Source organism: Megascapheus bottae, chromosome 19, assembly GCF_031878675.1.
Source record: "Megascapheus bottae isolate mThoBot1 chromosome 19, mThoBot2.hap1, whole genome shotgun sequence".
Lineage (NCBI taxonomy): Eukaryota > Metazoa > Chordata > Mammalia > Rodentia > Geomyidae > Megascapheus > Megascapheus bottae.
Window position 1 is genome coordinate 9,684,664 of NC_143527.1, and position 576,716 is coordinate 10,261,379.

Here is a 576,716-nt window from a genome sequence, read left to right on the forward strand (position 1 = left end):
TTTTCTAGTGAATAGGCTCCATATAGTAAAAACCTTAGGCTAGCCATTGCAGCCTCTCAGCCCTGCAGTAATAGCACACACTAACCATGTCATATTATATCCACACAATTTCTAAAACAAAAGCAGACCATCTTTCAACAGGGGAATAAATGAATACGTATAATGTATGAACACATACATTCAACATTTCTATTTGTATAAAATCTTTCCTATGGCAATGTCTCTGCATCCTTTCAAATACCATCACCTGTTAAAACACTTTATTAAAATACTCTCCAATAGAAACATGTTTTACATCCAGAGGAGCTCATAAACAACTAGGAAGTTAATCCTACCAAATATCTCCTATGGCCATAAGTAAATTGCTTTTCTAAAAGCTTACTCTCAGTTGTTGTTGTTGTTGTTTTTCACAAAGGGCACAACTTTCAACACTCTCTTTAGGATCAGGGTTGCATTGGTGATCACTGAAAAGGATTTCATATGAAGCAAACTTGTCCAGGTGATGATTGAACCTATAATTCTGATATCAAGTAAGAATTATACCATATTAGGCTATAGGCTTAACTCCATGTCAAGTCATCAGATCTTGCCATCTGAAACTACAAGGTCATAAGGTAATGATTAAATGAACCATCTGAAAGTATTGTTCTGGATAAGTATGTCAAGAGCTAGATACCCTTTCACATGTCTTGGTACCCATTTCCCTCCCCTCCACCCCCCCCCATCTTGGTTTTCCCCCCTTCCCTATCCAATTTCAAATAACCAAATACAAATAAATCCAATATATCAGATAACAAAGTGAGATATTGTAACAATATGAGATAACCAAGGGACAGCAAAAGAGATGAGAGATAACATAGTACATTAAGGACAACAATCATTCATTGTATGGCTTTTGTTTCAATATCCTGGAGGTCTTTTCAATTAGCTTCATACTATATGGCCTTATGTATCAAGGTTTTGCTCTATTGCAGATCTCTGCTAGTAGAGCCCAAGGTTTCTACTGATTTTGACAAATGAGGGGAACCATTGAGCCTAATTTCCTTTGAGTCTGGCTTACTTCACTTAATATGATTTTTTCTAAGACTTTCCATTTCCTAACAAATGGGGCAATGTCGTTTTTTTCTGACAGCAGCATAGAATTCCATTGTGTACAAATACCACAACTTGTTGATCCACTCATCAACTGAGTCACATCTAGGTTGGTTCCATATCTTTGCTATGGTGAATAGTGCTGCAATGAACATGGTTGTGCTAGTGGGTTTAGTATGTCCTTGTTTCTGGGTGGTTGGGTAAATGCCAAGTAGTGGAATTGCTGGGTCATAGGGGAGTTCTATGTTTAGCCTTTTGAGGCACTGCCACACTGCTTTCCATAGTGGTTGAACGAGTTTGCACTCCCACCAACAGTGCAGTAGTGATCCCTCCTGGCCACATCCCCTCCAGCATCTGTTGTTATTCATTTTTCTGATCCTGGCCATTCTAACTGGAGTGAGGTGGAATCTTATGACCAGAGATGTGGAGCATTTCTTCATGTGTCTATAGGCCATTTTTGTTTCTTCTTCAGAGAAGACTCTCTTTAAGTCCTTGGGCCATTTTTTAATGGGATGGTTGTTACTTTGGGGATTAGTTTTGGAGTGATTGAATTTTTTGAGCTGTTGATATATTTTAGATATGAGGCCTTTGTCCGTTGTTTGGTTGGTGAAGATCTTCTCCCACTCTGTAGGCTTCCTAATTAATTTACTAGCTATGTCCTTTGCCATAAACTCTGCAGTTTAATGCAGTCTGCAATCCTCGTTTTTAACACCTTTTATCTTCCTTGCTAATTTTAGCTACTGTTTTCGTTAAAGAGGGCTTTATATTTTGATGACTTTTTTATTATTAAGTAGTTGCACAGAGAGGTTTTAATTTCATAAATGAGGCTCTAAGTATTATACATCTTGACCAGTGCACCACTCTCATCATTCTTCCCTTTGATGAATAATTTGTAAAGTAAACTTACATAGAATGCTAGAGCTAGAAAGCTCATCCAAACCAAACCAGGTCTCCAAATACACTGTATATTTTTCTTCTTTTGCTTTTGTATAAAAAGTTGAATTTTCCCCATCTTGGCCCTTGTTTATTTATATTTTCCAAAAACTAGAAAGCTGAATAACCTTCAAAAGAAGAGTTCCTCATCTGCCCTTGCTATTAAAGATCTATTTATATAGCTAGGAACATTTCTTGTCAGACAATAGCATTCTGGTTTTCTCTTTGTTTTTTCCCCTGTTTTTGGATACTCTCCATGACATTTCATTGCCAGCTTCAATGTTGACTTAAAATTTGACTAGTAGAAAGACTTTGGAAGGTCGCTTAAAAATTCTATTTAAATGTAACTTAAGAATGCTATTTAAATGAATTTAAAGAAACATTTGTCTCTATTCTAGCCTGAAATACGTCCAATATAGAAACAGAAGAATAGAAAAATTTATGAAGAAGTGAAAGGGTGGTGGGAGAAAACAATTTCAATGAAAGAAGGCCACAAAGTTCAAGAGTAGAGATGAACACTAATAATGAGTGCTAACAAGTCTGGGGTGATTAAAATGAACAGAATCATGAAACGGATTTAGTTAACCCCAGGAAATACTAATCCCGCTGCCTCAAAGGCAAGGATGAGAAGCAAGTCAATTTGCCTTTCCAAAGTCAGAAAAGACTTCGGGACTTGGAATATAGGGTCAGTCCAAGTTGCTTAGAGTTAGAGCTAAATAAGAGTAAAAGAGATGAAGATGGTCCAACTAGACTTGTGGCAAGTCTAGTGATACGAAAATTAAATGATGAAACCTGATGAAATTATATTAGGAAGGAAGGAGGGGATTAGGAAGAATACTGGTTGGGAGGTTGGAATACATTGTGTACATGTGTGGAAAAGTTACAATGAATAGCTAATATATGCCAAATATTTTAAAAAAAATAATAATTACTCTATGTCAATAAAGAAATCTTTAAAAAAATTCTGTGGTGACACTTGGTCATTCCCTTCTTGGGGTGCCTTTTACTTCCTGGCAGCCATGAGGTAAGCACCTTTGTTGCACCACACACCCTCCTATGCTGTTCTGGGCCCATAAACACAGTCAAGGACTGAAATTTTCTCACATCAATGAAAGTCTACCACAAATCAAGATCCAATCCAAAGACATCCACCTAAAATTTTAGTTCACTTGAGATGAAGGGAAACCAGTAAGAGCTTGTGAAGAAAAAAAAATATTGAGCCAAATACAGGGTGCCATCAGATTTCTCAAGAGCAGTAGATACCAGGAGAGAGAGAAGCAATGACAGCAAAATTATTAGGAAACAATTATTGCACTCTAGGTTTTTATACCAGTCAAATAGGGCCAGCTGCATGTAATGTGTAGGTTCCAATGACATATTCCTGTCCTGCTGCTCTAGGCATCCCCTTGGCTTTGGAGAAGCAAATGGATGGATCCCAATAATTATGAAAGGGCATCCCCAAAGTCCTAATTAAAGGATGAGGGGGTCAGCAAACAGTGAGAGTCTTCTGGAGTCTTCAGGGAACCCACAGACAGGAAAAGAAGGAATAAGGGACTCCTGGAGTCCCAGGGTACATGTTCAAGTGGACATGGGCTCATCCTGAAGGCTTTCAGATGGTGGGTGGAGTTGGTCAAATGGTGAAGAGCCTCCTGCTTGGAGATCAAGAGTGCAGGGATGAAGAGAGAGAGGGGGGGGAGAGAGAGAGAGAGAGAGGAGAGGCTGAGAGACACAGAGAGAGTCACAGAGACAGAGACAGAGAGAAGAGAGAGAATAGGGGAAAGATAGGCCTTTTCTGAGTTTACAGAGATAATAATAGCTCAAGCCACTAGAGTGGTCATCCACAAGGCATGTACTACTTAAGTAGGCAAAGGCCACAAGGTCATGTCAGGTGGCTGTTTAGCTTAGAGTAAGCTTGGGGGCTCTGCTCTCCTAATGGAGAAAGGCCTCATAAAGAGGTGGTCACGAGGCGGATGGAGGGAACTCAGTTACTCCTGGTGCTTTTCCTTTCCTGGGTTTCAGCATCAAATGTTAGACAAATGGAAGAGAATAGAAAAGGACTAAGCCAGACTGAATCCTCAGCATGAGTGGACTGTTTATTGAGGATCAGCAAGGGGCATAGACCTTCCCATGGAATTGGAGTTGTGTCTGGGACTGGGTTTGGGGGCAGGTTTATATAGGGCTTAACAAGAGAGCAAAAATTTAAAAATGGGTAATGGTCTCTTAGAGGCCCAGGACCATGTCCTAGGCCAGGCTCACAGTGGAATGCTCTACCTGGGGTGTGGGGGCCATTATCCCCTGGGGACCAAGATCAGAATGACCTGCCTGCAGATTAGCACATGAGCATGCACCTGATCTTGCGTGACCCTGAGGAATAAGGCAGCACTCAATCCTTCATAGTCCATCTTTAGATACATAAAAATATTGGGCCTAGAGGGAAGAGGCAGGTCTTTCAACCTTTATAATAACAAAAAGAAAAAGATAAAAGGAAAATGCAAGCTGATTTGTAGTGATGCAATATCTATGATTATCTGGCTCTGTAGATTGAAGCCAATATACTGTATTTAGGCTGTGTAGTGATTTTGTGAGTGAGATACACACATCTATTTTAAATGGGTGAATTTATTCATAATTGATACCTCATTAAAGTTTATTGTTAAAAAAGCAACAATATTTTCTTAATACCTCTTCTGAAAGAAGAGGTGTCATGCGGAAGTCTGTAGCCAAGCTAGTGGCATGCATCTGATGAGACTGCCTGAAGAAATCACCTGGTTTTTTCTGTTTTGCTGTGTTGTGTTTTGCCTCTTCCTAGTTTAACGCTTAAGACTGCATTGACAGATGTGCTAACCTGGTCTTTGTATTCTGTAAAATAAGAAGTAAATGAGAATAAGAAAGCTATTTTGTGACATAACTTAGTTTAATGCTTTTATTTTACAAAGTTCAAAGTCAAGATTGGAGTGAGGGAGGGGGAGCCTATGAAGTTGTTCATATCAGTTCCATCTGCTTTCCCCAAATAGACCAACAAGGCTTTAGGCAATTGTCATTCTTTGTGTGGGCATTTGCAACATTCCACTCAAAAAGAGCATTTAGAGTCTTTCCTTGGAGATGAGTGGGATATGCAGTGTATCCTACTCTTGGAGATGAGAAATTTCTCCAGCAGACCCTTCTGCTCTTTCAATGTCTTCTCAGCTCCATATCCTTAACTGTTAATATTGCCCAAATCTACCAAAAGGATGTGATTCAGAAGCTATGAAATGAGATTTTTTTTTCTACCAAGTTTTCTGCTTCTGACAGAGTAAATCTACAGAGAAACAATGACTAGGGGAATTAAGCAAACACTCACTACCTTTGCTCTCAGGATTTAAGAATATTACCTGGCACCATGGTGGTCATGTTTCCATTAATTCCTTCTGGAACTCAGTGAACCCTTTTGGTCTGCTGACTTGTCTTTCTTTACACACGGAGATTTTATTTGTCCACTATTTATGTAATTATTAACCCCCTATTCTCCATTCTTCTTTTTCTTCCAGATTCCTTCTGTGTTCAAGTTTCTTTTCCTTTACTTTTCTTTTCCTATGATTTCTTTCTCTTTGTATTTTATCTATAACAATGGATGTATTCTAGGTTTCTGAATTGTTCCTGATTGTGACCTTTGACTTTTATAGATTGTTCATTCAATGATTAAATTTTGTTCTTTTGTTGTGTATATGTGTGATACTTCAAATGAACCAGGATATAAGTAGGTTCTAAAAGATGCAAAGGATTTCAGTAGATAGGAAAATTATAATTCTTGTTCTCGGAATTTCCTATTTTCTATATTACCAAAATTGAATGACAATAACTAAAATGTGGTATTGACATATACATATCTATGAATCTATAAAAATTTCATATATATATATGTATGTGTGTGGATGTATGAACCCTGACTAATTATTCTGATATGTTATTTTTGTGGGGTTTTTGTCTAAGTATTTTTTTCATATATTTTTTATTGTAATTAATAGAAGGGTTACATGATATTTGCCAGATAAATGGTGCATTAATTCCCATACATTGATACCCTTTCACATGTCTTGGTCCCCATTTCCCTCCCCCCTATCCCCACCCCTCATCTTGTTTTCCCTGGTTCCCTATACAATTTCAAATAACCAAATACAAATATATCCGATATATCGGTAACAAAATGAGATACTGTAACAATATGAGATAACCAAGGGACAGCAAAAGAGATGAGAGATAACATAGTACCTTAAGAACAACAATCATTCATTATATGGCTTATGTTTCTATATCCTAGAGATCCTTTCACTTAGCGTCTTACTATATGGCCTTTTGTATCAAGGTTTTGCTCTATTGCAAATCTCTGCTAGGAGAGCCCAAGGTTTCAACTGATTATTTGTCTAAGTATTTTTAATCAGGTCATTTGTCTTATTATAGCCAATGCTTTTTGAAAGCTTGATTTTCTTAACAACTGGAAACAAGTTATTTCTAAGTTGGAGCTTAGAAATCTCTATCAACTCAACACAGACAGTTCTAAAACCAGGAGTCAAGCAGGATGAATAACACTCACACCAACCTGGGCACAAAGGACCTCCCAGGTCACTCAGAGTCTGAACGTGGCCAAAAATAATATGTGCATTATTGTCATAGCATTTTGCACATACCCTTCAGGGTATGCTAGTGAGTGTGCTAATACTGGGGCTTACCCTCAGGACCTGGGAACTGTCTCTTAGCTTTTTCAGTTAAGCCTAGAGCTTTACCACTTGAGTCATAGAGCACCACTTCTGGCTTTTTGGTGGCTAATTGGGGTTAAGATTCTCATGAACTTTTCTGCCTGGACTGGATTCAAACTGTAATCCTCAGCTTTCAGCCTCCTGAGGAGCTAGGATTACATGGATGAGTCACAGGAGCCCTTCTTCCCTTCAGAATCTTTTACCTGCATCTCAGCTGATTCTAAGACCTTAACCTGTCTTCTTTTTGTGCCTCATTAAACAGTCCTAACCCACTAAGGATGAACTTCTCATTGTTTTCAACATAGCTCCTCTTCTCCAAATTCCTTCTCTTTCTTTCTAATGAGGCAAATCAAAGCAGCCCTTTGGAAAGAAGAGTTCTCTAGGACCAGCTTCTGATTTTATAACAGGTTCTCATTGCACCAGACACCACAGAAAAAAATATAATAAAAACTGAGTTTGCATCTTTAACAGAATTAGGGGAGTCTGATTTAAGTCCAGGATAGAATCAGGTTTATTCCATCTCATTACATAGCTGAACACAGGCTTGGAGAGACCATTAATGAAGGGTTTCAGTTGCAAATTGTTGGCTGATTTTTACGCGAATCATTGTTCTATTTGTCACATCTGATCTGTGTATAAGTCTGAACATTGACTATGTGAGTATGGACAACAACAGTTGGGATCATTTTGATTTTTACCTTTTTATCTAAAAGGAGATATTTTTTTTGTCTGCTTCCTGGCTCAAGCCAGTTCAGAGAGAGGACTGCTGTGCCATAATGCCTATGCAAAGCATAATGAAAATGATAGAAAAAATTCATTGAAGCCAAAGTGAGATGCATTGCATGGGGCGGTGGGCTCCAGCAAAGGTCCAGAGCACCGATGACTTTTGTTTTGTTTTTGTCTGGGCTTTTATACAGGTCAGGGTTAGGTATGGACCATCCTTTCGTTAATAGGAACTCTAATGAAAAGGTTGATTGACAGGTGTGCCGGATGTGCAACTGCGCATGCCCAAGTTTGCTCTGCTCACTTGTGTGGAGATTACATGTAGAAACTGAAGTCTCCAACTGAGGTCTCAGGTACTGCCAGGCCAAGAGGAACCTTTGGGGTCATGACTCTTTCCCTTTGTGGATGTACAATGAAGATAAGGTGAGGGGGTGGGGAGGGGGAGGGGGAGTGGTGAACTCTGTTTACTGGATGGTTCCCGGGGCTATCAGAGTCTGGCATGAGCTCTTCTAGCCCTGGAAATTTTCCTAGCACCTTTGTTGGCCCCCTTAAATGAGGCTTATTTGATGGGCCATTTGGTAGTCATTTGCTAACCTCAGGCCAATCTTAAAAGGTCAAGAATTTGCATCTTGCTGAAAGAGAAAAGGCAGCTCTGATTTGTATCTCACCTGGACAGGAACTGAAGGGGACAAGAGCATGTTTGGGGACCAGGATGCATGAAGCTCTGGGTTTAATTCCTCGATACCACATACACAGAAAAAGCCAGAAGTGGTGCTGTGGCTCAAGTGGTAGAGTGCTAGCCCTGAGAAAGCCCAAAGGCAGTGCCCAGACCCTGAGGTCAAGCCCCAGGAGTGGAAAAAACAAAAGAGCATATTTGAACTAGTTTTGAATCTGTCTACTGTTAGAGTGGGATCTTAGGTTTCCTCCAAGGTTCATATACAGATCTGGTCTGCAGTTTCACTAGGAAGCAGAAGAACCTTTTAGAGGAGGGGCCTGGTAGAAGGAAGTGAAGTCATTAGAAGCAGACATTGTACCTGGCCTTCCCTCTCTAGTTTTACTCCTTGGCTGCCATTGATGTAAGTAGCTTTGCTCCTACCGCACCCCTGCGTGATATTTGGCCTTGCCACACCCCAAGAAGCCATAGACAGAAAGTTCTGAAATGGTGAGCCCAAACCAGTGAGTTATCGGACATATTTTATTTTTTTAGAGAGCCAACACACCTGCTTTGCCCAGGCTTCCCAGAGATGTTCAGTTGATACTTAGAGCACCATCCAATAGAGACCAAGAAAGACCAATAGAGACATAGAAAGATGGAGGAGTAGCCTCTCCTGTCAAGGACAAAACAACTAAAAAGAATCACCTTGAAGCTGGTGATTGCATTTAATTGAGCCCAGGTAATTTTCTCATTCTCAAAGCAGAGAATAAATGTTACAGATCAAATTTGGAGGTCTGGGAGAAGGTCTGAAGACTGAAGTAGTTCTTATCTGCAGTTCTAAATGATTTCAAGAGGTAAGATTTTTTTCCCCTATATGTGTGTAGCAATTTCAATCTTATTAGTAGGTAACCTGTCTCCCTACAATGTTTGTGAGAGGTGAGGTTTTAATTAGTGTTGCATGCCTACAGTTACTGAGAAGTGATTTTGCAATGACTTACCTTCATTTCCTACCCTTTGAATGGAATGCACTTATGAATGATAGCTCAAGGCCTTAAAGCAGGTGGTACATGCATGGACCAAAGTCTTAAGTTCTAGATTCATTTCTATTCTGATCTGGGCAGTTCAGATGATTTTTTTTCTTTATCCATTTGATTTTCTTTTTAATATTTTTAGTTCCTTTGTTGTGCAAAGGAGTTGTCACTCAACAAAGCTGTTTATGAATCCATGTGTGCCTTGATAAGTGTCTCTGCTTTCAGTATTCTCACACATCCCTCCCCAATCCCACCCTTCCCCTCACTCTTCTTAGTTTTGTAGAATATATTTTATTGCATTCTCCATCCCCCCTCCCTCCTTGTTTCTTCATTTTCTGTTCTGTAACATGGAAATGTTTCATTGAGTTCTAATAGTCAGCCATCTTGTGTCAGCCTCTAGCTTTGAGTTGTGACCTTTAGCGTTGCATCTCAGCAGACAGTTTCTTGAGTGGATTGCATTAAAATTTTCAACTTCAGAGGGAATGAAAACAGCTCTGGAAAAAAGAAATCCTTCTATGAACTTCTTCCTTGACTTAGATTTGATCCAGTGCCAAGGCAGAGATGGCACAAGCAAAAAAAAAAAAAAAAACAATGAGCAGAGAAGATCCACTGAACTTTGCCCTTTTGCCCTGTGCTTATTTTTACATGGTGGTATGTTTCAATGTACAACCAAGTTGTTAATGTTTCCTGTTTAATAAACAGAACCTCTATGCCTCTATTCCTCATGTTCTGGATCAGCTTGGACCATTAGCTAACAGAGAACTACTTTGAGCCACAAGATTCAAGGTCACCTTCACAGTTCTTTCATTTGCATTCCCCGTATAATTCACTGTATTAATGCTCTCTCTGAAATACCCTGCTTAAAATATGTCATTGCTATCTCCCTGGGGACCAGGACAAATAGTATAGCCCACACAATGCACAGTCCTATGCTGGATTAGCACAATGATTCATATTTGGTGAGTTTTGTTCTCTGGGCTCAAAGAGTGACATTCATTTATATCTTCAAAAAATAATTCCCAAGGCACTGATGAATTAGTCACAGGCACTGCTGGCTGGTTGATGGCCTATTTTGGCATCTAGGCCTGAGAACCATAGGAGTCTGTGTAGAGTCTGAGCTTTGCTCTTTACTTTGGTACAGCCTGGGCAGCTGGTTTTGAATATGACCTGAGGGATCTTGCTGTGCTATTAGATTGTCAGTGTGGCTTTCAGTACTCCTATTCAGTATGTTCAGTATGTTACCTCCATCTAGTAACAAAGGTAGGCATGGTAGAGTCTTCCTGTAATCCCAGCACTTGATGGTTGACACAAGAAGTTGAAACATAGTTTTATTATTATCATTATGTTTAAGTAGTTGTACAAAGTAGGTACCATTTAACAAAGCTATATGTGAATACAATGCCTCTTCAGCAGTGTCACCTTCAAAGATGGCAACTTTGAGGCCATCCCAGGGCACTTAGTGAGATCCTGTCTCAAAAAACTAAGTCCAACAAAATAAAAATTTAAAGAACAACTGTAAGGGGATGAGCTGTAGCAGTTTTTCCTCCCGTCTTTGTTCCCACTTTCACTGTCAACCTCATTCTGAAGTATTTATCACTTCTTAGTGATGAGTGTATTTTAGTGATAAATGTATATTTTCCCCTGAAAGTTGTTTTGTTAGCTCATTTTTTAAAATGATTTCATTTTATTTAAACCTGTTTTAATTTCAACCAGTGTGTTAAGAACTTCAAGGAACTTCGGTGCCAATGGTTCATGCCTATAATTCTAGCTACTCAGGAAGAGTGGTCAGTGGGATTCACCCCAGGCAAAAAAATTTAAGAGACTCCCATCTTAACCAACAGCCAAGCTCAGTGATGAGCTTCTGCCATCCTAGCTATGTCAAAATTTAAATAGGAGTTTGATGGTATAGGCTAGTCCAGCAATACGGGGACAGAGGCAGGAAGACCAAGAAAGAGTCCAAGGCTAACTTGGGCTACGCAGTGAGTTCAAGGTTCGCTTGAACTACAAAGTGAGACACTGTCTCAAAAGAAAACAAAAAGTTTTCCTTCATGTGATATTTCTAGAATCTTTGGGTTTGTACACTGACTTACTAGGGGTCATTGTCAACACCAATATCCTCACTCCCTTTGAGTAGGTATATGTAAGCAGGTACCTTACTAGCTATTTTTATTAAGAAGAAAAATGTAGAAAATGTAAACAGTCTTCAAGGAAGAAACCTGCTGAGGACTTCATCTATATTTCAGGTAGAACACATAAGCGATCATGAAATAGTTAAGCTATAAACGAATATAAATAAAACAACATCTCAGCTCACCAGTCGCAGTGGATGGAGAGATTTAGGTGAAAGGGGAATGAGGATGTGGCAATATGAGACATAAATAAAGGCAAAAGGACTTGGGATATGCAGGAGAGGAACTTAAAAGGTAGCCTGAAACCTGAATTCACTCTTCCTGACCTTGACTTTTTTTCTTGATTGCCAATGAGTTCACAGTAGGTTACAAACACCCAGTGAGATTCTTTGGACTCTTTGGTCCTTGATAAGCAAACTAAAGATTATAAGATTATGTGAGCTCTCTAATTAAATCTTCCTATAACCTTGAATTGAGTACCTGCAAGGTGAGCAGGCCATGCCTTAGAAGCCTGGAATCTTTGTGATTGTGAGGGAACTAGCACAACATATTGTACGCTCTGTTCCTGAAACGCTGATGCTGAAGAATGATTATAGGCTACCATTTACAATTGAGAAGTCTTTTTGTCTGGAACTATGTTATCAATATTGCAAAATAAGCACAAATCTATACTAGGATTAAGGACTTACTACCTTGGTGGGCCCAGAGCTTTTATAGATTTTCTCTTGGGGAGGAAATAATCATTCAAATCATTCAAGGCCAAAATAGTTTCTTATGCCTCCTCTATTGGTCTTAAAGACGTGATTTGCTAAATAATCCCATACAGTTAGAGAAATTAAAAATATATTGATCCTCTAGTTCACTTTGAGGAAATGGACATCTCAAAGGCTTAAGTCACCCCCTCAATGTCCCAGTCAACTGGTAGCAGAGAAAGCCTTCTCCTTGCAAATGGGGTGGTTGATACCCTGGGTGAACAATCTTGTTAATCACCTGTGCTTTGCTTTCTCTGCATTCTTGCTGTAGTCCTTGTGCTGTATAGTAGGGATATGGGAGTGCTAGAGTTCTCACAGGCAGTGCTTGTTTCCTGCAGGAAAAGGGGAGGGAACCTGGAGGAAATGTAGTGAGCTTTCCCATCAAGTGAAGTCTATTCCTTTCCTCCTCTTCTTCTTTTTCTTCCCCCTTCCTCCTCTTCCTCCTCCTCCTCCTTCTTTTTTGTGGGTCCTGGAGCTTGAACTCAGCCTGGGCGTTGTACCTGAGTTTTTCATCCCAAGGCTACTACCCTTCCCTTGAGCCATGCTCTACTTCCCATTTTCTAGAGGTTAATGGAGGTAAGAGTCTCAGGGTCTTTTGTGCCCAGGCTGGCTTTGAACCTTGATCCTCAGATCTCAGCCTCCTGAGTAGCTAGGGTTACAGGCTTGAGCCACTGCACCTGGCTAGTCTATTCCTTTCTACCATAAGCTGGGTGGCCTGAAACATTAAAATGTGTATTAGCCAACAGTTCAGGAAGGTGTAAGTTTGAGATCAAGGTGTCTGAAAGCTCTAAGGAAGAATTTTTACTCAGAAAACATCTTCTGGTACTTCTTAGAGATAGATCCCTGGTTTTGGAGCTATTGACTTTGGTCCCTGCCTCCCTAATCACATGACTTCTTTCTTTTGTGATCCTGTGAGCTTTTCTGTCTCTTAGAAGGACACTTTCCTTGGATCTAGAATAATCTTAATTTGTTTATACCTGCAAAGAACCTGTTTCCAAATGAGATCACATCTTGTGGTTTTGGGTGGGCATGAATTTGAGGGGAGAAGAGCCACTGATTCACCAGTCTCACCATTTGTTTTGGAGATGTCTCCCAACATAAGTGCTGCAGACTTGCATGCCATTTAAAGCTTAATCCAGACTTTTGGACATGACGCTTAGCTCATTGCCATCATTTCTGTGGAAAGGATGACTGTATATATCAAGGAATATGAGGGTAGAGGGAGACATACAGTGAAATGTGGTAGGGTTACTGTTTGAATGGGAAGACGATTCACAGAGCAGTAAGGTGTTGAAGAAAATGCCAAGACTTGAACCCCAAACTCTGGTTAACAATTGTTTATCTGTCTTAAAACTCACAGTGTAATCAAATCCCATTCCAGAAGCACAAAAATGGACTTCTAGGATGAATACATTGAGTAGACACTTCTGTAGCCAATGATTAAATACTTGTAAGCTAATCCTAAGAGGCTATCAACAGTAATGTCTTTTTTTAAATATTTTTTATTGTATTTAATAAAAGGGTTACATGATATTTGCCAGATAGAAGGTGCATTAATTCACATACATTGATACCCTTCCACATGTCTTGGTCCCCATTACCCTACGCCCCACCTCCCCTCTTGGTTTTCCCCCCTTCCCTGTCCAATTTCAAGTAACCAAATACAATCATGTATGTAATGTCTTTGAGGGAAAGAAAAGCTTTACTGTCAGGAGTGCAGGTCAGTGACTGAGTTTGTTCTTAGTATGTGTGAGGTCCTGATTTTCATTCTTAGAATTTCTGTTTAAAAAAAATCCTAGAAAATGATGCTGGTTTTAACAGAAAAATTCATGCATACCAGTAAGCACTGAAGGTCTATGTCTAAAGCATTCGATACAAGTGAGGAAGCAATTGTTTTCTGTTTGTAAAATTTTGCAATTGTCATCACAAATGGTTATAATCAGGCAAAAGTTAAAATTTGTGCTATAATTCTGACACAGAAGACAAACCCCAGAAAAGAATGGAATGCAGAGTTCCTATTGTCTTCTTCCTGTGAAGTCAGAATGCCCTTGCTGTCTCACATTGACGCATGACAACCAGGAAAGCAGACTGGAGTCTTACTGTTCAGTTTTTATTGGGGCTCGATTACACAGGCATGACTGATTGCCCGACTATCTAATGGATTGCTATCTCCACACTGCAGCCACGCTGGACATGACTCAAGCCCCCACCCAGTCTCATAGGATTGATCTTTCTGGTATTCTCAGTGCCCATTCTAAACAAATCATCTCTAAACAAATTGCCTTCTAATGGTGAGGGAAAAGACTCTATCTCTTTTGGAGCACAGTTTAATCCTGTACTGTGTATTTCTGAGAAGTTAGGTGATTCAATCAAGGTTACCTGTGCCAGCAAAGTTATTTGTAATTGCTAAAACACAGTGATTAGCCTGGATCTAATGAGCAGTACAAATGGTAAGAGTTTTCTCTTAGAACCAGGCTATACCATCAGGTCACTGCCACACTGTTTACTACTTTGTGACCTCCAGAAAGCTCCTTCCAGCTTTGTGCCTTGATTTTCTTCTTTGTGAGCAGGTTGCTGGTGGCTCACACATGTAATCCTTGTTACTCAGGAGACCGAGAGCTGAGAGTTAAGATTCAAATCAGCCAGGGCAAAAATGTCCATAAGACTCTTTATTTCCAATTAACCACAAAGAAAAAGCTAGTGAGGCTGTGGTTCAAGTGAACCAACCTTGACCAAAAAAGAAGCTAAGGGACAATACCTGAGTCCTGAGTTCAAGCCCTAGTACTGACACACACAAATGTTTTTTCTCGTATAAAATTAGTACAAACTCAAAGAGCCAAGACATGTAAAATAGATACAATTTCTGACACTCATTTTAGTAGTCAGTTTAGTTTTTGATATTACTTAGCAATTTAAAATGTATGTAAATAAATCTCAGTTCTCTTCTTACTTAACTGAAGGCTAATTGCATATGTTTTTAATTTTTTTCTATCCTAACAGCTCAATTTAATTAACACCCAACTGTGAATTTTATACAACATACAATCTTAAATTTAATCACTTAAAGTTTTCTTTGACTTTTAAGTGAGTAAGAATTTTGGAAATTATTGAATAAGTGTAGAAAAACCTAAACACCAGAACTATATTTCCTTTCTTTCTTTCCTTTCTTTCTTTCTTTTTCTTTCTTTCTTTCTTTCTTTCTTTCTTTCTTTCTTTCTTTCTTTTTCTTTTTTTGAGAGGGTTAGTACATGCATTTAATATGTGAGCCATTGAAAGCCACCTGGATTAGAGAAACAACAACAAAAAAGTCTTTTTGATCTGTTTAAAGTCACAATAACAAGTGTTGTTTGTCCTCTCACAGTCCAGTTCCAACTGCACAATTCTCTCAGCACATAGGAGAGTAGTATTTGTCAGGAAACACGACTTTCCAAAGGTTGAGGAAGAAAAATAACCTTGTGGAAATTTCTACTCACCTCAGATGCAAATGTCTGGTTTTCCTGTGAAAAAAATTAGCAAAATATTATTTTTGACTGTTCTACCTACAACACCCAAGCCATGTAAAAATAATGAATATCCTTGATTGCAAGAACAATTTAATAAGGTTTTATTATGTGTCAGACACGGGGCTAGTTATTTTAAGAGAAACAAGTCAAATGGAATTTCATGGCGAGTCTCCTGGGACACACGGGTGCAGGAAGCATAACGAATGGCACAATAAACAGAGGTAAAGGAGTATGAAGCAGCAATCAGGCCAGGATACAGTGAAAGCAAGAACACTGATGCTCTGCTGATCATTGCTGAAGAGCTACACTGATGGAAAGGGGCATCCTACGTATAATCAAGTTCAACACCAAGTGGATGGCAAAGCTCAGGTGTAACAGGACATAATTGGCTCAATCAGAGGTGGCAAGACATGTGCTCACTAGCCACAGAAGGCAACCTGGTCATCTGTGGTTTTCCATTTCACTCTAGTGAAAGAAAGTAGTAGAAGTCTTTTGGGAGAAGGCCATTACAAGTGTCCTGAAACATTCTTGAAGAAATACTTTTTCTTCCTTCGTAATGGGTTGAACTTCAATAGATTGAATTAATAATAGCAGGCACTAATAGAGGTTCTTTTTACTTTTCAAGGTAGGCTCATTAGCACGATGTACTCAGAACAACCTATATTCAAGCACATAAGGATAAGATGTGGAGTTCTAGCAGAAGCAAAATCATAGTCTTGCTAATTTCTATCTAGGAACTCTTCATGATCTTCATCTCATAAATAACCACTCAATTCTCTGACCTTTTTTTAAAAGTTTCTTTTTCTTTCTTTCTTTTCTCTTTTTTCTTGTGGGCAAGAATTTCAAATTGCAAAGCATGCTGGCACCATTTACATTTTAAGAGGCTTAAATTTTTAATTTTCTTTTCCATCTCATTGGAACACTTTAGAAAGTTGCACTGCTTTTTATTATGCCACATTCTGAACATTTCCTACCAGTTTGATCCTCACCCCTGCAGAGCTTGGACAGGGCTTGATTTTTAGGGATTCAGTAAAGATAATGAGAAGTTCAGCAGGTAGAGAATTTTTTCACTAAGCCAAAATAGGCCAAAGCCCTATACCTTGTGAGATCCCGCTATGTGTAGGAGACTGAAGATGAATTTGCATTGCTAGATTCCAACAGTTTCAATGCTCACAACGTACTAGCATGCCCTTGGCATCTTAAAGTAGTTTCTACAATATGTCCCCAAAGCATTCTCCAATGTCAATGTCCTCCTTTAGTCCCAGCCTGCTCAATTATATGAGGCTGTGTATCTTTATACTCCTTGCCCAATACTGGTGGTATCTGTTGAATTTCCATCTGAGTGACAGTCATTAGATTTCAGGAAGAACAGTTAGTGGCTCCATTAAAATTTCCTGAATTATTTTGGTTTCACCCTTAAGCAACTGCTTAATTGGCTTGTTTCCCTTGAGACTAAACATTTTCCTGTGGTAGAAATGGAGAAAATTAATAGCTTCTGGAACGTAGAACAATTCGGTAGAGGTTCTGGCTAGAATTATCTCTTCTTACAAAGGTTCTTTTTGGCAGAGAAACATTGATGGCACCTTAGTGGGCCTATGTCTTGCATTCTAAACATTGCCTAAATTTACCTCTGGTTACTTGGGAATCTATCAGTTAAAGGAGTCAAAAGAAACCAACAATACCTACAGCTAAAAGAAATGAGCTCTTGGCTGGTCTGCTAGTACTCACAGTTAAGGCAAAGTAGACTATTATTTTGGAAAAACAGATCACACATAGATCAAATACCGCACAGCAGTTACTCCATAGCAACTTCTTTGTTAGTTCTAGCAAAAATCTCCATCTTTGTGTTCATAAACTCAAGGACAGTGAACAGAGGGATTTGATGACATTCTTTTGTGTTTATTCTTTTGATATCTCTTAGGAGTAGCATATTTAATATTTAAAGAAAGAACAGAATTTCTGTTTTAAGTAAAACTCTCTTTGGTTTTGAATTTCCTTGCACCTGGTGAAATATTGACTTCTTTTCCTAAGAGCATTATCATTATCCCCATGGTTAATTCTAGGATCTCTTCATTCCTACCTATTCCTTTTCTCCTCATATCAAATTACGAACATTCATTTATTCAACACAAGTCCTTATTGTTTCCATTTCATATGTTTTCTGCTTGTTGCCAGTTTTGTAATGAGAAACACAAAATATAATCCCTATCTCTCTAGAACTTATAGTCTTAAACTAAGAATAGTTTAAGGTCTTGTAGACACATATGTTTATTCATATGCACATGTGTGCACGCACACACATGTGCGTGTGGACACACACACACAAAGTTGAAAATTGTAATAGAGGCAATAAATAAAATGGAAGAACTGACTTAACCTGGGGCAGTTGGAATGAAGTAATTTTGAAGATGGATTAGTCCTAAAAGAAAAGAATTCCAAGGAGCGGGAACAGGTTGATCTCCCTCTGAGGGAGTGGCCAATGACCAATCTGAGCAACAAGGCCATCAAAGTTTTGGGAGTTTTGCTAATGGAAAAGCTGAAGCAGTGCTGTGAAATGAAATGAGTTTAGATTTGGAAGGACTTGATTCTAGCCACTAAACAAAGGCTGGATATCAGGGAACCAAGAGGAGCTTTTGCCTTAAAAAAAAATGCAACATTTGTGGGAGAAGAGTAGGATGAGAGAACCAAATCCTGTCTTAATGGATTAGGGAACTATTGACTGATTGGATACACAAAACATGGAGAGAGCAATATATAAAATGACTCTTTCCCCTTCCACATAGGCCCTGAGTGCTCAATGCATTTCACTGTGGATGACCTTTCTCCTGTGTCTTGTCTCACCTTCAGTCAGAAATGAGCTGAGTTAGTTTTTCCATTCTGTACCAGGGCCTTAACTGGAGAGTCCAGTTGGCTCTGACTGCAGAGTCAAGTTGGCTAAATAAAATCCTGGAGGAATTGAGTAACTCTAGATTTTCTACAATTAAATAACTTGCTAGTGAATGAAACTACTTTCTTTAATGGTGATTATTTACTGGTCTCATGTTCTGTGTGATACTACATTATTAGAAATTTAAAGTAGGTTCTGTTATAAATATCAACTTGTATCATTTTAGTAATGAATTGGCATTATGCCTTGATTAAATATGAACACAGAGTTTTGACCTGGGGGTTTGTTCATCGACCAGGTCAGGGATATGTTTGTTTTGCTGGCTGTACTGTGTTAACTTACTCCAGGACATCTACCTAAGAACATTCATTTCTTGATTTTTAGCCCTCATAGAAGCAACTTTTTGCTATCTGTTTCAGCAAGTACTTTAAGCACACTTTGAATAAAATCTTCATCAGGTGTCTTCAACAGAAGGCTTTGTGTCTCTTAAAAATATTCTTAAACTTAGAAAAAATCATCTTAAGTGAAGTAAGCCAGATTCAAAGGAACATAGGCTCAATGGTTTCCCTCATTTGTCATAATCAGTAGAAACCTTGGGCTCTCCTAGCAGAGATTTACAACAGAACAAAACCTAGATACATAAGGCCATATAGTATGGCTAAATGGATATAGAAACAAAAGCCATATAATGAGTGATTGTTGTCCTTAATGTACTATGTTACCTCTCATCTCTTTTGCTGTCCCTTGGTGATCTCCTATTGTTACAGTATTTCACCTTGTTATCTGATATATTGTATATATGCATATTTGGTTATTTGAAATTGGATAGGGAAACAAGATGAGGGGTGGGAGTGGGGAGAGGGAAATGGAGACCAAGACATGAGAAAGGGTATCAATGTTTGTGAGTAGTGCACCTTCTATCTGTGAATATAATGTAACCTTTCTATTAATTACAATTAAAAAATATATGGAAAAAATAAAATTCTAAGATGTTTCATGAAATAAAAACAAAATTAGTAAAGACATTTGAACCACTATATATTAAATACTTAGAAAATCTGCATAAGTTTTAAACATAAGCTCATAACCAGGGGTGGAAAGGGGAGCGGGCGGCGAGGAGTAATTTTTCTTAAGTCATGTGGTTAGCAGGTGGTGGAATGTACTCTGAACCTTGATAGGTCTGATTTCAAAGCCAGAGCTCTTGTCTATAACCTTGAGTGTCTGAGTAGCTGTGAGAAGTAGACAGTAAGCCAAGATTCTCTTTTTTGGTGATGACTGGAAGTCACCCTCCATTTTGCCCAAGAAAGAACACTTTTAATACCTGCAAGAGGCTTACTGACTCTTGTTCACTTGATGGCTGCTCAGGGCCCTCTGTGTTCTAGGATCAGAGGAGCAAAGATGATATCAAGACTTAGAAGATCCAAACTTAGCAAGAGTTCAAATTTTACTCTGTCCCATATTAGTTATGAAGGTTGATGAGTTATTTTCTTTTTCTAAGCTTTGGAATTTCTCATCCAAACATTTGGACTAATAGAAAGCTTATTTCATAGGATTCTCTGATGGACTGAATAGGAGTGTGTAGAAAGTGCTTAGCACTGTATCAATACATTGAGTGCTCAGTGGGTGTCATCTGATATTATCATGGAGGGGAGATCTAGAGAAGATAACTGCACTTGGATGTAATTTCTTTCAGTAAACATCTGTATGGACATGTATATACACATTTGCACACATATCAGTAGTATTATTTGTTAATGTTGGAGAGAAGGGTAAATATTCACTCTAAAATTATTTCTGGAAAAATACATTGTCATTATTCTCTATATATTACAAATTGGAAAGTCAAACAGCATTTGGTTCAATAGTGGTGGTATTCAGGACAGAGCCATGGAGAAGAAAGCAAATAGTTGTATAGAATAATTCCTGGAGATTACAATTCCATTTCCCAGAAGGTGGGAATTTGTGAAGAAAGGGCAGACCAGTTTTGATATAATTATAATACAGTATACTACTCAGCACTAACTGGATTTTGCCTACGATGACAGACATGGTTCAATGAAGTGTGAACGGAGCAGCAGGATGGAAAAGCTGGCTTTGGGAGCCAGACACTGCTGCCTGGTGTCAGCCAAGCATCTGGAGCTGGACTGAGGTTTTAAGTGGTAACAAGGACCAAGTAACTAAAGGATACAAAAAAAAATCCAGGCCAAAATTCTGGTGGGCAATCTGAGTAGGGTAGGCACTAGAGATCAGAGTGTTCCAATAGGTAGCAAAACCTGATGGAGAAGCAAGGCAGAGGACAATTCAAAGTCCAGTGGGATTGGCAGCTGAGATTGGAGAACTTTAGGGCAGTAAGCACAGTTCCATTCTCTGTGGGCTCCAAGCAGGAAGTAGGCAGGAACAAGGTGTGTCTTGTTTACAGACCTTGAGCTCTGGTTTTTCTGCAACCCAGGTCTCTTCAAGCAAGATCCAGGGTCCAGAACCTATCATGTGACCCCACCAAAGTCTTCAGTTGAAGAACTTCCTTCACTGCAGGAAAGAAGAGGCTTTTAAGTGTTAAAGGCTTGCAGTTAGTATCAGAGAGTCAAAAAAGTTATTTTAGAATCTGTATAGGTGATTCCTACTTTGTATTTAATTAATAGTCCATACTGCTTAGATTTTTTAAATCAATATATGTGATCAAAATACCGCAGCTAGTCAACATATGATTTAATATCTTCAGGGCAGCCTTGAGCTTTAATCAAGCTTCAATAATTTCCTTGGTCCAGCTGGGAATGTGACTTGGTGGTAGAATGCTTGCTAAGCATGCTTGAGGCCCTGGGCTCAATTCTTTTGTCCCACATAAACAAAAAATAAGTAATAAATAATTTCTTTGTCCAACATAAGTAAAAACCTTAAAATTAAAAAAAACCCTTAAATTAAAAAAAATTAAATTAAAAAAATTGTGCCAGGCACGGTGGCTCACACCTGTAATCCTAGCTACTCAGGAGGCTGAGACCTGAAGATTGAGGTTCAAAGCCAGCCTGGACACTAAAGAATGTGAGACTCTTAATCACTAGAAAATAGAAAATGGGGCTGTGGCTAGGGGTAGGGTAGTAGCCTTGAGCTAAAGAGCTCAGGGCCTTGAGCTGAAGTGCCCAGGCCCAGCGTTCAAACCCCATGACCCCACCTCCAAAATGTATATAACTTTCCTTTTGTAAGTTGACAAATAGAAAACAATTCCTTTATACTTTCTATTTTCTCATTTTTTGTATTTTCCTAATAAAAATGCATTGCAATATTTATGACAATTACAGTAGAAGTTCCTTCCAGGCAAATGTATTTGGAATATGCCACAGCACTGGACAAAGACATTCTGTAATAAGGATGCTCAATAATGTCAAATGTGCCAAATGAGGAAAAGGCTCTTAAGGCACAGCCTTCCCCGGAAGTAAAGCTGTTTCGTAGAGGACGTTTTATACTTGATGTGGGAACAGGACCACGTTCCATCAAGAAGGAGTATCTTGTCTGTGAGGCAGATATAACCGAGTCAGTTTGTCATCCCTTTCCTCCCTCAACTATTCACCACAGTCCCTGTACAGTGAATGTCACAACCATCCCTGGTGTGTCAAGTCAAAAGCCTTGGAATAATCCTGAGGCAAAGAACAATGTGTGATTCAATGGAAAAGTGTGGCGTACACAAGACACCCTGCAAGTTATCTGCTTCTGTGAGGTCTGTTTTATACTCTGTGATTGTATGTTAACTGATAAGATGCAAAATAGTTCTTAGCCTTAGATGTGCAAATTTTGCCCTATCTTGTACTGGTGCAGTGGAGCCTCTCTCCCGCTGTGGAAGAAAGCCAGTTTTGCACATTCATTTCAATATTCCTGATCTAGAAATGTGTCTGTTTTTCAATTTCTCCCTTGAACCAGATCTAACATCTGCCTGACTCTCTCTTTATGGGTAAAATAAAATCTTTTAACATGTGTTCATTTTATATCCTTATGAGTCATGATTTTACCTTTTTTTGGAAAATAGTCTCTTAACATTAACTTTTCTCACTCGTTGCTTCTCATTTTTCATTTTGTTTGCTCAGTACTTTTTTTTAATGTTCTTCTAATTTGTCACAGTCTCTGAAAACCCATTGTTCCTGTCCTACCTGAGGGTAAAGTCATTTTTCATAGGTCACTTATGGCCACAGTGTTTAATTGGTTCCCTGTCTTCAACTTCGAGGCCCCTTCACCTTACCATTTTCTATTGTACACACTGAAGCTCCTTAAACTGCAAAATCCTGTTGGATCCTGTTCCTGCTTAAAGCTCCCTAGGGCTTTGTGTCACCTTTAGACAATTGGCCATATTAAAATGTTAGTCCTTTAAGACACACTGAAGGCTGGGTTCTGCAGCAGCTTCATAATTATTTTCACTGTCCATTAGCCTTCAACCCAATGGCCAACTCAATGAACTTCTTTAATACTCTGAATATCTCACTCACTTCTGGACCTTCTTCCCTCTCCCTTTTTTTTTTTTGGCCAGTCCTGGGCTTCAGCTCAGGGCCTGAGCACTGTCCTTGGACTTTCTCAAGGCTAGAGCTCTACCACTTGAGCCTCAGCACCACTTCTGGCTTTTTTCTACGTATGTGGTACCGAGGAATCGAACCTGGGTCTTCATGCATGCTAGGCAAGCACTCTACCACTAGGCCAAACTCCCGGCCCCACCCCCCCCCCCATTTTTTTTCTTTTATTTTTTTGCTGGTCTGCCTTCCCTCTTTATCTTCACTGGTTTCTCCTCCCAAGGGTCTGCTGTATCTTTTTTTTTTTTTTTTGCTTATTTTTTTTAATTGTCGGGATAATGTATAGAGGGGTTACAGTTACATTTGCCAGGTAGTAGGTGTACTACTTTTCATACATTGATGCCCTTTCTCATGTTTTTGTCCCCATTTCCCTCTTCCTACCCCCTCCCTATCCTCTGTATCTTAACTTGTATTATATATGTAGATGGTTGGGGTTTTTGTAGATAGAGAGTGGATCAACAAGATGTGGTGTTTATACACAATGGAATTCTATGCTGCTGTCAGAAAGAAAAACATCACCCCATTTATAAGGAAATGGAAAGACTTAGAAAAAATCATATTAAGTGAAGTAAGCCAGATTCAAAGGAACATAGGCTCAATGGTTTCCCTCATTTGTCATAATCAGTAGAAACCTTGGGCTCTCCTAGCAGAGATTTACAATAGAACAAAACCTAGATACATAAGGCCATATAGTATGGCTAAATGGATATAGAAACAAAAGCCATATAATGATTGTTGTCCTTAATGTACTATGTTACGTCTCATCTCTTTTGCTATCCTTTGGTTATCTCATATTGTTACAGTATTTCACCTTGTTATCTAATATATTGTATATATGCTTATTTGGTTATTTGAAATTGGATAGGGAAGAGGGGAAAGCAAGATGAGGGGCGGGGGTGGGAAGAGGGAAATGGGGACCAAGTATCAATGTTTGTGAAGTAATGCACCTTCTATCTGGTGAATATAATATACCCCTCCTATTAATTACAATAAAAATATATGAAAAAAGTAAAACCTTTTAAAAAGAAAAAAGAAAGCATGGACAGGCAAATGGATAGCTCCCAGCAAGGATATCTTGAGTTTTGAGGTTCTTCATAGCTGGTCTTTCACATCCAAAGGGTTATATAGCACTTAGATTTTGAGAACTAAGGCTATATGTTTAGTCTTTCAAAACTAGAGGCTTACAGTTCTAGGTATCCAAGATGGAGTTATCATTTCTAGCAAATGGAGTTAAAACTCCGATCTTTAAGTATTAGGTGTCAGAACTCTGTTCTTTAACCCTTGGCAGCTCCCTCAGACTCTTCCAGTGACTGGGGTGGAGCTGGTAGGCCTTAGAGTCTTGGCTTCCATCTGCTCCTCACAGCCTCTTGTCTTCTGCAGTCTGAGCTTCTCTACCATCTCACACTTTGCCCGTATATCCGCTGTCCTCCACAATCTTAACCTCTTGCACATTGTGTAATTCTTGCACATGCTGGAAATCTGAAGCTATCTGCTAGTATTATAACTCAGAGCTTCAAGTGTTGGGGCCTTTAGGTCCCAGAAGCCCTCTGAAATTCTTAGCTACCTCTTGGTGTTGTGTCTTTAAACTGTGAACAATGGTAACTCTCTGTAACTCTTCCTCTGTGTCCTGGCTGCCACTGTGGCTGCTGCTGCCGCCATTGCCAGGGATGGAAACTCTAGATTTTTGCTTGCTCTTTGTGTAACCAGTTTAACTATTTCTACCCTGAATAAAGACAACAAGTAGGTAAAAGACCATTCAAGTAGGTAAAAGCCTTTATTGAGGCCTAATGTTGCAGTGCTGGAAGATAGTACAGAGGAGCCCTCAAGATTAACTTGACGTGACTGAGAAATAGCCTGCCTATTTACCCAGGAAAGGAGCATGAGATCCTTGTGCTCAGCATGGAAATACAGTAATCACAGCCTTGTATGTGTACAGCCTCCAGTTCCACCAATCACTAGTGTCACATTGCAACAATCACAGGCTTTTTTTTTTTTAACTGAGTCAGTGATGAGATGAGTCCTTGCAGATGGTGAACAGTTTCCTCAGAACAACCATGGAATGTCCAAAACAGACTGATCCCAGAGAAGGGGTTGCTTGGTTGTCAGCTCCCCACTCAAGGCAAACAGGCACCAAGAAGGATCTGTAAGCTATCAATAAAGCAAGTAGTCTGCTCTAGACAGATACATTAAAGGTATTTACAGTAAAGCCCTATCATAACATAAACATCCTTCTCAGTACCCAACAGTGCTTAACTGTTGGTACTGATGGTTACCTGTGATCTATTTCAAGCTTCCTTGGGAGGTTTCCTCTGTACTTTCTCTATGACAGAAAGTATAACAGTAGGAACCACACACTTTATGATCTTGAAGACTGTAATCTCTTTGGCTACAGAATGATTTTCCTAACTCTAGTAACCCTCATTGCTACTTCACACTCTAGTGAGTTCTGATGTATAGACTTGTGCCAAGACACTTGAGCACAGGATAATCATGGTAGTCTTTTTTTACTAATATAGTTCCATGATTATTAATAGAGCTGAACAACATCTAGGAACTGTCTTCCTCAAGTCTCTCTTTTTTAAAGGTAGAGCTGTTAATCGGTTGTTCATGGACTTGTGAATTCTTCAGTTCTGAGGTTTACAGAGCTGCTCAGCCTGGTAGGAGAGGTTCTTCAATAGATGTGTAAGCAATGTGGCTGCAGGATGGGAGGCCAAACTGGTTTTGGGGTGGGATTTTCCACCCCATTACTTTTCTGCTTTCACTGAAGTATCATGCTGAATGGCTCTGAGAATATGACTCACAATGAATATGGATCAGTATAAAGAAGCCACTCTGCATCTGGGAGTGAGCCCGTGAAGTCTCGTCTTCAGCAGCATGGATTGGTCCTTTTAGTCATGTTAGTCACTGACCTAGTTATGGAGAATGTGGAAATGAATGTCCTAGATCCTGACCCTAAAGAAATTGACCCATCTTCTGTGGGTTCTGTGATGATCTGAGAATCCATACGACATTATGTTTTGCAAAGTAGTTGGGAAAGCTGATCCCATCATTTAATATGTTGATATTTATCATTTCATTTTACTACTCCTGGGTGAGATCTATTTTTCTCATCATAAAACTTTTTTTACACTAATGGAATGAGATTACATATAGAAATGTACGAATGTGTTATTATTATTGTTAGGATGCATTTCCCTGTATATCACAAACATTTTAAGATAATTATTTGTAATTGAATAGATGTGCCATGATCTGATTATTTCTCTTATACACCTACCAGTGAGTATGTGCATAAATGTTCACATATAAATCAGAGAGATCCTGGAGATCCTGGATATGGCCTTGATAGGTCACATGTAAGATTAGAACAAGTTTTAAATATCACTGAAGAAAATGCTGGCACTCTCCTACTTAACTGTGCCTTAAGTTGTGACTTTCGCTGGTTAATTGGGGATGAGTCTCTTGGATTTTTCTTCCAGGGCTAGCTTTTAACCTTGATCTTCAGAGCTAAGTCTCCTGAGTAGTTAGGATTACAGGTGCAAGAAATCAACACTCAGACTTTAATAACTTTTGACATTTTTTGAAAACATTTGCATTCTTACATGAATTCGCTCTCCTTATCTTCAATCCTTTTTCCTGTGTTTTCATTCTTAGTATTATAATCATCAACCTAATGCTTTGTACATGGCATAGATTCTCCCTGTCTATCTCTTGTCAACTGAATCCTGCTTATTTACTTCATTTTTATGACTAGTAAACAGTTGTTTTTACTGTTGTTGTTGTTGCTATCATTATAGTCACATTTGCAGATTTTTCTCAATAGCATTTGAATTTCATATCTAGCTTATAAATCTCCACTCCATCCCAAAGTTAAAACCAATACCAGAGGCAAGTCACAAAAGCTCAAGTGTAAGTCCTAGCTATTCAAAAGACAGATATTAGAGAATCGCAGTTCAAGGCCACCTGGGGGGGGGGGGAACAAAACTTAGCAAGACCTCATCTTAATCAACAGCTGTGTATAGCTGTGTACCTGTCATCCTAGCTTTAGGGAAAGCAAAAATCGAAGAGAATCATGGTCCGGGCCAGCCTGGGCATAAATTTAAGACCCTATCCCCAAAATAACTAAAGCAAAGAGTGAGAGTATGACTCAAGTGGTAGAGTGTTTGCCTAGTGGGTACAAGGTCCCAAAAGTTCAGCCCCTATTACCAGGGAATTTTTTTAAAAAATACCTCTTTTGTTGTTGTTGTTCAGTTGTGGGGCTTGAACTCTGGGCCTGAGCACCATCCCTGAGCTCTTCAGATCAAGGATATTGCCTACCTCTAGAGCCACAGCTCTACTTTTCATTTTCTAGTGATTAATTGGAGGTAAGAGTCTCACCTTCTTTAGTGTCCAGGTTGACTTTGAACTCGATCCTTCAATTTCAGTTTCCTGAGTAGCTAGGATTACAGGCATGTGCCACCACACCCAGTGATTTTCTTTTTTAAGAAGGAAAATAATACTGGGATAAGATATAACTCAGTGGTATAATTCTTGCCTATCATGTGCAAGGCCCTAGGTTTGACCTCCAGGTTTCAAAAACAAAGCAATAACAATAACAAGAAACAAATTAATACTGAATCTTGAATTCTCAACTAGATGGTTTGATTTGGTTTGTCCACAATAATTTATGTTAAAAAAAATCAAAACTAGGCACTAATAAACAAAAGTCAACTAGTGTTAATAGCAACTCTCAGTTAATAGCAACTCTTAGTTAATAGCATATCATGTTTTAAGGGGTGATTTGGTTATAAAAATATTTATATTAGATGGAGCAATTTGTGCTTGTAAGATCTTTGTGACTATTCTCAGTTATATCATTTGATTTTTTTTAAAGCAATAGGAAAGCTCTCTTAGTGTCTTCATGTGCAAAGGCCATTGCTGACGTGTTCTTGCTGAGAAGTAGAAGTTGAGTTGCTTAATTACAGGATTTCTTAGCCCATACCATGTCTAGTAGAGGACATGTCTGGTGAGTGTCCCCAAATATTGCCTGGAAATCCAGATGCTGCATGTAGGGGGACTCTGAAGAGAAATAAGAGGCCTCTCCGGGAAACTCCCATGAAAAAGCAATGAGATGGCACAGTTCAGGGAAATAAAAGTTAATGATGGATGAAACTAGCTCATTTAAGACACCGCGTCCTGGGTAGACTCAAAAATCCTCCTTTCCTGATTCTGCTGCCAGGCACTGTCCACCCTCTCCATATGGTCTTCTTCTAGCTTCTCAACCTTTAGCTTATGGTTGTCAGTTATGGCATTAAAGAGCCTTTTAAAGCAAAGGGACTTGACTGGAGGTATGGCTGAAGTGGTAGAGTACCTGCCTAGCAAGTTCAAGGCCCTGAGTTCAAACCCTAGTACTACCAAGACGAAGACATTTACCTACTCCCTGGCATTCTTTCCTGAATATTCAGAAGAGTTTGGAGAAACTGTGAGGATAGAATTTCAGAAGATTGTAGGCTTCCTACTCTCTTTCCTTGGCCAAGAAAGAAATCCGTGTTAGACAGATATATAGGTAGGCAAGTCTCATTTATCCAAATAAGAGTTGGCAAGGCTTTTGTTTTCTTTCTTTTTCTCTCTTCCTCCCTCCTTCCCTCCCTCCCTCCCTTTCCTTCTTTTCTTTCTCTCTTTCTCTCTTTCTCAGGTCCTGGGCCTTGAATTCTGGGCTAAGGCACTGTCCCTAAGCTCCTTTAGCTCAAGGCTTGTACTCTACCACTTAAACTACATGGCTGTTTCTGTTCTTTTTTTTTTTTTTCTTCTGTGATTCATTAGAGATAAGAGTCTCACAGACTTTCTTTCCTGGACTGGCTTTCAACTATGATCCTCAGATTGCAGCATCCTGAGTAGTTAGGATTACAGTCCTGAGCCCCTTCCATCTAGCTAAGAGTTGACAGTTATAAAAGAACCGTTTCTTCTCTACCACAGCTTGTTAGGTATATGGTCTTAGACTTCAGCTACTTCTCTCAGAAAGTGTGGGAAATATTGATGTGAAAATGTAACTGAGAGTTCTGGACCAGAGATTAGACTTAAGAAATTCTCACATATCAGGTCCGGACATTTGCCCCCAAATGCCAAATAAAGAGATAGATAATGGCAGAAGGCAGAAAAGGTAATCTATTGTGCTGCATGGAATAATTTCCTGTGAAAAATTATTATACCCAACTATTGGCAAAGTAAGCATTTAGACCCACACTCAGGGGTACAGAAATGGAGTTTAATTCTACATAGAGAATAAATTGGGTAGGGTGGGAGGTACCCATAAAGTCCTGGTCACTGATGAGATGAGGTGCTCAGAGGTTTGTTCGGATTTATTATCATCTCTGGATTGGTCAGGTAAAGCCTGGTCTCCTTGTGAAAGCAATTACGTGGGGGTGTAGCTTTGAAGCTCATCAGAGATTCTTAGTCCAAGATGGGCCCAAGATGATTGTGGGAGAGAATGACACAGCAAAGGACACAGATAGAAAATAGAGGCAGAGATATATAGCTTGTATCCTGCTTATTGTTAGTGTTGGATGTTTGTAGGTCCGAGTGAGGAGTCAGTACATTTTAGCCAAGTCCTATCCCAAGAGCCTGTTCAAAAAAAAAATACTCAGTACAGCTTTAACCTCAGCAAGTGCTGTCTGGGCTAGTAAAATCATGGCCACCCCTGGTGTTAAGACAGTTGGCTTAGCCAGGTGCTAGTGGCTCCTGTTTGTAATCCTACCTACTTAGGAGGCTCAGATCTGAGGATCATGGTTCAAAGCCAGTTCAGGCACTAAAGTACATGAGACTCTTATCTCCAATTAATCACTAGAACACTAGAAGTGGTGCAATGGCAAAAGTGGTAGAGCACTAGCCTTGAGCTGAAGAGCTCTGGGACCACGCCCAGAGATCAAGCCCCACGACTGACAAAAAAGTACAGTTGCATAAGCACCATCTTTGTAGTGTTATTGGAAATTTAGCATGGCTGATCAACCTTGACTCATGAGCATCGTGAGAAAAGTTCAGGGAAGGATGGAATATAGCAAAACTGATTCCTCATAAACTTTTTTTTTTGCCAGTCCTGGGCTTGAACTCAGGGCCTGAGCACTGTCCTTGGACTTTCTCAAGGGTAGAGCTCTACCACTTGAGCCTCAGCACCATTTCCGGCTTTTTTCTATGTATGTGGTACCGAGGAATCGAACCCGGGTCTTTGTGCATGCTAGGCTAGCACGCTACCACTAGGCCAAACTCCCGGCCCCTCATAAACTTTTATGAGGAATGAAATATTGAAGAGCAAGAAGATTGTGCAGCATGATGTCATGAGAGTTTTGCAGATTACCTTCATCCATCTTCAGGGTATAGAGTCCCAGTTAGAGATGGCCTGGCTAGTCATTATCTCACCTTTGTGTGTAACAGGCTCGGGAGACATTGTTATTGCTGTTGTCACTTGTTGCCGTGAGATGACTTCTTCCACTCCAGTGGGCCACTTGATCAGTTTTGGTACCCACCTTCATTGGTTGGGGTATTCTGTTCTTCAAATCTATTGTTCCTTAGAGGTAGTCTTGGACATAAAGGTGTTATCGATCAGTCTTCTTATTTCTGGAACCACGGTGACTGCAAAGTGACTCCAGAGTGAACTGCTTAGAAAAATGATAAGCAAAATAAAAGCACAGATGCCAGGATTTTCTTGTGCTTTTAGTCAATTCATCATTGCAAAAATAGTTTTAAATATAGATTATAAGTGTCGGCAGCAAATATATTTTCAATATATTTCAATGAAAGTGGGTTGGCATTAGGAGCATTAGCCTTTGGATGTCTGATAAGTTCCTTTCCCAGTGTCAGGGCTGCAAATTGTGACATTTAAATTGCCTTGTTGCCTCTGTATCCTCCCATGGTTCATGGTTAATTGCTCTCTCTCATTAGAGATTGTCACCAGATGCAGGTGAAATTTGTGAAGTTTCCCTGGTCCTTCACTTCCATTGCAGAATAAGAATTTCTGGACAACTCATAATGGTAAGAAAACTTGGCAGGAAACTAAAAAAGGCAAACCTAGCAGAGTGTGGGTGGTCTCAAAGAGAGAGAGGGGCACTTAGTTTTTTGGCTGTTAGGGAGGGGTATTTGTATGATAAAAGCAGGGGCTCTGGCTTCAAAGTTATGCAAAGATAAGTATTTTACTTTTGCTCTAATCATTCCTAGTGTTATATTTTCTGAATTCCTGAATATTTGGGGGCATTTCTTCCAGGTAAGAATACATCTACCATAAAACAGATGTTTATTCTTGAGATAAGAAGGGGTCCTATGTGACTTTTAAGAGCAAAGATAGTGCTTCTGTGTTTCTAAATATCATTTTTCCAGTTGCCTTCACCAGGCAGTATTTTCCTCAATTTATCCTTCTTCATTTTCCTCTAACATGACTTTGGTCCCTTAATCTTAAGGGAAGTTAGAGAATGAATATCTCCTGCATATGCTGTAAGCTTACAGTTTTTGAATTCCAGGCAAGCATTTACCATGCCTCATTTTTCCTAGTCTATCCTGCCTCAGAAATCATTCTCTTTTCCAGTGGAAAGATTAGACATGTTGTTCTTTAAAGGATGGCCTCAATTGGTCTAAAATGTTGATAGAAAACCAAGGAAGGTAAATTTTCTTTTTTTTTCAGGAAACTGCCTCTTATGCAACTTGAACATTCTCTCTGGCAATCCAGCATTTCTTTCTCTTTATTCATTTGGTTTGATTTCTGTGCTGGTATTGGGGAACTAAAGACCTTGAGTTCTCACAGCTTTTTCAGTTCATGACTGATGCTCTACCACTCAAGGTACATCTCTACTTCCAGTTTTGAATGATTAATTGAAGGTCAGAGTCTCATGGATTTTTATGCCTAGGCTAGCTTTGAATCTCAGTCCTCAGATCTCAGCCTCCTGAGATTATCTAGGATTATAGACATGAGCTGTATTTTAGCATTTCTAAGACCAACATGAGATCAATTGGTACAAAGGAGGGAATCTACTGAAGGGGTATTGTTAATCTTTGTAGATATCCAATCAAAACTCAGGGAAGATGAAGCCAAAGGTTGTAGGTTTCCAGTAGGAGGGTAGAAAACTTGTTTTCTTTTAATTTCATTTAAGCACTTCTTGCCTGGCTTCTTTTACTTGTACTTGCTAGAGATCAACTTCAATAGTATGTATATGTGAGTCTCAGCCCAAAGTGCTGCCTTGGAAAACCTGACAACTCGAAGCCAGGATCGTAGCCTAGTGGTAGAGTGCTTGCCTAGAATGCACAAAGACCTGGATTCAATTCCTCGATACCACATACTCAGAAAAAAGTTGGAAGTTGCACTGTGACTAAAGTGGCAGAGAACTAGCCTTGAGCAACAAGTGTCTAAGGAGAGTGCCCAGGCCTTGAGTTCAAGTCCCAGGACTGGCCAAAAAAAAAAAAAACAACAATAAAAAACAAAACCACCTGACAACTCTTCTAAGAGCAATTTCCGTCTCCAGATGCATAAGAGAGGACCAATTATTTACATTGCAATGGGGACATTGTTTCATTCTGGTTTACTAGGAAATAAAAAGTGGGTAATCTTTTAGTTAAGTTTTGTGTGCATGAGAGAGAGAGGGATGGAACTAGCACGAAGAGAGAGAGTAATGGAAGCTGGAGCTTTGCTGATGGCGTCCAGACTAACTCTGCAGGATGGCTGACAGGCCTTCGTGAACCTGTACAGAATGACTTGACTCCAAAGTCACTTTAATGAAAGTCAATTTGATGTGGAGGAACCCTATTCAGCGATGCAAGGCGCAACTTCTGGAAATTTACAGGTGATGAATGTCCTCAGAAGGGCACCCCTTTATCTGTCCTTCATATCTGCACTCAGATATACAATAACAAGCAACATTAGCCACACGGGATGACAAGGAAGATCAGGAATTACAACTCCATTTCCTAATCGACTCCAGAGAGCCCTGTCACTATAGAAATCAGCACTTGGGGTTTTGCCATTTCAAGATTGCAAAAACAAAATGTAGAGAGGCACAAAAATACATCATTTGAAAAGCAAAAACAAGTTTCCTGCTGTATGTTTTTCATATACAATCTTTTGTTTTTTCTTTTGGTCAGTCGTGGGCCTTGAACTCTGGGCCTGGATGCTGTCCCTGAGCTCTTCAGCTCAAGGCTACTGCTTTACCCCTGGAGCCACAGTGCCACTTCCGCTTTTCTAGTAGCTAACTGGTGATAAGAGTCTCATGGTCTTTAGTGCCTGGCCTGGCTTTGAACCAAGATCCTCAGATCTCAGCCTCCTGAGTAGCTAGGATTACAAGTATGAGCCACCGCACCTGGCCTCATATTCAATCTTAATATAACAGTCTTCAGTTCTATTAGGAAATAAGATGCATATATATATATATATGTATATGCATACTTTTAAGCCAAGAATATACAAGATTGCCTTTGGTTTACAGTAGGCTGAGAAGAATCTGACACCCTCTTAGGGGCCTTCTTTGGATTCTTTCTTTCCACCAAATAAAGAATTTTGAAGCAGGAGAAATGGGATCAAAGTTTATTTGAAAGTAAGAATAAGATACTAGGGGAAACTAAAGAAAGCCCTGTGGAGCTGGGCACAGTGGCTCATGCCCACAATCCTAGCTATTCTGGAGGCTGAGATCTGAGGATCAAGATTCAAAGCCAGCCGGGGCACTAAACGCTGAGAGACTCTAATCTCCAATTAATCACTAGAAAAGCGGAAGTGGGGCTATGGCTTAAGGGGTAGGGTGGTAGCATTGACCTGGAGAGCTGAGGGACAATGCCCAGGCCCAGAGTCCAAGTCCAGGGAATGACCAAAAACAAAAACTCTCTGAGATAGTGGCAGGTTGGTATAAGCCACCAACTCAGACACTCTCAATTGGAAGCACTGTTATGCCCTAACTGATTCTATTTACTCCCTCCTGGTATGAAACAGGAAGAGAAGGAGGACAAGGAAGAGAACAAGGAGGAGGAGGAGGAGAAAGAGGAGGAGAAGAAGGAGGAGGAGGAGGAGGAGGAGGAGGAGGAAATCTGTAGCCACTTGTAGCTCACTTACAGTGCTCTCTTTTATGGAGTCCCTGCTGTTCTGGCATCTGGTTGGGTTATTCCTCCCCTGTCTCCTAGAGAAGTGTCAACCATTACCTGGTCAGGTGTGATTCAGGGTCATGGAGGTGTTGCTCTGTCAGACATTTCCTCTGTCTTTAGGAAGAGGAGGCTAGCTTGGCCCCTCAGGGTCCCCAGGAAGAGTGAGGAATGTCACCTCAGCTGGCTGTCTCTTCCTATCTGCCTAACCATCCCCCTTTAGCTTTTCCTTTAAATCCTACACAGCCTGCAGGCCAGAGGGGTGTGAATCAGGAGCTCTCTTGGCTGAAATTTGCACCATTTGGGCCTTGCAAGTTTTCTGAAGTGTGTGAAGTCATGCAGGCTTAGTGGCCTTTAGGGAATTTTTAAGAGTCCTCCTCCAGTCTGCTGAGGTGACAAGGGCAAAGAACTGAGGAGGACAGACTACCAACAAGTGCACAAACACAGCTGGCCCTGCCCACTGCATGGCATGATTCCTACTGGACCCCTCTCAGAGAAAAGTCACTAGAGTTCTGCTAGGTTGTGCTGTGAGGATAGCCTTGGGCAATCCCTAGGGAAAAATCAGAGCTGCTTAGGTGAAGATGGAAGACTCTGGGAGTTCTCATGTTTCTTCAGCGCCCAGGACAGCTGGGGGAAAGGGAAAGGTCCTGCACTTAACCACTGGGAACAGACTGCATGTTTTCTGTACCTTTAGGTCATCTAGGGTGGCCATTAGCAGACAGGCATGGCTGAACATCCTCTCACAAGAATAGGGTTTCATTCTGAGCTGGTTAAATGAAAGAGCTGTCCAGGAAAATGCAAGTGGCAGTTCTGTTGTCAGTTGGGTAGGGTAGAAGTTTCCAGAATTTGACAAATGTAATTGCTCCTTAAGGACCCAAGCACAAGCCCAATAGATTCTGAAGCCCTTCTAGCCAGTGATTACTTGGCGATCAACTCCATGATGTCACTTGCCCACTGTAGAAGCACAGCCTTCCATCTTTGGGTCACTGCTGGCTGGCAGAAGTTCCCATAGTGTCATTCAGGCACTCACGAGTACCTGTGCCTGAGATCTGATAGGATGGACTAGTTACCTAGCCATCCCCCATTTTAACACTAGTAGCTCTGAAATTCAGGAATCTCCCCCTAGACCCTGGCAAACACCAGGCACCTTGGGTCATGCTTACTTGGGGGGAAGGAAAGGGGGTGGTTTGGGGCAAGGAAACTAACTGATCCTATCTACATTTATAAAGAAAATAGGAACTAGAGGGCTGCAACCTGGGCAATACAAGACTGTCTTTATCTTGGTAATTCCCTCCCTGCTTATTTTTGTTACCTTGTAATCTACTTCCTGGTAGTAAATCTCTTGGAGGAAAATGGACTGTGTGCTTGCTGGCTTTCTTGGGGATGCTGGAGGAGTGGCGGCTGGCAAGTGCAGACTCTGCTGGCTCAGAGAGAACTCTTTTCAGAATATGGAGAGTTTCAAACAGGCGAGCATGCTGGACACATCCAGAAGGCCATGGCAGGGAAGGAAGCCTGAGCTGTGTAGGGTCCCAACTGGTCTGGGCCCTAAGAAACCTGCAGAAGGGAAGGCCTCCCTGGCGTTGTTCAACCCAGCCTCTCAGGCAAAGTTTCAGCCTCCAAGGGCCTCCTTCTCCTCTTCTACTGCGCCCTTTCTACAGGACCCGTCAGTAGATGAATGCAACACATAGCCTGATTTTGAGGAGCAATCAAGGACCTGGGGAAATCACATTCCATTTCTTGTCTTTCCTTCCCAATTCCTACCTTCCTACTTGCCCTCATCTCAATTTCCCTTTTCTTTACTAAGGCTCAGTTTGAAAAGCCCCATTGTCTTCAAGCGTAAGTGCCACTACTGCCCCCTTGTGTTTCTGTGATGGAAGAACTCAGAACCTAGGGCTGTCCTCACACCTGCTGAGAACCTCAGACATTGGGAGGTGCATGCAGATAGCTCTACAGAGGGGAAGGGCTTGGTGATTAAATGGTGTTTGCGGAGGAAATCCATATAAACAGAATGGAAATTCACATGGGTGGCCTAATTGGCACCTGGGAAGAAACCAAATATTTTGGCTAAAGAATTCGGTATGAGAGGACTCTGGTCTTCTCTATGGATGGCAATAGGCAGAGAGCCTTTATCTTCTTCAGCAACAATCAGCTCCCCAGAGCAAGAGTCCTGACATTTAGTGCTTATCTTAGGGTGAGACCCATGTATATGCAGAGTATAGGAAGTCATGTGCAGAGTATAGGGAAGTCAGAGTCTGTGCTAGTTCATCTTGATTGGCAATTTGATTGGCCTAAGGAGCCCCCAGGAGATTAGGAAGGCTCTTTCCCAGGGCCAGAGGGAATAAAAGGAGGAGAAACTGAAAGGCGGTGAGCATGGCATTCTTTTTTGCAGTGCTTCCTTGCTACTACATGGTTAACAATTCTGTTCTGCCACTCCCTCTCTGAAACTCTGAAACTCTCTTCTGAAACTGTCAGCCCAAATGCCCTGTCCTTTCTAAGGTACTTTTACTCAGGTATTTTGTCATAGCAACAAAAGTCTAACAGAATCCTATCATACTTACATCATAATTATATATATATATATATATATGTAACACTATTTGTTATGTTGCATGTGTATGCAAGTGAGAGAGAGACAGACAGAGACAGGGGGGAGGGAGAGAGAGAGGAAAAGAGAGGAGAGACAGTCGTGAGGCTTGAATGCAGGGCCTGGGCACTGTTTCTGGGCTTCTTTTCTGCTCAATGCTAGCACTCAAGCAATAGCTCCACTTCTAGCTTTTTGGGAGTAGTTAATTGAAGATAAGAGTCTCGTGGATGGGCTAGATTGTAGCTCAGTGGCAAAGCATTTACCTAGCAAGTGCAATGTCTTGTGCTCCAGTACCAAAAAATAAAAGAACAACAACAAAAACACCCAAACCCAAACAAAAAGCCACATGGACTTTTCTACCCCAATGGCTTTGGAACCCAATCTTCAGATCTGAGCCTCTGAAATAGCTAGAATTATAGGTCTAAACCACCCGTGCCTGGCTATTTGTTTTTCTCTTGCTATATGCTAGAGAAGTATTTGCAAGCATTATTTTATTTACTTGACATATAACTCTATAGACTTCTACCCTATTATACAAATGAAAGAAAGACAGATAGGTTACTCACCAGATGAAGTAGCAAAACGAGGACTAGAATATAGAATATATAGTGTTTGAGCGTTCTCTTGGGCTTTTCCATTATCACTTTCACACATACTTGCATTGCAATGTCATCACAGTGCTAGAGCTCCAGTGACCTTGATTTTAGCACAGTAAAATTTATTTTTTCATCTAGGAAAATGATATATGATGCCTTATCCTTGATTGATGACACACGACAGTCTTTGATTCCTTAGTATTTTAACCACTTAGTAACTCATTAAATAAAGTGTCTGTACATAATTGTTAAATAAAACTAAATTTTGCCTGAGGCTGTCTCTGCACCTGAGTTTCTATATCACGGGCTATATTCAAACTTAGCAGAAACACTGAAAGCCTAGATGAGTGTCCTGGCTCACTCCTGTAATCCCAGCTATTTGGGAGGCAAAGACCAGAAAATAGTGGTCTAGGACTCACTCAGAAAAAAGTGTTAAGAATCTTTAGGAAGTAAATTAAAAAAGGGTTCAAATGATAGAGTGTTTAATTAGCAAGTTTGAGGCCTTGAATTTAATACCTCAGAACTATCTTTTTTTTTTTTTAACAAACCTAACTTAGTAGTACATTTATTCTCTTTTTCGGTGGTGCTGGGGTTTGAACTCAGGACCCTGAAATTGTTAGAGAAGCCTTCTACTGCATGAGCATACCTCTGCCCACTTTTTATTTTTTTGGTCAGTTGTGGAGCTTGAACTCTGGGCCTGGGCACTGTCCCTGAGCTCTTCAGCTTAAGTCTGATGCTCTACCACTTGAGCCACAGTGGCACTTCCCAGTTTTCTGGTGGTATATTGTAGGTAAGAGTCTCACAGATTTTAGTGCCTGGGCTGACTTTGGACCACAATCCTCCTGAGTAGCTAGGATTATTGGCGTGAGTCACCGGCACCTGGCTCTGCCCACTTTTATAAAACTGAGTCTCAGCCCACCACAGTTTCAACAGAGGGCACCACAAATCAGGTAAGAACAGAATGGTGCATAATCAAGCTGTTTCTCTGTCCACAGGGACTGTCTGCCCACCTTGGGGAGTGAGCTCTCCTCACCACTTCTTTTGGTACAATAAACTGCTGGGTTTATGAATTATTCTTTGCTAAGATAAATTCCTTAATTTGTCAAATTTTCCCCTCATTTTTCCTCCTTTTATTCTCTTTCCCTTTTCTTTTGCTTGAACCCAGGGTATTATGGGTATGTATCACACACCCATATTCTCTTTTTAGTTGTTGTTTTCGGTTGTGGGGTTTAAACTCAGGATCTGAGTTCTGTCGTTGAGCCTCTGTGTGAGAGGCTAGCAGTCTAGACCTTGAGCCACAGTGTCACTTCCAGTTTTTGAGTGGTTAACCAGAGATAAAAGTCTCACAGGGACTTTTCTGCCTGGACTGGTTTTGAACCTCGATCCTTAGATCTCAGCCCACTGAGCAACTAGAATTACAGGTGTCTGCTACTGGCTCTTTGCCCATATTTTCTTTTTCAATGTGGTGGGTGCACTCAATGGAATATTTCAGAGTCATTAAAAACAATGGAATTATGTCTGGTGGGAACCTGGGGGGCATTCATGATAGTGAAGTGAGTCAGACATGGGCAGAAAAATGCTGCACTTTTAATGCAGCATAGTTGGCCTCATAGAAACAGAGAGCATAGGAGACGTTGCAGGATGGCGGGGAGAGGAGATTCCCCCATTTATCAGTGGATATTTCCACTGATTTCACTTGTTTAGTTACCATGTGCATATGTTACCATGAGCAATTGTCTATGGGTTGTATGTCAATGGATGCTTTTGGTTTTCTTGAATGTGTACTTAGTTGTAGTAATGCTGGCTCAGTGATGATGATTTCCTTTTGGAGGAAGAGCCAGATTGCTTTCCCAAAGTTGCTGTACTATTCTACGTTTGTATTACTAGTTTACAATGGTTCAAACTTCTTTACATCCTGGCATTCATTTATTTTTGTCTGTCCTTTTTTTAATGGTGACCTGAATGTGAAGGTCATATGACTGTGTCAATTATCTTGTTGAAGTTTTCCAAAGAAGTAATAATTTTTTGCATGGCTTATATACAATTCTGAAAGGTTTTCTTATTCCTCTTAGCATTACCTCATTATTTTGTCTCATTTCCTTTTGATTTTTATTGCAGCTACACATTCGTGACTTTATGATAGACACTTCTGTGTAGACTTTGTAAGCAAGTGACTAATTATACAACTTTTCACATCGATTCTTTTTTTTTAAATTGGCTGTTAAGGAAAGTTTCAGTGTTTCCTTTTTTTTAAAAAAAGCTATTTTATTGACCTCAATGGTAAATTTGTAAGAAGCTAACATCTTGATCTATTATTTATATTAACACAACTGACAAATGTGTGTGTAGAGTTTACAGTGCATACCAAAAATTCAAGGGGTTCAGTAATATTAAAAACCACATTGTCTCAAATAGCATCATTACAAAAACTGCAAATACTGCAAATATATCTTCCCTCATTCTATTTTAAAATCTCTTAACTTGTTTTTACCAAAAAAATGATTCTGTACTTTTTATAGGAAATGACTTAAAATGATCAGAGCTTTAAAAAATGTAATGGATTAAAATGCAATACAAGTGTATTTAATACTGATTAATGTCTGAGCTATCAAAAAAGTAAAACCAAATATGTTAAATATATAAATATTGAAATGTAAAAATCCTCCAATCAGGTACTATGGAAAGTGAGTACTTCATGCCAGGGAAAGATTTAAAAAATGAGACTTTTCAAGGAAAACACTGCCTACAGATCAGCCTCATATTTTGAAATTTTAAACATAATTTATATGTACAAAGAGCTAGTTTTAAAAAATCACACCCACAAGTAAAAACCTGGTCATTTGTTTACAAAGTACAAAATATCAGTACAGCAAATTCATCTCAAAGAAACAGTGGCTTTCCTAGCTTCAAAAGTCCTTTGATTTTCCTTTAAATGGTCTAACATTCATTTATGCTGAGTAACACAAGAAGCTTGCATATGAAGCTTGGGCCCCTTTGATACCTGTTATTCATCCCAAATCAGCCAAGTGTGAACCTTGGAAAGTAAACTTTTAACATCTGATTGATGAAGTACACATTATCTGAATAAAATTTATGACCTGGTACCAGTCAGTAATCCCAACACAAATTACTGCTTTGTAATGAATTCTGAATGGTTTGCATGTCCTTCAATAACTGCAGATTTTTCCTGCTTTTTTCTCCAGGTCTGTGTTTGGCAAAATCCTTCTTACTTGTGGTCCCTGTGACTGCTATTTCCTTCTTCTTCAACAGTCTTTTTGTTAGCTTTGGATTCCTTCTTCTGCCTAGCAGTTTCTCCAGCTGCACTTGGTATTTTCGAACTTTAGTTACCTGACTAGCTTTTGCCTCCATCCTCCCCAGGAGAAACTCCAGTTCACACTCTAAGTTGTCTTTTCAGTTCCACAGTTGGTGACTCCTGGACGAGTTTTGTAAGCTGCTGGTGATCAAAGCTCATTTGCCCAGATTCATCCTGCAAAGTCTGTAAGACTTCAGGCAGCTCTTCATTAATGTTGCTGGTAGAGGGTGGCGCCCTCAACTTCTTATTCTTACAACTCCTCGAAGACACTTGCTTTGCCAAAGGAACCCGTTGACGACCCGCTCATCATCAGATGCAAAATGTGCTGAATGTTGGCTACCACAGCATGGCTAGGACTAGTGGACTTTCCTGCAACAAATGGCATATCACCCAAGCATAATCTATAATGTGGTTGTGTACCAAAATAGTTCCTAGAACCTTTCTTATCTGCTGGCTTTGCCTTTTTTTAAAAAAAAAAATTTCATGTACTGGGAACATATGCAGATGAAGATACCTTATCTTCAAAGATAAGTCTATTTGTTTCTAGACCAGTATGCAACTCAGCTGCCTTTGCTTGCATGTGTTTTCTTTCCTCCTTTTCTTCAAGGAGTTCTGCTTCCAACTCTTGCATTTTTTTTTCTCAGCAAGTTTGTTGTACTCCTGCTCCAGAAGGTCCAGCTTTTCAGGTTGACTCTGAACATGGGTTTGATCATGCTGCCGCTCTCTTTCCAGGGAAACCTGCTTCTCTAAGACCGATGTCCTCCCTTTCTGCATGCTTGATCATATTCCGCATGTACTCTAATTGTTTCTCTAAAAGATTACATTTATTTTCCGCAGCTTACAACTGGGATGCCAACTCTTGATTGTGCTTTGATTCCTCATTCTTTGAATTCTCCCTTTCTTGTATCTGTTCATCCAGTACTTTCTTATATTTAATTGTTTCTCTAGACAAAGTTTTCACACTTTCTTCTTCCTGAATCCTTTCAAGCTCGAAGGGTCCAATCTTATCCTGAAGATTCTTCAAAGCAGAAAATATGGCTCTGCTGTTGCTCTCTGGGTAGGCAAGCGTGGACTTATGTGGAGAGCGTCGCAGATTACCGGTAAGGAAAGGCTTATCGGGTGGGTACAGCACATATGGAGATGAAGAATGACCAACCACACTTCCACGAGATCTTGATAGCTGAGCTATGATGTTCTATCCCTCACGGGCCTCTGCAGCTCCAGGGCGGTCTCCCAGGTTAGAGTGCTGCCCGCCTGGGTCGACCTGAGCAGACGCCCAGGTGGAAGGGGCGGCCTGCCGGAGAGGGGTCTGGAGAGGGATCTGGAACCCCCACCTCACACCCCGTAGGGATGCCCTCTCCCGGTGTCTCATATGGATTCTTTTTAATTGCTTTCTACACAGAATTATTTATTGGTCAAGTCAGTGTAAGTCTCTGGTGACTCCCTCTCTGGTAGCATGAGGAAAAATGTTTGTGTCCTGTCATGTACAGATGTACTACCAAACCTTTGTCTGCTAATAACCTTAGTCTTTCATTGAACTTCTACCCATCATGGAATGAGAGGCAGGGTATATAGTTGGTTCTGAGATAATTACAACGGCCATTTTTAAAAATTATTTTCAGACCCAGAGCAAGCAGTAAAACAGTAAGTGCAGTCACACGTGCAAAGGGACCATGCCACAATTATTGTTTTTGAATAATAGGCAATAGTAATTAAGGTCATGGCAATTGCAGGGGAAGCATTGTGGGATAATCTTGGCTTCAGCAAGATTATTTTACAACACATCTCCCCAGAGAGGAATTGAAGAAACTGAATCTACTCCTCTCCTTCATAGTGTTTGCAAACTAGGCATGGAAATTCCTGAGAATATCTTCAGTAAATTTTCAACATCAATGTCAGAAGCTTCAAATTCAATGTGAATTTCACAGGCCCATGAAAGTAGTCTTTCAGTCTAGTTAATCTTGTCTGTGAAAAGCCAGGCTCCTGAGTATGAAAACAATAGACATTATCATGTACCATGACAACTGTGTACACAACTATATAGAGCTTTCAATATTGGCTTTGTAAACCCAAACCTGTAAAATCTATTCCAGTATGAAAGTGAATATACCAATCAGAAAGATAAGAAGTTTGAGACATCGTGTGGTCATGTGATTTGGATGTAGTTCCTCCAAGAAAGGGCCTGGATGAGCCATCTGGTCCTCATTTTAGATTTTAGAGAAGATGAAATCAGGAGGATTACAGTTCAAGGCCAGTCCAGGGAGAAAACGTGTGTGTGTGTGTGTGTGTGTGTGTGTGTGTGTGTGTGTGTGTGCCATGCCTCTACTTCTGGGTGTTTTCTAATTAATTGGAGACAAGAGTCACAGAGTTTTCTGCTTCTACTGGCTTTGAACCACTCTCCTAAGATCTCAGGCTCCTGAATTGCTAGGATTACAGGTGTGAGCCACTGGGCACCCAGCTAAGTAGTTATGATTTTAAAATTCTCTGTCACATCATCTGTCTGTCTTTCTTGCCTCAGTCAGACCTGATATACTGGAAACCCTGCAATGAAGTGTATGCCATTGAGCACCTAACATTTTTAGTGTCTCCCCCAAGTTATATAGCTCTCATGCATAAGCCTTGAGGATGCTATTTAATGATCTCATGTCTACCTTCCTACTTTGTTTAGAAATATGAGGTCAGTACATTACTGGGGAATCTTCTGGAAGAGAGGTAGTAAAATCCTTGGTTCATTGGCCAGTGGCACTCAGATTATCTGGGCCTGGCAGGTGAGCCTAGGTGTCCTTCAGAATGGGGTCACATAGTGAATGACTGGTCAGAATGCCCAGGATTTGAAGCAGGAAGAGACAGCTGCCGGAGCAGTGTGGATGGGATCCAGGTCAAGTAGCTGCTGCTGTCAGGACAGCAGGGGCTCCAGGGAGGTGGTCAGGAGCTGCTGACCAGGGCATGAAGCAATGGTGACTCTTCCTGCTGCCACTGCCTCCCACCACTCATCGCTCATCTTCCATTCTTCTGTGGAAATAAATTACTTAATGGCTTGTCTTTCAGCCTTTGAAACATTCTTTTTGTCCCTCAAGTATTTGCTTTTTTTTTTTTTTAGACAAAAGTAAGCTGCTTGGTTCTTTCTTCTCTCCATCTTTCTCCATCTGTCTTGCATACCAGACTGCCAGCCAGTAAACTGGAAGAGTGAGTGGGGGGTGGAGGAGGGTTCTCTAGGATTCTCTGGTTAAAAATTTGTTCAGCCCGTGAAGATGTCAAGAGACTGGGATTTGTGCCCATCGGGAGATACGAAACTCTCCCACTCAGACTTCCTGGGAAATGAAGGAGAAATAACCAGTAGCTAGCTCACATTTACAGCCAGCCTGCCAGCCTGGGTGGTAGTCCTTGAAGTGAAAAGCTTATAAATTCCTCCTGGGGGCTAGAGCTGATTTGACAAGTGGAGGATTTGGGTGGCCTCTTCTGCTCTTCAGGGGTGCTTGAGAAACTGAAGAAATCAAATCAAGGCCTCAGGCCTTTTACAGAATTGCTTCTATGTGAGATTGCTGATGAAGAATATGATATGACATTAAAAATGTCAGAATTATCTTCCTTTGGTGATTACTGGCTAAAACCAGATTCATTTCAGCCTGCAATTTATTTGACAGGAAAGCTCTTTGTCTCTGCTTTTGAAATCAAAGATGGATGTAATCCGAATGCATCACTTAGTTATTTGTGGGGGGTGGTCTTCTGGGTTGTTCTTTAAATCTAGCCTAGATGTGTTCATAATAACAGCAATCTATTTAACTTTGCCTTGGTAAAGAAATACAGTATTGAATTGCTTTCATTGTTCTTGTCAGCGTGTTGAGGCTTAGATTTCTCACTCTAGGGGAAGAGGGATGTGTGTACAAATACATTTGGCAAAATTGGTCTGAAAATGTAGAGGGGAGTGTTGTTGAATAGGAATGATAGCTGTGTTTCTTTTCTGCAAAATGTTGCAAAGATCATGTTTTTTAGCTTGGGAAGAGCTATCATTTGCCAATTATAAACACCAACAGGCAAACAAATGAATACATTTTGTTTTTAAAAAGTTAGAAGTAATATAACAAAAAAGCCAGAAGCAATCTAATTCTAGTAATATTTTTCAATAAATTAATGGCCTGTATATGAGGCAGCAGATACTTGGAAAAGCGCAGTGTAACAGATGGGTACACATAAAGCCACAGGAAAACTGGGAAAGATGATAAATATTATCTGCAGGCCATTTTTATCCCCCTTGTTAATTAACTATCCTTCTTTCCTTACCACAACAAAGCATATTTTCCATTTTTTCCTAATATTCTTCTATTTTTCATTGCTTTTTCACTTTCTCAGCGATTCTTCCTTGTAAATCTTTTCCTGTCCCAAATCTGCTTTGATTTCTAATCCTGAGTTCTCTCCCACATTTCCTCCAATGAGGTTTTTTTTTTTTTTTTTTTGGCAGGAGAGAAAGCAAGGACATTTCCTTTTACCTCTTGTCAATTTCCTAACAAACAGCCATCTTGCTTTTAAGGTCTAAGGATGTTCCAGCCCTAGGGAATACACAAACCTTTCTTTTTCTATGAAGTGTGGGGTGGAGTTCTTACTGCCACTCTCCTAATACACAACATGGCATTATTGATTTTCTTCTCCCTCTATTCTCTTTATTTTTCTCTCTCTAGAAGAACTTTACAAATGAGTCAATTCTGTTCTGTATCTTTTAATGGTTTATACTTTCTAATGCCCAAGTGTGTCAGCCTGAGTCATTTAGTTGAAACTACATGGACTCTAGAAACATGATTCAGTCTGACTGTGGCACTAATTAATTGGGTGATATTTGATAAGTTCTCCTATCCCAGGAGCCAGTGTCTTCATTCCAGCAATTCCTATCATCCCAGTTTGTGGCTAGGTCTTAGGAGATTCAATGCATTCTCAAAAACCATTGTAGAGGATTCTGAGTCCATTATGATTTTCCCTTCTGGGGAGTTTAATGTTTAATATTTTATTCTTTCTGCCTTAAAGAAAACAGTTTCTGAATTGAAAGTGATTTTCCTTTGTTTTTGGAAATTTTTTGAATAGGCCCAACATTTGAAAAGGATTCTTTGGCTAGTACTCTTTATTTACAGCTCCTAGCGGGTTATTTTGGAGGAAATAGTGGCTAACAGGCAGAGATGCTGTGGAGAGTCAAAAAATATCTATAGTGAAACTTACCGAGGAGCTGATTAATTAGGATAATTTAAACTCAGTTGTCACCTCACTCATCAAGGTCTTTCTGACCATACAATGAAAATGACTAAATCTCTAGTATTCCTAGCCACCTCTGTTGTTCTCGTTCACTTACCATGCTTTATCGTGACGGTCTTCATCACTTCTAGAAATAACTTGCTAATTTTTATGTGAACTCATTTATGATATTTGTTTGCTTCCTCTGCTGAAGTGTACATTCTATGACAGCTGGAAACTTACTCATTTTCTATTATAGCCTCATTGCTTAGAAAAGTATATGACAAAAGTAGATCCTCACAAACACCTGCTAACATAAATAAATAGGCTATAGATCTTGTTAATGTTGAAAATGATCCTGAAATCTACAAAAGAGGGAGGGTAGGGGAAGATGTAATTTAGAGAGGGTGCAGCTATTGTAGCTAGTTCACTTGCATGTAAGTGGGCATGGATAGCAGCATAAGACGTCCTTCCTATTTGAGCTGTATCCTAGTTCAGCACATATTATAGCCAACAATGAAACAAGACAAAGAAGCAGGCTGCAATTATACTTTTATTTATTTTATGATCGGTCATTTCTCCTTTTAAAAAAATGCTTCTGTGTGTCTGTGTTGCTCGAGCAGTGAGCATTTGCATGTGCTTTTGTGTGCACCTGTCCTGGGGCTTGCAGAGCCTAGGTTCTGACCCTGACATTTGTGTTTGTTTGTGTGTTTGTTTGCTTTGCTCAGGACTTGCACTCTACCACTTGAGCCACAGATCCACTTCTGACTTTTTAGTAGTTAATTGGAGATAAGAGTCTCACGGACATTCCTGTCCAGGCTGTCATTGTATTACATCACAGGCTGCTGAGTAGCTAGGATTACAATTATGGGACGCCATCACCCAGCTGAAAATACTTTTTCTTAGCATCTCTTCTAGAATGTTCTCCACTTATTTTACCAGCGCACCATTTCTGTATCAACTGTCGAGTCTTCTTTATTTTTCCAAATTTGGCTCTCTCAGGATATCCAAGGTCAAAGATCTGGTAGATCTGGGGCTCCTGCTTTCATGGGGCTATTTTCTTTCAGTGTCCTTACATAAGCAAGACAGTAAGCTCTAGTTTCCCTCTCCTCCACTACCCCTCCTCCTTCCCCTTCTTCCTCCCCCTTTCCCTCTTCCTCCTCTCCTCCCCTTTTTTCTTCTCTCTTTTGAGACAAGCTATTGATATGTATATATAGTCCAAGTTGTTCTTCCACTGATAATATTTCTGCCTCAGACTCCTCAAGCTGGGGTTAAAGGTGTGAGGTACCATGCCCAGGTCTTTTCATCTTTATCAACATCCATTTTCTAAGTGATTCATCTAATCTTACAGCTTAGAGTATCTTCCTATTGTGATAACCATCACATTTCTATAGTTAGCTCAGACGTACATCTCTGTTTATGTCGAGGTAGATCATACTATGTCTGCCGCCTGAGCAGTGTGACTTTATATTCCTTCTCACTGAGGTGTTCTGTTCTTCCTGCTACCTTCCTGTCACCTGTTAAGTCTGAGCTCAGTCATGCCACTTTCTTTGTCCATAGGAGGAGAAATAATTCATGGTATTTTAAAGGGAAACAAATACATTTTCTCACTCATAGCTAGTCATGGTCTTTATAACAAAAGACAAATTAACAAGAGAAAAGCCTGCAAGTTTACTTAGCACAAGTTTAAGACGTACTAGAAGCCAAGTGCTAGTGGCTCACGCCTGTAACCGTAGCTACTCAGGAGGTTGAGATTTGAGGGTGATGGTTCAAAGCCAGCAGGGGCTCCAGTTTTTGTTTTGTTTTGTTCTAACTACTCTAATGAGTAGGAAAAATTATTTTGTTATGTTTTTAATTTTACATTCTTGATGACCAGTGATATTGAATATCTTTTCATATTTTCTTTGGTCATTTGGTTGCAGTTCTTTGTGTATCTAGTCAGTTGTCTTTACTCCATTTAAAATTGTGTGATTTATCTTCACACTCATTCGTAAAAATTCTTTATAGAATCAAGACTTAAGTTCTTTGTTCAAAGTCCTTGTGATTTTTTCCCCCCAATCCTATGCAATGGTTTGCCAGTGTGATCTTAGCACTGTATTAACTTCTTTTGCTTTTATGGACTGTGCTTTTTGTGTCCTACAGATTATTGATTTTTGAGGTCATTTGTGACATAGTGATAGCTGGCTAAAGCCAGAGCCCAAGAGCTATCTTAGAACTAATGTGTGTAAAACTGGACTCCTCGCTCTCATCTTCTCACCCTCTCTCATACTTAATCCCATAATAGTTATCCTCATCTTAAAAAAAAAGCATTTAGCTAGTTCTCTATCTTCTTTATTCTTTCTGGTACCAGGATTTTAACTCAGGGCCTTGAACTTGCTCAGTTTATTTACTTGGCCAATGCTCTACCACTTGAGCCATGCCTGCAGCCAGGTTTTGTTTCCACGAGATGGTAATATACAGTAAGTATGTCACTAGAGTCTTGAAGTAGGCTGCACGCCAAACTTATATCCCCAGGAAACTGTATGTTTCTCCTAAGGGACTTGCACTGTCTCACGAGCAGCCAATAATGAAGCAAGAAGGACTCAGATCTTGAGGATGAAGGAACAGATAACTGACTTAACAAAGAATTAGTGATCTCATAATACAAGGAGTATAGAAGAAGGGAGGGTTTCAGGTTCCATGTCACTGGGGGCTCTTGCTTCTGCATCATCTAAGTCGTTGTTTCATCCTCAGGTTGTCATAGAGATGGGACATAGTGGTTCCAGGCATCATATCTAGACACAGCTATATCTGGCAGACGTAGAAGCAGGACCATGCCCCTCAATACCTCACTTGTCTCTTTCTCATGGATAACTTTTCTAGATGACTCTCTTCACCCCAACTAGAAACAAAGGGTCATTAGATAGATATAGGTCTATTCCTCCCCTCATCAAGCTGTCTAAGAGACAGAGGCTTCTTAAGATGAGATTAAGGATATTTCAGAAGAAAAAAAGATAAAACTATCCCTTTACTACTAACAGTAATGGCTAAAGATGCCTTATTCAGACCTCAGGGCTTCCATATAATAGAAGTGAAGGGGAATCCCCTGACCTGAGACCAGTTGATAGTTGGCTTGCAGGTATAGCTAGGTTGAAAGTGAAAACAATCTCAGTTTCTAAAAGTTTGAAATAGGTAAACTTGAAAATAGTGATGTAAATATGCTAATAAAATCTTCATGTATAAAGATAAAAATGGGACTGGAATCTAGCATAATGGCAAAACATTTGCCTAGCAAGTGAAACATCCTATGTTTGATCCCCAGTATAAAAAAAAAGAACATAAAATACAGTTAAAGAGAAAAATGATGTTAATAGGCCAAATTAAAAAATATATCATAACTGGGCACCAGTAGTTCATGCCTGTAATCCTACTACTCAAGAGGCTGACATCTGAGATCACATTTCAAAGCTAGCCTAGGCAGGAAAGTCCATGAGACTCATTTCCAGTAAAACCTGAAGTGGTGCTGTGGCTTCAAGTTGGTAGAGTGCTTGCCTTGAACTGAAGAGCTCAGGGACAGAGCCCAGGCTCAGAGTTCAAGCCCCACGATGGACAAAAAAAAATGTGTATATATAGATATACACACATATATAAACACACAGACATATCGTACACACACACACACACACACACACACACACACACACACACATATGGCATTATGAGTCAGGTGCCAGTGGCTCATGCCTGTAATCCTAGCTATTTAGGAGTCTGAAATCTGAGGATCATGGTTTTAAGCCAGTCTGGGCAGGAAAGTCTATGAGATTCTTTTTTGTGGGTTATGGGGCTTGAACTCTGGGCCTGAGCACTGTCCCTGAGCTCTTCAGCTCAAGACTACCACCCTACCCACGAGACACAGCCCCACTTCCCATTTTCTGATGATTAATTAGAGATAAGAGTCTCAGGCTCTTTAGTGCCCAGGCTAGCTTTGAATTGTGATCCTCAGATCTCAGCGTCCTGTGTAGCTAGGATTACAGGCGTGAACCACTATACCCAGCAAGACTATAGATTCTTATCTTCAATTAACTACTGGAAGTGGAGCTATAGCTCAAGTGGTAGAGCACTAGCCTTGAGTAAAACAGAAAAGGCTCAAGGACAATGCCCAGGCCCTGAGTTCAAGCCCCAGAACTAGCACATACCATAAACATATCATTGTCTAGAAGACATGGTTCAAGCACCTGCCTAGTAAGCTCAAGGACCTAAAAAGTTCAAATAACAGGACTTTCCCTTTCCCCAACATTGTCAAGAATAACATATTTTCAGAATTGGTGGGCAGAACAAATACTGTAACTCCTGTTTATACTTTCGCAATGTGTTTTTCCAACTGGCTTTGCAGGATTCTCTAAGTCAGGCTTTTTTCTTTTTACATACAATGGAAGTCTTGTGAGTGATTTTGATGAGCAGTAGGCTATTATTTTAGTAATTATTACTATTATCACATGTTTTTACAACCTGTAAGATGGTATTCAAGTGTATACAAAATGGCCATACAGGTGCTCACACTGAAAAATGTGCTTCTAAATAGCTTTTGAACGGTGGCTATGTGGGATGCAGCATCAAGAAGAGAAGCAAGCACGGTGCAAGCCCATACACTTAATATGGAAGACTGCATACTGCAACACATTACATGCAGTGCTAGAAAAACTGGCTTTAAAGAAAAACATGTTCCAACTTGTAAATGTGCTCTGAGAATACATCTGTCTTACTTTATATCTATTCCCTTGAGAAAATGGTTCTTGAATTATGCAAGCTCAAATTATACAATGTCTGGCAAGATGCATCCTTTCTATGAAATAAGGCCTGGCATTTTTATAACCAGCAATAACCCAACCTAAAAAAAGAGTCAGCATGGCTTGGTACTTAAATAAACAAGTTCCAGGTTGTCTCTTTAATAGGAAAACTGCATTTTTAGATGATATAATCCATCAGTTTGAATTGCTTAGAAAATGGTTAGAAGAGCCCTGAGTACAAATAGGTGTAAAGGAAATGTTTTGGGGGTGATAAGAATCGGGTAGTTAATATTTCTGAAGCATTTTGCTCAGACATGTGAAGTGCTAAATTAATTTCCTTGAAATGTTTAGGAAAATACAGTTATTAATCTAATTCAGTTTCTTGTTAATGCACAACTCACAGAAGTGCTACAGTGTAATGGTCAGCTGTCGACATGATTTATGCCATTTATTATATTTTAAAGGAGGAATGTTTTGCATTCTTTTTTATCCCCATGTGATAACCTCAGCAGAATGAAATCCCATTTCTCGTTTCCACCATGTAATAAAAACAAGTTTGGTTTTTCAAGTTTGGCTGTGTGATTTGTGTGTGTAGTTTCAATTTGTGATGTGTCAGCCAGCAAACAGCTGATTTAATAACAGTTAAGAACCTCTACCACCTACAGAATGACTGAAGAGATGTTTCTTTAGATCCATAGTATTGCCTGATTTTACTGAGGAAATAAATCATTTTGCCATGTGGTTGCCAAAATGTAGGGGTTTCTTTGTTTTTGTTTTTGTTTTTTTTCCTTTTTGATCAATGACACAAACCTATGTTATCTTTGGAGAGACTATGAAGCCCAAGCCAATCAATCAAATCAAGTTTAATTCAATCTCGTTTAGTATACTGCCTAATAAAAAAGAACTATACAAGGAAGTCATACTTGAAGCACACTGGTCTTTTCTTTTCCCCCTAATAGCTAATTCACCAAAAAAAGAAAAATCTGATCTGTAAATCTGACTGAAAACATTTATTTATTTGGCCAGTCCTAAGGCCTGGGCTAGCTAGGATCATAGATATGAGCCAGAGGTCTAGCTGAAAATTTTCTAGGAAAGATTCCTCTATGTATTCCTATACAAGTCTTTTTTTTCCTTTTTCTTTCTTCTTGTTTTTTTTTGTTTTTTGTTTTTTGTTTTTGCTAGACCTGGGCTTGAGCTCAGGGTCTGGGCACTGTCCTTGGACTTTCTCAAAGCTAGAGCTCTACCACTTGAGCCTCAGCACCACTTCCAGCTTTTTCCTATGAATGCTGTACCGAGGAGTAGAACCCAGGTCTTTGTGCATGCTTGGCAAGCACTCTACCACTAGACTAAACTCCTACCCCCCTTTTTATTGATAATGTATAGAGGGGTTACAGTTACATTCGTCAGGTAGTAGGTGCATTACTTCTCAAACACTGATACCCCTTCTCATGCTTTTGTCCTTTTTCCTCCCCCCACCCCTCCCAATCATCTTGTTTTCCCCCCTCCCCTCCCTATTTTAAATAAACAAATAAACATATATACAATATACCAGGTAATGAAGTCAGATACAGTAACAACATGAGATAAACCATAAGGGCAAAGAAAGAGAAGAGAAATAACATAGTACATTAAGAACAACAATCACACAAAATAAAGCTCTTGCCTTTTTAATATAAGAAAAGGAGAGGCTGGGAGCATGGCCAAGTTGTAGAGTACTTGCCTAGCATGCACAAAGCCTTGGGTTCAATTCCTTGGTACCACATACACAGAAAAAAGCTAGAAGTGATGCTATGGCTCAAGAGGTAGAGTGCTAGCCTTGAGAAAGCCCAAGGACAGTGCCCAAACCCTGAGCTCAAGCCCCAGGACTGGCACAAGAAAAAAAAAGAAATAAAGGAAGGAAAAGAAAAGAAAGCTCCAGGCTATGCTCATTCATTCGTTGTGGGCTGGTACCGTAGCTTGAATTTATTGCCTTATGTTCAGCCTTTTTTGCTCATGGTTAGTGTTATACTACTTGTCCCATACTTTTACTTCTGACTTTTTGGTGGTTAACTGGAAATAAGAATACCTTAGATTACTCAGTCTGGGTCATATAGGAACCATGATCTTCAGATTCTCAGCCTCCTGAGTAGCTAGGGTTAAAAGTGTGAGCCAGGGCTGGAGGCATGGCTCAAGTGGGAGATGGGAGAGTGCCTACCTAATAACTGAAAAGCCTGGAGTACAAACTTCACCGATACCCTCACCAAAAAAAAAAAAAAAAAAAAGGAATTGTATTGCTAAAAGTGTGAACCACAGAAATTTCAGTGTTTAAAGATAATCATCAAAGGAGAGTGCTTCTTTTTTTTGTATATTCTTTTCTGAGACAGTATCTCATTCTGTATCTTGACTGGCCTAAAATTCTTTGTCACTGGGATTATAGGCATGTGCTACCATGTCCAGCCTCTACACTATTTCATACTATGATCATTTTCTCTTTCTCACATATATCTCCGAGTTTGCCATTTTATTCTATGTGTTTGTATGTTAGTCCCCTAGGGCTCGAACTCAGGGCCTTAGTGCTGTCCCTGAGCTTCTTTTGCTCAAGGCTAGCACTTTACAACTTGAGACACAGCTTTGCTCGGGCTTTTTGTTGTTGTTGTTGTTGTTTGTAGATTGTTGGAGAAATATTTCTGCCTGGGTTGACTTGAAACAGCAATCCTCAGATCTCAGCCTCCTGAGTAGCTAGGCTTACTCATTTGAGCCACCAACACCCAGTACAATCATATTTTTATTCATAAATTTGATTTATATCTTAGAATTATTTCTAGTCTCAATTCATACAAAAGATGTAGCATTGGCTGAGCAGAACATTGAACTAGAGAACTCTCAGGAGGGAGGCACTCAGGGATAACATAATAAATGAGCAACAATGCAGAAAGGCCAGTTCTAAGTGCTTGCTTGCAATCAGCTTCAGGATATGCTGCCTTAGCCCAGTTAAGTAGTAGAGTCTCAGCTTGCTCATCATTCCCTCTTACACCCTCTTTCTACTGGTCAGTAGAACTGTCTATCATAGCCCCCAAACATCAGTAGGCTATGAAGAAAACAGCCATAGGCATATAGTTCTGTAAAATTATAAGTTCAAAGATAAGTTAGCCAAAAGTCCTAATTATTTTATTATGATAATAAATCAAATTTTATCAGAAATTATTGATGGCATACAGCCAAGGCTTCAGTTTTGCTCTGCCTCCCTGGAGATGAGGTTGTAAAACAAATTATTATAGAAGGCAGGGTCAGTCTTAAATGCTATGCAGGTTATGCTCTCATTTCAAGGAAATTGTGGACCACTAAAACCATAAAATGCATATAAAATCACAACACTTATAAACCTTTATAATCATATAAATTGTAAAATTATGTTTGAAGTCATAAAATAGGCAAAATGTGCTATATGTGAATTACGAAGTAGTCACTAATGTACTATAAAATTCACCTATGTTCTATTAAAAATAAACTTGATCATACAGTTTACTCATCTAATATATTATTAAACATACACTTAACATTAAATTTGAATGGCTTATGTTATGATGTGCCATTGAGGTATGTTTTGATAACTTTCTCAAAATTTCTCATAATTTTGCTCAAGAAAGGTATAAATTCTTAGTTTTTTTTGTTTTTGGTTTTTTTGGTCATTGTTGTTTAGAACTGGGATTTTAAAACTCGTAGCCTTATGCTTGGTCCACAGATAATCTATGCTGTATTTCATTGCCAACCTTTTCTTCTGGTGGTAATTTTTTTTGAGATAGGGTATGTCTGAGTGCCTGCTTGGACCTCAATCCTCCTATTTTTCCCTTCCCATCATGGCTGGGATGACAGATTCTGCCATGCCAAGCTATCGGTCAAGAAGATGTTTCATGAACTTTGATTCCCAGGCTGACTCTGAACCATGATTCTCCTGATGTCAGCCTCCCAAATAGCTGAGATTATAGGTGTGGGCATCAGTGCATAGCTATGACTGTCTGTTTTGTTTTAGTTTGTTTACTCATAGAGCAATACCTTGTTGTTCCAATAAAGGAATATTAGCTGGGCACTGGTGGCTCACACCTGTAATCCTAGCTACTCAGGACCCTGAGATCTGGAGTTTGAAGCCAGACAGGTCATAAAAGTCTGTAAGACTTTTATCTCCAAAAACATACTCAGAAAAAGCTAGAAGTGGCACTGTGGCTCAAGTGGTAGAGCACTAGGCATAAGCACAAAAGAGGCTCAAGGACAATACCCAGGCCCAGAGTTCAAGCCCCAGGATTGGAAAAAACTAAAAAGAAAACTAAAAAGAAAAGAAAATAATGTATTTTATTTGCAGAATTATACTCCAAGTTAGAATTATTCTTTATTTTCATTTTTTGTCTTCTTGCGTGCTGAAATTGGGATTTGCTTGGTAAAAAGTATTCTATTACTCGAGCCATGCCATAAGATCTCATTGGCTATTTTCAATATATGGTATTACTTTGTGCTTCGGCCAACCTGAACTGTGGTCCTCTTTTTTGTGCTTCCCTTTGTTTCAAGAACAACAGACATCACTCTGTCCATCCATTGCACTCTCCTATCACTAGGGATGATATAGGAATGCTTTGAAACCTCACAATTTTTTCTTTTTTTTTTTTTGCCAGTCCTGGGACTTGAACTCATAGCCTGGGCACTGTCCTTGGGCTTTCTCAAGGCTAGAGCTCTGCCAATTGAACCCAGCACCATTACTGTTTTTTTTTCTATGTATGTGGTACTGAGGAATTGAACCCAGGTCTTTGTGCATGCTGGGCAAGCACTCTACCACTATGCTAAACTCCCGGCCCTCTCATGATTCTTTATACCTCAGTTTGACCTTGATTATAGACATGAACTGTTGGTGCCCAATTATGACTTTCTTTTTTTGTTTTGTTGTGTTTTCCCATACTACTTATTAGGTACTGTTTTCAGAATTACCCTCAAACTCATAATCTTCCTTTTCATTGCAGCATTTTTACACACAGTCATGCATCCCATGACAATTGAGTCAATAATGGACCACATATAAAATGATAGTCCCATAATATTATATCACCTAGTGATGTTGTAGCTATAACAATTTAAGTAGACTCCTACGTTTGTACAATAATAAATCACCAAACAACACTATTTCAGAACCTATCCTTTTCTTATTGTTAAACAATGCATGGCTATATTTAAAGGCAGATTGTGTGTAACATGGGGATTCTACAATCAGCTGTGTGTTGAGTTCATTTCTCATTTCTCTTTTCTACCTCCTTCTCCCACTTGCAGCATCAACTGTTACTCAAGTATTAGTTTTGACAGCCCCATGTTGCATCTGCTGAGATGTGCAGCTAGCTGTTGTACAGGAAGTTTGGAGGGTGAAGCCTGGTATGGCCAGTGACATACATTTATGGGGAATAAGTAGATGAAGGATGCTGGAACATGATTTTCAGGATTCTATTTTTTAAAATTATTATTCATGTTTGACAATCTCACATTAGTTAAATTTGGTTTGTGTGCTAGCACTGAGACTTGAACTCAGGGCCTAGGTGTGGTCCCTTAGCTTTTTATCTCAAGGCTTGCCCCTTACCACTTGAGCTACAGCTCTACTTCCTCCTTTTGGGTGGTTAATTAGATGGAGACTTTTCTGCCTGGACTGGCTTTGAACCATGATTCTCAGATCTTAGCCTCCTGAGCAGCCCAGATTTCTGGTATTAGCACCAGCATCCAGCAGTTTGAGCATTTTTTAAATAGTAGGGTAGTAAATAGTCTATTTAACATAGGGAAGGGAAAGACCATCCAAGAGAGTGACCACTGGGATCTGGAAACTGATTGCGTCTTGAGCATTTCTTTTCATGAGGATCTCTTCATGCCTGACCATAGTCCCTAAGTTCTAAACACCTTATACCTTGGTGGTTACTCAGTCATGATGTTGTCATGATATTATAGCTCAACTGGGTCCATGTGAATTTAGGTATGACAAATCATCATATTTAGAACCTGATTCTGGCATAAACTTAAAATACTGAATGATTCTCTACCACAGGTCTGGAATCACCCTTCCCTTTTGCTGGGTTTCTATCTAACTCCTCCAATTCCTTCTGTCACTTGGTCTCAGCTGGGTAGCCCTGAGTTCAAAACACTGGTTTCAAATCTTTTGTAAATCCTATTTAAAAGAAAAAAAGAATTAAAACAATTCTTAATTATTTTCCTCCTAAAAGGTTTGTGCAAACCTCCTCAGGATCACCCCAACAGAACAGTTTCATAACTAAATAATGAAAGGGCCACTGGAGTGGCTTATTTGGAACAAATATTTGTTACTCAAATTCCAGAATCTAAGGTTTAATAGGATATTAAAGACCAGGTTCTTTGAGAAAACAGAACAGTGACAAGAATCTTGAACATAACACAGCTTTGGGGGTATTGGTCCCTTATGGAAAGGGGGCAGGTCTAAAAGTTCAGAACCAGCTAGAGTGTGTGCTTAACCACACCTTTTGTGGGACTATTGGAGTCGTCCTTGTACAGTTGATGCCCAGGAAATGAACTTCCCTTATTTGTAAGTGGAGAAAGGACATAGAAGAGTAATATTTAACCAAGCGTTTCCTAGAGTTGAAGTCCAGTGACACTTCCTCCATCCATTTATTAGATAGTTTCAGATTCCTGTCTTTGGCCCTATTACATATGCAAAACTCATCAGAGTTGGAATTATATTAGGCAGAGTCAATTTATTAATTTACAATGTGTGATTACCAAGTGCAGCTGCTTGCAAATGGTATTCCCTTTCTGGGTATTTCTCAGATAACTAAATTCAGATCAGAACACTGCTGGGTGAATATATAATTAGACTCCAAAGGGACTTGTGTGTCCCTCAGGGACATTTCTAACAAGCTAGGGTAGCTTAACAGAAATACCTTTCTTCTCTCTAGGGAGAAAGAATATTTCTGTTCGGGAATTGTCTATGCGAGAAAATAACACAGCAGCTGAGGCTAAATTTGAGGACTTCCAGCTTTAATGCTGTATGTGTCTAATTTTTTCCATGCCCTATCTTCTTCTGAATTCAGAACTTGGACTGTGCACAGTGGTGTCCACTAATAGTTATTTTTATCTTGGTGTGGATTCCAATCTCTGTATTATTTTTTCTGAGGCATTTTATACTTTGAAGCTTACTTCAGAATATGGCTCCCAAAGCATTGTTCCAATGAAAGGGAGCCCATTGATTGTGGCAAGAGTATTTTTCTGTGTTTGAGCTGATGATTTTCTCCAGGGCCTCACGTGTCCATTTTCTATTTCTGGGCTACATCCCCAGCTTGGAAACTATTTCTTGGTCAGAGGGCAAATGGGTCAGTATTACTAACACTGTACCTGCAATATGGGAGAATTCCTCCTCTCTCTGTAAATAAGAATATTTTGCTTTTGCTTTTATGATCCAGAACTGGTTGCATGGGATTACATAACTATTGGGTGTGTTTACTAGAAAAAAACATTGACATTGTTCCTCAGCTGTGTTTTTCTAAACTCCATGAGGACATTTGCTCCTCATTGTTCTTTGTTTCTTCAACTTCCCAAGTACAATTCCAGACTAGAATTTTTTGTTGTTGTTGTTTTGTTTTGGGTTTGTTCTTTCCTCTGTTCAGAAATCTCCTCTTTTAAGTAGCCACATGGTTCAGATCCTTGGAAATTTTAATCAAGCAGCCTCTTTTCAGAGCAGCCCCCTTACCCATCCAAAATGGAGGACTTGTCCTTCTGTCTCCCTACTCTCTCTTTAAAAAATTTGTTTCTTCTTCCTCCTTCTCCTCCTTCTCTTCCCTCTCCTCTTTCCTCCTTCTCCTTCTCCTTCTCTCCCACCCCCTCCATCTCTCCTCCTCTTCCTTCTCTTCCACAAGTGAATGGAACTAGGGTCTCACTGTGCCATGCAAGTTCTCCCAACCCCTCTCTCTTACATTTATGAAACAAATGGGTAATTGGGTAATGTACCAATCCCAGGGTCAGACATTCTTTCTCTCAGATTATTTTGTTAGCTGGACCCTTCCTTTTCTGTTTTTCCTTCCCACCTTTATCTTGTATTTTTTTTCTTTCAATAAACATCTATTGAAACATAGAAATCCTCAAACTGACAAAGTTAATTGTGTGTTGGATTTCTATGAACCAATACTGCTCTCTGTGAGTTCTTACTATCTTCTCTTCCTATGTGGTAGCCTCCAGTGGTTTGACTCTGGGTTCTCTGTGTTGTAGGAAGTCATATTCTCAGTTTATTGATTGCATTGTCACTTTTTCTCATGTGGTGTGAACAATGACAGTAATGAAAAAGGGTTGAGCTCAATCTATTGCTGGGCCTCTTCTCTACTGGGGTCTTGGCACACTGCACCATTTAGTAAATTTTTGTAGGATGAAGGGGGCTGTATAATAAAACTCTGGGTTGGAAAATATCAACAGAAAGTTCATCAGGGGTGTAATGCATGGAGCACCCAAATGCCCAGCTAAGCAGTTTGTAAGTGTTGCAGATATAATTGATTTCATCTCCTTCACTCACGATCCTTTTCTGCTGCCCTTATTTAGACGTAAAGGGAAATGAGAACAAATGTACCAAATCATAGTTCCATATCTGATCATTAATTATAATTTATCCAAAGTATGAACTCTCTAATTTAGCTCTAAATATGCTGAAAGCAAATTATAGCAGAAAAATGTGTATTGATAATAATTTTACTTTCTTCCAAGCTTATTAATTAACTTTTTGTATAACCTGGTAAGGATGTAGATTCAGTTGTAAACTATTTTAATTAAATTGAGAAGATATTATTGCAATATTTATGTATTTCTGAATGAAGGAAATATAATTACAATCTACATAAAAGCTTCCTACGGTTTTTATAATTTTAGCTCATATATGTGCATATAAATATGTAGGATCACAGGGTTTTTAAAAAAAATTCTGTTTTAGTATTGGGCATACATTCATATGTGAAAAACAATGAAGATACATAGTGAAATGTTGAAACCTGTCTTCAAGTTCCTTTGTAATGAACCCCTAGATTTTGCATAATTCACTGTTTTATTTTACAGCTTCCTAAATTACACAAATGTATATTTACCTATTTACAAAATTAATATGGCATGAAACATATATTGCTCTTCATCTTGCTGTTTTATCTAATATAGAATTTAAAGAATGCTGTTGTCTGATAATAGATCCCCAAATTAATATGTTGAAATTTGAATCATCAAGATGATGGTGATTCAGGGTCTAGAGCTAATTAGGGTTGGGGGTGGATACTTTGATTGAGGTTAGAGCCCCAGTGATGGGGATTGTAGACTTACGAAGATTAGCTAGTCTCTTTTACTATTTAAGGATAACCAGAAAACACGGTCTATGAAAATAGGCCCAAATGAAGCAGTGAATCTGTTATTACTTGGATCATGGACTTCTCATTCACAAGAACTATGAGAAAGAAATGGGCCTTTGTCCTTGTTTGTTTGTTTTGTATGCCCTAAAGGAACTTGAATTCAAGGTCTCATGCTCTTGCTTGGCTTTTTCTACTCTAGGCTAGCATTCTATCACTTGAACTATACCTCTACCCCAGCTTTTTACTGGTTAATTGAAGATAAAAGTCTCTTGAATTTGCTTGTCTGGAATGGCTTCAACAGTCTTAAGATCTGAACTTCCTAAGTAGCCAGGATTACAGGTGTGTACCCCCAGCACCTAGTGTTTAAGGTGGTTCATAACTAGACTAGAGGTCATAAACCAAGCAAGAACATAAGGTTCTGAGTTCAAGCCCTAAAACCAGGACACACACACACACACACACACACACACACACACACACACACACACACACCTACTCGCAATCGGATTGCACTGTAAATCTCCATATGGTGGTACATAAACTAGCTGCCTATAGATTCAGCTGCATGGGAGGCTAAAGCTAATCACTTGGACCAGAGTTTGAAATAAGGCTGAATTAATATTATGAGATCAACACACTCATAGACTTGAAGTTCACGCCATTTTATTATTTCTAAAATTGAAAGTGCATTTAGATCCATGCTTGCAATAGTGTCTAGCTGCTGTAAACAGTAATTGACAAGTCATATGGAGTTTGTGGCAGTACTTGAGCCTGTATGTGGCTCACAGATGTCGAGATGAAGCTTAGGTTGACTAGTTCTGTTCAGACTGTTGTAGGTAAGAGACTAAGGGTTAAGAAACCTAGTCATTGAACTGTAACTAAAAAGCACCAAAGGAATGATGGGTGAGGAAGAGGCTACTGTTTCCTTTGCTTTGCTCAGAGGAGAGAAAAAAATATTGCCTCTGCAAAATCTCCTAGAAATATTAGTTCACCGCTTTCCATATATTATTTGTCTTTACTAAGTCATATAAAGTTTTGGCATCATTTGACCAACCAGAACTACCCATGAAGGTAGAGGCAGGTCAGTTTTCAGTGAGGCATAGGAGCAGCTAGAGAGGGATTGGAAATGCGAAGTCATGCATGATGGACAGTATTATGTAAAGTAACATTACTTAGTGCATCAGCATTGTTCTGATTTATTTACCAAATAATAAAAGATTCACTTGCAATCTGTTTACATCAGGGGTCTCTGTGGAAATAGAACCAACAGGGGACACACACATGGAAAAATGAAAGAATTGACTCAAACCATTGTGAAATTTGCCAATTTTGGTAGATTAGACAGCTACAAACTCATAGAGCAGTGGATGTTGCAGTCTTGAGGGAGAAATCTTACTTCAGTCAACTTCATTCTTGGATGTTATCAAGAACTTTATCCAGGTTGTACTCAGGTATGCCAAGCACCAGCCCATAAGCAGAAGTGTCAGATAATGAGTTCAAGTCCCGTTTCAGAAAAAGAAAAAGATTTGGTTGGACAAGACCTACTCACATTATAGAGAATAGAAAATTATCTGGCTACAAATGTTAATCACATCTGTAAAAATACCTTCACAGGACTGGGAGTTTGGCCTAGTGGTAGAGTGCTTGCCTAGCATACATGAAGACCTGGGCTCAATCCCTCGGTACCACATACATAGAAAAAGCTGGATGGGGTTGGGGCTCAAGTGGTAGACATCTAGCCTTGAGAAAGTCTAAGGATAATGCTCAGGCCCTAAGTTCAAGGCCCAGGACTGTAACACACACACAAAAATACCTTCACAATGATCTCTAACTGTTGTTTTATCAAACAACTAGGAATATACACTCACACATAAAACTAACTATAATTTCTGTGTGTGTGTGTGTGTGTGTGTGTGTGTGTGTGTGTGTGTGTGTTATTGATCATCAAACCTAGAGCCTCACACATTTTAGGAAATCATGCTACCACTCACCCATACATTCACAGTCTGACTGTTATGTATTTTTTATCTTCAAACTTTATTTTCCTTAAATTGTTTATGAGATAAGGTCTCACTATATTATTTAGGCTATCTTCATGATATTGTGTCAGCTTCCCAATTAGCTGGGAGTAGAGTGTGTTCCAGTGTGCCCATCTCTTCCTTCATGTTTCTAAGGTCAAATTTCTCTAGAGTGGGTGCTGGTGATGTGATCCTTTTGGAAACATAAAGCTTATAGCAAAGGTAGAAATGCAACAGAAAACATAGAAACCATTGTTTTTGATGCCTTTCATAAGATCCGGCTACAAGTCTTCAGAGGCAGGTGTGTTTGGTCTAGTTTTACATATGAGAACATGTAAGTTCCTCAGATTTGACTCATGGTGCTTCCTTTTGGAAAAGAGGCTGCACAAAGATTTTTCTTGTTTCCTTCAGGAACACTGAGGTCAATTCACACCCCTGGAAGGGCCCCAAACTAAGGACCTGGGCTAAGAAGACCACAGGAGAAATCCAGGGCTAGAAAACTTGAAGGATGGAATCTATACTGAAGTAAGGTGGCTGAGCCTAAGTAAGGAAACTGAGACACAGCCATGCCAGCACTGACCCAGATGCTGAGGGCTCTGGACTTCTCAGCCATCCTGGTGCCCCTGGCTGGGGGAGGGAATTCTCCACCCAGTGTTGGAAAGTCTAACAGAATAGGCTAGTTTTTCATAACATGCAGATACCTACTAGCTTCAAGGTGACCTTCAAAGGCTTCATAGCCTTCCAAATGGGGATTTGGGGTCTGGCTCTTGTCTTCCTGGTGAGGGAAGGTAATGTCCCCTCCCCAGGTGATGGGTGGTACCTGCATCCCTTAGCCAGGGGTGGGCACTTGGCTGGTAGGTTATTGTACTTGGGAGTGGAGGTGCTTTTTGTGAGCTTGTCCTGAGTCTGTTGAAGTCTGCTTAGGTACCAAGACACAATTGCCATATGTCTCCACATTCTGGTCCTGGATTCTGTCTCCTGGCTGTTCTCTCATCACCATGGCATCCCAATTCAGCTCTCCATTGGAGTTGAACTGGCCTATTGGTATGGCATGGGTTGTTTCTATCATCTCTGGCCCATTTCCTGACTGTATCTCTGGCCTGTTTCTTGACTATATTGAATGTGTTTTCTGGCTGTTGGCCTTTGAGACGCCAGCCCACCCTATAGTCTCTAGCCTTTTAACAAAGACTCCAAGATTCGAACTGGCAAAGAGTAGCTTCTGTGTATTCTGTCAATTCTTAGATTACAACAATACAATCCAGCCTTCAGTTACCAAAGCACTCCTCTATGATGACGAACCATGCATTTGCTAGCACCATAAAGATAGGTCCAACGTGGTTATACAGTTACTCAGCTGGAATTGGAAGGCTTTTTATCTCAGCATCTCTCAGACCATGTAAAGACTGTTCAGAGTCGAACATGTTCTGGGTGCTTTGTTCATCTCAAATAGTATGAAATGTAGTCTCTTTTTACCCTCAAAGGTAATCAATGTGTGATTAAGCAAAATTTATATGGGAATCAGTTTTTTTCCCCAGAAAACAAGAGAGAAGCATAGTCATTCATTTAAGCTGAGAAGATTTTGAATAAAAATCTCCTGGCTGTCAGTTTTACCCTGCCATATCTTAAATATCTTCCTTATAAGTCATTGTAAACAAATAACAGAGGGTGTTGCTGGGTGTGCATGTTTATAGGAGGGTGTGGAGAGACCAAACGAATTCCAATGAATTGCCAAATTGGCCCCTTTGAGGAATCCTTTCCCAAATCTGGACAGCCTAAATCCTATTCTTCCTTCAGGTATTGTGACAGTTCATTGTCAAAACAAAAACAAAAAAGGTGGCTGCCCTCCCTCTCAGGTGCTGCCTCAGATAGAAAGTCCCTCTGTTTTTCCTTCACTGTTTCTCCTCAACACCCCAAGAAGCATCTCTAGGAGGGAGTCCTGAGTCTCCAATGGGATATAGTGTTACGCAACCCCAGGACTGAATGGGACCCCCAGAATACCATTTCCACCTGCTGGACAATCTGACCTTACCTGGCTTGCTCTTTCAATAGGGCAGTGTTCCGGGCATTAATGACTCGCCATTTGCACTGTCAGTGGGATAATGGTTATTTTTGAACATCTGTTTTGAGCTAGGTAACAGAGATAAAACACTGGTTGTGCAATTGTTTTCCCAAAGGAGAGTGAAGCTGACATGCTGCACAGCTCGGTCTGCTCGCCTGTGCTGTGGAGACCAAGGAGGAGACGCGCCCTCTTGTGGCCTGAAGAAGTACTGCATGCAGGGAGAGGTTTACAATGTCAAGTAAAGAAACTCAATTTCCCTTTGTGTTTTAACACCTTCTTCTTTCTTCCTCTGATGCACAGCACTTACCAGCTCCAGTGTTTGCTCTTCCACAGTTCGACAAGATCGGTTACCCTGTCTTACAGTAGTTTCACGTTGCTTTTTGTTTGCATGCACAGGCACAATTCTGTCCCACTCAGTGCTTATTCAGGACTGTCATTGCTGAGTATATGTCAGGGGAAACGGCTTTATCATTATCATTCCATAACTGATTTGTACTCGACTGTGCCACTCCCTCCCACCGCGACGATTTCCAGATGAACAGTGAGTCTCTTGAAGACAGATGGCTGGGTTATTAAAATGGCATCATTTCACTACAGGCTGTTTGTCAAAATTTTACTTTGTGCTTCATCTAAAATTTCTTTTCACCTCTGTGTTGGAGCTATGGAGTTGTGTGTGTGTGTGTGTGTGTGTGTGTGTGTGTGTGTGTGTGTGTGTGTGTTTTGTGTGCCTGCACATGTGCTGGTCCTGGAGAATGAATACAGGTTCAGATCACTGTTCCTTGGCTTGAGACTGGTGTTCTATCATTTGAGTCACAGCTCCACTTTCTGATACATTAGAGATAAACATCTCAGAGAATCTGGTGATAGTGGTTCAGTCATGTCATCCCAGCTACTCAGGAGACAGATTTGAGGACTTTGGTTTGAAGCTAGCTGGAGCAGGAAAGCTTGTAAGATTCCTATCCTTGTTTAACCACCAAAAGGCCAGAAGTGGTGATTAGCCTTGAGCAAAAAAGACTCAGGAACAATAACCAAGCCCAGAGTTCATTTACCAGCGCAGGCACAATTTTTTTTAAAAGGTTAAGAGATTTGTGTGCCCAAGATGGCTTTGAACCTCAATCCTCAGTTCTCAATCTCCTGAGGTGCTTGAATTACAAGTGTGAGCCTGGCTTTCCCTGCTCTGTTTTAATGTGTTTTGTACCTCTATTCCTAACCCACCACACACTTTTCCCAATGGGTTTGTATCTACAGGAACCTCTAGGCCTATAAAGAGTCTCCCTCCAAACATACCCTCTAAATAAACCCATTTATAAATATTAAATAACCCCTTATGGAAAACACAGTATAGCTTACTTCCAGGCTTTCAGAACATACCTTGGAGTTCTTTCACCAGGCTGTATGTTGTGGATGAACATAGCACAGCTACCTCCTGAGTAGGAAACAAGATTATAGTTATTTCTTTTTTTGGGGGGGGCAGCCATTGACAACCCTTAACCCCTGCCTTGTTAGTTGAAGCACAGAACCTCCCCCCCTTTCCCTCATAAGGAAAGGGCCCATTCTGCCTGAACATTATACTTCCGAAGTTATCTACCAGTCTCTCCCCCAGCTCTCTGGACATGAGGGAAGGAAGTGGGTTCTGACTTGGGCTCAAAATGGTCAGTGATGGAAGTTCCTTGATCTTGCAACGTGAAATAATTAGGACTCTCTCTGGCATCATTTATGGGCCTTTACGAGGAACCACAACAACCAGTTCCAGCCAGTTGCCTGTTGTGTCAGTTTTTAGTGGCATGTCCACAGTGGTTTTTGTGTGCCCTTTTCACCCTTAGTAACTTGACACACGTAACTCCAAGTCTTTTCAGTACAATGTTTCTGTTGTGTTTTCTGTGACCCTGTGGCATCCAGAAGCTTCCTTCAAGCCATCAAAAGATGACATAAGCCTCCTCTCCACCATCACATTTGGCCTCTTTGCTTGTTGTGGTCTCACAGGAAAATGAAGGGGTTCTTTGCTACTTGATGTGACAGAATTTTCTACAGTATATATGTTCTATTTATCTCTGCTTCTTTCCATACAACAGGTGCTGAAAATAAAATGTGCTGACAACACATTGAATGACAAAAAGAAAAAAGAAAAGAAAAGGAATTTAATCGTGGGAAAGAGTACTTGTATAGTAACTGTTTGGTTATAATTTGGTCTGGTGCTCATGAGCATGAAGTAGAAGCCATTTTTAAATGTTAATTCTACAAGCTCTTGCTAATATAAATGCCTTACATTGATTTAGAGTACATGCGATGTGCTTTCTGACACGATTTCATTTGAAATATCTTTTATCTTAAAAAGAGCCTCATAAGAACGGGATAAGTGTTAACTCCTTTTTTATTTTTATTTTTTCCCCTGGGGCTTGACCTCAGGGCTGGTCCCTGGGCTCTTTTACTCAAGGCTAGCACTTTACCACTTTGACCTGCTATACTACTTCCAGTTTTCTGGTGCTTAATTGGGGATAAAGAGTTTCATGGACTTCCCTGCCCCAGCTGACTTTGAACTATCATTCTCAGATCTCAGCCTCCTAAGTAGTTAGGATTATAGATGTGAACCATGAGCATCTGGCCTATATACCTTAGTTTTTTTTTGAGCAGATAAGTTGTTTCAAGAAGGTGTCCTGTCCAAGCATTGCTGGGTAGTATCTCATGGCTGTGCTCTTTGCTCTGTGCTGTTCTTTTTTTTTGAGAACTGACATTTTTTTCTAGCAGAACACATTGTAAGTCTTCTGCTTTCTGGGTAGATAAATGGCCTCCAGTATTTTCCCAGGGTCTCTGGTAACTTGGTTTTGGTCCCATCTCCAGCTGATGCTGACTCACCGAGTACATGACATTGTGCAAGCCATTGCTCCCCATCCACATCTCAGTCCCTTCTCCTGAAAATAAAGATGACAATACATACCAGCTTCCCTGAATGGTGTGAAGATTAATGAGATGATTCAGGAAAGTGCCCCGCGCTCCTGGGATGAAAGGCTTAGCAGAAGCATGAAGTCTAATGATAATTCCTTAGCAGTTTTAGAGGAGCCTCGGGGAAGGCTAGTTCTTGTTTCTAAATTTGGAGAGGATGCCTGCCTGGGATGGATGCTTTTGTCTCAGTGGCGGCCCCAGTAGTAGTCTGCTTGAGCTGAAATGCCTAGCTCTGCTCTGATCCACCAGTACTGGCTCTACTCTTGGATTTCACCATAGACTCCACAGAGGCCCTGCTCTCCATCTCTCCCACCTCGTGGACAGATGCAGGGGTAAACCATTGTGAACAGTTATCAGATTGGGGTTAAACTGACCATGTGGATTGTAGATGCAATCCCTGGTTAAAAGGTGGGCTGTAGTATGGTTCATAGAGAATGCAAAATACTTGCCCCTCCCAAGAAAGGTCTTTCTTCCATAGTTAAAGGAAAATCCAGTAGTCCTTTTAGCTGTTTCTTCAACTTCCTATGTTTGGATATAGTGAGAGATGTGAATCTTGGAGCTGTTTGGCATCTTTTGACCCATCGGAATACCAATGGTGTCATTTATATGACATCATTGAGCTGCTATCACGACAGGGACTGTTTTTATTGCTATTGTTTGTGAGGAAAACAAATCTTTGATTAAGCCACTGTCTGTATGCTACTTACTGGCAGACACCAGTAGTTGATCAATAATCGTGCCTAACACTATGTGGAAGTTTAGACTTGAAATGTTTTGGGAAACTGAAAACACACAAAACACTTGCCTTTACTTTTCTAGCCTTCTCTTGACCTTCTTCTGGTCACGTCCTCCCAAGAGACTTGTCAAATAAAAGCAGTACCAGCTTTAAAAAAAAACCAAGGAGGTGAACTTTGACTTTTCTTCACTCCTCATTTGTCAGCTTCCTGATCCAGACATTTTGAGCCCTGAATGCCCGTAACTACTGGGTTTCTCACCTCTGTGTGGACTTGCCTTTTTCTTGCCCTTGTTCTTTACAGCCTCAAGGGCTATTATTTTTGTGTGTCACCTTCATGGCAGCACTGGTAACTCAGTGCAAAATTGTGAAGCTGAGTTTTTAGCCTCCTCCTCCTCCTCATTCCAGTTTTCATAAACTTTCAAGTGGCTACTGCCTTTTTTTCTGTTCAACAGGATATCACCTAGGTGCTTGTAGTTCATACCTGTAATCCTAGCTATCGAGGAAGTTGAGATCTGAAGGTAGAGATCCTAAGCTAGCCCAGGCAAAAAACTGAGTGGATGCTCAAAAGTGAAAAGCAAGAACATGAGGCCTTGAGTTCAAGCCCCAGTACCAACACACACACACACACACACACACACACCCTGAATCAAAACAGCCAGGGTACTACTTTTAATTCTGAGGGATTTAATTGTTTTGATTTTGAAATAGGGATAACATTTTCTGTGGGGGAAACAGAAGATAGCATTCTGTGACCTTTAGTTGTTGTTGTTGCCAGTCCAGGGGTTTTAACTCTGGGCCTTGGTGTTATCCCTGAGCTCTTTTGCTCAAGGCTAGCACTCAACTACTTGAGCCACAGCTCCACTTTCCAGATTTATGTGGCTAGTTGGAAATAAGAATCACATATTTTCCTGGCCAGGCTGGCTTCAAACTGGCTTCGAATCCTCAGAGCTCAGCTTTCTGAATTGCTAAGATTGCAAGTGTGAGCTACCAGCACCTGGCCTTTTCTGATCTTTTTGAATAATCTCTGGCTTCCCATGTGGTATTCTGTTTAGGATTCTGTTCTTCTTTGTTGTAGAGAAATTCCTACCTGCTAGTGGCTGGATCAGTGCTTTAATGGAGAAAAACATCTCAATTAAAAGAGGCTTGTCTCCTGGTTATTTGTATTTTGAGAAGGGATCTGTAAAGGAAATACTAGAAGATTTGAGACCATTTTTGGAGCTCATCATGGACAGTCAGCCGCTATGCTTTTGTAATCAGCACATTCCTAAAATGTGTGCATGCACCAGCATAGTCTGACAATAGTTGGCTTTCTTTTCTTTTAGATTCACTATGGATCAGAGCATCCAGAATTAGCCAAGGTCTTCAACATTTAATGACTAGCCCTAGAGAGAAAATAAGATTAACTGCTTGTTTTAGAAAGCAATAAAACTTTGAAAGCAGCTATAGATTTCCTAACTACCTCTAAGGAAGGGGACTGCCTTCCTGAAGCCTATAAGAATTCAGGAGATACTCTGCTATATCTCAAGGAATAAAAATATCACTGAACTAGTTAGAGCATCCCCTAAATACCACAAATTAGGTGAAGTAATACTGAAGTAGATGCTTCAGTGATCATTTGTTTACCTGTAAGGGATATGATTTCAAGTGATAAAGTTGACTCAAGAATCTCCCAAGCATAAAGTGATTTGGGAGAAGACCTTAATTTGTTTTGCTCTCTGTGCATGAGACTGAACTGTTTGGTTTGGCTGTATCCTCATCAAGAGAAACTTAGTTCTTAGCTGATGTGCTAGTTCGTAGCTAACTGAGACCTCTTGCCAGCCAGTATGAGAAAACAGTCTTTGTCTTATGTTTGGAAAGAAAGTGAAGCATAAACAGGAGCCAGTAGTTACCTAATTTATGAGCCAACTTATTAAGATGAGTAACGAATGAACAAATAAACCATCGAGGAATAAGCTATGTATATGCATTTGTTACCACATGGTTATGTGTGTATGGACCCTCACTTTTTCAAACTGAGAGGTTATTTTTTTAGCTTTTCTTTTTGCCTTCTTTTTTAGGCTTGTTTTTGTTTGTTTTGCATCTTAAGTATTAGGATTTTTTTTTAAAAATTCAAAGTCAGTGATTAATGATTTCCTGTTACTTCAAAAAAAGAAAACCTAGATGTAGTGGTTGTCTATTCCTTTGGTTACCCTGATATAATCATTGGAGAAAATGACACTAATGGGCCATGGAATGGCTGCTACCCATATGTGAATTGACTGGCCCCTGCTTGGCCACTAAAGTATTGTTGTTGCATAATGGGCCATGAAGTATGCCAGGGCTCACGGACTTAGCAATTCAGTTGTTTGAAATCAATGTTTAGCATGAGAGGTGCCAAAACAACAGGAGTAATGTCATGTTAGTTGTGTAATTTTCTTAGATGTTATTGAAGCCTTTCTTGGATGAGGCACTGTGTTGCAAGGTTCCAAAGGAGAGATTTTTTAAAAATGATGACACAACTGCTTCAGATATAGATGGACTTTTATTTGGAGAAAGAAGAGTTCAGACTTCATACCGTATTTTTTCTCAGCTTAGGAAAGAATCTTGGAAAGAAAGAGCAGCAATATATAAGGCTGTATTGTGAAGACTCAAAAATGTCAAAGAGACTGAGAAGCAGTGGAAAGAATGTAATTCAAAGACCATGCATTAGTTTCTCAGGGCTGCTGCAACCAAGTCTCACAAATTAGTGGCTTAAAACAGCAGGAATTTTTTTCTCTTATAGCATTTTGACCAAAAGTCTGAAACCAAGATATTAATTAACTTTAGTACTTTCAACTAGAGGGAAAATCTGTGAATGTGTCATTCTTAAACTCTGGTGAATGTTGGCAATTCTAGCATTCTTTGGTTTGTACCTATGTAACTCTGATATTTATATCTGTTGTCACATGACCTTGTTTCGTTTGTGACTACCTGTCTCTACTTCTTTCTTCTTCTCCTTAAAAGGACTATAGTAAATACTAAGGCACACTCTACTCCCATATGACCTTGTATTAACTACTTCCATCTTCAATAACCTTGTTTGGTTTTTTTATTATTTATTTATTTATTTTTTGTGCCAGTCCTGGGGCTTGAACTTAGGGTCTGAGGACTGTCCTTGGGCTTAAGGTTAGCACTCTACCACCTGAGCCACAGCATCACTTTTGGCTTTTTATATGTGATAACCAAGGAAGCGAACCCAGGTCTTTGTGCATGCTAGGCAAGCATTCTACCACTAGGCCAAACTCCTGACCCTCAATAACCTTGTTTGGAAAGTAGCAGCATATAAGATTAACCCACAAAAATCAGTAGCTCTTCAGGATGGCAACAATGAGAAGAGCAAGACTGAAATCAGGAAAGCAACTCCACTTATAAATAGGTTCACATTCGGAAGTTCTGGAAAGGATGTAGATTTTGGTGGGACATTATTCATCCAGGCCCACCAGGAACACACCACGAATGCTGATAAAATCAACAGGACAGTCTTGAAAGGAAATGAAGTCATGTGATCCCAAGAAGTAAGCAAAAAGAAGCAACTCCTTATTTTTAAAATCCCTGAGTTAAATATAGCACCCCTTCCCATTGAAGTAAGAGTAAAACAAAAGTGATATTATAATTTCAGTAAGAAATCTCCAATTCTGTGTGGGCTTTCTATTTACCTTGCTAGCTATGTACTTTGCCATGCAGAAACTCTTCTGTTGATGTGATCACTTTATAAAGTCTTTGCTTTGCTTTTCTGTGATTCTGGATCTTAGGAAATATTGACCCAGGCGAAGGAACCCTAGTGTTTGCCCTATCTCTTCCTATAATATTTTCAAAGTATCTGGTCTTATATTGGGGTCTTCTATCCATTTGGAATTGATTCTGGTACAGGATGATATGTAAGGATTTGAAGTCAGTTTTCTGCACATGTATAGCCAATTCTGCCAGTATCATTTGTTGAAAAGGTTGTCTTCTATTCTGTGTTTTTGGCTCCCATATCAGATATTAGTTGGCAAAAGATCTGTGGGTTAATTTCTGAGCCTTCTTTCTATTCCATTGGTCCTCCAGCCTATTCTTGGGCCAATACCAAGCAGTTTTTATTGCTACAGCTTTGCAATAGAGTTGGAAGTTTTGGTATTGATATTCTGCCAGCACTACTATTTCTGTTAAGGAATGTTTTATCTATTCAAGGTATTTTATTATTCCACATGAATCTTGTGATTGCTTCTTCTCTAGCACTGAAGAGTGTTGTTGAGATCCTGATGGGTATGGCATTGAATTTGGGCAGTATTACCATTTTTACAATGTTAGCCCTTCAAATCCAGGACCACGGAAGATTTTTCTATTTCCTTAAATTTGCTTTAATTTTCTTTTTCAGATTTTTAAAGCTTTCATCATAGAGGTCCTTTCACATAGAGGTCCTTTGGTTGAATTAATTTCTAGGCTTTTTGTTTTGTTTTGGTTTTGAGGATATTGTAAGTGGAGTTGCTTTCTTGATTTCAGTCTAACCTTTCTCATTGTTAGGATTCAGAAAAGCTACTGATTTTTGTGGGAGTAATTTTATACCCTGCTACTTTGCCAAAGTTTCAGGTCAGCTCACATAACCTTGGAGAATAGTCTTTGGGCTTCTTTAAATACAGGATCATGTCATCTGCAAAGAGGGAGAGTTTTACTTCTTCTTTCCCTATTTGGATCCCCTTTATGTTTATCTGTTGTCTTTTTGCTCTTGCTAGGAATTTCAGTACTGTATTAAAGAGGAGTAGAAAGAGTAGATATCCTTGTCTCATTCCAGATTTTAGAGGAAATCATTTTTTAAGTTTTCATCAATAAGTGACTATATATATTGAACCATCTTTGCAACCCTGGAATGAATCCAGTATATGAATCCAGTTTGGTCATAGTGATAGTCATTGTGTTGTATACACACACACACACACACACACACACACACACACACACACACCCTTTGATCTTCGTTACCCCTCAGTATATCAGCATCAAGAACCTGGTAAAACAGATTCTTGATCTGGGACCTTGCTTGCACATAGCAATTTTCTTTCAATGGATTCCTATGGCCAAGAGGGTGAGCTCTAGTTCCCCCTCTCCAAGGCTCTAATCTCATGCCCTTATTTAAATCTAATTACCACCCAAAGGCTCTACCTCCCAATGCCATCACATTGAGGGTTAGGAATGAACAAATGAATTCTATGGAGATATATAAATATGAAGTCCATAAGAGTAGAGAACATGAATATATGTTTGCAGACCTAATGACTACCACTGCTTTCTTCTATTGTGGATATTTTTCAGTTTACAATGACTATCAATTGTCATTACCATTGCTTTCAAGTTAGAGAAGAAAGAATTCCTTCTGAAGTATGAAACTTTGACCAAACAACTGAATACATTACTGAGCAAAATCTTAGATGAACCTTAAATAGTAACTTTATTGGTAACCAAAGACTTAGAACAGGACAAATATATGATCATCTCTTGAATAGTCCTATGATTTGTTTTCAATAATGTAGTGTTCCCAAGAGTGTTTAGTTAATAAAAAGAATATAAAAACAATTTATCTCCTTGTTTGCTAATTTATCTAGTTTATCCATTTAGGCTTTATTAGAAAACTTGGCTAAGGACAGCCAAGTAATATAATTAATGTGAACTTCTTTTAGAACACTCACGTTTCTCCTGTATTGGCATTTTTAAATCTAGTCTAGCTTTGGCTAATGGGAGCCTACAGAGAATTTTCTGCTATGAGTTTCTATTTTTGTAACCTCAGAGCTCTCTTCCAGATAAAATGAGGTATTTCCATGGTTTCCTTTTGTCTCAAAGGAAAGTGTTTTATCAGAGAGAAAACAATTAGAGAGTTACTAAATATATTTTTATTTAATATAGCTTTCATATATACCAATGAACTCTAATAGTGAGGATGACACTGAAACAAAAAGAAACGAACACCAGTCTTCATTCTAACAGGGCAAGCAATCTTGCCCTCTTACCCTTGGAAGAGGGATGCTCTGGTTCATAATAGCAGTAGGATATCTGTTTTCACTGTGCTGTTTTGGTTATGTGCAACCAAAGAACAACGTTGAATAATGAACAGTCTACCTTCACAGCAGGAACTACTATGGGGGATTCTCAATAATGATGTACTTAAGAATTAGAAATATAAGCAGGAATTGACCTTCCAAGTTGGAGATATTATTAGTCACTTTATATGTTCAATGACACAGTGGGTGCTGTCACAGAGACTTTGACTAAAAACCCCAATAAAGATTACTCTGCCAAGCCCATAAATAACGTGCTTGCCAAATGTGCCTGAGATATACATGGCATATGCTCAGATAGATGTAGTTGCCTGGATGTGGTAAGTGAACTTAAGTTTATGGAGTATTTGTACCCTGTTTGTAGGTATGGGACATACTGTAAATGTGGCAGTATGCCAGCCTCCTCCAGAAAGAAATTGCTTTCTGCTCTGGTAAGAGGAGAGTGTTCTAGGTTACCAGGTGCTGCTAACAAGTCCTATTTGATCTCATCTATTTAGAAAGAAAACCTCTAAGGTTTTATAGTGAAATCATGCTTTCAGGAAAGATGTTAAGTATGTTCACTCACTATTTCTTGAGTGATTCATAGCAGATGCTCTTACCTGGTTTTGCTGTCCATTGTTACAGCCAGTCTTTGATTCTTCAGGGATAAAGGCATAGAAGGGATGTAAACAACCAGTGACTACAATGTCTTCAGAGACCACCATACATGTTTCTGTTCTTCCAGGAGCCAATGACCTCCCATCCAAGGTGAGTGCTTTATACACAGCTCTTATTTCCTGTCCTGGTTTTTGGTTTTTGCTTTGCTTATGCTTGACATGGTAATACATGGGAAAGCATCTGCCAACCATGCCTCTGTACAGTAGGTGCTCAAGAGTTGTTAGCTTTGCATCCCCATTTCTGAATTCTGTGGCTCAGTAGCAAAAGTGTGCTGATGAATCCCAGGATGCTTATGGATACTCAATATCCACCCATAGATAATGTATGTCATTGGAGAATCTCATTTTGCATCGGTCATGATTAAATCCATCCATGTCAAGTTCCAGAAAGTCATTGGCAAATATAAAACTGGGTTGATGATGCAGATCTTGGGGCACATACAATGTTAGACTGTGAGTGCCTCAGAGTAGATTGGTGAAGGACAGCAATTAGGATAAGTAAACTTCACTGTTATGGGACAGGAGTGGAAATTCAGATGACTGTATCAGGGAGAGTGTGAGAGTCAGAAGACAATCATGCAGAATTCACTTTAAATGTTAACTCTACATAGTCATGACAAGGGGGAATTCATCAACCTGCCACAGGTTCTGCATGTCAGTGTGGGGCACCTCTTTGAGGGCCATGTCTGGGCACAAATGAGTACTTAATATTGTACTCAAGTTCAAATCCCTCTCTCCATTCTCCTTGACCTCTTTGCATAGCTTACCTTACTGCAGGAAATGTCTCTATTCATCTGGTAATTCATTTATCTTTATTCCCTGCCCAGAACTGTGAGAGTGCTCCTCACATACTGCCAGCTCGAGAGGGCTGACCTGTCACCTGTCAGGGTACAATGGCATAGTCACAGGTCCTATCTACACTCAAACATGTGCCGCAACTGACATGAAATGAAATCCTTGTTAAGACTTCCAAAAAAGAAACAATAATCCCACATAGCGAGCACATTAATAAACTGCTGTGTGTGTGTGTGTGTGTGTGTGTGTGTGTGTGCACGCGTGTGTGTGGATGTGTTGTAGATTCAGAGTTACGAGGGCATTTCTATAAATGAGTTATTTATGTGTCAGTACTGGAGCTTAAATTCACACACTCTCTTTTTTCTTCACAGCTGGTGCTCTACCACGTGAGTCACATTTCCAGTTCCTTCTGAGTTTATTTAATGTTATAGTATCTTGAATACATATATTTCACACACTCACGTATACATTATGTAATTATTCCAGGGCAGCTGTGACAAACTGCATGGACTACACACTAGAGACTGAAATAACAGACATTTATGCTCTCATATTCTCGGCAGCAGGAGTATGAACTCAATGTGCTGGCAGAGCTCAGAATGACACTCTGTCTCAAGCCTCTTTCCCAGGTTCTGGTGGTAGCCAGCAACCCTTGGTATTCTGAGGCTTGCAGAGGCATCGTCCAGTCTGTCTCCATCATCACATTCTCCAGTGTCGCTCTCATTTTCCAAACCTCTCTTTTTTACATAAGAATGACAGACAGCCACTGGATTAGGTTCCACCTTAATTCGGTATGACCTCAACTTAACTGCATCTATAAACAAAGCCTTTATTTTCAAAGTTCATGGGCAAAGGTACAAGGAGTTAGATCTTTAACAGATTTTCAAGAGACACAAGTTCACCTACAGCAGGAGTCAAAGACTATGCAGTGAAAAAAAGATTCGCTTTAAAAAAATAGATTGTACTAACACACGTTTATATACACACAAGTAAAAAAAACATACCTCACAATCTATAAACAATACACTAATAATGGTGTATAAGTCTAAATATAAAACCTAAGTGAATAGAAACTTAAGAAGAAAACATAAAAAGATCTTTGTAACTTTGGTTTAAGTGGACATTTCTTAAAATCACACTGTAAGGGAACAAATTAATACATAATACACTGGATTTTATGAAAATTAAAACCTTCTGGATGCCTATAGCTGCTGCCTGTAGTTCTATCTAGCTCCTAGCTAAGAATCAGTTGATTGGGGCTCAAAGCCAGCCTGGGCAGGCAAGTCTATGGAGACTCTATCTCCAAAATAACCAGCAAAATCTGGCATGGAGGTATGGGTCGAGTAGCAGAGTGTCAGGTACAAGCAAGCAAGCAAGCTCAGAATGTACAAGGCTCTGAGTTCAAACCCTGATACTGGGAAAACAAACAATAAATTTTCTCATCTTTAAAAGATCTAGTGAAGAGAATGAAAAGACAGACTTGGACTATATCTCAGCAACGTGTGAATCTGATTAAGGATTTATGTGTAGAAAATATAAAGAAATCTCAGAAAATGTGTTTCCTATGTCTAGGAAATATAAACCATAGCAATAAAAAAGAGTATCGGTAGTTGACATTCTTTTGAATAGGAAAAGAGTTGAAAGGATTATAACAAGATGAGAGGCAAGTGTTACAGAGGGCCTGAAAAAACTTTTAGAAATACATTACATATTCATTATCTCAATTATGGTAATGATTTCATGTGTGTATAAATGGGTCAGAATGCACCAAACCATATTCAAGTATGTGTGAACAGTTTATTGAATGATAATTATTCCTTAATAAAATATATTTTATGCCTAAGTAATATCAGGTATTTTTAAGATATTTTCACAAAACATGAATTTACTTCTGACAGTGCTATATGGTAGAGATAAGGTTGCATTTCAGAGAAGAGTACTATACAATAAGAATGCATTATAAGGGAAAAGAAAAGTGGAGGAAGGGAATAGAACAGTGAATGAATCAAAAGTGAGTCTTGGGTTAAGGGAAAGAGGCAAGATAGAAAAATGTAAAAGACAATGTGGCCAACTGAATCTTCCACCATGTACAATGCTATTTCTCCTTTTGATGTTATCTCTGCCATTTCCTATTGAGAGGTAGAGTCCACATTTCCTCTTGTTCAAAATGGGAAGGTTTGTGACTCTTAGCTGTGATGCCTGAAGTTATAAAAGGTGATTCCATTTCTGCCTGGCTTCCTTGTGACATTCTCTTTTGGATCCCAGACTCCATCCTGTGAGGAAGTCCAAGCAGCCAGATGAGGAGATGGGGATGACAGCAGTTCCATCTGGTCCCAGCTGATAGCCAGCACCAAATACAAGACGCATGGATGAACAAGTCTTCGAATGAGTTATTCTCAGTCCTTGAATTACCCTTAACTTTTTTTTTTCTCAGTGGAAGCCACAAATGTCTTTGGTGTACCCTTTCTGGCCCGAAGAATCTGAGTATAATAAGATTATCATCATTAACACCAATATTTTGTTTTTAAATGCAGCAGTGATAACTGAAATAGGTGATGGAAATGAAAGAGAAGAAAACCTAGGATCTGGCTCTCCTAAAAATTAAAAAAGGTTTTAGAAAAGTGGCCTACAGCTTTCTGGGATATAAGGTACAGCCTTTGGCAACGTAGGTATGAAAAAAGGGGCCACATGGCTGAAGTACCAGAGTGAAAGAATCCTCCCATTCTGAGCCATCTGATCTCTTTAAAAACCCACAGGGGAGCTGAACAAATGGAGTAGGATTTGCCACATTTCCCTTCCTGGAAAAAAAGTTAAAATAATTTGTATTTTGGATTGGTATGGTTAATTACATGCATTATAAATTAGATGTTGTTTTGATAACTTGAGTCATCTTACTAGTTGATGTTTTCTCTTTCTCTCTCTGCTCCTTACTTCCTCTCTTTCCTCCCTCCCTCTCTTCTTTCCTCCCTCCTTTTCTTTCTTCCTTTGGTCCTGGGGCTTTAAACTAAGGGCCTAGGCACCGTCCTTGAGTTTGTTTTTTCCTCTTAAGGTTAATGGTCTAGTAGTTAGAATTACAAGGGCGAGCCAAAAGTGCCTGGCTAGGCTAGTTGATTTTTTTGTTGTTGTTATTGTTACAGGCCTGGAGCTTGAACTCAGGGCCTGGGTGCTGTCTCTGATAATTTTATTTTCTCAAGGCTAGTGGTCTACTACTTGAACCACAACAGCTCCACTATTGTCATTTTGGTAGTTAATTGAAGATAAAAGGTTCATGGAATTTATTGTCCAGGCTGGCTTTCGACAGCAATTGTCAGATCTCAGCCTCCTAAGTAGCTGTGATTACAAGCATGAGCAATGGTGTCTGGCCCCAGAATATCAGTTTTAAAAGAGGAGTTGACCTAATTTTATCTACTCCCTCCACCAGAACCTTTATCTTTAAAAATTAAGCATAAGGTCCCCAAGTTCTGGAACATACACATAATATCTTAGAAATTCTGTTACAAAAAATGATAAATGTGAGGCTGGGAGTTTGGCCTACTGGTAGAGTGCTTGCCTAGCATGCATGAAGACCTGGGTTTGATTCCTTGGTATCACATACTTAGAAAAGCTGAAAGTGGTGCCATGGATCATGTGGACGTCGCAGAGTGCTAGACCTGAGGAAAAGTCCCAAGGACAATGCTCAGGCCCTGAGTTCAAGCCCCAGGACTGGCAAAAAAAAGATAAATGTGTTTGAGGATGAATTGATCTGTTGTGAGAGCTACTTCTGGAGTGCATCTACTCTTTATGCAGTGCCACACTACTGTAAATTCTGCTATCCTGGTCTTGTTCTGTATTACCAGTGAGCTGCTGATAGCCTCTAAACAATATACCTGCAATGATATTCACTTGTCTGAATTCTGTTTTCTTGTGTGAGCCACTTTGGTTTCTGTGCTACTATCATGCTGAAATAATTTCCTTTTTTGATTCACAAAGTCCAAGGTGAATTTATTCATGGTGTTCTTATTCAGGATAGTTTAAGACTGAATGCAAGATTACTATAGAGACTTGTTTCTCTTTAAGATGTCAATCACAAACTACTTGCTGTACCTGTTAACAAAGAAATAGAGAGATCATTTTATAGCTCTCTGACCTAACCTTATCACACTGTGTAAAGTGGTAACCTCTTCCCCACTCCTGGCCTGCCTCCCTCTTCTCCCACAGCCTCAATCCAGGGAGCAGCATTATGGTATACTACATACAGGAGAAAGAATTGTAAAGTTCATTTGGAGGAAAGTGATCTCTTCCAGCTTACAGGATAAGCTGAAATGGATCTCCTGTTTTGTGTTTCCTTTATACACTTCCTGTACCACACTATTAAACACCCTCCCAGGGACCAGAAGACCCAGAAAATTCTGTGTAATCACTTCATGCCCAGTGTCTTGGGGACCACATTTGCAGAATGCAGAGCATGATAACTCCCTGTGGTTAGAATAACAGCTGTTCTCAGTGGTAAAGCATGCAACACAAACTGAAATAGTCACTAAATTCTTAGGAATTGTGCTAGAAAGAAAGAATATTATAGATGTTAATGTGCTCACATTTACATAATGAATATTTTGAAAAGTCCAGTTTGGGCTCAAGTTTCATGTTTTCTTTGTTATATATTTGCATTATACCTTGCCCTCAGTGAGGATGGGTGAGAGCTGAATGCCTTTCTTAGTATGTAAAAAGCTGAAGATGAGAATTTGCCTGGCTGTTGGTATAGTCTACAGAAAATCAGCCACTGGTTACCAGACCCTTGTCTGTTTTCTTATATCTTTATCGGCAAACTGCCATTAAACAGAAACGGTTAACGTATTCATAATACCATTTTGTTCACAGAATGGACCTCAAGTATGCGGATAATATAATCTTCCTCTCTTCCAGAGAGAGAGAGAGAGAGAGAGAGAGAGAGAGAGAGAGAGAGAGAGAGAGAGAGAGAGAGAGAGAGAGAGAGAGAGAGAGAGAGAGACATTCTCAAAAATGTTTCCTGGATCACCATCATCAGTATTATCCACAAACTTGTTAGAAAGGAAAATTGCTCCAGATTACCAAATCAAAAATTCTGGAGTTGAGGTAGTTTACCAAATCTTGTACTTGATACACATTAAAATTTGTGGGACCCAGAACCAAGATTCTCAGAAAGCTTCTTTGTTCACAATTGAGCATCTGGATGTCAATGAGATTCTTTTATTATATTCCTAAAGCATATATTGCATGCTATGGTCTACGTTTACTGTAGGGAATGAAAACATAAATGAAATATGGTTCTAATATTCTATAAGCTCATCTACAGTGAACAAGCTTATCATATTTGATTTGGCAGTAAAATGGAGATGAAAGTAACAGTATTTTCCTGTAATATCTTTTCACAAAATGAAAAGTGTGAACTAAGCTTGTTATTGTATTATCTGTATTAAATGTCATTGTTTTTTTCAGAGATGAAAGAATGAAGAATATTCCTAAGAACTCAAGCTTAAACCATAGCATTCAACTGCTTAGTGACTAAAACAGAATGCATAGCCTTTCACTTCTTTGACATTGCTTCTTCCTTATAAATTAGTCTCAGCCCCAAGAACATGAGTCTAAATCAAGATTAAAAGCCATTTTCTACCTGCTCAGCAGTGAAACAGATTTTCAGTAGACTGTCCCTTCTATTTCACTTTTATTAAAAGAAGTGCTAAGGTACTGAGATGCAGTACATCATATTTATTACCAAAATTATTAACAAATATACAAAACTTATACATGTAATTTTCTTACATCCATTCTCTATAATTCTGATCTTCTTTTTGTTCAAGTAGGTTATCTACAGTATGTAAACATCCCTTGGATTGACCTCACACAGATTAGGAAAGCCCTCTAACCCATGCTTTTATCAGATACTTATTTTTATTTGGCTTTCATTTGTAGCATCTAATCTCCACATTTGGCACATGGAAGAGACATCTACAGTGCAAAAGAGGCAGATTTTTTTTTCAGGTTTCATTCTGAACACTTTTGCAGGGGTCTAGTAAAGAGTGAGAGAACAGAAGCATTCTAACTCAATGGCACCATATTTTCTGTTGTGCCAACAATACTTGATTCAGCTGTTCAACTTGCGCACAAAGTCAACATCTTTTCCCCACCCTCCCACCTATCCCCCATGCAAGGCTGATTTAGTTTTCACCTTGTCTCAGAGGGTTAAGAGAAATTTCAGCTATCTCAGAAGTAGGTTAATTTCACCAAGGAACAATTTTTCAGTGTTCTTTTTGTGTGGGTAGGTTTCTGGTTGGTTTGATGATCCAGTACAACTCTTAAACAAATGGAAAATAAGATAAAAAAAAAACCCCAAATCAACCAACAACATAAAAAAGAAGGAACAAGCTGAACTTCACAGTTGTGTTTACTTGCTATCTCAGTATCTAAGACTACAACCTTGCTGTAGTGGCAAACGGTTTTAAAAAAAACAACAACAACAACGTCAAAAACAAAAAGGGAAGACAAAAGGTTGAATTCCTGCACAAATCAAAATCCAAAGGAAAAGAAAAAGATTTTGCTTAACACCTTGAATGAATAAACACAAAAAGAAAAAAAGCTTTCCTCGAACACCTTAAATTCCCAAAGAAAAACAAAAAAACTGGAAAAAGCTTTCGCCAAACACGTTGAATTCCTAAGAAAAACGATGGCTAAAAACAACAGAAAAGAAAAAGCTCTCACCTAACACCTGGAATTCCTAGAGAGACAACAAAGAGGAAGAAAAGGAAAGGAAGAGCTTTTGACTAAATGCTGTGAGTTAAAAAAAAAAAAAGAAAAAAAAAAGCCCAAGCAAGCAAAAAACAGAAGTTTCACCTGACACCTTGAATTCCTAAAGAAACAATAAGAAGGTGGTGGGGGGAGCTTTTGCCTCACATCTTTAATTAAAACAATAAAACCAGCAAAAACAAAAAGGTTTTTTCCTAACATCTTGAATCCCAAACTTATGAATGCAACGCCAGAAGGAGGAAAAGGAACAGAAAACGACAGGAAAGAGCACTCAGCGTGTCTCGCCTCCTCCTCCCCAAATCTTCCTTTGATTCTCCAACTTCCTGTAGCCAAGTAAAGCTGATGCGGAAAAGCGCGGGAGAGCAGAGTCGGTCCTCATCCGGGCCTCGTGCGCCCGACTCTCCGCCGCTCTGTCCGTTTGCGCATGCGCGAAGCTCCCATCACCACACGGGCGCTGTTGGCCCCTCCGACGCCCCGTAGAGCTCCGCCAGCTTCCGGAAACGGGGCCCCCAGTCCGTGAGGAAGTCGAAGCTCTGCTCTGAGTCCGAGGCGGCCGACTGCAGCGAGCTCAGGGATCCGGCCTCGGAGCCGTCGCCCTCGAAGGTGTAGGTCTGCAGGGAGTCGAAGGGCGGCGCCCACAGGTCCGCGTCGGCCTCGTAGAGCTTGGCCAGCACGAAGCCATGCACCGAACTGCCCACGGCGCAGGGCTGCGGCACGCGGCGACACAAGCTCTGGATCTCGGGCAGCATGTCCTGCCTCGCGTCCGGCCGCGCCTGCGCCTCGCGCGGCTTCCACAGCGCGGCGATGTCGAAGGCCTCCGTGTCCTCTTCGCCCCCGCCCTCGTCGTCGTAGCGCACCACGTTCTCGTGGATGTTCTCCTCGTCGTCCAGCACGTACGGCCGCTTCCGGTGCCGCCTCGTGGACAGGAAGAGCAGCACCAGCACTGCGGGGACAGGGAGCGGAAGTACTGGTGAGTCGTCCCGTCTCGTGTGCGCGCATGCGCGTGTCAGCCTTCACGACAGACACTGGGCATGTGGGGAAGGGAATAGGGACTTGAATTCAGGGCCCGGGCCCCTGTCTCTCAGCTGTGTTCACTGAAGGCTAGACCTCTACCACTTGAACCATGGCTCCACTTCCGGCATTTTGCTGGTTTGTTGGAGCTAACAGTCTCATGGACTTCCTTTTTCTGTGTTGCCTGGCTTCCATGATTCTCAGTTTTTAGCCTCCTGAGCAGCTCAGTTTACAGGTAAGAGCCAAAGGCCCGGGTTTGCAACTATGAGTAACTGGAAGCACTGGCCAAGAATGTGTGAGGGGTAACTGAACTGCCTCTTTCTCCATCAGCCATGTTGGACCCAGAGCTTGCAAGTGAAGTTTCCTGTTCAGCATATGGACTTTTTACGTTTTTGTGTTTGTGTGTACACAGGTACCAACTAAGTGCAAAAACTAGGGCCTTGTGATCGAGTAAGGTAAGCTGAGGATCAGATCATGTGCTCTGTTTATATAATGAATACACATTTCTTTTATTGTAATAGGAAAATCTTATGTAGGTGGAATCTCCTTTTTACATTAGCATTTTAATAGGATTCTACTCTATAAATACAATCATATATTAATGAATATGCATATAGACATCTCACTGCCTTTTTATGTCTCTTCCAAAAAATAAGAGCACAAATGAACACCGTGTACCTATAATAATCTAAGATCTGTCACAAAACCCTTTCATTAGATAGACGGTTATGGCTTTCTGGATTCAGTAGTTTCTTTTGTGTGTGTGTGGAAAGGAGAGAACAAGCAGTGACATTTTATATAACTCATTGTGTTATCAAAGAAGCACCACACTGAGGTGCCCTTGCAGGTTTGGGTAAAATTTTTTCCCAGGAAATGCTTCTTTTCCCCAAGATATGCTCACTGGGGTTTAAGGGAGAGACAGAGATAATCCCACTGAGCTGTTTATCTCTGTGACTGAAAACGTTTTCCAGGAAGTGTGTTGAAGGTTTAGCTGCTATTGATTTTTTTTCTTCTGTTGTGTTTTGTCACAGCTGGTGAACAGTGACAGTTTGACAGTATTGCAGCATAAGACTCCAGTTTATCCAAGGGGTGAGGGCTGGAAATGGAGTACAGATGTACAATAAGAGGTTTTAGACTGACCAGTAAGACAACAGCGATTTTACAGTTGTTGAATATAGGATGAGCCTTTTGTAAAAACTGCAGTTAGCTGTGTCAGTATTTACATTTCTGTGAGTAGCTTTAATGACAAAAATGCACACATAGGAAATGTACATATATTTTCTTGGCAGAAATGTGAGGCATGGAATTAAAATTGAGATCTCAAGAAAAAAGACTAAGAGGATGCAAATGAAATGGGACTTATAGTGTGTGTTGAAGTTTGAATAGTAATTTGGATTAAAGGTGAGATAGAGAAATGGAATTCTAAGTAAAGACGCTGTTTTGTAGGATTCAATAAACAGTAAATAGAAATTTTCTCGTTTTCTGTGATAAGCAAGGGGAAACAAGAGTGATTACAACCTGAACTTACTTTTAGAAATTTGCAATCTAAGGACATGGAAGATGCTGATGATTAATCCAATTCAGTGGTCAGGGTATTCATTGGACCAGAAAGTGTTGCCACAAGGTACAGTAGCCAGACCAGTGCTTTGAAGAATGGGAAAGGATGTACACAGTTGTCCTTGGAGTGGTAATAGTAGTATTCCTAAGATGCCTAGGTAAAAAAAATTAGTACTCTGAAACAATAGGATGTGCCTGCGGTTCCAGGCACTGGGAGGCTATGCTAGGAGGATCATTTGAGTCTAGAAAGTTGAGGACAGGTTGGAAACGTATCAACACCCCTTTGAAAGAAAAAAAAACATAAAAGTCTTGAATATCTTCTGAAGGGAAGTCTGATTGTTACAGGGGCTTAAGCAATTTATAGAACAGACATCTCTTCAAAAGTAAAGATTGCTGGGCTGGGAGTTTGGCCTAGTGGTAGAGTGCTTTGCCTAGCATGCATGAAGACCCGCGTTCAATTCCTCAGTACCACATACATAGAAAAAAAAAGCTGGAAGTGGTGCTGAGGCTCAAGTGGGAGAGCTCTGCCCTTGAGAAGATCCAACGACAGTGCTCAGGCGCTGAGCTCAAGCCCAGGACTGGCAGAAAAAAAAAGTAAAGATTGCTAATTATCTTGTTTTTTTCTAGATAATCACATCCAAATAATAAATACTGTATTATGCCAAGAAAATCAGATTTGTTGAAATGATTCTACTTAGCTGAAAAGCATCTCTGATCCCCTAAAAGATGAGGATCAGTTATAGGGAGGTTTATTCTTTTGGTGCTATAGGTATGTATAGGGTTTAGGAGATTTCCTAGAAACTGTATACACATTTAAGTCTTGTAAAATGTCTTGCCAAGAGGAAACTCAAAATTAACACAGTCCACAAAATTAACACTTGTCCACAAAATACAGTACTCTGTTCATGAGTCAACTGCAATTCAAATCTTACATTTTTATGAATTATGGGAAGTCCTCTCTCAGAAATGAGAATGTAGAAAACTATGACTTTATGATATCTCTGTTTAGTTTAGCTCCTGAAAATGGTTTATTCTTCAAAAGAGAAGACAGATTGTGCCTGGGAGAATGAAATAAAGTATTCCTTGCACACCATTTCTAACTTGAAAGCTCCTCTGAGCCATTCTCTTTACATTAGTCCTTTTATAATGATGGCTCTTTGTGGCCCAATATGAGCTTGACACATTTTTTTTTTTTCAAAAATGGAAGTAAGAAGAGCCATCTGGAAATTTCTTCTAGAAGCCAGTTTCTTCAAAGGCATAATGCTTTTCCTGTTCTGTACTCAAGGATTCCCAATGCCACCTTATGGACACTCCAGAAATTACAGGCAGGTTTTAATTGTTAGTACAGGGCATTGATCAGACACCATAGTAATTCTCTCTGATCCAGGGATCCAACAAGCACTTAGAGTCATTATTTACATTATTTATATTGCTTCTCTTTCTATGGAAGGCTGAACAACAACAAAATTAAACTCAGTTGTTGTCACTTCTTTGTTTTTGTTAGCAGAGGTAAGCAGGCCCTGTTTAGTTACTGTTCTTTGTTAGATGGGACTTAGGGGGCACCCGTGCCCTCGTGTGCTCCTCAGCAATTCATTAGTTTACTGCACCACTTCCTTCATATCTTTTCTCAAGTTCTCATTTTTGGTAAGGGTTTCACTGACCACTTGTTCTAGCCCCCTTTTAACCCAGTCCTACCCAGATACACACCCTGTTCTTTCCTTCTCCTTAATAATAATTATCTCCAGAATGAGCATGAGAATCCAGGAGATGAATTCAGCTTTAACTCTACACATTATGTTTCGCTTTGGGCCTGTCATTTTCCCCTTTATGATTTTGCTGATACTTATCTGAAATGAAGGAATTAGAAGAGGTGATGTGTGTTCTCCAAAACTGCAGTTTGGGGACTATGATGCCAAAAATAAACTTGCTTCGTCTGGAAGTAAATTGTGGAGGCAGGGATATCATAAAGTCATAGCTGTACACATCCTTATTTCTGAGAGAGCTCTTCCCAGATTAGATGTAATTCATGTAATTCACCACCAACAACCCCAAGCTTGATGTTTGTGCTTCTAGTAGATGCGGATAAACGTGTTTTCCACCTTGCCAAAGAGGCCTTGAAGTAAAGATCTGCTTGTAACTTCAACCTTTTCTCTTGAAATTTCGTACTACTACTTTCTCTGTAAGCATGCAGTGGGAGACCCATTGGGAATAACTGAGTTATGGGGACTTCTGCTTCTGAGCCAGCATTTCCAGAATTCTGATCCATGGGAAGGGGCTCCTTACTCACCTAAGAGGACAAAGATGCAGGCCAGAATGGCGATGAGGGCACCCCGGCTCAGACTGACTGGGAGCATGTAGGCTTCAGGACTGCAGGATGTGGCGAGGCCTTCGTCGTTACAGCTGCAGACCTGGATCGTCAGTGTGCCGGTGCTGCTGAGCACTGGCTGCCCGCTGTCTGCGATCAGGATGGGCAGGTAGAAGATGCTCTGCTCCTGCTGCCGGAAGCCAGACCTCCTGGTTAGAATCCGGGCAGTGTTATCTGAGGGAGCAAGGGATTCCAGGAAAGAAAAAGGGAAAGGAAAAAATAAGAAGGGAGAAGAAAATAATAGAAATGGGTAGATAAGCTAATTCTTTCATTTGAGGAAAGCAGAGAGACAGGCAGGTATAGGAAGGGGAGAGCAGGGTAGCCGAAATTCCCTGGTGGTTTTCAGCTGTGGCTTATGGGACATTGGCCTGGATCAGCACTTAGATTCAGAAACCAAAGTTTTTTTGCTTGATCTTAGGCACAACCCCAAGGCTTAGGAGAGAAACCGTTTTTTGAGAATTTGTGTTACCCTTCATGACATAAAATGCTCAGGGCAAACTGTCAGCCTTCAGATTTAACCAAAGTGTCCCGGGGAAAGCCTGACAGAAATGAACAATCACTGGCGACTTGCAGTCCCTGTTTTGTTCCTGCTCAGCAGCTCACCAAGGCCACAGTGCTGCTTTGTGCCTCCAGGAAAAGAATGCTGGCTATGGCGGAGTGCTTATTTTTGCTACTTTAGTTGGAATTCATGTCTCTTGCCATTTTCTTTTATGCCTCTGAATTACTTTCACCGGCTTACTGAAGAACCTCTTTTTTTAGCAGAAGCTTATTTCAAATCCCTCAATAATAGAAAGACATATTCTATTATTTCTCCTGGCTTGGGAGTTTAAGTTTATGCAGTTAATATGAACTTAGTGAAAATTTCATCCTGATTAGCAACACCAGTTTATTTTCTTCCTTTAAAAATATAGATATACTCATTCATCTTTGTGGGATACAGTGCTTTATTTCAGTACATTTGTATATTATATAATAACTAAAGATATTCATGCTATCCATCATCTTATGCATTTGTCATTTCCTTGTGATGACAGTGTGCAAAATCCTGTCTTGTAGCTATTTTGAATTGTGTGATATTATTGAGAATAATTGTCTTTTTATATAATAGAACACTGAAACTTACTCCTTTCCTGTCTGAATTCTTAAATGTATTCCTAAAAAACTAGTGTGTAGATTTTTTGTTTGTATTTGTTCAGTGATGTATTTTGAACTTTAAAAAATCTGTAATTTTAAATTTCTAGGAGTGTCTGAATTAAAGGATATATTTTTGCAGAATTCAGGCAACAAAAGAACAATTTGAGAGATATGGTAAGACACAGAATTAGAGACTTTCAAATATAATACTGTCAACAAGACATTCACTAGGTGTGTTTCACATTTCATAGGGCGGGGCCTGAAATATCACAAAACCTCCTGAAAGTCTAACCAAAGTAAACCTCTTTAATGGACAACAGTATTTCTGGTTCTCCCTGTGGCCAGTTTTTGTGGAAAGAGTTACCGTGTTGTGAGTGCTCAGATGCTAGTTGTCCTTTACTGTACATGTAGTGCCTCATTTAACCTTCACAGTTTGGTGAGATAGTAAAAATTCATCTTCTGATGGTGAGAATAAAGGCCTCACATGGTTTTGCCATTGTTTCAAAGTTACTGCAGTTAATAGCAGGTCTGGGAATTGAACTCTGTTCCCGCTGACTCTGAAGTATGCCTATCTTCCATTGTGCTATTTTGCTGTTATAGAGTTTAGCTATATTAACTTTCAAACTTTATTCAAATAATTGTAATCTCTTCTTTTCTTCTGGGAGAAGATAACAATGGTTACCAAGCTGAGGAGGCCTTCTTCTGTCCACTTTTAGCACAACCCTCCACTGGACACTTTTTCCAGACTTAATAGCTTAGCATTCTTAATTGTGCTTTGTAGCTTTAAGCATTTATTTCTTTAGAAATCAAGTTTTGCCCTACATGGAACTGGTCTCTCTATTTCTTTAATCTAGACTAGATGATAATGATTTTAAGAAAGACTGACACTGGGTGCATTTCATTACAGTGTTACAGTATGTTGACTAAGTATGTAGTTCTTGATCTAAGAATGACGAGTAAAAAGCATACCAGCTTTACATTTCTGAGTATAGCCTGCAGAAGGCCACAGTTATACAGCCACTTGGAAATTTTTTTGTTGAACATAATAACAAGGGCTTTAGTAATTTGTTTGTAAAGAGTATTTGTTTCTAGGGTGACACAGAACAAAGGTGCATTACAGCAGGACCAGCTTCTGGTTCCAGTCATAATGTCTCCTTACTATGGTGGTCTTTTGCCTACTTTCCTCATGCATCAAAGGGGGCAGTGAGAATCAGAAGGATTAGTAACTTCCTTATTACAAAAATCAAACAAAACAAAGATGAGAAAATGCTTTTGAAGCTGTGAAGTGCTGTATGTACATACATTTTGAGGCAAAAAAATAGCTGTGCTAGAGATAGTGCCCCATTGTGTTAATAAAAATATACATCATACTTCAGAGATGGAGTGGGGTGGAGGGCTCTACTGATAGTAGGTGTATAATATCACATAATCAGTCAGCTTTTACATGAGTCATAGTAATGACATTGGTGGGCTAAATTGTTATGTGGTGATAAACGGTTCATGCTTTCTGTTGAAGATGTGCTGAATTCTATTTGAAAAGCCTTCCAAAAGTCATGTTTTACTTGTGTTCCCTTGGCCTATCTTTGTAACACATTGGTTCCCTGAGTTGGTACTCATAGTCATCTTAAGAAAATTGGAGCATTTCGGTTCATATTGTTTCTGAAAAGTATGAGAATAAAAAATAGAGTGGCATTTGGCCGAAAAGATGAAGAAACAACGTAGTGAGTTATTCTCCTCACCCCAGGGTTTCCTTGGTAATGTCAACCTCACAGAGGCAAAGGAAATCATAGGAAGGGTTTCCCTATGAGATAGATAAATGAATAATTCAAAAGTTTTGACCCAATGAAAACCTGGATACTTAATTGTATTTCTACTGTTAGGATTCATGTTGTTTTCTTCTCTCAAAATTATCATAGTGATTTTTATGTCAGCAGTTATCAGAAAGACTGAAACATACATTTAGAAGAACACATTCTCAAGTTTTATAGAATAATATCATATACCATTAGATCAGTATTTAATGTCTCAAATAACTGATGTTTGAGACTAACATTTTTGCTACTCTTTATTTACATTGTTACATGGTCAGGACTTTAAAAATTGGAATGGAAATGAGATTATTGTAGCCTGGGGAAGTGCTAACCTCTCAGTGTTACTTAGATAGTAGCAGAGTTAGCAGCAGTAAGTGTTCATCTTACTGGTTTCAGTTTGCTTTCCAATTGCTCTGATCTTTCTTCAAAGCAGATCATCTGACTAGAGAACAAAAGGCATTCCCCCTCTTCTCATTTTTGTCTTAAGAAAAAGAGTATTTGAATACATATATCCCTTTGGTAATCTTAGTGCTTCTTGGAGGAGAGCCTAGAATCCCACTTCCAGCAGAGAGCAGATTCTGCCATAGGAACCCCACCCAGGGATGGTTTCCTAAATTACAAAATTGTGCTGGGTGTGGTGGCTCACATCCATAATCCTAGCTACTCAGGAGGCTGAGATCTGAGGATTGTAGTTCAAAGCCAGCCTGGGTATTAAGGTCCTTGAGACTCTTAATTCCAGTTAACCATCAGAAAACTGGAAGTGGCACTGTGGCTCAAGGGGTAGGGTGGTAGCCTTGAGCATAAAAGCTCAGAGACAACACCCAGGCCTAGAGTCCAAGTTCCACGACTGACAAAAATATTACTGAGTTGTCTTAATGACTAGACTGCTGTATTTGCCTTTTGCTATCTAGCATTTGCCTCCCTTTTGCTTTGAGAGTTCTTCACTTCCTCTTGTTCTCTTTGATTAGAAATGATCCCTAAGAGTTTTTTCTTTATTTAGGTCTCTTGTTGTCATCTTTCTGTCTTATTACTATCATTAAAAAACCTGTTTTCAGTGAGAAGGAATAAAGGATGGACGTTGCGTGTCTGTGTTCCTGGCAAAACAAATATCAATAAACATTTGTCAACTTACTGATGAATGACAATTTTCGTCAGCAGAGGGCACTCTTTGTCTTTTTTAAAAGACCCTTTAGCATCAATGTCCTCTTGTTATAAGGCAGGCAAACTTTTAACACCATTTAATGGTGCTATAACGAAAATTATCTGGCCTATGCGATAGAACAAAGACAGATAGCTATCTGTCCACCTGTTTACCTTGGTTGTCCCTAACAGTAAAGTTTGGGTTGTTAGCAGCCTCAGGAGCCAAGCTGTAGTAGAAACGCTGCCCGTGGTGTGGGTCGTCCTGGTCCACAGCACTCACTGTCTGAATTAGCTGAAGGAGGGACAGGAAAGTCAGGTGAGTTGATTGTCAAAGAAAAAGCTTCAGAGCCCAGCAACATCCCAAACGTGGAATCTGATGGTAGAATGTTTTACCTAGTCACAAAGACATCATGATACTCACCTAGAAAGTCTTCTGACGGACAGGCTGAGAAGTCGGGAGCATTACCCCATTTATAATAGTCTTAACAAAATACCTACGAATAAACTTCACCAAGGTGGTGAGAGACCTCTATAAATGGAAACCACAAACACCAAGGAAAGTGTGGAGCAAGCAGCCTGATCGGTTATAGTTGTTCTTATGCTGTTTGTATTATCTTTGAGCTTCATGCCTTTGAAAATGCCTTCAGGATGTTTCCCAGAGTGGAAATCAACAGCAGGATTTAAGACCTTTTAAGTATTGGTTGGGCCCATAGCTGTTAGTTAACCTGTTACTTTTTCATCTTTTTATCAGTCATGTTCACATGTAAACATGACTTTGCAAAACGACAAATATGCAGATATAGTTTTTGTTCTTCCTTTATACTTATAACAATATGGATTTCTTGTGCTGTGAGGTTTTCATTGTACTTTACTTTGTGCTGGTAGTGGAGTTTAGTACAGGGCCTGCATGCTCTTCCTTAGCTTCTTTGTTCAAGATTGAGGCTCTATAACTTGAGCTACAGCTTCACTTCCAGCTTTTTTGATGTTTTATTGGAGGTAAGAATCTCATGTACTTCCTGCCTGGGCTTTGAGCAGCTCACCTTAGATCTCAGCCTCTTGAGTAGCTTGGATTATAGCTATGAGACCCTGGCACCTGGCTTCATTGTTAACTGTTCTTAGTGCTATAGTATTTTACGTCTTTGTAGACTAGAAGTTTAATAGATGTGGAAGCAGAATTATCTGGAGCTTGAGAAAAGGTTTAGGAGCTTAATGGATTATCACATCAAATTTCAAGAGGTAGTGGCTGAGATGAGTTTAAATCAGAATTACTATTGGACAATTTGTTTACTTCTGGGAGTAGAAACCACTTTTTGCTTTGATTAAAGAATTATTGCTCAATCTTGGGGAATTCCGTGAGGAAAAGATATATAAGGATAGATATATTTGAATTTGAAGGTATACAGAATACGCTATAAATCATTCCATCATTAAAACACTGGCTATATTATAAGATTTGATATTGGTTCCAAATAGTTGTCTTGACAAGCTATTGAAATGTGATATAAAAAGATTAGGGGAATGTTTTGGAAACTTAATTTCTAGAGTACGAATGTTCTTGGTGATGATAGCTTATCTGAGATGAAACTGTTTTCTGACTCATAGGCCTCCTTACCTGCCCAGCTTTTGCATTCTCACAGACAAAAGCTTCATAGAATCTGGGGAACTCTGGAGCATTGTCATTCACATCTAAGACTTTGATTGTGACAGAAACACTTCCCACCTGGGAGGGATTGTCTAAAGAGAATTGAAAGAAAACCAGAAGTGAAAGTTAAGTAATAAGTTCAGTACTAAGCAGCAATTTGCTAAAAGTAGATATTTATCTGGTCAGTCTTGTTTGTAAAGGAATGGATCAAGTACATGGAAATGGAAATGGTAACACAGGCATAGGCGTGTGCATTGCCTGGTAGAGTGTAGCCAGAGGAGATGTCTGTCTGCAGAGGTGTCTCTGACATCAGGAAGGTGAGGAGGAGAGTGAGACTGAGGGGAAGCAAGTATCACAAAATAAGTCTTAAAAAGGTTTTGTCTCTTGTTGGCTCTCGCATGTTGAGTTGTAGAAGTAAAGACAGATTCGTTCTGTGTTCTGAGCTTTTAAACCACCCATTTCTATAATTGGATGCATACTGAGTGGAACTATTTGGCTTTCTTCCTGTGGAATAATAGTTCTTTAAATTAGGTTTGAAAAAAGGTTTCAAGTTACTTGCCGGAGTACAGACAACACTGCGTTGTTATTTCTACTTAGGGACTAAAACGATATTACAGGATCAAACTTGTACCAAATCTTTATCTTTGACTGGGCACTCATGAGGAAATGGGTCTTTTTCGATTTGTGTCTTTTCTTGACTCTACCACACAAGCATAGCATCACAGCTCTTGCAATACCCCTCAGATGTTTTTCTGTTGTGGTCACCAACCCAAGGATAAAATAGATGTTATGAGAAACGAAAATTTTCTTAATAAATATGTACTAATATTCTCATTTTAGTATGGATCATATATTTAGTGAGTCCTATTTTCTCCTTATTTAAAATAAGAAGAAATGTCTATTACAGTGGAAAATTTATTACACAAGTCTTTGCTTATATCTGTATTCATAGTAGACTACCTGAGGAAAAGGGTAACTATTTTAAAGCGTAACTATTTTAAATCTTAGAACATTAACAAATTGCATTCCTAAGTAGTTGTGCCTAGTTATGTTTCCAGTAGATGAGGGACTTGTGTTTGTATGACTCTATCATTAGTATTAGCAAAACTTTTAAATGTTGTAATGTATAATCTATTTTTTTTCCAGTGATGGTAACAAATCTAGGTCTTTGTTAATGTTAGGCAAATAAAAAAATAGTGATGTTATTGATGTTTTTGTCAACTAGTAATGACACAGTTTTATACTACTATTTGTGCATTTACAATCTTGTTAAAGATTAAAAACTTAGCATTCTCAGGAACCTTCCATATTCTTTGTAGGTATTTGAATGTAAAATGATATCCTTTTCTGTTTTGCATGCTTTGTGTGCAAACTTTATCTGCAACATTATACATCCAATAGATAACTTTTAAGTATTTTACTGAGTGCATTCACTTATTTGCATAAAACATGATTTCAATTTTCCTCTAATATATATCTTTATATCTTTATGTATGTGTATCTTTATATTTATAGATAAATATAGATCTATTATTGTAAGTTCCAGAAACTTCTATTTTGGACACTTTATGTCACTCTATGGAAACTAGTTTTATTACGTTACTCACTCATTTCCATAGCAAGGATAGTGATGTTATGCCAAGAATATTCTTCCCGGTCTAAGGGCCTTGCAGTCATCAGGGCACCTGTTGTAATGTCAACATAGAAAAATCTCCCTGGATCACTGCTTCTGTCAATGGAATACCTGCAAAAACACGAATATGTTCATCATTTGCATTGGGCTAACCACAGGAAGCACAGGGCTGGAGATAACTTAGTGCATCCTGTGAAACAAGGTTTGGACAGACTGAGTGGCGAATACCTGGTTTTATCTAGTTCAAAACCCAAACCAAGCAACAACATAGGAGCCCACGCATGCTCAAATCAGAAGAAAGGAAGGAAAGATTAAACAGAATGCCAAGAATTACGTCAGCTTTCATCTATTTAAAAAATCAATTCCTATTATTTTAAAGCTTAAAACTGTCCCTAGAGTGTTAGGATCTATCCTAAATATCAACTTCCACATTTGTTTATTCAAAAATCAAATACCTTGTCAGATGTTAATCTGAAACTGGAAAAGGAAAAGATACTTTAGTGGTTTCAGTTCTCAGAATTAGTACCACTTACTGGGAGAGGAAGCCTTTTGCAAACATACTAATAACATAATGCAATTTACTAATGAAGATTCTTTTTTGTAAAATAATGTTTTGAAAAAGTCTAAGTAGTACAAAGTGGTTTCCCTTCAGCAAATCATTTTATAAGTTCAGTACAATACATGTTGAGCAGTGTTACCCCTTCCATCATTCTTGATCTTCCCAGCCCGACCTATACCCTCAAGTTATATGGTGTCATTTCTAGTGAAGATTCTTTTTTTTTTTGTCCATTGTGGGGCTTGAACTCTGGACCTGGGTGCTGTTCCTGAGCTCTTTAGCTCAAGGCTACCACTGTATCCCCAGAGCCACAGTGCCACTTCCAGTTTTCCAGTGGTTAATTGGGGATAAGTGTCTCATGTACTTTAGCACCTAGGCTGACTTTGAACCTCAGTCCTAAGATCTGAGCTCCTAAGTAGCTAGGATTACAGGTGTGGTCCACACCAGCAGGCTGGGCCTTTGAGCAGGGTGGACTTCAACATGACTACATTTGATGGTCAGAAAAACGTTGCTCCTGCTTTGAGATTTCTGATTATAAATCAGAACTGAGGCAGTACGTGACTATAATCTTAGCACTTGGGAGACTGAGGCAGGAGGATCTCAAGTTAAAGACTACATGTACTATATAGTGAGCTCATATATATGTGTGTGTATATATATATAATGTGTGTGTATATATGCATACATATTCATACAAAGGTTCTAATGTTCTACTTTTATTAATCACTAAAATAAAATTCATTCACTTAGGTCTCTTCCTTTGAGAGCACCTGCACTCTCAAAAAAAAGAAAACTGCTCACTGTAAGTCAGAAGTTTATGCATTTATGGGATTTATGGGGTGTAGCCTGCTGGAAAATTCCAAGTAAACTATGGTAAACTATTATACCCTACTACGTTAGTAGTAGGGTATAATAAATGTAATAAATGTGGCCTTTTCTGTTGATGCAATGACCCTCATCCATTGCTTCTACTTTTTCTTTTTTTTCCCAAGCAACATGCATCTTTGTATGAGAAAGAAGAATGTTTTTAGGCTCCTGTGCGAGGCAGTTGCAGAGCTTTCCAAGAGAATAATACTTATTTTGGTGGTGTCTATGTCCTTTGAGTCTTGTTAATGTGGTATGGTCTGTAATTCCTATTGAATCTAATTTGGCGATCTGATTTCTTTGTGTTTGCTCGCGTATATTATCTCACCTGTTCACCATCTTGTGAGATTCAGTAAGCATGGAGGGAGGAACCTCTGACACCATAGCAAATGTCACAGATGGTGTGGGAAATGGAGTGATAGAAATAACAAAGCAACAGGAACCTTGATTGCACTGTGTGGTGGACACCACAGGAGCTTGCCGCAGGAAGCCTCCCTCATTAAGTGCAATCCTTCTCCAATTTCCCATACTAGACCTGCACTGAGGGAATAATGGCCTTCATTTCTCTGAATGGGGCACTGGGCCAATTTCCAGAAGGCAGAGGAATAAATTAAGGTATAGGTACATATGAAGAGTGAGGAATTTGGGACACACTACTGAATTTTGTAGCTAGCTTTCTTTTTCAAACCACCACATTCTAGCTGACTTTCAGCAGAATAGACTGGAAACACATATGCAAAGTGGCCTGAAGCAAACAGTAGCTGGTGTTTGTTGGGTTCCCTGCGTGTTTGCTTGGGTGAGGACATTGTCTTGAACAAGCTTGTTAAATCCACATGCTCTCCCCCATGGCCTAGGAGAGCAGGCTGTTTCCACACCAGCAGAAGCCTATTTCATTTGCCAGTGGTTCAGCATCCTGCTTGCCAGATCTTTTTTGATTTTATTGAAAATTCAGGAGATTTAAGCACTGTAGTTTTTTTTTTTTTCTTGGTCGTGGGACTTGAATTCTGAGCCTGGGTGCTGTCTCTGAGCTCCTCAGCTCACGGCTACCACCCTACCATTTGAGCCACAGCACCACTTCTGGTTTTCTGGTGGTTCATTGGAGATAAGAGTCTCAGAGACTTTAGTGCCAGGCTGCCTTTGAACCGTGATCCTCAGATCTCAGTCTTCTGAAAAGCTAGGATTATAGGTACGAGCCACTTCGCCCAGTTAGCACTGTAATTTTTCATATACATGTAAACTAAATCTGGAGATACCATTTTGAGGCTTATCAGTAAAAGACAGCCAGCTTCAAGTTGATGAACATACTACTGGCTTTATAAAAGTCCTAATTTTTTTTTGTCAGTCCTGGAGCTTGAACTCAGGTCCTGGGCATTACCACTTGGGCCACAGTATCTCTTCTAGCTTTTTTCTATGTATGTGGTACCAAGGAATCAAACCTGGGTTCTTTGTGCATGCTAGGCAAGCACTCTACCACTAGGCCAAATTCTCGGTCCCCCAAATAATGTTGTCTTAAAGATTATTTAAAGAGAATAAATGTCCTAATCATAGTTTTAAAAGTTGTGAACAGCCTTGAGTCCATACTGTTGTAACATCAGGTAACACATTTTGGTGATTTCACATGGATTTTGCTTTTTGAATATGTCTTATTCTTTAAAACAAAAATACAGGAGATGAATTAGCTATGAATTATCTATATAATATATAACATTTACAAGTTATCTTAAAATATACCTAACTCATAAAAAATAAGCATAAACTGAGCAATTTGGGGAAAGCTAACAGAGGATGGAAGGAAAATAGGCTTATTAAATAATGACTATAGAGATTTTACTTTTAAGTGCTTTTCCTTCCAAGAATCAGAATCCGTTGCTATTCTCCCTTTGGTCCAGGGAGGTGGGATAATACAGAGATTCAGGTAGCTTATATCTGGTATAAGGTGTATCTGGCATATCTGACATTATGAATTCTACTCTTTTTCAAGGAAAATGAATCAAGAGAATTACCCTCAACTAGGATAGTTAGAAGTCTGCCTTGATCCTTGCACCTGAGCTCTTGTCTACTCTAATCTAGCCCAGTTGATCCTTCTCTTTGCCGCTGGCATGTTTTCACATGGATTTGTCCTGGCTGGGTTCTGATAGACTGGCCAGGCATTCCCTTTTAGACCTCACCGAGTGCAGCTGATGGTTTTCAAGTGGCCTAGAAGTAGCAGTTTCTGATTGCCTAGACGGATTCCTTCATTTTATCTATTTCACATTTCTCTATGTTAGTAGTAGATCTAGAACGGCTAGTATTTTTCTTTCATTCCCAGATAGACTGGTGATAATGACTTTAGTCCTGAATACTAGACATACACTCTATGGCTGGGTTGTGTGTGTGTGTGTGTGTGTGTGTTGCCTGTGTTCAATCTCTTTTACTTGTTTGTGACTCAGTATTGTGATCCCAACAAGACTTTATTTTCTATGTCTACCACAGACGGGGCTAGTGTCAAAATCTAGAAAGAAGAAATGGAAATGTGCACGTTTCAGAAATGTTTATTTTAAAGCTTCTTGCTTATTCCATTTCATAAAGTTTTCTAAAGTTTTCTCCAAAGTGTGTTCTTTGATATGCATAGTCTAAATAATATAAGTTATGACCATAATAAAACATCCTTTGTTTTCTGAAAATAAAAATTAACTGTAGCATCTGCTTCCTTTGTTGCAATTATTTTGGTGATAGTAAGGTTACTTCTCATTCTCTTTCATACTTAATAACCTTAAGGTTGAAGCATCACTTACTTTAAAATACTTTTACTTTAAAATATTTTTTTTTCATGGGTTATGGGGCTTGAACTCTGGGCCTGGACGCTGTCTCTGTCTCTGAGCTCTTTAGTTCAAGGTTACTGCCCTACCCCTGGGCCTAGGTATTGTCCCTCAGCTCTGCAGCTCAAGGCTACAGCCCTACCCTTGAGTCAAGCCCCTCTTCCCATTTTCTAGAGCTTAATTGGAAATAAGAGTCTCAGGTCCTTTTGTGTTCAGGATGGCTTTGAACTTTGGCCCTCAGAACTCAGTCTCCTAAGTATCTAGGATTACAGGAGCGAGCCACCACGCCCAGCTAAGTCATGGTTTTTAATCTGAGCAGCTGTACATTCAAATTAAACACCATTGATGGCATGCAAAGTAAAACAAAAAACTACTTTCAAGTAGCCATAAAATATTTACCCAAATTAGCTAGGGTTACAGGTGTGAGTTGCTATGCCCAGCTACTTTAAAATATTCAAAAAATACTTTTCAATGTATACACAGCATTCTTTTAAATTTTGAGTTGGCATGCATTTATAATATGAAGGGTTTTATTTGGGGGGTGGGGTTTGGTTGGGGGGGGGGCTTGAATTCAGGACCAGGTGCTATCTCTGAGCTCTTCAGCTCAAATCTAGTGCTCTTTCATATGCTTTCACTTAGAGCCACTTCACTACTTCCAGTTTTTCAGTAATTAATTGGAGATAAGAATCTCATGGGGGCATTTTCTGTCTAGGCTACCTTTGAATTGCAATCCTCAGATCTCAGCCTTCTTAATAGTTAGGCATGAGCCATCAGTGACTGGCATATGAAGGGTTTTGTTGTTATTTCTATACATGTACACAGTGTACTTGGAAAAATTCACCTTCCCTGCCATATTCCTATTCCTCAACTCTTTTGAAATAATACTACATTTATGAAATTGATAACTAGCAAGATCAGTTGTCTTAAAAAGAGAGAACAGGAGAATTCAAATAAAATCATTTTAGCCATTTTAAAACATGAACATATAATATGTTTACTTCTTAGTTAGAAAAAACAGATTTCCTTCAGTAATTTTCTGAGAGAACTATTCTTATTGAATTATAAAAGTATATGTTCATTAAATACAAAGCAGCCAGATGATGAAAGTAGCTAGGTAACAAAAAACACTATTTGATAGATTTAGATCCATCTAAAAACATGTTATCTGCGCTATAGCCCCAGATTCATTTTACTGTGTGGCTTTTAACAACAAATGTGACAGATGGCCTCAAATGGCCTTGGAATCCTGATCCTTTGTGTCAAGCTTCAGAGGCTTGGCATTTGCTCTGAAGGCTGAAGTGTCAACCTGTCCACCAGCTGTTTAAACTTTGGTTCCAGAGTTGGTGGCAAATGATCGCAGTTATCAGAACAGTTCTTCCATTTTGAGCATCTTGATTGGACTCTTAATTTCAAAACATTCCATCAAGAGGCAGATGTATGGGATTACAATTACAGCACTATCTGACCAGTCTATAGGGTATCATCACCATTGACATCAAGAGTGGCTTTTAGATGCTATTTCTGCAATGATAGAAATGGCATACATATGGTGTATGTTACTCTTCAGTTTTAAAATTATCAATTAGTAGTACAAGGGGTTTCATGTTAACACTTCCATTTGTATATACAATGCATCACGATAAGCCACTCCCTCTGTCATTCTCCGTCTTCCCTCCTCCCCCTTCCAAATCAGTCTCAGCAAATTTTCTTGTTCCATTTTTCATGCAACTACATCTTTGAATACATTTGCCATCTTTTCCTCTCTCCATTTATCTGACCCTCTCCAATTAGTACTTACAACCCAGACAAGGCATCTTTTTCATTTTTGTTGAAGTGCATGTCAATTATTTGCAGTTTTTCACCTTGGTAAATCACATACTGTACTTTAGTCAACTGTGATCCTGTATATGTTTACATATGTTTATGTTTAAAATTTTTAGATGTGAAAAGGTTCATAATGGTTGAGAGAATGTGTAGTGATCAGTTGTCTTTGTTTTGTTTTTTATTGTGCTAGTTCTCAGAGCCTGGGTACTAGCCCTCATTTTTTTGTGCTCAGGGTTAACACTCAATGGCTTGAGCCACAGTTCCACTTCTGTGTTATTGGTATTTAACTGGCATTAAGAGTCTTAGCTGAGAGTGGTGGCTCACGCCTGTAATCCTAGCTACTCAGGAGCTGAGCCTGAGGATCTCAATTCAAAGTCAGCAGAGACACTAAAGACCATGAGACTCTTATCACCAATTAACCACTATAAAATGGGAAGTGGCGCTGTGGCTCAAGAGGTAGGGCGGTAGCCTTGAGCTGAATTGCTCAGGGACAACACCCAGGCCCAGAGTTCAAGTCTCATGACTGACCAGAAAAATAAAAAGAAAAGAGCCTTATGAACTTTCTTACCTGGGCTTGGTTTGAACTGCAATCTTAAAATCTCAGCCTCCTGAGTAGCTAGGTATAAGCAACTAGTATCTGGCTATGATCACTTTTATATTAACCATTGTTACAGTGGTTATTGTTATTATTATTACTATTATTAAACATTTTTGATATCTATGCATCTGATTATGCTTTATCTGAGTTGGCAGGTTTCCACTAGGGATACTATTAGCAACATCTCTCCAGGACATTTGGCAATATTTGGGGACATTTTAGATTGTTATAACTCAGAGTCTACTAAAGGCATTTAGTTGGTAAAGGCCAGAGATACTGCTATAAATCAGTCAGTGCACAGGGCTACCTCCCACAACAACAGTTACACAATCCTAGATGTCAGTGGAACCATGACAGAGAACTGAGGGCATGTGTGTGTACCAAATGGAAGTGAGTAAATGTAGTAACTTTTCATTTCCAGATATAATTACAAAGCATGCTATTTAAGCAACAACAAGAAAAGCTTAAAGAAAGAAGATTCTCCAGAGTTGAGTTAGAAAAGGAGACACAAAAGGGAAAAGAACTAGAAAATTGTACATAAGAGAAGGGACTAGTCCAGGATATAAGAAAAAGGTGAAATCTGTGAATAAACCTGATTGAGTTGTTGGTCACATCTGGGTCCTTGGCAGAAATGATTTGTATGGTTGTTCCAATTGCCACATCCTCAGGTACTTCCACAAAATAAAATCCAGGTTCAAACACTGGGGGTTCATCCACATCTTCCACGCTGATGTGCACTGTTGTTGTGTCCTGAAATGGGCCCAGGTTCAGAAAACGCATCTCTACGTGAGGATTGGCTCCCTCCACCTTTAAGGTGTAGCTTTTCTTGCTTTCAAAACTCAGTGGCTGAAAAGTAATGACAGGAAAAAAATTGATTAACCACTAGTATATTTGTCTAAGGTCAAAAGGATGTTCATTGTTGATGGCTAGGAGGAAGAATAAAATTGAATCAAATGATGGAAAATGCATAAAATTGAACAAAATGATGCAAAATGTATAAAAGTAAAAATGAAAACATTTCTCATTCTACAGTTAAATTTTTTTTTCCTCTGTATGTGATACTGAGGAATTGAACCTGGATCTTTAATGCATGCTAAGGAAGCACTCTACCACTAGGCCAAACTCACAGCCCCCAGTTAAAGGTTTTGATTTGAGTTTCACCCTGGGTAAGGTAGAGGGAAGATTTGAAAATCTGATAAAAACATTTAGTCCAAGCAAGCATTGGCTTTAACTTGTCTACTAAATAGGCAACATGGTCTTGAAAGGCTCTTCTGAACCTTCTCTGTCCTGGCTCAGGTTTGCTTGTTGGTACTCAGTTTTACAATGGAAGCTACCGGGTGCCTGCCTGCCTGCCTGCCTGCCTGCCTGCCTGCCTGCCTGCCTGCCTGCCTGCCTGCCTCCCTCCCTCCCTGCCTCCCTCCTTCCCTCCCTCCCTCCCTCCCTCCCTCCCTCCTTCCCTCCCTTTCTCCCCCCCCCCCCAACCCCTTCTCTCCCTAGTAAACTAGTACATTCTCATTCTTAATAGGATTTTGGAGAATAAACCTTTTAAGTTTGATGAATTCTTAACAGCTTTTCTTTATTAGACTGGAATTATGGTGTCATGTTGCAGAAACTTTTGGCCTAATTGTAATCACAAAGAATTTTTCCCATGTTTCCTTCTACAGATACTGAAGTTTTAGTTTTGACTGAAGCACATGATCCATTTTGAGTTTATTTCTGTGAGGTTTAATTGAAGTTTATTTTCTTTTTGCATATGGCATCCAGTTGTTCTGACACCATCTGTTGAGAAGTCTAGAGTAAGTTTTTAATTATTGTTGACATCTTTTTAAAATAAGTTACTTCATGATTTTAAAATTACTTAAGATTATTGTTTCTCTCACACCTACTTTTCAAATGGAAAGAAAATATTGCCCCTAAAAAAAATTGCCCCTAATATCCTCAGCTTTGTTATCTACCCTTAATGCAAGTTTAATGTTATCTTCCCAAACAGTGTTGTTCTTATTTTTCTAAATATCTAGCAGTTTATTTCTAAATTCAGATTGGCATATTTAAATGTTGTAACAAACCCAAGTTCTAGTTTCAGACATTCAGAAATGAAAAATGAATTCCTAAAAACAAAATTATAAAAATTATAGTTCAATATAATAATCAGAATTTAAAATCCTTGTAGATTTGGTAAAATTGACAGTTTTGTTCATGTGACCTCTTAAGAAAATAGGCTCTCCAGAATTGCTTATTGTAAGCTGAAAGATGGAATGCAAGCTAAACTTTAGCAAATGGCATAATATCATGTTCCTACAAAATAAAGAACATTCTAAAAATTATAATTTCAACTTGTAATTTTAGCATTTAAGTGACTAAAAAAAATCAATCGATTGATTGCTTAAAAGGCTAAAAGAAAGAGACTTAGGATAGTAGGTGGTTATAGAGTGGTTTTACGAAGACCAAGTTCTGTCAATTCAACTTCATTTTTCTTTTTGAGAAAGAATGTTCCTTTTAGATAAATAATAGACGTAAGGGAAATAAATCAAAGGCAAAACTTTGTTTCAATTTTATTTGACATTATTAATGACAAAGTAGGAAGATATGTGTGAATCAGACATCTGAATGAATGTTGTTCTAGAATTATAGATTAAACCATCAAAAGCCTCAAAATATTTGTTATATTATGTGACTGATCTGTCTGCCCAACTTATCGACTTCTTTCTTAATCCCATTTTCTAGCAGCCTCTACATTCAGAACACAAATCAAAATGACCTTAAAATTGATATATATTTTGATTGAACATGGATATAGTTTTGATAATGGCAATGAGAGACAGTATTCTGTCCTGCACCCCACTAGGTAATAGTGCTGGAATAGAGACATTTTGAGATTTCTTAAATTTCAATAGACCTTTAAGAAATGAAAAGCCATATAATGAATGATTGTTGTCCTTAATGTACTATGTTGTCTCTCATCTCCTTTGCTGTCCCTTGGTTATCTCATATTGTTATAGTATCTCACTTTGTTATCTGATATATTGAATTTATTTGCATTTGGATATTTGAAATTTGATAGGGAAGGGGGGAAAACCAAGACGGGTGGGGGGTGTGGGGGGGGAGGGAAACGGGTACCAAGACATGTGAAAGGGTATCGATGTATGTGAATTAATGCACCTTCTATCTGGCAAATATCATGTAACCCTTTTACTAATTACAATAAAAAAAAGAAAAAAAATTTACAAGAAGAAAAAAAAAGAAATGAATTGCTTGTAATGATAGCTAAACTATATTGTGAAATTTAACAGGTTATTTACTGTTGTCCTATGACTTAAAATTATGTTAAAATATAAAATATAATTTGACTTGTGAGTATCCTAAAACTTTCTTTTCTGATAAATTTTTGAATGGGAATTTTGCATTCAAGAATTAAGTAATTCAAAAGTTTGAGCATCTGTAGTTGCTAGTCAAGGTTAACAATGAATTATTGTTTACTTGAGTCATAACATGTAGTAGAGAATGTTTTTAATTCTATGTCATACCCTAGGTTGGTAATTTTACTTTTAGTCAACTTATAATTTCTTGTAATGTGTTCTTTCCACACATGCTCATACAATATTTTGATCATATTTATCCTTCTTTACCCTCCCCATCTGCCCAAGGCTCCCTTACTAAGCTTCCCATCCAGATAGATCCTGTATGATATTTTTGTCATTCATTGTTGTGGTTATGCTAATTATTTAAAGGAGTTTCACTGTGATTTTTCACATGTGCATGAACAATGGTTTTGGGTTTTTTTTGCCAGTCTTGGGCTTGAGCTCAGGGCCTGAGCACTGTCCTTGGACTTTCTCAAGGCTAGAGCTCTACCACTTGAGCCTCAGCACCACTTCTGGCTTTTTTTCTATGTATGTGGTACCGAGGAATCGAACCCAGGTATTTGTGCATGCTAGGCAAGCACTCTACCACTAGGCCAAACTCCCGGCCCCATAAACAATGACTTATCTAATATATATATATATATATACACATGCATATATACATATATATATAGTTATATCTGGTTAACCTTTCTGTAAAGTAATGACAACCAGTGTTTGCATATAACCCAAAGGAATACAGGCAAGTATGTTCTTTTTTAATAATAAGAAATAGCTTTAATCAGAGGATTTAAACCAATACACATTTATAGCACAACAGCCCTTACTACCATATTATAAATATAACATCCATGAAAATGAGCTGGAAAAAGGAGTTGGATTACCTTCTTTACAGTTATGATGCCAACTTGGAAATTTGGATCTGTGTTAATATCAAAGGCATCTGCACCATCTCCATCCACAATAGTGTATTTCATTTCTGCATTGATTCCTTCATCCAAATCCTTGGCAAACACTCTTCCAACTGTGGAACTCACTGGAGCTGATTCCAGCACACTCATCTGATAATGTTCTGAGAAGGAAAATAAGAACATGCATCCTTGATGCTCTGTTGCTACAAAGATAGGCCTTGTCTTTATTATTTCAAATATGCTATATTCCAAGAGACTCTTATCTCCAATTAATCTCTAGAAAATGGGAGTGGGGCTGTGGCTCAAGGGTAGGGCGGTAGCCTTGAGCTGAAGAGCTCAGGGACAGCATCCAGGCCCAGAGATCCAGCCCTGTGACCATTCCCTTCCCCTAAAAAAAATTAAAGTTTGAGGTTTGTAGATAAAAACTGGGATCCACAGAGAATAAGGAGTATTACAGGTCAGAGACTGTACTGAATGTTCAGTAAGGAAAAATTAAAATTGCTTGACTATCCTGTCATTCTAAGTGTAGTACAGGATAAATATGAAACTTTCTTATCTCAGTCATACTTCAGACTGGTGGAAAGTATCTTGCTTCCCAAACTATTTCCTAATGAATATGACTATTTCCCCAAATGTCGAGTCCTTCTGTGAAATATAGTAAAAAAAAACTGTGGTCACAAAGTATCTATTTATTTAGTTATATTTTTGCAAGATCCACATTCCACGGTCAGATCAGTGTGCTTAGTTCCCACCTCTGTTATCAGCCTACTAGCGCTGATGGAGAATAGTGATCTCTGCAAGGGGAACAGCTATAGACAGCTAGGTCCGTTAGTTTTGCATGTGTGATCCATGAGTTTGTCCTTAGAGCTGGCATCCTTTCAGTGTTGCTACATGGACAGACTCCTGATGCTTCTTGTCTTCCTGGTCTAGCATAGAATTCCAAAAGAGATCCCATATGTTTAAGAAACTCAGAGTTGGTAATGTTCTTTTTTTGACTTATTTTAATTCCTAATTTCATTGGGTTATTTTTCACTTTTTTCTTTTGCTCCTATTGGACAGCTGTCTAGTAACAAATGTAAAAAATCAGGTATTTAAACAATGTGGAAGAATCTATAGTGTGTGGTGTGTGTACCATGAGTCACTCATGAAGTATAAAAATAGAACACACAGGATCAGCAAAGTAGCAAAAGGCTAGTACCTATGGCCTTTCATAAAGGCCAGTAATGTGGGATGGATGAACTTGGTGACTTACTTGTACTACTTGTAGAATGCTTTTCTTTCATGAATGCCTACAGGGACTTTATATGTACCTGTTGTGTGTAAATAAACTCTCATTCTATTTATGTAGATAAAGTAGTCGTTTACTTGGCCTGGCTGATTCAAAATGCAAGCTATTTGTCTAATCTGGCTTAGTTCTTGCTAGTTTTAGTGTGTGTGTGTGTGTGTTTGTGTGTGTGTGTGTGTGTGTGTGTGTGTGTGTGTGTGTGTGTGTGTGTGTATGTATGTGTGGCTGTCCTAGGGCTTGAACTTGGATTGAGCGCTCTGAGCTTTTTTGTTCAAGGCTTGTATTCTACTACTTGAGTCACAGCTCTTCTTCTGACTCATTAGTGGTTAATTGGGACTAAGAGTCTCATTGATTTTTCTGTATAGGCTGGCTTTGAACTGTGATCCTTAGATCTGAGCTTCCTAAGTAGCTAGGATTACAGGTATGAGCCACCAGTGCCTGGCTTTCTGGTTTTAGCTTTTTAAAAATCATGTTTCCTTGGCTTGGTCTTTCAACTGAAATTGTCTGCTTCTCAAATTTACTCTCTCAGGCATCTACTTTTTGTCAAGTCTTCATTTCTGGGCTCTGATCTATGATTCTATATTTTCATTTTTTTAAAGACATTCAACCTGATGGTTCTGTTGTTACTTCATATTCAAATCTGAATTTGTATTCCTTTTACCCTGCCACTTAGTTTCATTATGTACTCTGTTTCTATAAATAGTACAATCTTTCTCCTTGTCACCCATATTTAAAGTAGTATTGTCTACCTCAGTTTCCATAATCAAGAAATCTAGAGACAGAAGTTCATCTTTTCTTTTTCTCCTCCCTCCCTCTCTGTGTGTCTGTTTCTGTCTCTGTCTCTGTCTCTCTCTCATACGGTCTTGAACCCTGGGACGAGGCTTTGGCCCTGGGCTCCTTTTGCTCAAGGCTAGCACTCTACCACTTGAGCCACAGTGCTACTTGCCAGATTTTTCTGTGATAAATTGGAGATGAGTTTTTTTTTGTTTGCTTGTTAGTTTGTTTTGGTCATGGGACTGGAACTCTGGGCCCGGGCTCTGTCTCTGAAGTGTTCAGCTCAAGATTACAGCCCTACCCCCCTTGAGCCATAACACTACTTCCATTTTCTAGTGGTTAATTGGAGATAAGAGTCTCAGGGACTTTAGTGCCTGGGCTTGCTTTGAACTGTGATCCTCAGATCTCAGCCTCCTGAGTACCTAGCTAGGATTATAGATGTGAGCCACAACACCCAGTTGAGATAAGAGTTTTACAGTCTTACCTGCCCACGCTGGCTTTGAACCACAATCTGCAGATCTCAGCCCCCTGAGTAGTTAGGATTACAGGCATGAGCATCTGGCACCTGACCCATGTTTTCTTATTTGTCCCACTTTACTCTTCCCACATTTATGTCCTTATCAGTTTCATTCTGAGCCTTCTGAAAGCCTCCTAGCAGCTCCCATACTTTATGAGTATGCTTTGTCCAACCCATTCTGAACATGGCTACAAAATTAGCCTGAAAAAAGATTCTGTGACTTCACTAGAAATGTGACACAGTTGAAAGAGCAAGTCCTGATTTTTAGGAGTTTTTGAGCATAAAATAACAATTTTATATCCAGGAGAGAGAGGCATAGGGAGAGGGAAGGGGAGAGAGTTTGTGTGTTATGCTCATCTGCTCAGAGGAGCTCAAGGAGAGATTTTTTGTACACTGCTCTTTGTCCCCATACCTAGACTTCCTATGTAATCGAAATTGGCCTTGAACTCATCATCTCATTGTCTTCTCTCAGTGGAACAAATCTAGCTTGCTTTGCCTGCCTGCCTGCCTGCCTGCCTCTGCCTGCCCTCCCTGCCCTCCCTCCCCTGTATTAAATGTGTGCTCCTTAAAAGTGAATTTTAAGCTTCACAGTGTTAGGGTACTGGTCCTAAGTGACTTGTGCCTTCATGTGTGGTACTCATTTAAAGAAGACACTTATTATCTACCTGAATTGATTGGTTTAGATAGTCAGATGGGCTCAGTATGGTGGCATATGTCTATAATTTTAGTGACTCAGGAGGTGGAGATAGGAGAGTTTAAGGACAACCTTGGCAAAATCTCAGAAAGAAACCTGTGTCTGTAATCCCAGCTCCTTGGAAAGCAGAAGAAATCTAAAATAAACAAAGTTAACCCTCAGGCTGGATTTTGCTTCTGCATCTGTGTAACAAGCGCATCTCTCTAGCCTGAGATGTGTGCTTTGTTCAGTTAGGTACTCACTCTGGGGAAATCGGGGTGGGTTGTCATTGACATCAGAGAGCGTGATGTTGACTGTCGTGGTCCCTGCTAATCCTCCAAGCTGCCCTCCCATGTCCTTGGCTTGAATAATAACTTCGTAGTATTCTTTGGCTTCTCTGTCCATGTTGGTAAGTGCAGTTCTGATCACACCTGCCAGATAGAAATGAATGTTTTTCAGAACAAAGCCACAAGTCAGGTTTTAACAGATTCATTTCTAGATTTCTCCAGTGGGCAAGGAAAATGCCTGAAGCCTGGCAATTGTTTTATTAAAATTGAGGTAAATAATAACTGAAATAGATTCCATCCTTAAAAAATAATGCTGGGTTTAAAACAAATGAGGAATAAGTACAAAGATTGCAGCAGGAAGGGCTTAGAGGCTGACTTCCTTTGGCAATATTACTGAAGGGAATCTGGAGGTGGCAGCAGTGTTTCTCTTACATACTTGACTTACAGTCCAAGGTGATTTCAGAAGGCTGTGACTATCCAAAGAAAACTGGGAGTTTGGGTCCAGAAAAACCAAATCTGTGACTTTTAGGTTATTCTCTTTCTGCCTTTTCTCTCGTCAGGCCCTAGAGCCCTTGTCGTATGAATGACTGCTTTTGATAACAAACCCTTATTGTGCTTTTTCTCTGCCTCCCTTCAACCTCTATGTAGGGATGAAATTCTGATTTGATTCCCTTTTGTTATTATCTCATTCTGTTTTGTTGTATCCTGCTATCTCTGTGCCTCATTGAATTCCATGAACTTGGACATGAAGTGTGTTCTGTGAGTTGTATGTTTTAACGTGAATGGCAGATGAGGTCCCCCAGACAATAAGGAAGAGCAAAAAGCCATGAAGACAGGGTTCCAACCCAAGTTCACTAAATGTTTTGTTCTGATCCTGCCTCAGAGGCACAGTGATGTTTTATCTCCTTTTTAACCCTTCAACTTATGAAAGTTGACTTCCATACACTCCAGGTGAAGATTAAAGGTGCTTATTTATTTCAGGTTTATAGTGTGACTCTTGGCGAAGTAGACTTCTTGCATGAAAAAAGAAGGCACAGGGAAGACCCATTTGTCCCACATTTATTCCTCTAATATATATATTTCATTTAGCAATAACATTCTGAAGTGAAATATGCAGCATTTTCTTTTTTAAAATGCCCCGTGGGCACAGCAATGACTGTCTTTCCATGTAGTTTTGATCTTAACACTATAGATGCCTTCTGGGAGCTGTCCAAATAATGTAAGCTACTTCTTAGGGTATAAAGGACACATTACCCTCTTGCCTATATTTTTTCCCTGTAGGCACTTCTATTCTCTCTATTACAGAAATATTGAAGTTTCTTTTTTTTATAGAAGTCTCTGACTATAATCTTTATTTTTCTTCCTGCTAATTTATATTTCCTCACTTTCTACTTTTATGATAAACTTTTCTAAATGCCTGACTACCTTTAGAACTTCTAGGGGGAAAAATCCTATCAGTTACTAATAGTAGAGTATTTTTTTCTCTTTCAAATAAAGAGGTGACTTTGTGTGTTCACCATTGACTTCTATAGTTGTAAGCTTGCTTTCTTTCTTTTTCTTTCTTCCTCCTCCTCCTCCTCCTCCTCTTCTCCTTCTCCTTCTTCTTTTTTTTTGTTGTAGGTTGTGGGATTTAAACTATGGACCTGGGTGTTTTCCCCAAAGTTTTCAGCTCAAGGCTATTGCTGTAGCCCTTGAGCTATAGTGCTACTTCTGTTTTTCTGGTGAGTAATTGGAGATAAGAATCTCACAGACATTCTAGTACCTGGGCTGGCTTTGAACCATGATCCTCAGATCTCAGCCTCCTGAGTAGCTAGGATTACAGGCATGAGCCACCACGTCTGGCTTAGCTGTAAGCTTTCATACTCGTTTCTTCTCCCTAGGTCTGTAGCCTTCTTTATGTGAAATGGGAGTAGTAATACTCCTATATGTTTTGTTACTTCACAAGATTATTGGAATGTTGAAATAAAGTCTTTGAAAGCATCTGAAAAGGGAGGAATCCTGGAATAAGTGTAAATTAGTAATGATAAATTGGCTGGACACAGGTGGCTTAAGTCTGTAATGCTAGCTGTACTCAGGAGGCTGAGATCTGAGGAGTCAGCTTGGGCAAAAAAGACCATGACACTCTTATCTCTAATTAGCTACGAAAAGTCCAGAAGTAGAACTGTGGCTTATGTGGTAAAGCACAAGCCTTGAATCAAAAGACTAAATGACAGTATCCAGGCTCTGAATTCAGACCCTAATACTGGCACAAAAGCAAACAAAATAATGACATAAGAATTCTGCCCAATTCAAACATATTAAAGAAAGACTATTACAGATTAAAAATAAATATTGTAGCCAGGCATGGTGGCTCACGCCTGTAATCCTAGCTACTCAGGAGGCTGAGATCTGAGGATCAAGGTTCAAAGCCAGCCCGAGCACAAAAGGACCTGAGACTCTTATCTCCAACTAAACTCTAGAAAATGGGAATGGGGCTTGGCTCAAAGATAGGGTGGTAGCCTTGAGCTGAAGAGCTCAGGGACAAGGCCCAGACCCGTGGGTAGGGCAGTAGCCTTGAGCTGAAGAGCTCAGGGACTGTGCCCAGGCAGAGTACAAGCCCCATGACCCACAAAAAAATAAGTAAGTAAGTAAATAAACAAATAAATAAGTGTTGTAGTCAAAGATCTCATGAAAATAGTTGCAGTGGAAACAAAATCACCCATTCAGTTTTTTGATGTCCTCCCTGTTGAAGACTCCCTACCAGGATCTGCCATTTTAGAGGCCATATCCCATATGCTCTTTCCTCTCCCATTAGAGCCTGCCTGCGCAGCTGCCATTCATTCTGGCCTTGTGATCTGCTTAGTACTGGGTAGGTCAGTGGAAAACTACCTACTACCAGTGAACTTTACTAGCATTTTAGTTCTCCAGTTTCCTTATCAGTGAGGCATATGGTGACAGGCTGGACAGTTCTCCTGAAGAAGCTTTCAGAAGCTTTCAGAGCATGTGGTTCTGGGGCTGGAGTGTTCCTAAGCAAATATGTCAATCTCTCAGTGCTTCTTGTACTGTAGTTATAGAAGCCTTTGCCTCTGGAAATAGCTGTAATATTTTGGGGGCTGGCTGGTGAGGAGCTATTTCTAGATAGGCAGATGGGCTCTGGCCTCTCCAGGCCTCTCCAGGCAGCCCCTGTATTCTGTCTTCACATAGTGATGCTCTCAGTCACAGGCATGTGCTCCTTTGCTGTCTTAATCCTAAAATTTGTAGCAGTTTCCTTTGCTTAGTATACTCCCTAGAGAGTTCTTAAAAAGGAAAGTTGCTTCTGTGATAAGTAGAGCTTTCAGAGAATTGTAGAATAAAGCAAACTCCTCTGTTTCTTGCATCAGATACCTGTTTTGGAGTCCACAGAAAAATATGGCTGGCCCTGGAGAATGCTATACACCACCCGGGCACTGTTGCCATATGTTGGGTCATCTGCATCTGTGGCTGTCACCTGGATAACAGAGGTACCTGAGGAAGAGAAGTAGTTCAGAATGGTTAAGTTTAAAACATTTGCACATGTTAGGTTTACTTCCCTAGGGAAATCTCATTTATATTCTTTCTTTCTTTTTCTTTTCTTTTTTTTTTTTTTGGAATCTCATTTCAAGATCAAGTTTCCATAGTGCTTTTCTTGGATTTATTTAGTAGAGATGATCATATAGTTATTTTTGTTTAAATTCTTAGTAACTAGTAAAGACAGCCAGTGTTTGGGGGTCATCATTACTCTTAAATAATATTGAAATGTTACCATCTACCAATTATCGTTTTTTTTCTATATAGAATTAGAACTGAATTTACTGTGCATTCAAATGTGTATGTAGCTTCCTGCCTGTTAAAGGACATAGTTGTCACTTTTGTTTTTATGTTTGCCATTTGTGGGCTGTTGTGCATATTTTCTGTATATACATAGGAGGTCTTTGATAGGGCAACTGCTATTTGTGAAAATCAGTGAATCACCACCTTACCCACTGGTGACATTTCTGGCACAGTGGCGACGTAAGGTCCATCTAGGAACTTGGGTTCGTTGTCATTGATGTCTTGGATTTTGATGATGAACTCTGACTCTGGCTCCATTGGCCGGCCTGTCCGCCTATCCAGAGCTTGAGCCCTTAAAGTGTACTGAGCTCTCTCTTCTCTGTCGAGCCTCTGAATGGCATGGATGTCTCCAGTGGTGTCATCAATAGTAAATACAATGCCTGCGCCTTCTCCCGAGAGGATGTATTTGATGGATCCATCTCCCCTGTCCATGTCTGAATGAAGCTGTGGGAAAGCATTCCCAAAATCCCATTATGGCTATAGCCTTCCTTCACATAGAAAATTATTGTTATATTATTATTATTTTTATTGTTATTATTATTATTATTATTATTATTTGTGTTGGGGGGTCATGGGGCTTGAACTAGGCCTGGGCACTGTCCCTGAACTCTTCAGGTCAAGGCTACTTCTTTATCCTTGAGCCAAGCCCCACTTCCCATTTTCTAGGGGTTAGTTGGAGATAAGAGTCTCAGGTCCTTTTCTGCCCAGGCTGGCTTTGAACCTTGATCCTCAGATCTCAGTCTCCTGAGTAGCTCGGATTACAGGGATGAGCCACTGCACCCAGCTTAGAAAATTATTTTTACTTACAAATTTTAAAATTCTCGCTATGGAGCCAGGAGTTTGGCCTAGTGGTAGAGTGATACATGAAGACCCTCATTGGATTCCTCAGTACCACACCACATACATAGAAAAAGCTGGAAGTGGTGCTGTGGCTCAAGTGATAGAGCTGTACTGTAGCCTTGAAAAGCCCAAGGACAGTGCTCAGGCCCTGAGTTCAAGCCCCAGGACTGGCAAAAAAGTCTCACTAGGACTGGAGGCATGGTTCAAGTAGTAGAGTGCTTACTAAGGAAGTCCTGAATTTCAAACCCTCGTACTTCCAAAAAGAACAGATCAAACAGCAGGAAACAGTTTTTCTGTATCATAGTCTTCTCAGCCGGGCAGCGTTAGTGGTTCACACCTGTAATTCTTGATACTTTGGAGGCTGAGATCTGAGGATCACAGTTCAGAGACAGCCCAGGCATGCAAGTCTGTGAGAGTCATCTCCAGTTATCTCCACAGTTGGCACTGTGGCTCAAGTGGTAGAATACTAATCCTTGAGGTGAAGATCCCAGGGACAGTGCCCAGACTCAAGCCTCACGACCACCCCCTCACACCCAAATAATAATTCTCTGTGAAGAATGTGGAAATGTATCTGGAAAATATAGATGTCATTATTTGTAATTAAGAGCAAGAACCTCACCTTTCCATTAAAAATAGTAATAGACAAGCCTAAGCATCTGAAAATGAAAACAATTGCTGTAAGTTAATTTTTGGAGTATTGACATTTTTTTATGACAAACAAGTTGTCAGAAAGCTGATGAAGTTATTAATTAAAGTACTGGCTGAAGGTGTGGCTCAAGTGATGATATCAAAATCCCAGGAATGTGAAGGTGGGGGCAGGGGCAGGGATCTAAATATTCCACTGGCCTTTTCAGGTCTTCAGTTCTGTAACCCCAGTTCTGTGATTTGATTTGGCAAGACTATGCTTCCTTTTTTTTCAGGTGTCAGATTGAATCTAACTCTTGGTTACTATGTTTCACAGCAGAGTATCTCTGGTTTTTGTTGGACTTCTTGGGTATATAACTGATTAACTCACATGTGGTAGGTGAGTTAGGGTTGGCTTCTATCTGCCTAATAGATTCTTCACAGATTCTTTAATGATGAAACTCCAAAGGATTCTAAGACTACTCTGTATTGGTAATTGTAGATAATTTGTATGATTGCCAAGAACTCTTTAATCTTGTTCTGGCCCGTAGGTAATAGTCTCTCTAAAGAGGTCAACAGCAACAAAAAAAAAAATTAGTTAAATTTAGTCAGCGACACTAACTGTGCTGTTCCTGTGTTGTTAGCACTTTGCAGAGTTCAGCGATGAAATTCATGAGATTAATTTATAAAACAGAAAACCAGTATCAGGCTAATAGCAAGGAGCCAAATATAACTGACCTGAACACCAACTGTTTCATTTGTAAATGGATTATTTACTGTTCATGACCTTTAATTTTTTTATAGTATAAATTGTGGACAGTATTAATACTTACTTTGGAAGGTTATTTGGATCATTAGAGATTAATGTATGTGAAGTATGGAGCACAGTGGGGTTTTTTTCCCTATAATGGGGACACTAGAAATGGGGTGGTTATGATGATGAGACACTTGCATAGAGCAAAGGGTATTAACATACCCAGCTCTTCAGTAGGCCTCCAGGAAGTAGTAGAGAAGGGAAAATAAACAGCAGGCCTTTTTTGTTACGCAGAGCCCCATGGCTAAGGTGCTAAGGCTGCCCAAAGCTTTGGAAGGATTGGCTTCTCTTAAGGATTTAAGTTTACCTAGTTAAAGAGACACCTGGAAATGTATCCCCAGAATCCTACAGACAGGGAAGGCTTTGGATGTTGGGACTTGCTTTGAACTGCTCTCCAACCGACTTTTTTTTTTTTTTTGCCAGTCCTGGGCTTAAGCTCAGGGCCTGAGCACTGTCCTTGGACTTTCTCAAGGCTAGAGCTCTACCATTTGAGCCTCAGCACCACTTCTGGCTTTTTCTAAGTATGTGGTACCAAGGAATCGAACCCGGGTCTTTGTGCATGCTAGGCAAGCACTCTACCACTAGGCCAAACTCCCGGCCCACCAACCGACTTCTGACCAAGTCACACAAGCAACTTTGCTTCGAGGCTCAGCTCTATCTTATCCACACAAGGGAAATACCAGAATAGACTTTTGGGGAATAAAAAGACTTTTTTTCCTACTAAAATTACTCCATATAGTATAGGAAGTTCTCACATTTCCTTATTCCAAGTTCTGTTTTTTTTTTTTTTTAATCTCAACCTTCTATTCATGCAGTATAAAGAGCAAGTAAAAAGGCAGAAGCGCCCAGTTCTTATGTAGAGTAGATCTGAGCATAAAGAAATGAAAACCCAGTGCCTGTGGAATGTGTACATGTTGGCAAGGGCATGGAATTGGGAGGAGAAAGACAAAGATTTCCTGATGTTTCTTAAATTTTACTTGTTTGTTTGTTTTTGCTGGTCCTGGGGCTTTAACTCGGGACCTGTGCCCTGTCCCTGAGCAAGTTCAAGCTAGTATTCTACCACTTGAACCACAGTGCTACTTCTGACTTCTGGCTTTTTCTGAGTAATTTATTGGAGATTTAAAAAAAAAAAAAAGAGTCTCATGGACTTTCCTGCTTGAACTGGCTTCAAACCCTAATCCTCAGATCTCAGCGTCCTAAATAGCTAGGATTATAGGTATGGGCCACTGGTGCCTGGCTTGTTTCTTAAAATTTGAAAGAAGAAATGTATACATCTTGGTAATTGTAAGACATGTGGCATAGGACTTAAAAAGAAGTGGTGTAGGGCTGGGAGTTTGGCCTAGTGGTAGAGTGCTTGCTTAGCATGCACAAAACCTGGGTTCAATTCCTCGGTACCACAGACATAGAAAAAAAGCCAGAAGTGGTGCTGTGTCTCCAGTGGTAGAGCTCTATCCTTGAGAAAACCCAAGGACAGTGCTCAGGCCCCGAGCCCAAGCCCAGAACTGGCAAAAAAGAAAAAGAAGTAGTGTAATTAGGGCATGACAAGTTATCTAGGAGGATTAAGCTGACATTAGGTATATACTCAGGATGGGTTGAGATGGTCTAAAAGGTCCTTTTTGTTATCTGTATTCTGTATTCTGCTCTATAGGCAGAATATCTTAAGGATAGAGACAATGTGACCTTGCTCTTGGTGTATACCTTAGCATGTAGCATGCTCTGAATAAACTGTTATCCAAAGGAGAGTATAAGGTCAGGGCTTTAGCCTACGTGGAATCATGCTACTTTAGTTTAAGAACTAGCGTATATATGGTGACTTCAGAGTGTAGGTTTACAGGTTTACAGTAGGAGAGAAGGAAAGAGATGAGGAGGAAGCCTCTCATGTACAACAAGAGTATCAGTCGTGAAGAGGGCCAGGATTGACTTACACACTATTGATTTCTGAGGTGTATCAGTTCATGATCTTCTTGGGAAACAAAATCTCCACCACATATTTTAACAGAAAAAATTGATTATGAAAGAATAAAAAGGAATGAGGAAACAGTGAGATGTCTAAGTGATGAGCAATAGCAACTACAGGGTGAACAGGGGTTAAGGGCTCCTGCATCTAAATGTGTGGACAATATTCTCTGGAGAGTGTGTCTTAGGCTTCTGAGGAGGAAGAGCTGGGGATTTCGGGGTGTGGAGTGTAGAGGAGCCCTTTCTCTCCAACTCCTGCTGACCTGGGACTCAGGCCTTTGAGGGTAGGGTACCTTTGGTGGTGCCAGTATTCCTAGGAACTGTGATGAAGCTGAACATATGAATATGAACTGCTGGCTGAGTGAAAAAGCAAGTTCCTTCCCCCTTCTCCAGTTTCCTGGCTTACCTGTGGATACATCCCAGTTGGAAAAAGAAATCATGGCTTGCAGAATGCCAGCCCTAGATCAGAGTGGAGTAGGACGAGGGAACTAAGGAGCTAAGAGACACTAAGGAGCTAAAAACAAACGCTGTCATGCACACGAGAATTCAGGTTTACCCTGAAGACTATATATTTGCTTGCAAAAACTGCTAAGATGGGACATAAATAGCTTTTCTCTAAGTTACTAAAAACTTGGCAGTATAATAAAATAGTGTTTTCTCTTTCTCCATATTTAACTCACACTGACTGAACACCATGTGTGGCACATAGTCTTGTACATCTTGGGAAAATATTTTCCCCTGAATAACCTCTACAGTCCCTGGTCAGAATATGACAGATTACAAATCTCACTGATCTTAATAAGTCTGTAGTCTTCATGATTTTCAGCTAAAGATCCTCATAGTGAGTGCGAGGAAGTTCATGAAGATTCTCAAAAATCATACTTGATTTAGGATTTTGAAAACAGGGTTACCCCTTCATTAGCTTTCAGAATATAGTGGCAGTGTTTATAGTTGTGATTACATAATGTCCATGTAGTTGCTAACCTTGGCATGGATTGTGCACACACACAAGATCTATGCACCCCTCCCTTTGCATATGTCAGTATAAAGTAACTTTAAACTCTTTACTCCCTTTTCCTGGAGACCCCAATGTGTATTTTATAAGATCATTCCAATTATAGGTAATAATTGTTGCCATGTTCCTTCCTCAAATAAGAAAATACCTTGGCAGGCTCTGTAAACAGACATCTTCTGGAATTCAAGGTGACACACTGAATGTTCCTGGGGTAAAGACAATAAAAGGTGGATAAATTTTCTTTCAAAAGAAAGTCTGAGGATAAGTGCTTTCATAGACCATGGTGCAACTAACTATATGGGAGGAGACACCCAGTGCAGAGAAGTCCTTCCCCAGGTGCTGCAGAGGACTGTGGGAGTGGGAGTTTGTCTAATATCCCAAGTTAAGGAAATTAGGTCAAGGAAAATACTAACAGTGATAAAAGTGCCATACATCTAAATATTTCCATCATTAGTGTGAAAGAGCTCAGGAAGCAGTCAGGCTCCCTTAGATTCCTGATCCCGCCTTATTCACCTGTGAATCTTCAGGTGTAAAGATGCTGGCTGGCCAGAAGAATGTGAAGGAAAGCCTCTAGTTTTGGGTTAAGAATGATGGCGAGTATGAGTCAGGCTTTTCTGCTGCCTTCAGTATAACTCTGGACAATGACTGTAGCCTCTCTGATCTTGATTGCCTTGGATTATTACAACTCCCCTAACATTGTTACAAGGATTAAGTGATCTGCCTTCTGTGAAGATGACTGGCACAGGATACAGTGGCCACCCAGTGCAATGTTAGCTACCTTTTTATTTCTGTACTTCTGTGTGACCAGTTTTCTGTGTAGACAAACTTGGGGAGAAACTGCCAGTGCAGTTTCTTTAGTTGGAAGGAGGGAAAAGAGCCCTGGATTGTGTAAGCATACAAAGCAGTTTCTGAATATGAATACATTTTTTATTTTTTTTTTACAATAATCATTATGTCTACTTGGAAAAAAACATTTTATAGATACTAGGAAGTTAGAAGTCTTTGAGAGTCTACATAGGTGCAGGAGTGATGGCAGCATGTACTTTCCAGGGTTGTGGATGGGCACATATCTAAGGTGAGGACAAATGGGGTATGGGGGAGTCTGCAAGGAAACCTAGATTAGAGAAGTGTGTTGAAATAAGTGCTGATGAGTCTGGAAGAAGTTCTTAAACTGCATTCTAGGAGCTCTGTTAAGTATTCAAGAGGTTAAGCGCTTTCTTAATCAGATGGGCGTTGTGCTAGAGAGAGTGCTTCCAGGAGATGGGGATGGGAAGAGACTCTCCTCAGGCAGACCTCCCTGCTCAGTTAATTTGACAATGAGGAACAGAGGATCACAGTGATGAGTTTGGAAAGGAAGAGATGAATCTGAGAGAAATAGGCAAGGAAGTATTGATAGGTATTGTGATTATTGTACATAAAGGATGAGGAGGATATGGAAAAGAGAGAGAGAAATTTTGGGATCATGGGGTTTACAACTACAATGCTTATGGATTAGTGAGCTGCTAAATTCCCATCATGAATCTCCCAGACTACTGCTGCCACTACTTACTACAACAAGGTTATCATGATTAAAATGTTATTCTGGACCAAGTATTGTGCTATCCATGTTGCACACATTCTCTCATTTAATTCCTACTGTAAGCTCTTCATTCATTCATTTTTTCATCTTCCAGATGGCCAGTGTCATGTTAGGTCTTGGAAATAAAATGGGAGCAATGATTTTGCCTTCTTTGGCTTCTACTCCAGTTGATGAATCCAGACATTGAACATGTACATTAAAAAATAAATCAATGACTGTAGATTATAGTTACAATTGTGAAAGAAGTGACAGCGAGAGAATTTTAACAGAGCCAACACAGGGAATGGCTAGGAAGGCTTTTACACTCAGAATGTCCCTACTATGGAAGAACAATATAGAAACATTATGAAAGCCATCCTTTGGACCTTCTGCTGGAAAAATAGAATGAAGTCTCAATGTCTTTTTAATTGTATCCTCTAGTATTATAGACATAGGATAGTACTGTATCATCCCTCTGTGAATATAAAATATCTTGTACCTGCTTTATGATACGTAGTAGTGACTGTGCTTTATCAGAGCTGTTTTTAATGATGTTACTCAAGAATGTTTTCTTTCCAGATGAAGCTAATAAAAAAATGGTGCCAGGTACCACAACAGTAACAGAAATTCACATTTTTCTGGGGTTTTGTTTTTTATCTTTTTCTTTTTATTAATGGAGTGTGCTGGATGTCTAATTTTGTTCAGATGACTGCAGAACCTGGAAAAGCTGTTGCTGCTATCAATGCATAACATACTGCTATTATTGATCTTTTTATATAAATATAAATATATATACATATATATATAATTTAAATTTTTGGAAACTTTAGCTGTGCTGTCAACTTTGGAAAAAAGTATCCCAGTTTACCGTGTTGAGTTGGCATTGTACAGAAATTAATAGCCATATTGGTCTAGAAACGTTAAGCTTTTTTTTCATTAGTACAGGGGTAAACACACTGTATTAAATATGTAAGGTCTTATCTACGTTGGTTTGATTACAGAAAATAATAAAGTATTCTCTAAATAATAATAATAATAAAGAAACATTGTGAAAGTTGTGAGAACTGCAGGCCATGTCCCTGAAGCAGGGGAACAGGGGGAAATATCATAGAGTACACTTGGACTCCAGGGGACAAAGTGTGTCACTAAGTGTGGGGAGTTGTTTGGAGGACTTCTTCCCTTCCAGGGAGGTGACAAAGAGGAGATTTAATATAGGGAATGCTTAAAAAAGCTCACAGGTGGAGAACATGGATTGTGGAGGAGGAAGTTCAGGTGGACTGGACTGCTAGGTAGGTATTTGCTCAGCTAAAATAAGGGTAGAAATGGAGATGAAAAAGTAGAAGAATTTTGGAGTCATTTTGGCAAAGGAGAAACAAAATTGCAAATGTAGAGGATGCAAGGGAAAGATAATTCTTGAGAAGTAGTAATTCTCTCAACCTCTCCTTCTTCCTGTTGGACAGTTGAGGAAAACCAGGCTAATGGTGCTTATTGACCTGTCAAGAATGTCCCTGTTAGCATCTGACAGAGCTGGTCTTTGAGCCATAAGTATTTCAATATGAAACCTGTTTTTAGCTTTCGTACTAAACAAGTATTTTAGTTATCATTTGGATGAATTATCTATTTTCTAATTAACTCTTTGTTTATCATTCTCTCACTTGGTTACTTTCACAAATGGTCTCTGATTAATATCCTCATAAAATAAACATAGGAGAAAGCTAGGGTTACAAATTAAATGATAGATAAATCAAGGGAATTTGAATATACAATTAGTAAGCATATTCATTGACCATCTCTATCTTAAAGCACATCTATTCTAGGAAATTCTGAAGTGAAGACAGTTTTTTCCCTTTTCCCTTAAATTGGAGCCTCAGGTTATATCTTTTGACATGCTCTGAAAAAAAAAACAAACTGACAAAACATGAATTTGTACTTTCACTTTCGCTTTTCTTTTTATTTCTTCTTCATCCTGTCATTTTTGTTGCTATCTTTCCTGAGGCTTGAGAGATTCTTACAGGGTCTGAACGTTTTCTGCAAAATTCTACTCCTGATTTTCTCACTAGGAACAGAGGCATGAGTAAGAACAGAAATTTTCCCTTTCTGAATTATATCTGAGAAAGGGAAAAATCTGTATTTTAGCTATGGATCAGAGAAATGCCACTAGTTAAAATTTCTATTGGGCCTCAGACACAGGCTAGGTAAGCAATCATAATCATCAACATGTGATACCCTGATAATGTATCTTGCTACTGGGCATGTCTTACCTTGCCGACATACAAAGGGTCTGTTCCAGTGTATTCTTCCAGAACAAAAAACTGGTTCCAAACCCAGCTCCTCTTGACTCTCTGGTGCGTTTGTGACTTTTCTGACAGGAGCTCTTCTAGTTTGCCTCGTGGTGTTGTGCTGGAGAGAACAGTGGTCGCAAGGTCCATCAGTCCCCAGAAGTACAAGGACAAACCGAGTCCAAGCCAGCTCCTTGCATTGCTCATTCTACCAGAAGTCCACATGGGATTGCAGGATTTCATAAAATGATGAACAGGAAGATAAGCCACAGGAACTGAAGTATTTTCCAAATTAAAAAAAACAAAAACAAAAACAAACCCAAACAGTTTATTGGATACTTGGTGCTTTCCAACTAAGATCCCGATTCAAGTCAATCTGCTTGAAGTTGACTTCCTGTCAAGTAAAGGAAAACATAGTGTGATGATATGAGATTCTTCCTTGTGTACTGGTTGCAAGTTTCCAAAAAATGTTAGTAAATACTCAGGCTTTACTCAGTGAATTAGTCGACTTGTTATTACTTTAGAAATATTTCAGTCAGAAAACTTTACAAGAAGGAATAGGAGATACACTAGGCCTCCTTGGCACAGGTCGAAATATTCTTAATTAGGACCAAGAATCAGAACAAATCAGAAAAAGGCTGGATAAGTGGGACTGCATTAAACTGCAGAACTTCTGTATGGCAAAGGACGTAGCTAGCAAACTAACTAGAAAGCCTACAGAATGGGAAAAGATCTTCACCAACCACACAATGGATAAAGGCCTCATATCTAAAATATATCAACATCTCAAAAAATTGCATCAATCCAAAACTAATCTCCAAAGTAACAACCATCCCATTAAAAGATGGGCTAAAGACGTAAAGAGAGTCTTCTCTGAAGAAGAAACAAAAATGGCCTATAGACACATGAAGAAATGCTCAACATCTCTGGTCATAAAAGAAATGCAAATCAAAACAACTCTAAGATTCCACCTCACTCCCATTAGAATGGCCAGGATCAAGAAAACTAATAACAGATGCTGGAGGGGATGTGGCCAGGAGGGATCACTACTACACTGCTGGTGGGAGTGCAAACTTGTTCAACCACTATGGAAAGCAAGATGGCAGTTCCTCAAAAGACTAAACATAGAACTCCCCTATGACCCAGCAATTCCACTACTAGGCATCTACCCAATTGTCCAGAAACAAGGACATGCTAAATCCACCAGCACAACAGTGTTCATTGCAGCACTATTTACCATAGCAAAGATATGGAACCAACCCAGATGTCCCTCAGTTGATGAGTGGATCAACAAGATGTGGTATTTGTACACAATGGAATTCTATGCTGCTGTCAGAAAGAATGACACTGCCCCATTTGTTAGGAAATGGAAAGACTTAGAAAAAATCATATTAAGTGAAGTAAGCCAGACTCAAAGGAACTTAGGCTCAATGGTTTCCCTCATTTGTCATAATCAGTAGAAACCTTGGGCTCTCCTAGCAGAGATTTGCAATAGAGCAAAACCTTGATACAAAAGGCCATATAGTATGACGCTAAATGAAAGGATCTCTAGGATATAGAAACATAAGCCATATAATGAATGATTGTTGTTCTTAAGGTACTATGTTATTTCTCATCTCTTTTGCTGTCCCTTGGTTATCTCATATTGTTACAGTATCTCACTTTTTTACCTGATATATCGGATATATTTGTATTTGGTTATTTGAAATTGGATAGGGAATAGGGGAAAACAAGATGAGGGGTGGGGGTGGGGGGAGGGAAGTGGGGACCAAGACATGTTGAAAGGGTATCAAAGTATGGGAATTAATGCACCATCTATCTGGAAAAATATCATGTAACCCTTCTATTAATTACAATAAAAAATATATGAAAAAAGAAAGTTGTAGCTCTCAAAAAATAGCCTTGATCAAGTAAATCATGTCCTGATTTTACATGCACTGATTTTGTCAAGTTTTTCTGAATTTTCTACAATAATGTATGTCATCAATTAATATATCTCTTTAATCAAATCCTCATTAACATACTACTTACTTTTCCCAGCTGTGTTTTATCGCTTCTTTATATTCCCTAGGTGACATACAACAAACATATTGGATATATTTGTATTTGGTTATTTGAAATTGGATAGGGAAGGGGGGAAAACAAGATGAGGGGTGGGGGTGGGGGGAGGGAAATGGGGACCAAGACATGAGAAAGGGTATCAATGAATGTGAATTAATGTACCTTCTATCTGGCAAATGTAATGTAACCCTTATTTTAATTACAATAAAAATATATGAAAAAAATATTTCAGTCATAATATTTTGGTTCAATATATTTCGTAAATTTATCCATAAACTTTTGAATTTGGATTTAGTGAAAATACAACTAATGAATAATTTTGTAGGTTTTACTGTATGATTGATTGTTTTAACATTAGTATTCAATTCTTTCAAATATTTATAATCAGGGAGCCTCCTATTGTAAGATAGCATTTGCTTCTTAAATTTATAGTTAATAACTAATATTTCCATTTGTTCAAGTTATTTTCTTGGTTTATTAAAAAAAGTACCAAGCTGAGGCAGGGAGTTTGGCCTAGTGGTAGAGTGCTTGCCTAGCATGCACGAAGACCTGGGTTCAATACCTTGGTACCACATACATAGAAGAAAAAAAGCCAGAAGTGATGCTGTGGCTCAAGTGGTAGAGCTCTAGCCTTGAAAAAGCCCAAGGATAGTGCTCAGGCCTTGAGTTCAAGGCCCAGGACTGGTTAAAAAAAAAAAAAAAGAAAAGCGCCAATCTGGAGTCTGGTACTCACACATGTGATCCTGTCTACTCAGGAGACTCAGATCCTAGAATAGCAGTTGAAAGCCAACCTTAACTGGAAAGTCCATGAGATTCTAATCTCTTATTACTCACCCCCCGCCCCCGCAAAAAAAAAAAAAGCTGAAAATGGAACTATGGCACAAGTGGTAGAATGCTAGCTTTAAGCAAAAAAAAAAAAAAAAAAAAAGGCTAGATGACAGAGCCCACTCCTGAGTTCAAGTCATAGTATGGGCACACTCACACAGAAAAAGTAGCCAAACTACAATCATACTTCTTTAGCTGCCCCAAATTATTTGTGCCTATCCTCTTGTTACTGATAATGCTAGGAATCTTGGGTTCCATTTATAAACAGCCATGGATCACTTCTGACTTGAATCATTCTCCAAGCTCACAAGTCAAGTTTCACACTCCATTGCTTCAGCATTGACGAACTGATAGGGGAAGCTAATATGACCTTTGTAGGCTGTGAATGGTCCGTTAATCATACCCTTCACCACCGACCTCAGAGTGCTATAAGTCAGATGCCACTGTGAGTAAGCTTTCAGAAGCCTATCCAACAAATTTCCTTTCCCAACATGAACGGATGTTAACATCTACCCTAGGGACACTTTTTCATTAGTTGAAATTTGTTGGTTTCTCTGAAATTAGATTTAGCTGGTTATATCACTTCTGTGCTATGACCTCATCAGCCTTCACCTTCTTTAGGTGGCTGCTTTAGGGAGGTAGCATAGTGCTCTGACCACTCTGTCAAACAACTAAGAATTCTCAGTGGGTGTAGTAACTGCTGTTAATTTGAAGAATTGCTGTCATGTCTTAGAACAAATGTGTGTACCCGGAGATTTTGGATCCATGCAAGTAGATGATGTTTCTTGTCTGAGAGTAGCTTAAAATGATTGCATTGCTGCTAGCTCCAGACCCATGTTCTGCCTTTCATCAAAACTCATGATAGTTTCCTTGCTAATACTATTGAAACGTACAAAAGACGCTTTAAAAAACCTTATAATCACTCCATAAAATGTGTCATTTTTTTTCGTGTGAGAGAACTGATAAAGACAGAAAAGATGGGAAATTGTAGAGGTTTTTAAAAATATTTTTTATACTGTAGAAGTTTTGTAGCAGACTTGGTCTGCCTCTTTCAGGTTCCAGCTCAAAAGGCAAATTGAGCATTAAGAAAAAGCAAGACAGGTGCACTTTATGTAAGATGACATGTTTGTTACTAAGAGTTCCCTCTCTCTCTGGACAGAACCCAGCTCATGTTTCTGTGAAACCTGCCTAAGGGCAAATTCTGGAAGAAAGAATCTTAACCTGGAGCTGAACTGATGGAAAAGATTGGCGAGAAACAGCTTTGGGTTGTAGGGGCCTAGAAGGAGGAATAAAGTACAGCACCAAACAAAAGCTATTGCTAAAATAGCTAGAATGGAGCTTGGCAATCTACAAGGGAATATTGTGTACACTGTAAAATTAAGAGTTAGTTGCATTTATACTTCTATTTTCTTTACATCTGACTTGCCAATTTGTGTTACAAAAGTTCTGATTTACAAATCTGCTGGTTGATTCTCTTCGTGACTTCTCATTGAGATTGCTTACCTGTCTACATACATTAGCTCATCCTTCCTTGACGATAGTTAAGTTCTGATGGAATAAAATGCACGTGGTTCTTTAACAACAGTGGTTTGTTGTGATTAAGGTACCATAAGTGACCTAAATGAGTCATGCGTGAAAATAATGGAGGTGAACCTACTATATTTCATGGACACCAGGAGACCAAAATTCTGGAGTAAGCTATAATGCATATCTACATTTGTGGTATTATTCGGTAGCAAATCCTAGCTCAGTCTGATTTTCTCATTATATACATTGTTTTTCTAGCTGAGGAACTTCAGTGAAGGGTTAGCTTTGAAAAAACTCTTAATAGTAGAGAAAAATTCTTCTGGGGTTACATGTACAAAAGACAGAGTGAGTATATGTGTTATATCTTCGGCATTTCCTTTAAGGTCTCAGTTTCTATAAATACATTTTGCATGAGCATACATATCACTTGTGATTTTTTTTTTTGGTGGGGGTGAGCTGGCTTTAGCAGCTTGCATTGGGTTTAGATGTACTTCGCTTCTACTGGATAAACTTCAGGAACAGAACAGAATTTGAAGATGTTTTGAGGGATTTTACATTCTTTTATTTCTTTTTCTTCTCTCTTTCCCTCCTTCCCTCCCTCTCTTCCTTTCTTCTTTGGTACTAGAGCTTTTCCTTTGCTTTTTCATTCAAGGTTGGTGCTCTACCACATCAGCAACACTGCCATTTCACTACCGTTCCTGGTAAGTTGAAGGTAGGAGTCTCTTTCATTTGTCTGCCTGGGATGGCTTTGAACCATGATCCTCAGATATCAGCTTCCTTAGTAGCTAAGATTACAGATATAAGCCATTAGAGCTGGTCTCTTTTATTTCTTTAATATTTTTAAAAATTATTTTCCCGGTCTTTATCTATAGGTGTGATCTGAAAAGTTCAAGAAGAAAAGTATTCACTGGAGCCTTTGCAATGAATATTTGGTAGGCTGCTTACTTGCCTCAACTTTCATTTCCCACTTTTGCCCATTGAGGCCTCATACAAACCTTTCGCTAAACACTTTTGCTTGTTTGAGCCTCCTGCAAACCTTTTGCTGAATACACACAGAAAGGCACTTTGGGGTCTTTAGGACCTGTGAAGGACCTGTGATCATGTAAAAGTTGTAGTCTCTGGATTCCCTTAGATTTGGTAACAAAGATCACCATCCCTATTAAAAGTTTTTGTGTTAAAGATCTTGATGGTAACAGTTGATGTGAAGTATGATTCTAGGTGGAATGCTTGAAAAATATGACTTGTCTAAAAGTTTAGAAAAAGCCAGATTATATACTTGTTACTTCAATTCAATACAAATGAAGAAATCAATCATATTATAAATACAACTTGTAACTATAAATGGTATGATTCTCATATTCATGTCTTTTCCTGTAAACAGGAATACATTACATATTTGGTGGTAATTATTATTCTTTTAAAGGGAGAAATTGATATATAAATGCTTGTCTTTATTGATCTGCCTTGGAAGACTACAAAATGTCACATGGGGAATACATTAGTGGAAATTAACTTTTGTGTTAAATAAGTTGGTTTTTTCTTTTTGTGTCAGTCCTGGGCCTTGAACTCAGGGCCTCAGCATTGTCCCTGGGCTTTCTCAGGGCTAGAGTTCTACCACTTGAGCCACAGCATCACTTCTGGCTTTTTTCTATGTGTATAATTCCGACGACTAGAACCTGGGTCTTTGTGCATGGTAGGCAAGCACTCAACCACTAGGCCAAACATCCATCCCCCTAAACAATTTTTTATTTTTATTTATTTTATTTTATTTTATTTTTTTTGCCAGTCCTGGGTTTCAGCTCAGGGCCTGAGCACTGTCCTTGGACTTTCTCAAGGCTAGAGCTCTACCACTAGAGCCTCAGCACCACTTCTGGACTTTTTCTATGTATGTGGTACCGAGGAATCGAACCCGGGTCTTCATGCATGCTAGGCAAGCACTTTAACCACTAGGCCAAACTCCCGGCACCCGTAAACAATTTTTTAAAAAGTTTTTCTTGGACCTGGAGTTTGGCCTAATGGTAGAGTGTTTGCCTACCGTGTATGAAGACCTGGGTTCGATTCCATGTTACCACATTCATAGAAAAAGAAAGCCAGAAATGGTGCTGTGGCTTAAGTAGTAGAGCTCTAGCCTTGAGAAAGCCCAAGGACAGTGCCCAGACCCTGAGTTCAAGGCCCAGGATTAGCAAAAAAAATAGTTTATCTCTCCCCAATCCTAAAAGAAAGCAAACAGCTTGGTAGTGAACACAGTAGAAAGAAATTAAAGCTATACTTAAAAGTGTGTTAGGGAATTATTTACTTTGTTACTTAAATTCATTGTGATATTTGTTGGGGGAGGGGTAGATGTCCTTACTTTTTTCTCTTTGAAATGAACTGGCTTTTACTGTCTTCCTCTGAGTTCTTTCCTCATTATCTAGCTTTCTAGAACTTTTCATACTTAGTGGAATTACTACCCTGTAAAACTCAAATGGCATTTCCTCAGAAACAGTCAGTTGACTCAGTGACTCCCCATGTGAACATGGTGTGTTCAATGTGCTGATGTGGTCTAATGCCTTACAGAAGTAAGTGTAGCATGGTGGGCTAGGCAGCTACATTTCCTGAGCTATCACTTTTACTTAAAGAAACAGCCTAAAATGGGCACTTAAAATTTAAAAAAAAAAAAAAGAGAAAGGGGCCGGGAGTTTGGCCTAGTGGTAACGTGCTTGGCTAGCATGCACGAAGACTCAGGTTCGATTCCTCGGTACCACATACATAGAAAAAAGCCGGAAATGGTGCTGAAGCTCAAGTGGTAGAGCTCTAGCCTTGAGAAAGTCCAAGGACAGTGCTCAGGCCCTGAGCTCAAGCCCAGGACTGGCAAAAAAAAAAAAAAAAAAAAAAAAAAAAAAAAGAAAGTTTTTTTGAGATCCTAGCTATCTCCATGAAACATGACAGTGTACCATAAGTTGCATCAATATTAAATCGGAATGCTACTCAATGTCACAGCGTTACTGTGCCTTTCAATCCAGGGTCTCTTTGAAAAATTGAGTAAGTTTATTTTACATAGGAAGGAGTCAGTGTAGGAGTTTTTCAATATAGATTACAGAACCTTTAGAGAATGACTTCATAGGTGGACACAGGTATGGATTGTAGGGTGGGGTGAGGGCAATGAGAATGCAGTAGTTGAATGGAAGAGGGAACAGAAGATCAACAGCAAGAACCCACAATTTACCTAAGTGATAAAGGAAGTGGGGAGTTTGAAGTGAATCTTGGGGAGAAAGAACAGATGGGATAGGGACCAATAATGGAAAAAGTGACTCTGCTTAAGAAGCACTGGGCATGTTCAATTGTAACCTCCTTGTACAGCCTTTTGAAGTTCAGAAAAAGTAACATTTAATTGAAAATAATGAGCAGAGGATAACAATGAATACTTAATTTCCACAGATATCATAGGAGGTAATCATCATGCTTGCTTATTCCCTTTCTTTCCATAACAAAATTTGTTTATGAAAGGGAGTGTTATCCTATAAATGGAACTATGGGGTTGATGTAGTGAGGAGAGGATATAGGGTATGTTAATTCAGGTTTAGGAATGGTATCTGGTCTTATGTAAAAGTAGAATATGTGTGTATGTGCACAGATGGGTGAGAGGAACTAAGGGAAAATACAGTAGAAAAAAATTATGTGATTAAGTGAAAACCCTGATTGCACTGTTGTCACACCTGCTGGGTGTCTCTTGTATACATGCTGACCTTTTGGGCATAAATTTCCTTGCTTGAGTCATGAATAAATACATTCTTACTTTAGAAATCCTTTAGATAGAGTTCACGCCCAATTCCTCTCTGCTTTTCATTCTCATTATAATCAATTTTTCCAGTTGAGGGTTCCCTGTCTCTCCATCCAGTACGGGCAAATAGATTCTTACTGATCCTTTCACACATACTTAGTAGCTAGTAAATGTTTAAATCCTCAAGGAGCCAGGAAGTTTTTGACCTACTTTACCCTTCCTCTAGTTTTCACTTTTAATCAAGCTAATGAAACTTCAGCCCAGTCCATGGGCAATTTCTCTGACTACCGTCAGACAAAAATGATCAATTTTGAGTTTTGAGAATTGCCCCACATATTTGCTAATTTTTCATCTTATGAGACATTTATAATTGCATTAAATTTGTACTTGTTCATTAAAAAGCATCCATTTCAAATGTAATTCATTAGTTAATGTTCTTCTTTGATAAGAAGTTGCAAGTAATTGTTAGTGCTTTCTCTTCTTGCTTTGTCTTTGTACAGAACTTTAAGAAGGTAGGATAATCCTGTAGGTGCCTTTAGACTGTAAAGATATAGGAAGAACAGACAAGGTTTTTTTTTTTTTTTTGTCAGTCTTGGTGCTTTAACTCTGGGCTTGGGCGCTGTCCTTGAGCTCTTCAGCTGGAGGCTAGCCCTGTACCAGTTGAGCCACAGTGCCATTTTTGGTTTTCTGGTGGTTAATTGGAGATGAGTCTCATGGATTTTAGTGCCTGGGCTAGATTTAAATTGTGATCCTCAGATCTCAGCCTCCTGAGTAGCTGGGATAACAGGTGTGAGCCAATGGTGCCTGGCTCTACAGATAAGTTTGCTAAAATTAGGCTTTAAGCTTGAATATCAAGTATGTTTAATTAAATAATGGATTGCAAAGCCTGATAAAATTGAATTTGCATCTTAGCTTTAGTGCTTGTTATCTGTGGAGTCTTGAGCAACTGATATAACCTCTTTCAGTCTCTGTCATCTACAAACAAGGGATAGCTATAGACAGCTTCACAGGATGGATAAATAGACAGAATGTCAGAATGAAGTAAAATATATGTTATTATTGAACTTAAAGGGTGGATAGAATGTTACAATTAAGAATGAAAATATAAATGAAAAACTAAGCATAGTATTTGATGGATGGTTAATCTTGTACCTGAGAAATAGTGAGATCTTACTAAATATTTCAGTTCCTTTTCTGTCCTTTGAGGATTTTACAGTTTTTGTGGAGATAACTGTTAGATAAGTACTAGGAACAACATGAATATATTAGCATAGTTAGTGATATTACAGTTGTTGCAGCAACTCTGGCAGAGGTACAAGTAATAATGGAACAGGTAATGACAGTAATTTATTCTTTTTTGGGGGGAGGGTCAGTCATGGGGCTTAAACTCTGGGCCTGGGTTCTGTCCCCGAGCTCTTCAGCTCAAGACTAGCGTTCCTACCACTTGAACCACTGGCAAGAATTTATTCTATGCCAGGCTGTGTTGTCATTTACTTTAAAAAACTTAATTCTTTAAAAATTTCATGCAGGGGTAGTCTTGAGCTGAAGAACTCAGGGACCATATCCAGGCCCAGAGTTCAAGTCTCATGACCTACAAAAAAATTTTCATGCAAGAAGCGCTTAATTTCTTCATTCTACAAAGAAACAGAGAGTAGTATGCTGCTGTCAGTTCCTCCCAACTCTCAGCAGAGTGGATCTGCACTGGGCATTTGTCTTGTGAGTATTAGCAGATACTCCCTAGCTGGGAAGAGGGTGGGTTGGGATTCTTCCACAGGGGAAACTTCATCATGTATGTTTAGCACATGATAGACTAAATATAGATCTGTTTGTGACGAAGATCACAGATTACTAACAAAATGTTTAGGCAAGGTCAAAAGAGGGGGACATGGCTTCCATGCAGAAGGAAAAGTTCACACACACACAAGAAAACACAAAAAGGTTTTAAAAAGTATAAGGAAACATCTGAAAGACAGTGATAGGCATGTGGAACAAAATATAAAGAGGTGGACATTCAGGATACTGAGGACCTATTCAGGAGAAGTAGTTTCTGCATAGAGAACAGGTTTAATTTAGGAGAATGATGCAGGGGGTGGCAAAAATCCCTTCTGTGTGTTTTGGAAATTGGATTGAAGTATTTGGAACCTATTTTGTAGCTTCTATTGAACAACTGAAGGTTTCTGAGCCTGCCAAAGTCACACTGATCAAGTTTCTGTTTAGTAGGAATACTGGAAAGGAAGTGAGAGAAAAATTGGCCAAGAAGGGAAAGGATTGGGGAAATGTCTGAAATAGGGAGGCAGCAGAGTTTTCAGTACTGGCCAACTAACTAGATATGAACAAAGGCAGGTGAAAAAGATGAAACAGAGTTAAACTTCTGTGCTTGGGTACCAGCAGGAAGCTTGGAGGAGGAGCTAGTTAAATGCAAGTTGATAAATTTGGATTTAGACTTCAAGATAAAAATTTTATCATATTATGCCTAATTATTTAAAGAGGCAGACGCTTTCCTTCTTTTTATAGTACAAAACTTCAAAGCATCTTTGGTCATACAGCATATGAACTACTTACTCTATGGTAAATCTTCCCTCTAACAGATTCCCTGTGCCAAATCCAGCCTTAGTAATCTGGTGAAATTTACCTTTAGCTTCAATTTAGCTAAGGAACATTTTGATTAGTCAGTTTTCAGCTGCTGTTCTGTTTACAGATCCTTTTCTCACAGTATTGAGTGTTTTATCTTTCATTCTTTTGATATGTAGAAAACTGCATGATCTGTTAAGGGGAAGAATTTGTCTATTCACTAATAAAACAAAAGAAAATTCTCATTGATGTTTATTATTTATTTTGTTGAGGAAAAAGAAAAATCTATATTCTAATACATGCCTTAAAATCTCATAATGTAGCATATTACATAATCTAGAATTTAGACATTTCTTTTTAAGATCACCACTCAGTGTTGGACATTAGACAGTTTGCATAACTTTTTGAGCCTAAAGTAAGAGGATAATAATGTTCTGTAAAGGGTTGTCACAGATTCTAAGGATCTAATTCTGTAGGGTATTTTTTTTCCTTTTTGTGGGTCATGGGGCTTAAACTCAGCCTGGGTGCTGTCCCTGAGCTCTTCAGCACAAGGCTACCGCCCTACCCCTAGGCCTGCCCCTTGTCCTGGAGCTCTTTACTTCCAGGCTACCACACTACCCTGGAGCCACACCTCACTTCCCGTTTCCTAGAGGTTAAATGGAGCTAAGAGTCTCTGGTCCTTTTGTGCCTGGGCTGGCTTTGAATCTTGATCCTCAGATCTCAGCCTCTCAAGTAGCTAGGATTATAGGTGTGAGTTACCATGCCTCGCTCTATCGCTCTATAGGTTTTTTTTTTTTTTTTACTTTTTAATTTTTTTGCTAGTCCTGGTGACTGAACTCAGGGTCTGAGCACTGTCCTTGGGATTTCCTCAAGGCTAGTTCTCTACCACTTGAGCCACAGCCCCATTTCCAGCTTTTTTTCTATGAATGTGGTACTAAGGAATTGAACCTGGGTCTTTGTGCGTGCTAGGCAAGCACTTTACCACTAGACCAAACTCCCGGCTTCTATAGGGTATTTTAAAAAATAAAAATAGCCTACTTTCTACATGTTTGTTCTTTTACTATATTTCCTCAAAGCAGTTTGTAAATTTCTTGTGCATTATTCTGTAATGTAATTATTTCTTTGTCTGTACCCCATATAGTAAGGTTCTGGAAAATGGTATCTTTGATACTTGGTGAACTATTTGACATGTACTAGCACTTAGTATTAATTGAATGCGAATATATTTCAAAGTGCATAAAATATTTGAAAATTAAAAAATATTCGCAAATTTGATTTTATAGGAAAGGAACTAATGATATATTACTTTGCTCGGTAGAAAATAACATTGTGCATAATAGGTAAGTATTACAGGGTGAAGAGAGAAACTGGGAGAAAAACATGGGAAGAGGGGTAACAATGTTCAAGAAATAATTTCCCCACTACCTGATGAATGTAACTATAAACTCTCTGTATATCATCCCAACAATAAAATAAAATATTGAAAAGTATGGAATATATCTTTGTTTAGAGGATAAGGTAGGGAAGAGTAGATGGGGGTTATTTAAAGAGAACTAAACCCTCAACTACACAACAATTAAAATCAAGGGTAGTTATTTAGGTAGATATTCGTGGTTCATACCTGCAATCCTACCTACTCAGGAGGCTGAAAACAGGAGAATCTCAGTTCAGAGCCATCCCAGGCAGGAAATTTTGGAGGAGTCAATCTCCAATTAACTGACAATATGAAAGATTGAAAGCATGGCTCTAGTGGTAAAGTGTCAGTCATAAACAAGAAAGCCATGTCAAATACATAGACATACAGAAAACAAGGCTATTTATATAATTAGCTATGATATATTGAAAAATATTTATGTGAAGAACTTCAGGTGTTTTAGTTCTTAGCATTGCCTTTGGGGATTGGGGTAGGAATTGCTTTTAGTTTCTTTTACTATGTCTTTCGGTGCCTTCTTTTTTCTTTTATTTCATTATTTGGTTTAAGAATTTAATGAATTATAATAAAATGTACATAGCAATTGAAGAATTGAGTAGAAAAGAAAGCTTATAGAGACTTTCTGAGTATTTGTTATGGTTTCATACTTTTTGTTTTACTTTTAAGGGTTTCTGAGGTAATAGTGAATTTTAAATCAGTGTGCATACTTACATATTAGTACTTTTGTCCTCTTAAAGACTTATATTTATGACATATATTTCAATTGTGAGTATGGCTCAAGGAAGTAGGCCTACTTTAGTGTAGAAGTACGTAAGCGTTCTCAGGACCTGCTATGAAACTGCTAGATTCTTTGGTCAGAATTGCATATTTAACTTGGAACCTGACACTTGGTAGGCAGGTAGGTGCTGTACCACTTGTGCCACACCCTTGTCTCTTTTTGCTTGGTTATTTTTCAGATAAAATTTCACATTTCTGTGATCTGTCTATTTACATGTACCATATAGCTATGATGATAGGCAGCACCATGCCCAACTTGTTTTGTTTTGAGATGGGGTCTTCGTTATATTTTTGCTTAGGCTAGCCTTAGATGACAATCGTCCTCATCTCCAGCTCCTGAGTAGCTGAGATTACAGAAGTGAGTCACTGCGTTGGCTTTATCCTATTTTCTTATTTCTTTTCCTTTTATTGCTGTTTTATCCTTATTAATGAGGTCATATAGAGAAGCAGGGATGATCATTTCTCTGTGTATCACATATTCTGTAAGAAAAAATTTCTTCAGCAAGCTAATTAACAGTATTCAAGGTAAAGACTATCACCTTGTACTTTACCAAACACTATTCACTCTTTATACATTGAATAGTCAAATGGGAAAAGGTAAACTATATGTAGATTAGTAGAATACACGGAGAAACAAAAACTATAAGGAGAAGACATAAGTGAATATTACTTTTATAACACTGGATTGAAGGACTCTTTACAAAATATTATTAAAAATAAAAAGGATACTTGTTTATATCATATGAAATATGATACAAAAATCAATGTTAATAAATTCTTTAATAAAAAGTAAAAAGGATCATATTGATAGTCTGAATTAAAAAATTGTTAGATGTTATCATATGTTTTATGTATAAAATTAGGTAACAAGAATGAGAAAACAAGCATATTATTCTTTATATACAATCATTACCCTCAGTGTTAAAAAAGCTCTTCATTCTAATAGAAAATGATCAAATGTTAATGAGAGAAATTCACAACAAAGGACATGAAATGACCAATGAAAACTGTATATGAAACACTTTTCATAATTAGCTGAGCAATACAAGTAAAAATATAATTTCAGCTATTAAATTGGAAGGCATTAAAAAATAAACTAACCAGTATTGCTGAGCATATGTTGTTCATATCTTCAGATGGCAGTGTAGGTTGAGAAAAACTTTGTGAAAGGCAATTTTCTATTACATGTTGTGTTTTAAAATGCCCATGTACTTCATCTTAAGGAATTAGTTGTGGTTATATATATATATATATGTATATAATCTTATTAGAGCAATAAATTAGAATATTGCAATAATAGATGAAAAGGAAAGGAAGGTTCAATACGCTGTACCTCTGTTGTCTGATCATCTAGTGGATTGCTGTGGCAATAAGTCTACTCTTTTTTTTTTTTTTTTTTGCCAGCCTATTCTTTCTGCCTGAACTCAGGGTCTGAGAAAAAAGCCTTGAGCCTTTAGAAAGCCTTAGGCTTAGGCTTCCTCAAGGCTAATGTTCTACCACAAGAACCACAGCACCACTTCTAGCTTTTTCTATGCATGTGGTACCAAGGAATTGAACCTGGGTCTTCATGCATTCTAGGAAAGCACTCTACCACTAGGCCAAACTCCCAACCCCAAGTAAGTCTACTCATCACTAGCTATTGTTATGAACTAAATCAACTTCAGATGTGGAAACTTTAAAGAGAAATCATCTCATAGCTCCTGTGGGTAAGCAGTTTGGGAGTGTCTTGGCTGGATGATTCTTGTGTAGGTTCTTAGGTGGATTCTTAAATATTTGTAATCAGAATGGTAAGTGGACCTGGTACGGCTGGGCTCTGTCTGCTGCAGTAGGGGCTGCTGGGCCTGATCTCATTTAGGACTGTGATAGGGATTTCTGCGTGCACTGATTCAGCTCTTTTCACTATGATGGTTTCTGGGAAGGCAGACAGACTAAGGGCTGCAGTGAGGTGCATCTTTTCTCAAAGCATAAAGTATGTTACATTCTACAGTCTAACATTGACATTTCTCCAGTTTTATTTCCTCATATTTTAATGGTTATGAGACCTTAGCAAGTACACATCATTCAAAATAAGTAAATGAGAACTTACTTCTTAACAGGGGAATAAGGGGGCTAATATTGGCAGTCCTTCAAAAAATCTTGTGGGAGGTGAGAGATTGTTGTGGTTCATTTACAAAACTACACTCTTCCACATGTGGAATATGGGCCACTCAGTTCAGTGCTAAATCCATTTTATAATTTCATAATATCATAACACCCAGGGTGGTGCTCGCCTCTAATTCCAGCATGTAGGAGGACCAGATGAGGGGATCTTGAGAACCAGGCCAGTCTGAGCTACACAGGAAAACCATGTTTCAACAGTGAAAAAGAAGAAAAAAAATTCTCTTTCAGGAAGGAGCGTGTGTATGGGACAACCTATTTGGTTTTAAAAAGCAAAACTGGTTTAGATTTTTCTCCTTTCTCATTTCTACTGATGCTGGGATAGAGATGGGTATTAAAAAGGAGGGAATTTTATGTGCTATAAATACTACATGTCTGATCAGGTATGACAAGAAAACATGCATGTCAGTCTTCAATTCTGAATGAATCAATCACTTTTAACTTCAGAAGCAAGTAGAATTATTGAGGAGTAACTTCTATATCAAATTGTTTACTATTTATTCATAATTCTAAAGATGTTTAAAGTTATAATTACAATGTGTTAAAATTTTCCAAAAGATTGTCAGTAAAATCAGTGGGTGTTAAGAAAATAGGAGGGTATATTTAGACACATGGATCATTGGAGAGGAATTGGAAGGTAAATTAATGATAAGTCAAATAAAATCAAGTAACCTGTGAATATTAGAAATTTATTAAAGGAATAGATTGGTATGTCATAGTGGATATTACTGCGAGGCATGCAAATGTTAGAATTGTATTTTTCTTTCTCTTTTTTGGAACACTTTCAGCCACCTATGTAGAAATCCACAATTTAGTTTGAGGTTCCTTCATTTTCAGCCCCAACTTCAGGTCTGGTTATATAGACCTAACAGATTCTAACATTTTTTGAAGACTTACTAACCACTTTGCAGTAGTTCTCTCACAGGTGCCCCTGCCTGATCTGTTCTCTAATCTTCCAGGGAGAATCTTGTTGCATCACTCGCTTCTATTCTTATTTCTTAATGGATAAAATCTAGAGTGCTTGATAAAACTTGGCATGTAAAAACTTCTACAATCTGAATACTTCCTATCATTCTTTTGCATCTCCTGTTCTGATTCTTTTCATTCTTTTTCTTTTATTTTTTATGTCCTTGAAATAAACTACAAGCTCTGAATTTTAACACCTTCACACGTGTTCAAATACATGCTTTGTGCTTGACAATCTCTCTTTTTTTTCAAAGAGCTATTATTAATCCTCCAGGTCTGTCTTCTGTGCCCTATAACAGTAGCCTACGTGTGAAATTTGGTTTCCTCACTAGCCTGTGAACTCCCTGAGAATGGGGGCTTGTCATTTCTGCATTATCAGTATTAGCAGACTATCAATAACAAGCAGAGATTTAATAGAAATTGGAAGACTTAAATTAAAAGTGGATAGAAATTCTACACTGCGAGTCCTCATTGGAAGTGAATCTTGGCATTTGCAAGGCAGTAGAAGAGTTGTGTTCAAGAAGCCTGCAGAAAATGAAAGGACCTCCAGGATATAGAAACAAAAGCCATAAATGAGTGATTATTGTCTTTAATGTAGTGTGTTATCTCTCATCTCTTTTGCTGTCCCTTGGTTATCTCATATTGTTACAGTATTTCCCCTGGTTATCTGATATATTGTATATATGTGTATTTGGTTATTTGAAGTTGGATAGGGAAGGGTGGAAAACAAGATGAGGGCCAGGGTGGGGGAAAAGGAAATGGGGACCAAGACACGAGAAGGTCTATCAATGTATGTGAAGTAACCTATTCACCATCTATCTGGTGAATATAATGTAACCCTTCTATTAGTTACAAAAAAATATTTAAAAAAAAAGAAGCCAGCAGATGGGACTGAGGTCTTGTAGAACATGTCAGTTTCTGAAAACGATAGCCAAACTGGATGTGGTTGGAAATTTGGAGTAGTCTCAAAGGATTCTACTCAGCCCTAAAGATGAAACTTAAAGTCACTGAGGAAGAAAACTGTTTAGAGTCTGAGGAGAAAAGTTAGAGGTGCAACTGTGTAATAATAATCATATCCAGATTGGTAAAATTCATCTTCACAGGAGACAGACATCTCTTAGGAACTGGGAATCAGGCACTTGGAATACATCCTTAATTGGAGCAGAAGAGATTTAAGCGACAGGTTTTCAGACTGTGAGGCATATATATAGGGACAGGTTGCTCAGGGAGATGAAGAAACCTCCTGCCCTTTTCTGGGTAGCAAGTGATAGCAGACAGGGGAACCTGCCAAAGGCGAGTGTTGCAACTGAAGAGTCTAAAAGTTTTCTACAAACCCTAGACCTCAGGTAAAATTTTCTTTCTGCCAAGCATTCATAGCATTCACCCATATTTGTCTATGAGAAATGTTGAGTTTACAAACATAAAGCAAAACAGAATGAACTTTCTTTAAAAAAAATATATACTCAAGTCATGGTACTGTTTCATCCTGAGAAGTTTTTGTCACTATGTAGCACAAGCTGGCTTCCAACTAACAATCCTCTTTCTTTTGTCTTGTGAACGCAGGAATTACAGGTTGTGCACCACCACACCTGATTTCTAAATACTTAAACTCTTATGGAAAGTGTCATTTCAGAACTAAAACAGCAGCTTTTTAAAAAAATTCCCTTCCCATTGAGTTCAGGTAGCACATATGCCAGGCAAGGATTAGTCCTCTACTGTCTCTATAAACAGGACTGGTATTTGGGAATTACATTCGGCCTTTCTGACTTTTAAATTGACACTTGCTTATTTTCTATGTAAATGTAGAAGTTTGGGCTCTTCCTATACACCTTATGTAAAAATTTATTATGTTCTTGTAAGTCTAAATCTTTCCCTATACAACAAAATTATGAAAGGAAATCCGTGTAAACTCTACAAGTTTTTGCTCTTATATGGTAAAGCTAAAAACGGTTTAACAGAAACCAATTCCATGCTGTAATCCATATTAAGAAAAAGGATTTTGCATGTTTCTCTGCAAAGTCTTAAAAGTAAATGAAGATTAGAGAAAGGAGGCTAAAATTATAGTTTTATTCATGGGAAATACATCCTGGTAAAAACCAACTGATTTCGATCTTATTGTCAATTTAAATAATGGAAATAGTTAATGGCATCAACTTAGAGGTAAAGAAAGGGATAAAAATCTACTTCCAGGAGTTGTTTCCAAACAAGACATTTTATGGTGGAAGTGATACTACATCAGCCTGATTGTACTGTACATAATAAAGCATGCCTGACGATAAAATCCTGCTGGGAGATCTGTTTAATAAGATGTCTTTGATATTATTTGAGTGAAAGCTACTTTGGTTCAAAAGAGTCAAAGGGAAAAATAATTTATTCCTGCAAGCAATCTTAATCTACTGTGGAAGTTAGTGCTCTGTATACAGTCCACCCTAATCTTCCACCAAACATAGCAAGACTGAACGGGTGAGGATTTCAGACTTGCCTTTTAAAATCTATGAAAAACATTTATTTGCTTAATAGCCATGTTCTCCATTGACTATTCATTCCTAAGTTTATCATAAATCAAGAGAAAGGTTTTCTGTTGGTAGGAATGTTAATGGGCACTAGTTGTTACAATTAACAGTCACCCAATAATAATTTAAAATTACTTTCTCAGATAGCTTTGTCTGAACTTCATAGGAATGTAATTAATATAGTCAGCTCCCAAGACAGTCTATTTCACTGATCAGTCTTGAATAGTTTGTGAAGAAGTGTCACAAAAGTAAGACAAGATGAAGTTTTATATCTTACTTTTTCCTTCTTCCATGGAGAGGGCTATTTCTGCATTTTCTGCAAGCTTGCCACTTGAGTTGTGGAGTTCACCTCCTGCTGCCAGCTCCCACTGGATGTCAGAACAACTCAAGAGTGGGCCTCCCTTTGCCAGTTTGAAATTGGTCTTTAAATTATAATCAGCTCTGAAGGAGGCTGTTGGATGGAGAGAATTTAGTCCAATAACTTGGAGGGGAGAAGGTTTTTCTTCCCTGCTGCTAGTACCAATGGGCTCTGAGCGTGGCCCCAGCGGGGAGGTAAGACCCAGCCAGCCACCAAGTTGCTGATGCAACCTAATGTGTCTTGGAAAGGAGTAAGAACAAAAGACATCACTTTTGTTAGGTGATTAGCAGCAAATGATGTATGGGAGTGGGAGGGAGTCTGGTATACAAGGAAGGGGAGCTGGCAGTTGCTCTTGTCTGGAGAGGGGAAGGACAAAGAATAGTGGTCCTGAACATTTGAGGCCCTGGGGGAGTTCTTAACAGAATCAAGGTGCAGTGGACTATTAGCGACCTAGTACAGTTAGAGCTGAAGTTCTCTGGACACATTGGACTTACAGACTGCTGAGAATACCCAGTGACAAATACCTATCAGCTGCTTACGTATTTCAGAAACAAAAGATAATGGGGAGGCTAACAAATTGCATGTCTTTTCCACTTACTGTTGCTTAGTGTTTCCAGTAAGTAAATGCAGTTTCTCAGCTGAGCTGCTCTTTCAAATTATTGTTAATTAAATAATTCTCCCTAAGAAATCTGTCATTACCGGCAGCCAGGAATGGGTTTGTTGAATTTGCCTGAGGCTGTTAATGCTCCAACAAACAGTCCCTTAATTGCTATAAGAGGTAATGCCATTGGGGATTGTAGTTCACTTTTCCCAACAATTTTATAGCATATTTTATATCTTAAACTTTTATTTCTTGCTTCAATGTATAGAGTTCTGTAAGGCCAGAGGATTATTTCTTAACGATTCATCCACTGAATAAATCACTCTTCATAATGGAGAAAATGTATGTTTTATTGAATCTATAATTGCCTTATCCCTTTCCATTATGGTTAAAGAGAAACAACTAATAATAGATTTTAACATTAACTTATTTTCCTTCTGTTCATTTCATCTCTTATTCTTTGAAATAAGTGACTTTTTTTCTGGGAGAAATAATTTCTCATGTGTCACTGAACTGATTCTGGCATTACTTCTTCTCATCGACTGTTTTCATAGTAGACAGGAGTACAGGATGGGCCGAGTAATTATCACTAGGTTTAGTTGAAAGGGGAGCAGTGAGGGCATTTGGTTCCAGAAAGGAACATGTACCAGAGCCTAGAATTGAAAGTGACCTTATCTGCAAACATTTTCCTTCTGTTCATGAGCAGAGAATAAGCACAAGTATTAAGAAAAAGTCACTCTCTACCCATGTTAGAAAAGCCTCTATATGCCATTTCAAAAAGAAGTGCTATTTCAGTCTTTTCCTAAATGACCTCTTTTTCATCATAATGTAATATATTTCTTTCACCTTTTGATGGGTACTTTGGTTTTTTTTAATAAAGTTACATACTTGTTTCAGAGGAATTATACTTTAGCATGCATCTTGGTGGTATTTCATCCTAACAGTTTCATTTGGTTGAATTAATGTGCAGCTGTGCCTTAGTGGAGGAGGGGGGAGGAGAGGGAGAGACTCAGAATCTAGCCTCCAAGTATAACTTTCCATTTCACGTTTCAATCTCACAGTAGTGACCTTTATTTTAAATAGGACATAATTTAACTGAATAGATGAAACATAAACAAACACACATGTGGATGTAGATTTGCATCCATGTATGTCACTGCCTTTTTTTCATCAAGTTCAAGTCTTGATTTTTATCCCTCCCCTAGTTGGCATCATAAAATAATCTTCCCTACCTCTCCTACATTCCCATTTCTCTCTTTTTCTCATTAAATGGAAAGACACCCCAGCCCAGTATGACTATCCATGGCTGAGTACATGGAGAAAAGTAGGGTTTCTTTTTGTGTGGACCCTGTATGATTGTGTGTCATTCTGCACTGAAGGGGCTGGCCTCCGTCACAGTAGGAAATTTGCAATAATTGCCAGAACAAATGGAGCTCAGGCCTGACAGTTCCTTTCTCTTTTCAGGTAGAAAATGGAGAGAATAAGGAAAAAGGTCATTTTTGACCAGTGACAGGACAGTGTAGAAATAGATTGGATAAAGCCAGTGCCCAGTTGTGTCACATATGTCAGTCATGAGACAGATTGTATACAGGGTAGGGAGGGGTGGCCCAAGGATCAGTGAGCTGCTGGAGCTATGACTTCCCCACGTGTCCTTGGGCATCTGCATCAGAGCAGTTGACAAGGGAAGTATTAGAGTAAAGAGCCAGCCAGCAAGGGGAAGAGATGTGATGCACAGGGTTCTTGCTTAATTTCATCTGGGGAAGACCAGGAAAAACAATACTCAATTCTTTCACTAGGGAACATTGAGAAAAAGATGATTTTTTGGTAAGAAATCTGAATGTAGGGGAAGAAATTTATTTGAGGATCCTATCAAGTGGCTGGGGAATGTGGCTCAGTGATAGATTATCTTCCTAGTTTGGATAAAGCCTTCAGCTCAAAACCCGACACAACGCCACAAAATTTCTACTACATATTTTCTGTACATATCTTTATTATAATTTCTATGAATCATTGACCTGTCTTCTATATGACAGCTGTGGCATCTCTACCTACCCCTCTTTATGTTTGCATATACTTATGTACATGTATATATGTAGGCATTGCGTAGCGATGTTTTTATACATTCATTTATTTCATATATATGCAGATTTCTGGAACAATAATGCATAAATACAAAAGACTCAAACGGAACAAAATAGGTAATTTTTTCTTACACATGCACACACACACACACTCACACAGACTGAATCTAACTATGACATACTACAGGGTCCCTTTCAGAAATCCTGCTACCTTAATGAGAGATTGTGTTGGGCTGTATGTCATACATAAAACCAAGGCTACATTGTTTGTCACTCTAGGACAGTTGGGAGAGAGGAAGAGGTAGGACCTTTGCCAAACCGGGCAGTGAGCTTGGTGAATTATAATTGTTAACACAGCCAGACTCCCTGTCTGTGTAATAGCTAATATGTATTTTCAAAATAACATTATTTATACAGTCATTTAGAAATATACACGTGTGTGTGTGTGTGTGTGTGTGTGTGTGTGTGTGTGTTAATTTGCTGTTAGCAGCAGTCCTGAGGCTTTACTCAGTTACCTCCCAAGTGACTATACACAGACAAGACAAGAGCTCCAGCCAACTGAAGACTTTCCATCTGCCCTTTGCTTTGCTCAGAAACAACCAGCCAGACCAACGGTTTCTGCTTTATTCATGCTCTTTTCTCCCTTTCTTTTCTGTTGTTGTTCTAGTCTGAAGCAGAGGCTGACATGAAACAAACATGGCATTTCCTTTTGAAAATTGGATTCTGAAATTGGCGTCATCTTTTCAGAAGCGTGGTGCTATTGCTGTTCTTTCCTAGAACTGTGAATGCCAGACAGAGTATACATATGAAGCTCCAAATCTGGAGGCAATTACCACATTTGCTTTTCTTTTCTTTTTTTTTTTTATATTTAGTGGGACAGCATGTTTGATTTTTGGTAGTTTTTGGGTTTGAATAGAAGTGGTATGAAGAAAAGAGAGAAAAATGAATGAAAAACAATTTGTAAGCCTTTAGCAAATTTTAAGGGGGCATAGCAAAATATGGAGTCATGTAAATGTGGCTTCTTAAAGAATTTCATTAGCCTCATCCATAGCTGTTGTTTACAATGGACAGCCATGGGGCCATGTAGGTTGTGGACTGTGGCTAACTCATTGCAATTGAAGTGACACCTACAGTAAGGCAAGTCCCATAGACACATGGATAAGGTGTGAAAGCAGCACATTTTCTGAGCCTGTGGCATTGATCTGAAAGTAGAAGATGTTTAATAGCTCAGTCAGCAAGGGGAGAAGATACCAGAGGCAGCATCTCTGAGCAGTAAAATATGCTCAAAAAGAAAAGTGAAAAAAAAGAAAGAGAATATTCTGCCTTCTTGCCTGGTGTTGATAGATCATGCCTGCAATCCCAGTTACTTGCTAGGCAGAGATCAGAAGGATTGTGGTTTGAGGCCAGTCCAGGCAAAATGTTTGCAAGGCCTTGCCTCAGCAAATGAACCAAACAGGGTAGTATGTCCTGGTGATTCTAGCTACAATAGGAGGTTTCAGTGGGAGGATTGTAGATAGGCAGAAAGGAAAGACCCTATTTAAAAATGATGGGGGGAGTCACTAAGGACAGTAACTGTCCAGTAAGTGTGAGGGTTGGAGTTCAAGCTCCAATATAAAAAAAGGAAGAATATTTTGAGAAAAAAGCTAGTCAGTATTGTTTAACATTTTAATACTGTGCCCTCCTCCTCCCTACACACACAGACACACACACAGACACACACACAGACACACACACAGACACACACACACACACACACACACACACACACACACCTTTATCACAACACCCTTAGCATGTCTTGATGTCATGAATCATTAGGGACTGTGAGGAAATGAGCTGGTTTGTGGAGAGAAAAAGGATTTGAAAATCCTGCCTATAAAGATTATCACTTGTATTCTCCATGCATGCAGTGAAAAGACAAGACTTAAAATTTTAACTGAGTTTCACTTTGGACTTGTGATGGACTCATTGTTGCTCTCAGAGGCAGAGTTGAGGCTGTTCACTTCATAATGAGAGTAACTAGGAAGGAAGGACAAGTGCAATCAGCTCTCCATTTTCTTGTGTATAGGCTCTATGAACTTGGGTAACTGTGGAATTAATCCCTTTGTGCTCTTTTCACATTTGCAAAATGGACCTAACACTGTCTCATTCCTAATTTTGTTATGCAAGTTAGGGCACGTGAAACACAGGATTAGATTTTTGGCATATATTGTCTCTTCCTGACACATACTGGCTATTAGCACTAAAAAGAGTACGAGAGTATAAGCTTGGGTTCAAGCAGACATTGTTTCTCTGATTTTTGGCAAACAATTTATTTAATCTCTCTGGTGTCCAGAAAGTTTTTCAACACTCATAATTATAAAGTTAAATGAAATATATATAATGGGAAAAGCTGCATGTGTAGAGCACAATAGATACTCAATGTAAGCTTAAGTCTCCCCCAAAGTAAGAAGGGCAATATTTTTATGTGGCAAACTGTAATGTTTGACTTCCTTTGTCACTGTAGAAATTGAGGAATGGATCTTTCCAATTTGGATTTCACAGCCATTATTAGCCAGAGGTTGCAGTGTCCTCCAGGTTATTGAAGTTGCAAACCCTTTATTCCCTTTCTTTTAAATCTAGCTTGAGTGAATGTATTGATTTTTCAGACTGAAGTTTATGCAAAGAAGTTATATCTGTTCTATGGAAAACTTGCCTTTAGTTGTGGGTCAAGAAACAAACTGCCTCAAAAGTTTTTTAAAGTACCGGGTGCGGTGGTTCTTGCCTGTAATCCTAGCTACTCAGGAAGCTGTGATCTGAGGATCAAGATTCAAAGCCAGTTGCGGCACAAAAGGACCTGAGACTCTTATCTCCAGTTAACCTGTAGAAAATGGAAAGTGGGTCTGTGGCTCAAGTGTAGGGTGGTAGCTTTGAGCAGAAGAGCTTAGGGACAGTGCCCAGGCCGAATTCAAGCCCCATGACTTACCAAAAATAAATAAATAAAATTAAAGAACGACTTCTTAGAATTCTAGATTGTTTTGCACACCTTCATTAAGGAGGTGGGCTTCAGGGGTAGTCATTAAGATGGCTTCTGCGGGCATGTGCTGCCATTATCAGCAGTGACTGCATGCTTAGTAGATCATGGGATGGAGGGACTTTTGAGTTCTAACTTTAACAGATGAACACTATGTACATAGTTAAGTAAAATACGAAATTTCAAATGTTAGACAATAAGTTTAAACATCTGAGATAACTGAGCTTGTTTTTTTTTGTAAAAAAGTAGGAATTATTTGGAATTATTTACCTCTTATAATAATTATATTTTGATTAATTTTAAAGGCATAATGTTCACTGAATAGCGAAAAGACACTATTTACTTCTCATAGATATGGTTTTCATCTCTAAGTTTCATATTGCTCATGTAACCAGGAACTTGACTTTTTAAGACAGGATCATATCTGGAGTGTTACTGTGGTTTTCTAGAACCAACACAGATTAAAGGTATCTGTTACTGACATTATATCTTTTAAGTGCCCCTTCCATGTGTTTTCTGGACCCTTTCCTTTGCCATCTAAACTTAGTGTTTCACTCCATTTTTAAAATGGATGGGTAAAGTCCACTTGTTTCAACAACAAATTTCCAATCCATGTAATTTCTTCTGAGAATTAAACATCATTTTGTTGTTGTTTTTGCAAGATCATCTGTTTGCAATTGGAAATCAATTCATTTAAATCTCTTAGCTGTAACCAATTCCAGGATCCTGATTTCTATTTCTACTTTATCTTATTTTCTTCAGCCTACAGGAAATACTTGTGCTCTTAGCAGAGTGCACACATTTATAAGATGAGCAGTGTGCCATTCTTTATTAGAAATGGCAGTTGTGGCTGTCTTATGGAAAGATATGTCTACATGAGTCCAGTGGGTTGTAGAGTGACTAGAGTTAATATACTTGATGCTATTCTTTGCTTGTTTGGATTTTCTTTTTAGCTGTACGAGTACTTGTTACTGTCAATGTCTGTTGGACAATGATCTTGTTTTCAATGCAGATTTCAGTTTTCTTTCTTTCTTTGTTTTTGTTTTATTTTGTTGGTCATGGGGCTTGAATTTGGGTCTGGGCACTGTTCTTGAGCTCTTGAGCTCAAGGCTAGTACTCTACCACATTGAGTCACAGTGCTACTTCTGTTTTTTTGGTGATTAATTGGAGATAAGAGTCTTATGGATTTTTGTGCACAGGCTGGCTTTGAACTGTGATGCTTAGATCTCAGCCTCCTGAGTAGCAAGGATTACAGGCATTAGCCACTGGTGTCTAGCTTTGATTTTAATTTCAAGGGGTATTCTTGGGCAGCTAGGCCTACTGGATCAACTCCAGCAAGTTCCTCCATGAACATATTTAAATTCTTTCACAGGTGGGACTGGGATCTGAAGCTACTTGATGTTACAAGGCTTGCCTCACATCCATCTGCTCCATTTGTAGATATGGTCATTTCCTGATCTTTATGAGTTAAGATGACTTATCCAGTAATAGATACAACTGAGGATATTCTAAGTTTTGTCAACAGCTTATATCAGAATCATGATGGAGAGTTCTAGCTGGTTTATGCACAGCCTTGAGTTTAACTTTAGCTCTGTGCTTGCTCATTAATATCTGCTTTCTAGTTGGAGAAGTCTAGCTATTTTTCATTCTGATGTTAATGTTTCCTACTAGTTTCAGATATTGACAAATGGGTGTGGTTGCTTCAGTTCCTCCTCACTTTGAGTCACAGCTCACGTTTACAACTAGCCAGTGTTTTGATCAATGATTCTGGAATGAGAATGGTTTAGGCAGGGACCTGTCAGCTCCCGTAGCAAGCTCTGGGGTTTCCAGATTGCACAGGGCATTAGTGCATCCAGAAAACAGATGGAAGGGGATATTCCTGTAGATTGCTTGGGCTTTGTTAATAGTGACAAGAACAAGTTGAAATTAAGATTTTTTAATTTTGTAAATGGAGGCAGTGGGAGAGAGAAATACTAGTATCAGTGTTGTTTGACAGATGGAGGTTAGTTGCTAGGGAGGTCCATGGTTCAGGGACGGGATGGGGCTGAATTTGGACAAGAACAATGAACAAATGTTATTTTACATTGTAGAAAGTTGTTAAACTTTTTACCTCATTAAACTACTAAACTGCTATTTTTTTCTTCTCAGCTATTTCCCTTTAGCTTTTCTTTATAAAAAGTAACTGATAACTATGCTGTATAAGCAGAAAAACTCTTAGTGTAACATAATGCACATAATGATGCTATCAATAAAATTTAAAAACAATTACCATAGTGGTACATATTTAATTATGCACACACTTCTTACTGTGCTATGTGATAATAATGATCAGAGAATCACATAAACATTTGTGGCTGAAGTTTCATTTTGTTTTAATAGGAAAAAGAACTAATATTTTTTATTGTAATTAATAGAAGGGTTACATGATATTTGCCAGATAGATGGTGCATTAATTCCCATGCATTGATACCCTTTCACATGTCTTGGTCCCCATTTCCCTCCCCCCACCCCCACCCCTCATTTTGTTTTCCCCCATTCCCTATCCAATTTCAAATAACCAAATACAAATATATCCGATATATCAGGTAACAAAGTGAGATACTGTGTATTTATTGAATCTCTTATATCTGCTAGGCTCTGTGCTGGGGGGTTTACTTGCATTATCCACTTAATGTATTTCTTTTCTGTGATTCATTTTTTAGTTTATTTTTATTGTCAGGATGATATACACGGGGCTGCAGTTACACATGTAAGGTAGTGAATACATTTCTTGTTGAACATTGATACCCCATCCACAACAGTGTAGTAGCATTCCTATTGGGCCACAACCCTGCCAGAAATCTGTTCTTGTTAGTTTTCTTGATAACTGGGGTGAGGTGGAATCTTAAGTGTTGTTTCTGCTTGCATTTCCTTTATTGCCAGAGATGTTGAACATCTTTTCTGTGTCTGTTGGCTATTCTTACTTCTTCTTGAGGTCTCTCTTTAAGTCTTTAACACATTTACTAATTGGGTTGTTGTTTTTTTGAGGATTTGTTCTTTGGGAGTTTGTTTTTTTGTGCTGTAAGTCTATTTTATATATTTTAAATATGAGGCCCTTGTCAAATGTATAACTCATAAAGACCTCCCATTCTGTGGGCTTTTTAATTATTTTGAAAGCTATATTATTTCCCATGCAAAAATTCTTCAGCGTGATTTATTCCTTATTTATATAGTCTTTCTTTGACTTGTGATTCTGGATTTTAGGAAATTTCGAACAGTGCCAAGGAGTCCTAATGTTTCCCCTATCCCTTTCTGTAATATTTTCAGGGGATTTTGTCGAAAATGAGGTCTTTAATCCATCTGGAAATGATTCTGGTGTAGGATCTTGTTTCAGTTTTCTGAATTGGATGTCTAATCTGCCAGCACCATTTACTGAAGAGGCTGCCTTTCTTCTATCCTGTGTTTTTTGCTCCCTTATCAAATATTAGGTGGCTATAGGATCGTGGTTTCAAGTCTTTAGTGAAAATGTTAAGAAATATCATATAGTTTATTAGTGCTTATTATCTTATTTTGGAGTACTTATACTCTACTACTTATTTAGTGCTTATTTTAGAGTATTAATACTCTAAAATAGCTTCTGTTCAAAAAATATTTAAATACAGATTAATTCCTACATCAGTAAATTGCTTGAAAATAATAGTTTAATGTAAATATTTGAATATGTTCTGACTAGGTGTTAATGTTCAGATGTGGAATTTTGAAGAAGCTGGAAAAAAACAAAGGGAAGACACAAAGGACTAAGGAAAAAAGAACGAGAGTGGTAGTTTCTTTTCTTTTTTTTTTTTTGTGGGTCATGGGGCTTGAACTCTGAGCCTGGATGCTGTCCCTGAGCTCTTCAGCTCAAGACTAACACCCTACCCCTTGAGCCACAACTCCACAACCCCTTTTCTAGTGATTAATTGGAGATGAGTCTCTGTGTCTTTAGTGCCTGCGCTGACTTTGAACCTTGGTTCTCAGATTTCAGCTTCCTGAGTAGCTAGGATTACAGGTGTGATCCACCATGCCTGGCTTAAGTGGTAGTTTCTTGCAATAAATAAAACTATAAAGTGAAGAAAGTTAACACTCTCAAGTTTATTTTGGTAGCAGAGTTGATCTGATTGTGTGAATTCTGTCAGAGAAGAATGGTGGGGCTGCCCTAGTCACACCCATAAGCATCTGTCAGTTGCGAAAAGTTCAATTCAAAGGGAGGGATATCTGGTTAGGGACCATTGTATTTATGAGGTTGCCTTCCCATGGTATTATGATACATAGTTTTGGTTTTCACTCATTGTTTTAGGCTCATTACTTATGGCCCTTCTTTTCTTTCCATTTTATTGGTCTGAGGCTTGAACTCTGGTCTTGGGTACTGTCCCTGAGCTTCTTTCACTCAAGGCTAGCACTCTCCCACATAAGCCACAGTGCCAGTTGACTTTTTTGAGTAGTTTATGAAAGATAAGAGGCCCACAGGCTTTCCTGTTTGGGCTAGCTTCAAACTGTGGTCCTCAGATTGCTGCCTTCTGAGTATCTAGATTATAGGTATGAGCTACAGGATAGTTCAGAGACCTTTGTGACCACTGAACACATAGTGAATAGCATGACAGGAGAGAAACGGGAAGCTCCATGCTCCTCCAACTCCTCCCCCCACCCCTGTCAATCACTCAACTTGAGGATGGCTTTGTGGGAACCCACATTTAATAGCTAGCTGGTTAAGTAGAAGAGGGAATACAACTGGAGGCTTTGTAGCTGGCACCTGAAGTGTGTGTGGGCCAATCTTGGTGACAAAGTCCCCAACCTTGAGACCTGGCACAACCTCCTGATAGACAATGCAGAAATGAATTGAATGAGAGCAAATCTAGCCGGTGTCTACTACAGAACTGATGGCTTGCTTGCTGGTATGAAATCCAACCTGACCTTTTGAGGTCACAGAAATGATCTGTTATTAGTATATAGAAGAAACTGAGTTTGAGTGTTTTCTGTTTTATATCCACACAAGGCAATACTACACAGGTTTGTGGTTCACTGTTGTTTCAGCTAAGATGTGCTTTGAGGTCGCACTTCCCACTTTCTATCATTTGCCTAAGTGACATTTAACATAAAGTCTGTTGCTCTGAGATCAGTGCTAGGAAGACTAGTTTTAAAGGTACCCAGAGGAGCTTAGTCTAAGATGGTTCTGAGGTACGAATATCAATGTAAAACTATATCAAGGTCACATGTATTTATTTAATATTTTTCCTAAACAGTTTCTTGACTTTAAAATGTCTTTGGAATTTCAAACAAAATTCTAATTACTTTCAGTGAGCTCAGTCTCTATGTAAAACTTGCTTTTGGCCTGCCAAATTGAAAGCATCTGGATGGAATACGGAATTTAGGTCACTTTAAAAAAACACACACACACACACACAAAACGTGTCCTTCTCTAGAAGAAAGGAAATCAAATCCAATAACATCACACAGAACAATGGATAAAATGGTTCCAACAAGCACCTTTTTTCCTAAAAGTTTATTGAAATGAAGTGTGTAACACTTTCCCCTTTCCCTTTTGCTACTTTACCATGTCTCAGACCTTAATATTGGTTTGAATTTTTAGAGTTATATCCTCCCACTTTACTATCACAACCATTCTCGGTTAAGGGGAATGATTAACACATTTCTAGACACTACCTGAGGTTAATTGAGGTTAACTGAGGTTAATATGGACTTTCTCTTCTTCCCAGTGGAGGTTTTCGAAACCTCCAGCATTGCCGGGTTTCTCAGACTTGACACTACATAGGAATCCTTCAATGGTTTTGTTATAATATAAAGGATTTTATTAGATTAATCTGAGGTAGTCTACGGTTTGTCTTACTCTGAAGCTCTGAGGAATGCAATGTCTTCTAGTTAGTGGGTCACACCTTGAGTCCCAGAGGTAGCATGATTCCAAAACATGTAGTTAAGCCAACTTTCTTAGTTCAGTGTTCCTCCCTGTACTTTGCTATTTCTGGATTTGAGATGTGATTTCAACACTTTTCCTTTGTCCTCTACTCATCAAGATCACTAACAAATATGTTTTTAAAAAAGCAATACACACAGTGTGGTCATTTCTGAGAAAACACTTTGGGTAGAGAGATGGAAAGCAGGGAAAAATGTATTTCAAGGTTGAATTCATACTTCATAATCAGGATATAATTTTATCAGAGGTGATAAGGGTTTCATTAGTGTTTACTTAGCACTAAAGTGAGTAACAGCTCAAATAGTCGCAGTTATAGGAATATTTAATTTTCACCTTTTCATGTGCTCTAAATAAAAAAAGATTATAATAATATGACTGAAGCTATTATATCCACAGAAGCACTTAAGACTGATAGATACAGTGTTCCATTTAGGAGCTGTTATGGTACAATTAACTAGATGGTATTAAAAAGAAGTTTTTTAAAAACAATTACAGTTGTAAAGCTGTTCAGACATAGATTCGTGCTTCTCGAGTAAATACAAACAAGGCTGGGAGTCATTTGAGTAGATAATAAAAGAAATCAACAAGTCCAACTCTTAGCTCCCTGTGGATGAGATTTAAAACTATGTATCTGTGCTACTTTCTGCAATTAACATAAAATATACTTACATGTGGAAGATTTACTCTGCCATCACCTTCCCACAAATCCCGAGCTAATTTGCCTTCATTAATTCACATGCAGTTGCAAGGCTGATTCCTGCGTTTAGATGCTTAGACACAGTCTACTTTCAAGTCAAGTTACCGCATTTGGGCCCTTTAGCTTCTGTTCAGATGCTGAAGGAGTAACAGGTTATACCTGTCATGAGCCTTTTAGCTCAGTTTTCTCACCCTCTGGAGGCTTTACTGATGAATACAGATTCAAAAAATGTTGTAGGAACAATTTCTTACCCGCTGTCTGGCACAACTCAGACACAGCTGGTTGGCTCTGAAAGGGAGAAGTCTCTGGTGGCCTGGTGTAGGAAGAGATAATTTCCCAGTGCTTCTTTGAGGGCAACTTTCCTTATTCCTCCACAGGTACTGTGAGGGATGAGCTTAATATATTATGATAGAGGGACAAGTAAATCATTAGCAATTCCCAGTATTTAGAGTTATTTTTGGAAATGGATCTTTGGAATATTGTATTTCTCTTGTTACCTAAGGAAACCTTATTCTGAGACAGAGTTAATAGTAGGAAATTTATTGGTACAGAATTATGATCTCTTACAGTAAAATGCAAGAGGACAGAAGAAAGAAAGGGAGGAGGTTATAGAGAATGGGCAATAGATTTGAAGAGAGGACATAGGGAAGCAGAAGAAATAGCCCAAAGAAATGATGTCATGTTGGCTTAAACATTGTGCATGGTCTAGAGGTATGTTTTTAAAAAAATGTTCAAAGAAAGACTAACTCACTAGCTACTTTATTTGTAAAAGGAATCAGCTGAGAACTCAGATTGCTTGCTGGAAAATTTGCATTTTAAAATTAGATGTAACAGAAAAGAGTGGCAGCAACAATGTTAGGTCAACCAGGAACCCATAGTGGGTTGCTGTGGCAACAGAGGCTCTATACCTGACTATGTGGAGAAGGGGGTTGGGGAAGAGAATGGAGGATTCTCAGCTCCATCTGTGTTGAGTTCTGGATTGACTTTAGAAAGCACTGCTCTTCCACTGGCTCTGCAAAGGAGCTAAGATCCTGTGACATATTTCATATGTTCTATATCTCTAATCTTTAGAACGACCCTAAAGAGGAGAAAAACCCCAAACATATTCCTTTATCATTATGTTTGACCTTTGCAACAAGTCTGTGAAGTAGATTTGACAGGCATTAATAATTCTAATGTCATCCAATTGAATTGTAAATACAGAATTGCTTGATGTAATTTGTCCAGCTAGGCAGGGGTGATTTCAGATTCATTGCATTTGAATAGAGCATGGCTCTACCACTATGACACTGAGGATAAGCAGTTTAACTTTTCTACACCTCAACTTTTTATCTATAAAATAAGGTGGCAGGATGAATGACTCTAAAGGTTGTTGTCCTTGTCAAAGGAAATAATATAATAATACAAATGAGCCGATACAGTAATACAGGTAGAATAATATCTGCTAAAAAAACCCTGTAAAGTGCTAAATAAATGCTGGGTATTATTACTATGCTATTTAGATCAAATATTTTAGGTTTGCTCCCACAGTTCATTTCAATGAACTCCTTAGGTACCAGTGATTTGGAGACTACTTCCAACACAGATTTATTCCACAGGCGAAGAAAGAATAGATGCATAAAAAGTGTGAAGGCTCCGTTTATGATGGCTTCTGATTGGTAAAAGTTCTACAAAAACTTGGTAAGAGTCAATTGAAAGGAGGAAGTGGGGGGAGGGAGAGAGAGCCCTCAGTCACGTGAGATACAGTAAGAAGATGGCCATTGGTTCATCATCAAACTAGGAAAAGAGCCCTTACCAGACAGAAGATCGGCTGGAAACTTGATGACTGTCATTTCAATCATGTTGTAGTATTCTAGTATAGCATTCTAAACTGCCTGAGACAGATTCATTAAGTGAAGGAATCTTTTTTGAAAAGATAAAGAGTTTCCTCTGCAAAATTTCTCTCTTCCAAATCTAGGTTTTTGCAGCTAAAAATTGTCTTGCTCTTAAGACATCTCTTTCCTAACTTTGATTTTTAGGATTTTAAATAGTTATGTAATTATATAGTCTGTTAGATCACGAATAGTTTTTATTTTTTAAACATAAAAACAGCTCTATTAAGATTACAATTCCAGAAGAGATTGGGTTTGTAGGTTTTAACCACTAGCTTTAAGAAGTGCATCATGTACCACCCAAACACAACAAATAGAAGCAGTGCTAGGACTGCAAAAACACAGAAAAGACTCTTGTGAAGAACATAGAATGTCCAGGCCAGGGCATTTTTGTTTTGTATTTGATCAGAAAGGAAGTAAAATATTGGAGCACACCACCATCAGATGTATTAAAAATCTAGCAGCCATTCTATTTCTTATCCCATAGAGTAAGTAATTGGAATAGGATCACTCAAACCATAGGATCAAGGGTTGAGGTTATCAACATATTGTGGATTGGGTCCACTCCAAGCAGTTAAGCTAATTAAATGAAAGGGTTAGGAGGGTTCAAGGTTCAGTCAATTCTACAGTGAAGAGGAGTCTAGAATTTAAGCAGATGTGCCTTTTTCAATATTTTTCAGTAAGTTAAAAAAAGCTGTTTAGCGAGGCATGGTGTCTTACACCTATAATTCTAGCTACTCAGGACGTTGAGATCCCATGGATCAAAGCCAGCTCAGGCAAGAAAGACTGTGAGACTCTTATCTCCAAAAAATAAACACCAGAAAACCAGAAATGGCACTGTGGCTCAGGGTAGGACAGTAGTTTTACACTGAAGAGCTCAGGGACAAGTCCTACGCCCAGTTCAAGTCTCATGACTGACAAAAAAATGCTGTTTATAAAATTGATGCTCAGTATGTGGATGTTATTAATGTTTAAATTATGTGACATGACATTTAGCATGAAGTTACATGGTTCTGGATCATTTATAGTAAAACATGCTATTTACCTTGAGTTGTAATACCTCACATACCTGCATCTGGCAAATAGTTTTTTTTTAATATATATTTTTTTACTTTTTTATTGTAATTAATAAAAGGGTTACATGATATTTGCCAGATAGAAGGTACATTAATTCACATATATTGATACCCTTTCACATGTCTTGGTCCCCATTTCCATCCCCTCCACCCCCCCATCTTGGTTTTCCCCCTTCCCTATCCAATTTCAAATAACCAAATACAAATAAATACAATATATCAGATAACAAAGTGAGATACTGTAACAATATGAGTTAACCAAGGGACAGCAAAAGAGATGAGGGATAACATAGTACATTAAGGACAACAATCATTCATTATATGGCTTTTGTTTCAATATCCTGGAGATCTTTTCAATTAGCTTCATACTATATGGCCTTATGTATCAAAGTTTTTCTCTATTGCAGATCTCTGCTAGCAGAGGCCAAGGTTTCTACTGATTATGACGAATGAGGGAAACCATTGAGCCTAAGTTCCTTTGAGTCTGGCTTACTTCACTTAATATGATTTTTTCTAAGACTTTCCATTTCCTAACTTATGGGGCGATGTCGTTTTTTCTGACAGCAGCATAGAATTCCATTGTGTATAAATACCACAACTTGTTGATCCACTCATCAACTGAGTCACATCTAGGTTGGTTCCATATCTTTGCTATAGTGAATAATGCTGCAATGAACATCGGTGTGGTAGTGGATTTAGTATGCCCTAGTTTCTGGATTGTTGGGTAAATGCCAAGTAGTGGAATTGCTGGGTCATAGGGGAGTTCTACGTTTAGCCTTTTGAGGCACTGCCATACTGCTTTCCATAGTGGTTGAACAAGTTTGCACTCCCACCAACAGTGTAGTAGTGATCCCTCCTGACCACATCCTCTCCAGCATCTGTTGTTATTCGTTTTCCTGATCCTGGCCATTCTAACTGGAGTGAGGTGGAATCTTAGAGTTGTTTTGATTTGCATTTCTTTTATGACCAGAGATGTTGAGCATTTCTTCATGTGTCTATAGGCCATTTTTGTTTTCTTCAGAGAAGACTCTCTTTGTCTTTGGCCCATTTTTTAATGGGATGGTTGTTACTATGGAGATTCGTTTTGGAGTGATTCAATTTTTTGAGCTGTTTATATTTTAGATATGAGGCCTTTGTCTGTTGTTTGGTTGGTGAAGATCTTCTCCTACTCTGTAGGCTTCCTAATTAATTCACTAGCTATGTCCTTTGCCATACAAAAGCTCTGCAGTTTAATGCAGTCCCACTTATCCAGCCTTTCTCTGATTTGCTGTGATTCTTGGTCCTTATTAAGAAAGTTTCAACCTGTGCCAAGGAGGCCTAGTGTATCTCCTATTCCTTCTTGTAAAGTTTTCAGTGTGTCAGCTTTTACCTCCAGGTCTTTGATCCATTTGGAATTAATTCTAGTGCAGGGTGATAAAGAAGGATCCAACTTTAGTTTTCTGCAGATGCTTAACCAGTTCTGCCAGCACAACTTGTTGAAGAGGCTGCTGTTTTTCTGGCAAATAGTTTTATGTTTGTATGATTATGTGGTCTAAGGAATATTGTTAGGTAAACAGTGTGACCTTCCTGTGGTTTTATAAATATCCAAATTGAAGAAAGGTAGAAAAGTGACTCAAAAGTTGTTTAACATTATGGCTCTTTAAATATGTATATTCACTAAACATAGAGCTCCCCTATGACCCAGCAATTCCATTACTTGGCATTTACCGAATCGTCTAGAAACAAGAACATACTAAATCCACTAGCACTACAATGTTCATTGAAGCACTAATTACCGTAGCAAACATATGGAACCAACCCAGATGCCCCTCAGTTGATGAGTGGATCAAGAAGATGTGGTATTTATACACAATGGAATTCTATGTTGCTGTCAGAAAGAATGACATCGCCCCATTTGTAAGGAAATAGAAAGACTTAGAAAACATCATATTAAGTGAAATAAACCAGACTCAAAGGAACATAGGCTTAAAGGTTTCCCTCATTTGTCATAATCAGTAGAAACCTTGGGCTCTCCTAGCAGAGATTTACAATAGAACAAAACCTAGATTCATAAGGCCATATAGAATGACGCTAAATGAAAGGACCTCCAGGATATAGAAACAAAATCCATATAATAAGTGATTGTTGTCCTTAATGTACTATGTTATCTCTCATCTCTTTTGCTGTCCCTTGGTTATCTCATATTGTTACAGTATTTCACCTTGTTATCTGATATACTGTATATATTGCTTATTTGGTTATTTGAAATAGGATAGGGAAGGGGGAAGCAAGATGAGGGGTGAGGGTGAGAGCGGGAAATGGGGACTATGACATTAGAAAGCAGAAAGGGTATCAATATATGTGAAGTAATGCACCTTCTATCTGGTGAATATAATCTAACCCTTCTATTAATTACAATAAATGGACAAATACATATGTATATTTATGTTTCAAAAGAAGAGGTGATCTTTTTTCCCCCAAATAATTCCATTAATGGCTTCAGAACCTTTGTCTTCCAGATTTTTTAATTAACTAAATGACAGACTTCATTGAGAATTTCATGAACTTTTTCTCCTTGTGTTTGTTTCCTGTTCCATGATTCAAACCATTGCATTAAATTATGTCCCTTTAGTATAACTTTTGACTGTTATTTTTTCCTATATTTTTATTAACATTATTTTTTTGCATGTTAAAATATGCATACATCTTGATCAGAATCACCTCCATTGTCACTCCTCTCCTTCTTCCCTCTGCCTCTTTCTGAGACCAATATTGGCAACTTTGACTGTTTCATTTGGACACATGTATATAAAAGTATCTCAGCCCTATTCACCTTCCTTTACACATTATATTTTCCCTCGCCATCTTGCAATAGTACCTGCCCAATTAAAATTTCTTGAGTTCCTTATAATTCACAATTCTTACACCTTTAGAGAATACTGGTTAAATACTTGGGAGAATAATAATTCGGGTGAGATTATTCACTGGAACATTAGACTCGAAATGGATAGTATTGACAGATGAATAAAATGATAACATTGAATATAAAATACAAACCTCATGAAGAGAGGGGCTCTCAATGGAGTGTTATTGGTAGGAAGATTGCAAGGATGTTTTTTTTTAAGTTCTGGAAAAGCCACAGAGTAAAAGTAATGTGTGGTATTGTTTTTTTTTTCTTGCAGAAACAAAATTTAAAACTATAAATATTTAGTCGTTATAGTACTAAGATCCAAATACACAGGGAAAACAGTGAAACAGAACATAGATTTCAGGCATGGCTGACTGTGCATACCTTAGACTTTAGTACGTGTGGCATTTTCAGTTTTTATAGGAGGAAAACATTTCAAAATATGAACTCTAAGCCACAGTATGCTGTCATATTTTTACAATTAGATCTCCAAAAGGAAGTATGTACTTTATACATAATAAAAAGCTTTATAAATAATAATACACAATATAGTTTATTGTAAATGAATGTAATTCCATGTGGGCAGTTTATGTTCGGAGAAGGCTTTCATTGATTATTTTCTAACTTGGAATCTTTAGTCAATATTTAGCCATGGTTTGACAAGTGGACTAGCATTTCCAGGCTGTTAACCCAGTGAATTTATTCTTATTAAAACTTTACAAGTGAGGCCAGGATCTTGGCCTATGGTAGAGTGCTTGTTTAGCATTGCCACATACATAGAAAAAGCCAGAGATGGTTCTGTGGCTCAAGTGGTAGAGCTCTAGCCTTGAGAAAGACAAAGGACAGTACACTGGCTCTGAGTTCAAACCCCAGGACTTGGCAAAAAAACAAACACCCTCCAAAACCTTATGTATGACCTCTTGTTAAACTGTCTCATCTTCATATATGTAACTGAACTGAAAGCTCAGGCTCAGCACTAAATGAAATCCTGACTTGCAGTGTTTTCTGAGGCCTACAGGACAAATGCTCCAACCATATCCAATTTCATGTTGTGAGCTTAATCATTGCATGTAGAGTCTGGATAATAAAATGGGGATAGGGATAGCCCAGCATTGTATTTCGACTTTTCAGATAACAAAGTCAAAGCCCCCTTCGAGAGCATAGATGATAGTAAAACTTAGTGAAACAATTAAGAAGTAATATACCTTCAGTTTTAATCTAATTTATAAATTGCAAACATATAATTTTAAATAATGGCTATATTTTACTGGTCTCAAAATTCTTAGAAACTGGCAAATTTTTATTGGCTTTTATGGCTCTTAACTTGTCATAACTTCAATATGTCAGCACAAAATCAAAGACTTTAAAATTTTCTGAAATATTTAAATCGTACACAAAGTATTTTTAAAAAAGGATATAAATAATAGATTATTTACTTTTCTGAAAGGCAATATATATTAAAATATAAAATTTCTTTGACCAAGCCTTTCTACATTGCTTTCATTGATTAATTCAACAGACTAATTATATTTTAGGAACTCCTAAATTTACAAGATTATAAAAATACATAATGAAAGCAATTATCTTTATTTTGTTATTTACAAGGAAAGATAAAATATTTATATTATTACAGAGTTGACTAAGTAATGACGGTTTATAGAAACAATGTGATACAATGTAGACATTAAAAATAAAGCAAGTTTAAATTAATGTTAATAAAATCTTTAAAAAATGTGTGAAGTAATGCACCTTCTATCTGGCGAATATAACTGTAACTCTTCTATTAAGTACAATAAAAATGCTCTAAAAATAAAGCAAATTTGTTTTGAAAAGGAGCAGATATTAATTGGGGACATGAAAGAGGGGAGTCTGGTCAAGGTACATTGAAAATATATATGGACTCGGGAAAGCAGAATTTCCTTGTGCAAGTAATTGATGCTAATAAAATGTACCAAAAGGAATTAAGCTGTAAAATAAAAACAACACTAAGATACCACCTTACCCCAATTAGAATGGCCAATATTCTGAACTCAGACGACAAATGGTGGCAGGATGTGGAGAAAGAGGAACCCTACTGCACTGCTGGTGGGAATGTAATCTAGTACACCATTCTGGAAGGCAGTTTGGAGGTTTCTCAAAAAACTAAAAATAGATCTTCCATATGATCTTGCTATACCACTCCTGGGCATCTACCCTGAACATCATAGTGCAGGATATCATAAGGACACCTGCTCAGTCATGTTCATCCCTGCACTATTGACAATAGCCAAGAGATGGAAACAACCTAGATCCCTACTGCAGATGAAGGGATACAAAAAAATGTGGTACATATTTTCAATGGAATTCTACATAGCCAACAGACAAGATAAAATAATGGCATTCTCTGGGAAGTGGATAAAACTAGAGCGAATCATGTTGAGCGAGGTAAGTAAAGACCAAAAGAACAAAAGGTGCATGGTCTTCTTGATATGTGGATATTAGATCCAAACAGTACAAGAGACCTAAGGCTATTGACATTGGAGACATAAATGTAACTACATAGACACAAAAAGCTATGATGGTATATATACTTTATAGACATAGATACATAGAACGATATGTGTCTGTGACATGCAGTCTCTTAGCTTAATTTTAATTATGTTCTAAAATCTGTGCCAATGATTGTACATAGAGATTCCCTTCTTGAATACTTGTTTGTTAAACATGACATTTGAAATATGATGTAAAGGTCAGTGTTAAATGAGGCCGGGAGTTTGGCCTAGTGGTAGAGTGCTTGCCTAGCATGCACCAAGAGCCAGATTCAATTCCTCGGTACCACATACATAGAAAAAAGCTGGAAGTGGTGCTGAGGCTCAAGTGGTAGAGTGCTAGCCTTGAGAAAGTCCAAGGACAGTGCTCAGGCTCTGAGCTCAAGCCCAGGACTGGAAAAAAAAATCAGTGTTAATAAAATCTTTGAAAAAAAAATTCATGAGACTCCATCTCAACAAACAGCTGGATGCCATAGTGATGGCTTGCATCTGTTACCTCACCTTCAGGGAAACATGTTTATTATTACCAGTGATGTGAGGAAGAATGAGCAAGACAATCCCAACAATCAAGACGCTACCTTGAAAATACAAATGCAAGAAGTGGCTAGAGGCATGGTTCAAGTGATAGAATGCCTGCTTGGAAACATGAGAAAGGTAGTTCAATCCATATATTGGCGCAGGGGGGCAGGGAAGAAAGAAAAAGAAGAAAAAATATAAAGATCTTTGGATTTATACATGTAAGCATGTGTAATCATGTTTCTTTTAAACATAAAATCACTGATTTGAAAAAAAAATACATCTGCAGCAGAAAGAACAGTGCAGGAGGAATTTCAATACCAAACTTTAGACTCTATTATAGAGATATAATTATCAAAACAGCTTGGTAATGACACAAGAACAGGCCTGAAGACCAGTGGAATAGAACTGAGAACCCAGATATTAAACCACAGACTATGGCCACCTAATCTTTGACAAGGGAGCCAAAAAAAATAGAATGGAAGAAAGACAGCCTCTTCAACAAGTGGTGCTGGCAGAACTGGTTAAGCATCTGCAGAAAACTAAAGTTGGATCCTTCTTTGTCACCCTGCACTAGAATTAACTCCAAATGGATCAAAGACCTGGAGGTAAAAGCTGACACACTGAAAACTTTACAAGAAGGAATAGGAGATACACTAGGCTTCCTTGGCACAGGTAGAAACTTTCTTAATAAGGACCAAGAATCACAGCAAATCAGGGAAAGGCTGGATAAGTGGGACTGCATTAAACTGCAGAGCTTTTGTATGGCAAAGGACATAGCTAGTGAATTAATTAGGAAGCCTACAGAGTAGGAGAAGATCTTCACCAACCAAACAACAGACAAAGGCCTCATATCTAAAATATATCAACAGCTCAAAAAATTGAATCACTCCAAAACTAATCTCCAAAGTAACAACCATTCCATTAAAAAATGGGCCAAAGACTTAAAGAGAGTCTTCTCTGAAGAAGAAACAAAAATGGCCTATAGACACATGAAGAAATGCTCAACATCTCTGGTCATAAAAGAAATGCAAATCAAAACAACTCTAAGATTCCACCTCACTCCAGTTAGAATGGCAAGGATCAAGAAAACTAATAATAGATGCTGGAGGGGATGTGGCCAGGAGGGATCACTACTACACTGTTGGTGGGAGTGCAAACTTGTTCAACCACTATGGAAAGCAGGGTGGCAGTTCCTCAAAAGACTAAACATAGAGCTCCCCTATGACCCAGCAATTCCACTACTTGGCATTTACCCGATTGTCCAGAAAGGACATACTAAATCCACTAGCACACCGATGTTCATTGCAGCATTATTCACTATAGCAAAGATATGGAACCAACCTAGATGTGACTCAGTTGATGAGTGGATCAACAAGTTGTGGTATTTGTACACAATGGAATTCTATGCTGCTGTCAGAAAGAATGACATCGCCCCATATGTTAGGAAATGGAAAGTCTTAGAAAAAATCATATTAAGTGAAGTAAGCCAGACTCAAAGGAACATAGACTCAATGGTTTCCCTCATTTGTCATAATCAGTAGAAACCTTGGGCTCTCCTAGCAGATATTTGCAATAGAGCAAAATGTAGATATATAAGGCCATACAGTATGACGCTAAACAAAAGGACCTCTAGGATATAGAAACAAAAGCCATATTATGAGTGATTGTTGTCCTTATTGTACTATGTTATCTCTCATCTCTTTTGCTGTCCCTTGGTTATCTCATATTGTTACAGTATCTCACTTTGTTATCTGATATATTGGATATATTTGTATTTGGTTATTTGAAATGGGATAGGGAGGGGGGAAAACAAGATGTGGCGTGGAGGTGGGAGAAGGAAATGGGGACCAAGACATGAGAAAGGGTATCAGTGCATGTGAAGTAATGCACCTTCTATCTGGTGAATATAATGTAACCCTTCTATTAATTACAATAAAAATATATGAAAAAAAGAAAAATGCATCTACTAATTTTGTCCTCCCTCTTCCTTTCTATGAATGTGAATGTTAACATTCAACCATGTAAGAGCAGAAAGCACCTATTAAAACTCACTGAAATTGAGGAAAAAAAAGAAGCTGTAAATAAATGTTAACATAACGGAATTATGTACATAGCTCTTTTAAAGAATAAAGTTGGCAGATTTTAAACACTATGTAGTGTTAAAATTTTGAAAATACCTCATCTATATATATCCATATGTGTAGAGTTTGTGTAGAAGGATACATCCAAATTATTAAGAGAAATGCCTTAGTCATATTTCTCATTGTGAGAAAATACTTCAGATAAACAAAATGATATACGGTTTTATTTGGTTCATGATTTCAGAGATTTCAAGCCATGGTTACTAGACCCTATTGACTTTGGGCCTGTGGCAGAATGATGGAAGATTGTGGTAGGATAAAGTTGTTTATCTCATAGTGGCCAGGAGGAAAAAGAAGAAATAGTAAGTGCCCAAGGTTTTTTTTTGCTTCTTTCAGAGTGAAGCCCCTTTGGGACACAGGCTAGAAACCAAGCCTTTAGCATAGGAGCTTACTTTGGATCCAAATCATAATAAAGTCAAACCTTTCTATTGTAAGCCAATGGGTAAGGATTTACGTTTCATTTTCAGCTTTCTAAAGCTATGTGTCAATTGTCTGTGATGGTGCTGTTCTGAGTTTCATGTTCCTTCTCTGAAGACAGGATAGACAGGGTTCTGCCCCATGCCTTTCACTTACTTCCTGATGACTTTGAGACCATCATTTAAGTATTGTACAGTTTAATTTCCCTGTCTGAAAAAAGTGGGGATAATGGAGATAGTAATTCCTACCTGTCTTATGGTATTACATCAAATGAACTAAAGTATGTGCTTAGCATTGAATAAGTTTTGATTATTCTTAATACCTACAAAATAGGACACTGTTGCTGTTGCTGCTAAAGCATGCTTCAAATTTTTGTTGTGTGGATTAACTTAAGTAAAATACTTGACGTCTATAAGTATTTAACATATATTAGTTGTATTTATAGTGAATACGATATGACAAAAGGCAGCTATGTTTTATTGCATAAAATAGCCAAAATAATATAGAACATAGATAATAGAAGACTAAATGCAATATTATTGATATTTGGTCTATGAAGAATCAAAATTATTATTCATTTATACAGAATGTTTCTCTATTTCAAGTTTAGGCTGCCTCATTAAACAACCCAAATATATCGGTGTAATTTTATTTCTAGGAATCTCCATGGGATCATCTTAATTCTTTATGATTTCATTAACTCAAAATAATTTGTAGTACCTTAGCTGAGAGTCTCTGTGAATGAAAGCAATACAATTATACTGTTTTAAATAATTCAGAGTGCCATGTTCCCTACTACCTATCCATCTGTACAGTATATTATTCTGTCTGCATAAGTATCAGATGCCAACATGCTGTTTGTTCTTTTATTTTTTTCATTGTCAGGGTAGTATATAGAGGGGTTATAGTTACATCTGTTAGGTAGTAGGTGCATTACTTCTTGCCCATTGATACCCCTTCTCATGTTTTGATCCTTTTAATTTTAATGCGAAACCAGTAGACATGCGACGATCACATTTGTGTGTGTGTGTGTTTAGTGTACATATATGTATTAATAATGCATGATAGAAAAGGAATTGTGTGTGACAGATCATATTTAGTTACAAATAAGGAAAGAACTCATTGCTTAGGAGTGTTCAGGTTGCAGGTGCATAGCAGAAGAGTTTTATTTCTTCCCTGACAGAAAAAATTTATCTTCTTAAAAGTCACCTTTATGCTTTCTACTTATCACTGGGAGGCTGCCTTCTGTATTTCAATTTTATGTGGATAAGCCATTAATTTTAAGTGAAAGACATTGTTCAGTGCTGGAATTAAATGAGGTTATTATTGATTTGAGTGGTGTAGATAAAGGGTTTTCGTTCATGTTTGGTGTTAATGAGAAAAGTCCTTATATGATTTTGGTTCTGTTAACTTTTCTGGAGTTGAATATAAAATACAAATGTAAATATAAATATTAAATCATCATGATGTTAAAAGCTACCAGTAATGTCCATAAGTACCAGGAATCAGGGGATACATTTGATTTCATCAAGGTTAGTAATTTTTCCTCAGTTGAGAGATTGATATGGTTCTTAAAACTGATTTTAGACATAAGAATCCAGACAGTTGGTATTGCTTATTGAGAAAGGAACTTCAAAAGACAATTTCCTTGAACCCAAGTTCAAGGTTTTAAATAATAATTCTGCTGGAAACATAACTTAGTGATAGAGTACCTACCTTGTAAACACAAGACCTTACTTCAAATTCCAGTACTTTCCCCAAACAAATAATAAAAAATTCTCCAATTTGTATTTTTTCTTAAAACCTCTAGAAATATTTCATTATGCCTTATACGCTAATGTCATCAGGTTGGCAATGTAGAGACAAACACTGGTATTTTAAAATGAATATTATCATTGTTTAAGTGGGAAATAGCCCCCACAGACTTATGTTGAAGGCTGGTTCCTAAGCTGTTGGTGCTATGTTGAGAAGTTCTGGAAATGTTAGAAAGTGGGACTCTTGAGAGGAAGCGGATCACCAGGACTGTGTCTTTCCCTCCCACTCCTTGCTTTCCTCCTTCCCTTTCCTGTTTCCTGTCTGTCATGTCCCTGCTGCCACAATGTTCTGTTTCACCATGGATTAACAAATCCAAGAACTGTGGGCTAAAGCCTCTGAAAATGAGAGCCAAAATAGATCTCTTCTTCTTTGTTTCAACCAAGTAGGGGCTTTTCACATGTATCCTTGTGAAAACAAAGCACAAGAATTGTGTCTAATATGGCCAAGGAAGCCAACTTAACTCTATTCAGAGTAATTTCAGGTAAGATTGAGGAGTATAGTAAATTATTTATTAACTAGGTCCTACTTTTCTTCATGCCACAAGCCAGACCATCTGAAAGGGAGATTTATATAACTTTTACGTGTCACTCCTCCTATCATCAAGTCATGCCAGACTTTTGTCTTTTCTAATCTGAAATGATATTAAACTCACTCAGGTGTTCTTGCCCAGTCATAGATACATTTTAGGCTTTTATTATTTGAAAACTTTGGTGTATCTGAGAAAAAGAGAAGGTTCTTAAATGTTTTGAAATACCTGGAATCCCATTATTCTCCTAAATGGTATAATTAGGTGAAGACAGGACTTTCTAAGGCTTTCCTTTGAGATAGAGACATGTTCAACTATCCTAAATGTATTAATATTCTTTTATTTGTTTTTATATTTAATGAGAAATCAAGATTACATTTTATGTTCTGATTCATGCCCTGCAGTATAAATAAGATGGGCTGAGTATCATTATCACTTTACAGATGAGAAAAATAAAGTTGAGAGGGCCAAATCCTTGCTTGGGCTTATGCAACCGATAAGTTATAGAATCTCAGCTAAAAACTGGTATTAAGCCTTTGTCATGTGTAGAGTAGCAAAGGGCTGTTGTGAAAGCATTCAGCTAGCCATAACTGGGCTACATAGGATGTATATTGCAGTGAAGGACTGAAGCCTGTGTTGGAGTATAGAATATTATTGGGAAGAGCAAGTGGGCACAAAGAAGTAGGCTTAAGCATATGTGAGGCTTGGCAACATAATCCCTGTCCCCCTGCCCTGTCGCATCTGACTGGCCGCAGTCTGTCAGTTTGTGTTCTGTTGTCTTTGACATCTTGCTGTTTCTCAAGATTCCACCTTTAATAGGCATGATGATTTCCTGTATTTATGTTTTAAAGGTTATAAAACTCCATTCAGTGGTATCAGTTAATCATCCTAATGCCTCAGAAACTTCTAGTGCAGTTTAAATGTCTTTCCTGAGTATCTCAGCTGAGTAATGATCTCTTAGTAAACTTCAGGTTCCCATAGCCAGAGCCTAAATTCGGTATATCTTACATGATCCAGCTGAACTAAGACATCCCAATATATATTCCTCTGTATTCATTTTTCTCCCCTTAAAGGAAAGGTTTAGTACTTTCATTACTTTTTTTTTTTACAAATTCTGTGGCCCAAAAAAATTTAGAACTATTGCAAATCTTCTTAGATAAAACTCTTGCTTATTAACTATAATCTTAGTGGTTGAGGAAAAAAGTTTTTTTGCAGAATTTAAAATGCTGTTTTTAAGGCTGGTCTTTTTGTAATTTTGGTTTAGAGTACTCTATTAAATTGTAGTGAGTTTAAAAACAAGAACAAATATATACCTGGCTATACAAAAGGAACAACTTTAAAGAAAGACAGAATAAGTAACTTATATCAGGTAATACAGGAAGAAGAAGCAGAATAAAATGAGAAAAGACTATTAGAGGAGCTGGGGAGCAACTGGTAACTCTTCTTTTTAAAAGGTAAATATCATAACTGAATTCCATGAAAGAGAAATTATACACCATCATCTTCATACATATGTCCAAATAGGGATTGTTAAAGGTGGGGTTTTTGGGTACAGAGATTGAGAGAGTACTGACAACTTAGTTCCTGTTACTAGAGGGCTACAAGATAAGAGATCGTAAGTAGTGTCATAATAGTGCACTGGACACTGGGTGATTTAAGGAAAACAGCTTGGGAGTTCTTCAGTGAGTGGTTTCTGTGAGTTAGGGATGGTGTTTGGCCTACTGGTAGAGTGCTTGCCTAGCATGCATGAAGATCCGGGTTGTATCCCTACATTTTCTCTCTTGTATGTGCTCTCTGATGATAAGAAAGAAGAGATTTCTGGATAAAAGACTCCATTATATTCATAAGGTTTTTCTCCTATGTGTCTTCTCTGATGGACAGTAAGGTCTATTTTCTGGGTGAAAGATTTTCCACATATGTTACATTCATGAAATTTCTCTCCTGTGTGTGTTCTCTGATTGAGAGTGAGGACCATTTTCTGGGTAAAAGACTTTCCACATATGTTACAATCATAAGGTTTCTCTCCTGTGTGCATTCTCTGATGTTCAGTAAGGTTTGCCGTCTAGGTGAAAAACTTTCCACATATGTTACATTCATAAGGTTTCTCTCCTGCGTGTCTTCTCTGATGAACAGTAAGTCATTCCTTCTGGGTGAAAGACTTTCCACACATGTTTCATTCATAAGGTTTCTCTCTTGTGTGTCTTCTCTGATGATCAGTAAGGTGTGACTTCTGGGTGAGAGGCTTTGCACATGTGTTGCATTCATAAGATTTCTCTCTCTTGTGTCTCCTCTGATGGAGAGTAAGGTTTACCTTCCAGGTGAATGACTTTCCACATTCATTACAACCATAAGGTTTCTCTCCTGTGTGTGTTCTGTGCTGGACAGTAAGGTATGACTTCCAGGTGAAACGCTTTGCTCATAAGTTACATTCATAAAGTCTCCCTCCTGTGTATATTCTCTGATGGACAGTAAGTTTTGACTTCTCAGTGCAAAATTTTCTACAAATGATACATTTATAGGGTTGCTCTCCTGTATATGTGTTCTCTGATGATGTGTAGGGTTTGACTTCTCGGTGAAAGACATCTCACACATGTTACATTCATAAGGTTTCTCTCCTGTGTGTCTTCTCTGATGGATAGTAAGTTTTCTCTTCCAGGTGAACGACTTTCCACATTCATTATATATGTGAGGTTTCTCTTTGTGTGTTCTCTGATGAACAATAAGGTTTGCCTTTTTGGTGAAAGACTTTACACATTTTTGGCAATCATATAGTCCCTATTCCATATGAATTCGCCAATGCTTGCTAAGAGCTGACTTCTGGGTGAATTTTTTCCTACATTCCTCACACTGATGGGGCTTCTCATCTGTGGGTGTTTGAGGTTATAAAGTCACGTCTGACTTCTGAGAGACAGATTTTTCACATTGGATATACTCATATGAATTCTCCTCTAGATATTTCCATTGAGATTTTTTTATGGTGTATTTGCTTCTTGAAAGATTTCTTACACTTGTTCTATGCTCAAGGATTCTCTCCTGTAAATATTTTCTGATATGTAGTGACCGGTGGTCTTAGGTAGAATGTTTTTGTACATTTATTACATTCAGGTGTTTCCTCCCTCTCTAAACTACTGCTTGGATATGGTGAGTAGATTTATCATAGTCTTCTTTGTGTACCTGGTTATTTCCAGACTTCCACGAAAACCCAATTATGCTTAAAAAATATGGTCTCTGAGTTTAATACCTTCCCTTCTTCACCATATTCAAAATACTGCGGCTCAACTCAACAGGCCTATTTCAAGCTCTGAAATAGAAATGGCAATTAGAGAACTTCCACCTAAGAAAAGCCCAGGGCCAGATGGATTCACAGCTGAATTCTATAAGGTCTTCAAAGCAGAGCTCACACCAATACTCCTCAAGCTCTTTAACGAAATTGAAAATGAAGGTTCCTTACCAAACTCATTCTATGAAGCCAGTATAACCCTCATCCCCAAACCAGACAGAGATTCATCAAAGAAAGAGAACTATAGACCTATATCTTTGATGAACATCGATGCAAAACTTCTCAACAAAATACTGGCCAACCGTCTACAACAACTCATCAAAAAAATTATACACTATGATCAAACTGGATTCATCACAGGGAGGCAAAGCTGGTTCAATATACTCAAATCAATTAATATAATTCAACACATCAACAGGAGCAAAGACAAAAATCACATGATTGTCTCAATAGACACGGAAAAGGCATTTGACAAGATCCAACACCCCTTTATGTTAAAAGCTCTGGAGAAACTAGGAATCCATGGAACATTCCTCAATGTAATAAAGGCTGTGTATGAGAAACCTACTGCTAGTATTACACTTAATGGTGAAAATCTAAAGCCATTCCCTCTAAAATCGGAATGAGACAAGGATGCCCACTCTCTCCACTCCTCTTTAACATAGTACTAGAATTCCTAGCCAGTGCAATAAGGCAAGAAGCAAGCATAAAGGGGATCCAAGTAGGGAAAGAGGAAATAAAACTATCCCTCTTTGCAGATGACATGATTCTGTATTTAAAGAATCCTATAGACTCTACTCCCAAGCTCCTTGAGCTGATCCAAAGCTTTGGAAGAGTAGCAGGCTATAAAATCAACCCTCAAAAATCAACTGCCTTCCTTTATGCCAACAGTGAGAGGAACGAGGCAATAATCGGGAAAGAAACTCCTTTCACAATAGCCTGAAAGAAAATAAAGTACCTAGGAATTAGCTTAACTAAGAATGTAAAGGACCTTTTTGACGAAAACTTTAAAACCCTAAAAAAGGAAATTAAAACAGAACTAAGGAAATGGAAAAACCTCCCATGCTCCTGGATTGGAAGAATCAACATTGTGAAAATGACAATCTTGCCAAGAGCTATCTACAAATTCAATGCAATACCCATCAACATCCCAATGTCATTCTTTAAAGAAATAGAAGAGGCAATCCAAAATTTCATATGGAATAATAAAAGACCCCGTATAGCAAAAACACTTCTTAGCAGAAAGAACAGCGCTGGAGGAATTTCAATTCCAAACTTTAGACTCTATTACAGAGCTATAATTCTCAAAGCAGCTTGGTACTGGCACAGGAACAGGCCTGAAGACCAATGGAATAGAACTGAGGACCCAGATATTAAACCACAGACCTATGGCCACCTAATCTTTGACAAGGGAGCCAAAAAAATAGAATGGAAGAAAGACAGCCTCTTCAACAAGTTGTGCTGGCAGAACTGGTTAAGCACCTGCAGAAAACTAAAGCTGGATCCTTCTTTCTCACCTTGCACTAGAATTAACTCCAAATGGATCAAAGACCTGGAGGTAAAAGCTGACACACTGAAAACTCTACAGGAAGGAATAGGAGATACACTAGGCCTCCTTGGCACAGGTCGAAACTTTCTTAATAAGGACCAAGAATCACAACAAATCAGAGAAAGGCTGGATAAGTGGGACTGCATTAAACTGCAGAGCTTTTGCATGGCAAAGGACATAGCTACTAAACTAATCAGGAAGCCTACAGAGTGGGAGAAGATCTTCACCAACCAAACAACAGACAAAGGCCTCATATCTAAAATATAAACAGCTCAAAAATTGAATCACTCCAAAACGAATCTCCATAGTAACAACCATCCCATTAAAAAATGGGCCAAAGACTTAAAGAGAATCTTCTCTGAAGAAGAAACAAAAATGGCCTATAGACACATGAAGAAATGCTCAACATCTCTGGTCATAAAAGAAATGCAAATCAAAACAACTCTAAGATTCCACCTCACTCCAGCTAGAATGGCCAGGATTAGGAAAACGAATGACAACAGATGCTGGAGGGGATGTGGCCAGGAGGGATCACTACTACACTGTTGGTGGGAGTGCAAACTTGTTCAACCACTATGGAAAGCAGTGTGGCAGTGCCTCAAAAGGCTAAACATGGAACTCCCCTATGACCCAGCAATTCCACTACTTGGCATTTACCCAACCACCCAGAAACAAGGACATACTAAACCCACCAGCACAACAATGTTCATTGCAGCACTATTCACCATAGCAAAGATATGGAACCAACCTAGATGTGACTCAGTTGATGAGTGGATCAACAAGTTGTGGTATTTATACACAATGGAATTCTATGCTGCTGTCAGAAAGAATGACATCGCCCCATTTGTTAGGAAATGGAAAGACTTAGAAAAAATCATATTAAGTGAAGTAAGTCAGACTCAAAGGAACTTAGGCTCAATGGTTTCCCTCATTTGTCATAATCAGTAGAAACCTTGGGCTCTACTAGCAGATATTTGCAATAGAGCAAAATCTTGATACATAAGGACATATAATGTGAAGCTAATTGAAAGGACCTCCAGGATAGTGAAACAAAAGCCATATAATGAATGATTGTTGTCCTTAATGTACTATGTTGTCTCTCATCTCCTTTGCTGTCCCTTGGTTATCTCATATTGGTATAGTATCTCACTTTGTTATCTGATATTTTGAATTTATTTGTATTTGGATATTTGAAATTTGATAGGGAAGGGGGGAAAACCAAGACGAGTGGGGGGTGTGGGGGGGGGGAGGGAAACGGATACCAAGACATGTGAAAGGGTATCAATGTATGTGAATTAATGCACCTTCTATCTGGCAAATATCATGTAACCCTTTTACTAATTACAATAAAAAAAATAAAGAAAAAAAATACTGCGGCTCATGAGGACTCTCAAATTTGTGACTAAAATGCTCTGAATACATGAAGGATTCTTTAACTACAGGAGACACATCTGGCCTATGTGTACCATGTATGTCATCAAACACGCTATAAAGAAGTGTGTTCTGACACTCAATGAATTCTTTGGTCTCCATCCCTAAGGAATCCAGATTATTCCTACTTAGCTGTGCCTTATGTTTTGAACTCAAATCAAAAGTTCTTACTAATCTCACTCTTTCTTCCATAGTTTAACTATTCATGACTGCTACATCACATAGATGAATTTTTCTGGCAGGTTTTAGTTATTTCTTCCATTTCTTGGCCGTCTGTGAAAGTCATTTCTTTATTTTTTTTTGCCAGTCCTGGGCTTGAGCTCAGGGCCTGAACACTGTCCTTGGACTTTCTCAAGGCTAGAGCTCTACCACTTGAGCACCACTTTTGGCTTTTTTTCTATGTATGTGGTACCGAGGAATCGAACCCGGGTCTTCATGCATGCTAGGCAAGCACTTTAACCACTAGGCCAAACTCCCGGCCTGTGAAAGTCATTTCTGAAGCTTCCCTTATCCATGGTTCTGCACCTTGCTCCAGCTTTACAATTAATAGGTTTGGGAAAACAGTGCCCCAAGGAAACCAGGTTGCTGTACTTCTTCAGCATTACATCTCTATACAGAGTCCTCTGAGCAATGTATAGGTCCTGCCACTCCTCACGGCTGAAGTCCACAGCCACATCATCAAATGACACCATCTCCAGAGATTCTTTCATTCTTTCCTGCTGTTGACAACGAACAGAAAATTCTGGAAGCATGGCTGTCAGGAGGTGGGGACTAGCAGAGTCTCTCTGGACTGCCCCTCTCCCTTTGGAACTCACAGTCCAGTGGCACAGGAAGCCCAGGACAATCAGTTCCACAGCCACCGCCTGCAGGAGTTGCTTCTCTTTCTGCTGTGTTGGAGACTGTGGTACTCTCCAAGCCCCTGCTCTGGGCTGGGTGCCCATCCCTTCTCAGGGTCTGGCACCACAAAGAGAGAGTCTTCTATTCTTTCCTGTTGTTGTTGACAATGGACAGAAGATTTTGGAAGCACGGCGAAGAGAGAGTCTTTTTTCTTGTTGTTGTTGACAATGAACAGGAGATTTTGGAAGCATGGCGAAGAGAGTCTTCCATTCTTTCTTCTTGCTGTTGACAATGGACAGGAGATTCTGCAATCATGGCTTAAACATCCAACTATGAAGAGCTACTCATACAAATGGGGGTGCAGTCCTCTAAGATGGAGTCATAGAACAAAATGGAGTTGCAGAAGCTGACATCAGTTCCATAGATTGAGATTCTTCAAGTTACAGCTCCCAAGGTCCACTGATGTGAGGCAAGTCGACTGCCCTGGGCACTGACCGAATGTTCCCATGTTCTGCTTGGTCTTACAATGTTTCAGGAGGCAAACAGTAACTTTGAAGAAGAAACTCACCTTTGCTCTTCCCCGTAACTGGTAACTCTTGGGTAAGTCATTTGAGAGGGTGTGAGCAGAAAACAGACAAAGTTACCTTTGTTTGGTGTTTTCAGCAGTGATGCTGAGGGGAAGGGGCATGTTATTTTCATGGATAACTTAGAATAATGGAGGTGGGATGGATTAGAGATTGTGGAATAATGTACATAGTCTGCAACATGTCTGAAAATTTGTTATTTTTCTATAAGTACATGTGACATGATTACTGTGTCCTTAATTATGACTAGCCTTAATATTATATATCTAATGAATAATTGTATAACTTTGATACAAAAGGTAGGGCAGCTTCTGTCTGACCTCCTCTTGAGATGCTTATTATTGCAACACAGCCATTATGCTTTGAGAATCCCAGATTATATTGACCCTTTGCCTTGGCAGAGATCCCAGATAAATCCAAAATTGGCATTCCTATAACTGAACCATATGGGATATAGATCCTCAAATCTTTGGTTGAACTACCCCAGCTGATGCCACATAGAACAGAAGGGGAGCCTTCTCTGTTGAGCCCTACCCAAATTGCATATCTGTGTGGAAAATAAGTAGTTGTTGTTTTAAGCTGCTAAATCTGGATGGTTTTATTGCAGTAATAGAAAACTAAAATAGAATTTTAGGGAAATAATCAACAGATAAGCTCCTGTCTCTGTCAGTATGGTCTGTCCAATGAGTAAGCATGTTGGACTTTGAATAATCAGAGTTCAAATCTTTGACCACTCATGTGACTTTATTTAACATTTCAAGGTTTTTTTCTGTCTTTAAAGTGAGAATAATATAGACCTGTGGCATTGTTGTAATATTTGGACATGGTTCAAGTACCTAGCCTTTGTTATTAAAGAAGTTTGGAGAGTGCAGGAGATTCAACACAGATTTGTTTTACTTCTGGTTACATTGCTCTCTACCTGTGTAGACTAGGGAATGAATGCATAACTCACAACTCAGAACTCATGCACTCACAACTCCTAAATCATGAAAGTGAAGGGTGAAACCTGCCTTGCAACATTGTTACAGGTGAGAAATATTGTCTGTAAGACCTAGCACAGAGACTGGCACAAAGTAGGCACTAAGTAAATGACAGATAAAATAATAAATTTTTTGTGTGCTGAGACAAAGACTTAATTGAATTCAGTGCCTCATACTCTCGCTTTGCTTTTTTTAAATTTTATTTTATTATCAGAATGACGTATAGAGGGGTTACAGTCACATTTATACTATGAGTACATTACTTCTTGAATACGGATATCCCTTCCCATGTTTTTTCCCACATCCCCCTTCCCTCCCCTTCTCCCAATTTGTAAAGTTCATTTCTAACATATTGTTTTGTGAATGTTGCTGTTATATTGGTTTACGCTTTGTCCTGGGCTTGGGCTCAGGGCCTGAGCATTGTCCTTGGATTTTCTCAAGGCTAGCACTCTACCACTTGAGCCTCAGCACCACTTCTGGCTTTTTGCTATATATGTGGTACTGGGGAATCGAACCTGGGTCTTCGTGCATGCTAGGCAAGCACTCTACCACTAGGCCAAACTCCTGGCCCCTCATCACCTTTTTTTAACCCTTTCCTTCCCTACTCCTTTCCATGTTTTTCTCTCACTTTCCCTTCTCCATCCTTCCCAATCATCTTGTTTTTCCCTGTTCCTTTCCCTATTTCAAATAAATAAGCACACACACACACACACACACACACACACACACACACACACACACACACACACACATATATAATATACCAGGTAACAAAGTCCGATACAGTAACAACATGAGATAAACCATAAGGGGAGAAAAAGAAAATAAATAACTTCACATAGTACATTAAGGACTTCACATAGTACATTAAGACCAACACTAACAAAAATAAACCTCTTGTTTTCATATCCTGGAGTTTATTTTGCTTAGCTCCATCCTATATGTCCATATGCACATAGCTTTTGCATTACTGTGATCCTCTGCTAGGAAAATCCTAGATGCATATTAATTATTACAAATGAGGGAAGCCATGGAGCCTATTTTTCTTTAGATCTGGCTTACTTCACTTAATATGAATTGTTGCCCTAGTCTTTTCATTTCCTTACGAATGGGGCGATGTCATTCTTTCTGATGGCAGCATAGAATTCCATTGTGTATAAATACTACTACTGAGGGGTATCTGGATTGATTCCATATCTTAGCAATGGTTAATAATGCTGCAGTGAAGATGGTTGTGCTGGTATGTTTAGTATTGCCTTGCTTATAGACATTTGGGTAAATGCCCAGGAGTCTTTCTTTGCTTTTCCACTGAAGATTGACATACCATTTAAGTCACACCTCCATTTCTAGCACATACAATAATAATAATAGGTATAATAATTATTATTACAGTACTTAACTTATGACTTGCGTGTATGGAAGATAGTAATATTTTAAGTCAAGTACTAAAGTGTTTGAGGGAGTTGGAGGAAGGTTCTAGCATTTGTTGAAAATGATGACTAATTTTCAAAAAGGATGATACTTATAAGTGATATAAATTTTAAAAGAAAAATTTGTGAATAGTATAATAAAAGATTTAGAAAAGCACTTAGATCACATTTTTCTAGCCCTCTGTTTAGGAGGAATGAGATTAAAAACATTAAATAGTAAGTTTTAAAATACTATAAAAAGTCACAAAAATGAATTGGAACCTTAAGAGACTAAAAGCCATTCAGTATTTCTTGCTTTTGTCTCACCAATGTCACTACAATTGAGTGAACACGTTCTGCTTATGAATTCTATATTTATTGCTTATTTACTTCACCTAATAAAAAGAACAGACAGCAGCCAGATGAGCTCCAACTCTAAATTTGGTTCTTTCTTAAGTTCAGTGAAATTGATTCAACAGAATGTTTAACACACCAGAAGCATAAATACACTGTTTTTAGTCAACTTTTTACAAAATGAATATGAGAGGAAGATTAAAAATTAAAATTGTGAAAAGAGATTCAGAAGATAAAGACTTCTTCTCTTGAGTATATTGGAGTTATAAACCTAAACACAATAATATGCCAAGTTATCATTGATTTCCCTATATGGGAATTTCAAGTCAATTTTAAGAGAAATGTGTAATACAAAGGCGAAAGCATGGAACACTAATTAGTGTCATATCTCAGGCATCGAACAATACCTGACCTCATGGTCAGTCAGCTTGAAAATAGGAAGACATTCGATGAAGAACATTTGTTGTGAATGTTTCTCTGTATTTCATTTGAGATTCTTAGCTTGCTATACTGTCATGTGCTTTGAGCTTTGTTGATTGATTAAGTAGCTGATATCCCTACTCGTCTTTGTATTTGCACACTCTGCATTGTGATCCAATTAAGAATGGAATCTTAGGATTTTGATATGGGGGTTCATGAAAGTAGAAAGATCACAGTCTGAGGCCAGCCTCGTATCTCCTTTCTTTACTTTGAAACCATGAAAGCCTAATTGGAAAAAAAGAAAAATAAAAGTGCTCAGAGATGGCTCAAGTGGTGTAAGACTTATTTAGCAAATTCAAGGCCCATCCTGATCTCACAAAAGCAAACAAATAAACAAACCCAAGTTTCATGACAGATGGAAGAAGCATGAGTCAAATTCAAGTACACAAGCAAATGGAAACTCTTTGCTTGCTTCATACTCACTAACATTCTATTTAGTAGAGGAAATCAGATTGTCAAGTCAAAGTCAAAGTGGCTGTGTGTGCTTTTACTTATGCTACTGGAGGCCTTGAAAGTCACAGGGCAGTGAGAGTGATGCGTAACCCTGTGTAGGAAACAGTAATTAGCCACAGAGAGAACTATTCCAAAGGTAGAATGGGGAAGCTGTTTGTAGAAATGCTTGATGAAATTCACTAACACAGCAAGAATTTGTCACAGAAAAAGCCAAAACAACCCATAATTGATACATGACAGTATGCTAGCACAAATTTGGTTATATAATATATGTATATATATATATATTTTTTTGAAATGTAAGTGTTCAAGAAGAGAAGAATGCCAAAACTGTTCTCATTTTTCTTGATTAACTCACTCCAGTTCTTTCTCTTCCTTCATTTGTGGTATATAATGAATCACCATCTCTTGGTTTAATAATTTTGTATATTTCACATTTTGTCAAATTTCCTTGGTTTTACTTTTTTTAAAGTAGGAAAAAATATCTTTCTCTACTCTCAAAAATGGTTGAGGTAGCAAAATAAGCTATATATGTTGCTGTAGATTAATTTGGGCCCTAATTATAAAACTATTTTTTAATCTGAATTGTAAATTGATTGCAAACAGCTAAATCAGAGACTTAATTTGTTTTATAGAAACAGGTAACTTTGCCTACTATATGACATGCTATGTAGAAAATGCTGTAAATGCTTCATAGTATGTACTTTGTGCTCTTCTCTTTCTGAAGATGTTAGAATGCTTCTTCCATTGACAAGCCTTCCTTTGAACATTGCCACTTTATTATTTGGGAAGTATGACAGTCACAAAATCATGTTGCTTTGTTAAAAATGAATACATACCAATACTTCAGTACCTACATCCATCTATTAGACAACATGATTTGAAATAGCCTTAGAAAATGTGAGTATTGTAGATATTTGTTTTTATCAAAGCCCTATGTATTTGTTCATTAAAGGTGACCTCTGCCTGTCTGTTTCCCTTCTTGTGTTGTATGGAACCTCTACCTCCAGTAAGAGCGCAGGTGCTTTTTTTCCTGCTCTAAGCACATACCTGAGCATCTTATTGCTAGGGAAGAAATCCCATAATGTCTTCAGGAGTCATCAATGTCAGAGGAGTTGAGAAGAAAGAAGAGAAGAGACAGACAGAAAAGACAGAACTCTGGTACAGAATAGGAATACATGACAAGAATAGATAGAAATGGAGATATTCTAAGTTTGAATTCAGAGGAGACCAGCCAGTCAAGCTCACAAACACCTGTTGGGATATCACTGATCCCACTTTCTGGCCTTCCATTGTTTCACTGCTCAAAAATCTTTGTTCTTGGTTGGAACATCTATGGCAAATAAAGCAGTATTCTCAATTCTACCTCAAGATTTTCTGTGCTTAAATTTTTCCCAATCCAAGCTGCTGGGAAAGAAGAGTAGTAGCAGTAAATTATTACTGAATTATGGGATTAAAATAATTCCAATACTTTTTAGATTCTACATCCAATTGCTGTATATATGACCTGGCAGTCAGAGAAGTAAAATAAGTTCTTCAGGGTAATGCGAGCTATAGAGTCAGTATCTGAGTCAGGCTCCTGACTCAGTGTTCTTAACCCTGAACTTAATTCCTTTATTTCTCTTGAACCATTTCACAGTGACTTTGGATAAGGAGGAATCAGGAGATGTTGCAGTTACTATCTGTGGCACCAATGGGGTTAAAAATCTTTCCAACATGCAAGCTTTTTAGTACACCTATTCAGCCCTTCATTTAACAATATTTAATAACATCTATTATAAATTCCATGTGTTATACAGCAAGCACACAGGGCCAATAATACTTTATGCATTCTCATCAAGAGTGAAATTATAAAGCCCATAAATGGCCTGATGGAAGAGGATGATGAGCATGAGGCTCACAAATCACATTTTCTTGGCTGAAAGAGCAGAGTGATTGTGGACAGGAATCCTTCCACGGTGACAGGCCCACAGGGAACCATCTGACAAGTGAGCAGGACATATAAAGACATCTGCCATTTATGTTTTGTTCTGGTCAAGGCTGAAGGTAGCAATGGGATACTTGCCCTTGCTGTGAATTAATCTTTACAGCTTACATGACTCATGATTAACTGTGGCTCTTGAATACTTGTTCAGTGCAGCACATTATGCTAAGAAAGTATGATTGTCCTTTAGTATTGATCAGGGAGAGGGTACAAGACACCCCATGGACACGTAAGCGTCTTGGGTGTCTATGGTGCTTATATAAAATGGCATAGTATTAGCATATACCCCACACATTACCTCTTGTATAGTTTAAATCATTGAGAATACTTACACTTACAAAATATAAACCTATGCTTAGTATAGAGACATGTCAGTCCACAGTTGGTTGAATCTACAGATGAGGAACCTATGAGTGTCACTCAGCATTCCCTAATTATTATAACAAAGTACTTGAAATAATAAAGAAAATTTAGGGGCCAGGAGTTTGGCCTACTAGTAGAGTGCTTGCCTAGCATTCATGAAGACCCAGGTTTGATTCCTTGGTACCACATACATAGACAAGCCAGAATAGGTGCTTTAGTTCAAGTGGTAGAGTGTTAGCCTTTAGGAAAGCCCATGAACAGTGTTCAGGCCCGGACTTCAAGCCCCAGGACTGGCTAAAAACAAAACAAACAGTTTAAAGAAGGACACGTTTATTTTGGTTCACTACATCATGGATTAACATCCTAAGCAAAAGAATGAAATCACACATGACCATTTAGTGTCTGATTCTGTTACTATGAAATATCTAGAGCACTCTATAGATATAGAAAATAGATCCGTGATTGCTTAGAGGGTGTGTGTGTGTGTGTGTGTGTGTGTTTTATGTGTAACTATAAAGTATCAGAATGTGTACAGAGTTTATTTTTAGTATATTAAAGTGTTCTAAAATTTGTGGTTATGACTGTATAGCTCCAAAAAGGTACTGAAAACATTGAAAATACATACTTTAAATGGGTGAAATAATAGTTTATAATATACTTTAAAAACCTTGAGTTTTCTTTTGGTAGATCATGTATAAATATGCTTCTGATCTTTTCTCTTTTCTAGGATATTGTACCCCTGGCTATATTGCAGATGTTTAAAAATAAATTTTATTTTATTGTAAAGGTGTTGTACAGAGGTGTTAGTTATATAAGTAAGATGATGAATACATTTCTTATTGAATAGTGTTACCCCCTCCTTCATTTCCTTCCACTTTCCATCCCCCCTTGACTCCTCTCTCCCACCCCCTAAAGCTGTGAAGTTCATTTCTAACAGTATCTTGCGAGTATTACTTCTTGCATTGGTTCATCCTTTGTCCTTTGTCTCACCATTTTCTGATTCCTCTTCCCTTCCCCAAATCAGATAAACATGTACACAAGACACAGTGAACCAAAATTAAACACTGAAAAAAAGGAAAATTAAGCTTACACAGTTCATTAAAAAAACAAGCAACAATAACAAAAGCCCTCTTGTTTCCATTTCTTGTAGTTTACTTCAAATAGCATAATTTGTTATGGTCAGATGTATGTAGTTCCTATACAGATACTAATTATTAGAAATTTGTTTTGCAAGTGTTAACTTTTCTTTTTGTGGGTCATGGGACTTGAACTCGGCCTGGGCAGTCCCTGAGCTCTTCAGCTTAAGGCTGCTACACTACTCCTGTGTCTGGGTGTTGTCCCTGAGCTTTTCAGCTCAAGACTACCCCCCTCCCCTTGAGCCAAGCCCCACTTCTCATTTTCTAGAGACTAATTGGAGATAAAAGTCTCAGATCCTTTTGTGCCTGGGCTGGCTTTGAACCTTGATCCTCAGATTTCAGCCTCCTGAGTAGCTAGGATTACAGGTGTGAGCCACTGCACATGGCTGCAACTATTAACTTCTTTTTCTGTGTGTGATACTGGAGTCTGAAGTTAGGCCTTTGCACTTACTGTGCAGGAGCTCTACTACTTGAGCTATGCTGTTGACCCTTTTGCTTATCTTTTGAATGAGATCTCACGTTTTTGCCTGGGGCTAGCCTGGATTACAGTTTTCTCCCTGTGTAACTGGGATAATATGTATATATCATTGCATCCAGCTATTTGTTGAGATGGAACCTCGTAAGTAGTTTTCTCAGTCTGGCATGAATTGTTACCCTGTTTTAATCCTCTCCAATAGCTACTCTTACAGCTGTGAGCCATTACACCTAGTTACAAAGGCTTATTGTTTATATTTGTCCATCTGCACTCAGTATTATGCCTGGCCAACTCCCCTCCCAACAATTCTGTAACAGTTTTCTCTTATTCTTATGTGCCTCTCTCTCTCCCATGTGGCTCTTATCCATTTTATTATTAAGACATGCTCAAGTCATTGTGGTCATCAGATTCCATGTAACTGACAAGAGACCAAATCACTACTTCCTTTTTTGGAGTTTAATTTTCCTATTGGAGTTTGGCATAGATCACCAGGGCTAGTGGACACCCTGACAGCATGCATGCTGTCTTCCTAGCAAAATCATGAGGATGTGTCATAAGAATACTGCAGCAAAGATGAGCAGTGACTACAAATGTTTATTCAAATTATGACTGACTTCCCTGCAAAGAAAATGAATCACAGAATATGCTGCTGATGTAGGCCATTAAGTCAGTCCTTGCGGAACAAGCAGCACTGACCTGTCATGGAGGGAACAATGAAAAACAATACATAGATTTTTTTTTGAGTCCAACACAGGGCTTGAATTCTAGGCTTGGGCACTGTCCCTGAGTTCTTCAACTCAAGGCTACCATCCTACCCCTGGAGCCACCGTGTCACTTTCTGGTTTTCTAGTGGTTAATTGGAGATGAGAGTTTGAGTCTTTAGTGCTGTGGCTGGCTTTGAACTGAGATCCTCAGATCTTAGCCTCCTGAGTAGCTAGGATTACAGGCGTGAGCCACTGTGCACAAACGCAGATGTTTTAATTCTACTCAGACTCCACCCATAAGAACAACCTATTTACCTATTTAGAATGTAGTTAGAAAACTTTACTTTTGTTGAGAAGTACAAAAAGTAAATACCTTACCAAATGAGTCCTTTGCCAGTTTTCTTGGCCTATGCATGAAGGTAAAGAATGCCATTTCCCTCATATTATTTTTCTCTTCCCCTAAGGCTTTGAAATACCATTTTCAAACTCTTTGTAAATTTCGTGTCCTTTACCCTTCTATACACGGTACTATATTTCTTTAAAAAGTTATTTAATGGGAGCTTATTGTGTGCTAGACCCTTTTCTAAGAGCTTTATATAGGTTAAAGCATTTAATTTTTATAACACTCTGGAAGGAGATTTTCTTTATTCTCATTTTAGACCAAGGCACAGAACTAGGAAGTGAGGGTTGGGTGCCCATGGTCTAGGTGAGATTTTTCTAGAGTCACCTGGTCACCACTCCTTGAGGGGAAGGTTACCATCTTGGTTTGTCCCTCATACTTCTTGCCCTGTTTTCACTTTTCTTCTGGGCTGTTGCTTCTCTTAGGGTATAGGACATACTTTCTGACCTGTGGAGAAATGACAGTGTTGTAACTTGCCATTTCTACCATTACCCTGTCCATAATTCCTGCTCAATGACAACTTCAGATAGTAAAGTCAGGGGAACTTCAGCCTTGACTGACCATCTCTGAAATAAGCATGTCTAGATCTGATTTTGCTTTCCCTTCCAAATGAAATTCTTAGCTTATACTTGCTCTTTCTATGAAAAGTTTTCAGGAGGCAGGGAGGGAAGAAGATAAAGCTAGAACTAACGCTAGAGCCAGATATTACTTATAGCCCAAACTTCATATTAATGGACCCCAAATCCATTGATTCAACCAACTGGGCTAAAAAAATTCTGGACAAAATTGCCTCTGTATTTAACCTGTACAGACTATTTTTATTGTAATTTTCCCCTAAACAATATAGTTTACAACTATTTGCATAACTTTTGTTCTATCTTAAGTATATAAGTAATCTAGAGAAAATTTAAAGTGTGCTGGATAATGTGTATAGGTTATTTGCAAATTCTGCATAGTTTTAGGTAAAGGGACTTAAGATAAATTGAATTTGATATATCCAGCAATCTTGGAACCAGTCATTCACAGAGACCAGGTAATGATAGATGTGAATGTACATGCCATTTAAATAATCTGTCTATCATCTTTCTTTTTTCTTTCTTTCTATCTATCTACCTGTCTTTTAGGTAATATTAAGAGATAGTTTAGAAATTCTGGAATCTAATTATTAGCCCTATTATTGACTTTCTTTTTCATTATTTGAAGAAAAACTGGGATGTGAACATTGAAGAATTCCCTTAAAGGGTTTGACCTAGGCATGGCCTAGGGTTGGATTGCTATGTCATTCCTGTTATTGTTCAAAAGACAAAAATGTGAAGAATAAAAAGGCAATATATGAGTTTAAATTGCATAAGCAGAAGGTAGTTGCTTATCTCAAGTGCGATACTAAGAGGGCTACCTCAAAGCAAATGTCAAAAAGAATATACATTCTGGGAACTGGTTTTTCACAGACTACATTGACTAATCCTAAATCAATGATGTCTGACATTAAATAAAATGAGTATATACAAAAGTCTGTATGGATTAGATTTAAATAGTATAGTCACTGTGTATTTTATAAGTTCCCATAACATGATGGATATAGTATTGATTGGAAAGAGCATAATCTCTAGCCTAGAGTGAATTAAGTCTAATTTAGACATAGATCATAATTATTGCTAATACTTCAGTGTTGCTCAGGGACTAGAAAAATAAGGAGTCTTGGGTTGGCTTACTCTCCATTAGTAAGCCCACACAAGATGGCAGGTGAGACTTCTGTGTCTGTAACATCTGGTTTATAAGCAAAAGATGAGAGATGCTTGAAATATAGTCTAATTTGTATTGTATCAACTGCTAATCTGACTTGTCCATCATGTTTTAGTCAGTGTAGGACAAGTAGGCTAAAATGGATATACGTTTCAGAGAATAGGAGGAAAGCAAATGCAATTGAGAAACAACGCTTTAGAAAGATTGAAATCTTGAAAATGAGATAGCTATCTTGGCATATGCTATATCCTTTAATTAATTTTGGTACTTTAGGAAACAATTATGCCTTATTATGTTGAAAGAATTTAATTTAGCACTTGGAAGTGAAACATACACAGTTAATTTTTTAGCATTTGGAAGTGAAAAATATAGGTAATATATATTAAACTGGAGAATTTCATAGTATTTCATCTGTACAGAATTAGATCACAAATCCTTCAATTTAGTGATTTGGTTATGAGGATGGAGAAGTCAGGAGGTGGGGAGTGTGACATCATCATGATCAAACAGAGGATCTTTTTGGTATCACAGATACATCACACAAAGAAGACAGATGGAGGAAGAGGAGGGAAATGGGGAGGGGAGGATAGGAAGTGGGAAGGTAATAGCCAAGCATGGTGGGATGCACTTGCAAGCCTAAGCACTACTGTGGAGAAAGAGGCTGGAGGAATGAATTCAAAGCCAGCTTTGGCAACAGAGTGAGACTCTGCCTCAAAAAATAAGAAAAGACACACACAAGCCACACGTGGTGGCTCACACCTGTAATCCTAGATACTCAGGAGCCTGAGATATGAGAATTGTGGTTCAAAGCCAGACTGGGCACTAAAGTCAATGAGACTCTTATCTACAATTAACCACTAGAAAACAGGAAGTGGTGCTGTGGCTCCAGGGTTAGGGTTATAGCCTTGAGCTGAAGAGCTCAGGGACAGCCCATAGTTCAAGCCCCACAACTGACAAACAACAACAACAACAACAACAACAAAAACCCAAAAAACCAAAACCACACACAAAAAACAATGAAAAAAGCAAAATCTTGAAACAAGAAGGTTCTGAAGAGAATCAGTGTGGGTTGAATAGAAATTTAAGCTTGTGACATATCATTCAGGGCTGGATGGTAGATGGGAGAAACAGTATTGATCCTGGTAGCAGTTTTTAGTATAGAGCATTTATGCTGTCAAAGTTTAATACCTAAAGCAGTGGTCTGTTCACATCAACAAGTAAGTGCTTACACTAACGAAAGCTTGAGACAGAGGAAGAGCCAAGCTCAGTGCTAGGATGATAATGCCCTAAGTTGGCTGATAAGTGACTGAGTATGGTCTTGTAAAGCTATTCTCCCCAGCTACCTACACCCTGGCCTTCTTCCTTGATCAAGACCTGTTGTCCTCATTTTTACAATCCATTCTGCATTGTTTTTTTTTGTCTGTTTTTTTGCCAATCCTGGGCTTGAGCTCAGGGCCTGAGCAATGTTCTTGGGCTTTCTGAAGGCTAGCACTCTACCACTTGAGCCACAGCACCACTTCTGGCTTTTTCTTTGTATGCAGTACTAGGGAATCGAACTAAGGTCTTCATGCATGCTAGGCAAGTACTCTACCACTAGGCCAAATTCCTGGCCCTGATTGTGCTTTTTGATGTTCTCAGAATTGACCCACTGGACCAAGCCTCTGCTATCCTAATGCTAACAATAACATTGTTTCTTCTAGTAGCCCTAGGACTTATCCTAAGCCACAAAATTGGCAATTACATATTTTATCCTCCCTCACCCCTCAGTCTTGGGAAGAGTTAACTTTCATAGAAAATAGTGAGAAAAGATTTGGAAATGTTTTATAAACACAGAAAGTATTTTCTTCTTTGTTAATATTTAAGGACTTAGGACAGTAAGTAAACAAAAGTGATTGAAAAATATATTGCTTTTTGTGCAAAAGAGAATCCCCATATGGACATAAAGAAAAATATTATAATCACTGGCACATATTTTTTCCTGTTTTATAGATCAAGTGTGTTAAGGAGATGAGGGGTAGTTTTATTTTTGAATGATAAGATCTTTTATACTTGCTAGTTACATAAAAGTGACCATTTTAATTACAAACTACATTTTAAAATACAATAATTTCTTTTTAAATATATTTTTATTGTAATTAATAGAAGGGTTACATTATATTCACCAGGTAGAAGGTGCATTACTTCACAAACATTGCTACCTTTCTCATGTTTTTGTCCCCATTTCCCTAGCCCCAACCCCTCCCCTCATCTTGTTTTTCCCCCTTCCCTATCCTATTTCATATAAACAAATAAACATATATACAATATATCAGATAACAAGGTAAGGTACTATAACAATATGAGATAACCAAGGGACAGCAAAAGAGATGAGAAATAACATAGTACATTAAGAACAACAATCACACATTATATGGCTTTTGTTTCTATATCCTAGAGGTCCTTTCATTTAGCCTCATCCTATATGGCTTTATGTATCTAGGTTTCGCCCTATTGTAAACTTCTGCTAGGAGAGTCCAAGTTTTATACTAATTATGATAAATGAAGGAAACCACAATAATTTCTATCTGACATGTTTATTCACATAGGATATTTTAAATATATTTTATTCTTATTTATGAGATATGTTCCAAGAAATTTCCTGTTAAGTCTCATGTAATCAGAAGCTTGTACTTTTATGATCCTTTTCATTTTGGCTCCCATGCTGAGCAATGGTAATAGTCCCTTAAAATGTAAAAGTAGTTTGAAGTATTAGAATAACTTTCAATTATATCTATGTCGTTTTCTTCTAATAACAGCTCATCCCCAAAACACAGAGCCAAGGTCAACAGAAATACTGGGTTAACTATAAGGCAATTAGCAATATTCTCATTAATTTGACTTAAAAATCCCATAGCAATATGGCCCCCCAGGTCCCCAATAAAACACTATTTTTTAATTCAGCAAATAATATCAAGATAGAAGAGGATGAGGTAAATTAGCAAAGACAACGAATTTGAAAAGCAATAGAGCAGCTTGTAAAAAAACAAAACAAAACCAAAAACAGTAGTTTTCCTTTGGCCTGAAAACTGTCAAATTCTTTACAGCCCATTTTAGATGGACTCAAAAGAATATTCTTGAATTAGAAATGAAATACATGTTTAATTATGTCTTTAAGCTCACATAGGAAATTGCTGTTCGGTCCTATGGAGCTAAAAAACCACTTGTGCAAATTTAGTAGTACATTGCATGACTTTTTATTTTTTTTAAATATTACCATACTGATTAAGGTCATGAACACACAGACTTAAAAACCATTAATTCCAAATCAATACACTTCTTTTTATCAGTTTAGATAATTAAGCATAGTAAGCATGGTAGTGTATAGATTTTTGAAAAGTGGTTTAAAAAGTGAGCTCATTTAATATTATGGATACTATTACAAATTGAATTTATGACACTGCTGTGTACCACCCTCTTTGCTTTTTCCTTTTTGTTTCCACCCTCTTTTCATTGTCACTAATCAACTAAACTTATTTTTTTTAGTGGATTTGAAATTCTGTGTTAGTGTGTGTCACTCTGAAGAAGGAACACTTATTGTAATTTCTATGTATACAGGAATATAGCTGGCATCTTATAGTTATAGATCATATGATTAAATAGTGAAATACTTAATCATCATTGCCAAGGACTCAGAAACTTAGGTCCTGGTCTTCCCTTTGGGAAATGAAAGTGGGCCTTAAATATGCCTCTGGTGCTTAGAATGAAATACAAATACATTGCAAATACATTATGAAAGAACTTCATGAATTTCATAACATAGAATTTATCTTCATAGTTCTTGAATTCGATTACAGTAGTTTTACTGTTCTATGTGTTGTATAATATTCTTGCTACTTTCTTTGTTTCCCTGCTTTGTTCTACTTATTTGCAAAGCAATCTGTAACATTTTTTTAGATGCCACTTTGTTCATTATTGTTACTGTGGATCACATGGGCCAAACCTAATAATTAGCAGTGTGAGTTCAGATAGACCAAGTTCTACCCCTCCACTTTGGCATCTAATATTGGGAAACATTTCACAGTGGGTTATTCATCTGGAGTTTCTGGACATTTAATGGAAGATGTGGTGATGAAGAGGAGCAACAGACTGCATCCTGCTAGGGAGTCTTCATGCTGTCCTCTGTACCATTGTAGTTCCCATCCCATGGCCAGCACTTCTTGCCTGGAAACCACTCAGTAAATCTTTTAAAAGAATAAATGAATGAACCAGGAAAACACAATCCAATGTTGATTTCTATTTCCATGTTTAGATTACAGATTAAGTAGACTATGGAATTATATGCTTAATGCATACCTGACTTCAGTAAAACAGTTGATCAGTTTGCAGATGCTACCTTGGTGCAAAAGACTGCTAGCTATGTATGTTAGGTTACCACACAGTTATTCAAGAGCCTAGCCCCAACTGATTACTCAAAAATAGTTGCTGGAAATGAAATCCTGCAGAGACTAACTGGTATTGTATGGTAATGTTCCTCCTTAAATCATTTACATTGCAAAGAATGAAGACATTCATCCATTAGGTGAGAGCAGGCTTAACAGTTCCCAAACAACTCTGTGAATTGAGGAGATAGGCAGAAGTTCAAAGGATAAAATGTGAGAAGAATAATCTTGGCACCTAGGCTCAAGTAGTGTTTTATCTACCTATGTGTCTGTCTGTCTGTCTGTCTGTCTATATATAGGCTGGGAATGGATGTAATTTTGCAGTAGTTATTGATAAGATGTAGGATATAGTTGATCGCAAACTCAGTGTGAATCAATAGTGCTATAGTGCTGGTACTAAACTATAAATGGAATCTGGTGTACATTAATAAATGATTAACTGCAGGTCTATGTCCATGAAACCTCTGACATTGTGAATAAAGCACAGGCAGGGTGTTTCTTTTTCAGGAAAAAGGGTTCATACCTTTTATTAGATTTTTAATGAGAAGAGTGACTCAACAGTACAAAGATCTAGCAGTTCAGATCAAGATAGGTAAACGTCCTGTTCTGGATGTAGGTCAGGTCAAAGTACGTTTGGACTATTAGAATCAGTTCTTGGAAATACATTTTAAGAGAGACATTGATAAATTGAAGCATCTCCAGGAGGCCATCTAGGATAGTGAAAGGTCCTAAACTATAAAGGTGGGTTGGAGGAACTTTTGGGCAAATCTTGAAGAAAGAAATATTTTACAGAAATATTGCATATAATTTCAAAAAAGGTGATTGTTGCTTAAGATTAGGAGCAAATACAAATGATAACACTCTATGCTAAGAGAACACGAGGTGGAAATTGTGATTCTCATCATCTATTAGTGTACATAATTTCACATCATAGTTTAAATACACAGTAGCTGTATACCATTTAAATACACTTTAATTTAATTCACATATGCACAGTTTTATTTATAAGGTTGTTTACTATAGTAGTTTCATTAATAGTTCTGGATTGAAAATATCCTGACTTTATCATCATAGGCTGTATCTATGTTACATCAAATGGAATAATATACAGCAATTAAACTCTAAGTAGCAATAATTTTAAGAAAGAATCAAGAGGCAGTAGAGTTGTAGGCTCTAATGCTCAGAGACCATCAGAATTTATCTAGGTAAATGAAAAACATACATGGAAAAAAATCCATAAAGTGATATGACAAATTTTCCCATGTGTATAACTGGGTTAAGGTCTGAAATGATTCCAGTCATAATTCCCTTCCTATGATTAGGTGAATGTCAGAAGTGTCTATTTGCATAGATTATACTTTCTATGTATTAGTATAGATAACAATAGTATACTGTTTCTTTGTTAATAATGAGTGATAAGTCAAAAGTTATATGTGGATAAGGTGACTCAATAAAATTTACACAAGGTTCACATGTTCAAAAAATTTTGTTATGTTTTTTATACGAGTATAGAGGGAAACAGTAAATTGTATATGATGCTGTGTAAATTTCATATAAGGAAACATCTAGGATTATACATTTAAAATGGAATTGGTACCCAACAATTATTGGCTCCATCCTCATTCCAAAACTTGAAGTAGAACTTAGATACTATTCAGTTTATTACATGGTTTCTAATCATGATAAAGATACTAGAACGAAGCAAAAAAAATCACAAGAAGTTATTGGATGTGTGGTTTGGGAAACATAAAATTATATCCCTTTTTCTTTATTGTGACTTTGACTTGCTAAATAATTTTTTTATGCATGCTGATCTTTGTCTTGTGATTAGAATTTCTTATTGTGATTAGTTATGATTTAAAGGCTATGGAATTTCAGCTCAGAAAGAAAGAAAAGTTCTGTAAAAGGACATTGGTATTTTTTGCCCAATAATGCAAATATAATTAATGCCAGGGAATTATACATTTGAAAATAGATTTTTGCAATCACTTGAACTTAGTTTAACAAAATTTAAAAAGAATTCTTGCTTTCTATGACAGTCACATACAGAATCAAATTTAAACTCAAAATTCACTTCTATAGAGTGCTTAATTAATGACTCTCTTTTACTAACATCTTTGACTGCCTTATTTTAAACAGAATTACTATTATATGATAAACTATATGATATACTCATGTAAGAAATGAAAGTTAGCATGTAGAATTCTAAATCACTCATTTTAATACTTGTACAGAATGTGACTAGAAATTAATTTAAACATATTTTATTACTGTACTGCTTTAACTGGTACCTATCTGACTGTAAATCTAATCAAAGTAGCAAATAAGGAAATACTCTAATTCCCTTTATTCTTTTGGCATGATAAAGGTCAGAGGGTACTAATAACAGTCATAGGTCAGGGAAGAATTGACGTGTTACTAGTTTCCTTCGTGCATATCAAGTTTCTGAGTCAAGCTGCTCATAAGGAGGTTCTGAGATCATCTTACACTTGACTATTCAGTATCCTGGTTCCTTTGGAGTCCATATTTTGCATCTGTTCTTATCTCTTCTTATGGATCTGGTTTCCCACTGGTTCACTTCATCTCATACTGCCCATAGTAACAACCACAGCTATATCTGCGAACCCATAGGCTATGAGGCAGGGACAATGGCATCTGCAAGAAGAATCATTCATAAAAATTCAGAGAAGACAATTCTGATCATGCCTAGAAAGCACGGGAATACAATAGAATGAGAGAACCCTTTCTACATAAAACTTTGAGTTTTCTCTTGTTCTGCTAAGGTTTATAATAACAGGTATTTTTGTTTGTCTTTGTTTTGTGTTGGGTTTAGGGCTTGAACTCAAGGCCTGGGCACTGCCCTTTAGCTTAATCACTCAAGACTAGCACCCTACCACTTGAGCTAAACCTCTACGTCCATCTTTTTGCTGATTAATTGGAGATAAGAGTCTCGTGAACTTTCCTGTCTGGGCTGGCTTTGAACTTTGATCATCAGATCTCAGCCTCCTGAATAGATATACTAACCAGCATGAGCCGCTGATTACAAGTGATGAGCTCATTTCTTGACAAAGGATAAGTATATCTATCACATTATACTAGGATGTTTAGAATGTTCCTAATGAACTCTGACACAACAGTATTCTGTACATGGTCTTTGAAAATCACTTTCTATTTGTAAGCTAAATGTTGCCAACACATTTCTAAGGAGACTCCAGTTTTTCCCAGGGAAATTGAAATCCTTTTTTTGCTCTTATTCATTACAAGGAATTTCCTGCAATTAACAAACCCTTTTCACCAACAAAGTCCTTTCAGAACACCTACAGAAAATATTAAAAATAAATATCATAATGCATTGTATTAATGTCTACAGAATGGAGGTTTTCACCCAGGTGTGATGTCAGAACAATGCAGTGCAGCTTTCACCATGCCAGCTCACTGGAATGAAGGAGTCATTCAGAGAGAAAGCCTTGGATTGTCACAATTTTTAGGAATTTTTATGCATGGCCACACAGGCTTATAACTCAGCTTTTCTTATAGAGCATGGTATTCTCTTCCCATTACAGCTGAACTTTCAGTTTGGAAGTGAATATTTTTATATGTAGCAGCTAAGGCATCTGTTCATTCATTGGTTAAAAAAATAAGAATAAGCATGCTTTTTAAAATGACTGCTTCCCAAGACCAGGGTGAACACATTTCATTCATACTATTTCTATAAACCTATTAATATTTATGGCAGAATATGGATTTCATAGATTAGGCCATATATCCTTCAAAGTAGTAAATCAAGAGGTGTGGGCGTGGATCGAGAGATGAAATTAAAACTTTTTTTTAACTTTCTCTCATCTAATTTGTTTTATTTATGTTCTATCCATATTTCTCCAATAAACTGTTTGGCTATTCTTTATTTGTGTTTTCCTAATACAAAGAAAACATGTCATAATCTTTCTTGGGCAGATATGCTTGAGCATATGTTGAGCATATATATAATATGGCTTGTTAGAATAGTGTATCTGTGTAATTTCTAAATTAAGACTTTTGATACCTAATAATTGTACATATGTGTGGCATGTGCTGTGGTAACTTGGGGCATACTCATAATGTATAGTGATCAGTTTCTGTATTAATTTAGAATCTCTGTCTCAAAAAAAAACCCAAACTATTGTTTTTTGTACTGTGAGTCTTCAAGATCCTCTCTTCTAGTTTGTAAAAATATGCAATAAACTGTTGTAAGCTATGTCATGTTCACCTGGGAAGCCCCCATGCAGATGCCCTCCTCTCCTGTCTGTCTCTGCCCAGTGCCTGCATTACCTGGGTAACTGACACACCTGGATTCAGTCACATCCTGAGGTCACATCCTGGACTGCCCCTGGTCTTGCCTCCTCTCAGATTATGGGACGGTCCCAGGCTTTGAGGTCACATCCTCATTTGGCGCAGCCATATCTTCTCCACACCTGGCCAAACCTTCTCTCCATTACTTCTCTAGATAAATCCTGGCCTGACAATGGCTCACCCCTTTCAGCCACATGGAACCTGGGCTGGGGCTTGCAGTTCAGAAATGAAAATTCTTTCTCTGCCTAAAGATCACGTGGTGTGGTGTTTTCTTTCGTAGGTTACCAAAAAACCCAACAAAACAAAACAACCCTTATGTATGGGAGCTTAGTCTTCTGTAGAACACTATAATTTATTCCTCTTATTTAAGTGTATTTTGGTACCTTTTTCTTTGAGCTTCCTCTACTCCTCTTCTTCACTTCCTCTGCATCTTTTAGTGATTACTATTCTATTTTCTCATTTATTTTTTTTGTTTTATTTTTTTGCCAGTCCTAGGGCTTAAACTCAGGATCTGAGTACTGCCCTTGTGTTTTCTCAAGGCTAGCTCTCTACCACTTGAGCCACAGTACCACTTTCAGGTTTTTCTGTGTATGTGGTGCTAAGGAATAGAACCTGGGTCTTTGTGCATGTTAGGAAAGCACTCTACCACTAGGCCAAACTCCAGGCCCCTTATTTTTTTTAATTTTATTTTTTTGTTGTTGGTGGGGCTTGAATTTTGGGTCTGGGTGCTGTCCCTGAGCTGTTCAGCTCAAACTAGCACTGTACTGTGTTGAGCCACAGCACCACTTTCATGACTACTATTCTACTTTCTACCTCTATGAATCAAGTGTTTTGAACTTCTAGGTATAAGTAGGAAGATACAATAATTGTTTTTCTGTGTCTGGCTAATTTTACTTAGCGTAATGGCTTCTGACTCCACAAATTATATTTTAGTCTTTCAAAAAAATTGGATCTAATGATGTATGCCTGCCATTCCACTTACTGTGGGATGATACCTCCTGCAATAGGAGGATTACAATCCAGTCTGGCCCAGATTCAAAGCAAGATGCTATCTCAGAAATAACTAGAGCTAAAAAGGCTGGAGATAGGACTCAAGTGGTAGAATGTTTGCCAAGCACGTATAAGGCTCTTGACAAAATAGTACAGAATTCCTACATACCCTTTGTCTAGCTTTCTCTAATTTTATACTCTATGTATGTAACAGTTATGGAAACCAGGAAATTCGCTTTGATTCAGTACTATTATTTTAAGCTACATACCTCATTCAAATTTTCACCAGTTTTTCTTGATGTTTCTGGACTAGGATCCAATGCAGAATCCCTCATTACACTTCCATGTCATAGCTTGTTAATGCCCATGGTTTGTAGCATGCCTTCGTCTTTGTCTTTCATGTTCCTGACATTCTCAAAGGGTGCTGGTCAGTTCATGCTCTGCAGTTCTGAATCATTTCCCATGATTAGATTCAGGTTATGCATTTTTGGCGTAAATCACCACAAAACAATGTGCTTTTTCTCAGTATATCATGGTGGGGGAGGGGTACATGTGTTGTTAAAGATATAAATTAATCATATCACAAACCTTCAGTTGTTTTTATGTTTCTCTTGGTTACATACATACCCTTCTAAAATCCCGCACATTTTTCCTTGCTACTTGAAATTGTATTCATCCTTACAAATTGCATGAGTTAAAGAGAAGAGATTTAATTTTCCCTGTTGAAAATAAGGAAAGAAAACTATTCCCTCCTTATTCTTAGAACATTAACTTTAGAAAACTTATGAATTCCTTTTTTTGTCCCCTTGAATTGTATGTAAATCTTTTTAAACACTAAATAAACCTCTTGCCAGTTTTAGATCAAAGACTGTCTTCTGGAAGTCTAGGCGTTATGTCTTTGAAATGTCATCACCAAGAAAGACAAAGAAAGAGGACCTCTTCCACATTTGTGGGTGTACAGATTGCTGATTCTATGCCACAAAATTTTAACCTTTTTTTTTGGCCAGTTCTGGGGCTTGAACTAAAGGCCTGGGCACTGTCCTTCGGCTTTCTCAAGGCTAGAGCTCTACCACTTGAGCCACATCTGGATTTTTTTCTGTGTATGTGGTATTGAGGGAATCGAACGCAGGGCTCTGTGCATGCTGGGCAAGCACTCTACCAGTAGGCCAAACTCCTCATCCTAGTTGACCTTTTCTGACAAGTAGCATTATCAGGTTCTATCAATGTGACAACCATTGCTCCTCTCAGGAATGTGTATCTTATAGCTTATGTAAGTGTTATACTTAGCTCTATAAAGGATAGGTTGTCTTTCAGCTATCGGTGTGATGGATGTCATTATGGTTTAATGACTTATTTATGGTTTAATAGACTTATTTTTACTACTTTGTGGAGCAGTTTCCTTTATTGGGAAGATACTTTGTTTTTAATGACATTCCTCCAGTGTACTCTTTTTTTAATTGACACACACAGCAAAATGTTATAATAGTCCTTTGCCTGAAACCTTTTTTTTTGCATTTTTTATTGTAATTAGTAAAAGGGTTACATGATATTTGCTAGATAGAAGGTGCATTAATTCACGTACATTGATACCCTTTCACATGTCTTGGTACCCATTTCCCTCCCCCCCCCAAACCCCCTGCCTGAAATCTTATACTTTCTCAACCTCTTCATTTATATGGCTCATTCCTCTTCAGGACTTGCTTCAGATAGAATCTACCTAAATATACCCTTCTCATCTATCCTGTCTATGCAAGCTTCCCTGTGAGAATCAGCAGAAGAGCACATCCCACTGATAGAGTGCAAAGTACCTAGCACAACCTGCTAGTATATTTATTGATTTCTTGGGGTGTGTGTGTGTATATAGTATATTTTCCTTCACTACCATTCAGGCTATAGGAAAAAAGAGACTCCCATCTGTCCTTTTCACATCTGAATTTCCATATTTAGAATAGTGCCTGGCACATAATAGGTGCTTGATGAGTATTTATAGAATGAACCAATCAATGATTGAATAGGATGAGAATGATAAGCAGAGAGAGTAGTTAGAAAATAGAGATATACACCTGCTTTTATCTCATTCCTTATCAACTATGGAAGTCTCATAAGCTGAAGATTTCAGTAGTGTTTTTATTTAATGAGTATATAAAATAATTCTGTCGGGGCTGATACATGAAAAATGCACAACCATACTTTCATAAAAATAGATCCAAATGCTTGTTTTTCAAATAGGAAGATCTGTGCTTTTTTAAAAAAATAACTCACATATTTCAGGAATGCTTTCATGTTAATTCTGAATACAGCTGGGGCCATTTGTGTTGTAGCATCTGATAACTGGCCAGTGTGCACATCAATTAATCATGAATAAAGAACAGGAAACCAATGCTAAGAAGGAGGTAGTGGAGACTGAAATAACGTTCTACTAGGTGCCTTCACATTCTCCTGGACAGATGGGTCCTTCTATATGTGGGGTTATGCTCACATCTGAGGGGGGAGGCTTAAAGCAGTGTTTCTCAATATTAAGCATGTATCATACTCCCCTGGAGTGCTTGTTTAACTGATTTCCAAGCCTTATCCTTAGTATTTCCAACTGAGTAGGCCTTGGATGGGGCCCAATAATTTGTATTTTTACAAGTTCTCAAGATAAACTGATGCTTTTGGTTTAAAATCAGAATTTTGAGAACCATAGTGTTGGTGGGAAACTGATGGCTCAAAAATTGCAATCCTGTCTACTCAGGAGGCCTAGCTCTAAAGATTATGGTTTTAAACAAGCCAAGATAGATGAATTTGTGAGACTCTTATCATCAGTGAAGTAGCAAAAAGCCAGGAATCAAAGTGTGGCTCAAACAGTAAAGTGCCAGCCTTGAGTGAAAAAATTTAAGGGAGAACATAATATTTTGAATATAAATACCAGTATAGAACCTAGAGGAGGAGGGAAGAAGAGGGGAGAGGTAGGAGAGAGGAAAGGAGAGGGCCACAATTGCTCAGTTAATAGAAGTAGATGCTTATAACTCATTTCCCATAGCTTTGTGAAAAATTAAATATTTTTTAATTAACAGGAAAAAGGGTCCTTTTGCATACTTCATTTTAAAACTTACATCTCAGTATTTCATCTCTCATTTGTAGAGAGCATGTACTAGTTACACACATTGTTTAATTTAATCCTTATAATCACACACCAGAGTAAATGTTATTATCCCCATTTTACCCATGAAGCACTTAAGCTTCATATTAGTTTGATTACTTTCTGGTGGTTCCCACCTGGTCAGTGATAAGACTGGAGTGTCTACAGGACTCTTTAACTCTAAGGTTTGGCTTTTTTACCATGCTACTTCTTGGCCTGAGAAATTAAAATTTATTTTAATATAAGACTAATGAGTAACACCTTGAGTTGTCATAAGTCTGGGTCCAAAATGAATAATTAGCTGAGGTCAGCCTATTCTGACCTCAGTCTGATTAGGATTTAAGTAGTCCTAATATGAATGATGTCTGCTCAGTGCTTTGTTACTCAAGAAAAATGGTGGCCTTGTTTAGGGACAGGAAACCATTTTAAAGTTCATTCTAACAAAATACCCATTTCTACTTGAGTGTGAGTAATCTCTTTTAATTTGCAAAAGCAAATTGACCTTTGTTGCTTAATTGTCTGTGTGATTCAATGAATTCTCTCTGAAGAGAATCCAAAGTTCCCCTTAATATCCCAGACATGCAGGGATCACCTTGAAAATCTCTGGGAAAAAAAAACTGACAGGAAGTAAATGACTGTGTTTATAATTATATCCCTTCCTCCAAGCCAAAATTGATGGCAAGTAGGAATACATTGAAACCCCGTGTATGCTGACACTTTATATAAGGTCTTGGTATTTTAGACTTATATTGCACCATTCATCCTAGGATCATAAAAGTGGTTGTTAAAATTTATACCATAATAGTCTGATTAACACTGAGATGGGTAAAAATAAAGAATTGAGGAAAAATATTTATTTCACAGAGGTGGAGACATTAATATATGGAAAGCTGCATAAATCTACAGATGTTCTAATTAGATTCAGCTGAACTGCTTCAGAATGTAGGATAACATGGATTTACTCTGCCAGACCCTAAGAATAACTTTTCTGATGCAAAAAAAGTGTTCAAGTTCCAATACTGAAGTATAAAATACTCAGCCCAGGGGAAAGAATCCTTTCCATTAATCTCTTCATTGGTTGAGATTCCTCTAACACTATAAACTTAAAACAAGATTTGCTAAATGGTACCCTAATTGTACTCTTTTCCAGTTAAAGTACTTGGAATTCTATTTTCTGTTAATAGTGAAACATTAACTTTAGATGGGTAAAATGCTGTCAAGAAAGTTATTCATACAATAATTTACAATCAAGAAGTAGTTTAGGCCGTAAGAAGATGATATTAAGGAATCAAGAGATGTATTTCATGGGACATTTTTGCTAGTTACTTTCCATATCTTTTTCTTTACTCTATGTCAGTTTTTTAATGCCTGATATTTTGGCATCATAGATCTACATTCAGGAATGGTTCAGTGAATCTTTCTGAGCCTTCACTGAGTCTTGTCACAGCTGGGATGAGGAATGACCTTCTTTTGGCATGGGGTCTCTACTTGGTCCACCAGAGGCATGGAATTGACTTTGGTGTCTAACTTCAAAATCTGCTTAGTGTCAGAATGCTTTACCTTTCTGTAGATCATGAGACCTTGGTTGTTAGATTCAACTAGACATTCCAGTTTAACTGTTTCTCACCCTTAGAGGGCAAGGTGAGGGAGAATGTTCCTCTCAGATGGTATGTCAAAGGAAATGGAAGGAAGCTATGTAAACCTCATGTTCCATTGACCACCCTTTAGACAAACCACTTTTTGGTCAATATTCTTTCAATTATACTTGATAAATAAACCTATTCTCCTTAATTAAAATGTTGGCAGGTAGTCTATGTGAATTCATGCCAAGGATTTGTTATAATCTCTGTCTTTTATGATTTCCATTTTGAATAGGAAAAAGAATAATACTCCAAACTCTTTTGAAGGAGAGCCTTTTGTGAGTAAAATGTATTTTCTTCATTATATTTTTGGAGCTCTGTGACTTTATGCAGAACAAAAAGTACATTGCTAAAATATGCTGTTTTAATTTATTTACAAAACTATAGTTGTGAAAATATAGTCGTAGGGAACTGATTTGAAATAGATGTTATGTGGCATAAACATTAGTTTGCAACATTAGCAATGATGAACATTTAAAAAAATGAACATTATTTACTAGCAACCTGAATCTGAGTCAGGAATGTAAGAAATTACTTAGACCTAAGTGCTAGAATTTACAATTAACTTTTGATTGTCTGATATATAAAACATATTCTCTTGTATAAACCAATATATGTACATTTATAAAACATTAGATGCATTATATATCTATCTTACCACTGATGTATAAACAAAATGATCACTGACATGTTACAGGCCTATAAAGATCTCAACATGTATATCCCATGCTCATCCAACATTCCCTTTCTCACTTCTTGGGCCTTTTCCTTATTTTCTCACCTCCATGTAAGGAGAGGCTGGAAATTAAATGGAGAATGAATAGGGTTAAGCTTATTAGAATGCTTTTTGCAGCACATTTCACAGGGAAGTATTGGTAGATGAATTTGAACATGGGTAATTGGGTACAAGAATGATTAGTAACTCTTTCCATTGTAAGACAGACTTCTTATTAGGATGGATCTTGGAGCAGAGCTGCATAGAGGGCAGACGCTGACATCAGACCTCAGAGACATTCCATGACAGCTAGTTCTTCAGAGGGTCAGACCAGCTGTTGTCAGAACAGGGAAGCTAATATGACAACTGTACGTTTATGTCCAAATATCAGTTACTTCCTTTTCCTCATTAACTGCTTACCGTGACGTAGTCCCTGGCTGTCTGGGGCTTCTAGCCTACGGTAGCCGTGTTTCTGTATTTATTAATTTTAAACAATTAGGACATAAAAGACTGACCCCAGTCCATCCTTTGGTTCTCATTTCCAAGGTTTGCTCACCAAGATAGCTGTTGGGACACTTTTTCCTGAAAATATGTTTGTCTCTATTATATGTTTCAAGAAGAGTTACTTGTCGATTACTCTTTTTTTTATATTCCTAGGCAAGAACAATTGGCCCCTGTGAATTGAATCTTAAAAATAAAACTGCTGGTATTAAGTGGCCATGTACCTGAATCCAGTGGAAGCACTTTACAAAGCCAGTGTGCTTATGGATGAGAGAATAATAGTTATTGTGCTGCCTTACTTTTTATGAACTAAAGAAATCAGACTGTCATAGCTGGCTTCCCTTCAAACCTAAATTCAATAGACCCTTATTCCATTTCCTTTTGCTCACTTTCACTTGTGCATCAGTTCAGTTATGTGGCCTAGATCAGAGAAAAGATTCTTGCTTTTTCCTTCAAGTCTTTTACAAGGTAATAGAAGAATGAAGTTTTAGGTGGACTATTATCTCACAAACCATATCTATCCCAGTTAAACAGAATCTGCTTCTTCATTTTATACCTTCTAGACCTGCAGCCTAGATAGAGTTAATGCTTATTAGCAGGCTCTTAGACTTGTTTTTGCCAGATAGTGTGATGTCACTGTTTTCTTCCTCTGATAGAATCTGGAAAGAGACTGGGCCCACAGGTCCAGAGAAGAACATGAACAGGAAGCAGTCCTATTGTCCCCTTACTTGGTAAAAGTCTCACAGTACAGCAACAAATTGAGCTCCCAGGATAAAAACAGGTGTTTTGCTTTAATTAAGACCAACAAAGACATTTTTGTTCTCAATAGGCTTATATTTTTAGACACTGAGGTAAGGAGAAAAAAGAACATTATCCCATTCTGTGCATAAAAATAAAGATTCGGTATGAACTGTGTAATTAAGCACTGAAAGGGAGAAAATGCAATTCAATTAAAACTGACAGAATAACACACGGAATCAATGGCTTTATTTGGTGTTTAATGATGATACTGTTTTCATCTGATTATACATGAGTCATAGCCAGCTTTGCCTTGGTTTAATTGTATTCCTTACAGAGTAAACTCAAAGTAGGTAATTTGCAGTAGACTCGTCAATTAAAAACTGGGTTATTTAAGATTATCACATTGATATTTGAGGCTGAAACAAAATTTTACTCATTACACTATACTGGCTTAGTGGAATGATGAGCAATTTTAGGCAGCGAAAGACCGACATCGGTGGAGGGAGGTTTAGTATGGAAAGGATAAACACTAAGTCCTATGGAAAAAAATGACAGTAGTAGGTCTTCCAGTGGAGAAATGATATAGTGATGTATTTTTGATAGTGAGCTGAACGAAAGTATGATGGGATTTTAGGCTGGAGAGGAGATACTATCTTGATTTGCCTATATGGAATGAATCATGGTATTAGCAAAACAATTACTTACAACATGGAGACAGTGTTTCTGTATGTGGCCTCATGGCCATTTGGCTTTTAAATTTGAGACATGACATCCAAGGAAAGAGAGATGTAAGTGTTAGGGTACTTGAGTGGTTGAGGAAATTAATGATGGAATCTAGGCCATTAGTGCTGTTGGGCACATTCATTACAGTGAACTTCTTGGGCATCTTACTCAAGAGAGAGGATATAATTTGCCAGTACTCTGTGAGCCCCCCTGAAGACCCAACATGAGCTGGAGTAAGTACTAGTTCATGAAAGGGTCATCAGATTCTGATAGATTGTCACAACAAACTGTCTCTAGCTTATGTCTTACTCTATCAGTCATATGGATAAAAGTTTCCTACTTCCCATGTATACATGGCTAAAACTTAAGTGCACTATATAGACAGATGAAGAGACTCTCCTTTACCTGTGATACCGTTGTACTCTCAAAAGTGGGTAATGGATTTGCTGTGGGAACAGTAATTTTTCTTTCCATCAAGGGGCGAAAGAGACCATTCTGCCTAACCTGAATACCAGTACTGACCACTCAGCAATATTTATGTAGGCTAAACTTTCCTGTGGTAAAAACATCTTTCTATTTACTTCTGTTTTTAAATGTAAGATTAATCTGACTGAGCCATGTAGGTCTACTCTGCATGTCAATGACTCTTTTCTAGTGACTTGGAGTAGACAGAGAAATAACAAACAAGGGAAAAAATATAGATACAGTAGTCTTGATGGTCACAAAGCAAATGAAACAAGAAGGCCTTTTTTTTGTAGATGTTGCTGGTAACCTTTAATAATAATTCATCCATAAGAATCTTTTGTATCTTTTGGGGCCGGGAGTTTTGGCTTAGCAGTAGAGTGTGTGCCTAGCATGCATGAAGACCCAGGTTTAATTTCTCAGTACCACATGCATAGAAAATGCTGGAAGTGAGCACAAGGACGGTTCACAGGCCCTAAGCTCAAGCTTAAGACTGGTAAAAAAAGAATTATTCACATCATCTTTAAACACATTATACACTTTCCTTTTCTTGTTTAGTTTCACTGGAAAAATGTCAACATATGATCACCAGGAAGGCTTCTCAGATGTTTACATGGATTATACCTTTAATAACTTGTCTTAAATTTGCTTTTTACAATTAGATGTATGGGTAAATACAGGGAGATACACTAATTTTACACACATATAAATAATCTTAAATTGAGCAGAATTAAATTGATATTCTTTGCAAGTTTATAGATGATTGTTGGCAATCACACATTCGGGGAGGATGAGTTAAAAACAACTCATTTATAAAGTAGATGAAACTATGAAGAACAGTAAATAAGATACATAGTACACATGATTTATGTCCTAGTTTTGAAAATTGGACACTGACTCATTCAGACTCTCACAGTCATTACAGCCTATTAACAGCTGTGGTGGTATAATTGCAGACATCTCTATAGATGTAAGGATGGGGTTAGTTGCTATGGGAAATAACATAATAAGTTATATTACACCTCTCAGGATTCACAGTGTGCTTGCCACCATTGTGCTTTGACTAGCAGAGCAAGTAAGTTGCTTATGGGAGACCTTGTATTTGTTTAAAGTTTTAGTATTTACTCATTCATTCCTGTATTCAAGAAACATGTCCGAGCATTCAGTATGACTTATGCATGATTCTAAGTACTGAGAATTTGATGAATCAACACTTCATAGCACTTACTGTGGGCCAGACATTGACTTGTGTAATTCCCACATCTATTCTATGGAGGTAATTATTCCTTTTACAGACAGGCAAACTAAGTCACAGAGAGGTTGTGGAACTTGCCTGAGGTCATACAGCCAGGATGTGGCAGAAGTGAGATTAGAACCCAGACAGGCTAACTGAGAAAGTCCATGCTCTGAAACCAACAGTCTATTCACTTTAGGAATTCAAAGACAAACGAAAGAGAAAGAAACAAACAAAAATTAAGTTGGGCTTTAAGAAGGACATGAAGGGAGAAATGAACAGGAAGTGAAGGTGATGCACAGGGTGACCAGTGAAGTGTCATTTGAACTACAGCAGAGTGAGAAGTCGGCGGGGATAGTACTGAGAGAGCCTCCAGGCCAAGGGAGGGCCTCCAGTGCCTGCGACACCCAGCAGGGGCCACCATCCAAAGAGGATAGTCTGTGCTTGTCACTTAGGACAGGAGCCAGCGAGAGCAGGACCCCAGGCAGGACCCTTGGAAGTTTCATGAGATAGAGAAAACTGTCCTCTGAAAGGGATAAAATATTTTTTATACTCTTCAGAATTAGGGTGAGAAGTATACAATGGAAATAAGGTGGCCACAGATGGAGGTGGGTCCTGGAGGAATCTCAGGGAATTGACCAATTCCTAAGAATCTTAAAAACCCCGAGACCAAGGGTAATCTGTTCAGTTTCCCTGATTAGATGCTATGGAAGAAATACTTCTTGTCCCACCAGAGGAACTGACAGAATGTTATATAATATATGTAGTTGGCGTATCGGTAGTTTTACAGAGATTGAATTCATATAGCTCCCAGTACTCAGGGACACAAGAGTACAGAGAACAGTTGGGCTTGAAGGGATAAAGCAGTCAGGGATGGGAGGTGGCAGAGTAGACTGTGTAGATGAATGGCAAGTGTCTTCAACAACATATGACTTCTATGCATGCTTCCTTCCCCTGAAAAAATAAGGTTACCTCTAAGTAAGCAGTGGTATTGACAGTTGAGTATTAACTACCTATCCCTTCATCAGAATGGAAGGAAGCTCAGAAGGGAAGGGGACTCAAGGAAAACATGAACTTGGTCTCTTGCACATCTGAATGTGTAGACTAAGGCTCCTTCTGTTTCATGGAGAGGATCTTCTAGGTTTGCTAAAAATTCACCTGCAACAAATCTACACTGTACATTGAATACAAACTCTAGGATGAAAGCCAGTGTATCTGGAGACAACATGTGTAACCCAGAGGAAAAACTGCTGAACAGAAACAGAGATGGTTTTTCAAGAGTCACTGTGGATTCTGGCAATACCAGTGGGTTGTGATACATTTCAGATGGAAAAAGTGTAAGAGAATGTTTTAAAATCCTTTGGGAAGATTAAAAAGTTATCTCCAGTAAAAAAAAAGAGGTAAGGGTATCCTTAGAGTTTTTATCATTAGTTTTTAGTGAACTATATTATTGATTTCCCAAAGAACATGTATAAAGAGGAAATTCTGAAAATGATTTTTATGGGTTCTAACTTGGACTACTATTTTTCTAGATGAAATAATAGTCTCATAGGGAAAAAAGGACAATTTTTGTACTGGTAGTCTAAGGAATGGGTACCAAGGTAAAGATGAGTTAAATCTGCTCAATGTTCCATATTCTTAATTTGCCCATGGTATACTTCCCACAAGTTATGTATTCAAGAACACACACACACACACACACACACACACACACAACGTGGAGAATGTTTACTTGATGAAAGAGTGGGAATTTAGATTTCACTTCAAGGCTGTTAAATAATCTTAGAGGAGATTTTTTTTTTTTTGCCAGTCCTGGGCTTGAGCTCAGGGCCTGAGCACTGTCCTTGGACTTTCTCAAGGCTAGAGTTCTACCACTTGAGCCTCAGCACCACTTCCGGCTTTTTTCTATGTATGTGGTACCAAGGAATTGAACCCGGGTCTCTATGCATGCTAGGCAAGCACTTTAACCACTAGGCCAAACTCCCGGCCCCATAGGAGATTTTTTTTAAACTAGGGGAAAGGCATGGGTTTACTCTTGAATCTGATTATAGAAAAAGCAATGAACGTTTGTCATAGGGTATCCAATTGTAAAGAGTATTCTGAGGATCCCAGGAAACTAGGAAAAACCCTGAGAGTACAGAGTATTCTTGGAGGATGCCCATTTGCTTCTTGAAACAGATGCCCATTATTGGGACTAATGACTACTACGAGGCATTGGACTGGGAAGCAGCAGCCAGAGACAGCTGCTTACACACCCAGGTCTGTGAGAGGCTTCAGACTCGTGCCCAATAATACATTTAGAGAGAACAGTCTTACTGTTGTGTGGGTAACTAATTGAAGGGAGGGTAGTATTTAAAAATATGTTACACTCCCTCTGCCAGTTTAAATGGTTTTATAATTTTCACTGGCATTGTTTACCTAGTTGAAACCGGGCATGGAGAGGAAGATTGCTAGATGTAAAAGAAGACAAGAGGGGATTGATGAGTGCTGAGAATGACATGTATGCATTGGAAGTTACAGGAGGTGGTAGAATTTTAATAGAGCATGTGAACAAAGACTATTTTTAGTAGTAACACAATTGACTTTAAGAAAATTCAGGCTCTGCTTGTCTCACATTCATAAGGTCCTAGAGCCTACCTCCAGCAAACACAGTAAATATAATAAAAGGAAGTAACAAAAATAAATAAATAATACACACTTGAAAAAATAGTAACACTGTGATCAGAGTTTAGGATCTTTTAAATTGCTGAAATTTGGAGGTGGTACAGATTTTGTATGTAATGATGCTAGACTATGAGCAGGGCCATTGTTGGCTATGATGATGCAAAGAAAAGGTTGGAAGATGTAGGGAGATCAAAGAACCAAAAATCAGAACTTGTGATAGGTCACTCTATCTGTAGAAGGCTCCCAGAAAGAAGATACTCGAAGAAGACATAGATAAAGAAAACAACTCAGATCTAAAAATGTCTACTCAGTGCTCACCAGGTGTATTTGTTCCAAGAGCTTTATAGATTACCTCTGTCTTATATAGATGAGGAAAACAAGGCTTACAAAAGTCTATAAACTTCCCCGAATGCTACTGCAAATGAGTGTTGTCTTAGATCACACACCCAGACAGTGTGGCCCCACAGCCTACCCTGTATCTGGTCTATGAGGACAGTAGTGATGGTATGAATCATGAGAAGAAATAGTAGGTTTAGGAAAGTGATGACCTTAAGGCATGAGAGGTGTGAATGAGCCAAAAGTACTCATTAAAGATGGTTCCAGAGTCCAAAGAGGTGCTCTTCTAGTCTGGAAGGAGAACAGATTTCTGTGAAGGCAGAGAGATGGAAGTGACATTCCAAGAGAAAGTAAAGGATACTGAAGACTCCCGCCCAGACCCTGTTGGATGATGGGCTGTTGGCTAGGAAGAGGAGTGGTTGAGTGGACTGTGGCAATTAACACAGTGGTGATGATAAACATGTGAGCCAGGGCTTCTGGCAGTGAAGGTGCTAAAAAAGCAACTATGGAGGCCCTATAGGGTTTTTGCTCTAGCTCCTGTGAGGTATTCAGGAGGTGTGATTACCCAGTGGTAATACACTGGGCATAGTCCTTTGTAATGTATATCATCACAGAGTTCTGTCTGTCCCTGTGTGTGTGTGTGTGTGTGTGTGTGTGTGTGTGTGTGTGTGTGTTGTCTGTCTTTATTATAAAGCCATTAAGATTCAATCATGGGGACTTAATCCTAATGACCTTATCTAAACTTAATCACTTCCCCAAGGTTTCTAAATGTCATAGTTGGATTAAATTTCTACTCTTTCAGTTTCATTCACAAGTTACTTTAGAGATTAAACACCCACTTGGATTTGGTAGGTGTCTTAAGCTTATGGTTTGAGCAATTATATTCAAGCTGTAGCACTAGGTATACAGAAAAGATACAGATGGGTGAAGCAAAATTTCTTGCTTCAAGGTTCTGGACTTCAGAGAGATAAAGAGAGTGAGTAGGTAATGAAAAACATCAACACCTAAATCATAAGTAGATCTGGCAAATATGAAATACACACATACTATTACATAAAGAGTATGGATACATAATTTATGTAACATTCTGTTATATAAATTAATGGAGGTTTGTGGCAAGTTCACCTTAACACCCCCGCAAGTAAGGAATCCTAGTTCTAGAATTGTCAGTTAACCTGCTAAAGTTTTACTAACTAGAAGATCTCCGATTATATTGTATGTATAAAATGCACAGGTAGGTCTGTTGTCCACTAATGTCAAATTCTTTGAAATTTACTATTTCAAAAAACTTTTGATGTTAGTGTCCAAGGAAATGTTACATGAGCTTTGGAGCACAAAGCAGAAAATAATATTTAGAAGGAATTAGTCATTTATATCTAACAAAGTGACTGAGCTGTTGACTAAATATTGACTATAAATCTTCAACCACCCACTATCTACAGGTGCCAATCTGCCTACAGATACACACAATTTATATAATGTGTATTTGATGCCAAGTGAGTTTCTTGATTCGTTCAATAAAGCCACTAGACACATGGAATCCTCATAAGGAAGATGATCTAGGAGGGCTGGCTAGGAAAGACTTTCCTGAGGAAACTGCTTGTGCTAAGTGCAGAAGGTATAGTGACCTTGACAGACACGGTGTGGACAGGGGTCTGGGAATGGATGGGAAGGTTCCAAGCAGAGAATAACAAAGACCAAAGAACAGAAAAGAACCACTACTGTAGTGGGCAAATGGAAGTGATATAATGCAATGAATGCCACAGTGGCTGGAGATGAGAGCCACAAACTGGACAAAGAGGGCTAAGGGCATAAAAGAGTCTCAGGTCAGGCAAGAGGTAGTGAGTACACTGAGCATTGGTGAGCTATTCCTGTTTTTAAGCATGGAATGCAGTTACAAGGTCATCAGATGCTAGCATTGCAGAACTATCACCATTGCTACAGTGTGGAAAAATCAGCAGGAGGAAGGCCTGCAAGGAAGCTGGGCTATCTGGAAATAGGGATGTTGTAGAATAACAATGGCAATGAATGAATGACATACAAAATATTGAAGAGCTATAGCTGTTGTATAACTTGCTTTTTTCCCCATTTGACATACAGTTCAAAACTGTAGTTCTCCATAATTAGATCTCCACAATAGTTCTTTGTATGGATCAATAGTCACATATTTGATAATCTATCTGAATATGTAATGTCAATTATAAATGACTCTACAAAGCATGCCACTTATGCATTAATTGTCTGTTTTGCCCTTAATTGACTTATAAACATTGTATCAGTTACCTCTCTTACTAACAGTGCCCAGGAATTCTGTTTTGTAACTTCTAACCAGCTTGGCTTCCTGGCAATCATTTTAACTTTAGATTCTTAATTGACAAAGAGAATTTTAACTTGCATTCTTTTGTATGCTAATGAAATTGACTATTTTTCATTTATTTAACCACCATTTATATGTATTCTTTTTTGCTTTTTTGCCAATCTGGCTTGAACTCAGGGCCTGAGCACTGTCCTTGGACTTTCTCAAGGCTAGAGTTCTACCACTTGAGCCACAGCTTTTTTTTCCATGTATATGATACCAAGGAATTGAACTAGGGTCTTCGTGCATGCTAGGCAAGCACTCAACCACTAGGCCAAACTCCTGGCCCTTATAGGTATTCTTTGATTATTTCTTTTTCTGTTATGGAGATATTCTTTGCCCTGCAAATATAACTGTTTTTTAACTCTTTGACATATGCAAGCACCAACTATTTGTTGAGTTTTTTTATCTTTTCATTTTTGACAGGAGTTTCTAGTTGTGTTTTTCATATATTTATTAAATAATAAAGAAATAAAATCTTCTGTCAGTGTTTTTCTTTATGGTTCCCGCTTTGTTGATGTATTCAAAGGGCTTTCTTTTTTTTTAATAATTTTTTATTGTAATTAATAAAAAGGGTTACATGATATTTGCCAGATAGAAGGTGCATTAATTCACATACATTGATACCCTTTCACATGTCTTGGTACCCATCACCCTCACCCCCACCCACCACCCACCCCACGACTTGGTTTTCCCCCCTTCCCTATCAAATTTCAAATAACCAAATACAAATAAATTCAATATATCAGATAACAAAGTGAGATACGGTAACAATATGAGATACCCAAGAGACAGCAAAGGAGATGAAAGATAACATAGTAGATTAAGGACAACAATCATTCATTATATGGCTTCAAAGGGCTTTCAAAGGTAGAAAAATATGTTCATGCCGGGCACATGGTCGGGAGTTTGGCCTAGTGGTAGAGTGCTTGCCTAGCATGTACGAAGACCCAGGTTCAATTCCTCAGTACCATATACATAGTAAAAAGCCAGAAGTGGTGCTGTGGCTCAAGTGGTAGCGTTTTAGCCTTTTGAAAGCCCAAGGACAGTGTTCAGGCCCTGAGCTCAAGGCCCAGGACTGGTAAAAAAAAAAAAAGAAAAGAAAAAGGTAGGGTTGTAGCCTTGAGCTGAAGAGCTCAGGGACGACACCCAGACCCAGAGTTCAAGTCCCACGGCCAACAACAACAACAAAAAAAAAAAAAGAAAGAAAGAAAGAAAGAAAAAGAAAGAAAGAAAGAAAGGCATGTTTGATTACTCTACTTTTTGTTCCAAATGTATTTGGAATTCAGTCTAAGAGTAAGTGAGGGCTACCTAAGCATTTGTCCCAATACATTTTGTTGAATTACTATTATTTAATCTCCCTAATTGGAAGTGCTATCCTTTCACTTATAAAATTTTCAGATACATTTTAGCTCAATTCTGAACTCTGTATTTTATTTCTGATCTCTCATCTGATGCCAGATTCTTGCTGTTTTAATTACTGTTATTTTGTAACACAATTTTATATTGGTTTGTGCAATTTTACCCACATTCATCTTTGTCAGATTTTCCAAGTTATTTAAAAATACTTATTCTTCAAATGGATTTTGGGGTTATTCTGCCAAGTTATTCTAAAAATATCCTGTTGTGACTTTGGTAGGGATTGAATTACACTTGTAGATTAATTCTAACATTCTGGTCACTACAGTATTATTCAAATAGTGACTGAAGTAACTGAATTTGGGATCAAGTGAAGTTTCCTTACATATCATGACCCATCTTTCAAAAAACTGAGGAATTGGCAAGCTCTGCATTATGGAATTGATAAATCACTATCTGGGTTTAGATGATTTATTCATTCAACAAATATTTACTGAACTACGCAGCATATGGTAGACACTGTTCCAAGTATGTGGTACAGCGGAGGAAAGGCAGGGTCCTGGTGACTCTAGCCTAGAGGTGAAAGTCATGGAAGTTGTCTTCTAGTATGAGTTGGTGTTGGTTGGGCGTGAAGATGGAGAAGCCAGGGTGACTGCAGACAGAATCTTGCAAAACGTATTTAACAGGAAAACAAGAAACTGTTGTGATCATGAGGAAAAAGGTTTTTGTTTTGTTTGTAAGAGAGGAGATACTGGGGCATAGGTGCTCTAGAATGACTTCTAGAAAGGGAGAAAATCTAGATGTGAAAGAGAAGGGAGTACCTGCAAAGTGGTTATAGGTGGTATACATATCAAAACTGCAGTTAGGTTTTGATTTAAGAAACAAATTAAGAAGAGGAAATTAAAAAATAAGTCCAGATGCAAGTTTGGTGTTTATACTACTGAATTTAAAGAGGTCCATTGCATGAACAATAGCCAATTTTATAATGCTCTACTAATTTTTCCTCACTTACAGTGAAAACTTAAAATGTTTGATTGAAGTGTTAAGATAGGATATCATAACTTGTTCATTTCTGATTTTTACACAGTGTGGAAGTCAGTACCTGGAACATCTGGCACATATCCACCACTTTCTTCATACTTACGGAATAAATACACAAATTAGTGAGTGTCAAAAGTTTTATATTGCCAAATGAAATTTTCATACTCTAGAGGGTCTGTCCTATCTTCTTTCATATATTCATTAGTTCTTAGTACTTCAGTATAAAATTTCTCTTTGCAGTGTGCTATTGTAGAAAAAGCCTGAGCTTGGAAACAGAACATTGGGATTTAATTATCTACCCTAGCACTTATGTTATTTGAAGTTGTGCAAGTTGTTTAACTTGTTTGAGTTTTATTCTTTTTTTAAATAAAATAATGGAATCAGAATAAATCAGTGTTCTCAACACATTCTAAGTATTGGATATTTTCTTTACATGGAATACTTTCTAGAGCCCAATTTGTAATAAAGATAATTGAGGATTCTTCAGATGAAAGATGACAAAGAGGAGACCCTGTACACACTATAGCAGGGTCTTAGCACTTGCTTCTTCCCTTTTTTCAGATATTAGGGTCCCTGTGCTGAAGTTTCCTGAAAAATTAAAACCTAGAAACCTAATGAGATTCTAAGGACTTCAACAATTATATGACCTAAGGAAGACATTGTCTGATGTGATTTAGGTAGTCCTGTGAAGTAAGGACTTGATAGTGTCTATGTGTCTGTTTCACATGTGTAGAACCACAGATTCAGAGTTTGTCATTTGCTGGAATCTCTTTCTAGCAAATAGAATAGGGACTGGAGCTCCAATAGTCTCATCTTGCCTTGCAATCTTTATTGCTATCAAATGCTGGCCTTATATTGATTTGGAAAAGATGCTGGCTAAAATAGCTGAAAGAATTCCTGCCAGAAATCATTACTGTATACTTGTCTTTACAGTTCACACCCTTACATGTCATAAAACTACTTAAAATGTTTCCATAGATATTGTTCTACACCTGAATTAGCTAAGTTACAGAACCTTTAATCAAATTGCTAAGAAATAATGAGCTGTGAAAAATCATTCTAATTTCTCAACAGAAATCTCTAGAATGCAAATCAAATGAATTGATGGAAAATTTAAATCTAATTATGAAATCAGTTCATTTTTTTCAAATATTCTTCATATTGAGAGGCAAGAAACTTGCAATTTTATTGTGGAACATATTAAAATGAGGAATCAATCAAAATCCCAGTGCATATTTAGGAATTCAAAGATTAAAATTTAAGTTAGAAAGGGATGTCAACCGGGTACCCAAATCAGATAAGGTCTGTCATCCTATCATCTCAGATTAGCTTCCCTTCCCTTGTCTTATGTTCCATTCTCTCACATCTGAATTTCTTCAGACTGCTGACCTTTCCTATGGAACGTTCTTCTTCACCAGATTAAAATATTGCTCATCCTTCAAGGCTCATTTCATAAACTGCTTCCCTTGTGAAGCTTGCTTGTCCTTGTGCCTCCTCTTCCTTTCTGGAACTCGCAGAACCAGGCACTATTCATGTAACCCTTTCCATTGTCATTCAGCTAGTTGTAAAATCTATCCCCCTTGTTGGTTTAATGGTCTCTACCCAACAGAGAACATTAAACATTTTAAGGGGTATTCCCTTTATAAAAGTAATAATGCACTCAAGAAGAGACTATATGGAAAACTATAGAAGAGCAGAAATAAAAAATACTGATTCCTCAGTACATTATGTGTCTAAAATTTGAAAGGATTCATTCTATTGCCTTTTTTCCCACATGGGCACACAAGTATTGAGTTTAGTTGGGTATATGTTATTGATTTCCACATGCTAGAGGACCAGTAAACTGCCTCTGCCTGACTCTTGATGAAGTGTTGTCAGCAGGTTCACATATATTCATGTGATATGTACACATACAATATTTCTTGGACATTTAAAATAGGGAGGGAGTTACCCAAAGTAGAGACAAGCTTGTCTAGGAAGTATTGTGTGAAGACTGCAAATCTAATGCATTATTATCTACAAGTTTGGCAGAGTTTAATGAATTGCAAACTACTTGTAGAATGAAAAGTGGTTAATTCCTCTTCTCCATTCATTCTTTCTTTTGTCAGGGCTGACAGTCTTCCATGTAAGAAAGTCAGGCTTCAGAATGGCGTGTGTGTGTGTGTGTGTGTGTGTGTGTGTGTGTGTGTGTGTGTGTGTGTGTGTGTGGTGTTTGCAGTCAGTGCCATTGTTGGTGATTGGTATTAGTTTATTCTAATGAACAGAAACTGTGTCACAGGAACTGTTTTAACTTGAGTAGAAGTGAGGATGAAAATAGACAGTGGGTACTGGAGATTCTTTTTTTTTTTTTTGCCAGTCCTGGGCTTGGGCTCAGGGTCTGAGCACTGTCCTTGGATTTTTCTCAAGGCTAGAACTCTACCACTTGAGCCTCAGCACCACTTCTGGCTTTTTCTAAGTATGTGGTACCAAGGAATTGAACCCGGGTCTTTGTGCATGCTAGGCAAGCATTCTACCACTAGGCCAATCTCCCAGCCTGGAGATTCTTGTAACAAAAATTAAAGTAGTGTTAAATCATTTAAAGTAGTGTTAGTTTAGACTCTCTCCCATTTGCAGTGTCTTTAAGAGAACAAAACTTAGGCAAGATTCTTGTAGAGGCTATTAAAAAAATGAAATCTATGAAGATTATATTACATGTATGTTTTTTAATTCCTGATGCATAGGAAATGCATTCCTTTCATTAAAAAATAATTTCTTCCTAATTACAAATACTTACTTGTATTTGAATCTGTATTGTTGATTCTTTTAGCTTAAATTTATTTTCTTGTGTTCATGTTCTAGTGCATTAATAAGAGCTATAACATTCTCAAGTAATAGTGGCAATAAGTATTGATTTCTTGTTTGCTATTAGATAGTAGCTATTGGAATAAGGTAAATAGGACTTAATAAGGTAACACTAAAGTGTTAGATTCTTTTTTTAAAGCTATGATTAATTAAAATCAGCTTCAGCAATAAGATGTTGAGCAAGTTCTTCAGTGCCTTTAACCCATAATCAGTAGAGTCTGTTATGCTACTTTTTGGGTAGTATTAATGGTATGTCCAGAGCACTTCATGTGGGGCATGGCATGTAGGGATTAGGTCACTCATCCTCTTTATTCTTAGCAAGAGGTGGAAATGTCATGAAATCCCTTTTCAGTATTCATTGGACCAAACATAGCTACTTTATTTTTGTCTACTACTAGAGACATATTGATGGGATAAAATATTTGACTGTCGTCAAATGAATAAAAAAATTTCCTAAAGTTGCATATTATTTCCAAGGATAGATTATGAATTCTGAAGTAGGATTGTTTTTTTTTTAAAATAAGGAAAACTCCAGTGTTTTGGAAGGGCCTAGGACAAACAACAACAAGTTAGCAGTTATGATTTGAGTATCTGTTGTCATTCTATACTAAAGACTAATCTGTTATCTCATTTAAGTTTTTGTAACATACAAACTGGAAGACAAAACTCCATGTCAGTAGAGTAAGAATCTGGAGCTCTGAGAAGATAAGGAATTTACCCAATTTTCTTTCACCTCATAATCTAAACTCAGCTCACAGTGTCATGACTCCAGAGCTCTTGCTTTTTCTCATTCTACTTTGTCTCACATTTACTCTATTTTCTTTAGCAAACACTTTTCAATTTAAACTCTCTTGCTTATTGTTAGCTTAATTTCTATGGTGTATGTACAGAAGTTTTGAAGCATAGACTTTGGGGATAAAGGTCTTAAGTTTTATATTAAGAAAAGCAGCAAAGATTTTTGAAGGGTTATTTTAAGCATTTTAATTCTGATAGCAATGAGATGATGCATTGTAGTTGGATATGGAAAAATGTTTAAGTCTAGGTAAACATTGTTCCTAGGGGGACCTTAAGCATAAAGTATGACAAAAACAAAGGAATTGGTGAATTGGGAATAAGGCCAAGAGACTTTCTGGATGTAGAATTAACAGAAGTGACTGGGAGTTAGTGATTTAGGAAGGGTCAAGAATGGCTTTGGATTTTCTCATTCATTTGGATTGGTAAAAGATGTATTACTTCCTGAGGTGTAGAGTATAAAATATCAACTTTGGGGGCGAATGTGAATTTTATTTTAAATATCTTGAGTGTAATAAACCTGTAGGAAGAAATGCCTAAGGCCTATGAGAATGAGAGTGGTATCTGGTTATTTTCACAGTTCTTAGAGATCCTGCAGATTCTTGAAAATGTGAATGGTGCTTTCTTGGAGTAGACTGTGATGGGTTTCATGTACTTTGGGCATAGCTTCTTCAACACTTGGTTCTTCCTTTTGCCTTTCTTGAAATTATTCAGTTTTTGTTCTCGAACAGGATCTGTAAGTTTGTAATGTGCTTTTTATCTTTTTATTAAACTCATTGTATTTGCTCCAGACAAGTAGTAAAAGCTCTATATTCAAAGCAGATAGTGAGGACGGGATAATAATATTGCTCTGGGTCATGTAACTTTGAAGTTCTATAAGAATTGTATATGAATAGAATTAGTCTACAATCTCCTGTATTAGGAAATGAGCAATACTATTTTTCATTTCATTCCTTGTCCAAATGGTTCTTTCTGACAGTTCAGATGCCCTGTCAGTGATTAAATGAAGCACCCACAGAACATACCTTTAAATCCAGGATCTGCTATTCATAGCACTAAAAATAGTGCCTTACTTATGACCACAGTATCTTTGTGTTTTAGACTCTCTCATCTTAGCTTAGAACATACTTGTTCTCTGTGAATGACTGACATCTTGGAGATACTTTATTTTTTTCCTTCTTTTCATAATGATTTAGTTGGAAATAGGCATATAGGTAAATAAAGGAATTTAAAACTTACTTATTTAAAGTGAGAAACACTCCCATCCTCAGGGGCTGTCAGATTTATGTCTTTAGATGAAATTAATTAATAATTTCAAGTTCTAATTAGCATTTTATGGTAAATACATTGTTTATCACACAGAGGGGAGGGATAGCCATATCATTTCTGCAGAATAATTGCTTTTCAAAATCAGAACCCATTTATGTTACTTCAGTAATATGGCTATTGGCCAGAAAATATTTCTGTGTTGATTTTTTCTCAAGTCTTAAAAGACTTATTAATTCTTTGTTTTTTTTTACACAGTGTATTTCATTTATTGTTATTGTAAAGGTGATATATAGAGGGATTGCAGTTGCCTAAGTCAGATAATGAGGACATTTCCTTTTGAACAGTGTGATTCCTTCCCTCATTTTCCCTCAGTTTTTCCTACCCAACCTCCCTTCCCCATAACTTGTGTGTAGTTCACTTTCGTTTATATGTGTGATAATAGGTACTGAAATCAAAAGCAGCAACAAAGGAGAACAAAACCAAAATAACAAAAAAACCTCTTGTTTCCATTTTTTAGAGTTCATTTTGCTAAACATCATTTTAGATGATTGTATGCCTGTAGCTATTGAGCCTTTTTGATCCTCTTATAAGAATATCCTCCTTAAGCCAGCACGGTGGCTCATGCCTGTAATCCTAGCTATTCAGGAGGCTGAGATCTGAGGATCACGGTTCAAAGCCAGCCTGGGCATTATAAAGTCCGAAAGACTCTTATCTACAATTAATCACTAGAAAACTGGAAGTGGTGCTATGGCTCAAGGGGTAGGACGGAACCCTTGAACTGAGAGCTCAGGGACAACTTCCAGGTTCAGAGTTCAAGTCCCGTGACTGACAACAACAACAAAGAACATTCTCCTTTGCTCTCACTGTGTAAATGTCTAGTTTTATTTTAATTTTATTTTATTAAAGACTTGTTAATTTTTACAACAAAATTTGCAAAAAGTATAGTGAGGCAATAAAAACATAAGTCACTACTTTTGTCAATAGCAAAAGGACCCTAATACTTTGTCATCCATTGCTCACATACTGTACTTTTTCAAATTCTTCTTTCCTTAATTTTGCTACAGTATTTATAATATGTGTGCACTTTGAAATCACCCCTCCCCTTTCCTCAGAAATGTGGGAAATTGCTGTGATTGTTCCCCTATTATATCAACTCCAAGAATTACAATTCAGTTTCTCCTTATTTTTCAAGCTCAAAGCTAAGTGTGGATAAATCCAAAGAGACTTTGTGTGAGAATATTGGCCTCCATCCCCCAAAGCAACCTTCAGGGGATTTTTGTCTGCCTGCAGCCACTTTCAGTACTTCCCTGAACATGTAGTTGTAGCAACTCTACACTGACAGCCTTGTCAGAACAAATGATCTAAAATAAACATCCACTTGTCTGCCTGCATTGCTAATCCTGACAAGGATTCTTTGCCTGTATCAGCTACAAAGCTGATACAGTGATAGGAAGCACTTTGCTCACTGCTTTGGTCCAGTAGCTGATGAAGAATCGATGTAAGGTCTGAAGTCTAACATTGAATGGGTCATGATATTAAAGCACAAGTGCAATAATTAAAGGCACACCTGTTTTCCCCCTCTTGGCAGCCTTCATAATAGTAATACTTCATTTAAGTGAAACAGTTGGAGACAGCTAACAGATTATGCTAATAATCTTGGCAATAACCGTTTCATGTACAAAGACACTAGATGAATAAGACAGATATAAATACAAGGCTCCCTTCTGACGTATTCCCTCCACTCTCATACTAGGGATTGAACTCTGGATTTAGGAACTCTAACTGCCTGGACTGACTTCTGACCATATCATTATATCTCTGCTTCCTGATTAGCTGGGGTGTTAGGTGTGACCAGTCCTGGTCATAAACTATCTTTTGGTATCAAAACTTATCAGCCAATGATAAACATTCTGTCTCTGTTGTCTTAAACATTTTTAAAGCTTTAAAAATTATTTTATTTATTCTTTTAAAGCCTTATGCTGTAATCCTTTACAATAAAAACAGTTGCTAACTTTGTATATTATGGGTCTTAAAAGTCAGGAAAGTCAGTGTAGCACTATGAAGGAACTAGTCTATTAACACTTTAAAGTTTGGTATAAACAATAAAATCATTAAAATGTAACATTATGGGACCAGGAGTTTGGCCTAGTGGTAGAGAGCTTGCCTAGCATGCACAAAGACCTGGGTTCAATTCCTTGGTACCACATATATAGAAAAAAGCCAGAAGTGGTGCTGAGGCTCAAGTGGTAGAGCTCTAACCTTGAGAAATTCCAAGGACAGTGCTCAGGCCCTGAGCTCAAGCCCAGGACTGGCAAAAAAAATAACATTATGGTTTCCCAGGAAGCCCTAGCAAAAGTTTTACGAGAAAATAATGATACTGCAAAGCTGCTGAAGCTATGTGCTCTCAGCATAAATTAAGTAGACAGTGTTTGATTTTTAAGCTTATCTGATGAATTAAAAGAGCCATTTGGAATAAAAATCTACCCTTCTGTTATAGTTTTCTCAACTGCTTTTGTGTGGTTTGTGTTTCCTATCTGTATATCATTTTTATATATAATTTTAAGGATACAGACAGCCTAAAGCTCTACAAGTCATTTAAGAAGGGGAATATTGGGCCAGGAGTTTGGCCTAGTGGTTAAAGTGCTTGCCTAGCATGCATGAAGACCCGGGTTCAATTCCTCGGTACCACATATAGAAAAAAGCCGGATGTGGTGCTGAGGCTCAAGTGGTAGAGCTCTAGCCTTGAGAAAGTCCAAGGACAGTGCTCAGGCCCTGAGCTCAAGCCCAGGACTGGCAAAAAAAAAAAAAAAAAAGAAGGGGAATATTGGCTGGGAGTTTGGTCTAGTGGTAGAGTGCTTTCTAGCCTTGAGGAAGCCCAAAGACAGTACTCACGCCCTGAATTCAATTCCCAGGACTGGCAAAAAGGGAGGAATATTTAGCGTAAATTTTATTCTAAAATTTTTTTTTGTCAGTTGTGGAGCTTGAACTCTGGGCCTGGGCACTCTCCCAGAGCTCTTCAGCTCACAGCTACTGTCCTACCCCTTGTACCACAGCACTACTTCTAGTTTTCTGGTGGTTAATTGGAGATGAATCTCACAGACTTTAGTGCCCAGGCTGACTTTGAACCATGATCTTTGGATCTCAGCTTCCTGAGTAGCTAGGATTACAGGCATGAGCCACTGTGTTCAGCTATTCTTAAGTTTTAATTTCACATCATATTTATCTAAGTATCTCAGAAAATTTTTAATGCGATAGGAAAACTGCTGAGAAAGGAGAAAAAAAGGGCATCGTCCAATTTATCACAGGTATTCTTAAATTACCACATGTTCTCTCCCAAACTATTTGCAGCATATATTCTATTCTTGGTAAGTGGCCCTGAGTGTCTCATATTAAATCTACTTTAGTGTGGTTGCTTACTGAAAATATATCCCAAGTCACACCTAAGCTGAAGTGCCAAATACTAACTCTTAAAAGAGTTTTTCTTTTAAAGCTGAACTGTTTTCCTCCTCATATATCTCATATTTTGTAATACCTGTTTTAATTCATAACTTTATGAAAGAGAAAAGGGCAATCATTAGTTGTAATGGTGGATTTTATGTGTCAAGTTAGTAAGAGTCACAGAGCACCCAAACATGTAGTCAAGCATTGTTCCATATATGCCTGTGAGTTTGTGTATGGAGGAGATTGACACTGTATCTGTAAACTTAAAAGAGCACATTGTACTCCCAGTGTGGGCCACATTACACTGTCATTGAAGCTTGAGTAGAATGAAAAGGTTGAACTGATGAGGAATAGTCTTCAACTTAGGACATCAGTCTTTTGCCACTGGACTGAGAACTTACTTAGCTAGACTATTGTTACTCTTGGTCAGGACATAGATTTAATGTTGTGGCCTAACTGTGTAGAGGTATAGCTGTGTATGGGGATATCTGGAGTGAGCAGTAATACAGATCTAATTCATAACTTTATCTTTTGGGATTTAGATTTACAATGTGAAAACAGATAAAAATTAGTATAGGGCAACTCAGAATAAAGTATTTGAATGAACAACTGAGGACACATGGAAAATTAACAATCTTAGTTTGATGATAGCCAAAATTTTCTGTGCATTTATTTAAAGAGAAATATCTCTATGGTTTTTGGAAAACGCATAAAAGTATACATTTGTTTTCACTGATTTAAATATAAGGAAGTATTTACTGCAGAAGCAATAGGAATGCCATGTTATAATTCAAATGGGACTGCTTTTTTGGGGGGGTGGATGAAGATAAGAATAAAGGTGAAGAGGCTTGTTAGGAGGTTGGCTGCTTATGATGGTTAATGTGCCAAAGGAAGTGAGATGTATAAAAGTGATAGAAATTGTTGATGCCTGTCTAACATTTTAAGCCTACCAAAGCAGCCTGCAATTTTCCTCTAGTGTGTTATTCCCTTGTTCCATTATGACTGAGGTTTATCTGCGTATGATTGCTCACTAGTGGCCATATTTCTCAGACTTGTTTGCAGCCAGAAAGGTCTATGAAATTCAGTTTGTTCCAGTGAAATATGGATATGTGTTAATAACCACAAGTTTTATAAGAATTTCCCAGAAGGAAATTATTTGGTTCATACTTCCTTTTCCTACCTTTCCTGTGAGCACAGTAGGCTGCAAAAGGCATGTGGAGATAAATTCTGCTCTGACCATGTAGATTCTCATGGGTTTATGTTGGAAGTAATGGCATTGTAGAGAACTACCTCATTTTCTGCTATTGAAAGACAAAATATAATCTTCCAATTTTCCTATTATATCAGCTAAGTCTTTATCCAGCCCAGCTAACAAATCTCTCTATTCCTAATGAAACAGCAGGAAAAATCCCTGACTACTCCATTGCTTCTCTTTTCCTTAAAGAACTCTGTGTCTGCACACACACCTGTTCCTAACCATTATTTCTCTGAGTTCTGCTTGGGGTGGAGGGGTTGGAAGGCCTATATTATACCTAGAATAGCACATACATTATTAAAATAACCTTCTGAATAAATTTGTCATGCCTCTAAAGAAATAGATGTTTGAAATGACTATGCTGACTTTACACAGAGACTGTACAATAATTTCTCTTGCTAATAAAGTCAGGACTGACGTTAATTTTTTTAAAAAAATTGTATTATCATCATAATCTCTTCCTTATCTCCAGAAGCTTTCTGAATAGTATACATATATTGTATGTGTCTTAATAAATGGAAGAAGGACAACTCATTAAATATACCATTAGAGGTACCTTTATTTGGAGAAAAAATCAGATTGGAAAACTTCAGTTTTGAGAGGATCTGTATCAACAAAGCTATCACTTTACTACTTGAGCCACACCTCTACTTACAGCTTTCCTTTTTTCTGGTTCATTGAAGATAAGAGTATCACAGACTTTCCCTCCCAGGCTGAGCTTTGAACTTATGATCCTCAAATATAAGCCTACTGAGTACCATGAAATTATACGATTGTGACACCGGTACTTGGCAGGAAATGCTTCTTTCAGACTCTTCAGAGTTCTGCCTTGTATTTTTTTACGCATCAGATAGGGAAATAAGGCGGAGTAACAACTACCATGTATAGGTCAGTGCATCCCTTTTGCTGAGTAAACAGGATCTTCTGGAATAGACTTTGAGGTGAGTTGATTTCATACCTCTTATTGGCTCACAAAGGATATTAGTGTCATTACTCTATTTTGGAGTTAGAGATCACATGTCAATGTGTCAATGTTGTTATGATGCTTAAAAAAACCTTACTTGTCACTCCAGATTGTTAAGCTTCTCAGTTTGATGACATTTGCCTTGGGGTTTTTAGGGTAACGAGGAATTGATTAGTCAGATGGATAAGGGTATGAGGAAACAGTCCAGGCCAAAAAAAATAGCATCTATAAAAGGGAAAGACAGAAACAGTTTTCTCAATGGAAGAAGGAAGAGTAGAAGCTGCACAAAGATTATTTTGGGCTCACAGCTCTTCCCATCATAATCTGTGGTAGCATCTATGAAGCTTTTTACTGAGAGAGGAAGCAGAGCATTCCCAGGCATTTTCACATGGAGCTGGAAATTTTCTGTTTCTTGGTTGGTCATGGGCTTGAATTTAGGGCCTGGGTGCTATCTCTGAAATATTTCTGCCCAAGAATAGCCTTCTTTCACCTTCAGCCACAGCTCTACTTCCTGTTTTTTGGTAGTTAGTTGAATATGAGTCTCGCAGACTTTCCTGCCTGAACTGGCTTTGAACTTTGAACCTCAGATCTCAGTCTCCTGAGTAGCTAGAATACAAGTGTGAGCCACAAATACCTGGTTGAAGCTAGAACTTCTGTATGGTCCATGGAACTACCAACTTAACCCGGATTCAGCACAGCATAAAATGTTTTGTTAGTTTCAAAGAAGGAGCTTTATAAACATGAATTTAAAAAACATGGTTTTCAACTGTGAACTGTGAACATTTGTCAGTATTGACAGACAAATCTTCAACATTATTAATACTGTTATGGAGAGACAAACCTTCAACATTATTAATGCTGTGCTAAGAAGTTGACAAACCCAGTTGACTGGCCTGCACAGTGCCACAGTAGAAGAATGGTGTACAATAAGATATGTTCCTTGGCTTCTCTAGTAAGACAGAACTGGAGATAGTAAAATGCCCAATGGTGACCCCACAATATGAGTTCAGTCATTTTCAGCTACTCTTTCTGCTCTTTTTATGAAAGCCCAGAGTGAAAGAACCTCTTTAATCATTACTGAAGAACCCTGAATTGGTGGGCAAAATGACACATAATGAAGTAAGAGGTTACCAAGAGTGGATAGATCAAGAAAGCAGCCGCCTTTGTAAAATGCATAAAATGTACCTGGTTGTGCTTGCTTTGTGTGGACATATCTCTAGTGACCTAGATCTGAGACTATGAGGATGTAATTAATTCTCTTATATTCAACTAAAAGCCTGAGTATTCAGGTTCACAAGAATATTAAAATTCTAAAAGTGTTTAGAAATTGTTTAAACAGAAATTTCTGTATGAGTTAAAAAAAAGGATAGGTAAAAATAATTTCTGTAAATTACTAGTTGATTTCTTTATACAGTTTTGAAAAACACAGGCAGAATAAAATCTTCCTCTCCAGAAGGAAGTATAATAATTAAAAAATGTTGAACTTTATATAAATATGAGGCTATGTTTATTTTTAGTTTACCACTTCTATAGTTTTATTTTTTATGAAAAAATTAACTTTTAAAGACTGACTGGAATTTTCATTGGTTTGATAAAGAATGTAGTGAACCTGATGGTAGATATTAACTCAGATATAAAGCAGATTTTCAGTCACTACTTTCTCAGGGAGGATTGGCAATTGGCAACTCAATAAAGATGACTTGGTACAAATTGTGGTATGGAAATCAGACATATGATTGATGCTGTATAGTAAAGATGGACACTATTCCTCATATATGCACAATCTAAACTTGAATGAGGAATGCTCTGTGGCTGGACTTTTTTTCTACTGGGGATTGATGTCAGAGTCCCCATGTTCTCACATAGCTTTTTCTCAAAGATGGCACTCTACCATTTAAGACATACCATATCTCCACTTCTGGCAATTTACTGATTAATTGGAGACAAGACTTCATGAAATTTCCAGCCCAGGTTGGCTTTGAATTGTGATCCTCAGATCTCAGCACCCTTAGTTACAAGGATGATGGATGGCAGGAATGAATTACAACATTTTTTGGTACTTATACCTACATTTTTTACACATAATTCAGATAGGATTGTGAAAATGATGACTTAGAAAAGCAAGCCTGAGTCTTATTACTTCATCTTACAGAAAGGATTGTGACAAAGTGAAAGATGGATCAGGCTTTGGGAAAGCTGTATTAACAGGCTCAGACTTTTGGAGCCACGTTGCCAAACAAGTTCCAAGCTTTTGAAAATGACTCATTTGTTTCTGGGTGCTATAATCTTAGCTTCTCAGGAGGCTGAGATCTAAGGATCATGGTTCAAAGCCAGCTTGGGCAGAAAAGTTCATGAGACTCTTATGTCCAATTAACTACAAACAAAACAACAACAACAACAAAATGGAAGTGGTTGAGTGCCAGTCTTAGGTGAAAAAACTGAGGGACAGTGCTCGGGCCTTTGAGTTCAAATTCCAGTACTGGAGTCACAGCAGCAGCAACCACAACAGAAATTCATTTGTTGAAGTCCTAATCCTAAGTACCTTAGAGTGGGATTTGGGAATAAGTTCTTTGTAGAGGTAATCAAGTTACAGTGAGGTTATTTGAATATTACTTGTATCCATATATGAAGGAAGTCTGGACACATTCAAGTACAGAGGGAAGATGATCTGGACACAAGGAAGAAAATGGAGAGAGGCCTAGAACAGATTCTTCTCAGACGTGCTGAAGGAGAGCAGCTCTGCCAACTCTTTAACCATTTAACCATAGACTCCTAATGTTCAGCACTGATAAAGCAGGGACTTTTGTTCCAACAGTTCGTGGTACTTTTTAACCACTTTAGGAGAACTAGTGCCAGTCTTTCAGAAGTAAAAGATAAAGACAGAAGTTTTAGAATGCTTTCGTTAGTGTGAGGACTTGACTGGCCATTGTTTACTTGGAAGATGAAAGACCATCAGCAAAGAATCACGGTGGCCTCTGCAACCCTGGAAAGGCAAGAACATGAATCCTCCCATAGAGCCTCCAGAAGAGAATAGCTCAGTTCACACCCAATACTAATGAGACCCAAGTTGAACTTCTGAACTGCAGAATTGTGAGATGTTTATGTTGTTTTTAGCCAGTAAGTAGCAATTTGTTAAAGCAGTTATTGAAAACTTACACCACAAGTGAGTTTAATTTCTTTTACTATGAAATCTGATTTCCTTAGGACTCTGCTTGGCTTCCTTTTGTCCTGGTTTTATCTCATATCTTTGGGTTCAAAGCTTTTAGGCTTTCACTCATTTCTCTTGTCTACTATTGTAGAGAACATGTAAAACATTTAACAGATCTTGGCATGCTTCTTCTCTTCTTACTTTCTTAAGAATTGCACACTCTTTTAGGATGGTCCCTTGCTCTATAAAAGACAAAAATGTTTAAAACTTTGCGCTTTTTCTAAAAAGACAAGTGAGATTCTTTATGTTAAGGCACACAATAGGCCATTTCTTCGGTCTTCTCTTCCTCTCTGAAATGACTTCGCAATCATAGATGAGCATCTTAAGTTACGCATGGATGGCCATTAGCATAGCAGGAATTAGCGATAGATTTTACCCGGTTGAGTCCTAATGTATTCTTTTTTATCTTCCTGTAAGCCTCATCTGTAATTCCAAGACTTTTCACAGTAACTTAGCATTGCATAAAATAACAGTTAATAGATTATCTTCAGAAAGAGTTGCTTTGATACTACTTCTGCTTTCTTCTACTGTTAGCAATAGAATAAGAAAAAAGAATTATGAAAAGTCGATGCAGGTGGGATAGGTGGAAAAGACATGATATTTTCAAGGAGTATTCATATTGCTCTGGACTAACTCCTATGATGGATGTTTTAAAATTACAATCAAGAAATGTCTGAATTTCAAGATGCTGTCTACTTGTTATACATTAATTTCATGATAAAAATTAAGAAATATAAATCACATTGCAACATTTATTCTTACAACACTGTTCTTTTTCAAAAATTAGATTGCTTGTTATGAAAAAATCCACAAGCACTTTACAGGAGTGTTGCGTTCTTTATACATATATTGGAAAAATAGTGTCAAATTCACAAAGCAAATATTAATTTACATTTCTTTAACTTCATAACTGACATACTTTAATGCAATCTAAGGAAATTTAAAATAATCAAAAAGGGCCATAACAGAAGCCAAAGCCCTTTACTTCTAACTTTACAAAACACCCTCAATATTTGCAGGTCTTACCACAAATACTGTCTACACTAACGATGTTGGTTTAGATTCCTTGCTTTGTACCAAGTGGAAAAATGTGAGTTTATTTTTCTCTGTCCTCTGACATTTACACAAGAAATGAATAATATGCAGGATAAAAGATTGCAGGAGGCTAGTTTTATAACCAAGTGAAATCTGAGCCATTTAGTATCAAAGAATAATTGATAAAGACCTCATCACAATAGTTGATATTCAAGCATGACCATTTTGTGGACAATATTAGATAACATATGAAATCCTGGGTATTCAATGTTATAAGTAGTATTTTTAATGTCATTAATATAATAATAAAACTCTAATCTGAAAATATTTCTATGAAAAATGTTTACCTTATGAACTATTAAGTGTATGCATCTTCATTACTATGCTGTATTTTGTTAAGAGATAGACCACTTTTGTCTTCCAGTGTATGACGCAACACATCATACTTAACTATGACTTTTGCTATTTTAGTGGTTTCCAGATTTGTCAGCTTATAATTTCTGGAATGCATGACTACCAGAAAACCTTCCAGGATCTTGTAAGCCAAGTGTAACCACCACAGGGATTCTTGGAATTGGAAAATACAATATTTTCTTCATAATACATAACTGAGAAACAACATATAAACTATAAAAGTGTGTGTGTGTATGTGTGTGCAAACATACACATGTGGGAAGAGGCTGTTCTGAATTTTCAGAAATGAATGAATCTGTTTAAATAAATAGCTGTTACAAAAGGCCTCAAAACATGTTTTAAGCAAATGCTATTAAATAAGTATTTAAACTTGGTTTCTAAAAAATTCCTATTTTTACTCACTGGACACTGCACCCGAGACTCTCACTAGAAAACCCATTGCCATGTTAGGGTATAGAAATAAAATTATGATTGTCTTTTATTCCTGAGTGGATTAGAAATAGCTAAATGTCCCAAACTTGAAAAAAGAATTTAAAACCTCTCAGCACTTGGAACTATTTAATACAGAAGCAAACTGACCCTACAATCCTCATAGTGGCCTGATGGATCACTGTGTCACAGGCTGGCTCTATAGTGAATGCTCAGAATGATGTTTCTGCCTCCTCATGGAGAGAATGCTTTGAAGACAAGTAAGTGGTCAATGGAAAGGACACCCCTGTCAGTCCCATGGGTGACATAGGAGGCTTTGGCCACTTCCTTGTGAGTAGCAAGAGACAAGAAGCCATCTCCCTTTCCTCAGAGGAAGGAGTTGGACCTATTGGGGTGGCAGATAGAGGCAGAAAGCAATAATTTCCAGGTAGTTGGTTTAAGGGGCTCAAAAGCACACATAATACTATCACAGCATAGTTTTTCCAGTATAAAGGAAGAATATTTCTATGAAAATGGAAATAATGAAAATAGTTGCAGACACTATAAATTGTTAAACCTCAACGTCAGCCTAGCTATTAAGAATGATTCATTCTTCAAACATTCCCATACACGGTTTTATCATTTTTCCTAATAGGTAACCTACTACAAAGGAAAATATTAACCAAGAGGGTCATTTTCTGCTTTGGGCTAAAGATGCAGTTCTAAACCCTCCCAATGTGAACTTACTTTGGCAAGAGCGGCAGCAGTCCCTCTAAACAGTTGAGGCTTCACTAAGGCTTACTTTTCTTTTCTTTGCTCTACTTTTTTTAAACCAATATAAAAAAATCACTCAAGGGAGGATCATCCATCTCATTTCATTTAGGTCATGAAGTTACATACCATAGAAGGTCGTTTTTTTCCCTCCGTAAACTACTACCAACTTTGATATAATAAAACGCTGTTACTACCATCCGGTGTGATGAAATCCCTGATTGTTGCTTTAAGTAAAATAAAATAAAATTTTATAGACCCTTCTTCATAAACCTACTATAAGTCATTATCTTTGTCACACAAAGCCCAAGCCCAGGAAGTAAGCATTCTGTCCTACCAACTTCAAGATTGACAGTCAGCTAAAAGAGCAAAACTAGTTTCCATTTCTTAAGGCAAGTCTTTTCATTGTTTAATTAAAGCCATACTAAGCACATCAGCAGAATGCTGTGTTCTTATTTTCCTGATGTCTCCAATTCACCTTTAAAAAATTTTTACTTCTTGGTTATGAGAAATGCTGTTTATTTCCCCTTAACTGTAAATTCCCCACCTTAGTAAGTCTGGCAAAAAATCTTGAGCAGGAAGAAGAGCAATGTAGAACATAGCTCAGTACTTGACCTGAAATAATAGAGCAAAGACCTAACAGAAACAGCATTGCATTGGCACAAAAAATAGACATGTACATCCACAGAAGGTACAGAAATAAGTCTACACAACTACAGCCATCTGCATATCAGTAGAGTTGCCAAAAACATGTATTGAGAAAAAGCATCCTCTCTAAGAAATGATGTTGGGAAAACTGGATATGCACATATGGAAGATTGACTCTAAAGCCCTGCTCTCTTATCTCAAAGTGGATGAAAGAGCTAAATGCAAAACCTGAAGCAACTTACTACAGTGAAACAGAAAATCCTTGAAGATACCATATCACTCTTGGACATGTAAGAAATGTAAATCTTTGTTCAATGGCAATACCTGTATACCTATGTTTATACCAGCAGTATTCACAAAATAGCCAAACTGAAAGCAGAATAGATGGCCATCAGTTGATGAATGGATAAAATGTAGTATGTGTATACCAGGGAGTATTATTCAGTCATAAAGAGAGTGAAATTGTTACTCGCAGGAAGTGAGTGGCACTGTAATGATCACCATTAGTGAAATAAGTCAGACTAAGAAACACATAGAATACCTGTTCTCTCCCATATGCAGAAATTAGTATCTGAAGAAAGAGGAAGAAAAATGTAAAATGGGATACTGTTTGGTGGTGGAAATACTATTGGGGGAAATGTGAAAGGACTGGGAAAAGTGAAAAGGGAACTCAGGCTGAGGTTTCCCATGGGAGTGTGACTTAGTGGCCCCAGGCTAAGCATCAGCCTCCAGGAGCTGTCATAGCCTCACTACTCTGCGAGTCTTAGCTCTGCCTTTTGGAGCTTCTCCCAGTTCAGTAACCACAGAGGAGGGAAGGTTTGGGTTTCTTGAGCATGTCAAGATGGTGGGCATTTCTAGGGCAGGAATTCTTTCTCTCATTTTGTATCTTCTTCTTCAGTATAGTGAACCAAGCAATCCATCCAGTCATCAGTGTTCATGTTTTGAGAACAAGTTTAATCGTGAAGGAATAAGTCATTTCCCTTCTTTGACATACTTAAATAGTTGGAGGTACCAAATATTTTCCATTTTCCTCAAAAGCGAGCATGTACATTGTTTACTGGAAAACTCCCTTGGTAAGCATGCAGTCCTAGGGCGCATTCTCAGGGTGTGGAGTATCTCAGTTTAGCGCTCTCTCTTACCTCCACCTCGCCAGCTTCTCCATTCTTTATACAGTGAAATTAAAGGGGAAAGAGAAATGATTGCTCTTTTAACAACCTCTCTAGTGAATCACACACAACTGAAATTTGACAGTTGCTCATTCTTTGGGCTATTGTTAAGGATGTCCTGCAGTTAGCAAGAGTACTGTCCCCAGTTCAGGTGTTGGTGACATTTTCTGTAGTGAAATCCCCGATTGATGCTAAACAGTTGGGCAGCCGACTACTGGGTATTTATCAGGGATAAACAGCTAGAAGGATGAATGGTGCACCATCATCAGAGGCTAAAGACCAGGCCAGAAAGGCCAGTTAGGGGTCACCTCTGAGAGAGTTCCATTGTATCTACATGTGTTAAACTGTCCTCAGTGTTCCCATCTTCAGAAAAATTGCCCCAAGAATGAGGAAACTTGATTGTCTTTTAAACATGCTCAGACTCAGGCTTTTAAAGGGGGACATATGTTAACTTAGCAATATTTTTATTTCTGTTTTACTCAGATAATCCTTGCTTCCCACCCTTAGTGAGTGAAGTCAGAGTGAAAAGAAAAATGACTTCTTAGAAAATTGGTCATGAAAAGGTTCTCATTTGTGCCCCAGAGGGAAAGTGAAAGATTTCTTTGCTTAGTACTTATTCTTCCCTTTGTTCTTTTTTTCCCACTTTTATTTCTTCTGCTCTATCTCCTTGCACCTGCAGTGAAACAAGTGAATATAAAGGGAAGAATACACACACACACACACACACACACACACACACACACACACACTTACTTACATATAGCAAATGTTAAATCTTTGGGATAAGGATTGTGCTCTACAAAATGTATTATGAACATGCAGGAAAAAAAAGATGGGATTAGGAAATTGACACATATGACTTATTATATCTATCAAAGTGAATCAGAATGAAAACGTGGTTAAAACAAAGGGCCAGGATCAACAAGATGTAAGGTATTTATACACAATGGAATTCTTTGCTGCCGTCAGAAAGAACGACATTGCCCCATTTGTAATGGAAAGACTTAGAAAAAAATTATATTAAGTGAAGTAAGCCAGATTCAAAGGAACATAGGCTCATTGGTTTCCCTCATCTGTCATAATCAGTAGAAACCTTGGGCTCTCCTAGTAGAGATTTAAAATAGACCAAAACCTAGATATATAAGGCCATATAGTATGATGCTAAATGTAAGGACCTCCAGGATATAGAAACAAAAGCCATATAATGAGTGATTGTTGTCTTTAATGTACTATGTTATCTCTCATCTCTTTTGCTGTCCCTTGGTTATCTCATATTATTACATTATTTTACCTTGTTATCTGGTATATTGTATATATGCTTGATTGGTTATTTGAAATTGGATAGGAAAGGGGGGAAAACAACATGAGCAGTGGGGGTGGGGGGAGGGAAATGGGGACCATGCCATGAGAAAGGGTATTAATGTATGTGAAGTAATGCACCTTCTATTTGGTGAATATAATGTAACCCTTCTATTAATTACAATAAAAATATATGAAAAAAAGGGCCAGCTATTGGTGGCTCATGTCTGTAATCCTAGCTACTCAGGAGGCTGAGTTTCAAAGAATCGCCCTTCAAAGTCAGCCCCAGCCCTAAAGGCTGTGAGACTATTATCTCCAAGTAATCACTAGAAAAGGGAATGTGGGGCTGTGGCTCAAGGAATAGGCCAGTAGCCTTGAGCTGAAGAGCTCAGAGACAGTGCCCAGGCCCAGTGATGGAGTACTAGCTTTGAGCTGAAGAGCTCAGGGACAGTGCCCAGACCCAGAGTTCAAGCCCCATGACCCACAACAAAAAAAAGAAAAAGAAAATCTGGGCGCAGTGGCTCACACCTGTAATCCTAGCTACTCAGGAGACTGAGATCTGATGATCGAGGTTTAAAGCCTGCCTGGACACTAAAGTTCATGAGACTCTTATCTCCAGTTAACCACTAGAAAACCAGAAGTGGCGCTTTGGCTCAAGGAGTAGGGTAGTGGCTTTAGGATAATGCCTACGCCCAGAGTTCAAGCCCCAGGACTGACAAAGAACAAAAGAAAAGAAAATGTTTACATTTATTTGGACATTTGTGTAATAAGAGGATGTGAAAATTTAATGTTCCATTTTGAGGATGTTTTTAGGAAGGTATGTGAAGTATATTTCGTCCCCCCCCCTTTTTTTTTCCATTCTCTGAGACAGGATTTCACAATGGAGCTCAGGCTCAGAGTCTACTGAGTGAGAGCTAGGATTGCAGTTCTGTACTCCACATCCAGCCTTTAAGGAATTATTTAATTGTGTGCTCTTGAATTTTGAAAATGAGAAGGGAGGGGGGAAAACCAAGAGGGTAATGGGGACCAAGACATGTGGAAGGGTATCAATGTATGTGAATTAATGCACCTTCTATCTGGCAAATATCATGTAACCCTTTTATTAAATACAATAAAAAATATTAAAAAAAAAAGAAAATGAGAAGGGAAGGATATAGGACCAATTCTAAATAAGAGTTTCCAGAGCAATCACCCTGACAACATTGAAAAATATATTAATTCTCCAAATATTTAAAAACTAAAATGCAGAATGTAAAAATTATGGAGGATGTAGAGGGCCAATCATTTTCTGAAATATACTTTATCATTAAGAAGGTTGTGCTTATAAAACCTAACCAAGAAGTACTGGGAACATAAATAAGTGGGCATAGGTGGCTCATGCTAATAATCGTAGCTACTCTGGAGGCTAAGATCTGGAAAATCATGATGTGAGGCCAGCTTAGGGAAAAATTACTTACTTTGCCCTACTTTATCTCCAAAATAACCATCAAAGAGCACATCTGCAACACTTGAAGGTTTGGTTGAAGTGATTGGTAGAATGTTGGTCTAATGAGCCCCAGGCCTGAATTCAAAGCCCAGGACTGTTCAATAAATAAATATTACATGGAACATGAAATGTCACTTAAAGTTCAAAGAGAATTAGTGTTACGTTTTTACTCATTTCAGAACAAGAATGTAGTAGAAGGACCAGAAGTTTATGATACATCAGAAAAAAAAGGGCAGGACCCATTCATCAGTCAGAATCCATGTTCTCAAGATATGTCTGAGGCCCAACTTTTAAAAGAACTGGACATAATGAGACTAATGGGAAATCTCCCTGGTTGATATACAGTTGCAGGAACAGATATAAAGCATATACATTTTAAAAACCCATTCAAATATCAAGAAATATGATGAAGAAAATAATCATCCATGACAACGATACAACTAAAATATACAACTAAAATAAAAGACACAGAGTCTGGATATGATATCCTGTAATAGTCCGTGATCCCAGCTACCTGGAAGGTAGTGGTAGGAGTAGCTAAGGCAGGCCTAGGCAAAAGTCTGACACCTTATTTGAAAAGTAAACTAAAGGAAAAAGAGTAGGGATGTGGCTCAAATGTTAAGAGTGCTTGTCTACAGTGCCCTAGATTTGAACACCAGCAGTATAATAAAACTACAATTATATAATAATTATAATAATTACACTTATAATAACAAAAAGGCAAACTGGAATGGAGTGATGGTGTTCCAGTGAGATTCCATTAGGCTGTCTGTGGAATTTACAGAGGAATTAAATTTGTTTAGGATAGATATGCATGAAGTATATGAATGAAGTATAGTTATGAATTTTGCAGTGATTTGGAGAAGAGAAATTTACGCAAAAGGAGCACAAAGCACTGGCATCAAGATTGGAATGAGGAGGTGCTTTTGAGGGATTGAGAAGCTGGGATCGTGGAAATACAGAAAAGGGAGTAAATAGAACAGGCTGGGTAGCAGACATTTCAGCTGCTTGCTCTATTGTTTCTTCTTATCAAAATCTGACTTTGTGTGTGGAGATAATAAACCTGCCTTAGAAGAAAGAAACATACCAAAAACAAACAAAAAAAAATTGAACACTCGATTTTGTTGAGTTGCAGTAGCTTTATGACATTGCTATGGTCAGTGCAGTGAGATGAAGACTCCTGAGTGTACATTCTAGGGAAATGAACATTTTCCTGGTTAAAAAACAAAACAACAACGACAACAACTGCTAGCATGCAGTATTTTCCTGCTTTGCTTTTTCTCTTTCTTCTTGCCTGGCATATTGACATAGTGCCTGGAGATAAAGCAACCATTTTGTTACTATGAGGACAAAAGCCACAGGGAAAGGGTAACATGGAATTAGATTTCTTAATGACTGTCAAGCAGCTGTACCAGCTCTCTACTTCCAACCTCTAGCCTTGGTAGGAGAAAAAAACAAAAAAATGCAAAAAAGTCCTTAGTTTAATGGTGATTAGCTTAAGTCTTTTGCATGTTTACGTGTTACACTGTTTAAGCCTTAGAGCTGTGTTTCTGAGTTGTGTAGCTGAAGGTATTAAGTGGTCAGGGGCAGATCATGTCAGGTTTATTTGCCATGATAAGGATTTTTGCATTTTATTTTAATTGCAACTGTAAGACATTAAAGGGTGTTAAGCAAAAGACTTGCTATAATCTAGCTTTCGCTTGGAGAGTATTCTGGCTGTTTTGTATATATATTAGACAGCAGGAGGGCAAGATGGAAGCAGGGAGAACAGTTAGGAAGCTGTTGTAAGAGATGATGATGCTCCTTCCATTTGTTTTACTACACATATTTCAGTGAGTTAGGCCTTCAGAAATGAGTTACTAATGGGCATACTGTTGGATGGGAACACAGGATTGGAGTCACTCTGCAGCAAATATTTCCAGGCTCTGTGAACAGTACTGGAGTACTTTGGTATCTCCTTTTAGCTTGCAGATGTTTAAATGACTAGGCGAGTTAATTAGCAGTTATACACTCTTGTCTCCTTGCCTGATCTAACTTACCCATGCCACTGTTGAGCCCCCACCATCTTAGTCTCTCCCCTCTTTTTGCCTTTGCTAGAGATCATTAAAACATTAGCTGGAGCTGTCAGCCAAACTAATTGAAGGCCACCTGCCTTCCAGATCATCTTAATGAAAACAAGGAACTCAGAAAATTGATTAGATTGGCTTTCTTAACTGTCTGTGAATTGCGGTTAGCATGGGTGTTAAAATAAGGACCAAACTAGCCTGGCTAGTTCAGTTGGTAGAGCATAAGGACCAACCAAAGTTGCATGATAACATAAATTATGGGTCAGCAAATTCTTTCCTTATGTATCTAGGCTACACAGCAAAACATTTATTTGTAGAAAAAGTAATCTGATTTTCATTTTAGTCTAATATTAAGAGAAAACAAGATTTTGTTGAAATAATGCTCCCTTGTAAGTAACAAGTTAATGCAGATAAAGGAAAAGATAATCTCTGTGAGAAAAAAATATTTTTACAAGGATGTCAGTGAAATAATACCTTATAGTGACTTTTAAAATGTCCTAAAAGTCAAGATAGATTGTATTTACTGTTTACAATGCCGTATGCATTGAAGAGATCCAAGAAAGAAATGACAGTTCTGAAGAGAATATCGTAATTACAATTGAGAACTGCATTTTCCCTGCAAGAATAGTCAATAGTTCCTTCTAAAATTGGACCTCTTGTTACAGCTTTAAAACGGGAGAGTCCTTGGGCTCAATTCTCTGTGTAGACATTCAATGGTGGGCTCCTTTCCTAAGTATACATGCCTGTAGCATCTGCTACTTGCTTTTATTATATATACATAGATATGGATATAGATATAGATAGATACATGCATACAGAGAGAGAGAGAGAGAGAGAGAGAGAGAGAGAGAGAGAGAGAGAGAGAGAGAGAGAGAGAGAGGAAATCTCACCTACAGAGACTTTCATAAATAACGATTTTTGTTGAATAATTTTCTCAAGCAAAATTAGTTACATGTGCTATGTCCTTTTGTTTGTATTCTCATATGTAGGTACAGTAATCGTTCCCTTGTTGCATATAGACAGTTTTATGAACTTTTAGAAGCCTTTTATAATGTAGATATTATATAAAAATCTTTTATATTCATTTGTTTTATGCACATTGACCTAAGATTTGTGTTTTTAAATTGTCAGTTGAACTGTTTTCTCCTATTGCTGGAGAAAAGGAAAAAGAACTGTTAGCTCATCTGTTTAATTCTGAAAATATAAGAACTTAAGAATGATATTTTATTCTCAGTGATAGATTTATGAATAAGTGGACACAGTATGATTGAAATAAGGTAACTTAGTTGATATTACCAGCATGGAGAACACTGAATAAGATCTAAATTGGAGGAATTTCTCCAGGAATAGGATGGTGGCTCTGTGATTTAAGGATATTTTGCACTTATCTTGGTCAAGCTTAGGTATTTTTTTTAGTTGTATTTTATTGTTGGGGTGATATATAGAAGGGTTACAGTTACATTCATCAGGTAGTGGGTACATTACTTCTTGAACACTGTTACCCCTTCCAATGTTTTTCTCTCACTCCCCCCCACCCCTCCCAATCATCTTGTTTACCCCCTATCATTTCCCTATTTCAAATAAATAAATAAACGTAGATACAATACACCAGGTAACAAAATCAGATAGAGTAACAACATGAGATAGACCATAAGGGAAATAAAAAAGAGAAAAGGAATAACTTTGCATAGTACATTAAGAACAACAATCACAAAGATAAAACTCTTGTTTCCATATCTTGGAGTTGATTTCACATAACCTCATCCTATATGGCCGTATATACATAGCTTTTGAGCTATTGTGATCTTCTGCTAGGAGAATCCTTGACAGATACAAATCATTACAAATGAGGGAAACTATGGAGTCTGTGTTTCTTTGGGTCTGGCTTATTTCATTTAATGTGATTTTTTTCAAGTCTTTCCATTTCCTCTTGGGTAATTTTTTAATAGCATTTTTGTTCACTCTGAAAATGTCCCACTTTTCATGGTAACTTATATATTCACCTTAATTTTAAGCAACATTTTAATCAGCAACTATGGCAGAATTTTACAAAATGGTAAAATAAGTTGAACAGATTGAATAAGGTAGAAAAGACCATGTTAGAGTTTGATGGAGGAAAATTACTTTTAGATTCCCAAAAGTAATTGTCTTAAGTGCATGAGGAGGGAAGTTTAGCTGTTTGCTAAGGAAAGATCTTGGGGCTTGAATGACATTTGTCAACATGTGATGTAACTAATTCCTCAGCAAAGATGGCAGTGCTTCTTTTTTAATGATGGAATTGTGTCTAGACCATAGCTGGACAGTAAGTGATGGCTGTTTTGCCAACTCTGAGGGCCAGCCAGCATGGTAGTTATTGTCCATAAGTAACAGGGATTCACTGGGAAAATGGCTGATGAGAATGACCAACTGAAATTTTATTTAACTTTTATGAATGTAAGTTAAAAGCTGATAGCTGCATGTGGTTGGAGGCTACTATATTAGTATAAGTCAAGATTAAGAAAGATCTCAGTTGGGATAGAATTTGGAAAACTGAGAAAGAGAGGGTGAAGCATATTTGATAGATGGTATATAAAATCATTAAACTCAACTGACAAAATTTTAATAAACATTAAATTATGTGCGAAGCACTCCAGTAGACATAGGAGATACAAAAGCAGGTAAGGCTGTCTGTGCAATTCTCATTCTTATCACCTACCAGATAAACCACCAGAACATAGAATCATGAATGGCAGTATTGCAGTACAAAAGCCCATTTTATGACAGTCTAAGGGAAGGAGAAATGAGGTCTAATTTTCGGAAAAGTTAGACCTTGAATAGTACTGACTACTGTCCGATTTGGAGAGACAGAGGAAGAATTTGGCTGTGAAAAGGCCCAGAATCTGAAGAGCCTGAGAAGAAAGGAAAGGATATGTATTGGTATTTGGATATAGATTTCAGGGAAGCTTAATTCCACACACAAAAGACTTTTGGGTTTTGTTCTGTAGACAGTTAAGTGGATGTTCCTGAGTTGGGAGCAGTTGTAATAGATCTGTGCTTTGTCAGTACACACATGGAGGTGAGAGGGGAGCTGGCAGCTGAACAGGGACTGGTGAGGAGGGAACCAAGCACAGCAGGTGAAGTTGACTGGCATGAAGTCTGACTGGGGGACCACAGTTGGCTTCCTTCATACAGTGGAAGAGCTATTAGAACAAAAGGGGTGAGAGTTATTGTAAGTAGCACTAGAGTACTGAAATGGAGCTGCAAATGATGCAGGCATATTTTGGATTGATAAAATGGGTAATTTCCTCATAATGAGAGCTTCTATGAATGGAACAAAATACTTGTAAAATAGTAAGCTTTTGGCCACCTAAGGATTTTGTTTCTGGGATGTTACTGGAAAAAGTCCAGCTGGCTTCCAAATTTTGAGATTTCAAGAAATTAGAATTACTAACTTTTAACTTTGCCAACTAAGAATATTAAGCATGTTCCCTTTCTCTGCCTAAACTCAATCATCCCCTGCTATTTTCATTTAAGACAAAATAGGCAGAATATCATTTTTAAAGAAATAGTCTATTTCCAATGGACAATCTCATTTCACCCTATTGCTTATGATGTGAGCTATTCATCCTTAAGAACATTTCCTTCTTCTCTGTAGCCCAACCAATACTAAGAAGCAAAAGTAGCTAAGCTGAAACAATAAATAGTGTTTACTTAACACAAGGGTAATTGTATTGTGAATTTAGGTTGTGAAAATTGCCATGGTTGAAATGATAGCATAGCAAGCCTCCAGGAACTTCACAAAACAGTTACTGGAAAGAGCTGGTCCAGGTACACAATATTGTAATAATTACTACACCAAATGTCATTTACAAGCATCTAGAAATAGTAAAAAGAGAGAAACACTAGCCACAAATAGTTATAGAGGGCAAGACTTGACTTTTCCTTATTATCATAAATCATAAAGCTTCATTGATGCATATTTTATCACAGGACTCTTGCCATATGGGATCTGAAGTTTCTCAGAATATCTCCAGGGACCACAGTTACTGAAATAGATAATCAAGAATTCCTTTTGTGTGCCTCTCAATACAACCACTGCTCAGAATGAAATTAGCATGTTTTACAATGAAATACCAGTTGCTGTCACAAACTGACATGACAGCTGGAGAGAGAGGCCTGTTTATCCTGTTATTCTTCATGTTTCTGGTTCATTATGGTTTATTAAGATGTGTAGTATAAGCTCCTGAGTGAAGAGATGAGTTTTTGCACAGTGATTATCATTTGAATAGCAGCACAAAGAATCCATTCTCCAGGGAGGGGTGAGGGTAATGAAGGTCAAAGATCAAAATCATCATTCTATTAAGCATCTCCTTGAAATCTTTATTGTTTATTCTAAGTATGTCTTATAAGATGACCTTTTCTCACTCTTATAGTTGGAAGCATTTCTTTCTAGTTTAGAACTATTTGACAGAAACTTGACTGTTACTCCATATAGATCAGCTATCTACCATGTAATGGGAATTGTGTTCCATGTTTCTTTTTTAATTTAATTTTATTGTCAGGGTGATGTATAGAGGGTTTATAGTTACAAACATAAGGTAATGAGTACATTTCTTCACATTTCTTTCTTTCCTTTTCTTTTCTTTATTTTGTGAGTTGTGGGGTTTGAACTCTGGGCCTGTGTGCTATCTCTGATATCTTCAGCTCAAAGTGATGGTTTATCACTTGAGCCATGTGGGGCACATCACATCAGGAAAATGGAAACCTATGCTGTAGAAAGAGTGGCCTAACTCATGGCCCAGTGCTCTTGCCTGTCTCCTGGTTGGAAAGCGTGGCTGTGGTTTGTGATGTAAAATAAGGCTACTTCTGGCATAGGCCCTGAACCCTTCTGCCCTCTCAGACAGCACATGATTCCCCTTCTTTACCTACCTTCCCCCACCCCCGCCCTGCCCACCTTTGTGCTGATAGACTCTGCATCCTATATTAGCTGAATGTACTTCCTCAATAAAGGAGTTCCCGCCTTGATGGATCTCCCTGACACATCTGATTGCCTTCCAGCGAAGGAGGGCTGGGTGCTTGTGGTCAGTCTGCCCTTTCCTTTCTCAGCTCATCCTAGTTGGGGCGTGTTCTCCCTATCCCTCCTGCAGGTTGGGAGGGTCAGAGGACTATAAAACCCCGACAGAGCCACAGTGTCACTTCTGGTTTTCTGGTGGTTAACTGGAGATAAGAGTCTCATGGATTTTAGTGCCTGGGTTGGCTTTAAACTGTGATTCTCAAATCTCAGCCTCCTGAGTAGCTAGGATTATAGACGTGAGCCATCATACCCAGCTCTGCGGTGTGTACATTTCTTATTGGACATTGTTATCATGCTCTTCTCCCACTTTCCCTCCTCCTACTCCCCCAAAGTGGTAGAGTTCATTTCCAACATATTGTCTTGTGTGTATCATTGTTATGCGTTCCATGTTTCTACGTGATAACTCATGACATAATTGCCATGACATCAGCTCTCTAATCTATGTTACAGGACTGTTGTAAAGGCAGATGGCAAGTCATTTGACCAAATTCACATGGCTTGTGCACATACTTAGACATTCCAATATTGTTGCTTTATAAACTACCTCTGTATCATTATAAGAATAGTATTGAGGGGCCGGCAGTTTGGCCTAGTGGTAGAGTGCTTGCCTAGCATGCACGAAGATTCCTTGGTACCACATACATAGAAAAAACCAGAAATGGTGCTGTGGCTCAAGTGGTAGAGCTCTATCCTTGAGAAAGCCCAAGGATAGTACTCAGACCCTGAATTTAAGCCTCAGGACTGGGGGAAAAAGATTACTATTGAAAAAAATTCAGCTTTGTAGATATATTTTCTTGTCTAGAGATAATATAGAAGCAAAATACATACAGACTATTCTTTGATACCTGTACCCATTATTTATTGGTATTTCTTGTGTGTTAGTGAAGGCACAACATGCTTTCTATAGTAAATAATCAAATGTGATTCCTTTAACATCAGCATTTTAAACAACTGAACTTGCTTAGAGAGATTAGATAATTTGTCCAGATTTTAAGTGTTGGGGCAGTGATGTAACAGTGGGCAGCAACCCATCTGATAGAGGAGCTTATTTTCACATGAAGAATAGTATCCACACCTACAAAAAATGAGCTAATGGGCTTTAACATGGAATCCTAGGATCAGCACCATTGCTACTCAGAATGTCTGATTATTTCACAGTACTGATCTTTGTGGTTATATCTTCAAACTTTGCATTTCACTTTTTAAATCAAGTAGATACGCAGTTATTTAGTGTACATATACAGTGTCATCAAAACAAGAGGAATCACAGAAACATCTAGGGGGTGGCTTAGTCGTGAAGGAAACGTTATAAGTTGTTTCAGACCCTGGAGGAGGCTTATGATTCTACTTGATTCTCTTGATGAATACACAGGAAGAGTACATTCTTTTCCAGATGCCCTTAAGCTAGTTCCACATGGCAGGATCCTGGCCAAAGCCAGGAATTGTCGTTACTACAAAGTATTCTGAAAAACATTACCTTTACTCATCTGACTTTGAGTCCCCCTTATATACACAGGCAATATGCACAAAGTAGACGCACTATGAAGCTCTGACATACTGGTTTAGGAGAAAAGTCCTCAAAATGGCCATCAGCATGAAGTTGAACAGTGTTATAAACAATATATAAACCACTAAGTTTAGGTGAACTGAAGGATAGTATTTATCACCTAATGTTCTAGCAGCTCATACTTCAGTTTCATTGTGGTATGGGCCTTGAACCATTCTGTTGGAACCCTTTCTCTTTCCAATGTATAAAATTCAGTCATTCTCTGTGGTTCTTTCGGATCATGGAAAGATTCTTACTTGCATTCCTCCTCCATCTGCATATTTACATTGACTTGTCAGCCTGACCCAAACTCTCCAGTTTCAGTATCACTGAGTTTACTGAAAAGCATATGGTCTCACTGAAAGTTAAATATACTCTTAGAAAAAAAGATGATGGAGGCCTAAGATGAGCAATAATTTTATAACAGAAACTTCCAAACCCAAAATGATGAGGGCCACAATACAAAAGAGCAGCATGGAAAGAAAAACAGATTTTCTTTGGGTATTGATGAAGAATGGGCATCGCTAATCACTACAAAATACAGTGGCCACCAAGGCAGTACTTTGGTTCTTTGTCAGGGAAACAGGGAAGATGGGAGAAGAGCAAAGTAGTGTTCTCTAGGAACAGTGGCATGAGAGTCTTGGAATCCATTTTCAGGCCAGTATGACCACTGGGTAACTCAATCAAAGTCAGTGAATTTAAAACAGTATGCAAAGATTTGCTGGCGCTGGGTCAATCTACATGTAACCCATATACTAACTAATGAACTTTACTTACTGAAAAGCCTCCCTTGCCTTCTTAGCTATTTATTGATATCTTTAGCTCATGTTAGTTCAAGGAGATACAAATTAAGTTACATTTTGAAGAATAGTGTGAGGTAGATCAAAATATCTAGTTTTGATATTGCTTGCCCTTCTGTTCGTTGGTTACATGTATGTAGCAATTTAGGATTTATATACTCTTTGGCATAAAGTGGGATATGGATTTTAGTTTGAGTTTGGAAATGGCTTTAATGAAGATAGTGAAATTCTGTGTGTGCATTTCCTTAGTGATGAATCTACAGATAACCATGAATATAATAACTGTCATTCTACTTTGTAAGAGTAGATTTTTTTTGTGAGGGTCATGGGGCTTGAACTGGGCCTGGGCACTGTCCCTGAGCTCTTTCAGCTCAAGGCTACTGCCCTACCCTTGAGCCAAACCCCACTTCCCATTTTCTAGAGGTTAATTGGAGATGAGTCTCGGGTCCATTTGTGCCCAGGTTGGCTTTGAACCCTGATACTTAGATATCAGCCTCCTGAGTCCCTAGGATTACAGGCTTGAGCCACTATGCCTGGCTTGGAGTAGATGTTTTAAAAGCACATGTTAACAGTGAAGAAAAGGGTGTATTACTTTCTACAGCTAAAACAAGATGGAGTCATTATGGAATCTGTAGGGAAACATTTGTAAATTCCTTTGAAATTAGCCTCTTTTCTAGTTGTCTTATATTCCTGCATCCTAACCTAGAAAGACATATTCAGAAGATGGCTGTGATCTAGGTTCAACTTCTAAATAAATATTTGAAACTTCTAATAATAAATTCACTGCTCCAATTTACACTGGGAAAACATCAATATCACACCTAAATCCCCCTGTTCATTTTGGATATACATAAAATTTCCTAGGAGGAGGCAGATGGTAAAAGTCAAATAGACATTTTTTAGGTAGCAGGATACAGAGAAGATTTGCCCAATTTTACTTTATTGCCTGTAGTTTGGAGATGAATACTATAGTTAGTTGGTCTGGTAGTTTTAAGATTTCAACAGCCTTGCAGAAAGTGACCATTTCATCAATTGTCTTCAAAGCACAGCCCATACACAGTATAAAAATATATCCTAAATCGGTATGTAAATTCCAAGAATGAAAAGGTAAATGTAGTTATTCATAGTTTTCTGTGTTGTACTAAGGCTTGAACTCAGGGCCTTGTGCTGTTGCTCAGCTGCTTTTGATCAAGGCCAGCACTCTACCCCTAGAGCCATGTTTTCAGTGTAGCTTTTTACTGGCTAACTGGAGATAAGAGTGATGCAGACTTTTCTACCTGGTCTGGTTTTGAATCTTGTTCCTCAGATCTCAGCCTCCTGAGTAGCTGTAATGATAGGGACAAGCCACTGGTATACCTAGTCAGTTACTTATATTTTAATAATCTGAAAGGTAGCCATGTGATCCCTCCTTATAAATCCAACTTTTCTGAGGGGCAGAGGTAAAAGACTAGGGTCTCAGTTGGGCATGAACAAAAAACACAAGACTTTACCTGAAAAACAAAAAGAATCACTTGCCCAATAAGTGCACAGCTCTGAGTTAGATTTCTGGTATTTACAAAATTTGAATATATAAAAGCTGATTCTTTCCCTCTTTTTCAAAGAAGTGTGCTTCTTACTGCCTTATCCCAAGCCCATCTAGCCCTCCTTTACCCTCCCTTAGTTGTAGTTCAAAGGGAGTTTAAGGGGAGGACTCCCCTTCAACTTGGCAGCCCCTCCTTCTCCTTATGTGTAACAATCTGGATCATAAGTTTTCATGGGCCAGATAATGAACTTACAGACAGGAATGAGGACTCAGAACATCCCCAGCACTGCATGGGCACAACAGAAAGCGTCACGGATGTTGTAAAGCACAGGGCCATGTGATACTGTCATGAAGAAAAAGAATGCCAGTCTCCAGATGACTCAAATAAAGTGGAGAAAAAGTATGTTCTTGAGACAAAGTTATCCCTGGAGAAAACACAATCAAATGTACACAGTGATGTAATGTAGCAAAGACCAATTTAGTCTTGAAGGTAGGGAAAAAGACAAGTATGACTAATTGTTGAGGCCTTATTTACAAAGAGGAGTTCTGAACCATCTTTTGGAGATCATTTGAAAGAAATGTACACAGTTTTCTCCAGAAGTAGGAGTTGTGTGAGCAAGACTATGACAGAAAAGTTTCTAAGAATAAAAGAATAAGGAAAGCAATTTTTATTTAATTAAAAAAGAAAGAAAGAAAAAGGCTATACTTAGAAACATGAATTGAGAACTCACATGTTCTGGTGTGCAAAAGGAATTAGAGTAGCCACTCTGAAAACATGAAATAATGCATGTGAAACATGCATGAAAATTATTTGCAAAGGGAGTGTTTTATACACTTAAGAGGTATCTTTTATTTCTATAATCATCAACCAATAAAATTTATTTTTGAGTTGTCTAACTGCATGAAATCCTGGAGTGAGATAGTTGGTAATATTTGGCCAAAAATATATTGTGATTTTTAAGGAAATATAACCAACATGCCCACCTGAAAGAGGATTTTTCTATAAAGTTTTTAGATTCTGAAGAACTCTATATGGAGTCCTTCATCCTAACTTAAATGAACAAAACTCTAGATTATTCTGGCAGAGGCCATGTGAAAAGACAGTGACAATAAATAATGTGTCTGCTTCAAGAAAAATCATTCTTTCAAGTTTATTGACAGTATCTCATCTTCTTAATTATAGTTACATTGATAGGTTTTCATGTTGCATGCATAGAAATCATTTGAAACAATTCATATTCTAATTGGCTTCTGAACAAGAGACATGTTTAACAGATGGCAGCTTTGCTTCTTGTTTTTGATAGTTGTAAACAGTTTGGGGATGAGTAGACATAGATTATGTGACCAAGCAAGTAGAACTTGCATGACTAATCCTGCAATCTTCCCATACTTGCTCTCAGACCTACATTGTTCTAAGATCATAAATGCACAAAAAGACTGAAAGCAAGAGCAACATAAAATTGAAGGATGAAATTATCCTGTACCTGATACATTTGACAAAAGATAAAACCCAGTGCTGGTCTAATGAGCTCCACCCACACTGCCCAAATGGACCATGGGGAGGAGCTGCAATTAGAAGGGGCAGGTCAACGGGCAACAAGAGCACTTTCCAAGCTGGGGTGCATGGACTTGACTTATAGAATCTTATCTTTGGGAAAAATGAATTGTTAGAGCCCAGGCTTACTTACACTCAGTTTACCTAAAACCCTTCCCTAGTCTATTAAATCTTTTAGAATTGTGTACTATATCATATTATCTTGAACTCATTTGTTCTTTCAATTAGGGTAGATAATGATTATTGAATTAAACTATGCAATTAACTTCATAGCTACCTAGATTTTCTTTTTTCAAACCTCAAAGAGAGACATGTGTCAAACTTGCATTTTATTTTAGTATTTTTGTCTTCCTTGAAAATTTCTACTCATAAATAAAGAATGCTTGTCAGAAGTTATGCTTTTCAATTTTTAAAAAATACATTTCTGCCTTTTTCCATAAATTGTTTATTGTTCAGTATGATTGTGACTTTTCCATGCAATTTCTTATTTTCAGTGCTTTCGGTTTGGCTTAAAAATATTTTTTTAAGCAGAAACCACATGTGTCAAAGATTTCTTTTCATTACAAAGCTGTGAGTTACCTTTGATTCTTTCCATAGGATTTCAATGGTGGAAAAAGACTGGGGAAGGGAAGAGAACTCTTTACCTTCAAAGGTGCCTGTTTTAATGATACTAACTTGTAACATTTCTTCTCTTCCCTTGTGATGAACATAGCCATTATTTAGTGGTAATTGTTTTTCTTTTTTAGTATTACTTACTCTAATTGTAGATATTCACATACCTTAACCAGTGATTTCCAAGGGTGCCATTATTTAAGGTCAGTACATGTCTCAAAATTGTACATGAAGATAGAAATAACTGCCACAGTGTCTCTGACACCCTGATTTGGGGGAATTTTCTGAGCTCAGGACTAGGATATAGTAGTAGCACTTATCTGTATATTCTTTTACTCTGTAGGGATTTCAGTGATCTTGTTTGGTGAATAGGGTAGCATCTATTTTTTTTTCTTCTCACATTAATCCCAGTCTGTTCTCCCTAATTCCCTGAACAGCCTATCAGAGCCTCCAATCAGGGTAGCTTATGAGTGATACCTTTCTGGCTTCACTTTCCATGCTTTATACTTCTAGGAGCTATAGAGATGTTTCCCATGAGCCACTGAGAAGCCGACTAGGTTCTCGATTTATAATATCTACCATCAAGAAATATATTGAGAACAATCTTCTTATAAAGCTTTCCTCTATGAAATAATGTAAAAACCCAGAGGGAGATCTGTGCATAAAACATCAGTGTGCTAATCTCCATTCCTCTTCACAAAGTCACATAAATGTTCTTCAAGCCACATTTGACTTGGTGAAATGGTACCCTGATGAGCAAGTGTTATGGTAAGAGGCTCAGTGAGGCAGTCATTTCAGATATGTATTGGGGTGGGTCGCTGCAGGCTGTGAACATCCAGCACAGAAGTATATCGTTAACAGCAGATCACCCTGGTCACTGGCAGATAAAGAAATGGACTTTGATGTAGTTCTGCAAGCCACAGGGCCCAGTGAAAAAGCTCCCGACTTTGTGCAAAATTACTGCCCCACAGCAAGCTGTGTAAATGCCATTTTCAGTCCTATGATAAGTGCTAGGGCGCTCTTCTACAGCTGCCTTCATGCATTGCAAGAATGATCAACACAGTATTATGGGCGTCTATAAAGGTTTAAGTGCATGTCAGCACCAGGATAGCAATAACTTTAGAAAGCAAATGCTGAACTGTGTTTTAACTCTTTTGATGATTGTCTGAAATGGTGAGCATGAAGCAGCACAGTTGAATAGGTCACCACATTTCATTTGCAAAGCAGAAGTTAACCTCAAATCAGAATGATAAATTAGGCTGAAACTTGTGCTGGCTGACAGAATGGTTTAAAGCATTTAATTCAGTGTCTTTGAGGCACTGAAAAGATGGGTCATAATTTTAAAAATCAGTTTGGTTTGATAAAATATTGAACAAGATAATCATAAAATACAAGATAACCCAAGAGAGCCATAATCAGAATAGAACAATATCTAATGACACAATTATCTTAAAAAATAGGAAACAAAATGTGACTAGTAGGATTTCCTGAATTTGTGATAATGGAAGTTATCAATCTTATTTCACCTTAATACTTTTCAGTGTGGCGGCCTGGGTTCCAATTCTATAATTTCCAGAACATTATCTGAAATGTAATTGTCAACCTTTCCTTTACAGAGTTTTAAATAAGCATTTAAAAGTCCCACTCTGCTCATTTATTTAAAATCAGCTCTTAATAGTTTGAACTGTTTGAAGGGAGCAACATCACAGCTAATAGAAAGAAGCAATACATCATTTTTAAATGATGTATTTCAGTCTTTGAAAGATGTTTTGGGCATTTGCATAAATAGCCATATGTCTCCGACTGGAAACTGCCAACATTTCAACCAAAATCATGCATCACTACTGAATGATTGAAGTGATATGTTGCAGTGGTTAAAAACAGACATTGTAGCTTTGGAAAGACCTAAGTTAAACAGTAAATCTAGAATGAATAGCTGTGTGCTCTTGGACAGTTAGTTAATACTCTGCCACTCAGTTGCTTAAGCTCATACCTATTCCTACTTCATGGAGTGACAAAGAATGGAAGGATCATGGTCAGAGTACTTTTCACAGAAGGAGCACTCTTACTCATGTGGCACATGGTAATTCCTTTCCTTGCTTATTTTCTCTTATCTAGTCTGAGTATTGGGTTGGAGATGATGATGTGTTGGTCTTAATAAAATTACAAAGAATAGACTTTAAGCAAAAGTTCACATCCTTTGAGAACCAAGACATCACCTTGGAGAAGCTCTCACATATGGTCCTGTCTCATGCTGTGATCAGTCTTGCACAGGCCAGTCATCTACATGTTCTCTCTTGCTGGCTGCTAACTCTTGTCTCTCCTGGGAAGAACATTCCCGGGAAGGATAATTCATCATTAGGAAACTCATCATTATGCTGGGATAAAATTTGCTTCTCTGTAGTTTCTACTTGGTGACCCTGGTTCAGACCTTCAAGGCCAGTATAGAATAAATTAATTTTCTTTATTATATGAAGATATTCCCATATGTAAAAGTAGCCTGTTGGGGGCCCTCTTCAGCGTTTTGTATGTCAGTTCTGCCACTTGGTAGAGCTTTAGCTACTTCTCATCTGAAAAGCATGAGTGCAATCCTTCCTAGGCCAAGAACCACTTCAGATACTCTACTCAGGTAGAGTGGGATGAGTGGATTAGAATATCTCAGGTATGTCTTCCTTGAGGCAGAGAGAATAAGATCACTTATCCCTAGCAGTATGGGAAGAGTAGGCCATGTAGCAGAGTGTCAGCTCTGCCTTGTTCCAGTGGAGTTGTCTGTGGCGTCCTTATCCACATTATGTAAATTTTGTCTTAACAAAAATTTACACCTGTTTCACCATTTTGCTGTTCCTCTTCCATTCCCCAATTCAGATAAACATATATCCAAGACACGGGGGTATCAGAATCAAATACAGTGACAATGAGATAAACCACAGGAATAAAAATGTGAGAGAAAAATGAAGTAACTTCACACAGTACATTAAAAACAACAACAAAGAAAAACCTCTTGTTTCCATTTCTTGGAATTCATTTCACTTATAGTCAAGTTATATGATCACATAGCTATTGACCTATTATGATCCAAAGGGCAAAGGGCAACCAATGCAACAGCAATATTCACAAGACAATATGTTTAAAATGAACTTTACAATTTGGGGGTGGGTCGAGAGTCTGGGGGAAGAGAAAGTGGGAGAAAAATGAGGGAGGGGCAACCATGTTTGACAAGAAATATACTCATTATCTTATTTATGGAACTGCATTCCTTCCATAAGTTACATTGACAAACTAAATTTAAAAATTTTATGGGGCCGGGAGTTTGGCCTAGTGGTAGAATGCTTGCCTAGCATGCACAAAGCCCTGGGTTCAATTCCTTGGTACCACAGAAAAAGCCAGAAGTAGTGCTGTGGTTCAAGTGGTGGTAGAGCATTAGCCTTGAGAAAACTCAAGGACAGTGCCCAGGCCCTAAGTTCAAGCCCCAGAACTGACAACTAAATCTGGAAAGGGTGAACTAATACAGCAGTGATACTCACTAGACACTATATAGTGTGAACTATATTTAACTTGGGGGAGAGGAGTTTTCAGTGATAAAACTGGGATTAAAGAAGATGTGATATTGTTCAAAAAGAAATATACTCATAGAGACCTATTAACTGTAACTCCTCTGTATATCACCTTTGCAATAAAAATAAATGAAATAAAAAATTTTGTCTTGAGATCCGATGACTTCACCTGTTGGCTGTTCAGGTAGTTTTGACTGAATATGTAGATGTGATTGGAGTACTATAATGTGTCATACATTCTTACCACGAATTCATGCAAAATATAGTCCATGGCAGTAGAGACAGAAGCCTACAACAGGGCATCCAAACTATGATTTATTAAATCACTGATTTATTGAAGCAGTAATTGCTGCCAGGCATGGGTGTACACATCTGTAATCAGAGCATACAGGAAGCTGGGGTAAGGGGATTGCAAATATGAGGCCAGCCTCAGATACACAGGGAAACCCTGTCTTAAAAAAACACGAGAAGGGGTATTAATGTGTGTGAAGTAATGCTCCTTCCATCTGGTGAATATAACTGTAACTCCTGTATTAATTACAATTAAAAAAGCATGGGTATTGAGAATGTAGCTCAGTTGTAGAACACTTGCCTAGTATGCACAAGGTTCTGAGTTTGATCCCTAGCACTGAAAAAAAAGTCTGGTCTGTGCTAAGCGTGACTTTGGTCTCGGATAATATAAAGAACTTGAAACCCCTCTTGGAACTTAGATTCTGGTAGACTAATTAATTGGCTTTTGGAGGGAAGTCTGAGTTAAAATTTTTCAACTGTGTTATAGTCTTTGTTGACATTTAAATATAATCAAAGCAATCTCCTGATCTTTGAGCTCCAAAGGAAATGAAGTTAGAAAGGAAAGATCCTATCTTAATAAAGGCCTGTTGACTTAATCATTGTTCCTCAAGGCTTTATATAATCTTTATTTTCAAATTATCTATGTGGCTAGGATAACTTTGAAAACTATATTACGACTTGGAAAACAGCCCATCATTAAACTGAAAATGTGTACTTTAATAAGCTTATATAGAGGTTTCTTAAGAAATGTATAGTACTTCCATATCAAAAGCCAATATGATTTTCAAATGTTAGCCAGTCCCATAAACTGCATTATGGCATCTGAGCTGTCAGAACTGTTCCACTAAGATGCTAAACTGCCAAATGGGTTAATTTTTTAATGACTACTCAAGGATTTTATTTCCAAATATGAATGTTGCAAATTTTGCCTGAAATAAATGTTCCCAATATTATGGAGATAAGGCCTGTGAGCTGTGGGTAAAGGTAGCTATAACTATAAACCTTTAAAATTATAATGTCGATAGAGATATACTTCAGTAGCTAGATATTATTTGCTTTAATATTTGATACTAATAATAGGACAGAATGCTATTAATCTTTATAAGATAGATGTCCTTGGGAATTATTAGCAGTTTGTACATAGACTATGCATAGATTTAGATTCTTATTTAATATCTCCCAAAAGCTTGCATGAAACAGTCTCTCAAATATGGCACTTACTTTCAATGATGCAATGATAATTCCTTTGCAAATATGTACTCCAGTTGAGGACTCTGATGCCCCTATATCAGAGGAATAGGATTCAAATCCAAAACAATTATAACAGAGATACTAGAAATTGTATTCTTACTTGTATTAGGAAATGCAGAAAGCTACAATAGACTATGAATGTTTCTGACTCCCAGGTCCATAAGCTGAAATCCTAACACCAATGGTATTAGAAAGAGGAATCTAAGGAAGATAATTATACCAACTGGGTGGAAACTTATCTAATGCAATTAATGGCTTTATAAAAGACCTGAGAAGGTGGCAGTGTGAAATCAGATGAGGGAACCTGACATGCTGGCCCCCTGACATATACTTCTAGTATCCAGGTCCTCAGAAATAAATATCTGTTATTCGTCGCCCAGTCTATGTCCCATTATACCAGACAGACAGACTAAGATATAAAAGAATGTCAGGGTCTGTATGTAGGGTAGGCATAGAGAAGGCTGCAGGTTTCTCACAGGAATACGGGGTGATACTGCCCAATACACAGCTCTGCAGAAGAAACTTTTTTCTTTTTCTATTTTTATTTTTGTTTGTAGTGCCAGGGATAAACCCAAAGGTATTCAGAGGAAAACTATTCATCTATGCAAGAGAAAACGTCTTCTGTGATGCACAGAGTAATATGTGTTTATTTCCAATCTGCTTTGTTAGTCTTAACAGAGTATGAATAACCTTCCAAATGAAAATACATATAGTTGATAATTGTTACAAACCTAGATGAAGTCACTTATCAATGAAGTATTTTGTGTTAATAGCTTTTAAATGTGTATTTAAAAAATTATCTAAAGTACATATGCTCAGGTACACACTTAAAAGTATCTATCCAGTAATTTATATAAATTGCTGTGTAATATGTCATATTTTAAATTAGTGATAGAAAGTAGAGTCAGAATTTATTCATCCAATGTTGTTACACAGAAAGCAAGAAAGCCAAAGCTACCTCACATTTTTTTCTGTGCTGCTCTGACCAAAACCTTAACTCTAATCCTAGTAAACAACTCTTTCAGGGAACAAAGGGTAATTGAATCTTCATGCTAATTTTACCCTGGTTTTCTCCTGCCTACTAGCTTCCAATTATGCCAACATATTACATACTCTTCTCTGGGAAAACACTAAGAACACCTTGTTCATCCAACTTAGATCAAACCTAAAAAAACAAATGGCTGATGATTTACCAATGGATTCTAGTTCTTAATGAGCATATGTTTTTCATAGCTGTTTTCATTATAAATCAGGTACAGAAGCAGAGAAGGATAAGTACATTAGGCAAGTAACGTCACTGTGATATGCTAGGTGATAAATATCTGTCCCACTGGCAGATGTTGAAAACATGGTTGCAGTTGGGTGGTTTATCTTGACCATTTGGCCACATGTCAAACAATCTAATATAACTACCACATGGTTCCATTACCATGGAATGAAATAATTGTTTTATTAACTAGCCTTTTATTAGTTGATACAGCAGAGAACATGCTATGATTTAGTATTAATTGGTCTGATGAAGATTCACTAATGGTAGATCTGTGTGTCTAACGAACTTGTAAATCGGCTGGGTATCACCAGGCACTAGTGGCTCAAGCTTGTAACCACACCTATGTGCTTGAGAGTCTGAGCTCTGAGCATTACAGTTCAAAACTAGCACAAGCATGAAAGTCCATTAGACTCTGATTTCCAGTTAACCACCAAAAATCTGGAAGTGGAGCTCTGGCTTAACTGGTAGATCTCTAGTCTTAAGCAAGAAAAGCTCAAGCTCAGAAACAGTGTCCAGCCTCTGAGTTCAAGCCACAGGACTGGAATTAAAAAAAAAACAACAAAACAGAACCAGACAGAGATTCATCAAAGAAAGAGAACTATAGACCCATTTCTTTGATGAATATTGATGCAAAACTTCTCAACAAAATACTGGCCAACTGTCTTCAGCAACTCATCAAAAAAAAAATATACACTGTGATCAAACAGGATCCATGGCTTCCCTCATTTGCCATAATCAGTAGAAACCTTGGGCTTCTCTAGCAGAGATTTACAATAGATACATAAGGCCATATAGGATGACGCTAAATGAAAGGACCTCCAGGATATAGAAACAAAAGCCATATAACGAGTGACTGTTGTCCTTGATGTACTATGTTATCTCTCATTTCTTTTGCTGTCCCTTGGTTATCTCTTATTGTTACAGTCTTTCACCTTGTTATCTGATATATTGTATATATGCGTATTTGGTTATTTGAAATCAGATAGGGAAGGGAGGAAAACAAGATAAGGGGTAGGGGTTGGGAGAGGGAAATAGGGACCAAGATAAGAGAAAGGATATCAATGTGTATGAAGTAATGCACCTTCTATCTGGTGAATGTAACTCTTCTATTAATTACAATAAAAAATTATGAAAAAAAAAGAACAATAGCAACAACCAGAAAAACACACTGGGTGACAACATCACCTTCATAATAAAAAAAGTATGCATCTTAAAAAACTTACATATGTGTTTAATAGTTAGGTGAAATGGAAATTAAGAAGTTATTTCACTTGAGATTGTTCTACTCTCACCTCCTTTGTGTCTACATCAAACTATAATAACTGATGATGGCAATAGGCATAGATTGCCAGTGAAAAAAATCAATGAAGGGCTGGGAGTTTAGCATAGTGGTAGAGTGCTTGCCTAGCATGGACGAAGACCCAGTGTCGATTCCTCAGTACCGCATACATAGAAAAAAGCTGGAAATGGTGCTGTGGCTCAAGTGGTAGAGCTCTAGGCTTGAGAAAAGTCCAAAGACAGTGCTCAGGCCCTGAGTTCAAGCCCCATGACTGGCAAAAAATAAATTAATTAAAATAATAAATCATATAAAGTCCATTCAAGAATTTTATTTTAAATGTAATCTATTCATATAACTTGCATTTTTTTTTTTGGCCAATTGTGGGGCTTGAACTTAGGGTAGGAGCACTGTCCTTGGACATTTCTCAAGGCTAGAGCTCTACCACTTGAGCCACAGCACCACTTCCAGCTTTTTTTCTATGTATGTGGTACCAAGGAATCGAACCCAGGTCTTTGTGCATGCTAGGCAAACACTGTACCACTACGCCAAACTCCCGGCTCGTAACTTGCATTTTTGATTGATGCAATTTCATTTTCCTTAAAGTGAAAAGTTTTGCTACAGTAAACAAAGCATACAACAAAATGAAAAGGTAAAAATAATTGGTACACCGTGTATCAGATAGAGGGTTAATATTCAAGATCTATAAAGGATATATACAACTTTAATAACAAGAAAACATAACCCAGTTTTAAAAAATGGGAAATGGCCTCAAATGACAGTTCTCCAAAGATGATCGTCAACAGCTATATGAACAGGTGCTCAATATAATGAATCATCAGGAAAATGTAAATTACAATCATTATATCACTTCACACCTGTTAAAATAGCTTTCATGGAAAAGACAAAGATGGTAAATGTTGGTGAGGGTACGAGAAAGGAGACCTGTGTGAACAGTTGGTGGGAACATAGAATGCTGTTGCCATTATGGATCCCAGTATGGAGCTTCCTAAGGAAGTTAAATAGGATTTCCATATTTCAATCTTCCTTTTCATCAGATGCCAAAAGAAAATTAAATAGACAATCCATGAATGTATCTGCACATTCATGTTTATTGCAACACTCAAGGAAACAAAAACAATCTCAGTGTTCATCAGCAGACAAATAGATAAACTGTGGGAGATACATCCAAAGAAATACTACTCAGTTGTGAAAAAGAAGATTGTGTTATTTATTTCAGTATAGATGGACCCAGAATATTATGCTAAGTGTAGTAAGTTGAAATAAGGAATAATGTTACATGATGTCACTTACATGCAGAAACCTAAAAGAAATTTAAGATAGTCTAATGTGTGGGGATAAAAAAATAAGTCATTGGTGTCTAGAGTTAGATTTTGGAGGTAGGGTAGAGAGATGTAGTTTAAGATATTAAAATCCTCAATATTAACATATTCCAAAATGAAGATGAAAGTTAATAATGGTCTTTTGCATTTAAAAATTTGGAATAAATTATAGCTGCTCTTATCACAAGAGAAGTAGTCACTGTAGGATGACGGGTGTGTCATTTGTTCTGCTACAGTCAGCCATTTACCCTTATGAGTATGTTTCTTATAACAATATGTCTATGCCTTTAATGTGATTTATTTTCAAATTTTAAAACATTTAAAAATTAAACCTCATTTTTTCATATTGAGAGCTGACTATAAGTAAAATCCTGGCTAGGAGCTATAAACAAATGGCTAGGAATTATAAGGAAGTATCTGTCTTCTGTGAGATGCCTCTTTACTCTTAGGGGTTAATAACATCAGTTAAAATAACTTTAAATTAAGTTGTCAGACCCTCCCAACAGCAGCAAAAAGCACTGTCACTTTAGGAATGCTGCGTATGTTTTTGACATTTCTGTTTTTGTTTGGTGTTCTCTGTAACCAGCGTCTACTCCTTTGGAAAGAGAAGTGAAATAGTACTACATATTAAGAATGTATTCATCTCTGGTAGATATCATGTCATAGTTATAATTGCCTTACTTCTCTTTTGTATAATGATATAATCCCACAGCAGATGTTCTCTTATTTATGATCCTTTAAACTTGAAAGTATTCCTTACACCTTGACGAAATTTGGACCATTTATGTTTTGCATGCTTTAAAATGTTCTTGAGGTTCTAAAATTAAGTCAGTCTATATGCAATTAGGAACATTATTAACTGGAAAGTCCAGGTTGGCAAACCATGAGTAGCAATTAAATAAGAAAAGACTAAGCTTCTCTTAAAAATGGAGTCAATGCCATAACTTAATGGGGCAATATGATTTTTTATTTTTAATTGCTGTTGATGGTGTATGTTGTAGAATAGAATTCTCTCTTCAGAGAGCTAGATACTTGCAGAATTTTGTATCACCTGTGTTTGTAACACTTCAGCAAGTATTCCGCTTTTGCAATGCCTTTAAACTCATAATGGATAAAAGAAACTAAAGGTTAGTGAAGAGACTGCTGGACTTCTTAAACAAAGAGACAAGATTAATATCTTTGTGAAACTAAGCATTTCTCTTTATGGGGCTGTATGACCTTATAATAATTTATTACACTTGCTTTATAACAGTGCTTTTTTTTAAATTCCCAGAACAGTTACACTTAGTACTGATACTTAAATATGTCCTTTTCTAAATTCAAATAAGAATTTTGACTCTTATTCTATGTCAATATCTGGATTCAGGGAGGGTTCGAACCTTATGAATACATGGTTCTTCATTTGCCCCTCTGCAGACACTGTGTCTTCATTTGCAGAATTCATTTCAGAAAAAACTGATCACAATGCCATCTTTTAGTAAATAACGAAAAGTCACACTCCACTGCCTATAATAACTGTAGATTCCTAGTCACTTAAAATCACCTTTATCACTTAAAATACATTTTCTTGGGCCACTCTGTTAGTATGAAAGCACAGAGTAGGCTATTTCTTCTATTAAATGTGAAGGATTAATCATTGTGGGCAGTTTCACAACAGCAAATGTAAAGAATAGATATTTACTTCTTAAACTTTAAATGTCTGAGAATAAAGTGTTGGGGAAGCACAGAAATCTGGCATTATTTCTGTGTGTTTTGACTTGAGTTGACAACTGAGGCTTACATCTAATATCTATAGATTACTCCTGGAATTATCAAACACATCCATTCTTATTGCAGTTTCATATGCTGATTTTAGAAGAGGGGGAATTTGGCCTAAATCTGGGGTACAACAAGGAAGAATGTCAGTGGGGTAGCTCAAATGGAATATGCATATATATTTATTTTTTTCCTTAAGAACTGCTATATTCCAAAGTATCACCCAAGTAAAACAAGTGATATAAAAGTGATAAATGGTACTTCCCTGTTTCTCCCTTCTCCTATTTTCACTGCTTGGCTGTACTGATTACAGCACCACCCGATCAGAATGAACAATTAACTGTCTAATTATTCTAGTCACACAAGCCCACAATGAAATCTTTATTCCGTGTTTACAGCAATCTTTGGCAGAGGCTGTCTTGCTGTTTCTAAACTAAGAAGAACTGCCCTTTGGCTCCTCTCGGCATCAGCTGCCTTGGTTTCAGCCCGGGATGCCAATAATCAGACTTCTTTTTCTTCCAAAGTAGACATTTTTTTAGGGTGAAAAGACCTATTCTCATCACCCCCCCATATATTCTGGCTGATTTATGTTCTAGCCACTACAGCTCTTCCTTCCGTATCTCTTTACATTTTTTCCTCTTTCCATAGACTGCCACCAGGCAAACCCCCATTTTAAGTCCAAAATTGTAAGAAAAAAAAAGTGCTTAAGCTAACAGTGTTCACTACTATGTGGGAAAGAAATAAAAAAAGAAGTGCAGTTGTTGGTTTATGGGTAGAAGGAAGTCAAGGAAATCCTTTGGCTTTTTCAAACTGCTAAAAAGGCATTCAATAACTTCTTCACCAGAGAAAAACATCCCTACTTTTCAGTGGCTCTCTTGATGACTTCCAACTCTTTACTTGAACTTGCCAACAGCTGCAGTCTGGGCAACTTGAGAACTTGAGGAATATGGACAACTATATAGCACTGAGTCTGAGGTGGCAAGCTAAGACACTTCAACGGTGAGCACAAATCACCATCATTGCAAAGGTCAAGGGAAGGCATTGTCTTCTTGGAGTGGACTGGTGAAAGCACCTTGGTTAACTCTTGAGGCCATCTGGTGGAGTTTGCTTCCCAAATCTGAGCTACAGAAGTGATCTTTCCAAAAGATAATGGTGCCTTATTTCCCATCTGAACTCTATGTGAGGATGGATTCCCCCTGCAGACCTTTAGTCTCCCCTCTCACCCCCACTCAGTGCTTACTGCAGTCACATTTCTGGTGAGAACTGGGTCATCCAATTTTATTGAGGAGAAAAGGTAGAAAGGGGGCGTTTCAGTAGTATAAACACTGATTAAATTCCTGGGCAACTCTTCTCCAAATGAAAGATAATTTTTCTCCAAGTATGCACAAGGATGTCAAGAATGCTAAGTCATTTTTATGTCTGTACTTTCCTTTCCCATTTTAATTTTACACTGCCACATGGCACACATGCTAAAATTGTATCTCCTTAACCTGCAGCGTAGCAAACTTCTCACCAAACATTAACTCGTGTACTTTATAGGCTTTTCTTTCCCAGAGTGATCACAGCCTTTTCTTTTTTGGCTTCAAAATTAGATCATCTCACGACAACCATCTTATTAGAGAAGCATGCTCCTTGTGCATTGGAAAAATAAGGAAAACCAGAAGCACTGAAAAGAAAGGTCACACCAAAGTCAGTGACTTCAGCCTAAGCAGACTCTTAAGAGCTTGGTTCCAATTCCTAATACTTCCTACTTGCTCTTCATTTCTTCTTCTTTCTCCTCCCCCCCCCCCATCCTGGCAGGAAGGGATGTGGCCAGGGCGGAGGCTTGACCTCTCCTCTCCTGCACTCAGCTTAACTCTGCCAAGCTGTTCTCCCACAGCTGTTTCTGCCCTGTTTTCTGCTTTATCAGCTGGCTAAGCCTGTGTCCTGGAGGGGATCTGACCAGGGGCCAAGCCAAGAGGCAACCGCAGGTGCCCTTGTGGCTTCCTACAGTGCTGGCAAGGGAAATCAGCCTTGCCAGGGGACATGACCAGTGGGACTGCAAAGGTCGTACCAACTGAGAGGAGAGGCAGTGCTGGGGTCAAATACGGGGTCCTCCATGAAGAGGAGGAGCTGCAGGAGGCGATGGGTAGGACCACGGTGTCCATCTCTAAACATGGGTGCACACACATTCTAGCTGCGACTTTCGGTTGTGCTGTGATTTTTAGTTTAGGTAGATAGATTCCATTCCTCAGTGTGAGGGGAGTAGACGTCTGAGACATTATCCCCAGAATCACCTTCCAGGCAATAAACAGTGGGTCCACAGCAGCATTCATCATACTGGCAATGCCACAGCAAACTTTTAATCTCCCTATTGATAGCTCCCTAGTTGTCTGTTAACCAAAGTTGCCAGTCTCCCTTCCCTGCTTGAGCTGGGCAGTAAAGGAAGGAATCCGTGGCTCCGGAGTGGCCCCGGTGCGGTGCTCAGTGGCGCCCTCGGTTCTGAACCCCCGCCCACATCCCTGGTACTGACGCACAGCAAACGCTCCCGCTTCCGCCTAAGTTCACCCCGCCCGCTCTCGCATCGCTCAGGGCGGGTTGGGACCGGGCAGGAGCCTTTCCATGGCAGATCTGAAACTTTGGCCCCATCCGCGTCCCCCTCCACCCCCGCATTCCCTCACTTCTCTGCAAACCCCACCACCTCCCCCAGCAAAGCCCACACCTCCCAGGGAGTGTCAAGGCCCAGGGACAGGAAATCCGGGGAGTTAGTGATGTCCGGCAGGTGGTCGGGACGCCGGCGAGCGCCGCCCTCGACCCCCTCTGCTCGGCTGCTCTCGGCGGGGGCGCGGCGGGCGAGGACTCGGGACCAGTGCGCGGCGCCTCTCCAAAGCCTCGCTCTCCCTCCCGGAGCGAACCCGGCGCCGGGGCGGGGATCGCAGCCCCCGTCCCCCGTGGCGGTCCGGAGGCGAAGCCTGGGGCCCCCAGTCACCCCGCTCGCGCGGCGTCCTCCCCGGCCCGGCTGCGCTACGGCTGCCCCGCTCCCCACGAGCCGCGGCGCCGGGCCCCGCAAAGTCGGGGAAGTGGAACTCCGGCGGGCCTTGGCCGGGGCCGGCCAGCGCGGCTCTTCCCGAGCGCGGGCTCCGGGGCGCCCCTCCATGCCCCTCGTCTCCCCGAGCCCGGGACCAGCGCGCGGGGCTCCCCTGGAGCCGTGCACTTTACCTGGCTCCGGCGGCGGCTCTTGGAGACGGCGACACTTGCTCGGGACCCGCGTCCTGCTCACATAGCTTCCCTGCCCACCGGGCACCAGGGCCCGCGGCGTCCCTTCGCCCCGCTCCGGCGCTGCCCCCGCCCCCCACCCCCCTGCCCCCCTCGGTCCAAGTGTCACCGCTGTGGCGCCTTCGGATGTTGGCGAAGTCTCCGCGCGGTGGCCAGGAGTTGGCGGACAGTGCCAGAAGCGCCAACCCTACCGGTGCCCGGCTCCGTCCTCCCGCGGCCCCCAGCGCCGCGGCCGGCGGGTGAGCCGAGCCGCCTGGTCGTAGTCGCCGTCACGGTGCCCCCAGCGCGCGGTCCGCTCCCCTCCCTCGCGCCCGCCTGAGCCCGAGTGGCTGCCGCCTGCCTGCGCCTCGGGTCCTCATTCCCTGCTCATGAATATTCTGACAGAGCCTAATGCTGTGGAAGTAAATTGAATTAGCCAATTGGTGCCAGGAATGTGTGCTCCTTCCTTCTTGGGAGCTGTCTGGAACCCCACCAGAAGAAAGCAATTCATGTCCAGTTGGCACCCTATGGTGTAGCCCAGCAAGGGGCAAAATGGGTTAATTCTTTAAATGCAACTTAACTGCCGCATCTAAATATTTAAATTTCTCTGTTGGTGGAGAGTAAGGAAGCAGGAAATGCTGAACAGAAAGGGGAAGGGGGGTGGGGCGGGCAGGCACGTGGGGAACCAGCCAGGTATACCTAAACTTGTCCCTGATGTCATCCGGATTCGGAAGAATTTACCCAGGAGAAGGACAGGAAAAAAAAATAGGATCAGAGACGTGTATCAATCTGGGTTTAACCTTGACCTTGAAGATGGCAAGGACTTTATGTTCAGAGTGTGGGAGTAGAAAGCAGAGGAAGATGGAACCTAACTCGTGGGCTCCTACAGAATTTTTGCAGATGTTCATATTTCTTCCTCATAGTGAAATCCTAAAGTTTGAAGCCTTTGGGATTAAAAAGCTGGGAGAGGATGGAGGTCAGATGTTTCAGAGGAGGAAGCCAAGGCACTCCTGGCCCCCAGATGAAGATCTTCCCCCAGATTGTAGTTCTGATAACAGAGCTTAGATTCTTATTTCTAGGGGTAGAATAAACAAGGCCTTTAGAAGAGGTTGCCTCTCAGTATTCTGACTTCCACCCTAGAATGCCAAATTATCCATGGCAGCCTGGATTTAGCAAGCATGCCTAGGGAGAATCTACCCAGTTCTCTGTCTACATCTCTTTGTCATCTTCTGGTAAATGCAGGAAATAATCTTTAATTTGTTCATAAGTGCTTAGTGATTTACTTGTGTTAGGCTCTGTGACGACATGATCTATGCCTATAAATTACTGTTAAAGTTGTGTAGATAGCCAATAAAATTCCCAAGTATGGGACATTAGAAAGAAATCTAATTGTGCCATATTTAATAATTTTAGCAGGCCAACATCAATACTCATGGTTAACAGTAATTAGAAGTTTTAGAAATACTGACATTTATTAAAGACTTTGAAGACAGACATGAATTATGAGCTATTTTAGCGCAATATTCAGTATAATCATTATTTACCTATTTTAATGGTTGAACAAATAAGGCTACACAAGGTCTTTGGTGTGCAATGTCACATGTATTATAGGTGGTGGAGATGAACTTTGACTCCAAGTAACCTAATGAGTAGACCAGAACCTTCCAGAAACCAGCAGCCAGCCTTACCTAGAAAAAGAACTGTTTTCTTGGTATATTGTTGAAATGACTTGGCTTTCATGATAGTTCCTTACCAAAATTTAGAAAACAAAAGAGAATTTGTTGGGGACATGACAGGGGGAAAGGCTATTTTAGTCCATTTTCTCTTGTCATAGTAAAAAAAACACCTAAGATAAATAATTAATAAAAATAGAAATGCATTAATTATTTTTTGCATATCAATGAATGACCAAGATACCTAAGAAAAAACTGAAATAAGGAAAGATTTATTTTGGCTCACAGTTTGAGAGATTTTGGTCAACAATGCTTGATTTGGCTGATTCTTGGCTTCCAGTGAGGTAGAAAGAACCTCATGATAGCAGAAACAGGAAGAGAAGGCAATGACGAACAAGAAATAGTGAGAACGTTTCTGGGGTAAGCATGGCCTTCAAAAGTATGGTTCAGAAATTTTGTCCAAGTAGGCCCTACTTTCTACAGTTGCACAACCTTTCCCCCAAAATACCTCCTGCCAGGGAACAAGTGTTCAGCCCATGAGATCATGATCATGTTCACACCCTGGCAAGATGTTTATGTGAATAATGAAGGAGAAATCTGGTAATCTAGGAGCATTGTGTGAACATGGTGCGTGCTTGCTGTAGCAGAAGCATCAAATAGAGACATTGGCAACTGTGCCTGTTTGTCTTCCTCTTTTTTTTTTTTTCTTTTTTGCCAGTCCTTAGGCTTGAACTCAGGGCCTGCCCTTGGGCATTTTTCCTCAAGGCTAGCGCTCTGCCTCTTGAGTTACAGCACCAATTCTGGCTTTTTTTCTATTTATGTGGGTCTAGCTAGGCAAGCACTCTACCACTAGGCCAAACTCCTGGCCCTGTCTTCCTCTTTTAATAAGGCCAGTAATGTCATCACAAAGTCTTCACTCATTACTTCATCTAATCCTAATTACATTACCAAGCCTCCACCTCACTTACCATTTAGATATGACTTTGGAAATGAGGAGTGTGAGGAGATTGTTAGAGGGGATGAGATTGATGGTGACTGACATACTACATGTCACAATGAACCCCTTTCTTTTACAAGTAATATTTGCTAATATACTTTTTTTTCCCCTTAAGATAGGACTTTTTGCTTGGAGAGTGGGTTGGTGGGAGAATGCTTGTCTAGCAGGCATGAAGCCCTGGATTCAATTCCTCACCATCACATAAAAAATAATAATTCAATAAAATGTTTTAAAGAAGTAATTCCTTATATTTAGAAAGAAAGATAAGAGTTTGGCTAAAATAACTAATTCTATGTAAAAAGAGTGATGTTCAAGGTATTATAATACCAGACTTCAAATTGTTCTACAGAATCGTAATTATAAGACATTGTGCTGACAAGAAAACAAACATGAAAACCAATGGAAAAGAATATAAAAGTCAGAAATAGACTTACACAGCTAAAACCATTTGATTTTTGACAAGATGCCAAAAATATATAATGGAAAAAAAGAGCCTCTTCAATAAATGGTGCTTGGAAAGCTGGTTTTCAACATGTACAAGATTGAAACTAGACCCATTTCACTAACCTTGTACAAAAATCAATTCAAAAAGGATCAAAGATCTTAATGTAAGATCAGAAACTTCGAAATACTACAGAAAAACATCGGGAAAACACTTGAAGATGTAACTATAGGCAAATACTTTCTGAATAGACTTCAATTACCTGGGAAAAAAGAACATGAACAGACAAATACAAATGCATCAAATTAAAAGCTTTTATACTTCAAAGGAAACAATTACTAGAGTGAAGACAACCCTTGAAATGGGAGATAATCTTTACCAGCTATACTCAATAGATAATGGATTACTATCCAGAATATAAAATGAGCTAAAAAATTAAACATTTAAAAAACAAATAATCCAGTTAATAAGCCAGAAAATGAAATGGACAGTTCCTAGAAGAATAAAAAAGTAATCAATGAATGAAAAAGGACATCCTTATCCATGAAGGAAATGGAAGTGAAAACAATACTCAGATTGTGTCTTATCCCAGTCATAATGGCAGTCATCAGAAAAACAACTGCTGACAAGGTTTTGAAAAAGAGAAACCTCATACACCTGTCAAATTGGAATGTAAACTAGTGCAACCCTATGGAAATAAGTATGTAATTTAACATTTAAATGGGTAAAATGATTCAACCAGGTTATTTTTTTATAATGGATTTCAATGGAAGAAAAGTTTGATTCTTCATGTCTCCTGTACAGAGACATGAAATTGGGGCCTCAGCTGGAACATTTTGGACTATTTGTGCATGGACCTATTTTGGTATCTATCTGTATATCTGCCTATTAGCCGTTGGTTTTCTTTACTTGGAGATCAATATGGAGGGAAACAGTAAATAATACTATGAATTTTCCTAAATATTTTCATCTAGGAATATTGCAGCATTTTTCTTAAGATTTTTAGAACTGTTTTTAATAAAGTCGGGATGATCAGGGGCCAGGAGTTTGGCCTAGTGGTAAAGTACTTGACTAGCATGCACGAAGACCCTGGTTCATTTCCTTGATACCACATACATAGGAAAAAGCTGAAAATAGTACTGAGACTCAAGTGGTAGAGCTCTGGGCTTGAGAATGTCCAAGGACAGTGCTCAGGCCCTGAGCTCAAGCCCAGGACTAGAAAAAAAAAATGGGATGATCATATTTTTCTATTTTCTAATGTGTCATCAGATTTAAATAAAACCACTTTAGATAATTATAAATGGCTGATAATATAACAGATTAAAGCAAGATTTATACATATTAATAAGGGGAAATTCTTAGTATTTCAATTATAAGGGTAAAAACAGATGGACTCTTTAATCCGATAGTTGTTGAATACCTCCAACATAGGCACATATCTATTCAAATGTTGGTTTTTTTCATTGAATTTCATAGGTTTTAGCTTTTAACTGTTGAGATCTGCCATGTTGTATTCTTTGAAATTTTGACTGGATGGAACCCTTTATTTTGTAAGTGTATATTACTGTCTTCTTTGTATGTGTATATTTTTATGGCAGTACTAGATGGAACTAATACTAGTACTAGAACAGTGCTTTGCTGATTCCTCCTTTTAGGGAGAGAATCCTCTTAAGACTTAGAAGCAGAATTTCACAAAGAAGTTTTCAGATTTTACTATGCTTACTTGATTTATTTCAATACAGTAAAGAGATTTTAGAGCCTTGAGTCAGACTGAGCACTTTCTGTTTTTCCTAGAGACACCCCATGAGCAATATGGGGGAGGGCCATCAGAGTGGAGACTTAGAACAATATTGGCCTTGGGGTGGGGTATGAGTTGGTTTTAGGTAATCCCTTCTCCTGTGGAGCAAACTTGGTTAGTGCTGCTTCATAGTGGAAATAATAGTATAATACTCTGTTTATTATTTATAAATAGGTTATCTTGTCCCATCCTCATGGCAACCTTATGAATTCAATATTTTGTCCATAGTTAATGGCTCACATTGGTTCCAAAGCACTCAGAGCTCCATCTAGGAAGAGCCAGGACAGGCAGGGTATTTCATGTTCTCAGTGAAGCAATCTTTGACATCTCCTGCTGCCCCCTCTGTCTCCCCCTCTGCACATACACTCTTTTTTTTTTCTGGTAGAAATAGAATTGCTTCCTTTGTTCTCCCCTGGGACTTCTCAGATGTGTAAAGAAATAATTAGAACCCAATGTGTTATCTCTGCCAGTAACCAAAAACAACCTAAGTCAGAACATTGTTGTAATCATTTTTGTGTCCTCTAATTTAGGAGAGTGAGAGGCACACTGAAATCACACAAATCACCACCTATCCCCGTGCACTGTCAAATATGTGTCCCATTGGTTCTATTGGGTTATTAGGCTTAAACAAAATAACTGGCAATATATAAAAATACCACATAATGACATTATTGTTATCTAAAAATAGATTTGAAAACAGATACAATAATTTTAGCTTTGACCTCTGGCTGATAAATCTTATGGCTAAGAAAGCCGTTGGATAAATTTTATTTTTATGTCACTATTACTTAGGATATATATGGGCAACACTTATTCATGTTATAATCATCTGGTTAATAGTTGTATTAAGCTGGTCCATTAAGCAAGAAGATATTAGTCTGAGAAAGGTGAGTGTGTGTGTGGTGTGTGTGTGTGTGTGTGTGTGTGTGTGTGTGTGTGTGTGTGAAAGAGAAAGAGGAAGAAAGCACGTGCACACGAGCATTCACAACCTTTTTGCAGCTCACAAGTGTTTTTTCTCTGTATAAGCATCTTCAGCCAGTGATATTGCTGCACTTCTCTTAGGACATTAGTACCTTTTCGCACGTGGGGACAATCTTCAGTAAGAGCTCCCAAGGTGACCGAGCTAGTGATGGAGCTGAAGCTCTTGACCCCTGTTTAATGCTATTTTTGCTTCCCACGCAGACCCTGATTGGCAGCCACTGCCTTCATGGTGTGGTTTATGGTTTTAAGATTGAGATGAGAGATAAGCAGCTCAATACCTCATTATAATTAGTCTCCTGAGTCAGCTCATACCCTTCTAATGCAATTTTAGTGAACTAGATTATTCAGTATTATCTATTCAAAGTATTTTTGGATTTACCACAATAATAAATTTAATAAAAATCTTAACAATGACACACTAAAAACACTTTTATTATGGCTTCATGGTTTTGTCTTCTTCATAGAGAGTTATTACTGAAAGAGATCTTTCTTGTTAAAAGCTCACTACTCTCAAACATTAGGCATTCTCATCAATTTACAGGTACTTTCTTTTTTGGAGCATTAGTATGAAAATCACATGATGTTTCTATACTGATTTTACTCAAGCCATTTCAGCTTTGTGTCATTATTTGTTTTTGTGTAACAACTCTCCTCATGTTGTCCTTTGAATGTGTGGACTGATGTCTGTCAAGTCCTATCCATCTGTCACTGTGTTGGTGAGTAACTAGATAATGATGCATCAGGCCATTCTTACCTCTGTGGAAACTTAGCTGTGGAACAAAGGGTTCACACCAACATTCTGGAAGTTGATGCAACTGATCCATTCAGTTCAGTCTGATAAACTTGAGTACATTTTCTTGCTGTGGGCGAGGTGCTGTGATAGTTTATCTAGATATTTGAAAGAAAAGTAAATGACTGCTCTCAAGGAGGTTTTAATCTGGGAGAGAAGTCTAGCTAGTTAGCAAAGTGGAAGATCTAAGGCAGAAGTAGAGTTTCATTAAAAAACAAACAAACAGAGGTCAATGGTATTGGAAATATACTTCAGGGAATCATCTCAGAGAACTTCCCAAATATCCAGAAGGGCAGGCCCATCCAGATACAAGAAGCTTTTAGAACCCAGACAGACCTGACCAGAAAAGGACATCCCACCGCCACATTATGATCCGAACTGGATCAATAGAGGCCAAAGATAGGATCCTAAAGGCAGTCAAGGAGAAGAGAACAATCACCTATAAAGGCAAACCAATCAGAATAACCCCAGATTTCTCAGCAGAGACCATGCAAGCAAGAAGAGATTGGAACGATATATACCATGCCCTGAAGTCAAATAACGGCCAACTAAGAATACTGCACCCAGCTAAGCTCTCATTCATAACTGAGAGAACAATAAAAACATTCCATTCCAAGGAAAAGCTTCAACATTATGTAGCAACAAAACCAACACTACAGAAAATTCTCAAAGATGTTCTACACATGGAAAACCAACACAAAGGCAATACAGAGAAAGACATGGCACCTAAAACTCATAACATCTAAGTACCACAAAAACTATCAAGACACAGGCCCTAATGAAAGCTTGTAAAAATGGCAGGAACTAATAAATATTTCTCAATCCTGACTCTCAATATCAATGGACTTAACTCTCTATTTAAACGGCATAGATTATCTAGTTGGATCAAAAAACAGGATCCATTGTTCTGCTGTCTTCAAGAGACACATCTTACCCCAAAAAACAAACACCTTTTGAAAATGAGAGGTTGGAATAAACTCTATCAAGCTAATGGCCCCCATAAACAGGCTGGAGTTGCCATCCTCATATCAGATAAAATAGATTTCAAACTAAAATTAGTGAGAGAAGACAAAGAAGGTTACTACATACTACTAAAGGGATCTTTCCTCCAGGAGGACATAACCATCCTAAATATCTACACACCGAATCCCGGAGCTCTGAACTTCATCAAGCAAACTTTACTTTCACTGAAACCATACATAGATGGAAACACAGTGATTGTTGGTGACTTTAACACACCACTCTCACCTTTAGACAGATCAACAAGGCAAAAACTCAACAGAGAAACCTTAGAATTGAACAACTGTATAGACCAACTAGATCTAACAGACATCTGCAGATTATTCCACCCAGCAGCAACACAATATATGATTTTCTCAGCAGCACATGGAACATTTTCCAAAATAGACCACATTTTAGTCCATAAAACAAACTTGGACAGATTCAGAAACACTGAAATTACTCCCGGCACTCTCTCAGACCACAAAGGCGTCAAATTGGAACTGAACACACAACTCTACCAACGAAAACCCTGTAACTCATGGAGATTAAACAACACATTGTTGAATCACCAATGGGCCATCGAGGAAATCAGAACAGAAATCCGACAGTTTATGAAATTTAACAAAAAGGAGCACACAAAATACAAGCTCCTTTGGGACATGGCAAAGGCAGTACTCAGAGGAAAATATATAGCTCTGAGTGCCTACAATAACAAATTGGAAAAATCACAAACCAAGAATTTAATGTGTCACTTGAAGCTCCTGGAAAAAGAGCAACAAACCAACCCTAATCCCACCAGAAGGAAGCAAATTATTAAAATCAAAGCAGAATTAAACAAATTGGAATCCAAAAAAACTATAGAAAGAATTAACAAAACAAGGAGTTGGTATTTTGAAAGAATTAACAAAATTGACAAACCCTTAGGAAATCTTACCCAAAAAAGAAGGGAGCATACCGAAATAAACAAAATCACAGACAAAAATGGTAATATCACGACAGAAATTACCAAGATCCAGAGTATCATGAGAGAATACTTCTTAAACCTTTACACCAACAAATTTGAGAATCTAGAAGAAATGGACGAATTCCTAGCCAATATTAACATACCCACACTGAACCAAGAAGAACTAACCCAACTAAACAGGCCTATTTCAAGCTCTGTAATAGAAATGTCAATTAGAGAACTTCCACCTAAGAAAAGCCCAGGGCCAGATGGATTCACAGCTGAATTCTATAAGGTCTTCAAAGCAGAGCTCACACCAATACTCCTCAAGGTCTTCAAAGAAATTGAAAATGAAGGTTCTTTACCAAACTCATTCTATGAAGCCAGCATAACCCTCATCCCTAAACCAGACAGAGATTCATCAAAGAAAGTGAACTATAGGCCTATTTCTTTGATGAACATCGATGCAAAACTTCTCAACAAAATACTGGCCAACTGTCTACAACAATGCATCAAAAAAATTTTACACTATGATCAAACAGGTTTCATCACAGTGAGGCAAAGCTGGTTTAACATACGCAAATCAATATAATTCAACACATCAACAGGAGCAGGGACAAAAATCACATGATTGTCTCAATAGATGCAGAAAAGGCATTTGACAAGATCCAACACGCCTTCATGTTAAAAGCTCTGGAGAAACTAGGAATCCATGGAACATTCCTCAATATAATAAAGGCTGTGTATGACAAACCCACAGCTAGTATTATACTTAAATGGCTAAAGCCATTCCCACTAAAATTAGAAACAAGACAAGGATGCCCACTCTCTCCACTCCTCTTTAACATAGTATTAGAATTCCTAGCCAGTGCAGTAAGGCAAGAAGCAAGCATAAAGGGGATCCAAATAGAGAAAGAGGACGTAAAACTTTCCCTCTTTGCAGATGACATGACCCTGTATTTAAAGAATCCTATAGACTCTACTCCCAAGCTCCTTGAGCTGATTCAAAACTTCGTAAGGGTAGCAGGCTATAAAATTAACGCTCAGAAATCAACTGCCCTGGGCTGGGAGTTTGGCCTAGTGGTAGAGTGCTTGCCTAGCATGCATGAAGACCCAGGTTCGATTCCTTGGTACCACATACATAGCAAAAAGCTGGAAGTGGTGCTGAGGCTCAAGTGGTAGACCTCTAGCCTTGAGAAAATCCAAGGACAGTGCTCAAGCCCTGAGCCCAAGCCCAAGACTGACAAAAAAAAAATCAACTGCCTTCTTCTACATTGACAGTGAGAGGAATGAGGCAATAATCAGGAAAGCAACTCCTTTCGCAATAGCCTCAAAGAAAATAAAGTACCTAGGAATTACCTTAACTAAGAATGTAAAGGACCTTCTTGATGAAAACTTTAAAACCTTGAAAAGGGAAGTTAAAGCAGAACTGAGGAAATGGAAAAACCTCCCATGCTCTTGGATTGGAATAATTAATATTGTGAAAATGACAATCTTGCCAAGGGCTATCTACAAATTCAATGCAATACCCATCAGTATCACATCATTTCATATGGAATAATAAAAGACCCTGTATAGCAAAAACACTTCTTAGCAGAAAGAACAGCACAGGAGGAATTTCAATACCAAACTTTAGACTCTATTACAGAGCTATAATTATCAAAACAGCTTGGTAATGGCACAAGAACAGGCCTGAAGACCAATGGAATAGAACTGAAGACCCAGATATTAAACCACAGACTTATGGCCACCTAATCTTTGACAAGGGAGCCAAAAATATAGAATGGAAGAAAGATAGCCTCTTCAACAAGTGGTGCTGGCAGAAATGGTTAAGCACCAGCAGAAAACTAAAGTTGGATCTTTCTTTGTCACCCTGCACTAGAATTAACTCCAAATGGATCATAGACCTGGAGGTAAAAGCTGACACTCTGAAAACTTTACACGAAGGAATAGGAGATACACTAGGCCTCCTTGGCACAGGTTGAAACTTTCTTAATAAAGACCAAGAATCACAACAAATCAGAGAAAGGCTGGATAAGTGGGACTGCATTAAACTGCAGAGCTTTTGTATGTCAAAGGACATAGCTGGTAAACTAATTAGGAAGCCTACAGAGTGGGAGAAGATCCTCACCAACCATACAACAGACAAAGGCCTCATATCTAAAATATATCAACATCTCAAAAAATTGCATCAATCCAAAACTAATCTCCAAAGTAACAACCATCCCATTAAAAGATGGGCTAAAGACGTAAAGAGAGTCTTCTCTGAAGAAGAAACAAAAATGGCCTATAGACACATGAAGAAATGCTCAACATCTCTGGTCATAAAAGAAATGCAAATCAAAACAACTCTAAGATTCCACCTCACTCCAGTTAGAATGGCCAGGATCAAGAAAACTAATAACAACAGATGCTGGAGGGGATGTGACCAGGAGGGATCACTACTACACTGTTGGTGGGAGTGCAAACTCGTTCAACCACTATGGAAAGCAGTATGGCAGTTCCTCAAAAGGCTAAACATAGAGCTCCCCTATGACCCAGCAATTCCACTACTTGGCATTTACCCAATCATCCAGAAACAAAGACATACTAAATCCACCAGCACAACAATGTTCATTGCAGCACTATTTACCATAGCAAAGATATGGAACCAACCTAGATGTGGTATTTGTACACAATGGAATTCTATGCTGCTGTCAGAAAGAATGACATCGCCCCATTTGTTAGGAAATGGAAAGACTTAGAAAAGATCATATTAAGTGAAGTAAGCCAGACTCAAAGGAACCTAGGCTCAATTGTTTCCCTCACTTGTTATAATCAGTAGAAACCTTGGGCTTTCCTAGCAGAGATTTGCAATAGAGCAAAACCTTGATACAAAAGGCCATATAGTAGGATGCTAAATGAAAGGATCTCTAGGATATAGAAACAAATGCCATGTAATGAATGATTGTTGTTCTAAAGGTACTATGAGGTACTATGTTATCTCTCATCTCTTTTGCTGTCCCTTGGTTATCTCATATTGTTACAGTATCTCACTTTGTTACCTGATATATTGGATATATTTGTATTTGTTTATTTGAAATTGGATAGGGAACGGGGGAAAACAAGATGAGGGGTGTAGGGGAGGGAAATGGGGCCCAAGACTTGTGAAAGGGTATCAATGTATGGGAATTAATGCACCATGTATCTGGCAAATATCATGTAACCCTTCTATGAATTGCAATAAAAATATATGAAAAAAAACAAACAAACAAAAAATAGAAGTGCCAGTGGAGGCCTCAGAATATAGAGATTTTTTTCCCCGTGGGGACACAACAGGAGAATATTCTGTGGAAGGAATGATTATTGATCTACTTTCAAAGAATGATCTATAGTTTGGGCATGGGGAAGGGTTGGGTGGCTAACAGGGAAAGGACTAGGAGTCAGACAGGACCCACCTGGTTCTGCAGATTTCTGTGGTTGCATTTGGCTTAAGAGCACAAGACAAGGAAAGGAAGTGAGACTAGAAAGGGAGCCCAGAAGGTGCTAGATATCCTGCAGAGAATATGGGCATTTTGTTGGCATATATTATTGGAAAAGCAAGATGAATGTGCTTCCTTCACAGGTGGGGGGGAAATAATACTGTAGCTTTTATATTGGAGTGTGGAATGTTGTAGAGGCTGAAGATGGAAGGGATGGGATCCAGCTGGCAGAATCGCAGTACTTTAACCAGAGTATGCTAAGTTCCAGGGCCCAGAAAGAGTAGCAGACACAGAAAAGAAACTCAGCGAGTATGCTAACCTCATACTGGACTTACATTTTTACCTGTCTCTCCTGGATGTCCGTGTCTCAACAATCTTGGACACACACACACACACGCACGCACGCACATACCCACATGGGAGCCCTTCGAGAACATGGCTTGAATTGTCTTCAAACCATGTTCTGCAACACCTGCCACAGTATGGGCATTTTGATGGCTCTAGGTAATTACAGACTGAATAGAATTTAAGTCACCTGATGGAAGGAATCAAGGAAAATGAGAAATTGTGAAATACTGATCCTGGCAAGTGATGTGTTTCAGCGGGTAAACTGCAGATATTTACGCCTTTTAAATTGGTGTTGGGAGACAAAGCTTGTCTGGGCTGAAGTTGTCTTCTGAATATAGAAATGTCTGAGGAGATGAAGGTGATCTGCTAAGGTACTGTGGCATAATTTGCAAATGGGCATCTCCTGTCAGAGATGTAGAAAAAGGTCTCATAGGAACTTCTCAGTACGTTTTCAAGGTTTCCTTTTAGTAATTTAAAAGATGTTCCAAAGGTAATAATGGTTCCTACAGATGTCCATGTCCCAGTTCCAAAGAGGAGTATCTGTGTTGTTACAGGGCAAAGCAGCATTAAGACTGCTGATCAGTTGACATTCAATAAGGAAATCATTGCACAGCGGGAGGTCAGTGCAATCACATTGCCTCCTAAAAGTGGAAAAGAGAGTCAGCCAGTTATAGCTAGAGTAATTTAGGGTGAGCACCCCACTGGCCAGTGCTGGCTTTGAAGCTGGAGGAAAAGCCAAGAGCCAAGGAGTGATGGTGGCCTGTAGAATCTACACAAGCCAAGGCAACTCTCCTCTAATGCCCCCAGGAAGGAGTCCAGCTCTGTGGACACCTTGATCTGATCACGTAATCTGATCCACCAGAGCTGTAAGATAACGCAGTTGGGCTGTTTGTGGTCATTTGTAACATTAGTTTCATGAACAACAGTTGTGGGCTATTCTGACTCAACCAAGAAATGAGTTTTATTCGAAATTTCCAAATCTTGGACTAGTGGTGTGAAGGCAAGTGTATGGTCTTCGGTTGTGTTATATTGTGTACAGCAAGTTAACGTGATTTTAAATTAAGGCACCTCTGTCGCCCTCAGACAGTGTTTCTCCATACGACGCTAATGACATGAGAGTTGTGAAGTAACTGCCTCCGTTCATGGACTTAGCATCCACAATTTTTAAGTTGCTTGAGCCACCCAATTTGTGTTTTCCTCATGTTCTAACTGAATTTATACTTCATTTCCAAGTAGATCATGATTTACAGAATGAGTTTAAAATTTTTCTTTTTTACTTCTGTTATTTACTTTACATATGTCATGTGAAATAGTTACTAATTCAGCTATGAAAGTAATAATCATATTAAATGTTAAATCTTCATCTAGAAATGTAAGTTGTCAGTAAACGAGTGGCAATTTCTGCATTTTAACATTCTACAAGTCTGACTTATTATTTTAGTTTTGATGCTTCATCAAAGGATAATGTAAGTGGCAGAAATATGTTTGAAATATATTCACTGTTAAATTCACATGACTACTCAGCATGACACACATGCATAGCAATCACTCCTTATTCATAACAAATCCTTTAAAAGCTGGATGAGGTACACGGTGCTCAAAAATACACAAATTTCTAAAATTAGCCTGGGCTCAAAATTAATTTTTGAACAGGAGACTTTTGATTAGTAAGTAAAGTCCTCACATATAGATAGAATGATTGAGATTTTTTTTTGATATTCAACTATACCAAATGTTAAGCGAACATAAAGCAGTCTAAAAATAAAATATAAAATAGGATGACTAATTTTATGTTGAGAGGTTTTGCAGATGAAGGAAACTCAATTTGCAAGTCTCTTTGTAAGTAAAAACTATTTGTTATTTTTGACATTATTTTGAAATCCTATGCCACAAATAATTACAAGAAACAACTCTGAATATGCTTATTGGTAACCTGTTAAAGACAAAGTCGTAGATTATCCAAATTAGAGTAATTATGCCATGTAACACTGGAAAAGTAATAGCCAACCACTATTTGCATTTTTTGGTTATTCAAAAGCATTAAGGACATGTACTATTTAAGAAGGCTGTCCATGGAGTCTTACCAGGTGAAATTCAAGGTTAGCTCTGCTACTTTCCAATGACCTTGAGCCAGTAGATTAACCTGCTTGTACCTGCAGCTCTTGGTGTGTGAAGTGGACATGATGGCAGTACCTACCTTATAAGGTTCCTATGAGGATTAAATTAGATAACTGACAAATGCTTAACACACAGTAATCATACATTAAAGATTGCCCCCCTTTAATAATAAAGAGTATAAAGCCCATGCATTTGCAAGCTTTTTAGTATCATCTTGTTTTTTTGTTTGTTTGTTTTCTTGGAGTTGGTCATGGGACTTGAACTCTAGGCCTGGGTGTTGTCCCTGAGTTCTTCAGGTTAAGGCTTCCACCCTACCCCTTGAGACATAGCACCAGTTCCAATTATCTGGTGGTTAATTGGAGATAATAGGTTTATAGACTTTAGTCCCCAGGCTGGCTTTGAACTGACAACCTCAGATCTTAGCCTCCTGAAGTAGCTAGGATTACAGATGTGAGCCACAGGTGCCTGGATCATGTGTTGTTATTAAAATAACGAAATTACAGACTTTTTAAGGATAAAAGATCTTACAAACCCTCTCATTCCATGAATGTCTACAGAGAGTCATTCTCTTCATGGGGACTCTTGAACCAAAACATCTTTCTGGAAGCAGAGTCTGAATCTTCCTTTTATACAAGAGAGCAGGCTTTGTCAGAGTAGGACACCAGGAGGGGCAAGGGACAGCCATGTTTCCATGTGGGAGCTGCATGCACCAGAGAATTCAGTTGGGAAGGGCTTCTTCCTTTTTTTTTTTTTTTAAATTTTCTTATAGGACTTGGACTTCTAAAAGGAAACAGGAATTTGTTCTTGTTTCTACATGTCAAGCAGACCTTGGTAAAGCTTTTTCCTTTTCTGTTTGTGTTTTCTTATCTATAAATGTGACATTTGATTAAATTACCTCCCCGGATGGTCAGGAGCCTCAAAACCATTCAAACTGTGAGAAGTGTACCAGGAAGAGATGGCAGGTGTCGCCTCTGTTGCCAAGAGAATCCAAGACATAACCCAGGTGGCTAGCGCTAGAGGTGGATCCAATTTTTACAATCCTTTGAGGTCAAGAGGCTGCATGAGGATGTGGTATGGGAACAGAGGATTTTGGATATGCCTTTTTATTTGTCATGGTTTGAGTCCATGATAATGGATATTTGGAACGGGAGAAGAGGCAGCAAAAGGTGGGGATATGGGTTAGAGGGGAAAGGATGGAAGGGAGTTAAGGAATGAGAAGAAGAAATGAGAAGAACCATTGCAGGCCTAGTGGTTGATTTGTCTGCTGTGCCTTTTGTATATATGTAGAAAGGGATGGAGGACATAGATAAGCAAAGAAAATCTAGGAAGTGTGTGAAACTAAGAGAGTAATGTTCACATACTACCCATGGTACTTTGCTGAGGGGATTCTTATAAGGAATGGAATATATTATATGTTATTTATATTTATTATAAAACTTGGCACCCCGTCCATCAATTCACATAGAGTATACCAATAGAGTACTGGTTTTCAGTAAATCAGATTCTTCCCAGTAAGAGTTTTGATGCAAATATATCTTACAGGGCAAAAAAAGGATAGGAGTTAGAAAAGATTTTACCTGTGATTTTAGTTATTGGGTTTATGACTTAAAATTCTTACCAGTGCTTTCCCCCAGAAATAAAACAGTACAACTGAAGCAATTGGACCATTTTGAGGGATGTTGATATTTTTAGGAAAGAAAAAAAAGGACGTATTTGATAAAGATCAATACCCCAGGGAAGAAGGAATTAAACAACCTACAGGAACTTTTCACCTGAAGAGCATAGAAGGCCAGTTTGTGTCTCATGGAGCTGCTGGCCCCGAGCTTGCCAGCACTATTGATCACTAAGGTTTACCCAGTACTAGATAGAGACTCCACCTACCTCTTGTGTTCATTGTATCATTTCATTTGCACCAAGTTTACCCCATCAGAAGAGAACACTGGGGGACAGTGAGGCTTAGATGATCTAATTCTAACAGAGCCCAATAACAGATTAGATGTACAGTTTAAGAATTAATCCAGTAAATACGCTGCCAGTGGAAGTCTCAGTTGTAGAGAGAAGGACCCAGGGATGATTTTCGCATAGGTGGCACAGAGGTTCTGTGGGTGTATCTGAAAGACATACCTGAGCAGAGGTCTGGGGACACAGGACACCTGGAGGGCAGTGTCATCTGTTCTTGGCAGCAAGGGCACCACCTACAGGTTCAAATGGCGATAGTGGGAGGGGGGGCACAGGAAATAGGAGGCAGTGGGCAGGTGAGAAACTAAGGTAACAAAGGTGACCCAAAACCAAGCCAAACCTCAGGAGAGAACTTATGATGTGAAATGGTAAGAGTCCCCAGGACAGGAAAAGCCATTGCTCCAGAAGACATCCACAGTGAAGGTCTTCCTGGTGCCATGAATTGAAGCCCATTAGGACTATGGAAATGACTAATCTAACATCCTAAGTTTACAACAGTAGAGAAAAGAACTAGAATATGTCCTAGGGCGCCTAAGAAAAGAAGGAAGGTAAGATAAACCTTCCTGTTTGTATGAGGTATTTAAGTCAAGTGGCTGGGAGAGATAGGATGCAGAGAAGCTCTATCAGGTAACTGCAGGGAAAGCTGTGGAATAAGGCAGGAGTTGTGCCTTACAGTGGGGACTTCTGTGTACTGTGAGGTGAGAAAAGTGGTTAAATAGGATTTGGGATAAGATGTTTCTTGAGTACAAGTTGAAAGAATTAAAAATAAAACATAACTGATGGAGGTAAGAGAACATGAGAATAGAAATGGAAGTGTCTCTTTTTTCCTTTTCCACTCTCTACAGACATTCCCTCTACCTTCATACAATATTGGTAATAATTCTGATGGAGTGCTCCACAGGCCGCCTAACATGATTGATAGCTGGCTTCTATCAGAGTGAGTGTTTCAAGAGACACTGAGGTAGTGTTCCAATCACAGAGGTAGTCTTTTTTTTTTTTTGCCAGTCCTGGGCTTGAGCTCAGGGCCTGAGCACTGTCCTTGGATTTTTCTCAAGGCTAGAGCTCTACCACTTGAGCCTCAGCACCACTTCCGGCCTTTTCTAAGTATGTGGTACCAAGGAATCGAACCCCGGGTCTTTGTGCATGCTAGGCAACCATTTTAACCACTAGGCCAAACTCCCGGCCCCAGAGGCAGTCTTTTTATAGCCTGACATCCTCCATGTTCATATCTCCACTAGGGAGAAGCATGCTGCTAGATCCTGCTGCACCTGGGGACGGGCTTTCTCTGGGCCTTCATACTGGGAGGTAGTATCACTATGGAACATGCTGCTTCCTCATGATCACACCCTCTCAGAAGTCCCTTCGGTCTCTCTTCACCTCGGCTTTCTTCTTTCTTCTGATAGAGTTGTTGCCTTTTAAATCTCCTTTCTCTGTTTTTGTATGTCTATAGTCTTTATCTCCGACATCAGTTTTGGGCCTCTATCTAATTTACTACCTGCTGAATACCTTTGCCAGTTCTTCTGCCTGTGTGGTCCAAACTAAATGTATGCTCTTGGTTGTACAGCCTCCCCCTCCTCCCTGATAGCACAATCCTTTATCTTAGAGTGACACACTGATCATTAAATTGCATTAAGTTAGAAATCTCGGAAGCACCCTTCACATGTGTCCCTCTTAGTTATCCAGCCAATTATTATTGCTTCTTTATCCTCTGTATTTCCCGATTACCTCCTGAAGTTATACCCTCTTTTCTAGGCTCATAGTTGTACGACCCAATTAAAGTCCTCATCTCTTTCCTGGATTTTGGCTCCTCAATGCTGTATGACCAACTCTTCCCTTAAAAATAATGTGTGCTTGCTCCCATCACCCACAGAATGAAATCTGGAAGAAATGCTAGTGTAGTGGAAGAAGTAGAGGCTGGTGATTGAGGCACAGCTGGGCTTGATTCTGATGCCACCATTGTTTCTTCCTTTTGGTGGTATGGAGGTTTTATATTCAAGGCCTTAACTCCCTAAACAGGTATGCTAGCATGAAGTCATGCCTCTGCCCCTTTACGGTCCTGGTTGTATTAGAGATAGGCTCTTCTTTCTTTCTAGGCATGTGCCTAGGTGATAATTTGAATCTTTTAGCCTTTCTGTCTTGGCTAGGATAATAGACATGGGCCACCATACCCAGGCCTCAGTTGAGAAGGGGGGAGGGTCTTACTATTCTGCTCAGGATGTCCTCAAATCTGCATTCCTCTCCATTTCAGCCTTCCATTGACTAGGATTACAGACATGAGCCAGTGGTGTCAAGCTCTGATGCTACCGTTCATTAATGAATTGAAGTTATATGCATTAAAAAAATTTGAGGCCTTAACTTCTGTTCCCTTCCTCTTTCCATCTCTTTCTCCCTCCCTCCCTCCTTCCATCCCTCCCTTTCTTCTTCTTCCTCTCTCTCTCTCTCCCCCCTTCTTTTATTTTGTGCTGAACCAACAGGGCTTAGGTGTGGTACCTGAGCTTTTTATTTGCTCAAAGTTCTCTACCACTTGAGCCACAGCTCCACTTCTAGCTTTTTGGTGGTTAATTGGAGAGAAGAATCTGAAGGACTTGATTTTTTTTTTATTTCAGCTTCCTCAGTAGCTAGGATTAGAAGCATGAGCTACTGGTACTTGGCAAGCTTTCTATTTCTTTGTCTATAAAATAAGAATTTCTTCATTGCAACATTGTTAGAATTGAACAGAGTAGTGCATATTGTTGGAAAGTAGATTTTCCATAAATTGGAGATATTGTTGCTAATTGGTTGACTGTATACTAGACTGTCTCTGTTAATTAGTATAAAAATCTTACTAAAATGTCAGGCTATAATTCTTGTTTGACTTTGAACATGCTCATTTCAATTTTTTAAAATTATTTTTGATGTTTTATGGTTTGAACCTTGTTTCCTGTCCATTTACTTTCCTACCTGCTGTTTGGTTAATTGCTTGAAAAACTGGCTTCCCTTTAGACTCTGTATTCTTCTATTATTGGAATGATTTGCTCATTTCCTACTAATGGAAGGCTCTTGTCTGTGCTTCATGGTGGCCATGCTTCTCTAGATAGAAGTTGTTTCATTGCATGCCTAGCTCCAGTGTAACTCCTAAAATATGTGAGTGGAAAATAGGTCTCCTCATCAGCTATGTCTCGCAAATATCTAGCACAATACCTACTAGACAGTGGTAGTAAATAAGCATATTAGAAATATATCTATAATCATGAACCACCCAACAACATCTTGGTCAAAGATCAAGCTGGTTCCATCAGATAAAATACTTATGAATTCTAATCACTTCATGACTATAGGCATACCATAGCATAGCACATTACTTGTTATTTGTGGTGATACTGATATAAAGGAATGCTGTACTGTCAGTCATATTAATAAAAAGTTCATAAAACTTCATGATAGAATAACAGTACAATACCATTTAGATATTTACTATAACAAACTTTTAATCATTATTTTAGAGTATAGGTGGCCTCATGAAAATTACTGTAATACAGTCTGCCCTTTTAAATACACTAGCAGCAATTTGATCCATCTCATGTTTACCGTGACCCTTGATTGTGTCAAGAGGCTCCATTGAGTGGTTGGCCTCTACCATCTAAGTTGTAAGTATACATGCCTCAGTGATAACATTTCTCAGAATGTTTCTCAGTTGTTAAGTGATAGATACTATATCTATATCTGTGTCTGTATATATAGTAGATGAGTAAATCTACCTTGTAATCTGTAGAAATCCCAGTTAAAAGTTAACATTGTAATAAGGTGACACATGTCTTAATTAAACAAGAGATGGAACACTTATATGACAGAGAAATAGACTAAAAGTTTTCAAAGAACAAATAAAGGAAGAATTTATATATATGAAGAAGTTGATGGGGACAGAAAAGAGGTCAAGCAGTGATAAATTCATTTGATTTGCATGAATAAAAGAGGGTACTTGACTGGAGAGGAAAACAAACAGATTAAATGGTGCTGAAAGGGATATCATGAATAATGAAGTACTTTAAAAACTATTTCAAGAGCAGGAAAAGCCATGCTCTGGGCATAATTGTGGTGAAGAATGATGGAAAAATGAACAAAGATGCCAAGCAGATAATGATAACAGCTCTCTGCCTCTTTTCCTAGAGAAGAACCAGATTCTTCATGAGAGGACCTGGCACCTTACCATCCTGTCTGATGTTCCTTGAAAAGTACCTGCTATTCGAGCTTCTCTTAGTTCCCCCTTGTTTTACTAGTTAATTCCAGCTTACTTAATAAAACAAAATCCAGTCTCTCTACGTTGATGAAAGAGTGAATTAGAATAAATTTGTATGAGTATATAAAAAACTTGCTGTGTGCTTATGAGCGTTTAGAAGGCAGCCAATTTTCCTGCCATTGAATTAGTTCTATAACAAAATTTACTTTTTTAAAAAATTATCTTTTACTCCAGGAAAGGGAAACAAGAGGTTTCTCATTGTGATTTTTGTTCTTAATGTACTATATAAAGTTATTTGTTTTCTCTGCTTATTCCCTATTTATCTCATGTTGTTACTGTATTTGACTTTGTTATCTGGTATATTGTATATATGTTTATTTGTTTATTTGAAATAGGGAAGGGAAGGGGAAAAACAAGATGACTGGGAGGGGTGGAGGAGGGAAATGGGGACAAAAACATGAGAAGGGCTTTCAGGGTTCAAGAAATAATGTACCCACTATCTGATGAATGTAATTGCAACCCCTCTATACATTATCCTGACATTAAAATACAATAAAAAAAATGGCAAAAGGAAATAAACTGAAGGAAGGAAGGAAGGAAGGAAGGAAGGAAAGAAAGAAAGAAAGAAAGAAAGAAAGAAAGAAAGAAAGATAAACTCCAAGAAATGGAAACAAGCTTTATTGTTGATACTGGTTTTTAAAATATCTCTTATATGTGTCCCTAAGGTAGCCATATGATCAAATGATTAGAGAAGTTCAAAATTCTTAATTGCTAAGGCCTTGAATTGTGCTTTCATCTGTGTCTAAGCGATCAGTGCTCAGCACCCCAGATCCTTGCCCTCCAAAACCCAAACAAATTCCCAACTCAACAGTAGAGAGCAAACGAGAGAGCGAGAGAGAGAATGAACGAGACAGAGAGAGAGAATGAGAGAGCACTAGAGAGAGTGAGAGAAGGGAGAAGGCAGATATTTGAACTTCATTTCATTGGTATTCAAAGCTAAATTTGGGGGTAAATTCTAGCTCTGGTAAGCTTAACAATACTAGAGTGTTGCCTGCATTTCTAAGCATTCTCACAAATCTAGTTTATGTGTTAGAAGACAGATGACTAATGATCTCAGGAAGAGACTAAGGAAAGGTGTTACAAGGTGAATTTGATTAGGTTTAGACTGAGACTAATGTTCAGATCCAGCAAGCACACATTTTCTTAACAGTTATTCAAAACCATAAGTGCTAGTTGAGTTCCTCTAATGTATGAAGTCTCTGTATAAAAGTGAAAGACATCCTTTCTTAACTCTCAGTTGCAGACTAGAAAAATATAACAGGCCATAGCTCTTGTCATAGGGTGATTTTTTTTGACTTTTATTTTTCAAGGAAAAGTATCAGGAAACATTTCCTATGTATGACAAGTAGAGTATCAAGATGAAAAAAAAAACAATCCCATAGCCTATTATTGTTTAGTGGACATTTCTTCACTCTTAATAAGAAAAAAGTTGAAATTTGATTATACCAGAAAAACAGCATGATCCCCAAATGAAGTGAGAACACATCCTCAAAATGTTAGAAAATGGAAAGCACAGAAAATGTATTCCATAAAGGTATGTTTTGAATTGGAGTTGAAGGTGAATAAAGAGGCAAAGTTAAATAGATGAAAATAGAAATGCAGGCAAAGAGTAAATGCTGAAATGCTAGGTATTTATCAGAGAGCACAATAGAAGGAGAGCAGAACAGAAGAAAACTGTATGTGAAAGATGTTTCTTTCATTATCCTTCATTTTTTGTCTAAATATCAGGGAACTTGTCTTCCAGCCATGTCTTTTTCTTAAGTCCAGGAACAGTAGTTGGTTTGTCAGCGCTCTTATTGAGTGTTATTAGCCCATGACTCCAGCATAGAAAAAGGTTGCATTGTATATAATCCTCATACAGTAAATTTGTTGAAAATGTTACATTGGTCCCTATGGGAGATCTGGGCAAATTTAATGGCATATTGTATTATGGGACCTAACTTGTAGTGAGTTGCCATGGGTTTTATATGATTCCTTGTTAGGAAGGTAGCATGTGTTGACTGCGTGGAGGCTGGGTTGCTGATTTCATCTGCGTGGCAGAAGGACTGTGTGTCCAGGAGAACAAATGTTTTGGAAAATAGGAAATGACTACAAGTACTGGGAGGGAGACAGTGGCACAGGGGAGACAAAGGCTGAATTTCTTACCAGGGAAACTAGCCAAGTTTGAGAAGGCTTGACCTTATAAAAGCAAATCTATGGAAATAGAGAGAGAACATTCAAATCTTTCTCAAAATGCTGCAGGAAGTAGGGAAAAGTATTGATGTTCTATGCAATGCATTATACACATTTCTGCATAAAGCTAGCAGGATATTCTTGAGGAGATTCCCATTGGCTCAGGAGAAAGGAGGAGGGTGGAGATGACAGCCACACCACTCCCCAAATGCAGGAAAGATTACCAAGAAGAGACAAGTAGAATTGGCAGTCATCTTTTTTTCTGGGGGGGGGGGGGATGTTTCATGGGGCCTGAACTTTGGCCTGGGTGCTGTCCCTGGGCTCTTCAGCTCAAAGCTACCTCCCTACCCTTGAGCCACAGCTCCATTTCTCATTTTCTAGTCATTAATTGGAGATAAGAGTCTCATGGCTTTGTATTGCTTGGCCTGGCTTTGAGCCGTGATCCTCATATCTCAGCTAGCCTCCTGAGTAGCTAGGATTACAGGAGTGAACCCCCATGCCTGGCTGAAGTCACCTTAAAAAAAGAGAGAGAGAGAAATGGCACAAAAACAAGACTTAGGGTAATAAGTCTCTTTAGTTTGGTATATCTTGATCATGGAAGAATATGGATGATTTATTAAACTCCAAGAAAACTGGTGAGATAAATAAAACAAAAAGAAACATAAAGCAGGATGCTTTACAATAAAGGGATTATGAGCCTATTGAGTTAATAAATTGATATAGCATATTTCTAGAAATACAGCTTTGGGATATATAAGCCTATGATTTGTATGCGATATTTTTATAATTTACTCAACGATAGGAAATTAAATGAGTCATCTAAATAAAGTCTTACAAACTAAAGAATCTTTTTATATTTGAAATTAATAGGCTTCTACTCATCTGTTGTGAACATTTCTATGGTTACTTCAGAGTAACTTAAAAAAAATCTTTTAGTTGTACAAATGAGTTGCCATTCAACAAAGCAGTTTATAATTACAATGTATCTTCATAAAGTTTTGTTTTGTTTTGTTTGGGGGGTTTGCTTGAGCTTGCTAGGCAGATAAATGTACCACTGAGCCATGTTCCAGCTCAGCACAGCTTCTGTTTTGTTTTTATTTTTGTGGATCATGGGACTTGAACTCGGCCTGGGCACCGTCTCTGAGCTTTTTCAGCTCAAGGCTACCGCCCTACCCTTGAGCCAAGCCCCACTTCCCATTTTCTAGAGAATAATTGAAGATAAAGAGTCTCAGGTCCGGGCCGGGAGTTTGGCCTAGTGGTTAAAGTGCTTGCCTAGCATGCATGAAGACCCGGGTTCGATTCCTCGGTACCACATACATAGAAAAAAACCGGAAGTGGTGCTGAGGCTCAAGTGGTAGAGCTCTAGCCTTGAGAAAGTGAGAAAGTCCAAGGACAGTGCTTAGGCCCTGAGCTCAAGCCCAGGACTGGCAAAAAAAAAAAAAAAAAAAAAGAGTCTCAGGTCCTTTTGTGACTGGGCTGGCTTTGAACCTTGATCCTCAGATCTCAGCCTCCTGAGTAGCTAGGATTACAGGTGTGAACCACCACACCTGGCTTTAGCACAGTTTTAAATGAAGTCTTTTGTAACTCAGGTATGCTCTAGGAATATTGGAGGTACAGCATGCCATAATTGAATTCAGGAAACCTATCAAAATGAGACGTAAATCATGGTCTTCTCTCAAACAAATATAAAATCCTTCTTACCATTTAATTCATTTGTATGTCATCAGAAACATAGAATTCATCAAATCCTTCGGTCATTGGCTGTCTGTGTCATTGCCATTTCAGAGCTGCTCCATGCTAGGGGAAGCTTCCTAACACACCAGCTGGTGGACAGTGAGTCAGGCTACAGCAGGAAGTGCACTCTCAGTGTGCCAGCGTATTGTTTGTGCTCATGTTGGAGAATATGCAATCAAGCAAAAGAACTTTCCTTGGCTATCAGTGTGAATGACACCACAGGCGCCCTGGGGCCCTGGGAATCATATCCTGTCTTTTCCAAACCTGGCTCTGTCTTGTACTTTGTCACTACAGGTGACAAAGGACTATTTCAATTTGACTTTGTCACTCAGGTTTTGTGTCCAGCATTGTGGGAGAAGGCTAAATCCTGTCTATCTTCTTTCTTTATTTTTAAAGAGGAGAAAGAAGGAAAGAGAGAAAGGAGAAGCTGAAAGAAATTCAGTCTTTTCAGTAAGCTGAAATTCAGTGATTAAACACAAGGATGGTAGTACTAACTATCCATTCTTCAAAACATCAAATTTCATGTAATCCCTCCAAAAAAAGGGAATAATCTTTCAAAATCCTTTTGTGCATCTTTTCAGGATCTAGGATTTAGGAAGCTCTGACAAGAGTAACCAACTTTTAAGACTAAAGGATTACCAAAAGAGAAACAACAAATAATGAATACAATTCAAATATTACCTTTTATTATATAGCATTAATGAATACAATTCAAATATTACTTTTTTCTATAATATTGAAACTTTTCCAATTGGCAATTTTGTTTGGCTGGTGAAGCAGATGAATGTGATATTTCAGCACCCATCACTGCCCAGCAATGATTGCATTACATTGTTTGTGTTCTCTCAAAGCGCAAGGCAAGGATTTTTCATTAAATGCATCATTTACAGCTCTCTGCAGTGGTTCCACAAAGTCAATACATATCCTTAACAGAAAGCAAAGAATGAAGCATGTGAAAGAAAAGGACAGACACGGTGTGGGTCCAGCAACTGTCAGGAGCCCTGAGCACACATTCTGTCTGTCCCGGCTCACTGCCAGCAGCTCTGATTTGCAAGCAAATGGAAAAGGCCAGTGTTTAAACATCTATCATACTCATTGTGCCTCACTGGAATGTTAAGTTCTGGATCTGGGATCTAAGCTGGAAGTAGCAGGAAAGTACAGTTTGGGAGGAAGTTAATAGACCAGCAAGAACATTCTTATCATATTTGAGCTTGAATATGGATGTAATATTTTCCTGAAATGGAATAAAGTGTCCATGAATGGCCTTCTCCTTTCCCAACAAGTATCAAAACCTACTTATGGGGAGGCATAATGAAGTTCACTTCTCAGAATTCTGGTACCAATCTGTGATGTACTGATAGCTTAGGCTATTTTTTTTTTAATGAAAGAGGTGGCTTTAACAGGTTGTAGATCTGTGAAATAATGCCAATGATCCATTAGTAGTTTAGGTGGTGAGTCACTTATTTTACAAGCAATTTCGGTATCAGTGCACTGGGCCAGACACCAAGTAAGGCATGAGGGATTAAAAATATTGTAAGTCACTTCCTCAAGTAGTTTAGGATCACGCTAGTGACCTAGAACTATAGCAAGCAAGTACTTAATTACCTTGTTAGTCAAGAATTCCTGATTAACAACTGTATTAAAGTACATGTTGGTCTAGAAAGACATAGTGTTAGCAACAGGAAATTTAATTCATCAGAACTTTAAAAGTAAACAGAAGGAAATTATCCTTTGTGATGATGACAATTTTGCTTTTTATAAATTTCTTTTTTGGTAAAACAAAACAAACAAAAAACCCTGACAGCTAAACTAAAAAATTTAAATGATTTTAATGCAGTAGGATAAACAAAGTAACTATGTGTTCAAAGAACAGAGAAATTAGAGAAGGCATCATGGGAATTTCTCTCCCTTCAATAACTCTTGGTGGTTTTGGAGATGTTATAAATGAACAAACTCATGGCACGCTATAAAGAAAGCAAGGGCACCAGGAAAACATTACTTTGAAATAAAAATCCTTCATGGGCACAGACTTACTTTTCCTTCTTGGGTTCCAACCCTGCAGCCAAGATCTCAGCGCTTCTCTCTAGGAAATTGAGTCTTACCAGTCCTTCCAATGCTTTCATCCTGCCCTAGGTTCTGAGGACTCACTAGAAAGTCTAGGAAGCCTGCTGGTAGGCAACCTACCTGCTCAGAAATGAACAACAAAGGAGTTTTGGTTCACAGAGGGGAATCTGTCTTTGGGCTGCTTTGTCTTTTTAGTTTGCTTGTTTTTCTTTGTGCTGGGGGCCACCATTACCATGGAGCTGGCATGTGTGCCCGCTTGGTACAACCTGATGTCACTTGAATCTCTGCTTTTGTCAAAGCCAATCAAAACTGGTTTGGTAAAACAATGGCCTATTTAAATATTGCTTTCAGAAACCCATTTTCTTCTTTGTTTCTGTAAATTTTGTGGTTATGAATCTTGGTATTTTACCTATTACCTCTTTTCTTTCTGGGAAGATGAAGAAAGGAGGGTGATTGAAAGTGGAGAGAAGGCAAGAGGAAATAGGAGAGAAGGCAAGAGGAAATAGACTGTGATTATTTTATGAAAGCCATGCTAAGTATAATAGGGACAATGGTGTTTACAGAACTACTTAGAATAATTGCCCATTAGCTTCTGAGACAAAGATACGGCTTTTAGACTTTGTTCTTTGGTTTAAACTATTGAACAAAAAATTTCATGTCTATGGTTCTTCAATATGAAACGCTGTAATCTATAGAAACATAACATGCCTGCTGTCACTAAATTATGTATATTCATTTGAAAAGCCTTGTAAGTTTACTATAAATAAAGTCTAGTTTTGAATAAGTACAAACCTTTTCATTGATATTGTTAAGACATAATGTTTTGATGACTAAAAATTTTACACCTAACATATTTTACTCATCAAAATTAATTTTATTTTTTCACGTAAGAAATTTTATTTACCACAGCTTATTGAACTTCTCTATGATTTTCAGAAACATTTCACTTTAGATTTTACACACGGACAGTCTGAAATATAAGATTGGTATGAAAGTAGACATAAGAACAACACCTAAGAATAGGAACTTAGTAAATATGTTAAATGAAGTGATAGCTAATAATTTAATAATATTAAATGTGTGACAGCCACAGGCACATTTAATAATCATTGATGATAGAGTTCATATCATTGAGAGTGTACAGTTCTGTGCTTTTTCTCTTATTTACAATACATATAAATACTACCAATCAGTTTTAGAATTTTTTGTCAAATCCACCTGTTATTTCTCATCCTTCTATATAGACGCATATTTATTTGTGCCGCCTTCCCTTCTTCCCTTTCTTCTTCTTTCTTTCCTTTCTTTGATAGTACTAGAGTTTAAACTTACATCACCCTTACTAAATATTCTATCATGTCCCAAGATGTTTTGCTTTAGTTATTTTTTTGGATATGATTTCACATTTTTGACCAAGCAGGTCTGGACCACAACCTGTGTATGTTTAGCTCCTGTGTAGTTGGACAAGCACGTGTGGCCATGCCCAATTTCTTGGTGGAAATGAAGCCTCGCTCACTTTTTGTTCCGACTTGCCTTAAACTGTGATCCTCCTCAGTAGCTGCGATAGCAGGTGTCACCTCCCATGCCCAGCCTACTGGTCTATTTTCTGACTTGTGAGGGCCCCTGTGTTCTGTGTTTCATATAAATGAATTATATGGAAAGTGGCATTTTGTGATTAGTTTCTTTCTCATAAAATAATATATCCAAGCTCATCCGAGTTGTAGAATGTATCTTAATTTGTGCAAAATTCCTTACATGTAACTAATTACTGTAACAGAATTGGAGATGGGTTCTTGGGTATTTTATTTCCACTTAACACGTGACCAGAATATACCTAACAATTACATGACATCACCCATTGAATATGTTTTTAGAACAATTTTTTTTTAAATTTCACTTTTCTAGTACTGGTGATTGAACTCATGGTTTCTCTCTTGCTAGTCAAGTACTTTATCACTTAAGCTACTAATTGTTTTCATTTTGTCTTTGAGATAGGGTCTCACTAATTTCTCTTGAGCTTATTCTGAACTTGAAACCTTCCTGCCCACCTTTACCTTTCAGAAATTTGAGATTATAGGCCTGAGCCACTACAGCAGGTGGAACTGGCACACTCAGCCATTTCTTTATTTGTGACCAGCTCCTTCTGGCCAGTACAATTTTGAGACTTTACTTTCCAGAGAGGATGCAGCAAAGCACTTGAGATATTTTCTGGTGCCATCAGAGCTGTTTTAGAACAGGGAAGGATTATAACAGGGTCCACAGGTGCCAGATGAGCCTTTATTTATGAAATGTGCAGTGTGATATGGATGCCCTTTGGAGCCCCAGCTGTCGTGAAAAAAATATAAAAGCATATAGACACATAGTGGTGGAATCATCTCAGATTCAGGCTGGTACCTTCCCTGAGGCACTGAAGCAATAGATACTCTGCTGGAGGAGTAGTTCTCTGTTCGCTGCAAAGGTCATACAGGACTTGGTCTGAAGTAGCAGGAAATGACTTCCACTAGTACTCAAAGGAGACCTTTCCCCACTGCCCCCTGTAATCTAGAGTCTTATTTTCTACAGTTATTTTCCACAGCCCACACTCACTCAAATGTAGCTGTAGCATGCTTGCTTTCATAACTTCCCTGAAAGCTTCTTTCTGTGTTTGTATTTTTTTCCTCTTTAAAGCGTTTTGCTGACTGATAACCTCATTTCAGGTGTATGAGAATAAGAGAATACTAGCCAGTGATTTGCTTAGCCATGGGAAAACCGTCTGACTTACTCAATGTGACTTTATGTGAACTAAAGAAGGAAAAATGACAGTGGTGTAGAATGTTTCTGGGATGTGATTACAGGCCCAGAGGGAAGTCAGTGGTTGAATGCTCTCCTCTCTAGGCTCATACATGCCTGGACTCTTCTGGGGTCTATTGCACAGTGCTGTGTGCTTGTGTACTCTCTTGTGAAGTGTTTGTCTGCCAGATGAGGCTGAAAAGTAAGGAATATGTGGTTGTAACCCACACCAATAAAGCATACCAGTCAGTTCTTAGCAGCACAAGATTGAAAGTGCCCTTGGTGCAGTCAGCCAAGCCCCACTGGGCCGTCCCCATGTGCCAACTTAGTTCCAGTTCTTGGAGCATGTCAGTGAGCTACAGGGCCCTACTCCCCTGCAGCTGATTCCCCAGTGCCCGAAGACTGGCCTGCTCTTGCTTTTCCTATTAATTTTTAAAATTCTAGCGAGTGTGTATAGTTTAGATATTTTACTCATAATTAGTATCTCCATCAGAGGGAAAGTTGTGCAGGTTAAAGAAATTGAACTCACTTTACGACTTTATTTCAGTTCTGTGAAAAAATAAATTACATGGAGTTATGATTTCACCTAATAGACAAAATGCCATTTTTACATTATGCTCCTATTTCAATTATCTATGCTAACCTTATGCCTATTTCCATGGATAACTTAGAGCTGGCTTCACTTTTGGAGCCTATTCTGAATGGCTTTCATTTTCATTTTGCTTTAATATCACTGTCAAGAAAGAATCAAGAGATTTCCTCGACACATTAACAGAGAAGGAATATATTTTGTCGTCCTTTATTCAGAAGTATGATCTAGATAAATTTGTACATATTTTATTCCTACCCATCATGCATAGCACAACACAGCCATTTCAATTACTTCAGCAACAAGCTAGCAATGCAACTTTATCATTTCAATTTTTCATCTTTTCTCTTTGACTTGATGTGTGTTCTATGCAGTAAATCAGAGAAATCTCATCAACCCCAGCCTGCTTTAGGCTAATAAATCTCAGTCACAAATTAATCTCACACAAAATGAAAAAAAGGAAGATCACAACAGGAAAATGCTAATGGTCGTACTCAGTCATGGCTGCATGTTCCCAAATAAATACTCAGAAGCTGTGCTATGGGAATTTTCAGATTCTTCACTCAGGGTCAAACAAGCATCACATTGAGATGTTACTTTCATTTCTTTGGCTGTAATGACTTTGGGGGAACAATATGACCTTTTGGTATTGCTCATTCAACCAGTGAAGTCCTCTGTATATCAATCACGTGGTTGAGAATTGCTCACACAGCTTAAGCAATGATTACATTCCTTGCTGAACTTGGATCTTTGATTACACCAATCTTCTTCTCCTAACATCCTCCCATAGTAATAAGATTTGAACTCAGGGCCTCATGCTTGCTAAGTAGGTGCTCTGTCACTTGAACCATTCTGCCAGCCATTCATTTAAGTTGGTTATTTTCAAGATAGAGTCTTGCTTTTATATCCAGGCTGGCCTGGACTATGATTCTCCTATTTGTGCTTCTCCTGATCATTGAAAACACTTGTGTGGGCCACTGCACTATTTATTATGGTTACTCCATACATAGCTTGGGATGACATGCATGTGCTATAATGCCTAGGCATTCATAAGATGGAATCATGAATTTTCATGCCCTGACTGGCACTGAAGCTCAGTCTTTTGATATCTCCCTCCCATAGAGTAGGAGGACTAAGCCACCACACTCTGTCTAGTCTTTCTTTTCCAATAACAGTTGGATGAGGGGTGGATGTAATTCTGTCACTAGGATGGAAATGTCCTTCAAACACTAAGATGGACCAAGACTCCACCCCAACAGGATTGATGCTATCCTTTCATTCCTTTAATGAGAAATTCCACTATGTCAAAAGTAGTCTTCAGGCAAGAACCTAAATCATTATGTGCAAAAAAACCACAGTCATATTTCACAGTTCTGGCAAACTACTAAATGTCAGAAGAAATAGTAAAAATAATAGGATCTGGACTGTTTGTTTCTCTTTTTTTCCCTCTAAGTCTTTAGCAGAAGCCTGTGCTCTTAGACAATCCTAGAAATGAAGACATCAAAACTGTCTTTGATTACACCAAATGTGTTTTGTTAAACATAAATGATCTCTCCTGTGAGTGTAACTGAATGACTGTGACACAGTGTCACCATAACCAAGAGTACCTGGTTACCAAGACCAGAGCTACCACAATGTAAATTTTGTTCACTTGTTTCTGAAAGTTCTAAACTTTGTCACACTGTTAGTAAAGCATTTGAGACTCAAAGGAAATTAAGCCCTGCATACATTTTTCTGAACTAATAAAAAAATGGAAACAAAATAGAATTACATATTTGAGAGGCCCAACCAAGTTTGTTAAAATCTTTAAAATGACCAATTAAAAATAAAAATCATTGGAATATAAACATTGTATTTTTTCTTTCTTGCCCTGCATATAAAGCTGTGAATTTAAAGTTTTTTGCCTCTAGTATTGTACTGAAGGTGAGCACATATAGTTAAATTTTCTTTCATTTATATTGCTTTTTTCCATTAATTATGAAAAATAATCCAGCGGTTCCCCAAAGGAGACAGGGTTTGGAGGGTCACAATCAGCTGCTGAAGTAACTGCAGAGTGTTTTTCTTTGTTTCCCATGCCTTTATCACCTCCCTTTCTTTATTTTTGAACAGAAGACTGAAGTGACAGGCAATTCAGTCTTTTTGTATAGCTCCTTGGGTTCTTTCCTTAAGTTTGATAAAGGTTGAAACTATAGAGACTTGTAGATATTTCCAAGAACAAAATAGTAGTCACTATCTGATACAGCCAAAGAATGTGTTAGATAAACAAGATTGTAAAACACAGATGAATCTTGCATCACAATATAAACAAACCTGGCTGATGCAGTGGTTGGTTGATTGCATCTTAATTCTTAAGGTACTGTCTAGCTGGATTCATTCCCAAGATAATGAGCTCATACATACATATATACATTACATACATACATACATATACCTCTTACATGTATATGTTATACATACATATATTGTATATATACATGTGTATATATGTTATACATACATATATATGTTTATTTCGTGAGTAGGAAGTCATCCCTTCTTTTCAGTTATTGGTCTTCTTTTCAAAATTGGAATTTGAGATTGGAAACAACAAATGATCCAAGGATTTCCTTCAATAAGCCTAGTATGTCAGTTTAATCCCATTCTGGGGTAGTGACCAGGTACTAGATGAAGTACTGTCTTGCCCAGGCTGCTTCTAAATGGTCCTGTGGGATTCTTTAGATTTTGTTTCTACCTATGTGTGCTTTGATCTAATACAACAGAGATTCAGGAAAGTTCTCTGGTTCTGATCTCTGTCCTACATTGTATTTAATTTCATATATATATGTATGTATATATATTTATGTGTGTATGTGCCACTTCTGGGGCTTGAATTTAGACTTTGGGTCCTATAGCTTAGCTTTTTTGCTCTAGGCTGGCATCATACCCCATGTGTCACACCTCCACTTCTGGCTTTTTGTTGGTTGACTGCAGGTAAGAATGCCATGGAGTTCTGCCAGGGTTCACTTGAACCTCTATCTTCAGATCTCAGCCTCGTGTATGATTAGGATTACTGGTGTGAGCCACACCAATGCCTAGATTATCTCAGATTTTAAACTAAAATATATGATTAATAACTTTCACATGACTTCTTTCATATCTTGTTTTCTTTAGGATAACTTCTTAAAGCTATCAGAATAAAGAATAGGAACGCTATTTACTTTGATACAGTCTGCTAAACTCCCCTCCTGAAATATGTACATTTATACTTTAAAGGGCAATGCACAGAAGTGTGCCTCTAATACTTTGTGTTCTGAAGTCACCAAAACTTCAATAGAAGGCAAGTTATGTGGTTACCTTGTGAAGTGAAGGAAAGGATGGGAGTTGTATGATTGTTGTACAAAATTTGTTCAGGGCAGAGGGCAAAGGAACTAATTTTTTTCTCCTATTAAAATCTTTAAAATTCCTCTGTGAAGATTTACAATAGAACAAAACCTAGATACATAAGGCCATATGATGCTAAATTATGAATCACTCTTTTTTAAACACAATAAACTTTATTTTTAGAGCAATCTATGGTGCAGATCAAAAAGAATTCTTCTGTGAAATAAGTTTTCTTTAAAAATTTCATTTTCATTTATTTTTATGCTTCTTACTTATCTTTTCCTTTGGGGTAGCCCTAAGGGCCATTTTTTTTAAATAGCTATTGTCTACTTTTGGTTCAAACATTTGCTCCAAAGAAGTTGCTAGGTACAAACCGATATATTTTTTTGTCCTCACATACAGTGGAGGAAAACATACTGATTATTTTTGCTTAAAAATTAATATAAAGGTATAAAATGATAACTCAAACATACAAAAAGAATATTAAATGGAAATATACAGTATGTATTTCATCAACGGATGAATGAAAATGTAGCACACCGCTCTACCACTTCCATAAATTTGCCAGCTTGAGATACTGCATACTATTGGCTGATGAAAGGTAAGCAATCACAGCACTGTATTCTGTATCGTGGGCACTGACTGGCTAAGTGATGATAGCACACATCTCTTTACCTCTCCTACACTGTGCCCATATGTTCAGCAACTCTCCTTGTCCACTTGACATCTTTATCTGATCACTGCATATAGTGTTCCTATGTGATACAATTTTGTGAGAGTTTGAATTTACTTCAAGTCCTGTGATGCCACCTAAATGTTATTCACCTTCCAAGGCAGAGAACCCAAATGCCAGAGGAAGATGCTTGCCATCAAAGGAAAGGTGGAACATCTCGACATGGGAAAGGATGGCAAAAGTTACTGGGCTGTAGGCTGCCACCATAGGAACAATGAACCTACATTTTGCTACATAAAGGAAGACAAAAAGATATTAGGTGTTTGGCAGTGGTGACTGTTAACAAGACTGCAAAGGGGGTGATCACTTCCCACAGTAATGCCATTGTGAGGATGGAGTCTGCATTCCCCTGTGGATAAATGACTGCAGGAAGAGTATCTCATAGTTGGATACTAACACCATCCAGCTGAAGGCCAAGAAACTTTGAGAGTGGAAAGCATGAACATTCGCAACAATGATGATGAAGTGTGCATGGTGATCAGAAGTAAGACTGTTGAGTGCTTCTCCTACCAGTGCCAGCAGGGCTGCTTAGACAAATTGTTTGACAAGATGTTTTGGACTCAAGAGCATTGCTCTGCATGGAGAAGCTGCCTTTGTGGATAAAGCTGAAGCCACGGAGTATGTGGATGCCATGTTCAGATCCATCATGAGGAAGAGGGCTATAAACCTGAACAAGTTTTCTTAACATGGATGATATGCACTTATTTTGGAAACAGATACTCTCTTGTACTTTTATTATCAAGGACAAAGCCCTGGTTTTAAGGTCCCCCTAAAAGATTGAGTAACTGGTTATGTGTGAGAATGCCACCGAACACTACATCACTTATTCAGCCCATGGACCAAGGTGTTACTTGTGCTTTTAAGATGCTCTCCATATGAAAAGCTTTGCAAAATCAGGTTGAAGCTATGAATTCAAATAGAAACTTCTGGCTAAAGGTATACTGGCATGACTACAGTGCTGTATCATTTCTCCTAAATATTCAGAAGGCCATAAAGGAGATGAATAGAGAAACGGTACATACCAGCTGGAAAAATTTGTGGCCAGAAGTGGTCTGCCATTCCACAGGATTCTGTCCTGATGAAGTGTATCTCTCTGTGGTAGCTAAGGACGTGAAGCTGGCCAAATTCCTGGGAGGCGATATTTTCAATATGACTCCTGACTATGTGAATAACCTGATCAATGTCCACTCACAACCATTGATAAATGAAGACCTGATGGAGATGACGAGGTCAGCAAGTAAAGAAGAGGATGAGGATCAAGACGAACTACGATTGGAGAAGAGGAAGAGGTTGGTTTAATACTTGACCATCTTGCATGTGTGGTCAGAATGGCCAAAGAACTTCACTGACTGGCTGAAGAATGACTCACAGCTGCTTTGTTTTTTTGTACTTCATAAATACAATGGAGAGTGGCGTGTCAGTTTATAAAAAAACAAAAAAAAACCCTTCTCATTCAGAAGAAAAAGCAGTGCCAGCAACTCACCATAACAATTTTCATCATTTGGATGAAGAGATCAGCTATGCCTACACCATTAGGGGAAATAGAAGTTATGGCCCAGGGAAAAGATACTGTCCTACTTGATTTATCTCCTGATGAAGTTGTACCATCAGAAGAGCAGTACATTGATCTCATCATCATCCTCTTCTTTGAAATCCGTACTGCCCAGCTACATAGTTCATGATCTTCATCATTATTATAGTGATTATAGTGAATACCCATTTAGAATTTTGTGTTGTTAAAATTAGCTAGGTTTAAGAGTATAGAAGGTATTTAAGAGCATATGAAATTTTTTTTCATATATTTTTATTGTAATTAATAGAAGGGTTACATGATATTTTCCAGATAGATGGTGCATTAATTTCCATACATTGATACCCTTTGCATATGAAATGTTTATAAGAGTGTAGTAAAGCTTATTAAGAGAGCAAGAAGAGTTTATAACGCATTAATGCATATATATGTGTGTATATATAAATAGATAAATATAACACTGCTTCTTTGAGGATTTTTTACCTAACACAGGGGTCTCTGGAAGATAACTCACATGATAGATGAGGAATTACTCTACAACATACTCTTCATCACATCTCTGGTTTTCTCTTTATGGTAATTGCATTTTCATTTAGGCACTAATTCTTTGGTCATCTAACACATCTTTGTGGCAGCATCTCAGCCAGCATCTGACCATTTCCTCCTGTGCAAGATTAGGGAGTCTACTTTCCTGCTTTATCTAACCCTAATTACCCGCCCCCCCAAAGGGCACACCTCCAAATATTATTGATATACGGCTTTGGGGATTAAGTTTTCACTACATGAACTTTTGGGAGACATTCAAAGCATAACTCATGTCTCTTCCTTGCTGTAAACTTTCTAGTGAATTTGGATGGCAATTGCAATAAAGCCCCTTCTTTTTCCATTGGCTTAGGTGGCTCTTGCTTTGGGCCCTTCACCAAATCTGAATCCTTTTGTTCTCCTGTAGTAAACTCTTTTGGGCAAAAGTTTTACGAGCTGTAAGCAAAGCTTGTCCCTATCCTGGACTCCTCCTATTGGCTTCTCCAGGGGAGCACTTCCTTGGTCCTCACATGGGTGCTTCCTTCTCTCCATTTAGTTCCCTGAATGTTACTTCTTCCCTGTGACATTCATTTTCTCTTCACAGCATTTATAAGGAACTGCAGTTGTGTTTGTTATCTGTTTATGTGCATTTCTTCCTTATTATCTTCTTCATTCTCCAACATTTAGAATGTGTAAGATTTGAAAACAATGAATACTTATCTGGATGAATTATTTTTGAAATATGCCTCTCCCATATCCAGCCAACCTCCACATTCTACTAATAGATCTTCCTTTAATATTTCTTATATCTGTCTATTCTCTATTATCCTTCTCTGTTTTAATCTGATCTCTCTGTTCTTTCATTTTGGTATAAGCATCCTTCTGATCTCCTATGATTATCTGCTCATCCAACCAGTTGATTGTGTAAACTCTTGTAGTTAGAGCCTTCATTATACTCAAAAGGACGTTGTGAGCCATCTTAGTATCCTTCCTTTATTATGATTTTCCAGTCCACAGCACAACATTTTTCTTAGCAGATATGGCGTTCTTTGACTACATTCTTTAGCAAATGATTTGAAAAGATTTCTCTGGATGCAGAGAAATGGGAAGATGCAAAGGTGAGAAAAGTGAAGAGAAAAGAGAACAAATGAGCTAATAATATTAGTTGAGTGCTTGAATCTATTTGTATCTGAGGTTTGTATCAACTTGCCAGTTGGAGGCCAGTAAAATCTTGGTTTTGACTGAACCGGTTTAGGTTTCTGTCATACTTGCTGAAACTTTAGATTAATATTGAATGGTTGTCAAACCCTTGTAAAACTTGATCATCTCTTAGTTCTTGCCCTGATGTTTTCCTTTTCCTATTCTCTATGATGCCTAGCACATCTTCCTTATTATGGCGTTTCCTTTTCACCTTTTCCTCTTGTATTTATCATGTCTGACATACTCTTCGTCTTTCTTTTTGCTCATGTGAAGTCCTTACTGTTCTTTACGAGTCAGATTTGATTTTCCCTTCTTCATGAAAACTCATAGAAGACTATATATTGTTCTTACCCCTCTACTCTTTTTTGTTGTTGTTTGTGACATCTATCTGGAGGTAACTGTATGCATTTAATTTTGTTGCTGTTACTAGTAGTTTACATTGTGGATAAGGATGTCCAAAATGCAAATGACTCTAGGGGTCAGGTACTTGATGTGAATGTGTGAATTGGACCAGAATAAGATGATGAGGAGTGGCAACATGGTGAATGGGAAGGAGCACATTCTGCCAAATCTCATTCTAAATGAAAAATGTCAGCATTGATGTATTGGCCAAATGAAGAATTCAAGTTGGATCTAGTCCCTGGCAGTCCGTTGCCACCTCTTTTATTTATTTAAAAGCATTTACTTTTATGTCATATTTGTCCAAACATATTTCAAGGACATCGAAGCCAGGGACCTTATGTTTATACATCCTTTATCTCCTGCAATGCCTGCACACAATGGCTACTTCACATGCAGCTGTTGGTGAATTGATGATGCTGGCTGTACCATAAGGTTTATTAACTATGGTGTTTCTCCGTATTATGCCCACTCTTTTGGCTCATAATCTGAAATTATAGTTTAGGAGAAATCAAGGTTGGGTATAGCAGTTTGTTTTCATCCTTTTCTAGGAGACAATCAACACTGCATTTATATTTCAGAAAAAATTATTGTTTTAAAGACAAAATAAACATTACATTAAACATTTTCTTGGTCAAATAATCAATCAGTCATCATATCTTCCAATTCAGTAATGTTTATACCTTATGACTCTGCCAGCTACTGAGACGTTTACTCTTGTTTTTTTTTTTTAAACTCAGTTCTTTGTGGAGTGTTTACAATTAGAAATTTCTTTCTCACAAATAGACCAAATCAATCCCCCTAAACTTGTATTTGTTTTTACTCTTACAAATATACAACATCTGTTTCTTGTAAACATGCACAGGTATTCAGGAGACAAGTGAGGGAGTAATAAAAAGAAATTTTGTTAAGCTAAATTTCTCATAAGACTTGAATAATCGTGAGGTTTTGAGTGATGCATGGAGTGGGCACAGTTACCAATTACTGTTAGTTATGCATTGCTTAACTTTAAAAAGCATTTGTAATACTCTTGGAAGGGAGTTGTATGGTACCCATAGCTTGAAGACTTATTTATTACTATCTTAATATGCATTCAATACCACTGTATCCTGAGGTTTTCAGAGAACAATAACTTTTGCAACGTTGCCTCTATCAGGAGGTGATAGTATAGATCAAGCCCTTCAAATGTCTCTCAGCCGTTTCTTTCATCTTTGTGAAATATCCTCTCAATCTGAGACTCAGGTATGTTGAATATCTGTGTCTCCTTTGAGTCTTTCCCATTGATTCTGTTTTTTTTTTTAATTAAGGTAGAAACATATTGGAAATTTCTGACTAGCCTATTTTCCTTGATTTTGAATCAATAAGTTCTCTATAGGGTCGAATTTCATCTGATTTTTTGGAAGTCACTTAATACTTTGTATAGAAGAAAATCATGTGATAGATCATAATGTATTGTGGGGTGATAGGATATCATACTTAATTGATTTTTAAATTTCATTTGATGAGACCTTTAATCCCTATTGTTCTCTGTATGATTACAATTAAGAGGTGATACTAAAATACTGGGCTGTCCATTCTTAGAGGATGCTGTGTGGTCATCCCACAGAGACAAAAAGCAGACCTTCCTACATATCTAGACTTGTCTGAATGTCCAAGCTGATGATTTGATGCCTGCTTTGAGCAGGCAGTAAAGGTTTCTACTATCGCAATAGAGATTTCTGCTCTATGAGAAGCAGGACAGTCCTACTTACAAATGTGGAAAGTATTTGGGAGGTCAGGAAAGGAAGCCCACAGTTTTTATTGTGGCAAGTGGGTAGAGCTACCTGTAAGGTAAGGATCCCTCTTGTAGGTTGGGCTTACATGTTTGGAATTCCTGCTGCTCCAAACTCCTATGGCCTTTTCTACCAACTTGCCCAGAAGAGGTACACAAAGGGAAGAGGGAGAAATGGAGCTTCAACTCTGGTAGAGGCCAGGTGCTGGTGGGATATGCATATAATTCTAGTTACTCAGGAGGATGAGAACAGAGGATTGTGGTTCAAAGGCAGCCTGGGCAGGAAAGTCTGTGAGAATTATACCCCCAGTGCACTACCAAAGAAGCCTGAAGTTAAGCTGTAGCTCAAGTGGTAGAGAAAAAGCAAAAGCTCAGAGAGAACACCCAGGCCCTGAGTTCAAGCCTTACGACCAGCACGTGTGTGCGCACATGTGCGCACGCACACACACACACACACACACACACACACACACACACACACACACACACACTTAGACGCCAGGTACTTGTGGCTCATGCCTGTAATCCTAGTTATGCAGGAGGCTGAGATCTGAGGTTTGAAGCTAACTCAGGCAGAAATGTACGCAAGATCCTATCTCCAGTTGGCCAGCAAAACTCCAGAAGGTGAGGTGTGGTTGAGGTGGTAAGAGTGCCAGCCTTAAATCGAAAAGGTAAGTGGGAAGGTGAGGCCTTAAATTCAGTCTCTGCACTGGCAAAATAAAACAACAGAAACAAGTACTAAAAATAGAATTAGAGTCTTTATTACTATACTAAGTTGTACTACTAGGTGAAATGAATTTTTATGGGTAGGTACACTTTACCCAAGATAAGAAACTCATTAGATAGGTCCTACTAGGAAGGGTTAGACACACTCTGTCCTACATCTGCAGTGTTGGTGTGCTTATTCGTCAGGCTGAGATCTTCTGGGATGTGATTGGACAAAGTTACGCATTAATTTGAGCTAAGTCATAGCACAGCTCATGCGACTTGAAAGAGCATCATTCTCAATAATGTGTCAACAGTGAGATCACAACCAAATGCTCTGCACCTGTAAGCTTCAAGAAACAGACAAGGAAAGATTAAAGGAGACTTCTACTTGTAACAGGATTATCTATTACTAGATTTTAGGGATGATCTTCGGTTTTCTGTGCTGTCTTGCTTTCTGTTTTGATATCTTAACATTTTTTTAAATTTATATTTTGTTTATGCATGCTAGGCAAGAACTCTACCACTAAGTCACATTCCCAATCCCAGTTTTTATATATTTGTAATAAAAGAGTCTCAGAGAAATTGATAAATTCTGGACAAGGGGTGCTAGTGCTTATTTCTGTCTTGTAGTCAAAAAGGATTAAAAATAGAGAAAAGTTATTGAGACGCATTATACAAAGTGATTAAAGGCATTTAAAATTAAAGCTCACTGAAGTCTTAGTAATGATATTAAAATATTAAAATTAGAATCTATCAGGTACCAGGAGCCCAAGAAGAGAGCAAACCACAAAATTAAAGATTCTTAGGTAAAATACACTATATTTCAAATAGTTCATACATATGAGTTATATACGTGTGGCCAAGAGATGAATTGTAGTTGATTGCCAACTTAAGTAGTACCAGAGTTATACTGCTTTGGTTTAGTCTGCAAGGCAAGCCCTTGGCTGACTATTGTCATTTTCACAAAAATTATGTGCCAATAAATAGTATCATTTGTGCTAGTCTAAATAGGAAATGTGAGAAGCAGTTAGAGTCTTCGCTAGAGCATACTTCCACTAAAATATTTTTAAATTATATAGGATTGACATAATGTTTTGTAATAGGATAATTCTTTGAAAATTCTTTTAACAATCTTCTGGCAATTTCTGAGTAGTTTGTGGGAGATAAGAGTCTCACGGACTTTTTCTGTCCAGGCTAGTTTTGAATCGTGATTCTTAGATCTCTGCCAGCTGAATACCTAGGATTATAGTTGTGAGCCACTGGTGCCCAGCTATACATATATATGTACATATACATACATATACATATATATACAGATACATGTATATACATATGTAATATATATGTATGTATATGCATTGTGGAGCTTGACCTCAGGGTCTGTGTCAGTGCTGTCTCTATTCTCTGAGCCCTTTTGCTCAGGGCTAGTGCTGTACCACTTTGAGCCACAGCTCCACTTCAGTTTTTGAGTGGTCAATTGGACATATGAGTCTCATGCGAAGTCTTCTGCCCAGGCTGGCTTCAAACCGTGAACCTTAGATCTCAGCCTCTTGTAGGTAAGATTACAGGCATGAGCCAGTGGCAGCCAGTTATCATATTTTAATACAGAAATGAAAAGTGATAGTTCTGGAGTGTCCAGTATATTGTTTAGCCAGGTAGTTTATGTTCCCCAAAGTCTTGTTGCTTGTTTGAACTCTAGGGAACTGTTAGATCTCAGAAAGGTACATCTTCAATAGGAAGCAAATCAATAGAGCTTACCACTCTCTCAAGAGAAACACTTTCCAATTGATTACCTACTATAGAGTTGCCTTTTCACCTTACTCTTACATTTTTCGTAGTTAATGCAAAAGAAGTATTTCTGTGAAAAGGTAGCTAGTATTTCTACGATGTTTCAGAGCCACGCCTCCCACTTGCTCTGTTTCTAAAATATCAGTGGAATGTCTTTACTTTGACAGTTCAGTGCATTGAATTTAGGGGGTAAAGCATCAAAAATGGATTTCTGCAATTAAGAAAGCAATCATATAAAGGGCTAATACCAGAGGTGATGAGAAATACCCACAGGAGGGCTTTTTATGATACAGACCTTGGCATAATTAAGGCATCAGGTATATTTGAGCCATATAATACACATACTTTCCTGAGCTTTTTTTATATAGATATGAACTAAAAGCTTTATTAAGAAATCAACTGTCCATGATAGAACATTTTTAGTTGCTTGGCAAAATGCCTTGGTCAAACAAAAAGAATTCAGATGCTTTTGGTGACAGCTGATGTGGAATAACTTTTTATAGTTCATGTTCTATCATGTGGCACAATTTGTGAATATTTTCAAAAAAAGTGACAGTCTATGGAAGTCTGTATTTGTAGACTTGATCTGTAAAAATAAAAGAACTAGGTTCCATGAAGAATAAAATTCACAAGTTATTAACATTCAAAACAGAAGCAAGTTTCACTGCTGTTTTAAGGAGGATGAATGAGTGACTTATTAATGTTCGGTTTCCAGCCTCATGGGAACTAAGGTGCAAAACAAAAGTACAGTTTTATATTATTTGTTGTCAGGGTTAGAAAGAAGTAAGAAAGAGATCTCCAGGAAGGCTTTCTAAGATTTTGGGGTGAGAGAAAATTCGTCCTCTATTCCCTTTTACAATTCCTAGTTCTAGTAAACATCTTCCTTTTACCCCTCAAATCCCCCTCGTCTTGAAAATCTGTCCTTCCTTAAGAAGGGTAAGTCTCAGCACACATTTTGCTCTTCACATTTTTCTTTTAGATTTTCTCCTGATAAATACATGGTTAAAAGTCATATAATATTCAGAAAAATTCTTCTTTTCATGGCTGCAGTTCATTATGTTAACATATTAGAGATTAACATAAGCAAGAGGAAAAGGCATATTGAGCAGGATCAGAAAGGAGACAGACACAGCTTTCAGGGCCTCTCTTCTGGGCCAGTCACCTGGATAAACTTATTTTTCTTGGAATTGATGTGTGACAACATTCCCAGCATGTCCAAGAGGACCTCCTATAAGATTTAGCATGCAGGGTTTTAATGTAGATTGTCACATAGGTATGATGACTTCAACTATACACACTTTAGTTCCCACAAGAACAAAACTAAGTAGTTTATAAATTGTTAGCATAAGCTATCTGGATGATCCAAAAGACCTCAGACATACGAAATCATTCTTATCAGGCTATTCCAATGGCTCTAGTCTCATCTCCCAGGAGCCAGCCTAGTGACAGTCCCGCAGCAGATATTTCCTGGGAACATTCAGGGTTTCAGTAACAAAAGCCTTATCTGTGTTTCCTTTTCCACATAGCCAGCATCCTCAGCTTTGTCTTGGTTCTCTTAGTAAATCAATCATGTAATTAGCATCTGCATTCAGAATAGGATTAATATATGTGGTAATATCAGGTTCAAGATATCCAGTATTTGGAGAAGGTAGTATAGGGTAGCAAAAGACATAAACATAGAGGCACTGTATATATTATATGTGAATAGATAAATAATAGTTTATGTGATATATATTAGGGACCTTTCTAAACATTTGCTCATCAAGGTTTATAATTGAACATGGTTATACTTACATATGTTATATAATTAATAAATCAATGAATTTATTTTTAAATAATATAGAAATATGTTATAAAATATAATTTAAAATTATAATTATATTTTAAAATATAAGTTATATACACATCTACATACATACATGTAATATATAACATATATACACACATAGACATGCATATACATCTAACATACAACATATAATAAAATGTATATAAACTTATATTTACCATATATGTGTACCAATTAGATTTCTTCCTTCTTTGATATCTATGTTACAATAAGCATGTACAGAACTATTTCGCATGGAAATAAGTTGATGTTTAGCTAATTCTGGCTCTTCCGTATACTAGTCATCTTACAAGAATCTTACATCTGTCCTAAAGAGGTTCTTTTTTTTTTTTTTTTTTTTTTTTTTTACAAGTCCTGGTTTTGGGCTCAGGGCTTGAGCACTGGCCTTGGACTTTCTCAAGGCTAGAGATCTACCACTTGAGCCTCAGCACCATTTCCGGCTTTTTTCTATATGTGGTACCGAGGAATTGAACCAGGGTCTTCATGCATGCTAGGCAAGCACTCTACCACTAGGCCAAACTCCTGGCCCTGAGGTTCTTTTTGTTTTTTCTACCAGTTCTGGGGCTTGAACTTATGGCCTGAGCACTGTCCTTGGGCTTTCTCAAGGCTAGAGCTCTACCACTAAGCCACCCCACCACTTCTGGCCTTTTCTGTGTATGTGGTACCAGGGAATCGAATACGGGTCTTTGTGCATGCTAGGCGAGCACTCTACCACCAGACCAAACTCCTGGCTCCTGGTTCTAACTCCATATTCTAGTATAGGTGATCATTTGAGTATTAATATACAACTTATTTACTGAGTTAATCTTGCCCCCAAAGCTTGTGTTATTCCACATTGCAAAAAGACAAACAAACCATTCACTTCTATTACAGAATAAATAAGAACTCAGAGATATTTGAGACATGTTCACACCAGAATTGGTCTTTTCTCAGTTAGGAGTTATTATCGTAAGCAAGAATTATTACTGTTGGTCGGGAGTTGATTATTTCTGGTTTCCTAGTCAAATAGGGACAAAACCCATTGTCCCTTGGCTATTTTACCTCCAGTCTGAAATAAATCAGACTAAAAGAGCTTTCCAAATTCTGGATCCTGGCATTATCTGTTGTTGGCTGTTGAATCTGCTTGACCCATTTCACTAAACTTCTTTAAAGGCTTACTTACCCCTTGCTTCCTTCTTAAAAGTTCATTTAATGTGTTTGTGCTTAGCAATATACCATTTTCTCTACATTTTATTTCTAGCCCAGTACACATCTCCCCTAAAATGCTTTGTCTTATGTACCAGGATTGTGCAAACACTGGTTGCTCTTGTGTGCCCATGGGCTAAATGCAGTAAGAATTAACATATTGTGTCCCAAATGGTGGGGCCCTCATGCTATTATTAGACTACTGGTAGTTCCAGACAAATGTGATATAGTTTGAGTAAGGTCTCCCACAGACTTCCTCATTCCTGAGTTTGGCAGTTTGGGGGGAAATTTAGTTACAGTATGTGAAATCTACTGCTTTATTTGTATCATAACCTATTTTTTCTCTTCTGTTTAATAGCTTTCTACTTATAAAAATCAGGATAATATGCACTTGTACACAGCACACTATGCCATTTCAATCATGCAGCTTGTTAAATTTTCTCTATTAGCACTAGGGACTTTTCTGAGTATTTGCTCATCAAGGTTTATAATCGAGCAGTGATCAAGTCAACTGCATGGCCTGGTGGGGAGTTCCTGGAAATATTCCCTAAATATATCCTTTCTAGAAGATGAAACCTGAAAATTCTCATAAAAATTAGAGTTAAAAATTAGTTATTAACACATTGTTCAGTTCATTATTGCATTGCTGAGAAAATGTTTTTCATAGAAGCCTACCCAGGTTTGTTGGCTACCATTAGACTTTGCCAAATTCCAGTTAGAGGGGAACTCTTAGAAAATACATGGCCTCATTTTTTGACCTTTGTGTAAAACTGTGTTAGGAAGGGCCGGGAGTTTGGCCTAGTGGTAGAGTGCTTGCCTAGCATGCACAAAGACCGGGTTCGATTCCTTGGTACCACATACTTAGAAAAAGCCAGAAGTGGTGCTGAGGCTCAAGTGGTAGAGTTCTAGCCTTGAGAAAAATCCAAGGACAGCCCTCAGGCTCTGAGCTTAAGCCAAAAACTGGCAAAAAAAATCCAAAAACAAACAAACAAACAATAAAACTGCATTAGGAGACATTCTCTTGTTCAGAATCTCTCTGAGGGTGCTATGATAATATTGGGTTTCCTTTCTTACATAACCCATTCATTCCTTGCACTAAGCTACCATTTTTTTCTACATAGGTCACTGATGTACTACAAACTTTTCATTCTGTGATAAGGTATTCAATTTAGCTACTGTACTGGTCTAGATAATAAAAATATGAGTCTAACAAGTGCTTCACCTTACTCTGTTCTGTTTGTTGTTTTAATCAACACAGAACTTTTACACAGACAGAACTATATAGCTCTACATTGGACAGGGAACTTTATTCTAGGAGCTAAAAGTAATTTATTAGTTTAGATAAGACTGTTGAGGGAGGAGAAAAAGTCAAAATGACTTGATGACTTTGGGTATTAGAAGCATGTGAAGATGTTAAGCTTCTACAAAGCATATTTAGTCATACTTCCACCCTGATTAGCTTTTTATTTGAAGAACAGATAGGACAGATATTTTCTATTGGAAATCTAATCTGAATAAGACATGCTATTTTACTCCGTGGAAAAGAAGTAATTTATGTGAGAAACACTTTCACTCCTGTAGTTCATGTGCGGTCAGTTTCTTGATTGAGTGATTGTCTATTGTGAGGTATTCTGAATATCTTTCACACCCAATAGAACATTACTTTTACGAAAAGTCTTGGTCTAAGAAATTCTCCACTTCTTTGAGCATATCTCAGTAATATCATATAATTTTCTAGTCTCTTTTCTATATGAAGACTGCTGTCTTTTGTATAATGTTTGCTTTCAAATATGAAAAATGTCCAGACTAACTAAAATGTATTTACCTCATGCCAGTATGCTAACATCTAGATCCTGAATGTCTTTCCCAAATCCAATTATTAAGACTTGGTTTTGAGGTGATACTTTTGGGAGATGTGGAAGTTTTAAGAGAAGGGAACTTTCAGGGGCTCTTAAATTATTGGAAATATTCTATGGAAAGGGATTGTGGGTTCTCACAGCCCTCTTATTTTTCCTCTTATTCCCCGGCTCAAGATAGGAGCTGCTTTGTTTCACTATGAACTCACACGAGGGTGCACAGGCTACTTGCCCTAGATGCAAAGCAATGGAAAAAATGATAATTGATCAGAACCTCCAAATATATGAGAATTAACCTTTTCTCTTTGGACATAATTATCCCTCACAGATGTGATATTGTAGTGAGAGAACATGGACAAATAAGAGTTAGGCCAGTTTCTTAGGTTCTGTATATGTGTTGCTGGAGAAAGATAGATTGTTCTTCTTTCATGATCTAGTCTTCTTGAGTGCTTTGTTTAATGTCTACCCATTTTATCTAGGAGGAGTGTGTGTACCTGCCTTCCCAAGAGTACTCCCACTCTAGACAGCCTATAACCTTCCTGTTCAAGTTGGTAACTGAATCACTGTAGGAAATTTTTAGGCAGATTATATAACAGAATAGCCCAACTGACTGGATTGCAGAACACTTTTCATGAAAAAAGAACTGTTGTAACAACTCTTTCACCAGACTTTATATTCTGCTGCCATAGAAAGGTAGTGAAGGGACAAAACGTTGCATTTCCTTGAAACTGTTTCTCAGGTGCTAACATTTATAATACATTCTGAGTATGTTGATATCATTGTATTTGAAAAAAATAAGAAATACTTCAGGTGTTTTTACAGCTCCCTTAGAGATGTCAAATCTGTTTAATACTATGTTGTTTCAACTTCATTTGCTGCATGTTGTTGGGGGCCGAGTAACTCCATTCTAATAACTTTCTGCTGAGACCTATCGTAGGGGTAAACAAGTGGACCTCTTTATCCTGCCCACCTGTTGTGCTGATAGGCTCCTGCACCCAATATAAGGAGGGGGGGGTTTAGAGAGAGAGAGATTCCTGCCTTGATGAAGCTACGTGGCATTTCTGTTCGTGCTCCAGAGAAGCAAGGCTGAGTGCGGGAGGGCAGTGAGCCCTCTCCTCTCGCGGCTTGGACTGGTTGGGGTGTGTTTTTCCCATCCTTCCTCAAGAGGGACTGGGGACGAAGGACCCCGACAGCATGTCTATTATGGAGTTATCCATAAACCAACCCTACAAATAAGTAGATTTTAGTAATTTTCATTTTTATGATTTGCAAGTTGATAATTCCAAGGAGCAAAATGCTGCATTTAAAGATCTCAATCATGGCATCCTCTACAATTTATTTTTATAACTTGCTTTCTCTAAAAGTTTTAATCAAGGCTTGCATCTGATTCTAGGGTTTTCTCTCAATGAAGAGGGTTTCGGCAACATTTTATCTCTGTTTTCTTCAGTACCTGTAAAATTCGGAGGTTACTATACTCATTGAATTATGTTTCTTACACGTTTAGGTGCAATGGCGGCCTTATAAAGATTCATGTTTGAAATTCTTGTGCTTAATTCATACATGCTTAGAAAGTTGGGACTTAGAAAATTTCTCCAAGAGACTCAATGGAAAGCATTTTGTTCTGAGTAAAATACTACGTAACTCATTGATAGTCTCAAGTAATAACTGCAACTTTTACATTTGCTTTTGAGATTTTCTGTAAAAATATTTCAGCTCATCTTTTCCATGGTCAGAGAATCCTATAAAATAGTTACAAAGTTTTCCATAGTACCTATTGCCAAGAGCTTAGAAATTATTTTAACACATGACAATGGTCTTCTGTTGAACTATCAGAATGGAAGCTTTTGGAGAGCAGACACAGTGCCTTGTTCATGATTATGTTTCTATTCCCAAACACACAGTGCCTGCTCTGTATAGCATACTTAATAAATACTTGTTGAATTGAGTCAGACACATATACTTATGATGTACCAAGGTTTGTGCTGGATCCTCTATATTAACTCATTACATGTCATAAAGAGCATGTCTTTTAAGTAGAAATTTCTGTTTCCATTTTCTAGTTGAAACAGAAGGAGAAAGGACTGGTATTTTCCTAATGTTGCACAGAGAGTAAATGGCAGGCCTGGTATTCAAAGCAAGATTCTGGGTTTAGAGCTTGCATTCTTGCCCATTATGCTAACCCATTGTTTTCCTTTAAGTCCACAGTGTCTTGTCTTGAGAGAGCAACGGAGCTGCATTTTCCTGCTGTGGCACAGGGTAGACACCTTCAGTAGATTGGATAGATGGAAATCTTCCAAGCTGGAGTCTGTTGTCAGCAGATACTTTATCACAGATATTTTCCCAGTAAGAAAGCTTCATCAACCTAGCATGCAGCTCTCTAATCCAGTCTCAACTGTTAGTTAAATGTATGTGTTTTTCTGTACCATTTGGGCCCAACTGCTGCAATCATCACCCTGCCACTATTTTAAAGGGACTTTTGCTTTCCAGTGGCTGTGTTGACCTTGGAACCACCAAGATTTACACACTAGTAAATTAACATACTACATACTAGTGAGTTAGTAGACAAATGACCCATATCTGTGTGCTAATGATGTAACTACTGAACTACTGCAATATATAATGAAAATAAGACCTCATTAGAATGGACAGAAGACTGACAACTGTCTCAGAACAGAACTAAGACTTTAAGGGGATGGAAGGTAGAAAAGAGTCAGATATGCTCATGGATTGAGTAAATTAAGGGAGTAGAATTTTAAAAAATTGAAAAAAGGAGAAAATGGAAAGTCAGGAGGTTTGAGAAGAAGATCAACTATTTGTTTTTGTACTGTTTAGTGTTTTGTTTTGTGTTTTTTTTAATTTTGGAGATGTCAAGACAAGGTGCCTTAGTGAGAAGTGAGAAAGGGCTGGAAACAATTCCACTCCCAATGTTCTGAATTTTTGTTTGTTACATATATCTCAGAGCTAGCATATTTTTATTTGGAAGTTATCAATAAAGGAATTAAAGATTAGTGAATCCAAATCTTTGGACATAATTCCCTACACATAATTTCATTGACATGGTCTTAAAATACTGTAAACTGACATCATTTTTTTATTAACTGTCATGAAAGGACAATGGCCAATCACAACTCTGAATATCCTTTCATTCATTCACCATTCATACTTATCTTCCAACAGGAACAATGTCCTGAGTCAAATAGGTAAGTAACTGAAACTAGAATCTATTGTGAATTTAGAGTTCTGCTCTGAAAAGGAAACCACTTCACATTTGTGAAATACTTATTATGATCTGTAGAACTACTCAGGAAATATTTTCAAATTCATGTCAGTCTAGCTCTTAAATTTGATAGAGTCCACAAGGTAAGCAGTTGTGCTCAATTAAGAGTCTGTAAAGCATCAGTCTTATGTTGAGGTTGAAAATGCACTTGTATTTGAGACGTTTTTAAGTCTACCTATCCTCCACCAACACTTGGATTTCCCTAATCATTTGTGTATTTTATAGAACTGAAATGTGTCTAAAGCTTATGTTATGCCTTTGTAGCTCCATAATTTTCTTGATCTGGCTGCTCCACTACTTAAGCTATCAATTATAATAAGCTTAGATTAGAATGGAGGCTGTTTTCCTTTGTTTATTTCCCATAGTTACTGAGGTTGCCACATTTGACAAAGCCAGGAGTTTTCGCCTCTTGTTTCCCATTCAAATAAAATGTTTTGCTTTTGGGCCAGAATGGCTGTTTTTCCCACGGAATCCCAGTCCAGTAAGACTACTATTCTGTCCATGGGATTGGGGAGGAAGTTTACAAGCAACTCCTGGCAACAAGACCATTCTCTCTCTTCTTGCCTGGAGCTGTCAAAAGTAAGTACTTTACAATACTTCCCAATACTTTCCAATGTATTATCTGCTTTTGTTCAATTTCTAGGTCCTTGGAAAAGTTGTATTTTGGATAGTTTTGACCAGTTTCACATTTTTCTCTTTTGCAGAGTTCTGCAGACCTCTTTATCCTGTTAAAACTGGAAGTTTCTCTCTTCCTAGAATACTTTTGCCTATTGCTTTGTTTTTGATGTCAGTCATACTTTGTTTTAATTTCTCTTTTATAACAATAAAGAGTTGAGTGTTCCTTTATGATCCAGTGTTCCAAGTATTTTTCTTGACTTTAAATAAGTGGATTAAACTCATTTCTAGTTATCAATGACATATAAATTCTATTTGATCTTATTCCTTTCCTGTATTTGATGTGATGTTTTCTGTTCTATAGTATCTATAAAATCTTATTTAATTAACTGGCATATAATATAATCCATATTCGTATCTTTCTTTTTTCTCTTTTTTGGTGCTGGTACTAGGGCTCAGACTTAGGGCCTCAAGTTTTTGCTTGGCTTTTTTGCTCATGGTTGGCACTCTATCTCTTGAGTCGTACCTCCGTCCTATCTCATTGCCATTTATTTTGGAGATTGAGATTCAAGAATTTTCTGCGTGGGTTGAACTGTGATCGTCCAGGTTTCAAAATCCTGATCTAGGGATCATAAGTAAGCCATATTTTATTGGACAATGTGTTTTGACCTCTACTCTGAACAAGAGTTCTTTTCCCCCTTTTGTCTTCCCTTTTTGTTACAACTCTTAATCATTAATATTTCTAGTGTTTATTTTTGTTAAACTTGGCTTATATTTTACAGTTTTAATGATACTCCTGAAGAAATCATCTATCTGTAAGCAATACACATGAGGCAATAAATTTCCTGTTCATTCTACTTTTTTAAACTACTTCTCCAAATACTTGTATCATTCATGCATTTTAGTAAAATATATTTTCTTTTTCTTTTATTGCTTGGATTCTGACATTTGTTTTAGCCTAAGTTTTTACAAAAAAAGTATGTTCAGTTCTCATTTCTGGTTTATCTTTTTTTTTCTCCTCTACTATTTCCTTACTGGATAAGTTAACATTCTGGCACTGTTGCAGAAGAATCCATGAATACACTTGCCTTGTATACCTGTTTATGAATGGCTCCACAATTACTCCTTGACTCTCACTATTCAGACTCCACTCCTATCATTGTAAGTCTCTGGAGAAAAAAATTGTTTTGTTGCTTTAAAAATAATTAAATCTCTTTGCTTGGCTTCCTAAAGAGCTCATCTTTCCATTCCTAATTGCAGTAACTTTAGCATACTACAAAACATGGTGGATCCTTTCATATGAAGGAGAGTGAGGAAGCCTTCTTTTGAGTGTATGTTTATTCTGTTAAATTGTTTTAGAGTTCTTGAATATTTCCAAATGTGCAAATTTTAGATTTGCTTTTATTGCTTTCGTTCTGCCAGTGTTTTCCTGTAATTCTTTTAGCTTTTTCATTTTCTCCAGGTTGTCTCACTTTTCCTTTTTTTTCTCTTTTATGGTCACAAAGAATGCTTTTATAAGTTCTGTTTTCAAAGATTTAAAAAAGTTATTCCATTAGCACTTATCTCCCACCTTTGACATTTTTCAAATTCTGTGAGCTCACATTTAATTTTCTCCCGTGGTCCCGTCATCTTGAATTTTGCCCTGCTATTTCCTGGTCCTTTGTTTGTAGGAGTGATGTATTCTTCTGCAAAGGCTGCCGTAATGAAATACCACTGACAGAATGTCTTCACCAAGAAAACATTTTGTTTTCTTGTTTTGGATATTGGAAGACCAAACTCAAGGAGTTGGCGAGGTTATTTTCATCTGTGATCTTTCTCCTTGGCATGTATATGGCTGTCTTCTTTATGTCTTTTGTGGTTTTAATGATATTTATTTCTTTATATGTCCCAGTCACTCTTTCTTATAAAGACGACTGTCATATTGACTTGATGCACACTCCAGTGTCCTCATTTTACTGTATCTTTGCGAGAATACTCTTCACAAAGAGTTCTATTCTGATATATTAAAAATAAAAGCTTTCACACATGTCATTCTCAACAAATTATGAACCTATTTGATCATCTTTTGGAGCAACATTTCACTATTCAGCTAATGGCAAGATTTGCTTCTTATCTTTCATTATCTAGCATTTTGTCTGATTATATTTTTATTGTATTGTATAGAGGGGTTACAGTTATATTCACCAGATAGTAGGTGCATTACTTCTCACACATCGATACCCCTTCTCATGTTTTTAGCCCTACATCCCTCTCTCTCCCTCTCCCCCTCCCAATCATCTTGTTTTCCCCCCTTCCCTTTCCTATTTCAAATACACAAATAAAGGTATTTACGTTGTGCCAGGTAACAAAGTTAGATACTGTAACAATATGAGATTATCTAGTTATATTTTTGTATTGTGTGAGATTTTATTTCACTAAAAGAATGGAATTTTCACATATTATTTCTTTGTAAGATGCTTCTGCATGTCTACCTGTCTGTCTCTGTCTGTTTTTCTATTTCTCTCTCTTCTGTCTGTCTGCTAGTTCATATTTGTGTGTGGGGGTATAGTATTCATGGTAGTTTTCAGAATTCTCAACCTAGAGGCTCTCTCTTGCTTTGCTGCCTCATAAAATGACTGTTTTCTATAACCATGGCCCCTGTTAGTCAGTAATTGGGATTGCTCTCTTTTGTGTTTCAAAATCAATTAAAACTTCTCAAGAATATCCATGTTATCAACTCTTTCACCTCTCTGTTTCCTTTTTCTTCTTAAGTAATTTTAAAGGAGCTGCACAAAGGAGTTTCAGTGCAACAGGTCAGTTTATGAGTGCAATGCATCTTGATCAATGTCATGCTTCTCATCTCTATTTCTACACCCACTTTAACACACTGTGACTTTTTTGCTTCAGTGCAAACCTTTGCTTTCAATAAGGTATTGCATTTTCCCCCACACCTTGCATGGTCTTCATCACTGGGCCCTGGTGGCATCCCTTTTTCACTTTCCCCTTCATATGGCATCTTCTGTTAATTTTGTTTTATTTTATGTACATTTAGGAGTCCACTCATTATCTTTTTCTCTTAGTTTGACTAAAAATGTAGCTTGGTAGTTTTTTCTGTTTTTTTTTCATTTTCTCTCTTCATTTTTATGAGCTGGAAGTCAGATAGTATGGTATTGAGTGGTGCTGTAATAAATACAGTCCTAAAAACCATGCATGCATTCTTCCCTATTGGATTCTTACCCTACTGATACTAAACAGGTGACAGATTCTACAGATCAAATCCTTGGTCTCCATTCCATCCCTCTTAAAATGTTATATTTCTGAAAAGGCAGTCCCACATTTCCCAGGGTTCCTTGCTGTACAATTTTGGGGTGTGACTTGACTTCCATTGAGCAGATGTGTTCTAAGGTGCTGAGAATGCAGACAGAAGGTGAGACCCACACTTCTGTTCTGCAGGCACCTCCATAGAGGCAATCATGTGTTGTAGCAGTGGTGACAGCATGGCATAGAGAGAGAGGGTGTGTGAGCATACAGTGATTAACAGGCTGTTGCAGGGGGGGGGGCTTGGATCCTAGTAGTAATATGAAACTAGCAGCTGGAACAGAAACTTCTTGACTCTCTCTATGTCCAATAGTGTCAGAGATGGCATTGCCTGAGTTGGCTCTGCTCTACAAGAGTTCTGGGTGTGTCACTTCACAGCCCTGAGACGCTCCTCTGCCCTGCCTTGCAACCATGTTTGCTCCTAATTCCCTGTAGTTAATCACCATCTGTTTTTGCTGCTTAGGATAGATCCTGGTGTTTCAAACTGCACTTTAACTAGTTGATATATTCAACACTAAAGAGAGCAAAATGCTGTTAGCTAAAGATGGAAATAGGATTTAATTCATGTTTGTCTGTCTTTAGATCCTTTCCCCTGACTTACAGTGATGGATAACTATGAAGTCAGATATTTCTGTAGATTCTAGTCTTTCTTCTGAGCACATTTAATTGTGTACATGTGTTTGTTGGTGGGCTGGTCCTGAAATTTGAATATAAGCTCTGGGCACTACCTGTGAGCTTTTGTGTCCAAAGCTAGCACTCTCCTACTAGAGCTACTACTCTCCTACCAGCAGCTCTACTTCTGGGTGTTGGTGGTTCATGAGAGATAAGGGTCTCATGGCCTTTTTTGTTTGGACGGGCTTTGAGCCATGACCCTCAGATCTTAGCCTCCTAAGTAGGTAGGATTGCAGTTGTGAGCTTCTGGTAAACCCACTAATTTTCACAACAGTTGTATAAGATACATTTTAAACTTGCCATTGTCTCCTCTATTATTTGTATCTATTAAGAATGAACACAGAACTGACAAGAAATCTGCCCAGGGCATCACATGTGTTTGTTCCTAAGTCCAGAATCCAATGTTAAGGCTGCCTTCATCTCTAAATTGAGATTTCTCATTATTTTATATGTTGATGTTTTACTTTTAAAAATAAATTTTTAAAACAGGTAATGGAATGAGGGTATATGAAGGGAGGAATCTAACTCCTGTGAGCATCTAAAATACTATTTATCAAAATGAAATTCCAAGAAATGGAAACATGGATTTTTTTATGTTTTTTTTTGTTTTAATTTATGTGGTAATGTTTTTCTTTTTTTTGATAGTAGGCAAAGAGGAGCACAGGAATGGAGGGAAGAAGGGTGAATAAAGGCAGTCATTGGATTCAATATACCTTATGTTAAAAATATGAGCCCTGTCAACTTATGGGTAGGGATGGGAAGGGGAAAATGGGAGAAAGCAAAGGAAGGGGTGAAAATGACCAAAATACATTGCACTAGTAACTTCACTTATGAAATTGTAGCTCCTTTGTTCACTCCTTAAAAATAATATGCCAGGTATCAGTTGGCTCATGCCTGTAATCCTCGCTACTCAGGAAGCTGAGATCTGAAGCTCATGATTCAAAACCAGCCCAAGCAAGAAAGTCTCTTGAGACTCTTATCTCCAGTTAACCAGCAAAAAGCCAGAAATGTGGCTTAAGTGGTAAAGGAGTAGTTTTGGGCACAAAGAAGCTTGAGGACAGTGACTAGGCCTTGAGTTAAAGCCCCAGGACTGGCGTGAGCGTGAATGCATGCACACACGCATGCTCACATGTGCAGACACACATGCACACACATTTTAAAAAGGAAGATGCAGTGTTAGTTCTATAGAACAGGTGGAATGGTTATTAGTTTTAAGTTTTAGTTTTACAAATTATTAGGTTACATTCAAATGCTTTCCACCAGCATATTCTGAGTAGCTCTTGACTATGTTACCAGTGTCATGGAAATGGTACCATTATAGAATTATGCAATTTCAGAATGTGTAGAAAGCCTATTAATTACTTCATTCAAGGGCCAGAATTCTATAAATTCCCTTCCTATTTATCAATCAGATTGAGAGGTTTAACATTTCTCTGGGCAGCCTGTTCATCTTCAGCCATGATCTATTCATAAGTCTTTCTAAGGTCAAGCTAAACATGTGTGGTTATAACTTCTGCTCATTAGCTCTCAGTAAAAACATCCCAATCACAATTCCTGTGTCACATATGGCTTGTCTGAAATTTAAACATAAGCTCTTTGAAATCATACCTCTTTCCTTTAGGTGACCTACTTCTTGTTTCTCTAACACTTTGTCAGAGTTTCATTTTCTCTGAACTATATAGAATTAAGCACAGATTTCACATTGGGTGTGCCTGAACCTCATAGCCCTTGGTTGGGATGTTGTATTCCAACACTACATTGTCATATTCCATGAAGTTGAAATTAAGAGCCAGTGAAACTGGTACTGCTTTATTTTTATTTTTATTTTTTGCCAGTCATGGAGCTTGACCTCAGCGCTAGCACTCTACCACTTGAGCCACAGCACCATTTTCAACTTTTTCTGTGTATGTAGTCCTGAGGAATCAAACCTGGGGCTTTGTACATCTTAGGCAAATACTCTACCATTAGGACTAGGCCATGTTACCGGCCCTGGTAATGCTTTTTGATTTGAAGCTGCAAATCCAATTTGCTCTCCCTACACTGTGTTTCTCTGACTGGGTTGATATATACACCTTCCCTTTGCCAGGTTGATCTATTCCTCTTTTTCTGTTTGACTTTTCCTCATCCCTTCATTGTGACACTCTGCCTTGGTTGTTCTCAGAGCTTTCTATAATTCTCCTTGTGTATCTTGTCTCCTCTTGCCTCTACTATCTGCTTATGTCACTGACACCCACATCTAAGGCCTTTGTGTTCCCTCCTTCAGTAACTTACTTCTATATAATTTTGCTTGTTATGTGTTCTGGTCCTGGGGTTTGAACTCAGGGCTGGGGCTCTGTCTCTAAGCTGTTTTATTCAAGGCTAGCACTTTACCACTTGAGCCATAGCTCCACTTCCAAATTTTGTGTGTGTGTGATTTGTTGGAGATCAGAGTTTCACAGATTTTCCTACCTGAGCTGACTTCAAACTGTGATCCTCAGATCTCAATCACTTAGGTATCTAGGATTATATGTACGAGCCACCAGCTTTTTGGAATTGTTTTTAAGTGTATAATTTCCATCCCAGATTGACAGTGCCATGTCTTAAAAAATCACTCCATTCCAACTTTCTGGAACATATTGGATGAGAATATTGATAATAATTGATAATAATATTACTTAAAATAAATACCATGTTGTTGGTTTGGGCCCGTCAAGACCTTTGGGATTTGTGACTATGTCACTGAAAATATTTTCATTTGCACTAATGAATTCTGTTAGTATGTTTGTTTCTAATCCAGCTGAAGCTAAGTCCCTGCATCCTGATACTATGAAGCTTCTGTCTTCAGGCTGTGAACCTTCTGAATTATGCCCACTCAGATAAGATCCAATTCACTTAGCTATATGGGCATTCAACTCAGATTTCTTCAGCTTGTTTACATTGTATACAGAGAAATATTATGCTTATGTAGTTTGAAAAAAATAACTAAGTCCTAAGTAAGGTATTTCTTTGAAATACCTTGTCTAAGATATTATTCTCAAGAATTAGTTTAACTTAATTTAGTAAATATGAAACTGACTTCTGGTAAGCATAATTTTCTCTTCTAAGCCTTTGCTAACTAGTTTTTAAGTAGAATTTTGTTTAGGTTGAGCTATGTAACATAAACATGAGTATAAAAATTTTCAGAACTGTTTGAGAATATGAGAGGACAACAATGACAGTTCTATATTTTACATTTCACTCAAATATTATTAATATGTCAACTAATATTTAGTTCATATTCAGATGTCACAAAATGTCTTAGAATAGTATCCAGATAAGCTTCATATATTATATTTAGTTGTGAAGTCTCTTTAGTCTTCTTTACAAAGTATTCTTGAAATTTATAACAATTTCTCTCTGCCTTTTATAGGTTTCACAATATTGGACAACTTTGAGGAGCTCAGTACAGTTCTATAGACTTTTTATATTTGAATTCATATATTTGTCATTTCATAATCTAATTCTGGTCAGTTGTTTATAGGAAGAAAGCACATAGGTGATGTGCCTTTCATCAGAGGTTAGATAATGTTCCTTTATCCCATACTTGTGATTTTAATTTCATGTCCTGGTTAAGGTAGTATCTGTTGGGTTTCTCTACTACAAATTATCCCCCTCCCCTTTATTAACCACTTTGAGGACATGTTTGAAGTTTACTCTTTTGTTCTTGTTGTTGGTGGTGGCGGTGGGATTTGAATTTAGGGCTTGGACATTGTCTCTGAGCTTAAGGCTAGCACTCTACTACTTTGAACTACAGTGCCACTTTTGGTTTTGTGATGGTTAATTGGAGATGCAGGGCTCACAGACTCCTGCTTGGGCTGGCTTTGAGCTGTGGTCCTCAGATCTCAGCCTCCTGATTAGCAAGATTATAGTCATGAGCCACCAGCAATTAGAATTAATTTTGTTGTCTTGATAACTTCTTTCTAACATTCTTCAGGTTGGGCTAGGAGCTCCATCTCAGAACCACTAAATCCCTGCGTGGCTGCACATGTGAGAAATTTAAAATCTTACTTAGTGATCATTTGCTAAGTATCTCTTCACCAAATGTGAGCTATCTTCTCTTATCTACATCTGTACAATGGCTAATGCTGTGATGTCAGCATCTTTTTAGACCATTTTAAGCAACAGAGGTGAACACTTTTTCTCCCTTCTGTTACCTGTTAAAATTTGCCATCATACTGCACAGCTGTTCACCTTTGGATGTGTTTAGTCCCACCCAACTTAATTGTTTTATTAGTCATTACTTCTGACCTCTGCATGCTGGTTTGGAAGTCAAAGTACCAATCGTTGCACTTTTTTAAAAGCTGCATTAAGGAGTATGTGCTATGCTAAGGCTCTCAGCTGAAGCTCCTGTTACAGGTATGGGTTTTTAAAACATCAGGACAAAAAAATACCAGATTTGATATTAACTCAGTAGCTGTTGTGGGAAACATTATTTTTTCCCTCCTTCCCTACTGCTGTAGGTTCATGGTACCATTTAACTAAAATTGGTCTGCAAAGTTCACTGTGGCAGTCATTTTAGTCTTTATCCCACATTTTCTTTTACTGCCTTGTTCTGTGTATATGCTATCTCTCTAAGTTTTTCTTTTGCCATTGGCTTTCCAGACAAAGCATTCTCTTTTTGTTTGTTTTGTTTTCTTGAAAGACAACTGTCTTTAGCAATTGTGATCCTAAGTTTTCTTTATGCATATTAGAGCAACTATTTTGTCTCCTAAATTGTTGATATGGATTTATTATTACAGCTATACTTCAAATAAATTTTGTATTACTTGATTATGGAATTTTCTAACCTGTCAAAATGCTCAAATGATTCACTAGAAATCACAGTTTCATCAAAGAAAATAATATACCATAATTAACAGCAACAAAATCTTTATCCAAGATTATTGCAATAAGGGAGTGAAGTCAACTGGACACAAAAGTCAGGAGAGTTTCAGTGACATTAATAGAGAACTTAGTCAGTGGTTTATGCTATCTGTGTCTGCTTATAATGTGCCAGTTCTGGTTAGGCTCTGGTTCTTCCACAGGGATTTGGAGATGGACAGTCTTTCTTAATGATTACATTTCAAAGGGATAGCTCGCAGGTCCTTGAGAAAGACAGTCTAAAGTCTTAGAACTGGTAAGAGACTGGGAGAAATTTTATTTACATTTCAAAGGATCAGAGAAAGAATTCAGAATTATTAATTTTCTAAGGGTAAAATTCTTGGAGAGAAATGCTTTTTGGTCAGCAAGAAACTTGTCTAAAGTTTAGGCATCTTGATGAAAGCAGAGTTGTGTCTACTTGCAGATCTGTAGGTACCAAAATCATCATTGGTCATGACTCTTGAACCAAGTTCCTGGTCATACATGTAGGCTGTGGTTTAAAAGGAAGTACTGTGCCTCCAAGGGAATGCTAAAATTAGGTTACAATGGCTTGGACAGAGACAGGAGAATTTGTGGAGAGGAACCACACTGGTCCAGGATGTCAGTTGTAATGATGGTTTCTCCCATAGGAATTGCTAATCTCTTTTCTCTGTATTACACACACAATGAAAGCATTTTATAATTGTATATCTTTTAATTAATTTAACTTTGAAGTCCAAGTGTTAGAGGCTAGAAAGAAGCATAGTAATTAATTCCTATACTTCACATCCCTTCCTTGTAACTTCCCTGCTGTCATTCACATAGGGTTTGAATGTAACCCTCCAGTCTCTGTATTGGTGTTTGGCCCTTTATCATGCTTTATACTATAAAACACTTGCATTAAGGTACACTTTCATTATTTTAGTTTTTGTTCAGATGACCTTGAAATGCTCCACAGAGAGAAATGATAAGGAGTAAATATTTTAAGTGGTTTAGGATTTCTTATGAGACTTTTTTCTTTTGTAGCTTTTTTCTTTCTTCATTTATAAATTCCTATATTGTTTTTTAAAATATTTTTATTGTTGGGGTAATGTATAAAGGGTTTATAGTTGTATTAGGCAAGCAGTAGGTACATTACTTCTCATACATTAATACCCCCTCTCATGTTTTGTCCCCATTTCCCTCCTCCCACACCCTCCTAATCATCTTGTTTGCCCCCCTTTCCCTTTTCTATTTCAAATAAGCAAATAAACGTATATACAATATACCAGATAACAAAGTCAGATACACTAACAATATTAACCAAAGGACAAAAAAGAAAAACAGAAATAACATAATACATTAAGAACAACAATCACACAAGATAAAAGCTCTTGTTTCCATATCCTACAGATCCTTTCATTTAATCTCATTCTAAATGACCTATATACCTAGGTTTTGAGCTATTGTAATCCTCTACTAGGAAAGTCATAGATGTGTAATAATTATTCAAAAGAGGGAAACCATTGAAACTATGTTCCTTTGTCTGGCTTACTTCACTTAGTATGATTTTTTTCCAGGTTGGGGCAATGTGATTCTTTCTGATGGCAGCATAGAATTCCATTGTGTATAAGTGCCTCATCTTCTTGATCCAACAGGAGCATCTGGAGTGGTTCCATATCTTTGCTATGGTAAATAGTGCTGCAATGAACATTTGGGTAAATGCCTACTAGTGGAATTGCTGGGTCATAGGGGAGCTCTATGTTTAGTCTTTTAAGGAAGTTCCATAATGCCTTCCATGGTGGTTGAAGGAGTTTACACTCCCACCAACAGTGTAGTAGGGATCCCTCCTGGTCACATCCCCACATGCAACCTGTATTGCTTTTACTCAACAAAACTGTTTAATCTGTCTGACTTTTGGTAGTTTCCTGTTAACCTGAGCATTTGATAGGCATGCAGTTGCTCATTTTATTCCTTTGGAGCCCTAAAGAACAGAGGTTAGGCAATTTGGGAATATAATTTGCTACCCTGAAATTCATTTCCACTCAGATGCTGGCTATTGTCTAAATTCAGAAGTTGTCTAAATGCAGATCAGTGGCCATTGTGGGGTTTGTTTCAATATGAAAAAACTCTAAAATACTGTGATAATTCTCTTCCTTATATTCTGAGTACAAACTAAAGTTCTTTTTTTGCAGAATGGTATCTTGCCTGGTTGGCAAAACATTGGTTTTTGTCCCTTTTGTTTCACCATAGTTGTTGTAAACTCTTTGTTTGAAATTAATACACAGGAGTAAATATCTAACAAAATGCTTACTTTGCTGATACTGAAAAGTTTTCATAGCATTCAGTTATTCAGAAGATAAAACAAAACGGTGTGAAGAGTTCAGCAGTCTGACCAGGGTATTCTTAAGCAAGTCTATTGTATAAACTGCAATCATGGTTTGGCAAGCTTCCCAAGAGTAAGAAAATTCATTCAAAGTGCTTCTCTTGCCTGAGGGCTATGGAACTAGACATGCCATAGTAAGGTCATTAGGAGTGGATTAATTTTATTGAGGTCTTGCTTATGAGCAAATTCATGGAAAGATTTATGATCATTAATTTAGTGCCTAGAAAGTTACAAGTAATATAGGCTTACTTGTATTATTTCATTTAATGCCTCCCCAAACCATAATCAGTGGATATAATTTGATTTTCAGATAATTTAAATTTGAGTGAGTTTCTCTACTTCACACAAACAGAATTAGCTAGATAATTTTAAGTGCTTAATAAGCAACTACCTTGTGTTCCAGTGAAAGGTTGCATAAGCATTATTTAATTTAAAATGAATCCGCCTACCATGTCTCAATGAAGTATTCAATAGTTATTCCCATTTTGCAGATAAGAAAATTGAACCCTAGTGAGGATAATGTGAATTACTTAAACAGTTTCTAAGGAACAGAGCAATAGATTAGCCTTAGAATAGCAGCTTCAGATTCTGAATTCTTTATACTGTGCCAGTGTTTGGGTACTAACTTGAATGCTGTGGGTAAAAAGCTCATGGTTCAACCAATATCCATCTACATCCTTGCATGGAATATGGCATATGGGTTACGAGGGGGCAGGATAGAGAGTCTCTTGTACACAGCTCTGTGCAGGTGACAAGCTGTCAGCAGCTGCTCCTGTGTCTTTCTCCCTAGACTGGACTGTTTCCAAGGAAACAAGAAAAGGTGTCGGGAATTAGGGTATAATAATTTGATCTTTATTGACAAGCATAAAATGTGAACATCTTCTAATTTTCTATTCTTTTCAGCTAATATTTCCTGTAGCTCTAGCCCCAGTGGAATTGGGCTCTAGGGCAGTTGTTCAGAGGCTCCTGGACCTCAGGGTACTCAACGTGAGGAGGCTCTCAAGGTCCTTTATGATCTGTGCCTTTGCTTACTATATTATGCATACATCATCCATGTTTATAGTGCATAGGCTGGAACCCGCAAGATTTATTTAGGTTTATGAGTCTTGTCTCAAGAAGAGACAGTTGGTCTGTAGAAAAGGTACACTCTTTCCTGCCAGGACCAACTCCTCAAGTGGAGAAAAGCTACACTTGGCTCATTGCACACTTTAGTGTGGCAATATGAAGGACAAAGTAAAAGTAACAATATCTGCTGCTTGTATTCAAATTCCAATATTAACTTGTGTCTTTGCGTAAGTACTTCAACCTTACTTAGAACCTTACTTTCCCTGTAAATAAATTGGAGATAATACAGTGACAGTGCCTAGCTGACAGGGCTCCTGTGAGTTCCAATAAGGTATAAAATGCTAAAGAGAATGGCTGTACACTTTGTTACCTTATAACAATAATCTTCAATGGAACAACCTTTGGGTTGTATAAAGCAATAGAAGAAATTGAGTATTTGAAAAACTATGAATTATTGGTTGAAAATTTGTTTATGTAAGTTACATGGAAGAATAATTTTATATTGTTCTTATCTAGAAGGACCTGAGAATTCATAAGAGATATGTGGTAAACAAACTTAGCAAGGATTCATATATATGATAGGAATGATGCAATGAATAAAATACCACTAAGCAAGATGGGAATTTCAATTGGTAAGATTTGGTTTTTGTTGAATAATAACCACTGGGAGGGAAAGGTACAAGGGGCATAAACATGATATTTTTATTTGGGGAATGATGCTATGACAAGCATCTTGCTGGACTAGAGAGTAGAGAGTTACGTGAATTAGCTACAGAAACATGATCTTAAGAGAGCCAAAGCAGGAGTCAGATTATTCTGGCATATGAATTATGGCTGGACTACATAGGCCCTGAATGTAGAAAACAATCTGAGCCAGTAGTCCAAGCTACTCTTTCCTTCTATGCCCTTCTCTCCTTTCTGCATTGCCAGTATTCTCCTCTTGCTTCGTTACTTCTTTTCCCATTGCTACTCACTTTTGGGATAGATGCAATATTGACTTTACTTCATTGAATTCTTTCAGCTTCATCATTAATTCAGTATTCTCATTTCCTTGAGAAATGTGCTTGTTTTTTTCCACTTTTCCTTTTCAAGACGAAGTCTAGGCCACTCTGCCCAACTACAGATAGTTTTCTTTGGGTGATATACTACCTTTTGTCTAGTTAGATAGGACTAACGATGGCATGATTATGTAATATAAGATGCAATTCCCTAAGCATCAAAGATATTTTCCTTTGGAATTAATGTGAACCTGACATACTTTGGTAGACATGGGAAAGAGTACATTCAAGAGTATTCTCCGAAAAATCAATGAAGTAATTTTTAGTTGAAGTTATAGAAATGAATGCTATCTCCAAAAATGCATATCTAGCATTTTTAATGATGACAAGATATTTAAAGGTGACAAAGTCTATCGCTTTTAAGGTCAGTGCACAGTGATTGAAGGGGACAGGACATAGAAAGGTTCTGACTAGCTCTAATGCTATGGAAAAGACAAGAACACAGCTGGCTTTGCTGATAAATAACAACCAATAAGTGACAAAGGGGAAGAAGCCAGCACACATACTTTTCTTCTCCTTCATCTCCATTGAAAACTAGTTCAAGAAGTGATAAGTCAGCCGTCTTTGTAATGACAGCTTGTGTGATTGAGCACCCAACTGTGTTGTGAAGTTGAGGGCAGATCAGTAATACTGACCTGTTTTTATTCTTGTTCTTTACTCTGCCACTTTTATTCTTACTTTTCTTGGTTTAATTGTCCTAGAAAACATTAGGTAGTAAGTCTTTTGGTGGCTTATTTTTTTTTTAAGAATCTGGAATAAATACTTTCATGGTCTTGTTCTGTGTACTCTGGACACCTGAATCCAATCAGTAAAGTTCTTGTCTAGTGGTTCTCAAAAGAGTGACTTCTGGACCCTGCAGAACCAGCAACTCTTGGAAATTTGTAGTAAACACAAGTTCTTGGCCCTAATCTCAGCTCTACTAACTTGGAAACTCTTGTTGATTTTGATGCACAGTGATGTGTGAGAACGTTTGTTCTAGTCTAAGTTCTGTGCTCCCATTCACAAGCTTAGTTGCCTGGTTTTGTAATTAAATTTTTATTACAATACATCTCACATTTGTTCACTTATATTCTACAGTTCCTTTTGTGCCATAAGGAAGAATTGAGTAGTTAGTCTAAAACATTCACTGCGCGAACTTTTATGAGAGATGCCTACTCTAACCAGGCATTTTTTGTCCCAACAAGCGAATTATATCCTTGCCAAAGGTCAGTGGTCTTCTTTCCCAAATTCAGTTGTACCAATTGTTCTTCTTGTTATTATTTGGCCTAATTAATTTTACTTAAACCAATGTCTTGTTAATTTAGTGATGAAATGAGGAATTGGGCTATTTTATTTCCATGGAAAGTACACTAAATGCTTTGAAGAGACTTGTAAGTAACTAGTACATAGTACTTTGGAAATGCATATGCACAACAAACCTAGAAAATACCAAAAGAAATGAAGCTCCAGGATGGTTTTGCATTATGATTAGGTTCAGATTTTGTTTTAAAAGAATCTCATATTGTTACTGTATCTGACTTTGTTACCTGCTGGATTGTATATATGTTTATTTGTTAATTTGAAATAGGAAAGGGAAGGTGGAAAACAAGATGATTAGGTAGTGGTGGGAAGAAATGGGGACAAAACCATGAGAGGGGGTATCAATGTGTAAGAAATAATGCACCTACTACCTGGCAAATGCAACTCTTAACTCCTCTATACATTATCCCAACAATGAAAAAAATTAAAAATTATAAAATTTCTCAGCATTTGGGACCTAAGAATCAGAAAGTGGAAGAGAAAGATTATATCAATGAAAAAAAGAATAAAATTGCCTTATATAAGAAAAAATGAATAACTAGAGATTCTTAGGGGGTGGCTCATGAAAGAATCATTTAGAAAGCCAGCAAACGGGCCACTATTAGAGAAATGACAATACTATTAAAGAGAATGACTAAATAAATAAAATTAATATTTCAAGTAAAAGGTGAAACTTTAGTTGCTTTGTGGTTTGGCCTTTAAATAGTCTTCTAAATCAAGTGTTCAGAATACAGACTGAGGCAAGAGAGAAGACTCCTTTTTGGTACCTGAAAGCAAATGCCCACATCATGCCCATATATACTTATAAGCACGCTATTGCCCATCACCAGGATCTATGGATATTTTTCAGTTTTTCTGAATCCATGCATCAGGATCAGCTTATTAAAGCACAGACGACTGGAAATGTCCTCAGGAACCTTCATTTGAATGGTTCCAATGCTTGTGAACATATGCAAAAGATCTAACAGTACAGAGTAATCACCCATTTAATTATTTAAGACCAAATCATGAAATAATATGCAACCTAAACTCAGTGGATTATAGGAAATCAGTTAACGTTTTTCCTAATTTCTTCATTAAAATGTGTCATTATGTTTTAATAGTCCTCTTTAAATTTCTATGGGAGAAAATGATAAATGCATAGATAAGTTTTGAATTTGCTCTTCTTTATTTTACTCGAGCCTCCACTATACAGGGGACTTTAGTAGTTAGAAAAGTCCTGGAGTTTATAAAATCCTAAAGCTATAAAAGTATAAAATAGAATAGAGATGTATGTATGAATGTATATATGACTGAATAATATAATGTTAACAACATTCTGTCCAAGGCACCAAAATAGACATGAAATTTAAAAGAGAAGTGGCAAACTCAAGAGAAAATTTCAGTGTCAGGGACTGAGATGGTGAGTTGGCTCGAATGTCATAAGGGAGAGATGATGAGTAGAAAGAGTGGGGACTACACTTGAGTGGATCTCTGGAGAATTTGGTTACTGTCTAGTGACAGTACCATTTCTTATGGCAGGGAAAAAGCAGACAGGGATCCCTTAGAGTTGTGAACACTAGTGTCTGGTGCTCAAGTTACATGTGAGGAAGCTAAAACAACATGGCACAGGGTAGACGAGGGAGGAAATGTCAGAGGGGTAGAGGAAGGAACAGACAGACTTACAAAGACAGAGATCAGACAAAGACAGGAGAGTGCTCTCTGTGCCCTGGGATGGATTTACTCCCACTATGACTACAAAAGTATTTCCTGAAGATTCCGTTTTGACATTGTCAGGGAGGGAGAACTGCCTCTGTGGCAGGAGACATCAGCCTCAAATTCTTCCAGCAGAAGCCAAGAGCAGCAGCCACATTCTGCAGCTGTTCTCAGGCATGTGTGGCATTTCCTCTGTTCTTCCTTCTTGTATTCCTTCTCTTATCCCCTCCCTGCATCCCACTTCCATCCTGGAAGGTAGAACATAGCAGTTGTTCCTCAGGGAACAGTGAGGGAAAGACATGAACTACAGCCTTTAGAGGAGGGATGACTGGATTTATGCCCTTGAAATTAGGGGGGGGGAATCTTTGGAGGCATTTAGCTATGTGATTGTTAACTAATTCGCATAAAGAAAAATCTGGAGACAGTCTTCTTTGAAGTAACTGCTGTGAAATTCTCTTTATGATTTCCATTGATGGTGGACATAATCGATCATCTGCCTGAGATGGTCTTTAATGAAAGGTCAGATTTTTCCTAGACACCCCAGGGAAAAATACATAAAAGCTCAAATTATCTCATGATGTCACAGGCATAATTGTTTTTTAGCTTCCATGAGCTTACATCATTGCCACCTTACACAGTACAGTGTATATTCTACATGGTCATATGCTTTACTGTCATCTAGGTATTAAAATGTTATTAAAAGTATTTATACACACCTACCAATCACAATAGCTTCTGGTGCTGCAAGACTCTCATTTATTGTTCCAGACTAGCTTTCTACCATTTCTCCTTCCTTATTATTTTTTTGGGATTCAGTTATAGGAGAATAGAAATAATCTGAGTGAGATGGGCATTTTCTCAGCCTCCTCTCTAAGAAGATTTGCCATGCCAGCTGCTGTCTGATGAAAGGACCCTGTTTCTGTCTCAAACTTCTTCTCACAGCCCAAAGGTCACCACTGGGCTGTACTACAGGCCTTCACACATGGTCATCTATTACACATCAATGACAGAACTCTGTCATTTAGCAGATATTTTAGCATATGATATGATCCCTATTTAAAATGTGATTTCAGGTTGCAAGCAGGGCCCTAAATATCCTGAGCTTACTTTTCTTTGATCTTTTCCAGCTTTCATGCTGCAGTTTCAGGTCTGTGTCTTACCCTATCCCAGACTTCCTGCTATCTCCCCCAACTTACCTTTGAATTGAAGGGAAACCTCAAAGTTCTGCAGGGATCACTTGGGAGAGGAGGTGGTAAGAAGCCGAAGCCAGTGGAGAAGGCTCAGAGCCTTTCACCCCAGCTTCCACCAGAATAGCTGTCTTTTCATCTGTTCTTTAGGTTGAGCTTCTTTGTAAGAATGAGTTTATAAGTTTGATAAAAAGAATTCTACTGTTTAAACTGGGTGGAAATCAATAGGTTTAGGCCTAGAATCATCCCTTTGATGTATAAAACAGTTATTCTGAAGGGTTAGTGCCTTATTGAGCATTACCAATTAATCCAAATAATTCCCAACTGAGGCTTTGCAGTGGCCAGAGCTGGATTGAATGTATTGGTCTTTGTGTTCATAGAGATTCAAGAAAGTGGCATTAGTATACTCAGAAGAAAAGCTGAGAAGTTGAGAGATGGATTCCTGGGTGAAGACAAAAAGAACTTGTGCCTATTTTGTGTCTGTTCAGCCCCTTCCGTGATAGGAGCTGCATCATAAGGTAGGAATGGCCTCACACAGGAGAGATGCCTGCTGACTCTCCTTTCTAGAGAGACTATGCAGAAAGAACCCATTGACTTCTGTGGCAACCCTATACCTGCACATTCCTGAAAGCTTGACATCTTTCCTTCCATGTCATTTTACCTTCACCCTCACATCCAAGTATCAGCCGCATTACCAAGTGGGGTTGTCCTGCTTTGATGACATTTCAGTATTCTGGATTTTCTTCATTCCATTCTGCCTTGGGGATTTTCTTCTCCATTTGTCCTTTGGGTTAATCATTTAGGACTCGGCTTACAAGTTTCATCTTCAAAGGAATTTTCTTTAATCTTCTAGTATGAACTAGCTGTCCATAATCTTTCACCATGTTCTTCAGCGTTCCGTTGTCTGTTGGCATAAATTGCAATTAGAAATTTATTTGTGGTCACGGTTATACTATGCAACTCTTCAATACATGTACCTTAGTGAGGAAATGTGACTCTTATATTCTGACGCATTGAGCTGCATGGAATCTCTAAGGTACTCAGAGAATATTTGTTAAATAAATGGTTTAGTTGTTTTCCCTTAACCCTAACACCCAGGCTCCTACTTCTGTAGGTTCTTCCTTCCAAAGCTCGCAGGTCCTCCCCCACCTTCACATGTGCACTATCGTTGTACCAGTTTAGGCTTCCTCACAACTCACCTGGGCAAGGTGAGGACTTCCTAACCTTTCTTCTGCTTCTTCCAGGACATTGCTTTGGTGTTCTTCTGGCATCCTGACATGTAGTCTGCTTTTGTTTTTTTCTCTAGACACATTGGATTCATTTCTAAATCTTTGGCTGCTATTTCTTCCATTGTTCCTATTCTTCTCTCTTACCCTCTGTTTCCAAGTTGACTCTTACTTTTTTTTTTTGCCAGTCCTGGGCTTGAGCTCAGGGCCTGAGCACTGTCCTTGGACTTTTTCAAAGCTAGAGCTCTACCACTTGAGCCTCAGCACCACTTCCAGTATTTTTTCTATGTATGTGGTCCCAAGGAATCAAACCTGGGACTTTGTGCATGCTAGGCAAGCACTCTACCACTAGGCCAAACTCCTTGATGGAGTCTTACTCGTTTTTTTAAATTTTCCTTAGATTCCTTCTTTGTTCCAGTTCACCTGATTCATACTTTTCTGTTATACTCTGCGGCTCGGGGAATCGCCCATACAGTTCTCATGATAGCACTTTCATCAGCTTGTTTATTGGGCTTTGTCTCTTATTAGACAACAAACTTAGAAAAGATGAGAATTAGATCTTTTCATGCCCACTGGGAATATTTTTTCTTGATACTTATATAGGAAGTGCTTAATATGTATGTATGTATGTATGTATGTGTGTGTGTGTATGTATGTATGTGTGTGTGTATGTATGTATGATGAATCAATAAATGAATGCATATAAGAAAGGACGATTTTGATGAACAAGGATCAGGATTTTGTTTTGGAAACCATTGATGTAGACAAACTGTGACTAAAATTATGATTTTAATTTAGCCTTTTCTTTCTACATTTTCCTTTCTTACATTTTGAGGTGTAATTGAGCCCTTGCATTTCTTTACCTGAGAAGAAGCTTAGCGTGGGTGAGCTAAAAGCACGAGCTACTTGGAATTGGAGACTACTCTTTTCTCTGGAAGCCAAAGATCTTGGGAAAAAATAATGCATATCACTGGGAGAGGAGGAGACATTCTTTTGGAGGGTCAAGAGTGGAGGAAATGAATTTTCTTGAAGTGAGAATATGATAGAGATATGTAGAACCCCAGAATAGGAATCGCTTTATGTCGAGGCCAAGAGAAACCAGCAAGACTCTAGAGGAAAAGAAAATCTATATACTCTATGTATTCTGCATGATTTCAGTCTCTGTGGACATTAGATACACTCTATGTGGTGTTTCATATATAAAAATTATATAGAAAAATAGATTTGATAAATGTAACTACATATATATGTATATGTATATCTATATGTTCAAGATAACATGTCCTATTCATTATACTTATTATCCATGTATACTTCATGAATACTGGTATTCATGTATACTTATATAGTTATTATTCATGTATACTTAGCTAGAGAATATATATTGCGTATTGTTTTTGTATGTGTATATATAGGCTATATAGGCAATATATACACATATCAAACACTAAATGCCCTTTTCTTTTTCTTTTTCTTTTTTTGTTGTTGGTAGTGGGGCTTGGACTCTGAGCCCGGGCGCTGTCCCTGAGCTCTTCAGCTCAAGGCTACAGCCCTACCCCTAGAGCCACAGCACCACTTTAGGTTTTCTAGTGGTTAATTGGAGGTTAAGAGTCTTACGATCTTTAGTGCCCAGAGTGGCTTTGAACTGTGATCCTCAGATCTCAGCCTCCTGATTAGCTAGGATTATAGTGTGAGCCACTGTGCCTGGCTTAAATATTGTTTTCTTTTGAAATTCTGTTAAGCCTTTCTCTATATGTGCTGTCTTTGAAGAAGCTTTCTCTATGTTTCTGGATATGGTCTTTAGTAAAAATAGAACCTGTAGGATTTTTTTATTGTCAGAATAAACCCAGTTTTGTCCCATTTTCCTGAATGAGAAATTAATTACTAGAGCAGTTGGAATATAAACAGAAAGCCATAGAATGAAGTGAAGTAACTGAAAACAAAACATCCAAGGACAGTGTCAGTTATTCTATAATCATACAAATGTTTAGTTGTAGATAATTAGACCCATTTGGCCTAGCAGTATTTTCCTTGTGTACTTATAAACATTTACGTTTTGACTATTAGTGCTGGCCTAGACACTGGGGATTCACAGATGAATAAAATTGAAATGCGGTACATATGAGACCAGGGATACACATTTTACTTTCAAGCCATGTGTGCAGGATGGAATTTCTTGCCTTCCTGTTCAGAAGAGGTTTGTTTCATCCACAGAAAATAAAGAGAGCTGGAGGGTGGTTCTGGCAATACTTTTTGGTAGCACATTTACATGGGGATAATCCTTTTATCTCATGGTGGCATCAGTGATTGACACCAATGGGACAAACTCATCTTTGAACACTACTGTTTCTTCCTCTACTCTGGCAGGAATAGGTATGGTTTGCTTCCCTTATCATCCTTCTTCCTTAAGCCATCTTCCCACACTGAAGAAAATGCTGTGTGCACACGTGTACGTGTAATCTTCTGGTTACTGAAGTAGAGTCAAAGATGGATCCCATTTACTTCATGAAGACGAATCACACTCCTGATGCCTAGTGGCATTTATTTCTTTGAAGAATTGATGAGAATAATCTGCATAGGCGTGCAGAGTGTTCTAGATATAGGAATCTCTCTGGATGTTGAGCAGTGTAGTTATGAAAGCAGCCTCACAGTGCCCTCTGACACTAGCTTTACCTAAAATCTGAAAGCAAAACAATTTAATCTAGTTTTCCAGACAAGAGCTGTTTGATTTTTGCTATGTGACTTCAATTATTACATAATTTAAATCTTTTCAGAAAGAAATCTGAGATCTTAAACGAAAGTCTAGTCCTTAAATTTTAAAAAATGGAATGGCCTTTGACCTTCATTATAGATTGCTGACTTAATTAGAATACTTGTCCCCAAAGGTATTAAGCAAGTACTTTGCCCCTGAAGGTACCACTAATTTTTTGTAGATCACTAATTTTCTGTTCTTTTATTTCTTTTTAAACACATGCCATTAGGTTAAAAAAAAGGGGAAAAATCAAACCCAAAAAGCAACAATAACAAACCGCAAGACTCAAGATTACACTAGTTCTAGGGCACTCTAATCTGGAAACAAAATTATTATATGCTATCTAGTACATCAAGTAGTGTCGAAATTACAGTACTGTCTTTAAATAGAGTATCAAGATCTTTAATGACTGCATTAATTTCTCATTTGCCTTAACAATAAACTTAATATCAAAACATAAATGCATTGCTATTATTACTTATGCATGTTTCTTCTCACTTTTTACCTTGGAGTAGCACTCATCTGCTGCAATGGAAAACTAATTACTGGTATCATCAGTGTCAGATTAAAATAACTCAGTGCCATATTCTTATTTATGAATCACAATAGTAATATACCTTAAAATATTTCTTTTCCTCTGGGGGGAAACTAACATATGGTAACATTAAAGCTGAACGTACTGCTTGCCTTTTAACAACATTGATTCATTGCCTTCTTTTTTCCTCTGTTCTTTTTGAAGCCTAAACTACTGTAATTCTCCTTTAACTGGTCTTCCCACTGGGCAAATTTAACCTCTAAATGGTGTAAAGTTCTGCAGCTCATCTTTCCATTTAAAAAAGAGCTAAATTTGCATATATTTTCTTCATGGAAAAATTTACCTTGCCTTCTAGGAAAGCTCTGTGGTGATTTAAAAATGTTATCGCAAAGTCTTTAGAGCCTTAAGAGTTCTGGCTTCTACCTCCAGGACCTGCAGATAGCACAGGCCCACAGATACCACACCAAGGCTTTCTTCAGGATTCTTCACATTGATCAGATAGGTTTCAGTGAAAAGCTTTTTGCATTTGTTGTCCTGACACTTGGAATATTTATCTTTTAGCAAGGGGATACATGCCACTCTGTTTTTAAGTTTCAAATTAAGATAAAAGACACTTTATCTTACGGAGCTTTGAGCGTGATTCTTAAAAGTGTCCTGTTACTCCTCCTAGTCCCTTTTTAGTCTCCCTCCCTCCCTCCCTTTCTCCCTTCCTTCCTTTTCTGTTTTCTTATCCTCCATCCTTTCTTCCCTCCCTCCCTCCCTCCCTTCCTTCCCTCCTTCCTTCCTTCCTTCTCTTTTCTCTCTCCTCCCTCCTCCCTCCTTCATGCTTCTTCTTCCTTCTCTCTCTCCCTTTCTCCATTTCCTTTCTTCTCCCTCTTTTCCTTTCTTTTCTTTTTAAGTTGTATGTAGTCAAGAGGTAAGTAGTGTGTTAAGCTGAACTACAGATAAGGTTTTTATGGGCTCTTAAAGCTGGTATTACAAATGTTACCTTAGCCAGAGTTGTCGCATTGGATGAGTACATTAAGGAATTCATGAAAAAAATGCCAGAACATTAGCAACATCATTCAGTTCAGGATTAGATGTCAAAAACATTCCTGAAGGAAACTTTTGACACATTGATTCAGATTTATCTCTGATCACCAACTCCATCCAAAGTCACTCTTCCCTTGAGTTTAGGTGTCCATATCACCTTAAAGAAGTTTTCTTGAACCCACACACCTAATTGAAGACTATTCTGTAAATCACACACCTCTGTTTTTTTTTTTTTAATGCTGGACCTGGGTATTAACCCTCATCTTTTGTGCTTTCTACTTGAGCCTTACCTCTAGTTTTGGCTTTTTGGGTATCTAATTGGAGATAAGAGTCTTATGGATCTCTTGCCCAGGCTAGCCTAGACCCTCAGATCCTTAGATCCTCAGATCTCAGCCTCCTGACTACTAGGAATCCAGGGGTGGGCCATCAGCGCTGGGCTCACACACTTCTTTTACCCCTTGCCAGTAATGTTGCACTCCCCTGTCCAGTGTCTAGTTTTCATCAGCAGAATGTCAACATTTGGAGGTGTAGATCTCATCTTGTATATCTTATTTCTAAAATCCGAGACCCCTTTCTTGATTTGAAGTCTAATGGGTTGCTAAGGTGGTTAATATGCGATGAGATTGATGAGTTACTACTTTACAAATGTGATTTGAGGGTCCTGCTGCTCAAGACATGGAGAAATAAGCAGTTCTATTATTTGTGGGCAATCAGAAGGATATAATTGCTACGGATCTCTAGCTTCCATTACTTCTGTTCTCTTCAGCCATTTAAGACCAATTTAAGAAATGACTGCTGGAATGCACTTCTGGTAACAGTCTGGGTTGTCTCTATTACCTAGATGTGTTATGGTGTTTGATTGCAGCTAGCACAAGTCCCTTTTGCATCATCTCTGGAGCAAGCCCCTCACTCTTAGCGCACCCACACAGACTGGTTACCCACTTTCTACAAGATGGCCTTTTGTCTAAGAAAGAGAGTCCCAGATGTGCTATTTGGGATCTGCAATTTGACCAGAGTGCTTACGTGTCTGATTCTACTTCCACGTTAAGAAAATAGAGCTTGATAGATCTAATTCAAAGGGTTTTTATAATTAATGTGAGTCACCTTTCCTTCTGATGTTGCATTCATTTGTATATCTTCTAGGAACATCCCTTACATACTCACTAGCAGAAGGGTACACAGCATTGCTCTGGTGGCTTGTGTGTCTTTGCAAACATGGGCTTTTAAAAGGAAATAGTCATTTCTTGCTGTGACTTCAGTGAAGTGGTTTCTTCTGGGCCTCTTTTTACTGAGTCCCTGAGTGTCTGTAGTACTGGGTTCTGGTAAAAGGTACTAACTTCATTCTGAACTTCTTGGAGGAAATTCAGTTGCATTGTGGTCTTGGGCAGCACTGAGGTAGGGACTTGGAGAGGATGGATGCATCTTTGCATCACACTGACCAATACTTTGTGTCCAGTTCTGCTTAGCAAAGAGGAATAGGAACAAGACCTTAAGAAGCTTCAAGTGATCCATGACACTTGGTTTGACAGTGATTTGATCCCAACTCCAGGAAGTCTGAGTAGTCTCAGTGCCAGGTAGAAGGCTATCCATATCTTGTCATATGTGCTGATTTGGCATGAAGTCTGTGACTGCATTTCTTAGGCATTAAAGGGGCTTCTTGAAGAAATTGGGGCAAATCAGCTTGAAAAATTGATTAGGACAAATTGCAGAAGCAAGCAATCCTTGCTGCACAGTCAGTGCAAGGAGGATGATCTTGCTGTAGAAGTCCCTCAGATCTAATTAGCAAGGCAAAACCCTACAGGAAAGACTGTCTACTTGCCCTTTTTCTCTTAGTTTAAACCACTTGAATGCTAAATAAATAATGGAAGCCATGCATTTTTACTAGAAGAAATACACTGTGCATGTCAGGAAGGAGTTAAAAATGAGCTAGAAGGGCTGATCCATAATATGGTTTTCCTCTGCAGGAGGTCCAGACACAGCATATTCTGGACCTGGACCAACTTGAAGGTAAGGACCCACACACCACCTACAGAGGCTCAGTTGCTAAAATGGGGTAGAGATTGAGTTTTATACATAATATATTCAGCACAGTCATAGTCACTGGAAAGGACTCAGCAATTCAGAAGACATTCTTGCCTGGTCTTACTGAATGTGAGGCAGTAATGTTGGATAAATTTAAAATGAAAGCAATACTTTCATATGCAAAGTAGTTCCATAAGATTTCAATTCAAATGTATGTAAATAGAAAGGAATTTTATTTTTGGTGTGTGTCTTTAAAAGAGTAAGCTATATGGAAATGAAATTCTATTGTTTGTGATTTAGGTGCTTCTAAATTCAGGAAATAATTGGACAACTTTTCACTTCATCTGGCTGCTAGACATAAGCTGTAAGAGATCATCATCTATCAAGAAAAGACATTTTAAAGTCAACAGGCCCAAGGATATATTGAATTTGCAAGCCTATAACATTTATGTCTGGCATATTACATAAGGGAATTAATCCAAAATAGTATTATTAGTTGCTTTCTCTATTGTCAGTCACATTAAACCTTTACAATACTCTTTGAAGGATCAGTTTGGGAAACTAGGGACCTCTATCAAGCATTAATTATTGTTTCATTTTAAAACAGGAGAAAATTATGTGGCTAGATCTTAAAGATAAAAGACATTTATACTAATTTGGTCTTTTGTAGTAATTTATTTTAGAATTCTCAGTAGTAACATTAATCTTCAACAACTTATTTGAGGTGATATTAGATTTGAAAAGTATTTTTGAAAAGTATTTTTGGTAGAATAATATTGCAGTCTTGGGGGAATTATGTGTCTTAATTTGAATGTTGGTATAATAAAATTGGCAGTATTCCAAAACAAAAGGAATTTCTGATGTCTTATCATTTTTATCAAATTATTGGTCTTTATTAAGTTAATTTTATTAATTTCTATTCTTTTTAGTGAAGGTAAAGGTAAATATTTCATGATATTTTGAAAGTCTGCAGTTAAAATTATTTTAAATATAGACTGTCCTAATTATGCCTTTACCTCAGTAATAACATGGGTTTACATTTGAATATTATGCCAAGAAAATATTACTTGAAAAGAGATAAAGTTAGCTATTAGACTTGACTCTTCAATAACAGAAACTTGGAGACCATTTAGTGATAATGTTTTCTCGGCTAAGATCTGAGGAGCATGGTTTAAAGTTAACCCAAGTATAGAAGTCCAAGACCCTTTTTTTTCTCCAGTTAATCACCAGGAAAAACCATAAGTAGAACTGTGGCTCAAGTGAATTGTGAGATAAAAAAAAAAGCCCTCATCCAAGCCTGGTTTCAAACTCTAATACTAGTAGCCCCCACCCCCAAAAAACAGCACTTGTAAAATTAGTAGCAATTAGGAGAACTGAAGTTCACAGTATCAACTCACATACTCCTTCATACCAAGTAATTTCATGTGGTTTCACTTTTTTTCCCTGCAAAGTCTTATAGGGTAAAGCATTATTTCTGTGAAAAAGACTTTTTTTTCTTTTTGTCTGTTAGGGAGCTTGAACTCAGAGCCTGGACACTGTTCCTAAGCCTCTTTGTGCTCAAGGTTAGCACTGTACCCCATGAGCTGCAGCTCTACTTCCAGTTTTTAAATGGCTAATTGCAGATAAGAGTCTTGTGGGGACTTTTCTATATGGCTGGCTTCAAACTACGATTCTCAAATCTCAGCCACTTGAGTAGTAGAATTACAGGCATGAGCCAGCCACCAAACCCTGCTTGAAAAGGATTGTTATAAAGGGCTTTGGGCATAATGCTTTGCAGACTCTTAGCTGGTCTCAAATAACCTTCTTACAAAGAGTAAGTGGTATATATATATATATATATATATATATTCAAATGTTGGGGAAGCTTTTGTATGAAAATCAACCTCTATCAATAGAGATGTCTCTTAGAAAAATGTGGTTATAATAAAGACATGCTACTTGGTCTAATGCATATATGGATCTGTCAAGTTCAGTTTTCTTCTCTTCTCTGTATACTTGGATTTCTCTGTTATTATATTGATTATTTTGAGTGGTACAGGGTGACTTTGATTTGCCTCAACAGAAATTGTAAAATGTCCATCTTCTGAGTGGAGAGGCACAGCTTTCCGTGCCCTAAGGTAAACGAGATCTGTATTTAAAATTAGAAGTACCTCTATCGGCTAAATATGCAAACCCTTTCTTTTAGTCTGTAGTAATTCCTGAGCTTTGAGTAATTTCTGGGCTTTGAGGTTACTGAGAGGTATAATGAGGTTCAAGGCTCTTCGTGAATTGATAGTAAGCAAAGATTACTTAGAACTGTAATAATTTGTAAAGCATTTGTAAAAGTTGAAATTAGATTCTTTTGATTACTAAAGATACACAATTATACTAATTGTAACAAATGAGGGAAACCATTGAGCCTATGTTCTTTTGTGTCTGGTTTACTTCACTTAATATGATTTTTTTCAAGTTTTTTCATTTCCTTACAAATGGGGCAATGTCGTTCTTTCTGATGGCAACATAGAATTCTATTGTGTATAAATAACACATCTTGTTGATCCAAACCTTGGACTCGCCTAGCAGAGGTCCACAATAAGGTAAAACCTAGATACATAAGGCCAGATAGGATGAGGCTAAATGAAAGGACCTCCAGGATATAGAAACAAGAGCTATGTAATGTATCATTTTTGTTCTTAATGTACTACGTTATTTCTCATCTCTTTTGTTGTCCCTTGGTTATCTCATATTGTTACATAATCTTACTTGTTACCTGGTATATTGTATATATGTTTATTTGTTTGTTTGAAATAGGATGGGGGGGAAACAAGATGAGGGGAAGGGGTGGGGGGAGAAAATGGGGACAAAAATATGAGAAGGCTATCAATGTGTGAGAAGTAATGCACTTTCTATCTGGCGAATATAATGTAACCCTTCTTTTAATAAAAAAGAAATTAAAAAAATAAAAATAAAAAGGTACACATTTAAATGGTCTGGATAATTCATAATTCATTTTCAGTGGTCCATCATGTTTAGACTGTGGGAATAACGGATAGACTACATCCTCAAGTCATCAACAGCAATGGACTGTGAAGGTAAGGAAGCTGATGATGTGTTTTCATTATTACATGACCACACAAGACATAAGTGTCTTTTTTAATCAAAATGATATTATGTGGCTGTATTCAGAGTTTTGAGAATTTGATATTCACTCAAGAAGCAAGTCTGACTAATAACTACCTCAAAAAAGAGATAGGTTAGGACTATAGGTACCTCCCATTTATTTGCCCAATGAGAGACTTCTATGACTGTCTGTGAATGTCTGTTTTACTGTTTTGTAGTTTGTTTACAATGTTATGTCTACTCCAAGCAGCTTCATAGAACACTTTATTGATATGTTTGGCAAAGATAAGACCATGGAATGCCACGCTTGAATTAAAGTCAATTGGAGTTAGGTGCTGGTGGCTCACGCCTGAGTATCTGAGGCTGGTATCTGAGGCAATTAGATAGTAGTAATAGTATTTGTTTTATATTTACTCGATCTTAGGTACACATATTGCATTGTGATCCTTGAGAAATGTCAAGGAACAGTAGTTTTCAGTGACATTTGGTTCATCTATGACTTCTCATTCCTGGGAAACTGTTCACTTGTCCCTGGTAACTCACAATAACTTGGCAAAAATCCATGTACAGATGCGGTAGGAATACCACTCCTGCCATGCTGTTCTGCCTTTAGCACTAAGCAACTCCCATCTTCTGGGAGTGTGGCCCTCAGTGTCTGACAGCTGAGGTCTTCTCTGCCATTTCTCTTTGCTTTACTCTGTTAGTTATTGTAGATTTTGTTATTTGCCTTAACCAAGGGAAGGAAACTATTTTAGCTCCATATCATTCTTAAAGAGATCTCTATTAAGACTATGTCACAGACTAGGTGTGGTGATGCACTTGTAATCCCAGCTACTCAGGAAGCAGAAGTGGAAAGATCAAGGTGCAAGCCTGGATTGCATAAAAGCTTAGGACCCTATCTGAAAAACAAAGTTAAGTAACAGTGATTGGAGGCATGCTTAAGTGGCAGAGAGCTTGCCAAGAAAGCATGAGGCTCTGAATTCAAACTCCAGTACTGCCAAAAAAAAATAGAAGAGGAGGGGGAATAGGAGAAGGAGCAGAAGGAACAAAAGAAGGATGAAGACGAGCAGCAGGAGGAGAATAAGAAGATGACTATATGAGTCGTTAGCGCTTCCATCTGCTGTCCCATGTTCTCTTTCTTTCTTTCTTTCTTTCTTTCTTTCTTTCTTTCTTTCTTTCTTTCTTTCTTTCTTGTATTAGGAGTTGACCTTGCCTTGTGCTAGTTAGGCAGGCACTCTCCCAATTGAGCCACACCTCTGGGCTCCTTTTTCACTGGTTGTTTTTGATGTAGCATCTCAAGGCTAGCATTGACTGAGATCTTCCCTATATCACTGAGGATGGCATGCGCCCTACAGTGCCCAGCCATTGGTTGAGATGGAGTCTATGGAGTCTTGTGAACTTCATTTGCCTGGATTGGCTTTAGAACTGGATCCCTGATCTTTGCCTTCCAAGAAGTTAGGATTACAGGCTTAAGCCATGCTGTGCTGTTCCCTTCCTCACTTTTTCAATTTGAGATACTTTCCAGTCCATTTCTTTACACAGTCTCCATCTCAGGGGTTATGCCTTAACAACATTCATTCATTTGCTTCTTTGTTTACCTTTTTAAAAATTTAATTTTATTGTCAGGGTGATATAAGAAAGGTTACAGTTACATACAGAAAGTATTGAGTACATTTCTTGTTAGACATTATCACCCCTCCCTTGTTTTTCTCCCACTTTCCCTTCTGTAGAGGAAAGGAAAGTTGCTGTAGAGTTCATTTCCAACATGCTGTCTTGTGTGTATCGCTGTTACATTGGTTTGCCTTTTGTCCTTTATCTTGCAATTTTTTATTGTATTTTATTGTTGGGATAATGTATAGAGGGGTTATAGTTACATTCGTCAGGTAATGAGTACATTACTTCTCAAACCTTGATACCTATTCTCATATTTTTGTTCCTCCTTCCCTCCACCACCCCTTCCCAATCATCTTGTTTCCCCCTTCCCTTCACTATTTTAGATAAATAAATCAGTATATATATATGTATATATATAAAATATACCAAGTATCCATCCATCTGTCTCCCACTCATCCAACATTCATGTACTAATGCCCTAAAGACCAGTTATCTAACATGTCAGGAATACGGATAAAACCTTAGAACATATGGTTAGGTAGTTATGTAATAGAGACAAAGAAAAAAAGGAAAGAAGAAATAGTGAATGATTAAAATCATCTAAGGTGAGTACTATTTTAAAAGGTTTATTAAAATCCTGCTTAGGCATCCAACATACATCTTGAAAATAAGAAACTATATTTACTCTGTAATTGCTTGAATCATACATCTCTTATCTTGATTAGCAATTTCAATCAACCGAGACATTACTGAGCATTTAAAAATGAAAAGCTGCATATTTCTTAACAAAAAGTCCTCTAGTCAACCTTTATTTTCTGAGAAGTTTTGCTTTGCTAGTTTTGGGTGATATTTTTCAGGAAACTATGAATGCTTCTTAAGTATAAAAGTCTGCAAATATAAATAATGTGAAGTATTTAATATTTCTACATAAAAATATAAAGGTATTTTAATGTTATTTTAATTTGGCATCCTTTAGACTTAGTTTCCTTTTATTGGCATGTTTACCAGGATTTTATTTATTGCACATCAAAGTTGTTAAAAAAAAAAACCCAAACCCTGGCTTGGTCAGATGTCTGAAAAGCTTAAGTTTACATAAAGCCTCAGAGGAAACATGGGCTGTTATTTCAAGGGTCACATCCTAAAATGGACATTCTTTTAAGGTAGAATGAGGAGCTAGTGAACACAGTCTGGTTACTGTCTTAAAGGTCTTATAAATTTCTATTCTAGAATGTCTGATAGTCTTCTGTAGCATCAGTATCAGTGGTCTTCATCTATTGCTTTTGTTTGATTTCTCTGTTGCTCCAAACCCACTTTGTCCCTATGGGATCTGGCCTGCTGTTTCTTATATGGATTCTCCTCCTGCCAAAGAAATTTCCCTACTGAATCACAAAAGCAAAAGCCTGTCAAAAGAGGTTGTATCACCATATTTAGACAGAAATACAATATCAGAAATTACAGCAAATGCTTGTGTTTCTAACGGCTATAAGCGGCTGTTGCCCTGCTTGCCATCTGGTGACATGTTTTCCTTTTGTCTTCCTTTACAGACCATGTGGTAGCTTACAACTCCCCCCCCCCCCATTTCATTTATTTTTACCACTGTCTCATCCATTCAATCCCTGTCCTCATTGCCTTCTCATTTTCCTCTCCTGCTACTTTCCTCACAGAGGACATTGTTAGCTTTCATCATTAATATATGGAAAGTATTCTGAAATCCTAGAAAGAAGTGGGACATACACTTTTATTCTGAATAAACATTCTAAGGCCACTTTGTAGGACAGTTTTTTTGAAGATCTTGGAACCAAAGCCAAACATGGGCATTTTAACTGAATATATTTTCCTAGTGCATTAATATAAATAGCTTATTTAATTCACATTTGGACCCACACTTTCCCCTACCCTGTCCAATTTATTATTCCAAATATCACCCAGCAAAATGCTAGGGCAGTTCCTAACTACTGTACCGTTTGATGGTACTTTAGAACATGAGAAGGCTGTAACTACTGAAGTTTATTTCAAAAAGTAATTTAAAGTAGGCAGATTTTTAATACCCCAAATAGATCTTGGCCAACAAATCAAATTGTTCTTCCTCCTAATCAACTTGAAATTTCTGAAAAACAAACAAAACAAAACAAAAACAAATCAAACTGATTTAGTAAACATATTTATATTCAAGAATATTTCTGGATCTTGTTTACAGTACTTGATATCAGAAAGTAATTTTGAATTGCTAACTTTAGAATTGTGATTTACACAGAGAAGCATATGTGGATAACTCACCTGTTCAGAAGAACTCTCATCACTCAATCTTCTTTCTCTTTAGAAATCTCCATAATTCCATGTAAAGTGGAATTTTTGTTATTCTTGTCCATTTTATGGAAACAGTTTCTCAGAATGCATTCTATAAATCGCCTAGTTCAGATACCCTGTGAGAAATTCAAATCCCTGGGTGTTACCCAGACATAAAGAAACAGAATCTCTGTGAGTGAGATATTGGAATGTCACCAAATACAGGCAAAGGTCTGTGAAGTTTCCCTTTAAATGTAGGCATTCTTCAATTAGGATTATTGACTTCAATCATGAAATAAAAATTTCTAGATAAGTCACAATGCTAAGAAAACGTGGCAGAGCTTTATTTATCAGGAAAATGAGCAAGCAAGCAAGCAGGCAAGTAGGCATGCAGATAAACAGACAAGCAGAAACACAGAGGTACACTCTAACAGAGGTATTCATAGGGTCTGACCTAAAGAGAGGAAAAGATAGTTTATCTTTGCCCACAATTACTTTTGATGTTACCCTTTCTAAATTCCTGGCTCTTGTTTGCCATTCTGATTGTTTACATTTTGGGGGAGCATTTCTCTCAGGAAATGTGAATCCTGCTCAACAAATATGAATTCTCCTAGTGAGAAATGCATCTTTCAGGAAGGAATGCATCCTATTGTCTCTTTTTGAAGCAAAGATAGTGCTTCTGTGTTTCTAAATACCAAGTTTCTGAGTTGCTTTCACCAGCCTCATTTTCCTTAATTTATCCTGCCTCAGAAATAAGCACTCCAGTGCACTCCCTGGGTGATTTAGGTGCATTTTGGTATTTGGGTGCTCATGGTCATAAAGCACATTTGCCTATACTACTTCCCTTCATATCCTGCACTCTCTTGAATGATAAGGTTAAACCAACATTTCCTACCCCTCGCCCTCACACTGAGGTTTTCAGGTATACTGGGCCATAGCGGGATTTGGTTTTTTTTAACCACATTCTTTCACTTTGACCAATGTGTTAGAGCAGGAATACCAAAGACTTTGGGATGCAATAGATAGGAGCCAAATTTTGATCTTCTCTATGAGTTTTTTTTTGACTATTGTTTGGGGAAAACAGGTCATAGTTTTGTTTTGTTTTTAAAGCAGTTTGTATCTTATTGCTTTTCCTACCCTTTTGGGTTTTATGTCTTTGTGGGGAAGGGCTGAGAGTTTTGCCTAGTGATAGAGTACTTGAGTAGCGTACACGAAGACCTGGAGTTCGATTTCTCAGTAGCACATACCTAGAGAAAAGCCCGAAATGGTGCTGTGGCTGAAGTGATAGAGCTCAAGCCTTGAGAAAGCCCAAGGATAATGCTCAGGCCCTGAGTTCAAGCCCCAGGACTGCAAAATAGAAAAAATTGGGGGGTGGTAAACAATGATATCTGCATAGATACATAGGTGATAAATAAAATGATATGCCCCAAAGTCTTAGTATTCTCTAGTGATCTATTAATACTAACCATCATCATCATCATCATCATCATCATCATCATCATCATCATCATCTGGCTTTATGCCTGGAACAGAGATACTTCAGTGTGTTGAGGTGGAGTAGAGGAATATAGTGAGACATGATGAGGTTATTCATTGAGTTAATCTTTGATCACTTAGCACAGACTCCTTCTGAATATATTAGTAATGTATAATTATAATCTTCGGGCTATGTACCATCTAGATCCATCAGTATTTAGTCTTTTAGTTCCTATGCTTATTGTTCATTTGAATATGTTTTGTTTCTAATGAGCCATAGCTGTGGCTTGCTTCTGATACCCAGTCCCCACTTGTTCCAAAAGGGCTCATTGGTCAGTATACACCCAGAGAGCAAACTGGACCTACAAGTTTAAGTCCATTTCCTATTTCCACAGCCAGTGATTGGTGCATGCCTGTATAAGTCCATTATCTTTGCCTAAATATCGTGAAGCTGGGTAGAGTGAGGAAAAATGAGATGTGGATAGTTTACTGCAAACACAGGAGATATTCCTTCATGTACCTCCTTTATGATTAAGTTTAGGAGAAATGAAGCAGGATCACTTAAGGAAACTGAAGGCTAGTGAAGGCAACTTAGAAATATTTAGAAGTGCCATCTTCGCTTCAAAGAGAGATAACAGGATGTATTCCTTCCTGAAGGATGCATTGCTCACCCAAGAATTAACACTACCCTGACAGGATGTATGGCTTCTTGAGAAAAATTCTTTCCTCCTTATCCTTGAGCACCCTCCTTATCTCAAGGATAAGGGTCTGTTTTATAGCAAGATGCATTCTTACCTGGAAGAAATGTCCCAAGCATCCAGAAACTCAAAAAATACCAAGAGTGATTAGAGCAAAGGTGAAACATCTATATTTGCAAAATTTTGAAGTCAGATCACCTACCTTACCATATAAATAGCCCAGCATACAATGAGCTCTCCCTGTGAGAGCATCCACACTTGTTAGAGTGCCCCTGTCCTTCTGTTTTGTCTGTCTGTTTGCATGTCTCTTGCACACTTACTCAATACAGCTCTGCCAAGCTTCCTTACCACCGTAACTTGCTCAGGAAAACTTCAGTAATCCTTACCTATATCCACTGACACAGGACCTGACTCTAAAGTGTAAGTTGCACTTCTGTATTTGCTTCAGAATCAAGTGAATGCTGTCTTGGTTTGAAATCTGCTACTCTTCATTCACTGCCCATTCCTGCCTTGTTATATATCTTATAAAAATCATTCACAGAAACTTTCATCCCGATATCTGGTTTAGGGTTTCTCACTAAGGCACAGTCACACATAGACCTGGTCATACCTGATTGAAATCTTCAGAATGCTCTTCATTTCCAGCAGCACTACAAAACACCCCGATGTGAAGCATCCATATTTGTGTTTCCATATTTGTGTTTGAGGGTTTAGAACAGGCTGGGAAGAGTCATGCAGTAAATGTAAGATTCAGTGAAAGGAGATCTCCACTTGGTTCAGACAGAGAAGAGTTGGGGATCATACTACTGGTCTGCACAAGATGGAGGCATTTGGAGGGGTACAAGGAATGGAGGGGGAAGGGAAGGAGAAGGGAGACAAGGGGCAAGGCTGCTAGTGGGAAAGGGGAAGGGGATAAGTGGGGGGACTGGTGATGGAGACGGCTATAAGGAGAGGGCAGAAAGGGGGCATGGCCACAGTGAAGACCTCGGAGCCTAGGGAACTCCCACTGCCCCCAGGTATTCCAGAGTGCTGGGCTTAGGCTTCTAGAAAAGCAAGTACCATGTGCACCATGAGAGAATGATGGGAAAGGGCCCATTTTTCCTGGGTGGACCTAATAGTAAATGTTTTGGCTTTTCAGGCATAGTACTGATGGTCATCTGCCATGTCATTGAGCCTTGGCTTGGAGCATATTTCTCGATTTCACTTCTGGCTCATCTGAACATGTTGACACTAGTATCACCTGGCTTTTGATTGCTAAGCTAGTCTGGTGGATTTTTCAGAATGTATGGTGAACCCTCTCAGTGCTTTTTATTTGGGGGAATTGCAATATTGCTAACATTTATATCATTTCCCTTGTTACCATTTTCATTTGGTTTTTAATTTTCATCATTTGTATTGAAATAGCTCAGTAACCATGTGACTGTCAGCAAGGCAAAACTTAGATATATAAATTCTTGTTGAAGGCAAGCAATAACAGCAGTAAAAAGAATCATTAGTATCTTCTTGTATTTGCTTTATTGTTTTCCTTTAGATTAGCAGTCTTCAGTGGATTGTTGACATTAACCCTACTCTGATATCAGTATATTTATTAAGCTATAGAGACGCAGCATTAACTGAGATGAGAAAGGCTTATTTACATTCAGTATTACTTGACATCTTTGTAATTTTCTCTTTTCATGTCAAAGGCAGAGTATTTATACATTAAAAGCCCATCAGTAACCTTAGCAGGCAGATACATAAAATCAGGATGGAGCTAAGAATGTCTGACACAGTAAAACCTGTATTAGACACAGAGCAGTAACTGGAAAGGAAAGCTTTACAGCCTATTTGGAGAAGGGAAGCCAGTAGAAGCTGCCTGGTCTCCAGCTTTATCTTGATGAGGAAAATCATTACTTAAGGAATGAGAGAAAGTCATAAATATTTGTGATTCATGCCATTGCAACAAAGGTGTTTGGGTTGTAATTGTGGAATCTTGTAATATATGTAGAAAAATTATATTTACATAATTTAAATTTGTCATCAAAATAATTATTGTACTGTAATAAAAATTAATATTGGATTACAGCACCTATGGAATTGAATGCATAACATTAAGATAAAATTTATACTGTTGATGGATTTATAACCCTCTCAGTATGTCCACATACGTTAGAAGAATAGTGAGGTTCAGGTTTATTCCTGAGGTGCCTCTAGATTTGTTACATTTCCCAACTTTATCCATCCTAAGAGATGGTTTGAAAGGTCAGCATCTAGGTAGCTTCACAGTGGTTCTAGGCATTTGGCAAGGAATTTTGGTGGGCAGACTCAGATAGAGGTAGCTTGTGTATAGGCTATCTTTCAAGTGTCATTTAAATCAAAATCAAAGTTCTGAAGATGGACCTGAAATCTCTAACTGCTGATTAAGGAATACTCACTTGTCTCTCCTTTAGTCTATTTCAGTTGGACAATGAAATCAAAACCAAAGTCTCACATATCTAAACCAAGCATTAGAGGAATGCAGATGGGATCAGAATAGAAATAACATGGGTCAAATCACTGCATTAAGTTGACATTCTGTTTTTTCTTTTTTTTGTCTTTTTTCTTATACTTTTATTTATATATTTAAATTTTTTTTTGCCGGGATAATGTATAGAGGGGTTACAGTTACATTTGTCAGGTAGTAGGTGCATTACTTCTCACATGTTGATACCCCTTCTCATGTTTTTTCCCCATTTCCTTCCCATCCCCCCTCCCAATCATCTTGTTTCCCCCTTCCCTTTCCTATTTCAAATAAGCAAATAAACTTATGTACAATATAGCAGGTAACAAAGTCAGATACACTAACAATATGAGATTAACCAAAGGGCAACAAAAGAGAAGAGAAATAGCAGTACATTGAGAATAACAATCACTCAAGATAAAGCTCATTTCCATATCCTAGAGATCTTTTCCTTTAGTCTTATCCTATATGACCTTATGTACCTATGTTTTAAGTGGCTAGGAGAGTCCTAGATGTACTAATTATTACAAATGAGGGAAACCATTAGCCTATGTTCCTTTAAGTCTGGCTTACTTCATTTAATATGATTTTTTTCTAAGTCTTTCAGTTTCCTTACGAAAGATGTTCATTGCTACGCTATTTACCATAGCAAAGATATGGATTCAATCCAGATGCCCCTCAGTTGATGAGTGGTTCAAGAAAATGTGGTATTTATACACAATGGAATTCTATGCTGCTGTCAGAAAGAATGACATCACTCTATTTGTAAGGAAAGACCTAGAAAAAATCATAATATGTGAAGTAAGCCGGACTCAGAGGAACATAGGTTCAATAGATCCCCTCATTTGTCATAGTCAGTAGAAACCTTGGGCTCTCATAGCAGAGATTTACAGTAGAAGAAAATCTAGATACATAAGGCCATATAGAATGACGCTAAGTGAAAGTACCTCCAGGATATAGAAACAAAAGCCATATAATGAGTGATTGTTGTCCTTAATGTACTATGTTATCTCTCATCTCTTTTGCTGTCCCTTGGTTATCTCATATTGTTACAGTATCTCACCTTGTTATCTGATATATTGGATATATGTGTATTTAGTTATTTGAAGTTGGATAGGGAAGGGAGGAAAATAAGATGAGGGATGGGGAGGGAAATGGAAACCAAGACATGAGAAAGGGTATCAATGTATGTGAAGTAATGAACCATCTAGCTGATGAATATAATGTAACATTTCTATTAATAAAAATATATGAAAAAAAGAAAAAACTTGAAGTTTTCATAGGAAAGGGGTGTATATGAACTTGGAGACAAAGGAAAGTGGCCTGGCTGAAGATATTAGAGGAAATATTTTTGTTAGGTAATATTACTAGCATTTTAGCATTTATTTGGATATTAAATATAGTTTAAGGAGATGTATCAAAATGTCACATTGATGAAAGATGTATTTTTTTGCTTGTACCATTTATTTTTGCATGTCCACCAACGATATAGGAGATTTAACAACCCCAAATCTTCCCACATTTGTGGTTGTCAAAACATATACCCCTTGCAGTCATTCTAGTGAATGTGAAGTTATATCTCAATGTGGATTTAATTTGCATTTTCCAAATGGCTAGTATGGTAGTCAACTACTTTTTCTTTGATTGTCAGATATTCACAAGGTCTTTATTCCTTTAGGTGAACTTTCTAAGTTTCCTTTTTTTCTCCCATTTAAATGATCAACTTGCATATAGCAGGTTATATATGATTTGCTACTTTAAAACTCTACATCTATAATGGTTGTTTGTAGTCTTTGCTACGACCCAACATCCCGACTCACTTGGAGTGGATTCTGTGGATTATCTTTGCTTCCTAGGAATGGCTACATATTGAATGGCATGCTTTCCTGTCTGTGAGCAGCTAGTACTTTTTTGGACACTGGATACATTCTAGGCACTCTGGATTTCAGGGACATTCTTCTGAGTATGGCTGGCTTTTATTTTCTTAGGCAGTTACATCTTTTGAATGTGCAACAAACAGTGTATTTTCGAAACTCTGATGGTACAGCAGCTGAGATCTTACTCCATGCTTACGTTTGTCCACAGCCGCTTTCCTTTTTTTTTTAACTTAAAAAGCAAATTGATTATTTTTATTGTGTCAAGTAAGTAACAACGATTATTTCGTATACAGTGACATTCTCTGTGCCAGAAATTCTTTAGGATTTTCTGCCAGTAATGCCCAAACTCAACAAGTTTCAGTAATTCTATGAAATCATCCTCTGCCCTTTCAGTGGTTTGCCAAGGAATGAAGGAACATATGCCTGTGCTCATGGTGCTGAATAAGTCCACTGCTTCCAGGTTTCAGTCCTTTTTTTTGTGGGTCATGGGGCTTGAACTCAGCCTGGGCGCTGTCCCTGAGCTCTTCAGCTCAAGGCTACTTCCCTACCCTTGAGCCAAGCCCCACTTCTCTTTTTTTTCCTTTTTTCCATATATTTTTAGTGTAATTAATAGAAGGGTTACATTATATTCACAGATAGAAAGTGCATTAATTCACATACATCGATACCCTTTCTCATGTCTTGGTCCCCATTTCCCTCCCCCCGACCCCCACCCCTCATCTTGTTTTCCCCCCTTCCTTATCCAATTTCAAATAACCAAATACAAATATATCCAATATATCAGATAACAAGGTGAAATAGTGTAACAATATGAGATAACCAAGGGACAGCAAAAGAGATGAGAAATAACATAGTGCATTAAGGACAACAATCACTCATTATATGGCTTTTGTTTCTATATCCTGGAGGTCCTTTCATTTCGTGTCATTCTATATGGCCTTATGTATCTAGATTTTCTTCTACTGTAAATCTCTGCTATGAGAGCCCAAGGTTTCTACTGACTATGACAAATGAGGGGATCTATTGAACCTATGTTCCTCTGAGTCTGGCTTACTTCACATATTATGATTTTTTCTAGGTCTTTCCTTACAAATAGAGTGATGTCATTCTTTCTGACAGCAGCATGGAATTCCATTGTGTATAAATACCACATTTTCTTGATCCACTCATCAACTGAAGGGCCTCTGGGTTGGTTCTATATCTTTGCTATGGTAAATAATGCTGCAGTGAACACCGTTGTGCTAGTGGATTTAGTATGTCCTTTTTCGGGACATTTGGGTAAATGCCAAGTAGTGGAGTTGCTGGGTCATAAACGCTTCTATTCTATGTTTAGTTCAGAATTTTTATTGTCAATATGGCTCAAATAGCCAGCAATATTCATGCTATAGCTTGGGTTCCTGGGATTGTTTGAAATGTACTCCACCAGATGAATTAAGCCATTATCTTTAAAATTCAATGTGTGTCTCATGGATTGAATGTAATGCAGACAAATTATTGGTCAAAATGTAACACCATAAATGCTTCTAGTCTAATTCTCAGTAGAGTGTTTGTTCCATCCCCAACTTTATGATTACAATTTTTACTGTGTATTTCTGTGAGCATTCTGGTCTTCTGAGTGCCTACTAGAATTACCCATTAAACTTTGCTTATAGAATTATATGGTTTCTCCCACTTGTATCCACTTTTTTGAAATCTTCACATAGACTACTTTCAAAGGCTTCTGAACCTTTGCTTAGATAGTCAAAGCAATGACCTCACTTATTTGGTACCCATTTTCTGGGTTACTCAGAATTGTTATTGCTGTAACAAAATACCTGACATAGAAAACTGATGGGAAGAAAGATGTACTGTTTGTGGTTATCATGGTCAAGAGGGTATTGTGGAGCAGAGAGAGCAGCAGATATGGTGACCAGAAGTAGAGAGAGAAATACCTACACTCATGACTTTCTCCTTTATTATTTTATTCTGTCAATGTTCTCATCGTGTACAGTACTGCTATGTACACTCAGGTCTCTTTTCCCCTGAGTTAATCTTTTTTGAAAACACCTTTGAAGACACAGTCAAAGGCATATTTTACTAACCTGGTAGGCATTTCTCAATCCAGTCTAGCTGATAATCATGATTACTGATTGAAGGCTCTGTATTCAAATGGAAGTTTGGTTTTACTTAGAAATACATGCCTGAAATAGAAAGATAGAAAGCAAACAACTAGTTTAGTGTCTTTCATAAAATTCCACTATTGTTTTTTTGTATATATGGTGATAGTCCTGTTTCAGGAAGAGTAAAGCTTTATCATTAGGAGTATCAGCCAGTAGCTAACTATTGAACCTCAAGACACTTCCAGATATATTCATTTCCCATAGCTATTGCAACAAATTGTTGCTAACTTCATGATGTGAAATAAGACCAAGTTATTATCTACCATTTGCAGATGTTAGAAGTACAAATTTTAAGCTCTAGTGACTAACCACGGAGATAGTAGGCTTTACTTTTTGGAGGCTTCAAGGCAGAATCCTTTTCTTTAGCTGTTTTCAGCTTCTAGAGTTTACCCATATCACTTAGCTTGTGGTTCTTTCCTCTCCCTCCAACAGATATACTCCGGTTTCCTCTCGTCTAAGGATTATTAATATAACCATTCCTGCAAAGTCTCTTAGCTATTATAGTGTAATATTTATGATTTGCTGGGGGCATGGGCATCTTTGACAGCATCATTGTTCTTTTTACCACAGTTATGGCTCTGACTTCAAATATTGTGGGGGTTATAGACCTGTTTGCCGTGGGCTGTGAGAGTAGAAGCAATAAGAGCTGTTGCTCTGTTACTTGACCATGTGTCAGGAGGCCGACTCGAGTGTCCTCTTGTTTGATAATTCTCCATTTCACAATGGAGATCATAGTCAAGCAAGTCATGATATGTTTTTGAAAGTACCGGCTGGGATATGTGGAAAGCCGAAGTACTGTGAGAGATATTTGTGTGTTGTACTTGTGATGACTATCTCACTTGCTTATAAGCTAGAGGGAGAATTCATTTGAAGCCCTGTTATTTATATAAGAATGATATATAAAATTAAATTTTAAGATCTTTGATTTTTATTTTATTTTGTATTTGGACTATAATTGGACAGTCACTGATCCACAATAGTAAAACCAGGAAGAAAAAAATGGAAACATTTTTATATTTTGTATAGACAGATAATTAATTACATCTGTGGTTCATTAATACCTTGTTTATGAAAAAGAAACTTAGCAAGAGACCATCAGGGTCCTTTCTAACTCAGAGGGTTAAATGATGTCATCTTAAATAGCATCTTAAGAGGTTTGATTTCCCGTGGTAAAGATAAAACATCTCATCATTATCAATTAAAGGCCTCCTGAAGTCTTTGAAAAGAGGACTTGTTTGCTTAAAACACATGAAGGTCATGTTCACCCTGTAATAGTCAATGAGAAGTAGTCATTTATTATTTTTAAACAGGCTGTCATTTAGCCATTATGAAGATGAATAACGTTTGTTATTACCTAATAATCTTCCTGGTGATTACAGAGAAAAATACACTTGCAGACACCTTATGTGCCTTTCTTAGTTGCTAAATTATTAATGCTTTTGATTAAATTCTGTAAACAAAACTTAAAGGCTTTGTTCTTCAAAATTGAAGACTGGCATTTAGGATGCTACACCATGCCTTAGTCCATGGTATTTGGAGTTGTGTCTGTTATTTGCCTACTGTTCATGCAATGTTGCAAAACAAAGTTCATTTTTTAATATCAAGCAGATTGTCAATGGATCATATGCTGCCTCTATTAAGGTTAGTTTTTGGATGTCTGCCTTCTTGAAAAGAGTTAATGAAGCTATAAGTTACCTGTGTGCCTTCATTTGGAATCAGGCCTAATTATTTGGATCTTGGCCACATTATTGTCCAAGTCTTTTTTTCTAAAGCAGATGGAGTCACTCAGGAATGACTTCATTTGTATTAATTTGTTGCACTGTCTTCAACTGTTCATCTCAGAGCACTGGTCTGCTGCTGTCACAGGCGGTGGGAAAAGGCAAAAGGATCTTAGTTAGGAATTAAGAGAGAAATGAGGGAAATCTACTCCACTCATTGATACTACTATTCTAACATATAAGCAATTAAACAGTGGCTACTTTGAGGCCATAGAGTTGTGTAATTATGATATCTAAGATTTATGAGCTCTCATTTTTTTCTAGCAAGTTGGATGACAGATATATTGATCCAGCAGTTCAACAGGGAAACTCTGGAGCATTTTTTGCTGTTGTCAGTTTTCACGTGGCCTTCAAGAACTGTTGAGGACAATCTCTGAGGGAAATCTCCACCTTGACTGGATCAGGGCATGTGTTTTCTGCTAGGGCTGCTGTAGCAAAATTCCACAAAATGTTGGCTTAGCCAACATAGACTTGTCTCATTTCTGTAGGAAAAAGTCCAATATACAGGAGGAAACTGGGAAACTTTGGACACCAAGACAGATATATACAGAGTGAAACACCATGTGAAAGTGAAGGCAGAGACAGAATGATACTATAAAATTACCTGAAGCTGCAAGATTCTCCCTCACAACTCTAAGGAAAAAACAAACTTGCCGGGCCGGGAGTTTGGCCTAGTGGTTAAAGTGCTTGCCTAGCATGCACAAAGACCCGGGTTCGATTCCTTGGTACCACATACATACAAAAAAGCCAGAAGTGGTGCTGAGGCTTAAGTGGTAGAGGTCTAGCCTTGAGAAAAATCCAAGGACAGTGCTCAGGCCCTGAGCTTAAGCTCAGGACTGGCAGAAAAAAACAAAACAAAACAAAAAACAAAAACAAAAAGCAAACTTGCCAACAGCTTGACCTCAGATTTCTAGCTGATCTCTGAGACAGTGAGTTTTTGCTGTTTAATTTGTTCAGATTATGGTTGTTATTGCAAGTCTAGAATAACAGCACAACTCTTTGACACTTCACAACTTGATTCTTTTTTAAAAAAAATTTATTGTAAAGGTGATACACAGAAAGGTTACAGTTACAGTTGTAAGTAAGGTAATGAATACATTTATTTTTGAACAACGTACGGCCCTCCTTCATTTTCTCACATTTCTACCCCTAACTCCTCCTCCCTCCACTGTAAAGTTCATTTCCAACATAGTGTCTACTCCATGTAATTGTTGCATCTGTTCTCCCTTTGTCCCACCATTTCTGTCATATGCTGATCTTCTCTTTAAAGGCTTACTGATTTGGTATATGGTAAACATTTTTAAAAATGGACCTTCTCTCTGTTTGTCAGGGAACTAAGTCTCCAATTCTGAGGTCAGAATGAGTACTAAATAAATATACTCTGAATAACTGAATCTTTCCATGGTTATTGCTGACATTATATCTTTAGGGATTTGAGAAAAGCATTATTTAATGAATGAGGTAGAATAAAAAGTAATTGTAATGACATCATTGTATTAAAATTTTTATGAAAATGTTTTTACTTTTTAACTACTAAGCCATAAAATATTAGAACATCATTTTTTAAATAATTTTTTATCCTGATTAATAGAAGGGTTACATTATATCCACCAGATAGAAGGTGTATAACTTCACAAACTTTGATACCCTTTCTCATGACATGGTCCCTATTTCCCTCCCATCCTCCCCCCGCTTATATTGATTTCCCCCCTTCCCTATCCAATTTCAAATAACCAATTAAGCACATATAAAATATATCAGATAACAAGGCGAAAATTTGTAACAATATGAGATAACCAAGGGATGGCAAAAGAGATGAGCGATAACATAATACATTAATGACAACACTCACTATATGGCTTTTGCTTCCTTATCCTGGAGGTCCTTACATTTAGTGTTGTTCTATTTGGCTTAATGTCTCAAGAACATCATTTTAAATTATAGTTTTGCTTGTTTTTTAAAAGAGAATAATAACTAGCAATAGCTAGTAACATAATTTAATTAGTAAAGGAATTGCATTTAAATAGAATTTATCACAAAAGTGTTAAATAAATCAAATGCTCCATCTATTCAGAACATCTTTTATTGGAGTCTCTAAAAGAAGATAATTTGATTTGAAAAGATCAGATACATTGATTGAATATGATTTCTATGCTACTTGATGGGAAAATGGGGACAATGAAAAGAAAGTTTATGTTTCATATTTGTTAATATTTGACTGGAGTACCATGCAGTCTTAGTGTGGCTCAGTTTGATAATTCTTTACTTTATCACTGTTTGTGTCCTGTCTAAGAAATTTTGTAGACTTCAGCATCGTGAGAACAGTTCTTCATGCTTGGTTCTGAAGGCTTCGTGTTTAGATCATTGGTCACTAGGATTAATATTTATATACCTAGCAAGGTATGGCCAAAGTTCTTTTTTCATGTAGGCAGTCAGTTGATTCAATCTAACTTTTTATTTTTAATGAGAATATTTTCTTTGCTTAAAAATATGGAATAGCATCATAAGTGAGCCTTATCGTAATTTTGTGAAATCCCTTGGTAAAGTAATTTTCTGGAGAAATATTATCCACAAATAATATATACACTATTTAATGAGTTGCTGATTTTAGAGATAGATGGTAAGTTCAGAGAGCTGAGAAGAGTTCAGTAACTGAAGTACTAGATTTAAGGTTGAAAAGTAGAAAGAGGAGGATATCAGAACCCGTTGAAATCTGTCATGAGATGCCGATCTCAATTTCCTACTTGCTTTCACACGGAATCCAAGTAATCATTTCAAAGTCATTGTCTCCACTAAGCCATAACACCATCTATCTAAATGTTCTCTTCTTTGAAATTTTTTCTTGGATGACATTGTCTTAATTCTTCAAGATCTATTAAGCCACCAATTTGTCTTTAATATTTCCCACATCAATTTCCCTTTGACAGCCTTTTCTCCTCCCATCTCTCCTCTTCCTCCCTTCCTCCCTCCTCCATTTTCTTCCTTGCTCTTACTTCTCCCTCCCTCCTACTTCCCTCCTCCTTCTTTCCCTCTCTTCTTCCCTTTCTCCCTCCTTCTATTCTTTCCGCTTATTTCCTAACTCCATTCTCCCCATTTCTCCTTTTCTTGCTCCTTCCCATCCTTCTTTCCTCCATCCCTTACTTCTCTGTTGTATTCCCACCACCACCACTTTAGTTCAGATCATTTCTGCCTTTATTTATTTATTTATTTATTTATTTATTTTTTGCCAGTCCTGGGCTTGAGCTCAGGGCCTGAGCACTGTCCTTGGACTTTCTCAAGGCTAGAGCTCTACCACTTGAGCTTCAGCACCACTTCCGGCTTTTTTTTCTATGTATGTGGTACCGAGGAATCGAACCTGGGTATTCATGCATGCTAGGCAAGCACTTTAACCACTAGGCCAAACTCCCGGCCCCTCATTTCTGCCTTTAATCGTTTTGTTCTTTCCTTTTTATTTTTTGTCGAAGCAGGGGTTGTAATTTTCCCCCTAATAATCTCATCATTGATTGTTTTTACAATTGCTAGTCTTCTAGCCGTTCACCAATACATTTGGGAAAAGACAGTGAAAAAAAAGCAAGTGAAAGTGAGTGTTTGACCAATACATTGCCATATCGCCCACTATGAAAAGGTTTTCTGCCAAGGCAGAGTTCTGATAAAGGCCAGTTTATCTGGATTAAGAAAATAAATGAATTGGCATATTTTTAGAAATGGAGCTGGGCCTATAATAATAGAAGAAATAGCTTTATCCTTTCTATGAATTTTCTTTTTTTTAAAGGAGTAAGTTTTTTATTGTAATTAATAAAAGGGTTACATGATATTTGCCAGATAGAAGGTACATTAATTCACATATATTGATACCCTTTCACATGTCTTGGTCCCCATTACCCTCTCCTCCACCCCCCCCCAGCACTACTTGGCATTTACCCAACCATCCAGAAACTAGGGCATACTAAATCCACTACCACAACAATGTTCATTGCAGCATTATTCACCATAGCAAAAATATGGAACCAACCTAGATGTCCCTCCGTTGATGAGTGGATCAACAAATTGTGGTATTTTCACACAATGGAATTCTATGCTGCTGTCAGAAAAAAACATCGCCCCATTTGTTAGGAAATGGAAAGTCTTAGAAAAAATCATATTAAGTGAAGTAAGCCAGACTCAAAGGAAATTAGGCTCAATGGTTCCCCTCATTTGTCATAATCAGTAGAAACCTTGGGCTCTACTAGCAGAGATCTGCAATAGAGCAAAACCTTGATACATAAGGCCATTTAGTATGATGCTAATTGAAAAGACCTCCAGGATATTGAAACAAAAGCCATACACTGAATGATTGTTGTCCTAAATGTACTATGTTATCTCTCATCTCTTTAGCTGTCCCTATCTCATATTGTTACGGTATCTCACTTTGTTATCTGATATATTGGATTTATTTGTATTTGGTTATTTGAAATTGGATAGAGAAGGGGGGAAAACCTTTCTATGAATTTTCTATATGTTATGTCAAGTATTTTTGTCAGTATTTTTGATTGTTTCACATTTTTCCTCCATGGGTGTGAATGATGTATTCATTCACATATATTAACCTCCAGCAAACACAGAGCAGAGTGCGAGCTAGTATTAGGGCTACTTGAAACTAGTGTGCACTTTCAAATGAAGTTCGCTGATAGGAAGATCTCCTATGCTGAAAATCAAATTTATGTCTGTTTTCTAGGCTCGGTTAGGAGAGCTACTTGGTGATGTGCTAAATAAATACTTATTTCACGTTACTACCTAGGCAGGCCATACTTCCTTTTATATTATCTACCAATTTATATTTATATATATTTAATCTTTTTTCAGGTTTTAAAATTTTTTTATTTTCAGGGAAATATATAGAGGGGTTATAATTACATTCGTGAGGTAGTAGGTACATTACTTCTCACACATTGAAACCCCTTCTCATGTTTTTGTCCCCATTACCTTCCCCCACCCCTTCCCAATCATCTTGTTTTTCTCCCTTCCCTTTCCTATTTCAAACAAACAAATAAATGTATACACAATATACCAGGTAACTAAGTGTATATTTTCTATGTGTAACAAATTTCATTTCAAAACTGTTCAACAGAAAATGATCAAGGATGTGTCAGAAATATTTATATATAGATGACCAAGGAGGTGTCAGTTATTTCAGCCATCCTTATAATAAGCTCCAGATACCATGCTAATCACACAGACAGCATTGTTGTACTTCTGTAAATTTAGTTCAGTGGGAAGAAAAACAATAAGTAATATATGAGATTAACTGGTCTCACTGCAAATTACTAATGCTGCAGTAAATTTGCTGAATATTGTCTTGTGTGTGTAGCACTAGAGGATTGAACCTGGGGCCTTACACATGGGCGGCAATATTTGATACACTTGACAGCAAAACTTGTTTCACTTGTTGTGTTTCACTTGTGTTTGTCACTGGTTAGCCATCATGGCTCTTATTTAGTCTGTGATTGGAAAGGTTGAAGTCTACTCATTGATTCTTTGGATTTGGAGACTCAGATGAAAACACAGACCTTTTCATACTGAGGCATAGGAGCAAATAGTGCTCTTAACAGCTCTACTTCTAAGTCACAGTGTGTCTGCTCATACTCTACTCCAGTAGATGAAGCCATCATGTGACTATGGCCAAAGGCAGTAATTAGGAAAAATTGATATTGGAGAAGGGAACAGATAATTTCAGATAATATTATAACCTACCATAAAGGCTGTTTACAGTACCATATCTTTTACTGATTCTTCCTTGCTCTGAAATCTTTACCATGTCATTCAAAACCTGTTTTTGTTGTTCTTGTTATTGCTTGTATTGGGCCTGAGTCTTGAACTTGGGACCTGAACTTTATTGCTTATGGCTTCTGCCTCACCATTTATACCACAAATCCACTTTTGTTGTTGTTGTTTTGGGCAGTTGCATGGAATAAGAATCTCACAGACCTTCCTGCTTGGGCTGGCTTCAAATTGTGACCTTCTGAGTAGCTAGGATTATAGGTGTGAGCCACTGGTGCCTGGCACAAAGCCTTTAACAGTGTGGCTCTACCTCACAGGAAATCATTCTTATAAAATCTTTGTGATCTAGTCACCTAAAATTTTCTTGATATTATGTATACATTTGTTTTTGTGAGCCGGTATGTTTTTGTCCATCCCATCCACACCATGGGAATGGAGTAGTGTTAGTATACTACTTGAAGCATCCAGAAAGGGCTATAGTCTGAAGATTAGGTTCAATTACTTCCTCTGACTGGGATACCCTTTGTTTCCCTCTTACCTTTTACTTGAAATACTACTTACATTTACAAGACCAATATAGCTGTAAAGTCTTGCAGTAGTCCCATAGTCACAATAAATTGTTGTATTTTCTTGCCATTTATAACACTAATTGCAGTCTATCTTAGTTTACATTGTATACACATACATACTGCTCTTCCCTAAGGAGAGATGTTAGTTTTTCCCATTTCCTTTCACCATCCAGAGGAAACAGTTACTAGCACATAGTAGATTCATTTGAGTTTGGTTTGCACATGATATGTCCAAGAAATAGTATTTAAAAAATTATGAGACTTTCTTCCCCACTAACAGTCCCAAAGTAGTCAACATTCAAACCTTTGTAACCTCTAAGAAAAGTTGCTGATCAGTGAAGCAAAGAACAAGTCAAAAATCAAGTACAGTTTGCCCTTCAAGAACCAGTGACTGACAACCATAAAACTACAAGTGATTTATTGCCTTCTTGAAGTGCATACATTTATTTTGCTCAAGGTGTGTATTTTATACCTCCTAACAGCCTTGAAGAGAGTTTAAAAAAATGGCCTCTGACTTTTATGTTTCCCAGGTCGCTGTGGTGACCGCACATGATGGGAAGGAATAAAAGAGCCATAAAGCAACCCAGTGCTCTGGTGGTGTGCTCTCCCTTCCTACCAGCAACAGGCACCTCATCTACTGGTGAGATGTTTACTGCTGAGCTACTTTCAGGGGTGAATTAAGATACAAGCTAAATTCTCACTGTCTTCAGAAATACAGCTGAAGGCTTGTGAATGTGATGTGTCCTATGCCTTTGAATATTTCTCAGAGGGCTTTCCATATGGGTTTGCAAGATGACTATTTTTGGCATTTTTTGATCAGTGATATCATCATATGTATTGTATCTTGCACATTCAAATCCCTGTTTTATCCACACCTCTTTTTAGAACAATGTTCACCAAAGAGTGTGGTGTGTAAATTGGCTGCAGGTCTTGAAATGTTTTGTACCAGTCCTCAATAAGATAAGAAGCTTGTGCCAAAATATAAATTAGCTGTGTTACTAAGCATTCTGCTAACTTTATATACATAACATATATATGTATATATGTATCACATGCATTCATTTTACTGAGAAAGAAAGCACAGCATGACTAGTGACTTGTATTCTGGCAGAAGCTTCTTTTCTCCTCCTGAGTTCAGTTCCCACTTCAGCTTCCTGAGTCGCTGTGACTATAGGTCTGTACTACCATCCTTGGCCCTATACTTCTGTTTGCCTCTGTGTGTGTGTGTGTGTGTGTGTGTGTGTGTGTGTGTGTGTGTGTGTGTGTATGATAATCACTGTGAAATTTTGTTTACCATATTTCGCAAAAAAAGAATAAACCTGAGACATTATTAAAGGGTAGTGATGGGGGTGGTGGTCAGAATTGGTCCTGCTTACTTGCTAGCCTCTCCTACTTAGTATATAAGACCAAAGTAAGCCTGACCATTGCACTGTTGCAGTCAGAGCCAATTTTCTCTGATTGGAAGAGAAAATTTTCTTTGAATCATGGGGAAGAATGATTTCCCTGTAATAAGGCTTAATTGCTTCTTTCTTTGAAGAAGTGGACATTACTTTTAGGGAAAGGTCTGTGGCTACCTATTTGAAAGCAAACTCTTCCAGTAGTTATACGTCATGACACAGCTTCATTCTGGTAAATGGATTTATTAAGAGAAAAAGGATAGGGAGGTAATGTGAGGAAAGGAATTTCAATCCTGGAAGTAAGCTTGAAAATGCTTGGGAAATGAAAAGTGAAGGGCACAGATGAAACCATTGCCACTCTGAGTCCCAGATTCTCCAGGTTGCAGACTCTCTTCAGTTAATTTATAATGATAGTAGAGACTCTTTCTATAGTGGAGCAGGTAGTATTGTGGAGCCCTGAGGCCTGGATTCCTATTTTGATTCATGACTACTACTCATACTTAAGTCTTTTAACATCTTGAAATATTTTTCTCCTGTAAATTATGACATATTAATATTTTCCTACATACATCCTTACTTATCACAAATTGCAAGCAAGAAGATGCATATGGAAGTATTCTGCAACCTATAGAATAGTATAATATAAAGTCTAAAGCATTTTTATCTTTGTAGTAACAATGTCAAGATTTTAAGTAGAATGCATATAAGTAACCCTAGACATAATAAATGTACAGAAAATGTGAAATGTATTTTGATAATTATACCCTACCTCCTTTAAGAGTATCAACATATACCTCTCACAAGTACAAAAACATGTCTGTACGGTGAAGATCTGCACAGCTACCTACTTTGTGCCTTTTAGCTAGCAACATCATAGAACGTATGGGAACTATGACTCCCTCCCTCCCTCCAACCATGCAGGAGAACAAGAGCTGTATTTTTCATTGGTTGGCCCCATGTTAGACTCTTAAACATTACACCAGAGCTCTCATCTAGCACTTCCGTAAGTTGAGCCAGTGAAGACGTGTTAGTTATTTGATAGTAGGTATAAAGAAATGTACTGTGTTCTCTACTATATAGAGGTAGCTGATCCACAATTAGAATAAAACTGAAATAGAGGAAAATGTAAGTTAGAGAAAATGGAAGTACTCTGAGATTGAATGATTGGTTTCTATTATTGCTAAGACAGTGCCTTTCCTATAAATTCATTCTTGTGAATTTAAATTGACTACATGAGAAACTCTAATATCTATGCAACTTCAGCCTAAGCTGGCTCAAATTTTATTTTTGCACCTCACAAACAAGAATTCTGGATAATTTATATGTGGGTTAGCGAAAGAAGTCTAGCCCCAAGGCTATTTCAAGGCCAGGTATAAAACTTGGCTTTCAAGATGATCAAATTTAATGCATTAATACTTTTCTTCTTACCAAGGAATACACATTAGCTTCAGTAGGTTGTGATTTTTTCCTTATTCTAGTCAAACAGGTAGTGGTGGAGGTTAATTACTTGACTCTTGATATTTGCTCCCACAACTTTGTCATTACTCACCACTGGGACTCTGTAATACCATGTTGTCTGATGGAAATAGAGTGAGCCACCAAGGTAAACTACATGTGGGTTTTTTAATTTGCTACTAGATATATTTATGTAGTCAAAAAGTAAAAAAGAGGGGGCGGGGATTTTGGCCTAGTGGTAGAGTGCTTGACTAGCATGCACAAAGACCCGATTTCGATTCCACGGTACCACATACATAGAACAAAGCTGGAAGTGATGCTGAGACTCAAGTGGTAGAGCTCTAGCCTTGAGAAAGTCCAAGGACAGTGCTCAGGCCCTAAGTTCAAGCCCAGGACTACTCCTCCCCCCCAAAAAAAGGTAAAAAAGATATCTATAATCCTCATTATTCAAGGAGCTGAGATCTAAGGATCAATGTTTCAAGCCATTTCAGGCAGAAAACTACAAAATTCTTATCTCCAGTTAATCACCCAAAGGCCAGAACTGGAGGTATGGCCCAAGTGGTATAGTGCCAGCTCTGAGTGCAAAAACTCAGAAAGAGTTTGAGGCTTTGAGTTCAATTTCTGCTACTATTACTACAACTACTATTAATCACACACAACACATATACAAACACATTCAGCTGACACACACACATACATATGCATACAAACACACATACACACAGTAAAAAGACAAATGAATGTGATTTTATCACTTATTTAACAAAAGCATTTTAAAATATAATCAATATAAAATGTAGTTGATACCATTTACTTTTCTTTTTCAATATTGCCCTCAGTAGATTATGTGCATTTAATCCTTATTGCCCATTTTATCCTTATTTCATGTGTTGTGGTATGTGATGATTTTTCTCAAAGCACAGTTCTAGGGACACAAGACTAGAGAGGAGATCAGGGGAAGCTACTCTAGAAAATGCTTTGGGAAACACTGTCAGCACTTGTTTACATTCTTTGATTATCCTTGATGATAACTATATCAAATGGCTGTGAAATAATTTCTTATCTTTAAGATATAAAACAGATTGATCTTCTTTTTATCCTTAATATTCTAAAGCTTGAGAGCAACTTCATTGTTTTTAAACTTCTTCTGCTTTACTTTTTCAATAAGTTACTTAAATTTTCTCCATTACTCAAGTGCCTGCCATTACATACATTTTAGAAAATGACAAAATGATTGTAACTGTGTAAAGATGTTCTTTTCAAGACTGAAAAAAAGACATGGAGAGTAACACTTTTCCCCCCAGTGGTAAGGAGATACTTGAATATGTTCTAATGTATGACAGTTTAACCATTTCATAACTTTTGTATATACAAAATTTATTTTATTTCTTACCACATCTTATGAGCATGTGAAGTTAATGATAATAATATATGTCCTTACTTTTATGTCTTAGGAGGAAGATAATCTTAGTTAACATAGCTTTATGTTTACTTACTGAGTGTCAGGCAAGACATTATTATCTAATGATGTCTTCCTATAAGCATTTTGATTCCTTCAAAAAGATCACCTTTTGCTTAGAAGCCATATGTAATTTTATTTTATTGTCACAATTCCTTGCAGCAGAGTGTAGGGAAAAAGATGTGATGACAGTTTTAGTTCATTAAGAATAAAATAGACTTGTTGTCCATTCGTGGTAGTTTCCTGGGGAAGGATGTTTTTCTCTTTCTCTTCATTTCGCATCACAAATCTCGAAGGATAGATGTACATATTTATGAATGAATATCGCATGTATTTTAAATAAAATGATTATTTAAGAGCATACGGGAGCAAGTTATTAAGTTTTGAACTGTGACAGACTCTGTGTAAAGTTTGCAGTACACATTAAATGTCAATATTGCCAAAATCCAAAAAACAAGCAATACTCACATTTTACAGATAGAAAAACTGCTTTTTTTGTACTTCTGAATGTCTAGTGTGAGTTTGACTTTAGTTTCATCTGATCTCAAAGCTCTGTTTTGTCACTGGATGAGTTCTGTGCAAAGCACCACAAACGGGGTGGTCTGAAATAACTATTCTATTCCTTCATAGTACTGGATGATAGATGTTCAAGTTCATGATGTCAACAAAGCCATGCTCTCTTGAAATACTTGATACATAGAATTTACAGTCATCCTTGACCTTCTGTAGCCTGTATATATACAACCCCAACCTATGCTCCAATCCCACTGGTATTCATTCATGCCATTATCTCAAAGGATGTCTGACACAGTGGATTAAGGTACATTATAACTCATTACAAATTGTGTATACAGTGACACTATTTCCAGCTCAGAGCACATGTTGAAGTCCTGGGGTTTAAGACTTCAGTATTCTTTCTGTGGGAGCAAAATTCTATCATAACAATCACCATACTTGATATTTACAATACTCTGATACTTATTAAACCCCAGGAAATCCCATGATGTGAGGTTTGCCTATTGATGTAGAGATCTAAGCATTCGTACTCTATCATTTCTTTTATTTACTTGGGAAGAGATGTATTTCTATAAGAATAAATATCAGTGATGGCCATTTTTAGATATTGTGGGTTTGAGGTGATTTTGAGTACGTGAGAGATTGTAGTTTAGAGATAAGCCTGTAGCCTTTAGAGGAGAAGAAAGAATTGGAAATTGAGTCTGGAAGCAATGTGTACAGAGGATGAAGGGATGGTAAGGACTGTTAGAAACTTCAGTGGTGAGAATTAGAAGTGAGCTGGCCACTGTATGGAGACAGATCATCAAGCTGGCAGTTGCTGTTAGATAGACCCAAAAAAGGAGAGAACAAAAAGCCCACTGGGTATTAAAATATCTGGGGAAACTTTTGAGTATACCTTTTTCAATAGAACGATGGAGTTTGATTGCAGTTTGAATTTGGATTGTTGTGGACAAAATGACATGACTCTGGAGACAATTAGAGAATAGCATTACATGAGACTAGGCTTACTTACAAGGAGCTGCTGTGAGTGTGATATCCGCTGTCAGTGAGGTTCAAGGCCACCTTTCAAAATTTCAGCTTTGAATTGATTAATGGATTTTTGGACTATCTGTCATTTGGCAGGCGTTCTTTTCATTGTTGAGTCCATAGCAAGGAATGAGGATGTGACAATTCCTGATACTACAGCCTATACTTTCTCTACTAAGAGAAAGGCAGTGAGCAGGGAATTGAAGAAACAGTGTCATTTTTCATTCCGGTGGGCGCTGTGAGATGACATGTATGTGTACACACACACACACACACACACACACACACACACACACACACACACACACACACACACACCTGCACAGAGCTCTGTCTGAGCATGTCCTCATGTATTATGAGAGATATGAGACCAATTGCAGTTGACTAGTTATGTGACTTTTTTGGTTGCTGTTCATTTGTCTGTCTCTGGGGCTTGATCAAAGTGTGTAAATGATGCATGTGAGAAAATTCTCATCTACTTTTTTTAGTTGACTTGATCCAGCTTATTTCAGTACCGTATGCATAGCCTTAATGTGTATCACAGGTTAGCTTCAAATCTGACTCCTCAATCCTACCTTCTATAGAAAGATAAAATGCACCATAGACTATTTACTTTGGTGATCCTGGGGTTTGAACTCAGTGCTTTGTGCTTGCTTAGCTTGCTTGCTTGGCTGCTGCTTTATCATTTAAGCTACACCACTAGCCAGGCTTTTTTGTTTTTTATTGTTTTGGGGACTAGGTGACATAATTTTTGGCCTAGGGTGACTTTAAATCATGATCTTCCAGACCTTAGCATCCTATATAGCTAGGAGTTTAGGCACAAGCCACAGGTGTCTGGCTAATATAATGATTTTGATTAACATACTGTTTCTGTGCCTTATGAAGGAAATGCTGAAAATGATAGATGAACTTTTTAAGTTTTATTTTATTGTACCGGTGATGTATAGAGGGTTACAGTTACATAAGTAAGTTCATGAGTACTTTTCTTTTTGAACAGTATTATTCCCTCCCCCATTTTTTTCCTGTTCTTCCCCACCCCATCCCGCACAACTACCTAGATAAACTTTTTAGTTCTTAATTATCACTAATCATTCTATTTTGGTGCCAACTGCAAATCATATATAGGTTTCAGCTTTCTTTTGTGTTCTGGTTCATAAAATGAAGTGAAAACATATACCCTGAGCAGCATTTAATGTGCTAAAATAATTGTCATACATTAAATATAAACGTTTACGTGTAAATTTCATTTTGAATAATTACGATCTCAGGGTGAAGGAAACTGAATTGTAACACTACCAATAGTGCACTGTGGTCGAAGAATATTAGAAAATCATAGAGGAAATAACTAAATGCTAAACTTTTGTGTCTTTTGCCTTTTTTAAAGGAATTGTTAACATTGGAATTGAGGGTATGTACAGAGAAGTTGGTGTCAGCACCTTTTAGTAAGTCATATATTTCACAAATATAGGATAAAATCATTTTACATAAGAGTTTTAAGTATTTACAATAAATATATGTATATAGATTGTAAAAAAATCATTTCTTGTCACATTTCAATTTCTTCAGGTATATCAGATAATTTGTAATATACTAATCCTCCAAAAGTCCTACATATATATATATATATATGTACTCAATTCTCACATTTAGAAAATGAGTATCATAGTATTTAGTCTAATGTATTAAACATAAAATAGCTTCTTATAACATTGAAAAAAGAAAAATCATAGAGGAAGTAACTCCATTTAAAATGTGTTAATTAAATGTGTTTCTGTGGCATCCTGTTTTCCCTAAAAAGAATAGTACACTGGCTCTAAAGCCATGACAGGCTTTTTAAGTATGTAAGAGATGTCCATTTAAAACTCATGGTTACAAGAGGTAGCAAATTGCTCTGCTGAAAGCAATGGAGAGAGCTGAAGGTAGGCCGTTAGGCTGAGTTTCCCGTTCCCCTCCTCAAATCCTCCAAAAGAACACACTGTCACATGAGAGTGCCAAGAAAATAAGGTCACTATACATCTAAATAAATTACCAAAGACCCTGGCTGTGAGTAGGCAGCCAAACCTGGAGGAGCCTTGCTGGAGTGAGTTATCACCACATGACGGGAGGACTCCTTCCATTCTTTATTGTACTGCTGCTGCTGCTCATCCACTGCCATCTTTGCTGACAGGATTCAGAGTGACAATGCCTGTGGCTCCATCAATTGAGAAAGGCAGAGTCAATTGGCAGCCTGTCTAGTAGTGAGCATGCCTGCTTCCCTGCCTGCCTATTTGGAAAAGAACAAGAGAGCAAATGGAAACACGTGCTTCATTTTCTGAACTAACCAAGCCTGACCCTGATTAACTTCCAAGATCAGATGAGATCAGCCATTTCCAGTGGTGTGGCCACAGACCTCTGTGGACCTGTTCACTGTGTTGGCTATGACTCCCTTGATTGCTTGGGTCTATAGTGAGAAGCATTATAAATACCAATAAAAACACGTAACGGAACTGCGAACACTCAATTGGCAGATCAGAGTATCAGATGGTTCACAGTGGTGTGGTAGGAAGGTTCTATGTGTAATCATGAATCATGGTCAAAGAGATGATCCCTTTCACTCTGTCCCCCCCCTCCTTGCAGCTCGTTCAAGTAGGTCTTGTACTAAAATAGCTTCTCTTTTATAAATACATGAAGCTCCAGGCCTTCAGCAGTACCATGGCAAACATTCTCCTCATCAAGAATCTGTTTGCCCAAATGGAAGATGTTCCTGTCTTTTAGGCCAGTAGCAAAAAAGTGCTGCTTTGTTTTTAAATGCCAAGAGCTACCTGATGCCAACCTGAGACACTTCAAAGCTACTTTATATCATAAGGAAACTTTACAAACTTGTCCCCTGTAATGATTGCATACTGGATAGTGAGATTTTTTTTATGTGTATTTACTTTGTCGCTAATCTCCCTCCAGGAGCTTGAAGTAAACAGGCATAATAAAAATGCTTCTTGCTGTTTCTCTTCAAATTTAAGGATTGACTGCACCACATGCCTCCTCTAGACTTATTTGGTTATCTCTCAGGAAAGGCTTTTCTCCCTGAAGTTCTCAGCTTCCAGTGATGTCAAGAGCATTTAGTTTGACACAGGCATTTCTCAGTCAACTTATGACACCTTATAACACCATCTACTGTCAGATGCATTTATCTAAGATTATCAAAAAGGAAAAGAACAGGACATGAAGACGTGTTTGGGAAAATTTCTTCAAAGCAACAGGGAGTGGTTTGGGCCAGAGAACAATTCCTTGTTCTGGTTCTGTTTTGTGTTGTTTCCTATTCCTTAAAGAATTATTTATTTGTGTCATTTATAACTTGCATTTCCTGAGTTAAAGTAAAAAGATGTAGTGAGGACTTATCTAGAAGGTACATACACTTAAATATTATTTTCTTATGCAAATGCATTTAGAATAAAATGAAAAAAATAGATCACTGGGGGTGAAAATAATTCTTTTATAATTTTGGTGTGGTTCTTTGAGTACTCAGGAAGAAATTCAGACCATCTCACTGCCTGTATGGGGGTCATTTGGCAGCAGGGTTGGCAGAGCAGGTGGCAGGAGGAAGATTCCTCACCAGCAGTCTCAGCTACAGGGTTCATTGAGCTCTTCCATCACAACACTGTGCAAGGTTAGGGATCCTTAGTGTGCAAACTCACAATGGCACAGGACTCTGTAATCATTTAGGTCAAGTCTTCGCTTCTCAGTGGTGGATGTGGTTTTTAAAGACCTACATGAGCCAAAGGAAGGGATTTGAATAAAGTCACAAAATAATCTGGTAACTAGGAACTAGAAGTCATAATTCCTCCTTGACAATTATTTCTTCATCTAGGGGCCAAAGGAAATGATTCTCAGCTTTAGCTTTATTTATTCATTTATTCATTTTTGTTGGTCGTGGGACTTGAACTCTGGGGCTGGGTACTCTCCCTGAGTTCTTCACCTCAAGGCTAGGGCTCTACCACTTGAACCACAGTGCCTCTTCACGTTTTCTCGTGGTTAATTAGAGATAAGAGTCTCATGGACCTTTGTGCCCAGGCTGGCTTTGAATTGTGATCCTCAGGTATCAGCCTCTTGAGTAGCTAGGATTACAGGCCTGAGCCACCATGCCCCTTCTAGTTTTCTTTTAATTTATTTATTTTGTGGGTTGTGGGGCTTTGAACTTGGCCTGGGCACTGTCTCTGAGCTCTTCAGCTCAAGGCTACCACACTACCCTTGATCCAAGCCCCACTTCCCATTTTCTTGAGGTTAATTGGAGGTAAGTCTCAGGACCATTTGTGCCTGGGCTGGCTTTTAACCTTGATCCTCAGATCTCAGCCTCCTGAGTAGCTAGGATTGCAGGTGTGAACCATTGTACCCAGCTGTTAATGGGTTTTATAAAAGCTACCGTGCCCAACTTCTAGTTTTATTTTTATGACACATAAATGATTCCATATTTGGCAATATATAATTTGATAAATCATATATAGGTTTAACAGCAGATCTCTGCAAACTCATTTGATTATTTCTGTCTCTATAAAGTAATTTTATTTGCAATTGCCTTTCTCATTAATTCAGCATGGATCAAATCCCAAGTACAATCTAGTTTTGCATTTTGAATTGATTCCGAAGTGAATGTACCAGAGTCTTTATTCTGGAAAAGACACCATATTGGTTGGGATTTAGAAGATGCAGAATGATTACATGCTATCCTATCCTTAAGGAGCTTATAATTAATTTTAGGAAATGAGAAACAAATAATAACATAAGAGATCATTGAGCACAATGTTAGATTGATATGAGCCTGGGAAGATTTATGGAAAAATGCAATTCAAGTAGATTCTTTTCTTAACCAGAAGAGAAAAAGAAAGCCAAGAAAACCAAGAAATAGCCCTGTGGCCTTTGAGGTCTACAGAGATCTTTCTTTGTTTTAGCTCCACATTATTCCTGTGTACTTGGTCCTTCAGAAGACTATCAGACTGTGATATTGTTTAAATCCCAAAATTTTAGCACCTGGATTAAATTAAGAATAAGTGACAGTAATCAAAGTTTTTTGATGAATTAGGAGATTTTCAAGGTCTCAAAGCTCCTTATCTCCATGGGTATGATAATGTGCCTTGAAGAGTATAAATCAAATAAAGAGAGTTAATTAAATCTATACATTGATAAGTTCCTTTTGCTTGAATTTATAGCTATTGTTTGTAAGTCAAACTTTGTCTTACTAACAAGAACTCTTCATTGCAGTGGACTTTAGATGACAGAACAAATGGCTCAAACAAATGTGAGGAGAGAAAAGTGAATCCAGTGATGGAGCAAGCAAGCAGATTCCACAGAGGAAGATAAATGCGAATCACCAAGAACTCAGAAGTTTTACAACATATTTCCTATATTATCAAGGATAATCAGTCCGTTTGCTCTTGATTAATAGGCTGTGCTTTCACATGCCTCAATTCCTGGGAGTACAAACAGGTAGATCAATTTCAAAGTTCTTGTTATATCCAGTCAGCCAAAGGAAGTCTATTTATTGGCTGTAGTAGTTACATTGGAAATCTGAATTGGTTTTCCTTCCTTTCTGTCAGTCCCCAAAGCCTTGTGTTGATAAGGGCTGGGGACTTAAGAATATGGCTTTTGGTGATCCCTGCTGTCCAGTGTTCATGCCTTTATATAATCCTCTCCCTGTGAAAGTAGATGATTGCTTCCGATTGCTTGTAAAGAATTCATCTTTGGCATGTAGAGGAAGAAATAATTTTTAAGGATTCTTGAGTTGTAGTTCCTAGCCACAAGTTTGCTTTGGGGCTGTATATAATTCTCTCAGCTCCTGTAGGCTTTAGGATCTTCTCTACCGAGCTGAGAACTGACTTGGGTGATGGAAGGTCACAGAAGATTCCAACTTCTGTTTGGTTAGTCGAGTCTCTCTTGCTGGTTTTATGACACAAGCTGCCATGCGTCAAAACTGAGGGCAGCCTGCGACCAACAACTAGCAAAGAACGAAGGCCATAACTCCCGCTCCGTTATAATATCATTACATCTGTGTGGGTCTGGAAGAGAATTCTCCAGTTGAGCCTTGAGGTGAGACCTCAGACTCAACTTACATTTTGACTGCAGTCTTTGATATTGTAGGTACCTAAAATCTTAGCAAAGTCAGGCCTGGACGTGTGATCCATGGAACTATGATAAGACGAGTATGTCTACTCTTAAGCCATTTTGTGGTAATTTGTGATTTAACAATAAAAACTCATGTATTTTGTGGTGGTTGTTGTTGGTCATGGGGCATCAACGCTGGGTCTGGGCTTTGTCCCTGAGCTCTTCAGTTCAAGGCTAGTGCTCTACCACTTGAGGCACAGCACCACTTCCAGTTTTCTGGTGGTTAATTGGAGATGAGAGTTTCATAGACTTTTGCTGCCCAGGCTGGCTTTGAACTGTGCTCCTCAGATCTCATCCTTCCAAAGTAGCTAGAATTATAGGCGTGAGGTAACCATGCCTGGATTTACTCATGTACTTCTCATCTTCAACTATGAGTTAATTAACTTTCTAAAGAGCAAGGCACTACGTTTGAATCCTGCTTTGTGCTTTCAGTTTGTCACCTCAGTGTCTTGAGGTTTGAGAGTGAAGCAGCATTGCAGCTGGGTACAGGGTTGCTAAGAAGGTGTAGCTCTAGGGGCCAACAATAAAGACAGCGTTTTCTTTGCATGTATCAGATAGGAGGTTGCTGATGCCTTAGCTGTAAACTTCATAAAATGTGCCTTAAAAATGTCTTCCGGTGACCTTAGCAGTTTTCATTACTTCTGCCTGGAAGAGACACCACAGACTCAGCTGAAGAGCAGAGGAATGTATTTAGTGTTGCGTGACTTATCTATAAATTAGTAGCTGGAAATTTCAGTCTGATAACAAGCTGCTGAAAAGCTGTCATATTTTAGAATTCTAATAAATGTATCCATACATGGACTCTCAAAATTCATAGCAGAGGAAAGGGCAGTGACCAAGCACATCGAATGTGATCCCTTCCTGGCTCTATACTGATGTTAGCCTGAGGTTTTCTCACTAGAGCTTTTCACTAAGAAGCCTGAAATAGAGTATAGGAGATATATATAAAAGCTTTTTTGCATTCAGTTGCTCTCCTGAGAGAAAATTGAGTATATGACAGGGAAGACAAGCATGAAACCTCTCATAATCCAAGCTTGTGTTCTCAGGAGATTGTCCATGATGTATGAAGCTGCTCATTGAGCCCTCCCTGGAGTTTGTTTATTTGACCACGTTTTCCTAGACTTAAATGCCTCCATTAATCAATACCAGGTCTCTCTACACTGGGAATGCAGGGCTCATCAAGATGAGAACTTTTTAATTTAAACAACCTAAACAGAAAATCTAAGCTATGTACATAATCCTTAGAGAAATAGCAGATCTGTTACCAGCCAGCAACCTAGCCATTACTAATTGAGTTTTATTTTTGTTCTCTATTTTTGGATTGCTGATGGAATCAGGGTGAGAAGGAATGGGTTTACTTTCAAGAAGCTGGAATTGTTCAAGATTTAAGACAGGACACAGTTCACTGTCTTACTCAATGGATATTTGACTTCCTAGATTGTTCTAGGAACCCTATGTGCTCTTGAGATATCATGTGAACAAATCTGCCTCTACTGACAAAAAAAATCAATGATAAAATAGGAAGCAACACAGAAGACATCCCATTGTAAATGCAGCTTGACAGAAATGATTTCAGGAAAAAGGCCTTGGTCAATATGCCTATAATCTCAGTATTTGGGAGGCTAAGACATTACTATATGAGTTAGAAGACATCCTGGACCATGTAGTGAGACTGAGGCAAGTCTTCCTTACGTAGTAAGATGTTGCTTCAATATTCTCTTCCTCCAAAAAATTATAACAAGAATACATTTAGGGACATCTAACATGTGTGTAATGAAAGACAAAAAGAAGACATAGTCTAAGAAGCCTAGCATTAATTATTGGCTGAGAAGTTTAAGCCAAAACATTGGAATATTTATTCTGAAAGACATGCTAAAGAAGAAAAGGAAGGCTCAGGTGGATGGACTGAGGAAGACAACCTAGAAATACTTCTTGGCTATCTCAATGTCATTCTGCCTGCTATTATTTAATTTTCTATTTTTATTATTCCATTTTTCTTTTTCTCAAAATAAAATTCACTTAACATTTGTGTACATATCATACCTTTTGTTCTTGCAGCACATACAGAAAATATACCATCCATTCAGTCAAAATTCATTTTGTTTTTGTCATTCATGGTATTGACACTTAGGAAAAAGATGCATACTTTTTGAAGTTGTTTGGTGTTTAATTCTTGCTTTTTTTTTTTTTTTTTTTTACAATTTACTACTGAGATGGAACACAGGACACCGTTTACTTGCTCAGAAAGTGATTTGCCACTGAACTGTATTCCAGCCCAGGCATTTCATTCTAAACATAATGGTAAACAAATACTTGGCCGCTAAGTACAGTAGTTTTCTGAGGTGTTACCTTTAGCTAAGCTATGAAGACAGAAGACAGAACAGAATCCATTTTGAAAGCCACATACCATCTCACTGTTTTTCAGAGAGACACCAATTTAATAGTTACTGTAGGGGGATTTTACAGATGCTATTGAAATCTCTAACACATTGACTAAATTATGGAGATTTCCATATGTATCCTGTAAGAGCAGTCCACTCTTTAAGGAAAGAGATTCCCCAACAGCAGCTGGATTAACAATTGCTCTCTCTTTGCTTGGTCTCGTTTTCATGACTGCCTGCCCTGCAGGTCTCTGAAATGTAAAATGTTTCATTAGCTACTACACTCAAGTTACACCCATTTCTCTACTTCTGTCCCCTTTCTCTGCACACACACCATCATCCCTTGCTATCCATGGAGGATTGAATCATTATAAAATGCTGTCACATTTGCTTATAACTTCCCTATTTAAATCCACATTGAGGATATTTATAATACATAACAGTGTATTGCTATGTAAGTAGTTTTTATGCTGTAGTGTTTATAGGGAATAATGATGAAAAAAATATAACAGTCCTATAGGACTATCCTGCTGATTCTGCCTCTGGAATTGCATTCTGACTAGTGTATTGAGATCTTAAAAGTACTGTGACCTCATTTAACACATTGTATGCTTGGAACAATTATCATTGCTTGTGAAAATGGAAAGACTTAGTTTTAAATCTATGCAAAAACCACTCAAGTATATTTCATGAAGTCCTGTTGGCCTCCAATCCATCACTTTTGCCTCGTATCTTTGGTTAAACACTGAGAGACAGCTGGTCACTGGGTGAGTTGCCCACACCCCTCCACTGCTCATACTTTCAGTGTTTTTTTCTTTTTTTCTGGCTCAGTTCTGGAACGTCTTTTTTTCCAGCTGGCGAGATGGGAAATTGTACGTGCCAAGCTCTGTTGGAACATTCTAAAACAACATTGCCTATAACGTAATTAAATAGGGATGACTGAAGACTTAATGCCTCTACTGACTAGCATCAAGTCTATAGTTGAACCCCAGAAGCATTATTTTCTTTGTAGTTTTTTTTAGATAGGAATAAACATTCTCTCTCTCTCTGTCTCTCTCTCTCTTTGTCTCTCTGTCTCTCTCTCTCTCTGTCTCTCTGTCTCTGTCTCTCTCTGTCTCTCTCTCTCTCTCTCTCTCTCTCTCTCTCTCTCTCTCTCTCTCTCTCTCTCTCTCTCTCTCTCTCTCTCTCTCTCTCTGTCTCTTTTCCCATTTCCCATTTCCCATTTCCTAGAGGTTAACTGGAGATGAGCCTCAGATCCTTTTGTGCCCAGGCTGGCTTTGAAACTTGATCTTCAGATCTCAGCCTCCTGATTAGCTAGGATTACAGGCGTGAACCACTGTGCACCACAACCAGCCTTAATTTTTATATTTAATTTTGTTGGTACTAAAATTTGAAATAACTGGGGCCATATCTCTAGCACTTTTTGCTTCAATTATTTTTTCAGATAGCCTCTCATGTTTTTCCTGAGCTGGCCAGAACCACAATCTTTCCGATCACTGCCTCCCAAGTAACTGAGCTTATAGGCAAAATCTAGATGAATTATTGTGAAACAAATGTGTATTCAGAAAATTGAAGAAATGAGAAATAGCTTAAAATCACCCATGGGCTACTGGAGGTAAATGCAGCGGTGAGTATATTCTCTTTTTTGCATGTCTAAACCAGATTTTTCCTGCTTTCCTATCTGTATTAGGAAGCTGACCCTGAAAACTATTTACCTGGTTTCCTTGCCAAATGGCTTCTGCTAATTTCAGTTTACAAAAGGCCCAGATTGGCAGGCAGGAGAACTTACTCTTGGTTGACATCTCTCTTTGTCAAAGTATTGGTGTTCCTGGCATGGGTTCCAGATCCTTCCAGAAAGCTCCACACTATGTGTTGGTTCATTGAGAAGCTGTTGTCTCTATTAGCTCTTTTGCAGTGGCTCAAATCCAGTGTCTTATCACACATCTCCTGTTTTATCATCTTCTCAGCCTTAAGCCTAATAATGAATTCCAAGTATTGCTATTCTCTGGCTTGCTCATTTTCTCCTATTTGCTATTTCAGTTTATTCAGTACCCTTTTAAATGAGATCCCACAAATAAAATTCTTCTGTTTACTAGACAAAAGCAGCCTTTTCTTGATGGTCCATTGATAAATACACTTACTCTCTTAACATAATATTAATATTTAACCATATACTACCTTTGCAAGATGTACATCTTGCTTTATCAGTTTTTTTCTGTTTTTTTTTGAGGAATAGTTTATATATAATAGTAATAATTAACAATTTGAAGGTTATGATGTGATGAGTTTTTGTCTAGGTACTGGAGATTGAGTATGATAGGCAAATGTTTTATCACTGAGGTATATTTTTCGCCCTAGTTTAATGAATTCTGTTATATAGACTTGCAATCACCATCACATTCCATAATATGAAACATTTGTATAGCTCACTAATTTCCCAGTATAGTCAATTTTCTTCTATTCAGCCTATTTAGATTTCATATAAATGGACATGTATGTTGTCTTTGTACTTGACATTTTTCATTTCACATGATGTCTTTTGAGAATTATTTCCTGGTATTTTGTGTAACAGTAGCACATTTTGCTATTTATTTACCAGCTGTAGGATATTTTGGATATTATGAGTGAAGCTTCTAGATACATAGGGTAACAATGTAAAAGTGTGAATGTGTTTTGGTTTACATAAGTCCTTAGGAAAGGCATTGTTGAGTTTTCTGGTCATTACAAGTTTATGATCATCGGAAGGGGCTATACAATTTTTCACTTCTGCTACCGAGATATGAGGTATTTTTAGTTGCTTCACTGAGCTTAGTTGCCTTTGTGCCATTAGCATCCTAGCAGGCATGCAGTTGGATATTATTTAATTTCCCTATTGACTACCTTGTGTTTATTTGTTACTTGTATATCTTCTTTGGTGGAATGTCTATAAAATATTTTGTATATTTTAATCAAGTTGTCTTGTATTGAATTATATGATTTATGTATATATATTCACAAAACTCATCGTATGTATGCTTTGCAAATTTTTTAACCTACCCTGTAGTTTGAAACTTCAAATTTCCTGGTCATAAAAAGCAATTTTTTTTCTTTTTGCCAGTCCTGGGCTTAAACTTAGGGTCTGAGCACAGTCCTTAAACTTTCTCAAGGCTAGAGTTCTACCACTTGAGCCCATCGCACCATTTCTGGTTTTTTTCTATGTATGTGTTTCTGAGGAATCAAACCCGGGCCTTCATGCATGCTAGGCAAGTACTCTACCACTAGGCCACACTCCCGGCCCTGGAAAGCAAGTGTTGAGGTAGGCATGGGGCACAGGTTTATAACACTAACATTTAAGAGCCTAGGACAGGATGATCCTGAATTCAAGGCTAACAGGCTGTATACTTTATCTACTATCCAATTATGTGTAAGACTGAGAATTTAAGAATATGCATATTTACATTTAAAAATAAAGAGGGAAATGCTAGAAGAATGTTAAAAGTGATGAAAATAGTTGATTTGTGGGAGAGGGGGAAACATGAGAATTTTTGCTAATTGTCATATAAGCCTCTATTAAGCAAGATAAATTATTGATATGAATTGTTTGAAAAGATCACTAAGAAAATTGGAACTGGATCTCAGTGCATGTGGCTCATGTCTGTATGTTTAGCTACTCAGGAGGCTGAGATCTAAGGATTGTGGTTCATAACCATCCTAGGCGGGAAACTCTCTCATATTCTTCAATTAATTGGCAAAAAAAAAGCTGAAAGTGGAGTGATGGCTCAAGTGCTAGCTTTGAGGAAAAAGCAAAAACAAAAAATTCAAGGACAGTGTTAAGGCCCAAGGACCAGCAGAAAAAAAAAATGGAACTAGAAATCATCATCTATATATCCCATAATCACCATTAATTTTTGACTAACAAAAATCCTGTAGTTTATCTTAACTATATTAACTTCAACCAATACAACTTCTGATATAGAATTCCTTTACTGTACTCCTTATGTAGCCATATCATTTATAACACTATTAGTAAATAAATTCTAACACAAGATCCATTTCATTTTATTGTTTTAGACTTTTTTAAAACAATATTTCTCATGGTATTTAGATTTTAGATTCTTACTGTTCTCTGACTTTGATTCATAGGAGCATTTAGCTTCATATCATATCTATGAATAAATAAGACCCATACCCTACATTTTCTCAGAAAGCATTGCTTGTATGTTTATAGTTGTTGAATTACACAAATAGTTATTTCTTTCTTAGGTACAACATTAAAACAAGTACAGATCCCCCACTTGTGGTTCTGATGATGGAACAGGTTATATTAACCTTTTCAACAAGACATTTGGGACAGGCAGTTAATCCATGAAGCTATTGACTGGGAAAAGACATCACCATCCTTACTGCTTTATTGAAGAACTGTCTAAAATGATATATACGTGTATATATTTGGATGTTAAGGAGGAAAAACTAAGATATCTTCCGAAAATTAAAATAGAAATGTCTTAACCTCATTTGTATAAAGTGGCCAAAACAGATTCCTATTTCCTGTTTGATAGGAATGGTTTTCCCCCTGTGGTAGTTGGATATTGCATAGCAACAGGATGTAGTCGCTTCAGAACTAGCAACTGAGAGGTGGAGAGTATGGCTTAGTGGGAGAGTGCTTGCCTAGCATGCATGAAGCCCTGGGTTCCATTCCTCAGTGTCACATGCACAGAAAAAGCTGAAAGTGGTACTGTGGCTCAAGAGGTACAGCACTAGCCTAGAGAAAGAGCAAGGACAGTCCCCAGACCCTGCATTCCAGCCCTATGACTGGTCCAAAAAAAGGAAAGGAAACTGGCAACTGAGTGTAATAACTTCAGAATGTAGAATCTTCAGAACTAGCATCTTAGAACATTTTTTCCCAAGAGTTACTATTTGAAACAATTTATTGGACGTTTAAATAGGATTTTGTATATGATCTGACGGTCTTAAGTTTAGTAATTTTCTTTGTTTTAAAGCATCTCTAGATTATATTGACCTGAAAGTAAGCTCCATATCAAAAGAAGTGTACGGTTTCAAATTGTTCTTTTTTCTTTTTATTTGAGGATTAGTGTGGCTATTTTATCGTGATGAATAAATAGGATTTAACTAAGGACTGAATAAAACATGCTCATGATGATTATGAATATTAAGGAAAAGCTTTCAATGAGGACTCAAAATGACAAATTCTCAAGAGGGGAAAAAATAAGTTGTTGGCATAAAAATTAAACAAGGAAGCCTGCAAAAGAGATCTACAGGGAATCCGAAAGGAGCAATGCGGACAATGAGAAATATGATACAATTCAAAAGACTAAATTAAAAGTTGGTTTGAAAGTTGTGTTGACATCTGGACTCGTTTTCACAGATCTGTCTCTTCAATAATTACAGTTTCACATGCTCCTCTAATTTAGCAGGTAGTTACCCAAATCAGAGTAACTAAAAAAGGAGTAGGAAATAGAGGATCCAGATAGATTTCAGCTCACGTTGAAGCAAAGTACACTGTAAGGATTCCTTTCTATATACAGAATTTTCCAAGTTAAAGGCAAGATTCAGGACCTTTTCCCTATTATCCAAAACCTGACTATTATTTCATGCCAACAGATTGCTACTGTCTGCTCATTTACTGAGCTTAGCACTTGGCTTGCTTCAGTTTCAGGGCATATGGCCCCAACTAAATTCCCAGAAGAACTCTTACCGTTTTGTATTGGCACAACCTCAAAGCAAATGCAGAGTGCAGCTTTACTGTGAATTGAGAAGTGAAGCATCTGGGGACGTACGTGGACAGTTGTGAATCAGCAAGCACAGTATACAAAGGAAATTGTATTATTGGTGACCAGATTTGCCTCAGAAATGAGGAAAAAATATTTTAGTATTGAGAACTGAATGGTATCATACAATAACTACTTTATAAAATATTTTATTATGAAAATCTAAATACCATGAGAGATACTGTTTATTATGTAGCTACCTTCAAAAACTGTGATGTCTTTCATTTGTTCTGAAACAGTACAGATTTGTATGATTCTAAATCCATGTCTTTATCCTGGAGAAAGTCATAGCTGGCATGCACTGGCATTCAGGTCTGGTTTTCACCATTTCTTTTTGCCATGTCTTACAGACAAAATTTGGGTCTTTCTGGAAAATCGGGGTAGATAGATTGTTTATTACATTCTCCTTGTTGAATTTAAGGTTCCCAAGAGAATAACTTTTAATTTGGTACTGAAATATCATTGGAGTTTCTCTTCCTTCATTTCTTCCATCTTTTTCTTTGCAAGGTTAAGAGTCACACACAACAGAAAGGATTATTAATAAAGAAGTATAGATCTGATAATAAATGGAGGAAAAAATATAATACTTAAAGTGAATTGGTGTGAATACAAAAGGCAGAAGCATTTGCATTTATCAAGCTTCCTGTTACCTGATCAGATATCTAATACAAATGAACTTCTAAAGAGAAAAGATGTATATTTTACTCATCACTTAGGAGTTTTGGAGATCCATAATGAATTGCCTCATTGCTTGTGGCCTATAATAGGGCATCTCATTAGGGCAGAAGCATATGAAAATAAAAATTTATTTCATGACCAAGGAGCAAAGAGAACAGATTTCTCTTCAGAGACATACCCTAAGTGGCCTAAAGATATCTCACTAGTTTTCACCTTTGAAATGTTTTTTCTACCTATCAATAGTTCCAGGCTGAGTATTCAATGTTAACCTTTTTTTTCTTTGCAGGTCATGGGGCTTGAACTCTGGGCCTGGATGCTGTCATTGAGCTTCCTCGAACCATAGCCCCACTTCCCGTTTTGATTTTTTTTTTCAGTAATTAATTGGAGATAAGAGTCTCACATTCTTTAGTGCTTAGGCTGGCTCAGATCTCAGCCTCATAAGTAGCTAGAATTACAGGTGTGAGCCCCCACACCAGGCTCTAAGCTTTTAATACATGGGCATTCAAAATTCAAGTAGTAACATCACTGCATCTGCTTTTTCTAATCATTAGCATTTTTATTTATAGTGAAATAGCCCAGAATGCTCATATAGCTATAAATAGCTGCCTTTAATTTGTTCACATCTTTCCTTTTTGACTCTAATTCTCTAATATGAAAGCTTATTTTATTTTAAGTAGCAAAGCAAGGAGTTAAAGAATTTAATAGAAGGAAAGAGAGAAGAGAGAAAGAGACAGAGAGAGAACACCATTAAAAAATAGTGGTACTAATATGGAAGTTTAGAAAGAATGAATGCTATGAACACTTTAAAGCAAAACACTAATAATCTGTCAATACTGAAAAATTACATATCATCAGATGGTATATTAACATGGTGAGTGACATGACATGATTTAGTCTATGATGCTTTTATTTCCTAAGAGCCAACATAATGAGACAATTAAGCACATAGCATATATCACATTTCAAGAACATTTAGTGAAGGGTTAAGTTTCTACTTCTAGACTAGATTGTATACATACCAGTTTAGTGTTATGGTGAAGTCTGAGCAGATGCGAATGATTCTAAACTTCTGTAATGTAATTACATTAGTTTTATGTCATCTGGTACTATATGAGACTGTGGCCATTGGAACAGTTGGATCCAGGTATACTGGGAACAGGTAGAGAAGTATTTGACAGGGAAGTAAGTATAACTTACAATTACTCCTTTGTTCCAGAATGAACATTGAGATAAATGAGATATTCAGAGGAAATGCATGATCTTTTTTTAAAACCAGAGATTGTTCCACTAGTAGATATTGATGTGTTTTGGAGAATAAGAATCCAAATTATACTTTTGACCATTTTCAGAGTCATCCTTAAATCAAAGGCATCCCTCAATATAACTCAACAAACAAAAGATTGTTCTTTAATTATTTGGTTTAGTAAAGCATGCTTCCTTCTATTTTTCTGTCAGTAACTTGCCTCTCACAGAATTTTACCATTGTAATTACATATTTATTTAATTTTGGTGCAGTACAGCAGAATGAATTGGCTTCCATGCACTTGTTAGGTAAGTGCTCTAGTGTTTGAGCCATGCCCCAGTCCTTTTATTTTTAGTTTTTTTTTTTTAGGCAAGATCTCATATTTTTCCCTGGGGTGGCCTTGGAGGATTGATTACCCTTTAATTTTTTTTGTTTTGTTTTGTTTGCCAGTCCTGGGCTTGAGGTCAGGGCCTAAGCACTGTCCTTGGACTTTCTCAAGGCTAGAGCTCTACCACTTGAGCCTCAGCACCACTTCCTGCTTTTTTCTATGTATGTGGTACCAAGGAATCGAACCTGGGTCTTCATGCATGCTAGGCAAGCACTTTAACCACTAGGCCAAACTCCTGGCCCCTACCCTTTAATTTTTTTCTCCTATGTACTTTGTGTCATTGTGTCATACTTGTGTGCCACCATTTTGAGCTTTAGATTTTATCTTTACATTTTAAAAGAAAACTCTGCCTATGTTTAAGTAGAGACATGTCTGATTATATCAGGCTTTAATCTTTTGGATAAATAGGTTTTTGAACCAAGATTTATGGAGTGTAGCTTCATGTCAAACACTAAATAATCCTTTGAATATTTGCTAAAAACTGTCATAAGAAAAAAAATTGACATTTCAGGTTGAAGTTGAAGCAAAATGACACAATGAGTAAGAAATATCATAGGAATAACAATACTAATACTTGTAATGTGCAGCCAAAATAAAATGTACATTCATCTATTTTTTAATTTATTTTGAAAACTTTTCTGTCACAGCCTTCCAAAAATGTACCTTTTCAATGTCTGGATCATGTGAGAATGGTTCCAATTTGTTTTCTTTCACAGATAGTGAACTGTCAGTGGTAAATCATTACTCTCAGCACCTCAAATAATTCAAAGGTTGCTTGTCAAAAATGCAGGTAAGAATTTACATGATTGCAAATAGACTGATCTATACTCATCTTAGGATGTACTTCAGTTCCAAATACTAATGTCAGGGGCGGAAGACAAACCAGCTTTTCCCAAATTAAACAAATCACTCCTTGGCATAGTATTAGCCTCTTGAGTTTCAAACTACATACGTAAAGTTCTTCATTTTCTTATTGTGATTATGGAGATAAAAAATCCTATACAATCTCCAAACCACATTTCTGATGATCAAATGTATGTATGTGGGAAATCTTGGCATTCTCTAAGTGTCAATCAAAGAACAGTTAGTTTGGTTCTAGGTTTGTTTTCTAGTCATCATCCCAGTCAGAGACATTCATTGCCTTCATTGCTAATACATAGAGCAAAAGCAGATGGGAATGGGCCCCTATCTAGTTCCTTGTATTATATGCTAATTCTCTTCAAGACAGAATGCTATTACCTATGCCAAACATATATCTCTTGTTTGTTTTTTCTTTTGCATAATTTTCAAGTTGAAAATTTGAGTAAATCACAGAATAGTCATATACCTGTTTGAACTACTCACAACTCTTCATCTTCTAAACATATTTTTACCATCTATACCAGAAACCCAAAACAATTAGTATTCTGATGACTTTGGATTATAGCACATGATATAAGCATATGGCCAAATATTCCTTTTATGCCAGATTTTGCATATGACTTTTCACTTCAAAAGACAGTAAAGAATCAATTCTGTTGCAAAGGAAAATTCAACAAGAAAATATTTCACTATATAGCTGTAATTATAGGGCAATTTCTTTTGTTTAAAAAAAAAGAAACAGAATTATAAAGGCAACTCCAAATCATTCAATAGAACATGAAATAACTATGCAAACACAAATCACTATTTTCATGGTTTCTTACACGAATATTCACAAAGGTTTTGAACATTTGTTTTTTTTCTCACTGAAGCTCTGTGATATGTCATCATAGTTTATATAGGAAAAGAAAAGCATTGTATATGTTGGAAAAAGGAATAATTTTCAAACAGAATGTTCTTCTCTAACATATTTATTCAATCATTAAAGCTCCCATCTGTGAGTTGGTTAACAAATAATTGACTGAGCTGCATTTTTCTATTTCAGTGTCTTTCATATTCTAAAACTAATATTCTTTTTTCATATATTTTTATTGTAATTAATAGAAGGGTTACATGATATTTGCCAGATAGATGGTGCATTAATTCCCATACATTGATACCCTTTCACATGTCTTGTTCCCCATTTCCCTCCTCCACCCCCACCCCTCATCTTGTTTTCCCCCCTTCCCTATCCAATTTCAAATAACCAAATACAAATATATCCAATATATCAGGTAACAAAGTGAGATACTGTAACAATATGAGATAACCAAGGGACAGCAAAAGAGATGAGAGATAACATAGTACCTTAAGAACAACAATCATTCATTATACGGCTTATGTTTCTATAATCTAGAGATCCTTTCATTTAGCGTCCTACTATATGGCCTTTTGTATCAAGGTTTTGCTCTATTGCAAATCTCTGTTAGGAGAGCCCAAGGTTTCTACTGATTATGACAAATGAGGGAAACCATTGAGCCTATGTTCCTTTGAGTCTGGCTTACTTCACTTAATATGATCTTTTCTTTTTTATATATATATTTTTTATTGTAATTAGTAAAAGGATTACATGATATTTGCCAGATAGAAGGTGCATTAATTCACATACATTGATACCCTTTCACATGTCTTGGTACCCGTTTCCCTCCCCCCCCACAACCCCCACCCATCTTGGTTTTCCCCCCTTCCCTATCAAATTTCAAATATCCAAATACAAATAAATTCAATATATCAGATAACAAAGTGAGATACTATACCAATATGAGATAACCAAGGGACAGCAAAGGAGATGAGAGACAACATAGTACATTAAGGACAACAATCATTCATTATATGGCTTTGGTTTCACTATCCTGGAGGTCCTTTCAATTAGCTTCACATTATATGTCCTTTTGTATCAAGATTTTGCTCAATTGCAAATCTCTGCTAGTAGAGCCCAAGGTTTCTACTGATTATGACGAATGAGGGAAACCATTGAGCCTAAGTTCCTTTGAGTCTGGCTTACTTCACTTAATATGATTTTTTCTAAGTCTTTCCATTCCCTGACAAATGGGGCAATGTCATTCTTTCTGACAGCAGCATAGAATTCCACTGTGTACAAATACCACAACTTGTTGATCCACTCATCAACTGAGGGACATCTAGGTTGGTTCCATATCTTTGCTATGGTAAATAGTGCTGCAATGAACATTGTTGTGCTGGTGGATTTAGTATGTCTTTGTTTCTGGATGATTGGGTAAATGCCAAGTAGTGGAATTGCTCAATCATAGGGGAGCTCTATGTTTAGCCTTTTGAGGAACTGCCATACTGCTTTCCATAGTGGTTGAACGAGTTTGCACTCCCACCAACAATGTAGTAGTGAACCCTCCTGGCCACATCACTCCAGCATCTTTTGTTATTAGTTTTCTTGATCCTGGCCATTCTAACTGGAGTGAGGTGGAATCTTAGAGTTGTTTTGATTTGCATTTCTTTTATGACCAGAGATGTTGAGCATTTCTTCATGTATCTATAGGCCATTTTTGTTTCTTCTTCAGAGAAGACTCTCTAAGTCTTTAGCCCATCTTTTAATGGGATGGTTGTTACTTTGGAGATTAGTTTTGGATTGATTCAATTTTTTGAGCTGTTGATATATTTTAGATATGAGGCCTTTGTCTGTTGTACGGTTGGTGAAGATCTTCTCCCACTCTGTAGGCTTTCTAATTAGTTTACTAGCTATGTCCTATGTCATACAAAAGCTCTGCAATTTAATGCAGTCCCACTTATCCAGCCTTTCTCTGATTTGTTGTGATTCTTGGTCCTTATTAAGAAAGTTTCTACCTGTGCCAAGGAGGCCTAGTGTATCTCCTATTGCTTCTTGAAAAGTTTTCAGAGTGTCGGCTTTTACCTCCAGGTCTTTGATCCATTTGGAGTTAATTCTAGTACAGGGTGACAAAGAAGGATCCAACTTTAGTTTTCTGCAGGTGCTTAACCAGTTCTGCCAGCATCACTTGTTGAAGAGGCTATCTTTCTTCCATTCTGTTTTTTTGACACCCTTGTCAAAGATTAGGGGGCCATAGGTCTGTGGTTTAATATCTGGGTCTTCAGTTCTATTCCATTGGTCTTCAGGCCTGTTCTTGTGCCAGTACCAAGCTGTTTTGATAATTATAGCTCTGTAATAGAGTCTAAAGTTTGGTATTGAAATTCCTCCCGAGATGCTCTTTCTGCTAAGAAGTGTTTTTGCTATACGGGGTCTTTTATTATTCCATATGAAATTTTGGATTGCCTCTTCTATTTCTTTAAAGAATGATGTTGAGATATTGATGGGTATTGTGTTGAATTTGTAGATAGCCCTTGGCAAGATTGTCATTTTCACGATATTGATTCTTCCAATCCAGAAGCATGAGAGGTTTTTCCATTTCCTCAGTTCTGCTTTAATTTGCTTTTTCAAGGTTTTAAAGTTTTCATTATGAAGGTCCTTTACATTCTGAGTTAAGCTAATTCCTAGGTACTTTATTTTCTTTGAGGCTATTGCGAAAGGAGTTGCTTTCCTGATTGTTGCCTCATTCCTCTCACTGTCGGTGTAGAGGAAGGCAGTTGATTTTTGAGTGTTAATTTTATACCCTGCTACCCTTCCAAAGTTTTGAATCAGCTCAAGGAGCTTGGGAGTAGAGTCTATAAGATTCTTTAAATACAGGATCATGTCATCTGCAAAGAGGTAAAGTTTTATTTCCTCTTTCCCTATTTGGATCCCCTTTATGCTTGCTTCTTGCCTTATTGCTCTGGCTAGGAATTCTAATACTATGTTAAAGAGGAGTGCAGAGACTGGGCATCCTTGTTTCATTCCTGATTTTAGAGGGAATGGCTTTAGCTTTTTGCCATTAAGTATAATACTAGCTGTGGGTTTGTCATACACAGCCTTTATTATATTGAGGAATGTTCCATGGATTCCTAGTTTCTCCAGAGCTTTTAACATAAAGGGGTGTTGGATCTTGTCAAATGCCTTTTTTGCATCTATTGAGACAATCATGTTATTTTTGTCCCTGCTCTTGTTGATGCGTTGAATTATATTAATTGATTTGCATATGTTGAACCAGCTTTGCCTCCCTGTGATGAATCCTGTTTGATCATAGTGTATAATTTTTTTGATGAGTTGTAGACGGTCGGCCAGTATTTTGTTGAGAAGTTTTGCATCGATATTCATCAAAGAAATAGGCCTATAGTTCTCTTTCTTTGATGAATCTCTGTCTGGTTTGGGGATGAGGGTTATACTGGCTTCATAGAATGAGTTTGGTAAAGAACCTTCATTTTCAATTTCGTTGAAGAGCTTGAGGAGTATTGGTGTAAGCTCTGCTTTGAAGACCTTATAGAATTCAGCTGTGAATCCATCTGGCCCTGGGCTTTTCTTATTGGCATTTGTATTTCAGTGCTTGATATAGGCCTGTTTAGTTGGGTTAGTTGTTCTTGGTTCAGTGTGGGTATGTTAATATTGGCTAGGAATTCGTCCATTTCTTCTAGATTCTCAAATTTGTTAGCATAAAGGTTTGAGCAGTATTCCCTCATAATACTCTGGATCTTCATAATTTCTGTTGTGATATTACCATTTTTGTCTGTGATTTTGTTTATTTTGATATGCTCCCTTCTTTTTTGGGTAAGATTTGCTAAGGGTTTGTCAATTTTGTTAATTCTTTCAAAGAACCAACTCCTTGTTTTGTTGATTCTTTCTATAGTTTTTTTGGATTCCAATTTGTTTAATTCTGCTTTGATATTAATAATTTGCTTCCTTCTGGTGGGATTAGGGTTGGTTTGTTGCTCTTTTTCCAGGAGCTTAAGGTGACATATTAAATTGCTGGTTTGCGATTTTTCCAATTTGTTATTGTAGGCACTCAGAGCTATAAATTTTCCTCTGAGTACTGCCTTTGCTGTGTCCCAAAGGAGCTGGTATTTTGTGTGCTCCTTTTTGTTAAATTTCATAAACTGTTGAATTTCTGTTCTGATCTTTTCGATGACCCATTGGTGTTTAACAATGTGTTGTTCAATCTCCATGAGTTACAGGGTTTTTGTTGGTGGAGTTGTGTGTTCAGTTTCAATTTGATGACCTTGTGGTCTGAGAGAGTGCAGGGAATAATTTCAGTGTTTCTGAATCTGTCCAGGTTTGTTTTATGGCGTAAAATATGCTCTATTTTGAAAATGTTCCATGTGCTGCTGAGAAAAACGTATATTGTGTTGTTGCTGGTGGAATAATCTGCAGATGTCTGTTAGATCTAATTGATCTATATAGTTGTTCTATTCTAAGGTTTCTCTGTTGAGTTTTTGCCTTGTTGATCTGTCTAAAGGTGAGAGTGGTGTGTTAAAGTCACCAACAATCACTGTGTTTCCATCTATGTATGGTTTCAGTGAAAGTAAAGTTTGCTTGATGAAGTTCAGAGCTCTGGGATTCGGTGTGTAGATTTTTAGGATGGTTATGTCCTCCTGGAGGAAAGATCCCTTTAGTAGTATGTAGTAACCTTCTTTGTCTTCTCTCACTAATTTTAGTTTGAAATCTATTTTATCTGATATGAGGATGGCAACTCCAGCCTGTTTATGGGGGCCATTAGCTTGATAGAGTTTATTCCAACCTCTCATTTTCAAAAGGTGTTTGTTTTTTGGGGTAAGATGTGTCTCTTGAAGACAGCAGAACGATGGATCCTGTTTTTTGATCCAACTAGATAATCTATGCCATTTAAATGGAGAGTTAAGTCCACTGATATTGAGAGTCAGGATTGAGAAATATTTATTAGTTCCTGCCATTTTTACAAGCTTTCATTAGGGCCTGTGTCTTGATAGTTTTTGTGGTACTTAGATGTTATGAGTTTTAGGTGCCATGTCTTTCTGTGTATTACATTTGTGTTGGTTTTCCATGTGTAGAACATCTTTGAGAATTTTCTGTAGTGTTGGTTTTGTTGCTACATAATGTTGAAGCTTTTCCTTGGAATGGAATGTTTTTATTGTTCTCTCAGTTATGAATGAGAGCTTAGCTGGGTGCAGTATTCTTGGTTGGCAGTTATTTGACTTCAGGGCATGGTATATATCGTTCCAATCTCTTCTTGCTTGTATGGTCTCTGCTGATAAATCTGGGGTTATTCTGATTGGTTTGCCTTTATAGGTGATTGTTCTCTTCTCCCTGACTGCTTTTAGGATCCTATCTTTGGCCTCTATTGATCCAGTTAGGATTATAATGTGGTGGTGGGATGTCCTTTTCTGGTCAGGTCTGTTTGGGGTTCTAAAAGCTTCTTGTATCTGGATGGGCCTGCCTTCTGGATATTTGGGAAGTTCTCAGAGATGATTCCCTGAAGTATATTTCCAATACCATTGACTTCTTTCTCTAGACCCTCCTCAATACCAATTAGCCTTAAATTAGGCTTCCTAATTGTATCTTGGACCTCCTGTAGCGTTTTCTCATATTTCGTAGATTTGAATTGACTCATTTTCTGTTCTTTTTCTGTAAGAACTAAATTATCTTCAACCCCGGAAATTCTCTCTTCTCCATTGTCTAACCTGCTATCAAAGCTATCTAGTTTATTCTTCATCTCCCTTGCTTCTAATTGCTCATTTTTGATGCCTTGCATCTCTTGTTGTAGATCGTGTATGGCTTTCTTTAGCTCCTTGATATCCATTTGAGTTGTTAGCTCAGCAGCTTTATTCTCCTTGGACATTTGTTGGAGTTCAATCACCTTTTTGCTTGTGGATTCTATGAATTTGTCCATTTTTCTTTGAAAAACCTTTATTATGGCCTCCTTTATGGCTTCTCCTTTTCACATATCACCTTTTTTATGGTTTCCTCTTGTTTAGCTGTGGCTTCCTCCCTTATCTCTTTCTTTATGTTTTCACATTTTTCATTAATGATGTTTATCAATTGCATTTGTATAGCACTTGGAAGGCTCTCCTCTAGATTTGCCACTGACTGCTCCATTGCCTGTTTATGTTGGGTGGGAGATGCTATTCCTTGATTTGACATTTTTCTTGAGTTTCTTGTTCTGCCCATTTGAGGATGGGAGCAAGATTAATACTATGCAAGATTATAATTTTTCAGATATAACCAACCTAGACCTTTTTAATTGGCTGACGATATCAGCTCTTTTAGATTGGTAATAGCACTCTCTCTTTCTTTTTGTACACTTACATACAAATCTAATACAATCACAGATGACCAATTTATGACCAAAACAATAAGCCCCCAATCCAATCTCTATTGTATTTAAGTCCCTCTTGATCTAGAGTATAATTGAACACCTAGATACACAGCATTGCTCAACAACCATCAAATGTAGATCCATGCATTATAAGAGTTGAAGGATGAGCAGAGCACCAGAGATAGAAAAATAATATGAAAGACGACAAGGGAGGTAGGAAAAAAATAATACAGGAGTGTAAGAATATTATGGTAATGAAGAAAGGGTATCGTGTAAGGATAACTGACCTAAGGTGATAGACAGAGTGTTTGTGTAGAAAGTTTAGATGAACTTAAGATAAAACTTATCAAAATAAGTAGAGTAATAAAAAGAATATTTAGAGAAAAGTGAGAGGTTGATATAGGTGATTTCAATGATACTAATTTAAGAAAAAAAAAGAAAACAAACAAAACAGCAACAAAATAAAAGAAAACAGAACACACACACACACAAAAGAAAAACAAAAATGAAAACAAAAAAAAAAGAAAAGAAAAAAGATGGGGGGAGATTCCTCACTGCTCTGAGTTCTTACCCAAGAGATACTAGGGTTGAGAACCCGAAGTATAAAAAGCAGGTGACTGTATCAATATGGATATCATTTTTGTTCAAACTGTACCCATAGCTGTCACTGTGTTTCTAGGAACCACCACAGTGACAGCAGGATTGGGGGAAAGAGGGGAGAAAAAAAGAAAGAAAAAAAAAGGAATGAATCACAACATTAGAAAAAAAAAGTGTAGGTTAAATGGCAAAGAGAAAAATAAGAACATTTAAAAATGCAAATGAAATGGGGTAAAAAAAGATTTTAAAAAAGGGTATTCATCAGGTTTTTCTTTTTTTTGGTGGGGGGAGAGGTTAGGAAACTTGTGTCTCTACTAAATTCGGGATCTAAACACTTCACAAAGTCTTTTTCTCTTGTGATTTGGCTTTGCGGTTTTTCAGATGAGATTGCTTGTTTGGTAAAACAAAGCTGAAAGATCCGCGGGCAGCTTTGTTTACCAGGTCTGCGGGCAGCGCAGGGGGATGGACTTCAGCAGCGCTGGGGCCAGATTTCTGGCTAAGGGATCTCTGGGAAATCCTTTGCCAGTTAGGTGGTGCTGTCAGCAACACCTCTCAGGCTCCAATTGTTTTGGCCAGAGTTGTTGCCAGCATTCGAGATGGTGCTGCTCTCAGCTGGTGGGAGAGGGGCTCCTTCCCAATGCTGTTCTCGGAGCAGAAGTGGAAACTTCTCGGAACTACTCATACATTGCTGGATTCTCGGGTTCCGTGGAGCTGGCAGGTCCGTGCATGGCTGAGTGTCGGCTCTGGGCTCGTGCAGGCTCTGTGTGGCTCTGTCTGCAGCCGGCAGGTCTGCGCTGCTGTGGAGATAGCGCTTTCTCTGACCGCTCCGCTTTGGAGCTCCACGCTCTCTTTTCGTGCTGGTATTTTTTTCCTCTCTGCCTGAGTTCTCTGTGGTCCTAAAGCTTACTCAGGACCAATTTCTGTTAGAGGACTGTCTCCTGCACTGCCAGTACATGAATCTTGGCAGGAGCTCAGTATGTCTCACCCTGAACCGCCCGCCATCTTTCGCTGAATCCTCAGAAATTATATTCTTACTGTCTAGAGCACCTGTGTAGCAGCCTGATTATCAATGTCTGTTTCATGTGAATTCAACTTGAACATACCCAAGTAATGCTGACCTTGTATGAAAACCAGAGAATTGTTTGCAAGAAGATGGGCTATATTTTATTATTCTTCCAAAACTGGTTTTGTGTTTGATATGCAATGTAAAATACAATGTAAATGGAGTGCAATTATGGAATTCTTTGGTTGGAATCCAGATTGTAATTTTAAAAAGCAAACACTTTCTTATACAATATACTTCTTGGAGTGTGCAATTTCCTACATATTAATCTCAGTGACACATGAACCTTCACATTCTTACTCAGCTCAGGAGACTTAATTAGTCTGTTGGCTATCAACTTTTTCATGCTTTCAACTGCTTCAATACATAGTCATCCTGCAGACTTTCAAAGAAAGCTACTTTCTTCTGGGAAGAGAAGAGCCTGGTGTCGATTAAGCATGAAAACAGAATGGGATATTCACTTAGCACAGATGCATGTTGGCAAATCTCATTTAAAAGAAATATTTTTAAAAGACTTGAATCAAACTCTTCCTATAAATATTAACAAAACTGAAGTGAATGTAAAATGATTAAGCATAAGTTCTTACTTTCATAGTATATCCGAAATTACATTATTAGATAATAAAAGTCTTCCATTCAATGCATTAATTCACTCATGCTTTTGCCCTTTACTCTTCTAAGCATCAGGTTTCCCTCACAATTGTCCTCTTCTTGGGAGGTGATCCAGCTTGGATCAATATTGACATATCTAATTATTTGAACAGGGAATCTTAATGTAGAATCCATTGACCCAGGGAGTCGAGGGCTTGTGAACTTATTAAGTCATGAGGCTCATCTTTTTTCTGTTGACAAAATCCAGGGTTTTCAAGTTCTCTAGTGATTTTGTTCATCACCAACAGAGGACTGGGAATAAGCACACAGGCAAGCCATATTATCCCCCCCAAAATAAACACGTTAGGAAACAGTTCACTGTGCTAGCTTTCAATGTTAAAACTCTTCATTAACTGCTCACTGAGGGGATTAACCATTGCCAAGTATCTTGAACTAGAAATTTAGAAGTCATCTTTGTGTTTGTTTGGTTTGCCATACTTAACATCCAGTCAAGCAGCCATGTTGCATGGAGCCAACGTAATACATAGCTCTCAAACTGTGCAACTCTTCTGTCTGCAAATATCTCCACCATGTCTCACGTAGGTTATAGAATTTGCTTCCAAATGGATCTCTGCCTACAGTCTAGGACAAGTGATTTTCTAATGTTCAAATCTGATTAAATCACCCCTCCTACTGTTTAAACCCTCTTATCTTCCATCTGTTCCCTAACAGAGATGCAAACATTCCCTAACATTGTGTGTGGTGTAAAGAATGAAGAATACCTTGTGCTTTCATGCTCTATCTGGGATTGGTTTGGAGAATAGATTTTTAAAGTAGAATGGACCATGCTTCGTTGTGTCCTGCTTTCAAGTGACAATGTAATATGCACACTAATGAAAAAATGTTCATCACTTGGAAAAAAGCCAAAAAGTCAACTTTAACTGAAAAAATAGGTGAAACTAAGTTGACTGAATTCAATATATCGCTATCTTACCTCATTACATAAATCATACTTATTTCTCCAGACTGATTTTGCTTCACAAGTATAAATGGTATACAAGTTACATTTTAATGTATAACAAGCCATCCTAAAGCCTAGTGACCAGTTTTATGTTCCCTGCCATAATGCCAGTGACTTTTGTTCTGAAGCTTTTCTACTTCTGGTCCTAAGCTTATAGAACTTCTTCACTGTTATGATTTTTGTAGAAAATAAGCTGATGTACTCGCTGTCTATCCAGCCTTTGGCTGCTCTATGATTCCATGTATTTGCAATCGTAAGGGAAGTAATCCTCTTGTCAGTATGTTGAGCTGCTCACTCTAGAACCAACTCAAATGGTACTATTTTGGGGCATCCTTTGTTGTGACAGTATTGGGTATTGAGGTGAGGACTTGTACTTGCCAGGTGAGCACTCTACCACATGAGCAATGTCTTCAGTACTTTTGATTTATTTGTCTTTCCATTCGGATTTTATACTTTTGTCCTTGCAAGCTTCAACTCACAATCTATCTATCATTACCTCACAGTTATTTGGGACTACAGGATTTAACTACCATTTCTGTTAAATAAGAAATTTTCCCTTTGTGTTCATGTAACACTTCATCTTATTTGTGTTATAATAATTGATTGTAAATTTATGGGAAAAGAAAGCTACATCTTCTTTAATCTATGTCTCCATATGGCTCAGGAAATAACTTAAATAAATGCATAAACCATTGAATAAGAGTAATTGGAATTTTGATATTTTAAAGTGGGCATAAGACTGCTATTGAAAATAACTAATGTTTAAGAAGACTTGGATTTATGTTATAGAAAACAAGTGAAAAAGTGGATGGAATGGTTACAGGTTTGATTAGTCAAAGCCATTGAAGAAAATGGGAGGAAGTATGAAAGATTCTGAGCTACAGAATAGCTCAGAACCTCTAGGGCCTACAGCAATGATACTCTAGGAAGTCACAAAATTCTGTTAAATCTTGTAAATTTTTATTCTGCTTTTGATCATTTTTCAACTGAGCAACCAATAATATTAAATTTGCTGTGTCAACTAATAACTACCTTTATTTTCTATTACAAAAATTTGAGGTTTAAATTATTTTCCTAAACCAAGAAATGCAATGTTTTTTTTGATGAGAGGGCAAGTTCATTTTACCTTATTGGAAAAGTCTATATTCGGGCAACAAGTGCATCAACCTATTTGTACTGTAAAGATGTTTTCTAGTTTTACTTTATATGGTTTGATTCTGTGTTTAGATTTTTCTTTAAATCTGAAATATTGTACATGATTTAATATGCTTTGATTTAGGAGCAAATATCAGTGATGTAGATCTATTATTCACAATTATTGCTGTAATTTCCCAGGAGCAAAATTATCTTTTCAAAGAAGAAAATTATAAAGGGTAACATTTGATTAAAGAAACCAAGCAGAATTTATCTGGTGGAGCTGGAGATGTTGGAGAAGCAGAACCTCCTGTTAAACATTATCTCAATTCTCTTTGTCTTCTAAGAACTTAATGGAGCAATGGAATCCAACAGAATAATGTAGATAAAGCATCATTCTAAAGTAGCATTAGTTTGAATTATTTTACATGTACTTTTACCACAAAGACTGTGGCAAGTCCACTCACCTTCCCCCACTCTCAAGACACAGATCAAAAGATGGATGGGGGAAAAGTAGGAATGAAACAACACTAAGAATCTTAGGAGATAATTTGCCTTAAAGTGATCATATTTGTTATTAAAACTTTGCAAAACTTTTCTGTAAAGCAGTTTACATGACAGGTGAAATCTTGAGCACTAAACAAAACCAAACAAAACAAGAAACAATGGAAAGCAGTTTCAGCGTTTTGAGAAAAAAGATGGAATGTAGAGCGTGAGAGAGCAACTTAAAGCTGTGAGATCCTAGGCATGTAATATACACATTGTTTTTAGACTTGTAAGAAGTGAGAATACAAGGACAACACAGTGACATTGAAAGTGCATTCCTTCATTATTATGGTGATTGCAATAATATGTCCTATTTGGGCAAAATCATTAGGTAGCATCCCTTTTGTAGTTCCTAAGCTCACTGTTGGAAGATTTCTGCAAGTATTAAATTCTAAATTTGGAAAAAAAATTAAAAAAAATTCCCTTTAACTATCATAGGGATCAGCATAGAGAGTAAATCTACTCATCTGCTAGGAGCCAAGAATGTGACACACTCTCTCTGTCTCTCTCTCTGTCTCTCTCTGTCTCTCTCTCTCTGTCTCTCTCTGTCTCTCTCTCTCTCTCTCTCTCTCTCTCTCTCTCTCTCTCTCTCTCTCTGTCTCTCTCTCTCTCTCACTCTCTCTCTCTGTCTCTGTCTCTGTCTCTCTTTCCCCCTCCCTCTCCCCTCCCTCTATCACAGGCACAGTGTTTTATTATGTGTCAGCCAGCAGTTATATACTTTTTATAATTTCCTACAAAATGTTTATGTAAGTTCTAATTGGGTATATAGGAATGTTTATCTATCCGTGTGTCCACGAGAAGAATGATTTACTGAGCTCCAAGTGATAGATTGGTGTTAGCAAGATATGTAAATATACTTAGAACCTCCCTTACCTCACATAGTCTTACGCTGACTACATGAGAAGTAGATATATTTGCTTGTGATAATAGAACATCTCTCAAGAGCCTCACAAGGTCTGGGGCTTCCGCTCTTGCACATTTTGTGTGAGACTAACAAGATTATCTATGTATCAGTAACTTCTAGATGGCTTTCTTGTTAATTATAGCCACACATAATTTTAAACCAAAACAGGGACCAGTTGGGTTGCTAGTCAGAAATCAGTTAGAAGAGTGCAAGTTTTAAATGCTTGTCTTCCTATTAAGGCACCCATTTTGGGCTTTTGTATGGTTTGGTACATAATATACCGAATGGTTTTCTCTGGGCTAAGTAATATTTGGTATGGTCCATTCACGTTTTTCCTTGGTTGGCAGAAAGACAACTTCAACATTTTTTATGAGATTTGATGTGCACATACTTGAGGAGTGGACTGGAAGCCTTTCTTTAGACTGCATTTTAGAAGATGCCTGTGGTTATCCTTCTCGAAATCTAGTATCTGTGTTATTGTATGTGTCTAAGACTGAGTAACTACCAAAGTTCACTCATTTATGATAAACTTTACTCCATTTGTACTTGTGTATCCAGCATTCTTCATACAATAGTAATACACTCAAAATAGTAGAATTCAAAAGTTTAGGAAACTAATGGGGTCTAAAGAGAGGTCAAAGTGAAGCCTTGGCCCATTTATCACTTAACTTCGAAGAGAGTTAATATGCTTAGTTTTTGTAGTTGTGTCAGGATTTTTTTTGTTTACTTTTGATAAGAAATCCAGGAATTATTTCTCCCATGATTTGAAGACAAGGTAGAGACCTGCACAGAGGACTGGAGTTTGGGAAGCAGATTCTTGTGAGGTTTCTCTAACTGCAGTAAGAGCTGCAAATTCCATTGAAAAATGTTTCATATGGAGGCTATTTGGCTCTCATATTAAAGAAAGGTTAGGCAGAAACTCATGTTGGCAGGGTTGGGCCAGTACAGTTTCAGGACCGGTTATCGATCTTCTGGGTATAACCACAAGGAGAAAGGCTGAAAAGGATGGAAGTTTGTTTTAAAGGCCAGAGAGAGCTTACACCAAAGCCCACTAGCTTCCATTGCCCTTTCATTTGGACTCATTCACTGGCCTGCACTTCATTATCCTGGATTATCTTCTTTGTTTTTTCTGACTTTTAGCCAGGGATGAGAAGTGGGCATGTTTGTTAGCATTTATTATGGAAATCCACAGTCAGAAATCCAGAATGTCAACTACAGGGCTATTGCTAGCAAGAGAATTTTCTTGACTTAGTGTCACCAACTTATCTTATTCATTGCAACTTAAAGCCTAAAGTGAACTTTAAGAGAACAATTGTTCAGAATTCTTTGCGGCCAAGCCATATGGTTCTTCCAGCCAAAAGAAGGAAATACTGATTTTCTTGACCCCGAGAATGTATATTTGCACGTAAAAGAAAGTTGCTTGGATATTTAAGGAGAAATTGGATGAAAAGAAATGATTATTGGGCCGGGAGTTTGGCCTAGTGGTAGAGTGCTTGCCTAGCATGCACGAAGACCCGGGTTCAACTCCTCGGCACCACATACATAGAAAAAAAGCAGGAAGTGGCGCTAAGGCTTAAGTGGTAGAGCTCTAGCCTTGAGAAAGTCCAAGGACAGTGCTCAGGCCCTGAGTTCAAGCCCAGGACTGGCAAAAAAAAAAAGAAATGATTATTGAATTCAATTCAGAAACTATGGGAAGGGAAAGAAGCAAGATAGGAGAATCAGATTCATAAAATGGAGTTCTTGCAGCTGTAACTTCAATGGTTTGAAATTTACCAATATCAAGGAAAGTAGTGAAATGAGAAGAAATCCGAGAACTGGGCCCCAGAACAATCAAGGTTAGGTACAGAGAAGAGGTTCAACTAAGAATGTATATGTCAAAATAAGAAGAATTTTTCAGGGCCCAATGAATCTTGGAGCTGAGAGAGCAAAGATGTAGAGAGAGGCTAGATGTAACAATTTTCTCATGGCTTCATGGGGAATAGGCTTGAAAGAAACAAGTATGGAATGCCAAGTTCTGAAGACTTGTTTGGAAGGGATTCCTTCCAAATGTAGAAAATTAAGGGAAGACTGCCTTCAGTAATTGGAAATTATAAGCTTAAATGTATACAAACAAATGGGAACAGAGTAAATGGTCTTAGTTTTGTGCTTGAGGAACACTGAAAGAACCAATGAGTAGAATTGTATAGAATATTAGAGTATTAACTTGAAAAGATTGTATTATAAATGTGGCTTACCTACATACAGGGGACAGAAAATTTCAGAATAGAAACTTGGTTGTTCTATACTGGATATAAGACAGAAGGGGAAATGACTTCCTGGAGTAGTGTATTAGATTTTTAAAAAGTGTGTAATTTTGTATATACAAGTGTGAACATATGTGACTGTCATTTTTGATATTAGTGTCCATTGATATCAAAGAGAACTGAGAGCTATCTTGGTCTAGACTTGGAGGTAATAGAACTGTGCTCAAGTTACAGGCTGCTAAACTGATTATGTTTAGTGCTGAGATTTGGTTCTGTTTCCAAATCTTATGGGTATTATTTATATGTATTTTGACAGCTCCCAGGAACTAAGAACAGATTGTGCTCAGTTTGGAGGAGTCCGTCATAACTTCCCATGGAACTGTTCAAGGCTGAGATCACCCCAGGCTACTCAAGAAGTGAGCCAAGAACCGAGGTGAGGCCTTTCAAGCTGAGACTCAGACACATGCTGAGAAAATGTATTCAACTGCTATTTGGGGGACAGTGGCTTTGTGTTGAGTGTGGATTAGTGTCCTAACATTAAAGATCTTTCCACGCTCTAGTGGGATGTGACAAACAACATAAAATAAATATAGTAAAAGGTAATAAGTGCTGCGGAATAAAGGAAAGAAGGATTAGGAAGTCAATGTAAGTGCCTGAGGCCATTTGCAGTGTTTAATAGGACATATAGATCGACATCACTAGAAAGTGGCATTTGCACAATGACTCAAAGAAGTACCAGGTCAGTTTTCTGAGGGAGGTATGGTGTAAGAGAAAGGTCTTCCAGACAGAGGTGTGTGCAGGGTGTCATAAAGGGATATGATTGGTCATTGTGTCTGGATCAGAGTAAAGGACAAAGATAGAGATGCAAGGAATATGATCGGAAAGGTCTTAGGGAGTGCTATATGCAGTTATAAGGAACTTTGAATTTTACCTAACAAAAATGGAGAGAGGCACATTTAGAAATTGGATGGAGGGGATAACATGATTTGATATTCTCTTAAAGATTATCCTTGTGTCTATTGGAAGGACAGACCATATAGGAGCAAAAGCAAATATAAAGACTCTGCTTAGTGTAGTAGAAGTGAGGAGAGCAAGAAATGACTGGATTTGGGATTATGTTGAAGGCATTGTTGTAAGAATGGATTGATATGCAGTGTGAGAGAAGGATAATCATTGAGATTTTGAATGGTAAGCAGCTGGCAAGTCGGGGAAACAGTCACTCACCAGACCAATTCTGCTCTTTCCATAATGGTAACGTTTGTTATGATAGCTCTCAGCTTGTAAATTTTTTAAGGGACAACCTACCCTTTATTTCTACAATTGGTAGTTCTACCTGGGTTCCGGACAGATGTGTGTACAACAAATTTGGAGTAAGAGGATGATCAAACATTCATGTATGGGCCGGAAGTTTGGTCTAGTGGTAGAGTGCTTGCCTCACATGTGTGATGACACGGGTTCTATTCCCTGGCACCACATACATAGAAAAAGCCAGAAATGGTGCTGTGGCTCAAGTAGTGGAGCCCTGGCCTTAAGAAAGCCCAAGGACAGTGCTCAGACTCTGAATTAAAGCCCCAGGACTGGCAAAATAACCACTTTTATTTTATAAAAATATTTATAATTTTGCTTTAGTAATTCTGATTCAATAAAAAGGATATGGAAATAAATAAAATACATGGGTTAGACATCAAGAGACTCAGAACTTGAGAAGTAGACTGTAATTTTTCTTGAAAGAAACATTTCTGAAGACCTGTGGGACTGAGCTCTTTATTGATCCTAAGAATTGAGGGAGAATTCACACAGTACTGCAAAGGCTTTCATGATACTCATCTTCCTCAATAAGAACAGGAAGACATCTGACTTGTCTTTTAAGCCCATTCCCCTGAATAAAAAGAGCCAAGTAATGGAGGAGTGTCAAGAATAGCCCAGCTAGATTGTGACAGCACAGCTCCGGACACCTCGTCTTCACTTTAGTCCCTAATACCAACAAGGAAATCTAAATCTGGGTGACCACACAGATGAGTCAAACTCTTGATAGGGAAATCATGGAGACTACAGAACTTGGCGTGGGTATCAATTGCCTTTTTGTTTGATGTGTTCTCTGGAAATCCATGCAGCTGACCAAACAAAATGAGCTGAGATTCTTCCTCTTGAGAGGAGTTGAACTTTGGGAAGGCTCAGCAGGCCGTTAAAGAAGGAGATGGTGGAAAGGAGGTTTAGGGAAATGATTTAGGGCAATTTAGCTTGATGCCTTCTCTCACTGCTACTTTCATCACTGTGTTTCCTAAGTGCTAATTCTATCTCTACTTCCATACTCTTTCTCATGGATTGTTGCTGTGCCTTTAATACTTGTCAGAAGTTCCAGTAGTCCAATATGAGAAGGGATTAAAATATCTTTAATAAGAAAATTGCATCTTATTTAACTTCAGATTGCAGAATGCATAAGTATGTCAATATAGTTTGTTTTCTTTCCTTGTAAGATAATGAACACATTGTTAGACTAGAAACATACAAGGTCCCAAATTAGCTACATCTGAACAAAAGCACTTTTAATTTTTACAGATGTGATTTCCTATGAAACTACTAGTGGCCACTATTATTTTTTTTCCTTTGCTTAAAGCTCCTCGTCCAATTTTTCTCTCTCATCAGCATTTTGGAGGCAGTAGTAATGTACATAGCTCCAGCCAGGGGCTCTAGCCAGCAGTAATGAAAAGGATACAGTTAAAAGACTTCCTATGTCTTTGAGACGTAAATATGAAATACTTTGGAGTGCTATAGCAGTCATTAGCCATAGGTAATTCAATATGGCTCATTTGGTGACTTGAGCCATATTCTTAACTACTTGGAAGATTCAAAACTCTCTATAAATTAAATGGGTTTATTTTCATTTCCAAGATCCAGACTGTAAACATGACTCCATGGGAGCTTGTCACCTATTAGTTTGCACAGATGATCATGTAAAAATAACTTTCTGAGCATAAAGATCAATGGTTTTCTTTCAAGAAGGACATAAAGGCTCAATAATTAGCTTTTGTCTCTCTGGTCCTGTAATTACAAGCCATGCTGGATTCAACTTTGTGAAAGTGTGAAAGAGCTATTACTGTATGCGGCTTGCTTTACCACTACACTCTATTTTTACACTTGGGATATTTCTTTTCCATAGCCCTAATTCAGCCAAAATTTTATATAAGATTTCTCCCTCATGTCCAAAATATAAATATAACATACTTCCTAGGGTGAAACTAATGCTGTAAAAGAGGTCTGTGGAGGAAAGATTTAGGTTAATGACTTGAATGTTAGATGTTTAGTTCTCCAAAACCTGTTTTTACTTTCAAAGCCCAAACTGTGAAAATCGCAGCATCTCATAATATGCTTCATTTTATTTCATGAAAAATATAGTATAGTACAGTCATCGTATCTATCTGTCTATCTATAAACTTAGTGAAGCTCATAGGAATGAACCGTAAATTTAAATGTGCTGGTATGGGATTTAAGTCTGGTGTTTGTCAGATAACAGCTATTTTACTATACATAGCTGGGCATCATATAAATTAAAATTCCACAAAAATTATCACAAACTGATAAAAAATGAAAAAATCCATGACCATGAAGCAATTAATTTGATTTATTCAATCACTAATATTTATTTCCGAATTAATTGCCCAGTTGTAATAATCATGGCAATAGAGCACACCATCTTTGGCTCCTTGTTAGCTAACAGTGCTAAAAATGCAAATGAAATTGGATATGCAATACTTTTAACTGTGAACCCTTTCAGAACTACAGTGACATGATTCTTTCTCCAGCTTCCAGTCTTGAATATCCTGTGCTATAGAGGTATCTTTGTTGATATAACCCAGTTGAAGGAAGCACTTTCTTGTATGCCATTTTGTTTTATCACTTCAGAACACTTCTATAATTTAAAAAGTATCCTATTTTAAACAACAAGTTTGTTGGGTATTGTCTATTTTTCTCTTCTAGAGTAGAAGTTCTGGTGTAGCAATACTCAGCTCAATCTAAGTCTAATAAAGATGCTCAGTGTATATTTTTCTGAATGTGTACCCTAATAAACTAGTATTTTAGTTATGGTTAGTAGGCAATTAGATAATATCAACTTGAAAACTGGAGTTGCAAGAAAATAAGATTTTCATGTGCAGGGTTTTATTTTTGTACCATCCTGGTGCTTGAACTCAGAGCCTGGGTGCTGATTCTGAGGTTTTGGGGTTTTGTTTGTTTGTTTGTTTTTCTGTTTCCCAAGGCTAGAGCTCCACAGTTCCACTTCTAAATTTTGTAAACTGAGGATGAGTCTCATGGACTTGCCTTCACAGGCTGGCTTTAAAGTGCAGTCCTCAGAGCTTAGCCTCCTATATAGCCAGGATTACAAGTGTGAGTCATCAGTACCTGGCTCTCACTACAATTTTAATTTCTGTACTGTGTACTGGTTCACTTGATGAGAACACAATGAATATAATTTTGTGTCATTGCTACCAAGTTACATTTAATTTGAGGTGAATGGCATATTGATAAAAACGTGCAGTGGATTTATTAGTTTGGCAGTCCCTGTGTAGCTACAGTGGTCCAAGTACGATGCCCATCACCCACTGGGTGACCTGTCTTGGTCCAGATTAAATAAAATTCCTTGCCTCTGTCCTGAAACCTTTCCTCACTATCATCTCCTGCCACATCATGCTTTCTGATTCATGTTATCCTCCTCCTTTGAATCCCAGGAACAGTGGGAAGAAACAATAACCATTTATTTACCATCAGATCTGCAGCTATGCAGTCTTGGCAGGGCTTAGCTGGGATGGTCCATCTCTACGCTTTGAGGTGTTGCTTGGTCTCACGAGTCCTGCAATCATGTGATCGGTGGGCTGGGGTAGATTTGCTGTTAACAGACTCACTCATGTGACTGGTACTTGCTTGGAGCTATTACAAGCCATTTTTTTTGCCATGTGCTCTCTCCTCCTGCCAGCTGATTTCTAGGAGGGCAAGTCCTAATGTACAATCACTTATCCAGTTCCTGTTTGTGTTGCATTTGCTAAAGCGCCATTGCCAGAAATTGTCACAGAACCAGTCCTAGATTTATTAAAGGAGGGAATTACACAAGGACATGGACAGTGGGAGAGGTACGTCATTAAGGAAACAAGCCATGTGATGTTTGCAGTGAATTATAGAGTTAGTATAGTATATCTTTTGCATGCTACTGTTCTGTCCTTGAATATGATGAAGATATAATTAGAGTAGATAATCACAAGGACCATAGGTTTTGTATCTTTGCTTTATATCTGAAACAGTGTCTCCTGATATCTCATTGTTAGAAGCTGAAGAATGAAATCCCACAGTTAAATGACTTGTTTAAGTATATCCTTGCTATAAAAAGTGAGGCTAACAGGGCCGGGAGTCGAAGACTTGGGTTTGATTCCTCAGTACCACATACATAGAAAAAAGCTGGAAGTGGCACTGAGGCTCAAGTGGTAGAGCTCTAGATTTGAGAAAGTCCAAGGACAGTGCTCAGGCCCTGAGCTCAAGCCCAGAACTGGCCAAAAAAAAAAAAAAAAAGAGTGAGGCTAACAAATATTAGAACTAGGAATTAAAGAAGCATTGAGACTACTTAGAAAATTAGTAGTTTAGCAAATCTGTCTTACATAATTGATATCTGAGGCAGCTTAGTGGAAAGGGATGTTATTTTGCTTTCATTATACATCAAGTATTTAATGCATTCATATAATACACATTGAGAAAAATCATCTTTATCCAAGAGACTTTCTCAACTGTGTTATGCTATCAAACTTTATTGCTCATTTGCAGTCATGATGAGCTCATAGTTCTAATGAAACAAGAAATATTTTGATTAGCATAGCAATTTTTATAGAAACATTTATAGTATTCTAATATGATTAACCATAATAATTAATGCCATATTCATTTCTTATTATAAAATAGAGATGGTTATTAATACCAGGAATTGTAAGATAAAATGGGTCCCTGTATTAGACTCAAGTTACAATGAAGAACGTGGAAATAGTTCAAAGCTCATTCCCTATTTTGTTCTCTGCTCATGGTTCCTGTTTCCAGAGTTCTTTAGTGGTACAGACATCACACAGAACCCAGATATTCCTGATGTTACTGGAAATCTATGCATGAGACTTAGTTCTGAAATAAATTGAGAAGAAACCTTCAAATACAGAAAGTATAAATGGCTTTCTGAGTGTATCTTTCAATGAAACCGGGGAAGATAATAGAATAACCTTTAGATACAAGCATCTAAGAACCATTTCTTCAGCCATATCTCAGAATAGGAAAAGGAAGAGAAGATAATGTCTAATGTGAGTACTTGCTATGTGCCAAGAAATAGCCTGACTACTTAACTCATGTTATCTCCTCTAGATAGGGAAACTGTAAGTCAGCCAAATAATTCTTGATTTTGTTGAATAGCTAACATGGAACTTTTTGGAATTTTTGTGCCATACTGTGTACATGGAACAGACAGGAAAAAGAGGAAAATGAGTAGTACATAAAAGGTAGGAAGAAATTATATTAGTTTTCCCCATTATTACTTATTCTCATGCTTCTGAATTTCTTTACAGTAGAGCTGTCTGCTCCAAACCATCTTCTCTCACTATAGGACAAAATAAACATATAACCTTTTAATTTTCTCTCTTTATTATAATTTTCAAAATTACATAAAATCTGTATCTTGATCACAGTTTATTTTGAAGGCCATACCTTGCAGCTTATATTAGGACAGTATTTTTGTCATTGTGACAAAATAATCTGAATATCTGACAGAAATAATTTAAGAAAGACTTATTTGGGTTCCTCGTTTCAGAGGTTTCAGCCCATGGTCAGCTGACTTTGTTGTGTTTAGGCCGGTGACAATGTAGGAACGTCATGACAGAAGCTCATATGGAAGGAAGCTGCTTATTCATTGAGAGGTCAACAGAGCAGAAGGAGAAAGTGGAAGGACCCAGTGCCTTCAAAGGCATGCTCCCATTGACTCACTTCCTCCAGGAAGCCTCCAATCCCTTTCTTAACTCCTAAAAGCACATTTGTATATTAATGCATTGGATGAGCCAATCGTAGCTTTAGTTCACTGATAAAGTTAGCACCCTAATGATCCAGTTTCATCCGTACCACTCAGCAGGTGGTATTAAGCCTTACAGAGGACACTTAGTATCTAAACTACAATATGGGCACTAAATAGCTTCCAATTTGAGGGTATTAAAATAGTTCTATTGGGAATATGTTGTGTGTATTTTGAGATGAGAATGCATGCTTTTTAGGAATATACTTAACCAGACAATATTCAGATGGTCAGTTTTGGTAGACAATGCCAAATACCACTTTCTAAAAGTGTTTCAAACAAGTGGATTCTAACAGTAGACAGGCATTTCACTTATTTAATACGCTCACTCTCATATCCCTTTTTACATTTTATCCATTCTCTTGCAGGTGTAATAGTATTATGACATGGTTTTAATGATCTTTTCTCTTATGGATAATGAAATCAATAATCATGTTTTCATTTGCTGATTGGCCATTTGTCCATGGTGGGTTGGAGTTTCTAATGAATACTTCCTTTATATAAAGAAAGACACTTAAGAGAATTACTCTATTTCCTTACAGCCTTAGCCAGAAAAAAGATTTCTAGAATGCCTTTTCTTGATATTGCCTAGATCATAGTCCATAGTTAGCAGGTAATTTTGGCCAGCAGAAATTACTTCCTGTGATTGGCCAGCCTGGAGCTAACTCATTCTGTGGACAGACAGGAGGATGAACTGTGCATGACTGTTTCTGTGAGGACAGTTTTTACTGACAGGACCAAGGAAATACCTATTTAAAGTAAGGCACAATAGTATCTGATCTAGTTCAGAAATAGTTCCTTTGAGCTCTTCCCTTTGTAACCCAGATTGTACCCATTGCTCTCAGGTAAATCTACAGTAGCATCTTTTATGATCTGTAACAGGATATACCATTCTAAATCCTGGTGTACTGAGCTGATCAATTGGTTTAATACCAGCAGACCCTCTTGGAGGAAGGAATTATACTGTCCCAACTGAGTACTCCTTTGCAAAGAATAACTCCAAATTTTCCAAAGAAGGAAATCATTAGCAAGAATACTGATATACACCAGGCACCAATGACACAGATTTATGTGTGTGCACATGCGCATAGATTATTGGGCTTGAACTCTGGGCTGTCCCTTGAGCTCTTAAGCTCAAGGCTACTGCTCTACCCCTGGAGCCACAACCACTTCCGTGTTTTTGGTGGTTACTTGGAGATAAGAGTCTCACAGACGTTAATGCCCAGGTTGGCTTTGAACCATGATCCTCAGATGTCAGCCTCCTGAGTAACTAGGATTACAGGTGTGAGCTACCATGCCCAGCAATACCCATTTTAATCCTAGTCACATAAGGGGATAAAATACAGAGGATCATAATTCAAGGCCAGCCCAGGCAGAAAAGTCTGCAAGACTCCATGTTCACAGCAGTTAAGCTGGATGTGGTGGCCTATGCCTGTGATCCCAGCAGTAAGGTGAAGCTGTTAACAGGCAGATAATGGCTCAGATACATACTTGTGTAGGAAGTAAAACCTTCTGTCAAAATAATCAGAGAAAAATAGAAATGGTAGAGTAATAGTCTGACAAGCATGAGGTCCACATTCCAATTTCAGTATTATTTAGAAGAAAATAAGAAAAGGACAAATATATAATCGTAATTATGACTGCTGGCTGCTTCTGAATTGCAGAATCTCTCTTTACTATTCCATTAAAATGGTGCTTATAATAATTTTCCATCTTTGCTTTTTGTTTTCTTACTTATTTATTGCTACCTCTTCCATTCGAATACTATGCACTCATTTAATTCTACTTCATGACTGAATAGAATTCGGAGCAGCTAACTTCATGGAACTTACCTAATCTTCCTTAGAGCTTTGAGGTTACTTCTGTTCTTGTTATCTTTAAAAGGTAGTTAATATTATTTTGAACTTGTTTGCTTCTTTAGGGAATAAAAGAGTAAAATCTGTTGTCAAAAGGATAAACCTTTAGCATTATTACTAATATTTAATACCATTCATATAACAAAGTAAAAATTCTCTGTTGGAAAATATTAAATTTATTTTACAAATTTTTGCTTCAAATGCTATGAGTTGTTGGTTGTTTTTTTTTCATTTTTGTCAACTCTGGAGTTTTGGATTGAAAGCATCATGCTTGCTAGGTAAGTGTTCTACCAGTTGAACCTTGCTCTGGGCCATTTTGCTTTAATTATTTCTCAGATCGTCTTGTTATTTATGACTAATCTAGTCTTGGGTCTACCTTCCATGTAACTAGAATTGCAGCATGTACTGCTCCACCTGGATTATTCATTAAAGTGAGGTCAGTCTGACTTTTTGCTTGGGCTGGATGATCCTTCTGTTGTATCCCAAGTAACTGGGATGTTAAGAGCAAGCCATTGTGTTAAGCCTGTAATGACCATTCTTTGGGGTAGACTTCTGAGGTAGGCAGTATGGCAATTGCTTGAGGAGAGTGTATGTACATTTTAAAATTTGAGTTAACAATATTGAGTTATTCTTAAAATTTGTATCTTTTGTTGTGTCTACCCTGTCCAAATGTTATTGCCTGGTTTCTCATAAATCATTCAGCAACAGTTATTGCAAATCTTTATAATTCTTGCAGTATGACTGGTAAAATTTTTACATTGTCTTGCTTTATGTTTTTCTTGGATGCTAGTAAAGTTGAGAATCTCTTTATATTTTTATCATCCAAATTGGTATAGCCTGTTAATTATCTTTGCAAAAGTGTTTACTTAGACTGCTATTTTCTCCAGTGAGATAATTTCACACCAACTTTTCATATATATATATATGTATATATATTCTATACTTTTTCAGCATTTATGTGAGTATTTTTCTGAAATTCCAAGTAAAATATGATTCAAAGAGATAGTGACTCTTGCTTCTTCCTTGGTTTCTTATACTTCCCGGGTCCCTCTCAATTACTATATGAGCATACACAGTAAATTTTAGATCACTGCCCCATGTTTGGCAGAAATTTCTTTCATGGTCACTATTGTACATGCTCAAGTTACATTCTTTCAATGGCCTCCTCTCTCACTGTGAAGGGGAAAATGGATGCTGACTTGCTGCAACAGTAACCTATTCTCATTTCCTTTTCATTTTTAAAAAATTGTATTTTATTGTCAAGGAGATGTATAGAGGGATTACATTACATTCATCAGGTAGTAGGTAAATTGCTTCTTGAACATTGATATCTCTTCCAATATTTTCTTGCACTTTCCCTCCATCCACCCCCTCCCAATCATCTTGTTCTTTTCCCTTCCCTTTCCTTCCTTTCCCTTCCTCTCCCTTCCCTTCCCTATTTTAAATAAACAAATAAATGTATATCCAATATACTAGGTACTAAAGTCAGATACAGTAACAACGTGAGATAAACTGTAAGGAGAAAAGAAATAACTTCGCGTAGTACATTAAGAACAACAATAACAAAGATAAAACCTCTTATTTTCATATCCTGAAGTTCATTCACTTAGCCTAAGCCTATATGGCCATATGTACATAGTTTTTGAGCTATTATAATCCTCTGCTAGGAGAATCCTAGATGTATATTAATGATTAAAAATGAGGGACGCCTCATTTGTCATATTTTTTTAAAAACTTACAAATTATGCAAATTTAAAGAAGTAACACTAAGAATAAAAACACTGACATTGAAAAATAGAGGATTGGGCCGGGAGTTTGGCCTAGTAGTAGCCTAGCATGAACGAAGACCTAGATTCAATTCCTTGGTACCACATACATAGAAAAAAGCCAGAAGTGGGGATGTGACTCAAGTGGTAGAGCTCTAGCCTTGAGAAAGTCCAAGGACAGTGCTCGGACCCTGAGCTCAAGCCCAGGACTGGCAACAAAGAAAATAAAAAATAGAGGACTCAGTAATCAAAGTATAATCTGAATTAAGTAGGAACACAATGAAGGGAAAGCCTACGAATCATTGTTACTATGTTTCTAGGAATGAACAAAACCATAATGAGGTAGAAAAGGGAAAACAAAAAGGATAGAGAAAAAATGGCCAAAAGGATAAATAAAAGTGAAAACAATGAAAAAAGTAGTATATTTAGAAAAAACATTCTTTCGTTTATTTGGGGAAACTTGTGTCTCCCCTGTGTCCAGGATCTAGTCTTTTGATGGAACTACTGATTTCCTTGTGTTGACCAGTTTTCCTTTGGTTTAGTTGGTTTTTCCAATCAGTTTGTTTGAGTGGTCAGAAAAAGTCCTGCCTAACAGATGTGGGGTCTTTGTGACTGTCCACCCAGGCTGATTTCCTGGCAGGGCAATGTGCTTTGTGTGTCCTTCAGGAGAAAGTTGGCTGTTTTCTGTAGCGTGAATGTGGGTTGAGTCGTATCCTATCTGAAATTAATGGTGAGCTTTAAAGACTCTTTCTGACCCAACCTGGAGCCACTATTATTTTTGCCAGCTTAAGTGAAAGTGGCTTAGGGGCAGGACCACCTCTGGTTGTGTTTACCTGGAGAGGAAAGGTACCCTGTCCCAGGAGTTCTTTCTCCCTCCAGGTCAGGAAAGCAATCCCCAGACTGCGCTGTCCCTGCTCACATTCCTTTGCCCTTTTAAAAATTCTACTACAGATACCACTTCTCTGGCTCCAGTTATCTGCTTGCTGGTCTAGCAGGTTCTTTGCTAATAGTCAAGATGATGATGTTCTTGGCTGGTGGGAGAGAGGCTACCTTCTTAGTGCTGTTCTGTGAGAAGGAGTGAGAATGTCTTTTGTGGGGTACTCCTGCTTTCCTTTGGTTTTCAGAACCATCCGTGATCTACATCTGTCTGTACACAGCAAGATGGGGATTTCTGCTTGTCACCCAGTTAATGCTTCAGGTAAGTGAAGCCTGAGTCTGAGTGATGAGACTCAGATGCCTCTTTCTGGAGCTTCTGCAGCCTCCGTCATTAGTGTGGACTCAAAACTGGCTTCTTATGCAGGCTGCCTTACTTTTTCCTCTGTGGCTGAGATCTCTGTACTATTATGGCTACTTGGTGTGACTCTTTAGCTGTGACCTTCTTATTAGAATGCTAAACTCAATCTGAACCTCTGCCATCTTCCCAGAATCCTATCCTTATTTTTTTTTGAGACTACTGTTCTTTAACAAAAACCTTTTTACCAAAATGAAGCCTGCCATAAGGTATCTGACCAAATTACTGATTTAGATACATATTGTAAATGTTATATTCACCTAAAAGAAATGCTCTTCCTTTGAACAATTAACATACTAAAAAAATCAAACAATGAGAATATAAAATAAGTCTTGCAAGGGTAATAATGGTAATTAGAAGGGTGAACAGAGAGGGTGAAAGAGGATGAATATAGCCAAATCATTTATGTATATGTGTGAAAATGAATTCATGAAGATGTTTGAGATCAGTCTGGCAGAGGAGAATGGAGAATAGGCAATGATAGAGAAAGTGAATCTGATCAAGGTATGTTGTGTAATATATAGACATATCAAAATAAACACCCTTTCGTATAACTAATTGATGCTAATAAAAATGTGGATACAAAAGAAAAACTACCACATTGTTGAAAAGGGGTAAACCTCTGTATTTATTTTGGTGCACATGCCTAAGTTTGAACTCATGGCCTTGTACTCTTAGTAGGCTTTCTTGCTCAGGCTTGGCTCTTTTTTAATTGAGCTGCATCTCCAGGCTAGATAAATGGAGATAGAGTTTTTGCCAGGGCTGACTTTGAACTGTCTTTTAGCTTTCAACCTCTCAGGTAGTCAGGCTACAAACATGAGCTATAGATCTCTAGCTACTGAAGGATTTTCATAAAAAAGAATCAGCATTTGAGGATGAGAATGTGAAAAGAAGCCATGCTTATAGAATATTGGGAGATGATTAAGGCACCTAGGTGTAACCTTGTTAGAGCAGTAATTTTTGACTTGCTGGTGTCCTTTCACTTGTGATATACATGGTTTGCTAGTTCCTGAAATTCTTTCCTTTTACCCCCACGTGTTCTATGACTTTATGCCTTGTAGGCTCTCAGTATGCTGGCTTTCAGATTGAAAGTATTCTTTTGGGGTCAAGAAAGGGCTGATCAGTCATCCCCATGAAAAGAAATATGGAAAATGGCCCAGAGGAAAAGCTGAGATATTACTATGGCCATTTCCATCTATACAACTTTTTCATTCTCTACTCAAAATAGCATTTTTACAGAGACTTGGGAAGTATATCAAACACTTCAACTGGCAGTCAGATTTATAGAAAATTTAAAGCTTAATTCAGCAGTGAAATTTGTCAGTCAAAATGACTGACGTCCTAACAACTCCAAACCTACATCTTAATTTATCATCTGAAGGCCAGTCATTCCTTGTCAGTTTTAAGTTGACTTCATATAAACTCTCAACCTCAAAAAATGTAAAAATGTACATTAAAAAATGCAAGTGTTCTCTTTTGAAATTGGTAATTCAGATAGAAAAAATGTGTCTTAAATACTTAAAAAATTGTTCCATTCATATTCGCATGCTTCTTATGCTGAGACTGTATTCTATATTTGCTGTAGGAAATCTAAATGCCATCTTCAGGTTTCTATATACATGTGTAGACCCAAGTTATGAGTGGAATAATTAGATTTATGAATGGTTATTCTCATCATTAAAATTATAAAAGACACAGTTTTCCAACATGGAAACAAATTGTATTTGTGTAAACCAGTTTACTTCCTGAAATTGTTGGTTTAACAATAGGGGAATGCACCTAAGCACCATATAATGTGAGCTCATCAGTCTATAGGCGATTGTTGTTAAAAAGGCAAAGGTACACATTTTTCATATGTTTTACATATCATTCCAAAACTGCCATCATCACATATGTCTACTTAATCTTTTTGCAAAAATCAACTCTAAAAGCTGAATAAATTACCTTAAGAATTATACCACAAGAAGTCTTTTTTTATGTAAAGTATCATTCTTTTGGAAAAACAGAATTCATGCTCATTTTGTACATAAGCTCATTGATTATGAGTGGGAAGAAGTTATGGAAAATTAATAGACAAATCAATAGTCAATATCTTTGAAAGAAAATATATTTAAAAATTTGTCCTGGTTCAAAGGACATAGTATGATAAAGGATTAAGACATATTATTTGGGATGTGCATTCTGTACCTGGCACTGGCCCCATGGTCTATCTATCAAAGAGGAAACTAATTTTTGTAGGTCACATTATCTTTATTTGTAAAATGAGCCACCAGATGGTTTGCAAAATACTTTATTTTATTAATATTCCAAGTCCAAGTTACACATTCATCATGGTGAATTCTCCAGAGTATAACTTCTAGCTGGAGATAATTAATTTACTCATCAATTTTTCTTAATTATTTTGTGTAATTCAGGTATTGGAAGTAGAAGATGAATGAAATGTATTCTCTGATTTCAAGAAACACATACTTTGGTAGGAGATACTCATATAACGCAAAGTACTAGAAAGTATTACAGATCCTCATAGGGGTGATGGGTTCATAGCATACACTGCAGGAGCCACACAAAAGAGAAATGAACACTCCTCTGTGATTGAGTTCAGAGGCAGCTGACAGGAAGGGCTTGGTAGAGGAGCAAATAATAGATGGTCTTTTATAATATGAGTTGACTGGAGATGGTAGATGGTAGGGGGTAGGTGAAAATGAAACCTGAAACACTCCTATCCTTCCAGTGAAGCTGAGATGATAGCATGTACTACCATACTAAGCTTTTTCTTGGTAAGGGGTATCTTGTGAATTTTTTTCTCCAAAGCTGCCCTCTTGAACTAAGATCATTCCAATCTCTGCTTTGTGAATAACTAGAATGCACGACATGATTTGTTGTATTGGGGCTCAATGTTTGGGGCTCATGTCAAAATTGAACACTGTTTTACACCAGACAGGTCATTAGCCATGGTCATTTTTGTGGGCCATTGGTCTTGTGTCATAAGCATATAGCATGGTGCAAGTGATTTATGTGCACATTCTATTTACCTGACCTACTACTTCATATGTGGCTCTTATATACCTGAAAAGACTGCTTACTCAGATATATTAGGGACAGCACCCAGGCCCAGAGTTCAAGTCCTATAACCAACCACAAAAGAGAGAGGGGGATGGACTTTTTACTTTAGACTCTAAGTTGAAGTTCTGTCTGTTTTTACAGCCTGTGGACTGAAGACTCCAACATCAACTCTTCCTGTTATTTCTAGCCTGCTGGACTACCCTTAAGATTTCAGAGTTGCTCATCCTCACAACTGCATGATCTAATTTCTTAAAATAAATCTCTCTCTCTCTTTCAATTCCCCTTTCATTTGTGACATAGATTTTATTTTATAAGTGTAAAAATAAATCTTAAAAGAAATTAATTGCAATTGATAGCATTTTCAACATACTTGTTCATCTTGCACCTTTTCCTTATTTCCTATTATCCCTTATAAAATTTTACATATTTTCCATATCTTTTCTTAATCCTTTCCTAATATCTGAAGCTCTTTAATGCATATAGATGACATCTTTTCACATTTACATCAATACCCCTATCTCATTATAAAAGTAGAGTGCTGTTACCTGATTATTAGTGCCTACAGTGACATTTACACATTTGCTTTCACAAGTGAGTAATGATAATTCATATCCAACCTTCTATGAGTAATTACTCCTTTCTGAAGATAAAGGTTAGTGCAATCTGTAGCCATCAGAAGTTACTCAGTGTATGCATGTACAGTTTCAAAATCTTATTTGCCACAATGTTGTTCTGCCTCTCTGTTTCATATAGATATTCTTCATTGAAAAAAAACATTTTGTTGCTGATTTCTTCAATGGCTAAGTTAAGTGGTAAATCTAACACTCCATTTGATAGGCCAGGTAAATATAGGGAAACAAGAAGCAGATGCAAGTCGTGAGAACTGATGCAACAACAGAGCTGTAGGTGTGCCCTACAAAATAGGGCATTATGCGATGATTCAACAACAGATGTCAAGCCAACAAACACAGACTGGTATTATTATGGCCAAACTTTACTTAATTGTAATGACTTCTCCAAAACATTAGCCTTGGAAAATTGCTTATTCTCACTGTGTATTTGATACCAACTAAATCAGAAAGCCCCAGACATAGTCAGAAGAGCAGAGCAAGCCCTATTTATGGAAAATCCCCACCCACTCTTGGAATTCCTGAAGTAACTCAGGAGTGTTTTTTTTACTACTTGCCCCTAGGACTTCTCGCCTTTGTGAGAGGATATTTGTTCCTTGTAATAATTTTTCCTCCCAATACCTTACTATGTCTTATCTCTGAATTCTCTCTGATGATGACAGGAACCCAAAAGCACTGTGTTGAGGCCTCAATCTGCTCTATTTATAAGATCTCCTAGATTCACCCAGATGTAACACAGCCATCTGTTTCTTCATAAAAGGTTAGTGTACACTCTGATCAGGAAGGTCTATGTTGAGGATGTGTCTGAGAGAGAAGGAGAGAGACAGATAGACAGAGACAGTAGGAACAATAAAGAGATTTGAGAAAACACTAGGAAGACTCTGTGATTTTATTCCTTAACTATCATCACTGTGTAGTTACTTATACCTGAAATGTAACTTAAAAGGAAGGCTTAATGAGTTCTACATGTTGTTGGAAAGGCAGATCAAAGACAGAATCCATACAAGATGTCTATTATAAGCTCCTTCAGGACAAGAACTGTCTCTTGATCACCAAGGTAGACAACCACAAACAGAAAGTAGATGCTTAATATGTGGTTTGAGTGTAGTGAACGAAGTTGCATCTGTTCTGGACTCTGAAAATGATTACTTAGTTAGGAGCATTGATAAAGCATGGTGTTGATGGGAATGATGGGAAAACTGACTATGTAGGTAGGAAAGGGAAGAGGCAAGAGTGGTAGAAAGTTTGCAATCAACTCAGAAAACCTTACACATTTTGTCAATAGCAGATAAAGATGTTAAGCTTTCTGTCAGACATTTATTAGCTTTTAGTATTTTCTTGGTTAATTTTGTGTTAATAAGCACTATTACTAGTGAGTTTTTAAGAAGGTTCCTAGTGTTTAAATCTGTGCTCTCTCCAATGTGGGCGGGGATAACTTAACCTATAAAAAAAAACTTGGCAGAATAAAAGGAGGAATTCCCCCTATTCATCCTGTCTCATTATGTGAACTCAAAACATCTCATCTTACCTCCTTTGGTCCATTCATTGAGATTTATACCATTGGCTTCCCAGTTCTCAAGACTTTAGGTTCCAACTGAATTAAGTCCTGTTTTCCTGATTCTCAATCTCCCAAACAAACTATGGGATTTCTCAACCTCTATAATTGTGTAAGCCAGTTCCTCCTAATAAATCACCTTCCATCTACCCAATGGAAATCTGAATGAGTACATATGTGTGTTGAACTGTTGGATCAAATGGCCAACCAGCTCTGCCTCCAGTCACAGCTGAACCAAGCATACCTGCTTGAGACCAGGAAACAGACATCCCATCAGTGAAAAGGCGGCCATCCAGGGCTCATACAACATTGGCTGAGGTCTTGTTTTGGTCAGCAGATGCAACCTCCAGCATTTCCCAAACTGGCATCTGTGCTCACTCATTAGAGGAGTTAATGCAGCTTCCATGAGGGGCTCATTTCAGAACCTGGCAAGAGCTTAGCCACTGAAAGAAATATGGCTCATTGCATGCCAGGTGATATAAATTGAAGTTAATGTTATATATGATGAAATGTCCTTTTAGATATTATGTGTAATTTTAAGTATTAGGAAGTCCCACTAGGCTACTTTTTTTAAAGAAACTAATCTGCAAGATTTCTCCCACATTTATTCCTTCTTTTCAACAAAGCACCAGGAAAAGGTTATATGAATAACCATATTTTTAGCATAGCAGGTAGACTAAACATATAAAAAGTTGTTAATAATATATTGTGAAAATATCTCTCACAAAACAAGAGGCAAAAGGTTAGAATACATTATATAAAAAGCTCATAGTGTTTGGGTTTAAAAAACTCTGAAAAGACAATGAAGCTCAAAAGACTTGCTTCTATAAAAGGGTGGAGAAGGTAATAATTGGATAATATGCATATGGAAAAATAATTGGATAATATGCATGTACAAAATATAAAAATGCAAAGTGCCTATGCATTTTAACTCTGGTGCAATCCGGAAAATTATTTAATTTCCTGCTATAAGGTTTTTTGTCTTCTAAATATGAATTTAATGTATTTTTATACAATGTACACAAAAAGTGTTAACAGTTTTTGCTTCAGAATAAGAACTGCTAAACTTACTTTTAGTGGCCTACTGGTTTTAGAAAATATAGTATAAATTAACATGAGTCAGTTATTAGTGCAATGAGAATACCCTTTTAAGAAATACATATGGAGGTATTTTAAGAATTGTAAACATTTTTGCACTTGACACAATAATTCTAATTAAGATAATTCATCTAAAGAAAGAAAATTCAGAGAGAATAACTTGCACACAATTTACATATTCATTCTACTATGAGATTGCATAAAATTTATTTTTCATATAAAGAAATATAATGTGGTCATTACAAATAACCATAAAGACTTATCAGCCAATCAAAAATTATTACCATGATAAAAAATTCAAACAGGATGTAAAATGGTCCATCTGAAAAAGATGGTATTTTATTTCTTTTCACTATGAGCAGTTTCTCTCCTTTACCACTACACATGGCTCAGGACAGAAGAGAGCAAATGTCTATACGTCAAGGGGTGGAAAGGCATGTGGAAGAGAAGAATAGCAGTCCTGCCTGGTCAGTGGAACAGGGGTGGGATGGGAAGGATTTGGAAAAAATAAAGTAGTGTCATCATTGTTACTGCATCCCCTTCCAGCTGAAGTATTGGAGAGGCTGGGTACCATAGGATGCAATGATGGGGAAGCCAAAAGCAGTCAAATTTTCGTGTCCTGTTCTTTATTTGGAACTTGGGAAAAGGGGAAGAGGGTTGTCCAGTCAACATTAGGAGAAAGGCACAGCTATGAAGCAGGGCTACAGAGTCACCATTAGCTCCCATGAGTTCAAGAGGGAGCAAGACCATGTGTGGTATGGGCTGTGGGAGAACAGAAAGTAGCTGCTATTCTTGATTTTATCTATTGACTTCATCATAGGTGACCAGGAGAAACAATGACTTCTGAATGTGTCTCACAGTGTATTTCTAGATGAGATTAGCATTTGAAATGGCAGATTCTATCTCAACCAGATGCATGGCTCATGCCTATAATCCTAGCTACCTAGGAGGCTAAGATCTGAGGAGCATGGCTCAAAGCAAGCCTGAGAAGGAAGGTCCCTGAGACTCATATCTTCAATGAATCAGTAAGTCAGGTATAGAGCTATGCTCAAGCAGTATAGTTCTAGCTTTGAGTGAAAATTCTCAGGGACAACACTTGGGCATGCATACACACACACACACACACACACACACACACACACACACACGCACACCGGCGCATGCATGCATGCACCAACAAACACACAAACATGTTTTTCCTTACTGTGAGTGGGTGGACATTAAATAGTCTATCCAGGAAATAGGGAAATAGGGGAAGAAGAACTTCACTACTTTTATTTCATGTGCTTGATAGACTTCATGTTCTGTTGCCCTTGGACTTCGACTTATACCATCACCTCCTGGTTTTCTGTCCTTCAGACTTGGCCTGAATTATACCACTGGCTCTTTTGGGTATCAAGCTTGTAAATGTCAGATGATAAGAATCAGCCTCTAGGGCTGGGATGTAGCGCGGTGGCAAAGCTCTTGCCTAGCAAGTGCAGCATCCTATGTCCAATCCCCAGTACTAGAAAAAAAAAAAAAGAGAGCCTCTAAAATCGTGTGAGATGATTCCCCATTATGAGAATCTTCATCCATGTATATCCTATGGATTCTGTTTTCCTGGAAAACTGACAGAAGAGTCTTTCATTAAGAATTTGCTTTGACTCTTCAACCACTATGGAAAGCAGTATGGCAGTGCCTCAAAAGGCTAAACATAGAGCTTCCCTATGACCCAGCAATTCCACTACTTGGCATTTACCCAACCATCCAGAAACTAGGGCATACTAATTCCACCAGCACAACAATGTTCATTGCAGCACTATTCACCATAGCAAAGATAAGGAACCAACCTAGATGTCCCTCAGTTGATGAGTAGATCAACAAGATGTGGTATTTGTACACAATGGAATTCTATGCTGCTGTCAGAAAAAACGACATCGCCCCATTTGTTAGGAAATGGAAAGACTTAGAAAAAATCATATTAAGTGAAGTAAGCCAGACTCAAAGGAACTTAGGCTCAATGGTTTCCCTCATTCGTCATAATCAGTAGAAACCTTGGGCTCTACTAGCAGAGATTTGCAATAGAGCAAAACCTTGATACACAAGGCCATATAGTATGAAGCTAATTGAATGGACCTCTAGGATATTGAAACAAAAGCCATATAATGAATGATTGTTGTCCTTAATGTACTATGTTGTCTCTCATCTCCTTTGCTGTCCCTTGGTTATCTCATATTGTTACAGTATCTCACTTTGTTACCTGATATATTGAATATATTTGTATTTGGTTACTTGAAATTGGATAGGGAAGGAGGGAAAACTAAGATGGGGGGGTGGGGGGGTGAGTAATGGGTACCAAGACATGTGAAAGGGTATCAATGTATGTGAATTAATACACCTTCTATCTGGCAAATATCATGTAACTCTTTTATTAATTACAATAAAAATATTTTTTTAAAAAAAAGAATTAACTTTGAGAAGCTGGGTGCAGGGGCTCACGTCTAGCTTCTCAGGAGGCTGAGATCTGAGGATCTTGGTTCAAAGCCAGCCCAGGCACTAAACGTGAGACTCTTATCTCCAATTAACCACCAGAAAATGGGAAGTGGGGCTGTGGCTCAAGGCGTAGGGGTGTAGCCTTGAGCTGAAGAGCTCGGGGACAATGCCTAGGCCCAGAGTACAAGCCCCATGACCCACCAAAAAAAAAAAAAAAGAAAAGAATTTGCTTTTAGGTGGTAAAGATCTTGGCACATAATCTATGGGAAGTTAAGTTACTTAAAAATAGCCGGAAGCCAAGAAACACTAAACCAAAGTTCTGGCAAAAGAAGGGGAAGGTTGTCATCTCTACAAAGGAGGTGTAATAACAAATTGCAAATACACCACCAACTAACTCAGAAGACACTAATGACAAGGTTATTTGGTAGGCAGAATTATTACCATTCTTACACAGGATCCTATATGTAATCCTCGATGACAGATTATCCTGGATAGCTCTATGGGTACATTATAACCACAAAGGACTGTCATGCAAAGAAAACCGGCACTCAGGCAAGAGCCCAGTGAGGGAAGTGGTAATGGAAGCGGGCCCATGGGGATATGGCCCAAAGCCAAGCATACATGGACAGATTCTGGAATCTAAAAATTCAAAGAAACAGATTCTTCCTTGGGACTTCTAGAAGAATCTCAGTATTGCTGATAATTTAGTTTTAGGACTTTTGAATCCCTGAAGTGTGAGGTAATATAGTTACTTTGCTTTAAAATACTTAAACTTATGGAAACGTATTACAACAGCGTTAGGAATACAATGTAGGTCCAAGGGGGTAGATAGGATAGGCCCTCCTTCCAGCCTGCCAAAGGCTCCCTGTGGATGTCGGTGAGAGAACTTAGTGGTGCTCGCATCCTCCACACAGCAGCTTGGGGAGTAGTAGATGGTGGAAGTATAAGTGCCTAGACTTTAAATAAAAGCCAGGGAGAATATTAACCCCAAAGAGATTGACTCACTTTAATTAAAGTACAAATAGTCATAGTTCACATTTGCTCCTGCTATTTGGAGGAGGCTCACAGGAAAATAGAACAGTGAGAGAATTAAATTGAGAAAGGGTAGATGGCTACAGGGCTATGAATTTATGCCATGATCACAAGTATTCATAATGTGAACACTGAATTTATGTTACCTCCCAGCACCACCTAAAGTAGTTAGCATCTATTAACTTCTTCAGTGCTTACCACAATATTATGTCAGGAAAGTACCAATTCTATGATTACCTTCAAATTTATACATGCAGAAACTGAGGGATCCAGGCATCAAACGAGTTTCCAAAAGTCTAATGATTTTTGATTTGTTAATCTAAAATTTGAACACGAATCTTAAAGGAAGTTCAGAAAAATCAAAACAATTTGATTTGTTTTGTGAGTAGGTTCATGCATTCTTTCTTTTTGCTCTATTTTTTGCAAAGGGTAAAACAAACTCATCATCACTCATTGTTAACATTTTTACATATTGGCAATTTGCAATCTGTGAATAAATTGTATCCTAAATTATTTACCAGAGAAGTTTATAAAACAAACTTTGTGTAGATGTGCTACATTGTTCAACTTGCTTCATTACTTTGAGTTTCAGTTTTAAAAAAAAACTTTGGAATAAAGATAATGATGTCAGCATCATGTGAACTCAGTGACTTGAATAACATAATGCAATAAATGCCCTTTGCTGTCCCTTCAAAGCTTCATTTTGGTATTCTTCAGAACAACCAAGTTTCTCATTTTAAACAAATTCTTGATGACATATAAATATATATATATATATATATATATATATACACACATACATATCAGGCTATATGCCATGACACACAAAAATTGCAGATCAGTTAATATCATTATGTCAGTTCTAATTTATCAGAGTTATATAACTATAAGTGGTAACTATTCAGTTATATCAGTCCTAATATTGCTCTACAAGGAGAAGAAATCTGAGTTACAACTGGAATAGTGAGTAATACACTACTGAGCCCTCTGCTCTCGTGTCTTCCCTGCCCTCAGCCTGAGCTATGAGCTTCCATCAGTATTGTCTGACATGTGCTGCTGCTGCTGATGAGTAGGGATAGGAAATGGGGACATGAAGGAGCTATGGAGATAAATAGGATTGTGTAGATATAGTTAAACTATTGTATTCAACTCTTTCCAGTTGTAACATCTTTCTGTTTTTATATTTATATCATTAAGTAACTGTATAAAGGACTTGCCACTCAGCAAAGCACCTTTTGAATACAATATGTATTGATATAGGATATTTAATGAAGAGAAGCTTTCTCCCATGTCCTATTTCCCATTGAACCATTGATGTCTAATGGTGTACAAAACTTAGAATGGATTCTTGTGTGTGATTCTGTGTGTGAAGTTTTTCTCTAAGCTTATGGGCAAGTATTGTCTAGGCACTTTATCTGTGGCTAGGTAAATTCATTATTTAGCAAAATGGAATGATAATTAGCACATTATTATTACTACTGAGTTTTTAATGCTGTTTTTAATGATACTTCCCCAAACTGTGGTATTTTAAATATTGTGATTATGTGTCAGACTGAGAAGATAGGGAAGTAATATAAACTTAGCTCTATGGTCAGTCATGAAAATTGAGCAGAATTAAAGGAGAGAGAAAGAGAGAGAGGGGGAGAAAGAGAGAAGGAGAAAGAGGGAGTGAGAGAGAGAGAGAGAGAAAGAGAGAGAGAGAGAGAGAGAGAGAGAGAGAGAGAGAGAGAGAGAGAAGCAACATGCTGTTAGATGTGATTTGAAAATAGAAATAGATAGAGGGTTGATGGAGTGCTAATCAATCATGCTATCTCCACAAGTCCTCCAGCAATGAATTCCGATATTTTTTTCCCTGAGGTGATTGCTATAATTTCATAAAAGGAGAAAAATAAATAGCATTTCTATTACATTTTGGAGAAAAAATAACAAGAAGAATGTTTTCACATCCCTGAGACACCAACTGTTCCATAAAGATCTGTTACTTTTGAAAACTCCTAGGTTGACTTGATCAAATGAGTTTTACTTTTTCTTTTATCCTCTGACTGTAGAACTATGTCCCTCTGCAGCTTTTCTCACAGTGATTACACTCGTTCAACTGAACAGCTAATTCACGGGAAACTGTAAGGCATAAAATGAGGAATATCCCACGTTCTATGCTTCTCAACTCTGGTGAATCTGTGACACCATAATGAAGCCAAGACTAATGCAGAATAACACTAAGAAGCTAGTTTTGTCATTTGAGAGATCAGTGCTCTCTACCATGTATTGCTCAAAGCATCCTTTCAGATGGTATTAGTAAATCTTGCACAGCTTGCATTCAGGTTGATTACCTAATAGTTTGGGGAAGCACAACTATGGAATTACAGCATTAGAGTTTAGCAGGCTTAACACACAAGAGTAATCACCAGCAGGAGTCGATGAATCGTTCTGTGCACACATCCCGCATGTTGGACAGGAGGGGGAATGATCCCATATGAGGGAGATTAGCATGAAAGGTAATAGGAAATATTTTGGTGACACTGCAGTCAGACTAAGCCCCCGGGATAACAGCTTGATGTAATGTAGCAATTTACCACCTGTAGCACCCCATTCCTACCAAACTATATAGCTGACAAGAAAACTCAATCTCCAGGCCACATCCAGATGCTCTTTGGAAACTTGCCTTGTGGACTTGCATTAGATACACAATAAATGTGAAGCTTGGAGTGAATGAGAGACACAGAAACTAGAGCAAAAGATATTGAAAGTGAGTCTAAGGAAAATACATTTAATGTGGGCTCTTTGGTACAGGAAGGGGGTGCTGGTCCCATGGGAAGCAGAGGCTTAAACTCAGGGTCTTAGTGCTGTGTCTGTGTTATTGTGCTCAGGTCTAGCACTCTCCCACTTGAGCCACAGTTTCACTTTGTCTTTTGGTGTTTCATTGGAGATAAGAGTCTTATAGACACTCCTGCCCCAACAGGCTTTGAACAATGATCCACAGATCTCAGTCTCCTGAGTAGCTAGGAGTAGTTACTAGCTACTAGCTTGGTTAATTTATCCCTTATGATAGCTCTGCATTCAAATAATTTTAGTAAGGATTGAACCCCAGGCTTGTGTATGCTAAGGCAATTGCTATGCCACTGGAGTCCTAATTCTACCCTTTTCCTTGCATTTTGTTTGTGACATAAGACCTCACTGAGCTTGCTTCTCTGGGCTTTCCTTAAATGTACAATTTTCCTACTCTGTCTTCCAAGTATGTGGGATTACAAGTATGGACCACGTTGCCTGGCAAAGATTAATGTTGAGATTTCTTTGCTTCTTTGTTTCTCTGTTTATTCATGTAGTATTATGTAGTGGGGGGGAGCCCAGGGCAAGGGCATACTTGGCAAAGACACTTCCAATGAGCTATTTCCTGCAAAAGATTATTATTATTATTTTTGCCAGTCCTGGGCTTTCTCAAGGCTAGAGCTCTACCACTTGAGCCTCAGCACCACTTCCGACTTTTTTCTATATATGTGGTACCGAGGAATCGAACCCGGGTCTTCATGCATGCTAGGCAAGCACTTTAACCACTAGGCCAAACTCCCGGCCCAAAAAGATTATTTTTATGCTGTAAACATTTTATAACATTTACGCCAATTTAAGGAGGAAGTACTTTTTGAAGATTGTATGTGCATTTTACTTAACAAGGAGTAGTAAGTAAATTAATGGAAAAGACCATATCAGAACCACAATTGTGGACATTTAATCTCTAAGAATCGTGCCCATCAGTGTCTGGAAACAACAGATGGGGTGAGTATGCATAATGTAAGGACAATTGGCTGGAGTCCAGGTACTCCTGGGCTATTTATTTTGAATGGCATCAACCACTGGGGTTTTAGAAGTACCGGTATTGATCTACCTTTTTTCTTTAAGCTGTTTTGAGGTCTCTGAGAAGAGTTTCTGAGTCAAGTTCACAGGAGGTAACAGATGAAATAGATGAACATCAATGGTGCCTATAGATCCTTTTCATGTAAAGGGAGGAGATTATGATGATGCTAGACGTAGGGCTAAGGGAGAGTGATCATGAAGACTTCTGATGTTCTTTATTTCTTTAACGGCTTTTGGGATCCTTTGAGTTTGGAGAATTATTTTGTCTGGAAATGATTCCTAGCATAGACATGCCAAATGAGATAATGCAAATAATTTTTTTCTCAAAATAGAATGGGGCTGACCTTATCTTCCTTGTTGCATACATTTTTTTTAGTAATATAAAAAGTGAGAAATGACAGCAATGCCCATCAGAAACATGTTCAGATCGAGCACTAGCAAGGCTGTTTTATTTCAGTGGCATTGAAGAATGGACAGAATTTCCAGAAAGTTCCTGGAGGACTTGTTATGTATGCACTTGGGGCCACACTTTCAAATCTGACTTTTAGATGCAAGCAGTGGGGCCATGGCATAGACCCCTGGAGTCTATCTCTACTTCTTCCAGTAGAAAGAGTGATGAGAAATCCAGGCTGGGGGACAAGGCAGTAGAGGGTCAGGTTGAACGAACTCTGGTAAAGTCAAACTGCATTTCTTACTCTACTTACTTCTGTGTCCCAGCTCATGCCCTTAACCCCTAAGATTGAGTATATCTTGTTCAATAATAATTTAAAATGTCGGTGGTGATCCTGAAAACTTCACATTAAACACTTTTCCAAAGCTCTCCTGTGTCAACAAAGGGATTCAAATTCTGGGAACATATGTCTCCAGGAAATTAAATTTGAAAAAATACTCAGAGATTCATCTATTCCATCACAGTGTTCTCTGGGAATTTCCATGTAGGGGCTGATTCAGAGCAGGCTTGACTGCAGGCCTAATGATGTGGGAAACAAGAATAAAGAAAATACAAAGCTAGAAGGTACAGAGGTGCAATAGAAAATGCAAGTCGAATGATTAAAAATGTGCAGGCGGATGAAACCTGTATTTGTTCTGTACATATTTTAGCATCTGTTGCTTGAAGATACATTAACGAATGAACATATAAAACACTGAAGAGCACCTCCGAAAAGATCCAGATGGGTAGATTAAATCCCAGAATTTGGCAAGAAAAGAATTCTCTAATCATTAATGCTAAGAGCTGAGGAAAATTTTAATTTCTTAAGCTGACACATGAGCAATATCTGCAGCTCTCATTTCCCCAACCGCACTAAAATGGAATCTATTGAGCATGGCCTGCTGTCACTGTGTTATGACATCAATTCTCCAGGTAATTAGTCTCATGGAACATCACCAAGCGAGCATATTTTTCTACCTCCAAACCTCTAGAGATATTGTAAATGCTTCTGGGTAGCTGCTTTCACCACACATTCATATTGATGAGTGCTATTAACGAAACACAGCTTCCATTTATTTGGTGGTTAGCAAAACACCATAATTTCCTCTTATGACTTTAAACTCCTATTCTTGAAGCTCTCAAGCAAGGCAGTGGGTAGGATTTGCTGCCCTATATCTGGTGACACGGCAAAATAAGATGCTGAAGTGGAACTATATCTTAATCTTTTTTTAAGCTGCAGTGTCAATGCCATCCTTAAGGAAGTCTCAGGTACATTCTTCAGATGGACAGTTTACAAATGAGTTGATGAAAAAATTGCTCTGTGATCCTCAGATTACTCAAGCAGAACCAAGATATAAAAATATGATATGTGGGAAAGAGAAAATAAATCAGGAAAGAATCAGTTATTGTCCCTGGCCTATAAAAACCCAGATTAGGCTCCTGTGAGAACATCTTACACTGCTTTGACTTTGCTCCTTATGTCACTTCTGTGACTTCTTGCAAAGAAGTGTCTGTTTTGGGGCTCCCTAATCACCCAGAGTCTTTGAAAGGAAGGAGTTAGGAGTCATTGTTGTGGACCAAATGTGGGTAGACAGAAAATAGAAATGGTGGAGCTACCTGGGTACTGATTGGAGAGATGAAGGACTTTCAGCAGCAGAAGTATGAAAATGAATGCTGGGTCCCATTGGGTTAAGGAACTAGTCACATACTGGCTCCCAGCATCCACCTGGGTAAAGGAACTTTATCAGAGCTGTTGAGTCTAGATGGCTCAGCAGGTGTCTCTGTAGCACCCCCAAGGGTCTGTCACACAACTCTCTATATAATGATATCAAGGACTTCTTACTCCTTACTTCTTTCATGCTCTGCTCCCAGTGATAGGAAATTGACAAGCAAGTGTGCTGAGTTTGAGTGGCTAGATGCTTACACAGTCACCAGGCATAGAGTAAGGAGAAAGGAAATTCCTTATATCTGGGGCTTCCAGCCTACAGCAAGGGTAAACTGGAAAGCAGGGACTATTGCCCTTAAATTCATTTCTAATATATTCTTTGCTTTTTTTAAAAAAATGAGATTTCTCATTCTGATTTCTGAATTGGATTGTACTTGCAATGGATGTTAGCATATCTGATGCTGAAGGGTCTCCAGGCGGTAGCTGCAGGCCACCCACCTGGCCAGTGGCTTACAGGGATAGGACACATGAAATAGAAGTGCATTTCGATTGTACCAGGAGTTGTACTAGCTGTTATCCTAAAGTCATGTGTTACCATTGTTCTGGATGTGTTACTGTTCCTCCTTGAGATCTTGTGTTGGTACCCTTTGGCCAACTCCATTACAAGAGGGCCAATGGAATCAGCGCCACATGGCACCTCACCATGCCTGGGCATAAAGGAAATATCAGTAACACTGATTTCATGGTTAAAATCGTGAGCATTCACTCATCATTCCCATTGCGTTTGATACAATTTTATTTAATTTTTTATTTGTTTTATTTTAATTTAATTTTATTGTAAGGGTGATGTCAGAAGATTATAATTACATAAGTAAGATAATGAGAACATGTCTCCTTGAACATCGTTACTCCCTCTCTTGTTTTCTCCCACTTTCTTTCCCTTCCTACTTCCCTTCCCTCCAAGTTGTAAAGTTAATTTCTTTTCTTTTTCTTTTTTGCCAGTTCTGGGCTTAAGCTCAAGGCCTGAGCACTGTCCTTGGACTTTCACAAGGCTAGAGCTCTACCACTTGAGCCTCGGCACCACTTCCGGCTTTTTTCTATGTATGTGGTACCCAGGAATTGAACCTGGGTCTTCGTGCATGCTAGACAAGCACTCTGCCACGAGGCCAAACTCCTGGCCTGTAAAGTTAATTTCTAACATAGTGTCCTATGAGAAGCGCTGTTGCATTGGTTCACTCTTTGTCCTTTGTCTCACCATTTTGACACTCCTTTAAATTCAGTATATCTTTAGTTGACTTCTACCTAGGAAGGCCCTGTTAGAAACAGTTCATTTTCCTGAGAGAAGGAAATACTTTGTATTCTCTGTAGCTGCTATTATTTTTTTCTTCCTTCCCATCACATTATCATTTTTTCTGCAAGATTATTTTTTGTCTTTTTTAGGTTCTTCTGGAGACCTCTGCTTTCCAATCTCTGCACCCATCTCCTTCTCTGGGTATCAACCCCATTAAAAAACTGCAGAACTGCAACTTGGGATACTGTCACACTAATAAAGGTGGCCAAAGATAACAAGAACATTCCTTCTAATAACACAAAGGTTATTAGAAAAGTGAATGTTGGTAAAATTTTTCTGAAAAGGGCCATGTAGGAAATAATTAAGGATTTGTATCCCTTACAGTTAGTATTACAGCTGTTAAAACTCCACTGTCCTCACTGTTTCAATAAAACCTACAAAACAAGTAGCCTGCCTCGCTCACAGGTTAGCCTCGAGCTCACAAGTAGCTAGCCTGGGCTCGCAGGTTGTTTGTTGGCACACTTCTGATCCAAGCTGTGTTGCTTTGTTTTCATGCCTGCCCACCCCCTTACATACAATTTTAAAAGAATTAAGAATGGTGGGAGAAATAACCATAGTACTCTTTATGTCACTGAGATAATTGTCAGTGTGTAGACATTGAGTTATCCTGGTTTTCAAAATGAATAGACTACGTAGCTTCTTTTGCTCAAGGCTAGCACTCTACCACTTGAGCCACGTTGCCACTTTTGGCCTTTTCTGTTTATATGATACTGAGGAACCAAACCCAGGGCTTCACACATGAAAGGCAAGCACTCCACCACCGCTCCTACCTTCCCAACCTCCTTACAGTTTTCTGTAATTCCTGGAAATTACTAAGGGAGTACTAGTAGCTAAAAACATACATTATTATCCTCTGATTATATATGGTTAGCTCTGTACCAACATGCTAAAAATTGTCTGGGACTAAATAAATATAATAGTATAGCACTAAAAAAAATAGACTACTAATGTGCAAATACCCAGGTGACAAAAGTATTATTTTTAGAGAAGCTACCGTGTATTGGCTACATACATAGATTATACAAATTAATTCTTAAAATAATTGCAGTTGTTGGTATTCCCATTGTAAGGGAAAAATAATAAGAATCAGAAGATTGGTAATTTGCTTAAGGCAGCATCTAATCCTTAGTAGCTATAAAATACAAGGCAAGTCTTCTGGATTCTAAAGCCCTTGTGAATGCCCCATGACCCGGCCTCTTCCCCTGAGTCCTCCTGCTAGAACAAACACACAGGACATCTTCATTAGAAGATAATTTTAGACTAAACTGAGAGAAGAAAACAAGGAAGTCATGGCCTTAAACACTGACAGGCCACCCAGAAATGGGATCAGCAAGCAGAGGGCACTTATTTTGGTGACTTTGTATTAAAGGTTGACAGAGGCCTGGGTTTTGATTCCATGTGGTTTAGAGAGCTCCAGTTGGGGTACAGAAATTTCTTTCTGTTGAAGTCAGTATCTTGTTTCATACTTAGCAGTAAAGGTGAGTGACCCAGAGCACTGACTGTAGCATACCCTTAAGTGAGTCCTTCATGCTTTTTCCGATAACCTTAACTATTTTGGTGTCAGATGACCCAAATGTACTTCTTATATTTGGGTCTGCATAAGCAACTGGAAAGACAGAAACTAAAGAAAGCCTAAGGAAAAAAATATATATACACACATACATATATATATATTCAGTCTGTGTAAAACAACACACATACATGTATATGTATCACAGATCTTTAGTAAATATCTGCTTTTCTTAAAAATACAGACTGGTTCTTTTAGTCTTAATCATTGTAAGATTTTTACTTTTCAAAATATAGATGTATTCAGCTTTGAATTCCTCTTGATTTTAAAATAGCCCCATGAGTTAGTGAATTATTGATTAGTAGGGCAATATACAAGGGAAAATTTCAGACTTAGTTTAACATTGACCACTTTTGCTGTGACAGATAGAACACTGGCTAGCTAGCAGATAGAATACAGGGGTAATAAAGCATCTGCCCCTGTCCTTGGAGTGTATCCTAATTCAGGTATTGTTGCCAATTTTCTTACAATAAAATTGCCTTTTTGTGTCAAGTAAAAAAAGAAAAAGGTCTCACTGTTTAACAGATTGCTCTGTTATTGAAGTGCTATCTATGTGTATATTTGCAAAATACATCAAGGCTCAAGAAAATGAATTTGTGGAAGTAATTGAGATAAAATTTCTGAGGAATAAAATGTTGGGCCAAATATAAGTTCATAAAGAAAATGGAAAGCCTGAGAAATGAATATTAAAGAGGACTGGAAAGGCAAGAGGGTGACCTTTCATCTTTCTCACCAGTTGGTACTGTGGTACATTGTTTAAACCTTTAAAGCTCTCTGGTGGCTGGGAAGGTCCAGAACAGATGACTCACACTTATTGCCTTATAGGAGATACTCCGAAACCCTCAGTGAGGCTACTTCATGAAACACAAAGCCAAACACCATCTCACAATTAGTTTAGCATTTCCCCTACTATTTCTTGAACACACTTGACTCAGGTTATGTGATATCTCCAAAGCCCTTGATGGCTTTCATTTTTATTTTGTATTTAACCCAACAATTTGATGCCCTCTTTCATTTTCTGGTACCTAATGCCTTATTTATTGTCCATTAAAAACAATCTCCCAGCAACAAGCAAAAATGTTCCAAAAACAACCTGACAAAAATGAAAGATGGGAAGGAAATATGTCAGTATTTTGCAAAATTGTATCTGCTGTCCATTGGCTTAGGGAATTTGCCCTTTCTTTCTTTTTTTCTTTCTTTCTTTCTTTCTCTTTCTTTCTTTCTTTCTCTCTCTCTTTCTTTCTCTCTCTCTCTCTCTCTTTCTTTCTTTCTTTCTTTCTTTCTTTCTTTCTTTCTTTCTTTCTTTCTTTCTTTCTTTCTTTCTTTCTTTCTTTCTCTGTTGTGGGGCTTTAACTCTGGACCTGAGCTCTTCAGCTCAAGGCTATTACCCTACCACTTGAGCCACAGTGCCACTTCTGGTTTTCTGACAGTTAATTGGAGATGAGAATCTCCATGGGCTTTAGTCCCTGGGCTGGCTTTGACTCTCAGATCTCAGCCTACTAAGTAGCTAGAATTATAGTCATGAGCCACCCACACCCTGCAATATTTTCCTTTTCTTCTGTTTCTCATCAGAACTTGATATGAACAATTACAAAACATGAGGGAGTTGATAAGACCCAATTGCAGATGTCCTTTTTTAAATTTCTTTTACCAAGGAACATTTTGTGGATTAGTAAGAAGTGATCAAGTTTCATTCTATCTTCTGTTTTGTAAATGCCTATGAGGATGCTTATAGCCCAACAGAGTATTCTTCTAATTTTCTCTTTGTCTCTAAAGAGTAATGGGAGCGTCCTTCTGTCTATACCCTTCTAATGTGCCAGTTCTTCATGTCCCAAGCATCTTACATCTTTCAGTAAATTCTGTGATAGCTTTGTGATAGGATTCTCCCAGGCTTGCCACTTAGCCTTAAAAGTCGCCACTTTCCCTTTGGAGCTGTGGACCAGAACTAGATATCGATCTGGTCAGGAGCTCAGGAAGTAGCCAGCAGAAAGTTAGCAAGGTCAGCAGATTCTAATATGAAGCCATTAAACAGTAAAAGAGACTCTCTTGTTTTGTTTTTGAGTTTTACTCATTTTTGTTTATTTTTTGACCACAAAAAAGGATAAATTGGAATGTGAGTTTATGCTGGGATGATGGTCCCTGACAGGTAAACTTGCTATAAGCCCATACCAACCCAATCCTGTGGCAAGAAGTTAAACTAGAAATGCTAGGACCTTCATCCTCCCTCCTCTCTTGTCTCTTGGGTTGTCCCCATCCCTAATCTTTTTAAACCCAAGGGACAGATTTATTGGCAATAATATGTGTCCATTAATGTTCTAGGTGCAGTGATAGAGATAAATAGTTCAACATAAAAAAATAAGATAAAATTCCTGAAGACCTGGCTATGTGTCCTCAGCATGAATGCCTGTCACCATTACTCTGCATAGGTTTCATGCTGTCTCTGAGCTCTTTTGCTCAAGGCTAGCGCTCCACCACTTGGAGCCATAGGGACACTTCCAGTTTTCTGGTGGTTCATTGAAGATAGGAGCCTCACAGCCCAGGCTGGTTTTGAATCATAATCCTCAGTTCTCAGCCTCTTGAGTAGTTAGGGTTATAGGCGTCCAGCTGCATAGGTTTCTTACACACTGAATTTGTTGAAAGAACAGTCCATGGCCACATCTGTATTTGTTGAGCTTGACATGTGTGTTCCTTACTTCAGCTATTGTCCAATTTAATGATAACTAGATGCCAATGGTCAGCCATTGCCCACATGAATTTTCTGTTTCATTTACATTTCAAGCTCCATTCTTCCTTCCTGAGAGCCTGTTTCTTTTGGTTTGCCATCCATTATCTTTCTTACCACTAGTTATTTCCTTATCTTTTCCTGTTGTCCCCTCAGTTGTTCATGATCTGATTTTTTTTGCCAGTCTGGGGGCTTAAACTCTGGGCCTGAGCACTGTCCTTGGGCATTGTCAAAGCTAGAGCTCTACCCCTAGAGCCACAGCACCGCTTCTGGCTTTTTCTATGTATGTGGTACCAAGAAATGAAGCTTAGGTCTTTGTGCATGCTAGACAAGCACTCTACTACTATGCCAAACACCCAGCCCCAATCTAATGATTTTATCATTATTTTTCACTTCAAAGTCCATAAGGGTATTAGTCACTAAAAATGCCAGTATAATAATATATCAAATTATTGACATAGAAAATCTATAATTATTGTTTATCACTTAATTCTGCATGACATATGCTCATTATTGCTATGTACCCATATATATTATATGTTAATTTTGTTCTTATAAAAGTATTAAACATGTGATAAAATTCTCTTCATATTAAAGATGAAGAAACTCAAGAGAGACTGAATAACTTTCTTCAAGTGATAATGCATAGTCGACAGAACTGCATTTGAAATCCTCTGCTTACATTTGCAGAGCTCACTCCTCAGATGTCCTGTGGCTCAATGCTATCTTCACATTAAGTTCTAAACCAGAGTTGTTTGTTAACCAGTGCTGCTACATTCAATAAACAAATACCATGTGCCAGGCCCGGGGCTGAGCATATAACACAGAAGAGACAGACCCAGTTCCAATGGGAGCTTTCTTATCCGCAAGTAATTAAATTGGTGTTGTTCAAAAAGCAAACTGTCTTTTCCTTCGTTCGTCTGACTGGCAGATTCTCTTCTCTTTCCTCACTCATGCTCCTTAGTACTGGCGACAGTAGAGGTTCTGCAGGATCCAGGGCCTGGCTTCAACTCCTGTCTTACTATTTTATGACATACAGGTATGAGGTGAAGAACATGCATATTTTTCTAAATGTCATGCCTGATTTTGACATACAGATGAGTTAGAGAACCTTTTCATATCTCTCATCCTGGCATTGTCTGATCCCTTTGAGTTACTCCCAAACTTCTTTTTAACACCTTCTCACAGTCAGGCAGTCACACCTTCCCTCAGATGCCATTTCACAAGTGTCTTGTGAAGATATTACCTTCTCTTTATTTCTTCGTTGACACTACAATATTTCATGTCCGTATCAATTTTCCTAGATACTGAAATAACCTTTTAACACAACTTTCTGTCTCTCTTTTCAAATAGGTCTCTACTCCCACCAGAATGATATTTTGAGAACTCAATTTAATGATGGCATTACCCTGAAACCTTCCATGATACCTATTACCTGTGGGCTAAATTAAAATACTTCAGCTAGGCTTAAACAGCATTAGTAAGGTATCCATGTATGCATCTCTATTACGTTTTCATGACCTGCTTTATCTCCTGCCCTCAGATCTTACTGTATACTGATATAGTGCTCACTTATTCGTAAGTATAAAAGGAAATAGCATTAGAATGGAAGAACCTGACCTTAGCTGCCACTGTGTTTTACATATGCAGTACCATAAGATAGTATGATCAGCAGCAGAAGTGTGGGTCTACTTCTGGCAACATTTTGAGCACATAGCTTTTTCCCTGCCAGTCCTCAGGCTCAAATCTAGGCTTCTCCTCTACTCTAGCTAGTTTACTAGTAGTTGATATTCTACTCTTTCAGCTATGTCTCCAGTATGGCATTTTAGAGTTTTGTAGTTAACTGAGGATGGAATCTCTTGGACTTTTCTACCTGGACTGGCTTTAAATCATGATCTTCCAGATCTTAGCCTCATGAATAGCTAGGGTTATAGGCATGAGCCATTAGTGTTTGGCTTGAACACATAACTTTCAAAGTGAAAGAATTCTCCTTATGGTGTAAGCATTGTATATTTTTTTTACTACTTCTCCCTGCTTCCCTTGCCTTCTGGAGATAAAAATGAGAAATAAAAATACATTTGAACAAGCTTATACTTCTGTAATTTATATACATATAACTTGTACAATGATTACAACAAACTAACACACACATTTATCACTTTACCTAGTCTGCAGTGTATATGTGGCCATGACTGTGTTTGTCTATATAATAGAACATTAAAGATATATGATTGTAGCAAATTTGAAGTACTCATTTGATTATATCTGACCACAATATTCACATTTTAAATCCCTAGAATTTGGTCAAATTGAAGCTGGGATTTTTTATCCATTAGCCTGAATTTCCTGGCTCCCCTGGGCAATGACTGTTCTGTTATCTGCTGCTACAAGTTCAACACTTTTAGATTCTGTGTCTAAATGAGACCTTATAGTATTTGTTTCTGTGTATGACTTACTTTAATGAGCACAGTGTCCTCCAGTTTTATCCATAATGTCTCAGATGTCAAACTTCCATCCTTATTTAGGCCAAATAATATTCCAGTTCATATATATATATATATATATACCACATATTTCTCTACTCATGCTATCTAACAATCCTACTATGGCTATAATGCAGAAGAAACTGAAATGTTTTTCTCAAAAACATGTTTGGCTGGATGCTGGTGGCTACAGATATTATGCTATGCTAGTTACTCAAGAGGCCGAAATTTGAGCATGGCAGTTTGAACCCAGGCCAGGCATGAAAATCCGTGAGATGATTATGTCGAGTGAACATCTTAGAAACCAGAAGTAGAGATATGGCTCAAGTGGTAGAGTGCTAACCTTGAGCAAAAAAGCACAGAGACAGTACCCAGGCCCTGAGTTCAAGCCCAAGAATTGGCACAAATAACAAACAAAAATAAAGATTATATGTTCATTGCAACATCATTCACAATAGCCAAATTATTATATCAGTGTTAAGACAGTAGATTCTTGATGCTTGCTGTATTGGATGCAGGCTTTGCACAGATGAAGTGGTGAGAGTGGTCAGTCCTATCCCTACCACAGGGAAAATAGACTTAACAGCAATATCCACACACATTAATAGCTTTTCCAAGACTAGAATAAAAGAAGCACTGCATTTTGGGTGTTTAAGAATTGTTTGTCATGTTTGTTACACTGTTTCCTGAAGACAGAACTTGTGTTTGTCTGGGCTGGTCCTTCACCCATAAACAATACTCAGCACATGGGAGGCATTCAGAAAAGAATCATGACATCTACTCTAACTTTCGTTTACAGAAAATACCAGTGAAGAAGCAGTTCTGTCTCCTATTGTTCTTACTAATGCCATCGCCTGTAGTAGATCCGCCTCTGAAATTCTGACTGAGTGAATCCTACAAAACTGTACTTCCATTACACTGGAAGAAGAAGATGAATTCAAAAAAGATTTCTGTTGATTTTTTTTTGTGAATGTACATTTTACATCATTTACAATGAGTTCCAAATTAGCAGAATTTCATAATTATGCCATAAGCCTCTCAATATCGATCCATGGGTTCTAGACTTTTCTCTCCAGTAATGACATCAGCCTCCATGATTCAGATTTATGTCTCTGTGACTCTTGCATTCAATTGTTAGGTCTTCTATAAAAGAGTAGCACAGCACCTTCTCATGCTGACTGAAGCAACTGGGTTTTATCCTGATATATATGATTTTATTACCTTTTTCATTATGTTCTCTTATTAATAGGCACAAAATGACCCAGTCATTTTAAACATCCAGCCACTGTATGCATTCCTTGACCTCTTTCTGCAGAGAATTCCATACATTCAGCTAATGAAGTATTACCTATTATTAGCTTCAGATTTACTGCCTACCTAATTTTACTGTGCATTTCTCTTTCTGCAATCACATTTTAGAGAAGGGTAAAGGGGAAAAGCACATTCACTCTCATAATGCCCTTTATTGTTTGGAATGCTCACTACAGCTTTCTTCATGTTTCAAATTTTCATGTTCAGAAATCAGTTGGTTTGCATTTAGAAAAGGGACAGTTATTTATTGTGTGTGTTTTTTTAAAGTAGAACTATAATAAAAAGCTCCTTTTGATTATGTGCATCTGGAAAAAATCAGAAAACTACAATTATGTATTAATTCAGTTTTATTTCTGGGAGGCTTACATCACTGCTGTGGCAGAGTGGCAAGCCTCTTTGCTGGTGTTCGCTTTTGTCTTGGGTAGCATCTCTTCTGTATTCTGGAATGTTGACAAATAGCATTAGGAGTCTTTCAGTTGTGTTTCCTTGTTCATTCCAAGTCTTTTATTTCCCTAGTAAAATTCTAGCTGCCTGTAAAATGACTGTGATGTTTCTGAACCACCCTGATGGGGAGAAGATCTATGCCTTTGAATAGTATGACATGTCCAAAGAAACCTTGCAATTGAATTGCAGTCTGCATCTAAGTCCTTCATTATGGTGAAACCAGTAGAATAAAGACTAGATAACTATGTTATTGTCCCAAGGTATAGGGAGAAAATATTGTATGCAGTTTCTTGGTAGAATAATACTTGGCATTACAAAAATAATTTTATAAGAAGATCCCTGTTACATTTTACATTGTTGAATTCTGTAAATGGCACGGGGAGTCTGGTACAACTAGTTTATCAGCTGTGTCTTGTTAATCTGATAATGAATCCCAGTCCCTCATCCTTGCAAAGTAGTTATCTTTCCAGACTAGGTGTACCTATGAACTCAGTGGAACAGGAATCATATTCAACATGAACAATTCATATTGTTAAAGTCACAAGAGACAGGTCACCTCTTATCTATACAATCCTGAAACTTTAACTTATCTAGCATTGATGACTTGCCATGTGTCCTACCATTATTTCCTAAGGAGATGCCAATGTATAGCTACACACACACACACACACACACACACACACACACACACACACGAGAGAGAGAGAGAGAGAGACAGAGAGAAACAGAGAGACAGAGAGACAGAGAGACAGAGACAGAGACAGACTTTTAAGGGCAGTTACCTTCCTACCTCAGTATTAAGAAATCCTGTTTCTGGTTATTTATCCTGAGAACTGAAATAAGGATCGCAGTGCCCTATGTGTTCTCTCACGTTTATTGCAACTCTACCCTTAGGAGCCAAAAAGATGTGAGAACCATGTAAATATCCATGAACAGAATATAGTTGTATCTATTGTTGTTGTTCTTGTTTTATGCTTTATTGAGACAAAACCCTAACTGTAAAAGGTGGTTCATCAGGGTCTTTCCATATACATTGTAGATGCCCTCTAACTTAAGGAAGTTTATCTTGACAAAGAATCCATATGGATTCTCATGTATTCGTAAGTTGGTGGCATTGGACCACCAGCCTTCTGTGGACATATAGCAAACCTGTCACGGCCCTCAGGAAACATATTTCCTACCCCAAATTCAGAGGTTACCAAGGAGAATAATTCATCTGAAACACTCTTGATGAATATGAGGTAAGATCTACTAAGGTCAAAAGAGCAGGATACACCATCCAGAGAGCAGAATCAGGTCCTGAGGAAACCTGATCTCCTGATTGGAGCTGATGTAAAACTTGCTATGAAACTGATTATTTTGTGTCCATATTTTTCTAATTTGGATTATTTTGCCCTTGCTCCATTATTTCATTTGGGGGAATGTGTAAGGAGCCCAAAACCTTTCATTTTTAACTCAGTGATGAACAGGGAGAGGGTAGGTCACCTGAAAGATAATACACTGGGTGAACAATCTAGACTCCAAGCCTTTCAGGACTGAAAGGTTGTGTTCTGATTGTACAGAGTCAAAGGAAATTATCTGAGAATTTGCACAATGGTAACAGAAGCAATGTGAAATACCCACCCTACATTTCCTGAGTGATAGTGAGCAACACGAGATTCAGATGCATCCTCGCATGAAACTGAATTCCACAGGATGAAGCAAGGCAAGGAAGTCTAACGTTATTGAAATAGTCAGTGATGGCCACATATGACAAGAGTGATGTCACAACTTGGGAGGACTGGGAACAGAAAGTTCCTGCTTTAATCCCAGACCAATCTCGACCATGCCACTGAGCATGTTGACTGCTATCCTCTACAATTCCAATCGCATACGTTCAACTTTGAGCAAGCCTAATTACATCAGTCTCTCTGAATAATATACCCAACTTGAGCTAAGGGTTCATTAGATGCAATAATATCTCATTTCTAGTCCTATTTATATTAGAGTCATAATATTTAAACATTTTGGGGTATTACCATTTTCTTTTTGTCATTATTTAAAATAGAATATTGGAGCAAAATTACTCTAATCTTCTAATATTTAAATGATTATTCTGCATTCTTTAAAAATAGAGTAAAACTACAAAAACTAAACTTTTGCTTTCAGAAAAGCATAAGTAATCCCTCACTAGCTTTCAGACATAGATAAGGCAAGTCATCCGAGGAAACAGCAAAGGACATCACTGCATATGTGCTTTTGCTTAAAAACAAGGATGTCTAAGTAGGCCACATATTGCTGTATGACATGAAGCAGAATCAGTTTTCTCCAAAAGTGTTTTATAGGTTTCTGGAAGACAGATGACATTGTTTAAAAATCTTCCTAGAAATTGTTATATATAGCTGTTAAACAACTAAGATGTCTCTAGGGTAAACAAGGAGCTATTTTTTAATCACATTTAACTTTCATTACTTTAAATCAGAATAACCTCTTGTAGTAACTGGCTATTGAATTGGACAGTATAGGTAGAAAATTTTATTATCCATTAGGGTTCTGGCTCAAGTGGTAGATCACAGCTTTGAGTGAAAAAAAAGGGACAGTGGCCAGGCCTTGAGTTCAAGCTCCAGCATGGTATAAAAGTAAAAAGAAGGGCCAGGAGTGTGGCCTAGGGGTAGAGTGCTTGCCTAGCACGCATGAAGCCCTGGGTTTGATTCCTCGGTACCATATGCACAGAAAAAGCCCGAAGTGGTGTTGTGGCACAAGTGGTAGACCACTAACCTTGAGAAAGCCTAAGGACAATGCCCAGGCCCTGAGTTCAAGCCCCAAGACTGGCAAAAAAAAAAAAGAAAAGAATAACAAAAATGGGATGAATTTGATCCAAGATCATTATGTTCATGTTGTAAATATCGCAGACAAGCTCCTTTGTACAGTTAATTTATGCTAATAAATTTTTTGAAAGGAAGCAAATGATTTGTTGACAAAATAAAGATAGTTTAACATAGACTGTACACATCCATAGATAGTATTTATAGTTTTACAATTTATAGTTTTATAGTTTTACAATTTATAATACTAAGAATAATTTTCATTTGAGAAGGAATAGAAGTAAAAACAGATGAATCATGTGCTTATCATTTGGTCATTGTGATTAATATATAGCTGTTCCCTAAGTATTGCAGATGCTCTCAGTATTAAAAGAATTTTAGGGGAAGGCATTATATGGAATATATTGTGCAAGAACAAACTGGTACAAGCAGTGTGGGCAGTGGTTCCTGCTTTTTCTTGTCTATTTCATGGGCCTCAGAGATCTCATTAGCTCTATAATAGGCAAACCAGCTGTCTAATTCTAAGTTCTTTAGTATATACATATATATATATATATGTATATCTATATCTAAAGCACAGAAAAATGAAGACACAGGTATTCTTGAGTACAGGAAAAAAAGCATATATGAAAAGGGCAGGAACACAATGCTATTTCTATGTAGGACTTAACATTTTTCTCTAAATAATTTTTTTCTCCATAAGGTGGAGAAATACAATTCGGTTCCCTAAAATTCTTTTTACTTCTGCCTGAACAATCTCTATTAGGCTGTTTAGCTAATGAAGGAGGGTATGCATTTGCCTTCCGCTGTGAGGGCCCCTTTTAATTTGGCTTGCCTCTCCTACCCTTCCACTTACTCTGATTAATCAGGACTGCCTGCCTCTTTCCCTCCCCTCAGGAACTTCCTGTGTGTACCAAAATGGCCTCTTCTCAGACTATGAAAGGATGTTCTGGTAGAATCTACTTCTGTAGGCCTTTGGTATCTCTTGGAATACATCATATTCACTATGAGAAAACAAAATAATTGGTGAATTAGTAATTAGGCTTAAACGGAAATTTAGGATTTTTAAGAGAACAGCTTATGAGATGTAAAATATATATATTAGAGAGTGGCTCTGAACTGCTAAGCTAAATTTTCATGTTGTTTCTAACTTCTCCTTTTATAGATGGTGATACTGAAATGAACAGTGGCTAAATAGCCAGTGCCCAATATGAGAATGGTGTTTGCAAACTAGTTTCTTAGGCACCATATTGCTTATTTTCAGTCATAATAAATAAGCTCAAGACAGCTCTTGCTGAGTCATTACCATTATTCCTCTTCTTGGAATAACCATCATAGGTGTTGTCACATGTCTGAGGACACTGGGATGTCAGTGATCCAAGAATCATTGACATTATTGAAATTATTGATCTCATGGAGAATTTGTGAGAGTGAATTTTGACTTCTTCATAATGGACACCCTTGAACACATTGATTTTCTGTCAATGCCTCTGTGTAGACTGATGTGTATACATCTGTTAGTATTAACTTTGGTCTCTTTGGTTGAATTTATATTTCTCCTCTAGTTAACATGAAGGATGCAATTAAAAGTATACAAAGTATTGCACTAAGCTTAATTATTATTATTATTTAATTTTTTACTAGGCCTAGAGGATTGATAGGGCCTTAGGCACTATCCCTGAGCACCTGTGCTTGGGACCAGAGCTCTCCACTTGAGCCCCAGTGGATCTTCTGGCTTTTACTAGTAAATTGGAGATGACAGTCTCACAGATTTTTTCTTAGTAGGCTGGCTTTGAACTAGGATCCTCAATTCTCAACCTCTCGAGTAACTAGGATTACAGATATGAGCCACCATTGCTAACATTATTTTTATCTGAGACTAGTCTTCTCCCCTACTATTCACTTAAACTTACCCTTTGCATGCAGAAAGCCTGTCCATACTTTGTTTCCTAACAGTTTAAGCAGCTGAATATGATAGGAAAAATTTTTCTGAATTGCTTTAGTTTGAAAATTTTCCATAATTGAACAACTCAAAATTCAACAATTCAAAAGTGAATTGAGATGTTATTTTTTACTTTGTGTAGTAGGACTTACCAAATATTTAAGGTAAGGAATGGAGAGGATAAATATATCAAATTCACAAGTCAAAAAATGTCAAAGCAATTGAATGGTCACATCTATGAAAGTTCCCTTGGAAGACGAGTTTGAAAAACCCATTTCAATATCAAATAGTAAAGCTAAAAGCTAGATGGTTAAGCTGGGTTCCAAGTTGCAAAATTGTCACGTATATTTTCTTGCGGCATTATAGGAATGGGTCTGGCAGACAATCTAAGAACTTCGGTGAGTGCCAGCAGCCCAGATACCCGCAGAGCTACACCTCAAAGTGCCAAGAAAAATCCATTCATCCAGCAATGGCTGTATCTGTTTGCAAATTAATTTACTTGAATAAATTCCCATTCCCCTGAAAACAAATTCAGAGAGGACACAAACCCTGCTGATAATCCAAGTAAAGTGTGTTTTACAGATGGGAGATTAATACAGCCAAATGTTTGATGGCACTTCCTTTATAAGAAGGAAAAGGGTAGGCTTCCTATGAATAAAAAGCAGCTGTGAAAAAGAAAATGTAACTGCAGACAGGCATTCTAGTACAAAAATAGTATTTTAGACAGAATGGTTGTGCTTGGTGAATTCTGATTTGATTGTGTGTGTGTGTATGTGTGTGTGTGTGTGAGAGAGAGAGAGAGACAGAGACAGAGAGACAGAGACAGAGAGAGAGAGAGAGAGAGACAGAGAGAGAGAGAGAGAGAGAGAGAGAGAGAGAGAGAGAGAGAGAGACAGGAAGGGAGAACAGGAGGTGGAGTTAGAGCGGGGAGGGAAAGAATGAGAGAGACAGGACAATGAATAATGAAAACAAGAATGATTCTAGCTAAGAGTAGATGAGGTCTTGCTTTAAGTCTCCACATTTAAAAGACAAACATTAATTGATACCATCTATTTTATTGGAATTCTTAAGTGAGGTCAGAGCTGAAGAACAAGATGAATGGGCTGACACTGGAGGAATCTATAACCCAGACCTACCTATGGAAACACTGAACACCAGGGAGGCAGGAAATAGGGAAGGACCATTAAAAATGAGGTGTGAGGGCACCAAAGAAACTGCATTCTTAGGTGATTTTGGCATGGAGGCCTCTTCCTGAACACTTCCTTAAAAACCTCAAGTAGACAAGGTTGACAGGTCTCTGGAAATGATGTTTATAGGACACAAAAGACAGGACAAAAGATGATGTAGTAAATGGTGTATCTGTAAAAGAAGTGCATCAAAGCTAATTAGAGGCAAAGTTCATTTGAACAAATGACAGCAAATGGTTCAACAAAATTGATTTTTCGAGTAAACTTTAATACATGGTCTTTTATGGCTTTTACAGGCAAATCTAGGCAGCTAGAATTGGCATTTAAAACAGGTAATTCACAGTAAAGCCATTGTTCTGGAATCAGGCCCTATAACTTTTCTATCTCCTGGTAATGTTCTTTACCATCCCATTTGCCAAATATCAGTGTTTGTCAGAGACTCATTGCATTATGGCTGGTTTACAGTCAGTGAATTCCAGGTCCTAAGGTCTTTACAGGCATCCAGCACCCACATGTCTCTGTACCAGTTTTTCTAATCATTTTTACCCTATGGAACCTTTCACAATCACTGGAAAATCCTGAATATTCTCAGTCTCTGCCATGGTTGTTTCACTAACTTTCTCCCCTTCGTGGAAAGCTCTCATGTGACCTGTACTACAGCTCCAGTTTTCCTCCAGATAGCACATACCACTGGATGTGAAGGTGAGGTATGTGTCCTTAGTGATTCTGTTAATGCTCCCTGATGGAGTTTTCCAGGTTTGATTCTCATTTGTACACGATGCCTCCACAGTGCATCTGTTCCCATCTTCAGTCCAGTACTTGTACTTGGTGGTTATGGCTTTCTCACAATCATTCACTCATCATGTGTCTTCATGAACAATCATGATTGTCACTCCCTTGTCCACTCTGTGTCTTCTTGGCCAATGTGGCTGACGTCAGTCTTTTCTCTGCTCTTTTCCTGAACAGAGTAGTCACGGCATGCTGTGCTATTAACTACGCAGCTTCCGTAGTTCTCAAATACTTGTTGCCATTTCCCAACTTCATTCATTCTGTTACTGCTAGTTGCTGATCTCATACTGTCTTTCTTTTCTGCCTCCCATTTTCACTGTGTGGTAATGTGTGTATGCTCCACTTCCCCTGCCATTTCCATAAGAGTAACTACCTCAGTATTCCTCTTGTGTACTAAATACTGCTTTCCCTTGTCTCAATGAAGTCTTCATTCCACTAATTATTACTCTTTCAACTGCATCAGTAATTCTCTCTTCTCTCTTGGATAATCTCCACCAGCCAAAAATACATTATTATTACTCCAATATAAAAAATTTAATCTCTCAAGATGCTGAAAGAAAAGACAGCCAAAGGTAAGAAGGAGGCACAGCTGCTGCTGAGGTCTTCTGCTCGGAAGAAAAGAACAAAGGAATGTTGGCAATGGACATTTGGTCCAAAATGATCTCACTAGCTTGGTCTAATATGTCCAGAAGCACAGGGCTTTTCTCTTTCAGGCTCCTCAAGATGTTTCCTGGAACTCAGGCTTTGCACTACTGAACAGATTCTCACTGTGCAAGATGGCCCAAACATACAGAGCAGAGCAAAGCAAAGAAGGAGAAACAGAGACTGTTGGCCTGTACAGAGAAGGAAGACCAGTACAGAAGTTGTTCCCACGAATAGAAGACTTGTCTTTTGAGTGGGGATTAATATTGTTACCATGATGGGAATGAATAAGGTGGCTCAGCTGATGGCAACTGCATCGAGCCAGTTGTCTTTTTGCATTGTAAGAGAACGATTCCCTTGTAGTTATCAAACTGAAGGGCAGTTTGAATGAATGAAGGGCTAAGGTGTGTGGTCCATAAGAAGAGATGCATCACTATTAACTCATACAGGTTAATTCAGGAGACAGAGATGCTCTGGCTAAGCAAGTAGAAGCTGTTGAAATAAATAAAAAACAAACAAACAAGATGAGATCCTTTGTCATTGGGAGACAGTGTCGTAGGTCCCAAATCTGAATATCACAGTGCCAATACTAGAAAAGGCAAATACTAAAGCACTTGCTACTGAATTGAGTTAGATGCCAGTGTTGATTTTCTGCACATAAATGTAATAGAAATTCTCTATCCTCTCCCTTGAAAAAGAATTAGAATCTTCCCTGGCTCCACTTGCCTTTCCACTTACTTACCCTACTTCACTCCTTCCTCTAATGGCAGAACAGCTTGAGCTGCTGTGCTGGCCGACTCTGATTTATCTCTTTCTTTCTCTCTTGAAACTATTCCAATCATGCCATCATTCTTTCCTCTTATCAAGGGTCAACTATTGAATCATTGTTGAATGATCTTCATTTTGCTAAATCCAATGGTTTAATCTTAGTCTCCATCTGACTTGACACAGTGCATTATCCTCTGTTCTGGAAACACTACTATCATGTGACTTCCAAGAAACCATAATCTCTTGTTTTTCACATACTTTATCGCTTTGTTTCCTTATCTTTTTTATTCCTGAAGACGGAAACCCCCTAGGTTTAAAGCTTGGATGTCTTAGCTTTTTTTTTTTTTTTGACCAACACACCCTCCCACCCCCCGCAGTGTCTTTAGGTATCATTTTATTATGTAACAGGAAGCTAAAGTTGTCTAAGCTGTGATCTTGCCTATTTGACTTTTCCCCTATTTTTTTCAGTCTCGGTTAATGGCTATTTTTTCTGTTCACTTAGGCCAAATATCTTGGCATTATCTTTTCATTCTTCTTTTCTCCCAAACCCATTATTGAATCTACCAGCAAATTCTGGTTCCATCTTCAGTGTACATCCAGTGACCACCTCTTACTGGCTCCTTCTTCATGATGACTTTATCAGTCACCTAGATGCTTACAGTAGTCTCCTAACTGGTTTCTGTCTTCTGCAGCACATGAAGAGTTGTCCTGCTGAGCCAGGGCAAAGCAGAAAGGGACCCTACTCTGATGGAATTTCTTCGGGGGCTCCACTCTCGGGTCACTGCAGTTACTGTAATCTCAGGGTTCCAGCAGATCTGGTTCTGTTTGAATGTCTGGCTTCCTCTGCCTTCACTCACTCATTTCACTTGCATTAACATCCTCACTATTGCCTCCTACAGGCCAAGAGCCTCTGGTATAAAGTGAGCATTTCATAGCTATGAATGAATGTCACTTGGATCAGAGTGATACATCTTGAGCTGCTTTTTGCTCAAATCCAGAATGATCAAGATGTCTTAGAACTTGAATTTGAGAGTAGAACCACATCTCTTTGGGAGTAATGCTGGTTTCCTTAGCATGTGTTTTCAAGCTACTTCGGAGGATAGCTCTGAGTTAGCAAGTTTAAAATAACTACTCCTGCATGTTTTCAGGCTTTCAGAGTCCATTTTTCCTTGTGTTTACATGTAAAGCATAAAAGACAGAAGTTTGTATATTTTTTTCCTTTGGAAGTATAAGTATTGGACACTGTGTCCCTTTCAGTTTTGGCCATCTGTTTTGTTTTTATTTCTTTTGTGTTAGCTTTAAACTGTTATCTATTCTACTGCAAATGAAGTCAGTAATTATTTTGATTATTATAATTACTTTTTTCTTAGAAAAGAATATAGGTTTTCTACCACTATTGAACTTTTTATAGATTTTGGCTCTAAGGAAACCTTTTGAACTTACAAAAGGTTTTGAATTCACTAGTCCCGAAATGAATGGATAGCTCTTAGATAATAGGTTCTAGAAAAGGAGAAAGAAAAGTGTGATCCAGCAAGGATAAACATCTTAACCAGAGCTTCAATAAATAAGTAAACACATATTTTTCCAGTTTCTGCTAGCTCAGAAAAGATAAGTCTGTGGATCGTTCTGTAGTGTTGACACTCATACATCCCCCTTAGAATTGGAGGACAAAGAGTCTCTTGAATTAAACAGTTTGCAGTCAAGCAAAAGGTAGCACAAAGGTCATAAGAGTGTGGCCTTCACAGACAGGGTGCATTGTCTTTTGGATCTGATTTTCTCTTCTTTTCTGCTCCCTTTCTTCTGCAGTGACTTCTTACTGCATGTAAGCACATTGGAGAGGCTGCTGTGGAATCTTAGCTGTGTTGTGACTCCTGGCACCACAGGAGCTACTTTTCTCCCCCAGCTGATAATTTTGTCAGGAGACCTGGTGTGAAATGCTGTTCCTCAGTGGCATGCCCCCTGCTGCTGAAAAACCCAGACACTGAGACACATGATATTGTTGTTTTGTTCTCCAGGAGCTCCTGTTAGAGCTCATGGCACTTTCTTTAGGAAAAGAAACTCAGCTATTGTTTCAAACAATACAAGAACACCCTTGGAGGCCAATGAGGAAATTGGTTTGTTAGGAAATAATGTATCCTTTTAAATGGTATTTTTAAGAGATAATTGGCCTTTTTTCTGATCTTTCTTGGGGAAGTTGTATTTCCATTGCTCCCACATGCCAAGGCACATGACTTCTGTATTTACTCTCTCCTCATATATTTACTAACTCTTTCCTCCTTGGAACCTTCTAAGCTTTGAAGATATATTTTTTATGAGAATCACATTCTTCAGATGCAGTGATCATTAGACAAACAAAAACAAACAGACAAAAAACATGTCAGTTGGGTGGCAAGAACAGGAGATTCCTATGTGGATTGCCAAACAATGCAGTAGCATTTGGGACACTTCCTAGACCTAATTTCTAAGATTGCTTAGAATTTCATGTAAGCTCATTCTCCTCAGGGCTTGGGCATAGGCAAATAGGCAGAATGAGGGGCTTTATTTTCAGTTTGTGCCACTAATTGAATCAGATAATCATTGTGTTTATCTCAAAGTTATTTCGACTGCTTGGCACTGAGCTTAATAAGGACCTAAATATGATGAAGAAAATATTTAGAGACAATAGGTACATCAAAGGCCACTATTATTTTATAAATTACAGTTAAGCAAAATCTGCCTGTATAGTGGAGTCCTACCTGATCCAGGTGATATCTACAAAGTAAGGAAATATCAGAGTCCCTTGTGGAGGGAATGTTTTTTAAGACACTGCTAGCTGATCCAGCCATTACAGTCACTGGTAAAGCAGGTCTGAGATAGAGCCCAGGATCTTGCTAACTTCCTTTCCAAGGTTCCCAAGAGATGTAGATACTACTAGCTGAGAGCCACTCACAGATTTAATCCATTATGCAAACTTTGTTCCTCTCGGGATGTTTATCATAAATAACTTGACATGATAGTTTTAACTCCTTTAGAAACGTAAAAGTCTTTCCTGTCAAACAATTTATAAACTGAATACATCAATGATAATTCATATTTAACAGCTAATTATAAGCTAATTGATTTCCAAGAGTATTTTGCAGACATGAAGTCGGAGCTAGCAAGGAATAAAGCATTCTTTCAGTCTTCTATGAATTTGGTATGTTATTTGTATAGTAATGTTAGCTCATGTTGTAAGAAACTAGGACTTGATTATATTAGGTAATTTGTACATTTATAATGTATAAATAAATCATAATTTTGTATAATATGAAAGTATGCAAATGAGGAGCATAGAAAAATATCTATATTTTTGATGAACCTGTGCTAGCCATCTGCATTTTTGAATTTGTATTGAATTTGTATTTTCTTTAACTTGCTTTTCTGCTTCTGTATACTTGCTTGCTATAACCTTGAGGAAGGTAACAGCAGTTCTAGTGACTAATCTACAGCCACCCACTTGTCCTTGGGCCCTAGACACTCCCAGATCTGGAGCACGAGTTACCCTCTGGTAGGGAGTATACATATTCCAGACCCTCCACCTAGGCCTGGGGCTTCAAGGGCCATCTGGAACCTACAAGGTCTGACTTGGGGGGGGGGGGTCAGCAAACTAGGGCAATCGCAAGCCCGTTACCATGGAGATAAAACCATCCTCCTAGAATCACCATAGGGGCTCCATCCAATCAGTTCAAAGCACGACAGCCCGCTAGCCCGACCAATGATTAGCCTCGGCCCCTTTCCCACTTTGTGTTGCGCCAATCATTGCTAGAAGTTTGCTAGAATTTTCCCGCGTGGTGTATCGATTCGTTACTAATGCTTCCTGGGGCCTTCCCCCTACCAAAGAATGTACAAAAGGTGCTGTAATTTTGGGCTCGGGGCCTCTGGTCTGCACTCTGCTATCAGTGCACAGAGACCCGTGCTCGAGTTGGTCAATAAACGACTCATTGCAGTTTGCATTGATCCTTGGCCTCTGGCCATCCTTGGGGGGGAGGGGCTTCAAGTTTCTGGGCATTATACAAGATATACAAGTTGTATAAAGGCAAAACATTCCATATATGTAATAAATTTAGTCTGATTAGAACCCAAATTGAATAATTGAATTCAAATGAAAATCAGACTAGTAATTTTAACTAAAGGATTTTGAGGAATTAAAGCAGTGTTTGTATTGTGGCTGTGACAGTATTGTTCTTCAGCATGTGGCATTGTGGAAATCAGAATGTGACCTGCTCTCAGTTACTCCTTATGGTAGAATAGTAGTTTTCAGTCTGTGCTTTGCCCTTAATGACTCCATTTTGTAAAACAGCAGATCATTCCAATTTGAGTGCAAATGCCAAGATAGAATGAGTCAACATCTTGTTTGTGCAAGTAAATACAAAATGAGGCACAGACTGATATAAATTTTTATGCAAATAAAAGATGACCACCTATGAGCGTATCAAAATAAATAATGAACAAATGGACCAATAGTCATATAGAACCCATGTTTTTATAATTTATTAAATGATATTAAGTTCACGGGCGATACTGCTTTTATTGGTGTTAATTTACCAAGTACTACTGATATTGCTTGATAGCCATTAGCAAACAATTTCTCTTATTCTAGTCACTGTGACTAGTATTATAACATTCTACTTCACAATGATAGACACACAATAGAGGATGGCTAAGAATGGATGAAAGTAGTGAAAATAATGACAGTGTTAAAAAAGGACTTGTTGAAGATAAAATCAGCCAACAGATACAGATACAGTTATTCTAGATGGCCAGATAAAATATTCACATAAAGAATAAGGATACAGAGCTGTGCATCCAGTGCATCTGGTTTCACAACACAATGTGTATGAAGGCACAGAGCTGATTCCATAGACTTACTCTGTCTAAGGGGTCAGTAATTCAAGTTGGTCCTCTCAAGCAGAGGCATCATGCTGAGTTAAAATGCCAGGGAAGGAGTTATGGGTTTGTCACCTGCTAATCCATGATTCCCTCTCCCTCCCCCTCCCCCTCTCCCTCCCTCCTCTCTCTCTCTCTCTCTCTCTCTCTCTCTCTCTCTCTCTCTCTCTCTCTCTCTCTCTCTCTCTCTCTCTCTCTCTCTCTCTTTCTTTGTTGCTGGGCCTGAGACTTGAACTCAGGGCCTGAGTACTTTCCCTGACTGCTTTTCATTCAAGGCTAGCAGGGTACTACTTGAGCCATAGCCCGACTTCTGGCTTATTCTGAGTAGCTTATCAGAGATAAGAGTCTCATGACTTCCCTGCCCAGGGTGGCTTCAAACTGTGATCCTCAGATCTCAGCCTCCTAAATAGCTAGAATTACACAGAGGTGTGAGCCACCGGTGCCAGCCTTCCATGATCTCTTTTATAGCAAGCGAGTTTCATCATTCTTTGGTCAGATATGTTGGAGAAATTCATGGGCCTGATTTTTTAAATGTCTTTTTTTTATGTCTATGAGTCCATATGTCCCTGGTTTAATCTGATGAATTTATAAGTGATAATCCTTTACTTGTATAAATAAGTTAATCAGCTTGGCTCATAGTTTGTGATGGACAGATGGTGGTATATTTGCACACACAAGATGTAGGATCATTCTGCCTTAGTATTTGCACTCAAAATTGAGCAAACTTCTGTTTTGTAAAATAGAGACAGCCTGAAAGCTACCGAAAGCCTCAGTTGTATTCCATAGAATATGGCAGAACTTTGGAGCAAAAGCAGCCAGTTCTCTGAATATACCCACAGAGTGATATCAGACCATCTCATGACAGTATGGTAAGTGTGGGGAAAATGGATGTTTATAAGTAGGTTTCAGATCTAGAAATGGACTTGATTATGTAGAACATTATGAAAGAAAATCAGGATCTTGGGGTTTAGATTTTCTTTGAATGGTAGTAGAAATCATTGAAGAATTTTCATTAGGATATTTATATTATTAAAATACTCGGGCCACTCTGCAGAGAGAAGTTGTAAAGAGGGAAGAGTGGAATGATGTAGGTGTGGACCATGATGCTGAAGCAGTTTTATTATCTGTCTTAGCGCTGTGATCCAGGTGGTTCATAGAGCAAGACAACAGGCTCTCATGAACTTTTTTAAAGTTTTTTAATGTTTTTATTATTATCTTTGAGTAGCCTTACAAAGGAGTTGCCATTTAACTGTTTATGAACAAAAATATATCTTGATCAATGTCATCCTTTTCCACCTCCTCACCCCTCTCTCCCCTAACCACTCCTTCCTTCCCTCTGTTGAATGTTGTAGGCTATACATTGAATTCCTCCCCTCTTCTTGCCTTCTTGTCTATTTCTTTCCCCTTGACTTCACATCACTCCTTTCAAGTACCTGCTTCCTGGTGTTTTATTTTGCTGAACTTTGATTTTTGCCTTTCTAAGGAGTTACACTAATTGAAGTCTGCCTTGAAACTACCATGTTTCTGTTCATACATTCAGATACACTTACATACCAGTCAGTGATTTTACTTATGAATTTATAAGCTAAATCTAGCTTTCACAGATAATAGAAAACATGCATCCTTTGTCTCTTTGGGCCTGACTTCCTTTTCTTTTTTTTTTTTTTTGCCAGTCCTGGGGCGTGAACTCTGGGCTTTCTCTAGGTTAGAGCTCTACCACTTGAGCCAAAACATCATTTCTGGCTTTTCTCTATGTATATGGTACCGAGGAATCAAACCCAGGTTTTTGCGCATGCTAGGCAAGCACTCTACCACTAGGCCAAACTCCCAGCCCCAGACTTCCTATTCTTTTTTTTTCATATACTTTTTATTGTAATTAATAGAAGGGTTACATGATATTTGCCAGATAGAAAGTGCATTAATTCACATACATTGATACCCTTTCACATGTCTTGGTCTCCATTTCCCTCCCCCCCACCCCCACCCCTCGTCTTGTTTTCTCCCCTTCCCTATCCAATTTCAAATAACCATTTCTTTACATATACTAAAATATTATTCTTTCTAATGGATGAGTAAAATTCCATTATGTGTGTATATATATGTATAAATATATATCATATTTTCTTAATCCATTTGTCATTGAAAGGTGTGTCATCTAATTCCATGCCTTGGCTATGATGAATTGTGTTTTCATATATATGATTGTGCTGCAGGCTGTACTGTCTTCTTTTTTGATGTTTTTCATATTTTTTAATTTAAATTTACTTTATTATTACTATAGAGATAATGTATAGAGGAATTACAATTATCTGAGTCAAGCAATGACTACATTTCCCTTACTTTCTGGCTTGTAACCTTTTAAGACAATCTTTTGAATTCAAACATAATAAATTTATTTGCTATGTAGGAAGAATACAAAAATTTCCAGCATCTTTTAAGTAGCAGTAATAAAAACATCCTAGAAAACTCTGAAGTTCTTCCACAGATGCTCAGGATATTATGAAACAGAGCCTGTGTCAGATGAGCGTATGTAGCTTTGAGGACAGACTTGGTTTCCACACTAGTTCTAAGTGAGTTGCTTGACATTTCAGGGCCTCTGTTTTCCCCAGAATGAGACTAATCAGGCTTCTAACTCCAGGTTGCTGTTGGGTAAGGGTTCAAGCACAAGGAGTCATTGCACTGAGCTTTGGGGTGGTCACTTTGCATATATTTACATGCATTTAAATAAAGGTGTCAAAAAAAGAATGTAACACAAAATGAAAGTGGGTTAAACACTTCATGATTCATGACGACTGGAGCAGTTATAATTACCAAAGGTGAGAAAGAAAAACCAAGAAATTGAGACTGGGTCATATGAAGGTTCTTTCCTGTCTGGGTTTTTGTCCTACTTGAGCCTCTTAAGCATGCTATTAAGTGGAAAACTCACAAGAAAGGGGGAGAAAAAAAAGATTAACTAAACTCTTAGGAATAAGTTCACTTCTCTGTAGTTACCCTTGCTTTGAAGATAAAGAACATTCAAGGGACTAATCCATTGTTGTAATTTTCATATTGAACTTCAGGTCAACCCAAACTCTGCTCATCCTGAACCATTGAACTTTGCCTCTTGGCAGAATTATGATGACAATTGTTTTATAACCATCTGTTACTATCTTCAGAGCTGACTTCCATTTACTTGTAAATTATAGGACGATTCTAATGACTGCTCTGCCATTCTCTATGAATGGGTAATTGAGACACTCAAGATAGCCCTGTGAGATAAGAGTACAACAGACAAATTTCAGAGAAAAATTATGGAAAGTAGGAGTAACATGATAGGTTAAGCTGAAGTAAATAGTAAACTTTATGAATGCACAGTCTTGGATAAGAAATTTTTTACTGTTGGGATAATGTATAGAGGGTTACAGTTATATTCATCAGATAGTAGTAGATGCATTGCCTCTCACACATTGATACTTCTTACACATTTTCCCTCTTCCGCCCCCACTCCATTTGTTTTCCCCCCTTCCCTTTCCTATTTCAAATAAACAAATAAACACATATACAATATACTAGGTAACAAATTCAGATGCAGTAACAATATGAGATTAACCATAAGGGCAAAAAAAGAGAAGAGATAACATAGTACATTAAGAATAACAATAACTCAAGAAAAAACTCGTTTCCATATCCTAGAGTTCCTTTCAGTTAGTCTCCTCCTAGGTGACCTTATATACCTAGGTTTTGAGCTATGTAATCCTCTGCTAGGAGGGTCCTAGATGTGTGCTAATTGTTACAAATGAGGGAAACCATTGAGTCTATGTTGCTTTGGGTCTGGCTTACTTCATTTAATATGATTTTTTGATACAAATTTTAATAAATATCTTCCTTGATATCTGAACATTTAAAATACTATTTATCAAATAATGGAGTATTTTGTTGTTATTTGTTTCTACATTTTTTATCATTTCAAGGGGAGCAATATAAGGAACTGCAGAAAGGGAAGGAGAACATTATACTATATAGAAAACTATGCAAATTGATGTGGTCAAGGATGAGAAACTATAGGAAATCAAAGGAAGGGGTGACATTGTTTGAAAAAGAAGTGTACTCATTACCTGACTCATGAAATGAGTATAACGCCTTAGATTAATAATAAAAATTATGTTTTTAAATTATTGTAAATACTATAGCAGAATACATTTTTACAGAGAGAAACAAAGGCTTATTATTTTGTCCAGGTCTTTTCAGTTGCTGGTCTGTCCTTGCAATTACTTTTGTGATGACAATGAATAAACCTAACTCTTTCACCAAATATGCTTAAGGATAATTTCACACCTCAATGCAATGCAGCTGCTTCTCCCCTGGCCAGTGTTTCCCAGCTCAGAACAACCGCATATGGGCACATACAGAAGCAAGCATAGCTGGCAATTTCAATTTCAAACTATTGCATTGAGAATATTGTATATCATCTCCACGTTCAGATTCCCATTCCCCCCCCCTCCCATGGAACTTTTCCAAAGGGAAAAGAAATCCTTGTTGTGATGTGTTTAACAAAATGCTGCTAATAACTTCCTCAATGAATTTGGCTTTGCAAGACAATGAGATGTTTTTTTTTGCATTGACTCCCTTGCTCTTTTAATTCTTAAATTTTGTTTGGAGTAGACCTCTCTTTAATTTATACTTAGCTCAACAAACTGCAGCATTCTAAGTTATTTGATGTTGGAGAAGTTCTATACATTTTTTATAAGCCAAGTTAAGTGTTTCTCTTTCAACCATAAAGTTGTCTTTTTGCCTTCGCGAAGTAGAAATCAAACTGAAAAATAACATGGATAGAGTTTCTAATGCAAAATCACCAAGAGGAGATCTGTCTACAAAGAGTAAAAGGATGACTTACTCTTTATTCCACTATATCCTTCAGAGACAAAATCGAATTTGAATAGGCTAGTATGATTGAACTCAAACAAATAACTATCCACTTCATGGTCTTATCAAATGGCCATTATGTGTTAAAAAAATAATAAATGGTTATTCAATATCATGAACATCATGTGCATATTCCCTTCCCACACTCAACTACATCCGTAGAATTTTTCACTCTTGAGAAAGCTCCATTAGTGTTCTTGCTTTCTTGCATAAAAGGATTGTAATACAGGAGTTAATTAGGCTTTTTATCCTAGGCCTTCTAGCCTTTTTCCTTATAACCAACTCAGTATCAACTGTTCTTGCTGAGACATTTACAATTTCTCAAAGCACAGAACAATGTAATCAAGGGCTTATTTTTCATATTTTCAAGGAGTAAAGTTCTACCACTGTGTATGGACATAAAAAGTAGATATCTTATTGGAAAAAGTGAATCTGGCTCCTTGGATCTGGGATTACCTCAATAAGAGAAAATCTTGTAGATTGCATGTCATGTAAGTAGAAAATTAAAAGAGAAAAAGATCTACAGTCAGAGAAGTCCTTCCTGTGTCGTTCACATCTTGTTTTTCCTTTTTTGCCACTATTTCACTATTGCCTTATATCACGATTCACACTGTAGTCATTGTTCTGGTAGGAGAAGGCAGATGATCCTCCATCTTCTGGCCTCATCTCTTCCCACCAGCCTGACTCTCAGGCATAAATTTGGAAGCTACTGACTACTGTTAACTCTCATTTCACATACAGTGAAACAGAAGCAGGAGACTCATGACCACATTCATTAGAAAATATATGGTTTAGACAGAACTTCTCGTTCTTTTCCATTGTCTCTGCTGAATATCTGTAGTAGAGGTTTCTCTGTAGAGGTAAGATTAAATAATAGTAGGCTTTGTGAGCCACATGGTCTTGTTGAGAGCCCTTAACTCTGAAGTTGTAGTTGGAAGTAGATGTGGCTAGTTTCTAAATGCATGTTCCAACAGATGCTATTTCTGAAAACGGAAGTGGAATTTATATAACTTACTTATGTTTTGAAATGTATTACTATATTTTAGCCATTCATAAAATAGAGATTATTCTTAGCTCATTAGGCTATATGAAAATGAGTATAAAACATTATCTCTTTAAGTATGCATTGCACTACTTGTTTCTTGACAGTTTCCATGGAGATCTACCCAACTACTGCACTGCCCTGCACTATTTTTTGTACTTTCTACCACAATCACATCTTACTTTTCTGGTTTTATCTGATGGTTTGAAAGAGTTTACCAAAAAATTAGAAGAATTCCCTTGATGGTTTTGCCACTGAGCATATGAACATACACCAAATCAGTCAGTGTTTAATTTCACCTGATTTTTGTGTCAAAAATATCCCCCTCCCAGTTTCAATGATGCTGTGTATGAAGAGAGACCACGTCCCATGCCTGCTTCTTGTTTATGCTGCTTTTAAAGCTTCATTAGGTGAACTCTGATCTGCTTCACTTCCCCCTGTTATTCTGAGCTAGATTTTTTTCTAAAAGGATGAGAATTAACAATGGAAGCAGCAATCTTCATCATTTAACTAGTAAAATACTAGTGAACATTTATTCTGCAATCACTGTGAATAACAGTATTTTATAATAGTTAAGGTATAAAATTAATCTGCTAACCCCTGGTTTAATCCTAGCTGTGTTGCTTAATACTTAGATGATACTTGGCAGGATATATATATATATATATATATATATATATGTCTCTTCCTTACTTTCCTCTTGTAAAATGGTGATGGAAATGGAAATATATACCTTACAAAGGTGTCGAGCCTAAAGAGTTGATGCATGTGAGATACTCAAACCAGTTTGACCAATAGTAAATGGTGCATCAATATAGGATCATATTATTGTTGGTTAGATATCATATCATATTTTTTCCTAATTCTTCTATTACCATTAACTGTTAGTGTGCTTAAAATGTGTCATTTTATGTATAGATGAAAATAATAGCTAAAAATGGTATAGCAGTTGTTTACCAGATACTATTAAGAATGCTTTATAAATGATTTCTAATCATTTATATTAATGATATTAATATTCTATATATTAATATAGCAGCTTTAAAATGTAGGTGAAGGCAAGCAAGTCAAGACAATGAGAGTAATTATTGGAGCTGACCCAGAGTTGTTTACCTTACAAGTGGGCAACAATAAATAGAGGTGGAAAATGCACTTGATCTTCTGATACCAGGTGTCAGGTACATGCAGATTCTGAGCATTGCTAGACTATGCAACCTGAGAAGCATCTCTTGAACCTGAATAGAAGCTTTAGAAAACATAAAATACTGTGGGCAGAAAAGCCATAGGATTTATTGCCTCACAAATCTGTGTGGGCATCTGGAAGTTTCAGGGAAATAGAGTATGACACAGGACTCAACCCTCCCCCAACTTTGGGAAGTTGCTCTTTGGTAGGGAAAGTAATAATATGATCCTATAACCAAGTGACAGTTTGAATAAAATATGCGACTGATTCAGAACAGTAATTATATGTTGCTGTTAGCTTATAAGGCTCATCTTGCTTTTCGTGGTGGTTGTTTTATTTTATTTGTTTGGTTTTCCTTAGCTGAACTCCACATGGAGTACCTCAGGGGCCATAGGAGGCCTGCACCCAGTGGGGCACTGCTGGTGACTGTGGAGTATTAACTCTGGCTGAATCCCTCTAGTCCTGTGTCACCACAATTCTGTTTTTCCAGAGCCACCCTCAGAAAGATGACAGTTAGGTCAGAGGTACTGCCCGACTGGGACAACTTCAGGCATCTTGAATAATCAAGGGTTTGGGATCTAGGGATATATTGATGCAATGATGTTAATATTTTGTCTCAAAATGCTCCCTGCTGTGTTTTGTAACCGCTCACATGAAGATTGCAACTTCAAAAGATATTAATTAATTACCCACAGTGTTACCAGCATGCAGTGGGAAAAACAAACAAAACATAAAACAATTTTGGCTAAATAATTGTGTTGCTGAAAAGTACTTTTTCACCTTTAGTATAAAACATTTCACTATAGACTTTTCAAGTTTTCCTGAGGGTTTATACATATCACAGCCTGCAAAAGGCATAATTTTCTTTTTCCCTCCCGTGTCCAGCTATCCTCTTTTTATTATGACAGTCAGGTAAAGGTAATGTGTTAATGTAATAACCAGTTGTAAATTACTCATTTCAATACACTATCTTGCTCCTCAAACCTGTTTTCTAATTTGCTCTTCCTATTTTAATAAATAATATCAGTGAAGCCAGAAATCTCGGTGTCAACTTTAAAGTATCCTTTGTCCACCCAGATGTACAGTATTGTATTTCTATTAATTTGGCTTTAGAAATTCACAGCTCTGACTTTCAGAGTCGTGGAAGTTGCCAAGAGCCAAATCATGACCTGCCCAGCTGCTGCCTCACTGCTCCTTGCTATGCCCAGTGGTCCAGGAAAAACAGACACGTGCTAAGTCAGCAGTGTCCTTGCTTTCTTCAGGATCTGTAGGTCCACAGAGGTAGGTGCTGCAGCCGAGATTCCCAGATAACCTACTATACATTTATTTCCACCATGTCCCATCCTCCCTCCAGCAGCCACTTCCCCCTACAGTACTCTCTGAGCACTCAGTGTTCTCTGAGCCCAGCCTTACTGCTGTGCGTCTTTGCAACATGGTTTACAATTTCTGTCCTGGAACACAGCTTTTCATGTGGCTAAATCTCCATAAGTTTTAACTACAAGCAGCTTTCTTTCTTAAGATTTTAAGTTGCCCAGTTAAATGACATTATTATTTTATTTTTTATTACTTCACATTCTTATTTTTCTGAGGAAACTGAATGAGAAAATTGTGGTGTGTGAAATTACATATACTAATATAAAGTGAAGATAGAATGAAAACAACATCATTTATATTCTTTTTAGGACAGATGTGCAATGTCACTGAAACTATAAAGCTAGATATACATTATGTCTATGTGTAATGTAAATGTGCCTAAGAGTTGGTATTTCATACTGAAAACTATGAGCCTTGCTGTTAAAATTATAAGTAAGAGTGGTAGAAGCCCAGATCCATTAACATTAGAAATGAATGGTAGACTATTGTCAGAATCTGATGGCTGTATAATATAAGAAATATGCTTTAATTAATAGCACATCCTCAAACTCATTGTCGTCAATACTGTCATGGCTGCCACTCAGAAAGACAGGAGGAATGAGGAGAGAGAGCCTTTCTTTCTTTCTTTTTGTGGAAGAGTTGATTATCTATTCTTTGTTTCTTGTTTTTGGTAGTTAACTTTGTATTTTTATGTATTAAGAAGGCTTTAAGTCATTTTCAACAATTGTACAAATTGTGCAAATTTTGCCATTGGAACTCTTTTACACTGGCCCCAGTGCCTTTTATCTAGGTCACAGTGTTCCGTGAGCATGTTTTAGACATTCCTCTTCAAAACTGCTGCTCTTATTAGTGGGGAATGGCCTTCCGAAACTAAGATTTGAGTGCTAGGTTTACTCCGGGCTTCTGGGTATCTTAGCCTATGGATATGTGTGCTCAGGTATAAACATCACGCACATGCTTTTATATCTATAGATGTGTATCTCTGATGTCAGTCTAGCACAGCAAAGTAGAATCCAGCACTTAAGTATTTGTAATTCCTGCTCCAACTTAGCCATCATTAAATATATATATATGTATATATATATATATATATAAAACACTATCCTCAGTTTTATTGCCCTTTTACTCAAGCTAGTATACACATAAGACAGTTTATAATTTGCTAACTCATCCTACTGTGAAAAAAGGTAAACCTACCAACTATAATTAAATTTTTGCCTATTTATGTGTAATGTACATACAGTGAGTTCCCACATCCCAAGTGTACAACTCAGTAAATTTTGATTAATGTGCTGATAGCTCTGTCTAAAAACAGACTTTGCTATATTCAGAAAGTTTCCTTATTCTATTCCTAGTCAATCTCTTTCCCAGGAGCAATCACTTTCTGACTTTTTTAAAACCATAGATTACTTTTGCCTCTTCTAGGACTTCATATAAATGGAAATATATTCTCTCCTGTGACTGGCTTTCTTCGCTCACACTTCTGCATGTGTGAAATTCATCCACAGTTGTTTATCCTTTCTTATTGCATTGCTCAAGTATACCATGATGGTTAATACAGTCTCCTGTTGATGGATATTTAGGTTTGCTCTGGTTTGAGACTAATATGAGAAAAGCTGCTAAGATTGTTCTGCAAAAGTATTTTTCTGGATAAATGTTTTAATTGGTTTTAAATAAATGCCCAGAAGTAGAATTGTTGGAAAGTAGAGAAATATGTTTACCTTTAAAGGAGACTGGGGAAATTCCTCTCTGTTAGTTACCTCATTTTACACTGGTCCTGGGAATGAATGAAAAGTTTAAATATGCCACATATTGCCATCATTTGTTGTTGGTTTGTTCCTAAAATAATCATCCTACCTTGTGATTTTAATTTTGCATTTTGTGATGATGAATCAAACAGCATTTTTTGTTTACTGACCATTGTTATATCTTCTTTTATAGAAATCTTTGTTCATGGTTATCTTTTACAGTTGCTTCAATTTTGTAATTGTGCATTTTAAAACATTTAAAATTTTCATTTATGTTTAAGAAATATTTGCCAAGCCCTAAGGTGCAAAAAGTACCCTACTTTATTTTCTTAGAGTTGTAGCAGTTCTGGGGACAAAAACAGAAGAAGGGGTATCATTCATTGTGTGAGAAGTAATGCACCCACTATCTGGCGAATGTAACTGTAACCCCTCTATATATTACCTCGATAAGAAAAATTAAAAATAAAAAAAGAATTGTAATGATTGCAGCTTAAATCAAATTTTTGACTATGCTAGGAGGTAGAGATTGAGGCTGATTTTTCTCACATTGCCGTCCTTTTCTGTTTTGTGTTCTGGATCCTGCTGTACTTAGGATGTGCTTCTACATGCTGGTTATAATCATGTTATCTGAGTCCTCCCACTTTATCCTTTCTCTTTAAGATCTTTAAAAACTAGCACATGGTCTTTTCATTCATGAAAATTACAGATTCTCTTTGTTTTTCTAAATAAGTCCTTACTGGAGTGGTAAGAATTTAAATGAACCTGTAGTTTCTTCTCAAAAATGTTCATTCTTCAGAAGAAATTAGCTACCATTAAATTTATTTGACTCTATAACATTTTATCAATAGAATTTTGAAGTTGGGAATCAAATCAAGGGCTTTTCTCATAATAGCCACGTGCTCTTTCACTGAGATACAACTCTACTATTTTACTGTTTTGAGTACAGAGGTTTTATGGTTATTCTTAATTAAAAGTTTATTCAATGCATCTCAGTAATCCTATAAATTTTATTTTTTCCATTTGCTTCTAATATGAGAAAACAGAATTTCAAATTCTTTTGTTCCATACTTTGTTATATTTGTTTGAGTAATAACTTTTAGATTTCTTTGCTTCTTTAATATTTATTTTAAAATACATTTGCTTAATTTTGTATGTTGGAGAAAATGTCTCGCTAGCTAGATTGTCCAGGCTGGGTTGAATCCCTGGGCTCAATGGCTCTTCTCCCTGGGGCTGTAGATATGCACTACCATGTCTAGGGTACTTTTTTGCATAAATATTTGAGGCAATACAGTGATGGTTATCTAATACATAACTATGGTAGCTTTGACAGTTCTCATAAAGTATGATGCTGGAAAAAAGTTCTGATCCTTGAGAATGGGATTTGACTATTTTCATTTACTTAATTTTGTCACTCAGGGCCCGGGATATGTCCCTGAGCCCTTTTGCCCAAGGCTTAGTGCTCTACCACTTGAACTACAGCTCCACCTCCAGTTTTTTGGTGGTTAATTGGAGGTAAGAGTCTCTTTCCTGCCCAGGCTGGCTTCCAACTGTGCTCCTCAGATCTCATCATCCACAGTAGCTAGGATTACAGGTATCAACCAATAGTAACTGGCTGTGATTTGTAAATGTAAATTTTTGTGTTTTTCCATAAGGTGGTTCAGATCTCTCATCTCCTTATTGATATTTTGTATTTTATTATTTACTAAAAATATATTAAAGACAGAAAATGTGTTTCCTTTGAAGAAAAAAAAGTATTATATTGTATTTAAAAACTCCACATATTCGCCCTGGAGTTTGGCCTAGTGGTAGAGTGCTTGCCTAGTATGCACAAAGACCTGGGTTCAATTCCTCGGTACCACATACATAGAAAAAAAAAAGCTGGAAGTGGTGCTGAGACTCAAGTGATAGAGCTCTAGCCTTGAGCAAGTCCAAGGACAGTGCTCAGGCCTTGAGCTCAAGCCCAGGACTGGCCAAAAAAACCCCCCAAAACCTCCACATATTCATATATAGTTATACATAATGTTGAATGCCAGAGTTACAGTAACAGAAATAGCTATTTAGAGTATTCAATGGTTTGTTTTTCCCTGGAGACATTGGAAGAGCATGGAAATAATCTTCATGTTCATTACATTGGTGAGATTAAGTCCTCACAACATCCTAAACAATAGAGAACCAAGAGTGTGATGATGTTGAATAACTTTTAGCCTGTAAAGCAGTATCTCTGGCAGAGATTAGTTGGCTCTGGACCTGATTCTGGACTGTATTTTGTCATATTGACTTGGGTGTCTGCCTTTTTGTCAATGACACGCTCTCTTGATTAATGTAGCTTTACTCTCACTCTTAGAATTAGGTAGTTCCAACTTTGGTAGTTTTCTAACTTAGTTCTTTTTTCAAGATTGTTTTTGCTATTCAAGCTCTTTGTTTTTATTATGTTTTGGGATGTATAAAAAGTGCTTAACCTGCAGTCCGCGTACTGCTTCACAGGGCCTGCGCTCTGCCTTTCTCCATCAATGCTTTGGTGGTTACAGAGGAATTCTTCCACTAGTGTTAGTGGCACTGCCTCAAGCTCCTGTGTCTTCTTTTCCAGCAGACTCCTCCACATCATAAGGTGGGATGTATGCTTGATTATTGACCTGATGAGTCAAGAAAGGTCAAAAGCTTTCTTTTTAGCTTTTTATATATTTCAAACCAGGAATCCAATTTTAGACCATGTTTTCATTAGTTATTAAGTCACAATTGTTAGAGTGTTCAATTCTCATTGCAGATGTATCATTTTCAAATCATGACAATGGAATTTCTTCAGGAAAGTTAAATCCATTTATAATGATAAAATTAGTGCATCTATACAAATTAATTTATAATTCAGTAACCACGGAAAACACTAGAAATAAGTTTCTATTATGATCTTAATATACCATTCTTGGGCATAAACAATATAGATACTTGCTCATACATGTTCACAGCATTATTCGCAGTATCCAGGACTGGAATTAGCATCAGTTTCCATCTACCAAGTTCACGTTACTAAAACAAATAGGGTATATATACACAATAAGACAGAAATTATCCATAAAAATGGTGAAACTACATTCTTTTTTGTGAAATCAAAGGAACTAGAGATCGAGTTACACAAAGTAAGTCAGACTCAGAAAAACAAATATATATATATATATATATATATATATATATTGGAAGTACTGAAAGGGTGAGGAAGAGGAAGGTGTTAAGGGAAAAGAGTGAGGGGAGCATGGTCAGGGATATTGTATGCATGTATGAGAAAGCCTTAAGGAAACCCTTTCAATAAACAGCCTATGGCCAGGGCTAGGATTACTGGGCACGTCTGTAATCCTAGCTACTCAGGGGGCTGAGATCTGAGGATTGCAATTCATAACCAGCCTAGGCAGGAAAGATGTGTGTGTTGGATGTTTGTGTGTGTGTGTGTGTGTGTGTGTATGTTATATCTGTTGCATATATATATCTTTGCATAAGTATCTCAGGTTCTATCATCTACCTCCCCTGTTCTTTCTGTAGGATTTACTTGGCTGGTTACATTGATTCAGGCATGTACAATTTCACCACGATTTCTATTATCATCTTCCATCATTTATCATTATGAATGTTAATGAAATTAACTTTTTATACTTCTTTCCTTTCTATTTTTCATTGCCTAACTAATCAATAGCACTTTATTTCCCGAGTTTACTCTTCTACTCTATTCTTTTGCTTCTGAACATTCACTCATCATCCATCATTTTTCTCTTGATATCCATGATACTATATGAGACAATTTTATTACTTAACTTTGAACTTTATTCCACATTATTTTCCCATAATTTTAAAAAATAATACCATACGTTCACTTTCAGATCATGTGGTATTTATATTCTATTCTGTCTTCCTGTTCTCTACTTTTATTTTTATCTTAGATCTATAGTTAAATAGGTTTCTGTCTCAGTTGTACAAGTAAATGTATTCAGTGCTTAGAGCTAGAACTTTTGCCACTGTTTCTTCAATTATCCATGTATTGAGTGGAACTAACTCTTTAGTAGTTCTTAAAAGAAAAAAGATTCATATAAAAGATATTCCCCAGACTGCTTTATTCACAACAAAGCACAGCAGCCGCCATAGTTGAAGAGTTTCTTGTCTAGATGTGAAATCTTTGTTTTCTCTTTTGTAAATATTCCTGGGCCAGATTCTGCCTTCTGCTTTGGTTAAGACATTTGAGACCAACTTAATGTTATTTCTTTACAAGTAGGTTGGCAGTCCAACTTGTCAAATATGATGATTTTGACAATAAAAAGGAACAGTGTTAATGATTACATAGAGCAATGATTAGACTAAGCCCATCTTAGAAATGCTGAGGCATTTTATTTTCATTTGTCTGGGAATCCAAACAAATGGAAATGTTCCATAATTTTCTAGGGTATATCTTTTTGGTAACTGTTTTGGATGAATTTTTCTAGAATGTGCTCTTTGTATAGATTTACATCTTTTCTGATTTCATGGAGATTTATTCATGTAAATATTTATTTTCATTTGGAGATAATTTAATTTTATTACCATATGTGTATATATGCATATAAACACTATATAGAGATATATATTGTATTTCCCTGTTTTAAAGGTTTTCTACGCTGTCTATGCATTTTACCTGACATCAATTTCATTGATTTCTCATAGACTTGATTTTACTTTCTTATTTTCCCACTGCAAATACTTTAATGTGTTTATTACAGTTTCTACTCTCTTAAAAATTGCTGTAGCCTAGCTACTCAGGTGGCTGAGACTGGAAGATTGCAGTTCAAAGCCAGCCCCTGGTAGAAAGCTCCATGAAAATCTTATCTTAAAAAAAAGGCAGAAGTGGTACTGTGACTCAAGTGGTAGAGCACTCACCTTGAGCAAAAAAAGCTCAGGGACAGTGTCCAGGCCCAAAGTTCAAGCCCCAGTACAGGAAAAGAAAAATTGGATTCTATTCCTGAAATGGTTATGTTCTTATACACAGATATATGTGTATGTGTGTGTTGCATCTATTATATCTATTGCATGTATGTCTTTGCATAAGTATCTCAGGTTTTAACATCTATCACTCAGTCATCTCAGGTGACTCACGTTGGGTTTTGTTCAGTTTAGATTTTGTGCTTCTTCATTCATATGAATGATTCTTACATTATTTTATTTCCTTGTGGATATCCAATTTTAATTCTTTATGTACTTTGTTACAGATATTTCTGATATTGTAAAATTATCATCCAAGTATCAGGAGCCATTTTTAAAATCCATTTTTTCATTCAACTGGAGAAAATGTATATTCTATTCTTTTGCTTATATATTGGTTCTTTATTTTATATGAGTCATGGAGAAGGAAGTTTCTCTCCTATTGCTGTAGTGAAGGACTGAACTTTAGGACATTTGCATAACCACTCCTCTTCCAGTGCTCCATTCTCCTGTGATTCAGGTCTGGCTTCTCTGTTCTCTTTGCTTTCTGAGAAGTGACCTTTCATACTTGGCTTCTGAGTACAAAAGAGCCTCAGTCACTTTGTCTGTGAACCTGCACTGGCCAAACTAAACCTTGAAATATTTCTTTCTTTTCAGAATTAGATATTCTCTGCCTGGAAATTCCCCCGTCTTCCCTGATAGACTTCCTTGAAATTTCTTTTCGAGAATGCATGAACATATTTAAAAAAATTAGCTGCTATGAGCGGGGCAGAGTGACTCATCCCAGCTTTTTGAGTAGCTCGGTCAGCACTCTGCCACAGCCTACTATTGTTGATGGTTGTGATGAGATTTCATGATGGCTCTGGATGGGTTGGTCTTGACCACGATCCTCATAATCTCTGCTTGTGAAGGAATGGTACAGCTAGTCATCATCCCCTCTGCCTTTTTAATTTTTTTTGACTTTCAACTTTTGCTGAAATATAACTTTAGTTCCTAAGAAAGACTACATAGAAGATACATGTCAGCTCTCACTATGTCTAATAGTTCGATCATGTAAATAATCTGATTATGTAAATGGTTTGGAGGGCAAAGGAACTTTTCTCCAAGCCTTTGTTCCTTCCACTGTCCCTCAGGCTGTTAGGCATCTGGTACCAGCTCTGACTGTTCTGGAAGGCAATCAACTCATTCAAATCATCCTATAAAGATATTTATTGGATCGTTACTTTTAACATTTTCAAATTTGCAAAGCAAGATTTTTTTTTCCAGTCCTGGGCTTGAGCTCAGGGCCTGAGCACTGTCCTTGGACTTTCTCAAGGCTAGAGCTCTACCAATTGAGCCTCAGCACCACTTCTGGCTTTTTTCTATGTATGTGGCACTGAGGAATCGAACCTGGGTCTTCGTGGTGCAGGCTAGACAAGTACTCTACCACTAGGCTAAACTCCTGGGCCCTGCAAGATCCTTTTTGTGTGAGATGAGTGGTTCTGTTTCTGATTCTCTTTATTATGAAGCGGAGTCCTTCTTCAGCTCAGAAAATCCTTTCTATTGCTGCTTTGTTTCTCTATTCAAAATTTGTACTTTCTAGATGTTGGATGTTGGATGGGTCTTCTATGCATCTTCTTCGAGATTGTACTTATTGGCTCCACATACATGGGTCCTCAATATTCCAGGAGATATTTTTGACTTTATTTCCTAGTTTTTCAATTGTGCAATAATGTGTGTAGTGTAACCTTTGAGACATTTCTTTCTTCTCTGCCTATTCTTTGTTCAACCATGATGTTTTTGTTTTAAAAACAGAACTCTTCCTTTAGTTACTTTGAACACATTGGATATTTTTCAAGATCCTTCTATACTTTCTGAACTATTCAGAAAAGCCTTTCAACATTCCTTTTTTTCTTTATCTTATGATATGTTTTCCTTGCTCCTGAGTCAGTATAAGGAGCTGTGTCACTTTGCTAGACAGAATTCCAATATCTCATGGGCAGGATACAGTTCCCATTCCCCAAGCCTGTGATGGTATCAATAACATTTTATTCAGCAGGAGTGGAGAGACAGATGGGAAAGGGCACTTGCCTCAAGTATTTTCCCCCAACATTGATTAGAATACCTTTAGAGAATAGCTGTTGGAGTTTTGCCTGGGGAGAAAATGCTGGCTATTTGTGTTCTGCATTTTACTTTCTAGGGTGAGGAGTAAAATAAAGAACCTGACTCCACTTATTGCCTTATATTTGACTTTCTATTTCTCTATAAATCTGACTGGATGACTTAGACATGTCGTTTCTTAGATACATGCTCCTTACACTTGTCAGAGGGACACTTAGAATTTAGCTATTTATGTTGGTATGATTGCTCAAGTCCTCTGAGCCCGAAGGCTCATTTATGAAATGTTTTGCTGATTACATACGCCTTCTCCCTCAGTTTTCTATGTAATTCAATTTCTTTTGTTTAACTCTGCTTTCCCAATCTTATTCTGTTTCCTGTTAAGGAAAGGAAACTCCCCAGGAGCTAATAACAATTTCATTCTTTGTTTAAAAACCTTGGATTTTGGATTTTTCTTCAAAATTCTGGCCAAGTACCTTTAAGTCGAAGTTACTTTAACGATCCCAGTTCAGTAATTTCTCCATTTTAGTTTGGGCTTCATGGAGGAATTAAATAGCAGAAAAACTCTGATAAAATGCTGAGAGCAAATGCTTCATTGCTTCAAGGAGCATCAGGATACTGAGACTGTTAAAGCATCTGGAATTTCAGAATAAAGCATGTGCACTAATAACTAACAAGACCAGAAAATTTCAAGCATTGTGCTTGGTTTTTAGTGATTTCATACATTTCAGTTTTAAAAGCCTAATCGTTTCCAGTAGCTTATTTATGCCTTCTTTTGTTTGTTCATTCCTTCATTTTATGATGTGGTATCCCAGAAGGAAACCAGGGCTTCCCACCTGCCAGGCAAGAGCTCTTTCTCTCCTTTCCCCACTTCCCCCATCACCAAACTATATGGTCCTTTTCTTCTGTTCTCCTTCTATGGTTCCTTTGAGTACTTCCTAACATGTTCTGATTCTTATCTCTTGTGATTTTTTTTTCCCTTGGTCTGAGATCAGTCCTATAATTTCCTCTCTTCCTCCATGAAAAGTGAGCCATTTGAACTCCTATGCCAGTATATTCCAGACTCAGGCATCTTCCCCTCCTACAATCTGGGAACTGTCTGCTCACCCAGAGGTCATCACTAAGTAAGAGAATAGAGACCCGAATCCAAGGCACAGAATTCATTAATCCTCAGCCATCAGTTGGAGCCATTAGCCGATGGAACAAACGATACATCAATGTTAGTACTCTAAATAGGATCATATACTTGGCCCCCGAAAGAGACTGTAATTTGCCATATAAAATGTTGAGCACAGAAATGGATGTAGAGCACAAGACACTGGACAAGTTGTGAGCTTTGAATTTTACCATTTTCATGGACAGAAGACAGCATTGCTTATAAGTGGTGCAGAGAATTTCAGGCAGTGCTTCCTGTGGCTACCTATGGCAATTGCTGTCTGTTAACACGGCCTGTACTGGTGTTACACAACCAGAGGGCTCTGCTCACCTGTCAATTTCAGTAATGAAGGAAGAGAAGAACATGCACTAGATTTCTGTATTGACTTTTTGAGGTGCAGCAGCCCTGTAGGTGTCAACCTTATAAACACATTGGAAAGCAGGGGCGTCTCATGAGTGTCAGTGCTTTTAATCTATTTGCACCAATATCAACCAAGTAAATAGAGCAGAACTTCAGTCATAAAGTGGGGTTTTGACTGTAGCAGCCTTACATTTGACTTTGTTATGCGCTTTTCTATGGTTTTGAGAAGAATGTTGGAGCGTGTTACTATGATGGATAAAAATCTTGTCTCTGAAATGTTTGATTTATAAAGATTCTTTCCATAACAATGATATGATTTTTAAAAATTTACGTACTTTTGCTTGCCAAGAAGATGGCAATCTTTCTAGTCTGTCATATAATTTATCTTAAAATTCCTGTCTTCATAATATGCTGATCATTAGAGTAATGCATATTTGATGAAAACATGTAATAAATAACATTTCACAGTCTATTTCTAGGCACTGATTGATGTACATGTTGTTTTGTCTACTGTGTTTAATGACCACAGAATACTTTTTCTAGTTTTTTTCAGCATCAGCCACTGAAGAGTAAATGAAGAATGACCTGTTTTAAAATCTTCCTGAAATAAAACTCTCATCCACTTACACTATGGCTTGGGAGGGGCTTGGCACATATATTGCCATTCATTTGCAAATACAGTCACGCACTTGAAAGTCTGGTCACTGAAAGGAGGGCATGGCCTGTCAAAGAATATCAAGGGTACATTTTATAGACTCACAAACATCTCTCTTTATGTACATGCATAAAAGAGGTTGATAAGAATAGAACTTTTCTCACTGGGAAAAATCTCCTAAACATAAATATCCAATTCTATGAAATTTATTGATCATAAAGGGAAAATGTGCTAGCAAAAGTGCAACTAAGAGGCTTGAACTCTGTTGATACACAATATGTAAATAGCTTAGTACTCAAGAATCTCTCACATGTGTTCCTTAGAAAAATCAGTTCAGACAAATATTCAAGAACTTTTTCCATTGTTATATCACTTTCAAATATCCACTTGGGTGATTGTTCAGAGATAGTATACCCCTAGGGAAAGGAGAAACCTGCTGGTATCATTGGGGGTCTTTACATGAGACCCTGCAAGTGAGTCCTGTCCATTGCCTGAATCAGTATTATTTTTCCCTTTTTCTCACACTACCTAGTCACTTATGTAATTATTCAGTTCATTTGTATCTTTCTTTCTTGGTGATTTTTTAAAATTGAGATTTGACATATGTAAAATAAGGGAAGAGTTCATGTATGTTTAGGACAAACAAATGAAGGATACTAGAAGGGAAAGAGTTAAAGTTAATTTAAATAGACAACTAGAACCAAGTAGAAATTAAATCTGATAAATGATCATGTGTATTTGGAATTTGAGATCATTTCAGCATTGCTTATAATTCTAAAATATCTGATCATCAAAAGTGTTTTTGTTTTTGTTTTTGCACATGGGGCTTGAACTTGGAGCCTGGGAGCTGTCCCTGAGTTGTTTTATACTTGAGTCTAGCACTCTACCTCTTTGAGCCATGCTCCATTTCAGATTCCTTTGATGTTTATTTGGGGATGAGAGTTTCATGGACTTTTGAGCCGAGGCTGGTTTTGAACCACAATTCTCAGATCTCAGCCTCCTGAATAGCTAGGATTACAGGTTTGATCCACCAGTGCTAGGCATCAAACCAAGTTAAACAACAGCAACAACAACATTAACAAAAACCCTTCCTCTTTCTGTGATGTTTACATCTTTAAATCTTACTTAATTCTATGATAGTTTTTTTAAACTTTTTTTTGTAAAGGTGAAGTATAGAGAGGTTATAATTATATAAATAAGGTAATGAGTACATTTATTGCTGTACATTTTTACCTACTTCCTCATTTTTCTCCTGCTCTCCCTCCTCCATGATTCCCCACCCCAATTGTAAAGTTCATTTCCAACTTAGTGTCTTCTGAATATTGCTGTTGCACTGGTTTACCCTCTGCCCTTCGTATCACCATTTTGTTATTTCCCTTCCCTTCCCTAAATCAGATAAAGGCATTATACAAGACACAGGGTACCAGAATAAAAAACAGTGACAACAGGTGATAAACCAAAGGGAGAAGAAAAATGAAAGAAAAAGAAATACCTCACATAGTATATTAAAAACAACAACAAAAACCTTGTTTCCAGGGGCTGGGAGTTTGGCCTAGTGGTAGAGTGCTTGCCTACCATGCACTAAGACCCGGGTTCGTTTCCTTGGTACCACATACATAGAAAAAAAAAGTCGGAAATGGTGCTGAGGCTCAAGTGGTAGAGCTCCAACCTTGAGAAAGTCAAAGGACAGTGCTCAGGCCCTGAACTCAAGCCCAGGACCCAGGATTGGCAAAAAAAAATAAAACCCCCCATTTCCATATCTTGGAGTTAATTTCAATTATCATTGTGTTTTGTTTTGTTTTGTTTTGTTTTGTTTTGCCAGTCCTGGGCTTGAGCTCAGGGCCTGAGCCCTGTCCTTGGACTTTCTCAAGGCTAGAGCTCTACCACTTGAGCCTCAGCACCACTTCCGGCTTTTCTATGTATGTGGTACCGAGGAATCGAACCCGGGTCTTCATGCATACTAGGCAAGCACTTTAACCACTAGGCCAAACTCCCGGCCCCTATCATTGTTTTTTTTTTTATATATTTTTATTGTAATTAATAGAAGGGTTACATGATATTGGCCAGATAGAAGGTGTGTTTTACATGGTCATATGTGCATAGCTGTTTAGCTATTATGATCCTCTGAAAAAATCCTCAGAGAAACAACCACCCCACTAAATAAATGGGCAAATGAATTAAGAAGTTTTTTCTTTTTCTGGAGAGAAAATAAGAATAAAGAATAAACACATGGAAAAAATGTTCAACATCTCTGGCCATAAAAGAAATACAAGTCAAACCACAAACTCACTCCAGTTAGAAAGGTCATTATCAAGAAAAAAAATAATAGTAGATGTTGACAGGGATGTGCCCAAAAGGGAACATTAGTACACTGTTGGTGAGAATGTAAACTGATTTAACCACTCTGGAAAGCAGTATGGAGGTTCCTCAAAAGACTAAGCATAGAGCTCCCCTGTGAACCAGCAATCCCACTCCTGGTTATTTAACCAAATGATCACAAGCAAGACCACACTAAAGCTACCAGTACAACTATATTTATTGTAGCATTATTTACCATAGCTAACATATGGACCCAACCCAGATGCCCGTCAGTAGATGAATGTATCAAGAAAATGTGGTATTTATACACAATGGAAATCTATGCTTTCATCCGAAAAAATGACATTGCCCCATTCATAAGGAAATAGAAAGACCTGGAAAAAATCATATTAAGTGAAATAAGCCAGACCCAAAGAAGCATAGACTCCACTGTTTCCCTCATTTGTAAAATGATAGCTTTTGTTTCTTAAACCCATGATTTTGTAAGTATGAAGATAGATTTTTTTTCTGGGATCTTTCCATGAAATGATTTCCAAACATAAATTATATTTGATTCTTTTATTGCTTACTTTGTCCCTATTTTGATTCATTTATGTCTCAAATCTACAAACCTCTAGAGATGACATAGATTTCAAGGGCAGTTTCCTTTCCAGCCATTTCAATGAAATGAGTTAAAGCATTTAATTTACTCTTTATTTGTAGATATTGATTTATTTGTTAGCAGCCCTCAATTGCAGTCAGTTTCCATTATTCAACAAAGCCTTTAGCCAATCAGATGAGTGATTTTATATTCACTATTAATGTATATCCAGTGCCATACTTGATATTGCACTGAATTTAGAAGTCATTACAGAACACTGGTTTTTGATGGATACTTATGGTCATTGACAATAACCTGTCCATAGACTGACCCTATACTCTTACAGTCATACTGGAAATTCATAATAATCACATCTGTTCACATTTTCAAACTGTATGCTATTAGAAATAAGAAAGTGATTGAAAAAGTAAACATATAGGCTCAGTGGCTGTGCAGATTTCATAGTTTTAGTGGCTTCAAATTAGCTCTGTTGATACATAATCTGAATTTGTTGTCACCAATATGTGCATCCAAACAATAGCAAAGAGGAAAGCTAGTATTTGTTCAAGTAAATTGTTTCAGCTGAAATAAAGTTAAGCCTTAAAGTCTGTTTTTGGTTTTTTGCTGGTCCAGAGCTTGGGCTCTGTCCCTGAGCCTCTCTGTGCTGAAGGCTAGCACTCTACCACTTTGCCACAGCATCACCTCTGGTTTCAGAGTCCTTTATTTGAGATAAGAGGTCGTATAGTCTTTCCTGCGTGGGCTGGCTTCCTATTGTGATCTAGTCCTCCTGAGTAGCCAGGATTACAGGCGTGAGCTACTGGCACCTAGCAAGCTTAAAAACTTTTAATTCAATGATCCCCATCCAGAAGCAATTCTGGAAAAGTTGGATATCTTTTAAAGCTCCAAGATAGGAAAGAATCTTTCAATATGTTGATAATTGTGTTGCTGAGATTTGAAGATTCTGATCTAGTTGTACAGTGAAATTAAGCACAAAAGAGAATGTCATACTGTCAGTTTTACCTACTGATGTGTGCACAGAGCTTTTCTTTTTGTCTTCAGAATGTATTTTGGTGTGATAAACCTACCATAATCCTTATCAGTGCCACTGGGATCTTGAGAACAGTGTTGCTTCTTCAGACTTTTTGACATTAGATCTTGGCAGCTGACCTACATTTAGTAAACTAGGACATTAGAATATGAACTGTGAACATTTTAGTTGTATTCACTTGTAAAGAAAGTTGTCAAACTTGTGGCCAGAAATTACACCTTCAAGGACTGTGATATTACATACAATTATTAAACAATCTGGAGTAAGCAAATATAGAGCAAGAACAGAGTACTTTCCAACTTGTAATCATCTCCTGGGATAGTAACTGTCTAAGTGGTTAAAAAAAATCCTGGCAGTACTTTCTGGAAGCATTAGGAGCTTGCTGCACCCTGGAGTGCTGTGAGCCATAAAAGCAGAGTGGAGATAAACACACCCTGGGGTGTCATGATCCATGAAGCACAGATGTGTTCACCCATATTACAATAACCAGCACTTGGAGAAATCCTGTGTTTAGTAGAAGAAGAAAAAGAAGGAAAATGCATTTTTTTTCTATTTGAAAATGATCTAGTAACTTAATTTTTGCCTTCCTAAACTTGTGTGGGGCAACTGATCTGGGAAGTTTTATGTATGTAAATCGATCACTTTAGATATTCATTCAGTATTATAAATGTTCTCTATATGAATTTCTCATCACTTAATAAAGCCAAAAATTTTACCCTTAGTATTAGGGATTACATTAAAAATATAATACTGGGGATTGTACTCAGGGCCCTGCCTTCGTTGGCTAGCACATGCTTTTATCACCTTTTTACATTAGTTATTTTCATGATAGGTTTGTAGTTTATGCTAAAGGTGGCCTAGGTGATGATTCTTATGTTTGGTTTCTCATGTTACTGAGGATAACAGGTGTGTGCTACTGTACCCAGCCATGTATTTCCCCATGGCTATGATAACAGGTGTATACAACCTTGCCCAGACACTGAATGAGAGTCTTGTGACGTTCTTGGCCTTGAATAACCTTTAACCACCATCCCCTGATCTCTATCTCCCCAGTAGCTAGGATTAAAGTTTTGAGCCACCTTGCCAAGGTAGCTTTAGGACTGAAAAGATTACTTCCACTTACACAGAAAAATCCTGAATATATTTTTTTCAGTGTGGAATTGATACAGTCTATGATTTATAAACCAAAACCAAAAACTGTTCATGGTACTTTTCAGTGTAGTATGTTATTCAAATGAACATATTAATGGGTTAAGTTGATCCGTCCTCTTACTCTAAACAGACTTCTTACTATTACAAGTCAAGAATAATGCAGGCAGGCATGTCAGTGGAAGGGAAGCTTGGGAGCTAATGGTTTCAGTTTTGTGTTGTCTTGATATTTACATAGGTTTCTTCTGATAATGATTATTAGAATACTTTTCTTCCTCTTCTCCCTCTGCCTGTGGATTTCACTGCCTATGGAGTATAATAGTAATACAGATGGCTGTAACATCAAAAGATGTGATCTCAGATTTTTGTTGAGGGAAATAGAAGTAAGTTTACTTAATTAAAAGGACACGTAGAGTTATCTCAGAGAAATACGGGAGGTGAGGTCCAGGTTTCAGGGGCTCATGCCCTTAGTCCTATTTATTCAGGATGCTAAGATACATGGGATCATGGTTTGCAAACAGCCTGAGCAGAAAAGATCATGGGACTTAATCTCCAAAAATAACCTGGAAAAAGCAGTTCTGAAGGAATGGCTCAAGTGGTAGGGTATCCCATGAACAAGTGAGCAAACAAACTGAGAAAGTAGAAGGCCCTGAGTTCAAACCTAATAGCACTACAAAAATCTATATAAAGGGAAATCAATGTAATAATTACAATGCAAAGGTAGGAGACCATTTTAAAATATTGGGAAAATCCATATCTTTATCCATTATACATTCTGATAAAAGTACATATTACAGAGCATTTGTTAGTGGTATACAAATTCTAGAGCAGTATATTTAAGCCTATGATTCATTCCACTGTAGATACTACGTTAAATTTTGTGAACACTAGTGAGTTTATGCATTCTTCTGGAATGAGTTCTGTAGGTAGGTCAGAATCTAAAGACAATGTGATTGAAAATTGGTGAAGAGTGGGAAGAACTCTAACAAAAAATTGTGTGCTATTGTCTTAAAAATGATTGTGGAACTTGAAGATAAGCTGGTTAAAGTAAATCAGAAAATAAAATTGGATGTATGAGTAACTCATTTCCTGAAACAAGGGTAAGGTCTTTTATAAGAAAGGTCAACAAAGTTTTTCTGAAAAATATAGCTATATGAAAGAAGTAGTTTACTCCAGGCCTTTAGTCTCTGGTTCCACTTGAAGTTACCATTTCATCCTAAACAGTAAGTAAGATGAACAAGTATTGTGAGTTCTACTTTGAAGGCCTTACTTACATTATTTTGCTGTGACTCTATCTGGTCCTGGGCTCTTCTTGGATGTGAGGTCTCGTATTGCTGTTTCTATTTCATTATTTGAAATGCCTATTTAGTTGGTTTAAATCTTTTTGATTTAGTTTGGACATATCAGTATTTGCTTGGAGTTCTTCCATTTCTTCCAGATTCTCAAATTTGTTAGCATAAAGGTTTGAAAATTATTCCCTTATGTTGTTCTGAATCTTGGTTGTTTCTGTCATGCTGTTTCCATTCTCATCTCTGATTTTGTTTATTTGGGTGTGTTCTCTTCTTTTTTCGGGGAGGTAAGATTTGCTAAGGGTCTGCCAATTTTGTTAATTTTTTCAAAAAACCATTTTTTTGTTTTGTTGATTGTACAAAATCAACAACCTTTATTCAATTCAAAAAGAAAAAAGTTGATAGGGAAAAGCCCTTATACCTCACATTGAAGATAAATGAAGATAATCCAATGAATCATACTCATTGGAACATAAACTCGTGAGGAAAACTTCTCACAGGAGCCAGTGCCAGTGCAATTGAAATATTGCTTCAGGGTTAGTGGGCATAAGTTAGTGTTTATACAGACACAGTCATGGGAGTCTCCACACTTGTATGACTCTTACTTCTAAGATCTCAACTAGGTTTTGGGAGTAAATACCAGAAAAATCATGTCATGCTTGTAGAAGGACAAAAAGTAAAATCTATTTTGAAATATATATATATATGAAGACATTAGGAAAAAGGTATTTGAATTATGAGGACAGCAATCTAGAATATAACTGGAGAGTTCAACACCCTTCTGTCAGTGATGAATATATTAAGAATGCAAAAATCACTAAAGATGTAAGTCAAATTCAACCATACCATCAATAAACTGAAGATTATAGTTCTTTCTATATATCTGTATACAGAGACAAATTGAGCCAACAAAATCAGAATGCATATTGATTTCAAGAGAAGATTGCATTAAACACCTGACACAATAGTCTGAGCCATAAATTACATAATTTCTGATCTTGGATAATAACAGAATGAAACTAGAAATGAGAAACAAAATAATAACTGGAAATATCTACAAATACATGAATATTAAATAGCATAAAGAAAAATTAGCAAACATAAAGTCTAAAAATACAGAATATTAAAGATGAATTTTGTCATTGAAACCTTGTATCTTGTCTCCATTAAATTTCTGTTCACCTTTATATTTTGTCAGATGCTCAACAAATACTTGAAGACATGACTTTTGTAATTAAATTTATTGATTCTTTACTCCTCTTTCATCTACTATCAAAACTATAAATAAGGCAAGAAAATATATAAAACAAGTAACCAAATTTTCCAGTCAAGAGCCTAACTATCATTTGGTGTGGTGTAGATTTGAAAATGTCAGATGCAAAACTGCAGTCCCAAAGGAAGTCAGGCAATTGAAGAGTCCTTTGCCATAAGCTATAAGAAGTTGTGATGGAGAAACCAGTAATGAGATTGAGCCATTTTTCATTTCTGAATTTGGTGCTGAAAAAAATGGCTTCTGTGGAAGTTCCTGTTTGAGAATTGTTTTTATTTTATTGTGTTTTATCAGAGAAATTGGAGGACTTTTTTTTTTTACATCCAAGTACCAGTTAATTGTCATTGAACTGAGTTGAATGTTGCTGTCCTAAAAGGTGTCCATGTGAGACTATAAACTATATTTGGAAAAAGAACATTTGTGAATGTCATTTAAATAAAGAGTCTCAAGATGAGATTAAACTGCATTAGAAAGGACCTGAAATCCAGTGACAAGCGGTAGTATAGAAGCAAGGTATAAAATACAAAAGAAGAATCCAGGTAAAATGGAAATAGAAGTCAGAGAGAGTGACAGCCATAGCCAAAACAGGCCTGGGACCATGAGAATCTAGAAAAAGAAAGGATATCTTCTCCCTTAGAGACAGGAGAGAGTACAGGCCTGCTTTCATCTTGATTTCAGATTTCTGTGCTGTGGAACTGTGAGAGAATAAATGGCTATTGTCTTTATAAAAAGGACACAAAAACACATAGATGCAATACCATGGAAAATCAGCAGTACATATTAACATTGAACTTCAATTTCAAGGAATGCTGGCAACCATCAGAAAGTATGATTCAAAATCATTAGCGAGGTTTGTTTTGAGATCAGATCTCTTACATCTTACATCTCAAAAGTTTCTAAGGCCATCATTCTGTGCTAATGATGGAATGATTCTTCCAGAAATCTTTGGAAAGAACATGGATATTCTAATACTTTGGTTTAATAATTTTCATTTCCAGAATTATGAGAAGATAAATTTCTCTTGTTTTAAGCCACTAAGTTTATAATAATGTATTATAGAACTAGGAAAATGATTACAGTTACTAGGAAAGTGGTACAATCACATATAGCATTCAAACTTCATCATTCAAGTCTTCTACCTATGTCTTTTTTCCATGTACTGTCAGAAATCCAGCACAAAGCTTTATTCACTGATATATGGCTGGACTATATTTGTGATAGATGCTTATGTTTCATAAATACAAAGAGAAAACAACAGTAAAGATTACTTTAATATTGCATTGCACTATACAAACACCTGCAAATACAATGCAGCACTGGAAATCAGTGTCCTACTTATATAAAATACACCAATATGAATGTTTCATAATTTTCAAATATTTTTCTAATATGTATATATATATGTAGTATTTATTAATTCATTCACTCAACTAAATTTTATTGAGTGTTAATATCCTACAGCATAAATGCTCTCACCCAGTGAACTCATTCTAATAACACCCTGATTTGTGTAATTAGGCTTACTGGAATGAATTTGAAGAACACACATTAAAAAGGATTTGGGGACTTTCAAAACTGTGATTGAGGTGAGGATCACTGGAGAGGTCTTCTGACATAATTAATAGCTGCCTGGCTCAGCTATGGTAGAAAGGCTGAGTGAAATCTATGAATAGCATTACTTCTAAAACATCACTGCTTATGATTCTATGAGCATAACCCCAATGCTAACAACAGCATGCTTGTTTCAAATTAATAACTATGTGATGGGTTGTCTCCAGACAATAACCTTCTCTATTTTAAGGAAGCTACTTACACCGTTTCTAAGGATTTATTTTAGGTCATTCTTTAATAAATTAGTCACAGGTATTTATTTACTAGCTATGGATTTTAAGGCATTGGTGTCTGGAGATTTTGAAGATATATCAGGCAATGTTTTTTCATATAATAAGTCACAGTTTAGCTAATAACATTATAAATACTACCTATCATTGGACACTTCCTTAGTCAACAAATACTTATTGAGCTCCACCAAGTGAAGCCCTGAAAGTATATATGTGATTGTGCTTTGTCTCAAAGGAAGAAGTCTCCAGGAAGGGATTTGTTTCCTAGAAATTACAATCTAATGGTGATAGATAGAAAATTGAACAAAGAAATCTATGAATAAAGAATATTGGCTTGTGTCAAAAACCCAAACCGTAAATGAGACAGATATTAATGGTCCTCAGGTCAGGAAGAATGAATGAAGATTGGGCTGGGATAGCTCTCTTGAGGGTATGATCAACATTTGTTTACATCTGATCAACACTCAATTACAGGCTAAAGCGTACCCTGAATTGCATGTTAATTATTTGTTTGTGTGTAGTCAATACCGCAAAAGAAATACATGGATAAAGGCTTCATGAGGAAAAGGCACACAAGTTGGATATTTCTAATGAGAAAAGAAAAGGACCATGAAATGTCCTAGAAACAGGTAGCCATCATCTCATGCCACCTCTAGTTGAGCAACAAAATGATGGGAACCTGTAGTTGGAGAGGTTTGCTTTGGTTCAGATCTCTTACATCTTATATCTCAAAGGATTCTAAGGTCGTCATTCTGTGGTAACAAAGACACAAAATTAAGTTTAGGAAACAAAAATGAACTTTAAAATGAAAGTATTGACTCTAAGGAGTGGTAAGTAAGGTGTAAGCAGTAAGTCTCCTGGAGGGCAGTATTTTATTGTTTTCTTTCAATAACCAGTTAATGCATCAGATTGTCACAGATAATTAAATCAACACACTCCATTTAAATGACAGTTTTTGCCCACTGTTTCTAAAACCACGTTTTAAAAATCATGTATCAGATGCTATTTGGTTCGGCTCCTTTAGATGTGCTCCTCCTTGGGTAAAATTTATCATCGCCAAGCTACAGTCAGATTTGATTTATGATCCAAAGCCACTGCCCAAAGACTAATTTTAATGGCAGCTTTAGCATCAGTTGGACCTCTGGCAGAGACATGTTCTCTCAAGAAGAAGGATGCTGGTAAATGTCAGGCTTGTTTTTAGCAGGAGAGGGCTCATAGTCTTTAAGACACAGTTCTATAAGTCACTGTTGAGAAAACTGGTTGTGTTGTCAAAGAATAGCTCCAGTTTATTTTGGACATCTCAATTAAAAACAAAAGTTACATTCAAAGGCACTTCTAAAAGTTGTTAGCATTGTAAGTATGTTGCTACTTCAATCAGCGACAAAGTGAGCAAATTCCATTCCTACTCCAGTGAGGTAGTCATGGTGAAAATATCAAATTTTATGGTTTATCACAGATTAATAAGCAAATAATAATAAAGCTGTGCAAACTCTTTTGCAATAACTTAGGCGATTATCAAAGATTACGCAGGGCATGTTTAGCTAAAGAACAAAAATTAATAAATATGAACATTACTCTGTGGATTGTGCCTCATTAATTCTTTATACACCAGTGAAACGGGAGTAAGAAACATCCACGGTATAATAACTAGAGATCTGTGCAGAGTTTTTAGAATACAACTTTCCATGAATAATGTAAGAGAATTGATGAAATTTGTATTTCAGTGAAGTGAATTGGCATTGCCTAGATTTGACACTTCAGATTCTGTTGTGTGGTTAAGAATTAGCCTCACTCAAGGGAGCTGCGACCCACTCAGCTGCTGACACATGCACTCTGTGGGAGATCACACTGGGTGGAATCTCTGTTTTCCTGAGACTTGGGCCACTGAACAAATTAATGTGACTTATGCTAGGACTTCCACGATGGGCTATATTATTTCTCATCTCCAGATAAACAGGATTAGCTCCATCTTTCGAAAGGTGAGCCATAGGTCAGTCCTGTGGGCAGTAGATGATCAAGTTTCATAGAAGCCTGAGGATAGCAGAGGTTCAGGGAGCCCCTGCCTGGCCCTATGTACCAAGTCACTCATGGCCGGAAGAAGAGCTAACATCCTTGGCTCCCTGGAAAAAGGAGAGCAGGACATTGCCGTGTGGGAAGGATTTTTCAACTCTTTGTTTCATTGTTCTCTCACAGTTGGTTATTTTTTTTCAAATAACCAATAGTAATAGTGAAATAATATAATATTCCAGTGATTACTGAGTTCTTTGGACAAATTACTGACCTTCTGGATGGTGTAGGACATCTCTCTAACACTTAAAGCTGGTATCAGAAGTAAAAGTTTTCCTTCGGGGACTTTTCCCACAGACTCTTAAGCTTGGTGAACACTGAATGACTGTTTAAGACCAAATAAATAATGGTAAAAACAACATTATAAAATTGATAAAGGCAGATATGTACATATACACATAGTCTGTCATATGTGTATTATTATACATATGAATGCCTATAATTGTAGACACTGTAGTCTGTAAATATTATTGCAGTTGTTAGCTTGCCATGAATTCCTTCCTCATTTTTGCTGACAACAGAGTTATCATCCTTACTTAACCACTTCCATACCGGTATCAGGGTGTGGACATGACCCAAGCTTAGAGTTGTCAGGGAAATCCAATCCCTCAGCATTAAATGATTGCTACCTATGACCACATTAGACCAATAAAAATTTAGAGATTTTTCTACTGGAGCAAGTGTGAAAAAAATCTCTTTTGGTCTAGAGTTGCTATGACAACAGTACATGGTCTTCCAGTATCTGCTAGTCATGTATCCATCTCTACTGCAATGTGAAGGGATGCTGCTTTTATAATGAATGATTGTTGTCCTTAATGTATTATGTTATCTCTCATCTCTTTTGCTGTCCCTTGGTTATCTCATATTGTTACAGTATCTCACTTTGTTATCTGATATATTGGATTTATTTGTATTTGGTTATTTGAAATTGGATAGGGAAAGGGGGAAAACCAAGACATGGGGGGTGGAGGGGAGGGTAATGGGGACCAAGACATGTAAAAGGGTATCAATATATGTGAATTAATGCACCTTCTATCTGGCAAATATCATGTAACCCTTTTATTAATTACAATAAAAAATATAAAAAAAGAAAAAAGAATGAAAATAAATACAATAAATAAATATGATTTCTTGGATCCTATGTCTGAGATTGAGCACCTGTGGTTTTTAAACATAAGGATTTCTTGAAAGTTACTTATTGTTTAAAGGTAATGTACAGTTTACAGTTACCTAAGTCAGATAAAGACTACATTTCTTTCTGAACAATGTCACCTTTTCCTTTGGACTCTCAATTTTTCCCTCTTGTCCTCACCCACAAGTTTTACAGTTCACTTTCAACATAAGTCCAAAAATAAACCATCAAAGGAATAACAACTCAATTAACAAATGGGCTAATGACTTGAAGAAATACTTCTCAGAAGAAGAAGCAGGAATGGCCAGTAGACACGACTCGGGCAATGAAAGAAAGGAAAATTAAAAGGATATTGAGGTTCCACCTCAACCCAGTAAGAATGGCCATCATCAAAAAACTAACCTATAATGCTGGTGGGGAGGTGGTTAAAGGAAACTCTACTAAGCTGTGGGAATGTAAATGTGTTTAACCACACTAGAAAGCAGTATAAAGGTTCCTCAAAAGACTAACCATAAGCTACCCGATGACCCAGCGATTCCACTTGTGCACATTTATCTCATAGAACACAAACGAGGCCATATTAATGCTCCTAGCACAACCATGTTCATTGCAGCATTGTTTTCCATGGCCAAGATATGGAATCAGCCCAGCTGCCCCTCAGTGGACAAATGAATGAAGAAAATGTGGTATATCTACGAGATGAAATTCTACTCATCCACGAGAGAATGATATGAAAGACTTAGAAAAGTATTAATAAAGTAATTCAGACCCAAAGAAACATAGGATACATGCTTTCCCTTATCTGCTATAAGTAGAACATGCTAATAAATCTACAAGTAAGTACACTTGATGGTAAAAAAAAATATTTGGGCACATGATAAATTGTACAGGTCTCTAGTCATTCACACAATAAGACCATAAAAATAATATTTATTCAAATGAATTCCAGGAGGTGGATACTGTTTTTTTTTCTTTATCACTCTTTTTGTTTTCCTTTTGTTTTGTTTGTTCAATTGTCTGTCTTTGGGGGACAGATAAATGATGGGACAAAGGGTGAAAAAAGTGGAGCAGTGGTACTAAACACTCGGTTCAAGATTTTATCCCCTCCTCTGTCTCAAACTGATACTGAACAGGATTTGTTTTTTATGGGCATTCAACTAATATTCAAAACCAGGTATTATGTATATATGCATAAAAATGAGTGAGTGAAAGGATGAGTGTGATAGGAACCTCTGGGATCATAAATCTTTGAATATCAATCCAGAATTCAACCCTGCAGAAATTTAAGTATTAAGGAAAGAGAATACTCTAAGGCATTATTCCCTTTTCACTATTATATAAGTCTAAACAACACTTGTGATAAAGGCTGAATAGTGTGTGCAGTACATTTTTCTTTAGCTCTTTAGCTTAGGATATCAGTTGTTTAGGCTAGGATCCTACTTTTGAGAGGAAGATTAAAGTAAAGCAAAGGACATTGAAAGACGGGGAGGATTTATTTTTAAGTCCTGGAGGGAACTAATCTTCCCCAAACTGGAGCATTGTTGAGCCTTTCTGCAAAGAGCATTATATTGTATTTTCAGAATTTTACAAAGTAATTTACTTAAGCCATGAGACAAGAGAACTTCTAAGGGAAGACCTCCTCAAAGAAGAAACAATTGAGGGGAGCATGAAAATAGATTTAACCTGTTCTGTTTGGGTCAATTATATTGATTCCCATGAAAAATAGGCTATACATATACTCTCTGTATATATGTGCAATTGTGCATGTGTATTTAACCAACTCTTACTTTAGGGACTAAAACCTAAGTCAGACAAAGTGCTTTCCCTCATACTAGTAAAGGCAGTGATGCTTCAAGGGGATCCTCAGATTGATTTAGTATTTTTTCCTGTATTTCCCAGTCTCCCCAGGTAAACAAAACATACATACCTTTGCCCTGTGAAATCAGCTCAATGAGATTTGCTGCAACTACTGGTGCCACCATATACTTTCATAAGCTCCTCGAGGAACTTCTGAAATTAGTCTGAGTTAATGTAATAAAGAATCTTAAACAGAGACTAAGGTTTTATTTTCTCCTTGTTCTAAGGTTGTAAATATAGTCTAAGTTGGTGAATATCATGGGAGATAGAGGTGAATTTTTTTTTCTAGAAATATTCGGGAGGTTTAAGGGCTATCAAATTTCTATTTCAGTCTTCAGTGATTGGTGCACATGTTAGTACAAGGGAGAAAAGCATGGTGGGCAAAGAGAATTTTGAGTTATCAGTCATTAGGAACTGGAAATGTTCCAAGCCAAATTGAGGAAAGTAAGGTGGGGTACAATGAATATGACGTGAAGCATTTGTTACATTATTTTTAGAGAATATTATATGGGTTGGTTGAAAAATTTTGTAAAATGATCTTACACATAAAAAATTTGCAGTATTTTGTAGAATGAAAGCCACAAAAGACATGAGGTAAGATTACCTTTCCATGTCTGATAATACAGTTTTCATAAATATCTCATAGTAGTCATGAGAAAGAACATCTGCTACACTTTGAGCATGTGATTTAATGTCAGTGGTGACATTCACTTCCCATTTGTTTCTACTGATGGCTAATAAAAGGCAGCACCAAATGACAGCAGAAAAATAATTAAATTTGCTCAAATGGAGATCATTTAACTAGGAAGGCAAAGCTTCTGCTGTTCACAGAACCATTATGTCTAGTAAAGGAGAGAAAAGGAAGGAGAGAAAAGGAATATAGGAAGATTATATATATATAATATATATATATTATATATATATATAGAGAGAGAGAGAGAGAGGGAGGGAGAGGGAGAGAAGGGAAGAGAAGAGGAAGAAATGTGTGATTGAATATTCAAGAATGTTAGGGAAAGAGTGGTATGCAGAGGAAGAGGGAAAGGTAAAGTGCAGGAAGAGAAGAATACGCTATGAGTATAATATTAAGTTTGGAAGTTTGTCAGCGTATTATCATTTGCAATTTTTGTGTTAAAGAAATGATTTGGAAGATTTTTAGTAGCATGGTACACATCAGAGGTAGCCTTTAGTTATCAGTTTAATTAGTGTATGTTATTTGTACAAAATAATGGGTTTCATTTATCTATTTTCATGTATACATGATATATATTTGCAACCACTGTACAATGTATGTAAGTAAACTCCTGTCATTATCTTTCGTCAGCCCATTCTTATGTAAAGGTTTCCCTTCTACTTTTGTCTTTTTCTTTTTTTAATAAAATCTATAGATTCTACATTTAGTAGGAACTATAATATTTATTTGAGCCTGGCATGTTTTAGTTGGCATGATGATGTCAAGTACCATTTTCTTTTCTTCATATATATTTTATTGTAATTAATAGAATGGTTACATTATTTTCACCAGATGGAAGGTGCATTACTTCACAAACATTGATATCCTTTCTCATGTCTTGGTCCCCATTTCCATCCCATCATCCCCACCCCTCATCTTGTTTTACCCCCTTTGCTATCCGATTTCAAATAATCAAATAAAGATATATAAAATATATCAGATAACAAGGTAAAATACTGTATGAAAATGACATGATTTGTTGTTATTGATGGCTGACAATATTCAGCATGTATACTACATTTTCTTATCTGTGGATGGGCATCTGGGATGATTGCATAAGGACAATTGTGAAAAGTGGCATAAAAACTGAGTCTAGCTTTTTGAGGAACCTCCATAATTTATATAAAGTAATTTATACTCCCAACTGCTATGTATAATGAATCTTTGCTCTTCACTACAAACATTTGTTGTTGATAGTATTTATGTCTATAGCTCTACAGCATAGTTTGAAGCAAGAATGGGGATACCACCAGCATTGCTGTTTTGTGCTTAGGATTGCTTTGGCTACCTAGGGAGTTTTATGCTTCCATATAAATTTTGGTATTAGTTTTCCTTTGTGTGAAGGATAATATTGGGATTTAGACAGAGATTTTATTGACTGTAAAATACATTTGGTAGTATAGTAATTCCCAATATTTTAATTGTTCCAATCTATGAACATGGGAAGTCTTTCCATGCTCTTCAGTTTTCTTAATTTCTTATAGTTTTCACTGTAGAGCTGTGGTGTTTCTTGCATGCCTGTTCCTAAGTATTTTATTATTTTATTCTTTGGCTGCATTGGATTTGAATTCAGGGAATGCATTTATTAGGCATGTGCTGTGATCAAATTGACTCCAATTCACTGTTTCTACTTATTTCCTTTCTTTTATCCCATTATGTGAGAGCTAGTTTTAGTGAAATAGCCTTCTCTTAATTTCTTCTGGGATATTGGGTGACTGTGAAATATCAAATGTACTTCCAATTGCATTTTGTAGGGTAGTTTCCTTGTTGATCCTTTGGTGGTTTTAGTATGTTTTGATTTTGTGCAGACTGCATCATAGCTTGAGAATTCCCATCCCTTATGGTCTTACAAGAGTGAGATACTTTCAGTGTGTAACTATGAATTCCAATGAAAAGAAACGTACCTAGGCAGGACCTTCTTTTTTTTTAATTAAAAGATTTTATTAACACTGATTTTTTATATCATATTTCAAATGTCAACTTTAACAAACAAGAATTCAAGAATGGAATCTCTATATGTAATTACTGGCACATAAATTTAAGAACATAATTAAAATTAAACTGAGAGTTTGTATGTCATAGATACATTATCTATCTATCTATCTATCTATCTATCTACCTATCTCATCGTAGATTTATATGTCTATGTAGTTACATTTATATTTCCAAGTTCATGTCAATGTCCTTGAGTACTGAAGTATTGAGTCATCGCTCTTATACTTGAACTCTGGGCCTGGGCACTGTCCCTGAGTTCCTTAGCTCAAGGCTATTGCCCTGCCCCTTGAGCCACAATTCCACTTCCGGTGTTGTAGTGGTTAATTGGAGATAAGTGTCTCTCAGACTTTGACTTTAGTGCCTGGGTTGGCTTTGAACCGCTTTCCTTAGATCACAGCCTCCTGAGTAGCTAGGATTACATGCATGAGCCACTGTGCAAGGCTTAGGTATGAGCTTCTTAAAATGGCTTTCCAATATAACATCCCCTTTTACAGTAACAAAATAAAGTACTTCTCAGGTGCTAACACCACACAGATCCCAGATGAGTAAAGTTCAGGCTTCCTTTCTCTTTCTGCTGAATTTTCCACTGTCTTTTTAGGAGTTTTCACTTCAGGTAGTCTTCCCTTCCACTGTCCTGCCAAGCCACACTGGCTTAGTGCTTGTAAGACTCTCCTTGTCCACTGTTCCAATGACCTGAGTCTTGGGGTCTTGCCAAGTTCCTATCTGTCATCTCTTAAATTAGTGAGTTTTTCAAGATTGCATCTTGCTGAAAAGCTGTTTTAAGTCAAGACACGGAGAATCCAGAAACTGCTGTTTGGTTCTGATCCGCCACCTGAAACCTGTCAGTCCAGAACATTTTATTGCTGATGTAATGGTTCTGATCTGCCACCTTGAAACCTGTCAGTCCAGAACATTTTATTGCTGACGTAAGATTTTGCAGAGCTCTCTTTCTTTCTGGCACAAATGGTCTGTGCTCCATCAGCCTGGCGACTTGAAACATCTCTTAATTTTTTATTTTTTACAAAGTTTCATTTGAAGCAACAGCAAAGAACATTGGTTTGTTTTCTATGTTGAGTTGAGTACTCCTGACACCTAGGATGGGCAAGCAACAGCATCAAAATTTAACTGTGGTTTTATTTCAATATAACTACTTCCTTTATTGTTTTTTAGATAGATATATGTGTGTGAATACACACATATAGGGCACACATGCTGTCAATTTGTTCTCTTCATGGCATTTTGTAAGCTTTTTTATGTTTAGCGCCTGCCAAAATAACTTTGTCCAAGTAACTATGATGTAGGCACACTTTTTATGTGAATGTTTTAGGATTTTTCCCAATAGCTTGTACTGAGTAGGTCAAGAACCAAGGAGGGTAATTGTAGGCTTCATATATTTCTGAGTGTTAGCTGGGATGATATATAGGCTTATGAATAACTGCGTTCTGCTGGGAAATTCCTGGTTGATTATGCTTTCAGTCTAAGGTCTTTGTGCATTTGCTACCGTGGTGCACTAAATCCTCTACTAAGCCCAGCAATAGTAAGTTACTTGAGAGACAGTGCGGGGAGAATTTCTCTCCACCTTTTAGCCTAGACTTTGCTGAAAGGATCACTATGTAGTGCTGCTATTCCTAACACAGTTGCTTTATGTCCCTTGACTTGGAATAGATTCTGATTTTCTCTCTCTCTCTTTTTTTTTTTTGACTTTTTCTTTTTATAGCCGAGGATTGAGACGCACAATTATGGGGAAATTTTTCTAGGAGTTGTGTTGGCTTTCATGTGCAGTAACACCACCAGCTTATGCCACCGATTTGCTCGACCTCTGAAGATCTGTCCAAACACCAGCAGAAGAAAGCTTTCATGTTATCTTAGGAAACGCCTCTACCTGCATTCAAATATTAATTTTATCAATACTAGCTCTCTGGCTCCTCAGACAATCACAACTGTTCAGCGCAGATAAAGTCTTAAGTGAAACTGAAATCTTGTCCCTCATAACAAGTGCTGAAATAAACATCTTTGAGCATGTAGATTTATGTGCACTTATCAGCTCCTGATATACAGTCAAGACATATGGCTTTTTCCAAATCACATTTACAACAGTAGCATAGGAGAAAATTTCTGTATTCTTGCTGCTTTCAACTTTTTAATTTTCATCTATATATGGGGGCCAAAGATAAAAATTAAGTCTTAAGAAAACTTGTACCTTTGAGAGCAATTTTTATTGACAGTGAAATAGTTCAGTGGTCTTATGGATAGCAAAAGAATTCAAGAGATCTTATAGTGAATGAGTGATCTTTACCCTTATTTCAGAAACCTAGATATCATTCTTCAAGGAAAGCCAATTTTTAAAATTGCTTCAATTTTAGAAATACTTTGTATCATTTTTTTTGTAACTCATATACTTTTGTTTTTACCTTTTTTGACTGATTTATCTGTTTGATTCCTAGCTACAAGAAATGAGGGATTTTTCTCTCTTAAAACTGTCCACTCTTCTCTTGTCCGCGCCCGAGTTTGATATTTTTCTTCTATGAATTTTGTAAGTGTACATAACAGCTTAAACCATTCTTTCTTCTCTAATGGACGATAGGGTTCCAGCTATTTATTGCTATGTAAAAAACATCCCAAGTTAAAAAAATCCCAAGTCATCCTAGCCTGAGATACTCATTTATTGAGCTCACAGACTTTCCAGTCAGAAATCTGGGAGAGACATTTATTTCCATTCCACGATATCCGGAATTTCTGCTGAAAATTCTCAGAGACTCACAAGGCTCAGTTGGATGCTCTGACTTCAAGATTGTCTAGTGCAGGGAGTCCTTAAGTGACTGGGGATAGAGTTATTGCACAGGCTTCTTCAGTCTCTTATCCGGAGGTTGACACTTCCCAATGGTTGAGACTGTCAATCAGAACACCTTCCTGGGGCCATTCCAGGTATCCTGAGTTTTTTTGAAGCAGGGTAGTTTCAGAAGAGTTGGAATTTGTATATGATAACTCAAGATTCCAAATCAAATGTCCAAAGACAGTGAGAAATTATACATTGCCAGTCTATTTAAATGAGAATTCTCATTTTGTTAAATGAAAATTTCTAACAAGAAATCCCAAATCATAGACAGAGAACATAGATGAGACCTTTTGGAGGGAGTGTCAAAAGTTACTTATTATAAAAATTATTTTTTTATTGTTGGGGTGATGTGTAGCCGGATTAGAGTTACATTCTTCAGGTAGGGAGTACATTAGTTCTTTTTTAATTTTAATGTTTTTCATATGTTTTATTATAATTAATAGAGGGGTTACAGTTATATTTGCGAGATAGAAGGTGCATTACTTCACACACATTGATATCCCTTTTCATGGTTTTTGTCCCCATTTCCCTCCTCCCATCCCTCCCCTCATCTTGTTTTCCTCCCTTCCCTTTCCTGTTTCAAATAAACAAAAATATATACAATATACCAGATAACAAGGTAAGATACTGTAACAATATGAGAATAACCAAGGGACAACAAAAGAGATGAGAAATAACATAGTACATTAAGACCAACAATCACATGTTATTGTTTCCATATCCTGGAGTTCCTTTCATTTAGCCTCATGTTTCTTATGTATTGCCCTATGGATCCTATGGATGGCCTTATGTATCTATGTTTTGAGCTATTGTAATCCTTCTGCTAGAAGAGTCCAAGGTTTGTACTAACTATTACAAATGAGGGAAACCATTGAGCCTATGTCCCTTCGAGTCTGGATTACTTCACTTAATATGATTTTTTTCCAAATCTTTCTATTTCCTTACAAATAAGGCGTGTATAAATACCACGTCTTGTTGATCCAGTCATCAGCTGAGGGACATCTGAATTGGTTCCATATCTTCGCCATGGTAAATAGTGCTGCAATGAACATTGTTGTGCTGGTGGATTTAGTATGTCTTTGTTTCTGGATGATTGGGTAAATGCCAAGTAGTGGAATTGCTGGGTCATAGGGGAGCTCTATGTTTAGCCTTTTGAGGCACTGCCATACTGCTTTCCATAGTGGTTGAACGAGTTTGCACTCCCACCAACAGTGTAGTAGTGATCCCTCCTGGCCACATCCCCTCCAGCATCTGTTGTTACTAGTTTTCTTGATCCTGGCCATTCTAACTGGAGTGAGGTGGAATCTTAGAGTTGTTTTGATTTGCATTTCTTTTATGACCAGAGATGTTGAGCATTTCTTCATGTGTCTATAGGCCATTTTTGTTTCTTCTTCAGAGAAGACTCTCTTTACGTCTTTAGCCCATCTTTTAATGGGATGGTTGTTACTTTGGAGATTACTTTTGGATTGATTCAATTTTTTGAGCTGTTGATATATTTTAGATATGAGGCCTTTGTCTGTTGTATGGTTGGTGAGGATCTTCTCCCACTCTGTCGGCTTTCTGTTTAGCTTGCTAGCTATTTCCTTTGCCATGCAGAAGCTCTGCAGTTTAATGCAGTCCCATTTATCCAAACTTTCTTTAATTTGTTGTGTTTCTGGGTCATTGTTAAGAAAGTTTTGGCCTGTGCCAAGGAGACCAAATGTATCTTCTATTTCTTCTTGTAAACTTTTAAGTGTATCTGCTTTTACATTGAGATCTCTGATGCATTTGGAGTTAATCCTGGTGCAGGGTGACATATAAGGATCCAACTTTAGATTTCTGCAGGTGCTTAACCAGTTCTCTCAGCAAGTGGGTCCATTTCTTCTTGAACAATGATACCCCTTCCCATGCTTTTCTCCCACTTTCCCTCTCCCCACCCCTCCCAATCATCTTGTTTTTCTCTTCCTTTCCCTATTTCAAATAAATAAATGTATATACAGAGTACCAGGTACCAGAGTCAGATACAGTAACAACATGAGATAAAATGTAAGGAGGAGAAAAGAGAAAAGAAAAAACTTCTTATTCCCATAGTATAGTACAAACAACAAAGATAAAACTCTTATTTCCATATGCTGGAGTTCATTTTGCGTAACCTCGGCCTATATGTACACAGCCTTTTAGGTATTTTTTTCTAGTACTCTTAAACTTTATGATTTCACTTTTGGTTTCCATAGTTCTTATAATTTCTATATGTTTAATTCCTGTAAATATATTAATTCCTATGTAAATTTTATATTAACTTATAATATGGCATGTTTGTTAATTTTATTTATTTTTGTTTCCCCTTATTAAAATGTACATGACAAGGCAACAAGATCTGAGTTTGTCTGCCTCATGGGGTATTTTATCTTAAAAGCAATGCTTGATTCATGAACAGTCACAATTGATGCTTAGGTGGTATATCATCCATAGCTGCTACAACCCATGTGATCAAGTTTAGAGTCTTTCTGAGTTTGAAAATCTTTTAGATTCAGTACATAGTATGCACATTGATACTAGTAGTATTTACTTTTTGTGTTCCATATTTTTACTATTTCATAAGACCAAATGTGGTGAAGGTTTTCTCTATTTCCTGGAATTATGAAATCTAGAAAAAAATCTGTTTTAAATGTTTTATGTGACTTAGAAATCTTGACTGTGGTGAACTGAGTAAAAGTAAACTATACGGTTTTTTATGTGTAACAGAAGTGAACCCTGCCTTTAATAATTGTTACAAGATAAACTTTTGAAGAAGTTATAGGTTACATTACCATGAACAAAATCTTCTTCTAAAATGCACACTTAAAATGATTTAAAATATATTCTTAGATATTGAGTCAAATTTGTCAGTGTCTTCTATTTGACTTTCAGCAATAAACAGTAGTGAATTGAGCTAAATTTATCATATATGAAAGTCAGAATTACAGTGATGAAGGTTTGCAAAACACCAAAAGCAATATTTTAAAAGTACTTTATAAAATATGTTTTATATTCTTCCTAGAAATTTTCTTCTCATTATAATTTGCACAAAATAATTTTTCTTATGAATCATTGTTGGGCTTAAAGAAGCTAACAAGGATAAAGAGTCATTTGATTTTCCAGTCCATTCACTAGGCTTCTGTACAGATTTCTAGTAGATTTAGGAGCATTGTGAATACATAGACAATCTCTAAGTCATTGAACTTAAAAGAGGATCTTTTGTTTTGTGTTCTCCTTTAATTTCATTGAAAGCCACAATTGCAATTAAATTTCAGTAAGAAAAAAATTCTGGTCAAATTTACAAGGGAAAATGAAATAGCAATTAATGTCCAGGCTAAAGTATAGCAATTATGCTGTGGATACCTTAATCATATTGTTTGGATAAATTAACTTTTCATTGTTGTTTAATTGACTTAGAGTCATCGTATGACAGAACTAGTTTACTAGCTAGATCTATATTAACCAATGGATTTCTAGATAAATTTGATGTCTAGAAGTGTTCATTATATAATATTATTCTGGGTTCATTATGATTTTGAAATAAGAATTTTTGCCCTCATGAACTAGGAATAGGATATTTAAGGATACTGCTTTCTACAGTATATCCTTGACCTTCCCATCATTTCAGAGATAAAGGAAAATGAAGTCTGTCATGATGGATTGAAAATGATTGTAAGCTTAAACTTATTTTAAATGAGTTTAAATTCAGTTGAATGGATAAAATGAGATAGCTAACACTATAATAGAAGAGGCTTTGGATATTGTAAGTTATTTAGATAAGGTGTTGATCATTTTATATTGGTTTTCTCTATGTTGCCTGTTGAAAGCGAAACAGAACAGATAATATCTGTTCCTGTATTATCTATATCCTGTATTATACTGTTCTGAGTGCTGCTTATGATCCTATACAGATGATATACTTTATATAGTCTTATTGGTCTTTAGTGAATTCCTTATACCCTGGGAGAATGTGGCTGTAAGTATTTTGATGTCTGCTGAGTGTCATATAAGGATGGACTTACATAAGCTTGATATATTTCCCATTTCGCTACTCCACATAGCATATGATTGTGCATTTATAGCTCCCTAATGTATCACCTTACTATTCTAGCAAGATTTATGGATTTTGTAAAATGTGTTAGACCTCAGATCTTTCACTGTAATATTTAAACCTAATATACTGTGGTGGTGTAGTGCTTCTAATATCTCTTTATCTTAACTGGCCAGGGAATGATGCTGAAGGGAAGACATAATCTAATGTCTAGTGTCTGTGGATACTTTTCTAATAGCCTTCAAAATTCAATAAACTGTCTGAGTGGAAATTAATTTTAATGGGATTATTGGAAGTATTAGCCTAAATATTTTACCAAAGCATTAAAATAATTAGTAATAGTTGATGCATTTGGATATTGTATGAGTACTCCCTAGTGGGATATTTTAAGACAGCTGAGTATTTAAGGACAACAATGAAGCCTAATAGTCTCAATAATCATGCAGAAATGATACCTTTCTATTTCATTGTTAGTAGTATAGTTTGGAAAACATAGTCCATTTTTGCCTGTGTTGTTTCATTTAATTCATGGTGAGAGTAGATAGTCTTTGTATAGACTTTTTATAGTTTCTTTCTTATAAAGATTTCTAAGTGAAGAAAAATCAATTTATTGTTTAAGAAAAGTACACATATGTTAGCTGAAATGTGTCCTCTTTCTCAAGTATGAAAAATCCCAACTAAACCTGTAAAGTTGGACTGAAACCAATCTTATTAATGGATTATTGATTTTCTAACATAGGTTGAATTAAAACAGTATTGAGAAAGAGTTCACTTTGAGGAAATTATTATTATTATTTTATTTATCATTATTATTTTGTTACTAGTGGGGCTTGAACTCAAGGCCTGGGCACTGTCCCTGTGCTCTTTTGCTCAAGGCTAGTGCTATAACACTTTGAGCCACAACTCCACTTTCAATTTTCTGGTTAATTGGACTAATGAATAACATTACTTTTTTAATTGCTAGTCTTGGGGCTTAAACTCATGGCCTGTTCACTCTCCTCAGGCTTTTAAGGCTAGAGCTCTACCACTTCAGCCACAGCCCCACTTCCAACTTTTTTTATATATGGTACCAAGGAATTGAACCCAGGTCTTTGTGCATGCTAGGCAAGCACTCTACCACTAAGCCAAACTCCCAGCCCAGAACATTACTTTTTATCAAAAGATAGGATAAACATTTCTTTCTGTAAAAATTTTCATTGCGAAAAAGATTATAGTTAAAGATTGTAAAAATATAACAGCATGCAACTTTGTTTTTATTATGTAGGAAAAATGCAATCATGAGGTCAAAATTCAAGGAATTTTGCCAAGCATATTTCTTTTAAGTTTTTTGTCTTTTTTTCTGTGGATGTCAGGACAGTTTTTCTATTAGGTAACTTCAGCAATAGCCTCTTATGCTCACAAATGCAGATGTTTGTTAATCATACTTAAAATGTTCAAATGTAAAATATAATATGGGATTAAAATAATTTCATTATAATCTCTAAATTATTTTAAAATTTTGCCTGTTCCAGCATCCTCTGAATAGTTGTATTATAATATTTATGTTTCTCTAGGATTAATTTTAATGTAGTTTTATTTTAATTAACAGGATTACATTATGTTCGCCAGATAGAAGTTGTATTACTTCACAAACATTGCTACCCTTTCTCATATCTTTGTCCTTTTTAATCATTTATCCTGAACCTTTGGAGGTTTTTTTCACATTGAAAAAAGTCATGTTTAAGAAGGAAAATATTTGTAGACCACATAATTGTAATGCAAAAGTGATGTCTGCTCTTTGGCAGACATAGTGCATAGGTCCATACTTTAAAAATATTATGCCCTAGAGCTTTTGAATATCTCAAAAACATCCCTTTGAAACTATAAGACAACTATTGATTAGGATTTCTTCATTTCTTAAACAGGTTCTGTTTTTCTCAGCATGCAGAGCAGAGCACAAAGTGCAATGTTGACTAGCCTTTATTTAGACAAGGTAGAAGTGAATTAGTGTTTCTTGAGAAGCCATGCATATGCAAAATTAATTGAGGAAATGAACTGATTTCTTTTTCTTCAGTTGCAATTCAAATGACTCTCGTAAATACAGTGCAGTTGAGATAGTCCACCTAATGTAAGAACCCAGCATTAAATAGTTGTTCATCACAGAATAAGGCACTGGTTGTCAAATTTCCATTAAGAAAATTCACCATTTCTAAAAAGAGACATAAAAATTCTTTACTGTACATAGTTGCTCAACGCACACATTTGGAGTTGTTGCAACTGATTCCACAATTCTTCATCATTTTCTTCTCAGTCTGAACCTGGTTTCTGAAAAGTTGTTTTTTTAGTAATCATATTGGACACACTAACAATGGTAGGCAATTTTCAAGTGTGAAGACTTTTTTCAGACAGTATATTTTTTTGGCTTTCACATGATGTGAAGCATAAATGTCTAAGGAATATTATATTTTAGGTGAATTATACAAAGTTCTTTTTCGTCTTTCATGATTAGCCTATGCTCCAGTAGTCATCAAAAATGATGTTTTGTCAAAAATCATAGGAGATTCATTGAAATCTTTATTGCATCCAAAATAATATTCTCTTTTGTGGAGTTATTCACATTGTTCACTGAGCCTTAAAATTGTTTTTATCCATCTGAAACATGGAAGGGCTGACTATAATAATCACAACTTTGCACTTAACCAAGATCCTCAGAAAAGAATCTACTATAATTCCCGCTAATCTTGTTTTGTATACCAGATTTTAAGAATACATACTTGAATAATCTGCTATCCCAAATTCTTCTTCAAAAGGTACAGGAAATTCTGGTGTGCTCTGATACAGTAGCATGATTGTAGATAATGGTAATATTATATATTTCAGAAAACTTAAAAACATTTTCTAATGTTTCCATGAGGAGCAAGTGATTAGCATTAGTGGAAGGAGATATAGCTAACCTGATTAAATGTTATACAATGCGAACATCTATCAAAATATTACACATATGACTTCTGTGATTGTATGTATTAGTAAACATAAATTTTAGAATTTTTTCATTTTATTGGGTTCCATTTTTATTTCCTACTTCTGGGATATGTTGACCCATTCAATTCCTTGTCAAGACTTTTCAATGACCCACCTGATTTAGTAGCAGTGTTAAAGCACTAAGTCTGTGATCTCTTCAGTAACCTACACATTTCAAGGACAGGTTAAGAGCCATTGAGGAGATAAAAATCTTTTTTATCATCATTTTTTAAAAATTTTTATTGTTGGGGTAATGTATAGAGAGGTCACAGTTACATTCGGCAGGTAGTACGTGCATTAATTCTTGCATATTGATACCCCTTCTTATGTGTTAGTCCCCATTTCCCACCTCTACCCCCTCCCAATCATATTGTTTTCCCCCTTCGCTTCCCTATTTCAAGTAAACAAATAAACGTATATACAATATACATACCAGGTAACAAAGTTAGATACAGTAACCACATGAGATTAAAGTAAACAAATTAGGACAAACTTTAGAATGGTTTAGGGGCAGATTAGACAAGGAAGTCCTCAGCCAGAGTACATTCTTTGTCTCCCTAAAATAACTTGATTTCTGGGGGGAAAAGTGAATAGAAAAATGTCATTTGTTCAGGTAGTAGTTGAAAGGCGAACCTCAGAATTGCAGTCCACTCCAAGGGACTGCTTTTAGTGTTGTTCCCTGAAGTCAACTAATGGACTGAAAAAAGACTAGGAAAAGCAGTCACCAGAGGAAACCTGCTGATAGACAGCCGCAACTGTGCTCAGGTAGGAACCATTTAGTGCAAAAAGGAGTACATGCAGATACTTCCGAAATATCAGAAGCAGCAGAAGCAACCGTAGAAGTGTGTCCCTAGTGCTTTTTGAGAAAAACAATCAGGAAAGCATGTATCAGGAGAAGAAAATGGGTAAGGGGAAAATAAAAACCATGGAAAAGACTTTGCTGCAGAAGGAAAACAAGTCTCAAATAAAAATTAAAAATGATTGAACATTGAAATGTTCCAGAAGAGGCTCACATTCATATATTCCTATACTCACAGATGACAAGAAAGGACAGGCAGTAACTCATGAGGACAAGAAATGTGACAACGCACAGCCCTTGATCAGACAATTTCTTGCCAGATTAAGATCTGATAGACAACACGAAACACCTAGTTTGTAATGTATTATAATATAGTAGTCAGCTACTAAGTAATACTGATGTAGCAAGCGTGCATTCAAGCGGCAATACTTCACTTTTAAGAAAAGCAATAGTTTTGATAAACTTGAAGGGAGGTATCTACTTGCTGTTTCTCAGTTACGAGTCCTGGCAGGGTCCGGCTGGAAGCCTTGCCCTTTAATCAGATACTGTCTGAAAGGGCCATGGGTTTAGAGACAGGTGGACCTATAATCTGCTGTTGTGGGTATGACTTGAGGTAAGTTATTTAATTTTCGTGGCTTTTATTTCCTTTTGTGAAAAATGAGAACTATATAGTCCCCATTTTAGGAAACTATGAGGATTTTTATTAATAACCTATCAAGTGTCCAGATACTAGAAGCTTAAAAATGCAAATTTGTATCATTGTAGTTCTTGTTTTGGTTGGTATTGTAATTATTGACAGATGGGATAATTTAGTAGTAGAAAGACATAGTAAGGCTTCAAAGAGTATATTAGGAATATGAAGTATTCTAAAATCATAGTTAGGATTTGTACACTTGGAGGAATCACACAGAAACAAGAGGTTTTATCTTGGGATTGCTATTCTTAATGTACTATGTGAAGTTATTTTTTTCTCTTTTCTTCCTCTTATGGTTAATCTCATGTGGTTACTGTATCTGACTGTTATCTGGTATGTTGTATATACATTTATTTGTTTATTTGAAATAGGGAAGGGAAGGGGAAAACAAGATGATTGGGGCGGGGATGGGGGAAGGAAAAGCAGACAAAAACACGAGAAAGGGTATCAAAGTTTGAGAAGTAATGCACCAATTTATCTGATGAATGTAACTGTATACATTATCCTCTATACATTATCATGGCAATGAAATACAATTAAAAAATAATTAGCAACAAAAATTAGGCAAGAATAGCATGGGAAAGATGCCAGAATAAAATGAATTCAGAAAATGTCATGCTGTTTAGTTCATTTGGTCCTTTAGAAGCATGTCCTAAGTTCCACGCTTCTGAAATGCATAGTGCGTATTTTAGTTCTGCATAGATTACTTGGTTGTCTCCTTTATTGCATGCTTATGAGAGCCCTAAGGTTTGTATGTTTTATATTCTCATGAGTTTTCATCGTCAAGAATTTGCTGGAAGCAGTATGTAAATGCACCCCTTCCTGCACTACCAATGGTCTGTGTATTTCTGGAAAGTCAGAATGAATATCTAAATCAAAATACACTTGACTTCAAAGAACAATCTCATTTCATATGTTTGTACTAATGAATGGTGAATATTTGTGAAAGTTTCTACATTTCATTTGGAAAATATAGCTTTTACCTCGTTGAAAAAGCTACTCAAATTTTCTTCCTGGACCTCTAAGCTGCACTCAGGCTTGGAACTTTTTTTTTTTTAAAAAAAGGTCTCTAGATGAGCATGACTTCTAAATTTCAGGTGGAACAGATCCCCCAAAAGGGTACAACTTTTTAAATTTTTGATTTATTTATTTTAATTTTTTTAATTTCTAAGTAGAGAAAGTTGGCTAAAAGCACATCTTGGAACTGTAATGGCTTTGTCAACAGGCTGAATGGAAGCAAGGATTTTGAGATTAGATTAATGCCAGCCTTTGCTAAAATAATTTGTTCTCTTGAGCATCTGCAGCTGTGAAATCACTCCAGCATGCTCTAGTTGAATGCCATTCTCTTGCCCTGATCCTAGTACATCCCAGCTCAAAGACCCATGTGTAGAAATGGGTCACCCAGAGGGAAAGTGTATATTTCTGACACTCTGAGAGGGTCTTACATTTACACATCTGCAAATGACTTGAAATGAGGCTCAGGAAAAAATACAGCATTTCCATTTGTAGACAGAAGATAATTGATATTTAAAGGGAGAACTTCACACATTTCCACTTTTAGCAATGCTGGAAAATAGAAACATTATACAAGACATCTTTGGAAAAGGCCAATATTTGGTACATATTTTTTCTTGCTAGCTATTTGCTAGAAGAATAATGGAAAAATACATATAAAAACGGCAGAAAAACATATGAGAAAATGCTCATCATCCATGGTCAGAAAGGAAATGCAAATAAAAACAACCCTAAGATACCACATTACCCCAACAAGAATGGCCAAGATTTTAAACTCAGACAATGACAGCTGCTAGCGGGGTTGTGGAGGAAAAGGAATCCTACTGCACTGCTGGTGGGATTGTAAGCAAGTTCAGCCACTCTGGAAAGCAGTGTGGAGGTTTCTTAAAGAACTGAAAATAGACCTTCCCTATGATCCCTCCATACCACTCCTGGGCATCTATCCTGAACATCATAACCCAGGATATGATCAGGACACTTGCTCAGCTATGTTCATCTCTGCACTATTCACAATAGACAGGCGATGGAAACAATCCAGATGCCTTACTGCAGATGATTGGATACAGAAAATGTGAGATATATATATATATATATATATGTACAATGAAATTCTACATAGACAAGAGACAAGATAAAACAATGATCATTCGCGGGGAAGTGGAAGAATCTAGAGCGAATCATGTTGAATGAGACAAGTCAAGACCAAAGGAACAAAAGGTGCATGGTATTCTTAATATGTGGCTATTAGATGCAAACAGTACAAGAGCGAGGACTCAATATTTGCACACCCAATGCTATGGACATGGTATTGGAAATATAAACACAACTACATAGACATAAAAATCTATGACTCTATAGACATTATGTTTTATTACATAGACTAATATGTATCTATGACATATAAACCCTTAGCCTAATTTTAATTATGTTCTAAAATCTAAGTGCCAGTGATTGCATATAGAGATTCCCTTCTTGAATACTTGTTTATTAAATATGTCATTTGAAATATGATGTAAAAATCAATGTTAATAAATTCTTTAATAAAAATACATATAAATATATCCTTCAGCTTTCTAGAAAAATATATTAAATAATTTTAGCATACATTTGAAAAATCAACATAGTCAGGCTCCCGATAGCAGAGATAGAAGTTTCCCAAAGCCTGATGTGTGGGTAAATGGCTTAGGTCTTTCTTCATTGAAAATAACCAACTGAATATATGACAATACTCACACTTTTCAATAAGTTATATTTTAAGTTTTTATGTTTAGTATTGTAAATAATAAATACAATATTGAGAAGCTTGACAAAAAGATTACATATTATATGTAAAATTCATAAACAAGAGAAACAAATTCATACTAGTCAGAGCAGAGTTTTCTGCAGCGAGGGAGAGAAGATTGGAAAAATGCACAGGAAACTTCCAGAATACATGGAATAGTCTCTTTCTTGATCTGGATGTTCTTTACTGGAGGTATTCAGTTTTGGAAGAATTCATCAGGTGTACAATTAGGATATGTGTAACTTTGCTTTATCCTATCTAATAAAGAGCTTTTTGTAATCTAGGTTCTGTGGAACTCTGTCTTGATAAGCGCATGAGACCTACTTCAGCAGTACGCTCTGGGTATGACAATCGTGCTGAGGCCGTCAGTTCTCTTACTGCAGACACATGCATCCCAAAGGCTCGGCACCCCTGTAGGACAGTGCTCTTATGCACATGTTAGTAGTGTGACTGAGAGGTAGAAAATTTGAGTGTCTAGGACCCAATAAAACAACCATGAGGCAAAGCTTACAGGGCTTGTGGGAAATTGTACAACCTGTTATGAAATCCAGAATTTCATAATCTTTTGCCAAAGATTTTCATTACAGAGTAAGAATACATACATATATATATATATTCATCTGTATCAGGGGAAATATAGGATTCCTCCCTAAAATAATGTAATTATAAAATAATGCAATTATAGTAAGCAAGAATATTATTAGAAGGCAGTTTTTTTCATGTAGTACTACTTTTGGTATCAAAATGAAAGAAGACCTCATCTTAGCCTAAAATATTGTATTTGGGGAATGGAAACTGTCCTTTGGAACTAAGGCATATAATCTTATTTGTACACCTTCTTTACCCAAAGAGAGTACTTTCTAGTCATCATTATTTACAAATACTGAGATAGCCTTTTGATAATTGAGTGCTTTGTACATACGTGCAGCGTTAAAGCCATACCACCAGTCTGCTCTATGGGAGGTTCCAGTGCAGGTCTGTGGCATAGGCTGATGCTTTTCTACAGCGTGGTGAAGAGGACTCTTTAATATTAACCACGGCTGAGTCCACAGGCTTCCATTTACTGACTGAAATTAGAACACTTGCTTAGGGGTCATGTATAACATGGCTGCTTCATAGGAGTCCAGTACTGTTTAAATAATTCCTATAAAATTTGTGACACGTGCCTTTCACATATTAAGTTCTGTGGGTCTAGTATTGCTGCTACTAAAGATGCCTCAAGGCCTATCCGCTCACATGGATGATAATCAGGAGATGAACCCACGCTGCCTATATGGTCCTTGTACGCAAGCTTAAACTCACTGAACTGTTTATCTTATCCACTCAGTTTTAATCTGTCCTGCATACAAAAGATAAAGCTCTTAAGTTCTGAATTTATAACTCTTCAAAGATCTGTCCAAATATACTTTGGAAGTTTGTTTTTTTTCGCCTAAACTGTCACATTGTTATAAATGGTCAAATGCTACATATTGGAAAGCCTTTCAGTCTGGTCTGACTTCTTCATTTGACTTCTTCATTGGAAGATTCATTCTTTTCACCAAAACTATGGCATTGCTGTTTCTCACTAGTTACAGCTCTAGAAGGTAACGAGTAACATGAGCCGGGCATCTGTCTTCCAGACTATGTTTTTGTTTTTACTTTTATTTTTGTAAACACACAGTCTGGATGCTGGTAGGGGAATGTGATGGAGGATTGGGGATGAGCATTAGTCCTGATTGAAAGATGGTAGAGGGGTAGAATCATCAGAGGAAGCACTCATGTTTTAAAACTGGAATGCTCACAAAATAGACCAAGTCCTTTTCTTAATGTGAGTGGGTGACAGCAATGCCATGTCTTGGGGCTTGGGATAGACATAGCCCTACCAACTCATCGAGTGACTGTTACAGAAGCGAGTTGCTAGTATGTGTTCACATAGATGATTTCTGAGCTACCCTCCATCCGTCACAGAGTGACATGAATGATGGCTAGTCTCTCCTCAGTTTAATCACTTACGTTGAAAAACATTTTATTTTGAGGAATAAAAGAAAAGTTTGAAAAAAATGAAAATAGTGCATAGCTTTTAGAACATGGTCCCAGAAATTTCATCATTAAATCGACATAAAACTCGTAGGACATAAAGAATACTGTGGCAAGTACTGTTTGTGCCTCCTCCAACTAAACAGATGAAAAAACTAAGACTTCTAGGATTCTTTATCGAGTTTTCCACAGCTAGAAATAGAAGGAAAAAGACACATGTACTCTCCAAATTCTTGAAAATGAGTATTTCTTCTAAGTGGTGTGTTGTTGGCTTTGTCAGACTTAGTTCCAAAGGGGTTTTTGGAGTGGAGGCTCTGCTGCATCATGCCTTTCCTTCTCTTCCTCCAGAGCTCCTGTGCTGTCTCCCTTTTCTGTGGCCCAAAGCCAGTGTTTCTCAGCCCAATGATAGAGGGGAAAAATGGGGGAAGACAAGGTGCACTCATTATAAAATGAATTCTGACGACCTTTTAATATTTGTTGTGTGTGAACTGGAAGCAGCAGTTAAAGATGAAAAAGAATTGGCATTGAGCCTTCTTAATTATTGTTCCTATTTCAGACCTTTAATATGTCTCTGGCTCTTGCTGACATATCTAAATGAAGTTTACAGAACCTGGAGCTGTGAATTCGGTGCTCATTAACGGAGGGCTGACAGGACTGTGAAGTTTTCCTTTTACCCTTTTAGAAAAGACATCATCACAGCCCTCAGATTTAGATGTTTCATTTTTACATGTGGATTACCTGCTGATTTGGAATTATTGTACATGCACTCTTCCAAAGGAAAGCATAAAATGAAATCTTGAAAGTGTGGCAGGAAAGACGATGGAAGTTGAGCCCGGTGAGGCTTTCTGCATTCCGTAAGGTGAGACGGATAAGACCACTATAAGAACTCAGTGCACCACCCAAGGTTGAACTTTCCAAGGACTGTTAGAAAGCGATACAAACTGTTTCCTAAATTCACCCTTTCTCATCCTTTTTGGCTGCGGGTCTTCAAATGGTCCTTTGACCTGTAGGGTCTTCTCATTTTGAAATACCCTTTACAACACTATCAGAATTGATTTCATACTTAACTAAGACTTTGTGACCAAGAAAATCATCAAAGGGAAAGAATACTTTAGAGAAATATTCAGTTAAAAAGTAACAGCTGTGAAGGGGGATTCTCTTTTCTTGCCTTTCCAAAATCTGAAAAAGTTTAAGGTCATTTGCTAATTTGTTAAGCCAATAGTCACTGCTCTCTGATATGACATGCTTTATGCTTGGTCATTAAAAAGAAAAAAAAAGACTTAGATAAATAAAGAAGACTTTCTGTCTCCAAAAAGGTCAGAGTCTAGTTAGGAGAGAAGGATGTAAATAAGTATGAAGTACAAGGAACAAATGTCATCCTGAATAAAATGAGTTTAAGACATTCAGATACTAAATTCTTCCAGGCCAGTTGAGGACTAGCAAAGTATTCAGGTAAAGGACCTTTGTCTCTGAAAGAACAGACTCATGAAAGGTATTTGAGAATGTGGGAAGGCCATTATGGTATATGTCTCTTACATATGTGCATAAAATGCAGGGTTTTTTAAACTATTTTTGATGGTTATTATCCCCTTGAGAATGAGAGATAGGAAAGGAAGGAGGAAAATGGAATAGGAAAGACCATGCTTAAGTGGCAAGCTGGTCCTAAGGCATTGGTGGGTATTGTGACAAAGACTTTTGGAAGTTTCTTACTGCCCCTCTACTGTGGTGCTCCCCTTATGCAATTTGCTGAGGAGAGAAAGCTGGAGTGAACCATCTGCATGGAGGCAGAGCCAGCAGCACCCCTTTCTCAATAGCCCAGCACATCTCCTGGTTCTTCTTCCTGACATTCACCTGGTCCCTGTGCTTGGTCCTATTGGCCAATACCCAGGCCAGCTCATTCTGGCTGAAAATTCCTATTTTTTAAATATGCTGCCTGGGACACATATACTTGTCCCTTTTCCCAGGTTCTACACTTGTATGGAAACCCCAAGACAGCAACGCTCTAGTCCTACTGTGTTTCCTGGTACTAGAATCCTCAGTGGAAATCAGCCCCATACTTTCATGTCTGTACCTCCAGAGACAAATGGGAAGCTTGCCAGGTGATTTCTTCAAGATGACCTCACTAGTCCTAGGAGAGGATGTACAATCCTGCTAAGACTCCCCCAAAAGAGGTTGATGAGACCAAAACTCAAGGCTTCCCTCAGCCATTGTAGTTCATGCTTAAAGAGACACAATCCTCACTTAAGAAATGAGGACTTCCCTTATCCTACCTTTATGACTGAGGCCTCTTAGGGTAGGTTAAATGTGCCATTATTTAATTTGAGGAGATTTAAAAATTTTATTTTTGTTATACTTAAAATGTGTTCTTTTCTGAAAATAATTTTGATTTTCCCATCATCTTATAAATGATATTTGCTGTATTTGGGAAAAGGCTTGTTTATTATATTTTGAACTGGAGGGGCGAGTTGCTCCAAAAATGAAAAAAAGATGCAAGGTGTCAAGGTGCTCAAGGATAAAGTTCCTCATGCTGAAGTAGATTCTATTTCAAACTGAAATTGGGGAACTCTCAACACAGGCTTGCCCTGCTAATCAATCCAGACCCAGAAGCAGGTCATCCATGAATAACACAGCTTCAATTGTAAGGAAAATGTATGATGCATTAAATAGTGAGAGATGTTTTCTCTGCAGTCATTATTATTATGACACAGAAGCACAAAGGCATGGAAGAGAATAAGAGAAAAGGAAAGGCTATGCATTAACACATAGCTTTTGTCCCAGATTAATTATGATAGCTGATGTATAAATGTGTTTTTGAGCAGGCATGTGTTATTATTGTCTAGTAAGATACCAAAGGATACCACCAAGCAATGAGAGCTAATGTCAGAATATTCATTATATCCAAAAGGATGTTAAGAGACTATGAAAGGACAAAGAGATAGAACAAGGTAGTTAAGGTGGTGTTAATAAGCATAATATTCTCTAAATACAGCATTTCATTCAAAGGAAGAAAATGAGAAGGGTGAGTCATCTCACAGAGCGGCTAAGGATGGTATTTTTTTTTAGTTTGACAGATTATGAAATTGTATGACCTTCTTTTTGTCGGCAGTGGTGTTTGAACTCTGGACCTGGCTATTGTCCCTGAGCTCTTCAAATCGAGGCTAGTTCTCTACCACTAGAGCCACAGCTCCATTTGTATGGCCTTTTGTGGGGCTAAAATTATTGTGCCTTCAAAAAACATGGAAGAGAAATAACAGTACATTAAGAACAACAATCACATAATATAAAGATGTCTATAAAGCAGAGGTCACTTTGTGGGAATTTGCCTGTTGTGTTCACCACAGCAGTGATAGACTGGTACAGATCGTGCCTATGAAAAATGCTAGAATATTGGTCTGTAAACTCCATATTTCTTTTATTTTAATTGGAAAAGTGATGGACACAATTACATACATTAAGTAATGAGTGCATTTCTCTTTTGAGCAGTATCATCCCTGCACTCAATTTCTCCTAGTTTTCCCTTCTCCCTCTTCCTCCCCTCAAGCTGTGTAGTGTATTTTCAACACATTCTACAGCTCTTCTTTAAGGGACTTACATTATTTAGTATGTATGTGGTACCAAGGAATCGAACCCAGGTCTTCGTGCATGCTACGCAAGCACTTTAACCACTAGGCCAAACCCCTGGCCCCTGGGATTTACATTATTTGGAACAGAATGATATTTTGAAGACAAAAGAAGGTTTATTTTTATATAGTTATCAAGAGGCGCTTGGTAGCTGTGATATTAGTAGGAATATGGAGAGGATAGATCATTCAGAAAGTAAATAGAAAGAACCAGAGAAGGAAGATTCCCATGGGACACCACTCTGTCCCCTAGGCCATAAAGACTCTTGTGTACAGATACTAGATTTCAGTCAAGAGCAGACAAAATATAATGTAGGATGAACTTGAAAGAACACTAGAAACAGATCCATCAAAAATGGATCATGATCTTTACTGGCTCATGAGACTTATAGGTAACACCTGACTGAAAATAACCTACTCTGTGAATGCCCTCTAAGAAGCCTTGTTTTAAAATGCACACTCATCCCCTGAGGTCTGAACGATGATGCATTCCCATCATGGCTCCATCATGAGAAGAACTACATAGGGAAAATACAAGCTACTAGGCTCTGGCTAACACCTGTCAAAATCACAGTCTTTCAACCGTGAAAGTCTCCATGCTATGTATACACGTTACATTAAAATAAGGGAGCCTTCCTGGAAAAGATGACTTAGGCAAAATCTAAGATCATCAAATGTTACTTATCTTGCCCTCAAAAGCAAGGATGCAAAGATGAAAATGAATGAAAAACTAGGAGGCAGTAAGCATTGATTCTGGAGGCCACCTATTATAGAACAAATTATTGCTTTATTCCTTCCAAGTCTCTAAAGACATAAAGCCAACTAACTAGAATAACACTGTTAGCAGATCTAAGAAAGGGAAGATTAATACATATATATAGTTGTTACAGTATCAAAATGATCACCAACAATCATTAAATATAAATAATACGTAGCAATATCATGAGGCTCATCTCTTCCTTGACACCTGTATAAAGATAACCCAACTATGGGTTACTGGGTTTGTCATATATAAACATAAGATAATTAACACATGACATGAAAGCATAGAGGATAACTGTGATGGAGCTTTTGGAAGCAAAATTCATGGATCTAACCAGAACACTAAGAATCAATATCGACTCTTTCATAGAAGAGGGGAAAAAAATCTGCCATTTAATTTTATGTCTTCATTGTTGCTCTGTTATCAAAACCAAACAGAAAACTATAGATTAATGTGCCTTGCAAGTACACACACCGAAATCCTCAATCAAACTTGGCCACCATACCGTATTATGAGTATTATAAACCAGTAATAAACATAGAAAAGGAAAAGACAAAAAAGGAGACAATGTATTGTAAACTATAACCAACTATGTCAAAAATAGTGCTGAAAATTCACAGCAAAGATTGCTACTCATGCTCAGCATTTTCCCCCCAAATCAAGGGCAAGCCAGCGATGTCACTGTCACCATTTCTATGTAGCATGTGCTGGATATTACACATGAGTACAGACTAAAGAACATTATTAACACACTTAACACAAACCTTATCAAAATACCACTGATTTGATGTGAAAAGACTGATAAGCTGATCTTAACATTTATTCATAAAGTCAGTGAATCCAGAATAGCCAGATAACCTTGAAAAACAAATGCAAAATTGGAAAAGTTACATTTCTTAATTTGAAGTCTTGTTATATCAAGAGAATATATTTTGACATAAGGTTGGACATGCATATCAAAGATAGAAACAGAGATTCTGAAAATGTGTTTACAACTAAAGCCTCTGGATTACAACAAACATATTAAGAAAATGCAAATTGTGTATGGATAACTATCTAGCCACATGAAAGGGATTAAAGTTGGATACTTAAATGATGCCATGCAAAGTGTAATTCATAATGAATCAGATACCTAAATGTAAAAACTAAAATTGTAAATATCTCAAAAGAAAGCATAGTAGTAAACTCTATCAATCAATGGTTTGTTAGAGGAGCTACAGATAGGTAAGTTAGACTTCATAAAATTTTAAAACTCTTAAACTTAAACGCACTGTCAGAAAACAGAAGATAACTCATAGTGGAAAGTATATTTGAAAACGCTATGCCTCATAAGGAACTTATATCCTGGATAGAGAAAGAATTCTTATAATTCTGCAATCAAAAGATAACTGAACCGAAAGAGCAATGACTGAAAGACATTTCTCCAATGAAGATGATACATGAAAAGCTGTTCAACATCATCAAGCATTCTCTACTTCTGAAAACAACCCAGCATTCCCTATATCACTGTAAGGTCTAGTAATTCTTTTTTATTGTTGGGATAATGTATAGAGGAGTTACAGTTACATTCGTGAGGTACTAGGTGCATTATTTCTTACACATTGATACCCCTCTCATGTGTTTGTCCCTATTCCCCTTCCCCAACCCCTCCCAATCATCTTATTTTCCCCCCTTCCCTTTCCTATTTCCAATAAACGAGCATATATACAATATACCAGGTAACCAAGTTAGATACAGTAACGATATGAAATTAACCATAAGGGCAAAAAAGAGAAGAGAAATAACATAGTACATTAAGATCAACAATCACACAAGATAAAGCTCTTGCTTCCATATCGTAGAGTTCCTTTTGTTTAGTCTCATCCTGTACGACATGTACCCAGGTTTTGAGCTATTGTAATCCTCTGCTAGGAGAGTCCTAGATGTGTACCAATTTTTACAAATGTGGGAAATGATTGAGCCTATGTTCCTGTAAGTCTGGCTTACTTTACTTAATATGATTTTTTCCAAGTCTTTGCATTTCCTTACAAATAGGGCAATGTCATTCTTTGCATTGTTTGTAAATACCACATCTTAATCCAATCATCTACTGAGGGACATCTGGGTTGGTTCCATATCTTAACTATGGTAAATAATTCTGCAATGAACATTGTTGTGCAAGTAGCCTTCCTTGTTTCTGGATGATGGGGTAAATGCCAAGGAGTGAAATTGATAGGTCATAGGGGAGCTCTATGTTTAGTCTTTTGAGGAATTGCCATACTGCTTTCCAGAGTGGTTGAACAAGTTTGCACTCCCACCAACAGTGTAGTAGCAATCCCTCCTGGCCACTTCCCTGTCAGCATCTGTTATTAGATGTCTTGATAATGGCCATTCTAACTGGAGTGAGGTTGAATCTTACAATTGTTTTGATATGCATTTCCTGTATGGCCAGAGATGTCGAGCATTTCTTCATGTGTCTCTGAGACTGGAGCATTGCCTGCTGCAGTAAAAAGGCGCCTTTCTTCATGTGTCTATAGGCCATTCTTATTTCCTCTTCGGAGAAGTCTCTCTTTAGCCCACCTTTTAATGGGATGGTTAGTTCTTTGAAGATTTGTTTTTGAGAGATTCAATTTTTTGACCTGTAGGTATATTTCAGATATGAGTCCCTCATCTGTTGTATGGCTAGTGAAGATCGTCTCCCACTCTGTGGCTTTCTATTTAACTTACTAGCTATGTCATTTGCCATATAGAAGCTCTACAGTTTAATGCAGTCCCATTTGTCCAAACCTTCTTTAATTTGTTGTGTTTCTGGACCTTTATTAAGAAACTTTTGTCTTGTGCCAACGAGTACTAGTGTATCTCCTATTTCTTCCTGTAATATTTTGAGTGTATCTGCTTTTACCTCAAGGTCTTTACGCCATTTGGAATTAATTCTAGTACAGAGTGACATGTAAGGATTCAGCTTTAGTTTTTTACAGGTGCTTGACCAATTCTGCCAGCATCATTTGTTAAAGAGTCTGTCTTTGCTCCATATTATATTTTTTGACTCCTTTATCAAAGATCAGATAGCCATAGATCTATGGGTTGATTTCTGGGTCTTCAGTTTTATTCCATTGGTCCTAAGACTTGTTCTTGTGCCAGTATCATGCTGTATTTTTTTTACTCTAGCTCTGTAATAGAGTATGAAGTTTGGCATTGATATTTCTGCAGCACTGTTCTTTCTGCTAAGGGTTATTTTTGCTATTTGGAGTCTTATTATTCCATATGAATTTTTGGATTACTTCCTCTATTTCATTAAAGAATGACACATGGGTATGGCATTGAATTTGTAGATAGCTCTTGGCAGGATTGCCATTCTGATGATATTAATACCCTTGTTGGTCCTAGGACATGAAATCTGGGCCTATGCATTTTCCCTGAGTACTTCAGCTCAAGGCTACCACCCTACCCCTTGATCCATAGTGCCACTTCTGGATTTCTGATGATTAATTGGAAATAAGAGTCTCAAGGATGGTTTTAGTGCCCTGCAAGATATTGCTCTTTAAAGGCTGCTTCCTTGAGGAAATGGAAATGAAATACCTAGGAAGAAGGGCGTGGTGAAAGGCTCAGGGGCAGAGCTAGTGTATTTTCTTTTTTTTATTTTATTTTTTTTCTTTATTGTAATTAGTAAAAGTGTTACATGATATTTGCCAGATAGAAGGTGCATTAATTCACATACATTGATACCCTTTCACATGTCTTGGTATCCGTTTCCCTCCCCCCTCACAACCCCCACCCGTCTTGGTTTTCCCCCCTTCCCTATCAAATTTCAAATATCCAAATACAAATAAATTCAATATATCAGATAACAAAGTGAGATACTATACCAATATGAGATAACCAAGGGACAGCAAAGGAGATGAGAGACAACATAGTACATAAAGGACAACAATCATTCATTATATGGATTTTGTTTCACTATCCTGGAGGTCCTTTCAATTAGCTTCACATTATATGTCCTTATGTATCAAGATTTTGCTCTATTGCAAATCTCTGCTAGTAGAGCCCAAGGTTTCTACTGATTATGACGAATGAGGGAAACCATTGAGCCTAAGTTCCTTTGAATCTGGCTTACTTCACTTAATATGATTTTTTCTAAGTCTTTCCATTTCCTAACAAATGGGGCGATGTCATTCTTTCTGACAGCAGCATAGAATTCCATTGTGTACAAATACCACAACTTGTTGATCCACTCATCAACTGAGGGACATCTAGGTTGGTTCCATATCTTTGCTATGGTGAATAGTGCTGCAATGAACATTGTTGTGCTAGTGGGTTTAGTATGTCCTTGTTTCTGGATGGTTGGGTAAATGCCAAGTAGTGGAATTGCTGGGTCATAGGGGAGTTCTGCTCCATGAGCTGATCCAAGCTCCATGGGGCTAGTGTATTTTCTACCAGGCAATCAGGGAACTAGAGAATCTCCCAATACAGTTCTGCAGTAGTAGTGAGACGTTCGGAAGCCTGTATTCCGCCAACAATGTTGACAACAGTTGGAACTATGGCAGAAGTAGGCTAATTGGACATTAATGTTTCCCCTCTTGACTATGAAAAGCCAAGTAACTCTATCCTATATTGAACTGAATAAAACCTGGAGTGTGTGTGTGTGTGTGTGTGTGTGTGTGTGTGTGTGTGTGTGTGTATGTGTGTGTGTGTGCGTGTGTGTGTGTGCAAGTGTGTGTGTGTGTGTTGAGAAATGCAGGGGGTGTAGTTGTTCACTAACAAAATAAGAGGATGTGTCGGTTAATCCTGCAGGCAAGAACTTAGTAGTTATGATTTGGAAAAATAATATACAATGATAAAATTATCCCTGAGTTCCCCGGACAGTGTCTCATTACATAAATAAGGTCTGTGCATAAATTCAGTGTTAGTCTCCCTGGTTTTCAATTTGCTACTGGTATTTTAATTTTTTTTCCAGTCCTGGGCTTGGGCTCAGGGCTTGAGCACTGTCCCTGGATTTCCTCAAGGCCAGGGCTCTAGCCCTTGAGCCACAGCACCACTTCTGGCTTTTTGCTACGTATGTGGTACCGAGGAATCGAACTCAGGTATTCGTGCATGCTAGGCAAGCACTCTACCACTAGGCAAAACTCCCGGCCCGCTACTGGTATTTTATACTATGTTCAGGTTCGGGTGGGAAGATATAAAAATTCATGAGTATATTTTACAATTAAGCATCTTACACGTACTTCTCTTTTTCCTTTGGAAAAGTAATTATGCTAACGACAATGTGGTATTTTAGATCAATTCAGATGGAAGAACAGCTTTCCTGAAAAATAAACTGGTGAAAATTAGCTACAGTCTGAAGTTAATAATGATGCTGCTGCTGTTTTCTCAGCTATGGGACATCCATTCTATGAGACGAACAGTGAGAAACTGCACAGCCATGCAGGGCTATTCTGTACTTCCTTTACAACCTTTCTTGAAATTTCCTTTCATTTTTCATAAAGAACTCCAAATCAAAAGTTGATTGAGAATGTGATAATGAAACACATATTATATTTACCATGCTATATGTTCCTAAGACTTCTTGCTGAGAACTGGGGACACTGAACATGAGAATGTGAATCTTGTGGATCTAGAATATTATTAGCACCTGGCTTTAGCAGTGTTTAATAGAATGGGTTAATGTTCTAAAGAAACTCAGGAAAAGAATTTTATTTATGAATAGTAAAACTTGAGGGTGGTTTGTATCAATAATAAGTCAGCTGTATGGTTGCTCCTTTATAATTCATTTACTTGGAATAATATTTTGTCCAACTGGAATTTCCTCTTGTAGTCTTTCTTGGATGGTTTTGAGGAATAGTAGTTTCATAATGATTCTACTTTTGCTACTAGTATAGTAGCCAATGAAGGTGCAGGCAGAGAAAAAATATGTATGCAAAGCATTCTATCAGGTATTCTTTGGCACTGTTTCTTGAGCCATAACTCTGTCCTGCTGTTAGGATGAAATTTCTAACCTTCATTCTTCCAGTTTATCTACTCTGGAGGGGAACAAATGCCTCATAAAACAGCCCAGTGGTGCAATTATTACTTTAGTATTAGAGGGACCACCAGAAAGTGCTAAAATTCTACATTAAATAGAATATTTTATTGGTACCTATAAACTCTCTGTGGCCTTTAGGTATTTGCTATGGTATTAGTAATGATTCATCCCAGGCATATGACAAGAAATGGAAGGAAGCCCTATACATACATTTGATAAAGCTGATAGATAGAAGGTGATGAGCTGAGGGTAAACTGTGTGAAAGATAATGGTTCATCAAAAACTTGCTGCCACACTTGGATAAAGTACTGGCAATTTAACATTGTTTCATGGCAAAATGTGATGTTCCGAGTTGAATATCACTGTGTATGTTTTTCAGAGAACACAACAATGCTTCATGCATCTTTCTTACCAGGTGAGCATCTATAGCGGGCCATTTTTCCATTTCTGCAAATATGCTGGAGGATAATTTTAGGTTATCAGCCTGAACTGAGCCTAAAGGGACATTTTTAAAATCTGCTACATCCCTTGCCTAGTCTAAATATTGAAATTCTCATTTTAAATTATCTTCACTTTTCTCTAGTATTTCTGCTCCGAGACACTTTTGTTTACTTTTTACAATGCAGGGGGGATGGAAATAAAATCAATGGAGTAAAAGTGTTACTTGGGAAAAGAAACATTGAGATATTACTCTTTCTGTCTTAATCAAATGTACTCTTTTGGAAGATTCCTCTTCACAAGCTTTCTGGATGTTTAAAAACTTTGGACATCACTATAAATCTGTAAATCATTTTCATTTTTTCACATAACATTAGGTATATTTTTCTGTTGGGTTGGGAATATGGCTTAATGGTAGAGTGCTTGCCTAGCACACATGAAGCCCTGGGTTTGATTCCTCAGTCCCACATAAACAGAAAAAGCCAACTATGACACTATGTTTCAAGTCGTAGACTGCTAGCCTCAGACAAAAGAAGCTTAGGGACAATGTTCAGACCCTGAAATCAAGCCAAAGGCCTGGCAAAAATAAATATATAAATAAAAATTTTGCTATACCAGGTTATACAGTTGATGTAAATATTTTATAATAGAAACTTTACTACTTGACTTTATTTTGATTGATATTTCATTTTTATAATGTAAAATACCATGTACTTTGGTGGCTTGTGGATTCTGAGTCATATAACAAGTTATTTGTGTATTGACTTTTTTTCTATTTTCTTTTTGTTATTGTTGTTATTTGTTTGTTTGCTGGTCCTAGGGCCTGTGCACTGTTGCTGCGCTTTATGTTCTCAAGGCTAGCACTCTACCATTTGAGCAACAGTGTCACTTCCAACTTTGGAGTCTTTTGTGTATGTATGTGTGCGTGCTCGCGTGTGTGTGTGTGTGTGTGTGTGTGTGTGTGTGTATGTGTGTGTGTGTGTGTGTGTGTGTGTGTGTGTGCGCTTAATTGGACGTAAGAGTTTCATAGACTTTCCTGCCCAGGCTGGCTTTGGACTGCCATCTTCAGATCTCAGCCAGCTGAATAGCTAGGATTACAGGCATGAGCCACCACTCCCGAAAAAGTGAAAATTGAAGAATTTTTCTATCAATATGCTTATTTTCTAGGTAAAGTTTCAGAGTGAAATATTGAGCTAAATAAACACTGTCAACTAATTCATGATAGATAAGGCAATACACTGCAATTTTTAATATTAGTGATCCAGTTGCAGAAACAGTGTTAGGTGACTCTGATCTTTGAAATGATAGTGGTTAGATTTGCTTCTGTTACTATTACATAATGCTGCATTGATACTGATGAATGAGCTATGCATACAATAAATTAGAAAAATGATAAGATCATGTAAGCAAAAGTGTGTTTTAATTAGAATAATGTGATTGTTGGTGTGCTCTCAAGGTGTACAGACTTTCTTTTGTCTGACTCCTCTGTCTCAACATTTCTGTATTAATTGGATGACCTTATTCACTGAGAAAATAACGTGTGGGAGGGAGAGTAGAGATTTGCTCTCTCTCTGCTGCATCCAGTTGGGAATTGCAGAGTATCTCACCAAACAAGCTTTGTGAGTATAAAATTGTGAATTTCACTTGATACAATTATGATAAAAGTGTTCATATGAAACAAGTTATAGAAAATATTCTAAATTAGGGACGGCTGTCATTTCCTGGAGGACATACTTTCACGTAATTAACACAGCCTGAGGGTTTCTTCAGAGGTCAGGTGGCCACTAACTGAATTCCCAGAGGATTGCTCTTATCTTAAGAGGTCACTTATGTAATCATGGATTGTCTTCATTTTTTTCTAGTTTTTTTCATTGAAAAAATCTTTATAGGTTTGCTCTGGCTTTTTTTTTCCAGTTTTTATTCATTGTATAGGGATTGTTTGATAGGAAATTTCTCAGTGAAATCAAGTTCTCCCACCCCTCCTTTTTATTTCTTCAGACAAATGAGAGCTTCAGTAAATCCACCTGGACCGAAATTTCCTTTTAGAAAGGAAATCAAAAGCTAAAAGTATAGTCCACTTGAGATTGACTGCTAACAATAGAAACTGTTTGCCATCTATTCTTTCCCATTGATTTCGATCTTGGTATACCTAAAAAGCTTTGGTTAGGAAAAAAAAGGACAGTGGTCCCAGGAAGAGTGAGAAATGGATAAATTTTCTGCTAATCAGTTGGGAAGAGGATACAGGCACATAATACTCCCTAATTTATATATTGACTTATAACTTTCAGTAACCATCATTTTATTATTTCATTATTTTTAAATTTTTATTGGCTTTCTTACTCCAGACTGCTGTTCTACCACTCGAGTCACATCTCTGCTTCTGGATTTTTGCTGGTTTATTGGAGATAAGAGATTTGTCTTCTCTGGCTAGCTTCAAACTGGGATCCTCAGATCAGCCTCCTGGCTACTTGGTATTATAGCATGAACCAATTTCTTATCACTTATTTTGTTAGACAAATTCACGCTATTTATTTTTAAGCAGTTGTACAAAGAGGTTTCAATTACAGAAGTAAGGAAATAACTCCTATCTACCTTCTTGTTTTTTTAGGAGACTTTTTCAGAGTCAACTTAGGTTCTCAGCAAAATTGAACAGAAAATACAGATCCCTTATATATCCTGTCACCACAGAAGTACCACTGCTCAATGAGAGCTGTGCATTTTTATCTTTAAAGAGTTAAGAAAATGTGGTATATATCCACTCTGGAATTCTACCCATCCATCAGGAAGAATGATACTATACCACTCATAAAGAATGATTGGGAAAAGTTAAGTGAAGCAAGCTAGACCCATAGAAAATAGGTTGTATGGTTTCCTTTATTGGTGGTAGGTAGAATGTACGTATTGATGTACAATTAAATATCCTGGGTGGTAAATAAAGGGTAATAAATGAATTGACTGAAAAATAATAAACTCTGTGGAGAGCACACATAGTGTAATTCTTTCCAAAGAAAAAAGACAACCCTAAGTCAAAGCCCCACAAAATGAATACCAGGACATGGGTATGGTGGGGCCAAAGGGATAGACTTAAAAGAATGAAGTGGTGAAGAGGGGGGATTGCAGGCAGGAATTCACTGTATGTACCACAGAACTGAGAAATATAGGGGTAGGGGGTGAAGATTTTGAAGCGATAACACAGATCAACATTCATTGTACATACCAACTATTTTATGAAAAGGCAAAATAAAATAAATAACATAAAATTGAGGTAAGGGAAGGAAAGGGTAAGATGGTGGGTGAGAATGTTGAAAGGAATGACAGTAACGAGAGGCACTGTGCTTATCGACTGCCTTGGCAAATGGAAGTTCCTTTGTAGAAGTACTTAAAGATAATGCGAATATTCAAAAGAAAGTTTAGTCTTAGTACAAAACAAACATAGTGAATGTAGTAACTTAAAAGAAAATTGTTGTTAGCTCCACACGTTGTACCATTCAGATGTTCGATATGTAGGCTTTCTTAGAGTTCCTGAATAACACAAGAACAACATTAATTCTAAGAGATCAAACCAAAAAATAATTTTTCATGTCCATTTTTCTGCATAGTTTTTATTGTTTCCTTTTCTAATTTTTGCCATGTGATCTTATTACAGTTCAATTATGACAAATTTAATTTCCATTGCTATGAACATACATTTTATCAGTAGAATACATTTTAACCTTGTAGTTGTTTTAGCTGCTTGTAAATAACTGAAGCACTTAATTTAAGTTGCACACGTTGCAACATATTTTTTAGTTTACTTTTAACAGTAGTGGAGCTTTAACTCAGGGCTTCAACATTTGCTAGACTGGCACCCTACCGTTTCAGCAACACTCACAGCCCTTTCATGATTTATTTATTTTTTTTGATTGGGTCTTGTTCTTTTTGTCCAAGACTGACTTCATACAGTGATCCTCCTACCTGTGCCTTTGTGCAGTTGGCATTACAGTACATTAGCACCATACTCAGCTCATTACTTTAAATGGAATATCCTTAATGTTTAACCCAGCCTATCCTTGAACGGTAATCCCGCTCCATCTCTGCCTTTTAGTTGCTGTGATTACAGTGTGTCCCACCATAACTGTTCTGCATTTTTATGTTGTACACATTTTCTTCAGAGTTCTAAAAATTGTTGATATAGATTATACACTTATAACTACAGGTAAATATGTAAATATTTCATTAAAGATTCATAATTTTCCTAAAGTACCCAAATATGAGTGAGTTTTTCTCATGCTAGCTACCAACAGCTTCTTAGAATATATGAAGATTTACATTCTCAGCCGTGGCCCACTGAATCTGAGATCTAAGTATGAAGCCTGAGCATTGATATAATTCTACCATGCAGGATTTAGCGATAAATTTTAGGGACAACCAGTGGTTTCTGTCACAAAAATGAGAGTTCCCATGAGGTGCAGATTCAAGCCTTAGGAAAGAAACCCCTGAGGATCTGCCTTTGTCCAGGAGAATGATTCTGGGCATAGGCTGTCCTTGCTTTATCCTGAGTCCTCTGTGCCCGCTAGGGGCTGCTATCCTTTTGAAACTGTGTATGTTTTATTCAGGTATGTTTTCTTCCTGTCCTGGTCAAATACCTCAACTCTTCTCCCAAAGTATATGTTTGTTTCTCATACAAATAAATTTTGATAGCTACACAATTTTTATGCATTACCTTGAATTTCTTCATTCCACCTAATCTGGCACTGACCTTGAAGCCGAATCTGTTCCACCTGGCTGAGGCAGGAAATGTAGTAGTTGAAAAATACGTGCTTAAAAAAGAACTTCATAAATGTGTGTGTACACACACACACACACACACACATACACACATGAACACATGCAGTCTCTGACACATACACACAAGACAGACAGACAGACAGACAGACAGACAGACAGACAGAGACATTGAATGATTACATCCAGTAACCCTACTGGAGCCTTCTCTATCAGCATCTCATTCCATAAACAATATATATTCAAATAATGAGAGTCTCATATATCATAACAATTTATTCTTTCCACAAACAATGTCTTCAGAAATACTTTGCTCTACTCTGTGACCCTGTTTTCTTTTAAACAAGCACAATATATTAATCACCAGCCTGTGTTTTGCAGAATGCCACCTGGAGCTGTCACTCAGCCTGTATCAACAGAAAATACTTGATATTGTCCCCTAGCCAACCCCCTGATTCATACATAATCCATGGTTAATTCTACAGCACTTTTTATGATGGAATGTATCCCCCTGATCAGGAAGGAGCAATCACAGAATAATAAGTGTAATTACATCAAGCAGGCCTTTGTTGTTCTGTCAGAGGAGTGTGTCTATCAGAACTTGCACCTGCTCCAAGTCTGAAAAAACTTTTGGGTTGTCCGATATCAATTGCCAATGACTTCCAATGGAATGGTACTGAAAATAGAATTAATTTAGTTTTCTTAAAATGCTGTCTTAGTCTCTCCATAGTCATCTTTAATCATTTTTATAAAAGAGGGCATGTTCTGTCATAGAAATAAACAAAATAATGAAGATTTATATGCATCTTTTTCCAGTCTAAGGAAAAAACTCTCAGGGTGGGGGTGGAGAAGGACACTAATTTAATGGAATAACTCATATATATGTTTCCATCTTGCTGAATTATTCAATTTGAATAATGCTACTGTTGAAATTTAGAATCCTTATAGAACCTGAATCCAGAGTGGATTAGTATTAGCTTGATGTTTGCCTTTTGACATCGTTTTTTTTTTATTGTATTTTATTGTCCGGATCATGTGTAGAGGAGTTACATTCATCATGTAGTAGGTACATTATTTCTCCAACCTTGATACCCCTTCTCATGTTTTTGTTCCCCTTTTCCTCCTGTCACCCCCTCCCAATCATCTTGTGTTCCCCCTTCCCTTCCCTATTTCAAATAAACAAACATGTATACAATATACCAGATAAGAAAGTCAGATACAGTAACTACAAAATTTAGGACATATTTCCTAGAACTTAATAAAACCACTTGTCATTTTATTCTATGCAAGGAAGACTGTCAAATTACTTTATTTTTTCATATTTTTATTGTAATTAATAGAAGGGTTACATTACATTCGCCAGATAGAAGGTGCATTAATTCACATCCATTCATACTCTTTCACATGTCTTGGTTCCCATTTCCCTCCCCCCCTACCCCACCCCTCATCTTGTTTTTCCCCCCTTCCCTATCCAATTTCAAATAACCAAATACAAATATATCCGATATATCAGGTAACAAAGTATGTTTTCAAATTCCACTAATCTGGGATCAATAGATCCTCTTATGCTATAAACAAACTATTTTATGCATTTGAAGTGTATTTAATATAGGTTTTAGGGTAAAAAGAATTGAGATTTAAAATTAATAAAATAGCTATCAGATAAGCAAATTTATGAGCAGGACAAACTTCACAGGAATTTGAAAGAACAGACTGACTCACTGTCTAATTTGCTCATACTCTGATCCATTTCCACTCACAGTGTCCACACACCTGTTCCTGCTCAGATTAATGGAAACTCTCCATCGTCAAGGAGGCACGTAAGGGGTGAAGATTGGAATGAGAACAGGGTTGAGGATGAGCAATCAGAAATCCTGCATAATTGGATGATGGTTTGCAGGCTTCCGCTGAGAAAATTTAAAATGATTTCTAAGGAACATTAGGGATCCTTGATAAGATCGTAGTCATCTGTGACATTACCCTTAAGGGAAGTCATGATGGCTGAAAAAACAGTATTTCAGACTTGCAGCTATGAGCCCTTCCATTACTGCTCAGTTCCCTTAGTTGGCAAATCTTGTGTTCTCACACATAGGGTTGCATGTATTTTATTGGCTTCAGTTCCTTAAAAGCTCATTTTCTGAATTTAAAGGGATCAGTTATTTCTTTTTCCTTTCGTGTTTTTTGTTTTTCCCTTGGTTTATTCCATGTTGTCACTGTTTTTGATTCTGGAACCCTGTGTCTTGGATATACATTTATCTGATTTGAGGAAGGGATAGGGAAGAAGAAAGTGGTGAGATAAAGGACAAAGGGTAAACCAATGCAACAGTGATACTCATAAGACACTATGCTGGAAATGAACTTCATAACTTCGGGAGGGGAGTCAAGGGGAAGAGAAAGTGGGAGAAAATGAGAGGGGGTAACACTGTTCAACAAGAAAGGTATTCATTACCTTACTTACATAACTGTAACTCCTTTGTACATCACCTTTATAATATTGATTGATTGATTGATTGATTGATCCCGGCCTGGGCCCTGTCCCTGAGCTCTTCAGAACAAGCTACTGCCCTACCTTTGAGCCATAGCCCCACTTCCCATTTTCTAGAGGTTAGTTGGATATAAGAGTCTCAGGTTCTTTTGTGCCCAGGCTGGCTTTGAACCTTGATTCTCAGAGCTCAGCCTCCTGAGTAGCTAGGATTACAGATGTGACCCATTGCGCCTGGCTTACAATAATTTTTTTAAGGGGATCAGTCTTATAATTTGGTATTGATTCATTGAGTGTTTATAATAAATCATTTCCATTCTAAGGCCTGATGAGTTTAACATATGTAGAAATATTATTACATGCAAGTATTTCATACTGTATTGGTAATAAACATCAATAAAATGAAACAATGCATTATGTGAGATGTCAGGATGGGATTATGTTATATACTCAGCACCATTCATTTTTGCCTATCCATCTGTTTTGTTATATATTTTTCATCCTTTCATTATGAAATTATCTCTATTAAAATTATCTTTTTTCATTTTGTTTATTATTTGTGTATTTGAATATTTTCTCTGATAAATAGTATACTCCAGTTAGTAATTGTTGTAATAAGATGTCACAAAGTAGGAATATTTGTGTATATGTGTATGTGTATATAGGCTTTTCTTCCTCTTGTACAAAATAATGGGCTTTGTTATGACATTTCTGCACATATATATTTTGTGCTTTGATATTATTGTCCCATCACTCTACCTTGTTCCTGTTCGCCAACCTGTCCCCCACCAGCAGTCCTCCATTTAGGCTTATGAGTATTGGTTTGCTTTATGTACAGCATTTGTCTTTGTGAATCTAGCTTATTTTGTTTAATGTGATAATTTTCAGTTCTATGACAGAATTTCATTCTTCTTCATTACTTCCATCCTGTGTTGATAACATAGGTTTAGTGGTTTTTTTTCATTTAGTCATACAAAAAGGTTTTCATTCAATATTTCAATTTCAGTGTACAATGCATCTTTCTGTGAATCACTCCCTCCATTCTCTACCTCCCCATCTGAGCCACACATTCTCATGCATTCATGGACACCCAGGATGACCTGTACCTTGTCCATTGTTAATAGTGCTGCAATGGATGAAGATGTGTATGTGCCCCAATTGTATAGTGTCTTATATTCCTTAAGGTGTATGCATAATCGTGATACAGCTGGATCATTCAATAAATTACTGCACTAAATTATACTTAGTGGCTGTATTCATTCACATTCCCACCAAAATGTTTTTTTTATTTCCTTTTTAAAAAAATACTTTAGGGGGCCGGGAGTTTGGCCTAGTGGTTAAAGTGCTTGCCTAGCATGCATGAAGACCGGGGTTCGATTCCTCGGCACCACATACATAGAAAAAAGCCGGAAGTGGTGCTGAAGCTCAAGTGGTAGAGCTCTAGCCTTGAGAAAGTCCAAGGACAGTGCTCAGGCCCTGAGCTCACACCCAGGACTGGTAAAAAATTAAAAAAAATACTTTAGGTTTTCTATCCATTCACTCTCAGGTTCTATGCAATTTGTTTGTAAGGTGTGTCTTTTTAGATAGCAAGTAGTTGAATTTTATTTTTTTATTTGAATGAGCCATCCTGAACCTTTTATTTATTTTTTTTCCTGTGGGTCATGGGGCTTGAACTCTGGGCCTGGGCATGAGCTCTTCAGCTCAAGGCAACTGCCCTACCCCTTGAGCCACAGCCTCCCTTCCCTCCTGAACCTTTTAATTGGAGTGTTAATGTTGTTTACATTTGGAGTTATTAGAGAGAGGTTTTCATATTGGTGTAATTCTGTTATTTTTCTTTTCTTTGTCTCATTCAATTTTTTGTGATCTCTTTATTATATTAATATACCTGAAATGATTTCAGTGCTTAGGTCATTTTCCTATTCATTTTTGGGGCTCAATGGTCAGTTGAGTTGGGCTTCATTAATTCATTGCTGATTTTCTTGCACTCATCTATTTCTCTTATGGAAGTTATTGTTTCTTCAGGTCCTACATTTGTGACTCCTTCAGTGGGGTTAAGCACTTTTAAGTATCTTCTGTCATGATGGTTTAATGGCCCTGAACTGCTTTAGTTTCTGCTTATCTTGGAACATATTTCTTTCTTCTTTGATTTTAAAAGATAACTTTGAAAAAATGTGGACTTCTCCTGAATTTGCATGTCATCCATACACAGGAGCCAGGCTAATCTGCTCTGTATCATTTAAATTCTAGCATATGTTCTGCCAATGAATTTACTATATTGGTTTATCTTAAGAAAAGCAGAATAAAACTATGATAAACTGTGGTATTTTATAACCTTATGGGGTAATATATGCAGGCACTTATTATTCTCTTTAGATGATTGCACCATTTTTCACTGTGTAAGTATAGTATATTGTATCTCTTTTATATCCTTCTGATGGGCATTTGACTGAATTAATTTTCCATAATATTAACATCATTGCACATACATTGAGAATTCTTGGATTATGAAGGGTTGGTGGGTGGATGTGAACATGTTTTAAATTTAGATTTATTGCCTATTTGTCCAACTATTTTTTTTAGTTGTAATCCAGTCCTGGGGCTTAAATTCAGGTCCTGGACACTGTCCATAAGCTAATGCTCTAAAAGCCACAGCTTTTATTGATTCCTTTGGTAGGTGATTAGAGATAAGAGTGTCATGGACTTTTCTGCCTGGTCTGGCTTTGAACTGAGAGCCACAGCTCTTGGCTTACCCAATTATTTTTTTTAAATCACTATCTTCAGTCATGTTAAAAAAAAACATGACTGAAACATGTTTATTAAATCACTTCAAAGTTTCTCCTCACTCTATATTCCATCTCTTCCCTCCTCCAGGAGTTGGCCTGTATTTCTCATGTGTTAGTTTTGTCATCCATATTTTGCCTCATACTTTCGCTTATTTTGTGATATTTGTTTGTAGATTATTTTCTATTCGCCCCATTAATTTCTATAGACATTTTAGGATTCACATGAAATGTTAATTTTTTAAAAGAACGTCTTTTGCCTTAAATAATTCTGATATTATTTATTGTTAAGAGCTCAGTGATTAATTTCTCAGGGAGACATGAAGTCACTTTGTCACTTTTCACTATTTTCCTACTTTTCTTTACTAGCCTCAATTAGTGGTATAGGAATTTTTACCTTGATTTGTTCATATAACTGCACAATATTCTTTGTTCAGACTCATCCTCTTTGTCACAGTCCCTTATCTCTCACCTCTTCCAAAACAAATCTCAACAAACATCATTATTTCATTTTGTATAAATATATGTATATAACCATATTCACTTTCATTCATGTCCTGTATTCCCCCTTCCCCTCCTACTAGTACCCCTATCCATGACAGGAACTGTCTTTTTTTTTTTAAATGTCTATTAATTTTCTTTTTCTAGGTATATATTAATTGCTCAAAGTGGCTTCTCTATGGCATGGCATGTGCATCTATACTGTAATTTAATCAGATAGAATTCTTCCTCTCCTCTTAATTTAACTATCTCCCTGCCCCCTATTATTCAGCTTTCAGTGACATTTGTTATGCTCTCTCCACTTATACATGAGATAGATCCAGATATTTTTCATTCTCTAACTTTCTCTACTCATTACTAAGTGTAATTTTCTTCCATCTGTCTTGTAAGCTAGAAACTGCCAAATCTGAATAAACCACTCTGTGTACACTATATGTTCCAGTAGTGTTTGTTGCATTTATCTTTGAAGCCTAACAAAATGCCTTGGAAACTTGGTGTTCAGTAATCATCTAGTAGAGTAATTTATGTCTCTTCTCAAAACTGGTTATTATTTTTGAAACAGGAAAATAACTACATTGTGATGCTTTCAAGAGATCAAACTTATTTTCCTATTTATTGTGTCATGTTTACTATTATATTTTATTAATTAGGCGAATTCTCTTTTTTCTCTGCTTCTTGTTCTGCTGGGATAAAAGGAACTCTAGGATATGTGTGATTGTACTATATTACTTCTCTTCTCTGTTTTATTTTTTGCCCTTATGGTTAATCTCATATTGTTACTGTATCTGACTTTGTTATCTGGTATATTGTATATATGTTTATTTGATTATTTGAAATAGGAAAGAGAAGTGAGGAAAACAAGATGATTAGGAGGATGAGGGAGGGAAATGGGGACAAAAACATGAGAGGGGGTATCAATGTGCGAGAAGTAATGCATGAATGTAACTGAAACCCCTCTATACATTACCCTGACGATAAAGAAAAGTCTGCCTCTTTCCCACTATGTAGATGAAAATGTGAAGGCTAATCCTGCTAATTTGTTTGCCTCTCAGGCAAGAAAATGAGAAGGATGAGAGACTCTTAAATAGCAGTGTGTTTCCCACCTGCAAAGGCTGGCTTTCTTAAAAATAGCTACTTTACCTTTCTTCTGTTTTTCTTCATAAGACTCAGGAGCAAATTCTTCTCTGTCTTTGTCATAGAAAATTTTAGTATCTAAAATGATGGTAGTTATTGACTTGTTTTCCCTGTTTGTGTTTGTTCTCTCTTTATACCATCCAACCTTCTCCCAATTCACTCACCTGTTACCAGACCATGTCACCAGTCCATCCAGTAGTTGTTTTGAATATAGGGATAGATCTTTTCTTTTCACGGATGAATTTCCAGTGACAATAGTACCAGGAATATAGTAAGCACTCAATAGCCACTCGTGAACTAATTGAGTTTCTAGCCTGTCCACAGAACGTACCAATGTACCATGTAACATGCATCAGACTGTGAGTAGGGGAAAAATACCCATCTTGTCATTGTTGATCCAAATCTGTGCTCTTATCCATCTTTTCTATTGGGATGAACAGAGCAGAGCCCATCCAACTGTCTGCCCTAGGTGGGCACAGTTCTTTCTGCTCTTGGAAGCCAGTGTAATAGAGTTGGGAGCAAATGAAATGTTCTTGGTAATTCCTAGACTGTAAGTGAGACCACTAGAATTAAATGTGCCTCCACTTTATTTCCCATGTATAACCTTGACCCACCCACATTTTTAACATCATTGTGCGAAAGAGAGTGCCTGCCCCATACAGTTAGTGAGAAGATTATGTATCTAAGGCACTTAGAGAGAAGCACCTGAGTGTAATAAGTGCTTGCTGGGTGTGGTGGCTCATGCCTGTAATCCTAGCTATTCAGGAGGCTGGGATATAGGATCAAGATTCAAAGCCAACCCAGGCACAAAAGAACCTGAGACTCTTATCTCCAATTGACCTCAAGAAAATGGGAAGCGGGAAGTGGGGCTTGGCTCAAGGGTAGGGTGGTAGCCTTGAGCTGAAGAGCTCAGGGTCAACGCCCAGGCTGAGTTCAAGCCCCATGACCCACAAAAAAAGTGTCTGATAAATGTTATTATTTTATTAGTCTAATTTTCCAGTTAGAGTTATATGTATGCATGTCTTCCTCCTTTGAGTTTAACAAAGAAGCACATATAGTGATGGCATAGAATTGTTTGAAAATTACTGCCGTCCAAAGCTCTCCCATGGAAAATATCCCACAGTTTTAATTTTTTTCTCTCCAAGTGTGTGTGATGGGAGCCAGCATCTCCCTGTTTCACTGGAGAGTCTAAGGCATAGAAAGGTTAAATGGTTTGTTCAAGGACATAACAAATGAATGGTGGCTGAGAGATAAAAATTATATGACTTTTAGTCCACTGCTCCAGACCAGCTTCATTCTATTTCACTATTATGTTCATACTTAATATTATAGAGCCAAACGACCTAGACTCATCTCACATTTCCTGTGTGTAGGCAGTATGCAGATGGTGAATGTAAAAAGGTTACAAGTCAAATGTTGTAGCATAGACAGATAGAGTATAAAATTGAAACATGATATTTTATATTATTCCACTTTTATTTGAGGCCCATTCATTTTCTGAACTCACATGAAAATACTATTTATTTTCTTTGTAGAAAGCATATCCTAGTTTGAAATTATTTCCATCAATTGCAAAATATAGTTATCAGCTACATAAAATAAAAAAGATCACTTGGCAACTTCAAAAATAATAAAGTATGCTATTATCAAAGGTAAATTTTTATACTGGGAGCAATTTATAATAAAACATTAAATCCATATTTATTGCATGAAAAATAAATTGAGCCACATTTATACCCACTACTCTGTAGACACATACTATATTAGGGGAGAAGGCAATAATATATAATGGAAATATACAAATAGAGAACTATTTCCTAGAGTGTCTTATGTTAAAATTACACAGTGGTAGTTCAGTGAATTGAAAACTGGGGTAGAAGTTTAGAGGGAATGCATGACGTGTTTCATCCAGTACTGTGGACAGGAATAATCTGCATGGGGTGGAACAAAGGGACAGGCCAGGACTTTCCGATCATGGATCCAGGCATAGGAACTGGATGCAGATGTGAGAGTTGGCAAAAGTGAGATCCCAAAAACATGATCCCAGCATCACCCAAACGGGTCCAACAGTCTTGAGGTCTAACAGTCAGATCACATGGCAATAGAACAACAGTATTGATCTAAGACAGTGTGACCCCATGGCAACAGAATGACAATACTGACCTAGGAGCAGAAACCAGCTTGCTTTACCACCAACAGGGTCAGCTCTGAACAGTCTAGTGACAGTTTTGCAAGCAGAGAGCAGAGTCAGTCATCACTGATAGCCAAAGCTTGGGACACAGAGGCAGGAGGCAGGGGACACAGCCAGTAGCCCCAAGTACTGGAAAGTACATTTCAAGCAGAACTTCAGGATCTCTATTCTGGAAGAGAACAGAAACACCAAAGAAGAAATACAGCCACTGGAAAAAAATAGGTCTAGTCTAGTGAAACATACTTTAGGATAGATATTTGGCCCAGTTCAGTCCTAATGGTTTTCAGAGAAAACAATAATTCTACTAACAAGAATACCGTAATGCGCTATGCAAGTTATTGAGCATTTGTTCTCTAGGAAACACTTATTTCATGAAGCCTTTGCAAAACTCCTGCTGGGAAACATGATCATGCCCATTGCAGAGTTGAGGAAACTGAGCTCCACAAACACAAAATGAGTTCTCGGCATTTACAGTGAAAGTGTTCAGATTATATCCATCTGGCTCGGCTACCTCTTTCAGGCAAGAGACAAGTTACCTCATGAGTTTAAATGTACATCTGATTAAAACTGATACAGTTAACTGGAATAGGCAATATTTCCTGTTAATTTGTAATAAATATTTCTATTTCATGTCTGCTTTTCTGTCTTTCAGACATAAAACATTGGCCTGCTCGTTCCCTGCCTGAACAGCAGGTAAGGTAAAACCCAATTCACACTGATTTATATAGAAAATAGACTTGCTGCGTTCAGGTAATAGAATAGTCACAGGGAAGGTTTAGAATTTCAGAATGGTTTGTTTTGGCGACTTTCGTAATGTCACCAGAGTCCCACTCTGTGCATATCTCCTGTCTTTTCCTGAACGTAACTGTGAGTGCATCCTGTAGCAACCCAGAAATTTCAAGCCTTCCTTTCTAATTGCACTCATGTTTTTGTTTTCTTTTCTTTTTATCTCATTTGTTAGTTTTTTTTGTCTTTGGGAATTTAAAGGAGGAACCGGAAAGGTGGAACAAAAGGTAAACAAATATAGCAGTGATACTCCCCAGATATTATATGGAAAATGAACTGGGTAGGGATGGGAGGGAAAAACTGGGAGACATAGCTCAAAAAGAATTGTACTCACTACCTGACTCTGTATAATTGTAACCCAGCTGTATATCACTTCTACAATAACAATAAAAAGAAGAAAGAATTAGAATAATATTAAATAAGATGAGTATTGAGAAGTCCTGAAACTGGATCAACCACAGGCACTACTTGGCCTTATGTATGGAATGTTCTAGATGGCCTGGAATCAAAAGTTGAAACTAGAAGATGATGGGGACCCCTAAGCACACACACTGTTATTATTCTGAGCATGTGGATGCTGGACAACAAAGCAAAAAATATTCCTGTAGAAGGCTGACCAAGGAGTGATACAGTAAAAATCTGTCCAGAAACATCACACCAGCCATGAGCTCAAAGGGACGCGTTTACTTTAGGTTTATATTAATGAGAAGACTTAATTTGTCCACATTTTTCTATAAAATTAATGTGAAATGTGTACCTGACAAAAACCAAACCGCCTGAGATTACAATGGAAATAAAGGTCTCCTTCGCCCTTATCATCACCTCCCATGACTGTTGCTTTATCTCTTTTCCCCATGGCAACCAATGTAATAGACTTCCTGTGCAATTCTAGAAACTAAAATCCACATATACATGTCTATTTTTCTTCCACCTTTTCATAACAAAAATAATAAGGTTATGGTCCTCAAAGCATTCAAAGATGTGGTGCAACACTGTCAACCCAAAACAGGAAAAAAAGATAGGTAGGAAGAAAGAATGAAAAAGAAAAGAAAGAAAGAAACGAAGGAAGGAAGGAAAGAGAAAGAAAGAAAGAACTCTGGGCTCATTGCACTTATTAATAAAACTTCACCCTAAAAGTTTGCAAAGGGGATAATTTCTTAACAGAATTTCATGATGAAGGCAGATACAGATAGAAAATGTAGAACATTATGATATGTTAACAGGTACCAGGCATACCAGAATAGTTTCCGTGAGAAAAATTTACAAATGATATTGATGACAGGCATAAAAGTGCCAAAAAGTGAATGAAGGAAATTAAAATACTATTTACATATCACTTGCTTTTTATGAAGACACAAAATATTCTATGATTAAATCATTAGAAATCACTAAGAACTTTTGAATCAAAAGCATTAGAAATAAAATTTAAACATTAATAAAATCTCTATGTACAAAGTCTAAACAATTTATTGAACTAATAGCAACATTAAAGTTGGGTTCTTTCATTACATATTAAAATTAATTCAAATCAAATCAAAGACCTTGTAAATATAAGGTCCGAAACTGTATATAAATCAAGCCTTTTAGAAAATGACGAACTATAATTTACATCCTATTTCTCTATTACTAGACTATTATAAGACATTATCAATTATTCCTTAGAAAAAACCAAGAATGAATGCCTTTTAAAACCATACAGTATATGCTGTGTGTGCCTGGCTCATGCCTGCAATCCCAGGAACTCAGTTGGCTGAAATCTGAGGAGCACAGTGCAAAGCCAGCCTAAGTGAAAAAAAAAGTCCTAAAGACTTCATCTCTTAGTACACAGCAAAATGCCAGATTGGAGGCATGCCTTATGTGGTAGAATATCAGCTGCCTTGGAAAAAGCTGAGAAGAGAACACAAGGCCTCGTCCCTGCACATAAACACACACAAGCAGATACACAAAATCATACTGTATAAACTTTTGAAATTATTATTTTGTTTTCATTTTTTTGTCCATAATATTTCTTTTTTTTTTTTTGGTCCATCTTGGGGCTTGAACTCTGGGCCTAGGCGCTATCCCTGGGCTCAGTCTATGGTATTTGTTTCCTTTTAGTAGCTTAATTGTGTTCACAAGTAATGGTAGCTACTGACTAAAATGTCTGGTATATTAGTGGATTTTACTAAAATCGGATTTTAGTAATTTGCAATAATGTATATTTAGAACATAATAATATATGTATTGGCATAGTGATCTTTAACTTAACATATGATGGATTTAAGCCCCTATAAATTGCTACCAACAATTATAAGTCATAGTTGAGTATTCCTGTCCTTTTGAGACTTCTTTTGCCTTGTCCATATCTCTACCTTGTGTATTTTTACTTTTATGATGGAAGCTCTGAGGCTCAGAAAGCTCCAGATAAAGCATCTACAGGACCAACAGAAGTATTCTTTATTTTCAGTGATCCGTTTGCAAACCAGATCCCAAACAAGATACTGCAGGGTCTGAATATTCATGCATCATAACTTGTAAATTTCCCATTATTTGTGCACTGTATTCTTCTGTCTCTGGTTAATTAACTCTTGGTCATTGGTAACCAGGTGAATGTCACCGCCAGTCATGTTCTTTAGGTAGGCATCTGGAGGAAGCCGTATGTGAATGCTCTCCCTCCCATCTGCTCTGTGTGTAGATCATGTTGAATGCCATTAAAGGGAAGCCAGGATGGACGGAGAGCTTCCTTAATTAGAAAGATGCCAGGACATGTGTTAACCAGGGCTTTGAACCTTACTTTCTGATTTCAATTGAATGAGCCCAGGTCAGCAAATCAACTATTCTAAAGTCTGCCAAGGATACAGAGATAGATACAATACAGCTCACTCCTACAGCTTCAAACCAAGAGAAGTAGGTGAGTTTGAAACTAAGTACAGTATAGCCCGAATGGTAAAGTAGAGAGAAGAAAGGAAGAAGAAATTGATTTCAGTTCTGAGGCCAAATGTAAAGCTTTGGTACTATGTTTATTTTGTTTTTAATTTTGAAATCGCTAAAAGCTCATAAGAAGTTCCAAAAAGAACATGGTCATCTGACCTTCTCATCCATCATGAAGCTTTCTTCCAGTGGGGAACTACAGGATGTGTAGAAACCAGAAACAGGTGTTGAAATACAGTTAACTATCTAGCAGGCATACTCTCTTGATTGAATGCCTTTTAGTATTTAGACATTGGTGGTTGGGATGGGTGAGGCAGGGAATTCTCTAAAGAAAAAGACATTTCATGTGGAGGAAATAGATTCTAGTTGAGGTAGATAATGAGGGAATTTGGATTATACAATAAATCTGCTGAAAACAGCTTTATTTAAAAAGAAAATGCTTTTTACTCTAGAGAAGAACTAATGAAGACCAAGAGATTAGATGGTTTGCTTATTTAATTTTCTGTCTTTGGTTATAAAAGTTTAGGACTACTTGTACATCGTATACTTAAGTATTGATCTCCAAACATTCCTTCCCAAGCTACTTTTTTAAATACAATAAACTCATCCTTTTATAACCTCTTTGAAGAGTCCAGTGTATGAAATTTTCTCTGATTCCCAATCGCCTAGCACAGTGCCTATTAGCACAGCAGTAGTTCCTCAGTAATATTTTTTTATCAAAGACAACAACCAACGAATGCATTTATTTTATTCTCTAGCACTGATAAATGGGGAAAGAAGCAAATCAGTTGAAGGGGTTGATAAGCAAAAGGATTACACCCACAACTAGCCAGCTGCAAAAGAAATTCATTGTTAAGAGTCAGTTTGCATTGGTACAAAATGACAATTACAAGGAAAAAGGTTGGGCAGAGAAAGCCATTTTATGTGAATTATGATAAATTAAAAATGTACACAGGTAATTGTTCCCATCTCAATTACATTGTATAATAAACCTGTAAAGGAGAGGTCTGGATATCAAACTGCAAAATGGTATATTCTCATCTCCTACATTTTAAATGCATATCAAGACTTCCCATCATTGGCATCATTATGGTTTTTAGCTTAATTCCAAACTTAAAAAAAACACACTCATTACAGAAAGGCTGCTGCTTTCATTGAACAGCCTGTAAGATAGCTTGTTGCCAAATTAAGTTGCACACTGCACTTGTTAACTTAATTAGCAACCTAATGGCCAAACCATAGGCTAACAAAATACATGTGGCTTTAGATGGAAATCACAGTTAAACTATAGATACTTCCATAGACTGAAAATTCAATGGGCATTCATTTTCCCTTTGGGACTAGAGGAAAACCTGGCTCTCTAGAAAGTTCTACTTCTTTTGCTTATCAACTGGCACTGCTAGGAGCCAGCACCTCACAGGCCTGTGAAACATGGCTTTCTATACGCTCTACACAGGGATTCCCAAAGGGCTAATGGAAATACTTCTGCTTCCGCAAATAGCACGGAAAGCAAACTAATTAATTAAAGGACACACTGAACGAACCCCATTTATCACCAAATGACTCAAGTGATAAACAAATTATTTAAGAGCTCATTGAAAGTGAAAATCAAGAAGTCAATTGCCAAAGCTTTAGCCTCATGTGTTGTGAATATCCTTAGGTTAGCAATAATTTCACGGCTACTTTCTGGAGACTGGCACAGAGATTTTTCGTGATCAGAGATCTGTGTTGGTGGTTTTGGGTTGAATCTCCTCTATAACATTCATTGAGATCCTCTGGGATCAAATGTACTTTCCTTGTTTTATTTTATTTATTTATTTTTTTGGCCCCCTTCTCTTTCTGGCCCCGCTCGCTCCGGCCCCGCTCGTTCCGGCCTCGCTGGCTCTGGCTCGGCTCGCTCCGGCCACCACTCGGTTGGGCTCCGCTTGCTTGCTTGCTTTCGCTCTCTGTCACTTGTTGCAGTCTCATCTCTGCCACTTCCGGCTTGGTTGTGTCTCGTCTCTGCCACTTCCGGCTTGGTTGTGTATGTGGGATACCGAGGAATCGAACCCGGGTCTTTGTGCATGCTAGGCAAGCACTTTAACCGCTAGGCCAAACTCCCGGGCCCACTTTACTTGTTTTAATTCTTGGAACAAGTCACTTCCTATTTTCTTTGAGCTTCTTTTCTTATTTTTCTTTTTCCTTTCTTTTTCTATTTTTTCCCTTTTTACATAGTCTGTTGTTGTCACATCTTGTCAGGGCCTTAGAAACTCGCACTGATCATTCTTTTACAAATCATTGACCTAGCTGTAGAGTGATTGGCTCCACTAAATGCTGTGGTCAAGACTTGATGTTAGAGGGCATCTCTAATGTAAGTAGTTCCCCCCAGACCCATTCCAGGATTTATGCGTGAAATTTAGTCTACCTGTAAAAGTCTGCTGTGTTTTGGAAATCATATTAGGTATTCTCAAATTGAAGGAACTGTTCTTAAGGTGCTAAGGAGGTGTTTTATGATGTTGAAATATGGGGAAAAGGAAGCCATCAATGGATATAACTGTCAACATATTTTAGTAGGCATTAGTCCAGCAATCCCTCCATTGTCTTGCCTTACAAGGCATTGTGTGCCTCTCTATGTCACAGCTTCCTCATTTCAGGCCATATTTATCCACCATGGTGTTTCCTATTTTACCATGTGAAGTACTCTTACAGGGACCATGTCCACTTCATTTTGTTAATCAACCTCTTACTATGTGCCTTGCTCTCATGCACTAAGCTGATAGTTAATGAAAATGATCTTACTCTTTTTTGAACCCTAAAAATGGCATTTGATAACATGTTTTTAAGTCTATTTTTTTTAATTGGATCGGAGTGAAGCCAGTGGTTCTGGGAACAACAGCTGACATGACCTACTATTTAATAAGCCTTTCTTAGTGTCTGCACCTCAAGTATATGGGGCTAAATAGAAATGGAATGACCTATATCAGGGCAACAACCAGTTTATATGAGATTGTTTATATCCATCATGCATATAGTACCACCAAAAATTCTTTATAATGGTTTTGGTTGGGATAATAACATATAGTGAAAATTACTAACATTTTGAAAATTACTGATCATTTTGTCATAGTTTAGGTCTAAGTTTTTAGGGAGAAGTGTCTTAGATATGTTGTTAGAACAATAGTTTTGAAACAATAGTTTCAAAAGATGTAATTTAGCAAATTGAAAATATTGATATTTTAAAATAGAGCTGCTGTGTCACTTAAAAATATATCCAATGTAATTTAAATTCATAAGGATTTGGTGCCACTATCATCCATATTAAAAATATTGAGTAAGCTCCTCTATAAAAGTCATAAATTCTGTCTTGGAAGAAAACATGATTTGGATTAGAACCCAGAATCTAGTTAAAGCAAAGCAATTGCCTGACCAATAACCAAAATCTCTAGCTGGAAAAAATGTCTTTGAATCTTCTTAGAGAATACTTTTTTATTCACTCTTAGGTACTTTTTGAATAATCTTATTTAGTCTACAGCTTGTGGTATAAATAATAGAGGTGAATGGATGGGAAAAGAAAATATTGCCAGCACTAAACCAAGGGCACATGTCTTCTTCTTTTTTTCCCAGATAGCTAACAGGTCATTACAAAAAGGAGTGAGCACATTTCTTCCAGAGTGATGGCTTATTCTCAGATTACGATTTTGGGCTAGTTTATCTACTTCTGAAAGACTCATTGGTAATTTAGTTCTTTAGGCCTTGACTGACTAACCAAAATGGATCTCAGTTCAAACTTCCATTCCATCCAATTGAGTATCTCCTCATGTGGACAGATTCAGAAAGCCAAGGCGCATGGGAGCATTGAACAGTATTCCACATCTCCCCTCTGCAAGTATAAATCTGAGCACTCAAATAAATACAAGAGATGAACACAATAAATAGCTTTACACCTTTGTGTGATTAAATATAAATATACCTCATTTGATCAGCGGTAGGTCGCTATACTTTGTTAAAGTCAGAACTGCAAATTGTCTTCAAAGATAACTTTAAGTAAATGTAAAGGAGTTACCATTTTGACAAATTTATTTTTGTATTTACCTTTTGGATGAACTTCAGTTTTGTGAGGGACCTGAGGTTTAACCTCATGGCTTGTGCTTTTTTGCTCAAATTCTAGTGCTCTACCACTTGGGCCACAGCTCTACTTCCAGTCCAGGGTGTTTCTTTTTCCTTTTCTGTTTTCTTTTCCTTTGGGTAGTTGATTGGAGATGAGTGTCCTACAGGCTTGCCTGCCCAGACTCGTTTCAAACTGCCATCCTCAGATTTTAGACTCCTGAGTAGCTAGGATCCCAGATGTGAGGCACCTGCACCTAGCTTCTTTTGGTTTTGTTTGTTTGCTTGTTTGTTTTTTCCTTCAAACCCACCCATGCCTACTGAGCCTGGCATTCCTGAGGTCTCTGATTCTACGCATCACTTTTCTGCATTGCAATATTCCACCCCTAGGAGCACTAAATGGATCTACAAACTGGGAAAAGGAAATGACTTTATTCTTTCTGTTGATTTTCTGCTTCCTTTATTGCTATGCTACCATTTTCTTACATGTTTACCTCATCAGTACAAATTCACAGAAGGGGCAATTTACTCTTATTTGAAATTTACCTCACACGAAACCCTCCTTCAAGGCCTTGTCTCTGCTTCTTATAGGGACGACCTGCAGCATGTCTTGATGCTCTTGTCACTGTGTTATCTTTTCATTTAATCTTGCAAATAATTTTTTATGTCTACTTAATTCTGCATCTTAAAACCTCTTTTTTTAAAAGAGCTGTTATGATTTCTGTTCTTGGTCAGACTGCAACAATATCTCTCCTCTTTTATCTTGGAACATCCATGCTTGGGGTCTCTGCTTCAAGTATGTCCCAGAAAGGTATTCCAAACTGTTTCCCATCCTGTTATTCTGACTGCAGAGACCTAAGCAACTGCTCTAATGGGCTTTGGTAAATGCCTCATGAATACATGTAATGAGTCTCAGTTGTTCAAAGGAAAAGGTCACACTTCCCTTACGATCAGTGCTCAAAACTACATCTGGAAAGGGAAACTCAATGTGGACAGCATTTCCGCACATTCTGTGTTTAGCCGTCTTTTTGCACAACCCCATTAAATCATATAACTAGGAAGGAAAATTGAGAAATCATTTAGCTAATTTGCTTGCTCCAGGCAGGACTAACTCTTAATACTTGTGTAATTTAGTTTTTCCATCAAAGTTAGGCACTAGATATCCAAAAATGGGCAGATGAAAGAAATTCCATGATCTAGATTATAAAAGATAATGACTTGTTTAGAAATATCTCATCACATGCATGGCTTTTGTCCTCTAAAACTAATCTTTTTAGTCAAGCATCTTTTTATACATCCTTTTTATAACTCTTTCATCAAAGAATGTCCTTTCCTTCTTCCATCCTAAGACATGGTCTGAGTTCAAGGAGAAGCCAGTAAAATTGCCAAGGTTTCTAAGTATCAGTCTTTTTTTTTTTTTTTGCCAGTCCTGGGCTTGAGCTCAGTGCCTGAGCACTGTCCTTGGACTTTCTCAAGGCTAGAGCTCTACCACTTGAGCCTCAGCACCACTTCTGGCTTTTTTCTATGTATATGGTACCAAGGAATCGAACCCTGGTCTTCATGCATGCTAGGCAAGCACTTTAACCACTAGGCCAAACTCCCGGCCCAATGTTATCTTCATCAGATTTTTTTTTTGCCATTGTCTTTAGTCCTTTTTGTTTCCCTATGTCCTGTACGTCCTGTACAGTTACAGCCTACACTTTGATACATGGTTTGGCAAATGATACTGTTGTAATTCATCATTGTCAGAGGAAATGATTCTATAATAAGTCTTCCTCATATTGAGCCTTCTTGTGGCCCCAGCCCATGAGAACACATCACAGTGTTCCTATCTTTCAATCTCTAATTCTGAAACCATGAATGAATTATATAGTTCAGAAATTCCTGGTGACTCTCTAGCTATTCCCTAAAGCCTAAAAAATTTTGGTGTAATGATATTCCCCAAAAAAGGTATGTACATTTCTACCACAAAAGTGGTAGGGCTGTGTTTTTTGATATCACTGTCACATGTGAGATTCTGAAATTCAATCTGACCCAGACCTCTCTCCCAATTTTCCAGTCTTTCAGAAATTTCACACTTTCCTTGTACTCTTGAAATTCAGAATCAATGTAGTCCCACTTCCTTTGCTCACATATCCCCACAAAATAATTTTAGAGAGTTATTCACTACTCACTTTTTTAAAGTTTAGCTCCATCCTAAGTTTTAATAGTTTCAAAGGATGTAATTTAGCAAGTTGAAAATATTGATATTTTAAAATAGAGCTGCTATATCACTTTTAAAAATACATCCAATGCAATCTAAATTCATAAGTATTTGGTACCCACTATCATCCATATTAAAAACGTTGAGTAAGCTCATCTATAAAAGTCATAAATTGTATCTTAGTCCTTTTCCTCCTGACTTCATAATTGTCCTTCACTTTTCCCTACAGGATTTATTCTTATATATGACAGTGTTGGGAAGTCTTCCCTCCCACCCTCCCTCCTCCTTTCCTCCCCTTCCTTGCCCCTTCCCCACTTCCTTCCTTCCTTCTCTCCCTCCCTCCTTCCTGCCCTTGTTTCTTCCTTCCTTCCTTCCTTCCTTCCTTCCTTCCTTCCTTCCTTCCTTCCTTCCTTCCTTTCTTCCTTTCTTCCTTCCTTCTTCTTTTGTACTAGTACTGGAACTTGAACTCAGATACTTGAACTACTCCTCACTCATACTCAAGACTGACATTCTACCACTGGAGTCACATCTCCAGTCTTGCATTTTTGTGATTAATTGAGGATACAGTTTTTCAGATGTCTCTGCCCTGTCTGTCACCTGGAATATTAGCTCTTAGCCTGCTGAGCAGCTGGGATCACTTAGTTGGATAGGCAGAAGGAATGGCTCCAGTGCTTCCCCCATGTTGTGCCATGTAGCTTTGTACTACTTTCCCATTGGATTCTGGCACTACTTTTTGACTTGGTTTAGCCAGTCTGCTGTTAGTAAATGTTATGAGAACAGGAACTTGTGAAGCTCTGGAGTAACTGCACTTGCTGCCTTGCATATCTGCCAGAGATACTCTCCTAAAAGACCAAAGACACCAGAAGCAGAGCTCGGTGTCCCCAGTCAACCTAGCCTAGCTCAGGCAGCATCCAGCCAACACAGATGTGTGAGCAAGATCGCCAAGAGAAGCAGCATCACCAAGCCAACCTCCAGCTGCGACAAATAGACAGATGAACAAATAGAGGCTTATTGCTGTAATACTGAGATTTGTGTTGCTCTTTTATGCATAATTAACGTTTGTATAAAATCAGATTCACTATAATTCTTTATTATAGGATAAGAATTATTTATTTTTGGTTTCTGTGACTATAACTTCTGCCTGTTAAAAAGATGTATTCTTTATGTTTATTTATTCTATTGCTATAAGTAATCAAATCAACACTCAAAATACTTAAAGTATGAATGAATGTATTTAAAAAAGTAGAATTTAAGTCAAAATTTAACCTATAAAGAAATAGAATATGTTTTAGTTATTTTTAGAATGTCTAAATTAATATTATACTTAATTGAGCAAAACAAAATTATCATAAATCTTATTTACCTAAAAATATTTATAGATATAAGTGTTCAAAAATTGTGTATACATGCTTAGGCTTATCGGACAGCAATGATATTATTATATCATATTATTTGGATTTTTTATGTATCTCCTAGTTGTATGTCAAATTTAACCTAGTGATCTAAAATTTATAAATGTTAATTACTTATTTGTAGACAACTCCAAAAGTCATACCTGAACTATCTCACATGAAGATTGGATGACCAACTTATAAAACAAATGTTTTAATCTTTCAGTAGAGGCATTCATTTTCCTAGCAGGAATACCAATAATTCAAATTATCTATTTCTTTCTACCACATATATTCTTACAAATGTATTTTAGTTCATCTGCAGCAATGCACCAAAAACTGCTTTCTCATTTTGTACAATAGAATGACTGTGGTAAAAAGAGAAGAGGTGGTTTTAGGCAAATAGGTTATAGAAGGGGCACATTTAGAAGCTGAGCATCTAGCAATTAGTGTCATTTAAACTATAATTTCAAAAGCTATTCTCCTTGGAAAATGTGTGTATTATCTCAGGGATAAGCACATTCCAGTGCTTGATTCCCTGCTACTACATAAATTCAGACATGTAAAGCTACTTTCAGAGTCACCTACCTATATCTCAATTTAGTCACATCTTCTGTTCCATTTCTAAAGTATGTGGGAAGCAGAGCTTGGAATTTTACACCAATCAGATCTTTTTTGACTTGCTCAAACTTGTCTTTCTCTCTTTATTCTACCCCCCTGGGGAAGTTAATCCTTTGAAGTAATGGTGGCTCTTCCATCGCAAGTCTCTCTCAGAGCTTCCAGTCCTTTCTCCCCATTCCACTTTGACAACTTCCTACCCAGTTCCAGGAATTTTATCCTTCTGGTAGTATCTTAGTTCATGTTCCTGTGTAAAAATACTGGATGACAAACAACAGACATGTATTGTTCACAGCAATAGAGTCTGGAAAGTCTGAGACTGAGGAGACTGCACATTTTAATTCTGGTGACAGTCACTATATGTTGTGATGTGGCTTTCTTGTTATTTCCTCCTAAAGCATAGATGAAACAGGTTCTATGCCACTTAATCAAGGTACTATTCCTGAACCAAAACTTCTGTGCATATAAACTGGATGGAGGGTGCAAACATTTAGCTCCTAACATATGAGTTAGCCCTTTTTCTTAAATACCATACAAAACATATTGTCTACCCTCAACTTCCTACCGGAATTATACCCTCAACTCCCTACTGAAATGATCTGCCATGTTAATCAGTTGTAAAGTATTTTGGTCATATTTTGTCCAATTGGCAATCATGCCATTATCAATTAATTATTTTCCTCAAAACTGTCTTAATTTTCTGACATTATTTCTCTGTCTTTTCATACCTAGAGTTTTTATTCATATTCTCCTTCCAAAGTTTATTTTAATTTTTCTGTGCTTTTAGCTTGTCTTTGTTCAGCTCTCCCCATACTTCATATTCTGTTCTTGGGTGAAGATACTCAACCTCCAATAAGTATATATGAGGTCATTATAATCCTTGTACCTGTACCTCTAGCTCTCAGTTTTTCTCCAATGTCCAGGCTATTCCTGGACATATATCACAGGAACCACAAGTTACCATACTGAACTCATGAATCTTCCCTAACTCCCCTTAGCATGAAACATAATAATGAACAATAGTGGTTGTTCCCATTGCAAAGTGCAAGTCTGAGCATGATTATTATTCCTTCTCTCTCATGCGCCACCATCAGCTCTTAATAAGAAAAGATCTCGAGTTGAAAGTGCTCACTGGGCATCTCTTTAGTCCAGTCACTTTTTTCATTCTCCTTGCTTTAGTTCACACAGTGGTTTCTGTCTGGAATACTACACTGTATTTCTGCTTATCTTTATCTCTTTAGTGGCTTTTTTGGCTTTTTATCCTCTTTATGCTATTAAACACACCATGAGGTTTTTAAATTACATGAGCAACATCATCCCTGTGCTCACCACCGGTGAGTGTGAGCTCTTCTCAGCACCGCTCATGAATGTTCATCAGATTTTTCCACTTTTCATTCACACTTCTGTCCAGATAAGGCAGGCTTTATCGAGGGTAAACTGTATGCCTTGGAGCTGCAGAATGGATCAAATTTATAAGGGAAGAGATACTGGAAGGAAATGGGGAGAATTAATGACAGTTGGTACTTTAGTTACATGAAAAGTTTATTTCCAAATAGTTATATATCTACATACAATGCAGTCTGATGTTAAAATATGAAATACACATGTAAATATTTAATGTTATTGACAGAGGAAGGGGGTTAATCTCCAACCCAAAAACCTTCCAAAAGTAAGCATTTAACATCATCTTTTCCTTTTCTTTCTTTCGTATTGTAATTGATACCAATTGCCTCTCCCAAAAGGTAAATTCTTTCATGTACACTCAAGAACCCAACTGAATTTGCCCTTAATTGAATCTTCAACATGCTTTTTCCTTATTCATATTGTTATTCTCCTCTAGTTTTGCACTTCCCCTCATCGCTGAAACAGAGCTTCCTTTCTCTAACATACCTCTCCCAGTAGCATGGGCCTCACCTTTCCTGATAACTCCACAATGGAATTGTGCACAGGTGTGTTCTTCATTTTCTTACCAATGGACCTTCAAACCTTTCCATCCCATTTCTGTCTCCAACACTTTACATCTCCTTGCAAAGTTAGCCAGTGATTTTTATACTATCAAATCCTATGAACAGCTCTCAAAGTCGTCTGGATATATTAATCCCATTTACCCCTAATTCTTGGCTTTTTCGCTGCTTTTTTGGTTGTGTCACATATTCCTTGGTCAACATCATCATCTCCAACAGAAGGGTTTGTAGCAAGCCCGTTTCCAGATTATTCACCCTCCACCACACTCACTCCCATTCACCTTAAATTTTTCATCAGTGTTCTCGTAAACAAAAAGCATGTGTTAATTACCCTTGGGGACTATTTCTTCAGGCTTATAAGCTTGAAGGTAAGAGCCCAGGCAATAAGCAGTCAAATCTAAAGAAAAGCGACAGATGGAGAAATTTTATGAAGGATGAGTCAGCCTGATTTCATTTGTCATTACTTCAAAGCAAAGATGAAGTTTGGAGAAACTAGCTACATTTTAGTCCCAAGCGTTAAAAAAAATCTTTAACTAATGAATATTCATCTGAATAAAAAGTTTCCACCTCCTCCATTGCATCATACATCCTTTGTAAAATACCATAATTTATCCTGTAAAAGTTCCGAGTGCCGTTTTTGAACAAGGGACACCTTAGCCTACCTATAAATACATTGTGGTAAATCACTGCAGTGTTGAATGTGACTGGGATGCCCTCGTGCTACATCTCACAGCTCTCTCCTGGTGTACATGGATCATCTGGGAAAAGCCTGGGTTATGAAACTGCCTCTGAAAATATTGTCCTTTAAGCTCACTTCCTAACTGTAGAACTTTCTGCCGTCACCATTTTGGTTAGGTCAGTACTGCTGGTATCTAGTTGATAGAATTTACACATTACTGAGCAATAAATAATTTAATGACCTGGCTTCAGTACTTGCATTATAATGATAAGATGATGTGAAGATTTTAGGAAGATTTTAATCAAATGCTCATTTCTGCAATCCTATGTCCTTTTCAACTACCATTGCAACATTTTTTCCTCCAAAATCACTTCTCTTGAATTACTACTTCTGGATATGGTGACTTCCCCATAAGATGGTGTGATAGCTGACCTAAAGCTCAGAAATATTCCTTCAGAGTAGTAATTCTAACATCTTTTTGTTGTATTTATGCTAATATTTCTTGAATTAAAAATGTAGGTTATTTTGATTCTGAACATTATCCTATCTTTGCCTAGCTTCTTGAAGATTTTATGAACAATGATTGAAAATCATTTCTTTTTGTACTTCATAGTTCTCTTTTTCACAGAGAACATCTGCAGTCTGCGGTCTGTTTGCCCATTGGCATACCGGGTCTCCGTGGGACCAACACTCTTCACTCACATTTAGTCACACTTTTTATCACCACTACACAGATCTCAGTTTTGTCTCTCCATTGGAACTCTTCATTGAGATAGATAATAAGTATTTCAGTGTCATAACTCAAGATGTCTTTTATTAGATCCCTAACTTTGTCTAGTTTTAAAATCAAAGCTACAAAGAAATGTGTCCTTACTTGAGCGTACCTTTGTTTCTATAGTAGCACTATTCAGAGTGTATTCTGATGACAAGCCTTTTTAATTCATAATCTGCTTTTAAGCACTCAATTCTGTGTCAAACATGACAAAACTGTGACTCAATGTATCTAAATAATTTCCCCCAAATTACTAATAAATGTCATTGAAAAACAGGTACCAAATCCTGAGTGATCTTGAAGTCATCACCTCATTACTTCCAGTTTTTTTCTCAACACTCAGAACCTACTCTTACCATACACAGCTAACACTGATTGATTCGTCACAGAAAATTCAGGATAAGGGTGGGAGAAATTTTGGTAACATTTTTGATTCTGTGTTTTAAGTGTTGTTGACTTTATTATACCAGTTTTCTTTTTTTATTGTAATTAGTAAAAGGGTTACATGATATTTGCCAGATAGAAGGTGCATTAATTCACATACATTGATACCCTTTCAATTATACCAGTTTTCTATCTGTAATTTTACTTTGTTTTATTGAGGAAACTTTGTTTCCTTATTTGGTGAAATATGAATTTTCTTAATATAATGACTAAGTGTGAGCCAAATTTCAAATGTGGAAGTCTTGATTCATACAAATATTTTAATCATTGTGTTAGCATAAAAATCATTTTTCTGTCAAATGTGTTGCTCCATGGTTAGTCATTTGTCATATGTATTTTTTTATATTCAGATATTTTTAAAAATAAACATCTGAGGGCAAAGTGTCAACTCAAATGATTAAGTGATGAAGTCAAGACATACTTCTTCATTGTACTCTTTTATTCCCTTCTAGTGTCAAGACACCTAGAAAATACTGTTGCTTATATTATAAGATGCCCTTTTTTATTAGACTGTCTGGACTTTTGCCATAACCTCTTTCAAAGATACCAGTAATTCCTTCCTCTATCGATCTCCATCGTGCTCTAGAAAGATGGAGTGCATACCATTGGCACGTGCGCCTTCTACCATATCTGGATCCCAAACATCATTCTCCAGCAGAATGCTCTCAAGTTCTTTATAGAAATTCTAGACTCTATAGCTAATGCAGAGGACTGTCTATCTCATGCCAGAAAATCAAAATATTTTCCAAGCAACACTGATGAAATGTCAGGAAAACACAGGAACTACCTTTCAGATGTTCTCATGTTAATTATTGGAGAAACATAAATATCAGAATAACAATGGAATGGCAGATTCATGACTAATTTAACAAAATAAGAATTGCTAGCCTATACAATAGATTAACTCAGCTAGTCTAAGAATAATGAGAAAAAGTACTTTCTTAAAGATAGAATGTCAGCTAATAAATATGGACATAGTAATGGAATTAGAAAATTATTATTTTAAAGCTATAGTAAAAAGTAAGTTGTGTAAGAATAGTCAAATATGCCACAACTAAGAGGAAACTTCTATAAAATTCACATGGTATTAGAATATTGTACCACAATTACTTCTCCTGTGTATGAAGAAGATATAATGAGCTAAGAAACCAAGTTAATTAAAGATCAAAATTAAAAGTTCCAATAAGGGGCAAATGAATGCCACAATTAATGCAGTTATAATTCACTGAAAATACTATAATATCAATTGTAGTCCTATAGAAAGAAAGAAAAAATGAAGGGATGAAGGGAAGGAGAGAGGGAAGGAGGAAGGACACAAGGACGGAAGGAAAGAAGGAAGGAAGATCAAATGGACACATATTTACAGAGACCTTTGAAAATAATGAATATATATATGTATATATAAACAAAATACTCTCATCCAGTTTTACATTTTCTTTAAAAGACAAATGATTAATGTTTTAACTAAAATAAAAATAATATAAATTCTGTATTTTTCTCTAATACCATACTTTATAGAAGTTTTACTAGGTTAGATCAGGATTGACTGGGAAAGTAGAATAAATGAAGTATTTGATCTGAATTTTCTTCTTGCAGCACACTGTGAGAATTGTGAAGCATTTTAAAACTTACCTGTATGGCACCCTAAGTGAGAAACCCAACTGTGAACTAGTATTCTCTTCTAGTTTTCTTGATTTACTGGACAGCAAATGCATTCTAATAGAAGACTTTTGGAGGAACTCAACTCTGTTAGATGTCATCAAAATCTGCATACATAGAATACATACTTTTGGCTTGGGACAACCTATGTTATTTGCCACTTTACATCCCATCTGGTCTGTTATCCTGTCTCACTCAGAGTACTTGGAATAAGAGTGACTAGGTAAGATTTTAACTAGTTAAATGATAGCCTTTATTTTAAACTGAAATCCATGAGACTTTAACAAACCTAATCAGGTGCTTTCTGTACAAGAATGGCTATTAAGAGATTATTAGGCATTTTCTCCTGAATACCTTAGTCTTCATGACTAAGGCTTATATCACCATTTCTAATGGAGATTAATAAAAAGAGTAAATGACATTGCAGCCCATGGCAGCCTGGGTGAATTAGAGTAGTTAAAGTCTCGCAGTGTTTGTGATGATAAAACCATTCTGCTGCCAACTTCACTGTTTGTGTAAATTATTGTTTCTGTATTCATTGATAACTTCATTTGTCAATGACTATTTTTCACCTTTTAAACAAAGTAGAAGACAAAAAATGAAATTGTATTGAACACTGGACTTAGTATTAAAAGATCCTGTTTTAAATCGCATTTGCGCACAGACTAAATATGTGACAAAGCAAAGGCCTTGATTGTTTCTCAATATAGTAATTTATAAATGAAGAAATTAATATTTAATTCACATAATGATTGTAAACATTGAATAAGATACACATCAAATAAGTTTGGTCATGACAGTAGTAATTCAACAATCTTCTTATATTAGGAATGGTATTTTGTCAGTTGTGGGGCTTGAACTCAGGGCCTTGGCACTGTCCCTGAGCTCTTCAGCTCAAGGCTACCACTCTACCACTTGAGCCACAGTGCCACTTCTGGTTTTCTGGTAGTTAATTGGAGGTAAGAGTCTCAAGGTCTTTAGGGCCTGTGCTGGCTTTGAAACATTATCCTCAGATCTCAGCCTCCTGAGTAGCTAGGATTACAGGTGTGAGCCACCCCCCCTATCTTATATTAGGAAATTTAACAAGAGGAAAATCTAGATTGTCGAAATCAAAATGATAATTATTTTTTGCTGATATCAGTGTTTGAACTCATGGCCTCATGCTTGCTTGATGTGCTTTCGCAGCTTGTTTGTCTTTCTTTTTTGTAGCTGATATTCTACTACTTGAACCACACCTACCACCCGGCTTTTTGCTGACTATGGTGTGGGTGGAAACACACAGACTTTCCTTGAAAAGTTGGCCTCAAACCTTGATCCTGCAAGTCTCAGCCTTCTGAGTAGCTAGTGGTACAGCCAGTAACAAAAGAGTGAAATGTATCATTGCATGTGATGCAACTTCATATATGCATTCTGCCACATAAAAGGTATTTTCTTCTATTCATATTTTTTTGAGTTTTCCAAAATAACTTTGGTGGTTAAGTAAAAATATCCCAGAATAATGCATGGTGCTTCATTCTTTCCATATCTAATCAGATTTAATTTAGTACACATTTTGAAGGATTTAATTTTGTTAGTGAGGACTGTTTGTTTGTTATTTAATATCTTCTTATTTGTTACCAAAGTCTTTCATCTAGTTTTTCTAAAGGATTTTATGGAATTGGCATTATTTCTTTATTTACTCTTTGGTAGAATTCATAAGTAAAGTCATCATACCACAAAGCATTTTTATTATTGTGTTTACATTTAACTATAAATTAAATTTCTTAATTACATATAGGTTTAGTTTGATTTATTTATTTATTTCCTCTTGAAGGTTTAAAAATTCATTAACTAAACTAAAAATAGTGTCTTTCAAAAAGTTGGTCCATTTCCTTGGTGGTTTGAATATTCATGGGCAGAGAACATTTGTTTTGTCTTAGTTTTCTCAGTAATCAAAATAATATTTGCATTCAGTATTTTAAAAAATGAGAAATCAATGAAAAAACAAACATCAGACTTTTAAATTAGGACAGGCTATTGTTTATAACTCTCTGTTACCATCCACCTGTGGTTTCTGGGCCATTGAGTCCCTGGCAGGATCAGTTACAAGCACTGGCCATTGCGCCATTGAATTGGCAATTTTGGTGTCACAAGTGATTGTTTTTATTGATTCTGGAGTTTTTATCTAGTTTTGTTCACGTCATCCCAAACACAGGAGGATATTTTTAACTTGTTTGCATAGAAATAAACTTCTCTGCTCATCTTCAGCAACAGTATTGTCTGTCATAGACTGGGAGAAGGTTTTTCATACTCTATGCTGTGGCAATGTTTCCAGCAGCAGGATTGCACTTTTACTTGCAAGTGCATGCGATAGCTGTTATACTAATACTTTCAGTATTAACTTCTATTATCCCTCCATAGTTTGGGACGTCTTTTGTTATATATGACAGGCTGTCAGATTTCCAACATCACTGAAAACCCACATGGATTGATGTGGCTGGAGAAAAAAACTAGTTTGCTTTTATTTTATTTTATAAAAAGCTATGTGTATGCACTGAGATGAATACTCTTGTACTTGATTTCTGACAAAAAGAAAATGTCTTATCTTGCAGTTCATCTTTCAAGGGATTTATTTGTTTTTTTGTCATTGTTATTTGTGTTATTTGCAATACAGATTTTACTGAGAGATATAGTATTATCTTCTGGGTAAATGTTAGTGATGTTTCTTCAAGAATTCTCATTCTAGCATCTCTCTAGTATCAGTTTGTCTAGTATCAGCAACCATTCTAGCCAACCAACAACAGCCTATTCCATTGTGTGGGATATATCTATGTATGCACATATATCTTTATATATATGTGGGTATATACATACATATGTACATATATACCTGTATAATATTTACTTCTTCAGTTTTTCTCTATTTTCTGAAAATGAGGAAACATGATTAAATACTTGAGGAAGTACAAACATTTACATAAATCCTTGCAAATGACTCATATTCCATACATTGGTTAAAGTTATATGGCTTCATGAATATTTCCTGCCCGTATCCTCAGTCTTTCAAACTGATTGAATGATGCACCAGATAAATACCAAATAGTATTACTGCAGAAATTATGAACTCTATTTTTACTACTCTAGTTTTTTGCTTATTTTAAATATATTTTATTATAATTAATAGAGGGTTAAATTATATTCGCTATATAGAAGGTGCACTACTTCACAAACTTTGCTACCCTTTCTCACCCCCTCCCCTCATCTTGTTTTCCCCCCTTACCTATCCTATTTCAAATAAACATACATACAATATATCAGATAACAAGGTAAGATACTGTAACAGTATGTGATAACCAAGGGACAAGAGATGTGAAATAACATAGTACATTAAGAACCTCTTTTCAAGTATTCTTCAGTCTCACAGATCAGGCTGGATTTCTTAATGTAAACTTTGTTTCACATATGATTTGCCTTGCATGAGGAGACTCATACAAATGTTGAGAAAATTTGGCAGAAAGTGTTGTTGTAAGTAAGTGGTTGTTGAGATGAGTCATCATCTCCAAATACCCAAGGCTAAGTTAGAATATTCTAGCTATTGATTTATAATATATATTTTAAATGACCATGTCTGATATTTCTATCATGCCTATCCTTACACTTTTGTCTAATTTTTACAACAACGTGGTAAGGCAGATAGTACCATGACTGCCTTAACTCAATATGAGGGGAATTTATCTAAGAACTACAACACAACCCCCCCCACCCCCAAAATGATAGTGTTTACTTCCATTTCTTCCATCCCAAGCACTAAAAATTTTTCAAAAAGCAAATAGAGTAATACCAACTCTCTATTGCAGAAGCAAGAAGAAACCTATATTACTTTTAATTTAGAATATAACATATATTTCAAGCAGAGGCTTAGCTAGCTTCTGATTTCTTAAGCTCTGGATGGTCCTCTTTTTACTGTAGCCATTCAAAGGGCAGCGGCAGTTCTGTAAAATGCTCTCTAAAAAATAATAACAAAGACTCAAGTGCACTGCAGTCAGGTGATTTATAGAACATTAATCCCTGGTGCTGATGTGGTCTGTTGTTGCAGTGGATGTTTTGATATGGGTCACATTTATAGTTTCTGCTGAGCCAGGAGAGAGCAGTGGTGCCACTCAAGTATCACCTGTGGGCATTGGCTGTGGTGTCATAATTGTTTACCCACAAACATGTAGCAAAATCCTAATTATTCTATAACTTGCATTCTAAAATGCAGAGGAAAAGGTGGTGTGATGGATTTAGTTATTAGCTATACTTCAAATGCCAGGAAAGGTGTGCTGTTAGTTTCTTCTATCATAAATAAGAGTTGATTTCTCAGGAGAACAGAGGAGCTATTGGAGTAATGCAGGAAGAACAAACCCGTATGCACATGTACACACACACACACACACACACACACACACACACACAGATTTGGATATTCTATTGCATGTAAGGGTCAATACTACATCCTCCTTAGCATAGCCCAATTTTATTAGAGCAAGCCTCTGGGTGCTTGTTTTAAATAAGAATTTAAAGTAGCAAATACCTAGTTAATGTGTATGTGAGCGTGTACATGTATAATAGGCATTTAAAGTAGGTCTTAGGAACCCTCAATAACATTTAATTCTTCGGTGTCACCCACTAATAAATTTGAAAGCAGGGACTGAATTCCAGATATTTCTTACTCTAAAGCTTGTGCTTTGAGCTTCCTCCATTCCACCTACTTTCTTACGTATAGTGCGGTGATCTTCGCGGGGAAGCTAGCTGTTTACACAGGTCTGAAGGTGAATACCTTGAGCTGTGCCCTGCCTCTCACTTTACTTATTCATGAATTTTATTTTCCTGGTGTATCCAGAATTAATCGGATTCAGGAAATGGAAAAGGCAATTAAACTCTCCAGGTTTCAGCATAGAAATATGAATGTCAATTTATTAATATGTGATGGTTAATATGAGTGAAAAGTGTACAAAACTTAATGCCAGTTGACCAATTCACTTCACCTGCATAGAGAAAACTATAAAAGAAGCCACACTGAATAAGTTGCTTAGAACTACTTAAATTTCAGACTGGGAAGACAATTTATTTTAACAATATGAACTTATTTGACAGAAGGATCAGAGGTTTGAGTCCCTGTGTCAATGGATGTATACTGCTGAAGGGAAAGGAGATCATTTTATTTTGATTTAGGTTCTTTCAGCAACAAAATGCTCAGATTCTGTATGTGATGAGAAGGAGTCTCAACATAAGAGGAAAGGGAAAGCTTTGAGCTTAACTAGTATACATAGAAATAAATAATTACATTCTAGAAGAATTTTCCAGGCAAGTCAGACGTTAAGGAGGGAGGATTGCAACACACATGAGAAACGACAGCACTCATCACTGGCAAGGAGCACAGGAAGCAGAGGGCTGAGTAAGTGAGGCCTCCATTCAGAGGTGCAAGGAGCATGTTCTGTTGTTGGAGGACCAAGAAATGGGCCCTCTTTCTGTGGCAGTTACACAGTAATAAGAAATGACTCATGCAAACAAATTGGACAGCAGTGAGTGATAAATCTGTAATTGGTCAAGCAGTGTTCTCTTCAAGGATAAAATCCAGGCAGGCCAAATGGATATATTTGCATTGCAAAACAATAATCCAAGTCAAGGAAGGGTTAGTAAGATTCTATATCCTCGGGAACTGAAGAGGAAAAGATGCTCATGACATGGTTGACCTATTTATTTTCTGGTGCATTCATCAGATCTCTGTGAAAACCATTCCATTGCTTCCTTTCTACTTTGTTTCTTGGAGGAGCAAGGGAAAGGATCACACTGGGGATTGAAACATGACCCTCAGATCTCAGCTAGGACCACGGGTACCCGGCTCCCTATCCCACTCTTCATCATGGAGCATTTACTATTGGTGTTTGAAAGAATGAGTTAAGGGCAACATCTAAGAAGTAAATGCTTATTTTCCTGTTTAGCACAGTCAAGTCATTCACTTTCCTGGAGTGCCCTCCTTTGACTTACATTACCTGGAAGGTTGCATAGGAAAATCAGACCAGATGTGAGTTATAGTGACACAGCATGTAAAATGGTTAAATATAAATGATTATATAGAGAAAATTGTATTTCCACACCCATGATTCATAAATGCGTTTAGAGATTGGTCTGCTGGTGTGATTCTCAACCCTTCAAAAGACATAGTTCTTCCTTTCCTCTAGAGACATTTTATTTCATTTTATCTTCATTAATCTTGTTCCAAAATTTATAAATGGCATAACCTAATTATATATTACATTACTCCCACATAATGCTCTACCTATAATTTTCTAACTACTATATGAAGAATAAATCAAAGTAATTCGCAGTAGCAAATTTTATATTTGCAAGAATTAGATTCCCAAGCTTCTTTATATTGGGAAAACTATTTTACTGGTCACCTGTTTTCCCCTAAATGTAGCCTCACTGAGTGTGATTGCTGGGAATGGAGTAGAATGTAAATGTTGTACATTGCAACTCAGCCTTCTGGAGTGGCATTACGTGGGTGTTGTGGTTTTATGAAATGGCAATTCTTTCCTGGTAAAGGTTCAGAAGTAAAAGTTTCTACTATTTACAGAGTCGTTGCTTTCATAGAGCATCCAATGTTTATTAAGCCGATGCAAATGTTTGTTTATTTTTAAGTCACATATTCTCTAAGAATTTCTGTAGAATATCTAATGTCCTGCAGAATGAAAGGTAATTTTTCAACTGGCTAGGACTGCTAGTACATTTCAACATTTCTCATCTTTATTAATTAAATTGCAGGAGTGACCCCAACTATCAAAATAACCCAATTTCACATTTTCAGATCACCAGAAGTCACTAAAGGACTTCGGATTTATTGTTGTAGGTAAGTTATACTACACAGAACTTCTCAGAAACAGATACATTCTAGTATTTTCAGCAACCTAGAATGCTCTATTGCTTTATAAAACTCATCCATCATTTTTCTTAAACATATACTTATATGTGGCTACCGTTGCAGATATAGTTATAAATAGTTAATGTGAGAAATATCTAGAATCTAGTCAGAAATCAGAAGTTATTTATTTCTAAATTTTGTAGGACAATTAAAGCAGAACTATTATGAGCACCAAGATCCCTGTCTGTGAAGATTTAAAGGAACTTTAGCTTTGAGATGATCAAATGTCAAATACCTGAGGAAATAAAAAAGAAGGTAGTCAGCTAATAATACACTGCATTTAGGGATAGCACACAGGATTGTCATGACCATATTTTCTAGGAGCCCAAGGTGCCATGTAGGTGACTGTGTGCGGGGGAACTGGGATGCTCTGGTGAGCAGTGTATTGGGGGTCCTTTGAGGCCTGTCCTATGACTGTTAGGAACCTTCGGGGGTGGTAGAAGCATGGGTTCCAGAATCTGTTATCTCAGCATGACTTCAGAAGCTGATGCTGAAGGCACAGATTTGATTACTAGGTCCGTCTATACTTCCCTGCACACTTTTATGTTCCAAGTTAAATCCATTCCTTTTAATTTTTCTGTGATTCTTTCTTTTGTCCTTACCCTTAAGCTCCGTCTTTCATCACTTAAAATTGTGTTGTCAAATTAGAAGATTTAACCTGAATTTAGACAAATAAAAATGGAACATATTTTTGGCCCTGGGGTCCAAGTTTACCTTCTCATCCATCTCTTTCTGTTGCAAAACAGGGTCTATCTACCCATCCCTGGCTCCTGATTCTCAGTTCCTTTAGCTTGCGCTGGTGGTTAGGTTTTACTTACTCCGCTCCCACAGCCACATTCTTGCCAACCATCCACCATATACAATATTGCAGATACAAGCTGTTCTCAGAAAATCCACTCAAAATAGACGAGGAGCAGCTGCTCCTGTGATATTTTCAAAAGGAAGAAATTTGTATTTGGCTTTACAGGCTAAGGGTCTGTTGGTTTTGCATAGAAAGAGGAAAATGAAGCCCTTCATTCCAGCTGAAATTCTCTGCCCCTCATTCTGTAGCTCCAATTTCAATGGAAGGATAAGTGGGCAGGGAAGTGGAAAGATGGTTTGGGAGACAGTATGCATCATTTGCTTAAGGACTGTTCATTTGCTTCTCATATTTTTGCAACTGATATTTACAAGTCGATTCACAAGAGCTAATTTGTGGGTACAATTGAAGCGGGGTGGGGAGGCCAGTCGAATCCAATTAGCATTTTTTGACTCATTTGTCACTCACCTAACATAACACTGGTAAGAATGCATTATTAATGTGGAGGAATTGTATCATTAGCATGCGGCATGCTTTTTTGCCTCTTGAAATGTGAAGGCTTTGAGAAAATTTGGGAGTGAGGCTGAGTATTCTTAAATTTTTCTAATCTGCTATTTAAAATATCTCTTCTTTCCCTCCCCTGACCCCTTGTACCTCCCCAGGAAGCATTTGAAAGAACACTGTGGCTGTCAGGGTTGGAGTAGAACAATTAGATGTCAGGGATGCAATTAGTCTAAGATTAGAGCATTAAGGACTCAAAATCATGACATCTGAGACCAGGCAGCTACGAACTAGTAATTACAGAACCACTTTCCACTTATTATTTCCTGCAAAAATATATTTATGTATTTCCTGTAGATAATGTTTATTTACTGTACAATTAACTTTTAGTTGTATACTTGAAACTACATCTTGATTCAGGAAGAGCTGACATGCTTCTCAGAGGGAATACTCATATTAGCAACAAGGAATGTGTGTTGCAAATGTTGCCCACTGTCCTTAGAACAAATTTGATACCGCAGATCAAGCAGGGCTACAAATAATCACACTTCTTGTCACATGCTGCGGGATCACATCAAGCATTATAAATTATCAGTGATTTCACATGAACATCATGGAATACCACAGGAGTTCTATTATGATTTACCATTAATTAACATCCACTGCCTATATTTCAAAGTGCCATTGCTCTGCCACACTACAGGCTGTTATATAAACTATAAATGCCATCAATATTCCTGCATTTATCTAAACTCCAACTGATTAAAATGTAATTTGTCCCATAATACCTTCCAACTTGATATGTGACTCAGATTGCTGACCTGACATTACTTCTATCTCAAGTTGTCACGCAGTCAATTATACTGAGTAACTGCAGAACTTAAGAGTGCAGAAGAGAAGCAGTATTGGAAGGAAAACATATTCCCATAATTTAAAGAGCGAAAAGAAATACTAAAATGAAGAGTGAGGAGGGCTGTTCTGTGCCAATGAAAACAGATTGTAAAGGTTGTGAGTTTCCAGGGACAGATAATAATTTAGCCTGCTTCTTACAATTTAGATGAGTAGATGTTCTCAATTTAGAGATAAATTCTACTAGCCTTCTTACTTTCCTCCTTTCTTGCCTCTTCTCTTTGATTAACACAGACATATGTGTGTATATATAACATATATAACATTCCATAGTACATATGTATGTTTTATGAAATATACGTATATACACATTATTAAATATGTATATTATGCAACATAATACATATAATAGTATTATATACACATATAATATACATATATGTGTACTTATGAAGTATTACATATGTATTCTGTATGCATAATGTGCATATTTGATACATAATACATGGGTTTACTAATTTGCCAAAGTTAATTTTAAAATATGAGTCAAAGGGGCACAGGCTTATTAGTCCCATTTCCATTACTGGATTAAATGACAGTATTGAAAAATAAAGCAGAAATTCTAAATCTTAAAAAATGAAAAGTTAATGTAATTTAGCAAATAGCTTTTTGGTAGTGAAAGTATATGTAACATAGTAAAATCCATAGGCTACCATGATGAAACATCATAGAGATAACCCCATCTACTATTTTAGCTAGAAAATAGGACCAAAACTAGGAAATTCACTGTCAAAGTCAGACCTCAGAGGCCATTATAAAACTCAGAATAATTCACATTAGTGTTAGAGAGCAAACATTCTTGCTTTTACACTTGTTTCTGTACTTTGCTAACCTGAAAGGAATGCAATTGCAAGATAGATGAACTCTTTTACCAGTTAACATAAGCATGTTTTCTAAAAGCAAAACCTAATGAAGAAACTATGGAGAAATTAAAGCTTATATAGTAGTCACAGACCTAGAAAAGTGGAGAAGAAAAGTTAATGTATAATTTGGAGTAAACCACATTGACCAAGTCTGTGTGCTTTGTAAATAAGTTTCAAATACTTTTCTTATGGAATAATGCTATGGTTTGTATGCACCCCTCAAAGTCCATGTTAGAAACTCCATCCCAGCTACTGAAATAGTACCCCCTGAAAGACAAGTTTGGCTACCTTTTGGAGCTCTCTGTCTTAGCCTGTAGATATAGATATTCACCATAGAATGATAGAGAAATGTTTATTACCAGATACAGTTACTGGATTTTGGACTTCTCAGCCTACAAAATTTTGAGATAAAAATGTTCCAACCTTAAAGTAGTCTGTTATAACAGCTCAAAACAGACAAACGCAGAATGTAGGCATCATGTGTTTTAAAAAATGAACATTTTTTTTTTACTTTGTTGATCAGGTGAACGTTTTTTCCTCAGTGAGAAAAGCATTTGCAAAGCACTGCGGAATGTTTTTTTCGTTAAAATGTCAAAATGTTAAAAATGTTCAGCCATTAAACATTTAGAATGCCTAAAGCAAAAAAAAAAGCAACAATTGTATGATGTTCTCTGGATATTTGTTGAATAATCAAGTGAGAGTCCTGATCAGGCAGTAGAGGTTAATGAAACGTAGAGAAACAAAGAATAATCAAATGTGAAAATTGCCTGTGTATAGTCAACGGAGCCCTGATAAAGAAAAGATCCCAAGGAAAGGGACAGTGTTTGGCCTTTACAGATCCCTTGCTTAGTTTTTGTGACATGAAATTAAATGTAGGAAATAACGTTTCTTCTCAGTGTATTAAGGAATCCCCAACCATCTCAGACCAATAATGCTGGTGTGTGTTTAGGTAAATATCCCAAGTAAGACTTGCATTGGGGCCTGACTGGGAGAACAGAATCCTAAACTCAGAAATTTAACAGATCTGGTAAATCACCCTGAGAACAATTCTAAAAACAGTGTGGGTCTGGGTATGGGTGAGAGTTTTCTGTAACTATTAGAAAGGAGAATTTGCACCCAAGGAAGAAGGGTGTGGTTTCTAGAAGCCCATCATAATCATATTTATTCTAGAGGAATGTTTATTTTTGTCCTCATTTTACTTCAAATGATATTTTGTTAGTGTCTAAGTGTGTATACATGCGTTTAATCTCCATACATATTAATTTTGCATGGGGAAAAATTGGGCCATTATATTTACATGCCTTCTGGCCACCAGTACCTAGATTGCTTTTCACATGAAATGTCCTCACTGGGCAAACTTCCCTGTATGTCAGGATTAGCTCAATATCAAATATCACACTCATTATCTACTTTGTTTTCATACAAACAAACCAATATATCATTTAAATATCAGACAAGGTTGGAGAAATTCATTTGTATTGACTTTTTAAAGACTGAATGGACCCACCAGATTTAACAACTAATTAATATTAAATCATCCAACAAATATTTAGTATCTAATTGTTCATATAATTTTTCATATGTAGTGGTTATTTTTGTTTAAAAATCAACTTCTAACTCAGAAATAATTTAGAGGGTTTTGAACAAATGTGTATATCATATTTATATCATATATAGATATGTATATATCTATATATGTATTTTCTTTCTGATAATACACGCAGGCAATGACAGGAATTGAAGAACAGAGGGAAGATGGAAGGAATGGCCTGGAAGCCTTGATCTTTGTAGAAATGCTATTTTGTTCAGAAACTGACATCAGCTTTCTGGGCAGCTCCAGTACTTCTGTGCTTTTAAGATTGATGGAGATCTGACATTCCTTTCATTTAAAATAATGGTGAGTCATTGGGCTAACCTCCAGCTTTGAGTGGAGCTTTGGAAAGGAAATTTCTCACAATGTTTCCCCCTCCTCCTCCTCCTCCTCCTCCTCCTCCTCCTCCTCCTCCTCCTCCTCTTCTTCTTCTTCTCTTCTTCTTCGCAGTTCATATGAAGCTATCTTATGAGCAGAGCATCCCTGGTTAGAGAGGACATCGCACCGTTTGGATGAGAAAATCTCATGGATAAATGACATTCTTTGCAACCCAAATGACAAACTAGGAGAAACATCTTCAGTCCGTGTACCATGTAGGCAATCCATTTCCATACATTCGTTCCAGTAGTTGGGCTACAGAGAATGATAACTGAAAGTCTAGGTTATATTACCGTTGTACTATTTACTCCCTCAGCAGCTCCTCTCCTGGGGAGAGCAGGTTTGACCTCTAGAGATGTCCTTTTTTCCCACACTTAGCCATACGATACAGTGTTTTGTTTTTGGAGGAATGCTAGTTATGGAGAAAGGCAAGTCCTCTGGTGGTCTCAGTCTTGCCTGAGTATGTCCAAGTCTCCTCTGTGGGGCCCCTAACTTTTTGTGGTGGTGCTACCAGGTTATGAATTCAGGGCTTTTCACTAGCTAGACAGGTACTCTGCTAATCATGCCCTATCTCCAGCTCTGAAGGAGCTCACCTAGGACTGTTTGACAGTAAGGTAAATGAGGCTTTTCCCCTGTTTACACAAGGCGCACTGTGCTGTTGTTGGGTACTCTTCCAGTCTTTTTGGAATTCTAGTAGACATCCTTCCCCAGATGATTGTGAGCTTCGTAGACCTAATGACTATCCTTGTTTTCAGGCTTTCTTGTTTCAGCACAAATATTTGGAACAAAGGACTCGCTGATTCCCAAGGCTTTGGATGATGGACGCCTGCCTAGGGATATGTGGATTAGCATCGTGATTGTGGTCTTCATTAGGAAATGCAAAATTCAAAAGACATTTGTTGTCACAGATGGCCTGGACAAACCTGGAGGGCATTATAGAAGGGAAATTAGCTCTTCCTAGAAGGACAAACAGTGCATGATTCCACTTGGATGAGGTATCTACAATAGCCAAACTCATGGAAGCGGAGAATAGAATAGTGACTGCCAAGACTGGGATTGGGGAACGAGGTATGGTCTAATGGGTCTGGAGTCTCTGTTAGGCTAGGTGAGTATGTTCTAGAGGTAGCCCAGTTCTTGTAGTTAACAACATGGTTGTATACTTTGGAATTTAAGTGGTAGAACTCATATAATTGTTATTATCAGAAACAGAAAACACAAAGCAGGGTTTTGAAGAGTGGTTATTATTACCTTGATTGTGGTGATGTCATCACACATATGTGTGCGTATGTGGGTATGCATGCATACATATATATTTGTATATTCCAAATTTGTCAAAATCTATACTTCAGATGTATGCATATTTTTGTCTTTAAATTGTGGCTAATTAAAGCTTTTAAAATACATGTATAATATATACTATAGATAGATATATAATAAAAGTATTATATATATGTATATATATGAGTAACACCAATGACTCCTTCCTATAATCCTAGCTACTCAGGAGGCTGAGATCTGAGAACTGTTGTTTGAAACCAGCCCAGGCAGAGAAGTCCATGAGATTCTTATCCCCAGTTAAACACAAAAATGCAGAAAGTGGGGCTTTGGCCAAACAGGTAGAGCACTGGCCTTGAGCAGTATCAAGGGCAGGAGTTCAAGCCCCTTGTCCCCCCCAAATAAATACTTTTAAAGGAGCTTATGAATGAATGAATGAATGAATGAATGAATGAGATAGCTTTGAATCATTACAGTGAGATGCCTGGGCTGGCTTTGACCCATGATCCTCAAATCTAAGCCTTATGAGTAGCTAGGATTACACTTATGAGCCGCCAGTACCAATCTATTTTTATTTATTTTTTCGTGGCACTGGAATTTCAACTGAGGGATTTTCATTTGCTAAAAAATGACTCGAATGTTAAGCCATGTCTCCAAGCATGGTTTTCATTGTTTCATTTTAAGATATGCTCTCACTTCCTGCCTGGCCTATGCCAGCACTGTGATCCACCTACTTTAGGCTTTCTGTAATTGGATAACAGGTATACATCAGAACACCATAATTCCCTCTGTGAAGTGGTGTCTCAAAGCCCAGGATGCTCAGGATGACCTCAAATGCAGATTCTCCCATTCTCAGCCTCCCAGATAATGAGGCTTTATAGATGTATGTGGGCCACTGATAGCTGGCTTCTTATTTGTACTAAATATAGTTGATCAACATCACGTTTGAACAGTGAAGTGTAAGGTGATGTTTTGCTTTAGGACTGTATTGATCATCTGAAGGTAATAACGATTTTTGATCATATTTTTACAGTATATTCCAAACCAGTCTCTGACTACTGTGTGATATATAATACAATCACTAATCAAATTCACCTCACTGTACCATAGAGCACTGGAATGTATTGCTTTTCTCCATTACCATACTGTACTGTACTGTACTGTATAAACCTTTGTCTTCCTCCCTTGCCTGTAGTCGCATTTTGAAATTCACCCAAATTTATCAAAAAACATAAAATAAAGTTTTGAGTCTAAGTAGCTAAGAAAAGATATCCATTGTTTTAATGAGGTCATTATTCCTTTTTTCTTCTCTCTGGCATCTTATATTTTAGTAGATCATTCTTCACTTGATTCAAATTTTAAAAGTACAGTTCTGAAGCATGGGGGAAAGGGGAGGGATAGATCGCAATGCCAGTCATGTGAGAAGCACTGTCCAGGATTTTTCTTCCTTTTTGGAGCTGCTACTCACCTTAATAAAATAGGGAATAAATAATAATAAAAATAATGAGTTTACAATTTTTTCCCTGGTGGGCTACTTCAGCATGATAGACATGGAAAAATCTGTCCAGATGGCAGAAATGTACTTTGCAAACAATATCTTAATTATATTCTTGGATAAGTCTATTTCTTCTGGATGCTAAAACTCCACCAGCTGTCTCCTAATGACTAGGTACAGAAAACCACCCTGTGCTGGCTGATGGTCTCAGATCAAACATGCAAGCATGAAAGGAGCTGATGAAAATGCTCTACATCAACCTTCAATAACTAGGTCTTATGCTTGCTTCATGTGAAAACAAGAAGCAATTCTGTTTGGCCATACCTTTTATTGTTCACTAAATGGGAACATATGACTTTAATTTTTTTAGTCAACATGCAAAATAAAGTCCACATACAACATATTTACAGCATGCAAAATGACTAGTTTTTTATTAGGAATTTGGGTGGATATTTAGTAAGATTTTTAATTTTAATTTTATTTAATTTTTAAGAACAGCAACAGAAATATTTCTCAGTTTGTCTTATGTGATCCTGTCACTTTATCATATGGTCCTGGTAATGCTGCAGTTAGAAATTTATTTTAGTATATGAAATTAGTAAGAAAGTACAAAAGGACATACTTTAAAGTAAGTATCAAAGTATATATGTCAAGATACGTCTGAGATGGATTACACAAAATTTTCAGAAAAGGGGTACACAAGGGAGAAATATACTGATAAAGAAATATGCATTAAATGTAAGTTTCTGATTTTCAAAAAGCCATATGGAATACCCCACTGAAATATATTATTTCATCAGAGGCAAATTTACAAACAGCAATAGGCTAGTATTCTTGTGTGGAATTATTACTTGGATATACGCGCCAGGATTTGTCTGATCTTGCATCACTTGGAATGCTTCTGAGTGTAAATGTTTTCAAATATTAATTTAAAATCTCTATGTCTTCTTTTGTGAATTTCCTATCAATGTGCTTTGCCAAGTGTTTTCCCACTATTGGGATTCACACCTCCTTTCTCTACGTTTGAAAGAGCACCAACTTGCAATTTGTCTCATAGATTGTTAAAATATATGTTAAACTCTAATTGGCCTTTTTTCTTTGAGACTGTAGAACATTTGATAAGATAAAAAGCTTCTAAAATGTAAGACTCTTTGACATAGTGTCTTGCTATGTGGCCCAGGCTGGCCAGATCCTCTACAGAATATTTTTAGCACATTTGCATTGTTGATAATTACTGTTTGGGGTTTTTCTTTTTTTCCGTCTTCCTCTTAATATGGAATCTTGCTGTATAGCCTAAGCTATCCTGAAACACACTGTTTTACCCAGACTGATCTGAATTTTTTAGCCCCAGACTTCCAAGAACTGGCATTGTAGGCATATATCGTCCTGCCTTGCCCTCAAGTTTTAAAAAGTAAATACAATTACTTTTATGGAATATCATTTTTTCACTTTTTGCATTCCCTATACTTTTTTTATATTCCAGAATCTTATATTGTTAAATGCTTGGCTGACATTTTGTGAGAATTGTATGATTAGAATCATGATGAATATTTGTAGTTTATTTTCTTAAAATGACTTCATTGCTAGCAAGGCAGTTTTGGCCACATACTGCAAGCCAAAAAGGATTCTCTTTTCTTACATATTCTAGATTTGGTGTATTTCATACTTGAATGTTTGACAGAATGTGCTAGTAAATAATACAAACCTGTGCTTCTATTTATTGAACATGTGCTTTCTTTTTATTTGATTTTTTTGGTCTACATTTTATCTTATGCCATTTATATCATTATACTTCTTAAGTCATTTTAGAGCCTACACAGTTGGATTTTATTACATTTTTATCTTAACATCATGATTCTACTATGTTAAATTCACCAATGTGGCTATTCAAATTTACTGCCATGATTAATTTCATTTTATTCTGTTATTTTATCTTTTTAAGAAAAATATAGATAGATGTAGATATGGACATCCATAATTAATATTTTTGGATTTGTGTAATAGGCTCTATAAACTGTTTTCTTTACTCAACTACATTCTAATTTTTGGAGGTATATTATCATCTATTTAATTCTCAAATTTATTGCTTTTATTAAAAACTGATGCAATTAATAAGATCTGATATTTAATTTCTGGTGTTAAACACATATGTGAATACACTCTTCCATTCAGCTCTTTGACTTTTTGTTTTATTGATAGAATTTAAATTTTTTGTGCATTTTTATAATATTGTTAAATGGTTCTTTTTTCATTGCTTTCCTTAAAGCTATATTTATAACACTTGCATTTCTACATTAAACATATTAACTGTACTGTGCTTTAATACTTTCTGTACTTTTTTCTATTCATTTTTTCCCTTTTTTATTAAAGAATTTATTAACGTTGATTTTTTTACATCATATTTTAATTGACAAGTTTAACAAACAAGTGTTCAAGAAGGGAATCTCTATTTATAATCATTGGGACTTAGTATTTAGAACTTAATCAAAATTAGGCTAAGAGAAAAACTTTCCATTTTATTTCAATCATAGAATTCTCTCCTGTGGGTGTTTAGTGATAAATCCTGAGTTGTGCCTTCTGGGTTAAAGACTGAAAATCTGCTACTTCCATTAAGGGTTTTATCTTGTGCTGGTTCTGTGATGTAAGCTGAGTTTTCTTCCAAAGGCTAAAAAGTCTTTCCCATTTATTACTTTTTTCTATTCATTTTTACATTGTAACATCTATTCTTTTGTGTACTTCAACAAATGTCTTTTAATTAATGTATTTTGGAGTAATTTTCTGAGTAATAGCTACTACTGAATACTTGCTATATTTTAACAAGAAAATCTGTAGATGATAATCTCCCCTAGGTGCAACATTACATGAACCATAGGTTAGTTTAGCCTGGAATTGTGCAAAAATATTTCTCCTGTAGATTGCAGCCCATCACTGAGATTTTTTTGTAAAGAAGTCTGAAATGAGGTCAAAATTCTCCTCTGGTTAGTAATTTGAACTATATACCACTGTAAGTTTCTAGAATTCGAGATACCATATCAACTTGTATAAAGTCCTCATAGTGGAGCATTTTCTTCTGTTACATATTTATGATCCATTTTCCATTCATTTTCCTTACCACAAACAGTTCCTTCACATATATTTATTGTGAGATTAATCTGAACTATTAAAATCTCAAACACTTGGTTTATGTTTTGTGCCAGTACTAGGGCTTGTACTCAGAGCTTCACACCCTTGCTTGGCTACTTTACTCAGAGCTGGTGCTCTACCACTAAAGCCATACCTCCACTTTTGGCTTTTAACTGGTCAATTGGAGATTAGATTCTCACAGATTTTTTCTACCTAGGCTTGCTTTGAATCTTAATCCTTAGACCTCAGCCTACTAAATAGCTAGATTGTAGGTGTGACCCATGAGTGCCAGGCTAACGTTTGTCCTTGATAATCATGTTCTTGAAGGATATTTTTAAACATTTCATCAGTACCCTGGCTCCAAATTTTCTTTCTGTTTCTTGTTATAGATTATGTTGTCTAGTTTGGGGTTTTGTTGTTCTTTTCCCTATTAGCCAGTATGATTTCATAAGTCCTATTCTTACTTAAAAAGAGGGATCACTCAAGACATTGACTGACATTTTGTCTTACCACAACAATTCATAAATTTTCTCCCAGTATGTTTATCATACATATATACACAGTCATATCTCTAAAATAAATTTGATTTTACACTAAACATTAAATCAATTTACTGTTTTAGGGAAGAGGTAAACATAGTTTTAGAAAACAATTACAACTCTAGATAGTTCTAAAACTTTCATTTGCCTTTCTAAATTGAAGTCCTTTACTAAAAATTTATTCAACCAGCCAGGTATCATGGCTCACACCTGTAATCCTAGCTACTCAGGAGGCTGAGATCTGAGAATCAAGGTTCAAAGTCAGCCCGGGCACAAAAGGACTTGAGACTCTTATCTCCAGTTAACCTGTAGAAAACAGGAAATGGGGCTTGGCTCAAGGGTAGGGCAGCTTAAAACAATGACCCATTGTGAATATGCATCAATTTCTAAAGAAGAGTTTTTCCAAGTCTGTTCGGTTATTTTTTCTTGTGTTATTTGCCTTTGTTTTTAGCTGTTAAATTTGCTGGGTCATTGACTGCAATCGCTTTGATATTCATTGGGATTTTGAGAAATGAGACAGTGAAAGCATATTAGAATAAGATACAGGAATCAGTAACTGTGGTTTTCCGAGTTTTGTTAAGCAGAAAGGACAGATGATAAATTTTAACTTTAAAAAAAAAGTTTGTCCTACTTCTGCCAGATTTTGTTTTGAGAACCATTCAATGTAAGGTGAAGATACTCTTTCTATTTAGGAAAATTAACATCTGCTTGAATTTTAAAAAATCCTAATATTCTCTTATTGTTTTCATAGAAGTAATAGAAAAACAGAGCAGATGTTAATCCTATTCTTAATTTATCAAAAATCAGGATTTATTTACCCATGAAACCTTTCTGTTTATTTGTTTGTTTGTTTGTTTGCTCCACTGAGCATTGCACTCAGGCCTCTGGCTTGCAAGACAAGCAGTGAGCTAGGTCTTCAATCCAAACCCAAATCTTTACAAGTCAAGAATACACTAGCTCCTGAAGACAAAAATAGTAGATACTACCTTTTTCTTGAAACTTGGCTTCTCTAGTAGGAAGTGGGGAAGACAAAAACAAAACAAAACTCATATCTTTAGGCAGACCATCCCCAGTGCTCAGATTTCCCAGTAGAGTGAATGCAAGAAGTCAGTGTTCATCTAGGAAAGGACCTTTCAAACATCTCAAAGCTGTAGTCCCAAACAAACTGACTTCAAGCAGCCTGTTTTAATGCTGAAAAAGAACAAATTTTGTAGGAAAGCAGACAACTTGAACAGCAGGTGGCTGAAGCATAGCCTTTAGAAAGCTGCTAAGAAACATTTTTGTTTGTGAAAACTAAAGCACAAGTTCAAGCAATGTTATTTGCACTTACTGATTCAGTGGAAGAAATCACCTTATGTTTAATTCAAATTGTAGTTCTGACACAGACAGGCTTAAAACAATCATGTTTTACAAATGCCTTTGTTTGGATGGTTCTCTTATTGGCTGCATACATCAGTCCCTGTGTAGTCCTTTTGTCATTCATTGCAAGTGCTGTTTAAAGAAGTAGACCAGTATCCTGTGAAGGATGAAGGTTAGATTTCAAAGGACATGGCAATGTATATTAGATGACTGCTAACTTCTAGCTGCAACTTTGTATCTCCTTGGCTCATTTAAACTGTTGGTCCTTGTTTAAGATTATACACATGATTTTTCTCTCTCTTGGTAAGTGCTAAGAAATCACACAGAATTAAGTTTCCTGTTATTTCTTTGCATGTTGGGCAATACAGTGTTTCTCAAAAATTCTGTTCTTATTTTTTAGAAGTGAAAGCTCTGTAATCAATGAAAAAAATACTTGTCAAACGTTAACCAGATGTATGACACCATTACTCTTACCATTTAAATGAAAAAAATATCCTTGAAATTGCTAAAAAATCATTTGACATTAAGTTTGGTCTACTTTATAGAAATAGTCCTTATTCATTTAAGCTCTTCTGACTGCATTTCTGAAGGCCATACAGAGGTCAAAGTAGAGGAAAGCCAAAAGCCCTTGGATATGGCAAACCAAGAAAGAAAGTTTATGCCTTGTTCTGATATCATTTGTTATAGTTTGGAACTTGTGTCCCCCCCAAACCCATCTGCTGCAGAAGCAGCAGAGGATTGGTCTCAAGGTTCGTGTAACAGTAGATGGTGCCTAGTGAGAGGTCATTATGTCATTGGGAAATCTGTCCTTACTCGTTTTCATTAGCCCTTGGCCCCTTATTTGGTCTTTCTTCCTTCTGGCTCAGCAGCTTTGTCTTTACCACGTGCTTCTTGCCACCACTTCTGATTTTCCTACAGGCCCACAGCAATGGGGCAAATTGATATGGAACCTCCAGAAACTTGAGGCATAGGGTCGGGAGTTTGGCCTAGTGCTAGAGTGTCTGCCTAGCATGCACGAAGACCCAGGTTCAATTCCTCGGTACCACATACATAGAAAAAAAGCTGGAAGTGATGCTGAGGCTCAAGTGGTAGAGCACTAGCCTTGAGAAAAGTCCAAGGACAGTGCTCAGGCCCTGAGCTCAAGCCCAGGACTGGCAAAAAAATAAATAAATAAACAAAAAACAAAAAACTTGAGGCATAATAAGCTTTTCTCCTGGAATACTTGCACATAGAATTTAGAAGTTCAGCCGTATGATATTTGTTAAAAGTTAGAAGGGCTGGGTACAGGAGGCTGAGATCAGGTAGCAGTTTAAAGAGAAAACCCGGGAAATCCCATGGGTTTCTATTTCCAAGTAACCACCAAAAAGTTAGGCAGGAGCAGGTATTGCAGTAGCTGAGGGCTTGCTATAAGCAAAAGTCTCTGAGCTCAAGGCCTTCTTTTGACAAAAAAAAAAAAAAACAAAGTTAAATGTAGAAGAGAGAGTCAATAAAGCTTTCTAGAAGACTCCTGCAATGCAAGTTCCTGCATTGAACTAATAAACAAAATAATAAGTCTAGAAGTTATAGGTATAGATAATCACTGCTACCCAGAAATATTCTAGCATGCTTTTCCTTCTTTTTTTCATTTTTCTCCTTGTAGGCAAAAGACACCAATTCTTTAGACTCTGATTCATTCCAGATAAATCCCATATGTAAAGGATTTTTGTGTGTGTGGGAAAGACTGCGGTTGGTAGTACCGAGGTTTGAGATCAGGGCCTTGAACTTGTACTTGTTTGGCAGGAAAATCAGTTGATACATACCTTCAGCTTTCACGTGTAGCCTTTGGATTAAAATATTGGTTGTAGGGTCAGATAACCCCAAATTTGTATCATGAATTTCCTCTGGAACTGCAAGATATGTTGAGCAATTGTCAAGGTTCAGGAATATTCATTTATTCTTATAATATTGGGCTTGTTGTAAGGGATTAAATGAAATGGATTGCCAAACTATCCAGCAGAATTCATTATCTAGATTCTATATTTACAAAGCTAAGGAGGTCAAGATCATGGGATCAACCTCATGAGAACCCACACATTCAATGGCATGTGTCTCTATTTACAGCAAGTTCTGAATAAATCATTCTTTTGTCTATGTGTCTAGCAGTGCTTTGAAACAAAGGTGCCTTGAATGAAGTAAATATTGACACACAAAGGAGCACACAATAAATTTACACAATTTTGAAGTGGTTGTTCAAAATAATAATATATTTAAACAGAAGTAAATAGAAGGAATAATAATATTTTGGAAATTCTTCTTACTGTGTCAATCAAGACAACACTCCCTTTAACAAAATGAATTTTCACAGGAAGCTGAAATATGTCTTTCCTGAGATAGGGTGGGACTCAAAAAGAAGAGGGTGACACTGGAGAGAGGAAATGCTTGGTGAATATAGTCATAATAATCAATGTGTGTATGTGAAAATGGTAATATTCATGGTATGTGCAGTATGAAAATGGAGCTAGGTAATGAGCTGGCATTGGGTATAGCGTTGGGATAGATGAAATAGGAGAGAGAATGATGCAGAAGTGACACTGATCAAAATTCATTATACATAAATGGATATGTTGGATCAAAATCTCTTCATAGCTATTTAATGATAATATAAAAATAAAATTTGTAAGACTATATCTTCTCTGCTATCCCTATATAACTTCTTTTTGTCCATTTATTTCTTCACTTACTCATTGCTTCCTTCATGTTCAGGATTTCTGTTATGTGCAAGATTCTGAAATTTCAATCCTCATACCTCATCCTTGGACTGTAATAGATTAAACCTTGGGCATGACTACTTAAACAATTGGGTTAAAGGGCTCTATGTTGTCATAAAGTTGGCAAGATGATTTTGTTGATCCTTAAGAAAGGTATGAATATCAATAAGTCTATTTTGGTGAAATTAGAGAAATTTTTGAACTATTTTAGAATGTATAAACATGGTATTGGAAAGCTAGTATAGAACACTAGTTCTGACTATCTAAATTTTGGGGAAACAAGTATTTTTTTTAAATGGCCCAAAATTGTAAGCCTATGGTTGATATCCTAAAGACAGAAATAGCTAGCTACGATTAGATGTTCCCGGATGCGAGGCCAGAATGCTGTCATTAAAACAAATTGAGAATGGAGAAGTTGGCAGAGCTAGCCAGTTGATTCTCTGCATGTGTGGGAAACCTCCGCTGACCTATCAGCATCCATCTTGACAGACTAGAACAAGGTGACAAGGGCCTTGGCGCATATAAGGAAAGGTGCCCCTTGTATGTCAAATTATGCAACAGCCTCAATTCAGCTTCTAAATCAAGACCAGCTCTTCGTCTTATGTGTTGCTAACATCAATACCGTGTGACAATGAATGCTGCACTAGACAATTCCTACCAAGTGTCTTTAATATTCTGTGAGGAAAAAAGTGAATTCTTAGATTTTTCAAGTGGGTATATATATATATATATACATGTATACACATGTATATATCAGAGGAACAAATCCACACAAAATATTTAGATTTGTAGATTTGAATGGACTTGTACTGACTTAATAAATGTGGCTGTGGTCATTCATTGGCAACACTTAGAAATGATCACATAATAGAATACTTTTCATTTTGGTGTTCTTGCATTGTATACATTTAGCCAATCAGATTTTAAGTGAAAATGTTTGTTTGTGTTCTGTTTTGTTTTGGGGGTGTTTCAGTCAAACTCAGGCCTTATATGTTTCAGACGAATGCTCTGCAAATCAACATCCCCAACACTTGGAAATGCGAAACTGTAATGAATTTGCAACATAATTGATCTGATAATAATCGGATTATATCACATACTATAATTTTATAATATACTCTATACATGAAGATTTCTTAAATTCATTTCACACATACAATAACACTGTCCGTGAATAGGATGCTTTGTTAGATTTATCTGCTATATAGAACAAGTACATGATCTTTCAGTATATGTGTATTTATAATTTATCCTGGTGAAGAATTCAAAATCTACACAAACACACACACACACACACACACACACACACACACATACACACACATACACACACACTCTGGGGATCGAACCCAGGATGTTGTGCTTTCTAGGCAAGGGCTTTGCCACCATTCTGCATCCCAACCCTTCAAAATCCCTTCTTGGGGCTATCTGTAGTCACTGTCCTATGCAGTAGAACATCAAGAAATTAAAAATACAGAATCAGAGCCAATAGCATTTGATGGATTTGAGGCCTTGGGAGATGTTAAGTGACTTGCCAAGGTGTGCTCAGTTCTTGTCAGACTTCAAGTGTACTAAGAAATGTGTATATATCCCAGTGAGGGCCACCGTGACCCTCCCTGCCCGCAGTGCTGCTTCTGCTGACTTACTGCCCTCATTAGGAAGAAGGCAAGTAGATCTTACATTGCGGGCTCACTCCTGTTGTAATAACTACACCTGTATACTGGCTATCCTTTCTTTCTGTTTTTTTACAATTTTATTTTATTGTCAGGGTGATGTATAGAAAGGTTACAATTATTTCTTCAGTTAGTAGGCACAGTACTTCTTGAACATTGATACCCCTTCCCATGTTTTTCTCCCACCCCTTCCCAATCATCTTGTTTTTCCCCTTCCCTTTCTATGTCACATAATGTGAGAATTTTAGTTAAAGAACAATTCTGCACTGTAAATCCTCATTCTGTTCTCCTTTGAAGGAGAAGACAAATGAACTTAGGTTCAAGATTTGAATAGTATTTCTATAAAAGTAAAGCACCTACTTCTGTCTGGATCATAGCCTGGTCCACTATGCATTTGGTCCTTGGCTTCTATCAATCTATGGGTTAATTAACTACAGACAGTGGATTTGCTTCATAGGACTTCTCCCTCTTCATTGTAAAATCAAAATGCCCTTTACATAGTCCCTCAGAGGTTTAAATAAATATATATCAAAAGTAAGTAATATAATGTCCACCAACAGTAGACATTTCCAGAAGCCTCCTTGCTCTGTCTTATCTTTCATATATTATCATATTATTAAAAAAACTACAAGCGATTTAATATTTTCAGAATGCATTATATTTGTACAAATGTGGCCAATTGATTATTCATTTTATACTAGAATAATAACTGATGGAAATAATTGTGTGCTATTTATTTTCTATAGGAATTGGTAGCAAAATTGATGTACAATGCAAGACCTTTAATTTTGTGTTTCCTTCAAGAAAATCTCTTTAGGTGTAAGTTTACCAATACATAGCCATGTTTTCTCAGAAAACATAATAGAAATATCCACACTATTCTTTACTAAATTGTACAGTTTAAAGAATTACTTAACATATTGTTGTTAATCTTGTAGTTCACATTTTTTGTAGAATATTATAGTCAGATTGCTGTATATTTGGTATCATAAATATCAAAAAGCATTGAGTTTTATAGATCTATGTAAGCTTGAGGAACATCATTTTGATATTTGTAAAATTTAATAAAATGTTCATTTTCAGTTAAGAAAAAGTAATTGAAAGCAATTATATATTACGTTTCAATTGCCTATTAATATGTTTTTTAATTTAATACATTTTTATTGGACTACTTTACATGTGGTTCAATGTTTTCCCGCTCTTAAAAAAAGTCCAAATGTTTGAAGGCTTGACATTTTCGTATTCTCTACACTTACAAATGCAGAAGTTTTTTCCTGGTTTAATTCATATTGATGTTTCACAAATTAAATAGTCATTGACAACTCTGAGCAAATATGGTGAGTAGAGACATACAGTGTGTCCCAGTTTCCCAGGCAGGCTTAGGAGAAAACAAACTGTGCTCCCACATTCTTGTGCTGTACTTTAAAGGTAACCATGTTCAACCTGCACTTTAAAGCGCCAGATGTGCGGCATATTCTGTTAAACACTGAATTACACTCTTTCTTCCGACACTCATAATTGAAATTCAGAGCCCTCCAGGACTTCTCAGATAAAGTAATCCAGTAATTTTGTTTTTCAGAGGAAGCATCTAAGAAACAGAAGGCTAAATTGGAGGCCCACAGATAATTAATCTCTGAGCTATATCTAGAAATCAGGTCTTCATTTTTCTAGTTTATGTTTTTTCCTACATATCCTACTTCTCACTCTTGTAGCAAAGCAATTAATTGCCTTTCTATATTTGATAGACATATATAAAACATACTGCCCCAAGGCATCATAATATACATTTGACGATTTAGCTCTAAATTTAAAAGGCAAAATTTAAAACATGAAAAGAAAGTATGATTCATATGTATGCCCTCTAAAGAAATACCTTCTAATACCATCTATAAATTTTCATATGCACAAATATTCCAATGTAAGAAATATGTTACATCCCTATGAATATCTTAATGTATTTTAATAGACTAAAATCAATATATCTTTTCCAGACATAATGAAATAAAACCAGTAACAGTGAAAACTGGCCAACTCATCAAGATGCAAAAGCTAAATTACTTACTCTTACTTAAGCAATGGGTCAAAGGAAAAATAAAAAGGTAAACTGAAAGCATTTTACATGAACTAAGAGTTGTAATTAATGAAAAACCATATTGTAATAAACTAACTCTTTCTTCATTGATAGCTCATAGCTTGGTACTATTTTTTTTCAAAAAATGCTAATAATGTCTCCCATAGAGTTCTTTTCATAAATTTATTCTTATATACTTTTTTAAAATTATTGTGATTGCGTATTCTTTCTGACTTATACACCGTGTGTGTGTGTGTGTGTGTGTGTGTGTGTGTGTGCGCGCTAGTCCTTGAGCTTGATCTCAGGGCTGGGGTGTCCCTGGGCTTTTTCACACACCCTAGCACTTTACCACATTGAGCTAAGGCTTCACTTTTGGTTTTCTGCTGGTTATTTGGAGATGAGAGTCTCATGGACTTTGCTGCCAGAGCTGACGTTGAATCATGTTCCTCAGATCTCAGTCTTCTAAGTAGCTAGGATTACAGGTGAGAGACACTGGTGACTAGCCTGATTATGTAGTTTTAAACATAATTTTGAATGCACAAAAATGTATCTGACTTTTGTATATTGATTTATATGCAACAAATTGCTTGAAATTTTATTAAATTTTTGAATTTTCTTTTTTCATTTTCCTTCATGAGACAATACGGAATCTAATGAGAATGTTTTTCCTATAGTAACAACACGTTTTTATTAAAGAATTTATTGACATTGATTTTTACATCATATTTCAAATGTCATGTTTAACAAACAAGTATTCAAGAAGGGAATCTATATATAATCACTAGCACATAGATTATTTCAGAACATAATTAAAATTAAGCTGAGGGTTTGTACTTTATAGGTACATATTAATATATATAATAAAACTTTTATTTCAATTAATATATGGGTTATTCTGTTCAGTGTCCCACAGTTACAGATGTATGGAACTTCTGAGTCCCATTTTAAATTTTGAAGTGAATCTTTCAAATGTTTAACCAAAGATTGGTTTATTTGGAATATGTTATTATTTAAGTTTGTGTGTTTATTATATCATTCAGCACTATGGAGATCGCATGTCAAATTCTAGATTGCCATGACACAATCTTTAGTTTTTGATCTTCTAAACTTTACTGAAATTGACAAAATCTGCATTTGTTTATTGTGAGTAACATAATGTTTTCAAGTGTGTCCATAGAAGATAGTCTTCAGATTTAATATATGCATTATCTAATATTGTTTATTTTTTCTGGTGGAAAAGAGAACAAGAGAAAGAAACTGGCTGGACACTCAGGGCAGAGTGCTGCCTCCTATAGTGAACTGCATATGCCAGGCCATGGCCTGAACCACTCAAGCATGGGACCTGTTGGACAGCCTGCTAGGGCCCCTAGTCCCAGAAAGACTTGAAGAGCAAATTGTGTGGATGCTAGGGAAGTGTAAGCACTGGGCATCTAGCCAGAGGACCTAAACTGTACAGGTTTCATTGGATGTGGAGACTGATACAGAATGTACATATCCAATAATCCTGAAAATTAAGTATCTCTCTCCAGGAGAAACACCTCATTCATTCTAGCTTACACACACACACACATACACACGCACACACACACACACACTCACACCCTGTGGTTCTACACTCTTTTTTTTTTACTTTCATGCTTACTTTATTCTACTCAGAGAACATTATTAACACTGTTATCATTTTATTTTAAGCATCTTAAAGGCAAACATATATGATAGTTCATTTTGTCAAAGAAATAATGGCTTCTTCACAAGAGGAGAAGGCTAAAGCCAGTTGGTCTGTATATTTCAATAAAGTGCAAGATTTGCCTTCTTTCTTAGATTCTAAATCTACATAAACTTTCTTTTCTTTAGACTGCTATTCTTTATGTCATTTGAGGATTATTTGTTTGCTTGATGTGTGCTTGCTTAATGCCATTCATTATTTTCCTCTAGAACAAATTGTAGATTAGAGTTCATATGGAACTCCTCCTCTTCTCTTCTCCTTTCTTCTCTTTATTCATCTTCTCTCACCTCTTGATTCCCCTAAACACATTTCAAGTACCAGCTTCCAGATACTCACTTTGTTAGACTATAAGCTAGTTATTCTAAAATATTACATCATTGAATTTTCCCCTGCATACACCATACTCCAGTTAATACGTTTGTGTACAGGTCCATGTGATATCATGTATATTTACTTATATAGTTATTAATTAGATCTAACCACTATATACAAGAGAAAAATGCATCCTTTGTACTTCCTTCAACTGACATCATCTTTTCCAGGTTTATCTATTTCTTTGCACGTTACATAGCATCATTCCTTGTCTAAAGGATAAGTAAAATTCCACTGTGCATATACACCCCATTTTCTTGACCCATTTTTCCATTTTGTATGAAAGTGATATTCTGATCCTATCGATTGTCTAATTACCAAAAGTCTCCCCCAGTTACATTATTAAATGACACTCTATTTCCTATTGATTTCATGACATTTATGTGTCCCTTTAACATGAAAATGTAGGAGGCCACAATAAGAAGGTCCAGGGTCTCTCCCTGACATGGATCCACAGCCATGCCACTTATCCTTCACAACTGTTTTTGTTTAGTAAATTTGACTTATGCTTGAAGCAATAGATATTGAGCAAATAATGATAATTATTTCAAGCTGACTTCTTGCCTAGTGGGAGCTCTGCTTATCTTCACTGCAATAAATCTTTGTTGTTTTATTTCTATGTCCATATACTCACTGTTTAAGATCACTGAGACAAAGGACTGACCCAGGTGTTGCATTTTTCAGTATCAGAAGCACTTCCAATTGATGAGAAAATTCCAAAGTCTTCCTATCTCATTATTAACTATAGTCCTCATGTATACAATACAGTTCTTAAACTTATTTCTCTGACCCCATCTCCTTTCACCTGTCACTCACATTCCATTCCAAGTTCCTGAAAACCATCCTTCTGGCTGTAGGACTTGTGACACATTTTGCATAAAAGTGAATTCATTCGCTTTTGGTCTTTTTGTGCCTGGCTTATACATCAGAAAATGGCTTCCAGGTATCACTGTTGTCTCAGATGAGAAGCAGCATTTCACTTGTTTTGAAAGTAGCATAATGCTCCACTATGTATGTATGTAATCCATACTTTATCTGCTGATAGACACTTATTCCAAATCTTGGCTACTGTGAATAATGCAATGAGTAGGAGTGCAGATCTTCAGGTTCTTGATTTCATTTCTTTGGGAGTATATCTGGAAAAAGATTAGTGAACCATAATTCCTAGTTGTTTTGAGAAAATGAACATTATTTTCAATAATGGTTATCATAATGTATATGTATCTCTATCAACAGTGTGCAAGAGTTTTCACATTCTCTCCAATACATGTCACTGGTTGTCTTTTTAATATTAGCTATATTAAAAGGTACAAAGTGATATCTCATTTTTATTTAGAATTTCCTGATGACTAGAGATTTTGAGCATTTATAATTAGTTGTTCAACATTTGTATATCTTTGATAAGATATATCAATTCAGAAGAATTATATATTTTGTTAATCACATTTTACTGAGATCATTGAATACCTTATAAGTTTTGGATGTGAATATATATATATATCTTCCCATATATGTCCTGTAAATATTTACTTTCATTTAGTAGTCTCTCTACTTGGTTGATATTTTCACCCTTGCTTAATCCTATTCAGTTACTTTTTGCATCTTTTGATCTTTTAGTGTGAGAAATTGTATTAACAGGATTTTAAATGAACTTTAAAATCATTCTTACTCAGATTCATTTCAATTTGGATAATATATGAAGGTAGAGTGTTTATAAATAGTGTGTAAATCTCATATATGAAAAGTGCAGCAATGGAAGATGAAAGAATGGAGAGGCTCTGGATGTGGGCGGATTTCCACAGAGAAGACATGCAAGTTACATATCATTTATAGAATATAATCAACATCAGATATTTGAGGAAGTCTGGATTATGGAGATACTCTATTTTACTATATTTTCCCAAAATAAGAAAAATAGATTTGGCTGAATATTGGATTCTCAATGACATAGAGATTATATTTGGGTTAGCAATTTTAATCCATTTATATTATGTCTTTGACTTTATATCTATAGTCTCTGTTTCCTCTGAAACAATTTCCACTCTTCTTTTTGTGTTTGTTCTTTCTTTTTACTTTCAAACTTATGTGCTACTAATATATTATTTTTAGGTTAACTGCTTTAATTGTAATACTTAACACATTTAACAATATCAAACACGTGTACTGTCTCTCAAACATTATTGTAAACAATGGAATGCTTTAAATCTCATTATCCCAACATATGAGTGCAGAATCTTCATTTTTAACCCCCTCAACATAATTGTCATTTTTTGAAATCTGATAGGTGCTTTAAAAAATATTTCCTTAAATTTTTAATACTATATGGTTTGCTACCTCTTCCCCAATCCCCAGAAAGTCTCAGAACTTCCCCTTTAGAGCTGTTGCATCTTTTTAAAGTTCACTTGTAAAAATTTCCTTCAGTGTTAATTTTCTGAAGTTCACTCTTTAAATTTTCCTTCAGTAAAGGTCTATGGTGGTTAAGTTTCTTCTTAAAAAAACTTTTATACATTAACAGAGTGTCTCTCCATTATTTAAATTTAGTGGAAGTTTTCTTTCATATTTCTTTCTGTGAAAAGGGAGAAGGTGGGAAAGAAACATAAACTACTATTATTCCAGCACTTAATCCCAAAGTCCTTCTATTCATATTTACTTTTAATTTCCAAGCATCTCAACACAATAGTGTACAATAATTAACAGGATGCAAGCAGTGCCATCAGACAGATCTGTTCTGAACACTTTCTCTGCCGCATGCTATTCATGTTAATGTGAATGTTATTGACTTTTCAACTTCAGTTACTTCATACTATAGATTGTATTATCAAATTTAGAGTGCAGCTGTGAGGGATGAAGGAGATAATGTACTCAGAATGTGTTTCAGACTACTTGGCAGATATAATAGCCACCACTTATTGTGAGCTTATGATGATGATATAATATAAAAAGTCTTTCTATATCATGAGACATTTAATTCACCAAAACATTAGTGATCCTAAGTTACCTGTAATGGAATTGATCATTCTGAGGTTTATGTGTCTGTCTGGGCATCATTGTTTTAAAACAGCATGATAGAAATTTTAGGGAAAAGATAACTCTGACTTAAGACTCACAACAGAATATTTGTATATATGAAATTTACAAAGTAAAAGGCTATACCTGAAGTTATACATACGCTGAAGTTTGAATTCTGCTTAAAGTAGTAAGAAATGGGGCTAGCAGTGGTGATTCATGCCGGTAATCCCAGCTACTCGGGAAATAGAAATTGACGAGGATCACAGGGTAAAGCTAGAGCAAAAAGTTAGTGAGACTTTTTTTTCAGCAATAATCTGGGAATAGTGGTGTATGCCCAGAGTCCCAGTGAGACAAGAGGCATAGATAAAAGGGATTGGGCCAAGTGCTGAAATATATGACCCTATCTGAAAAGTAATTAAAACAGGAAAGGACTCTGCGGCATGACTCAAAGAGTAGAATGCTAGTCTAGCAGGAGTAAGACTGTGAGTTCAAGCCACATTAGAGTAAAAGGAAAAGAAAAAAGCAAGGACAGATTAAGTTACAGATTAGTTTGCAAATTACTAATAAGGAATCACTCACATTGGGCCTTGAGAGGGGTTATAACAAAAGGTTACAGAAGCTGATGCCATGTGGAAAAATAAAGAAAATGCATTCAAAGAAGCAGAGATAGTCCAATGACGTCATATCTGTACAGAATTCCCAGAGGGGAAAATTAGTACACTAAATAGTTGTTTAACAAAGTAATAAAAGAAAACTCAGATATTTGGTTTTAACATGCTTATAGACCAAAGAATTAGAATGAGCTTTAGTCATTTCAGAATTTAAATGGCATTCATGATGTTGGAGCAAGAGAGCAATGAGAACAATGTAATATTTTGTAGAAATATTAATAGATGATTAATTTGTTGGGATAAATATAAGGGAAAACTAATAGCATTGCTCTGCATAAAATGTGTTGAAATTCTGAAAAGGTTGATGACATTAGAAATGGAAAAAGGCACTTTGGCTGGTATTTAATGTTAGGGGTAAATAAAATGATGGAGCTAAGTGTGGCTCTCAGAAACACCGAAAGGCAGGTGACAGGGTGGTACAACAGGCTAACACTGGATGCCTTGAAGGAAGACTCATCATGTGCCATGTGATGCTAGGGATGAGTGCATAGAATCTGGAGTAAGACCATCCAGGAAATAAGGAGGATTACTGATATAGAGGAAGCCGTGGAAGTGGATGTACTACAGAGTCTGTGTGAAAATCTATGAGCTGAAATAAGTGCACTGCAGTTATGATGGGTTGGATGGGTATTAGATTGGGCTTGCTGTCTAGGAAGTAAGAGAGTAGAATATCTGGAAAGCAGTATGGAGGTTCGTCAAAAGACTAAACACAGAGTTTCCCTATGACCCAGCAATCCCACTCCTGGGCATTCATCCAAATGACCACAAACTAGGCCAAACTAAAGCCACTAGTACAACCATCTTGCAGTATTGTTTACACAAGCAGGATATGGAATCAATCCATATGCCCCTCATTAGATGAATGGACCAAGAAAATGTGATATATTTAGTCATATAGATATAAATATAAACATACACTTACACACACACACACACACACACACACACACACACACACAGTGGAATTCTGTCCTTCCATTGGA

The 576,716-nt window shown here is 37.5% G+C and overlaps 1 protein-coding gene, 1 long non-coding RNA gene, 1 other non-coding gene and 2 pseudogenes across 4 annotated transcripts; 1 reads left to right on the top strand and 4 right to left on the bottom strand.

The window, feature by feature from the left end:
• Positions 1-40,325: 40,325 nt before the first annotated feature.
• Positions 40,326-43,839, bottom strand: LOC150049617 (centrosomal protein of 57 kDa-like; annotated as a pseudogene).
• Positions 43,840-82,247: 38,408 nt separating this feature from the next.
• Cdh20 (cadherin 20) lies at positions 82,248-259,797 on the bottom strand. Its single transcript, XM_090353012.1, has 12 exons — positions 259,498-259,797; positions 121,533-121,944; positions 112,614-112,908; positions 112,000-112,119; positions 108,613-108,780; positions 105,074-105,261; positions 101,423-101,676; positions 94,165-94,301; positions 92,528-92,649; positions 91,090-91,207; positions 86,753-87,004; positions 82,248-82,840 (listed from the first exon to the last, which is right to left on the bottom strand). The coding sequence occupies exons 2-12, from the start codon at positions 121,791-121,793 to the stop codon at positions 82,338-82,340; spliced, it is 2,418 nt and encodes an 805-aa protein (XP_090209138.1). The 5' UTR covers positions 121,794-121,944; positions 259,498-259,797; the 3' UTR covers positions 82,248-82,337.
• Positions 111,984-398,260, top strand: LOC150049619 (uncharacterized). 2 transcript variants are annotated; one of them, XR_016538814.1, is made up of 3 exons: positions 111,984-112,115; positions 328,316-328,453; positions 398,201-398,260. It is a non-coding gene; the product is annotated as an uncharacterized LOC150049619 (long non-coding RNA). The 2 variants fall into 2 exon arrangements; XR_016538815.1 differs by lacking the exon at positions 398,201-398,260 and adding an exon at positions 335,445-335,487.
• LOC150049620 (uncharacterized) lies at positions 121,922-173,817 on the bottom strand (annotated as a pseudogene).
• A 123,478-nt stretch (positions 398,261-521,738) lies between the features above and the next one.
• Positions 521,739-521,841, bottom strand: LOC150049621 (U6 spliceosomal RNA). Its single transcript, XR_016538922.1, has one exon. It is a non-coding gene; the product is annotated as a U6 spliceosomal RNA (small nuclear RNA).
• Positions 521,842-576,716: the final 54,875 nt, after the last annotated feature.

What these genes read in the sequence shown, in the direction of transcription:
- Cdh20 (XM_090353012.1), bottom strand. Translation starts at nt 121,793, where the DNA reads ATGAAATCCTGCAATCCCATGTGGACTTCTGGTAGAATGAGCAATGCA. An exon ending in GCCAGAAATGTCACCAGTGG is followed by an intron (nt 112,120 to 112,613) that starts GTAAGGTGGTGA and finishes TCTCTTCCTCAG; the next exon opens with GTACCTCTGTTATCCAGGTG. An exon ending in GTGACCAACAACTCAATCAG is followed by an intron (nt 94,302 to 101,422) that starts GTTTATTCACAG and finishes GTGTTTTTGCAG; the next exon opens with GTATTCCATTGACAGAAGCA.